The following is a 508048-nucleotide window of genomic DNA, read 5'->3' on the forward strand; positions in this document are numbered from 1 at the left end:
CTCCCAAAACCATGATCTCCATACCTAGGACAAGGGCAGCAGATGTATGGGAATGATATCACTGTCCAGATTAGGACTTATAGGGTTGTCTATTCATCATTACTTGGACATACAGGGCCGTCCATTTATCATCACTGGGTCAAAGATCTGCAACTCCCCACATAACAACATTATGGGTGGCCTTTACTACATATATTACAATGGTTCCAGGAAAACGTTCAACATTGCCTTCTGAAGAGCAACTAGGGATGGGTAGTGAATGTTCGGGTTGGCCCTGAGCTAAAATGGAATTTAAAAACTAATGAAGTTCCCTGTCAATGCTCACACATGAAGTGACGACTACCGCAGGAGTGATAGTACCTATAGGTATCTCGCCTAGTTTGATCAGGGAGATTAAAGTGCCCTGGAGAATGGTATTTGATGCTAAACTACATTCAGCAGTTAATTCTGAAGAAGCATCCTGGGAACTGCAGCGTATGACAATGCCAGGTGAAATTGCATGAAGCATGAAGGAAGCAAAAGTAAGTGACACAAACCTTATTATAAATTGAAAGAAATCAAGTGGTTTTAATAGATTCAACGCTCAACAGTGTGCAACTATCAATAAAGGAAACAGAATAGAGTATGACCTGAATTTTTGCACCCAGGTCAGGAGTGCAGAGTCGGGACAATTCGCAGTTCCACAAACCCGATCCAGGATTAATTGCCCCAGAAGGTCAGATTTTCATTACTGGGGAGTAGGTGAAAATTGGAGTTTTTTCTCTCTCACAGGATGTGGGCATCGCCGGTTGGGCCAGTATTTATTGCCCATCCTTAATTGCCCTTGATGAGGTGATGGTGAGCTGCCTTCTTGACCCACTACAGTCCATCAGGAGTAGAAACACCCACAGTGCTTTTAGAAAGGGAGTTCCAGGATTTTCACCCACAGTGAAGGAACAACAATATAATTACAAGTCAGTATGGTGTGTGTGGCATGGAGGAGAGCTTGCAGGTGGCAGTGTCCCCTTGCATCTGCTGCCCTTGTCTTTCTAAGTGGTAGAAGTTGTGGGTTTGGAAAGTGCTGTTGAAGGAGCCTTGGTGAGTTGTTGCAGTGCACCTTGTAGATGGGACACACTGCTGCCACTATACATTGGTGGTGGAGGGAATGAATGTTGATGGTGGTGGATGGGACGTCAATCAAGCTTGCTGATGTGTGGTGGATGACCCCAAAATGAGTGCAGAAGCTGCCAGGTGCGAATGTGGGCTGGTCGGCAGTCCTCGCTCGGTGCACCAGCACTGAGTCAAAGTTTTTTTAAAAACTATAAGACATAAAACAACCATCCAGCCCTCACTCATCACATCCCCACATCTCCCACATACACCCCATACCCCATCCATCCCAACCCATGCTAACATATGCCCCAACCCACCTACCATGGCACCTCATACCTTCCATGCAAACCTAAGCCCCCCACCCGCCCATCATGGCCCCTATGCCAACTTAGTGCCAACCCATGACCATTCCCCATGGCCCTTACACCTACCTTGCCAACTTACTCACTATCCACCATGAGCAGACCTCAGGACCCATGCTGAGATGAGATAAAATAAAGCTCTTAAGTATCTCTTGCAGACTTCATTTTTAAAAAACTCTCATTCATAAAAACCCACCCATGACATTTATACTCCTTCAACTAGATAATTCGTTATAAAAATGAACATTTCACTCAAGTGCTTAAAACCTTTTGGAAACAAACATTGGAATTCATAATCCCACTTTAAAGGGCCTATAACCACTTGTAGCTTTCAATCAAACTGAAATGGCAGACACCCCGCTGTGATAATGTAAGGTTGTGAGATCAATCATGCAGCACTAATCCGGTAATGATAGCTCTCAAGCTTATGTCAACAGACAAAGTGAAATAGCAAGCATTTTTAACACTCCACAAAGTTTTTCAAAGATTTTAAAGGGCAGACATTTTAAATGCCTTGACACTTGACAATTGCTTTTGATAGCTCTCTTCACAGTTCCAATGAGTTTATGCACTTTTTACACACATTCATGTCTGCTTTTAACAACCTTAAAGGGCACCTTATCTCTCCCAAATGGAACCTTCCCTCTTTTAAAAGGCAGCTCCCCTCTCCTAAAAGAGACCTGATCATCCCCAAAGGTGTCCTGGGACCATATCCAAGGGGGTACCCTATCTCTCCAAAAGGGTGCCTCCCCCCTTATCCAAAGGACACTGAAAAAGACCTGCTCCTACCAGGTCTATTCAGCATACATTGTGTTTCCCACTCCTGACTAATGAAAATCAGACATGGCTGGAGGCAGCTACTATTTTATATGGGCAGCTGTTTCCATGAAATGGGCATGCACAAATCCTGACCTGCCCTCATTCCTGTCCCCACAAAAATGGTAGTTGCCATGTTTGGGGGTGGAACTTCCAAATTTCAGCCTCCTCCACCATTTTCGCAATAATAGAGAGGATGCCTTTCGTTGCGAAAATCTAGGCCTATAAGTTAGACGATGTCATGCTTAACTACATCGTGCTCTGGTCAGACAAATGTTTTGACTACTATGCCCAGTTTTTTGATAGAAGCACAGGGAAATAGTGCATAGAAGAGTCAAAAGGCTGATTCCCAGTGCGAAGCATCTCAGTTTTATGCAAGATCAAAGAAGTAAAAAGGGGGCACCTAAGAGATGATTTTATGGAAGTTTGTAAGGTAATTGTTCGAACTAGAGATAGTTTAAGTAAGTTATATTTGTATTTGTGGGTGTTAGGAATGAGTTTTAGCTTTAAGTTTAAGTATTTCTGTATTGGTGTGTTAAGAAATGGAGAATTTGAGATTTAGTTTCACTTTAAAAGATGCCTGCATTTTAATGAGGTTTGACTCTTGAAGGGGAGTTAAAACAAACAGAGAGGCCCCACACAGACAAAAAGAAATTGAAATCAGCTTGAGTTTAGTTGGTCATAATGCTCTAAGGTGAAGGAAGCAGTTTAAGTCTCTCTCCAGCTGATGTACTAGCAGACTACTGAGGAAAATAAGCCTAAGAATCTTAGATGGCTTGCTCTAAAATTAAAGTAACAGTGAATGTCAACTGAGTCCTGGATCTCAAGGGAGATACCAAGTTGTCAGCCGTCTACTAGGAGAGGGAACAGCAGGGAGCAGGTCCTAAAGGAAAAAGAGAAATGCAAGAAGCCCTTTGATTTAAGTCGAAGGACAGGGACAGGAATTTGGAACAAGATCCTGTTCAGTGGAAGTGAAAGTAACGAGCAGAGAGGAAGGCTCCAACCTAAAAAGGGAGAAAGCTGCAGGACACAGGCTTAAAGCAAAATAGGCTTGCAAGAAGCCAGAAGATCTAAGGAGATAGCTGAACATCTGTAACTCCTTACTATGGGCATGTGAAGCAGTGGTGTTCTGCTGGCATGGGCCAAGTCTGAGAGAGAGTGTGTGGAAGGAAGCTTGAATGCATGTGGCGATCAAGGGGAGAGGAACATTGGAAGGAGATTTCAAAACCCTGGAGGTGGACCCTTGTGGAAGGCATCAGAGAGAAAGCATCATTTCAGAGAAGATTCCAAAGCGAGTTCTTTGAGAGTGGAGATTGGAAACTCTTGTGTGAAGGATGGAGTTCAGTGAGGTTGGTTGGCTCATGATGTGACAAGCATCTGGGGGAATTGAGGAGAGATCCGTAGCATTTGTTTGGGGTGGCATCTGCTACTTGATTTCAGAGAGTGGTGCCTGACCACAGGTTGGCTTTGGTTTACATGGACTGTGTACTTACTGTAAACATTAGAGCATAAGATAGCTTTTGTAGCTTGTGACATCCTTATGAATCTGTACATATCTATAAAGGTATAGGTGTAGGTGAAGAAGTATTGTAATATAGTTCATTTTTTCTCACTTAATAAATGTTTTATTCTTTTGTTAAAAGTTCATCAGCCAACTCCTGTGCCTCTGTTTAGTAGCCATTTTCCATGTTTCTAAACAAAAAATAAAAGTTAAGTTCTATCAAGCCGGGTTCTACCCTGGGATCTGGCTTGTCCAGTAGTAACATAAGCTGGGATCATAACATAATAAACAGCACAAAAATGATCAATTCAGAATTTATTTCAAAATAAACTCTGAGGGTTGGACAAGCTTTAGTATAATTTGAATGTAGGATGAATGTCAGAAAATTCTCCCTCACACATAGCCTGCAGCTCTTGAATTGGTCTTTTAGCTGCAATAGTAACTCTTAAATAATTTAAACCTTGGTGCTACAACAAGAGGTGCTGACAAGTCTTTCTTAGGTAGATGAGCTAAATTGAACCAATAGTCTTCTTCATCCATATTTTTGTTCTGAATCTATGGGTTGAATTTTGGAATTTCCCAGCGTCCACTGGCTATCCAATTTGTCAAAATCTTTCCACCTCGGTTGATTTTAAGGAAGCAGGCAGCAAGTAGCTTGTTAACGTAATTTAAAGGCCTATTCAGGCCAGAGATCAAAGGTGGAATGGAATTTTCCAATTGACCTGCAGGTCTACTCCCACAACATTCAGATATGTAGAGTCAGCCTCCCAATGGCTAACCAGAGTGCCAGCACTCCAAAGAGGATCCGTCCAGCCACCCCACCTACATGGCCACAGCTGCGGCCACAAGTTACCCTTTGAGGGGGTTCTCTCTCCTCAACGGTGGTCCACCAGCTGTGGCTATTTCCTTTTTAAGATTTCGTAAAAAGCGATCCACCTCGAGGCATCTTTTCTCTCCCTTACCTGCATCATTCAGTGCTGCTGGGCCTCCTATTGGCCCCCTAGCATTGAGAACTCGCCCTTCATCCTTTAGTGGATGTGAGCACATCCTCTGCCTATTTCAATCAAAAACCAGGAGATGGTGTCAGAGGTGGGACCCAGAAATTATCCTGACATTGGGATCCTGATCGAGGAATGAAAATCCAACCCTATGTGACCATCCAGATAGGAATGCAATGTGGGAGTAAAGTTTTAATTTTGCATTTAAAAAGTGATAACAGATCAGTCACCCATTACACACCCTACCTAATGCCTTTGGACACAATGGAAAGGAAAATTGAGGAGGTATACAATGAGCAGCCAATATGCTACCGACAGCTACGTGTCCCCATCAATGTTGAATTGTACCCCAGATGTATTTTAATCTAAAGAATATTGTTTGAAATCACATATTTAGCAACCTATTTTAATAATAAGGAAATGCATTATACACGAGATTTTTTTTTGGACAATTCAGTTCATTGTGGTATTCTTGTGTAAGCAAGCCATAAATAATAAGTATACACTCAAGTAAATCACAATGTTATAGCCTGAAGCATTTAGGAAACATAACTGCATAACAGTAAGTATTCAAGCCAGTGTAACACATCTCCCCAGAGCAAAATGAATTGCTCATGAAGGACGTCTTGTTTTTTAATGAGGTTTTAGAGAGCATTTGCATTTTTTATTGATTTTTTAAAATGTTACTTGCATTTTATGGAACTGTAATCATTATTTGACTAGTCAATTATTTATTAAAAGAATTTTCTAGTCATCAAAGGTTGATAGTTGATTAATTGTGCTTGTTTAAACATAGTAAAATGTTTTGTTTTAAAATGCTGCGATAAGTAAAGCCTTACTTAAATAAATTGGTTCATGATAAACCAACAGGAGATACAAATGAATACTTAATATGATGCCAGTTTACAATTATACACTGTAAATCTTTATCACTGAAATAAATAGACTGGAGGAGATTAAAGCACTGTAGTTCACTTTGTAGTTTGCTTTTCTTTGATTTGCACATTCATGCTAGCCTCCTTTTACTAAAAGGGATGATGTTGGAGGCAAGTAGCCTTGCAGTGTTGGCCCTGCAATGACCCTAGGACCATCATAACTGACATCCCAATCCTGTCATCAGCAAATTCACACGTGCACATCCATGTACACTCAATATGCACAGGTAAAGTGCTCAGTTCTTTCCCTAGCTAACTCAAGAACACTGAGGCCATTGTTGTCTGCACGTTACCTGTTAGCTCAGGAAAACTCAGGTATCAAATATTATGCTTTGCATAGCTACTTTTACATTGGTTTAGATCAGGCTGGTATGACTCCCCTCTCCCCCACCATGCCTCTCTATCCTAGCCCAAGGAGCCAGTTGTCAAAATGCTGGTAAGACGGGTAAGTGAAGTTGAAGATTCAGCAAGAAGCTGCTTCGCCAATCACAGGCCACTCCTGTCCCCTGTTTGCTGCTGATAGGCTCACTAGTGAGCCTATCAGCGGCAAATGTAACAGAGAAACAGTCTGTGATTGGAGGAGCAGTGAACACCGGTGGCAGTGAGTATGCTGCAGGGAAAGAGATTTTCAGGGAGTATTGGGAGAGAGACAGAGCAGACAGAGAGAGAGAGAAAGAAAGAGAGATTGGGTGATAGGCCGGTTGGGGGTGTGGGAAATGGGGGAGGAGAGACAGGGTGCCGGGCTGGTGTGGAAGGAGGGAAACTGGCTGCTGGGCCCAGGGGCTTACTGGGGGTGCTGTGCTTAGCGGGGTAGGAGCCGGGAAAGAGACTGACTGGTGGGCCCGGGGCGTGGAGTAATGAAGAGGCTGACTGTCGGGCTGGGGCAGGGGGTAAAAAATGCTGCCGGTACATGTGTGAGACAGAGCGTGGGTTTGTGTGTGAGAGAAAGTATGTGTTTGAGCGAGAGTATGTGTATGAGAGAGAGAGAATGTGAAAGAGGGTGTATGAGAGCGAAAGAGAGTGTGTGAATGTGATAGAGAGTTTCTGAGTTTGTGTGTGTGTGACAGAATCTGAGAGTGTGTGTGAGTGTGAGAGGGAGTGAGTGTGAGTGAGTGATTGTCTCTGGTTCACTCACAGGCTCAGGGTTTTCACTCACCCTCAACCCCACACAACAACACATACTCACACCCACTCACAACAGTGGGTGAGGATGAGCGAGTGAGCACTCTCTCAAACTCTAATGGTCATCTTTATTAATTACTCTTTTAAAAAAATTATTGATTTATTTCTTTGACATGGCTTTATTTTTGCCCAGCAAAATTTCTTTTATTCCTGCCTCAACATTTTTTTGAAATTCATGTTTAATATTGAGCCAAAACTCATCTTTCCGAAATTTGAGCCCCTAGAGTGAGAAAAAAGCGGAAATGTGGTCTCTCGCGTGAGAAGCCTGGTCTAGACGCTGTACTAACATCACAGGCTCCTCACACTTAAGTCTTTTTGTTTATATTCAAAGTCAATATTTATTGTCCATCCTTAGTTGCCCTGAGGTGATAGTGGACCTTCTTGCACCACTGCATTTATGTAGTGTTCTATGTATTCTATGTAGAAGCTTGATAAAACTGAGTCACATGCTTTAATAGTCACAATAGAGTCAATAACATTCGTGTGGATCTGGAGTCACATTTTGCCTATTAGCAGATTTTCTCCCCTAACCTTCGTTTTCCTTGACTCCACTGTCCTTACAAACTACAGCCCCATCTTCAATCTCCCTTTCCTCTCCAAATTTCTTGAATGTGTTGCCATCTTCCAAATCCATTCACATATTTTCCAGAACTCCATGCTTGAATTTTTTTTATTCATTCATGGGATCTGGGCTTCGCTGGCTGGGCCAGCATTTATTGCCCATCCCTAATTGCCCTTGAGAAGGTGGTGATGAGCTGCCTTCTTGAGCTACTGCAGACCAAGTGGTGTAGGTACACCCACAGTGCTAATAGGGAGGGAGCACCAGGATTTTGACCCAGCGACAGTGAAGGAATGGCGTTATATTTCCAAGTCAGGATGATGTGTGGCTTGGAGGGGAACTTCCAGGTGTTGGTGTTCCCATCTATCTGTTGCCCTTGTCCTTCTAGATGGTAATGGTCATGGGTTTGTAAGGTGCTTTCTAAGGAGGCTGGTGAGTTGTTGCAGTGCATCTTGTGGATGGTACACACTGCTGCCACTGTGCATCGGTGGTGGAGGGAGTGAATGTTTGTGGATGTGGTGCGAATCAAGCGGGCTGCTTTGTCCTGGATGGTGTCAAGCTTCTTGAGTATTGTTGGAGCTGCATTCTTCCAGCAAGTGGAGAGCATTCCATCACACTCCTGACTTGTGCCTTGTAGATGGAGGACAGGATTTGGAAGGTGACGGGGGTTAGTTACTTCCCACAGGATTCCTAGCCTCTGACCTGCTCTTAGAGCCACAGTATTTATATGGCTAGTCCGGTTCAGTTTCTGGTCAATGGTAACCCCCAGGATGTGATAGTAGGTGATTCAGCGATGGTAACACCATTAAATGTCAAGGGGAGGCGGTTAGATTCTCTCTTGTTGGAGAGGTCAGTGGTGCGAATATTACTTGCCATTTGTCATCCCAAGCCTGAATATTGTCCAGGTCTTGCTGCATTTGGACATGGACTGCTTCAGTGTCTGAGGAGTCGCAAATGGTGCTTAACATTGTGTAATCATCAGCGAACACCCCCACTTCTGACCTTATGATGGAAGGAAAGCCATTGATGAAGCAGCTGAACATGGCTGGGCCTAGGACACTACCCTGAGGAACCCCTGCAGTTCTATTCTAGGTGATTCGACTCCAACAACCACCACCATCTTCCTTTATGCTAGGTATGACTCCAACCAGCGAGAGTTTTTCCCTTGATTCCTATTGACTCCAGTTTTGTTCCTTGATGCCACACTTGGTCAAATGCTGTCTTGATGTCAAGGACAGTCACTTTCACCTCACCTCTCGAGATCAGCTCTTTTGTCAATGTCTGAACCAAGGCTGTAATGAGGTCAGGAGCTGAGTGGCCCTGGCAGAACACAAACTGGGCATCAGTGAGCAGGTTATTGCTAAGCAAGTGCTGCTTGATAGCATTGTTGATGACCCCTTCCATCACTTTACTGATGATTGAGAGTAGACTGATGGGGCAGTAATTGGCTGGATTGGATTTGTCCTGTTTTTTGTGTTTAGGACATACCTGGGCAATTTTCCACATTGCCGGGTAGATGCCAGTGTTGTAGTTCTACAGGAACAGCTTGGCTAGGGGCATGGCAAATTCTGGAGCACAAGTCTTCAGTATTATTGCTGGGATAATCAGGGCCCATAGCCTTTGCAGTATCCAATGCCTTCAGCCGTTTCTTGGATCCCTTGGCCATAGTGCCAAAACTGCTCTTATCAAAGTCACAAATGACACATGCTTTATAGCTGTGACAAATGTAAAGTTTCCCTCCTCATCATTCTTGACCTGTCTGCAGCCTTTGACATGGTTAACCACACGACCTTCCTCCAAAATCTCTCCACTGTCGTCAAGCAGGGTGGGATTGCTCTCACCTAGTTCCATTCTTAACTATCTAACTGTAGCCAGGGAATCTCTTGCAGTGGCTTCTCCCCATGCTTCTGCACCATTACCTCTGTTGCACCCCCCATCCTCCCACAAGGACCTACCCTTGGACTCCCTCATATTTCGCAACTATATGCTGCCCCTCAACGACATCATCCAAAAGCACAGTGTTAGTTTTCACACGTATGCTAATGACACTCAGCTCTAACTCACCACCATCTCTCTCGACGACTCCATTGTTGCTAAATTATCAGACTGCTTATCGATACAGGATGAATAGAAGTTCCCTCCAATTAATTATTGGGAGGGCTGTTTTGGGTGCCCACTCCAATCTGCGCTCCCTAGGTACTGACTCAATCCTTCTCCCTGGCAAAAGTCTGAGATTAAGTCAGTCTGTTCATAACATTTGATCCAGAAGTGAGTTTCCAACTTTATATTCCCACCACCACTAAGACTGCCTCTTTCCACCTTTGCCCCTGTCTCAACTCATCTGCTGCTGAAACTCTCATTCATACCTTTGCTACCTCTAGACTTGACTATCCCAGCACACTCCTGGTTGTTCTCCCACATGCTACCCTCTGTAAATTTGAGGTTATCCAAAAATCTGCTGCCAATATCTTAACTCATACCATGCACCATTCCTCTATCACCCTGTGCTCGCTGACCTGCTATGGCTCCTGCTGAAGCAACACCTTGTTTTTAAAATTCTTAGCCTTGTCAAATCCTACATGGCCTCACCACTCCCTACCTCACTGGTCTCTTCCAGTCGCACAACACGCTGAGATACCTGCAGTCATCTAATTCAGGTATTTTGAGCATCCCTGATTTTAGCCACTCAAAGATTGGTGGCTATGCCTTTAGTTACCTAGGTCCTAAGCTCTGGAATATCCTCCCTGCACCTCTGCTCTTCTCATAGGAAATAGGATTAGGAGTAGGCCATTCAGCCCCTCAAGCCTGCTCTGCCATTCAGTTAGATCATGGCTGATCTTCTACCTCAGTGACATTTTCACACACTATCCCCATATCCCATGATGTCCTTACTATCTAGAAATCTATTGATCTCTGTCTTGAACATATTCAATGACTGAGCCTCCCCAGCCCTTTGGGGTGGAGATTTCCAAATACTCACCAACATCCGTGTGAAGAAATTCCTTCTCATCTCAGTCCTAAATAGCCTATTCCTTATTCTGAGACTGTGTTACCTGGTTCTAGACTCCCCGACACCACCCCCCGCACACCCCTCCCAGTCAGGGGAAACATCCTTCCTGCATCTACCTTGTCAAGCCTTGTAAGAATTTTGTATGTTTCAATGAAATCACCCATTCTTCTAAATTCTGGAGAATACAGACCCAGTCTCCTCAATCTCTCCTCATAGATCAATCCCACCATCACAGGAATCAGTTTGGTGAACCTTCATTGCAGTCCCTTGATGACAAGTATATCCTTCCTTAGATAAGGAGACCCAAAATGTACCCAAACTAATTCCCTACCTTGTTTTGCTAATGTAAGGCACTTCTTAAAACTTACTTTTTTGACCAAATATTTGTTCATCTGACCTAATAGTCCCTTATGCGCCTCAGTGTCATACCTTTTTATAATGTTCCTATAAAGTGCCGTGGGATATTTTAAGTTAAAAGCGCTATATAAATATAGGTTGTTGTTGTAACAACTTTAAATTATATAGCTCCTTTAAAATAGTAAAATATCTCAATTTAATTGACAAATATGAACCAGTTGGGTTTTTAAACAACAGACTGACAGCTTCATGTTCATTTTTACTAATACCTGTTTTTTCAGACTTTATTTTACCCTGAATTCAAATTTTCAAATTACCGTGGTGAAAGTTGAACCCTCTGGATTACTAACCTAGTAGTTTAACTATTACCTACCATAAAACAAAGTAAAATTAGATTCACGAAGGGTCGCAGTGGCCAACTAGGCCCATTTTTCTGTTTGTTGACAATAGCATGAGGCCTACTCATCTAGAGCAGGCAACATTAGCATGGTTCTTGTGCAGTACAGAAAAGGCAACTTTATGACATAGGGTCTGAACTTCTGTGGAGTGGCAATTAGAGCCAGATTGCCAGTCTGCTCCTACTTTCTTACCTTGTAATCTTCCCAATCCTATCTTCCCAAACCTTCCACAGTATCTTCACAATATCACAGTATCTTTACAGTGCAGAAGGAGGCCATTCGGCCCATCAACTCTGCACTGGCTCTTTGAAAAATCATTCCACCTAGTCCAAAGTATCACAGGCTTAGGCCAGGCGAGAACTGTGCAGGGCAGCACACTCCTGAGGTCATCAGTCGAGCACTGCACTATCAAAGGTAAGGAGGCCACGTCCATTTTTTACAGCACTGGCTGCAGTAAATCAGGTAGGTTTAAAGGTCCAGCCAGAGAGAAGGTAGGTTTGTCAGGTAAGTGGTTAGAATTTCAATGGGAGAGGCGGGATGTGTCAGACAGCCCTGGTGGTGTGTCCGACAGCCGAGGGGTGGGGTGTGCGGGTAGGGTCGGATAGACAGAGGGAGGGTCTGGGAGGGACGGACAGCCAGATAGAGGGGAGTGGTTGGACAGTCGGAGGGAGGGGGAGGGTTGGAGAGTTGGGGGCGGGGCAGACAATCAGGTAGGAGGTCAGGCGGTTGGGAGGGCAGTGGACAGTCGACGGGAAGATTGTTGGGTCGGATCAGGTTGGGCCTAAGGGGTAGTTGTGGGTTGAGGGATCCTGCAGGTGATTCCCCTGGAGTTTGGGGTTTGTGGGGAGTCCCATGATCTAGGGGTCGTAGTCCGGGGGGCGGGGGAGGTGGGTGGGGGGTGTGGGGGGTTGGGGCATTCTATGGGGGAGGTAGTCGAGAGGAGTCCCATGTGGGGTAATCAGGGGTGGGGGAGTCCCCTTGGGGTTGTGGGGTGTGGGGTGTGGGGGGAGTCCCGTGGTGGGGAGTTGGTGTGTGTCTGTACAACAGTTACCCTAAAGCTCGAAGTGGTTTTAATTCTTCTAACTTTTTCTAGGTAACTATTTGTGTAAGGTAGTCAAAACCATCTGAAGTTTGCGATTTAGATCACATTTTCAGATGGTTCCCAGTGCAGGACAATTGCCCATTGGAATTTTGCACTTCCCAGGCAATTGCTGTGCAAACCTTACCTGAGGACCCCCAAGGGTGGGGGGGTTCCCCAGCACATCTTTGCGGTACCCCCAGATACACTGCCCTGAGCTTAGAAGTTCCGGTCTTAGTTTTGCATCATGTGTACATTTATCCAATAGTCAACTGGGAAGCGTGCATTTTATCATCTTTACGAGGTTTTATTTTGTTTAATTTTACGGCTATGTTAGTAAGGATATGAAGGCAAAATTCAACCTTATGCATTTCATTATTTATAAACATAATTGTCTTCAGTGACAGCTATGTGGCCTTCTTCTGGACGCGTTTTCAAGAGCTAAGTGCATGGCAAGAAATCTTACATGCTATATGCAACTTCTGAATCTCACGGTTCCACTGTTTAGTCATTGGACAGAAAATCAGGATTTCCATCATGTGAGGGCATGAGGGCACACAAAATCTCTCCTCTTGTGCTTTGCAAATTAGTCTTCCAGATTATTCTAACACTCAGAGTTAAAAAGTAATAGTATGGCTAATTTTATTCCACCTCCTGACTCCCCAAAGCCTGTACACCATCTACAAGGCACAAGTCAGGAGTGTGATGGAATACTCCCCACTTGCCTGGATGAGTGCAGCTCCCACAACATTCAAGAAGCTGACACCATCCAGGACAAAGCAGCCAGCTTGATTGGCACCACATCCACAAACATTCACTCACTCCACCACCGATGCACAGTGGCAGCAGTGTGCACCATCTACAAGATGCACTGCAGAAATTCACCAAGGCTCCTTCAACAGCACCTTCCAAACCCACAACCACTACCATCTAGAAGGCCAAGGGCAACAGATAGATGGGAACACCACCACCTGGAAGTTCCCCTCCAAGTCACTCACCATCCTGACTTGGAAATATATCGCCATTCCTTCACTGTTGTTGGGTCAAAATCCCTTAAAATCCCTCCCTATTAGTACTGTGGGTGTACCTCCACCACATGGACTGCAGTGGTTCAAGAAGGCAGCTCACCACCACCTTCTCAAAGGCAATTAGGGGTGGGCAATAAATGCTGGCACAGCCACCAAAGCCCACATCCCATGAATGGATTTTTAAAAATTCAAAATAATATAGTGATGACACCCAGAACAGAGAGTAAAAGGTAAAATAAATATGATCTTTAAGTAGAGAGATATGTGAGTTTACAAGTTGTGTTCCCTAATCGTAGTAGCACATGTTCATAACGGTTCATGGAAAAGAAAATAACCCTACAAACTATTGAATTTCAATCTTTTTTCAATAGAATTAAGTTTTTATTTGTCCATGCAAATTCTCGTTCAACAAGCTTTATTAACACAACAACTTACATATATATATAGCATATTTAATATAGTAAAAGTTCCCAAGGTGCTTAACAACAGTGATGCCATTAAAAGTATTTTTTGCATTTTTGACCCTGAGATGGAGATATCAGGTGCTTGAGGAGCATCTTAATAGTGGAGAGAGAGGTAAACAGCCAAAGAGAGGGAGAGAGATCCAGACTAAATAAAAATGTCACAGATATTTGTTTATGGGATGTGGGTTAGGCCAGCATTTATTGCCCTTGTTCAGAGAGCATTTAAGAGTCAACAAGTAGACCAGATAAGGATGATGCTAAAGGGCATTAGAGCTTTTATGACAATCAGCAATTGTTTCATACTCACCAGGCTTTTATTCAAATTTCAATTTATTCAAATCTGCCATGGTGGGATTTAAACCCAAGTCCCCAGAGCATTACCCTAGGTTTCTGAATTACAGTCCAGTGATAATATCACTATGCCACTGCCTCTCCTTGGGTTATCCATCTAGAAAAACTCTACAATGCCCCCATTTCACACACAATTACTTGTTAGATGCATCCAAGGTTTTCACATTTGCCACACTGTTGGATAGTTCATTCCATATGTTAATGATTTAGTGAATGAACAAGCACTTGTGATATTAATTCTAAAGTTCCCTGTAATTAGTTTCAATAGGGTCCCCCTTGTCCTCCAATCTTTTAAAGTAATATCATGGATTTACCTCATCCTTACGATCTACTCTCTTATACACTTTCTATAAGATCATCTCTAAGGTGCTGTTTTTTTTTCCAGGCTAAATGCCCAAGTCACCCCATTCTTTCCTAATAACTCAGAAGACCCTGAATACACAGGATTGGGTCCATGGGTTGGTAATCTGAACTGGATGCAATATTCAAGTTGTCATCTGTTCAGACAACTGTGCAGCTTTGATCATGCCTTCCCTTGACTTACATTCAACTGTTTTTTTGCAGTCTATTAGCTTTACTATTGTTGCTCTGCAGTGGCTGGATATCCTGAGTATCAAGTTCACTGAAACTGTTTGGTACTTTTCCACTTCATCTACAAATTATTTGAGCAGCATCCATGAAGTTTGTGTATGTTCAGCTTCAAGAAAGCACCACAATCCATTGAATAAAAAAGAATTTCAGATAACCAGATCACACAATCAAGTGAAATCTTTCTCTTAGTCAATCCTGTTCAACTTTGAAGGACTAGAATCAAACCTAGGAAAGGGAAAATGATTATGATGCACTGAGGAAATACATAATTCTCCTGTTGTAGCTTACTTCAGTGAAACATAAAAGAAAGGGACCTTTGTAGTAAAAATCCCCATTTACGATAAAAACCTTTTCAAACCACCAATATTTCAGTAATTATATGGCTTAGAAAATCACTTGTCACAGTATATTCACAATCATGGAACCTACTGGCTGAAGATAACCATTTTAATGAAACACCAACAAAGTAAGATTGTTCGCTTAATTAAGTAATACATCTATGGAAACAGTGAGAAATATGATTTTAGTAGCAATTAAAACTGGGAGCCAATAAGCCTGCAAGAATAATTATTTGCAGCAACTTAATGATCTACTACAAAGCGGCCAATGGACCCTGGTGATTTGGACCATGAAGCCCAGGTAACGTTAGTTTTACCTGTGATTATGTTTCTTATTTCCTGTCCTGCCCTGATTGAATTTGTGGACTTTAAAAGTTTAGGAAGGGATCCTCTTAGTGCTGTCGCTTGATTGGTTGCCAAATCATAAACCATTAACTTGGTAAGATGGTTGTTACGATTTTAGGCTTCATATATGTACTCCCCATATTTATTGTCTATACACCACTTCCAAAAGCAATCATTGCTCATTATGAAGCAAATAGCCCAGCTGAACTTCAGTGGAAGATCCAGAGCAACAGAATAAATGGCCCCATGGCAAGCGTCCTTGCCTTGAGGGACTACCAGAGGGAGACAGAACATGGAGCATAGATTTAGTGTAATTGGTAAAAGGAATAGAGAGAAGTCGAGGGGAAATGTTTTCACCCAGAGGATTGTGAGGATTTGGAACTCACTGCCTGAAGGGGAGATAGAGGCAGAAACCCTCTTCGTATTTAAAAAAAAACTTAGATATGCACTTGTACCATAAGCTGCAAGGCGACAAATCAAGAGCTGGAAAGTGGGATTAGCCTGGATAGCTATTCGAGGCTAACATTACTGTAATGGAACAAAAACAGAAAATGCTGGAAAAGCTCAGCAGGCCTAGCAGCATCTGTGGAGAGAGAAACAGAGTTAATGTTTCGAGTCCAGATGAACCTTCTTCAGGGCTGAAGTCCCATTACTGTAATGAAACCTGTCATTGAAGCCAAGCAGTCCACTCTTATTAATTACAAGAGAGATCCAAGCAAGAAAACTCTCAATGCACCAATAGCCACAGGTCCAGCAGCAAAAAAATGGCTCAATTGAAAACAAAGGCAGCGGAGGTCATTACTAACTGTAATAAACAGTTGGAGAGATGGGTGGAACGCTACCTTGAGCTGTATTCTAGAGAGAGCACTGTCACTGAGGAAGCTCTAGACACCCTGGAAAGCCTGCCCGTGATGGCAGAGCTGGATATCAAACCCACAGTGGAGGAACTCAGCAAAGTTATTGACTCGCTTGCCATGGACAAAACTCCAGATGCTGACGCTATACTGCCTGAATTCATCTAACATACCAGCACTCCTGCAGCATCTGAATGGATTTCTCTGTCTCTGCTAGAGGGAGGGGTCAGGGTCCCAGGATATGCATGATGCAAAGACTGTGAGCCTGTATAAGAACAAGGGCAACCACGGCAATTACAATAAATATTGAAGTCTGTCCCTGCTGGGAATTGTGGGAGAGGTATTTGCCCATGTTGCCCTTGTCAGACTGCAGATCTTGGCTGAATGCATTTATCCTGAATCACAGTGCATGTTCAGAACTGGAAGTTCTACAACTGACATGATCTTCTTAGCCTGGCAGCTGCAAGAGAAATGCTGTGAACAAAAGAAAATAATATATTGCCCTCACCAATCTCACCAAGGCATTCAACCATATGAGCAAAGGCGGTCTAATTAAGCTGCTGGACTAAATTGGCTGCCCGCCAAAGCTGCTCAATATGATCTATTTTTCCATGGCAACATGATGGGTAAGGACAGCCGTGATGGAGTAGCATTGGAACCCCATGAAATCTGTAGTTGGGTCAAACAGGCTGTGTTCTAGCACCAACAAACACTCTTTGGCATATTCTTCTCTTTGCTGCTGTCATATGCCTTCAGGTCATCAACAGAGGGTGCCTACTTTCATACCAGAACAGACAGAAAGCTGGTCAGCCTTGCTTACTTAAAATCCAAGACAAAGGTGCATCAAGTCCTCATCAGAGAGTTGCTCTACACTGACGATGTCACACTAACATTCTATACTGAGGGACAGCTGCAGTGACAAATGGACAGGCTCTCTCACACAACTTTAAAGAGTTTGGTTTTGACCATCAGCATCAGGAAGACAAATGTCACAGTCCGGGAAGTGGCCATACTGCCTATCAGCATTGACAATAGACAGTGGAGTTGTTGATATCTTCACATATCTAGGCTCCACAATGACAATGGAAGTGGATACGGTGCCTCAACTATGGTGGTAGGAGAGCAGACTTTCAGGCTCCTTAATGAATGGAAGACAGCCAATAAAATTGGAGCGGACAACTGCTAAATTAAGAACTTACCAGAGAGAATCTATTCAAGTAAAGGGCATTGCCACTGTGCCAGTCTCTTACAAGTGACAGACAGCCCAACTGCCTGTAATGATAGTGAAAAGAGAGGGGTCGCTGCAGGAACTTACTCAAATCTCCTGCGATGGGGTGCAGGTCTGCACATATCTCCACATTCTGCTGGACCAGGGTCTCCAAGGCATCCACCATCCTCCCCATGGAGACCTCCATGAGCGCACACGTGGGCACCACTTCATCAGAGAGCAGATGGACGCACTCCTCCGACTCACGAGACACTTTGTTGAGGACTTCCAAAAGCTCTGAGTGATGTTCCCACCCCTTCTGCCGACTCTCCAGGATGAGTTGGAACACTAAATCCAGAGGTTTGTTATCTGACTCGGACCTCACAGATGCCTGTTCCCCAGCAGTCCTCTGAGTGCCTGGGGACTCGGCTTAACCTGTCTCCTCCTGCTGCTGCGGACACATGTCTGTGCGGTAACCACCAGATTGTGAACCCAAGCCTGCTCTTGATCTAGGTTCCACTGAAGTGTGTGTCTGCGCTGATGGAGGGTGTGGGTAAGCGCTGTGACAGGTCATCCAGGCTGCTTATTTCCAGCTCTTCAATGGAGGAGGTGTCCTCTTGGCTGGAGATGAGGGCCTGGATGAAGTTAAGGGACTGTCTGGCTGAGGGTGTCAGTTGCTTGGCAGAGCTCCCTGTGAACCAAAGTAGAGATAATTAGTGCAGTCGAAAGCAGGGGAGAGAGCACTCACATTTGCGTTGAGAGGGGGATCCTGTTTTGCAGGATCCTCACGAAGGTGTTCGCCGCCAAACTCACCATCACTGCAGACATGGTCCATGTCCTCACCAGTCAGCGCGATGGTACACTCCTCAAAATGAGTGAGGGGCTAATGTGGGCCACTCTACCCCTGGCCTGGGACCATGCCCTGCTGATGTGAGCAGGCTTCTCCTGCATGAAAACAGACAGAGAGAGTGTGAGCAGGACACATAGCACTGCATTGAATGTCTGTGTATTGAGCGGAGCCATGGATAGGATGCGGACAGGAGCTCGAGAGGGTATGAGCCTGATGGAGATGTGAGGGTGTGTGTGAGAGTCAGTGATGTTGTCCCTTGAGGTGTGAGATCCCTGTGGATGTGTGATGAGTTTGTGAGTACGTGAGTTGAGAGTGATGAGAGGAGTGAAATACACTGGCAGAACGGATGACACCATTCACCCTGTAGTGGCACTGGGTGGCTGTCCTCTTTGCAGGGCATTGGTGCTGACCACTGCTGCCACCGCCTCCCATTCTGGATTGGTGATGCCGCTACCCTTCCTGTGGCCAGAGTGGGGGTAGAGGACATCACGGCGGGCCTTCACGGTGTAAAAAAGGCGCTCATGGGACGCATCACTAAACCAGAGGGTTGTAGTCATTTTGCATTTCGGGGCCATCCTGTCTTCTCTGCAGCAGTCCTGGCTGGAAGCACTGAAAGGTGTGCACATGGCTGCACTTTAAACGTGGTGCCTGGCTTGATGAAGTGACGAAGTGATGACATGGTGGGCGAATGAGAACCCACTTGGCATCGAAACGATGTGTTTCCTGGAATGTATAATTAATGCAGCGGGATTGGGACAATACAGCGTGAGAAGCCGCCATTGCGGCTGGCTGGTAAAACGTCATTTTCCCCACCCATTACTGCATTTAGTGCAACTCTGGGATGATTCCGCCCTAAGTCTTTTACTCGTTCCACTGTTTTGCCTGCATATTTCTTCCTCCACTCCTTTCCACTAGCTATCAGATGCTTTATAGATTATACCTATTAATGTGAGAAGTCCCTTCGTTTTTTATAATTTATTCTTTCTCGGTATGTGGGCGTTGCTGGCTAGGCCAGATTTTTTTGCCCATCCGTACTTGCCCTTGGGAAAGTGGTGGTGAGCTGCCTTCTTACACTCCAAATGGTGTAGGTACACCCACAGAGCTGTTAGGAAGGGAGTTCCAGGATTTTGATCCACCAAGAATGAAGGAACCACGATATATTTCCAAGTCAGGATGGTGTGTTGTGTGGAGGGGAACTTGCAGGTGGTGGTGTTTCCATGGATCTTCTGCCTTTGTCCTTCCAGGTTGTAGCAGTCACAAGTTTGGAAGGTGCTGTTGAAGGATTCTTGGTGAGTTCTGCAATCCACCTTATAGATGGTACATGCTGCTGCCATTGTGCATCACTGGCGAAGGGATAAATGTTTAAGGTGTTGGATGGGGTGTCAGTCAAGCAGGCTGTTTTGTCCTGGATGGTGTTGAGCTCTTTGACTGTTGTTGGAGCCGCACTCAACCAGGCAAGTGAAGTATTCCACCACAGTCCTGACTTGAGTCCTTTAGATAGTGGACAGGCTTTGGGAGCCAGGAGATGCGTTACTCACTGCAGAATTCCTAGCCTCTAGCCTGCTTTTATAGCCACAGTATCCATATGGCTGTTCCAGTTTAGTTTCTGGTCAATGGTAACTCCCAGAATGTTGGGGTATCCATTGTCTAAATCCACGTGATTATAATATTCTTTTTTTCTTGCCATTATGTCACTTCTAATCAGTACAGCACATTCATTCCTCCCTTCTTCCTTCCTTAGTCTTTCCAAATACTTTCATCCTAAAATTCAGCCCTGTAGTACTGGTAGTTTTATTACTACAAGTGCCAGTGTTAGGAGCAAAATGGTGTCAGTGCCATCCCTGCCCACGTCCAGTGTGACCCTCAGTGAATGACATCTTAGTGAGCATGTTATTGTGGACGTCACAAGCAGGCACTGAATGTACGGTAGGTCATGATGTCATTCAGCATCTACCATTGATTTATGCCAGCACTGTGCTTTTCGACCTCGCCACTTTGGCTAATGCCCTCTCCTAACACACACAGCATGTTGCATTCAGTAGCAGGAGTGAAACCACCCCATCAACTACCACCCCACCTGCCCCCCCACCCACCCCGCACCCCACCACCACCCCACCCCCCCCCACCCCCTGAGCTACTTAACAATCAACAATTTAAAGTTAGTAGCTTATTCCTTTCTACTGGCACTATTTGAGTTTGTGGAAGTACTGAGCATCAAGAAGATATAATAGCTCTCATAATGTTATTGGAGTTTATTGTAAAATAGAGTACTGGTGGTGTGTGTGCGTGTGTGTGTGATTTAATTGAATTAAAGGCAGCTAGTCTGGGCGCTTTGATCTAAGAAGAGAGGTTAGGTTTGAAATGTTAATTAGATAAACATGGGGAAGTTTAGAAACATAGGTGTCAAGGGAACATTTGCATTTTAAAATAAACCAGACTAGATTGTTTTCAAAGGAGGGGTGAAATGTGTCACCTAGCCAGGTGAAGTATAGAAACACAGTGTGTTTATTTTTCCCAAAGATTACTGGTAAAACTTAGTGCTATGAGAGGGTTTTATCATTAGGGAGATAAAGTCCAATGACATAGTGAAACAATGGGTATTTGCATTCAAAGAGAATGATATGTATAAAGAAGGAGCAAGGGCTGTGTGCAAATGAAAGCATTTTTAAGATCTTACAAGTATGAAAAGCCTTCAGCATCTATGCCTCAAGCTGTTGTCTTTAAAAGACTGAAGTTAAGAAAACTCACTTGGAAGTTGACTTGTTCATGTTGCTTTGTCTGGGTCTTTTAAAATCTATTGGTCTTACTGGTGCCTCAACGACAGTGTAACTAGGAGTTAGATTGATTAGGGGGTTTAGAAGTATTCATAGTAATAATTTTTAGATCTATAAAAGTCATTTCTTCTATTAATGAATGTTTAATCTAGTTTTGTAAAAACCTATAAGATTTGGTAGTCTTATTACTACTGAATTCAGGGCACGCATCTCAAAATTTATACAAATTGCAAAACAAATTGTGGCAGTTGTTTCAAGTTTCCCTTTGGGATTTGAACAATTCAGCATTTACCATCAGCTGTGCCATAACGTTGGGTGTTGGAGCAGTTGCTTAAAGTTGGTGAAAACTTCACGGAGTGGCAATACATTTGAGAAAGGTCTTGATTGCTACTGTAAGGCTTTGGCACACCACTTGTGTTGCCAAGTCAAAGGTGCCACAGTAGCAGTCTTCCTTGGGCTGAAAGGGATATGGTGCAGAAGCAGCAAGGAAGTAGTAATTTCTAACAGAGGGAGGAGTGGGGTGAGGGAGAAGGATGCCTTATCCACCTTGGCTCTTTTTGGAGCATTTTGCCTACTTCCACCAAATCCCAGGGAGTGCAATTGATGGCTGTGATTCACAAATGAATGCCAGACCAAACTCTGCTACCTCTTGGATTCAGAACCGCATCCTCAGAATCATTCAAAGATAGTCCTGCTGAATCCACCTTCTCACACCCCAGATCACCCTCATCCCACTGTCTGTTTTGATTTGCAATCTTCATATGGGGTAACAATGCACCTCTTCCTTTCGCCACTTTCCTTGACCCAAGGCTGCCCTTGTGCCTATATGCTTTCATTTGCTACTGTCCCCTATTATGGGCCACTTTGCCCTGCAAGAGAGAGCAAAGTTTGTTAGTGAGTGCTGTACTCAGTTCAATATCTGGCAGTGTAGCAAGCCGTGAGATGCGACTTTGTGGCTGGCAGTGTATGAGGGTGAGGTGAGGATGTCAATGTAAGTTATGAGTCATGGTTGACAGCGTAGGTTGGTGACAAGTGGGCAGGTGGTAATGGAGCAGCGTGTGAGACTAGTTGTGTGGTTGGTAGGATATGGCATGTGAATATACATCCACTGACCTGAATCACTCGTGTGAGGTTTAATACAGGGCTCGGGGGAGAAATCATGGGCTCTGGTGCTTCTCCTATTTCTGGACCCCTTATTCCTCCCACTCCAGACTTTAACCCTCCTCCTTGCCAATCATGCATGATATTTTTTCCCCTTTCAAGATTCACCAATCAATTCATCAGACAATCATTGAAAGGTCCTTGTAAAATGATAACGCCCATTGTTGGCATTTAGTTACAAATATTGCCTAATATATATTCAGCATGGGACATTAATATTAAGAGCAACAATGATATAATGTAGTGTTAGCTTATGTGCAGCCTATAGGTGATCCAAGTACAACTATTAAACAACCAGGGAGTACAAAATTTACTTTAATAGCATTGTGAAATATTATTAATTTGGCAGGAAAATATCCCATTAGTTATTTATAGTACTGTGCAGACGATAATACTGATTTTGGTGACTGCCTCAGGCTTCATTAACATGTTCTGTACATTGCACCATATGGACATGGTGACAATAAGTTCATATATGGGAAAAAATTCAATACTTGCAACCCTGATAAACTGCATAAGATCTTTTCCATTCTGTAGAATTAGAAGAAGGCTTTCTTCTGTCTGGGTGCATGATGTTATTCAATACAATTATTTCATACAAGGGGTGTAATTGGATTCTATTTCATCAGTGATCTCACAGGGTACAAAGGTCAAATGGTTCCTGAGCAACAAAGTGGAATGATTGAACATAGGTCTTCACTGTTCAGTGAGAAGTCTTGGAGCCCTCGGGTGTCTCTGCAATATCATATTTAAGAGGCCAGAGGACAAAAACTGAATGGCTCACAATTGTACGTATTTTCTTGATCAGCAAGTCTGAAGACACTGCTGGTTGCTGCTTCTGACTCGAATATATATTTGATATCTACTAAGTAACACAACTTTATCACGATATTCTAATACCTCAAAAAACACATCAAAAGCAGCAAGATAAAGTGGGATAATATGTAAATAGACAAAAGGACAAGATTGAAGTCAATGGAGAAACTCTTGAGAATTGTGTGCAATGTAAAGCAGGTTACTGATTCAGTATCAACCCAATATGAAGTCATGTCCTGGCAATTTCACCCTACTAAGCCTGCTCACTATAAACTTCCATTAGTAACAAAATAAACAGAACTCCAGCCATGATCCCACTCTCTTGTTTGCAAGATAATTCTGGATGTCAAATGCCATCTAGCCCAGTTCATCTCATCCATCTCAGAATGAGATACAAACATACATATTTGAAGCAGGAGCAGGCTGTCCAGCCCCTCAATCCTGCTCGGCCATTTGATAACATTGCCTATATTATATCAGTGCCTACAACTCAAAAGTATTTAATTAGCTATAAAGTGATTTGGGACATTGTGAAAAGTGCTGTATAAATGTAGGTTTTGTCTCTGTTTCATTACATCTGCATGCAGTAGGCAGAGTGACTGTAGCAATGGTGAAATTGGAAGCCCAATGCTGATTCTCTAAGGATAATTAATCACAGAGCAATCAATTGATGGTAGGGAAGAGGCTACAAAGAAATCATTACATTTACAAAAACAATTCATCTCTGTAGATAATCTCCCCTCAATCCCCAAACCCTCCTCCAACCCCTCCCCACCCACCCCTTTAACCACCCACAACCCCTTCTCCAATCTCTCCCCTCTAATCTCCCCCAAAACACCCTCCAACCTCCCCATGACTTCCCTCAACCTCTCCCACCAATGGCCCCCAAAAGACCCCAACCCATCCTCCAACCTCCCCCAGCCTCCTCCAATCTCCCCCCCATCATCCAACCACCCCCTCCCCCACCAGGGCCACCCACCGTCACCTCTAACCTCCCCCACCACCCTCCAACCTCCCCCAACCCCCCAACTTCCCTCTAACCCCTCCAAGCTCCCCCACACCTCCAACTTCCTCCCACCTCCATCTAACCTGCCCCCACCCCTCCAACCTCTCATCCACTCCACCAACACTCAATCTCCCCCAGCACCACAATCAACCTCCCCACAATCTCACCCCTACCCCTCTCCAACCTTCCCCCCCCACTCCTACCCCCAACTCCTTCCAATCTTCCCCACCCCCAATCTCAAACCAAGCCCCCTCCAACCTCCAACCTCCCCTCCACACACTCCAAAACGCACACAGCACCCAATTGTTTCTAAAATTGCGGGGATTTCACTTCCTGTTTGAAAAATGCTATGTAAAATCTCCATTTTAGAGCCATTTGGATACTGTTTTGAGGAGGGGGGAGAGGAGATTGAAGGTGGATTCAGGGAGGAAGTGGGAGGGGTGCTGGTGGGAGGTTAGAGTGGGGTTTGGTGGCGTTGGGGGTTTGGAGGTGGGTTTGAGGGGGTGTTGGGGGTGACTGGAGGGGTGTTTGAGGGGTGTTTGTGAAGGGTTAGGGGGTTTGAGGTAGTTTGAAGTTCAGTTGGAGGTTAGGGGGATTTGAGGGGTGTTAGAGGGCATTTGAGCAGGAGTTTGGGGGAGGTTTGAGGGGGGTTTGAAGTGGGTGTTGGGGGAAGTTAGTGGGGGGTTTATGGGCTTTGGAGAGGGGGTTGGGGAGTTTGAGGGATGGGGCAATATTGGAGGGGCTTGGGGTGAGGTTGGAGGGAGGAGTTGGGGAGGGAGGTTAAAGGGGGGCATTGGGGGCGAGATTAGCTACAGGTTTGAATTGCTCTATAAATGTAATGATTTATTTGTTGCCACTTTCTTCAGTTGATTGCTCAGTGTTTAATTATTCGCAGAGAATCAGCATTGGGCCTTCAATTTCACCATTATTATTGTTGCTCTGCCTACTGCATGCAGGTGTAATGAAAGAAAGCCAAAATCTACAATTATATAGCACCTTTCATGAAGTCCCAAAGTCATAAAGATACAGTCAATAAGTACTTTGAGTTGCATTCACTGGTATAATGTAAGCAATGTTGTCAGATGGCCGAGCAGGCTCCTTCTCCTAATATCTATGTCTGTATGTCACTCTGGGATAGATGAGATGAACTGGGCATATTCGTCATCCATAATTATCTTGCAAGCAGAGGGTGGAATCATGGCTGGAGTTCTGTTTATTTTGTTGCTAGTGAAAATGTACTGTGAGTGGGCTTTGTATGGTGAAATTGCCAGGACAGGAGCACATAGTGATTCATAATGAATCAGTAACCTGTTTATACTGCATATGATTCTCAAGAGCCTTTTCCATTGACTTCAGTCTTGTCCTTTTGTTTACTCACTTATTATGCCACTTTATCTTGGTGCTTTTTATGAGCTTTTTGATGTATTAAACTATCATGATAAAGCGATGTTGCACAGCAGATATTGAAAATATATTGTAGTGAGAAGCAGCAAGTAGCAGAGTGTTCAGACGCTGATCTGGAAAACACAGATACAATTGTGAACCATTCAGTCTTTGTCCTCTGGCCTCTTAAAAGTGTGTTGCACAAAGACACTTAAGGGCTCCAATGCTTCTCACTTATAGTGAAGACTTATGTTGTTCAATCATTCCACTCTGTTGCTCAGGAGTTATTTGACATGTCTACTCTGAGATTACTGATATAATAGAATCCAATTACACCTCTTGTTTGAAATAATTATATTGAATAACATCATGCACCCAGGCAGAAGAAAGTCTTCTTCTACTTCTACAGAATGGAAAAAATCTGGTGCAGTTTATCTGGGTTGCAAGTATTGAATTTTTCTCCACATATGAATTTACTGTCACTGTGTCAATATGGTGCAATGTGCAGAACATGTTATTGAGGTCTGAGGCAGTCACCCAAAATCAGTGTTATCACCTGCACAGTGTTATAAATAACTAATGGGATATTTTCTTGTCAAATAAACAATATTGCCTGATGTTGTTAAAGTAAAATGCGTACTGCCTGATTTGTTTAATAGTCGTACAGACTGTACACAAACTAATTATATCACTGCTGCTCTTAATATTAATGACCCATGCTGCATATATATGTGACAACATTTGTAACCAGATGCCAACAATGGCATTATCATTTTACTAGGACATTTCTGTGATTTTTTGGTGAATTGATTGATGAATCTTGAAAGGGGAAAAAATATCATGTGTGATTGAGGGGTAGGTTAAAGTGGGGGAGGGGGTTAGGGGAGGAATAAGGGGCCCAGCAACAGGAGAAGCACCAGGGCCCATGATTTCTCACCCTGGCCCTGCGGCTACCTGCTCCAACTGCCTTCTCAGTGCCTGTCTGGAGGACCCGTGCAGGAGGAGAACCTCTCTACTCCTTGATGCTTCCTGTATAAAGGCCTTCAATGAGGCATCCGACAAACTCGGACACTCTCTCTTGCCTGTTGCACTATCTCTATAGGTTCTTGCTGGTCTTCAGCTCTTTTGTCACCAGCCCCATCCCTGCTAAAAGAAAGAAAGACTTGTATTTATATAGTACTTTTCATGATCACTAAACAGTTCAAAGCTATTTACAGCTAACAAAATATTTTTGACTTGTAGTCACTACTATTATAATCTGGGAAACATGGCAACCAACTTGGACACAGCACACAAACAGCAACGTGATAATGACCAGATGATCTGTTTTTATGATGTTGTTTGACGGATAAATATTGACCAGGACACCGAGGATAACTCCCCTGCTCTTCTTTGAAATCGTGCCCTGGGATCTTTTACATCCACTCGAGCATGCAGATGGGGTTTTGGTTTAACGTTTCATCTGAAAGACAACAACTCCAATGGTTCAGCACTCCTTCCGTACTTCACTGAAGTATCAGCCTTGATTTTTGTGCTTAAGCCCAAGAATGGGTTTTGAATCCAGAAGGCACCTTGCTTTCCAGAGGTGCAGTTTGGTTTTAGGTAGTGCAGCTACATTTAAATGTTGCTAGCCTCTTACAAACTTGGCCCCATTCAGCATGTGCCAGCTACTGAACTGTACATTCAGTGCTGTGATATGCACCACAATGATTCTAATTAACAGGCAGCACAATGTGCTTTGACTCTCTGCTGTCATGTTTTGCGTTGTGATTTAAATCAACTGACAGCTCTGGCTGTTAAAAAAACTGTGCTTTTGAAAGTTGAAAAAATTCTCTGCACCTGCTCACCCTTCATTGATTGACATGCACTCTGCTTTGAAATGGAAATGGGACACCATTCTGGTCAATGTAGCTGGAAGCTTTTGTTATGACAATTGTAGTCATTATGATTGCTTGGCTGAAAGCTTGGAAATCCTGAGTTCAAGCTCAAGCAGCTGGAAAAACCTCTCACACACATGGTTCCCCCAAAACACATGAAGTGTCCTGAAATTCGCACATGGCGCAAGGATTATTATTCGTTCATGGGGTGTGCTTGGCCAGCATTTATTGCCCATCCCTAATTGCCCTTGAGAAGGTAGTGGTGAACTGCCTTCTTGAACTGCTGCAGTGCAGGAATTACAAGGAACAGGTCTTAGCTGCCCATCCATGATCTAAAAAATCTCTATACCCTCTTTCAGAATCTAGTTGGCATCTTATTAACACTATGGGAGTGATAGTGGTGTAGTGGTAATGTTGCTCAAATAGTAATCCGGAGACCCAGGCTAATGCTCTGGGGATATGAGTTTGAATCCCAGCACAGCAGTTGGTGGAATTTGAATTCAGTTAATAAATCCGGAATATATAAAAAAAAAACTCGTCTCAGTAATTGTGACCATGAAACTCTCATCACTTGTTGTAAAAACCTATCTGTTTCACTAATGTCCTTTAGGGTAGGAAATCTGCCTCCTTACCTGGTCTGGCCTACATATGACTCCAGACCCACAGCAATGTGGTTGACTCTTAACTGCCCTCTGAAATGGCCTAGCAAGGGCAATTAGAGATGAGCAACAAATGCTGGCTTTGCCAGCGAAGTCCACGTCCCATGAAAGAATGAAGAATTTTTTATTAATACTTCTAGACCTGCGCTGGTATTCTCATTATTCACTTACTGCTTTATTTCCCCTGCTCAAGCTGATGATACTTTTAATTTTTCTTTTCACCTTGCTCCCTGACGCTCACACTCATTCCATCCTGCTGTTCAGTCCCTGAACTCCTTCAGTGACACACTCCTCACATCAGAGCCCTCCAAACAACAAATCACCTACCTGACATCATTCTTGATTTATTTTTTGTTGATTTGTTCTCACGGTTCTTTCTCTCTCTTTGCTGATTACCACAGTCTCTCTCTTTCATACACTGACTCCCACAGTATCACACTCTCTTTCTCTCTCCCACTGACTCCCACAGGCTCTCTCTCTTTCTCTCTCTCTTACTGGATCCTACAGACTCTCTCTGTCTCTCCTGCTGACTCCTGTACACTCCCTCTTTCTCTGTTTCTCTCTCTCCTGCTGCCTACCACAGACTCTCTCTTTCTCTCCCTCCCATTGACTCCCACATTATCACTCTGCTGACTCCCACAGAGTTGCTCTTTCTCCCATTGACACCTTCTAGATGCTCTCTTTCTCTTTCTCCCATTGACTCTCACTGACTCTCTCTTTCTCTCTCCCCCACGGACACCCAGTTTCTCTCACTCTCCCATTGACTCCCACAGACTTGTTCTCCCTCCCGCTAACTCCCACAGACTCTCTCTCTCTCTCCCTCTCATTCCAACTAACTCCCACAGACTTTCTTTCCCTCTCTCCCGCTGACTCCCACAGATTCTCTCTCTCTCTCCCAGTGACTGCCATAGACTTGCTCTCCTCTCTCTCTCTCTCTTTCACTGACCCCCATAGACTCGCTCTCTCTGACTCCCACAGAATTACTCTCTTCCTATCTCTCTCTCTCCCCCTTCTCCCCTGCTGACTCCAACAGACTAACTTGCTCTGACTCTCTCAGCTCCCAGAGACTTTCTCCCTCGCTGACTGCCATAGACTCACCCTCTCGCTGAATCTTTTGCTCTCAGTCTCTCTCCTGCTGACTCTCACAGACTCAATCTCAATTTCTCACTTTCTCAGTCAGGTGTGTCTTTTAAGGGTGCATGCTGGTTCAGGTCATGAGCCCACACCCTGCACTCCCAACCTGATTGGCTCCATTGCAGGGATAGGCATGTCCTATTCCTCCACAATTTTCGTGGGCCAACTTTTCAAAGAGTGCACAGCACCTCAGAGGCTTCGTAGATCATAGTCTGCATGAGCGAACCTTTTGAAGGATAAGTTCAAAAGGTCCTGCTCATGGCCCCTATGCGATGGTATTCTCCCCAAACAACTCCTATGGCCCCTCATGGCCCCCAAGCCAAGGTATGCCACCCACTGACTCCCATGTCCCTCTCTGTCCCATATGCCGAGTTATGCCCCCCACCCACCCCCTTATAGCCCATCATGGTCTTCATGCCAAGCTATGACACTTCCATGCTCATTCACTCAAGATACACTGTATAGTAACAATGAACCCTATAGTGGCAGAAGGATATGTTAAAAATGCAGTTAAAAAACAATCATTCATTGATAACTTTCCACTTTGTGAAAAAAGCTCCTTTTTACTACAGCCCAATAAAAGTGTCAATCTTCCAGGCCTTTAAAAGAATCAATATCAGAAACTGCAAGCACTTGAATCCTCTTTATCTTGTGCAAATAAACATTTTGAAATCGACAGCACAGATCAGAGACCCAGAGCTGTCAATCAAGCAATGTTTTCCCTTGGGCTCAGATATTTCAACAGGTTAGTGGATTTCTGGCTCTCAGCCATTATGGAAAGTTATTAATAAATAACTTTTTTAAAAGCTTTATTTTTTAAAATACATCCTACTGTCACTATAGTGTTAATCGCTTCTAGACAGTGTATAGTGGGTGAATGGGCATGGAAGTGCTATAGTTGGCATGGGGGGGCATGAGGGACCAAGGAGTTGTTTGGGGCAAAGCTTGGCATGGGGTCATGAGGTGCCATGGCGGAGTGGATAGGGGCCTGAGGTGACATGGATGTGGCATCGGGACCGTGTAGGTGGTAAGGGAGTGTAAGGGATGAGGGCTGGAGGGTTAGTCAGAATACCGAAGAATTCTTTTGATTTTCTTTGAAAAGTGCCATGGGATCTTTTACATCCACCTGAGAGGGCAGACTGAACTCTTGGTTTGATGTTTCATTTGGAAGACAGCATCTTTGACTCTCCTTTCCTTTTTTTATAACTGGGACAAAGTCCCACAGCACCGAGTCAGGTCTTTTAACTAGCCAGTCTCCACACCCAGCAGACCCTGTGGCTGCCTCTGAACCTTTTCCCGGGTCGGCTGGCCCAACTGCAGCCCGCACCCTGTCTCCCACAATGAAAATCCTGTCCTTGCAGATATTTTCTCCTGAGGCAGGAGGGCTGAGCCAGGAGCTTTCTCAACTCTCACTACCCGCTTCAAATATGGTAATCCAGCCCATTATCTCTCTCTCTCTCTCTCTCTCTCTGACTCTCACGAACCCCTACAGAGTCTTTCACACTGACTCCCGCTGACTCCCACAGACTCGCTCCCTCAGTCTCCCACTGACTCACATAGACTCGCGCTCTCTCTGAGTCCCAAAGACTCACTGTCACTCTGACTGTCTCTGTTTTCTGCTGACTCCCTGCTATTATCTGTGGGTCTCCAGCATTGCTTTCCTACAGGCTCTCTCTTTCTCTCTTGTTGACTCCTCACTTTTGCCTATGGACACTGTTTCCCATCATGCTCACGGTTTCTGACATGCAGATTCCCACTGACTTGCTCTCTCTGTCTCTCGCTGGCTCCCTGCTTTTACCTGTTGGCTTCTAACACTATTTTCCCCCAGGCTTATCATGCTTTTCATGACCTTAGGATGTCCAAAGGTGCATTATAGCCAATGAAAAATGCTTGAAATGTAGTCACCATCATTATTATTTTTAATGATGTTGATTTAGGGATAAGTGTTAGTCAGAATACCGAAGAATTCTTTTGCTTTTCTTTGAAAAGTGCCATGGGATCTTTTACATCCGCCTGAGAGGGCAGACTGAACTCTTGGTTTGATGTTTCATTTGAAAGACAGCATCTTTGACTCTTCCTTTATATTGTACTGAAGTATCAGCCTGGATTGTGTGTGCAAGTCTCTTGATTAGGGGTTAAATTCACAACCTTCTAACTCAGAGGTGATGGTGCTACTATTGAGTTAGGGTTGCCAATCCTCTAGCATTGCCCTGGAGTCTCCAGGAATTGAATATTCATCTCCTGATTACAGTTGTTAGCAAGCCAGGAGAAAAATCAAATGGGGCATTAAAATAATATTGAATTTTATTTCAATTTCTTTGAATAATTTCATTTATTAGTTGGAAAAATATTGGAGATGGAGGAAAGGCTGTTTTACTCAGTGGGATGGTTGGAGGTAGGAGGTGATATGATGAAACCTCCAAGATTGTGTCCAGTCCTGCATTAAGCCAAGGATGACACCCAAAAGCAATTGATACCGTTCTGGCATGTTAACTTCCTAGGGTTGTACTTGCTGTGACTCATGAACATCTGATTCCCTCAGTGCCTGAGGACTTCCTTATTCTTCTCCTCCACCAAGATATTTCTGGCTATAGTTGCTGAGTTTTTGGTCAGGAACTACCTAGTTTTCACCGTTCCACTGGTATGCACAAGTCTTCACTTTTGTTTCTTTATTAAATCCAGGCCTGACCTGAAGTTATGTTAAATACCGATCGTTCAATGTGCCACCTGAGCTCCGGAACACTACACGAGGTAATGATTTTTAACAAGGCCTTGACCAGCAATGTTGGCCTTTTCAAATCTTTATTTCAATCTTTATTTGGTCTGCTTTGATGGAGTTCAAATGCAAAAAGCAGCACTAAGCACAAATGATAAATGTGTTGGCACCATCAACTGACCTTCCAGTTATATAGCTAAGATTCATCAACAGATGAATGTTGTTCCCCAAAATTATCCCGGTGATGTTACTGTGAAATAATTTACCCTGTGCTTGTCATTTTGAATGAGTGTGATGACTGCCCCCATTGTCTCCAAGGAGTGCCATCCCTGCTTATGTGATAGATGTAAGACTGGCAATCTACAATAAATATCAATTGAATGGCGAAATTAATGTAAGAAAAAATGTTATTCCTGAACTTTAATCTATTTATTTGCTAAGGTATATTTTCTCTGAAAAAGAACCAAAGAGCTTTTTAAAGTATTTGTCATGATGCAGATTTATTAGTGACATAGTTTTTCCAGAATATGATAAATATGAAATGTGACATCCTTACATTTGTGAAGAATTTTCATTCATAAAAATGCATCTTTCTTTTTTACGTTGTAGAACAAAAACACATGCAAACAGTATTTTCAAATCTCTGTGAGCATTTCTGTGCTGTTACAGCATAGATCTAACTCCAAATATTATTTTCAAACTATTTTCTTTTGTTGTTTTCAGAGATATGGAGATGCAAAATGAAGAGGTGTTCCAGCATCCAATAGTTGTCAGAATGTTAAATGAAGAATACGCCCACACTAGCTCTGTCTTAAAAAAATTATCCCGGTGATGTTACTGTGAAATAATTTACCCTGTACTTGTCATTTTGAATGAGTGTGATGATTGCCCCCATTGTCTCCAAGAAGTGCCATCCCTGCTTATGTGATAGATGTAAGACTGGCAAAAAGCAGTGCCATAATTTCTGCCTATGCTGATGATGAAGTGGTTTCAGGATGCTGACGATAAAATGTAATTATTTGAATTGTGTACAACAAGTTGACTGCACAATGACTATTCACAAAATGCTATTCATTTGTTTGACAGCCTGAGCATGCACTACGAGTTGCATACATAGGGATGGTCACCCTACATCTGATTGACACCTATTTCTGCACCTTTTACATGACACTGATAGTCAAAGTTTGGTGTTATATGTCAGTTAATCAACTGTTCTGCTTATTATTATATACATAGGGCAGAATTTTATGGCTGATGTGCGGGTGGTGGAGCCCACACGTCAGCGCTTAAAATGTCGCGCGCTGACGTTGGGCGAGCATTCTGACGTCAGCGCGCGGCATTGCGATATTTAGCTGGTCGGGAGCGCAATGAAGTGCAACGCGTGCCCGCCATTAATTAAAGGCCTTGTTAAGGACCTTAACTCGGCAATTGAAGCCGATTTTGAGGGGCCCGTGCGATCTTCGCCTCGGCGCACGGGCCCAACGGGCAGATGGGTAACTGGTTTTTTAACAAACCTCATCCACGAGTGGGAAATGTGGGCTCAAAGGGGTTGTTAATGTTTTATCTGAAGTATTTATTGCAGAAAGTGTTTGAAACTTGCCTGTGTGATTGTTAGCAGTTCAGATCAATTTCCAATAGCTTTCTCTGTACTTTGAAGCTTCAGCTCAGCAGTCTGCAGTCAGTAATCTTTATCGAGCCCGCAGCTTTCCGGAGGCCTCCCTTTAGCCTGGGCATGGGTTCTGACATCTCCACTGGAGGCAGCTCCTCTGAGGAGGAAGGGAGGGATAGAATAAGGAGGAGGCCAGGAGTGGACAATCAGCCTCCAGGGGAGCCACCTTTGGGAGGCCAGGCGCAGGCACAAGGGGTGCAGGGCCAAGTGGTTGTCCAAGGTGGAAGGGGCCGCAGAAGACACCACTATCCTGCTGCCAGGGTATACAGGCGTCGAAGCAGCTACCTCAATATGACTGAAGTGCAGTGCCGAAGGAGGCTCCGACTGTTAAGCGGGACAGTGAACTATATCTGTCAGATGATGGGCCCTGAGATCTCCCCTAACTGTGTCGGTGGACACACCATGCCAGCGGCTCTGAAGGTCACAATTGCCCTCCACTTCTATGCATCTGGCTCCTTCCAGGGCTCGGTGGGTGATCTATGTGGGGGGTAGGATTTGTAAGTTTGCGGATGACACAAAGATTGGCTGGGTGGTTAACAGTGAGGTTGAGTGTTTTGGGCTACAGGAAGATATAGACGGGATGGTCAAATGGGCAGATAAGTGGCAGATGGAATTTAACCCTGAAAAGTGTGAGGTGATACACTTTGGAAGGAGTAGTTTGACAAGGAAGTATTCAATGAATGGCATGGCACTAGGAAGTTCTGAGGAATAAAGGGACCTTGGTGTGTGTGTCCATAGATCTCTGAAGGCGGAGGGGCATGTTAGTGGGGTGGTGAAAAAGGCATATGGGACTCTAGCTTTTATCAATCGAGGCATAGATTACAAAAGTAGGGAGGTCATGTTGGAGTTGTATAGAACCTTGGTGAGGCCACAACTGGAGTACTGTGTGCAGTTCTGGTCGCCACATTATAGGAAGGATGTGATTGCACTGGAAGGGGGTGCAGTGGAGATTCACCAGGATGTTGCCTGGGATGAAACATTTAAGTTATGAAGAGAGGTTGTATAGACTTGGGTTGTTTTTATTGGAGCAGAGAAGACTGAGGGGTGACCTGATCGAGGTGTACAAGATTATGAGGGGCATGGTCAGCGTGGATAGGGAGCAGCTGTTCCCCTTAATTGAAGGGTCAGTCACAAGGGGGCATAAGTTCAAGGTGAGGGGCAGGAGGTTTAGGGGGGTGTGAGGAAAAACAAAACGTTTTACCTAGAATGTGGTGACGATTTGGAATATGCTGCCTGGGAGGGTGGTGGAGGCAGGTTGCCTCACATCCTTTAAAAAGTATCTGGATGAGCACTTGGCATGTCATAACATACAAGGCTATGGGCCAAGTGCTGGTAAATGGGATTAGGTAGGTAGGTCAGGTGTTTCTCATTGTCGGTGCAGACTCGATGGGCCAAAGGACTGTACTATGATTCTGTGATTCTATGATCTTTGCGGTGTCTCCTAATTAGCTGTACACACTTGCGTAAGATGTGCATTGACCTTCATCCACACCCGCTGCGACCAGGCAAGTCAGGCACAGCGAGCCAGAGGCTTTGCGGCCATTGCTGGCTTCCCCCGTGTCCAGGGTGCAATAGACTGCACACATGTGGCCATCAAGGCCCCAGCAGGTGAGCCCGGTGCCTTCGTCAACAGGAAGGGCTTCCATTCCATGAACGTGCAGATAGTGTGTGATCACAGGATGCAGATTCTACAAGTTTGTGCAAGGTACCCAGGCAGCTCCCACGACACCTACATCCTCAGATACTCCCAGGTGCCGGGGCTCTTCAGTGTTCCGGCTCGGCTGGATGGTTGGCTGTTGGGTGACAAAAGCTATCCCCTCTGAAGGTGGCTCATGACGCCACTACGCCATCCAAGAACAGAAGCTGAGCAGCGCTACAATAGGAGCCATGGCACCACAAGGGCTGTGGTGGAGAGAGCCATCGGTCTTCTCAAGATGTGCTTCTGTTGCCTGGACCGCTCAGGGGGCGCACTCCAGTACCCCCCAGATCGCGTCTCTCTGATAGTGGTAGCATGCTGCGCTCTGCACAATCTTGCGCTGGAAAGGGGGGATGCAGTTGATGATGAAGACCTTGATACTTTGGACGAGGAGGCACATGATGTATCCAGCAGTGGCTCAGAGGATGAGGAAGCATAGGGCAATTATGAGGGGCAGCACACCCCCAACCCACTCCTACACCAAGGAGACAGGCACATCCAGGACACTTTAATCCAATGAACCTTCAGCTAGCCCCACACACATGGATCAGCAGGACCAGCATTGCCTGGCACTTCCACATGTGCCACTTAGATGCTACATCTTCTACCTCATCAGCTACAACTAAGGGCCGAGTACAGAAGCATCAATGTCCACTCAAACACTCATGAGATGTCTGTGAAACATACAAATGCAGCACAAAGGGAACACCCTCAGCCATGGTCAGAAAAGTGAACTTTATTGCCACCAAAATAAACAACAAATGTCGCTCTGACGCAGATAATGAAACATTCCCTAATCTAGGGCCAACACAAAATCACCAGTGACAAACCCGTGAAGTGCCTAAGGTGCCTTATGCTTACGTTTACGGGTGCTATGTCTTGGTGCCGCTCCATCACTCAGAGTGGCTTGTGAGACAGCCTGCTGACTCTGCTGTCCTGTTGGCCTCGATGACCTTGGCGGGCATCCTCTGGCCCGTGGAGCCTGTGATGGCCCTGCCTGGGAGAGAGTGGCCAGTTCCAGAACTGGCACCTCCCCAGTTGTCGCAGCCTGAACGGATACAACGGTCACTGGCAGAGGGGTGGAGGAGCTGCTGCCCTCATCCGGAGCGCCATGAGAGGAGCTCACAGCGACGACAGGCAGCAGCTGCACCGACGTGAGGTCACATTGGACCTTCCTGCTCACCGCAGGTGGATGGGCACTGAGTGGCGACACTTGGTGCCCAGAACATCTCCCACATTGCAAATGACCAGATCAGAGCGTAACCCAATCAGAAGATTCTCAATCTGTTGGAAGCCCCTCTCCATGTGAGTCGCCAATCTCTCAATGGAGGAAGCCTGAAGCTCTGTCCTGAGGTTCATGCCTTCACTGACACTCTGCCTGTATTCCTCCACCACAGAGACCAACTGAAGCACTCCCTCATACAACCCTGCCAGATGCTCCCGTGCACCCTGCTGCTTGTCCTGCATCTGCTGCATGGCTGACATCTCCAGAGGCACATCATCACTGCCCGACTCAGCATGTGCCTGGTCCCCTGCAGTCCTCCGGCTGCTGGCGCCATCGGCACTCTCTGCCTGTGCCATCTCCTCCAGCGATTGTGAAGTGCCCTCTCCACCGTGCACCGGGACACTAGCTGATGCCATAATCCCCACCGATGTGGTAGTCGCTGCGCTGGTGCCTGGCTGGCTGACATGATGTGACGCAAGTTGCAAGTGGTGCCCCTCAGGTGTGGAGGGGGAGCTCTGGACGTGTTGGGGGCGACCATGCAGTGGTGCTGCTAAAATCAACAACAAGGACAGTGCATCAGTTAGCATTCAGTCAGTAACACCTTTCATCCATTTCCCCCCCAGCCTCGTAATGTGCTCAACCTTCAAGAACCTAAGGAGACGAACATTGGTGGAGTGGTAAATACTCAAGAGGAGGCCCAAACATTACAGGTGGATACAGACAGGCTGGTCAGAGGGCCTAAGGAATGCCACATGGGATGTTATGTGGATAAGTGTGCGGTTAAGCACTTGGGCAAGACAAACAAGGTACGGGAATACATGAGTAATGGTAGGACCGTGGGAAGTCACGACGATCACAGGGACCTTGCTGGGCAGACCCGTTAAGGTAGCAGAACAGGAATATAAGGCGTTTAACAAGGTCAAAGCCAAACTTGCCTTTATTAGCCGAGGAATAGAATGTAAGAAAAGGGAGGTCATGTTGCAAGTGCAGAAAACGCTGTCGAGTCCACATCTACACTTCTGCGTTCAGATGTGACCTGCGCTTCATGGGAGGGATGGCATTGGAGTGGGGAGAACGCAGAGGTTCCTGACCTGGATGCATGCTGGTCTGGAGAGTTGGAGTTATGAGGAAACATTGCAAACACTTATGACATTTGCCATGGATCACAGGAGATTGACAGGTCACATTATTGAGCTTCATACTGTTATGAGGGGCATGGAACGGGTGGACAGAAGGCAACATTTCCCCTTGGCGCAGGGATGACTAACGTGGTGGCATTTATTTAAGTTGAGTGCCATGAGGTTGACAGGTGAGGTGCTGAGGACCTTTTGGACAGAGTAATGTGGGATGCACTGGCTGAACGGATGGTGGAGGTACAAACCCTCCTAAGATGCAAAACGTCTTTGGATGTGCAGCAGTGATGCCACGGCATGTTAGGCCATGGGGATAGTGGTCACAAATGGGATAAAGCGACTTTGGAAGGTGCTAGAGATGCGCATCCTCAAGGGGCTGAGGGACCTTTGTGTATGACCCTCACGTCTCACTGTATCAGTCTGTGAATGAGCAGTTTTGCTGCATTAACGATTGCAGCAACCATCAGTGGTTTGGATGGTGGGGAGACAGAGTGGATGGGACTGTGGCCTTCAAATACCTGGCCGCTGCACCCCAGCCTCGTCGACACCTGACAACCTGGCCACCTGCCTCCTCCCCAGCTCCATGGCCTGCTCCTCATATGTGGTGAGGTGCTGCAGCACGGCGTGCCCACCACCAGTCCGCAGACGCTCCCGCATATTGCTCTCAGTTTTTGCTTGCAGAACAGAGAAGAGCATTTATTGGAGCTGATCGCTCATGTACTCTGCACGCGCACGCTGCACCCCAACCACAGTGGCCCATCTGAGGCCTCCAGCGGCTCCTGTCCACACTACTGGTAATCAGTCCCCAGAAGATAGTACAGCTGCTCCCAACCCCCTCCCCCAACGGCCACCTTGGACACATTCGGCATCCATCCCTTTGAATAACACACGGGTCTTAGCGCCCATGGCAAGGAGGCGCAACTAGGTGCGGCGCCAAGGCCAGCAGATGGCTCTTGGCCATGACACCTTGAGGCTCCCCTTCCACCATCTCATCACTATTAATAAGACATGTGTTGGAGTTCTGAGTATGTGTCTAGCTGCCTGCCCTGCAGGTTGCCCTCAGACTACTCAAATGCGACAAACACCAACATATGATGCGAGGAGAACCCATCTTCTCCTCAACCACGAAGGCTGATGTAAGCATGGTCACTATCAGTTTGCCCACCCAGCGTGCGCCAAATGCCCAATGCAGTAACGACACTAAGACGTGGGTGGAGGGGGGCACCTCAAAGGCTAAGGCTACCTGCTGGGTAAAATGGCCAAGGCCGACATGTTACTCACCCTTCCAGAGTGCAATAAATCATTGAAGTGCCTGCGACACTGGGTTCCAGTGTGCCACACAGCATCTTGAGAGCTTACAGCCTCTGCCGCCTTCTGCCACGCCTGCCTAGACACGTGTGGGGCCCTCCTCCCCCATCCTCCGGCAACAACACCTCCCAACGATTTGACACCTCTTCCAGGAGGGCAGCAGGGCAGGCAACGGAGAACCGAGGGGCACATTGGCCCCCCGCTGGCCTACCCTGCAGCATTCCCCCTGTCCTCCTCCTCTGCCCTGACCTCCTCTGGAGCCTGGTCGCTGGCCATGGTGAACAGCCTAAAGGAGGCTGCCTGGCCTTTCTTTATACAGACTGACGGTTCCCCATTGGAACTGGCGGTCTGAACACGCCCGCTGCAGATCTGAATTTCCCACTGAACACGGGAGTCTGAAACGCGCTGGGCAGGCCTTAATTAGCCCGCTTGGGCAAAATGGAGGCGCGGCCCGTTTCACCAGCAGCAGTCAGCTCCGCGCCCACCGCCAATTGGGTCAGGTCCGCCCGCCCGACAAACAGAAAATTCAGCCCATACTGACAATTTCGTCATTTCTGAAATTTGGATGGCATTTTATATTTTGTTCATCTTGGGTTATTTTTACTAGGTTATAATTACTGAAAATTGAAGCAGGTGTCTGAACATCTGAATTAAGCATTCAATATTGGTTGGTATCTCTTTCTTGTATTTGTTGTCATACTTTTATCGATAAGTTGAAATTTTCATGCCATTTGAAACTCAGCTAAAAATACAAAGGATGCAAAAGATTCATGTTTCCTGCTATTCTGCATCTAGCTTTTCTCCTCCACTGGGAATGCCCATTTGAAATTGGGAACCAATTCTGTGAAAGGAAATTATTCTAGGAAAGAGGTTGTGCATAGAGAGTATGAGGAGCTATGCACTAAATTGAAAAGCAGAACCCAAGCCATGTGCAAATTGGCACAGGGCAAATAAGGTTAGATTAATTAATTAATTAATTGGGTTCTGATTCTGTTAGAGAAATAATTGTGTGGCTCAAAGACTGGTGTGGGAGAAGTGGGGCACTGGTACCAGTATTGGGGAAAGTGGGATCTGTACCATTGGGATGGTCTACACCTGAACCGTACTAGGACTGGTGTTCTAGTGAGCCTTGTAACTAGGGGAGTAGAGAGGGGTTTAAACTAATTAGCGGGGGCAAGGGATCAGATTCGGGAAGATGTGGTAAACCAAAAAGTAGAGACAAGGCAAGAGAGAAAAGTATTAATATGGCAAATGATAAACATACCGTGACAGGAAGGGATAGGGAACACAAATGTAAGAGTAAAACAGCATTCAAGGCTAGAAGTTACAAAAATAATAAGAGGACAAAACTAAAGGCTCTGTACCTGAATGCACATAGCATCCAAACAAAATATATAGCGTAAATAGAAATAAATAGGTACGATTTGATAGCCATTTCAGAGACATGGCTGCAGGATGACATAGACTGGGACCTGAATTTTGAAGGGTACAAGACTTTTCGGAAGGACAGGAAGCTAGGAAAAGATGGAGGGGTGGCTCTGCTAATTAATGATGGCATTAACACAATAGAGAGGGATGATTAAAGTTCAGGAAATCAGAATGTAGAAGTGGTAATGTTGAGATGAGAAATGATAAAGGCAAGAAGTCACTTGTGGGAGTGGTGTACAGGCCCTGATTGTAACTATATGGTAGGACAAAGTATACAGGAAGAGATAATTGGAGCTTGTCAGGAAGGTATGGCAATAATCATGGGGAATTTTCGCTTACATATAGACTGGAAAAATCAGATGGGCAAAGGTAGTGTAGATGAGGAGTTCATAGAATGTTTTCAAGATAATTTCTTAGAACAGTATGTTCTGGAGCCAACCAGAGAACAGGCAATACTAGACCTGGTATTGTGCAAGGAGATAGGATTAATTTATAACCTCATAGTGAAGGCACCCCTGTGGAGCAGTGATTATAACATGATTGAATTTTACACTAAATTTGAGGGAGAGAAGAGTGGGTCTAAGACTTGTATTTTAAACTTAAACCAGGGCAATTATATGGGAATGAAAGCAGAGCTAGCTGAAGTGAACGGGCAAATGAGGTTAAGGGATAGGTCAATAAAGATGCAGTGGCAGACATTTAAAGGGATACTTCAGAATACATAGAATAGATACATTTCAACAAGAAAGAAAAATTCCAAGGGAAGGACCCACCATCTGTGGTTAACTAAAAAAGTTAAAGACAGTATCAAACTTAAAGAAAACGCTTATAATTGAGCAAAGATGTGTGGCAGGTCAGAAGACTGGACAGAATATAAAAAACAGCAAAGAATGAAAAAGAGATTACTAAGGAGGGGAAAATTAAAGCATGAGGTAAAAATAGCTAGAAATATAAAGATGGATAGTATGAGTTTCTGTAGATACTTAAATAAGAAAAAAGTTAACAAAGTGAGCCTGGTCCTTTAGAAATTGAGTCTGGGGAATTAATAATGGAAAATAAAGAGAAGGCAGATGAATTGAACAGGTACTTTGCATGGTCTATACTATAGAAAATACAAGTAACACCCATGAAATGGCTGCAAGTCAGGAATTGGAAAGGAGGGAGGAACTCAGGAAAATTACAATCACCAGGGAAGTGGTACTGAGCAAATTGTTGAAGCTGCAGGCTGATAAATTCTTGGATTCTAATGGACTTTATTCGAGAGTCTTAAAAGAAGTGGCTAGTGAGATAGTTGACCCGTTGGTTTTAATTTTCCAAAGTTCCCTGAATTTGGGGAAGGTTCTATTAGATTGGAAAATAGCAAATGTAACTCCACTATTCAGAAAGGAAGGGAGACAGAAAGGAGGAAACTACAGGCCTGTTAGCTGAACATCTGTCATAGGGAAAATATTGGAAGCTATTATTAAAGATGTTATGGCAGGGCACTTAGATAAATTCAAGGTAATGATGCAGAGTCAATCTGGTTTTGAGGGGAAATCATGTTTAACCAATATACTGGAGTTCTTTGAAGGAGTCACATGTGCTGTGGATAAAGGGGAACCAGTGGATGTACTGCACTTAAATTTCCAGAAGGCATTTGATAGGTGCCACAACAAAGGTTATTGCAGGGTGTAACATACTGGCATGGATAGAAGATTAGCTACCTGACAGGAAACAGAGGGTAGCCATAAAAGTGTATTTTTCCGGTTGGTGGAATGTAATGAATGGTGTGCTACAGGGATCAGCGCTGGGGCTTCAGCTTTTTATGATTTATATAAATGATTTGGATGGAAGTACAGAAGGTATGGTTGCTAAATTTGCTGATGACATAAAGAAAAGTAAGTTGTGAAGAGAACAAAAGGAGGCTACAAAGAAACATGGATAGGTTAAATGAGTGGACAAAGATCTGGCAAATGGAATATAATGTGGGCAAATGTGAAATTGTCCATTTTGGCAGGAAGAATAAAAAAGAAGCATATTATGGAAATGGTGAGAGATTGCAGAGCTCTGAGATTCAGAGGGATGTGGGTGTCCTAGTGCATGAATCACAAAAGCCTAGTATGCAGGTATAGCAAGTAAGACTTAGGAGAGCTAATAGAATGTTATCATTTATTGCGAGGGGAATTGAATATAAAAGCAGGGAGGTTATGCTTCAGTTGTACAGGACACTGGAGAGACTATATCTGGAGTACTGTGTACAGTATTAGTCTCATTATTTAAGGAAGGATATAAATGCAGTAGAAGCAGTTCAAAGAAAGTTTACTGAACTAATAGCAGGAATGGATGGTTTGTCTTATGAGGAAAGATTGGACAGGCTAGGCTTGTATCTGCTGGAGTTTAGAAGACTAAGAGGTGACTTGACTGAAACATATAAGATCTTGAGGGATCTGCACTGGAGTGCTGCTATGGGCTGCAGTAGATTGCTTAACTCCAGTGTTCTGGAGTTAAACAAAGGTAACTACATAGGTATGAGGGCAGATTTGACCCTAGTGGACTGGGCAGGAAGACTACAAGGTAGGACAGTTGATGAACAGTGGCAGATATTTAAGGAGATATTCAATTCCTCCCAAGTAAAATATATCCCAATGAGGAAGAAAGATGGCAAGAGGGGGAAAAAGCATTCATGGCTAAGCAAGGAAGTTAAAGATAACTTAAAGGCAAAAACAAGGGCATACCAAATTGCAAAGGTCAGTGGCAGTCTAGAAGATTAGGAAACTTTTAAAGATCAACAAAGGGTTACTATAAAAATAATAAAAAGAGCAAAGGTGAAATATGAAAGAAAATTAGCGCAAAATGTAAAAACTGACAACAAAAGCTTCTACAAGTATATAAAAGGAAAGAGAGTAGCTAAAGCGAATGTTGGTCCCTTGGAGGATGAGACTGGGGAGTTAATAGAGAGGAATACTGAAATGGCAGAGACGCTTAATGAATATTTTGCCTCAGTTTTCACAGTAGAGGACACTAGTACCACCCCAATTGTAACAGGTAGTGCAAAGGATATATAGAAGGAGGAACTTAGAACAATCACCATCACTAGAGAAAAAGTACTGAGCAAACTATTGGGATTAAAGGCTAACAAGTCCCCAGGACCTGATGGCCTACATCCCAGGGTCTTAAAGGAAGTGGCAGCGGAGATAGGATGCATTGGCTATAATATTCCAAAATTTCCTGGATTCTGGAAAGGTTCCAGTGGATTGGGAAAATGCTAATATTATTCAAAATTTTTCAAAATTATTCAAAATTTCAAAACCCTTATTCAAAAATGCGGGGGAGGCAGAAAGTAGAAAACTATGGACCAGTTAGTTTAACGTCTGTCGTTGGGAAATTGTTGGAATCCGTTATTATGTAAGTTGTGATGGGGCATTTGAAAAGTCAAAATGCAGTCCATCAGAGTCAGCATGGTTTTATGAAGAGTAAATCATGTTTGACTAATTTGCTAGAGTTCTTTGGAGATGTGACAAGCCAAGTGGATAATGGGGATCCTGTAGATGTGGTATATCTGGGCTTTCAGAAGGCCTTTGATAAGGTGCCACACAAAAGATTAATACACAAGATAAGATCACACGGAGTTAGGTGTAATATATTAGATTGGATAGAGAATTGGCTAACCAACAGAAAGCAGAGAGTCAGGATAAATGGGTCTTTTTCTGGATAGTAAGCTATAACTAGTGGGGTGCCACCTGGTTCGGTCCTTGGGCCCCAACTATTTACAATCTATATTAATGACTTGGATTCAGGGATAGAAGGTACTATAGCTAAATTTGCAGATGACACCAAAATAGGTGGGAAAGTAAGTTGCAAGGAAGAAATAAGACATTTACAAATGGATATGGGCAGGTTAGGTGAATGGGCCAAAATTTGGCAGATGGAGTTTAACGTGGATATGTGAGGTTATCCATTTTGGTCGAAAGAATAAAAAAGGTGACTTATTATTTAAATGGAGAGAAACTTCAGAATGCTTTAGTGCAGAGGGATCTGGGTGTCCTCGTGCATGAATCGCTGAAAGCTAGTATGCAGGTATAGCAGGTAATAAGGAGGGCAAATGAAATTTTGGCATTTATTGCTAAAGGAATAGACTTTAAAAATAGGGAAGTGTTGTTGCAACTGTACAAGGCATTGGTGAGACCGCATCTGGAGTGCTGTGCACAGTTTTGGTCCCCTTACTTGAGGAAAGATGTAGTTGCACTGGAGGCGGTTCAGAGGAGGTTCACTAGATTGATTCCAGAGATGCGGGGCTTGTCTTATGAGGTGAGATCGAGCAATTTAGGCCTATACTTGCCAGTGTTTAGTAGAATGAGAGGAGATCTAACTGAGGTATATAAAATGCTAAAGGGGATAGATAAAGTGGATATGGAACGGATGTTTCCTCTTGTGGGGCATTCTAGAACGAGAGGCCATAGTTTTAGGCTAAGGGGTGGTAGATTTAAATCAGAGATGAGGGGGAATTACTTTTCTCAAAGGGTCGTGAATGTGTGGAATTCACTACCTCAGAGTGCAGTGGATGCCGGGACGCTGAATAAATTTAAGGAGGAGATAGACAGATTTTTAATTAGTAATGGGTTGAAAGGTTATGGGGAGAGGGCGGGAAATTGGAGTTGAGGCCAAAATGAGATCAGCCATGATCGTCACGAATGGTGGTGCAGGCTCGAGGGGCTGAATTGCCTACTCCTGCTCCTAGTATTTATGTTCTTATGTTCTTAAATTGGAGTTTGGTGACTGAGGGAATTTAACAGTTAATTTCTATCTAAAGTCTAGTCTTTCTTTAATTTAGTAATTAACTAAAAGTTGCTGTTTGGGTTGGAAGAAGGTGAGTTTTAGGCCAGCTTTAAAACAGGGTTTATACAGGCTCTGATTTCAGCTACAACTAGTTAATTAGATAAGTGGCATAAACAGGCATTCAGAAGCTAGATTCAGAGAGTATTAAAACATGCCATCTTACAGATCTGACTTTGTCTGCACTGAAGTGCTGCTGTGGGCTACAGTAGAGTGCTTAAGTTGGAGTTTGGTGACTAAGGGAGGTTGGTGAGGAGGGAATGAGGTAATCCTTTGAGTACCATGAGTAAAGTCGGGTAAGTATTTACTACTTTTATCGCTTATAGTTTTAAGGTCTTATTTTGTTGTCCGTCGTTTGTAAGGGCTATATTCTGTAACAATGAAGAGCAGGAAAGAAGAGTCCTAGAGTAATTGATATTATTTGATATTAAGTATCTTCCAAAAGGTTTAGTTTCATTTAAAGGGGTAAGTCATGGCAGGAGAGCTCAAAGCCATGGTGTGCTCCTCTGCTATATGTCGGAAGCTGGGAACATCTCCAGTGCCCAGCGCCAGCATATGTGTGGGAAGTGTCTCCAGCTGCAGATCTTGGAAGCCCGGGTTTTGGAGCTGGAGTGGCGGATGGGGACACTATGGAGCATCCGTGAGGCTGAGAGTATTATGGATAGCACGTATAGAGAGGTGGTCACACTGCAGGCTAAGAGTCCACAGGCAGGAAGGGAATGGGTGACCACCAGGCAGAGCAAGAGGATTATGCAGGCAGTGCAGGAATCTCCAGTGGCTAGTCCCCTGCAAAACTGATATACCACTTTGGATACTGTTGGGGGGAATGGCCTCTCAGGGGAAAGCAGCAACAGCCAGGTAGTCGAGGTAGCTGTGGGAGTCGGTAGGCTTATAATGAATATTGGTGGACAGTCTATCACCAGAAATTGAGACAGAGAGGTCAAGGAAGGGAAGGGAAGTGTCAGAGATGGACCATGTGAAAATGATGGAGGGGTGGAAATTGGAAGCAAAATTAATAAATTTTTCCAGGTCCAGACGAGAGCATGAAGCAGCACCGAAGCAATCATCGATGTACCAGAGAAAGAGTTGTGGGAGGGAGCTGGAGTAGGACTGGAACAATGAATGTTCCACATACCCCATAAAGAGACAGGCATAACTGGGACCCATGCGGGTACCCATAGCCACACCCTTTATTTGGAGGAAATGAGAGGAGTTTAAGGAGAAATTGTTCAGTGAGAGAACAAGTTCAGCCAGACGGAGGAGAGTGGTGGTGGATGGGGATTGTTCGGGCCTCTGTTCGAGGAAGAAGCGGAGAGCGATCAGACCATCCCGGTGGGGGATGGAGGTGTAGAGAGATTGGACATCCAAGATGAAGAGGAGGCGGTTGGGGCCAGGGAACTGGAAATTGTTGATATGATGGAGGGTGTCAGAGGAATCATGGATGTAGGTGGGAAGGGACTGGACAAGGGGAGAGAGAATAGAGTCAAGATAGGAAGAAATGAGTTCTCTGGGGCAGGAACAGGCTGACACGATTGGTCTGCCGGGACAGTCCTGTTTGTGGATTTTGGGTAGGAGGTAGAAGCAGGCCATCCGAGGTTGGGAGACTATGAGGTTGGAAGGAAGATCTCCAGAGGAGATGAGGTCAGTAACAGTCCTGGAAACAATGGCTTGATGTTCAATGGTGGGGTCATGGTCCAGGGGGAGGTAGGAGGAAGTGTCTGCGAGTTGACGCTCAGCCTCTGCGAGGTAGAGGTCAGTGCGCCAGACAACAACAGCACCACCCTTGTCAGCAGGTTTGATGACAATGTCAGGGTTGGACCTGAGAGAACGGAGTGCAGCAAGTTCAGAGAGAGATATGTTAGAGTGGGTGACCTTTTATCCTATTTCGATCCCTTCCCCCCACCCCACCCCCACTAGGGCTATCTGTACCTTGCTCGTCCTGCTTTCTACCCTTAATGTCACCTATTAGCACATTCCTTAGATAATATCACCACCGTCAACACCACTTTGTCTTTTTGTCTATGACCTCTTTTGGCTACCTCCACCTATCACTGGCCCTCTATCCAGCTCTACTTGTCCCACCAACCCTTAAACCAGGTTATATTTCACCTCTCTTCTATTTTTCCTTAGTTCTGTTGAAGAGTCATACGGACTCGAAACCTTAACTGTGTTCCTCTCTGCAGATGCTCTCAGACCTGCTGAGTTTTTCCAGGTATTTTTATTTTTGTTTTTGTTTTGGATTTCCAGCATCCGCAGATTTTGATTTTATTCCGACTCTTTGTTTCCTGTCTGCCAACCAGTTTTCTATCCATCTCAATACACTACCCCCAATCCGATGCGTTTAATTTTACACGCCAATCTCTTATGTGGGACTTTGTCGAAAGCCTTCTGAAAGTCCAAATAAACCACATCCATTGGCTCCCCCTGATCAACTCTACTCGTTACATCCTCGAAAATTTCCAATAGGTTTGCTCAAGCATGACTTCCCTTTCATAAATCCATGCTGACTCTGTCCGATTCTGCCACTGTTTTCCACGTGCTCAGCTATTAAATCTGCACACCTGAAATATTGTGTGCAGTTTTGGTCTCCTTATCTGTGGAAGGATGTTCTTGCGATAGAGGGAGTGCAGCGAAGGTTTACCAGACTGATTCCTGGGATGGTGGGACTGACATATGAGGAGAGATTGAGTCAATTGGGATTATATTTGCTGGAGTTCTGAAGAATGAGGCGGGATCTCATAGAAACCTATAAAATTCTAACAGGACTAGAGAGGGTAGATGCAGAAAGGATGCTCCCGATGGTGGGGGAGTCCAGAACCAGGGGTCACAGTCTGAGGTTACGGGGTAGACCATTTAGGACTGAGATGAGGAGAAATTTCTTCACCCAGAGAGTGGTGAGCCTGTGGAATTCGCTACCACAGAAAGCAGTTGAGGACAAAACATTGTATGTTTTCAAGAAGGAGTTCGATATAGAAAGTGGATTTTAAAGAAAAAGCAGCTGATTGGTGAGTAAATCCTGGGAGCAGACTCGAAGGAAGGAGCACCGGAGCGGTGAGTATAAATCTAGCTTACCTTGGGGATTTGTGGCCTTGTCTCCAGGGAGCAGACTCAGAGGGAGGAGCACCGGAGCGGTGACCTCGGGGAACAGAGTAACTGAAGCCAAAACTGAAAAAGTGACATCACAGGAAAGCTGTGACATGATTGGTTGGTCGGAAATCTGCACCAAATTTGAAAAAAAAACACTGCAAAGCTAATTAATATATTAATTATCTCAGTAGAGATGGCTGGGCAAGTGATGTGCTGTAGCTGTATGATGTGGGAGCTGGCAGATCCCATTGCGAGCCGCCGTGACCACATCTGCAGCAAGTGTTGGTTGCTGGAGGAACTCCGGCTCAGAAGTGATGAGCTGGAGTCCGAGCTTCGGACGCTGCGGCACATCCGGGAGGGGGAGAGTTACCTGGATGCTTTGTATCAGGAGGCGGTCACACCCGGTAGATTAAGCACCTCAAGTCCAGTCAGTGGTCAGGGTCAGCAGGGTGTGACTCCAAGTGAGGCAGGTAGAGGGATCCTGTGTTCAGGAACAGAGGAGCCTCAGCTCTTGACCTTGTCCAACAGGTACGAGGTACTTGCTCCCTGTGTGGATGAGGAAGAGGGCTGTAGGGAGGATGAGCCAGCCGACCACGGCACTGTGGCACAGGAGGCCATTCAAGAGGAGGGAGCAAAAAGACAAGTGGTAGTTGTAGGGGATTCTATAATTAGGGGAATTGATAGCTTCCTTTGTAAGCAGGATCGAGAGTCCCACATGGTATATTGCCTGCCCGGTGCCAGGGTGAGGGACATCTCTGACCGGCTTGAAAGGATATTGGAGAGGGAGGGGGAGGATCCAGTTGTTGTGGTCCACCTCGGGACAAATAACATAGGTAAGACTAGGAAAGATGACCTGTTTGGGGATTATCAGGAACTAGGAACTAAATTAAAGAACAGGTCCTCAAGGGTTATAATCTCCGGATTACTACCCGAGCCACGTGCAAATTGGCATAGGGACACGAGAATAAGGGAAGTAAACACGTGGCTAAAGGAGTGGTGCGGGAAAGAGGGGTTCCATTTTGTGGGTCACTGGCATCAGTATTGGAACAGGAGGGATCTGTACCGTTGGGATGGTCTCCACCTGAACTGACCTGGGACCAATGTTCTAGCAAAAAGGGTAAATAGGGTGGTCAACAGGACTTTAAACTAGAAAGTAGGGGGGGAGGGAAGGGTAAAACTCCAAGAAGTATGACTAATGGGAAACAAAGCAGCAGGTTAGCGTGTGGGGGGGGTGGATTCAACTTCATGGAAAATTACGAAAAAACTGAAAAGAAAGGAGAGCCCAGGAGAGGCTATTAAGGTCTCCAGAACACAAAATAGGACAGAGTGTTTGGAAAGGGCTAGGAATCTAACTTCCAGCACATCAGATAAAGGGACGACAATGAGAAAGGGGACGGGAAATACAAGACTGAAGGTGTTGTATCTGAATGCACGCAGTATACGAAATAAGGTAAATGAGCTTGTGGCGCAGATTGAAATTGGCAGGTATGATGTGGTGGGCATTACGGAGACATGGCTGCAAGGGGATCAGGACTGGGAGATAAATATCCAAGGATATACATCCTATCGAAAAGATAGGCAGGTTGGCAGAGGGGTGGGTTTGCTTTGTTAGTAAGAAATGAAATTAAATCGATAGCAAGAAATGACGTAGGGTCAGATGATGTAGAATCTGTGTGGGTAGAGTTGAGGAACCGCAAAGGTTAAAAAACCATAATGGGAGTTATGTACAGGCCTCCGAAAAGTTGTCAGGATGTGGGGCACGAGCTACACCAGAAAATAGAAAAGGTGTGTTAGAAAGGCAAGGTTACAGTGATCATGGGGGATTTCAATATGCATGTAGACTGGGAAAATCAGGTTGGTTGTGGATCCCAAGAAAAGGAATTTGTGGAATTTCTACGAGATGGCTTTATGGAGCAGCTTGTGGTGAAGCCCACTAGGGAACAGGCAATTCTAGATTTAGTGATGTGTAATGAGGCAGATTTGATAAGGGAGCTTAAGGTGAAGGAACCCTTAGGAGGAAGTGACCATAATATGATAGAATTTACCCTACAATTTGAGAGGAAAAAGCTGGAATCAGATGTAACCGTATTACAGTTGAATAAAGGCAACTACAGAGGCATGAGGGAGGAGCTGGCCAGAATTGACTGGGAGATGAGCCTAACAGGAAAGACAGTGGAACAGCAATAGCAGGAGTTTCTGGGAGTAACTTGGGAGACACAGCAAAAATTCATCCCTAGGAAGAAGAAGCATGCTAAAGGGAGGACGAGGCTACCATGGCTGACAAGGGAAGTCAGGGACTGCATAAAAGCTAAAGAGAAAGCATACAATGCGGCGAAGAGCATTGGGAAACCAGGGGATTGGGTAGCCTACAAATACCAACAGAGGACAACTATAAAGGAAATAAGGAGGGAGAAGATTAAATATGAGGGTAAACTAGCCAGTAATATAAAAGAAGATTGCAAGAGTTTTTTTAGATATATAAAGGGTTAGAGAGAGGCAAAAGTGGACATCGGGCCACTGGAAAATGACGCTGGAGAAGTAGTAGTGGGGAACAAAGAAATGGCGGAGGAACTGAATAGGTACTTTGCATCAGTCTTCACAGTGGAAGACATGAGTGACATCCCCAAAGTTTAAGAGAGTCGGGGGGCAGAGGTGAGTATGGTGGCCATTACCAAGGAGAAGGTGTAGGAAAACTGAAAGGTCTGAAGGTGGATAAATCACCTGGACCAGATGGATTACACCCCAGAGTTCTGAAGGAGATAGCTGAAGAGATAGTGGAGGTGTTAGTGGTGATCTTTCAGGAATCACTGGAGTCAGGGAGGGTCCCAGAGGACTGGAAAATCGTTAATGTAACCCCCCTGTTTAAGAAGGGAGTGAGGCAAAAGACGGGAAATTACAGGCCGATTAGCCTGACCTCGGTCGTTGGTAAGATCTTAGAGTCCATTATTAAGGATGGGATTTCAGAATACTTGGAAGTGCATGGTAAAATCGGGCAAAGTCAGCATGGGTTCATCAAGGGGAGGTCATGCCTGACAAATCTGTTAGAATTCTTTGAGGAGGTAACGAGTAGGTTAGACAAAGGAGAGCCAATGGATGTTATCTACTTGGACTTCCAGAAGGCCTTTGACAAGGTGCCGCACAGGAGGCTGCTTAGTAAGATAAGAGCCCATGGTGTTAGAGGCAAGGTACTAGCATGGATAGAAGATTGGCTGTCTGGCAGGAGGCAGAGAGTGGGGATACGGGGGTCCTTCTCAAGATGGCGACCGGTGACTAGTGGAGTTCCGCAGGGGTCAGTGTTGGGACTACAACTTTTCACTTTATACATTAATGATCTAGATGAAGGAACTGAGGGCATCCTGGCTAAGTTTGCAGATGATACAAAGATAGGTGGAGGGACAGGTAGAATTGAGGAGGCGAGGAGGCTGCAGAAGGATTTGGACAGGTTAGGAGAATGGGCAAAGAAGTGGCAGATGGAATACAACGTGGGGAAGTGTGAGGTCATGCACTTTGGTAGGAAGAATAGAGGCATAGGCTATTTCCTAAATGTGGAGAGAATTCAGAAATCTGGAGTGCAAAGGGAGTTGGGAGTCCTAGTCCAGGATTCTCTTAAGGTTAACTTGCAGGTTGAGTCGGTAGTTAGGAAGGCAAATGCAATGTTGGCATTTATTTCGAGAGGACTAGAATATAAAAGCAGGGATGTGCTGCTGAGGCTTTATAAGGCTCTGATCAGACCACATTTAGAATATTGTGAGCAATTTTGGGCCCCGTATCTCAGGAAGGATGTGCTGGGCCTGGAGAGGGTCCAGAGGAGGTTCACGAGAATGATCCCAGGAATGAAAGGCTTAATATATGAGGAACGTTTGAGGATTCTGGGTCTATACTTGATGGAGTTTAGAACGATGAGGGGGGATCTGATTGAAACTTACAGAACACTGAAAGACATGGATGGAGTGGACGTGGGGAAGATGTTTCCATTAGTCGGAGAGACTAGGACCCAAGGGCACAGCCTCAGAGTAAAGGGAAGACCTTTTAGAACAGAGTTGAGGAGCAACTTCTTTAGCCAGAGAGTGGTGAATCTATGGAATTCATTACCACAGAAGACTGTGGAGACCAGGTCATTGAGTGTATTTAAGACAGAGATAGATCGGTTCTTGATTGGTAAGGGGATCAAAGGTTACGGGGAGAAGGCGGGAGAATGGGGTTGAGAAACTTATCAGCCATGATTGAATGGTGGAGCAGACTCGATGGGCCGATTGGCCTCCTTTCTGCTCCAATGTCTTATGGTCTTATAGCTCTTGGGGTGAAAGGGATCAAAGGATATGGGGAGAAAGCGGGAGCAGGCTATTGAGTCGGATGATCAGCCATGATCATAATGGATGGTGGAGAAGGCTCAAAGGGCCGAATGGCCTACTCCTGCTCCAATTTTCTATGTTTCTATGAAAGGGTGGATGTGGACAGGATGGTTCCTCTTGTGGGAGAATATAGTTCTAGGAGCTACTGTTTAGATAAATAAGGGGTCCTCTATTTAAGACAGAGATGAGAAGAATTTTTTTTCTCTGAGGGCAGTGAAACATTGGTACTCCCTTCCTCAAAAGGTTGTGGAAGCAGGGTGTTTGAATGTTTTCAAGGCAGAGGTGGATAGATTCTTGATAAATAACAGAGTGAAAGGATATCTGGGGTAGGCAGGAGGTTACTCAGATCAACCATGATCTTATTGAATGGCGGAGCAGGCTCGAAGGGCCCAGTTGGCCTACTCCTGCTCCTAACTTGTATGTTCATATGTAAAAATCACAAGTATACATATTATTCAATGCATGATTATTTTATGTCACTGGACTACCACTGTAGTAATGTGCTAAGTTTAAATAATTGGAATCCAGTGAGACTAATTGAGGTAAAGCTTCCGTCAAAGATTGTTTGAAGTGCCGAAATGAAATGAACTTTAGTAGGTTCATTCTGTTTCTAATGGGATGTGAACCCACAGGCCAAAACTGTCCATAGTACAAATATAACTGAGGTGCCAGCCTCATTCAGAATGGTCATAAGGACAGCTTGTAATGAAGATACAAACCTCACATCGATGCTAAAGATGATGTTCTTCTGAGGCACACTGTTGGGGCAGAACAGCATGTAGGAGTGCTCTCTACCGGCACATTTGCCATCCCTATCAAGTGCAGCTTCTCAGCTTGATAAGTGCAAAGTTACTTTCAATATAAGTTTTGTAACACTTTTACTTCACTTCAAACAGGGTGAAAATTTCTTGGACAATGTTTTCTTGAAAAATACTTGTAAAAGAAACCATACATTTCCTGTTCACTCAACTTCTAATTTTCTGCAAACACATCAGAATTGTTTGAAAGAGATCGGAAAGTATGTTGCAAGTGGAAAAACACATTAACACCAGTTGCACTGTTAAAAAAAAGTCCACAAACCTCAATCTCAAAACTTAGGCTGGAGCTGTGCCCATTTTTAAAAAAGGTAAAATGCAACAAAGTTATAAACATGACTGATTTTGCAACTAGGTGGGTTTTGATTGGGTTAAATTGGGGCCCATACAGTCCAAATGATTTCAGGCATGATTTGCAGACTTTGCCAAGTTAGATGACCAGAGTGGAGATGTTAATCAAAGCATTAAAAGTGACAACTGGAATAGGTGGGGTGGGGGGTATGGCGGCAGGGAGCTTACTGCTGCTGATGGACTGTAATGGAAAGTTAATTCCTTAGATGTTGGTTAAGGCCGGGTTCAAGATCATACATGGTGCCTTCTTTGAGTGATTAGCCTGCAAATACTCACTGCCTAGGCTTGCGCATGTTGGTCAAGATACCAGAGACACAGAAACCATTACCAGTGACGTTCAGGAAACAAGACTACATCGTAATAAAGGAAACTTAGCCCACTCGATTATGAAATTAACTTTATATAGGTGAAAGAACATATATTACCCCCAATATAGTGCTGCGATGGTGGCACTAGATGAGAAACCCAGATGTCATAGATTCAAATTTCACCTGGAACATGGAGAGGCTGAATTCATTAAATCTGACTGTTTGTAGGCCACACCAGAAAAGAGGACTGTAGAAAATGACCACATATTGTAAAATTCCAATTGGTTCAGTAATGTTGTTTTGGGAAAGAAATCCGACACCCGTATCTGGGCTGGCTTATAGATGACCCTAGAACCACACTAAATAGTCGACTCTTGTGTTCTCTGCAATGGCTGAAGCAAGCTACACAATCATAAACACAATTGCTACCAACTCCTTTTTCAGGGCAAACAGGTTTGGGCAATCAATGTGGCTTTGCTGGTATTGTGCACATGTTGAAAAAGAAAATAATTATAATGGAGATAAAAAGAAACCCATAAATGTATTAAACAGAAAATGCTGGAAAGTTCCACATCAGCAAATAACAGAGAAAGAGACATGTTTCATGGGGTGAATTTCAATGCAGTTCCCTACAAACTACAAACAAATCTGCTTTTCTTTTTCAAGCACTAATGAACCTTGCTCTGCTTTTCTAAGAATTTTCTGTTTTGCTATTGGTGTTGTGATCGTCTTACAAATCATACAATTTTAAATAATGATTCATATATTTCATCTTTCACAATGAGTCTATTTTGGTCAGAAATTATTTCAAATTTTTATTACATTCTTAAATTAATTACAATGCTGGTTCACTGTGGTCACACTTGCTTTGCATAACAGTGGTCTGAAATTTTCCTAGGTGTTGGTTTTTACTTTAATGTGTTTAATAACCTTGTTGAACCAGGAGAAAGCATTTCACAAATGCAGACCAAAGTAACTCACTCGCACAGTACACACAGCATTGCAATATTCCGTACAGTGAAATATCACACTAACAAGAATTCTACAAAACATTGGATTCACTGGCTTTGATCATTGCTTCAAAACTACAGTACTGTAATGAAAAATATATTACATGGAAGTGCTTGTAATGCAGTGACTAGTAATTTCAGTGCACTGACAGATTTGTAGGAACTCAAATTGAGGTGTAAATACTGATATTAAATATTTAAATTTTGCTAAATGCAGATATGAAATCTAAGATATTTTCATATATTTCATGTGGATTTACAAAATGTAGACAAGTTACAGAAATACATCAAAATAACTATGTAAAAGCTGCATAATTCATGTTCAAAAGAGCTGAGTCCATTCCGATACTTAGAATCTAATGAAAAACATTAACATTTTATTCCAAACTACTATTTTATGTCTTATGCGGTCGTTATTACATTTTAATCATGACTACATTTTTCAAAAATGCCTCGAATTTTGGCTAGCCTTCTATTCCGATTTTAGGAAGTGGGTACATTTGCATTTTATAATGCCTGAAGTTCACTCCTTCAAGGACCGAAGGACGATTCCCAACACCGTGGCACCCATGTAGCGTCTCTTCTACAGTTAGAAACATTTCTCCAAATACTGCTCGACATTGAGAGACATTCACCGGACACGACTTTGAAAGACATAACAAACGTGGCTGAGGTTGCCAAGCACGCTATGCAAAAAACTAAATCTCTTGTGATTGCCGAAAGATCACCTTTTAAAGGGGGCATGCATTTACTCGGGTTGATACGTTCTCTCACCCTGAACGAGGGCATATTTTGTGGACGACCGCTGGCAGCAATGTTACAGCCGATGCGTGCAGAAAGCATGCTCGACTGGAACAACCCAGACAGGATAAAGGAAAGGAATGGGGCGCGATTGACGTTTCGATAGCAACTTTGCAATACAATACCACACACACGCGCGCGCGCACAGGAAGAGGAAAAATCCCGCTGAAGCTGAGCAAAGGAGTGTGAGGCAGCCAAACACACTGTGCGAAAGCGTGCGTTTGTCAGTAAGGGTGCGGTCCGGGGGTGGGTGTGTGCATTTGTTTGCTGTTGTGGTTGGCGCTCCCTCCCTGCCTCCCTCAGCTCTGTGCTGCAGACTCGGAGTCCCGGAGCCGGGGCGCTGTCTCTGTCTCTGTACCGCCCGCCCGCGCGCGCGGCGGTGCCAGGCTCGCTCACTCATTCGCTCGCGCTCTCTCTGGTCGCCAGGCTCCGGCTGATCTGGACTAACTCAAAGATGGCGCGGACCGAGCCTCCAGTACCGTTACTGCTCTTGATGCTGATTCTGTTGCCGGGTAAGGACCCGTCGCCGCTCGATGTGTGTGTGTGTGTGTTTTCTTTTAAATTATTTACTACGTGCTGCCTGGTTTCATTTACTTGACTTATCCCCAAGTCCCCATCTTTCTGTCGGAGTCCGGACACAAAAGTTTCAGATTTTTCGCTGAGGGGAAGTGACAGCGGCTCTGTACCCCCACCTCCCCCCCAGCACGAAAAACACAACCAACTTCTCTCTTTTTATCGAGTTTAGTCTATGTTCAATTAATTGAAATCTCCACTGCAATTTCTGCCAGCTGAGTTTTTAATCTGATAACTTTTTTTATTGTGTGTATGAGAAAGGAGAATTTGAGTTTTTAAAACATTTTGCATCGAGTTCTTTTTAAATGTGTTTAGTCGGTGTTTGATCTGTTTTTATGGTTCTTAGTTGTGGTTTATGAGGTTGAGGTTTGTGGTGGTGGTGGGTGGGGGCAGGCAGGTAACCCAACCCGGTGCCATGGTGACCGCGTTTTCCTTTTACAAAAAGACAGCGGTTTGTTCATTACCAGATTGACTGCAAATCCCGGATTGCAACGTACTCTGGGAAACTAGTATTTACTGTGTTAAAATACCTATTACTTGGATATCACTGGATTTTTTTTTGTTATAAGACTATTGTCTCTGTTGTCTCTAGAGTAAGTGAGTGCCTGCATATTGTAATCGTTAAAACCAAGTATGTCTTTATGTTAAATTTGTACTTGGCAGAAACTTGACTTTCTTTGGGAATAAATCTTCACCTGAAGTACTTTTGAAATAACTGAAATTAGAGCTCAGAAAAATCTTAATTGAAGTACAACACATACCTCGAGTTCCACATTTTGCAAGGTGTTTATAAAATGGGCAATACGTTTACATTGGAATGCAATGAACAGATTTGTGCAAAGTTCAAGCACGCGGTGAAAACTTCCTGCTAATGGGCAAGGTTTTAGATAAGATATAGTACCTAGTCAATGAATTGAAACAAGGGGTGTACTGTAATGTTCAAACCATAATTGCAGTTGTTCCCTTATATCAAACCATTTTGTTTGTCCTTCTGATTTGACTATAAAGTAAATTCACACAGGAGGTACTATATCTATTGCATCATGTGCAGAGCTTGAGTCAGCTTATTTTTAACTGTAGATTTGATGCTGCTTTTATTAACATTTTTATGTTTGCAGTTAACAACCAAAGTAGTACATTGCCATAGTTATATGAACGTTTGAAAACAATGCTCAGATTTCCCTGCCTACCTCTGTGTATTACAACTGGCATGATTGGGGCATGCAAATATTCACATACACTGAATCTGTTTAGGTGTGCTGTGACAACTTTAAAAATTTTTTCCTCCTTTGTCCATTTTAACTAAATACTCAATACATTTTATGTAAGAAAAAAAGGAGTGAAAGGAATTGCTGATACCTTTTTGTTCAGTTAATTTTTCAACTTTTGTTGTTGCACAATTAAAACTTGAATTTAGCCATGTTTTGCAACTTGTGTACCAAATGGATTTATCATTAGCGAAACTCAAGAAGTGGGACCTTCATTTTCGCAGCTTTTTTTCCGCAATGTTTCTCACATACAAGACGTCTGAATTTTTTATGAGCTTGAATATAAGTGGACACCAAGGAGGAGTGGGGAAAAGGGTTAACTGAAAGACTGAGGGGAGGGCAAAGGCAGAATGGAAAAGAATTTTTAAAGGACTCCAACTCTATCTGTGTCATTGAATTGCACAAACCAACCAGGTCATTGCCCATGCGTTTCATGATTTTTAGCACTCTGTAAACCTCCTCCTTGTACAAAAGTGGCAGACTTCCGCAAAATTAGGCATTTGCTGAGTTTTTTTTCCATGTAGAAAATTGACTAATGAAATGATCATATATTATAAAAAGGGGCAATGCGCAGCTGGCAAAGTGCTGGTATAAACCATCAGTTTAGTTAAACACCTGTGTTCAAACTTTTGGCCAGGCAAAAACAAACATACTCTGCTTCCCTATTTTTGGGAACATTGACTTTTTTCCCCCCAATGTTGCTATTGTAGGCCCAGTATTTATAAGGAGTCATGCCTATTTGTGCCAGATAAGTCTTGTGGAATGCGATCTCCTAGAATACCATACTTGTAGAATATTTAAAACCAAAAGCACTCCACTTATCAGTAATGACAGGAAAATTAATTTCTGCTTGTACTTGTTGGATTTAGCTATTTATGATATGTTGCAAATCCTTTGGAAAAGAAATATCATCACTCTGTATTGATATTTTAGAACATGCTTTGGGAATTGCATTATGCAGCAGGATTGATTTTCAAAGAATCTGATCTTGTTCCAGTAAACAGTTAGAGATGGTACATTGAGTAAAATCAAACAGCTGTGATGTAATAAGTCATATAGATATGAACAGTGACAAAGCTAGAGTCCACTGGTAAGGTGCCTATGCAGAATTTTCATTAGTTGTACAAAATTGTTTGTATTACATGCCCTAGATCAAATATATTTTGTTAAAGCTTCACAAAATGAAACACAGTTTGGTGCTAGGTCTTTATTGACAAATGCAAATACTTTAGTTACTAAAACTCACTGGGCCTCGGCCACAACACGTAATAATGAAGTGTGTATTTAGTAGTATGATTTCAAATTTAGCTGCTCTAAAGTATTGCCGTAGCTAGGGGCCATTGGGACAGACAGGTTTGCTGTTGTTTTCCCTTTACACCTGTTGGTGATTTTTGGATTGATTCCTGCTGACAGACTTTGTTGGGACAGTTGTTCTGTAAGCACAGCTGTGTGGATTGATTGCATGCAAACCTGCTCCAAAATGTAGTTTCACTGCAAAGAAAAAGTTTCAAAAATATTTGAGCTATGCACACTCTGTAACTTGTGATGGAGAAACTCTGTTGACCATGTTATTACTTGAGTTAATTATTATGCCTCAAAGTTACATTTTACTAAAAGTATGAGAGTTTCTAAGAGATATGGGGTCTATTACAGTTAGTAATTTTCCAGAAGGTAGCACTTCTTTGCTTAATTGTAGTAAAATTGAAAGAAAACTGATTAGGGTTTAATGCTTAGCTTGTGCGGATATATTTTATTTCAAACTCAGATATTTTTTAACCTTCCATTAAGCATGAGGTGATGGTTTCTGAGTCACTGCGACATATATGTTCAAATAGAGAGCTACTGTTTCACCTCAATTAAATGCCTCATTAAAATCATTTGCCGGCAGAACTTTAAGACTGGAGGCTTTTTAGACTTTGATAACTAATTTGTAATTTTCATGACACATGATTACAGGATTGGGGGTAGGCCAATCAGCCCCTTCAGACAGTTCAGACATTTAATCAGATCACACCTGATGTTTTAATAGATTTATAAAAAATAATTGTTTTTGAATCTAAATAACGAGTCTTATCTTTTAGCTTTGATTTTGCCAATAAGCTCACAAAATAACAGAGAAGGAATCTCAATGTTGTTCAAAGGGGTGCTTGTTTATGTTGTCACTAGAACCAGTATTATTCGTGACACAATTGGCAACTTTTATACTTTACATACAGCTAAGTTAAAAAAAATTACTACCTCCAAATAAACAATAAGCATTTATATTTGTAAACCAAAAGACCATCTTTTTAGTGTCACTAGCTCAGTGGTAGCACTCTCACCTCTTGAGTCAGTATTTATAGATTTATGCTTCACTCCAGAGACTGGAGCACCTAATCTAGGCTGGCACTTCAGTGCAATGCTGAAGGAGTGCTGCACTTTTGGAGGTCTATCTTTCAGGTGAATCACTAAATGCCCATCTGGTCTCGAGTGAATTAAAAAAATTCCAGCAGGGTGGGGTGGGGGTGAGTTCTCCTGATGACCGGGGCAACAGGTATCACTCAATCCCTGCCACCAGAAATAAACAAAATATATGGTCATTTGTCTTACTGCTACATCTGAAGCCTGGCTGTGTACAAATTGTCTACGGTATTTCCCAACATTATAACAGTGACTGCACTTTGGCATATCCATTGTGAAGTATGCCATATAGGCACAAGTTTGTCCTTTTATTGGTACATTCAACAATTCTTGCTGGATGGGAGATGAAAAGAGCTGTAACCGCTCTATCCATGTGCCTCTTTTCTCCCCTCCCCCTATTCAAACATCTTCCTTCCCAGGAACTCCAAAAGGTGGGCTTTTAAACTCTGGTTGCTCAACCGTTAATCTTTGCCTTTTCAGTTTCTTTTAGCTTTGTGTCCTGCACTGTGATCTGTCCTTTTTACCTATACTTGTATAAAGAAAAATAATTTTGAACAGAAATACAGTGCATTACAAAACGATTTCGAAAGCTTTCATCAAAATGAATAGACCATTTGTGTTATTTCACCTGTTTTTGTAATATATACAGATTTTCAGTATGTTCAGAAATTCAGAAATCTATCCTTGCATTGCCTAACTTTTCCTCTCCTCTTCTTACTCACCCCTGCCCCCCCACCCCCCAGATACCTTAGATTTTGTGGGAAACCACCTATTTATTATTTGAATGTATTTAGTTAAAGCACTTTTATTTCCTGATTGTCTTTCTTACCACACACATTGTATTTTGATGAAGGATTAGATTTATGGCATTGCTGTTTACTATCAGCTTCTGTATTGGTTTCTTCATATCATCTTTCAAGCTATGGTAGTTCATACCAATTTCATCACATATCTTTTTTAAAAAAAGTGATTTGTGAGCTTAAAATGCTATTTTAATCTTCTCTTGAGCATTCACAACCCATTTGAGTTTTTTTCATAGTGACTTGGTTGAGTAAGCATCTTATAATTTACTGTCATTTATCTGTTATCTTATATGTAACCTTTGTTGAACACAGTCATTTTAACCTATTGGTGCAATGATGAGGGGAGACTGCTGAACTAATGCACTTCCAGAACACAGGAAAAAACTAAATTGCAGACAAGCATTTAAGTGATACATGTCCACAAGGGAATTTTAAACTAACCATCGACATCATTGGATTGGCACAGTTGTAATTTACAGCAAGCTAGGTTCGGAATTTGGACTTTTTCCCAACAATTTTCTTATGTTCGTAGCTTATGTAGGCAGACCATTCCTTTATTGAAATCAAATTTAAGTTTTATCTTTGGCTGTAACTGTCACCCAGCCTTCAAAGTTAACCTCCAGTAAATTGCTTAACGCAGAACATGTTGGATGCCAATTACAATTTCTATGGAAAAAGAACATGGGAAATAAAGTATTTGGATCACTTGTCCATCATCATCCCACTCCTTAGACTTTCCTCCTAAATTCTATCCCAAAGTTCGACTTCACATGTGAGGCTCTTGTAGATTTTTGTGCATAACATTGAGGTCACTACATAGATTTCCTCATCCTCAACTTCCATTTCTCTTTGCTATTTGCCATCACTTGTTTCTCCACCTCAACCCTCAAAACAGCTCCTTTGTGCATGAAGCCCACTACTTGTTCCCTTGATCCACTTGTGCCCTTGTCAATGAAACTTCACTTCCTGAGCCAACAACTTGCAACTACATAGCACCCTTAGTGTCGAAAAAGATCAACGCCATTTCACAAAAGGTGTAATCAAATAAAATGGACACCAAACCAAGGAAATGATAAAAGGAAAGCAGACCAGAAACTTGGTGAAAGTGGTAGCTTTTAATGAGCATCTTAAGGGCAGCAAGTTAAGTCTAAAGAAAAAGGGATTGATGGAATGAATTGCACAAATATAGGTCTAAGTGGCTGAAGGCATAGACCAATTTGGGGTGTAGTGGATGCACAAGAACCTAGAATTGGAGGAATGCAGTGTTCTGTGGGTTTGGTTGTTATACTCTTCGTTACAGGAATGTAGAAGGACAAGGGCGTGAAGGGATATAAACAGGAAGATGAAAACCTTCTTGAGGGCAATTACGGATGGGTAATAAATGCTGGCCTAGCCAGCGATGCCCACGTCTCATGAATGAATAAAAAAATTTTAAACTTGCGGCATTGGGTTACCAATCTAGGTGAGCAAAAACAGGAGTGATGGATGAGGTGGGCTTGCTGAATGGCATAGAATCCAGGAAGCAGAATGTTAAATGAGCTGCGCTTTAGAGAAGATGGAGGATGGTAAGCTAGCTAGGAAAGCATTGGAATAGTTGAATTTGGCAGTGATAAAGGAATGGATGGGATGAATAAAGGAAGAAGTGAAAATTTGAGGTCAGCTTAAGGGGCAAGCTCTGGAGTCATTGTTGACTCAACCATTAGTTAACCTTACTTATGTAGTTCGCAACAATAAGCTTTGACTAAGCACACATTACTTGATTGTGGTGTATACAGAACAGGCTTGATTTGTATGAGAGAAAGGAGATCAATCTATATGGTACAATGGAGTAGTTTTGGATTTCTCCAACTCACTCTGGAAATCCATGCTCCGTTACACACAATATTAAAAAATAGGAGCAGACGTTGGTACAACTAGGGTGATAGAGAGGGCTTTAAACTAAATAATCGGTGTATGGGATCACATGAGGGAGATATGGTAAATTTAAGGGAATGGACAAGGCAACAGAGCGAGGGAACAATATGGATAATGATAACCAGTGTGTGGCAGGAAGGGACGGAGCATATAAATGAGTACATTAGCAGCTAAGGCTAGAGTTTGCAAGGATGTCAAAAAGAATAAAGGCTCTATCTGAATGCACGTAGTATTCGTAACAAAATGGATGAATTGATAGCACGAATAGAAATAAATATATGTGAACTGATGGTCACTTTGGAGATGTGATTGCAAAGTGACCAAGGCTGGCACTTGAACATTCGAGTATTTGACATTTCGGAAAGAGAAGGAAGATAGGAAAAGGTGATGGCACAGCTCTGTTAACTGAGGTTAACATTAGTACAGTAGTGAGGGATTATCAAGATGTAGAATCAGTTTGGGTAGAGATAAATAGCAAAGGCAAGAAGTCACTTGGAGTAGTTTATAGGTGCCCTTACAGTAGCTACACTGTAGGACAGATTATACAGGAACAAATAATAGGGGCTTGGTGAGAAAGATACTGCAATAATGGGTGATTTTCATCATCTTATAGATTTGACAAATCAGGTTGGCAAGGTTAGCCTGGAGGATGAGTTCATGGGGGGTATTTGGGGTGGTTTCTTAGAGCAGTATGTTCTGGTCCCAAGCAGGGAGCAGCCTATTTTAAGACTGATAATCTGCAATGAGACAGGAGTAACTAATTACCTTGTGATAAAGGAGTCTGTAAGCAACAGTGATCATAACATGATGAATTTCACATTAATTTCACAATTTGAGGGTGAGAACTGTGGGTTTAAGTCTAGTGTCTTCAGCTAAAAAAGGCAATTACAGATTTGGATTTGGATCTGAGGACAGATTTGGCTAAAGTGAACTGGGAAAATAGGTTAAAAGATAGGACTTTAGAGATACAGTGGCAGACATTTAAGTAGATATTTCATAACTCGTCAGTATATATTCCACTGAGAAAGAAAGACTCCAAAAAGGGTGTGTTATCCATGGCTAACTAAGGAAGTTAATGTTAAGATCAAATTGAAAGAAAAATCGTACAAAACTGTGAAGATTAGTGGCAGGTCAAAAGATTGGGCAATTTTAGAAACCAGTAAAAAAAAAGGCTAAGAATGAGGGAGAAATTAGAGTATGATAGAAATGTAAAAACAGAGTTTCTACAAGTATTTACAAAGGATAAGAGTAAATAAATTGGGCACTGGTCCCTTAGAGGGTGAGGCTGGGAAATTAATAATGGGAAACAAGGAAATGGCAGAAGCGTTGAACCGTTATTTTGTACCTATCCTCACTGTAGAAGCTACAGAAAACATCCCACGAATACCTGAAAATCAAGAGGCAAAAGGGAGGGGAGGAACTGAATACGATCACTAGGGAAAAAGTATTGGGAAAGTGGTTAGAAGTGAAGGCTGACAAGTCCTCTGGACCTGATGGCTTGCATCCCAGGGTCCTAAAAGAACCTAAAAGGCTGCAGAGATAGTAGATGCATTGGTTGTGATCTTCCAAATTTCCCTAGCTTCTGAAATGGTCCCAGCAGACTGGAAAATTGTTAATGTAACACCTCTGTTCAAGAAAGAAGGGACACAGAAAGCAGGAACCTACGGGTGAGTTAGTCTAACAGCTGTCACAAGGAAAATGCTAGAATCCACTATTATAAAGTTATATAGCAGGTCATTTAGAAAATCATAATACAATCAGGCAGAGTCAACATGGCTTTGTGAAAGAGAAATCATGTTTGATTAATTTATTAGAATTTTCTTGAGAAAGTAACAAGGTGGATAAAGGGAAACCTGTAGATATGGTATACTTGGATTTCCAAAAGGCATTCGATACGATGCCCCACAAATTTAAGAGCTCATGCTGTAGGGGGTAACATATTAGCATGGATAGGGGATTGGTTAGCTAACAGGAAGCAGAGATTAGGAATAAAAGGGTCCTTTTGGGGCTGGCAAACTGCTGCTGGTGGAGTGCCACATGAATCAGTGCTGGGGCCTCAACTATGTACAATCTTTATCAATGAAGGGACCGAATGTATGGTAGCTAAATTTGCAGATGACACAATGATTGGTATGAGAGAAAGCTGTCAGGAGGACATAAAATTTGCAAAGGGATTTGGATAGGTTAAATGAGTGTACAAAAATTTGGCAGATGGAGTATAATATGGGAAAATGTGAACTTGTCCACTTTGGCAGGAAGAATAGAAAAGCAGTGTACAATTTGAATGGAGCAAGACTGCAGAACGCTATGGTACGGAGGGATCTGGGTGTCCTGGTACATGAATCGCAAAAAGTTGCTATGTAGGTACAGCAATTGATTAGGATGACAGATGAGAAGTTGGCTTTTATTGCAAGGGGAATCAAATATAAAAGTAGTGAAATGTTGCTATAGTTGTACAGGGCCTTAGTTAGATCACATCTGGGGTACTGTATCCCGTTTTGGTCTCCTTAAAGTGTATAATTGCATTAGAAGCAGTTCAGAGAAGGTTCACTCGACTGATCCCTCTGATGAAAGGGTCATCTTATGAGGAAGGGTTGGACCTGAATGCATTGGAATATGGAAGAATGAGAGGTAACATATAAGATTGTAAGCGGACTTGACAGAGTGAATGTTGAGAGGAGATCCCGATGTGGGGGAGTCTAGAACTAGGGGACACAGTTTAACAAATAGGGGTCTCCCATTTAAGACTGAGATGAGGATTTTTTTTCTTTGAGGGTCATTAGTCTGTGGAATTTTCTTCCCCAGAGAGCAATGGAGGCTGGGTCATTGATTATATTCAAGGCTGAGTTAGCTAGATTTTTGATGTCAAGGGAGTCAAGGGTTATGGGAGGCAGGAAAGTAGAGTTGAGGCCACATTCAGATTAGTCATGATCTTATCGAATTGCAGAGTAGGCTCATTGGACTGAATGGTCTACTCTTGCTCCTAATTCTTGTGTTCTTGTGACCATATGGCCCAACAAGTCTGCTCTGCCATTCAGTATGTTGATGGCTGATCTTGGGCTTCAACTTCACTACCCTGCCCGCTCTCCATATCCCTTGATCCCCTGAGATACCAAAAATCTGAGCCTTAAAATATATTTATTGATGGCACATCCATAACCCTTTGGGGTGATATGCCTCTGTTTTCTATCTTAAAGGTACAAAGCACATAAGATTTCATGATTTATCTGTTCTCAGTCTTATCAAGAGCAACTTATTTATGCAAACCATTTTGGTTGCTTACTTCAAAAGTATTTCCACAACAAAGGCTTCCTGATCTATCTGTTCTAAGATTCTTTAACAGGAATAATTTACTGACAGCTTCCTTACCTAAATATTAATGCTACACCATAGTTAATAAATGTTTATTAAACTAGTCAATAAAATACCAGAGTACCATCACTATTCACGACTGGATGTGGCAGGATTGCAGAGCTTAGATCTGATTTGATCCCGCAACCAGTGGATCGGATCTAAGCCCTGCAGTCCTGCCACATCCAGTCGTGAATGGTGGTGGACAATTAAACAACTTGCTGGAGGAGGAGGCTCTACAAATAACCCCATCTTCAATGATGGAGGAGCCCAGCACATCAGTGCAAAAGATAACGCTGAAGCACTTGCTACAATATTCAGCCAGAAGTGCTGAGTGGATGATCCATCTCGGCCTCCACAGGTCCCTAGCATCACAGATGCCAGTCTTCAGCCAATTTGATTTGCTCCATGTGCTATCAAGAAATGACTGAAGGCACTGGATACTGCAAAGGCGGTGGGCCCTGACAATATCCTGGCAATAGTACCGAAAACTTGTGCACCAGAATTTGCCACGTCCCTAGCCAAGCTGTTCCAGTACAGCTACAACACTGGCATCTTACCTGGCTATGTGGAAAATTGCCCAGGTATGTCCTGTACACAAAAAGCAGGGCAAATCTACCCCAACCAATTACCGCCCCATCAGTCTACTCTCCATCATCAGTAAAGTAATGGAAGGGGTCATCAACAGTGCTATCAAGCGGCACTTGCTTAGCAGTAACCTGCTCACTGACGAGTTTGGGTTTCACCACTCAGCTCCTGATCTCATATACAGCCTTGGTTCAAACATGGACAAAAGAACTGAACTCCGGAGGTGAGAGTGACTGCCTTTGACATCAAGGCCACATTTGACCAAGTATAGAATCAAGGACCCTTATCAAAACTGGAGTCAATGGGCATTAGGGGGAAAACTCTCTGCTGGTTGGAGTCACACCTAGCACAACGGCAGATGGTTGTGGTTGTTGGCGGTCAGCCATCTCAGCTCCAGGATATCACTGCAGGAGTTCTTCAGGATAGTGTCCTTGGCCCAACCATCTTCAGTTACTTCATCAATGACCTTCTTTCCATCATAAGGTCAGAAGTGGGGATGTTCGCTGATGATTGCACAATGTTCAGCACCATTTGTGACTCCTCAGATGCTGAAGCAGTCCATGTCCAAATACAGCAAGACCTGGATAATATCCAGGCTTGGGCTGATAATTGGCAAGTAATATTTGTGCCACGCGATAAGTGTCAGGCAATGACCGTCTCCAACAGGAGAGAATCCAACCATCAACCCTTGATGTTCAATGGCATTACCATCACTGAATCCCCCACTCTCAGCATCCTGGGAGTTACCATTGACCAGAAACTGAACTGGACGAACCATATAAATACTGTGGTTACAAGAGCAGGTCAGAGGCTAGGAATCATGTGACCAGTAACTCACCACCTGACTCCCCAAAGCCTGCCCACCATCTACAAGTGTTATGACACAGCAGTTAATAAAGCTGAGTTATTTAAAAATCCCAGAGGGCAACTTTAAACAACTGCCATAACCTATATTTTAAGTGGTATGTTTGAGATGCAGCTTTAAATTCAGGGATCAGACTACCAGTTTTTGAGAGCTTTTATATCAAAGAACATGAGGGCATTTATTAATTTACACAAGTTAAATATGTACACATGGCTACAAATTACTACTATCATAACTTTTAACAAATCCCCAAACTGATATCCATTAAGGCATCAGCAACCCATAGACTTAACCAGACTTAATTTTCACCTTACAAATTCAAAATGAGACTCCTTTCACTTTGGTTCCTTTGCAGACGCAGTGGTAGGCTTACAGGCTTTGATCTTGCATTGCTTTTGCCCTGCACACACACACCTGCTATCTGTTATACCTAGCATATCTCATTGAATGTAAATTCTCATTGTATCACTAGCCCTTTTGAACTCCACCTCTTCTAACAATAAAACCCCTATCACATTACCAATTTTATTAGTAATATAAACATTGTTTGGTCTCTGCTAGCTAGGTGCCAGATTTCATTCCCCTTCTTGAATGCTGAATTCAGCAAAATGCAAATGCACTTTACCTCTCTTACATCCCAAAACTAGTATACATCAAAGCATCCAGACTAGCTGGATTAAATCCAATTTAAGACACACCCACATACTAACTCTCTATTTAAAAAAAAATAATTTCCAATAATATATTAATAGCTTCATGACACAAAGCACAAATCAGGAGTGTGATGGAATACTCCCCACTTGCCTGGATGAGTACAGCTCCCTCACACTCAAGAAGCTTGACACCACCTACTACAAAGCAGCCAGCTTGATTGGCACCACATCCACAAACATTCGCTCTCTGCACCACCAACGCACAGTAGCAGGAGTGTGTACCATCTACGAATTCACCAAGGCTCCTCCCACAGCAGCTTCTAAACCCACGACTGCTACCATCTAGAAGGACAAGGGCAGCAGTTAGATGGGAACGGCACCACCTGGAAGTTCACCTCCAAGGTACTCACCACCCTGACTTAGAAATATATCGCCGTTCCTTCACTGTTGCTGGGTCAAAATCCTGGTACTCTTCCCACCCAACAACAGCACTCAGGGTGTACCTACACCACATGGACAGCAGCGGTTCAAGAAGGCAGCTCATCACCACCTTCTCAAGGGCAACTGGGGATGGGCAATAAATGCTGCCCTCGCCAGCGAAGCCCACATCCCGTGAACGAATAAAAAAAATCATGCATTAATGACTCGTAGTCAGTAATGTCTCAGTCACTAATTTCGTTGCACAAGTATTCCTTGTAAATAATAATCAGACATTTGGAGCAGAACATAATCCATCCTTTCTTCTCAACATCATCTCATTATCCTTAGCTTGTTGATCTATGACTGGTTATAGTTATACAGGTCAGGTCAGACCCTTGACTCTCGCAACACATCCAGCATATAATTTAAAGCCCCATTTAGAGTCAGGTTGTGAGCAGTCTTGTTTAACTTGAGACTGGCTGGGAAGAAAAATGAAATCTGAACAAAAAGAATAGCTATGATTTTACCATTGTTTACTGGAGGAAACTGCAAGTGAACCAAAATTATGGGCTGGATCTTTTGATCAGTGGTGATGGTGCGCGCTTTGCTGTTGAGTGCAGATCATTGTGTGTTTACCTTTTTGTGCATTTTCTGCTGGGGCTTCTGATCCAGCTGGAACAATGAAGTTTCCCCGCGCCCCTCCTTACGACATTAGCTGCTGTATTCAAGTAAGTTTTTAAAGTTCTCAGCTCGGTAGGCTTAGTGGGTTAGTTAGTGAGTGAGTGATAGTGGGTAGTCAGGTCGGGGGTGGGGTGCGTGGGCTGTCAGGTCAGGGGATGGGTAGTCGGGTCAGGAAGGAATGGGAGTTGGTGGATTGGATTGTGCTGTTAATCACTGAGTTACACCAGAGTTTAAACAATGTAACAGTTCTAGGGTAGGTACCTGAGTAATTAGTGCACATCTAGCCCAAGTCTATGACAGATCAGTGTAACAGACATTCGTGGAGGACCCTGGACAGTTTATCGGAAGTTTAAAGTTCTTGGGCAATTACAGCACCTGTGAACATGTCAAGACTTCCTCAGGGTTTCGTTGTGCACCAACAACTTCAAGTTCAGTGCATCACTGCTCCTGATACTGGAAGGTCTGGCCCTATATGTCAGTCAAGAAGTTTGACAACATAGAGGCAGAGGAGCGTTGAGAGAGATGGAGCGAAAACCTGTTAGGAGAGATTCGCATGAAGATGTAGGATGAATGGGTACAGATATGGGAGGTGACAGCATTTTTGAGCTCTTGGAAGATGTGGGATATTGGTGTAGTAGTTTTGAGGACAGCAGGGATGATTTTTCTTTTAAGGCTGGAAAATTATGGTGGCTTTGAAAGCGAGGAGGCCATTTTCAATTCGCTGGGCAAATGGGTGGTCAGAAAATGGGTCAAGTAAAAAGGTTTAAAAAAAAAGAACTCAAAGGTCGTAATCTCATGATTATTTCCAGTGCCCCACACTAATGAGTGTAGAAACAGAAAGATTGTGCAGGTCAATGTGGCTAGAGAAGTGGTGCAGGAGTGAGGGTTTCAGGTTCTTGGGGCATTGAAATCGGCTCTGGGGAATAGATGCCTGTACGAGATGGATGAGTTGCACCTGAGCAAAGCTGGGACCAGCGGCTTTGGAATGTTTCATTACATTATAGGTGCCATCTCAGTGTAAGCTGTTGATGTGGTATTGTTAAGGATTTAAACTAATTTGACAGTGGGAGGGGAATCAAAATTGTAGAAAGGAGCAAAAACGAGCTCAGAGGATAGAGATATAATAGTTAAAATTAGAAATAGCCCAAAAATTACAGGGACCAGATTGAGGAAAATGGAAAAAATGATGGAGGTATTAAATTGTATGTACATCAATGTCTATAATGTAAATAAAAGTTGATAAGTTACAGGCACACATTACTATGTGGAATTATGACATGCTTGCGTCAACAGTCATGGCTTAAACCAGACCAGGATTGGGTTCTTAATATTCCTGGTTTCCAAGTATTCAGAAATGAAAAGGAGAAAGCCAAAGGGTTGTGCTGATATAGATTAAGGATGATATTACAGTTCTAAACAGGATATACTAACTAGATGATTTGAAGACTGAATCTATTTGGCTTCTTTGGAGGAAGAGAGGGAGAGTTAGTACATTGTTGGCAATATTTTGTAGAACTTCACACAGTAGGAAGAAGATGCATGGGTGAATTTGTCAACAAATTTTAAAGGTATGTACTAAAAATAAGGTAGATTGTGAAAAGCAAGTGCTTAGGGTTGGGAAAGAGGAGTCTCTGTACAGGAAAACATTCTTGATCACAATATTCCTTTGTTCCACCAAGGAAGGAAGCAATGTTGGACCTGGTGTAGGGGAATAGGGCAACTGGACTGTGTTACAGTAGGAGAGCACCTAGCTAACGGAGATCACAACATACTTGAGTTCAAATTAATTATGTAAATAGACCAGAAAATATGGAATGTAAAAATACTCAACTGGGGAAGAGAGAATTTCAGGTGATTTAAGAAGGGACCAATACAAGTAGATTAGAAAAAATGATTGCAGTGTAAAGTAGCAGAAGGTGTGTTCAGGTGCAAACTAGACATGTTCCTTTGAAGGGAAATAGTTAAGTATCGAAAAGTAATGCATCCTGCATGGCAAAGGAAGTAGAAGTTAAAATAAAGCAGAAAAAGGAAGCTTCTAACAACGTCAGGAGCCAGTTTTAGTTAATAACCATACACATTATTTCAAGTGTAGGAAGGAATTGAAAAATTTAATATGCGAGGTTAAGAGAGGTTATGAAAATAGATTAGCAAGCAATATTAAATTGAACGCTAAAAGATTTTAAAAACACAAGAAGCATAAGCAGTTTGCTGGGAAAAAGCTTGGCCTATTAAGAACTGAAAAAATCTTCACATTGAGGCAAAGGACATGGCTATACAATAGTATTAAATTTTTCTATCTTCACAAAGGTAATGGATGATGTGAAGGTTACACGAGAAGAGAGGGAAGTTATGGACAGGATAGAAATAGGTTGCCATGGATGCATAGTCATTATAGTATATATTTTGTAACAAACTATAATCTCTTTAAAATGGACAGAGAGAGTCTTAAAACATGGCTCCCAGAAGTAACATGATTTTTCTTGTGGATTCCAACTGTTGTTAGCCAGACTGTCCTTACCTCAAGAAGGAACACATGGGTCAAGGATGCCTCAGACATCATAATTGAGTCTCCTGAAAGATGTGAAAAACCCTTTTACTTCTGAAGGAACAGGAGTCAGGAAGGACTTCTTCAAAAAACTGCAATTTAATTGACAACTTTGCTTTATGGACAATGACTCAGCTAAATTAACATAGCAGCCATTTGGTGTTTTTAAATATAAAAAGGGCTGCCAGAAACAATTTTGGCATGGCAGTTTTGAGAGACACTACCAGCAGTCAGCTCTCAGCTAAAACACCTATGAGAACTGTGGTTCCCTGCCACCTGGAGCTATAGAGGAAGGTGCCAAGAAAGAAAACATCATGGTTTTGCTCTTTTTTTTTAAAAAAAGGAAACCAGCTGATCTTCAAGTGCTATACTGGCAGAATGTGTAAAGAAAAGCAGCTTTCACTCGCTCCCCAAAGCTGCTGGCCTGCTGAGTCCACCATTACAGGCAACCTCCGGACAGTTGACTATAGAAACCATCACAGCTGCTGAATCAGACTTCAAGTTTCAAACCCTTCACTTCAGAAAGAAGGAATCCAAAGCAATGGGCCCGCAATGATATTTCAGATTTGAAATATCATCTTTATCTACTTTTAATCTTTGTATCTGTTTTTTTTTGTTAGTAACTTTATATCACTTTTACCTAAGTAACTTTCAGCAGTAGTCTTTGTAATAAACTAACCTCTATCCTGTTTGACACTGAAGCTCCTCTGCTGTATTTTTAAATGAATCACTCATAAATTAAAAGGGTCAGCATACACACAAACAAATTCTTAGCTCACAGACCACTTTAAGGAAGCGCCTTTTATGTGGTTGTGACATAGATATAAAAGATGTACTAAAAAAATTAGCACGACTGAAAGTTAATATGTTGCCTGGTCCAGATGGAATGCATTCAAGATTGCTGATAAAGGATTACGGTTGGAGTACTTGAGGGTTGCTAAAGTTATTATTTAAGAAAGGGATAAGCCAAGAAAGTACATTCCAGTCAGCTTAACATTGGTGGTGAGAAGTTATTGGAAACTGTTATCAAGGATGAAATAAACTTCATTCAGAAAAACAGAAGTCATTGTTTTTGGTCTGCTCTCTAGCCACTGAACCGATCCCTCTGCTTGATAGCAATCTGAGGCTGAACCAGACTTTCCACAATATCGGTATTATATTTGACCCTAAGATGAGCTTCCAACCTCATCTGCATCATCACAAAGGTGGCCTAGTTCTACCTCTAATGTCACCGACTCTGCCCCTGCCTCAGCTATCTGCGACTAAAACAGTCAGCCCATGCTCTTGTTACCTCTAGACTTGATTGCAGTTCTGGCTGACCTCCCATGGTCTATTCTCCGTAACCATGAGATCATCAAAATTTTTGCTGCCAATGTCCTAACTTGAGCAAAATCCTGTTCACCTAACGCCCCTGTGCTTGCTGACCCACGTGAGTTCCCAGTTAAGCAATGCCCGAATTTGAAAGTTCTCTTCCTTGTTTGCAGATTGCTCCATGGCTTTTCCCTCTCCAGATTTCTGCAATCTCCTCCAAGGTATATGTGTTCCTCTAATTCTAGCCTTTCGAGCATCCCTGACTTTAATTGTTTCGCCACTGGTCCCTTTACCTGTTTGGGCCCGAATCTCTGAAATGCCTTTCGAAGTGTCTTGACCTCATTTCCCTCCTTTAAGACACTCGTTAAAACTTACCTTTTTGACCACCTATATCTCTATGTGGCTTACGAACATAAGTACAAACATACAAATTAGGAGTAGGTCGCTTGGCCCCTCGAGTCTGCTCTGCCATTCAATAAGATCATGGCTGATCTGAATATAACCTTAACCCCAAATTCCTGCCTATTCCCGGTAACCTTTCACCCCCTTGTTAATCAAGAATCTATCTAGCTCTGTCTTAAAAATATCCAAAGACTCTTGCTTCCACTGCCTTTTGAGGAAGAGTGTTCCAAAGACTCACTACCCTCATCTCTGCCTTAAATTAGCGACCTCTTATTTTTAAACAGTGACCCCTAGTTCTAGATTGTCCCACAAGAGGAAACATCCTCTCCACAACTACCCTGTCTAGACCCCTCAGGATCTTGTATGTTTCAATCAAGTTGCCTCTTACTCTTCTAAATTCAAGTGGATACAAGCCTAACTTCTCCAGCCTTTTCTCATGAGACAACCCACCCCATTCCTGGTATTAGTCTAGTAAACCTTCTGGTATAATATTTCGTTTTATAATGTTACTGTGAGGCTTCTTAGGATGTTTTATTGTGTTAAAGGTATATAAACACAAGTTGTTGTGGAATTAATCCACATGAATCGTGTTAGTAAATTTGGTAATACAGTCTCTGGTACATTTATTTGAGTTGATTGCTTACGCACTTGGCATTCTGTAATCCTTGTAATGAAAGAATGAATAGATCAGCCAAGCCATTAAAGCTTGTGCATTAGACTTGTGTATTTTCTTTGTAAAAGCACACTGCTGAGAGTGTTCAGTTTTGATTCAATTTGCTAATAAAGGAACATTGCTGGCAATTGTTGTTTTATTGGCTAGTTATGGTACTTGTCAATCTTTTATGACACATTATAGTAGGTTTAAATACATTTCTTTGCGCACAGTTTGACGGACAGGAATGCATTCTTATGTTTAGAACTGTTCCCTAGGCATCAAAGTAAGTTTACCTTAATTGGTTTATAAACATAAAGGCTATTTCCCCTTTACAAGCATTATTTGGCAAACCAGGTTCACACAACACTTTTTGGCTGTGTGGCTGATCCTAAAATTAACACACTGATCTCATTCAAAGAACTGGAACTTGATTAATTCTGAGTTAAAGTTTGGTTGAATTTTTCAGAAACCAACAAATAATCTCAGCAGCCGTTGCGGTGTTCCCATGAAGTACTTGGACTGCATTATGAAAGTGCGGAAACTTTAGAATGAGTTATGCACCTTTACAATGTTGATATGTAATATACAATTCTGGAGAGAGGCTCTGTTTTCCTCATATAGTATCTTGTCAGTCAAGGAATTAATTCTTTGTTCAATTAAATAAATCCTGAATTTTCTTTGCTAATTTGGTATTGAATGAGACTAAACAAAATTGGAAGGGTAAGAAGCTAATATTCAATGTAGATATGTTCCGCCTCAACCACAAGTTTTTAGAAAAAACTTCTTTCAATGCCTCCTACTTCTGTACATGAAGGAGTTTGCCATGATTAAACTAGTTTTCTTAAATAATAGGGAAAACTTCATTACGTGTAGTAATTAAGCATGGTGATAAATTAGAATAATTTAAAAGATTATAACCAAACTGAAAGGAAATTGAGCTGTAGGTCATCAATAGTCAGGTCAATCAAAACCCATTAACGCCTTATAAATATTATTGCATCAGGGAATACCCATGTTCTTCCTCAACTAGATAGATATTTGAATTAAATTTTACTGCTGCTGCAAATGGTCTAAGGCAGTGAATTGAAGCCTCCTAAAATAACCTATCATTGACGCTTTGGGTGAGATTAACTTTCGGCTGTTATATTAATAGAAAACACTTGCACTTAGGTAATGCCTTTCATGACTTAAGGACATCCCAAAGTGGTTTGCAGCCAACTAAGTACCCTATTATGGCTGTGTCATTGTTTTTATATTCTAGTAGTTTGTTTTTCTTTATCACAGGAGCATCTTGTAATGTGATGCATTATGGAACTTCTGTTATGATGTATTTTATCCTTTAATATGACCCGCACAGTGACACAGAAGTGTAACTATTGTCTACAATACCATATTCACTGTATTGACAAAAATTGTAGTTGCATTAGAATTAAGTAACGGCATCTTAAGTTCCTGGACACCACAAAAAATAATGGAACTAATTTTATCTAAATTATGAAACTGGAACCTATCAATTTGTATTGCTGTTTTTTTGTCTATAAAGCTGTTGCATTGTTAGGAAATCACACATGTACCAAGAGATTTACTGTAGCATTGCTCATGGTGAATCAGCTCAAAACACCACTGATGTCACAAGGTAGTTTATATTGTGATTAAACAGTGTATTTCATTATTCATTCATGGGACCTGGCCGTCACAGCAAGGCCATCATTTATCGCCCTTTCATAATTGCCCTTGGGAATGGCTAGTCTGCTCCTGAAACTGCTGCAATCCTGTGGTGAAGGTACTCCCAGAGTGTCATTGACTAGTGAGTTCCAGGTAAGTGACCCAGTAATGATGAAGGAACGATGATATATTTCCAAGTCAGGATGGTGTGTAACTTGGAGGGGAACTTGGAGGCAGTGGTGTTCCCATCCCTGTCTATGCAATAGAGATATTGCGTTTGGGAAAGTTCTACTGCAGACACATCGGCTAGTTACTGCTGTGCACCTTATAGATGGTACACGCTGCAGTGACTTTGCGTTGCTGGTGGGGGAAGTGAATATTTAAGGTGGTGGATGGGGTGCCAATCAAGTGGATTGCTTTGCCTTAGTCAAGCTTAGAGTGTTGGACCTACATTCACCCAAAGTAATGGAGAACATTCAATCACATTCCTGATTTGTGCCTGGAAGGGCTTTGGGGAATCAGGGAGTGAGTCACTCACTGCAGAATGCCCAGCCTCTGACCTGCTCATGTAGTCACTATGTGGTTTGTCCAGTAACTTTTCTGTTCAATGTGATCCCCAGAATATTGATGGTGGGAGGGGTGGTTTCGATAATGATAACACTGCCGAATGTCAAGGAGAGGCAGTTAGATTCTCTTGTTCAGAATGGTCATTGCCTGGCACAGATGTTACTTGTTACTTAACAGTTGTCCTGGTCTTGCTGTATGTGGACATGAACCACTTCATTATCTAAGGAGTTGTGAATGAAACTGAACACTTGAATCATCAGCAAACATCTCCACCTCTTACAGTATGATGGAGATAAGGTCATTGGACATTACCCTGAGAAACTCCAATAATGATGATCTAGCGCTGAGATGATTGCTCTTCAACAACTACAACCATTTTCCTTTATGCTAGATACGACTGCAGCCAGTGGAGTGTTTTCCTTATGATCTCCATTGACTTGAGTTTTACTGTGCTCTTGATGCCACATTTGTCAAAGGCAGTCATTCTCACCTCACCTCTCTATTCAGTTTTTTTTGGTTTGGATCAAGGCTATAATGAGGTCTGGAGCTGAGTAGCCCTGGTAGGACACAAACTGTTTGATCATTGTTAAGTGCTGCTCGAAAGCACTGAAGAGGACCCTTTCCATCATTTTGCTGATGGTTGAGAATAGATAGATTGGGCAGCAATTGGCTGGATTGAACTTGTCCTGGTCCTTGTAGACAGGGCTTGGCTAGAGGCACAGCTACATCTGGAACACAGGTTTTCAGCACCAGAGCTGGAAAATGGCTGGGGCTCATAGCCTTTGCAGCTACTTGAAAATATATGAAGTGTGACATACGCAGAACACATAAAAGGAAAAAGAAAATTTATACATATATGTCTATATCATCCAAGCTATATTATAAAATTATTTAAATAGACAAAGGCTTTACACTGACTGAAGCCTGACTAGCTACGGCTCACAAAATGTATTTCTAGCCTTCAGAAAACAGCAAGGACCTCGTTATCTTTAAAGAGGTGCTAATGCCCCTTGTGTCTGCAGAAATCAAATTCTAAGGAAATGCACAAAAATCCTTTACATTTCTAAGGCAGCGCTCTGGTCAATGGAGACGATACATTTGCAATGACAAAGGGGCCCTGAAACTGCTGAAACTTACACACGAACATACATACGAGCAAGGAGCAGGAGTAGGCCACTTGGCCCTTCGAGCCTGCTCCGCCATTTAATAAGATCATGGCTGATCTGACAGTAACCTAAATCTGCATCCTGCCTATCCCCGATAACCTATCATCCCCTTGCTTACCAAGAATCTATCCATCTCTGCCTTAAAAATATTTAAAGACTGTGCTTCCACTGCCTTTTCAGAGATTGTTCCAAAGACTCATGACCCTCAGAGAAAAAAATTTGCCTCATCTCCATTTTAAATGAGCGACCCTATATTTTTAAACAATAACCCCTAATTCTAGATTCTCCCACAAGAGGAAACATCCGCCCCATATCTACCCTGTCAAGACCCCTCAGGATTTTGTATATTTCAATCAAGTTGCCTCTTACTCTTCTAAACTCCAGCTTCTTCTAAACAAGCTTAGCCTGTCCAACCTTTCCTCATAAGACAATCTGCCCATTCCAGGTATTAGTCTGGTAAACCTTTGAACTGCTTCCGAAGCATTTACACCTTTCTTTCAATAAGGTGACCAATACTGAACATAGAACTCCAGATGTGGTCTCATTAGTGCTCTGTATAACTGAAGCATAACCTCCCTACTTTTGTATTCAATTCCCCTCACAATAAATGTTAACATCCTACTAGCTTTCCTTATTACTTGCTGTACCTGCATACTAGCCTTTTGCAATTCACGACTAAGTTACCCACATATCTCTGCATCTTGGAGCTCTGCAATCTCTCACCATTTAGAATATATGCTTCTCTTTTATTCTTCCTGCCAAAATGGACAATTTCACATCTTCCCACATTATACTCCATTTGCCAGGTCTTTGCCCACTCACTTAAGCTATCTATATCTTTTTATAGCCTCCTTATGTCCTCTTCACAACTTACCTTCCTACCCATCTTTGTGTCATCAGCAAATTTGGCAAGCATCCCATCCAACTCTTTATCCAAGTCATTTTATATGAATTACAAATAGCACTGCTCCCTGTGGCACAACATTACATTGTGCTAACCTGAAAAAGACCCATTTATGCTTATTCTCTGCTTCCTGTTATCCAGTCGATCTTCTATCCGTGCCCATATGTTAACAGCCTATACCATGAGCTTTCATTTTACGCAATAACCTCTGATGTGGCACTTCATCAAATGCCTTCTGGAAATCTAAGTACAGTACATCTACCGGTTCCCCTTTATCTACAGCACGTTACTTCCTCAAAGAACTCCACTTGGGTGGTTAAACATGATTTCCCTTTCACATAGCCGTATTGACTCTGCCTGATTACCTTGAACTTAACCGAGTGCGCTGCTATAACTTCTTTAATAATCACTGCTAACATTTTCCCTATGACAAATGTTAAGCTAACTGGCCTGTAGTTTCCTGTTTTCTGTCTCCCTCCATTTTTGAATAGTGGATTCACATTAGCTATCCTTCAATCTAATGGGACCTTCCCCGAATCTAGGGAGTTTTGGAAAATTAAAACCAATGCATCAACTAATTCACTAGACACTTTTAAGACCCTAGGATGAAGTCCATCAGGACCCGGGTACTTGTCAGCCCGCAGCTCCAACAATTTACTCAGTACTACTTCTCTGGTGATTGTAATTTTCCTGAGTTCCTTCCTCCCTTTCATTTCCTGATTTATAGCTGATTTTGGGATGTTTCTTGTATCCTCTATAGTGAAGACTGATGCAAAATACCTGTTCAATTCATCTGCCATCTCCTTGTTTTCCATAACCAATTCTCCAGACTCACTTTCTACAGGACCAATGCTCACTTTGTTAACGCGTTTCTTTTTAAAATATAGAAACTCTCACTATCTGTTTTATATTTCTGGCTAGCTTTCTCTTGTGTTCTAATTTTTTCCTCCTCACTAATCTTTTAGTCATCTTTTGCTGTTCCTTATATTCTGTCCAGCCTTCTGACCTTCCACCTGCCTTTGCACGATTACATGCTTTTTCTTTAAGTTTGATACTATCTTTAACCTTTCTAGTTAACCATGGATGGTGTGTCCGTCACTTGGACTTTTTCTTACTCATTGGAATGTATCTATCCTGTGTATTCTGAAATATCCCCTTAAATGTTTGCCACTGCATCTCTATTGACATGTCCCTTGACCTAATTTGCCAATTCACTTCAGCCAGCTCTGCTTTCATGCCCTCATAATTGCCCTTTTTTAAGTTTAATAACATAGTCTTAGACCCACTCCTCTCTTCCTCAAACTGAATGTAAAATTGAATCATATTATGGTCGCAGCTACCTAGGGATGCCTTCACTGAGATCATTAATTAATCCCATCTTTTTGCACAATACCAGGTCTAGTATAGCCTGCTCTCTGCTTGGCTCCAGAACATGCTGTTCTAAGAAACTGCCTGAAAATATTCCATGAACTCCTCATTTAGGCTACCTTTGCACATCTGACTTTTCCAGTCTATATATAGATTAAAATCTCCCATAATTATTGCTGTGCGTTTCTGACAAGCTCCCATTATTTTTTCCTTTATGCCCTACCCTACCATGTGGTTACTATAAGAGGGCCTGGACACGACTCCCACAAGTGACTCCTTGCTTTTACCATTTCTCATCTCTGCCTAAACGGTTAGAGTTTCCACATCCTGGTTTCCTGATCTTAGGTCATCTCTCTCTATTGTTCTAATACCATCATTAACTAACAGAGCCACGCCTCCACCTTTTCCTCGCTTCCTGTCCTTTCTAAATGTCCTCTACCCTTCAATATTCAGGTCCCAATCCATGTCCTCCTGCAGCCATATCTCTGTAATGGCCATCAAATTGTACTTATTTATTTCTAAGTTCGCTCTCAGTTCAGCTGTTTTGTTTCAAATGTTTCATGCATTCAGACACAGAGCTTTTAGTTTTATCCTTTAACTCTGTTTGTAACTGCTAGTCTCAACTGTTGATTTGCTGTTAGATTTGTACTCTCTATCCCTTCCTGTTTCAGTATGTTCTTCATTTCCCATGATAATACCTTTCTCTTTTGCCTTGTCTCAACTCTTTGATTTACCACACATTCCCAGATTTGATGCTTTGCCCCTACTGCTTAGTTTAAAACCCTCTCTACTTCCTTAGTTATGTGGCTTGCAAGAACACTGGTCCCAGTTCAGGTGTAAATCGCCCCAACGGTACAGATCCCATTTTCCCCAGTATTGGTGCCAGTGCCCCACGAACAGGAACACACTTCTCCCACACCAGCCTTTTAGCCACACATTCATCTCACTAATCTTATTTGTCCTGTGCCAATTTGCACATGGCTCAGGTAATAATCCAGACATTATGACCTTTGAGGTCCTGCTTCTTAACTTGGTGCCAGGCTCCTCATACTGACTACACAGAACGTCCTTCTTTGTCCTGCCTATGTCGTTGGTGTCTACATGGACCACCACAACTGGGTTCTCTCCCACAGCAAGTTCCACTCCAGCCCCGAGCAGATGTCGCAAACTCTGGCACCAGGCAGGCAACACAGCCAGCTGGACTCTGGCTCTTTGCTGAGAATGATGTCAATGCCTCTGACTATAGTGACCCCTATTACTACTACATTCCTTGTTACTCCCCCTGCTTGAATGACTTCCTGTACCATGGTGCCATGGCCAGTTAGCTTAACTACTCTCATAGGTGCCTACAGCACAGAAGAAGGCCATTCGGCCCTTCGTGTCTGCATTGGTCAACAAAGATCTGACTGCACTAACCCCATTTTCCAGCACTTGACCCATACCCCTGGAGGCTATGGAATGCAAGTGAATATCCAAATACTTCTTAAATGTTATGAGAGTTTCTGACTCAACCACCCTTTCAGGCAGAGTTCCAGACCCCCACCACCTTCTGGATGAAAACATTTCTCCTCAACTCCCCTTTTAGCCTTCTACCTCTTACCTTAAATCTATGCCCCCCTGGTTATTGACCCCTCTACTAATGGAAAAAGTGCCTTCCTATCTACCCTATCTTTGCCCCTCATAATCTTATACACCTCTATCAGGTCCCCTCTCAACCTTTGTTGCTCCAAGGTAAACAACCCCAGCCTATCCAATCTTTCCTCATAGCTCAGACCCTCTAGCCCAGGTAGCATCCTGGTAAATCTCCTCTGTACCCTCTCCAGTGCAATCACATACTTCCTATAATGTGGCGACCAGTACTTGCAAGCAGTACTCCAGTTGTGGCCTAACCAGGGTCTTATACAGTTCCAGCACAACCTCACTGCCCTTGTATTCTACGCCTCGGCTAATGAAGGCAAGCATCCCATATGCCCTCTTACCCACCTTATCCACCTGCCCTGCTACCTTCAGGGATCCATGAATATGCACACCAAGGTCCCTCTGATCTTCAGTACTTTCCAGGGTCCTACCGTTCATAGTGTAATCCCTTGCCCTGTTAGTCCTCCCCAAGTGCATTACCTCAAACTTTTCTGGGAATTCCATTTGCCACTCTCATTCAAACGAGTTGAAAAAACCTCAAACCTGTTGGACAATTGCAAAGGCCAAGACTCCTGCCCTCTGGGTCCCCTTAACTGCCTCACTTGCAGTCATACCCTCCTCTCCCTGACCACTGACCAAATCAGAAGTCCCTATCCTAAGGGGTGTGACCGCCTCCATATAAAGTGTCCAGGTAACTTTCCCCCTTCCTGATGTGCCACAGTGTCTGCAATTCAGCCTCCAGCTCAATAACTCTTGAGCTGAAGTTCCTGCAGCTGCAAGCATTACTGCAGATGTGTTTGCCCTGGATCACATCGGTATCCAGAAGCTTCTGCATCCTGCAATTGCATCACATCATCTGCCCTGTCATCTCCAATATGTGTTAATTAATAATTGCTAAGTAATTTATAATTAATAAAGCCTACACCTCCCAATAGGTTTTGGCACTGCCAGTAAAGTTTGCAATACTGATAAAACAATGCAGTGCTTACAATGCTGATAATATTTACAGTTTCTAATAACACTAGTTACTGATTTACCTGCTGCTGCACCAAAGTGGAATTCAAATACTGAAGGCTGAAAAAGAGTAGAAGAAACACACACCACTTTCTTGCCCTTCACCAAACACCCCACTCAGTGCCCTTTACTTCTTACAGTAAACCTTACCTAAAGCACCTCTTTCCCCCTATGCACCAAATTCCCACTTTGAACCAAATCCCCAATTGTACTCACTCTGTCTCTGTTGCACTCAGGCAAAGTATCCCTCAATGATGCAACATTAACCATCTCAAGAATCCAGATCAGGAATATACATCCTTTGCCCAAACCAAGGGGAAGAAATGGGAGCTATGTCACATGACCACTCCCCCCCCCCCCCCCCCCCCCAAAAAAAGCTGCTAGGAGCTGTAATATTGTATTGTGGCGCTGGAGCTGAATCCAGGCAGTCTGCCACCTTCCACCAACAAAGCAACAGCAGAAACAGAGCTCTGTCCAGGTTTAAATTGCCTGGTCCTTACCTACGCTGTTCTCTACTGGAACGTCTGCATTTCTGTACCTGTGCGTAATGCAAAACTGATTCATTTTTATGTGCTTCTCCCATCGAGGAAATCATCACTACTGGAAAAGTGGATCACCCTCATCAGTTGCAGCCAGCTAACCTCTCTGAAGGAATACATCATCGGAATTTTGATTCTGGACTCTGGACTCTGAAACAATAATTCTTACTTTGTTTGTAGTCTTTGCCCTGTACCTCTTTGTTTCCCTTATTCCTCTTTTTGTTGTGTGAACGTACCGAGGCTACGTTGCAAACCCCCTTTCTGTGTTTTTGTGTGTGTGTAAATTACACACTGATTTTACCCCATCTCGAGTTTGCTGTGAGGTTATTAATAGAGGATTGCACCACCCCGAAAACTGAAGGATTGGGGAAAATACACCACCACTTATAAATGGGAAAATCAAAAAATCAAAAATACCATTCTGTTTAGTGTCGGGTGGTAAGAGGAGAAATCAGGGCTGTTCTAAATTAAACCCTCTCCTGTCTGTAACAAGTGCATCTAATTGATTGGAGACTGACGTCTGTGATGGTGGGGAACTCTGGGGAGGCCAAAATGGGTGATGCTCTCCATATTTTTGTTGGAAGGTGTTTGAAACATGCAGCATTGTCTTTTGCATTTGGATGCTGGACTCCGCCATCATTGAGGCTGGGGATATTTCATAGAGCCTTCTCCTCTTGTTAGCTGTGCACCATGATTCATAATTGGATATGGCAGGATTGCAGAGCTTTGCACTGATCCATTGATTGTAAAATTGCTTGGCTCTATCTATAGCATTCTTTTTCTGCAGATTTGCTTGCATATAGTCTTGTGCTGTAGCTTTAAAGGGTTTACACCTCATTTTTCGATAAATCTACTGCTGCTCCTAATGTGCTCTTCTACACTCATCATGCACTTTGACTGTAACCCTGGTTTGATGATGATCACTGTTTCCTCTAACATCTCTTGCACGGCCAACTTGTTGCACTGCGCTGTCCTTTAAGATTGATGTACAAATCACAGAATTTTAATGGTACAGAAGGAGGCCATTCAGCCCATCGTGTCTGCACCAGCTCTCCAAATGAGCATTTGACCTAGTGCCATTGCCTTGTCTTTTCCCCATACCCCTGCACATTGTTTCTATTCAAATAATCATCCAATGCCCTCTTGAATGCCTCGATTGAACCTTCCTCCACCACATTTCCAGACAGTGCATTCCAGACCCGAACCACTCACAGAATCTCACAGTACAGAAGAGGCCCTTTGGCCCATCAAGTCTGCACCGAAACGTGAGAAACACCCGACCTACTGACCTAATCCCATTTACTAGCACTTGGCCCATAGCCTTGAATGTTATGATGTGCCAAGTGCTCAACCAGGTATTTTTTAAAGGATGTGAGGCAATCCGCTTCCACCACCCTCCCAGACAGCACATTCCAGACCGCCACCACCCTCTGGGTAAAAAGGCTTTTCCTCGCATCCTGCCTAAACCTCCTGCCCCTCACTTTGAACTTGTGTCCCCTCGTGACTGACCCTTCAACTAAACGGAACAGCTGCTCCTTATCCACCATGTCCATGCCCCTCATAATCTTGTACACCTCGATCAGGTCACCCCTCAGTCTTCTCTGCTCCAACAAAAACAACCTAAGTCTGTCCAATCTCTCTTCATAACTTAAATGTTTCATCCCAGGCAACATCCTGGTAAATCTCTGCACCCCCTCCAGGGCAGTCAAATCCTTCCTATAATGTGGCGACCAGAACTGCACACACTACTCCAGCTGTGGCCTCATCAAGGTTCTATACAACTCTAACATGACCTCCCTACTTTTGTAATCTACACCTCGATTGATAAAAGCAAGTGTCCCATATGCCTTTTTCACCACCCCACTAAATGCCCCTCTGCCTTCAGAGATCTATGGATACACGCCAAGGTCCCTTTGTTCCTCAGAACTTCCCAGTGTCATGCCATTTATTCAGTACTTCCTTGTCAAATTATTCCTTCCAAAGTGTATAACTTCACACTTTTCAGGGTTAAATTCCATCTGCTACTTATCTGACCATTTGACCATCCCGTCTATATCTTCCTGTAGCCCAAGACACTCAACCTCACTGCTAACCACCTGGCCAATTTTTGTGTCATCCGCAAATTTACTAATCCTACCCCCCACATAGTCATCTATGTCGTTTATAAATGACGAACTATAGGGGACCCAGCACAGATCCCTGTTGTACGCCACTGGACACTGGCTTCCAGTCATTAAAGCAGCCTTCTGTCATCACTCTCTGTCTCCTACAACTAAGCCAATTTTGAATCCACCTTATCAAATTACCCTGTATCCCATGTGGGACCTTGTCAAAGGCTTTGCTGAAATCCATATAAACTACATCAACTGCACTACCCTCACCTACACACCTGGTCACCTCCTCAAAAAATTCAATCAAATTTGTTAGGCATGACCTCCCTCTGACAAAGCCATGCTGACTATCCCTGATCAAATCTTGCCTCTCCAAGTGGAGAGATATTCTCTCCTTCAGAATTTTCTCTAATAGTTTCCTGACCACTGATGTGAGACTCACTGGCCTGTAGTTCCCTGGCTTTTCTCTACAACCCTTCTTAAATAGCAGAACCACATTAGCTGTTCTCCAGTCCTCTGGCACCCCCCCCCCCCCCACCCCTGCCCCCCGCCACACTGTGGCCAGAGAGGAATTAAAAATTTGGGTCAGAACCCCTGTGATCTCCTCTCTTGCCTCCCTCAGCAGTCTGGGACACAAATCATCCGGACCTGGAGATTTGCCCACTTTTAAACCTGCTAACACCTCCAATATTTTGTCACTCCGTGTATCAATTTGCCGAAGAACCTCGCAGTCTCTTTCCCCGAGTTCCATACCTTCATCCTCATTCTCTTGGGTGAAGACGGATGTGAAGTATCCATTCAACACTCTAGCGATGTCCTCTGGCTCCACCCATAGATTGCTCCCTTGGTCCCTTATGGGCCCTACTCTTTCCCTGGTTATCCACTTCCCATTGATATACTTATAGAATATCTTGGGATTTTCCCTACTTTTACCAGCCAGAGCTTTCTCATATCACCTTTTTGCCCTCCTAATTGCTTTCTTAAGCTCCACCCTGCACTTTCTGTACTCCACTAATGCCTCTGCTGATTTGCTCCCCTTGTACCTGCTAAAAGCCTCTCTTTTCCTTCTCATCGTATCCTGAATATCTCTGGACATCCATGGTTCTCTGGGCTTGTTTCTCCTTCCTATCACCCTAGAGGGAGCATGTTGAACCTGTACCCTCCCCATTTCCTTTTTGAAGCCCCCCACTGCTCTTCTGTAGATTTCCTCACAAGTAACTGTTCCCAGTCTACCTTGGCCAGATCCTGCCTTACTTTACTAAAATATGCTCTCCCCCAATCAGAAACATTTTTTTGCAACTTGTCTACTTCTTTGTCCATAACAAGCTTAAATTGTACCATGTTGTGGTCGCTATCACTAAAATGCTCCCCCATCACCACCTCAGCCACCTGTCCGGCTTCATTGCCCAGAATTAGGCCCAGCACTGCGCCGTCTCTTGTTGGACCCTCTACGTATTGACCTAAAAAGTTCTCCTGTACACATTTCAAAAAATCCACTCCATCTAAGCCCTAAACACTATGTCTAGCCCATTTAATGTTGGGAAAGTTGAAATCTCCTAATATAATTACCCTGTTATTGTTTTTACACACCTCTGCAAATTGTGCACATATTTGCTCCTCAATTTCCCGCTGACTATGTGGGGGCCTATAATAAACACCTAACAATGTGGCTGCCCCTTTTTTTATTCCTAAGCTCTACCCACAAAGCTTTATTCGATGCCCCCTCCAAGATATCATCTCTCCTTACTGCAGTAACTGACTCCTTAACTAATAATGCAATGCCTCCTCCCCTTTTACCCCCTCCCCTGTCTCGCCTGAAGATTCTTTATCCCGGAATGTTGTGCTGCCAATCCTGAACCTCCCTCAACCATGTCCCTGTGATGGCTACTATATCACAATTCAACGTGTCAATCCTCACCCTTAACTCATCCGTTTTACCTGTAATACATCTTGGCATTAAAGTAGAGGCCATCCAGCCTTGCCTTACTCCTTTGAAATTTAATGCAGCTGTACTCCCTCTGACCTGATTGTTTTACTGTATTATGATGTGCCCCTATTCTGCTAACATTCTGTGTCCCCTCCCCCTGCCGAATTAGTTTAAACTCTTCTCAACAGCACTGGCAAACCTGCCCGCAAAGGATGTTAGGCCCGCTCTGGTTCAGATGTAGACCGTTCCGCTTGTACAGGTTCCACCTTCCCCAGAAACGGTCCCAGTGATCCAGGAATCTAAAGCCCTCCCTCCTGCACCAACTCTTAAGCCATGTATTCATCTGTGCTATTCTCCTATTTCTGTGCTCGCTAACACATGGCACTGGGAGTAATCCAGAGATTACAGTCCGAGAGGTCCTGCTTTTTAGTCTACTGCCTAACTTTCTGAATTCTTGATGCAAGACCTCATCCCTCTTTCTATCTATGTTATTGGTAACAACATGTACTATGACCTCTGCCTCATCACCCTCCCCCTTCAGGATGCCCTACAGCCGTTCAGTGACATCCCGGACCCTGGCACCAGGGAGGCAACACACCATCCTGGAGTCACGCTGACGGCCACAGTAGCGCCATGCATTATTCTATCAAGTCTGTAAATGATTGTTCCTTTAATTATATATTTGTATTGTATTTCTTAGTTTTTTTAAAGCCCAGGAAACTTGAGAAGATGGTAGGCAACATTCAGGAGATTAGAGATTTTAGGAATGTACTTTATCACTTTATCAGTAGTTTGAATTATGTTCTGGGGCGTATAAGGATATGGTGGCATAGAACAGGTCATTCTTGGTATTTCAGTTCTGTAGATGCTGACTATAATGGTTAGATAGCATGATGAGAGTAAATGGTAGTGGTTGATTTGCTGGATGATTCTTGGGATCTTGAAGTAGTGTAGAATTTATCAGTGAGTCAAGTTCTGAGACATGACAGTACTATAAAAAGGGGTGATGTCAAAGTTCTTGAAATATTGGGGTAAGTCCTGGGTTCTGTTAACATTACCATGAACAAGGAGGGAGATGCAGCACTGAGGAGGTTGCTGAGTAGCTCTGGAAGTGTTCCTCGAGTGTGTGAAGTAATAGAGGGGACCTAATGATGGCATTTTTGACTGACCAGTAAGGGAGAGATGCAGGAGAAAACTCAGTTGGAAAACCTTGAATAAAAAGTTCAAGGAATGCTGGGTCAGGCCTGGCAAAACTCAGGTGGGTTATTTTCAGATGTTGCAACATGGGATATACAGCTGGATGAAGTCCCACAGTTTCGAACATTGATTGAACCAAGGTATCAGAGTCTTGTCAGTTTTAAGACAGGAAGTCCTGAGTATAGTACCGCAGGGCATTATCTAGGTCTGGGAGCACTTGTGGGGGAAAAATACACCCTGTTTGTGGGAACACTGGGAAAGGCTTCTGAAGTTCGAAAGCATTAGGAGCAAAATTTGGAAGGATCTGGAGGATTATCCCAGTACGAGGAAACATTATGAAGGACGTCCTGGATTTGGAAGTGCTGAGAAGGTGATTGTGGAGATTGAGGCAATTGTTCTGGGGCCTGGGGGCATTGAGGGGAGGCTAGAAACTCGCTGTGTTGAGAGGCAAGAGTGCCCAGGAGCATTTGGACTTGATCAAATTCTCTGCAGTGGTTTTTCGGCATTCCGCACCACATTTCTAAACTGTTGGCTCAATTTGAAACCTGAAGCTGTAATCCTATAATGGACACTGTTGGCAGGAATTTATATCTGGAAATTGGACAGGTCACCCTCCAGGTGAATGTAAAATACGGTGTGATGAAGTCGGGTTGCCAATAAAGATGTTATCAAACCAGTTTCCAAAATTGCGGAACATGAGCAGGCTCAGAAACCTGCACACCCTTTTGAAAATGACTAATTAACAAGCCATTGAGCTTGTTAACGACCCGATTGTCTGAAATCTTTTGTTGCCCGTTGAATTTTTTGGGCGCCGGCCATGATAAAGTTTGGGAGTGTTTTATGGCAGCTATGTCGAGGAGGCACAAGGGCAGGAAAAAAGGCCTGCCACTGATATTAAGACTGAATGTAGCAGCAGATTTTGGTGGTGAAGGTGGCTGCATTTGCATGTTTTTAATTCATTTTTGAGCATTTTTTTGAGCCTTTGATTAAAAAACAATAGAGACATTCAGAGCAGGGGGCCTTTAAACGTGTAGCCATGACTAGCTTCCTGTTCGCAGCGTTATCCCTCTGCTACATGACGTCCAGCCTACATTGGCATGGGTTCCCTTGGATTCCAGTTAGGTGCGCACAGCACCTTCTGAATTTGAGTGTAAGTGTGCTCCCCAGAGTTTGTGGTGCCGTTGCAGCCCTCAGTAACAGTGAACGTGCTATTGGGGACTGCAAGATCTGGGCCTATATTTATTCTATAACTGACAGAGCCTTAATTAATTAAAATCTTTATAATTGGACAACACTGAGGACCAAATATATGTAAACACAGTTGATATAATTATCTGCTGTGCTGAATTAAAGGTATTCAAAATCGGTCAAATAATCTTTCTAGGTTAATATGTGTATTTCATAATAGGATGAAATCTGTACTTAGTTCATCAACTACCATAACTTCTTGTAACTTTATTTCTGTATCAGTCATAGAATCATTGCAGCATAGAAGGAGGCCATTCGGCCCATCAAGTCCATGCCCAGCCTCTGTGAAAGCAATCCAATCAGTCCCATTCCATATAGCCCTGGAAGTTTATTTTTGTGTAAGTGTCCACCTAATTTCCTTTTGAAATCATTCATCATCTCTGCTTCCTCTTGGGCAGCCTGTTCCAGGTCATTACTGCTCACTGTGTAGAAAGCTGTTCCTCGCGTCTCCCTGCACCTCTTGCCCTAAAACCTTAAATCTGCATCCCCTAGCCAAAGGAGAAATTATTCAGTGAGAGAACAAATTCAGCCAGGCTGAAGCGGGTGGTGGTGGTGGTGGATGGGAACTGGTTTGGGCCTCAGTTCAAGGAACAAGTGGAGAACTCTCAGATTGTCATGATGGAGGATGCAGATGTAGAGAGATTGAACGTCCATAGTGAAGAGGAGGCGGTTTGGGCCAGGAAACTGAAAATGGTTGAAATGGCGTAGGGCGTCGGAAGAGTCACTGACATAGTTGGGAAGAGACTGGACAAGGGGAGAAAAAAAATCAATATAGGAAAATTAAGTTCAGTAGGGCATGAACAGGCCGAAACGATGGGTCTACTAGGACAGTCCTGTTTGGGAATTTTGAGGTGGAGCTAGAAGCGGGCTGTTTGAGGCTGGGGGATCAAGAGATGGGAAGCTGTGGAGGGCAGATTTCCAGAGGAGATGAGGTCAGTGATAGTTCTAGAAACAGTGGCTTGATGTTTGGTGGTGGAGTAATGGTCCAGGAGGGAGGATGGCAGAAGTGTATGAGAGTTGATGCTCAGCTTCTGCAAGGATGAGGTTGATACGCCAGACAATAACAGCACCACCCTTTCAGCAGGTTTGATAACAATGTTGGGTTAGACCTAAGAGAATTAAATATAGCAAGTTCAGAGGGAGACAGGTTACAGTGAGTGAAGGGAGCAGAGAAATTAAGACTGCTGATGTCACACAAACAGTTCTTAATGAAAAGATAAAGAGTAGGTAAGAGACCAAAGGGAGGGATCCAGGTGAAGAGAGAATAATGGAGGTGGGTGAAAGGTTCTACTGGTCAGGCGAAGGATTGCTGTCCAAAGAAGTGAGCATGGGGGTGAAGGTGGTGGAAGAAGAGCTCAATGTCATGCTGAGCTCAATTCATTGAGGTTGGGGCTAGGTACAGATCGTTCAATGATTTTTAAAAAAAAACAATATACTTATTTTTGTTATAGTTGAATAATTACTTGCAATGTATATTGAATGAATCTTGTCGATCTTGTTCTCTTCAGAGAATAATTAAATGATTGTGGTGGCGTGCATTCCTATTTTGCTGCCTTTTATACTTTTGAGAATTTTTTAAAAATTATAATGTTAATAGATTAAAATGCTTCTAATTTGTGGTCCCAGTAGAGTAAGCTTGTACAGATTCCATCATTTTGAGTGCAAAAACCTATCAAGTCAGGTTTCATCTATAGTAATTTTCATTTTGTGCCTTTCAACTGGCTAAATAAATAACTAGTCAAATGACACTCAAGACCCTCAGCAGAACTTTGCAGAACAGCAAACAGGAAGAAATTGAGCAGAAAATTAGTGAGGAAAATTATAATGCAATTTTGTGCTATTATTACTGCTTGATATCAGTATTAGGCCCTCATCCATATATGTATTTGAGCCAACAGAACAGTAATGTTATTGGAATAAAAACAGAAAATGATGGAAATACTGAGCAAGCAGCATCAGTGGAGAGAGAAACAGTTAACATTTCAGATCAATGACCTTTCGTCAGATTTCATAATGTTATTGCCTCAGTTCACTGCTCTTTTTGGTGTTGAGACTCTTTCCAAGAACTCCCTTTAAGTCTAGAACCTTGGGAGACTTGGGTTTATTCGGTAGGAGGCATTTTGCATTGCTGTTTAATGGCCAGTGGTGTCAATTTTGTGGCTCATTCTTTCCCTGCATGGCTGAAGCAATACATTTTTTCCTGGCTTTGTTTGTGCCAGCCCTTTACAGTTTTATGGTTCTGCTCAATTTCTTCCTGTTTACTGTTCTGCAATGTTCTGCTGATGGCCTTGAGTGTCATTTAACTAGTTATTTATTTAGCCACTTGAGAGCCCCAAAATGAGAATTACTACAGACAAAACCTAACAGGTTTTTGGTACTAAAAATGATGGAATCTGATCAAACTTATTCCACTAGAACCACCAGTGAGAATCATTTTAATCTATTGCCATGAAATGTTTTTTAAAAATTCAGTCAACTAGCTGTGACGTGTTCATTATTTTTATATTTTAACCTCCTGTGTAAAACTGTGAATAAGGAATAGGTTGTACTTCAAAGTCAACTCTATGAAGTTAAAAGAAGAGACTTCTAATCAATAGTAAGCTGCTCCACTGTGACTGAAGGCCATGTTTAATATGTTGTCAAATGCTTGTTGCCTTGTCGTGTACGCTCAGATGTCCTGCAAATGTGTAATTGTTTTTATACTACCGTGCCTGTTATGATTTAGTTGCAGTTTTCAATGAACAAAGGAACAGGACTGGACAATTCAGTCCCTCGAGCCAGTTCTGCTATTTAATTAGATCATTGTTGACCTGTATCTTCATTTGGCTGCCTTGGTTCCATAACCGTTAAGATCCTCGCGTAAACAAAAATCTATTAATTTCACTTCTGAAATTTTTGGGGGAGAGAGCTGCATGTTGTCACAATGCCTTGTGTAAAAATGTGCTTCCTGACAACACCTCTGAACAGCTGAGCTCTAATTTTAAGGTTATATTAGAACGTAGAAACAGGAGTAGACCATTTAGCACATTGAGCCTGTGCTGCCTTTCAGTCGCATCATGGCTGATCTGTGATCTAATTCCATTTACCAGTCTTTGTCTCCTATCCTTAATCTTTTTTGGTTAACAAGAATTTATATCCATTTTAAATTTAACAATTTATCTAGCACCAACTACCATTTGTGGAAGGGAGCTCCAAACTTCTACACCCTTTGTGTCTAGAATTGTTTCCTCATTTCACTCCTAAAAGCTTGGCTCTAATTTTTAGACTAGACCTAGACCAGCGGAAATAGTTTCTCCCCTTGATGTCTTTTAACTTTATGATCAAATGGCTCCTTAGCCTTCTACATTCCTAGATAGTATGATCACTCTTCAAAGTTTAACCCCCGAAGTCCAAAAAGTCAATCTGGTAAATCTATGCTCCCTCCAAGGTCAGTATATCCTTTCTAAGGTGTGGTGCTCAGAATTGCTCACAGTACTCCAGGTGTGGTCTAACAAGGGCTTTGTATAGCTGCAATAGAACTTCTACCCCTTTGTGTTCTTGTCCTCCAGGTATAAAGGCTGGCATTCCATTTGCCTTTCTGGTTATTTTCTGAGCTTGTTCATGACATTTTAATATTCTATGTACATGGGTCCCCAGATATCTTTGGAGCTCCGCTATTTTCAGCTTTTCATCATTTAGAGAGTACTGTCTATCGTTTTTAAGTCCAAAGTAAATTATCTCATGTTTGTCTACATTGAAATCCATTTACCACAGTTTTTCTCATTCACATTACTATCTCTATGCAATGTTCTGCTTCCATCTACACTGCTTAAAATTTTTCCTATCTGTGTTATTGGCACACTTGAATATGTGGCTTTCTACCCAACCACCCATATCGGTAATGATTACGGTGGATAGTTGAGGCTCCAACACTGATTCTTGCAAGACACCTTATCCGGCTAGAGTACCTGTCCATTACCTCTCCTGTGTGTCTCTTGCCACATGGCCAATTTTCTAACCAAGTCAATAATTTACCTTCAATTATACAATAGTCTCTTAGGAACTGTCGCAAATGCCTCCTGGAAGTCCAAATAGCTAACACCAATATACATTCTCTCCTCTTAAAAAAAAAAATTCAGTCAGATTTGTCAGCAATAACCTTCCCTTTAAAAAGCCATGCTGACTGTTGGATCAAGGCATTCAGTCCTTTATCTTAAGTATAACTAAGTATGGACTCTAGTAATTTCACAACAACAGATGTTAGACTAACTCAACTATAGTTCTCTGGTTTCCTGACTCACCATTTTAAAATAATTTTGCCATCTAAAGGAATGGTTCCTGAATGGAAAACTTTGGAACGTTATAATTAGGGCATCTGCAGTTTTCTCACCTACTTCCTTTAAAACCTTGGGATGGAAGCCATCTGGATCTGGGAAATTGTCACTCTCATAAATACAGGAGGTTTAGCAAATGCATGAAGTAAGTAGCACAAAGGTGGAGCTTTTTCTGAGTGCACCAAGTGCTTAACTCTCTGAATTTGTTAAGAGAGGAAATTTTAAGGATTGATCTCTCCCTAAAATCTAGTGAAGTTTGCATTTAGCATTTAACTTCACTATAACAGTAACTAGTAGTTTCTTTCTAGTCATAGTCAGTGGAAAGCAAGTTTCCTTGCTGAGAAGCAGCTACAGTTTGTTAATTAGGTAGCTAGTTAGAACTGGTTCTCTAGTCCCTAGTAGCTGACTCAGGTCACTGGAATCTCAGCTAGTATAAATATGGGAGGTTTAGCAGACACACAGAGTAAATGGTACAGAAGTGCAGCTTTGTCTGAGTGCATCGAGGCCGAGTGCTTAACTCTGGGGATTTGGCAAGTGGAAGGTGTTTGGTGCAGTGTGGGCGAAGGTGCTGTCCCTCTTTTTACAAAAGAGGTGTGGTCTAAGAGAGGGAGCAGAAGATGATGAGACTTGAGACTGGAGACATTAAGTAAGTGAGCTAGTAGGTGATTGGTGAGTTTTAATTTTCTCTCCTCTCTAAACTAGGACAGTAATTTACAGATTAGTGTATTAAATTTATAGCATAACTAGTTAAACCCAGTAACACAGCTGTGGAAAATCATTGAGTAACATTTCTAAAACAAAACAAAATTAAGATGGTTGGGTAGGTGATGTGTTGCAGTTGTAACAAGTGGATTTTGGTGGACAGCTATGTGATCCATGCCAACCACATCTCCGATAAGTGTCTGCCGCTCAAGGAACTTTGGCTCAGAGTTGATGAGCTGGAATCCGAGCATCGGACACTGCAATGCGTCAGGGAGGGGGAATGTTACCTGGACGCTTTGTTCCAGGAGGCAGTCACACTGCTTAGGTTAGGTAACTAGGTAAAGGAAAGATTATTGCTGACAAATCTGACAGAATTTTTTGAAGAGGAGAGAATGTCTTTGGATGTTATCTATTTGGACTTCCAGGAGGCAGTTGCTACAGCTCCTCAAAAGAGACTGTTATATAATTAAAGGCAAATTATTGACCTGATTAAAAAATTAGATTGGGTCTGTCATTAGGGCCAGGAGGGTGTGACTGTGAGTGAGGCAGGCATGGGGACCCAGAAGGTAGTAACCGAGGACCCTCGGCTCTTGTCCAACAGTTCTGATGTTCTTACAGCTTCTGTGAACTAAAATGGGGCTCGTAGGGAGGATGGGCAAAATGACCACAGCACTGTGGTGCAGGGCCATTCAAATGGGGTAAATAAAAGGGAATGTCGTGTTGATGGGGGTATAATGACAGTATAGCTGGGGGAATGGTACTGTTCTCTGCAACCAAGAGTGTGAGTTCTGAAGGCTATATTTCCTGCCCGGTACCAGGATTAAGGACACTTGCTTGGGGCTGAAGAGGAACAAAAGAACATAAGAAATCGGAACAGGAGTAGACCATTAAACCCCTCGAACCTGCTCTGCCATTCAATAAGATCATGGCTGATCTTGTTGGGTTTCAATTTCCACATTTCCATCTAACCCCGAAAACCTTTGATTCCCTCGCCTAACTAGAATCTATTTACCTCTGCCTTAAAAATATTCAATGACCCTGCTTCCACCACCACCTGAGGCAGAGTGTTCCAAAGTCGCACAACCCTCTTAAGAGAAAAAAATTCTCCTCGTCTCTGTCCTAAAAGGGAGACCCCTAATTTTAGAACACAGCCCCCTGGTTCTGGCCTCACCCACAAGAGGAAACATCCTTTCGATGTCCACCTTGTCAAGGCCATTCAGGATCTTGTATACTTCGATCAAATCATCCCTCACTCTTCTAAACTCCAGTGGAAACAAGCCCAGTCTGTCCAACCTTTCCTCATAAGACAACCCACTCATTCCAGGTGTCAATCTAGTAAACCTCCTTTGAACCGCCTCTAATGCATTTACTTCCTTTCTTGAATGAGGCGACCAAAATTGCACACGGCATTCGAGGTACGGTCTCACCAATGCGCTGTATAACTAAAGCATAACATCCTTATTTATACGTTTAATCCCTCTTGTAATAAAGGATAGCATTCCATTAGCCGCCTTAATTACTTGCATACTAACTTTTTGTGACTCATGTACTAGAACACCTAGATCCCTCTGCATCTCAGAATTATGCAGCTGCTCTCCATTTAAGTAATACTCTGCTTTTTTGTCTTCCTGCCAAATTGAACAACTTCACATTTTCCCACATTAAACTCCATTTGCCAGATCTTTGCCTACTCACTCAACCTATCTATATCCATCTGCAACCTCCTCATGTCCTCTTCACAACATACTTTTCTACCTATCTTTGTGTCATCTGCAAATTTAGCTACAGTGTCTTCACTCCCCTCAACTAAGTCATTGTAAATAGTAAAAAGTTGAGGCCCCAGCACAGACCCCTGTCGGACTCCACTTGTCACATCCTGCCAATCAGAAAAAGACCCATTTATGCATACAGTCTGCTTTCTGCCAGCCAGCCAGCCAATCTTCTATCCATGCTAATATGTTACTCTCTACACCATGCGTTTTTATTTTCTGTAATAACCTTTGATGTGGTACCTTATCAACTGCCTTCTGGAAATCCAAGCACAGTGCGTCTACAGGCTCCCCTTTAACCACCGCACATGTTACTTCTTCAAAAAATTCCAATAAATTGGGTAAACATGATTTTCCTTTCACAAAACCATGCTGATTCTTCCCGATTGCCTTGAGCTCTTCTAAGTGCCTAGCTATAACTTCCTTAATGATTGATTCGAACAACTTCCCCATGACCGATGTCAAGCTAACTGGCTTATAAATTTCCTGTTTTCTGCCTCCCTCCCTTCTTGAATAGAGGGTTATATTTGCTACTTTCCAGCCTGATGGAACCTTTCCAGAATGTAGCGAATTTTGGATAATTAACACCAGTACATCGACTATCTCATTAGCCACAGCTTTTAATACCCTAGTACGTAATCTATTGGGACCTGGAGATTATCCAGCCCGCAGCTCCATCAGTTTGCCCAGTACTGTTTCCCCAGTGATTTCAATTTCATCAAGTTGCTCTCTCCCTTTCACCTCCTGATTTGCAACTATTACTGCAATGTTTTTTGTATCCTCTACAATGAACACAGAAGAAAATATTTGTTCATTTTTTCTGCCATTTCCTTATTATCTATTATTAACTCCCCACTGTCACTTTCCAGAGGACCAACACTCACTTTATATTTTTTCTTTTTAAGTACCTGTAGAAACTCATGCTATCATTTTTACATTTCTAGCTAGCTTCCTCTCAAACTCTAATTTCTTTCTCCTGATTAACCTTTTAGTCATTCTCTGCAGTTCTTTATATTCTGTCCTACTACTCATCTTTGCGGAATTGTATGCTTTTTCCTTAAGTTTGATGCTATCCTTAACTTCTTTAGTTGGTGAGGATGGTGAGTCCTCACCTTAGAATTTTTTTAATAATAGGAATGTACTTATTCTGAGTATTCTAAAATATCCCCTTAAATGCTTGCTGCTGCTTCTCTATTGATCTATCCTCTAGCTTAGTTTCGCAGTTCACTTCAGCTAGCTCCGCTTTCATCCCCACATAGTTACCCTTATTTAAGTTTAAAATACCAGTCTTAAGCCCACTCTTTCCCCTTTGAAACTGGCTGTAAGATTCAATCATGTTGTGGTCACTGCTACCTTAGGGGTGCCTTGGAGTGGGAGGAAGGAATCCAGTTGTCATGGTCCACGTGGGTACTGAGGACATTGGAAGTACTAGGAATTTGGTTCCATTAAGAGAGTATGAATAGCTAGGAGCTAAAATAAAAAACAGAATTACAAAGGTAATAATCTCTGGATTACTACCTGAACTATGAGAGATTTAGCATAGAATAAAAAGGATCAGAGAGTTGAATGTGTGGCTCAAAGATTGGTGTGGGAGAAATGGGTTTTGATTCATGGGGTACTGGCACCAGTACTGGGAAAGAGGGAGCTGCATTATTGGAATGGCCTTCAGCTGAATTGCGCTGGGACAAGTGCCCTAGCGAGTAGCATAACTAGGGCTGTAGAGATGGCTTTAAACTAAATAGTGGCATGAGGGTTTACACAAAGGGAGATTTGGAAACTTGAAGAGCAAGAAAAAGGCAATAGTGAAGGGTAGCAATACAAGTAATAATGAGTGTGACAGGAAGGGGCAGTATGCACAAACATCAGAATGACATAAGGTCAGAGTTGGGGAAAAATGGTAAAAAGACGGAATTGAATGGATGGATGAATTAATAGCATAAAAAGGAATAAATGACTGATATAGCCAATAGAGGCATGGTTGCAAAGTAACCACGGCTGGGCCCTGAACATTCAAGAGTATTTGACATTTCGGAAGGAAAAGAAGAAAGGAAAAGGATGTGGGTTAGTTCTGTTAATAAAGGATGAGATCAGGTACAGTAATGAAAAATGAGGTTGGTTTAGAGGATCAAGATGTAGAATCAGTTTGGGTGGAGGTAAGAAATAGCAAAGGGAAGAAGTGACTAGTGGAGGCAGTTTATAGGCCCCCTAACAGTAGCTACACTGTACCATGGTAAAAATCAAGAAAAAATGAAGGCTTGAAAGAAAGGTGCTGCAATAATTGTGGGAGATTTTAACCTTTATATAGATAGGACAAATCAAATTGGTAAAGGTAGCCTGGAGAATGAGTTCATGGAGTGTATTTGGGACAGTTTTTTAGAACAGTACATTCTGGAACCAATCTGGGAACAGGCTATTTTAGACCTGGTATTGTGTAACGAGACAGGATTAATTAATGACCTCCTAGTAAAGGATCCTGTAGATAGAAGTGATCATAAGGTGAAGAATTTTACATGCAGTTTGAGGGTGAGAAATAAAGGCAATTACAATGGTATGAAGACAGAGTTGGCTAAGTAGATTGGAAAATAGGTTAAAATGTAAGATGGTAGAGAAGCAGTGGCAGACATTAAAGGAGATATTTCATAATTCTCAATTAAGATATATTCCATTGAGAAAGAAATACTCTTATGAGAAGAATGCGCTATTCACGGCTAACTAAGGAAGTTAAGGATGGTATAAAATTGAAAGAAAATATGTACAATGCTGCAAAGGTGGTAGGCCAGAACATTCAGAAAATTTTAGAAACCAGTGAATGATGACTAAATTAGTAAAAAAAGAGGGAGGAGTTGGAGTATGAGAGAAAACTATCCAGAAATACAAAAATAGACAGTAAAAGCTTCTACAAATATTTAAAAGGAAAAAGAGTAGCTAAAGGGCATATTGGTCCCTAAAGCAATGGGATTGGACAAGTAATAATGGGAAATGAGGAAATGGCAGAGGCTTTGAACAAGTATTTTGTAGCTGTCTTTACAGTAGGAGATACAGACAGCATCCAAAGGATAGTAGAAAAGCAGGGGGCAAAAGGAAGAGAGGAACTTAAACAATTATGATCATGTGAGGAACCTGTTATTGGAAAATTTGAAGGACATTGCATTTTGGACATTCTCCCTCCTGAGTTTTTAAAAGCCTGCAAGATTAATCAGGGCTGTGAATATACCATTCTTAAAGAAACTATGGGTCAAGATAATGTTCAGTGGGAACACCTGGAGAGGTAAGAAATACTTCTATATCTAAGTTAACAAAGAACTTCTGTTGTCAGGCTAAAGACTCTTGCTGATAAGTTAAAAACACCTGGACTGAGAAGTATTTTCTGAACAATTGATTTTTTGAGACTCAGTCAGAGAGTGCCTGTGCGTCTTAGAAGCAGGCTGTAAGAGGTCTCTCTCTGCCCCACCATTGTGTTATATGTGATCTAGAGTGAGCTAAACTTTCATCAGAAATGTCTCATACGAATAACTCATCTTCTTTATGAAAGTCTGCAAAGCTGTGATAACTAAGAGTTATCAAGGACAGTTTCACCAAAGAGCTGTCTGAAAGAACTTCCAGATCGTTTGTGACCAGAATTCTGTTAGATCAACAGCATCAAGATTTTTTTTCGAATTTTATCCTTTTAAAAGAAATGATCCCATACTCCAGCCTCTGCAGGGGACTGTTTGTTTTGTCCTGATTTGTGGTTGTGTGTGTGTGTGGAGGTTCGAATATCTCTTGTGTTTAAAAAAGGGGAAAATTGTAATACTTATAAACTGCACCTTGTATATTAACTAGTTGTATAACTTGTTTTAAAAAATAAGTTTGTTTAATAATCAATTTATTTTTTGTGTTTACCAAAAAAAGCCTGGTTAGAGTTTTTATGCTGGGGAAAGCAATATCAATGGTAAACAATTGGCCAGTTTTGTGAGTGAGTTAGACATTTAAACTATTGTTGTGATCTGTAGAGAAGTGGGGCTAGAAATGATTGCGCACTCTCCCATCACGGTCCAGAACAATCATTAGAGAAAAAGTACTAGGAAGACTAATGGGATGAAAGGCTGACAAATCCCCTGGACCTGATGGCATGCATCCCAGAGCCTTAAAAGAAGTGGCTGCAGAGATAGAGGTCTTCCAAAACTCCCTAAATTCTGGAAAGCTCCCAGTGAATTAGAAAACTGTAAATGTAACACCTCTATTCAAGAAAGGAGAGAAAAGGGAAGCAGGAAACTTAGCCTAACAACTGTCATCAGGAAAATGCTAGAAACTATTATTAAAGGGGTAGTAGCAGGACGTTTAGAAAATCATAATACAGTCAGGCGGAGTCAACATGATTTTGTGAAAGAGAAATTGTCTTTGATTTAAAGGGCCAAATGGCTCACTCCTCCCATTTCATATCTTTATCACCTTTATCTTTATAATCATCTGGTGCCATTATTTTCTTCAATATTGTTTTGCTATTGGTTTTGGTGACTCCCTATTCCAATTTCAATATTAGCATTCTTGGGATGTATGACATGCTCTTGCTGTACCAGAAATAGTAATTATTCTGTCATTTCCGAATTTTCATTGACAATATCAAGACTTATTAATTTTCCTTTCCTTGGGCCCACATTGCTCCTGACCACCTTTTATTTCCTAATATAATTATAGAAATGTTTTTGTCCTGATTTTGATATTTCTTGCAAGTTTTTTTTCATACTCCCTTTATGTAGCTCTTACCAGTTTTGTCACTTTTTCTATCTCTATGCTCTTTGTATCTGTCCCATTTGCTTGGATCTCTACTAGTTTTTGCATATTTATGTTTTTTTTCTTTTACGTTTTATATTCCCCCTTACCTCTATAGTTATATTTTTTTTTATAGTAAGTACAGCTATCGCCCCTTAGGGGTATAAGCAAGTTTTGTCTCTCTCATTTTCTTTGAACTCTTTTTGCTGATCTGTCATTTTACCCATTAAAAGATTTGTCCAGTTAACTGTGGACAGTCTCTGACCCAGATTTCCGCCCCTGTGTTGGGAGCGCAGAGTTGGTGAACCCAACCTTTTAAAAATGGCCCCCTGCAGGTGGGATTTTTTCAGTCCGGGGAGCAGTGAGCTGTGTGATGTGATGTGTGGGCTGAAGCAGGCAACCCCGGAATGAATCTGTAGGCTGCTTGGCGTGGAGGCCGCCTGAGTACAAGGCTGCCTCTGTGTCCCAGTACAGTGTTTAAATAAGCAAATGATAATAGAACAAAAAACGTCCCTCCAGACCTCTCACCCCTCCCCACACTCCCTGTGCCCAACCCATGCCAGCCTACGTCAACCCATGACCCTCACACCCCATGCCAATGTAATTCCCCTCTACCCACCCCATTGTCGCATACCTCCTAGGTCAACTCATGCCCCCCCTCACTACCCTTTGCCCTTACTCACTCCATGTCAACTCACCTAATATCCTTGGACAATTCCTTGACAGCTTTGACACTTCCTAGATAGCTTTGACATACCTGACAGGTTTGATGCTTCTTGGTTAGCTTTGACAGACTTGACAGGTTTGGCACTTCCTGGAGAGCTTTGACAGATTTGACAGCTAGTCAGCTCCTTAACATTTCCTGGACAGCTGGACAGTTCCAATGCATTTGTGCATAAAAAGTGCATGCTCACTTTTAACTCTCCCAGAGGTGTCCTGGAACCCTATCTAAAGCGAGTACCTTTCCTCTCCAAAGAGGTACCCTGGCTATCCATAAGAATCCACCAAGTTCAGACCACCTCTTGCCTGTTCTAATCTGCACACTCCGGATTCCACATTCCTGTTCTTCCAAAATCCCACTTCAGTGGAGGCAGCTGGTGATTTAAATGGCCAGCTCCCCTCTGAATTGCATGTGCATGAATCCCAGCCCAACTGCAGTACCGCCTCCGTGAAAATGGGAAATGCCGGGTTTGGGGGGTGGGACTTAGAAATTTCGTCCATTTGTGCATTTTTCACCAGGACAGAGCGAAACTCTGGGCTTCTGTTTCATCGTTGACGTGAGCCTTAACTAAACCCCTTCAAACGCTATACTGAACTCAATCATATCGTCATAGAATCATAAGTGCAATTAGATAAATGTTCATGCGCCGTTGGGCTGGATCATTACTCATTACTAAATCTAATGTCGTATGGCACTTGTTGGTTCTTGGACATATTGTTTAAGTAAACTACCCTGAACACACACAAGAACTACACTACCTTTCTGACATGCAAGTTTTCTTATCGCAATCTATATGAAAGTTAAAATCCCCATTAAACCACTCTGCCTTTACTACATGCTTGTCTAATCTTTGAATTTATGCATTCTACCACTTCACAGCTGATATAAGGGGGCCTATACACAAGTCTGACTACAGTCTTGAATCCTTCTCCATTTCTTAATTCTACACAAAAGTTTCCATTGCCTGCTCACTTCCAGTTATATCCTCTCTTATCATCGAAGCGATTTCACCCTTAATCACTGAGCCTATTCCTTCTCCTCAGCTATTGTCCTTTCTTTTCTGCTGACCTTATAACCTTGTATATTTAGTTCCCAGTCCTGATCGTCCTACAGCCAAGTCTTAATAGTAAAATTAGCAAGTAAAAAGCTTGCTTTTATGTAGCAGATTTTGACATCCCACAATTTCCAAGCAACCAACGTATTACTTTTGCAATACAGATACTGCTTATAGGGTAAGGTGGCAAGTGCAAACAACTAATGAGGTAAATTGCCAAATTTTCTTTTGGTGGGGTTTGAGGAAGGAAAATTGGATATGACTCATGAAGAACCTCCTATCCTTTGAATATTAGCACGAGAACTTTTATGTTCAGTTGAGTAAACTTACAGAACCTGAGTTTAATGTTTCATCTGAAAGATGGAACCTCCTGACAACGCAGTAGCTATCTGTTACACTAGATTATATGTTTAAGGCTTGGAAGTGATATAATAAAAAATGCTCTTGAATAATAATTTTCATTGCTTTGGAGATTTAGAGCTCTATTGTGGTAAAATGAGTAGAATATTTAACAGTTACCGTAACTTAAATGTTTTAACTTGCATTCAAATTCTGTGGGTGAAGGCAGAGCGAATATTACTTGATTCAGTTGATTTTCTGTAGTGTTATATTGCAATTGTAATGTTAGATGGTGCCAAAAGAACAAATGCACTTATGAGTATTTCTTTATCGGGAATTTGTATTTGTAGAATAGATAACTAGAGCATTGGCACACAGTCCCACACACACAGTCACCACATTTAAGGAAAGATGTTACCGAGTTCTTGAAAGGGTGCAGAAGAGATTTACAGAATGGTTCCAGGGATAAGGGATTTTAGCCGCAAGGTTAGGTTGGAGAAGTTGATACTGTTCTCCTTGAGATAAGTAGATTGAGGGGAGTTTTGATGAAGATCATCAAATTAAGACAGGGTTAGGTTAGGAGACAAAGAAAGCTGTTTTCATTAGCTGATGGCATGAGGATTAAGGGACACCGATTCAAGGTTTAGGACAAGGGATGCAGGGAGGATGTGAGGAAAACTCTTTTACATAGCGATTGGTAATGACCTGAAACTTGCTGCTGAAAGCAGAGACAATCAATGGTTTCAAAGGAAATTCACTTGAGTGAAATAAACTTAAGAGGAATGGGGATAGAACAGGGGAATGGGACTGATTGGATTGCTGTATATGCAGTTGATGGGCCGAATTAATTCCTTTGTCTTTATGACTCTGCATCTGAATGGCTACAGGCTGTGTACTTGCTGGCTGTGCAAGAACAATTCACCTAGTCGCACTTCCCTTGCCTAGCAGCTTTTTTATTTAGTGTTTATCACAGATGCTGATATCCAGAGCAATCAATGAGGCCCTTGTTTCAGACACTGAGACGCTGCAGATTTATAGCAGACCTTTGGGACTATTAAGAAGAAGTTGGAATAGTAAAGCATATCTAAAAGCTGTGGATACTAAGATAATGTTCCCGTCAGTATGTGCATTCTAGGCATCAAAGAACTAAGCCTCACAGAAAGGTAACCTTTAAAGGAATACTGCATGTAATGAAACTAATTGACAATGTATGGACAACTTATTGTTTGCATTTTAAGTTGTTTGTGCATTCACTTTTTTAAAAAAAGTGACCTTTCATCATATGAACATTATTTGGATCATTATTCTGTACTTCTGTGCCTTTGTAGCATGACAATTTTAAGGAGCGCTTTATTTACGTGCTCTTTGCTTTGTGGCATTGAGGATAGAAATGAATGTTTAGTTGGTCAGCGTTTTGCTTGCTAGATTTTGTAACCAAGTTTACATAGTTGATTAGAATTATGTTCAAAAAATTGTATAAAAATCTCTTCCCAATGAGGATAACGGGCAAAATTGAACAATAACAATTGCAAAAGAAATTGTTGCAACTGGGTAGTGGTATTTGTTTTACAAGTGTGGGAAAACAGGAAATAGTATAGCTAGGGAAAAAAGAGAATGGTATAGCTGGGAAAAAAAGATAGATCAGCTGGTGTTCCCTGATCACAGCCTACTGACCTTGCCTGGGAGCTATTTGTGCGAACAGGGTTAAGCTATGCTGTGGTATCTTGTTAAAAATAACATTATCCCTTTCCACTGATTTTTTTTTTCCCTCTCTTCCCTATGCTTAAAAGGAATTGACTTTTTGCTGGGATATAATTCTTTGGGTATCCCCTGTAGTGTCCATGCTTGAGCTTTAGCATGGTATTCAAACTGGAGGAGGAGACCTATCACAGGTCAACCTCTTCACACATGCCCACTTCCAGTTAGCCCATATTTGAGAGTGGCATCTTGATTTTCTGTTACTATCATAGTAGGCCATCTGGCCCCTTGACCCTGCTCCACAATTCAATAAGATCTGATTGTGGCCTCAACTCTACTTTCTGGCCTACCCCCATTTCATTTAACTCCCTTGTGCATCAAAAAATTGTCTAACTCAGCCTTAAGTATATTCAATAACCCAGCCCCCACTGCTCTCTGAGGAACCAACGACCCTCACAGGAAAAATTCTTCCCACCTCCGTCTTAAATGGGAGACCCCTTATTTTTAAACGGTGCCCCCTAGTTCATGATTCTTCCACCAGGGGAAATAGTCTCCCAGCATCCATCATGTCAAGTCCCCTCAGAATCTTATGTCTCAATATGATCACCTCTCATCTTTCTAAATTCCAATGAGTATAGGCCCAACCTGCTCAACCTTTCCTCATAAGACAACCTCTTCTTCCCAGAAATCAATTGAGTGAATCTACTCTGAACTGCTTCTACTGTAAGTATATCCTTTCTTAAGTGAGACCACCAAAACAGTACACCGTTCTCCAGTTGCAGTATTGCTAAGGCCCTGTACAGCCGTAGTAACATTTCTATACTTTTATACTCCATCCCCCTTGTAATAAAGGCCAACGTCCTATTTGCCTTCCTAATCACTTACTCTACCTGCATGCTAGCTCCTGGTGATTTATGTACCAGGGCACTGAGATCTCTCTGTACCATAGATTTCTGCAGTGTCTCTCCATTTAAATAATATACTGTTGTACTATTCTTGCTACAAAGTGGACATGCTCATATATATCCCTTTGCAGGTCTTTGTATCCTCTTCACAACTTGCTTTCCTACCTATGTGTGTGCCATCAGAAAATTTGGTTACCATATACTCGGCCCTTTCATCCAAATCATTAATATAGGCAGTGAATAGTTGAGGCCCCAGCACTGATTCTTGTGGCACTCCATTAGTTACAGTTTGCCAACTCTAAAATGACATGTTTGTCCTGACTCTCTGTTTCCTGTATCCATAGTTATATGTTACCCCACAGTATGAACTCTTACCTTGTTGCAGTAACCTTTTTATGTGGCACGTTATCAAATGCCTTTTGGAAATCCAAATGCAACACGTCTATTAGTCCCCCATTGTCACCCTGCTTCTTACGTCCACAAAGAACTCTAATAAGTTAGTCCAACAGCATTTCCCTTATTCAAAACCATGTTGACTTTGCCTGATTGTATTATGACTTTCTAAATGTCCTGCTGTTACCTCCTTAGTAATGGATTCAATCATTTTCCCAATGACAGGTGTCAGGCTAACTGGCCTGTAGTTTCTTGCTTTCTGTATCCCCCCTTCCTTGAATAGAAGTGTTACATTTGTGGTTTTCCAATCTGCTGGGCCCTTTCCAGAATCCAGGGAATTTTGTAAGATTACAAGTAATGCACCCACTATCTCTGTAGACACTTCTTTTAAGACCCAAGGATGGAGGCCAAGGGGACTTGTCATCCTTTAGTCTCAATAGTTTTCCCAGTACCTTTTCCTTGGTGATCATGTGTTATGACCCAGCAGTTGGTAAAGCTGAGTTATTTAAAAACCCAAGAGGGAAACTTTAAACAACTGTCATAACCTATATTTCAAGTGGTATGTTTTGAGATGCAGCTCTAAATCCTGGAATCAGACCACTAGTTCGCGAAAGGTTTTTATATCAAACTACATGAGACATCTATTAATTTACACAAGTTAAATACATGGCTACAAATTACTACTATCATAACTTTTAACAAATTCCCAAACTAATCTCCATTAAGGCAACAGCAACGCATAGACTTTAAGCAGCCAACAGGCAAAGCATTTTTACCTTACAAATTCAAAATGAGGTTCCTTTCACTTTGGTTCCTTTGCAGACACAGTGGTAGGCTTATAGGCTTTGATGTTAAATGTCTCTGCCCTGCACACACACACCTGCTACCTATTATACTTAGCATATCTCATTGAATGTAAATTCTCATTGTATTGCTGCCCCTTTAAACCCCCCCCTCTTCTAACAATAAAACCCATTTCATAGTACTAATTTTATTAGTAATGTAAACATTGCTTGGTCTCTGCTAGCTAGGTGCCAGATTCACTCCCCTTCTTGAATGCTATATTCAACAAAATGCAAATGTACTCTACCTCTCTTACATCTCAAAACTAGTATACATCAAAACACCCAGACTAGCTCGCTTTAATTCAATTAAGACACACCCACATACTAACCCTCTATTTAAAAAAATATATAATTTCCAGTAACATTATATACCTTAATAGCTTCATGACGTCATGATTGTTTTACATTCCTTCCTCCTTTTCCCCCTCTTGATTTTCAGTTGTTTTTGGGATGCTTTTTGTGTATTCTACATTGGTTCAATGCTTCTGCCATTTCCCTGTTTCCCATTATTAATTGCTCTAAGAGACCAATGTTCACTTTAGCTACTATTTTCCTTTTTATATACCTATAAAACAGACAGCAATCTACATTTCTAGCTATCTTTCTCTCAAACTGCAATTTCTCCTTTTCTTTGGTTTCTAAAACTTGCCCAATCTTTTGACCTATCACTAGTCTTCGCAGTATTGTGCATGTTTTCTTTCAATTTGATGCTATCCTTAACTTGCTTAGTTAGCCATGGATGGGGAGTCTTTGTCAATACGATATATTTTTTGTTGAGAGTTATGAAATCTCTGCTTAAATGTCTGCCACTGCCTCTCTACTGTCTTACCTTTTAACCTAAATTCCCAGTTCATTTTAGCCAACTGTCTTCATACCTTTGTAATTGCCTTTATTTAAGCTTAACCCATGTTTCTCACCCTCTAACTGAATGAATGTGAAATTCTATCATGTTATGATCACTGTTGCCTAGAGGCTCCTTTACAATGACATCATTGATTAATCCTGTCTCATTGCACAACACTAGGTCTAAAATAGCCTCCTCCCTGGTTGATTCTAGGACATGCTGCTTTAAGAAACTGCCCCAAATTCATGCTATAAACTCATCCTACAGGCTACCTTTGCCAGTTTTATTCATCCAAGTTTTTTTGAAGATTAAACTCGCCCATGATTATTAGTACGCCAGTACCTTTCTTTCAACACCCATTATTTTTTCATGTATACCCTGTCCTACAGTGTAGCTACTGTCAGGGGGCCTAGCAACGACTCCAACAAGTGACATCTTTCTTTTGCTATTTCTTATAGCCACCCAAACTGATTCTACATCTTGCTCTTCTGAACCAAGATCATCTCTTACTACTGTACCAATCTCATCCTTTAATAACAGAGCTATCCCGTCACCTTTTTCTTCCTGTCCTTCCGAAATGTCAAATGCCACTGACTATTCAGGTCCGAGCTGTGGTAACTTTGCAGCCATGTCGCTAATGGCTATATCGTTATCATTTATTTCTATTTGTGCCATCAGTTCATCTGTTTTGTTATGAATGCTGCATGCATTCAGATAAAAGGCCGTTATTGTGAATTTTTATTATTTTTCCATACTCTGACCTTATCTGCACTCTTAAATTTGTATACTCTCTTCCTTCTTGTCACACTTTGGTTATCATTTCCTGTATCGCTACCCTGCTCTGTTGCATTGTCCTCTCTCTTAAACTTGCCAAATCTTGTTTCACATGATCCCTTTCTTCATCACCTCCCCCCCGCAATTGATTAGTTTAAAGCCCTTTCTACAGCCATAATTATAGGAATTTACTAAAACACAGGTCCCAGTGCAGTTCAGAAAGCTCCTTCTTTTCTCAGTATTGGTGCCAGTGCCCCATGAATCGAAACCCATTTCTCCCACAGCAATCTTTGAGCCATGCATTCAACTCTATGATCTTATTTACCCAATGCCAATTCGCTTTGGGCTGAGGTAGAAATACCCTGATTGTGGACCCGTATACTAGTTTTGGGATGCAAGAGAGGTAGAATGCACTTGCATTTTGTTGAATAGAGCATTCAAGAAGCAGAGTGAAATCTGGCACCTAGCTAGCAGAGACCAAGCAATGTTTATATTACTAATAAAATTAGTACTATGAAATGGGATTATTACCTTTGTGGTTCTGCTTTTTAATTTAGTTCCTAGCTGCTCATAATGCCTTAGCAGAACCTCATTCCTAGCCATTTCTATGTCGTTGGTACCCACGGGGGACACAACAAGTGGATCCCTTCCCTCCCACTGTAGGTTTCTCTGCAGCCCCAAGCTGATGTCTTGAACCCTGGCACCAGGCAGACAATATAGCCTTTGGGACTCATGCTCTCAGCTGCAGAGAAGAGTGCCTATCCCCCTAACTATACTGTCCCCATCTACATCAACATTCCTTTTTACTCCCCCCACTTGAATGCCTTCCTGTACCACTGTGCCATGGTCATTTTGCTCAACCACCCTGTAGCCCCTGCTCGCCTGCATGAGCTACAAGAACCGCAAATCTTTTGGGCAATTGCAAGGGCTGAGGCTCCTTCACTTCTACCTTCTCGATCCCCATATCTGCCTCACTCACGGTCACACCAACCCCGATTATGGACCAAATCTGAAGAACCTAGCCTAAGGGCTGTTCCTGCATCCTGGAACAAAGTGTCTAGGTAACTTTCCCCCTCATCGCAGAGTCCTAAGCTTGGATTCTAGCTCATCAGCTTTGAGCTGAAGTTCCTGGAGCTGCAGGCACTTGCTGTATATATTGTTGCTGTGGATCACACTGGTGCCCAGCAGCGCCCCACATGCTATAGCTACAGCACACCATCTGCCCTGCCATCCTATTATGTTTTACTTAACTAATTAGGTTTCAAAATAATGTAGTTTCCTAGCTCCTAATTTGAACTGGTACCACGTTGGTGTTGCTCTCATGATATGTCATTTACTCTGCACCTTAGTTGTAGAACTCAAAGCTTTAGGAATAGAGCAGATCTTAAGCCAAAAGAACATGGAATGTCTGTGTAGGAAAAAGAAGTCCTTCCAAGAACTAACATGTATAATTCTGTAATTTTTATTAGAATTATTTTGGGCATATTTAGTGTGGTGCAGGATTAAACAACATTACTACTCAGAGTTTAAAGAAAATTGCGCAAGAATGTGCCTAAGAACATTTTCTATTGGAGATCTGTACTCATATAGCAATTTAGGGCTTAAGTCCATTGGGCATCGCTCCGCTAGCATACCTCACTTTGTTAGTTGTATTCTTGCTGGCAACCAGAATTTTGTTACATTAAGGATGGCCATTCACAGAGAATTCTGGGACTTGCTGTTGTTTAAGCGCTATGTCTTCAACCATTCCCTCACTCACACCTAATGACAAAAGTCCAGAGGAATGACTGCAGTGAAAAGCTGAAGAAAGCATTATTAGAACAGAAACAGAGGTATATGGGGTAGGGTGGGAAAGGTCTGTTGATCATGGAGAGGACATGGGGTCGGACATTGCAAGGGAGGGAAGGGTGTTGTCTTGATCACAGGTGTACAAAAACATGGAGGTAATCCTTCCTGGCCCACAAACAGCACTATGAAGGAACTTGCATGATCGATTCAGACCTTCATTCCTCCCTAAAAGCTAAAAGTGAAGATTGACCGATTCAACTTGAGAGTGGATTAATCGCTTGCCACCCAACCTGTTTTTCTTAAAATATCTTAGAATTAGGTTCTCCATTTAATTTTTTTGTTCTGACCTCCATTATGTTTATGCCTAGGTAAAGCTATTTGCCTAAAAATGATTTGGCATACTGTGCCTTTGAGAAATTAAGATGTAAAAAGAGTGCTTTGCAAAGGATTGTGTTTGTGATGGTGAAATGAAGATGTTTTTGGAGAATTTTAATACTCCTTTTTGCATCTGTTTGAAAGTATTTGCTATATGTTTTGACTGAAGGGTTGGGTAGATGGGTTGTTTGGATGTTTGTGCGATCCTTCCAAAGCCTTGACTTTGTCTGTGCATATTCTTGGAGTCTCATGCTGTGTTCAGTGCCTCCCCGAAATGAACCGTCTTCATCTGGTCACAAGCCAAGGTCTCCCAAGAATTGGTGGGTATGTTTGACCTCTTCAGGGATGCTTTGAGGACATCCCTAAAGCATTTCTACTGTCCTCCTGGGAGTCCCCTGCCGTGATCGAGTTTCAAGTAGAGTAGTTGCTTCGTGAGTCTGTTGTTGAGCATACGCGTGACATGTCCCGCCAAGGGGAACTGGTTTTGGGTGGCTAGTGCCTCGATGCTGGGCAAGTTGGCTTGTGAGAGGACACAGCTGTGGGCCGCCTTTCTTGCCACTGGATTTGGAGGATTTTTTTAATTCATTCACGGGATGTGGGCATCGCTGGCTGTGCCAGCATTTATTGCCCATCCCTAGTTGCCCTTGAAAAGGTGGTGGTGAGCTGCCTCCTTAAACCGCTGCGCTCCATGTGGTGTAGGTGCACCCACTGTTGTTAGGAAGGGAGTTCCAGGATTTTGACTCAGCGATATATTTCCAAGTCGGGATGGCGAGTGACTTGGAGGGGAACTTCCAGGTGGTGGTGTTCCCATTTATCTGCTGCCCTTGTCCTTCTAGGTGGTAGTGGTTGTGGATTTGGAAGGTGCTGTCTAGGAAGCCTTGGTGAATTCCTGCAGTGTATCTTGTAGATGGTACACACTGCTGCTACTGTGCATTGGTGGTAGAGGGAGTGAATGTTTGTGGATGTGGTGCCAATCAAGCGGACTGCTTTGTCCTGGACGGTGTCTAGCTTCTTCAGTGCTGTGGGAGCTACACTCATCCAGGCAAGTGGGGAGTATTCCATCACACTCCTGACTTGTGCCTTGCAGATGGTGGACAGGCTTTGAGGAGTCAGGAGGTGAGTTACTCTACACACAATTCCTAGCCTCTGACCTGCTTTTGCAGCCACAGTATTTATATGGCTGGTCCAGTTCAGTTCCTGGTAAATGGTAACCCCCAGGATGTTGATAGTGGGGGATTCAGTGATGGTAATGCTATTGAACTTCAAGGGGCGATGGTTGGATTCTCTCTTGTTGGAGATGGTCATTGCCTGACACTTGCCACTGTAATGAGATCAGGAGCTGAGTTTACCTGGCGGAACCCAAACTGGGCATCAGTGAGCAGGTTATTGCTAAGCAAGTGCCGCTTGATAGCACTGTTGACCCCTTCCATTACTTTACTGGTGAAGGAGAGTAGACTGATGGGGCAGTAATTGGCCGGGTTAGATTTATCCTGCTTTTTGTGTACAGGACATACCTGGGCAATTTTCCATATAGCCGGGTAGATGCCAGTGTTGTAGCTGTACTGGAACAGCTTGGCTAAGGGCGCGGCCAGCTCTGGAGTGAAGGCATGGCTCGTGGTACTTCTCCAGTGCTTTGAGGTGACTCCTGTAGGTCGTCCAAGTCTCCAAAGCATATAAGAGCGTGGGGATCACTGCTGTCCGGTAAACCATAACTTTAGTCTCGGGTTTGAGATCCTAGTCCTCAGAACCCTTTTTCTCAGTCAGCCAAAAGCTGAGCTGGTACATTGGAGGCAATGATGTATTTCGTCATCTCTCTCTGCCTTCATTGAGAGAAGGCTCCCAAGGTACAGAAAATGGCCCTTGCCAGCAGAACCACCACAAACCCCAATCTCGGTGAAAACTGGGGGTCAAACACTGTCATTGCGCCAAATATCTTCATTTTCCTCATTGCAATACTGCACCTCGCCTCTAGCAAATTACCCACAGGCACGGAGATAATCTACAGAACAGTTGGGAAACTGTTCAACCTAGTGCCACCTTCAATCCAAAACCACTGCAACCTCAGTTATCGAGCTTCAGTATGCACATGACCCTTGTGTGTGCACTCACTCAGAAACTGAAGTCATTTCTGAAGCATGTGAGAAAATGGGACTTTCACTAAACACCCAAAAACTAAGATCCTCTTACAACCAGCTCCCACAGCAAAATCCTGTCTATTAAAATCAATGGTAAGATCATCACCTGTGCCTCAATTTTAAAATTTTCATCCTCCTGTACCTTTCCCTCCAATTCCTTGCCTTCCTAACCCCCACTTTCACCCCAGCCACTCTTCCACATAACCATTTCAAGCCCTACATGCCTCCAAGAACTGTGTTCCACCAACTTTGGTCCCTTTTGCATCCTCTATTCCCTTCACCCCACCATAAGAGATTATGCATTTAGGCCCTAAACTCTGGGAGTCTTCCCTTTAAACCTCACCACCTCTCTCCTTTAAGGTCCCTCTGAAAATCTACCCTTCTTAAGACCTATGCTTTTAGCCACCTGTCATAATGTCTACTCCTTTGGTTTGGTTTCAGCTTTTGTCTGATTACTTTCCTGTGAAGTGACAGCTGGATAGACAGAAAGTTAAATGAATGGGTTAGATCAAGATAGAAGTCATGGAATCAAAAGGCGTTGCTAAGTACAGTTAGAGACAGAAAGGTGGCCAAGTACATTGGAAACTATAACCCTATAGCCTTGCACTGGCAACAACTGAAGGAGAAAGTGAGGATAAAAACAGAAGCGAAAAAAGGAAAATCCGATGGGTGGATAACATTGCGACGTGGACTGAGGAAGGCTTGAAAAAAGCCAGTGAAGACGCAGGACAATGCCAATGGCCCCACTAAGACTGTGGTGAAAACAAACAATCGAAGTGCCTTGGGATGTAGTCCAGTGTTAAAGACGCAATATTAATGCATGATTTTGTTTTTTAGCTGATTAACATCAAATATACAGAAAATAATTAATTATATGTAGTATTTCATTGTACAAGTACTCATGTGAAGACTTTCACAAAGACGCCACAAAGAAACAGCTTTCACAATCAGTATCCCAGTCTAATATTGATTCAGACTATGAGTGTTCATATTTTGTCAGCCACAGCAATCTGGCCCACAAAACTCAAATACCTTTTTCTTTTTGTACTTTTTATTTAACTGATTGGTCCTGCTTGAATTTTGCGTCTGGGGGTTCGGAAAAAAACTTTTCTTAGTACTGGTTCCTCATGGTGAACATTGTTTTTAGTTTAGAGCACTTGTATTAGTTTCCTCAAGAAGGGAGCAATAGATTATTAATGTCCTGTGTAAGTTCAGTATCAGTACACAAAGACATTCCAAGTTTAAATGATTACCTGTAAAATGCTTTCAGAAAATGCCATGTTCTGAAATTGATTGTCTATTAAATAAAAATTAAATTTCAATCATTGTATTAGTTTTAAAATTCAAAGTCATAAATAGAGCATTTAATGTAAGCTGCTCTTAATATTGCTAATAAATAATATAATGGACAGAATGACCAATTAGCCTGTACAGCACTTTGCTTTTCAGTATTAAATGGGTAAGCTCAAATCTAAAGGGTTTAAATTGAGCCCAAGTATTAGCAAAATTAGATCTGAGTTGAACACAGCTTTGACGACCATTGTAATGAAAGTATCTTTTGCTGTGTAGTTCAAATTGAAATTACTGCTGGTAACATAAAGTTGGCTTCTCTTGGTAGCAGCCTGTGTGCATTCTCACAATAATTTTCTGCTCATGACAACAGTTGTCAATTGCTAGAATCATACAGCACAGAAAGACCATTTGGCCCATCTTATCTGTGTGATAGCTCTTTGAAAGCTCTATCCAATTGAGAAACTTGAAATTGCAGCAGCAATAACGTCCTTTTGCAAAAGAAATGCAGAGACAGCTAGTAGTGAATGTTGTAGAGTAGAATTTTAATATGGTAAATTTAAATCCCTGGAAATTCTAAGTACAAGATTTGATGGTGTACGCACTCCAGTGCCACACACTGTCTAAAGTGGTGTTGAATTGTTGGGAAATGTTGTCAAAATACGGTGTTTACTTTGTTTAACTTTCTTTGTTCATCAATGGGATGTGGATGTTGCTGGTCCACAGGAGCGCTGATTCATCATCTGAGGGAAGGTAGCAAGTAGTGATCAGAGGACTTATGAAGAAGAGTCATATTGGACTCAAAACATTAATTCTGTTTCTCTCCCCACAGTTGCTGCTGCCAGACTGGCTGAGTTTTTCTAGCACTTGCTGTTTTTATTTCAGATCTCCAGCATCTGCAGTGTTTTGTTTTTATTTTAGTCATCAGAGGGAGGTTTCCTTATGTGATTAAAAGGAATTTGACCTGATACCATGGATCTGGAGCCTGAAGTACTGAAAATATGCCACTGTGCCACCACCTCTGATGACTATATCCACAGATTATAATGAAGGAGTCTGGGATGTTACCGAAGAGGTACGATTCTGTGAATACAACTACGTTAGGATGTTGCTTGACTAGTCTATGGGACAACTCCCCAATTTTGGTATTAGTACCCTGAAGGTACTGAAGAGGGCATTTCAGGGTCGACTGAGTTGGGTATGTTTTGGTCATGCCTAGGTTAGTGCCAAGTGATCCATCTAATTTTTATTTTCCTTTTATTTTTGTAGGTGTTTAACATAAGTGAGTGAAAGCTAGGCCATTTCAGACGGCACTTAAGGGTCAACCATGTTGCTGTGGATCTGTAGTCACTTAGGCCAGACTGGATAAGGATGGCAGATTTCCTTCCCTAAAGGGTATGAACAAACCATTGTGATATCTTTGCAGCTCAAAACACTGAGCAGCATGGAGTCTAGTACCTAGGTGAAAACTGGTTTAGTCAAGTTTGAGTTATATACATACATATGTACAAAAATGGCCACAAGAGGGTGCTATTATACTCCTCCCTCCTTAATGAAAAATTTACAGAATATTAGAGTTCTATACAACTTATATATATTTATTGTTTTTCATTTATTTACAAATCAAATTTAACCACCAGTTTCCTATTCCTAAGAGGACACCCCCTTCCTTGTCCAAACTTTAGGAGCTTGGGAAAGGACCTTGACCATCTTGGCCTGAGTCTGAGGAGAAGTTTTCTGCAAAAAAGACTGATTTTTGACCTTGAATTGAATTTTCCACTTCAGACATGCCTGTCTGACTTGAATCTGAACTGACTTCAGGCACGACTTATGTTGGAGTAACAATTTGAATATAGGAACAGGAATAGGCTATTCAGCCTGTCAAGCCTGCTCCGCCATTCAGTACGACCATGGCTGATCATCCACTCTACTTGTATCCAACTATATAATTCATCAGACTTATTCAATTCTTCCCAGCTTCATCCTTTTTTATGAACCTCTGAAGGTAAAGCATGATCTATATGTACAACCTTACCTTTCCACTACCAAATATGTGTGAGAACCACATAGTTTCACGACTCTTCCTGGTAGCCACTTCAACAACTTATGCTGATGATCTTACACCTTAATCTTTTGGTTCAATTTCAGACTTCTTTCTCTCCCTCTACCCCTATCATGACTCTTTCTTCCTTGATTGTTCTCTTCTGCTGAGGGTATTAAATGTAGCTTCAGCAATGAAAACCACATTCTAGACTGTCTGCTAAGAAACAACAGTTTTCTGGCGCACTGCCGGTGGTGGTGTGAGGCGTGTTACAATAAATAAATGGAAAATTCGGCAGCTTGTGATTCAATGACAACTGATGTTTCTTCCAATTTGTGTCTAGCATTTTCACAACAAGAGCATGCTTAACAATTTGTGCTTTGTGCTCTGCTGCCCCATTTGAAGCAGGATAATACAGTGGAACCCTAGTGTGTTTTACCTTGTTCATGCTCATGAATTGTGTGAACTCTTCTGAATAAAACTGAGATCTGTTGTCAGATACAATTTTCTCTGTGATCCAAGAAGCAGCATGCTATTTGTTGTTTGATTCATCAGAAACCCCTCAGCCCACTTTGAATGGCTATCAATCACCATGAATAGCTGTATCGTGTCTGAGAAATTGCATTTATGTTTTTCATTGTTTTTGCTTTTGGGTACTGGTTTAAAAAAAAATGGACATCTGACCTTCCTTGTATCAGCATGGTGTTTTAATTCCTGTAAAATATAATCTTTCGATGTAGTACATACAGCATAAAAATCTATGGAATGGAGAGTTTTTTAACCTGCAAACTATTTCTTGTCCCAAAAATTTGGATGTTTTTAATTTGATTTGTTTGTAAAGTAAATTGCTGTTAGTCAAATTCTTGTTTCTTATGAAAATAAGTACATTGAGGTTACAGAGTAATTCAGTCAGTTTTAGTATGTTATCAGTCTGGATTGGAAGCAAATTTAGGTTAGCAATTTATCTTTTCTGTGTTATGTAAGGATATGTGAAATAAATTTGGCTAGTTTCAGTATAGTTCCTAATAAAAACAAGATAGCACCAAATGCTTTGTTTGAGAAGTTTACCCAACAGCAGGCCACTTGAGCAATCAGGTATGCCTGGATTTCTATGCACCACAATGGCAACCCATGTTATATCTTATATAAAAAAAATTCAAAAGTGAAGAAAAATGACATGCCTTATTTGTGGCAGAAAGATACTGCCAGGTTGATTTGAAACAGAGAAAGTGAAATATTAGATAAAATTAACATAATGAGAAAGGAAGTATTAAAGGGTTTAACATCTTTGAAAGTGGATAAATCCCCAGGCCTGGATTAAATGTTTTCTGCATTGTTATGGAAAGCAAGGGAAGAAATAGCAAACAATCTGACCATCATTTCCCTCTCTGGCAACAGGCATGATGCCAGACGGCTGGAGAACAGCTAATGTTGTACCATTGTTTAAAAAGGAAAGAAGGGAAGATCAACTAATTACAGCACAGTCAACCTAACCTCAGTGGTGGGAAAATTATTGGAAAAAAAGTCTGAGTAACAGGATAAATCTTCAATAGAAAGATGTTAATTGATCAAAGGCAGCCAACACAGATTTGTTATGGAAAGCCATGTCTGATTAATATGATTGAATTTTTCAAGGAGGTAACAAAGTTGTTTTGATCAGGGTAGTGCATTTGATGTCGTCTATATGGATTTTAGCAAGGCTTTTGTTGAGGCCCCATGTGGCAGACTGGCCACAAAGTAAAAGCCACGAGATCCAAGCAAGTGGCAGTTGGATCCAAAATTGGTTCTGAGGGAGGAAGCAAAGAGTAACGATTAATGAGTTCAATTGTGACTGGAAAGCTATTTCCATTGGGGTCCTGCAGGGCTTGGCATTAGGCTCCTTGCTTTTTGTGTATATATTAATGTTTTGATCTTGAATGGAGGGCAATGATTAAAAACTTTGCAAATTGAACGTGTGGTTGATAACGAAGAAGGAAGCTGTAGACTGAAGGAAGATATCAATGGGCTCGTCAGGCGGCCCAAACAGTGGAATTCAATCCGGAGAATTGTGTGGCACTGCATTTGGGGAAGACTAACAAGGCAAAGAAATACATAAGAAATGGTAGGACTCTGAGAGGTGTAGAGGAACATAGAGACCCTGGAGTGCATGTCCATAGATCTCTGAAGGTGCCTGGACAAGTAGATAAGGTGGTCAAGAAGACATATGGGATACTTTTATTAACCAAGGCATAGAATATAAAACAAAAACAAAAATACCTGGAAAAACTCAGCAGGTCTGGCAGCATCTGCTGAGAGGAGCACAGTTAACGTTTCGAGTCCGTATGTTCTGTTGAAGAGTCATACGGACTCGAAACATTAACTGTGCTCCTCTCCGCAGATGCTGCCAGACCTGCTGAGTTTTTCCAGGTATTTTTGTTTTTGTTTTGGATTTCCAGCATCCGCAGGTTTTTGCTTTTATCATAGAATATAAAAGCTGGGAGGTTTTGCTGGAACGGTATAAAACATGAATTAGGTCACAGTTGGAGTACCTCGTGCAATTCTGGTCACCTCTCTATAGGAAAGATGTGATTGCACCGGAGAAGGTACAGAGGAGATTTCCAAGGATGTTGCTGGACTGAAGAATTTTAGTTATGAGGAAAGATTGGATCGGCTAAGGTTTTCCTCTTTGGAACAGAGGAGGCTGAGGGTGGACCTAATTGAAGAGTATAAAATTGAGGGGTCGAGATAGTGGATAGGAAGGCTCTATTCCCTTTGATTGAAAGGTGCATAACCAGGGTGCATAGATTTAGGGTAAGAGACAGGAAGTTGAGGGGATTCGAGGATAAGCTTTTTCACCCAAAGGGTGGTGGGGATCTAGAACTCCTTTCCAGAAAGAGTAATAGAAGCAGGAGCCCTGATAACATTTAAAAATTACTTGGGTATGCACATGAAGTGCCGTAATCGGCAAGGCCACGGACTAAAAGCTGGAAAGTAGGGTGAGGCCGGATGGCTACTTTTGTTGGCTGGCGTGGATGTGTTTGGCTGAATGGCTTCCTTTGGTGTTGTAAATTTCTATGAAGAGGTGACCTGATCTTTCAAGATGATGAGAGATTTTGATGGATGGATAGGAAAAAAATATTCCTCCCACAGTGTGAGTCAATAAGCAGAGGTTATAGATTTGAAATCGTTGGAGAAAGTTTTTCTCACAATTGATGTGTTCTGGAAAGCTCCACCTGAAAAGGCAGTTGAATCTAATTCCATACTTGAGGATGGAGAAATTACAATTGGCCTCCTCATTTTGAATATATATATATAAAATGTGTGTGTGTGTGTAATGTAGATATATACATATATTTTATGTATATGCTGCCTCTTAGTGACATTTGAAAACTTCACTTCCCACATGTACACTGATGATACTTAGCTCCATGTCACATCTTGCCTCTTGGCCACCCAATAGCGCCTAATTTGTCATGCTGCCTATCTGACATCCAGTACTGGATGAACAGACATTTCCTCCTGACTAAATATTGGGGAGACTGAAGCTATTGTCTCCACTAGAACTGATCCCTTTACCAGCCAGTCCATTCTTCTCCCTGACTACTGAGGCTGAACAAAACTGTTGACAACCGTGGCATCCTACAAGATCCTAACATGAGCTTCCAATCCCACATCTCCATTACCAAAACTGCCTATTTGCACTTCTATTTCTGCCCTTGCCTCAGCCCACCTACTGCTGAAACCCTCATCCATGTCTTTATTATCTCTAGACTCGACTGTTATAATGCTCTCGTGACCGACCTCCCATCTTTCAGACACCATAAACTTGAACATCCAAAGCTCTGCTGCCCCTATCCTAACTTGAATAAGCCCCATTCATCCATCACCCCTGTGTGCTCTGACCTATATTGGATATGCCTTGATTTAAAAATTCCCTCCTTGATTTCAAATCCCTTCAGAGCTCATTGCTCCCCATCTGTAATCTCCTCCAGCCTTACAACCCTCTGAAATGTCTGCACTTATCCAGGTCTGGCCTCTTGAGCATCCCTGATTTTAATCACTCCTCCATTCAAGGCCCTTAATTCCCTCCCTAGACCCTCCCTTAAAACTTACAAATTCTCATGCCCTCATCTCTTGTGGCTCAGCGTCACATTTTCTTTGCTTAAAGCTTCTGTGAAGTGCCATTATTTTGCTGATGTTTGAGGGGATTCTGATCCGGCAGTGATTAGCCGGATTGGATTTGTCCTGCTTCTTATGGACAGGACAGACTTGGGCAATGTCCACAATGTCGGGTACATGTCAGTGTTGTAGTTGCAGTGGAACAAATTGACTAGAGCGCCGCTAGTCTGGAGCACAAGTCTTCGGTACTATAGCAGTACTATATCAGTGTCCATGATGTGTTCAGTACTTTAAGCTGTTTGTTGGTTGACATCATGTGCAGTGAATCAGATTGTCTGAAGACTGGCATTTGTGATACTGAAGATTTCAAGAGGAGATCAAGATGGGTTATCCACTCAGCACAAGATGACCCTTTCATCCCAGAAATCGTTCGAGTGAACCTTCTCTGAACTGCTAATGCAATTAGGTCTTTGTTAAATAAGGAGATCAAAACTGTATACAATACTCTAGTTGTGGTCTCACCATTGCCCTTCGCAATAGCAAAACTCCCCTACTTCAATATTCCATTCCGCTTGCAATAAACAGCAATATTCCATATACCTTCCTAATAAATTGCTGTACCTGCACTAACTTGTTGTGATTCATGTACCAGGACAACCAGATCCCTCTATATTCCAGAGTTCTGCAATCTCTCTCCATTTAAATAATATGCTACTTTCTGCTCAAATGGCCAAGTTTACATTTTCCCATATTACACCCACTTACCAAATTTTTATCTACTCACTTAACCTATCTACATCTCCTTGCAGATTCCTTATGTCCTATTCAGAATTTACTCTCCTACCTATCTTTGTGTTATCAGCACATTTTGCATCCATACAATCGGTCCCTTCATCCAAGTCACTAATATTGATTGTAGGTAGTTGAGGCCCCAGGTCTGATCCCTGTGGCACTCAACTGGTTGCAAATTGCTAATCGGAAAATTACCCATTTATCCCTACTCTCTGCTTCCTGTTAGGATGGATAGAGAATTGGTTAGCTAATATATTACCTCCTGTGCCATGAGCTCTTATTTTGTGTAGTAACCTTTGATGTGGCACCTTATCAAATGCCTTCTGGAAATCCTAGTACAGTATGTCTACAGGCTCCCTTTTATCCACAGCACATATTACTCCTTCAAAGAACTCTAATAAATTGATTAAACGTGATTTCCCTTTCATAATGCCATGCTGACTCTTCCCTATTATGAATTTGAATTTTTCTAAGTGCCCAGCTATAACTTCCTGAATGATCGATTCTAACATCTTCCCACGACAGACGTCAAGCTAACTGGCCTATAGTTTCCTGTTTTCTACCTCCCTCCCATGTTGAATAGAGGATTTATATTTGCTCCTTTCCAGTCTGATGGAACCTTTCCAGAATCGAACAAATTCTGGAAAATTAACACCACACATCTACTAACTCATTAGCCACCACTTTTAAAACCCTAGGATGGAGTCCATCAGGATCCAGAGACTTGTCAGTCTGCAGCTTTATCAGTTTGCTCAGTACTACTTCCCTAGTGATTGTAATTTCACCAAGTTCCTCTTTCCCCTCCACCTCCTGATTTACAGTGATGACTGTAATGTTTTTTGTATCCTCTATAGTGAAGACAGATGCAAAATATTTGTTCATTTCATTCGCCATTTCCTTATTATCTACCAGTAACTCCCCATTCTTACTCTCTCGAGGACCAGCACTCATTTTACCTACCCTTATCCCGTTTAAATACCTGTAGAAACTCTTGCTATCCGTTTTTACATTTCTAGCTAGCTTCCTCTCATACTCTAATTTATTTCTCCTAATTAACCTTTTAGTGATTCTTTACCGTCCTTTATATTCTGACCAATCATCTGATCTTCCACTCATCTTTGCGCAATTGTATGCTTTTTCCTTAAGTTTGATGCTTTCCCTAACTACTTTAGTTAACCACGGATGGTGGGCCCTCCGCTTAGAATTTTTCTTTATAGTAGAAATGTACTTATTCTGTGTATTCTAAAATATCCCCTTAAATGCCTGCCACTGCTTCCCTAATGACCTACCCCCTAGCCTAGTATCCCAGCTCACTTCAGCTAGCTCAGCTTTCATGCATACATAGATGCCCTTATTTAAGTTTAAAGTACTAGTCTTAGACCCACTCTTCTTCCTTTGAAACTGGCTGTAAAATTCAATCATATTGTGGTTGCAGCTATCTAGGGGTGCCTTTACTCTGAGGTCACTAATTAATCATGTCACATTACACAATACCAAGTCTATTATAACCTCCTCTCTGGTTGGTTCCAGAATGTGTTGCTCTTAAGAAACTATCTCAAAAGCACTCTAAGAACTCTTCATCCAGGCTACTACTGCCAATCTGATTTTTCTGGTTTATATGTAGATTAAAGTCACCCATGGCTATTGCCATCCGTTTATCACAAGTACCCAATATTTCTTCTTATATACTTTGTCCCACATTGTGGTTACTGTTAGGGAGCCTGTGGACCCTTCCCACTCGTGACTTCTTTCCCCTTCTATCTCTATCGAAACCTACATCCTTATCTCCTGAATCTCTCTAAATATTGCACAAATATCATCATTGATCAACAGTGCTACCCCTCCACCTTTACCTAACTTCCTGTTCTCCTTGCATGTTTTGTAGCCTTCAATATTCAAGACCCACTCCTTGTCATCCTGAGGCCAAGTCTTCATCATGGCTATCAGATCGTATTTATTTACTTCAGTGTGCACTATCAATTCATTTACTTTTTTATGGATGCTACACGAATTCAGATACATAGCCTTTAGTTTTGTCTTTTTGTTATCTTTGTAATATCTAGTCATGATGCTTGGTGCATACTTATGTTTTTTCTTTCTGTCCTTCCTGTCATTCTCTGAACCACATTTCCTATATTGCTATTTTCCTCTCTTACCTTGTCTTTACTCTTTGATATACCACATCTTTCCACATTTGATCTCTTGCCCCCCACTCTTCAGTTTAAAACCCTCTCTACTTCTCTAGTTATGTGGTTAACGAGAACACTGGTCCCAGCACGGTTCAAATGTAGACCGTCCCAACGGTACAGCCCCCACTTTCTCCAGTATTGTTGCCAGTGCCCCACAAACCAGAACCCACTTCTCCCACACCAGTCATTGAGCCATGTATTCATCTCTCTAATTTTATGTACTCTATGCAAATTTGCATTTGGCTCAGGTAATTATCCAGAGGTTCTGCTATTCAATTTATGCTCTGTATGCAGAACCTCTTTCCTAGTTCTACCTATGTCATTGGCACTTACATGGACCACGACAACTGGATCCTCCCCCTCCCACTGCAATTTCCTCTTCAGCCCTGGGCACATGTCCTGAACCTTGGCACTGGGCTGGCAACACAGCTGCCTGGACTCTTACTCTTGGCTGCAGAGAACCGTGTCAATCCCCCTCACTATACCATCCCCTACTATCACTACATTCCTGTTTTCTCCCACCACTTAATGGCTTTCTGTACTATGGTCAATTTGCTCATCCACTCTGCAGCCCCAGTTCTCACCCAAACAAGCTGAGAGAACCTCAAACTTGTTGGAGAATTGCAAAGGCGCTCACTCCTGCCCTCTGGGTCCCCTTACTTGCCTCACTCACAGTCACAACCTCCTGTCCCTGACCACTGACCAAATCAGTAGATCTTATCCTAAGTGGTGTGACTGCCTCCTGGTACAAAGCATCCAGGTAACTTTTCCCCTCCCTGATGTGTTCCAGAGTCTGCAGCTCAGCCTCTACTCAATGACTCTGAATGACTCGAAGTTCCTGAACCCGCAGATACTTACTGCAGACGTGTTTGCCCTGGATCACATTGGCATTCAGGAGCTCCCACATGCTGCAGCCTTGACGCATCACCTGTCCTGCCATCCTTATTATGTTTTAATTAATTACTTAATTATATTATTCACTTATTTATGTTGCTTTTTTATATACTTCATTAACTATACCAGCAACTTGTATGCTATTTTAAATTTTAGGACTGGAATAGACCTTACCCATTTACCAAATAACTCACTACCAGCTAGCTGCTTTCCCTGTAGTAGAGTAAGAATCAATTCCTACAGGGTATTTCTAGCCAGCTTTCCCTGATATTCTAATTTCTCCCTCATTTTTTTTAGTATTCTTTGCTGGCTTTAAATCCTGTCCAATCTTCTGACCTACCATTAATCCATGTAGTATTGTACACTTTTTCTTTCAATTTGATATTAACCATATTTCCTTAGTTAACCACGGATATTGCATCCTTCTCCTAGAGTCTTTCATCGCTGAGTGTTCTGAAATATCTTCTTAAATGTCTGCCACTGAAACTCTACTGATCTACCCTTAACTTAATTTCCCAATTCACTTTAGCCAGCTTTGTCTTCATTTAAGTTTAAAACACCAGTCTTTGACCTGCTCTTCTCTCCTTCAAACTGAATGCGAAATTCAATCGTATTATGATCGCTGCTACTTTGAAGCTCCTTTACTATGAGGTCATTAATTAATCTCTTTTTGTTCCACTCTACCAGGTCTAGAATAGCCAGATCTCTGGTTGGCTGTGAAACATGCTGCTCTAAGAAATTGTCCCAAAAGTGCTCTACAAACTTATTTTCCAGGGTACCTTTGCCAATCTGATTCATCCAATCTGTATGTAGATTAAAAGCACCCATGATTATTGCAATACCTTTCATTCAAGCCCCCAATATTTATTGCTGTATGCCCCGTACTATGTTGTAGTTCCTGTTAGTAGTTCCGATAAACTACTCCCACAAGTGACTTATAATTGCCATTTCTTATCTCTACCCAAACTAATTCTGCATTTTGACCTTTGGGAACTAAGGTCACCTCTCACTATTGTACTAACGTCGTCCTTAATTAACAGAACTATCCCACCACCTTTTCCTAGCTTCCTGTCCTTCTAAAATGTAAAGCATCCTTGGATGTTCATGCCCCAGCCTTGGTCATCTTGCAGCCATGCCTCTGTAATGGCTATCAGGTCATACAGATTTATTTCTATTTGTACTATCAATTCATTTATTCTGTTACAAATCTACATGCATTCAAATTTTTAGTTCTGTCTTTTTACTTTTATTGCAAATTCTGGCCTGATCTTATGGTGCACTCTTAAGTTTGTACGTTCTGGCCTTTCCTGCCATGGTCTGATTATCATTACCATAGACAGAGAGAGCGGATTTGCGTGAGATGGACAGTGGGAGATTAAAACCGCTGGCAGAAAGGGAGACCCAGCACACGGAGAGAGGACCGGCGAGAGAGGGGAAGCGGGGGCAGGAGATAAAAACCGACGGCAGAGAGCTCCTTCAGCTTGTTTCTACCTGTCAGAGCCGCAGTGTGACTTCAAAGAAAAACAGGTAGGTGATTGGTGGGTATCTCTTCCCTGCCTTTTTTGATTGGCCAAGTGGCTTAAATCAGCAGACGTTATTACAGCTGAAGAGTGCAGTTAAAAAATTTGCTTTTAAAATATTTAATATCCAAATTAATTAACTAAATAGAGTAGAGATGGCTGGGCAGGCGGTGTGCAGCAGCTGCAGTATGTGGGAGCTGGTGGACGCTGGTGCAATTCACGGTGACCCCATCTGCAGCAAATGTTGGCTGCTCAACGAACTTCAGTTAAGAGTTGATGAGCTGGAGTGCAAGCTGCGGACACAGCAACACATCGGGGAGGGGGAGAGTTACCTGGACACTGGTTTCAGGAGACAGTTACATCCCTTAGATTAATTACATCAAATTTTGGCAGTGGTCAGGGACAGGACTGCGAGTGAGGCAGATGTGGGAGGGTCCAGGATTTAACTTTGGAGGAGCCTTAACCAGTGCGTTTGTCCAATAGATATGAGGTTCTTGCTCCCGGTGTGGACGAGGGCACAGACTGCAGGGTGGATGAGCGAACTGACCACAGCACCGTGGTACAGAGTGCCATTGAAGTGGGGGAAGAAAAGAGAAATGTATTAGTAATAGGGGATGGCATAGTTAATAGATATTGTTCTCTACTTGTCCCGAAGGCAGTGTTGCTTACCTGGTGCCAAGGTTAAGGACATCTCTTCTGGGTTGGAGAGGAACTTGGATCAAGTTGTCGTGGTCCATGTAGGTAGCAACAACATAGGTAGGACCAGGAAAGAGGTTCTGCTGATGGACCACGAGCAGCTCAGGGCTAAATTAAAAAAACAGAATCAAAAGGCAACAGTTTCTGGATTACTACCAGAGCCATGTGCAAATTGGCATAGGGTAAATAAGATTAGAGAGGCAACTGCGTGGCTCATATTGGTGTGCGAGAAATGAGTTCTGATTCATGGGGCACTGGCACCAATACTGGGAATGGAGAGAGCTGTTCCATTGGGACGGCTTTATTTGAACATGCTGGGACCAGTGCCCTGGTGAATCGTGTAAGTAGGGTTGTAGATGGGACTTTAAACTAGTTAGTGTGGGGGAGGGTTCAATTGAAGGAAAGTTTTTAAAAATCAAGAAGAAATGAGAGAGCAGAGGTGCAGTGTAGTGAAGAGGCGAACGATTAGCAAAGTGACAGGAAGGGGCAACAAATATAAGCAGAAGAGTGCAGCAGAAATTAGAACCAGAATGAGTAATAATGGTAAAAAGTCAAAGCTAAAAGCTCTTTATCTGAATGTACACAACATTTGTAACAAGATAGATGAGTTGACGGCACAAATAGAAATAAATGAATATAACTTGATAGCTATTACAGAGACATGGTTGCAGGGTGACCAAGACTGAGAACTCCAATATTCAAGGGTATTCGACATTCCGGAAAAATAGGCAAAAAGGAAAAGGAGGTGGGGTAGCTTTGTTATTAAAGGAAGGTATCAGTGCGGTGGTGAGTAGTGATATAGGTGCAATAGATCGTGATGTGGAATCAGTTTGGGTGGAAATAAGGAATATCAAGGGGAAGAAGTCACTGGTGGGAGCCGTCTCTAGGCCCCTGAAGAGCTGCCTCACTGTAAGACAAAGGATAAATCGGAAAATAATGGAGGTGTGTAAGAAGGGCGCTACAATTGTCATGGGTGATTTTAATCTACATATTGACTGGACAAATCAGATTGGCAGGGGTAACATGGAAGACTAATTTGTAGAGTGCACCAAGGATTGTTTCTTAGAGCAATACTTTGCAGAACCTACCCAGGAACAGGCTATTTTAGATCTAGTAATGTGCAATGAGGTGGGATTAATAAGAGATATCGTAGTTAAGGATCCTTTAGGCGGTAGCGATCACAACATGGCAGAATTTCAAATTCAGTTTAAGGGCGAGCAACTCGGTTCTCAAGCCAGTGCCACAACTTAAATAAGGGTAATTACAAAGGTATGAAGAAAGAGCTGTTTAAAGCGGGCTGGGAAAATAGAAAATATGGGAAGGTCAGTGGATGAGCAGCGGCAGATATTTAAGCAGATAATTCATAACGCTCAGCAAAAATTTATCCCGGTCAAAAAGAAGGACTCAATGAGAAGGATGAACCATCCATGGGTAACAAAGGTGGTCAAGGAGAGTATCCAATCAAAAACTAGTGGTAGGCCAGAGGATTGGGATTTTTTTTTAGGAACCAGCAGTGGGTGACGAAAAAGCTAATAAAGAAGCAGAAAGTTGATTATGAAAGTAAAATGGTAAGAAATATAAAAACAAACAGCAAGAGCTACTACAGGTATATAAAAAGAGAGTAGCTAATGTGAGCATGGGACCCTTGAAGGATGCGACTGGAGAATTGATAACAGGGAACAAGGAAATGATCGATAATTCAAAACAATATTTTACATTGGTCTTCACAGTGGAGGACACTATAAACACCCCAAAGATATCAGATAAGCAAGGAGCAAGGAAAGATCTTTTAACAGTCTCTATAATGAGGGACAAAGTATTTGACAAACTAATGGGACTGAAGTCAGACAAGTCACCGGGACCTGATGGCCTGCATCCAAGGGTTTTAAAGGAAGTGGCTGCAGATATAGTGGAGGCTTTGGTTGAAATATTCCAGAACTCACTGGATTCCGGGAGGGTCCCAGTGGATTTGAAAACTGCTAATGTGTCGCCCCTGTTCAAGAATGGGGGGAGACAAAAAGCAGGAAACTATAGGCCAGTCAACCTAACACCTGTGGTTGGGAAAATGCTAGAGTCCATTATTAAGGAGGAAATAGGACATTTAGAAAATTTTAACGCAATTAAACATGGTCAACATGGTTTTGTGAAAGGGAAATCATTTTTGACAAATTTGCTAGAGTTATTTGAGGATGTAACAAGTGGAGTTGATAAAGGGGAACCGGTAAATGTGTATTTGGATTTCTAGAAGACATTCGATAAGGCGCCACATAAAAGGTTGTTGCACAAGCTAGGAGCTCACAATATTGGGGGTAATGTATTAGCATGGATTGAGGATTGGTTAACACACAGAAGGCAGAGAGGTGGGATTATTGGGTCTTTTTCAGGTTGGAAAGACGTAACTAGTGGAGTGCCACAAGGATCAGTCCAAGGGCCTCAATTATTTACTATCTATATTAATGACTTGGAGGAGGGGACAAAGTGTAATGTATCCAGATTTGCTGATTATACAAAATTGGGTGGGAGGGCATGTTGTGATGAGGCCTACAAAATTAGGTGGGAGGGCATGTTGTGATGAGGGCATAAGGAATCTGCAAGGGGATATAAATAGGTTGAGTGAGTGGGCAAAATCTTGGCAGATGGAGTTTAATGTTGGAAAGTGTGAGGTCATGCACTTTGGTAGGAAGAGTCAAAAGGCAGGCAATTATTTAAATGGAGGGAGACTCCAAAAAAAGTGCAGCATGGAGGGATCTGGGTGTTCTTGTGCATGAAACACAAAAAGTTAGCATGCAGGTGCAACAAGTAATTAAGAAGGCAAATGGAATTTTGGGCTGTGTTGCTAGGCGGTTGGAGTTTAAAAATAGGGAAGTCTTGTTAAAACTGTACAGGGTGTTGGTGAGTCCGCATCTGGAGTACTATGTATAGTTTTGGCCCCGTATTTAGGAAAGGACATACTGGCATTGGAGGTAGTGCGAAAGAAATTCACTAGGCTCATTCCTGGGATGAAGGAGTTGACTTATCAAAAATGGCTAAACAGGTTAGGCCCTTATTCATTAGAGTTTAGAAGAATGAGGGGTGATCTTATTGAAACGTACAAGATTCTGAGGGAGCTTGATGGTAGATCTTGAGAAGATGTCCCCACCAGTGGGGAATTTTGAATTAGGGGCCATAGTTACAGAATAAGGGGACACTCATTTTAAACTGAGATGCGAAGGAATTTCTTCTCTGAGGGTAGTGAATGTCTGGAATTCTCTATCCCAGAGAGTTGTGGAGGCTAGATCACAAAGTATTTAAAGAGGAGGTAGAAAGATTTTCGAAACATTGGAGAGTTGAGGGCTATGAGGTAATGGCACAAAAGAGGAGTTGAGGCCTGGCGCAGATCAGCCTTGATCTTATTGAATAGCGGGCTTGAGGGGACGAATGGCCTACTCCTTTTTCTTATGTTCTTACTGCTTTCTTTTCTTGCCCTTTCTCTACAATTCACCACACCTTCCCTCACTTGATCCCTATTTAATTTAAAGCCCTATCTACTGCTCTAGTTATACGACTCGCAAGAACACTGGCCACACCACGGTCCAGGTGAAGACCTTCCCAATGGTACAGCTCCCACTTTCCCCAGTACTAGTGCCAGTGCCCCATGAATTGAAACCCATTTCTCTCACACCAATCTTTGAGCCACACATTTAACTCTAATCTTATTTATCCTTCACCAATTTGTTCGTGGTTTAGGCAATAATCCAGAGATTATTACCTTCCAGGTTCTGCTTTTTAATTTGGCCCCCAGCCCCTCATAACCCTTAAGCAGAACCTGTTATTTTGTCCTATATACAGTAAACTTTGTGTTAACTGGCACTCTATCAACTGGAATTCTCTCTAACCGGAATTTCTGATGTTTCCCTAATGTGAATTGTCCCTTTACCAACCGGGAGCAATTACAAAATTATCTGAAACCCATACCTGTGTACTTTAAAACATAAATTAAGGCATAAAATAATAATGTACTGTTGAAGATTACGTGTTAAAAGAATACTTGGTTGTTCTTTTCTTCCTGAGTATTTGCGCATTAATTCATGCTGCAAGCAATGCACTGTATTCCATTGGTAAATGGAACTGTCCGTTAACCAGCATTTTCAATTAACCAGTACCACCCATTCCCCACATATGCTGGATAATAAAGATTTTACTGTATGCTGTTCATACCTATGTGGATCATGAGAACTGGATCCACCCCCCTCCTATTGCAAGTTCCTCTCCAGCGCCAAGCAGATGTCCCGAACTGGGCAGGCAACACAGCCTTCTGGATTCTTGCTCTCAGCTACAGAGAACAGTGTCTACCCCCTGCCTATACTGTCTCTATTCCACTGCATTTCTGTTTACAGCCCCTGCTTGAACGGCTTCCTGCATCGTGGTGCCATGGTCTGTTCGCTCATCCTCCCTGCAGCCCCTGACCTTTTCCTTGGATCATACTGGCATTCACCAGCACACATGTACTGTAGCTGCAACACGTCATCTGCCCAGCCGCCTTTATTCTGTTTTAGCTAATTAAATAGTTTCTTAGTTAAATTTTAATTAATGCCTCGTTGTCTTGTGCTTATATTCTTATTATTTCAATTAATGTTTTACTTGGCTCTATTGAAATTCCCTAGGCTAGCTAAGATAAATAGAAAATACTCATCAGCCAATCACCTATCCATGTCCCTGTGAATTCGCATCTCGAATTTTCATTTAGAAGTGGGCTCTGAACCTACAGACTGGCTCCTGCTCCTTATATACCCAGCTCTGCTTTTCTTGGAACTCACTCACTCTCTGCACTGTTTATATCTGCTCTGCCCTTGCTAGAACTCTCACATGCACTCTTTGCCCTCTTAATTCCTTTTTCACTTCCTTGAGCCCTTTGGAGTAAGGCATTTATATCCTTGGAGATGGAAGCTCATATTCCATGCGCTAATAAAATAAAATTCTTCTTGGTTTTCTCCTGAATTAAGAGCTTGACATTTATCATCAGCTTTGCTTCCTGCCTCATTTTCATCTCTTGGTCATTAAGGGAGCTGAAGAAGTTAAGTTGGGTGACATGACATAACTTGAAAATCCTCGTTACTTGTGACCATCAACAGAGGGGGAAAGAAATGAGCTGCTGATTGTTGTTTTTAGGTGATTGGTGCTCATAGCTGGATCTCTTCCTTGTATGATTGTCCATTGTTTTGAAAGGCATTGGCAGTTTTTATAACAATTCAGAGTCAAGTCAATGTGGCAGATCAGATCAAGTGTTTACCATAATCAGTCAGAGAAAGGGAAAGCAACACTGATGGGTCTTCAATAAAAGCAGAAAGTGCTAGAAAATCTCAGCAGGTCTCACAACATCTGTGGAGAGAGAAACAGAGTTAACGTTTCGAGTTCAATATGACCCCTTGGAACTGAAAGAGGTAGGGATTATGTTGAAAGCAAAATACTGTGGATGCTGGAAATCTGAAACAAAAACAAAAATAGCTGGAAAAACTCAGCAGGTCTGACAGCATCTGTGGAGAGGAAGACAGAGTTAATGTTTCGAGTCAGTGTGACTCTTCATCAGAACTAATGAAGAGTCACATAGACTCGAAACGTTAACTCTGTCTTCCTCTCCACAGATGCTGTCAGACCTGCTGAGTTTTTCCAGTTAGGAATTATATTATGCTATTTGAAAAAGTGGAGAGGGACAGGTGGAACACAAGGCAAAGGGAATGGTAATGATAGTATTAAAAGCACAAAGCGTTGTTCCAGAGTATGTGCTAATAGCAGGTCAAAGGTCAGTGCTGTCTGAAAGCAGAAACTTGAGAACAAGATACATACTGGCACTTGGGCGGAAGCTGTTGAACGCAGTGTTGAGTCCAGAAGGCTGTAAAGTGCCTAATCGGATGATGAGGTGCTGTTCCTTCAGCTTGCATTGGGCTTCACTGGAATATTGTAGCAGACCGAGGACAGAAACGTAAGCACGAGACCAAGATGGTGAATTCAAATGGCAAGCGACCGGAAGGTCAGGTTCCTGCTTGTGGACAGAGAGAAGGTATTCTGCGAAGTGGTCGCCTAATCTGCTTTGGTCTCCCCAGTGCAGAGGAGACTGCATTGTGAGCAGCGAATACAGTAGACTAAATTGAAAGAAGTACCAGTAAATCGCTGCTTCACCTGGAAGGAATGTTGAAGCCTTGGACAGTGAGGAGGGAAAAAGGCAGGTGTTACACGACCTGCGATTGCATGGGTGGGGGATGAGGTGTTGGGGATGATGGAGGAGTGGACCAGGGTGTCATGGAGGGAATGGACCCTCTGCTCTGATTGGTCTTAATGCAGCATTGACCATCTACTGAAGTGAAGATTGAATCCTGGAGAGTGAACCTGCACTGATTGTAAATAAATGTTGCACTTGGTGTTTGGAGTGTAGATTTTGCTAGGCATTTCACTTATTGACAAATAAAAATTGATATCTTTAAGTATATAATTATTGAAGCAGGAATCATTTACTGAAATAAATAGAAGAACTCCTTTTGACATGTTGTGCTGATACTGCATAGTTCATTAGTTCAGTACTTGTATATTCATTGATTAATGCTTCCATGTTTACAAAATACATTCTTAAATTAAACTTATTTAACCTTCAAATATGGTGTTTCACACATCACAGGTGAATTTAGCCCTGAGTATGCAAATTCCTTTGGGAATTTTAGATATTGGAAAGGCTTCCTGTGTACACTGGGGACATGCTCATCCTCTATAAATACTGGATTCTGTGACCTCTTGTCAGCTCTTTCGTCTCCTATTGTCTTGCATATGTCATCTATTCTAAAAGTGCTGTAGTTCATGGGTTGATGGTTTGCCTTAAAATACGTTGCTCATCACCAGGTTACCGTGTAAGCTGTGTAAACTAAAGAACATTGGATCAATGGAAAAACTTACAGGAAGGTAAGAGGAAGGCAATGGTGATCTTTCTTCCTCCTCCTTTTGGGCCTGTGCCTTTTGTTGATTGCTTAACATATCTATGCAGCTTTCAGTACAAAAATGTATTCTCCAACTGCAATTTCTTTGAAGCTGCATTTGTCCAGAAGGATATTGGCCTTCTGGGCCCTGGTAGGATTTTGAAGTTTCTTGTAAGAATATTAGTGTTCACTCCGGGATTGCATTTTTCCCTGATGTGATTATCCAGTAACAATTTAGCAGTGGGAAGTCTGGTGGTCTTCTATCCATTCTTACAATTTCCAAGGCCCCCCACCACCACCTTCTTCTTTGTTTAATCTACATATCTATCTGGAATATTATTGTCATGGACTGAGGAAATGCTTTGGTTTATTATTATTTTATTTTCCACAACTGGCAAACTTTTGTAATTGCCACCAATTAAATCTTCATTTTCTAAAAGCACTTATTTTTCAATATTAGGAAAAGTCCTCTGAGTTTTTTTTTAGTGTTTTATAGCTGCAAAATTCATGTTTGCCATTTCAGGAATAACATTTTGCCAAGGATTGAGCTGGCTTCACTTACTTAATAACGTCCTCCTTTTCAAAATAAATTGTTGAATTTTCCCAGTGTTTGACTTGCTATTTGTCTTTGTCAATAAACTTTTTAATAGTACAACACTTGCTCCAAATTCAGTACGAAGAATTATACGAGCAGCCCATTCACAAGATCAATCTAGATTTGCCTAGTTGTTGAAATATCACTGAATTAAGGCCTGTACAGGAGGAACTCACTCACTTTTACTACCCAACAAATAGATTATTAGTATTGAATATTCTGAGGAATACCATTGTAAGTCAAACCACAGTATTAATATAGTTGGAGAGCTGGTACCAGAATCTTATTGATCTCTTTCAACGTTGTTATTCTGTTTTGCATATTAGACACTTGTGGCCTTGCAATGCACTCTACAGATCAACCTGCAAAATTTTTTGTGGCTTTGTTGGTAAAGGCAGCATGTAGCTGAATTGTGTACACCAGATTGTCCCAGGTTTCATCCATGGTCTGTGTTGAATTAGCTGATTTTAAGTTGGCTTGGCAGTAGGGCAGAAAATTGGTCTCTGTGCTCCTGGCTGAGGAAGGGGAAAATCAGCTTAGGTTGTCACTCTTAATTAATATCCAGTGACTATAGTGGCAAGAACATGTAAATGACTGTTGGAAGACATTTGGCTCTCTCCATGGTTAACTAACCATGCCAATATTCATACTCATTCTTTTAGATCCTGTGTGAAGATCGCCAACTTGGATGAAATAATGTACAGGAAGCATGAACTGTATACCAGCTGAAATCAATACTTTAACATCAACAACTTATATAATGTATTTAATGTAATAAAACATCCCAAGGCACTTCACAGGAGCATTGTAAGACAAAGTAAGACCAAAGCACAAAAGGAAATATAAACAGGAAATGCTGGAAAAGCTCAGCAGGTCTGGCAGCATCTGTGGAGAGAGAAACAAAGTTAATGTTTTGTGCCCATATGACTCCTCTTCAGAACTAAAGAGAAGTAGAAATATGATGGATTTCATACTGTTTAAGAGGGGGTGGAGCAGGTGGTACAAAATAGGAGGTCAGGGATAAGTGGAAGCTGAGGAGAAATTTGACAAGGATGTCAGGGATACAGGACAAAGGGAGTGTTAATGATAGCGTTAAAGACTAAAGAAGGTGCTGCTAGTGGCATAAAGGTAAGATAGCAGAATGTATTAATAGCAGAACAAGGGTCAGCGCTCTGTGAAAGCACTACTTAAAAACAAGTGACAAATGGCCCTGTGGGTGGGTAGGGGGGGTGGTGGTTGGGGAAAAAGGATTAAAAACATTTAAATGGACAGGGTGAAATTGATAGTCAGTCTTTCCAGTACATCCTGTGTATACTTAATGTGGATACATCATCTTGTGGGGATGGCTTGCATCCGAGGTTTCTAAAGGAAGTGGGGGTGGAGACATCCCTTATATACAGGGGAGGTACAGAGATTTGGAGAACAGCAAGCATGATACCCTAATTCAGGAAAGGGTATGAAGGGCATTCCTAGGAACTCGGGCTGGTTAGTTTAACACCAGTGGTGGGTAAATTTTTAGAAACAATAATCGGGGAAAAGAATCGACAGGCAGTTGATAAGATGTGAGTTAATTAAGGAGAGTCAGCACAGATTGGTAAAGGGCAGATTGTTTGACTCACTGAATTTTTTGATGAAGTAATAGAGGATGTTGATGATGGGAATGTAATGGATCTTATGTTTATGGATTTTAAGAAAGTGTTTGACAATGTACCACACAAAAGGCTGGCTAACAAAATTGAGGCTCGTGGCATAGAACGGTCAGTGTCGAATTGAATCAGAATTAGCTTAAAGACAGAAAACAGCAGGTTATGGTAAATGGTTGTTCTTCAGACTGGAAGATGGTAGACAGTGGTGTTCCCCAAGGTTCAGTGCTAGTTCCACTGCTTTTTCTTAATGAGTATTTTTTTCAATACTGGAGAGATTTAATGTTTAATTTTAATATTGACCTGATACGAATGTCGGATTAAAGGGCATTAGAATTGTTTTATCATTTAATAGAATATATATGGTAAATATTGCTGAGATAACATTGTGCACATTGAGGTAATATTTTCTTTGTGATGATTCAATTGCACTCTGGTTTTCATCAAAGATGGACACCAATATGTGACATTTAAAAATGGACTTCAGGGCAGTTAAGATGACTTATCAGAAGGCAGTTGAAACAAACAATCTAATAGGAAAACAGAGCGATCATAGTATAGCTAATAGCCCTGAAAAAAGATATGGATGTGTCACAAAGGACTGGCAGGATACAAGTTTAGAAAAACCATGTTAAGGGTCGTTATGTTTGGTGACCTACTGCGTAACAACCGTTATCAGGATCGTCGAAGAGTGAAAGTGAATTTCTAACTGTTTCTCTTTATCTCCCTTTTGAAGTAGAGCACCTTTCATCCTTTTGATAGCATTTACATTCAGATTGTTACAATGGGATATGGTTAAAGTTTAGTTCATACTTTTTGCATGGTGTCCTGAATATCTCGAACATTTCTGTGATGAATGTTACATAACGTAAGGTAAGTTACAATGCAGTTTTTGTAAACTTGTCATTGAAAACATCCTTTTACTGTTTTCTATTATTATGAGGTTATTGAAGAATTAAATAAGGCTTTGATTGATCCAGTTAACAAGCATATGTGACCTTGGGTTTCATATCTTGGCTGAGGCGGTGAAAGGAGCAAAGTGAAGATGGTGGCGTTCTGGAGGCAGGCCGGCCTGAGTTACATTCAGTACTCTCGAATCTGTGCACAAGTGGTGAGGGCTGCCCTAAAGCCCCAGTACCAAGCAGAGGTAAAGGAAGCGGCAGATGTAAATGTTAAAGTCAACAAGCTGAAAGAGACCTGAGCACCTTCCACAGACCTGAGCTTTTGAATATGAGAACTCTTTGACCCATCATCCTGAAAGATGGAATTGCGAATCCATTTGAAGACCATGTCTGCAAAACTGACCAAATACTAATAAAAAATATAGAACTTATTTTTGAAAAAAATGGATCATTTGAACGCTAAAGCAGGGAAGTTGTCCTGAACTTTTATAAAGCTCGTGTTAGGCCACAAGTATTACATCCTGTCTAGTCACCACATTTCAGAAAGGATGTGAGGGTTCTTAAGAAGGTGAAGAGGAAATTTACCAGACTGTTTGCAGGAATTAGATTCTTTTAGCTACAAGGTTAGATTGAAGAAGTTTGTTCTTCTTTGGGCAAAGGTGGTTGAGGGGAGATTTGATAGAAGTGTACAAGATTATGAGGGGTATTAGATAGGGAGGATGAGACTTGGCCACATACATTGGATGGATAATAATACACAAAAGACCTCCTTTATCGTGAGCTAGCCACTGGATCATGACCTGCTGTATGATTATATTTCTGATACAAGGACACCTTCAAGTGAGGTATGAAGATGGCAGGCATTGACACAGACAACTGGGAGACAGTTGCCAACGGCCGCGACCGCAGGAGGCTGACTTTCTGGCGGAACATTGGAAGAGGCAAAGCGAAATGGAAAGCTCAGCTGGCTGAGAAGCATGCCCCTAGCAAACAGAGATCAGAAAATCCTTCACCTTCTCAGCCCACTGGTTAATAATCATGGGTACTTAGCAGTAAACCTGCAGCATACATTTCAGAGCAAAGGTTGCAGGAATTCTGCTCCATCTTTCTCACTTTTCTCCTGTTATTTTTCCATTCCTTACAAAGGCTTGGATGAAGAAAATAACTGCCATTCATTTATTCGCTCTGATTTTGGGCCAATCTGAATCTCCTTACATGACAGAGTTAGTTAGGTTTGTCACAGTAATCCTGCAAAATTAGCTAGAATGCCTTTTGAGGGTTGGCTTGGGGGACTGAGTGTTTCCATAGTTGGATTTTGCTGTTATCCAGAAACTCTTGTACCTTGAGGAATTATAAAATCAAAGTTACAACTTAGAAATATGGATGTGATGACTTGAAAATACCATCACTTCTGCTTGTGCTTGAGTTTATCGACTGCTTGTGCTTGAGTTTATCGAATGTGCAGGTTGCTATTTTTGCAACTGGCCTCCCTTTAGGTGCGATAATTGATTTAGAGAATATCTTCCGTAGTTCTGTTTACTAAGGACATCAAATGGTGCAACATTTTGTCTCTTTGGCTGCTCCTTGTGAAATTTGACTTGTGATTCTATGTAAATTCAAACCCTCTGAACTTATGGTGACCATGTAAGGTTTTGTTCATATTGCACAATTTGGCATAGAAACACAATTTCATTGAAAGGTTTCAGATTTTTTTAACACATTGGGCCTACAAGAGGTTATTCAAATCTAGCCTCAATTTTATCTGACCACATCAAATATTGTAAGGACCAGTAGGAGCTTTAATGATGGGACTTTACAGGAATTCAGGACAGTTTCCTAGAACAATATGTTGTGGATCCAGCCAGGGATCAGGCTATTTTGGATCTGGTAATGTGTAATGAGGCAGGTTTAATAAATGATCTCAGAGTAAAGACCCCCTAAGAAACAGTGACCATAACATGGTAGAATTTAGCATTCTGTTTGAGAGTGAGAAACTTGGGTCGGAAACAACCGTGCTTAACTTAAATAAGGGTATTTACAAAGGAATGAGGGCAGAGTTGGCTGGAGTGGACTGGGAAAGGTGCTTAGCAGAAAAGATGGTTGATGAGCAATGGCAGATGTTTAAGAAAATAGTTCATGACTTAAAACAAAGATATATCCCAGTGAGGAAGAAAGATTCTAGGAAGGGTTAGCCAAGGGAATTAACCATGGTTAACCAAGGAAGTTAAGGATAGTATCAAATTGAAAGAAAAAACATACAAAGTGGCAAAGATTAGTGGTAAACCAGAGCATTGGGAAAAATTTAAAAACCAACGTAAGATGACCAAAACGATAATAAAGAGGGAGAAAATAAACTTTGTGGGTAAACTAGCAAGTAATATAAAAACGGATAGTAAGAGCTTCTTTAAATATGTAAATAGGAAGAGAGGGGCCAAAGTGAACATAGGCCCCTTAGAGAATGAGACTGGGGAAATAATAATGGGGAACCAGGAAATGGTAAAGTAGTTGAATAAATACTTTGCATCAGTCTTCACAGTAGAAGACACTAATAGCATTCCAAAAATACTAAATAATCAAGGGTCAAAAGTGGGGGAGAAAATAAATACAATAACCAGCACTAGAGAGAGAGAGAAAGAGAGTACTAGGGAAACTAATGGAGCTAAAAGCTGAAGTCCCCTGGACCTGATGTGTTGCATCCTAGGATATTAAAGGAAGTAGCTACTGAGATAGTGGATATACTGGTAGTAATCTTCCAAGAATCCTTAGATTCTGGAAAAGTTCCAGAGGATTGGAAAACTGCTAATGTAACACCCTTATTCAAAAAGGGAGGGAGACAAATAACAGGTAACTATAGGCCAGTTAGCTTAACATCGTTGTTGGGAAAATGTTAGAGTCTATTATAAAGGATGTAATAGCAAAGCGTTTAGAAATGCATAATATAATCAAGCAGAGTCAGCATGGCTTCATGAAGGAGAAATTATGCCTGACAAAGTTATTAGAATTCTTTGAGGAGGTAACATGCAGGGTAAATAAAGGGTATATAATATATTTGGATTTCCAAAAGGCGTTTGATAAGTTACCGCACATAAGGCTACTTAATAAGATAAGAGTCCATGGTGTTGGGGGTGGTATATTAGCATGGATAGAGGATTGGCTAACTAATAGGAGAGAGAGAGTTGAAATAAGGAGGTCTTTTTCAGGATGGCAACCTGTAACTAGTGGAGTGCCACAGGGATCAGTGCTGGGGCCACAATTATTTACAATGTATATTAATAACTTGGATGATGGAAGTGAATGTTCTATCACCAAGTTTGCAGATGATGCAAAAATAGGTGGGAAGGCAAGTGGCAAGGATGACGCACAGAATCTACAGAGGGATATAGACAGGTTAAGTGAGTGGGCAAAAACTTGGTAGATGGAATATGATGTGGGAAAATGTGAGGTTATGCACTTTGACAGGAAGAATAGAGGAGCTGAATATTATTTAAATGGATAAAGACTGCAGAAAGCTGCAGCACAGAAGGATTTGGGGGTTCTCGTGTATGAAGCCCAAAAAGCTAGTAAACAAGTTCAGCAGGTAATAGGGAAGGCAAATGGAATGTTGGCCTTTATTTCAAAGGGAATGCAGAATAAAATTGAGAAGTCTTGCTAAAACTACACAAGGTACTAGTTAGACCACACCTAGAATACTGTGGACAGTTTTGATCCCCTTATCTAATGAAAAATATACTGGCATTGGTGGCAGTCCAGAGAAGGTTCAATAGGTTGATCCCAGATATGGAGGGATTTTCTTTTGAGGAGAGATTGAGTAGGTTGGGCCAGGACTCATTGGAGTTTAGAGGAATGAGAGGTCACCTTATTGAAACTTATAAGATTCTTAAGGAGCTTGACAGGGTAGATGCCGAGAGGTCGTTTCTCCTTGTGGGAGAGTCGAGGACCAGAGGGCATAATCTCCATGATTAATAATGGTCGCCCATTTAAGATAGAGATGAGGAGGAATTTCGATTCTCGCCAGTGAATCTGTGGAATTCTTTACTATAGAGGGCTGTAGAGGCTGGGTCATTAAGTATATTCAAGGCTGAGATAGACAGATTCTTAATCAGTAAGGGAATCGGGGGTTATGGGGAAAAGGCAGGAAAGTGGAGTTGAGGATTATCAGATCAGCCATGATCTCATTGAATGGTGGAGCTGACTTGATGGGCCGAATAGCCTACTTCTCCTACGTCTTGTAGTCTTTTAGATGTCCATTTACTGTAAGATGTTGAAACTGTCACAGAAAATGGACATGCATTTTGATCAGTAAATGATAGTCTTACTGATTGCAACTCCCAGAATAAATGCTCATTAGTGAAGTAACAGGGGAGACCGGCATAGCGGTAACTTCACTGGACTAGTAATCCAGAGACCCAGGATAATGCCCTGGGGACCTGGGTTCAAATCTCACCACAGTAACTGGTAGAATTTAAATTCAATTAATTAATAAAAATCTGGAATTGAAAGTTAGTTGCAGTAATGATGACCTTGAAATTATCATCAATTCTTGTAAAAACTTGTCAGGTTCACTAATATCCTTTAGGGAAGGGAATCTGTTGCCTTTACCTAGTCTGGTTTGCATTTACTTCAGACCCACAGCAATGTTGTTGACTCTTAATTGCCCTCTGGAATGGCCCAGCAGGCCACTCAGTTACAGCAATTAGTGATGGGCAACCCCCACCGATCACCCTGCATGTGGCAGTAGCGGCACAATTAATTGGGTTACCATGTCACTGAGCAAGGGAAAAGAAAACCAGGTAATGTTTGCTACAGTCACATCATATGCCTGTAAAGCTCATCGGGGGATGGACTATGTATATATCTATCTATCTCAGGGAAGTTACTTAAAATATAAATGGCCTTCCCAGGCGCTGATTGATTACCCTTCACCATTTCAATGGAAGAGACTTAAAACAACAATGGCTGCTAGACTTGCTGGCCCTAGGAAGATGGAATATCATATAGTCATTCGGGAGGATAATCATAGCTGGAATGTTGATGGGATATCAAACATTCTTCATTTGTGTTTTAATTACATCGGCTTTAACCCATTGTGTGGACAATGGAATACATTAACACTGCCATCATGTGCCTGAAACTGGCTGTAGAGAGATCAAATACCTTATTAATCCATAAAGGCAGCCCAGAAAGTCAGTCTGGAATACAAAGGCTGGAGGATAGCCATCTCTTGCCCAGCACAAGGAAGGACCCAGCCTCAAAAGTCACATTGGGCAGAGAAGAGGGGCTTATTAGTTTTATTGGCAAGATTATTTCTTCACTACAGGAACACAACCACAATTTTGTCTGAAATAGCCAGAAACATCCAAACTCTCTTGTCTCCAGTGAACCAAGAGAGAGGATCATTCAGGCCTGCAACATCTCAACCATCATCTTAAGAACTGTGTAAACAAGTGATTGGTGTTTTTTTGCTCTGTTAGTAATCTAAGTGCATGTTACATCTTTAAAAATAATCTTTTCTGGTGTGCGAGTATCTGTGTGTTTGGGGAGTGGGTGTTCGTTGTATTTACATTTTTGTGGTTGGGTAAATGCTTATCCTTTTGACTTAAATTTGCAAGAAAGCCTGTTTGTTCTTTAAAGTCACAATATTTGGGAAAAACACTCCTCTAAAATACATCTTGTCATGGTCAGCCGGGAAGTGAGAAAAGAAGGAAAATTATCCCACATCTCTCCCCGACTGTAACATGTTCCTGATGCAGATTGCTATTCATTGACTCCTGCTTGAAGTAACATGTTTAGATTTGAGAAGAGCATAACTTGGCAATTTAACAATGCCCCATTGTGTTAATGAACCTGAAAGTACGACCAAAGCTTGAAAATTGCATTTCAACAATGTCCAACAGCTTCAAGAAAGAAGAGAGAAAATTAGTGACAAAAACCATGTTCTCAATGTTTGAAGAGAACTTGTATTCCTTTCTTTTCATACTAATGCTAAAATATACCTAGAATCATAGAATGTCAATAGCCACAGCAAAAGGACATTGGGCTGTCATGTCCATGCTGGCTCTTTGTAAGAGCAACTCAGTCGGCCCCACTAACCTGCCCTTCCTTGACCATTCCTCTGTAGATTTTTCTGTTTTTGGGTGCTCAGGTGTATATCCAATTCCCTTTTGAAAGCGACGATTGAATCTGACTTCATCTCTCAATCTCAGGCAATGTATTCTACATCCTAATCATTTGCTGCACAAAAAAATTTGTCATATAGACACACATGAATTAGGAGCAGGTGCCGTTTGATAAGATCATGGCTGATCTGATTGTGGCCCCTACTTCCTCGCTGTTGGTTCTTTTGCCAAACACTTTAACTCAGTGTCCTCTGGTTCATGACCATTTTTGCCGATGGGAGCTGTTTCTCTGTAGCTATACTTTCTAGATCCCTCAGGATTTTGATGTTGAACACTTCTATCAAATCTCCTCTCAAGCTTCTCTAAGGAGAACAACCCCAGTTCCTCCAATCTAACTCCGAGTTGGATTCTTTGTCGGAGGGCCCCGGGAAGCAGGGGAAGTTCAAACTGAGTGCATTGGGACTTCTGAGAGTGGTGCATCTTGTGGGGTACATCCCTCTCCAACGCTCCAGAGAATGGAAGATCTGGGCCGATGCTTCCAAGTTTTTGTGCCATTCGCAAATTTTGAAATTGTGCCCAAGTCTAGATCATGAATACAGATCTAGAAAAGCAGTGTGTTTGGTTCTGATCCCTGGGGAACCCCACTATATCTTTATTCAGTCAACTATTTGTCATTATTCTGTTTCCTGTAGGGATGAGAAACTTCCGCCGTCGGAATTCAAGACTTCGGGATCATGGAATTCCACCCTTTTAATTTTTTTTCCAATGTCCGAAATGTAATGCATTTTAAACATTTCAAAAAGTGACTCTGAGCTTTGGAATGCAACAACAGATTCTGGCAGAGGGGGGATGTGTGTGCGCAGTGCAATGTGTTGACTGTTGCTTTGTCGGAAATGGTGCTACAGTGCAAGCTGCTGGGTGAGGAGGAAGAGATTGACAAAGCATGGGGACAGTTACAAGATTGTATGTGGCCTGGAGCATGAGGCAGGTGAGCAGGTGGGGCATCTCTGAGCATGGTTACCAACTGTGAGGAAATTGCAGTCGGTGCACAGCTGGCAGCTGGTACCCAGGCAGCGTAGCTTGCAAGCACCGAGGTACAACTGTGCAGCTTTTATTTACCTTTTCCCCCTGCCAATGGCACCTGCTTTAAGATCACCGATGCATTGAAGTGTTTTTAAGGTATATATTTAATGCTGACACATCATAACTTATCGATAAAATTGTTTTTTTTCTGCTCGAGGTCTCCAATAAAATTTTATTGGGAAGATTATCCTCTTCCAAAGCCTGTGTATTTCAGTTAGGATGAACAAGTGATTCTAAAATCTTTAAGCAATGCTCAAGTAAAAACCTCAATGGCCCAGCATTTCTCTGAGCAAATTCTGCAAATCAAGAGATTCCCAAGTTAACTATAAACTCTGCTTCACTTAAATGTCAGTTGAGGTTCAGCATCCCCAAGCTTGAATGAGCAGACTTCCCAGTCTTGATGATTATCCACTGTCAACTTCCAGGTTAGGTCTCCCCTTGGCAAACCCTTTTTTTCTCTCCCCAATAATTCCAGACTCCCTGTCGGCAACAACTAGTGACAGTCCCCTTTCAGTCCCCTGGCTTGAAGGCCCCTCTCTTCAACCAGTATATGTGAGTTTAGGGTTGGGAGACCATTTTGCTGAACTTCTGTGTGCCAAACTCGTTTTCTTGGTTATAAAGCAACAGGGTAGCTAATCTTTACTAAACTTGTGCCCTAATAACTGTATTTATTGATCAGCAAGGAAAGTTGAATGCAACTGCATCATTGAAAAGTAGCATAAACAATTGTGTTGACAGAAGACAGAACATTCAATTTGTAATTCTGCTTTAGCCAACCTTGCAAAATGAGGCAAAATTAATAATTCTAGAAATGTAGCTTACATCAGCCATTATATGTTTGGAAGAATTAGTGATTCAAAGTTCTCACGTACTTAATGGCAATTTGTAATTAGGAAAGGGTTTTAATGTCATAAAATGTTCTTCACAGGATAAAATATGACACTGAGCCACAGAGAAGATATTAGGTGAGATGACCAAAAGCTTGATCAAAAAGGTAGGTTTTAAGGAGTGTCTTAAAGGAGGAAACCACAGTAGAGAGGCAGAGAGGTTTAGTCACAGAGTCATAGAGATATACAGCACAGAAACTGGCCCTTCGGCCCATCATGTCCATGCTGGCCATCAAGCACCTATCTATTCTAATCCCATTTTCCAGCACTTGGCCCGTAGCCCTGTAAGCTATGGCATTTCAAGTGCTCATCTAAATACTTATTAAATGTTGTGAGGGTTCCTGCTTCTACCACCCACTCTGGCAGTGTGTTCCAGATTCCAACCACCCTCTGGGTGAAAAAAATGTTCCTCAAATCCCCTCTAAACTTCGTGCCCCTTACCTTAAATCAATGCCCTCCCTGGTTATTGACACCTCCGCTAAGGGGAAAAGTTTCTTCCTATCTATGCCCCTTATAATTTTTGCATACCTCTATCAGTTCCCCCCTCAGCCTTCCCTGCTCTAAGAAAAACAACCAGTCTCTCTTCATAGCTGAAACGCTCCAGCCCAGGCAATATCCTGGTGAATCTCCTCTGCACCCTCTCCAGTGCAATCACATCCTTCCTATAGTGTGGCGACCCAAACTGCACACAGTACACCAGCTATGGCCTAGCTAGCGTTTTATGCAGCTCCAACGTAACCTCCCTGCTCTTATATTCTATGCCTCGGAAGGCAAGTATCCTATATGCCCTCTTAACCACCTTACCTACCTGTGCTGCTGCCTTCAGGGATCTATGGACATGTACATCAAGGTCCCTCTGATCCTTGGTACTGCCTAGGGTCCTACCATTCATTGTGTATTCCCTAGCTGTGTTAGTCCTCCCAAAATGCATCACCTCATACTTCTCAGGATTAAATTCCATTTGCCACTGCTCTGTCCATCTTGCCAGCCCATCTATATCATCCTGTAATCTAAGGCTTTCCTCCTCGTTATTTACGACACCACCAATTTTCGTTTCATCTGCGAACTTACTGATCATACCTCCTATATTCACGTCTAAATCATTAATGTACACTACAAACAACAAGGGTCCCAGCACCGATCCCTGTGGTACACCGCCTGTCACAGGCTTCCAATTGCAAAAGACAACCTTTAACCATCATCCTCTGCCTCCTGCCAGTAAGCCAATTTTGGATCCAATTTGCCAAATTGCCCTGGATCCCGTGGGCTCTTACCACCTTGACCAATCTCCCATGCGGGACCTTGTCAGAAGCCTTATTGAAGTCCATGTAGACTACATCAACTGCACTACCCTCATCTACGCAACTAGTCACCTCCTTGAAAAAAATCGTTAGACATGATCTCCTCCTGACAAAGCCATGTTGACTATCCCTGATTAATCCCTGCCTCTCCAAGTGGAGATCAATCCTGTCCCTCAGAATTTTTTTCCAATAGTTTCCCTACCACTGATGTTAGACTCACTGGCCTGTAATCACCTGGTTAATCCCTACTACCCTTCTTGAATAATGGTATCGCATTTGCTGTCCTCCAGCCCTCTGGCACCTCTCCTGGAGCCAGAGAGGATTTGAAAATTAGTGTCAGAGCCCCTGCAATCTCCTTCCTTGCCTCACATAGCAGCCTGGAATACATCTCATCTGGGCCTGGGGGTTTATCCACTTTTAAGCCCACTAAAACTGCTAATACCTCCTCCCTTTCAATGCTAACTTCACAGTCCCCGTCCCTGATTTCTACACCTACATCGTCCTTGTTCATAGTGAACATAAAACCTCATCTGCGTCCTCCAGCTCCACGCACAGACTGCCACTTTGGTCCCTAATGGGCCCTACTCTTGCCCTGGTTATCTTCTTGCCCTTAATATATTTATAAAATGCCTTGGCATTTTCCTTTATCTTGCCCACCAGTGTTTTTTCATGCCCCCTTTTCACTCTCCTAATTGCTTTAAGTACACCCCTACACTTTCTATACTCCAGGGCTTCTGCTGTTTTCAGCCCTCTGTATCTGCTGTAAGCCTCTTTTTTTTCCCTTATCCAATCCTCTGTATCCCTTGACATCCAGGGTTCCCTGGATTTGTTGGTCCTACCCTTCACCTTTCCGGAAACATGTTGGCCCTGAACTCACTCTCTTTCCTTTTTGAATGACTCCCACTGGTCTGATGTATCCCCTACTATTATTACCCTACTATTTTTATACTTCTCTGAGATTTGCCTACATATCTGCTCCTCTATCTCCCCCTGACTGTTTGGAGACCTATAGTACACTCCCAGCAAAGTTGATTGCCCCCTTTTTGTTTTTAAGTTCTACCCATATGGCCTCATTTGAGGAACCTTCTAAGCCACCATCCCTCCTTATTGCAGTAATTGACCAATTGATCAATAGTGCAATGCCACTCCTTTTTTACATTCCCCCTCCTGTCACGCTTGAAGATTCTATACCCTGGAATATTGAGCCGTCAGTCTTGCCCTTCCTTCAACCGTGTCTCTGTGATAGCAACAATATCATAATATCCATGTGTTAATCAACGCCCTCAATTCATCTGCCTTACTTGTAAGACTCCATGCATTAAAAAAATACAATACAGCCTTTCATTATTCCCTTGTGCCTTAACAGGTCTATATTTGCTCTGCCTTCCAGACTGACTTAGTTTCTCTTCTACATTTGGCTGTGCATCACACCCTTATGTACCTCCACTCTGTATCCCACCCCCCTGCCAAATTAGTTTAAACCCCACCCCCTCAACAGCATTAGCAAACCTCCCCGCAAGGATGTTGGTCCCGTTCCGGTTCAGGTGCGAACTGTCCAACTTGTACAGGCCCCACCTTCACCAGAAACAGACCCAGTGACCCAGGAAACTAAAGCCCTCCCTCCTGCACCATCTCTTCAGCTGTGCATTCATCCGCTCTATCCTCCTATTCCTATACTCACAAGCATGTGGCACAGGGATTAATCCAGAGATTACAACCTTTGAGGCCTTGCTTTTTAATCTGCTACCTAGCTCCCTAAATTCTCGTTGCAGGACCTCATTCTCTTTATCTCTTTCTACCAAAGGCGTTGGTACTAATGTGAACCATGACCTCTGACTGTTCGCCCTCCTCCTTCAGAATACACTGCAGCCGTTCTGTGACATCCTTGACCCTAGAACCAGGGAGGTAACACACCATCCTGGAGTCACCTAAACGGATGCAGAAGCGCCTCTCTGCACTCTCTCACTATTGAGTCTCCTGCCACTATTGCTATTGCACTCGTACTCCTCCCCCTTTGTGCAGCTGAGCCACCCACAGTGCCGTGAACTTGGCTCTGGCTGCACTCTCCAAAGGAACCTACACCCTAATCATTTTCCAACACAGAAAAACGGTTCTTGAGTAAGATGCACTCTGGGGCCTTCCTGACTACCTGTCTGCCTCCCTCCTTCTGACTGGTGGTCACTCATTCCCTCTCTGACTGCGCTTCCTGAAGCAGCAGAGTGACCACATCTAAAAACATGCTATCCATGTTTCCCTCAGCCTCACGGATGCACCGCTGTGTCTCCAGCTGACACTCAAGCTCCGAAACCCATTGCTCAAGCTGGTCAAGCTGATGGCATTTCCTGCACATATGATCATCCAGACTGCAAGGAGTGTCTTAGAATTCCCACGTGTGCAGGCTGTCCAACACATGGGACTGAGCTCCTTTGCCATACTTTTTGTTTGTTAATTAAAAGACTATTTCCTTAAATTTAAGCCAAGTAGAAAACTATTTAGCTTTTCTTTTATAAAAAAAACAAATGCTTCTCTCATATCCCTTTAAAGTGGGGAAAAAAGACAACTTACCCACTACCGACCAATCAGCTCTATCCCTTGTCCTTACGTCATTCCTTTCAAATTCCAGTGCCGCTGAGAGCCACCTCCCTTACAGGTAACCTCTGCTCCCGCTCTTTATACAGCTGCTCCGCTCTCCTGTGGGTGCTGCTGACTGCCTCTCCCAGCATCCCCCTCTCGCACTCTCCTCTAGGTGCTGCTGACTGCCTGTCCCAGGGTGGTCCTCTTGCACTTTCTTAGAGCTTAGGGCCTTGGCAGCCGTAGGCATGGCTACCAATGGTGGAGTGACTAAAATTAGGGATGCTCAAGAGGCTGGATTTTAAGGAGTGTAGGGTTGTGACACTGGTGAAGATTATAGAGATGGGAGGGGTGAGGCTATGAAGGGATTTGAATACTAGCATGGGAATTTAAGTGGAGGTGTTACTTAACCATGTAGGCCAGTGAGCATAGTGATGATAAGTGAACAGGAATTGGTGTGGTTAAGAATGTGGGCAGCAGAGCTTTGGATGACTTCAAGTTTACAGAAGATAGAATGTGAGAAGCCAACCAGGAGTGCGTTAGGATAGTCAAGTGTAGATGAGGGTTTTGGCAGCAGATGAGCTGAGGCAGGAATGGAGATGGTAATAGGCAATCTTGGTGATGGTTCAAATATGTGGTTGGAAGCTCATTTTGGGGTCAGAGCAGTCTGGTTCAGCTTCAAAGAGGGATGAAATCGGTGGCTAGGGAACAGCATTTGTCAGGGAGACCAAAGACAATGGCCCCAGTCCAGGAGTTAGAATAATTTATTTTTCGAGGGCTGCTCTTGAGATTTTTTCGAGGGCTACATTTTGGACTTTCAGGAGCTTCTTTTTCATTCTCACTAACTCTTTTATTAGGTGATGTATTTGTGAAGTAACATTGCCATTGGTGGTGTTTGTTTTTTTTAAGGTTTCCTTTAGATAGATAAGGTAGCACAAATATCAAAGATTATATGTATTATTTATATATGTTTTATGTATGTGTGTGTTATATATATATATACACGCATGCACACACAAATGTGCACACACATTTGTGATTTACAACCTCTGCCTTTAGAGCTGAAGTATGTTCAACTGTCTAAGCTGAGCTACAAAGCAAATCAAATATAGCATTAGGTTGTGGCCTGGAGTTTCCTCCATGGATACAATTGAGAAGTTAAATCCAAAAATGCCCCATTGTTGATGTCCATCTACTCCGAAATTTAAAATAAAAATAAATTGGAGCTCAAGGAAAGCACCAAACCCACAACATATATTACTTCTTTAAATATGAAAGCTTAAATTTCAACTCCTTTAACCATCATTCATGCATGTGATGGACAGAGGTATAGATCATGTTATGGTAATAGTTTTTACTTCGTCCTTTATTACATGTACTAACTGCATTAAATGTTGAAATGCTGAGGTCAATTTGGTGATTTGATACAAACACATTGGTCCACAGTCTTGATGGTGACAGAAGGTAAACAAAACTAATGTTTCTACCCACTTGAAGCCTAATAATTCCACCCATTTGAAGTGGCCCAGATGCATTTGCATTCACTACAGATCATAAAAAGTGCTATAATTACATGATCCCTTGTCGCAAAAATTTTCAGACATTTTCGTCTTTGGCCACTCTTATACCTGGCTTCCTCTCACTCAACCAACTTTGTACCCTTGCTGCCAGTGTCCCTTTTATTTCATGGTTTTAAATTTGCTGACAAGCCTATTATGTAGCACTTCACCAAAAACCTTTTGGAAGTCTGTGTACATCACATCAACCGTATTATCCTTATCAGCCCTCACTGTTAGCTCATCCAGAAACTCGATTGAGTTAGTTAAACAAAATTTGCCTATAGTAATCCCCTGCTGGCTTCCCTTAGTTACATTTGAACATACGAATTAGGAGCAGGATTAGTCCACTCAGCTCTTCGAGTCTGCTCCACCATTCAGTAAGATCATGGCTGATCGAGTGTAACCTCAACTCCACATTCGTGCCTACCCCTGATAGCCTTTCACCCCCTTGCTTATCAAGAATCAATCTGCCTCTGACTTAAAAGTATTCAAAGACCCTGCTTCCACCACCTTTTGAGGAAGAGAGTTCCAAAGACACTCAACGCTTGGAGAAAAAAAATTCTCCTTATCTCTGTCCTAAATGGGTGATCCCTTATTTTTAAGCAGCGGCCCCTAGTACTAGATTCTCCCACAAGAGGAAACATCCTCTCCACATCGACCCTATCAAGACCCCTCATGGTTTTATAAGTTTCAATATGTAGCCTCTTACTCTTTGAAACTCCAGTGGAACAAGCATAGCCTGTCTAACCTTTCCTCATAAGACAACCCGCCCAAAGCAGATACTAGTTTAGTAAACCTTCTCTAAACTGCTTCCAATGCATCTACATCCACCCTTAAATAAGGTGACCAATACTGTACACAGTACTTTAGATGTGGTCTCAACAATGCCTTGTATAACTGTAGCATAACCTCCCTATTTTTGTATTCAATTCCTCTCCCAATAAATTATAACATCCTATTAACTTTCCCAATTACTTGCTGTACCTGCATACTAGCCTTTTGTGCTTCATGCACAAGGATACCTAGGTCCCTCTATATCTGAGCTCTGTAATCTCTCACCATTTAGATAATATGCTTTTTAAAATATTTTCCTGCCAAAATGAACAATTTCACACTTTCCCACATTATACTTTATTTGCCAGGTCTTTGCCCACTCACTTAACCTATACACATATCCCTTTGTAGTCTCCTTATGTCCTCTTCACATTTTACTATCCTACCTACCTTTACGTCATCAGCAAATTTAGCAACCCCATTCATTTGGCCTTTCATCTAAGTCATTTATGTAAATTGTAGGAAGTTGAGGTCCTGGCACACACCACTCATTACATTTTCCCAACCAGAAAAAGACCTATTTATGCCTGCAGCTATTTCTTGTTAGCTAGCCAATCTTCTATCCATGCCAGTATGTTACCCCTTACATCATGAGCTTTTATATTTTGCAATAACCTTTGTTGTGGTACCTTATCAAATGCTTTCTGGGAATCTAAATACAGTGCATCCACCTTTATCCACAGCATATGTTACTTCTTCAGAGAACTCCAATAAATTGGTTAAACATGATTTCCCTTTTACAAAACCATGTTGACTCTGCCTGATTACCCTGAATTTTTCCAAGTGCCCTGCTACTAACATCTTTAGTAAAAGTTCTAATATTTTCCCTGTGACAGATGCTGAGCTAACTGGCCTGAAGTTTTCTGCTTTCTGTCTCCCTCCCTTTTTGAATAAAGGAGTTGCATTCACTATTTTCCAATCTAATGGAACCTTCTCCAAATCTTGTGAATTTTGGAAAATTAAAACCCAGGCATCAATTATCTCACTAGCCACTTTTAAGACCCTAGAATGAAGTCCATCAGGACCCAGGGACTTGTCAGCCTGCATCCCCAACGATTTGCTCAGTACCACTTCTCTGGTGATTGTAATTTTCCCGAATTCCTCCCTCCCTTCCATTTCCTGATTTACAAATATTTCTGGGATGTTACTTGCATCCTGTATGGTGAAACCTGATGCAAAATACCAGTTCAATTCATCTGCCATCTCTTTATTTTCCATTATTAATTTCCCAGACCTACTTTCTAGAGGAGCAACATTCACTTTGTTTACCTTTTAAATATCTATAGAAACTCCTGCTATCTGTCTTTCTATTTCTAGCTACCTTTCTCTTATACTTTAACATTTCCGTCCTTATCAATCTTTTCGTCATTCTTTGCTGTCTTTTGTATTCTGTCCTATCTTCCGACCTGCCACCCATCTTTGTACAATTATATACTTTTCTTTCAGTTTGATACTACCTTTTTAATTTTTTAATTAACCACGGATGTTGGGCTCTCCACTTGGAATTTTTCTTTCGCGTTGGAATGCACCTATCCTGTTTATTCTGAAATATCCCCTTAAATGTCCGCCACTGCATCTCTATTGATCTATCGCTTAACCTAATTTGCTGTTTACTTTAGCTAGCTGTGCTTTCATGCCCTCATAATTGCCCTTATTTAAGTTTAAAATACTAGTCTTAGACCCATTCTTCTCCCCCTCGAACTGAATGTAAAATTCAATCATATTGTGATTGCTGCTACCTAGGAGTGTCTTCACTATGACGTCATTAAATATCCTACCTTGTTGCACAATACCAGGTCTAGTATAGCCTGCTCTGTGGCCCCAGAATGTGCTGTTCCAAGAAACTATTCCAAAAACATTCAATGAATTCCTCATCTTTGCTACCTTTGCCTATCTGATTTTCCCAGTCGAGATGCAGATTAAAATCCCCCAAGATTATTGCCCTTCCTTTCTGACAAGCTCCCATTATTTCTCCCTTTATACCCCATCCTACCATGTGGTCACTGTTAGGGGGCCTGTACAGCACTCCAACAAGTGACTTCTTGCCTTCATTATTTCTCATCTCTACCCAAACCATTTCTACATCCTGGTTTCCTGAACTTCAGTCATTCGTCTCTAATGTGTAATGCTAAGATTAATTAACAGAGCCACCCCTCAACCTTTTCCGAGCTTCCTGCCCTTCCTAAATGTCACATACCCTTCAATATTCAGATCCCAATCTATGTCACCCTGCAGCCTTGTCTCTCCAATCGCTATCAGATCGTACTTATTTATTTCTGTTTGCGCTCCCCGTTCATCTGTGTTGTTTCGGATGCGACGAGATTTCAGATGTGGAGCCTTTAGTTTTGTCCTTTTATTATTTTTGTAACCTCTAGCCTTATCTGCTGATTTACTCTTAGATTTATGCTCCCTGTACTCTGTCCCTTCCTGTCATGGTGTGCCTATCATTTCCCACATTAACACCTTTCTCTCTTGCCTTTTCTCTACACTTTGATTTACCACATCTTCCCAAATTTGATCCCTTGCCTGCATTATTTAGTTTCAACCCCTCTCTACCTCCCCAGTTATGCAGCTCACCAGAACTCTGGTCCTAGAATGGTTCAGATGTGGATCGTTCCAATGGTACAACACTCATCCTTTTCCCAGTATTGGTGCCAGTGCCCCATGAACTGTTACCCACTTCTCCCACACTAGTCTTTGAGCCACATATTTATCTCTCTCATTTTATGTGCCCTAAGCCAATTTGCATGTGGCACAGGTAATAACCCAGAGATAGTTTGTTTATTCATTCATGGGATGTGGTTATTGCTGGCTAGGCCAGCATTTATGGCCCATCCCTAATTAACCTTGAGAAGATGGTGATGAGCTGCCTTCTTGAACCCCTGAAGCTCATGATTACTACCTTTTGAGGTTCTGCTTTTCAATTCGGTGCCTAGCTCCTCCTACTGACTACGCAGAACCTCTTTCCTAGTTCTACCTATATCATTGGAAACATTATCCTACCCTCCAAAGTGAGTTCTTCGAGTATTAGGATTGGAAACCCTCGGGAGAAAGACGGGGTTCCATGAGACTGTTTGGGTCACGGTGTGACAAGCATCTGTGGGGAGTTGATGAGAGATCCATAGCATGTGTTTGGGGAGGCACCTGTCGCTTGATCTTGGAGTATGGTGTGTCTGACCACAGATCACCAATTGGTTCACACGGACTTGATACTTACTTTGAACATTTTATAACTTGTGTTATTCTTACAAATCTGTATATATTTGTAAAGGTATAGTTGTGGGTGAAGGGGTAGTGTAATATAGTTCACCTTTTTTGTTTAATAAATGTTTTATTCTTTTGTTAAAAGTTCATCAGCTGACTCCTAAGCCTCTGTTCAATAGCCAGGCTCCCTTAGAGTAGGGCTGCTCTGACATCCTTGACCCTGGCACTAGGGAGCCAACTATCCTGGAATCACCTCTGCAGCTGCAGAAACGCCTATCTGTTCCCCCGACTAGAGAATCCCCTATCCCTATTGCTTTCCCAATTTTCCTCGTTCTGTTCCCTCTGCACAGCTGAGCCACCTGATTAGAGAGTGAGATGAACTCTCAGGACTCCTGCACTATCTATCTGTCCACCTTGAATATCTGGAGTCACTCATTTCCCCTCTGTCCGCTTACATTTGTTACCATCTCCAGCAGCATGCTATCCATAAAGGTATCCGCTTTGCAGATGCAATGCAGTGACACCAGCTGCTGCCATAGCTCTGAAACCCAAAGCTCAAGTTCCCTCAGCTGATGATATTTCCTGGACATGTAGTTTTCCAGGACACAAAAACCATCTTGGAGTTTCCATAGGGATGTACATTCTACAGGACTGAGGTGCCCTGCCACACCTCTATTTATTAGGCTGCTAACTATATTAAGAAAAATAAACTTAAGACTTAATTAAACCATCACCACCTAATCCTTCTCTTGTGCTGATGTCACTTTATTTTATAGGTAGGTTAATTTAAATGGTTTACTTATATTGATAGGCCTCAGATGCCCATTTAATAAAAAAAGGAACTATATCACTCTTTATTTGATTCTAATTTTACATCTCTAGAACAGATGGTGATCATATGATAAATTTGCTAGCACTCTCGCTTCTGAGTCACAAAGGTCCAGGTCCAAGTCCCACTCCAGGTTTTGAGCACAAATGTCAAGGCTGACACTCCAGTGCAGTACAGTTGAAGGTGCCCTTTTTTTGATGGGATGTTAAACTGCACCCTCAGGTGGACGTATCAGATCCACAGCACTATTTCAAAGAAGAACAGAGCAGTTATTCCTCAATCTTTATGCTCCTGCTCTTGTTCCTTATGCTGTTTGACTTGGGCCTCGTCTGCTGTGCCGCTCTTGGTCTCGCCTTGTCTGCCACAACCCTCCTGGTCTCGCCCTGTCTACTATGCAGCTCCAACCTAGTCCAGTCTGCTGCACTGTTCCTGGCAAGGTGGGGATCCACTTATTATATAGGCCTGTTTCCATGCCATTTACCCTTTGGGTCCAACCAGCAAGTGTTTATGCTCCACTTGAACTTCCTTCCATCTCTCATCACCTGAATTGATCAAAGCCTTTATTCCCTTCTCATATTCTTGTCTAGCTTCTCCTTAAATGCATCCATACTATGTGCTTCAACCACTCCCCGTGATAACGAGTTCCGTATCTTTTCAAGACTCTTTCAATAAAGAAGTTTCTCCTGAATTCCCTATTGGATTTCTTGATAACTACCTTCTAAAAATGGCCTCTAGTTATAATCTTCCCCACAAGAGGAAACATTCTCTCTAAATTTACTATATAAAATCTTTCATAATTTTAAAAACCTCTAATAGGTCACCCCGCAGCTGCCTTTTTTCAAGAGAAAAATTACTCAGCCCGTCAATTCTTTCCTAATATGTATTTCTGGTATCTTTCTGGTAAATCCATTGTTTGTGAAATTTTCAGATTTGTGTTCATCTCATCAGCTGTTGGACTGCAGCGATTCAAGAAGGCAGCTCACCACCATCTTCTCGAGGGCAATTAGGAATGGGCAATAAATGCTGGCCTAGCCAGCAACTCCTGCATTCCATGAATAAATTTAAAAAAAGGTTCCTGTGTTTCCTGATATTGGTTGATACACTGGCACATTTTTTTTTGCTGCTTATTGAAATACTTGCTGCAATTACAGTACTGTTTTCCTTTGACTCCTTGATGCTGTCCTTTGGAAATTAGGACAGGGGGTCCGGAGTGTGTATTGAGGGATTCCCCCATAAAACCATTATTCTGAGACTTGCCCCTGTAATATAATATCTTTTTAGTCACAGAAATGTGACTTATGTAAATAACAGGTGGCTTTGAGCTATCAGAACTGTAATTCAGTGAGAATGTCTGGGACAAACATGAGTGCAGAGCATATCAAGAAAGAAACCACAAACTTGCTTTCCCCCCCTCGTTCTATATGTTGTGGTGGCTTTTCCCCCTGGATCATATTAACAGCGAGGAACTGAAATACAAATGTTTGAGACCCAATCTTGTCATTCAGTACTTTGTAAAAATAAATCAGTTCAAAGGCAAGGGAAAGGACTAAATGCTACAATGTTTGATTCTCAGCTTTGTTTTTGCAAAAATATACTTTATTCATAAAATATCTGGAAGAACATTTAAAAATGGCTATCACAGGAAGTACAATGATATTCAAAACATCTATATAGATCATGTTGCACTCTGAGGTGCTTCAGTACAATTGTGGTACATGTAATATTTATTGTTGTTATGATCTCCCTGGACAAGTCTGATCCCAGAGTGGAACTGTTTGTTTAGATATATGGAGAGTGACTACTGAACAGAGTCACTGGAGTCAGCAAATGAACTCTTAACAAAAGCATAAAACATTTATTAACCAAGAAAAGATGAACTATATTACAATACTCCTTCACCCACAACTATACCTTTACAGATTTGTAAGGATAACACAAGTTACAAAAGCTATCTTATATTTAATGTCTACAGTAAGAACACAGTACCAAAAGGTGACCTGTGGTCAGAGACACCACACTGAAACCAAGTGACAGATCTCACCACAGACAGATGCTATAGATCTTTCCTCAACTCCCCCCAGACGCTTGTCACACCGTGAGCCAGCCAGTCTCACTGAACTCCGTCTTTCACACGAGGGTTTCCAATCTCCACTCTCCAAGAACTCGATTTGGAGCCATCTCCCAAACTGACTCCTTCCGCAAGGGTCCACCTCTAGGGTTTCGAGTTCTCTTTCCAATGCTCCTCTTCCCTGGGTCGCCACATGTATTTAAGCTTTCTTCCATGCACTCTCTCTCACCGACTTAGTTGTCAACAGTACACCACTGCTTCATATGCCCATAGCAAAGAGTTACAGATCTTCAGTTGTCTCTTTGGACCTTCTGGCCTCTTGCAAGCTGTCCTCGCTTTAAATCTGCTTTCTGCCGCTTTTGTCTCTTTAAATCTGAAGCTTGGAGCCTTCGCTCTGCCCCTCACTCTTAACTTCACTTAACAGGACCTTTTCCAAGTGGTCTTGGGACTTTCTCCTGTTCTAGTCCCCTGAATTTTGGCGTTTTTTTCTTTAGCTTGGGACTGGCCCCTTTGTTCCACTCTCTCCTGGCAGCTGCCTTCAAAACCAACTGAACTCAAACAGATTCCAAATCAAACTCCTGTTTCTAGTTTCTTCTGTTTGTGTCTGTGGGAGGGACCTGCCTCTCTGGACTCCTCTTGCTAGGCAATAGCCCTGCATCTCTACCCTGGTTTGTTTAACTTAGCTTAGAGTTGCAAAACTCTCATTAGAAATGCAGGCACCTTTTAAAGTGAAACTAAAACTCAATTTGGCCTTTCTTAACACAGAGATACAGAAATACAAATCAAACTTAAACTTTAAAACTAAAACTCATTCCTAACACCTACAAATACAAGTATAACTTAAAACTATTTCCTACACTGTATATATTTAATGTGAATGATACAGCCTGAGGGGTTCTATACAATTTCCAGCCCCTCATTGTACTATGACTGAAAGCCCTTAGGCAGCGACCTTTCTCCATTGCACCATTGCGGTGGCTGCCCCAAGCTTTAATGCATCCCTCAACACATAGTCCTGGGCTTTGGAATCTGCCAGTCTGCAACACACTGTCGATGACAACTCTTTGCATTGGAAGACCAACAAGTTTTGGGCAGACCAAAGAGCATCTTTCACCAAGTTGATGATCCTCCAGCTGCAGTTGATGTTTGTCTCGGTGTGTGTCCCTGGGAACAGTCCATAGGGCACAGAGTCCTGTGTCACAGAGGTGCTTGGCATGAACCTCTATTTAAGAACCACTGCATCTCTCTCCAGACCTTCTTTGCAAAGGCAAATTTCACAACAAAGTGGACAACAGTCTCTTCCCCAACACAACCACCTCGAGGGCAACATGCAGAAAGAGAGAGACTCTGGCCATTTAGGAAGAATCTGAGGGGAAGGACCTTTCTCACCATCAGCCAAGAGGCTATCAGAGATTTTCCTGCTGGGTACAGCGCAGGTCTGGTCAAGGTGGATCACCAACTCCAGAGCAGACTTGACCCAATTGGCGATGGCGTTGGACAGAATTTTATGGTCCACATTCAACAGTAAAATGGGTTGTCAATTCTAATTTTCTCACTTTCCCCCTTGCCCTTGTAGATAAGGGTGATGATGCCTTTCTTCATGGATTCTAGCATGTTGTCGGCCAGAAGCATACTCTTGTACATTTCTAGCAAACCTCGGCTGATCTAGTTCCACAGAGCTGAGTGCAACTCAGCCAGTAAGCCATTGCTTCTGGAAGTTTTAATCCTCTCCAAGGACTTGTAGGCCTTAGCTAATCCAGAGTTAGCGGTTTGTCCAGACTCTCCCATGTACTGTCATCTAAGACTTCCGTGATAGAGAACAGGAAGGACTGGGAGGCTGTGCTGTCTGTTGGTTTCACGCCATATAATCCAGCATAAAAGGATTTGTTGATCCTCAAAATGTCGGACTGCAATAACTTTACTGAACTGTCTCCTCCTTTCAGGCTGCCGATCACAGAGCTCTCTATGTACCTTTTGGATGAAGAAATGTGAGCATATCTCATCCTGCTCCATGGAGTGGACTCTGGACCGGGAGATGATCTTGGAAGCCTCTGAGGCAAAGAGTGAGGCTTGCTGGCTCTTCACCTCTTGGAGGTGGCCCTTGATGTCGACCCCACATTGACTGCAGTCAGGGTGGATTCTGCGTGCTTTTCTGGAGTTGGGACATTTCCTTTCTAGCCTTCTGAACGCCTTTGAGGATGAGAAATCTCATGATGTTTGATTCTCAGCTGTACTGTGGGATGGGCATTAGGCAGGGGGCCAGCAGTCGGAAATACTAACTGGAAGTCGTTGCTAACTGAGGTCAAGGACATTAGTGTTAACCTTGGTTTACTTTTTTTAATGAACCATTAAACGGCCACCTCCATGGTGGAAATATAAGATCTCATTGTACTATGGGAGAGCGGCCTGCACGTTATGCAATGTCCTGCCCAATACTGAGCCCTCATTAAATCTGATTTTGTCACATCACAACGTGTGGGATTTTGTTGTATGCAAATAGATTGCTACATTTCCTCAACATTACAACAGTGACTACACTCCTCATAGCTCATTATTTGCTCTGAAATGCTTTGGGATGTCCTGAGATTGTGAAAGGTGCAGCTACCGGCCTGGGAGGGAGTTGGCATAAGGAAGTGGACAATGATGGGGGAAGAAATGGATTTTCAACTTAAATTAGCTTAATTTCAAATATAATTGACAGCATGTGTCTTTATGCTTTAGGTCATCCATGCAATAGAAATGAATGTTGAGACTTTCACTTAAGTTGTAGAAATCCTTTGTGCATTTTAATGGACATTAGCCTATAAAACGACGAGCCCTAGTGACAATTTGCCATTTTGCGTTCTGTCACTTTCTTTATGTTGCTAAGTTTTGATATTATGTCAAATATCTTTGAGGTTCTAATTATGATCTCTAGTTTTATTATTTATTCATGTTATTTTTCAAATGTAACTTTGGAAGGCATTAACTGAAATTCTTTCCTGCATGGAGCATTGTGCTTTGAATACATACCTAATTCGTTTAGCACAGGAACTGAAAATAAATTAATTGTAATGCACCATGGCTAGCCATAGAATAGTTGAGAGAAAAAAAATCTCTACAGCGCGTGTATCAATACATCGGGTTAAAGGGCTGAGATTTGTAACTAAAATTGAGTCAAGAGTTATGGGCACACCTGCCATATAACCTTTCTTGTCTGCCTCATCCAGTTTCTTTATGCTGTATTGATTGTAGTTTTAATACAACTAGCCATATTTGAGAAACATGTCAAGCAACCAGAAGTAATACTGAATATTTAAGGGGAAGGCAGAAGTGATACATTTATTATCTGTCGCAACATTTAGCACAAGGAAAGTAGTATTTATGATGATGCAAACAAAATCAATTTGTCCTTTCCATGGTCTTTATTTTATTGGATTACAACTAAAGGCTGAATAGAACATGTATGGCTTCCTTGTATTGGTAGAATCGTTCAGTGAAGATTGCTTTTGTACATCAGCTGAAACAATTAGCAAATTCAGTCTAAAGCTAGTCAAACCCCTTTCTTTTCTTAGTGTGTTAATTGGTTGGTGGCATTAACTTGGTTGATGCCCACAATGACGAGTAGATGGAGTATGGGTACAGGTGGGATTTATATATTCACACTTGTCTCATAGTGAGCGATGTGAATTTGATTACGTAACAATCTGAAAGACCATGATTTGAACACTTTTCCATGGCTGTAACCATTTTTACATCCCGCTTCTAAGGTGGTCACTAGTATATGGCAAGTGGGTTTTATGTGCTCTCTTTGTTGTTTCTAGCCTACTCAAGTCAAGTTCTTCATTTTGCCTTGGATTGACTGTACTGCACAACATCAGACATGTCTTCTGCTTCAGTACACATGGCCTATCTGTGGGAAATTGAACAAATTTCCTCTCTTCAGTTCCCTACTGAACTGTCATTGTAGTTTTATGCTCAAGAATTTGGTCATTATTGCGTGTCATGGTTATTTGTTTTATAAGTAGTCATATCATGTATCAGAGAAACACAGTAGATGACATGAGACTTAATCGATCAAATGTCGTGTAACATTCACAGATTAAAAAAAATATAGGTAGGCTGAGAGCTGTGATACCCAGCATTTCAGCAATGTTTACTTTAGCTTTTACCGTAGAGGGGAAAAGTGGAAGGAACAGCAGTGAATTTCTGTTTGGCCATTACTTCAGAAGATTGTGATTGGAAGTTCAACACGCGAGCAAGCTACTGAAGGTCATATGTAGGGGAAGCAGAATACATTTGAGACCCACTGATTATAGATGACAAACATGATATTAAAAATGAATAGAATCACACAGTGCAGAAGAGGCCCTTCGGCCCATCGAGTCTGCACCGACACGTGAGAAACACCTGACCTACCTATCTAATCCCATTTAACAGCACTTGGCCCATAGCCTTGAATGTTATGACGTGCCAAGTGCTTATCCAGGTACTTTTTAAAGGATGTGAGGCAACCCATTTCCACCACCCTCCCAGGCAGTGCATTCCAGACCGTCACGGCCCTCTGGGTAAAACGTTTTTCCTCACATTCCCCCCTAAACCTTGTTCAACTTGTGTTCCCTCATGACTGACCCTTCAACAAAGGGGAACAGCTGCTCCCTATCCACCCTGTCCATGCCCCTCATAATCTTGTACACCTCGATCAAGTCACCCCTCAGTCTTCTCTGCTCCAACGAAAACAACCCAAGTTTATCCAACCTCTCTTCATAACTTAAATGTTTCATCCCAGGCAACATCCTGGTGAATCTCCTCTGCACCCCCTTCAGTGCAATCACATCCTTCCTATAATGTGGCTACCAGAACTGCACAAGGTACTCCAGCTGTGGCCTCACCAAGGTTCTATACAACTCCAACATGACCTCCCTACTTTTGTAATCTGTGCCTTGATTGATAAAGGCAAGTGTCCCATATGCCTTTTTCACCACCCCACTAACATACTCCTCCGTCTTCAGAGATCTATGGACACACACGCCAAGGTCCCTTTGTTCCTCAGAACTTCCTAGTGCCATGCCGTTCATTGAATAATTCCTTGTCAAATTACTCCTTCCAAAGTGTATCACCTCACACTTTTCAGGGTTAAATTCCATCTGCCATTTATCTGCCTATTTGACCATCCCGTCTATACCTTCCTGTAACCCAAGACACAACCTCACTGTTAACCACCCAGTCAATCTTTGTGACCTCCGCAAACTTACTAATCCTACCCCCCACATAGTCATCTATTATGTTTATATAAATGACGAATAATAGGGGACCGAGCACAGATCCCTGTGGTACGCCACTGGACACTGGCTTCCAGTCACTAAAGCAGAAAGGTATCCAATCTAATATGGAACCTTTATTTTTATAGCATTCTCAAACAAAGTTAATGTCATGATCTTTTAAGTGCAGTTAATCACTGAGTTATTGTTTGCAAACTTCTGTGTATAGGAACCCATGAAAATATTAACCCACCTGGAGATCCTCCTTCACATACTGACACCCCTTTGGAGATATTGCAAATATGACATAATACTGGGGTCTCCTGCCTAGACATCCAAAAGGTAGCTTTGGTATCTAGAGGAAATGTGCCATGGGTTTTAATTTGATGCACACACTAATAAAAACAAAGAAATAGAAGCAGGAATAGACCATATGACCTATTAAGCCTGCTCCACCATTCAATATAATCATGGCGGATCTTGAGTTTTATATCCACTTTCCTGCCAGCTACCCATATCCCTTGATTGCCTGAGAAATCAAAATCTGCCTAACTTGGCTTTAAATGTATTCAACATTGGAGCATCCACAACCCTCTGGAGTAGAGAATTCTAAAGATTCACAATCCTTTGAGTGAAATAATTTCTCCTCAGTCCTAAATGATCGGCCCCCTTATCCTGAGACTGTGCCCCCTGGGGCAATAATCACTGTCTGTAATTAGTGTGGTTGTTTTGGAAAGGCACATAAGTGTGTTTCTAAGCCTTCTTTAGCATGTGATCAATTTGTAAACCCAGCAGCAGATGTTCCTGGGTTTAAAAATAAAAAGGATTATTTATTCACAAGCTCACCCTGAGTCTAAATGCCGTATCAGTCACACACCATGCAATCAAAAAAGATACAATTAAATAAGATAGTGCATTTCTACAGGTATTAAACCAAAAGAATAGTTAACGGTTCATGTGTTTGGCATGTTGTAGGAAGTCAGTCATTGCTGGCCTGGTGAAGAAAGAAGTCCTTTTTCTACTTTTGGATTATGGTTCAGATGGGTTCAAATAGCTGAAACTAGATATCTGGATATCAAGGATTCCCTTGAAGAGGCACATATTCAGCAGGTCACAGAGATAGGCATTTGTGGTTTTCGTATCAAGAGGTCAGATTCCTTTACGGATGGACTTGGAGTTTTAGAATCAGGCTGGGATGCTTTCAAAGACTTTCCTGCCTCCCAGTTCTTAAAAGATGGCACAGCCATTTGCTGCTGCTGATCTGCAGCTTTTGGTGTTTTCCTGCAGAATTCCCAGATCTTTTCTGGGTTTTGTGATGATAAAGGATTTCAGTATCAAAGATCAGTTTCAATCACATGATCAACAGCCATTGTCCACCTAGAATGCCAGTGATGTACAAAGGAGATAGATGGTGGTCTTTCACTTCAATTTTCTTCGTAACTGTTCTCTTCACTCTTTTGTGAAGCATTTATCTTGGAGATGAGAAGTCTAGTAGTTTTGAGTGAATCCCAGACAAAAGCGTTTGTAAATTCCACAGATAACATTCATCTTGGTATGTCCATTCCAGGGGGTGACCCCCACCCAGAGTAATTTAATTAGGACTTTCTGGAAGCTTAGTCTGTGTTGAATAAACAAAGGTTCCTGGCTCCTGGGAGCCATCTTAGCCACCTTGTGAACATCCATTTTAAATTCTAGAAGACAGTTCCAGCAGCTTCCACATCTTCACAGTCCATGTTTGAAGTTATGAATAGGACATGCCTTCACTGGGCACACTAGAAGTATACCCTTCTTTGACTATGGAGACCAAAACTGCACACATTGTTCCAGATGTGGTCCTGCTAAAGCCCTGTGCTATCGTAGCAAAACTTCCTGTACGCCAATCCCCTTGCAGTAAAAGCCAACATGTAATTTGCCTTCCCAATTGCTTGCTGTCCCTGTATGCTTACTTTGTGATCTTTGTACGAGCACACCCAAGGCTCTTTGAACACCAACACATAAAGGTTTCACACTTTTAAAAAAATATTCCGCTTTTCCCTTTTTATGACCAAAGTGAATAATTTCACACTTGCTCACATTATACTCGACCTGCCACTCACTTAACCTGCCTATACCTCTTCGCAGCCTCTGTTCCCTCCCCACAACTTACCTTTCTACCTAGCTTTGTATCATCACCAAACTTAGATATATTACTCTCTTTCTCTTCATCTAAGCCATTAATATAGATTGCAAATAGATGAGCCCCCAACACTGATCCTTGCGGCACACCACTAGTCACAGCCTGCCAACTTGAAAATGCCCCATTTATGGCTACTCTTTGCTTCCAGTCCATTAACCAATCCTCTATCCATGCTCAATAACCCCAATTCCATCTTGCCTATTAATTTTTTGTGTGGTACCTTATCAAATGTCTTTTGGAAATACAGGTATATTGCAACTGGTTCCCCTCTATCTTTCCTACTTGCTTCCTCAAAAAACTCTAATAAATTTGCAAACGGAATTTCCCTTTCGTAAAAGCATGTTGTCTTGTTCTAATCATGCTATACCTTTCTAAGTGCATTGTTAAGATTTCCTTAATAGCTTCCAGTATTTTTCCATTGACTGATGTTCTGCTAATTGGCCTGTAATTCCCTGTATTTCTCTCCCCCTCCTTTCTTGAAAAGTGGTATTACATTTGCCAACTTCCAATCTGATGGGACTGATCCCCAGTCTGAGGAACTTTGGAAAATCATAGCTAGCGCATCTACCTTTCTCTGCAGCTATCTTTTTTTAGTAGCTTAGGGTGTAGGACGTCCGGTCCTGTGGATTTGTTGGATTTTAATCCCTTAAATTTCTACAATACTTTTTCTCTGCTGATATTAATTGCCTTAATTTGCTCTCTCTTTTTAGCCCCTAGGTCACATTCTGTTTTTGGTATGCAACTTGTGTCTTCTACTGTGAAGACGGACTCAAAATATTTGTTCAATGTCTCTGCCATTTCCTTACTCCCCGTGATAATTTCTCCTGCCTCTGCTTCTAAGGGGCCAACGTTTACTTTAGCTAACCTCTTCCTTTTTATATACTTGTAAAAGTTCTTACAATTTGTTTTTATATTTCTGTCTAGTTTACTCATTTTACTTTTTCCCTTTTTATCAACTTTTTGATGTCTCTTTGTTGTTTTCTAAAACACTCCCAATCCTCAGCCTTGCTACTGTTCTTTGCAACATTATATGCCTCTTCTTTTAAACTAATACTATCCTTAACTTGCTGAATAAGCTACGGATGGATTTTTCTTGCTGAGTTTTTGCTTTTCAATGGAATGCATTTCTGTTGAACATTTTGAATTGTTTCTTTAAATGTTTCCCACTGTTCATTTACCTCAACCTTAGCCAGCTCTCCCCTCATATCTATGTAGTTGGCTTTGGTTAAGGAGATTCTTGATTGTGATTGGAGTATGTCACTTTCAAACTTAATATGGGATTCAATCATATTATGATCGCCATTTCCCAATGGATCTTTTACTATGACATTACTGATCAACCTTGCCTCATTGCACAATACTAGATCAAAGATAGCTTTATTCCTAGTCAGTTCCACAACATATTGCTCCAGGAAACTGTCACAAAAACATTCTACAGACTCATCTTCTAAGCCATTCTTACCAATTTGATTGTCTCAGTCTATATGAAGGTCAAAGTCCCCCACAGTTATTACATTGCAATTATTACAAGCTCCAAAATTTTCTTCTTTTAATGCTCTGCCCAATGGTACGACCACTGTTAGGGGCCCTATAAATTACTCCCATCAGCATTTTCTGATTCTTGCTATACCTAATTTCCACTTATATTGATTCTACTTCATGATCTTCGGAGAGAAGATACTTTCTTGCTATTATCCTTATGTCATCCTTTACTCTCCGGGCTACCCTGCCTCCTTTGCCATTCTGTCTGTCTTTCTGGAATATTGTATACCCTGGTATATTTTTTCCAAACTTGATCACCTTGCAACCATGTCTCTGTCAGTGTGATTAAATCTAAACTATTTACCTTTATTTGCGCCACTAGTTCATCTATCTTATTGCAGATGCTTCATGCATTCAGATAAAGAGTCTTTAATTTAACTTTTTTTTAAACTTATATTCCCTGCAATGACCTTTATTTGTTAATGCATAATTTATGTTAAGCCCTCTGTCCCCACCTATGCTACTCTGCCTATCTTTACCCATATCACTTTACTGTTCCATTGCCTGAACCTGTTTCTTTGGATTTCAAAATCTTCCTTTACCTGAACCCCCCCCCGCCAACCACCCAAACCCTCTGGACCCCCTTTTGTTAGTTTAAAGCCCTGTGCAGAGCCTTAGTTATATGATTGACCAGGACACTGGCCCCCAGCCTGGTTTAAGTGAAGCCCAATGGAATAGCTCCTTTTCCCAGAGCACTGATACTTGTGCCCCATGAATCGAAACCTCTTCTTCCCGCCCTACTCGTTGAGCCACACATTTAGTTCTCTAATCTGCTTGACCCTACGCCAGTTGGTACATGGCTGAGGTAACAATCCAGAAGCAGAACATCATTCCTGGTTCTACCTATGTTGTTGGTTCCCATGTGGGCCAAGACAACTGGATCCTCTCGCTCACACTCCAAGTTCCTCTCCAGCTGTGAGGAGATGCCCTTAACCCAGGCACCAGTAGGCAACACAACCTTTGGAGCTCCTGGCTATGGCTGCAGAGAACTGTATCTATCTCCCTGGCTATCCTATCTTCTATAACCACCACATTCCTTTTCACTCCCCCCGCCCCCCCCGCTGTGCCTCCACAGTTGAATAGCATACTTTACCAGGATGTCTTGGTCAGTTTGCTCTTCCAGTTCTTCTCCTCATCCACATAGGTAACAATCATCTCATCCCTGCTGAACAAAGTCAGGGGCTGAGGCTCCTCCATCACTATATGTTGGTTTCTCATATCTGCCTGACCCACAGTCACACCCTCCTGTCCCTGATAGTTGGCCAACTCCAAAGTTCTGCCTAATCTAAGGGATGTGACTGTCTCCTGGAACAAAGCATCCAGGTAACTCTCTCCCTCCCTGATGCTCTGCAATGTCTGCAACTCAGACTCCAGCTCAACATCTCTGAGCCAAAGTTGCGCAAGCTGCAGACACTTACTGCAGATAAGGTTGTCCAGGATTGCTGTACGTTCCACGGATTCCCATATGCTACAGCCGTGGCACACAGCATCCCTGCCATGCCTGTCTAACCTTATTTATTTAATTAGCCAACTAATTTTTAATTTATACAGATGAAGTAATAGAAAGTTACGCTCTCCTAGCTTGCAGTCAATAAGACTTACCAGCCACTGATGGTTAAAAAAGGAGCATCTCTTTCCCCTCTCTGCACTGAATTCCCATGTGAAGCAAATTCCTGACTTCGTACTCAGTCTATATTGCGGTTGGGCGTGGTCTCCTCTCCGTGCATCTCCTTACCCCTTCAACCATACAATGGTAATTCAGCAAGTCCAGAAATGTACAAAAAAAGGAATTCGTTACATGCTGTGTTTGGGGTATGTAGCATGGCTAAATTTTGAATGGTGTTAATTTGAAAGATTAAAACAGAAAACACTAGAAATATCCAGGTTTGGAAGCATCTGTGGAGAGACAAGCAGAGTTAATGATTCAGGTCATCACCTTTCATCACCGAAAACTATTATTTCAAGCAGTTCAAAATGTATTTTTAAAAACTATATGCAAAATAAAACAAGAGAATCGAACTTCTCTTTAAGCATTACTGCCGAAGAGCTTTGAATTTAAACCTACCATTTTTAATAATTGGTAGCCCATTTCAACAATAATTTCAGTTTAATAAGCTCTTTAGAATGGACCACCCTGTTGAAAGACCACAGTCTTTGTTTCAGCAGGCCTTTTTACCTGTCTCCAGTATTCTCCCTCAACCTTCCTCTGGCGCTTAACCTCCTAGGTCATTTTCTTAAGAACTTCTGGTGTGACATTGGCCGTCTCAATTTCTCTACTCCCCTCATTCACTCTAAATTGAAATCAGTCATAATGCTTCTAAACTCTCATGATTTGGGAATTGTGTTGCGAAGGTTTAAATTTCTTATTTAAGAAGAGTGGGCTAGCATAACCATGGAACTGCAGGCCTGTCAGTTTTGACATCATTTGTGGGGAAGCTACTAGAATCCAACACAAAGGATAAAGTAAGTGACTGAGCACTTGAACAAATATGAACTGATAAGAAAGAGCAAATGTGGCTTTCGGGACAAGTGTTCTATTTGGAAAGATGTGACAAGTATTGTTCCTCAACTGTTTATTTTTTAATGATTTGGATGAAGGAATAGAGAGTTGTATATCCACGTTTGTGATGACCGTAAGTAGTGCAGATGGGACCAGAAGGTTGCAAAGGGACTTAGACAGATTAAGAGAATGGATAAATGGCAAATGAAGTTCATCATGAGTAAGTTTGAGTTCATCCAATTTGGATAAAAGAAAAATAAATAGCAGTATTTTCTAAATGATGAGGGGGAGAAAAAGGGTTTAGGCATTGAAGCATGAAAATCATTAAAAGCCAGTAGATAGTACAAAAGCAAACATAGCAACCCCATCCTTGATGATGGCTGAGTCCAGTACATGAATGCAAAAGACATCTTCAGCCAGAAGTGCTACGTCAACGATTCATCTTGGCCTTCACCTAAGGTGTCCACTATGACTGGCAGTCTTCAGCCAATTCGATTCACTCCACATGATATCAAGAAGCGGCTGAGTACACTGGATACAGCAAAGGCCTTGGATCTGGATAACATCCTGGTTGTAATGCTAAAGACCTTGCTTCAGAACTAGTGTTACCCATAGTGAAGTTGTTACAGTGCAGCTACAAAACTGGAATCTACCCAACAATGTGGAAATTTACTCAGGTATGTTGTATCCACAAACAGCAGGACAAACCCAATCCAGCCAATTACTGCCCCATCAGTCTGTTCTCAATCATCAACAGAGTGATGGAAGATATCATCATCAGTGCTATCAAGTGACACTTACTCTGCAATAACCTGCTCACCAGTGCTCAGTTTGGGCTCCTCCAGGACCTCTTGGCTCCAGTCTGCATTACAGCCTTGGTCCAAACAGACACAAATCTGAACTCCAGAGGTAAGGTGAGCGTGACTGCTGTTGACATTAAGGCAGCATTGAACCAAGTGTGGCATCAAGGAGTCTTAGTAAAATTGAGGTCAATGGGAATCCGAGGTGAAATCTCTCCATGGGCAAAAAGTCATACCTGACACAAAAGATGATGGTTGTGGGTTGTTGGAGGCCAATTATCTCAGTCCCAGGACAATGCTGCAGGAGTTACTCAGAGAAGTATTCTAGATCTAATTAACATCAGCTTTTCATCAAAGACCTTTTTCTTCTTCATATTGTCAGAAGCAGGGATGCTTGCTGATTGCATGGTGTTCAGTTCTATTTGGAATTTCTCAGAAAATGGAACAGTTCCTGCTCATGCAGCAAGACCTGGACGGCATTCAGGCTTGGGCTGATAAGTGGCTAGTACATTCATGCCACAAGTGCCAGGCAATGACCATCTCCAACAAGAAGGAATCTAACCGTTTCTCCTTGACATTGGCATTATCATTGCTGAGTCCCCACCTTCAACATCCTCGAGGGAATCACCACTGACCAGAAACTTAACTGGACCAGTCATATAAATACTGCACAAAGAGCAGGTCAGAGACTGGAAATTCTGTGGCGCTTAACTCATCTCCTGACTCCTTGAGCTCTGTCCACAATCTACAAGGCACAAGTCAGGATTGTGATGGAATACCCACTGCTTGCTTGGATGAGTGCAGCTCCAACAACACTCAAGAAGCTTGACACCATCCAGGACAGAACAGCCATTGAATGGCACCTCATTCACTATCTTAAACATTCACTTCCCGGCAGCAGTATGTCTTACCTACAGGATGCACTGCAGCAACTTGCCACGCTCCTTCAACAGAACCTTCCAACCTGCAACCTTTACTACCTAGAAGAACAAAGAAAGCAGGGAGATAGGAATACCACCACCTGCCAAGTTCCTTTCCCAGTCATATGCCATTCTAACTTGGACATATACTGCTGTTCCTTCATTGTTTGCTGAGTCAAAATCCTGGAGCTCCCTCGCCAACAGAATTGTGGGTATACGTACACCACTTGGATTAGAGCAGTTGTAGAAGATGGCTCACCACCACCTTAAGATCATTAGGGATGGGCATAAATGCTGGTCTTGTCGGTGATGCTTGCATTCAATGAACAAATATTTTTTAAAAAATGAAATATTATCTCAGGGAGACTGGAATGCAAAGTGGAAGAAGTTAGGTTTCAGTTACCTAGAACCTTAGTCAGATTGACTCTGGTGTACTCTGATGAGTTTTAGGCACCACACCTCAGGAAGGAACATAAGAAATAGAGACCGGAGTAGGCCTTTCTGCCCATCGAGCCTGCTCTGCCATTCAATAAGACCATAGCTGATCATCTGTCTCAACTCCATTTCCTTGTACTAGCCTCGTAAACTTTGATTTCCTTAGTATCCAAAGATCTATTGATTTCTGTTATGAATATACTCAAAGACTGAGCATCACAGCACTCTGGGTAAAGAATTCCAAAAGACTATTTGAGTATTTTTATATTTGAGTGAAGAAGCTTGTCCTCTTTGTCAGTCCTAAATGGCTGAGTCCTTATTCTGAGATTGTGACAGCTAGTTCTAGAGTTCCCAGTCAGGAGAAACATCTTTGCAATATCTACACTATCAAACCCATTAAGAAAAGTATATGTTTTGATTATTCTCATTTTTCTAGACTCCAGAAAATGTAGACCCATTCTACTCCATTTCTCCTTAGAGGACAGTCCCTCCATCCCAGAAATTAGTCTACTGAACCTTTGTTGCATTCCCTCTAAGGCAATAATATATTGGCCTTGGAGAGAATGTAGTACAGGTTCACCAAAATGATGCTGGGGCTTTGAGAGTTTTATTCCTGGCTTGTATTCCTTGGTATAAAATCGGTGTTTAAAATTTTGGGAAGATTTGATAGGGTAGATACGAAGAAACAAAATGATTTCCTCTGGATTTGGGGGACATAATCTTAAAATTACACCTAGCCTATCAAAGTGAAATCTGGAAGCACTTTTTCATGCAGGATAGTTGAAATCTGGAAAATACTCCTCCACCCAGAATTTAGGCTGTGGATGTGAGGGCAATTGAAGCTTTCAAGTCTGAGGTAGGTAGATTTTTTTTGAGAGTAAGGGTATTGCAAGAACAGAAAACAGTACAGCATAGAAGGAGGCCATATGGTCCATTGAGATAATAGAGCAAAAGATAAATGGAATTGAGGTGCAGATCATCCCTGATATGATTGAGTTGCAGAACAGGTTTTGAGGGGATGAGATGCCTACACCAGTTCCAAAAGTTCCTGCATGGGCAGGTCCTTCAATTGTCAAGTTCCAACTCTCCAGAATTCCCTGCCTAAATCTCTTTGTCTTTGAATCTCTTGGATCTTCCTAATCAGCCCTTTACTGATATGGCATCCATTTTCCATTGAATCTATCTCAAGTGCCTTGGGACTTATTTTGTTAGAGGTACTATACAAGCTGTTGATCAGGCTGACTTTTCCCTTGATAAGCACCTTTATTAGAATCAGTTATCATGAGAAGAATAGAGTATGACCTTGAGTAATAATTTATAAACAGATTCAGAAGGGGAAGACCTTGCTTGACCAACCTTTGTCACTTCCTTGAGGAAGTAACAATCCTGATGTGATGTGATGAATCCAGACTTCCAAAAGGCATTTGACATTTTGTATGAAAAGCTATTTATTGAAAACTCAAGCTGTGAGGATTTAACTTGGGAATGCACAAAAAGACTGGATGAAAGCTAGAAAAATTGTAGTTCTCATTCGAGGAGTTATATTAAAGTAGGTGGTGTGATGGGCCATGTGATTTTGGGAAAATAAAACTATATTTTATGTTGGGAGTAATGATCCCTTTAAGAACAATGTTTCTCTCAGATGTTTTCTGATAAAGCACCTGGATCGTTTAACTAAGTTGCCTGGGAGGTAGCAGGAGGTCAGCAAGAAGCTACAATAGGGGTCACTAAATTTTGTGCGTGTGGTTCTGTTTCAAGCAGTTTTTTTTTACACTTTAGAACCACCTGGCTACAAAACAGGGAACATTTCTTTCCAGTAAAATTCAGTTGAAATTTTGTGTGCTGGTTAAAAGAGAACCTCCTGCTAACTGAAGGACTCCTGCCAGTGAGTTGAACTTCTGAAGTAGCCGAGCTGAGAAGAGAGACAGAGTTTAGATGTAATACTCCAGGGTGAAAAAATATTAGGACTCAGTAGAGTTCTGATTGGCATGTTCCAGGGCTATCAATGTTTACAAGTTCACGATCAATTTTAAAGTGGTACCCTTTATTGCCCGTGATCAAATATATTTGTATGAGGATGTATGTATTGGGGTGAGAAGGTGCAAAATTCACTGGCCTCCATGTTTTCTCTGAGTCCTCTTCTTGACCAGCTGAGCTCTTGGTTTCTGCGTGCCTCTTCCATAGCTCTTCCAAACAGTCAGCCTCCAGAGATCACAGCCATCAGTGACTCTCTTCCAGTTGTCAGTGTCAAAGCAAGGAATGATGACACGTTGAAGGAGTGCAATTCAGACCATGGCATCAGTGACCAAGGGACTGTAGGGGAGAGAACAACAACGAAAATAAATGCTGTCATTAAAGGCAATTCCATAACTAGGGGGATAGATTGGCATTTCCATCATTGAGTCCCACATGGTCTGTTGTCTCCCAGGTGGCAAGGCAAAGGACATCAGAGAAGGTGCATAATATTCTGCAGGGGGGAGGGAGCGAGCCATAAATTGTGGTGTATGTCGGTCCCAATGACGTAGAGAGGGCAGATATTGAGGTCCAGTGGTCAGTTATTTTGGAGCTAGGTGAGAAGCTTTAATAAGTAGAACCTCGAAGGTGGTCAGTCTCATAGGACAATGGTTTGTGCTATGGTGGTCAACTTGGTTAAGCATCACCTGGTGTGGTTCAGGAACCTCACTCTGGCACAGCTGTTCTTGCTGCATTTGCTGCAGAGGAAGAGAAGGTGCACAATTCACTGGACTCCATATTTTCTTTGGGCCCTCTTCTCAGCCAGCTGAGCTTTTTGTTTCTGTTCGCCTCTTCCATTGCCCTTCCAAACAGTCAGCCTCCAGGGGTTACGGCCGTCAGTGATCTTCTCCCAGTTGTCATTGTTAGTGTTGGCCATCTTCATATCTCACTTGCAGGTGTCCTTGTAGCAAACGTATCGGCGCCCAAGAGATCATCACCCAGTCACCAGTTCGTGAAGAAATTCTTTGGGTATACGGCTGTCATCCATTCAATGAATGTGGTCAAGTCAGTACAGACATTGTTGGTTTAGCATTGAGTGTATGCTAATGGAATTAGCATGCTCCAGGACCTCTGAGTTGGTGACCTTGCCCTGACACGAGATGAAGGGAATACATCCGAGATGGCCAAGGCTTTTTTTCTTAATTCTCTCATGGGATGTGGGCATCACTAGCAAGGCCAGCATTTGTTGCACATTCCTAATTGTCCTTGAACTGAGTGACTTGCTAGGCCATTGCAGAGGGCAGTTAAGAGTTAACCACATTGCTTGGGCCCAGAGTCACATGTAGGCCAGACTGGGTAAGGGTTTCCTTCCCTACAGGACATTAGTAAACCAGGTGGGTTTTTACAACAATCGATGGTAGTTGTCATGGTCTCCATTACTGAGACTAGCTTTATATTCCAGATTTATTGATTGAACTCAAATTCCATCAGCTGCCATGGCAGGAATTGAACCCATGTCGCCAGAGCATTAGACTGGGCCTCTGGATTACTGGTCCAGTGTTATTACTACTATGCTACCATCTCCTCTTATAAGGTGGAAACTGTTCAGCCTTTTCTCCTGCCTAGCACATGTTACCTGATTGTCACCACTGTAGAGAGTGCGCTGAGAACACAGGCTTGGCAGACTCACAGTTTGGTGTTCACTGTCAGTTTGCTGTTGTTCCATACACTCTCTTACTCCAAGGACTTAACTTGAAGGTTATTCCAGCGTCAGGTAGAATAGAAATAAGATGATGGGGAGGAACGATACATGGTTTGAGGCATAGTGCAGGAGGGGGTGCTACAGATTCATGGGTATAGCAACCAGATCTGGGGCAGGAGGCACCTATTCAAAAGGGACAGGTTGCACCTCAACAGAGCAAGGACCAATGTCCTTGTGAGGACATCCGCTAATGTGGTTGGGGAGGATTTAAGTTAAATTGATAGGGGGTGGGTGGGCACGAGCATACAAAAGTGAATAAACAGAATAAGGTAGATAAAGGAATGCTAGTATTGGATAATACTAGAGAAGGGAGTAATATATTAGATAGGGGCTGACTAACAAGGACTACAGGATAAGTTTAGAATGCATGTTTGTAATGTTAAAAGCATAATGAATAAGGTTGGTGTGCTACAAACACAAATAGTCATGTGGGAATATGATGATGTGGCAGTAATGGAAATGTGGCTTAAAAGTACTGAGGACTGGTGCTTAAGCATGCAGAGTGTTCAGAAAAGATAGGGAAGGAGAAAAAGGAGTGGGGTGGAGTACTGATTAGGAAAGACATTGCAGATTGCAGAATTGGAGAGAGGATGGCCATGAAGGGCAAGGACAGAATCCATTTTGTTCGAGCTGAGAAGCTCAATGGAGCTACGGGGGGTAATCATCTAAATAATGAAGGAGAGAGAGATATAGAAGAGCAAATGTTATGACCACAGCTAATGTTAATTGCTGCTCAAACCAAATCCCAGAGGGAAACTTAACGTACAGGCCATACCCTCCTTGTTTGTATTCTGAAAACAAGAACAATGCGTACTGATCCCAGCAGTAAGAAGTCTAGTAACACTTTTGGAATTTTAAGTAGAAGCTTTATTAACAAGAAAAATTAAGCACACAAGATTACACTTGCACAATTAAGGTTAGTCTTACAACACATTCGCCCAAAAAGTCTCTCTACTTGGTCAGACCCACAAGTAAACACCTTCCAGGCAACACTCCCTTTAGATGTTTAACTATAAAATAATTAAACATCTATAATAGTAATATTACCCAAGGCAAACTAATGTAGCTTTAATAAAGGCATACCGCATGACCCTTTAACTCTCTTCCACTCTACTGTGAAAATGCAAATTTCAGAATAAAATTGCTTTTTGCAGTCCAGTACTTTTCTGGCTTGATTGAATGGTTGATTCAGACTGCATCCTCTCCCAGCCCAGAGCCACAGCTTAGCCGCTACATCTCTCAGCTCCAGCTCAATAGCTACAAAGCAGCTACCTTAAGCTCTCCACGGTAACTCAAAATTACCCTTTTTCCCTTTCACCCCAGATTCCATTGTTCTCACACTCTTTGAAACTCAAATCCTTCCAAATATAAGATCTTTCATGTTTCCATCTTGTCTTTGCTTTTGGGTCCATAAAATACAATATCCCCCTCCCACCTTCTATTTACCTATGGAACTCCAATAAGATGCAAACACGTTTCTTGTTACCTCTGACTCCCCTTTGATGTTCAAAACAAACTCTCCACTTATCTAAAAATGCAAATGTTAGATCTAATCTATTCATTTGTACCTCAAACCTAACACCTCTATCCTTTTCATGTTTTAAACCCCCCAAACAACCTACCTCCTATTAATTTCTGCCCAGCTTAATTAAATCATACATACATACACACACACACACACACACACACACACACACAGAGCCTTTTCACAGAATAACACAATATTCCACAAAATGTAAAAAACATACCCATTTCTCACAATGTGCAGATAAATCTTGATATGCTAGAAGTGGGGAGTGGTGACACTGGGGGCCTTTAATTACCCAAATGGTTTCTGAGCTGTGTCCAGAAGTATTTCTTTGACCAATATATTCTTGGTCCAATTAAGGAGGAAGCAATGCTGGATCTAGTGCTGGAGCACTGTGCAGAACACTTGAATGAGAAAATTAAGGTTTAGATTAGTAATGGAGAAGAGCAAGGAACAATCTAAAGTTGAACTTCTAACCTGGAAGAGGGCCAATGTCAATGGGATGAGTGAGGGTCTCACCAGAGCAAAATGGTACCAGAGGTTAAAGGGAAAAACAGTAACGGAACAATGGGCTATCATTAAGGAGGAGATGTTTCAGGCACAGGCTAAGGGGGTACATTCCCATTAAGGTGAAAGATATTGGAACAAAAGTCCGGATTCCTAGGATGACGTGGGAGTTAAGAGAAAATTATGAAACAAGAGAGAGAGGATGTATGATGCATGTCAGCTGAATTCTTCAAGTGAAAACAGGCTAAATGCAATAATTTGAGAGGGGCAGTGAAGAGGAAAATAGACTGGCAAGGAGCAAATAAGAGAATAGAATTGCAGTTAACATAAAAAGGAACTCAAAAAATCTCCTACCAGCATTTTAATAGTAAGCAGGTACCAAGGGGTGGATGGGGCTTATTAAGGACAAAAAAATGATATATTCTTAGAGGCATTGAGCAATGCTAAAATACTTAATGAATACTTTCTATCCGTGTTTATAGAAACATAGAAAAATAGAAGCAGGAGTAGGTCATTCGGCCCTTCGAGCCTGCTCTGCCATTCAGTATGATCATGGCTGATCCTCTTATCTCAATGCCATACTCCCGCTCTCTCCACACGCCCCTTGATGCCTTTAGAGTTTATAGAAACAAGGAAGAGGATGTGGATAATCGGTAGAAACGGAGATGATAGAGGTAATGGATGTGGATTGAAATTGATAAGTAGGATGCACTGGAAATTCTGGTTACGTTTAGAGAGGATAGGTTGCCTGGTCTGGATGGCTCAAATCTCAGATTACTGAAGGAACTGAACTGGAGATAGCGGAAGGGCTTGCCATTATCTTCTAATCTTCTCTAAATAAGGGGGAGGTGCAAGAGGATTGGAGATTGGCAAATGTGACACTCTTAAGAAAGGGTATAAGGACATTCCTAGTAGCTACAGGCTAGTCAATTTAACACCAGTGGTGGATAAGGTTTTAGAAACAATAATCATGGGAGAAAAAACTTGGTGAGGTTTTGGTTAATAAAGGAGAGCCAGCACAGATTTGTAAGAGGCAGACCGTGCTTGACGAATCTAATTGAATTTTTTAAATGAAGTAACAGAGAAGGTTGATGAAGGGAATGCAATGAATGTTGTCAATTTTGAATTTAAGAAAGCATTTGACAAAGCACCACATAAAAGGCTGGGTAACAAAATTGTGGCTCACAAAATAAGAGAGACAATGTCAGCTTGGATTTAAAAAATCGACTAAAGGACAAAGCAGCGAATTGTGGTAAATGATTGTTTTTCAGACTGGAAGATTGGAGACAGTGGTGTTCCTCAACGTTCAGTGCGAGGGCCACTGCTAGATGTGTATAAATGACATAGATATTGGAATACGGTGTGAAATTTCAAAATTTGCTGATGATGCCAAACTTGGAGCTGTGACACAGTGAGGATGATACAAATTGACTGCAAGAGGACACGAGTAGTCAAATGGCAGTTAGAATTTAATACAGAGAAGTGTGAGGTGATACATTTTGGCAGGAGGAATAGGGATAGACACATTGCTAAAGATTGTGTAGGTACAGAGGAATCTGCCCACTTGCACATATCTTTGAAGGTGGCAGGACTTACTGATAGAGCAATTAGCAAAACATATGGATCTTGGGCTTCAGAAATAGAGATATTGGGCTGCAAGAGCAAGGGAGTTATGCTAAACCTGTATAAAGCTCTGGTTAGGCCACAATTAGAGTATTGTGTCCAGTTCTGACCACCACACTTTATCAGGAATGTGAGGTTCCTTGAGAGGGTGCAGAGTAGATTTTCCAGAATGGTTCCAGAGATGCTTGGAGAAGCTGGGATTGGTCTCCTTGGAACAAAAAAGATAGAGGCGAGATTTAATAAAGTGTACAAAATGATAGGTTTAGGTAAGGTTGACACGGAAAAGCTGTTCACTTTAGCTAATAATCCAAGGACTGAGGGACACATTTAAGGGTTTGGGCAAAAGCTGTAAGGGAGCTGGGAGGAAGAATTTTTTTTATGTAACTAGTGGTAATGAACTCGCTGCCTACGAGTGTAATGGGAACAGAGTCTAAAGAATGATTTTGAAAGAAAATTAAATAACACTTGAAGGAAATGAACTTACAGAGCTACCAAGATAAAGTGGGGAAATGGGACTGACTGGATCACTTGACAGAGAGCTGCCGTGGACTCATTGGGTGAATGGCTGCCTCCTGTGCCAATACGACTCTATGGTTATAGCAGGGGCCACATTGTTTCTAATTTATCTGAATGACTAGAATCCTTGAAAACGAATCCAATTTACAGATGGTACCAATCTAGAAGGAACAGTTGAAATTACAGAATTTTGGACAAAATAAGTCGATGATTATAGAATTTAATTCAGATAAGCATTAACTGCTGTACAAGGAAGGAAAACACACATCACACTACTCCCTGTTTGATGTTGGAATAGTTAATGAATGCGAAGGAGACCTAGGCATCATAGTACATTCAACACCATGTATGTCAAACCAATACAGAGCAGCAATCAGCAAAGCTAATAGAATATTGAACAACTTCAGTTCAGTACTGACAACAACAATGAGGGATTAAAACAGTTGGACATAAAAGATGCCAAAGCATTTGAAGAAGAGCAGGAGTTCTTATGGTGTGCTGGACAACATTTATCCTTCAAACAAATCAGATTAATTGATTGTTTATCTTATTGCTCTTTGTTATGTGGGTAAATGTTGTAGCCAATTAGCATTTAGCAGTAAGTATACTTCAAACATGTTTTATTGCCCATAGGATGTGAAAGGCATTGTATGAATGCAAGTTCATTTTTATATGACCAAAATAGTAAGATATTTATCAGAAGTTGTAGTCAAACCTTATTATCTTTGGTCAGACCACACTTTGACTACCACAATTGGCTGCATTATTGAAAATATAATGGTGACTTACAAGTAGCGGAGGCAGTGTTGAGAAGAATCACAAGCCTAATTGCTAGTTTCAAAGGAAATACATTGTAACTTCTCCAGTCCGAATGCTTGGGACCAAAGCGTTTCTGGATTTCGGTATTTTATGCATTATAGAATAATGTCAATGTACAACCACAGGGTTGTGAACCAAATATAAATATATTCCTGAGACATAAAACATGCCAGAATTAGTGTTGAGACATAAAAGTATGCATTTCAAATCCATTCATTTGAAACTTTGGCTTATGTTCTGGGGTTCAGAATAAAACTGAGCATCGTCAATCGTAAAGCAATACACTCCTTAATAAATATTCTTTTAAGGCTTGTAAATTCCAATGCATTTATAATATAAATTTGAAGACACATATAGTCATCCGTTCTTTCCTAAACTATACCTTCTGCCTAAGTGCTTCCCAAACTAATTTCCAATGTGACTCAATTCTCTCACACACACACACATGCACACCAATAATCGGCCCCTCTCCCGCACTTCTGGTCTAGTTACTAGTGCTTGTGAAGTGGACTTGCAAGCTCGCATTAAGGAGCTGGTACATTAGGCAGACAGAAGCAGAAATACAGTAAAGCCTGAAGCCGCTACTCACCTTCCCAGCTCAGCCGCATGACCTCCCAGTTTTCCCTGTACCCTGGACCCTTCAGTCAGTCATTGAGTTAAACTTGCCTGCTTCTGCCTGCACTGTCAGGGCATAAACATCCCAGGTCCACTCGGCACTCGCAATAAGAGTGTTTCCAAGGTTGAAGAGCAATTTGGGCTCAGCTTCTACTCCTTGTTGTTTGGCAGCATCAATCCAGTGGGTCCAGGAGTTCCCACCAGAGCCTCCACACTGGGAACTCACCTCTCCACTGTTGCCAATGCTGCCTCAGAGGAGAGAGAGAGAGCTTGTGACCCCAAAAGCTATCTCTGTGACCCCTCAGCTGAAAACAATTTACAGATGACTGGTGTTTCCAGATTTCGGTTTTCCAAACTGGAGCAATTACAGTGTACTAGATAAACTTCAGTTTTTCATTGTAGATAAGAAGCAGGGGAGGTATCTTAAGCTACATAAGGCAGCTGAAGGAAAAGAAATAAGTAAACCTGGAATGTTTACTTGCCCATACTTACTCCTCCTCAACACAGTCATTTATCTCATTGCTGTTTGTGGAACCTTTGTTCGAATTGACTCCTGTGTCCTCTATAGTGCAACAGTGATTGCACTTATATGTGCAAGTTCTACATTTCTTACTTGTCTTTTCCTTTCTTCTCTTTTCTTTCTAGTTCTTTATTTAACTTGAAACCACACAGATATATATCTCTTTTCCTAGATTTCATTGAAGCAACCTAGTTTTTCAGTACATGTACAGCTAGTACTGAATCGTTTGTACTTTTTTTTAGCTGGCCTTGCATTTTTACATTATTTGACACCTTGAATGTCCTGGCATATGGTTAATACCAGCACATGAATTGCACATTTGTTCCACACATCTATGGCTCTTCCAGTTTTTGACACATTAGGTTACCTCACTTTCTCCCAAACCAAGTGATTACAGTTTCAACCCCAGGATTTGAAAACATCAGTTCAGCACTGATGAAATGCTACGTTGTTTAAAATGCTGTTTCTTGGTTGAAAGGTCTCAAGTGCCTGTTGAGGTGGACGTACAGGGCTCCTTGGAACTATTTAAAGGATAGTCGTAAAATTCTCTAAAAAAAAATTTAATAGCCAATTCTCATCCTTCAACCATTGCAGACAAAAAGAATCCCTCTCACATCAAATTCTTTACATTACAATCTACACAAAAGTCCTGTTTAATAGCAGCTCATATGGATGGGCAGACTGTGTTTGACTCAGAGGACAACACAACCAACTACAATATTGCTAATCAAAGTATATAATTACAGTTGAATAAAATGATTCAAAAAGACAAAGGAACTAAGGCAATGTGTTGCCTCAACTTTGAGGTCATAGTTCATCCATTTTTGAATTTGGCACCACATCCATACTTTATGACTTTTGATGGAGTTTCAGTATTTTTCCAATATTATATGTAATTTTTCTGATTCGCTGACTAGAGTTCAAGGGGATGCAATTTTGAGATATTGACTTTGTATCAATTCTGAAAATACTTCCTAAGTTAAAGATGAGAAAGTAAAACCAGAATATTGTGAAAACTATGGTGTTGGCTTTTAGCTAATGCTACTTGTAACAAATTGCTGATTTAACACTAAATGAAATTGTTTTAAGGGTTTTTGCCAGCATTTCAGTTAACCCTTAAACAGCCAACAGGCCCTGATGAAATTCCAGTCATCCTGAAATCGCTTTTTGAAGATCTTCGCTTCTATCCCACAATGCTGAAACAACCAGATGTTAGTAGAAGTTTTATTGCTGCATTTTTATCCTGAGAAACGGGACGGACAACTTTGTGAACCTTGTGCTGCAATTAAAGCCAAGATTACTTTTATGGTTACCATTTTGTGTTTTGCTACCCAAACCCCTCTACTGCCTTCTGACAAAGATTCTTGTTCTCTTGGACACTTCACAAAGTGGCAATAGGTTATGTACTGAGAACAATTATATGAGAGATTTAGAGGTAGGTAGGTATCAGACGTTGGAAAACCTTCAAAGCCAGGGTGTTAGTTTTAATGATGGCTTATATTAAAGGTTTGATTGCTCGTTCTGCGAGCAAATACTTCGGAAAATCATCAAAGCCTGAACATAGAAAAATATGTCTGGTAATTAAGTTGCTTACTCCCACCTCTCGAGCATCACCTGCCACTGTTCCTACCTGAAAAACCTTAGTTACAAATAGTCGTTTGGTAGTACAGAGCTTGAGTATTGCTGAAAAAAGACATTTTGTCAAAGCTTTTCGTCTTGCACTCAACAGGACAATCGCAAGAATATCAATGTCAGGTGAAGAAACAACTTTATACTGTGTGAGAAGAGAGTGCGGATTGGTTGGCAAATGTACTCTGTTAGGGGTGTTGCCACTGAGAATGCACTAGTTAATGGTGACTGCCAAGCATTGTTGAAATTTAAACCAGGCAGCTTGATTCTGGTCAAGGCATTGCCCTGAGGAATAAACCAACGAATGGCTATCACTTGTTTAACTGAAACAGGTGCAATGCGTGTACGTGTTCTTTTTGTCTGCAAAGCACAGGGCCCTGTATTTATATATGTAGCTTCCAGTACATGCAAATGCACTGCACTGCGAACTCAACTGACAATCTTAAATTGGTTGTCAGCGTCAGCAATACCTTAGTTACCTCCAGACCTAATTATGCCAGTGTTTTCTTTGCTGACCTCCTTGGGTTCTGCCTTCTACCTTTTTAAATTCCTAATTCTTATGTGGGTGTCACTGGGAAGGTTGTCATTTATTTCCCACCCCGTTTGAAAGTTGTACTTTCTTGAAAGCACATAGTTGTCTGTGACGTGCAGGGGAATTTGAAGGCGGTAACAGTCCAAGCACCTGCAGCCCTTGTTTTTCAGGTTGTGGCGATCTTGATGATTTGCTGCAGCACGCCTTATAGATAGTCGGGTGCCAGTCAAGTGGGAGTATTGCGGAGCTGCAGCAAGTGTAGAACATTCAATCACATTGCTGACTTGTGCCTTGTAGGATTTAGGAACCAGAAGGTGAACCATTTGCAGCAAATAACTGGCAGGTGATGCTGTAGAGGTGGAAATGCGCAGCATAATTACCAGCCATTAGAAAATCATCAAATCCAGAGCATATTTTTAAGTATTTGTTAGCGAAATGAGCAATCAAATCTTTAACATCAGCTATCATTGAAACGAATACATTGGATTTGAAGGTTTTCCAATGGAATTCACTTATGTGGCGTGAATGCTACTTTGTCACTGATCAACCCAAGCATGGATGCTGTCCAGATCTTGCTGCATGGAGTACTTAAGGATCTGAGGAATTGTGAATGGAGCTGAACACTAAGAAACCATCAGCTAACAGGCTCACTTCTGCTCTTAATGATGGAGGGAAGGTCATTAATAAAACAGCTGGACATGATTGGCCCTACGGCATTACCTGAGGAAATCCTGAAGACATGTCCTGGGGTTGACCTGAATGGCCTTCAATGACCATGACCATCTTCCTTTGCGCTATATATGAATGACTCCAGCTAGTGGAGAGTTTTCTTCTGATCCCCAATGACTTCAGTTTTACAATGCTGCTTATTGCCACACTGAGTGAGATGGTGCCCTGACGTCTCATGTGCCCACATTTAGATGAAGGTTATAATGAGGCCTGGATCTGAGTGGTTATCGCAGACCCCAAACTGAGCATTGTTGCTTCATAGCAATGGCAGCGACTCTTTCTGTCACTTTGATTACTGGGGGGGGATTAAGCTAATGGGTAAGTTCTTGTCTGGGTTACGTGCTGACTCTCTCCATTCTTGGATTCCGCTGCACCATTCATGACCTCAGTGTCTTGTCTAACGTTGAGATGAACTTTAAACCAAACATTCTTTCATTAACAAAACCTCTTACATGGTGCTGCTGCAAATGATCATGGAGGACAGGAATTAGGAATTCATGAATAGACAATTAAGAGCAAGGTAACGTGTAAACAGGAGCGATTGACATAGCAAACAATAGACAAGCAGACAAAAAAATGCAATGGACAAAGGGATCAAAGAAAGACCATGAGCGAGAGAGAAACATCAAGCGTAATGAGATACGGACGTTGTAGAAAACAGATACACAAGGTAAGAGTAGATGAAGACTGGGGACAGAGAAACACTGACAGATGAGTTGGAGAGCCACATATCGGGTGAGGGGACTTGCTGTCTATATAACAAATTTACAAGTTTGGTTAAGAAAAGCAAACATTGATCAGAATAGGTTACCAGTGCTGCACTCTTCATTCTATTCTTTCAATTTACTTTTAAATCTGACAGTACGATTCTATGGCTTAGCACTGAGGTTCGGGAGAATGACTAAAATCTTCCAAAGCATAGGAACATAGAAAATATGAGCAGGAATAGGCCATTTGGCCCCTTGAGTCTGCTCAGCCATTCAACTAGACCATAGCTGATCTTCTACCTTGATGCCATTTCCCCACACTATACGCATATCTCTTGATGTCTTTAATATTTAGAAATGTATCGACCTCTGTCTTGAACATACTGAACATGCTGAATAACTGAGTATCCACAGCCCCGGAGATTCACCACCCTGTGAGTGAAGAAATTCCTCCTCATTTCAGTCCTAAATGGTCTACCTCTTATACTAAGACTCTATCCTCTGGCTCTAGACCTCCCAACCAGGGGAAGCATCCTTCCTGCATCTATTCTTGTCAAGCTCTGTAAGAATTTTGTATGTTTCAATGAGATCACCTCTCATTCTTCTGAACTCTACAGAATGCAGGCCCAGTCTCCTCAATCCTTCCTCATAGGACAATCCCACCATCCCAGGAATCAATCTGGCGAACCTTTGTTGTACTCAGTGGCAAGTGTATTCTTCCTTGGGTAAGGAGACGAAAACTATGCAGTACTCCAGGTGCAGTCACATCAAGGCTCTATATACAATTTCAGCAAGGCATCTTTATTCCAAACTCAAATCCTCTTGCAATAAAAGCCAACATATCATTTGCCTTCTTAATTGCTTGCTGGATCTGCCTGTTAGCCTTCAGTGACTCATGAACAAGGGCACCCAGGTCCCTTTGGACATCAACACTTCCCAATCTCTCACCATTTAAGAAATAGTCTGCATTTCTGCTTTTCCTACCAAAGTGGAGAACTTCATATTGTTCCACATTTTATTCCATCTGCCATGATCTTTCCCACTCACTTAGCCTGTCTAAGTCCCCTTAAAGCCTCTTTGTATCCTTCTCAAAACTCTCATTTTCACCTGGTTTTGGGTCATCAACAAAATTGGAAATATAACATTTGGTCCCCACATCCAAATCATTGATATAGAATGTGAATAGCTCAAGCCCAAAACACTGATCTTTGCAATACATTACTAGTCACAACCTGCCAACCTGAGAATGACCCATTTATTCCTGATCTCTGTTTTCTGCCCGTTAACCAATTCTTATTTATTTTGTTTACTAACCTCTTATATGGAACCTTATTGAAAGCCTCCTGAAAATCCAAACATACACATCCATTGGTTTCCCCTTATCTATTCTGCTGGTTACGTCTTGAAAAGACTCCAACAGGTTTGTCAAACATGATTTCCCTTTCAAAAATCTGTGTTGACTCTGTCCAATCCCATCATTTTCTAAATGTCCAGTTGTCACATCCTTTATAATAGATTCTAGCATTTTCCCTAATACTGATGTTAGGTTAACAGGTCTGTAGCGCCCTGTTTTCTTTCTCCCTCCTTTCTTAAATAGAGGGGTTACATTTGCTACCTTCCAATCTGCAGGAACCATTTCCAGAATCTATAGCATTTTGGAAGATGACCACCAATGCATCCACTTGACACCAACTCATTCACTTAATACCTTTGTTGTATATACCCCAGTTGAAACTGAAATTCAAAATTGGACTGTATGAAGCCTAGGACTTGCTGAGAATTTCAAAATAATATATAACATCAATCTCAAGGCTAGTTGAAATATTGGATTTTAGTTTTATGACTGATGGTAAAAGAGCTTTTCTCTGTTTATATACAAACTAGCTTCTCTGGTGATGGGATATTTTGATTTGGGACTAAAACATGTAAATATTCAGTCTGATATGCTTTGAATATTTGTGTTCACGAGCAACATTTTACATTTAAAATAAAAAGAATTAATCTTGTAAAATTCTGCAGCATGGCAAAGATTCCTGCTTATTAAAATAAAACTGCTATTGTATCAGGTCATAAAAATTTGGAATAAAGTAATATTACATCCAGAAAGATTAAATTTTTAAAAAGTGAACTTTTGCAAGTCTCAAACTTTTGTACAAGAGCTACTTGAATTATGTCTCACGAAGTTCAGCCAAACTACCACAGTATTTACAAAGTATTGAGCAATTTGCTGATTTTAATTGATTGCTAAGTTCAGAGTGCTTTCACAGGCCTTTAGATTCTGCTGATTTCAATTTGATTTAAATATTACAAAAGAATGCTGTTATATTTGACCCTTTTTAAAGTTTACAGTATAAATTCCTTATATCTTAAGATCGATATTTTTTAACTAACCCTTTCTTGATATTGTTGTCACGATGATGTGATGTGCATGTACGATACTAATCTTTAATTTCATCAGTTGATCAAATATATATTGAACTGCTTTAAAAGGACTTTAAAAAGCAAGCAATGACACTGACTTAAGATGGCTGTCACAAGTCACCTGCCTGGTATTACAAGCTAACCCAGTTTCTGGAAGGTTCCAATGTGAATTACATGCCAAGGTAGAATTTCACACACGCTGAGGGTCAAGAACTACTTTAAAGGATGAACTGAAACTATACTGGACCTATCAATTTTCATTTCTATGAAGGTACCTTTTAAGAGGAGACAATGGCTGTATAGATTGTGTTCTTCTATCTCATCAGGGTGGACAATGCATCATTCAGGAGTAAATGGCTGGGACATTACAGAACCTAATCACCTTGGCCATAAAATAATAGCCAAGGTCTGCCCAGACTGGGGCCAATCAATTATCTTCTGAAATCATTATGAGGAGAGAGGTCATGTGATGAGAATAACAATTTTTAAATGTATTTTATTACCAGACCCAACTTGCTAAAAAACAGGAGTTTGGAAGAAATCTGCCAAGGGAGCAGTAACGCCAACTTTCTATCTTCCTTCCCACTCTCTAGTTCAAGGCCCTATCTCTGATATATTTCTGAAGCCACCACAGAGAATTTCCATGGAAAAGATAGATTACGTTTAAAAAAAAAGGTTGTATCCAGAAATTGTAGCTTGCATTAGCTTCAATTGCACTGGAATTTCAAGACCACTGTAAGAGAAATGTGCTTAAGCCACGGATACCAGTGAATGACCGTAAACAACTTTTTTTTTTACTTATAGCATTTAATTTCACTTTGGCTGAAAAGTAACCTCGTACCATATAACTTGTAATTGTGTGTGTGTGTTGTGAAGGTCGGGATACGTGTTTACCTTTTTAAATATTTTTATATCTTTACCCGGGTGGGTTTTTAGCTCAATAAAAACTAACTAAATAATAAAAACCCATGTGTTTGAATTCAAGAAAGCCTGTCAGACAGGTTTCTTTGCAATCACCATGTAAATGGATAAACACAGGCATTGAATTAATAATTTCAACCTTATAACTTACAAAAAAACCCTGTTACAATCAATCAAGTGGGAAAGAAAGGCCAAGTCTTGGCACGTGTCTTCCTTGGTTGTAACATTGTAAATACATTTATCTGCTTTACTTTACCTATTCAGACAAATGCTTGTGCATTTAAAAGATAGTTTTGACACATTCTGTTATATGTGGGGGGAAAAACAATTCTAGCTGCATGTTCCATGTAATAGCCTGCATATGATGCAAACCTTCTCTGCAAGAAATAGTAAAGGCAGAGTTTTAAGCCTCGGTATGGTGTATTTCCTCCTTAGCACAATTAAGAAAAGCAAACATGCGTAACCAATTGGAAAACATGGCAAAGCTGAATAAAAGGAATTCTTTACAATAATGTTTGACAGCTGCACTCGGGCACTGCACCAATTCACAGTGGTCTGTCCAACTTAGAACATTGTTAATGAGAAAGAAACTTGACTTTCAGACAAAAGCAGCAGGGTGGGAATTAACAATGGTTAAGTGATCTAGAAATGTTAGAATTTGTTTGATTTTTCTGGCTGCAGGAATAAAGTAATTTTGTTTTCAAATTGTTTTAAAGAATTGAGGGAGTGCAGCAAAGGTTCACTGGACTGATTCCTGGGATGGCAGGATTGTCATATGAGGAGAGATTGGGCTGACTAGGCCTGTATTCACTGGAGTTCAGAAGAATGAGAGGGGATCTCATTGAAATGTATAAAATTCTGACAGGTTTGGACAGACTGGATGCAGGGATGATGTTTCTTCTGGCTGGGATGTCTAGAACAAGCGATCACAGTTTTAGGATACAGGGTAGGCCATTTAGCACTGAGGAGAAACATCTTTACTCAGAGTTTGGGGAACCTGTGGAATTCTGTACCGCAGAAGGCTGTGCAGGCCAAGTCACTGAATATATTTAGAAAGGAAATAGATTTCTGGACTCTAAAGGCATCAAGGGATATGGGGATAGCACGGGAGTACGGCGTTGCGATAGAGGATCAGCCATGATCATATTGAAAGTAGAGCAAGCTCGAAGGGCCAAATGACTTACTCCTCTTATTTTCTATGTTTCTATTTGACCCCTTCACTCAAATTATTGATATAGATTGTAAATAGTTGAGACCTTAGCACTGATCCCTGTGGCACTTCACTTGTTACAGCCTGCCAACCCAAAAAAGACCCATTTATACCTATTCCCTGCTTCCTAGCTAACCAATCTGTATCCATTCTAATATGCTACCCCCCCTGTCATGTAATCTTATCTGGCACCTTATCAAATGCCTTCTGGAAATCCAGGTGCACGTGCAGGTTCCCTGTTATCCACCTTTACTTTTTACTTTCTCAAATAATTGTAATAAATTAGTTAAACAAGATATCCCTTTCACAAAGCCATGTTGACTCTGCCTGATTCCATTACGATTTTCTAAGTATCCTGCTATAACCTCCTTAATAATGGATTCTAGTAATTTCCCCGTGACAGATGTTAGGCTAACTAGCCTGTAGTTTCTTGTTTTCTATCTCCTTCCTTTCTTGAATAAAGGTGTAACATTAGCAAGGGCAGCGGATACATGGGAACACCACCACTTGGAAGTTCCCCTCCAAACCACGCACCATCCTTCCTTCACTGTCGCTGGGTCAAAAGCCTGGAACTCCCTTCCTAACAGCACTGTGGGTGTACCTACGCCACATGGACTGCAACAGTTCAAGAAGGCATCTCACCACCACCTTCTCAAGGGCAGTTAGAGATGGACAGTAAATGCTGGCCTAACCAGTGACGGCCACATCCCGTGAATGAATGAAAAAAAAAATTCCAGTGCACTGGAACCCTTCCAGAATCTAAGGAATTTTGGAAGATTACAACCAATGCATCTACTATCCCTGCAGCCACTTCTTTTCAGAACTGAGGATGCAGGTCATGTGATCCTGGGGATTTGTCATCTACTTTAGGTCTACTAGTTTTCCCAGCACCTTTTCCCTAGTGATAGGAATTGTTTTCAGTTCCTCCATTCCGTTCATCCTTTGATTTTCAAGTATATTTGAGAAGTTTTCTAAGTCTCCTACAGTGAAGACAGACACAAAATACCAGTTCCTTGTTTTCCATCATCAATCCTCCTGACTCCCTCTAGAGCAGCTTTAGTTAGTCTTTTTCTAAAATGTATATACTTGTAAAAACTCTCACTTTTTTATATTACTAGCTAGCTTTCTCTGATACTCTTCTTTCTCCCTCTTATTGGTTTAGTCATTCTTTGCTGGTTCTTAAAATTTGACCAACCTTCTGACCTACCACTAACCCTTGCAGATTTGTATAAGTGTTTTTTTCAATTTGATGCTATCCTTAACTTTCTTATTCAGTCATGAATGATGCAACCTTCTCAAAGAGTCTTTCTTTTTCACTGGGATAAATCTTTGGTGAGAGTTATCAAATATCTCCTTAAAAGTCTGTCACCGTATCTCTCCGGGCTTACCTTTTAACCTAGTTTCCCAATTCACTTTGGCTAGATCTGCTTTCATGTTCTTATAATTACCTTTATTCAGGTTTAAAACACTAGTCTTAGACTCACACTTCTCCCCTTCAAACTGAGCATGAAATTCTGTCATGTTACGATTGCTGTCACCTAGAGGCTCCTTTACTATGAGGTTATTGATTAATCCTATCTCATTACTCATTACCAGGTCCAGAATAGCCTGTTCCCTGGTTGGCTCTGGAATGTACTGCTCTAAGAAATTTTCCCAAATTCACTCCATGAACTCGTGTTCCCAGGCTACCTTTACCAATCTGATTTGCCCAGTCTACGTGTAGGTTAAAGTCTCCCATGATGATTGTGGTACCTTTCTTACATTCCCCATTTATTTCTTCCTGTATACCCTGTCCTACTTCGTGACTATTGTTAGGGGTTCTATAAAATACTCCCACAAGTGACCTCTTAAGTTAACTATTTCTTGACTTTACCCAAACTGTTTCTACATCTTGCTGTTTCGATCCAAGGTCATCTCTCACTCCTTTTCATAGCTTCCTAAATTTTTGAAATGTCAAATATCCTTCAGTATTTAGGTCCCAGCTTTTGTCACCCTGCAACCATGTCTCTGTAATGGCTATCAGGTCATACATATTTATTTCTATCTATGCTAACAGGTCATCCATCTTATTGTGAATGCTGCGTGCATTCAACTACAGAGCCTTTACCATTTTTGAACTCATCAACCTTATCTGCTATTGAACTCTTAAGTTTGTACTTTAACAAAGCAGAGATTATTAATTTTGAGGTTCTGCTTTTAAATTTGGCCCCTAATTACTCATAATCCCTAAGCAGAATCTTTTTTACAAATCTGTCTATGCCATTGGCACCAACGTGGGCCATGACAACTGGATCCTCCCCCTCCCACAGCAAGTTCCACTCCAACCCCGAACAGATTTTCTGAACCCTGGCACCAGGCAGGCAATGCAGCCACCTGGATTCATGCTCGCGACTGCAGAGAACTTACCCAGTCTATCCCCTTACCCACCTTCCACATTTACCTTCTCTCCTTAGCTGTTTTCAAAGCAGCCTTGGGAAATTTAAACTATCTGCTTATCGGAATACGTCAGCTAGTGCTGTAAAAAGAGGGCGTGGCTTCTGCGCAGATTCTCTGTGCTGCTTCCTACAAGGTTTGCTGCACTAGGTCGGATGTGAAGGATCCGCCATTAGAAGATTACTCAGAAAAATGGGAGAAAGGTGAATGTCATGTTTTTGTTTGATCAGAGTCGGAAATAGGGTTTACAATCCTGCTCGGAAGATCTGGACCACTGTTTAGAAGTTGCGCTTTGTGAAAATATAAAATGTAAAATTGAAGTAAATTATGAATAAAACTTTAAAGATGCTCTTACCCTTAGTAAAATAATTTATGGGTATTTTGGTGTGTTGTCTTGGACATTGGTGATACAGTGACATAAATTGAACAGTACTTAAATTTTCTCCATTGCAGTTGTGAAGTATGATATAATTTGTTGATGATAGTTAGAGCTGTTGTTTATTTTTCAACAAATTTACTCTATTCTGAAGAAGAGTCATATTGGACTGTTTCTCTCTCCACAGATGCTGAGTTTTTCCAGCACTTATTTTTACTTGACACTGTTTCTCTCTCCACAGATGCTGAGTTTTTCCAGCACTTATTTTTACTTGACACTGAGCTCTATGTAGTCAGTTTTGGCTCCTTTCCTTCAATAATTGTTTCTCATCAAATTTTCACTTTTGACTATATAAAATTGTTTGGATGATTGATTAATTAGATTTTTTGAAGTGTGCAATTCCACTTATCCCTAACTTCCTTCAGCAATGTATTTTCTTTGTCTTCAGATGCAGATCCAGCTGCGCATTATCTGCCTTTAACGCAATGTTTTTTTCTTGTAACACAGCTGAATTGTCTAGCTAGCATTGGACATATCTTGATGCAAATTTTCTAAGAAACATGAAAAGCTGTGTTACACCGGCAGAGTCTGAGAGTCTCCTGCGCTTGCTGCTGCTGTTTCTCTCCTCAGCTCATGGGTTCAGGAGAAAGCCAAGTCACTGTCGGCGATCCATCCAAGTTGCTATTGCGCTGAGGTTAAGGATGTGTCCAGCCAAAAATTGACACTGAGACACACAGGCCACATTTCCCTGGGCCCATGAGAATCATTAGGAAGGAGACATATGTATGAACTTTTAAATGTAAATGTAATTGAGTCATTTGTTTATACTTGGCACTGTTTATGTATTTGGTTTGAATTTCATATTTAGGAAAAAGCTACCAAACACCATATGACGTGCCACTTTACCTAACCTCTCGTACACGTATGCACTCTCTTGTACTCGCTGTTTCAAAACTTCTGGTTATGCAGATTGATGAATGCACTGTGCATCTTTCCCAGTTTACCTTTCTAGTTGCTTTAGCTAAGTTATCCAAGTATCCAACTTGCCACTGAAAACCTGAAAAGAATTTGACTGAAGGCTTTTGGAGCAGATCACAATTTTCAGCATATGAAACAGCCATCTGGATTATCATGGCTATGTTAGTTCTAGCTCAACATCACAGCTATTTTCTCAAGTCTGACCTAAATTCTGAATTTCGGCCTTAGATGCCAATCTATAGCAAAAACGACATTGGACAGTGCAGCCCCTTTGACGTACTTTTTTGCTTATGTCACCTTTCCTTCTCCAGTTCTTTATCTGCTATTGAACAAGTTTGTACTTTAACAAAGCAAAGATTATTACTTTTGAGGTTCTGCTTTTAAATTTGGCCCTTAATTGCTCATAATCCCTAAGCAGAATCTTTTTCCAAGTCTGTCTATGCCATTGGTACCAATGTGGGCCACGACAACTTTTTGGTTCCATGTAAAACATTCTAACCTATTTTAGTTTTGACATGTTGTCAATTGATGCAATTTTCTAGTTTATTGTTTGCACTAGGCTGTTTCTACTAATAGGGATTGGTTTCTGGTCAAATGCATTTATGCTTGTATTTCAAACCTGTCAGGGTATGCAGTCACTTGCTTTAGTATGTGTCCAGATGGGAGTGATATTTCTGATTCTAAACTAGACCCAAGGCTGGATAGCATAGTGTGCCTGGTCCTGGTGGTGTTTCTTAGTACTTACTGTTATGATCGGGAAACCTTTCCCTGAGGCAGTGAGTGTCAATTAATTTGAATAATATTTTATACCCTGTTCACAGAGGTTCTTGGGATTAATCAGCGGAATCATTGCAACTTTTCACTACTACTTACCAAAGCTGTGCTTGATCTGATCTTGTGCAATACCTATTTTATACAGCAACTCTGACACTTTGGACTTCTGTTGTTCTGCTACTGGATTTCTTCAGACACAGTTTTCCTATTGGCACTCTCCACTGGGAATTTCTTTAGATTTTCTGAGGCATGAGCAGCCTTGAAGTCAGTTTGGCTGCTGTAATTGTTGGATCACTCCCAACTATCCTGGCTACCTGTTATTTTTCTCTCACCTGAATCCAATTATGAGTAAAATGTTACTCGATGTTCTAACTTTATAGTTGTGTGTGGAGCAGCAGGCACCCTTTAGATTTTTGGTAGAGCCAAATGAATTAGAAGAGTAATTCCAGAACCTGTGATCACGCAGGTTTGATGTGCATCAGCTGCAAGGAAGTTGTGTTTACACCTTCTTTCAGTTTCACATGGCATATCTTTGACTCTTCCCTTCCATGACTTCTCTGTCTTTATTTCTGGGAATAGACTATCAACTAATATTCATCATAAGCCCACTGTCTCCCGTAGCTACCTCAACCACATTTCCTCACACCCTACACTCTGTAAGGACTCAATTCTATTCTCCCAGTTCCTATGTCTTTGCCCCATCTGTTGTGAAGATGCAGCCTTCCACAGCAGCGTTTCTGAGATTATTTCTTTTCCCTTCAACAAGGGTTCCCTCCCATTGTGGTTGACAGGGCCCTTGACCATATCCACTACATTTCCCACACTTCTTTCATCCCTCCACCTCCCCACTTCCAGAACCATGATGGGGCTCCCCTTGTCCTCACCTTCCACCCCACTAGCCTCCTTATTCAGTGAACCATGTTCCGTCACCACAAGCGTGATTCTACCTCCAAATAAGGCCCCGAACACTCCTTCCAGGTGAATTTATGTGTAATTCTTTCAGTTTAGTCTATTTGCTGCTCACAATTTGGTGGTCTCTATATAAGACAGACCAAACCTGGATTAGGTGACCACTTTACAGAAGGGTAGGACCAACAAGTCCAGGGAACTTTGGATGTCAAGGGATGTAGAGGATTGGATAAGGGAAAAAAAAGCGGTTTATGAGTTACAGAGGGCTGAAAACAGCGTAAGCCCTAGAGGAGTGTAGAAAGTATAAGGGAATACATAAAGTAATGAGGAGAGCGAAGAGGGGTCATGAAAAACACTTGTGGGCAAGACAAAGGAAAACCCCAAGGCATTTTATAAATATATTAAAGGTAAGAGGATAACCAGGGAAAGAGCAGGGCACATTGGGGACCAAAATGACAACCTGTGCGTGGAGCCAGAGGACGTAGATGAGGTATTGAATGATTACTTTTCATCTGTGTTCACAATGGAGAAGGATGATGTAGGTGTAGAAATCAGGGAGGGGGACTGTGATATACTTGAACAAGTTAGCATTGAAAGGGAGGAGGTATTAGCGGTTTTAGCTGTCTTAAAAGTGGATAAACCCCCAGGCCCAGATGGGATGTATCCTAGGCTGTTATGTGAGGCAAGGGAGGAAATTGCAGGGGCTCTGACACTAATTTTCAAATCCTCTCTGGCCACAAGCAAATGTGGTACCATTATTCAAGAAGGATGGTAGGGATAAACCATTTAATTACAGGCCAGTGAGTCTAACATCAGTGGTAGGGAAACTATTGGAAAAAATTCTGAGGGATAGGATTAATCTCCACTTGGAGAGGCAGGGATTAATCAAGGATAGTCAGCATGGCTTTGTTAGGGGGAGACCATGTCTAACAAATTTGATTGAACTTTTCGAGGAAGTGACTAGTTGTGTAGATAATGCAAGTGCAGTTGATGTTGTCTACATGTAAGGCTTTTGACAATGTCCCACATGGGAGAATGGTCAAGGTAAGAGCCCATGGGATCCAGGGGCAATTTGGCAAATTGGATCCAAAATTGGCTTAGTGGCAGGAGGCAGAGGGTGATGGTTGATGTTATTGGAAGCCTGTGACAAGTAATGTACAGCAGGGATTGGTGCTGGGATCCTTGCTGTTTGTAGTGTACATTAATGATTTAGACGTGAATACAAGAGGTGTGATCAGTAAGTTCACAGTTGACATGAAAATTGGTGGTGTCGTAACTAAAGAGGAGGAAAGCCTTGTTTTACAGGACATTATAGATGGGCTGGTAAGTTTGGCAGAGCAGTGGCAAATGGGATTTAATCCTGAGAAGTGTGGGGTGATGCATTTTGGGAGGACTAACACGGCAAGGAATGATAGCAATGAATGATAGGACCCTAGGAAGTACAGAGGATCAGAGGGACCTTGGTGTACCTGTCCATAGACCCCTGAAGGCAGCAGCACAGGTGGATAAAGTGGTTAAGAAGGCATGTGGGATATTTGCCTTCCAAGGCACGGAATATAAGAGCTCAGAGGTTATGTTGGAGCTGTATAAAATGCTCGTTATGCCACACCTGGAGTACTGTGTAGTTCTGGCCACTACACTATAGGAAGGATGTGATTGCACTGGAGAGGGTGCAGAAGCGATTCATAAGGATGTTCCCCGCCTGGAGCGTTTCAGCTATGAAGAGAGACTGGATAGGCTAAGGTTGTTTTCCTTAGAGCAGAGAAGGCTGAGGGAGGACCTGATAGAGGTATATAAAACTATGAGGGGCATAGATAGAGTAGATAGGAAGAAACTTTTCCCCTTAGTGGAGGCATCAGTAACCAGGGGGCATAGATTTAAGGTAAGGGGCAGGAGGTTTAGAGGGGATTTGAGGGGAAACAAGCTCAGTTTGTCCAACCTATCATAATAAGGCAAGGTATCAATCTAATAAACCTCCTCTGAACCGCCTCCAATTCATTACATACTTTCTTAAATAAGGAGACAAAAATTGCACATGGTATTTGAGATGTGGCCTCATCAATGCCCTGTATAACTGAAGCATAACATCCTTACCGTTATGTTCAATACCTCTTTGTAATAAAGGATAGCATTCCATTCGCCACCTTGATTACGTGCTGTACCTGCATACTGACTTTTTGTGGCTCATGCACTAGAACATCTAGATCACTCAGCAGCTCGGAATTCTACAGTCGTTCTCCGCTTAAGTAATACTCTGCTTTTTTCAAATTTTTCTTGCCAAAGTGAACAACTTCACATTTTGGGAATTATGCTCAGCACTGCATCCTTTCCCACGTTCTTTGGTCCACCAAACTCTGAATTTTTATGACTTTTCCTCTCACCTCCACCCCTTAACTTTTTCCCACCATTAAGAACATAACATACGAAATAAGAGCAGGAGTAGGCCATTCAGCCCCTCAAGCCTGCTCCACCATTCAATAAGATCATGGCTGATCTGCCCTAGGCCTCAACTCCTCCTCTTTCGTGCCAGCTCGTCATACCCCTCAACTCCCCGATATTTTAAAAATCTATCTACCTCCTTTTTAAGTACTTTCAGTGATCTAGCCTCCACAATTCTGAGGCAGAGAATCCCAGACATTCACTGCCCTCTGAGAGAAGTAGTTCCTTCACGTCAGTTTTAAATGAGTGCCCCTTAATTCTGTAACTATAATTACCCGACTAGTGGAAACATCACCTCAACATCTACCCTGTCAAGCCCCCTCAGAATCTTGTACGTTTCAATAAGATCACCACTCATTCTTCTAAACTCTAATGAATAAAGGCCTAAACCGTTTATCTGTTCTTGATAAGCCAACCCCTTCATCCCAGGAATCAGCCTAGTGAATCTCTTTTGAACTGCCTCCAATGCCAGTATATCCTTTCTTAAATACGGGAACCAAAACTGTACACAATACTCCAGATGCGGCCTCACCAACACCCTGTTCCGTTTGTAACAAGACTTCCTTATTTTTAAACTCCAACCCCCTAGCAATACAGGCCAAAATACCATTTACTTTCTTAATTACTAGCTGCACCCGCATGCAAGCCTTTTGTGTTTCATGCACAAGAACACCCAGATCCCTCTGTGCTGCACTTTTTTGGAGTCTCTCTATTCAAATAATAGCCTGCCTTTTGATTTATCCTACCAAAGTCCATGACCTCACACTTTCCAGCATTAAACTCCATCTGCCATTTTGCCCACTCACTCAACTTGTCTATACCCCCTTGCAGATTCCTTATGTCCTCATCACAACATGCCCTCCCACCTATTTTTGTATCATCAGCAAATTTGGATACATTACACTCAGCCCCCTCCTCCAGGTCATTAATATAGATAGTAAATAATTGAGGCCCTTGGACTAATCCTTGTAGCACTCCACTAGTCACGTCCTTCCAACCTGAAAAAGACCCATTAATCCCGACTCTGTCTTCTGTGTGTTAGCCAATCCTCAATCCATGCTAATACATTACCGCCAATACTGTGAGCTCTTATCTTGTGCAATAAGCTTTTATGTGGCACCTTATCGAATGCCTCCTGGAAATCCAAATACACTACATCTACCGGTTCCTCTTTATCAACTCTGCTTGTTATATCCTCAAAGAACTCTTGCAAATTTGTCAAAAATGATTTCCCTTTCACAAAACCATGTTGACTCTGTTTAATTGCGCTAAACTTTTCTAAATGTCCCGCTATTTCTTCCTTAATAATGGACTCTAGCATTTTCCCAACAACAGATGTTAAGCTGAATGGCCTATAGTTTGCTGCTTTTTGCCTTCCTCCCTCCTTGAACAGGGGCGTCACATTTACAGTTTTCCAGTCTGCTGGGACCCTCCCGGAAACCAGTGAGTTCTGGTATATTTTGACCAATGCCTCCACTATATCTGCAGCCACTTCCTTTAAAACCCTTGGATGCAGGCCATTAGGTCCTGGTGACTTGCCTGACTTTAGCCCCTTTAGTTTCTCAATTACATTGTCCCTCGTGATAGAGACTGTCACAAGCTCTTTCCTCCCATTAGCTCCTTGCTTATCTGATAGCTTTGGGATGTTTATAGCGTCCTCCACCGTGAAGACTGATGCAAAATATTGGTTTAAATTATCTGCCATTTCCCTGTTCCCAGTTATCAATTCTCCATTCGCATCCTCCAAGGGACCCACGCTCACTTCAACTACTCTTTCTTTTTATATACCTGTAGAAGCTCTTGCTGTTTGTTTTTATATTTCTTCCCAATTTACTTTCATAATAATTAATTAGCCTTCAGTTAACCCTACTTTCTGGAAATAACCCCTCCATCTAATTCTCTTTACTGTTTAAGAAAAAAAAACCTGCTCAAAATTCAAACTTTTGATTAAGCATTCAGTCACTTGTATATATTGATATATTGCATTTATTTTTTATGCTTCCCATGTAAAATGCTTTGGGAAATGATTAATATTAATGGTGCTATATAAACAGTTATTGTTATGACGAGTCTGTTAAATAGTTTCCAAAATCTATCATCCTTAACTGATTTACCTGCAGTGTTTGACATGGTTGATCATAAAATTCTACATTATCGCTTCCCCTCCTTTACCCAGCTGGTTGGGACTGCCCTCATATTGTTTATCCAGTCGTAGCAAGAGATTCACCTGCTGTGACTCCTCTTCCTGCTGCAGCACCATTACCTCTGGAGTCTCCTGCAAATCTGCCTTGGCCCCTTTCTATTTGTGATCTACATGCTGCTTCTTGCTACATCATTTGAAAACACAAAAGTGTACACATGTTCTGATGAAAGGTCAGACCTGAAATGTTAGCTCTATTTCCCCCTGCACAGATGCTGCCAGATCTGAGTATTTCTAGCATTTCCTGTTATTTCAGATTTTCAATATCAGTATTTTACTTTTGTAGGAGTGATGCAGTTGTTATCTTGAATGTTCTGCAGTAAGCAATTCATCATGATTGGGATTGCTATATTTGAGCAATGGCAACTCAGTGGCAGAGGACAAAAATCCAGATCTGATCTGAGTTTAAGAAATTCAAACTTTTTATTTGGAACATAAAGCCTGAATTCTAATACTCCTTCTTGACTATCCATATAAATCCTCTCACCAGCTCTGCAGTACATTTAGGGAAGAGAACTGGCTAATGCAAGAAGGAAAATGGGAGCTCAGAACAACCTCCTGGACACCGCAGTAATAGTTTCCCAACCCAATGATAATGTCTTAGAAAACATATGATTGTTCTTTTGCATTCTATAGTCTGATTTGTACCTCTCATACCTAATTGTCATCCTGATCTTGATGTGCTGTTACTGATGTATGCAATCATCTCAACACGCCTGTTAATATTTAGTCTAGGAAATACTATGTCAAAAATGTATAGTGCAGCAATATATGGAAGATTTTTTTCTTCAGTAAAAACATAGCTTTGAAGAAAATAAATGAGCGAATATACAGGGTCTTAACAAGCTAGAGTTTAACTGCAAAACTAGTTAATATTCAACTCCTGTAATTTATTCTCTAGATGTTGAACATGGAAATATCACTAATATGCTAAAACATTGAATGAGGTTTTGTTTCCAGTTTTGCTCAGCAAACAAACTAAGGCTATGAATGTTTTATCAAAGCAAACTGTTGGTGCATGTACTGCAATTAGTGTGATCTGGAATGCAAGCTCCTACAAGGATCACTTTGAAGTTGATTCTGTCTTTGTTTCAGAGCTTTGTGCTGTATTTTTGATTAAGTCAATCACATAAGATTCAGGCAATGTTTTTTGCATGATTTTATTCTTCTTTACTAGATGCTAGGGGAAACAAATTCACTGTTCACACAAATAGCGCTTCTTCATAAGCGGGAGAGATTATTTTGCAGTGATGTGCAGGAATTATGTGTAAAGTGGGACAGATCATGAAAGGAAATAAGACTGAGTAGAGAAAGTAAGGATAGAATACTTTATAATGATTTTCAGGTTTTATATAAGTGAAATACATGAAAGTTTTATTTAAGCTATACAAGAAACACAATAGGAGCAAGAGTAAATCATATAGCACATTGAGCCTGATTGTCATTCACTATCATGGCTGAAATTCTACCTGGTTCCCCCTCTTTTTAGGTACTGTTGCTCCTTAAGAACTACTATCATCACCCCTCTCCCCAAAAAACTAGCTCTTGATCCCCAAAAAACCAGCCCCTTGATACTATCCACCTCCTAAACTATCGCCCCCATTCCATTTCCAACTTTCCTGCTTTCTCCAAAGTCCTTGAACATGTCACCTCTCAAATCAGTGCCCATCTTTCACTAGACTCTATGTTTGAACCCTTCCAGGTTTCTGCACTGGGCACCGTCTTTAAATGGCTCTTATCAAAATCACAATGACATCCTATGTGACTGTGACAAAGCTAACTATCCCTTCTTGTCCTTCTCAACCTGCCTGCAACATTTGACATGGTTGTCCATACCATCCTCCTCCAACCCTTCTCCAACATGGTTCAGCTGCATGGACTGCACTTGGTGGTTCCGCTATTATATATCTAACTAAATATTGGGAAAACTTGAAGGCATTATTTTTGGTCCCTGTTCCAAACTCTGGTCCTTAGCTACTGGCTCCACCCTCTTCCCGGCAACCGTCTGAGATCAAACCAGTCTGTTCGTAAACTTGTCACATTTGATCCCAAGATGAGCCTCTAACCTCATTCTTGCCATCACAAAGAACGCCTGTTGCTACCTCCATAACATTGCACAACTTCACCTTTTCAGCTCTCCTGTTGCTGAAACCCTCATTCATGTCTTTGTTACCTCTAGACATGATGATTCCAACACACTCCCGGCTGGTTTCCCACATTCCACCCTTTGTAAACTTGAGGTAGTCCGCAATTCTGCTGCAAGCCCCTTTTCCCCTATCACCCCTGTGCTCACTTTCCTACATTGGCGCCCAGTCAAACAACATCTTGATTTTAAGATTCTCAACATTTTCAAATCCCTCCGTGGCCTCTCCCTCTCTACCTCTATATTCTCCTCCAGCCCCAGAACCCTCCATGATTATCTGTGGCTGCCTAATTCTGACCACTTGTGCATTTCCAATTATAATTGCTCCACCATTAGTTGCCATGCTTTTAGGTACTGAGGCCACCTACATCTCTCTGCCTCTCTACGTTGCTCTTCTCCTTTAAGACTCCATAAAATCTACCTCTTTGGCCAAGCTTTTAGTCATCTAACCTAATATCTCCTATATAAATCTAAGTTCCAGTTGTTATTGGTAGGCAGCGTATCACTTGCAATGGCTTCTTTTCCCACTTCTGCCTTGTTACCTCTGGTGACCTCAAGGATTTATTCTTGGCTCCCTCCTATATGCTGCACCTTTGTGACATCATCTGAAAACACAGCATTAGTTTTCACATGTATGCTGAGGACACTCAGCTATCCCTCATCATCGCCTTGCTTTTCCCCTACTATCGCTATATTCACATTCTGGCATGCAGTCAGTACTGGATGATCAGAAATTTCCTCTAATTAGATGTTGGGAAGACTGAAGCCATTGTAATTGGTCCCTGCCAAAAACTCCATTCCCTAACTACTGACCTATTCCTCTCCCTGGCAACAGTTTGAAGTTAAACCATGCATTTTCATCTCTGTAACATTGCCCGACTCTGCTGCTAAAACCTTCATGTCTTTTTTATCTCTATTCTTCACTATTCCAAAAGGAGCCTAACTGGTCTCCCACATTCTACCTTGTGTAAACCTGAGGCCATCAATTCTGCCTGTCTTTATTTGCACCAGATCTTGTTTACCCATGTCCTTTCTGCTATCTGATCTGCACTGGCTCCCGGTGAAGCAACGCCTCAATTTTAAAATTCCAGGGAGGGAATTCCAGAGCTTGGGGCCTAGGCAACTGAAGGCATTTCCTTCAGTGGTGCAGTGATTAAAATTGGGTATGCACAAGAGGCCAAAAGTAGGGGAGCACAGATAACCTGAGGGTTGTGGGACTGGAGGAGATTAGAGATAGGGAGGAATGCGGTCATGGAAGGATTTGAAAATGAGGATGAGAATCTTAAAATCAAGACATTGCTTGACTGGTTGCCAGTGTAGGTCAGTGGGTACTTACCAGAATTTTCCTGGTTAATAACAAAAATGTGCTCCTGACGTTTGTCACAGACTGTCTTTCTCAGTTTCTTTTAGCTTTTATTCATGCAGGGTGCATTAGCTTTGAATACTTTGCATTTTTTCTCCAAAGTAATATGCCCAGTTAGTACCTGAGCTAGTCCTTCACTGTATGTCTTCAATAGCTCCATTACTACTTAACCCTGCAATTGTCCTTTCCAAATTACTTGTGCTGGATGCTTTCTTAAATCACTGAAATTAACTCTTTGCCAGTCGAGCATTTTGACCTTTGACTATTTTCTTGTCTCTTTTCATAACTCCTTATAACCGAATTATGTTGTGGTCACTGTTGGCTAGATGACATCCTGTAACACTTGCCCTACTTCATTTCCCAGAGCTAGATAAAACATTGCTTGCTTCCTTGTTGGACTAGAGACATATTGAACAAGAAAGTTCTTCTGTATACATATCAGAATTTCCCCTTCTTTCTGACCCATAGCACAATGTTTTTCCCAGTCTACGTTAGGATAATTAAAATTTTGTACTATTACTACCCTACATTGAAATTTGGTCATCTATCTCCTCACTTTTTGGAGTTCTAGGGAAAAAAAACCTCCCCTTCTGCTCCGTAAATTCTGTCTTTAGCAACCTTCCATCTCGCGTGACAATGGTTTGCCACACAACTCTATGTTGTCCTCAAGTCAAACCAAATAGATCTAAACCTAGGACCATTTGGTAAACTCTTTTTATTTAGAATGGTAACATCATATTCAATCAGTACTGCATCACCCCTTTCTCCCTTATCCTTCTCTATCATTCCTGAATACTTGGTAAACAGGAATGTTAACCCATTCCTGGCCTTGTTTGAGCTATTTCTCAGTTAATGCAACCATGTTATAATCTCATGCAGCAGCTTGTGCATACAGTTTAACAACTATATTAGTTACACTATGAACATTGACATTCATAGAATTTAATACCTCCTTTGTCACCTTTTCCTCAAATCTGGTACCTGCAATTTTTGGGATACTATATTTGAATTTTCCTGTGTGGCTAATATCTTTGTGATCATTTCTGCTCCTTGTTGCTTTTTTGTGGTTCCCCTTCCCCTGCCAAATTAGTTTAATCCCACAATGCCAGGTTTCTGTAAGAGCAACTGCTCTGGTTTCACTTCTTTGCCCTTTCCTTGTAGCCCTGCAAATTCTTTCCGTTCAAATGCTTATCCGATTCCTTTTTGAAAACCACAATTGAACCTGCCTCCAAAACATTTCCAGGCAGTGCATTCCAGATCTTAACCACCTCAAATTGGTGTGTTCTGGTTTTTGACCCTTCTGTCAACGGAAACAGTTTCTACCTACTCTGTCTAGACCCCTCATGATTTTGAACATCTCTATCAAATCTTCTCTCACCTTCTCTAAGTAGAGCAACCCTAGCTTCTCCAATCTACCCATATAAAAGAAGTCCCTCATCCCTGAAACCATTCTTGTAAATCATTAATCCTTCTCCAAAGACTTTCTAAAGTCGCATCCTTCCTAAAGTGCAGACCTCAGATGACAGACTATTGAGGCAAAACCAGTACTTTTAAAGATTTATCATAACTTCCTTGCTTTTGTACTTTCTGCCTCTCTTTATAAAGCCCAAGATCTTGGTGGCCTTTGTAACCACTTTCTTGAACTTTCCTGCCACCTTAAACAATGTTTGCAAATATATTTCCCGAGTCCCTCTGCTCCGGCACTCACTTGAAAATTGTACCCATTATATTTCCTCTCCTCATTCTTCCTACCAAAATGTATCACTTCCCAGCTCACTGCATTAAATTTCATCTGCCATGTGTCATCCCACACTACCAGCTTCTCTATGTCCTCTTGAAGCCTATCGTGAGTCCCCTCACAGTTCACGTTCAGATCTTGTGCTATCTCCAAATTTTGAAATTGTGTACTGTGCACTAAAGTCTGAGTTGTCAATATATATCATGAAAAGCAGTGGTCCTAAGTACTAAACCTTGGGAAATCCTACTATGTACCTTCATCCAGTCTGAAGAACATCAGTTCACCATGACTCTTTGTTTGCTATTACCCAGCCAACTTCATATCCAAGGTACCGTTGTCCCTTTTATTCCATGGGCTTCAACTTTGCTGGCAAGCCTGTTAAATGGCATATTATCAAATAAATGTCTTTTGAAAGTCCATGTATACCACATCTACCATATTGGCCTCACCAACCCTCTCTGTTACATCATCAAAAAACACAAGCAAGTTAGTTAAACACTATTTGTCTTCAACAAATGCATGTTGGCTTTACTTAATTACTCCACACTTACAAAAATTATAGTCGCTTACATATAATTGTTCTTAAAAGCTTTCCCATCAATGAGGTTAAACTGACTAGCCTGTAGTTGCTGGGTTTATCCTTGCACGCTTACAAAGGTGTAGCATTTGCAATTCTCCAGTCCTCTGGCACCATCCCAGTACTCACTAAATCTTGTAATTTGTGAGCTGTCCCAAAATAAAAAGGCAATGGAAGGTGTTGAACCATCACCATCCCAAAAAAAGGCTTCAGGAAAAGGAACTATTTAGCCTATGTGTGACTCCAGTCATAAAATACACCATTGACCGATATGCTGGTTGCTTTGTAGTTAACTCTACTTTGAAGTGACCTAGTCAGCTATTTGATTATATAAAAAAAAGTGCTACAGGCTCATCACCTTCTGCTCAGGGGAACTACCCTGTACTGGAATCCATTATACGACCTTGCATACAGTACTCTGTCTTGTCACAGTTTTTTTTAAATTACCCTTGCTCTCACTCATGTGTAGCTTTGGAGGAGTGCTGATTTGGGGCAAACCCGAAATTACGTAGGATTACATAAAATAAGTGGCATAGCAACAGGCCATTCAGCCTAACTAGTCCATGCTGGTATTTATGCTCCACTCCAGTCTCCTCCCATCTTTTCTCATCTAAATCTACCATTGTAACCATCTATTCCCTTCTCCCTCAAATACTTACCTCAATTCTGAAGCTTTAACCAGGAACAATTTAAATTAAATATATATCAAGTGCCTGATTTGGCGGTAGAGGCAGAAACCCTCAGCTCATTTAAAAGGCACCTGGATCTGCACCTAACATGCTGTAACCTACTAGGTGTTGGAAGGTGGGATTAAAACGGGCAGCTAGTTTTTTTTATTTTTCGGCCGGCACAGACACGATGAGCTGAATGGTCTCTTTCTGTGTTGTAACTTTTCTATGGTTCTATGATTGCATCAGGATATCAAACATATTTTCTGATTGGAGTATTTTCTTGAACTTAATACCATCACATAGAGACAGGTATTAATAAAGCTTTTGGGTAATATAGCTGTGCACTTAACAAGTATTAGCATATTAGGAATGGGCAATAAATGCTGGCCTAGCCAGTGACGCCCTTATCCCATGAAAGAATAAAACAAATTAAAGCCGTGTTCTTTTCCATTGCAGCAGCCTAGAGGTGAGTTGTTTCTGTCCCTGTCCTGCATATTTTCTAGACTGGATAATTTTTATTAACAGAATCTCATTTTAACCCATTGTTTATTGTAACAAAGTAAAAGAAAAATAAGTACTGTGGAAGTCAAAATTAAAAACAGAAAACCTGGAAATATTAAGCAGATTTGGCAGCATCTGTGAAAAGAAAAAGAGTTAACATTTCAGGTTGATCTTTCAATCGTTCTCCAGGCAAAGCCTTCTCTAAAAAATTTGAAGCTGTTGATTTTGGTGGTAATATAGCAAATTGGATTGAGAACTGACTGGAAGGTCATAGGCTGAATGTCGTAATGGCTAGATTTGGTTCTGGTTGAACATGGCTCATCAATTGTCTCCCGCAGGGATTGGTGTTGGGACCAATAACTATTTTTATTAATTAGCTAGATGGAGATGTCGGGGTACAATTTACATGCTTGCAGATGATACCGAAATTTTTGCGAGTGTTGGGTAAAGTTACTAAGTTTGTCTGGAGGCATGCTTGGAGGTTTGATCTCACAACATTTTGATGTAAGTGTAGTGATGTTACAGTGAATGACAATAAGATGTAATTTATTCTCTCCTGCCACCAGTCCAGTCACATAGAGGTCTTTCCAACCTCCTTCTTTGTCTCTGTTTAAAACCTGTCATATCACTTAAGTTAACTTGTTTCACCTTCTCGGCACTGCTGGCTGATTCTACTTTTACCTGTAGTATGTACCTACCTGATTTTACTCAGTCCTTTAAAGGGTCATGATTATTACCTTCCAGTTTCCATTCTGATGAAATGTGTTTGTGTGTGTGTTTATATATTTAATTTGACTATTTTTCCTCCCCTCCCATTCAAACTGTCTTCATCTATATTCGAGACTCTTCTGATGCTCTTTGTCACTATAACAGTTTCCAATTTCCTGACCCTAATCGTTGTCTTTTACCAATCTCTCTACAGCTTCATCCCCCACCAGGATGAACTGAGGGCTCTCCACATCTTCCTTGAATGGAGGTCCAACCAATCCCTGTGCACCCTTCTCTGCCTGGCCGAGCTTGTTCCCACATTGAATGTCTTCTCCTTCAACTCCACTCACTTCCTCCAAATAAAAGGTGTTGCTATGGATTTTCACATGGGGGCACCCTTTCTGGGTGATATGTGGAGCATACCTTGCTCTAGTCCTACTAATCCTTTCTCCCCCCCACCTATTTTTTTTTCAGTACATTGATGACTGTATCGGTGCTGTTTCCTACTCTTGCCTTGAGCTGGAAAGCTTCATCAACTTTGCTTCCAATTTCCACCTTCACCTTATCCACCTCCGACTTTTCCCTTTCCTCCTTCAACTTTGCTGTCTCCGTTTTGGAGATAAGCTATCAATGAATACTTATTATAAGCCCATTGACTCCCAAAGCTACCTCGACTACACTTCCTCACACCCTATACCCTGTAAGGACTCCATTCATTTCTCTCCTAGTTTTTTCCATCTCCATCATATCTGTTCCGATGTTGCAATACTTTCATAACAGTGCTTCTCTATATGTCTTTTTTTCCATAACTGAGGATTCCTCCCACTGTGTTTAGCAGGGCTCTTGACCATGTTTGTTACATTTCCTACATTTCTGCTCTTGCCCCTTCCCTTTCCACCCAGAACCACTACAGGATTCCCAATTGTCCTCACCTTCCACCTCAACCACCACTGTTTTCGACAGATTATCTGCTGCCATTTTTGTCACTTCCATCATGACACCACCACCAAACACACCTTCCCCTACTCTTTCCTTTCTGCATTCTGAAGAGACCATTCACTCCGCGATACCCTGATCCACTCTTTAATCACACCCAAAATCCTTTCCAAGACGCCTTTCAATGCAAGTTCAGGAGATGCAATACCGGCCTTTTAAACTCCTCTGTCATCACCATCCAAGGCCCCAAGCATCTCTTCCAAGTTAAAACGTAATTAATGTGTGTTTTCTTCAATTTAGTGTATTGCATCAAGGAGCCCTAGCAAAACTGGAGTCAATGGGGGAAAACTCTCTGCTGGTTGGAGTCACACCTAGCACAAAGGAAGATGGTTGTGGTTGTTGGCAGTCAGTCATCTCAGTCCAGGACATCACTACAGGAGTTCCTCAGGGTAGTGTCCTAGGCCCAACCATCTTCAGCTGCTTCATCAATGACCCTCCTTCCATCATAAGGTCAGAAGTGGAAATGTTCGCTGATGATTGCACAATGTTCACCATTCATGACTCCTCAGATACTGAAGCAGCCCATGTCCAAATGCAGCAAGACCTGGACAATACCCAGGCTTGGGCTGTCAAATGGCAAGTAACATTCGCGCCACAAGTATCAGGCAATGACCATCTCCACAGGAGAGAATCTAACCATTGCCCCATGATGTTCAATGGCATTACCATCACTGAATCCCACACTATCAACATCCTGGGGGTTACCATTGACCAGAAACTGAACTGGACTAGCCATATAAATACTGTGGCTACAAGAGCAGATCAGGGACTAGGAATCGTGCAACGAGTAACTCACCTCCTGACTCCCCAAAGCCTGCCCACCATCTACAATACAAATCAGAAATGTGATGCAATACTGCCCACTTGCCTGGGTGAGTGCAGCTCCTACAACTCTGAAGAAGCTGGGCATCTTCCAGGACAAAGCAGTCCGCTTGATTGGCACCACATGCACAAACATTCAATCCCTCCACCACCACAGTAGCAGCAGTGTGTACCATCTACAAGATGCACTGCAGGAATTCATCAAGGCTCCTTAGACAGCACCTTCCAAACCCACAACCACAGCCACTACCACAAGAAGGACAAGGGCAGCAGATAGATGGGAACACCACCACCTGGAGGTTCCCCTCCAAGTCACTCACCATCCTGACTTAGAAATATATTGTTGTTCCTTCATTGGCACTGGGTTAAAATCCTGGAACTCCCTTCCTTCTTAACAGCACTGTGGGTGTACCTACACCACATGGACTTCAGTGGGTCAAGAAGGCAGCTCACCACCATCTTCTCAAGGGCAACTAGGAATGGGCAATAAATGCTGGCCCAGCCAGCGAAACCCACATACCATGAATGAATTTAAAAAAAAATTCACTGCATACAATATTGCTGGCTTTACATTGTGGAGACCGAATGCAGATTCAGTGACCGCTTTGCAGCATACCTCTGTTTATTCCGCAAGCGTGACCCCAAGCAACTGATCGCCTGTCATTTTAATTCTCCATCTTGCTCTCACACAGTCCTCTCTGAACTTGGCCTACTGCAGCGTTCCAATGAAACTCAACATAAACTCAGGTCTTCTGGACCCAACATTAAACTCAACAACTTCAAGCCGTAATCTTTGCCACCATTCGTTTTCTTTTCTTTGCTTGTTTCAGTTTTTCACTTGTTTTTGCTGTTGGACAGCAGCACACCTGTTCTTGGCACATTTTTTGTTTCTTTGTTTCTTTTCTTGCCCATCACCATTGCCTTTGGCCCTCCCATAACTGTTTCTCATTTAATCTCTCCTGACTTCCACCCTATCACAGACATTACCTTCTGACCTTTACCCCACCCTCTCTTGCTCAAAAGCTATTACATTTCTAACTTTTCCCAGTTCTGATTGCAGTTCATCAACCTGAGACGTTAGCTTCGTTTCCCACTCCACAGATGTTGCCAGGCCAGTTGGGTATTTCCAGCATTTTCTGTTTTTATTGCAGACTTGGAGCGTCTGGGGGTATTTTGCTCTCAAGTTAATTTATTTGCCAGATGCTGCTGGACTGGACTGCCTTGCATATTTCCAGTATTTTCTGTTATTTTTATTTTATATTTACAGCTTTATAGTTTTTTTTGTTGCTTTTAGTAGCTATCTTGTTTCTGCAGCTATCTCTCGTAGATCATGTATGCTGCTAGTGCTCTAATGTTTTGCATTTAACTTTGTTCATTGCTGCCATTTTGATAAAGTAATTTGTAATTCCCATCGAACAGGGTTTACATTCATTTAATTCATTTGTTTACATTTTGTTAGGTTTGCATTCGTCCTGTATGTAATATGAATGCATTTTCCGTCTGATTGATGGACTTTCTTCTCCTGTTGTCATTCGGTTCATCACAAAACAGTTCAGCAAATCAATCCTGTAATTTTGTTGTTCATGATGCTGGCAACTCCATCCAGTTTTTAAAATTTATTTTTCCAAAATGCTAAAATATTTTTTGTATTTTGGCATTGGCACTTCATGCAACAATTGGTGTAAAATAGAGGTGCCTTTGACAAACTTATCTTGGAGTTATTCATTAAATGCCAAGCACAAGGAGACTGGCACAGAGGAGGTTTGGTGCTGTTTGTCAGTTTTGTCTTCTGTTTGGTTCTGTTCATAGTTCAGCAAAGGTTTCAAGATTAACGCTATGCTGACATTGGTTACAAATAATATGGTTTATTGCGATTGCACCATGATCTTTAAAGTTTAATTTTCCCAATATTTTGCTTATTTACAAAGGTATTCAGCAGCAAATTTACTTTTACTTAAGCAACTTGTGTGCTTTCAACTCAAACCCTGTCTCCACACTTAACTATAGATTACTGACTACTGAGATAGCCCACACTACTCTTCTATTGGTTACTAAGATCATGTGATCTTCCAATGTAACATTCTTCTTCAAGGTATATTACACATCATTACCACATCCCGCCCCCTTTTCTCAGAAATACATTTTACAGTTGCAATTACAATTTTCTCAAAATATCAAATTATTTTCACAGCTAAGTTAATTTACAAATTCAGTCTTCCTGGGGGATTCCTTATGTGTGTGAGGCGCCTCAGTTTTACAGGTTCAGATGTTTTGTCAGGAACCTGCTTTTCTGGAGTTTTCTGAAGATCAGGTTCTTCGGGCACCTGCAAACCTGTTTCCTCAACTCTTGCAGGTACAGCCGACCCTTCAGACATATCTGTACTCGCTTGAGTTCTCTGAACAGGAAACGTTGCCTCGGTCGTGAACACTGGTGGAATCATTTCTTGGTGAATGGTTTCCCCCCTCCTTATATGATTCACATGTCTCCATATGACTCGGACTTCCACCTTCAAGTGGTAAGAAAGAGGTCCAGTCACTGCACTTATTTCACCCGATAGCCACTTTGGCCTTTCTCCAAAATTCTTCACGCGTACCGTCTCTCCTATGGTAAACTTCCTGTCACGACTATGCCAGTCATGTCTAATTTTTTGACTTCCCTGACTTCTTTCCACCTTTTCCCCCCTGCCTAAATTTGGCATTATTAAGCTCAACCTCATCCTGAGACAGTGTTTCATCAATAATTCCATTAGGTGTGACAGCTGCCGTGTGAGGGGTGGCTGTATAATGGAAAAGAAAGCATGCTAGCTTGGTTGCTATGGAATCTATGAAAAAAATGTTTTGGATTGGGGGAGAATGGATTTTAGTAAAATAAGGCAGGATCTGGCCAAGGTAGACTGGGAACAGTTACTTGTGGGGAAATCTACAGAGGAGCAGTGGAGGGCGTTCAAAAAGGAAATGGGGAGAGTACAGGCTCAACATGTTCCCTCTAGGGTAATAGGAAGGAGTAACAAGCCCAGAGAACCACGGATGACCAGAGATATTCAGGTTACCGTGAGAAGGAAAAGAGAGGCTTTTAGCAGGTACAAGGGAAGCAAATCAGCAGAGGCATTAGTGGAGTACAGACAGTACAGGGTGGAGCTTAAGAAAGCAATTAGGAGAGCAAAGAGGGGATATGAGAAAGCTCTGGCTGGTAAAAGTAGGGAAAATCCCAAGATATTCTATAAGTATTTCGATGGGAAGAGGATAACCAGTGAAAGAGTAGGGCCCATTAGGGACCAAGGGGGCAATCTATGGATGGAGCCAGAGGACATCGCTAGAGTGTTGAATGAATACTTCACATCGGCCTTCACCCAAGAGAATGAGGATGAAGGTATGGAACTCGGGGAGAGAGACTGCGAGGTTCTTGAGCAAATTGATATAGGGAATGACAAGGTATTGGAGGTGTTGGCAGGCTTAAAAGTGGACAAATCTCCAGGTCCGGATGATTTGTGTCCCAGACTGCTGAGGGAGGCAAGGGAGGAGTTCGCATGGGCTCTGACCCAAATTTTTAATTCCTCTCTGTCCACGGGGGAGGTGCCAGAGGACTGGAGAACAGCTAATGTGGTTCCGCTATTTAAGAAGGGTTGTAGAGATAAGCCAGGGAACTACAGGCCAGTGAGTCTCATGTCAATCGTAGGGAAGCTATTGGGGAAAGTTCTGAAGGAGAGTATTTATCTCCAATTGGAGAGGCAAGGTTTGATCAGGGATAGTCAGCATGGCTTTGTCAGAGGAAGGTCATGCCTAACAAGTTTGATTGAATTTTTGAGGAGGTGACCAGCTGTGCAGATGAGGGTAGTGCAGTTGATGTAGTTTATATGGATTTCAGCAAAGCCTTTGACAAGGTCCCACATGGGAGACTTATAAAGAAGGCAAATGCACATGGGATACAGTGTAATTTGATAAGGTGGATTCAAAAATTGGCTTAGTTGTAGGAGGCGGAGGGTGATGACAGAAGGATGCTTTAGTGACTGGAAGCCAGTGTCCAGTGGCGTACCACAGGGATCTGTGCTGGGTCCCCTATTATTTGTCATTTATATAAATGACATAAGATGACTATGTGGGGGTTAGGATTAGTAAGTTTGTGGATGACGCAGAGATTGGCTGGGTGGTTAACAGTGAGGTTGAGTGTCTTGGGCTACAGGAAGATATAGATGGGATGGTCAAATGGGCAGATAAGTAGCAGATGGAATTTAGCCCTGAAAAGGCTGACGTGATACACTTTGGAAGGAGTAGTTTGACAAGGAAGTATTCAATGAATGGCATGACACTAGGAAGTTCTGAGGAACAAAGGGACCTTGGCGTGTGTGTCCATTGATCTCTGAAGGCGGAAGGGCATGTTAGTGTGGTGGTGAAAAAGGCATATGGGACACTTGCCTTTATCAATCGAGGCATAGATTACAAAAGTAGGGAAGTCATGCTGGAGTTGTATAGAACCTTACTGAGGCGACAGCTGGAGTACTGTGTGCAGTTCTGGTCGTCACATTATGGGAAGGATGTGATTGCACTGGAGGGGGTGCAGAGGAGAATGACCAGGATGTTGCCTGGGATGAAACATTTAAGTTATGAAGGGAGGTTGGATAGACTTGGGTTGTTTTCTTTGGAGCAGAGAAGACTGAGAGGCGACCTGATCGAGGTGTACAAGATTATGAGGGGCATGGACAGGGTGGATAGGGAGCAGCTGTTCCCCTTAGTTGAAGGGTCAGTCACAAGGGGGCATAAGGTCAAGGTGTGGGGCAGTAGGTTTTGAGGGGATGTGAGGAAAACCTTTTTACCCAGGAGGGTGGTGACCGTCTGGAATGAACTGCCTGGGAGGGTGGTGGAGGCGGGTTGCCTCACATCCTTTAAAAAGTACCTGGATGAGCACTTGGCATGTCATAACAATCAAGGCTGTGGGCCAAGTGCTGGTAAATGGGATTAGGTAGGTAGGTCAGGTGTTTCTCACGTGTCGGTGCAGATTCGATGGGCCGAAGGGTCTCTTCTGCACGGTGATTCTCTGAATCTCCAGTTAATTTCTTCATGCCAGACTTGAATGTTTGAACTACCCTTTCAGCCAGTCCATTTGAGGAAGGGTGGTACGGTGAAAACTGAGCACTGATAAATGCCATGCCGTTATCATATACGACCACCTCTTGTAGTCCTTATGGCAAAACTTTGACGTAGCTTCCCAATTGAAGCATAAGACATTGGTTGACTTCATCTCATATATGTCCATCCATTTTGAGTGGGCATCAACAATAAGCAGAAACATTGTTCCCATGAAAGATCCCACATAGTTGATGTGTAATCGCCCCATGGCTTTCCTGGCCACTCCCAAGGGTGTAACAGAGCTGTTGAAGGTAACTTTTGCACTTGCTGACATTGCACACAATTCTTCACTAAGCTCTCTATTTCTCCATCCATCCCAGGCCACCCTAGGTAGCTGCGTGCTATGGTCTTCATTCGGGAAATTCCTGGGTGTGCACTATGTAGCTCAATTAACAACGACTTTCTTCCTTTTGGAGGAACATCACTCATGCTCCCCACAATATGATACCATCCCGTCTGGTTATTTCATGCCTTCTGTTAAAATACGGTTTCATTTCATCAGATACCTGCTCTTGCGAGCAACCATGAAGAACTTGTTCTCGTACTTTGGATAATACTGGGTCTCAACTTGCCCATTCGATGATTTGTCTAGCACATAGTGGTGATAAATCTAAGAAGTTCAAGGATAAAACAAATTCTTGAGGAACTAGGACATCCTCACCTTTTTCTTGTAAGGGCAAACGACTTAAGTGCATCAGCATTTGCAATTTGACTTCCAGGCCTGCAGATAAAAGTATACTCACACGCTGCCAGGATCAAGGTATTATTTGTGTTTCAGTAGGCTTTCTTCTTTCTGATGCTGACTTCATTCTTGGCCTTCTTTTCGACTTCCATATTGGCCAGACTAATCTCAGATATAAGCTCAACTTGTGTGAACTCAGTGGTTGAGTTTTCCAAAATGTCATCATCTGTCTGCTTCTTAGAAAATTCTGCAACTTTTGTCTCCAAAGCTTCTTTAGCTTCATGCAGCTGCTTCTTCAGCTCTTCCATCTCTTTTTTTTCCCATTGGTGTACTGCCTCCTGGAAAATTAAACATTATCGTGTCTTTCTCTGCCAACTCATCATTTTACTCCGAGAAGTGCAGAACTCTTTCTGTTTCTTCTGATACTTTTCCAGAGGTACATACTTAGACAGGAGGGAAATTGGTTGTGTGTGAAGGTCTTTCGGCAGATTTTCACTTTACTTTCAGAGGTTGTTCACTTCAACCCAGACTGCGTCCCTCAGGATGGTCTCTCCTAGTTCTTTTTTGCTGTCCTACCTTGCCTTTGCTTGAAACATCCTGCATTTCTTTAGGTTGTTGGGTCTTTACACATTCCTTTTCCAAAACAGGAATGTTTTCAGCTTCCTTTTGGAATCTCTGTGACAAATCAAGGTTGATGTCCCTCAGCCAGTTTCGTCCCAGTAGGCTTGATCCTCTGCCTTTCAATACCAGCACTGGTAGTTTTGCTGATTGGCTTCCATAATGAACAGTTCCTTTACTTATGCCTTTGACTTGGATGCCTTCTCCAGTGTAAGTTTTTAATTTGGCATCTGTTTCTTCCAAATTTAATTTATGTTCACCATAATTCAGGTATTTGAAGGCGTGTTCAATAATCACTGTAGTGGAAACTTCTGTGTCCACTTCCATTCTAATAAGTCTGTCTTTTACCTTCACTGTTACATATATAATGGTTGTTTTTCCAACCCTCAAGTTATACAACGAATAAATATCTGAATCTGTTACTTCAGGTTCTTCTACGTTGTAGATCACACAGGGCTTTTTCTGTTGTTTGAAAGCCTGCCTCATTCTTTCCTTGCACTGTCTCGTTAGGTGTCCATTTCAACGACAATAAAAACATTCAATTTTTTTAAACTGCCGATCATTATAAGGTTGTCTGTTTGCACCTCTGTTGCCAGTATTCCATGTTTTCGCTGCTCAGTCACTGCTTTTTATCTTTCTGTTAGCGGTGGCTGTTTCCTGCTTCTCGGCAGAGCCTTGCAGAACTGGGTGTTAAATATTCCCGGGTACAAGGTATTCAGAAGAGATAGGAAGGGAATGAGGAGGGGTAGCAGGATTGGTTAAGGAGAGCATTGCAGTGCTGGAGAAAGAGGATGTCCCAGAGGGTTCAAGGACAGAATCAATTTGGCTAGAGCTAAGGAACAAAAAGGGTGCAATTACTTCAAGAGGACATAGACAAGTTGGTGGAGTGGGCAGATAGGTGGCAGGTGAAGTTCAATGCTGCGACGTGTGAGGTGATGCATTTTGGTAGGAAGAACATGGACGGACAATATAAAATAAGGGGTGAAATTTTGAAGGGGGTGCAGGAGCAGAAAAAATTTGGTGTATATGTGCATAGATCATTGAAGGTGGCAGGACAGGTGGCGAAGCAATTAATAAAGCAAATAGTATCCTGGGCTTTATTAATAGGGGCATAGAGTACTAGAGTAAGGCGGTTATATTGAATTTATGTAAGACACTTGTTAGAGCTCAGCTGGAATACTGTGTACAGTTCTGGGCACCGTATTATAGGAAGGATGTGAACACATTGGAGAACGTGCAGAAGAGGTTTACAAGAATGGTTCCAGGGATGAGAAATTTCAGCTATGAGGATAGATTGGAGATGTTGGAACTGTTCTCCTTGGAGAGAAAGCGGCTGAGAGGAGATTTGTTAGAGATGTTCAAAATCATGAGGGGGCCAGACAGAGTAGATAGGGAGAAGCTATTCCCACTCATAAAAGGATCAAGAACAAGAGGGCACAGATTTAAAGTGATTTGCAAAAGAAGCAAGTGTGATGTGAGAAAAAAACTTTTTCACACAACAAGTGGTTCAGGCCTAGAATGCACAGCCTGGCAGTGTGGTGGAGGCAGGTCCAATCAAGGTATTCAAGAGGACATTAGATGATTATTTAAATAGAAACAATGTGCAAGGGTATGGGGAAAAGGCAGGGCAATGGCACTAGGCCATTGTGCTCATTTGGAGTGCTGGTGCAGGCATGATGGGCTGAATGGCTGCCTCCTGAGCCGTTAAGATTCTGTATATTACACACAAGATTATCACAGAAATATTGAGGCTTTTGGTTTGAATGCCTTAGTGCTAGACTAGTGGCTATAAGCAACAACCAGAACATTAAGCTGTCAACCGCCCATAGTCATCAATGACCCTGATACTCCAGTTGCCTGGTGTTAAAGAATGCACTGACATGTTAGTAAGTTATACAGACCAAAATGTTTCGATTTTATTTCTGCCAGTTATTTTTCTCCATCTGCTGTAGTTTTGCTTTTATACTAAGGAATAAAAGAGTTCAAGTTTAATTTGAATACACATGTATCGAGTCTCATGGATTTTTCTTGGCCTGCATATGTACACCTCACTTCTCTTTGTAAAGCTTCAGTGCAAGTGTAGGTAGGGTTTTCGTGAATGCAGAGTAGGAAGATGCATACTAAAACTGAAGTGATGGCGAATCCATTAACCATCTTTATCGCTTATTATACTTGTAGCAAATTTGATTTCCTGGAGCTGTATTGTCGTAAGAAAGTAAAACTAATGAAATATTGTGCAGAATTTCATTCAGAACATTCATGGACAAACATTTTTCTAACTATGTAAAAATACATAGCACTAATGTTATTACAGTGGAATATTTACCATATTTTTGGGATAATTGGCCTTTAAAGCTAATCAACGGCTTGGATTTTGCTTGTTCTAACAGTTCTTGTTGTAATTGAATGCATGTATAATCATTTTTAACTGCTTAAATGCAATCTTATTGTAAATTTAAACATCCATATTTAAATACAGTGCATATTTGTCATCTGAACAGCTGTGATCATCGCTATTTTGATGGAACCTTAGCAGTGACTCATTTGCACTACTTTAATTTAATGAAGTTCTTGTAACAGTTTAATCGTATGTTATTTTAAAAAATATTTACAAATTATGAAATTCTGCTTTAATGGTTTAAAAATATTTTTAAAAAGCATTTTGAATGATCGTAGGTTACTGAATTTTGAAACTTTTTTTCCAATGCTTTTCGAATACACTTGCTTGTAGCATATATTAGGTGCACAGGCATGGTAAACTTAGTCTATGGCGCATAATATCCTTCACTATCTTGCTTTTCATTATCATTTGCCTATTTTTAGATTGCACAAGAGTTTCTGTTGAACGATTTGGCATTTTTTGTTAGATACTGTGACTTTTATTGTGCTGTTTGAGTTTGATTACTAACTTACTGGCTTAGATTTTAGAGAAGAAACACTATGTTGATAGGAAAATTAATACATAAACAGCAACATGGCAAAATTTAGCTACATGTTTTTCTATCTATGTGCTATAATGATTTTATGGCTACCATCTTTTTTTCAAAGGAAAACTCAAGTTATCGCACCTCCTCACAGATTTTTGCGTTCTCAAAGTGTGATTACTTGAGTTTGCTTTTTTAAGAAAAACAATGGTAGCTATAAAATCTCTCCAATATTTACACCAGATTTTACAATAATAAATTGTGAAAGCAGTGACACATTGCATGGTCTAGTAATTAACACTTAATCAGCTTTCTATAAAACTGTCACAGTACACGGAACGAGGAGCCTAGTAGACTTGACGAAGTTGTCAGCCAAAAGATTTACCCTGTAAAATTGCCTTTGCTTGCAAGTATAAAAGCAAAATACTGTGGATGCTGGAAATCTGAAACAAAAACAGAAAATGCTGGAAAAACTCAGCAGGTCTAACAGCATCTGTGGAGAGAAAAACAGAGTTAATGCTTCGAGTCTGTGTGACTCTTTTTCAGAGCTAAAGAGAGGTAAAAATGTGATGAAATTTATACTGTTTAAGGGGGATGAAGCAGGTGAAGCTGGATAGAAGGCCAGCGATAGGTGGGGGCAAAGAAGAGATTGACATGAACAAAAGGGCAAAGGGGTGTTAATGGTAGTGGTGCTGGCTAAAGGAGGTGCTGATGGTGGCATTAAGGTAAGAAAGCAGAATGTGATAATAGCTTCTGACATGTCTACCTTCTTCCTTAACCAAGGTTTCCCACCCACTGTGGTTGACAGGGTCCTTAGCCGTGTTCGACGCATCTCCCGCACCCCTGCCCTCACACCTTCCTCTCCCTCCCAGAGCCATGAAAGGGTCCCCCTTGTCTTCACTTTTCACCCCACCAACCTCCACATGCAAAGGATCTTACTCTGCCATTTCCGCTAACTCCAGCATGATGCCACCACCAAGCACATCTTCCCTTCACCCTGCCATCAGCATTCTGTAGGGACCGTTCCCTCTGGGACATCCTGGTCTACTCCATCACCCCCAACACCTCACCCCATCCCACGGCACCTTCCCATGCAATCGCAGAAGGTGCAGCACCTGCCCCTTTACTTCCTTTCACTCCTTTCAGGTGAAGCAGCACTTCACTTGCACCTCCTTCAATTTGGTCCACTGCATTCACTGCTCCCAATGCGGTCTCCTCTACATTGGAGATACCAAACGCAGACTGGGTGACTGCTTTGCAGAACACCTTTGGTCTGTCCGCAAGCATGACCCTGCTCTCATGCCTACATGTCTGTCTTTGGCCTGCTGCAATGTTCCAGTGAAGCCCAACGCAAACTGGAGGAACAGCACCTCATCTTCCGATTAGGCACTTTACAGCCTTCTGGACTTAACATTGAGTTCAACAGCTTCAGACCATGAACTCTCTCCTCCATCCTCACCCCTTTTTTATCCCCTTTTATCAATATTCATTTTTATCTTCTTTTATCCAATTATTTATTATTTATTTTTCATCCACTTATTTTTTTAAATTTCTTTTCATTTTTATTCATTGTTTTATCCCCACCTTTTATCCTATTTTCGATCTTTTCCCACCGCCGCCACACCCTGCCCCCATCCCACCCCCAGAAGGGCCATCTGTCACTTGTTCATGTTGTTCTTTCCAGAGTGCTTACCCTTGTCCTGCTATTATCACATTCTGCTTTCTTACCTTAATGCCACTATCACCACCTCCTTTAGCCAGCACCACTACCTTTAATGCCCCTTTGTCATTTTGTTCATGGCATCTTTATCAATCTCTCCTTTGCCCCCACCTATCGCTGGCCTTCTATCCAGCTACACCTGCTCCGCCCCCCTTAAACAGAATGCATTTCATCGCATTTTTACCTATGTCTAGCTCTGAAGAAGAGTCATACGGACTTGAAACGTTAACTCTGTTTTTCTCTCCACAGATGCTGTTAGACCTGCTGAGCTTTTCCAGCATTTTCTGTTTTTGTTTTAAATTTTACTAGTGCTTTTTCTTACTGAATGCATGAATGATAATGGTTGTCACCTCATGTGTTAGATGTTGTTTGAATTAGTTCTGTGAATCTCACGCAGGTTTGCTTTTTTTAAAGATTAGGTTGTGGAAATGTGAACAAAATGAATAAACATGCATTTTGTTGCTCAGCAGTGTGTGGTGGGAAGTGGTGTTTGAAAGCCATCATGCTGCAATATTTCTGTAATGGCCTCAGATTGAGCTGTAGAGCAAGAAATTTAAACTAGTCAACTGGGTAGTATGTACTTTAAAAAAAAATTATACTAGTTGATCACCTAGTGTAGACAGGCCATCAAAACCAAGTTACTGGGTGAGGCATAATTGGACACAGGCATGCCATTGTTATTCATAAGACCATAAGACATAGGAGCAGAAATTAGGCCAATCGGCCCATCGAGTCTGCTCCGCCATTCAAGCATGGCTGATAAGTTTCTCAACCCCATTCTCTCGCCATCTCTCTGTAACCTTTGATCCCCTTACCAATCAAGAACCTATCTATCTCGGTCTTAAATACACTCAATGACCTGGCCTCCACAGCCTTCTGTGGCAATGAATTCTATAGATTCACCACTCTCTGGCTAAAGAAGTTTCTCCTCATCTCTGTTCTGAAATGTCTTCCCTTTACTCTGAGGCTGTGCCCTCGGGTCCTAATCTCTCCTACTAATGGAAACATCTTCCCCACGTCCACTCTATCCAGGCCTTTCAGTATTCTGTAAGTTTCAATCAGATCCCCCCTCACCCTTCTAAACTCTATTGAGTATAGACCCAGAGTCCTCAAACTGTTCCTCATATGTTTAGCCTTTCATTCCTGGGATCATTCTCGTGAACCTCCTCTGGACTCTCTCCAGGGCCAGCACATCCTTCCTGAGATATGGGGCCCAAAATTGCTCACAATATTCTAAACGTGGTCTGACCAGAGCCTTAGAAAGCCTCAGCAGCACATCCCTGCTTTTATATTCTAGTTTTCTCGAAATAAATGCCAACATTGCATTTGCCTTCCTAACTACCGACTCAACCTGCAAATTAACCTTAAGAGAATCCTGGACTAGGACTCCCAAGTCCCTTTCCACTCCAGATTTCTGAATTCTCTCCCCATTTAGAAAATAGTCTATGCCTCTATTCCTACCAAAGTGCATGACCTCACACTTCCCCACGTTGTATTCCATCTGCCACTTCTTTGCCCATTCTCCTAACCTGTCCAAATCCTTCTGCAGTCTCCCTGCCTCCTCAATACTACCTCTCCTTCCACCTATCTTTGTATCATCTGCAAACTTAGCCAGGATGCCCTCAGTTCCTTCATCTAGATCATTAATGTATAAAGTGAAAAGTTGTGGTCCCAACACTGACCCCTGCGGAACTCCACTAGTCACCGGCCGCCATCCTGAGAAGGACCCCCTTATCCACACTCTCTGCCTCCTGCCAGACAGCCAATCTTCTATCCATGCTAGTACCTTGCCTCTAACACCATGGGTTCTTATCTTACTGAGCAGCCTCCTGTGCGGCACCTTGTCAAAGGCCTTCTCGAAGTCCAAGTAGATAACATCCATTGGCTCTCCTTTGTCTAACCTACTCGTTACCTCCTCAAAGAATTCTAACAGATTTGTCAGGCATGATCTCCCCTTGATGAACCCATGCTGACTTTGCCCTATTTTACCATGCACTTCCAAGTATTCTGAAATCTCATCCTTAATTATGGACTCTAAAATCTTACCAACGACCGAGGTCAGGCTAATCGGCCTGTAATTTCCCGTCTTTTGCCTCACTCCCTTCTTAAACAGGGGGGTTACATTAGTGATTTTCCAGTCCTCTGGGACCCTCCCTGACTCGAGTGATTCCTGAAAGATCACCACTAACGTCTCCATTAACTCTTCAGCTATCTCCTTCAGAACTCTGGGGTGTAATCCATCTGGTCCAGGTGATTTATCCACCTTCAGACCTTTCAGTTTTCCTAGCACCTTCTCCTTGGTAATGGCCACCATACTCACCTCTGCTCCCCGACTCTCTTGAACTTTGGGGATGTTACTCGTGTCTTCCACCGTGAAGACTGACGCAAAGCACCTATTCAGTTCCTCCGCCATTTCTTTGTTCCCCACTACTACTTCTCCAGCGTCATTTTCCAGCGGCCCAATGTCCACTTTTGCCTCTCTCTTACCCTTTATATATCTAAAAAAACTCTTGCAATCTTCTTTTATATTACTGGCTAGTTTACCCTCATATTTAATCTTCTCCCTCCTTATTTCTTTTTTAGTTGACCTCTGTTGGTCTTTGTAGGCTTCCCAATCCCCTGGTTTCCCACTGCTCTTTGCCGCATTGTATGCTTTCTCTTTAGCTTTTATGCTGTCCCTGACTTCCCTTGTCAGCCATGGTTGCCTCGTCCTCCCTTTAGTATGCTTCTTCTTCCTAGGGATGAATTTTTGCTGTGTCTCCCAAATTACTCCCAGAAACTCCTGCCATTGCTGTTCCACTGTCTTTCCTGCTAGGCTCATCTCCCAGTCAATTCTGGCCAGCTCCTCCCTCATGCCTCTGTAGTTGCCTTTATTCAACTGTAATACCGTTACATCTGATTTCAACCTTTTCCTCTCAAATTGCAGGGTAAATTCTATCATATTATGGTCACTTCCTCCTAAGGGTTCCTTCACCTTAAGCTCCCTTATCAAATCTGCCTCATTACACATCACTAAATCTAGAATTGCCTGTTCCCTAGTGGGCTCCACCACAAGCTGCTCCAAAAAGCCATCTCGTAGACATTCCACAAATTCCTTTTCTTGGGATCCACTACCAACCTGATTTTCCCAGTCTACATGCATATTGAAATTCCCCATGATCACTATAACCTTGCCTTTCTCACACACCTTTTCTATCTCCTGGTGTATCTTGTGCCCCACATCCTGACTACTGTTCGGAGGCCTGTACATAACTCCCATTATGGTTTTTTTACCTTTGTGGTTCCTCAACTCTACCCACACAGATTCTACATCATCTGACCCTACGTCATTTTTTGCTATCAATTTAATTTCATTTCTTACTAACAAAGCAACCCCACCCCCTCTGCCAACCTGCCTAACTTTTCGATAGGATGTATATCCTTGGATATTTATCTCCCAGTCCTGATCCCCTTGCAGCCATGTCTCCGTAATGCCCACCACATCATATCTGCCAATTTCAATCTGCGCCACCAGTTCATTTACCTTATTTCGTATACTGCGTGCATTCAGATACAACACCTTCAGTCCTGTATTTCCCGTCCCCTTTCTCATTGTCATCCCTTTATCTGATGTGCTTGAAGTTAGATTCCTAGCCCTTTCCAAACACTCTGTCCTATTTTGTGTTCTGGAGACTTTAATAGCCTCTCCTGGGCTCTCCTTTCTTTTTAGTTTTTTCATAATTTTCCATGAAGTTGAATCCACCCCCCCCATACGCTAACCTGCTGCTATGTTTCCCATTAGTCATACTTGTTGGAGTTTTACCCTTCCCTCCCCTCCCCACTTTCTAGTTTAAAGTCCTGTTGACCACCCTATTTACCCTTTTCACTAGAACATTCAGTCCTGATTTTAACCCAATCTGTCCTTATTCATTTTAATTCTATTTTAAATTGGTATGTCCAGATTAAAAGGGAAACTACCTAAGTAAATTTAGTAATTGCTTCTGCCTGCCAGTAGCGGTAATACAGGGCCTTTGCTGGCAGGAGGGTGTAATTACAGCCTGACAGGTTTGCAAAGGCCTTTTCTATTATAAATGTCAACATGGAAATATAAAATTGAAAAACCTTTGACAGGAAGTGTGTGCAAGTGTATTATTTTTACTGTACTGGTTGATTGCCTGTAGCACTGCTAAGGCAATTGCTTTTCATTGTTGCTTTTTCTTTCTTTTCTCTTTTTGAATTATTTTAAAAGCTACTTAGTTGAAAGTATTAGCTAATCCAAATTCAGCTTTGAATCAAAGGTTCAGGTAGTAATGTGAAGTCTGGACCCAGGTGTTTCTGAGAGGCTGAGGTCTGCAAATAAAAATATTGAACAGATGAAAAGCATAAATGGTAATTGTGAAATATGTATTTTACTCATTTTTATTTTGTTTGTATGCTTTCTTTGGACTTTAGATATTTCACTTTGTGAGTAGATATTTTAATCTATGAGAAAATGTAGATGCAATCATTTTCAGGAAGAATTTAGAGTGATTTATGAGAATATGGTGCCCAGGTGACTAGTTTATGTTGGTGGCTTCCATTATAAATATAGATTTATAAATTTACCATGAGCAGAAGTTGATGACAGGACTTATCAAACACAACATCAGAAACTCAAAGTGAAGTGCTGTAAGGAACATATATTTTTATTTCTTTTGGACTGTTGTAAAGAACATATCTTTTTATTTTTTGTTCGACTGTGGATTAAAATTACAATGGCTGCAGTTTGAAAGACGTGTCCCCTGGAACATGATGAGAGAGATATACAATGTCGCAGTCCTGGGACATTGTGCGCCATGAAAGACAGGATGGTGCTGGAAAGAGAGCTGCTTGGCAACGTTTTAATTGGCTCCTGATCAGGTTTTGTGTGAGAGCAGTGTAGCAGAATAGCTCCTAGCCTGAAAGGAAAAAGCCTCTTGCTCCTGTGTGTGGAATCACAGGATCTCACAGTGCAGAAGAGGCCCTTCAGCCCATTAAGTCTGTACCGACACATGAGAAACACCTACCTACCTAATCCCATTTACCAGCACTTGGCCCATAGCCTTGAATGTTTTGACGTGCTAAGTGCTCATCCAGGTACTTTTTAAAGGATGTGAGGCAACCTGCCTCCACCACCCTACCAGGCAGTGTATTCCAGACCGTCACCAGCCTCTGGGTAAAAAAGTTTTTCCTCACATCCCCCCTAAACCTCATGCCCCTCACCTTGAACTTGTGTCCCCTCGTGACTGACCCTTCAACTAAGGGGAACAGCTGCTCCCCATCCACCCTGTCCATGCCCCTCATAATCTTGTACACCTCAATCAGATCGCCCCTCAGTCTTCTCTGCTCCAACGAAAACAACCCAGGTCTATCCAACCTTTCTTCATAATTTAAATGTTTCATCCCAGGCAACATCCTGGTGAATCTCCTCTGCACCCCCTCCAGTGCAATCACATCCTTCCTACAATGTGACCACCAGAACTGCACACAGTACTCCAGCTGTGGCCTCACCAAGGTTCTATACAACTCCAACATGACCTCCCTACTTTTGTAATCTATGCCTCGATTGATAAAGGCAAGTGTCCCATATGCCTTTTTCACCACCCCACTACCATGCCCGGTGTCAGCTGTGGCTCAGTTCCTAGCACCCTCGCCTTTGAATCAGAGGGTTGTGGGTTCATGTCCCACTCCCGGAAACCAAGAACCGTGATCGTACTCGAAAAAGAGTTGCAATCTGTGACTGTTGATAACTCGAAAGAGTTTCATAGATCTATTGACACACAGGCCAAGGTCCCTTTGTTCCTCAGAACTTCCTAGTGCCATGCCGTTCATTGAATACTTCCTTGTCAAATTACTCCTTCCAAAGTGTATCACCTCACACTTTTTAGGGTTAAATTCCATCTGCCACTTATCTGCCCATTTGACCATCCCAAGACACTCAACCTCACTGTTAACCACCCGGCCAATCTCTGTGTCATCCACAAACTTACTAATCCTACCCCCCACATAGTCATCTATGTCGTTTAGAGAAATTACGAATAATAGGGGACCCAGCACAGATCCCTGTGGTACGCCACTGGACACTGGCTTCCAGTCACTAAAGCATCCTTCTGTTATCACCCTCTGTCTCCTACAACTAAGCCAATTTTGAATCCACCTTATCAAATTACCCTGTATCCCATGTGCATTTGCCTTCTTTGTAAGTCTCCCATGTGGGACCTTGTCAAAGGCTTTGCTGAAATCCATATAAACTACATCAACTGCACTACCTTCATCTACACACCTGGTCACCTCCTCAAAAAGTTCAATCAAATTTTTAGGCATGACCTCCCTCTGACAAAGCCATGCTGACTATCCCTGATCAAACCTTGCATCTCCAAGTGGAGATAGATTCTCTCCTTCAGAATTTTCTCCAATAGTTTCCCTACCACTGACGTAAGACTCACTGGCTTGTAGTTCCCTGCCTTATCTCTACAACCCTTCTTAAATAGCGGAACCACATTAGCTGTTCTCCAGTCCTCTGGCACTTACCCCGTGGTCAGAGAGGAATTAAAATTTGGGTCAGAGCTCATGCGATCTCCTCCCTTGCCTCCCTCAGCAGTCTGGGACACAAATCATCCGGACCTGGAGATTTGTCCACTTTTAAGCATTCCAATACCTTGTCACTCCCTATATCAATTTGCTCAAGAACCTCGCAGTCTCTCTCCCCGAGTTCCATACCTTCATCCTCATTCTCTTGGGTGAAGACGGATGTGAAGTACTCATTCAACACTCCAGCGATGTCCTCTGGCTCCACCCATAGATTGCCCCCTTGGTCCCTAATGGGCCCTGCTCTTTCCCTGGTTATCCTCTTCCCATCGAAATAATTATAGAATATCTTGGGATTTTCCCTACTTTTACCAGCTAGAGCTTTCTCATATCCCCTCTTTGCTCTCCTAATTGCTTTCTTAAGCTCCCCCCTGCACTTTCTGTACTCCACTAATGCCTCTGCTGATTTGCTCCCCTTGTACCTGCTAAAAGCCTCTCTTTTCCTTCTCATGGTATCCTGAATATCTCTGGTCATCCGTGGTTCTCTGGGCTTGTTACTCCTTCCTATCACCCTAGAGGGAACATGTTGAGCTATACCCTCCCCATTTCCTTTTTGAACCCCCCCACTGATCCTCTGTAGATTTCCCCACAAGTAACTGTTCCCAGTCTACCTTGGCCAGATCCTGCCTTATTTTACTAAAATCCGCTCTTCCCCAATCCAAAACAGTTTTTTGCAACTTGTCTATTTCTTTGTCCATAACAAGATTCCAGTAATTCTACAATAATAGCTAGCTGTCTTTTTCTCCTCATAACTCTTTAGAACCATAGAATACTACAGCACAGAAAACAGGCCATTCGGCCCTTCTAGTCTGTGCCAAAATATTATTCCGCTAGTCCCATTGACCTGAACCTCGTCCATAACCCTCCAGACCTCTCCCATCCATGTATCTATCTAATTTATTCTTAAAACTTAAGAGTGAGCCCACATTTACCACGTCAGATGGTAGCTCGTTCCACACTCTCACCACTCTCTGAGTGAAGAAGTTCCCCCTAATGTTCCCCCTAAACCTTTCCCTTTCACCTTAAAGCCATGTCCTTTCGTGTTTATTTCTCCTAATCTAAGTGGAAAGAGCCTACTTGCATTTACTCTGTCTATACCCCTCACAATTTTGTAAACATTTAATCTGCTCTCTCCCTGAAAAACCCTGTCAGGAGGCAAAGGGGAAAATCACTGTTAGAGACATTGAAAGGCAAGTGCTCAACCAGTGAATTAAATACTGAAAGCGCTGGAAGACCACCTCATGTCATCAACAAGAACTGAAAGGAATTTGGAAGACATTGATCAAAATGAACCTAGTGATTCCTGTCCTCCGGAATTGGTGCTATTGAACTGTTTTATCCCACCATTAAAATCCATTATTTTGCGTGTCTTATGTGCCTAGTGTGTGTAGGTAGGAATTTAAGAAGGGGTAGAGTTTAGGCTATGGAGTTGGAAATCAGCAGTTCATATTTCTTTCTTTTGCCACTGCTTAACAACAGTTTGTTCAATAAATATTTACTTATTGAGTTTGCAAACCTGGTGTTTGTATTCTGTGAACCTAAAATAAACAGTTAAGTAGAATTGGGGGAATCTGGTGGTTTGGTCAAACTTTTCACATTTGTCGTGGCTCTGCGAACAGTGGGGCTTGATATTACAATGCACTATCCCCAGTGAGTCGTGACAGTGTGTGCATGTATAAAAGTTTTAATAAGATATATAGATTGGGACTTGGGAGTTGAGGAGCTTCGATAAACAAAAAAGTAACCTTATGTCATTGCAGCAAAATATATTACTCCAATTAAACAAATGCCCAAATAAAATACCAAGAATTAAAGGAGTTAACGTGCAGAAGGAGGCCATTTGGCCCATTGTATGTGTGCCAGCTTTCTGCAAGAGCAACTCAGCTAGCTCCACCCCCCTTCTCTTTCCCCAAAGCCCTGAAAATATATTCTCTTCAGTGCTTGTCCAATTTGCCTTTGAAAGCCACGATTGAATCTATCTCCGCCACACACTTGGATAGTCCATTCCAGATCCTAATAACTTATTGTGCAAATAAGATTTTTCTTGTGTTGCTGTTGGTTCTTTCGCTTATCACCTTAAATTGGTGCCCTCTAATTCTCGGCTCTTCCGCCAATGGGAACAACATAGTAAAATACTAAGATAAAAACAAAAAGCTAAAAGCTACTGCGGATGCTGGAAATCCAAAACAAAATAAAAACAGAATTACCTGGAAAAACTCAGCAAGTCTGGCAGCATCGGCGGAGAAGAAATCAGTCAGCGTTTCGAGCCCTCATGGTTCTGCTGAAGGGCCATGAGGGCTTGAAACGCTGACTGATTTCTTCTCCGCCGATGCTGCCAGACTTGCTGAGTTTTTCCAGGTAATTCTGTTTTTATAGTAAAATACTAGTTTTTCTTTGAAGCACTGGATCTTTTAATCATTTTAAAAATTCGCAGTCAAATGTTTTGTATCTAAATAACAAACATTCTATAATAAATGTCCCACAACATCAATGTCTCAACAGCAGCAAGCAAAATGTGTTCATGGTAAGATCTCCCCCCACAGTCTTCTATTAGGGAATTTTCACAGAAAATGAATGAGTGCAGTCTATGGCCTCATTAATTAAAATAGGTCAGCAAATTTTCCTTAAATGAATCCTTGGCGGGTATGGAGATTAAGGTTTGTGGAAGGTTGTTCCATTCCTTAATTGTTCTTGGAAAAAGGAGTTGGCAAAGAAAGCACATTAGTTTGTATACAGTTGAAGCTGTTTGTCATGAACTCTTCGAGCATGGTCACTTTTGGGCTTGATATACTGCTTCGAAATATTTAATTGTCCATTCTATTTTATAGAGGTATGTCAACCTGTGGATTTTACTTTGATTTTGAAGATTGTGCTAGCCTGGCGACATGACCAATTGGGAGGCACTGATATCTTGCAAGTAATTGCTTGTAACAAAGTGAGCTGCCCAGGTTGAGCTTTCTCAAGGAGGGTAATGTTTCTTAGCAGGATATGGGTCCCAAGCGTCTACGCCATACTCAAGGCATGGTCTGACTATTGTTTAGTACAGCATTTCCTTCACTCCAGTTGAAGCGTGATGGCAGTTCCATTTCATGAACCCAAGTACCTTGGATGCTTTGGAAGCTGCTTATTGACTTTATACATTCCACTTCAAATTATTTTGGATGTGGATTCCTAACTAACACCATTCTTTAGTAACTTCAAGAGGAGAGCCATGCATTGTGTAGTTGAGTACTGATGGATGTCGAGTTTTGCTGATTCACATGATGTTGCATTTCTCAATGCTGAATTTCATTCACCATATATTGACCCATTTGGCGAGATTATTTAAATCTTCCTGGAGGCTAGCCTCATCTGTTGATTCAGTAATAGCTCTGTTAACTATGCTGTCATCTGCAAAGAGTCTGATCTGGCTTGATATTCCATCCTGGATGTCATTTATGAAGAAAAGAAACAAGTGTGCCCCAGGACGGTAGTTTGGGGCATACTGCTTAAGACAGGTTTCCAGTTTGAGGCTTCCACATTCACTGTGACTCTTCATTGCTGTTTGCTATGAAATTGCTTCATATTCCCTTGGACCCCATTATGATCTAGTTCGTCCAGTAGCTTTGTGTGTGGTACACGCTCAAAAGCCTTGGAAAAATCTAAAATATCTAGATCTGTGATGATGCGATTATCAAGGTTTATCAGATCATAGCTGGTAAGGATGAATTGTAATTCTGTTGATCTGGCTTTACAAAAGGCATGCTGTTCGTCTATAAGGATATTCTTCCCTTCAAGATGTCTCATCATTTGTCTATCAAAACGTTCTAGTAACTTACAGCAAGCAGTAGTAAGTCAAATGGGTTGGTAGTTTGCTGGATCATTAGGGGGTCCTTTCTTGTACATTGGAGAGGCATTGGCTCAAGGCCAGTCCTGTGTTTATGAATTGTTGAAAAATGTATTATAACATTGGTACAGACTCACTTGCTGCAGTTTTAAGTGCATGGTTTGGGATATCATCAGGACTATGAGCTTTAGATGAACCATTGTTATGGAGGGGTTTCTCAACACCTTTGGCTGAAATTATAACATCAGGCATCTTATAAGGCTGACCTTGCACTACAGATTCATACTCGGGTGCTCTGATTCCTTCCTTGAAGATGCTCTGGAATTGCGGCCTTAGAGCTTCAGCTTTTTCCTTGTCATCCATTGGAACTTATCTCCTAAATGCAGAACTGCTATTCCAGTATTATCCTTTCTTTTTGATTTAATATACCTCCAAAATCTCCTGGGGTTTTCTGTTCTGGTCAATTCCATTCCGTATTTACGCATGGAGTACTCCTCTTTCTAGAGTAGATTTTGTGAGGAATATGTAGATTTACAAGATTTACAGATTCGGCAAACGCCTTCCAGATGTCCACTGAGTTGGTCTCAGGAGAGTTGTTCTGAAGCTGTTTTAACGTTTTGCAAGTTGACTCTTACAGGCATCAATACGGATACCCTGCCACTGTAGCACTTTTCTTGGTGGATTTCGGTGCAGTGGTACCTTGACACAATGCTCACCCAAAACTGTAGAGTGGTCATTATCCCGGAATGGGGTCTGACAGATCTCATCAAAGCAGGATGTGTAATGAGAAGAAGATCCACTGTATTCTCAGTGTAGCGAATATCCCACAGTACCAAGCACACCGTGAAACATAACCAGAGATTGTGCATACAAACACTCGTGTGATGCTCATGTAAACATAAGAACATGCATATGAACACACAAAATAGGAGCAGAAGTAGGCCATTTGGCTCCTCGAACCTGCTCCACCATTCAATAAGATCATGGCTGATCTGTTTGTGTTTCGAATTCCACATTCCCATCTACCCCCAATAACCTTTTGATTCCCTTGCTTAAGAATCTATTTACCTCCGCCTTAAAAATATTCAATGATCCCCACCTCCACTGCCCTCCGAGGCAGAGAGTTTCAAAGGTCACAGCCCTCTGAGAGAAAAATTTTGTCCTCGTCACTATCCTATAAGGGCACCCCCTAATTTTAAAACAGTTCCCCCTAGTTCTGAACTCACCCACAAGAGGAAACATCCTTTCCATTTCCACCTTATCAATACCGTTCAGGATCTTATATACTTCAGTCAAGTCACACCTCATTCTTCTAAATGCCAGTCTGTCTAACCTTTCCTCATAAGACAACCTGCTCATTCCAGGTATTAATCTAGTAAACTCCTCTGAACTGCCTCCAATGCACCTACACCCTTAAATAAGGACACCAAAACTGCACACTCTATTTGCGATGTGGTCTCACCAATACCCTGTATAATTGAAGCATAACGTCCTTACTTTTATGTTCAATTCCTCTCATAATAAAGGATAGCATTCCATTAGCCGCCTTAATTACTTGCTGTACCAGTATGCAAACCTTTTGTGCCTCATGCGCTAGAACAGCTAGATCCCGCTGCAGCTCGGAATTCTGCAGTCATTCTCCGTTTAAGTAATACTCTGCCTTTTCAATCTTCCTGCCAAAGTGAACACTTCACAGTTTCCTACACTATACTCCATCTGCCAGATTTTTGCCACTCACTCAACCTATCTATGTCTGCAACCTTCTTATGTCCTCTTCACAAGACCCTTGCCTACCTATCTTTGTGTCATTTGCAAATCCAGCTACCATGTCTTCACTCCGTTCATCTAAGCCATTGATATAAATTATAAAAAGTTGAGGCCCTAGCACAGACCCCTGTGGGACTCCACTTGTCGCATCCTGCCAATCAGACAAAGACCCATTTACGCATACTCTCCATTTTCAGCCAGCCAATCTTCTATCCATGCTAATATGTTACCCCCTATACCATGAGCTTTTATTTTTTGTGATAACCGACCGACTGCATTGAACCTCCATGAACTTTATTTTCTTTCTAAGAAAGTTTTTTCCCCATTCGCCTGACTCTGCAGAGTCTCCCTGTATGTCTTTTGTTTATCGGTGTACGTGTGTCTGTGTGCATGCTGGGGAAGTTTAAAAGGGTTAGTTAAACTTCCAGATTACAATGTATGTCGACCAGTTCTTGAAACTTATTCGAAAGGAGTTTTGTTTTATAATAAAGTAATCATTGAGTTTTTTGAAAGAAGCCTGTTCAGAGTCTCCTCTTCTGGGTACTAGAAGTATAGGTAGACAATTTCAGTGAGAAAATTAAACATTAAAATTCATGTTAAGGCCTGCGGAGTAATGGGGTACTAAATGCAATGAATTCTCACGTGAACCTAATTCGCTACTCACTCAGTTAACAAGCTAACCTAACTTACTTGAAGGTTAGTACTGTTAGTTCTTGATTCTTAATCTATAGTTAAAACCTGAAAAGGACTTACCAGAACTTACCACGTGAACTTAATTTGCTACTCAATCAGTCTCCGTCTCATTCCGGCATAGTCGCCTGTCTCCTTGCGGGCCCCTTACTTTAATTAGATGAAATTAGCACTCAATGGTATAGAGCTGTATTTTCATTCACTCAACAGTATAAGCCCCATGCTCATTCTCACAATTTATTTTTGATAGCAAGATTGAAAATAGGAGTGAGGATCTTTCTGTCTTAATAGAACCATATATTCCATTCAAAGCTTGAAGAAATGTTCAGAGCTGCCAGGAGCATGTGAAATTGTCAGTTATTTTTCTATTCTAAAAGAATTGTTTCAATTTGTTGATCTTTGCCCCTGGGAGAGATAAAAAATGAAATATTTAGACTTTTTGTGTTGCTTCACACGTCATAATGCAAATCCCTTGGAGGCAGACCCCGTTGACAAGCTATCTGTTCCCCACTCTTAGAAACCGCAATTGATATGTAGAAAAATATTAGACATTGGGGAAAATGTTACTCATTTTAAAATCCCCTGATGTTTATAAGTTTCTATTTGAATTTTCAGGACTTTGAATTGGTTTTCCAACACCTGCTTCATACTTCAATTAGCAATCCTCTGGAGAACATTCAAGATTAACATTCAAGATATTGTCTTAAAGGATGATCTATTATTTTGATCTATTATTTGATCTATCTATTGCTATTATAACTGCCTTACCTCAGTTGTTTCTGTTGCTTTTTAAGGATATTACTGTAAGGTACTGCGATACAGTACTCACTATAGCACTGAATTGACAGCAGAAAGATATTCCATTTTTCTGCCTAAATGAACTAAATGCTCATTTGGCACAAGTATGTAATTGCATTTATATCCAGCAGAGGGGGTGAAATAATTAATTTGAGTGAAGCCCTTGATGGACTGTTCAAAAACCATATTGATCAGCTAAAACTGGCAGATCAGGCTCGAGGGGCTGAATGGTCTACTTCTCCTATTTCTTATGATTGATACTATAAAAGGAATCTTTAATAATGTTTAAACACACTTCCTAACAGTGATGTTACAAACCTGATGTAACAAAACATTTTCTGTTGCTGGAGTTTGAATGGAATGGGGATAGTAGCATAGTGGTTATGTTCCTGGACTAATTATTCAGAGGTCTGGACTAATAATTCGGAGTGCTGAACTAATTAATGTTTTAGAGACCTGAGTTCAACACCCACCATAGCAGCTGGAGAATTTAAATTCAGTTAATTAAATAAGTTTGGCATCAAAAGCTCAGATCAGTAATGGTGACCATTACACAACTGATTGTATTAAAAGAAAAATCAGGTTCGCTAATGTCCTTTAGTGGTTCCTTTCTTCGGGGAAGGAAATCTGCCAGTCTTTCTTGGTTTGGTCCTTATGACACCAGAGCCACAGCAATGTTGTTAACTCTTATCTGTGTCCTTGAAATGTCCCAGCAAGCCACTCAGCAGTTTGGTACAACTATGAAAATGTCTAATAAGAAAACCAGACAAGCCACCAGCAACGACCTCTGCACTGGTACGACAAAGGCACAACCAGCCCTGTTCACACGGCAAAGCCCTCCTCTCTAACACCTAGCGGCTTGTGTCAGAGACTAGTCACGCAACAACCTGACATAGTCATTCTCATGGAGTCATACCTTAGATCCAATATTCCAGACTATCACCACCCTGGATATGTCCTGTCCCAGCAAGACAGACCCATCAAGAGTTGGCAGTACAGTTCTATACAGTAGAGAGGGAGTGGCCCTGGGAGTCTTCAACATTTTTTCTATACTCCATGAACTCTTATTGCATCAGGTCAACCATGGACAAGGAAATACCTTGCTGATTGCCACCTACTGTCTTCCCTCAACTGTTGACTCAGTACTCCTCCATGTTGAACATGACACAGGACTCTAGTACAGCTGACTTTATTTGATCCCACTGTTCTAAGATTGAATTGAATATGTGAAGATTTTTTGGATTGGCCATGAGTTGCACTTGGAATTCCTCTCTGGTCTGTCAGCTTTAGGGCTGAGACATTGGGATCTTCTTCCTCTTGGACTTTTGGGCCTTGCGATGTCTTGGTCTTAGGTGGATGTTCATCACCAGTCGAACAAGGCAATGATCTGTCCAGCAGGCATACGTTCCCACATGGATTGAGTGATACAGATCTTTGACCCAAACAATGACATAATCCAGGAGGTGCCAAAGCTTTGATTAAGGATGCCTCTAAGTAGTTTTGTATTTGACCTTCCCGAGGAAGAGGGTGTTTGTTATAATGAGGCCATGCTGAGCACACTTTAGCAGCAGGAGGATGCCATTTGCATTGGCTTTTCTCACTCCATTTTTCCAGATGATTCCGCTCCAGACATCTGAGTCACAGCCAACCCTGGCAACATCTTCATAAATCTCCTCTTTCCAGTACAATTATATCTTCCTGCATTGCAATAACCAGAACTGTATGCAGTACTCCACCTGTAGACTAACTATTATTTTACAAAGTTGTTGCATAACTTCCCAGCTTTTATGTTCTAATCCTCCGCTAATAAAGGAAAGTATCTCTCATGCCTTCTTAACCACCTTATCTACCTGTCCTTCTACTTTCAGGGATTTTTTAATATTCATTCATGAGATGTGGGCATTGCTGATGAGGCCATTATTTATTGCCCATCCCTAATTACCATTGAGAAGGTGGTGGTGAGCTGCCTTTTTGAACCGCTGCAGTCCATTTGGTGTAGGCACACCTGTAGTGCTGTTAGGGAGGGAGTACCAGAATTTTGACCCAGCGACAGTGAAGGAACGGCAATATATTTCCAAGTCAGGATGTTGAGTGGCTTGGAGGGGAATTTCCAGATAGTGGTGTTCCCATGTGTCTGCTGCCCTTGTCCTTATGTATGGTAGTGGTTGTGGGTTTGGAAGGTGCTGTCTAAGGAGTCTTGGTGAGTTCCTGCAGTGGATGGTACACACTGCTGCCAAAGTGCATTGGTGGTGGAGGGAGTGAATATTTGTCCATAGTGTGCCAATCAAGCGGGCTGCTTTGTCCTGGATGGTGTCGAGTTTCTTGAGTGTTGTTGGAGCTGCGCTCCTCCAGTCTAGTGGAGAATATTTCATCACACTCCTGCCTTGTGCCTTGTAGATGGTGGACAGGCTTTGGGGATTCAGGAGATGAATTAGTCTCCTCAGGATCCTTAGCATCTGACCTGCTCTTGTAGCCACAGTATTTACGTGGCTAGTCCAGTTCAGTTTCTGGTCAATGGTAACCCCATGTATGGACTTCCATACCAAGCTCCCTCTGTTTCTCTATACTTCAGTGTATCCTGCCATTTATTGTGTATTCTCTGGATTGAATTCCATTTTCCACTTTGCTATCCATCCACCCAGTCCACTGATATCTTGGGATGTATTTTCAGGCCCCACCGAAGGCAGGAATGGAGGTGCGAGGAACCCAGAAGATATCGGTGTTGGGCGATTCCAAAACACCGTTCCTGGCACTGGCAATAATCACCAGGTTGGCTGGCAAGGTTGGACAGGAATCCCTCTCTTCTCCCAATTGAAACCAATTGAATCTATTTAAAAACTCGGTAAGAGCTTGTGAAGGTTTGAAATTCAAATTTTTAAAGGGCCAGCAGGTTACCCACCCCTTCAGAAACAGATCACCAGAAGGGAGGCCAATGTGGAGTAGGGAACCAGTGATGACTGCCCCGGGTACCACGCACTCCCCATAATAGGGCCAGCTGGGCAAAGGGGTCTGGGAACTTGTTAAGGGGGTGCCCTTGTTAAGGGGATACATGGGTTGCAGGGAGAGTGGGCAGTCTGTGCCCAAGATTTGAATGGCATCAACATCATGGGGGAAAAAGAACAGGGGCCAAGGCTGCCAAGGATAATTGGGCAGTCTTCTTACAATAGTTACAGAACAGAAGGAGGCCAGTTGTGTCTGTGCTGGGTCCCTGAAGGAGCAATTCAACAGGTCCCACTCCCTCACCTTCTCCCCGTAGCCGTGCATATTCTTCCTTTTCAAATAATGATCCAATTTCTTCTTGAATGCTGTGATTGAATCTGCCTCCACTTGGAAGAAGCATGGAGGGTAACAAGGGCACAAATTTGTTCTGGGTGGGTGTCTTCAGTTAATGTCCATCACCACGAGTGGCTCATAGCACCACTAATGGTTGAGTTTTGAAAGACATATTGGCCAGAGTGGGACTGCGACAGGTGGTGAACCAACCTATTGGTTAACCATGATAGGGTCCCCCTTGTCCTCACTTATCACCCCATCAGCCTCCGCGTTCAAAGGATCATCCTCTGCCATTTCCGTCAACTCCAGCATGATGCCACCACCAAACACATCTTCCCTTCACCCCCCCACCCCCCCCAGGCTTTCCGCAGGGATCGTTCCCTCCGGTACACCCTGGTCCACTCCTCCATCACCCCCTACACCTCAACCCCCTCCCACGGCACCTTCCCATGCAACCGCAGAAGGTGCAACACCTGCCCCTTTACTTCCCCCCTCCTCACTGTCCAAGGGCCCAAACACTCCTTTCAAGTGAAGCAGCGCTTCACTTGCACTTCCCTCAATTTAGTCTATTGCATTCGCTGCTCCCAATGCGGTCTCCTCTACATTGGCGAGACCAAACGCAGACTGGGTGACCGCTTTGTAGAACACCTTCGGTGTGTCCGCAAGCATGACCCAGACCTCCCTGTCGCTTGCCATTTCAACACACCACCCTGCTCTCATGCCCACATGTCCGTCCTTGGCCTGCTGCTATTTTCCAATGAAGCTCAACGCAAACTGGAGGAACAGCACCTCATCTTCCGACTAGGCACCTTACAGCCTTCCGGACTTAATATTGAATTCAACAATTTCAGATCATGAACTCTCTCCTCCATCCCCACCCCCTTTCCGATCCCCCTTTTTCCAATAATTTATTATTTTTCTTTTCCCTCCTATTTTTAAATTTATTTCGATCCATTGTTTCATCTCCACCTTTTAGCCCATTTCGATCCCTTCCCCCCTCCCCACCCACACTAGGGCCATCTCCAACTTGTTCATCTTCTACCCTTAATGTTCCCATTAGCATGTCCTTTAGCTAGTATCACCACCATCAACACCCCTTTGTCCTTTTGTCTTTGACATCTTTGGCAGTCTCTTCTTGGCCTCCACCTATCACTGGCCCCCTATCGAGCTGTCCCACACACCCCCCTCTACCAGCTTATATTTTATCTCATTTCTATATGTCTTAGTTCTGATGAAGGGTCATACGAAATGTCAACTGTATCCCTCTCTGCAGATGCTGTCAGACCTGCTGAGTGTTCCCATTTACCAGCACTTGGCCCATAGCCTTAAATGTTATGACGTGCCAAGTGCTCATCCAGGTACTTTTTAAAGGATGTTAGGCAACCCGTCTCCACCACCCTCCCAGGCAGTGCATTCCAGACTGTCACCACCCTCTGGGTAAAAAGGTTTTCCCCACACCCCCACTAAACCACCTCCTCCTCACCTTGAACTTATGTCCCCTTGTGACTAACCCTTCAACTAAGGGGAAGAGCTGCTCCCTATCCACCCTGTCCATGCCCCTCATAATCTTGTACACCTCGATCAGATCGCCCCTCAGTCTTCTCTGCTCCAACGGAAACAAACGAATCTGGCTAATTACTGTAATATCACATGAGCAAGGGAGCCAGAGGTGAGGTGAGAGAGTGTGCCTTTGAGGTTAAGGCAACATTTTACCAAGTGTGGCGTCAAGGAGCCTGAGTAAAATTGAAGTCAGTAGGAGTTGGGAACATTCTCCACTGGTTGGAGTCATGTTGACACAAAAGAAAGTTGTTCTGGTTGTTGGAGACTGTCACCTCATTCCCAGGACTGCAAGAGTCCCTCAGGGCAATGGCCTCAGGCTAACCATCTTCAGCTGCTTCATCAATGACCTTCTCTCTATTAGTATGGTGTTCAGAAGTGGGGATGTTCACTGATGCTTGCACAATGTTCGGTTCTATTAGCCGTTCCTTATTACTGAAGCAATGTGTTCCTGCATGCAGCAAGATTTTCAGGCTTGGGCTGATAAGTGATTAGTAACGTTCAAGTCACACTAGTGCCAGGCAATGACCTTCTTTAAAAAAAGAGAATCTTTGACATTTAACAGCATTACCATCACTGAATACCCCACCATCAACATCCTGGGGTCACTGTTGATCAAAAACTGAACTCTACCAGCCACGTAAATGCGGTGGCTACAAGAGTAGGTCAGCAGCTGGGTATTCTATGCTGAATAAACCTCTTCTGAATCCAGAAAGCCTTTCCGTCAAGGCACAAGTCAGCAGTGTGATGGAATACTCTCACAGCACCCATGAAGTTTGATACCACCCAGGACAAAGCCTGACTGACTTCCCACCCACCACCCTAATTCCCCAGCGCACCATGGCCGCAGAGTGTATTATCTCAGGTGCACTGTAGCAACTCTTAGCTATTACTTAAACATTGCTTAAAGAAGGGCAGGGTTGGCAGCTCAGCATTACTGGCTATAGGGTTTTTACCTAAGATAGAGAAGGGTTAGAAAGAGCGGGGGGATGTTGCAGTATTGGTTAAAGAAACGGGGTATGTTGCAGTATTGGTTAAAAAAAAAATCAGGAGCGTTGTATGCTGAAGTAACCAATGAGGCCATAGGGTTGAACTGGGAAACAAAAAAAGGCAATTGCACTGCTGGGAGTGTGCTTATAGACTCCGAAACAGTCAAAGGGAGATAGCAGAGCAAATATGTAGGCAAATTGCTGAGAAATGCAGAACAATATGGAAGCAATATTAACTGGGATAAAATCAGTGTAAAGGTCTCGAGGGTGCACAATTCATAAAATGCATTCAGCAGGGTTTTTTGTCAGTATGTAACAAGCCCAACAAGGGAAGGAGCAGTTTTGGAAGTAGTTTTAGGGAACGAAGCTGGACACTTGAAATAGACATTTTAGTGGTAATGATCATAACTATTTAGCATAGTTATGGAGAAGGATAAAGCTAGACCAAAAGTAAAAGTTTTAAATTGGGGAAAGGCCTGTTTTATTCAGCTTGAGATGTGATTTGGAGAAAGTGGACTGGAAACAGCTACTTGGTGGTAAATCAGTGCCAGAACAGGAGGAGGTATTCAAGGAAGAGATGGAAAGGATTCAGAACATTCATCTTCCCAGAAGGAAGAAGAGTGGGACTCCCAAGTCTACACTCTCTTGGATTTCAGAGTAGGATGAAGCAAAAAATGGAAGCATGGGAAAGATATTGAGTGCCCAGTGCTACAGAGAACCTAGAGGAATGAAATTAGAAAGGAAATTCCAAAAGCAAAGAGAGGACATGAAAAGATATTGGCAAGCAAAATCAAGGTAAATCCAAAGATGTTTTGTAAATACATAGAGTAAATGATAACTAAGGAGACCAAAAAGGTAACTCGTATGAGGAGGCAGAAGATGAGAGCAAAGTTCTTCATGAACACTTCACAGAAGAGGAGAATATGTTGACTTTGTAGTTAAAGAGTCTGAAATATTGGGTCATATTAACCTAGTGAAAGAGGAAATATCATGGGTTTACCAGCTTACCTAAGTCGTCAGGCCTGGATGAAATGTATCTCAGGCTGCTAAGAGAAGCAAGGGAGCAAATAGCAGAGGCGCTGACCATCATTTTCCAGATTCCTTTGACTACAGGTATGGTGATAAAAGACTGCAAACTACCATTTTTGAAAAAGTGAGGAAGCTATGAACAGAATAATCCGAAGCCTATTACCTCAGTAGTGGACAATGTATTGGAAAACATTCTGACAGTATAAATTTAGAAAGGCACAGATTAATCAAAGATAGTCAGCATGGATTTAAAGGAAGGTCGTATATGACTAGCATTGAATTTTTGATGCGATGACAAGATGGGTCGATGAGGTTGTCAAAAGGTTTGATTCTATCAAGGGTTTTCATGAGTGCCCAAATGACAGAAATGTCAGAAAATTAAGAGCCCATGGGATCCAAGGGCAAGTGACAAATTGGAGTCAAAACTGGCTCAGTGGTGGGAAACAAAGGGTAATGGTTGACAGATATTTTTATGACAGGAAGGCTGTATCCAATCATGTTCTGCAGGGCTCAGCACTGGGTCCTTTGCTTTTTGTGACATATTTCAAAGATTTGGTCTTAATTATGGCTCCTACATTTAAGAAGTTTGCAGATGACACAAAAATTGGTTGCATGTATACAGTGTTACGACCAGTCCCTGGGCGAGGACCCCAATTTGTTATGATCCTGGATGAGATACCCCAAATTGTTTATTTCCCAAACAGGATGTTTGTTATGCTCCCGAGTGAGGAGGAATGAGCTGGCTCCCTTCCTTTATTCAACCTCCTCGGTCGCAACAAGGCTTAATTTTAAAAGGGATCCCTTCCCTCATGGATGCCTTTTCCCAGTCCAAATGTCTTTGTTTTAGAAGGAGCCAATTTATCCAAGCTTTCTTGAGTCAAAGAGTGAGTTTATTAGTTACTAAAAACCCAAGAAAAAAATGATAAAAACACAACACATGTACACACAGATTTGGAATAAGTTGAGTCCAAAAATAAAAGTTAAAAAAATATGTGAATCAGTCTTTGGCTTGTCCGTGTGGAGTAGATGGCAAACGTTGTGGCCATTAAGTTGGGTGATTCCAGTAGAGCTGACTTTGGCAGTTGAGCAGTTGGTTTAGAGACACTTGATCCTGCAGGTTAGCTGAAGGAGCTTTCCTGCTTCCTTTTAGACTGTGGCTCTGCTGACTTGTCTCCAGCAACAGAGAGAGACTTTTTATAACCTGCAAGTTGCAGGGATGCCTAGTTGTGTTCCTTTTGCTGTGACCTTCACAGCACCAATTAGCACACCAGAACTAACACACACACACCAGGTTTGCAGCTGGGAGGAAAAAACATACATGTCTTATGCCCAGAATCTGCTTTCTTTCAACCCAGATCATGTTCACATTCTGAGATACAACTCAACAGGAGATGGTTCCTGCTGAGATGGCAATCAGTCTCCATTGTCTTCGCAACCACAGGAGATTAGAGTTTAGCCTTTTCATTGCATCTCTCCCTTTCAAGTGTCTCTGTTTGAAGTAGGCCTTGATACCTTTTAAGTGTGACATTCCGTTCTTCCTGGACTAGTCAGTCAAGTGTAATCCACATAGGAATTTTCCAGCAAGTGGTTACTTTACATTCTCAGCCAGCTTTTGCTTGTAGGTCTTTTTTAAAAAAGAACTTCCTTAAGGAAAAGTTCAATATGTCCGTAAGTAATTCGGGCTGTGATCCGCTGTCATTACAATAGTGAGGAAAAAAAACTGTAGACCGTAGGGAAATATCCAAGGACTGGTCACATGGACAGAAAGTGGCAAATGGAATTTGTAGAATTAAGGGTTAACATCAGGAGCACCTGAAAGTGTACTACTGATGTAACTATGATGTGTAAATAAACACATATATGTTTTTTAGAATACTATCATAGACTGTTGTTTATGAGGGTAACGGGCAAACCCTCAAGAAACCTCAATCAAGACAAAGCAGAACTCAATCAAGAGAAGTGTAAGGTTAATGCATTGGGGGGGGTGGGGGGGGGGAGAGGCAAATAAAGCAAAAGAACACACAATAAATGGGAGTATAATGAGAAGCATAGAGGAACACAGGGACCTTGACTTGCACGTCCATGGATCCTTGAATGTAGCACGACCAGAAGATAAATTGGTTTAAAAAAAACATATGGAATACTGCATAGAATATAAGATCAGGGAGGTGATGCTAGAACAGTATAAAACACTGGCTATGATATAGCGAGAGTACCATTCCATTTGCAACTTATCTGTCCACATGACCAGTCGTTTGATATTTTTCTGGCGTCTACAGCTTTTTTCCCTCACTATAAGCACACAGCGAATTTTTATATCATCTGAAAACCTCTTAAATGTAGGGACCATAACTAAGTCAAAGTCTTTGATATATACCACAAAAAGCAAGGTACCTGGTACAGAGCCCTGTGGAACACCATTGGAAACAGCCTTCCAGTCATAAAAACATCTGTCAACCAGTACCCTTTGCTTCCTGCCGCTGAGCCAATTTTGGCTCCAACAAGTTCTAGTCATTGCAGTACAGGAAAGATGTGATTGCGGTAGATGGTGTACGGAGGAGTTTTGAGTATGTTACCAGGAAAGGAGAATTTCGGTGGCAAGAAAGATTGTTTAGGATTATTTTCTTTTGGAATACAGGAGGTTGAGGGGAGATTTATTTGAAGCGTATAAAGTTATGAGGGGCCTGGATAAAGTGAATGGGAAGGATGTATTTCCCTTTTCAAAGAGGTCAATAGCAGGGGACATAGATTTAAAGTAATTTACAGGAGGATGAGAGGGGAGTTGAGGATTTCTTTCAACCAGAGGTTGGTAGAGCTTTGGAACTCACTGCTGGAAAGGGCAGTAGAGGCAAAAATCCTCAGCGCTTTTTGAAAAAAAAATGAGACGTGCATATGAAGTGCTGTAACTCACCGAGAGCTGAAAAGTGAGGTATGGTGCCCAGAACTGAACACAGTGCTTTAACTGGGGCCTAACCAGAGCTTTTTATAACAGTAACATAACTTCCACCCCTTTGTGTTGCTGACCCCTTGAGATGGAAATCAAAGTTACGGAAACCTTTTACTTTCCTGCGTATGCCTACTAGCTTTGAGTGATTTCTATGCTTGCATCCCATAATCTTTCTGTTCTCCACAGTTCCTAGCATCTCACTGCTTTTTTAAAATACATTGATCTCTCCTTTGAGACGATGGATGACCTCATTCTGCCTTATGTTGAACTCCTTTGTTGCTTATGACTGTCCAGTTAATCTATCAATGTCCCTTTGCAATTTTCTGGTCCCAGCTACACTTCTGTGCCACCTAACTTGGTGTCAACAGCAAACTTGGATATTAGCTCTCTGCTCCTTCATCCAAGATGTAATTATAGTGGAATGCCCTAGTAGAAATTCCTGGGGACATCACTAGTCACTTCATCCCAATTGGAGTACACAGCTATTATTTCTACTCTATCAGCTGCCTCCTAACTACACAAATTAATAGAAACAGAAAATGCTTCAAATACTCCGCAGGTCAGACTGCATCTGTAAAGAGAAAATTAATTAGCATTTCAGGTCTGTTAACTTTCATCAAAAAATTCTATTTTTATTTAAGATTTCCAGTATCTTTCCAGGTAATAGGTTGCCTCCAATTCAGATTTTTTTTGTCATTTTTTGTTAGTAGTTAATTTTATTTGGAATCTTATCGATGTCTTCTGGACATTGAGATTTGGCCACCATGTTAATTACACCCTCAAAAAAATTAAACTAGGTTGTTTAAACATGATTTATCTTTTATAAATCTATGCGGGGCTCCAATCAGTTTATGTTTGGACAGAGTGAATGAGCACTTGGACAAAGGGGAGGTGTGTGCTTGATCATCGAGGCTTCTCATGCAACACTTGTATTGAAAGTAGGTGTGAAAGCACTTACCCTCTGAATCCACCAAATCCTCACCTTGATGAAGCGAATTCCCGAATGCTCAGGAAAACCTGCTGGCAGCAATTAAATTTTAAAACCTGCAGGGCAATGAGAGTCAGAGTCTCGTTTTCCTGTGTAAAGCTCCAACTCACCTCCTTAGAACGGTTTGGCTGCCCGCCTCCCCCCTCCCTCCACTCCCGGCCTCAGTTAAAGTTGAAAGTGAATGAGTTGGGGTTGGAAAAGAGATGTTTTTGATTTTGGTCCCCTACCAGACCCAAGCCTGCAATTTTTTTCAGTTAAAATTCAGCCTACTGATTCCAATCCAAGAAGTATAAAGTGGGAAATATAAATTAGATTTAAATGATGTAATGAAAGCAAAAGAAAGATTGGGAAATATAAGCGGGATTAAAGGAGAGAGATCAAAAAGACGGAAAAAAGTTTTTAAGAAAACTGTTAAAAATCTCTGTCACTCATTTTCTTCTGTGGGAATAAGATTCTACACTTATACAATTTTAATTTTTCAGAGACAGAGAAGTTATTTAAGTAATTATCACTTATTCCACTGTTTAACAAAACTACATCCCTGAATGCACCAACCCTAACTTTTTCAGCCATTTTAAGTGCAGAACTGACTAATAGATAACCCAGGTTCACACTATTGCAGTCATTTTAATGCTGAATCTATCAGCAAGGACTGCAACAGTGCACCCTGTAGAGGAGCAGGATATCTCTGACAACAACTTCTGGGATTAATTACGCATGTGTATCCTAGAAGTTGCTATCTGACTTGCTTCATTATAAGGGTGTGTGTTGTTAGCCTCATGGCAATTCATGCTATAATTTCCTGGTTTATCTCTTCTGCCTTTCTTACATAATAAAGTGACTTTGGTAACTTTCTAATTAGAGGGGACATTCCTAAATCGAGTGTTTTGGAAGATCATGACTACAGCATTTGCAATTTTCCCACTTAAGTTCAGGTCTTGGAAATAGATCTGAGTATAGTCTCATTATTTTCTCCATTACCACTTTGTTTTTTGTATTAAATATAGTAAGTTCTTCTCCTTGATTTATTTTGAGTAAAAATTTAAGAGTACAGCCATCATTTCAATAGAAATCTGATTAAATCTTCTGAGCGTTGCCACCCATCTGACCACTAACACCCTTGCAAATATACTTTTTCAATTAAGTGGCATCGATGGAAATCTTGGAAAAGGCTGCAGTGTTCTTGCCTGATAATAGGCAGCATGGTATTTAAGCTTCACTTGGGTGTTCCATTTTTTTCTCCAAATGCTGTTAGTTCCAAAGCAGTAACAGTTACACTGGGTGTGTTAATGTCAACATAAATTCCACGAAGAACATGCTGCGTACAGCATCTAACAGCTGAAGAAGTTGGAGGGCATGAAGAAGTGCACATTTGTCACGTTCTTATTTGTTTGCAATTTAAACTGATGGAAAATGCAACTTATTTTTGTTGAACACAAATCCATTCTTTGCTCTACTTCCCTCCTAAAGAGTTAGTTGTCCTCGGTTCTAAGTAAATGGTTGTTTTACCCCACTTTACTGTTGGCTTTTTGTTCTGTCCAGAAATTAGTGGAAGCATGAGCTTGGGACAAGTTTAGCTTCATTAAATCTATCCCAAGCTGTTCATCTGAAGTGTCTTAGGTTAGTTACTCACAAGCAGCAATGCTGCAGGATGATAATAGAATCAGGTGGATCTTGCTAGAAAAATAACATGTTAATGACAAACAATTATTAATGTGCAAATTGCTCAGCAAGTTCAGGCGATTAAGAAATATGGCCTAAATTGTGAATCTCTAGAACTTCATCATCAGTTTCCATTGCTTCACAAAAATAGCATTCTGAATAACAGTCTCCGTTATTTTGCTGGATTTACACACAAATTGCCCAAGCTAAGTCTGATAATTAAGAATGTTATAACAACATAACTGTTGTTGAAATGCCAATTAACCTCTCTAGCCCAATTTAAAGTTTTCAATCTCATTCCTGCATGTAACAATGATTAGAAATTTTTAAAATGTTAAATTTTAAATTTTACTTTTTTATTTTTCCTGTCTCTTTTTTCTCTCTTAATACAGTCATTCTTTGCCTATCATTGGCCCAGATTTTGCAGTCAGTGGCAAAGCAACAGCATTTGCCACTGACCTTGAAGAAAGCTGCCCACAAAGGTCTAGCGATCTCTGTGGCGCGGACTTCCTCTTTACGCTCGGCAGTTTAAATATCACCCCAAGTCAAGGGGATCTCCAGGCGTGGAGCAGCAGTGATGCCAGCAAGCAGGGTAAGCAGCCAGTCGCATTGAAGTGTTCCCACATATGGTAGACCAGTAAGTTAGTCACTGAGTTCTTTTAATTTTGATTAAAATTTCAGATTGCAAATAAATGATTTTGGTTGGATTAAGGTAGGAGCTAAAATAAACAAATTTGAAAAATGCATTTTAAAAATGTGGATATGTTTTTTTATCATAATGGAGAAATTTGATGCATTTAACACCTCATTCAACGAGGTGCAAACTTTTCAAGGGTTTTTACAGCAAGATAAATGGTCTAAGAGTGGAAGTTCTCATCAGTTTAAAGAATTCCGATTGACTGCAGCCTTGGGGAGGCCCCCAATAGTGCACCTCTGGAGAAGCATAGAGTCACTGATAACAACTGCTCAATTTTTCTGTTAGATTACACATGTGTGAACTCCTGAAGTGGCTGTCAATTTTAGTGGAGCAATGATGGCAAGTGTTGAAATCCAGACCTTTATTTCTCTTTCTGTACCTGATTCGAAGGCTTCTCCTTCGTGGTTCCTGTTTCTTTCACAATCCTTAAATCTCATTAAGGAAATTCATAATAGGCCCGGCATTAATTAATGTCCCAGAAGCCCCATTGTCTTCATTTTTTGTAAGTTACGATGCAAAAATGTTGTTACCTGAATGGTATAAAGCAACCTAATTATGTATGCTGCACGCCATACTTTCATTACATAGACTACATTTTCCCCCCAATCTCAATTATAACTAATTCACTTTTTGTACTGTAAAATCTCTGGTTTTATTTCTCTGTTACTTGACCATTTTTGTAAATGGCTAAAATTTTATTTTTGTTTTCCTTTCATCTTTTCCATTGCTTTGTAGCTCATAACAAAGCTATTGAGTATAAATAAAATTGCTTATAATGGGATAGAACGTTTGCTCTAACTTGGAATAATTGAGACAAAGAGATATGCATTGCTCTTGGTAATGGGGGTAATCAGTGCCTTAGGTTATTTTTACAAATGAATATAAATGTTTCCAAAACAAAAATTAAAACAATTCTGGTATTGTGCACATCTATCCTAATTTAAATGTCGTTGTTGCTGTTATTGTGATAAGTTGAATAACATTGATCTGTAGTGTGATATTTGTGACAAAGCTCTGGTAGCTCAAAAATTTAAGCAATTGAGTTTTGATTTCTTTTTATTCAGAAACATTCATTTGAACTGTGCAGTATTTATAATGACATTATTCTCTGTCTGTCTTTATAAAATATAAAACATAAATTGATCACTGTTGATGCTGATAACCATATTGTCCTGTACTGCAGCACCATGATGCAGCTACATGCTGAAGTATTATTTTGAAAAGGAGAAAAGTTATCATTTTAAAAATATTATAGCTTGATGAATTGTAGCATGGAATTCGCCTAATAAAACAAAAAATTTGGCATGAATTTCTTGCCATTGCTTAAATGACTAGTTTTTTTGTATATACAACTATTTTTATAGATTAGCTGGCAAGTTTGACACTGATCTAGATTTAGTTGGCAGCAGTGCAGCCCGATAGGCTATATGGCATCAGCTGGGAGAACATAATGCTGTGTAAGCACAAACCTACAATCAATAGGGGAAATTAAATAATATGAACGAAGCAATGGTCTGGAGTGACTGAAATTGCTGGTTCCCTTAATTGCTTGTGTTCTGCAACTATTCTGCTAGTTTTACTTATAGACCAGCTTTACCTCATGCATCCAAAATATCCTACCTAACTAAGTAGTTTGGAAATTCTGGTATAATGCCTATTGTCTTCTAGTGGTGGAGATTAATTGGGGACTCACCTGTGCTCATGTATAGGAGCAGATTGAAAGAGGAGTTGCTTGGAGGTACATTTTATGCAATTTGTGTACCTGTAAATAAAAGCTTTTAAGTATATACGTATGTGGTTCCAGCATTCTGTTCTTCACTGTCTGGCTATCAAAGTTTTAACATGGTAGCAGAAAATGGTTCCGGAACGGTGAAGGTTGGAAACTACAGTTTTATTTTTCCAGACAAAAGTCTAAATCTTAATGCCCATTGTGGAAAATAGCAGAAAGTGAGTTTAAATTGCCAGGTTGCAATTTGTTTTCATTCATGGGGTGTGGGCGTCACTGGCTAGGTCAGCATTTATTGCCCATCCCTAATTGCCCTTGAGAAGGTGGTTGTTATGACACAGCAGTTTGGTAAAACTGAGTTATTTAAAAATCCCAGAGGGAAACTTTAAACAACTATCATAGTCTATACTTTTAAGTGGTATGTTTGAGATGCAACTCTAAATTCAGGAATCAGACCACCAGTTCTCGAGAGGTTTTATATTAAACTAAATGCAACATTTTATTAGTTTACACAAGTTAAATATGTACACATGGCTACAAATTACTACTATCTTAACTTTTAACAAATTCCCAAACTAATCTCCATTAAGGCAACAGCACCCATAGACTTAACCAGACACCAGGCAAAGCATTTTCACCTTACAAATTCAAAATGAGGCTTTTTTCGCTTTGGTTCCTGTGGAGACAGTTGTAGGCTAACAGCTGCTTTGATCTTACATTGCCTATGCCCTGCACACACGAAAACTGCTATTGGTTATATCCAGCACATCTCATTGAGTGTAAATTCTCATTGTATCACTAGCCGCTTCGAACTCCACCTCTTCTAACAATAAAACCCCTTTCATAGTACCAATTTTATTAGTAATGTAAACATATTGCTCGGTCTCTGCTAGCTAGGTGCCAGATTTCACCCCATTTCTTGAATGCTCTATTCAACAAAATGCAAATGCACCTCTACTTCTCTGTTTACATCTCAAAACTAGAACACATCAAAGCACCCAGACTAGCTGGCTTTAATCCAATTAAAATGCACCCACAGACTAAACCTCTATTTTAAAAGAAACGCATTTTCCAATAATATATACATTAATTGCGTCATGACAGTGGTGGTGAGCTGCCTTCTTGAACTGCTGCAGCCCATGCCATGTAGGTGCACTCATAGTGCTGTTAGGGAGGGAGTGCCAGAATTTTGACCCAGCGACAGTGGAGGAGTGGCGATATATTTCCAAGTCAAGGTGGTGAGTGACTTGGAGGGGAACTTCCAGGTGGTGGTGTTCCCATGTGTCTGCTGTCCTTACCCTTCTAGGTAGTGGCGGTCGTGAGTTTGCAAGGTGCTGTCGAAAGAGTCTTGGTGAGTTCCTGCAGTGCATCTTGGAGATGGTACACACTGCTGCCACTGTGTGTCAGTAGTGGAGGGAGTGAATATTTGTGGCAGAAAATAAAAGCTCATTGTGTAGCGTGCACTTATAGAAAATTGGCTAACTAACCAGAAGCACAGAGTTGGCATAAATGGGTCTTTTTCTGGTTGGCAGGATGTGATGAGTGGTTTGCCACAGGGACCAGTGCTGGGACCTCAACCTTTTACAATTAACATAAATGACTTGGTTGAAGGGACCAAAGGCATGGTTGCTAAATTTGCTGACTTCATCAAGATAGGTAGGAAAGTAATTTGTGAAGAGGACGTAAGGAGGCTACAAAGGTACATAGGTTAAGTGAGTGGGAAGAGATCTTGCAAATGGAGTATAATGTGAGCAAATTTGAAATTGTCCATTTTTCAGGAAGAATTAAAAAGAAGCATGTCTGAATGGTGAGAGATTGCAGAGCTCTATGAGATTCAGAGGGATTTGGGTGTCCTCGTGCATGAATCACAAAAGACCAATATGCAGGTACAACAAATAATTAGAATAGCTAATAGAATGTTATCGTTTATTGTGAGGGGAATTGATTACAAAAGTAGGGAGTTATGTTTCAGTTTTACAGGGCACTGGTGAAACCACACCTGGAGTACTGTGTACAGTATTGGTCTCCTTATTTAAGGAAACGTGTAAATGTGTTAGAAGCAGTTCAAAGAAGGTTTACTACACTAGTACCAGGATTGGGTGGGTTGTCTTATATGGAAAGGTTAGACAGGTTAGGCTTGTATCCACTGGAGTTTAGAAGAGTAAGAGGTGACTTGATCAAAACCTTTAAGATCCTGAGGAGCTTTGACAGAATGGTTGTGGAGAGGATGTTTCCTCTTGTGGGCGAATCTAGAACTAGGGGCCACTGTTTAAAAATAAGGGGTTGCTCAGTTAAGACAGATGAGAAATTTTTATGTGAGTGTCGTGAGTCTTTGGAACTCTCTTTCTCAAAGGGAGGTGGAAGCCAAGGCTTTGAATATTTTTAAGGTAGAGCTAGATAGATTCTTGATTGACATGGGGTTGAAAGGTTATTGGGGCAGGAACGTAGGGTTGGGGATACCATCAGATCAGCCGTGATCTTATTGAATGGCGGAGCAGGTTTGAGGGACTGAGTGGCCTACCCCTGCTCCTAGTTCATATGTTTGCATGTATGGCTGCTTTATCTTGGATGGTGCCAAGCTTTTTGAGTTTTGTTAGTGCTACACTCATCCAGGCAAGTGGAGAGTATTCCATCACACTCCTGACTTGTGCCCTGTAGACGGTGAATAGTCTTTGGGAAGTTAGGATGTGAGTTACTCACTGCAGAGTTCCTGGCCTCTGATCTGCTCTTGTAGCCAGAGTTTATATATGGTTAGTCCAGTTCAGGATCTGGTCAGTGGCAAACCCTAGAGTGTTGATATTGGAGGATTTGGCAATGTTAATGCCATTGAATGTCAAGAGGTGACAGTTGTTGGAGACGGTTCATTGCCTGGTACTTGTGTGGCGCGCATCTTACTTGCCACCTGTTAGCCCAAGCCTGGATATTGTCCAGGTCTTGCTGCATTTGTATCAGTATCCGAGTTGTCGTGAATGGTGCTAAACATTGTGCAATCATCAGTGAACATTCCCACTTCTGTCCTTATGTTGGAAGGAAGGCCATTGATGAAGCAGCTGAAGATGGTTGAGTCTAGGACATTCCAATGTTCTTGAAGCCCGTACCCTATGACCAGTGTAAGAATGAGTGAAGTGGACGGGGAAATGTAATGAATTCATTCTCTCAGAGCACTCTGAGGCTCCTACTCTTTGATATCTGCATAATCTGGATTCAGAAATAACAACTTGCATTCATATACTGCCACAGCACTAATGAGGCTTGAATCAAAGTAAGAAGTGACATCTTATGTGACTCTGACTGTGGGGAATGAATGCCCCTTGACTTTCTCGGCCTGTCTGTAGCCTTTGACCCAGTTGACGACGCTATCCTCTCCACCCCTCTCTAGCTGGGTGGAACTGTACTCCGTTCCATTTTTGTTTATTTGTCATAGCCAAATAACCACTTGCAATGAATTCTCTTCCTACTCCTCCACTATTAATTCTTGTATCCCACAAGGTACTATCCTTGGTCCCCTCCTATTTTTCATCCACATTCAGTCCCCTCAGTGACATCATTCAAAAAGACAGTGTCAGGTCCACATGTACCCCACCACCATCTCTCCCAACCCTTCCATTGTCAAAATAATCAGACTGCTCGTCTGACATCCAGTACTGGGTGAGCAGATATTTCCTCCAACTAAATCGTGAGAAGACCAAAGTCATTGTTTTCAGCCCCCACTATAAACTCAGTTGCCTAACCACCAGCTACATCCCTCTTGGCAGCTGTCTGACGCTGAACCAGACCGTTCGCAAACTTGGTCTTGTACTTTACCCCAGGAGGAACTTGCATCTACACAACCATGCTATCAGTAAGACCCACCTATTTCCACTGCTGTAACATTGCCCGACTCCACCCAACCTCAGCTCAAATGCTACTGAAACCATCATCCATGCCTTTGTTATGTCTCAAATTCAGTATCCCAACACACTAGTGGTTGGCCTCCCATCTTCCATCCTCCATAAACTTAAGATCACCCAAAACTCTGCTGCCTGTATCTTGCACCAAGTTTCATTCATCCATCACCCCTGTGCACATTGTACTTCAATGGCTCCCGCTAAGCATCACTTCAATTTTAAAATTGTCGTCCTTGATTTCAAATTATTCCATGGCCTCTGTAACATACTTCAGCCTCCTGCTACAAAGAATGGACATTGTTGTAGTCCTAATTATTGAATTCCCCTGTGTTGCTGTTTTTAAACTGGGTGCATTTGATATTGGGGAAATCAATTAACAGACACTGTTTCGGATTCCTTCTTGAGTCATTCAGGCAAAGAACCAAATGTTCTTGATTGAGAAATCAGCCAAGTTCTCATGTTGTGCATTGAAGCGCATGGATGCAGGTTTGGCTTTTTTTGATTCATAATCCAAAGCTGTTGTCTTGGCCGTGCTGTAAGGGGAATAAAGCGAAATGCTTCTGCACAGGTATTCGAGTATCGAAAGTCCCAGCTGCCATACTTCCATACCACTATCTCCCCTGCTAGAGAGAAGGTCCTGTCCCACGGGAGATGCACGACACAAACATCATCACAAGAACAAAGGCGATTGAGGGGATTACAACAAGAACTAAGCAACACAATATACCTGGAGGCACAATGTGGCTTCAGAGCAAGTAGATCCACCAGCAGACATGATCAGCTTCAAGAGAAGTATAGAGAGCAGCAAACACACCACTCTACCTTGCTTTTGTGGACCTCACAAAAGCATTTGACACAGTGAGCAGGATAGCCTCAACTGGATAATAGGAAAAGCCAGCTGTCCTCCAAGCTTCTCATTCTCATGGTCCTTCCATGCTAACATGCATGGGGAAGTTCAATTTGACAACTCCACCTCTGACAGTTTTGCGATCAAGAATGGGGTGAAACAGGGCTGTGTCTTAGCCCTTACTCTGTTTTGTATCTTTTTCTTTGTCCTACTGACCTATGCTTTCCCTGCCAACATGGAAGGACTGTAGTTCCACACACGATCAGACAGGAATCTCTTCAGCCTATCAAGACTGGTGCGACAGGTCCTGATCAGTGAACTTCTATATACAGATGATGCCGCATTATTTTCTCAGACAGAAGACCAGCTCCAGCAGCTCATGCATTATCTGTCCCATGCTTGTGTCATGTTCTCCATCACCATCTGTGTCAGTAAAACTGTTATGGGACAGGATCTTGTGCCCTTGCCTGTGATCAGACTCAACAACACACCATTGGAAACAGTCAGCAAATTCTGCTGCTTTGGATCTATGGTGACAGACAACCTATCTCTTGATGAAGAGCTCAACATACGCATTGACAAGGCAGCCACCACCTTCGACCAATTAACGAAACAGCATGGCTTATCAGCCCCTAGGCTAAAGGATGACATTTATTTTTAGATACAGGAAAGTTGATATTTGTTTCAATGTCATTACCATATAGAGCCAAACAGCTTTTCTGGTTCTCTTGGACCAAATATTTGAGTCTCATGGAAAGAATTATCACTTCTAAGGCAAGATTTATAAAATCTTCATCCAAATTTAAGTCCTAAGCTTGATTTTCAAAAAATAGACCAAAGACCATAAGTTCACTTGAGCTGTACTCTGTCTGCACAGTGAAGGAATGGTGATATATGGTGAAGGTAACTTCCAGGTGATGGTGTTCCAAGTGTCTGCTGCCCTTGTCCTTCTAGATGATAGATGCTGTCAAATGAGCCTTGGTGGGTCCCTGGTTTGCATGTTACAGATGGTACACACTGCTGTCACTGTGCGTCAGTGGTGGAGGGAATGAAAGTTTGTGGATAGTGTGCCAATCAAGTGGGCTGCTTAGTCCTGGATGGTGTCAAGCTTCTTGAGTGTTGTTGGAGCTGCAATCATCCAGACAAGTGGAGAGAATTCCATCTCACCCCTGACTTGATCTTCAAGATGGCAGACAGGCTTTGGGGAGTCAGGAGTTACTCACTGCAGGATTCCTAGCCTCTGACCTGCTCTTGTAGCCACAGTATTTATATGGCTAGTCCAGTTCCGTTTCTATTCAATGATAACCCTCAGGATGTTGATAGTGGGGGATTCAACGATGGTAATGCCATTGAATGTCAAGGGGTGATAGGTAGATTCTCTCTTGTTGGAGATGGTCATTGCCCAGCACTCGTGGTGAGAATGTTACTTGCCACTTGTCAGCCCAAGCCTCGTCCAGGCCTTGCTGCATTTGGACATGGGCTGCATCAATATCTGAGGAGTCGTGAATGGTGCTGAATATTGTGCAATCATCAGCGAACATCTCCACTTCTGACCTTACGATGGAAGGAAGGTCATTGATGAAGCAGATGTAGATGGCTTTTGTATAATTCCCTTTTAATTTGTTTTCTGCGGTCCACAGAATCGTTAGCTTCTCTTCAGAGATAACAGGGTGCACATTTCTTCGATACTGCTAGATTACCTACTATTGTTTGAAGGTCATAGCCAGGCATGGCTTCAGTCATTCTTAAAATATCTTTGTCCAGTTTTAAAATTTTAGGAAAAAGCCATGATGATATATATTTTTTTCATAAAAATACAGTATGACGTCTTAGCTCCATTGCATCATGTTAACCTGTATTTCCTTCTGAAGATCACCCTTGCTTACTAAGATACTGTCTGTGTTCCATTTGAGCCCTGCAATGAGATTTATGACAATCTTCTGTAGCAAATTTAGATGGCAAGTTTGGCATTGTGTAGCGGTTTTAGTTTCACACCGACACTGAGATGCCAAATCCGATGTTGAAACACAAACTGACTTTGGTGTGAAGAGGTAATCTTGCCTTGCTTTACTTCATCACATAGGGTCCTGATTCATGATTAGGTTGTATTTACTGTATAAGTACAGTATGTGTGTGAAGTGAAATCCACCAAAACCCAGGCTAACAAACATTCAAAAATTGAGAATGCCAATCTTTACCCTTTGTTTTAAAAAAACTTCAAAACTGTATCCGGTTTACCAGATTTTGCAATTGCATGGCTGTAGTTAAATATCAAATAAAAGCTTACCCCCAGTGGTTTTGAACGTTGCCATTTTATTTCATGGATCTGCCTTTATATCTTGTCCAGATTGATGGGAAGGACAGACAACAGTCTTCTTTGTCAACTGAGTGTTATGTATAAAATTAATTTGGCAGTGTCAAGTCAGTTTCTAATTGGTGCACAAAACCTTTTATGCATCAGTGTTTGTAAAGTCCTTATTTGCCCATCGATGAGGTATTGTCCTCTTTGGCAGTGACCAGAAATTACTTGACAATTATTAACTGTCTACTTCTAAGAAATAGATGCAGTTTGATTTGTGCCCCAGATCAGCGTGCACAATGCCTGGTAGGCCACATGCCAAAGCTGATTCAGATGCATGCCAATGATGGCTAGCAATAGACTCCAAGCCAAGTTATAGCTCTCCATGAGAATGCCTGGTTCCTCTTCACCCTTCTTCACTGGACAAAAGTTTCATGAAATTGGGGTATGGAGAAATTGACCAGGATTATTGCAGTCACTTGATCACTGGCACAGCCCCAACTCTCGCACTCCTGCCAATTAAAACTTCGCTATAGAAAAGGTAAAGTTTCTAGTATGAAAAGCGTCTTGAAAATGTCACGATCAGCAGCAGCACTGAAGTAGCGACTGAAACTCAAAAAGAATCCTAAGAGTTGGACAATTGGGATCAAGCCTATGTATGCTTAGAGTGTACTTCAGCTGGGTACCATTAACCCGATTGCACCAGTTAAATGTATGAGGAAATGGTTTAGGCTAGTATAGTTTCAGTCACTAGCACAAGATCGGACTCTTGCTGACCGGGAGAGGATTTTTTCCCCCTGCACTTGGTGAAAAACGCATTGCTATTTTATGACATGAATGGCATATTTTTTTCTGCCGAGGCAATTCAGGTCCATAACCACTGTTATACTGTCGACATCAGTCAGATGATATGCAGATCCATCTCTGTGTCCTTTAACTCCTTTGGCTATCAGGACAGGTTTATAATTATTGTGGAAAGGTAAAATAGATTACGGAAGTGCTATGTAAATCGATTATTGACAACCTGGAAGCAAGTGTGAAAACTGTAGGAGGATAAATCTGCTGGCTTTCTGTTCTAAAACCAAGATGTTTGAAGATGCTAATACTTCACACCATTCCAACTCACACCTTGCATATCATCCTATTCCTTGTCCTTTAAAGAAAAGATCATGGGCTTTTTTGTGAACGAGCAAAGGCAAAAAACTTGTTTTAGGTTAGTTGCTTCTGAGGAAAAAAACACCTTTTTGAGCTATTAGAGCAATAGAATGTGTTGGAGTTTTGTTAGGGTATGTTGGAGTTTAGGGTATGTTTCTGGGAAGTCATAGAGACTTTAGAAGTTTCAAGAAACACAGACCCTTCCTACAGATGAGTGAAGCAACAGCCTGACAAAAGTCATATTAGCAGAAATATATCCATCAGCTTCATCCCAGATTATTTCATTGCCATCCCTGGGTGCCCACGTGCAGGATAGACCCACCAGAAGTGTGGGCACAGTGATATATTGTCAGGTGGAAGAGGCAGTGGAAGCCTTCAGCATTGACTCTGGACCCTATAAAGCTCCAAGGACGCCTCCTGATTTACCACCTACCGTATCCCCTCACCTGCCAAATTACTATTCCTTCATGTAGAGTTTCACTTGGAGGATGCTCAAGAAACAAAGGCACAATATATACTCCAGGTGGGTGACTTTGTTGTCCACTATCTATGGATAGGTAGTACAACTACTAACTGAACTAACCAAAGTGTTGGAGCCTGCACAAGGTGGTGAGGGAAGCAACACGAAGAAATGGTCTACTTGACCTTGCCCTCCCCGACATACCTGTCACAAACAAAAATCTCATCAGCATCATCATCGTGAGAACTTTCATTGTATAATTTGGTACTACCACAGTGTGAAGTGAGGCAGACCAGGGACAGCAAAAACAACCCAAAACTGGGCATGCATGAAGAACTGAGAGTTATCATCAGAAGGATTAAATGCCAGCTGTGATAGGTCCTGATTCACCTATCCGTCACTTCATCAAAGCAAGTGACCAAGATTTAATAACATGTAGAAGGCCAAGCCAGGAGCAGCACCTTGGCACAAGGTCAAACCTAATTGAGTTACTGCACCTGCATGATAAGCACTAAAACCAGTAGAAGATGCATTGAGCTCAGAAATCCTCCCAAGCAGTGGTTCAGAGCAAACCTCGATCTCATCCAGTTATGAATGGTGGTGGGCAGCCAGCAAGCAACTAAATGGGAGGTGGAAACTTCATAAATATTGCCATCCTCAATCATTGTGGAGCCATCATGCGAGTGCAATAAACCAGGCTAACTTGTTTGCACATATTTTCATCCAAAAGTACCAAGTGGACAGATGCTGCCTGATCTTTTTTTAAATAAATTATTTCATGGGATGAGGACATCGCTGTTTAGGCTGGCATTTATTGCCCACCGCTAACTGCCCATGTGAAAGTTGTGGTGAGCCGCCGCTGCAGTCGTGTGGGTGAGCTATGTAGCCCTTGTAGAAGCCTGCAAGATATCTCGTAGGTCTTGCTCTGTGATAAATAGCTTGGGTGTTCAGCTACACAAAATAATTTAAAGGGATCACAAACACATACTGAAAAAAACACAGGCCATGTGCAACCTTGCTGCAGAGCGTTTCCTCATTTTATGGTTTTGTTTCAGATTTCCAGCATTTGCAATATTTCACCCTTTATTTGTTTAGACTTTAACTTCAACTACTTATATAAAATGGCAATATTTCAGCAAAACAGATTAAGGACCATCTTCTACGAGTGCAAGTGTAAACTTGTTTCCAAAGAAATTCATACTTTACAGCAACAAAAATTTAACTTATCTATGATAGGAAAATATAGCACAAGCAGATAAAAATGGACTTAAAAATATTATTTAATATTCAATGAGAAAAAAATATTTTAACATTAGAATATTGTAGTGCAACTACTTTGTGAGGAAATAAAGAAAAAACAGCTCTTGAAGTCATCTCCCAATTCTAATTGCTTTTGGGGGAAAGAATTACAAGGTTCGGATGTGCAGATCTGCAGAGTGTGACCTTTATTTGAATAGTAATTCTAAACAGTCAGTAATAAGCAACCCACAGAATTTCAAGTAGGTTGATTTGCGAAAGTGCTGCATTAACAATTTCTGTCAAATGGCGCAAAAGAAAATACAAAGAAATACATTATATAATCCCGTAGCGATTGTTGCATGTGTAGCAATGCTTGACTTAAATGGAAGATGCTGGTATATCAGAGCTTTGTCTATTGAAAATTTAAAATTGTAATATGATTTTATTACGCAGAGCTTTGAAGTTGTCTTGGATGCTGCCACATACGTTGATAGCATAACCATATTTTTTAAGATTGCAGCAGGATTATTGTAGTACCTATGAAAACTAGTGTTTCTATTCTGCTTTATGAGAAAAGTGATTGAATGAATCAGTTTCTTTACATTTTGACAGGTTGCCCCAGATGGCTGCATGTCCATTAATTTATAGAATATTTTTAGTATACATTATAAAAAGCACACTGACAGTAAACGTACTTAAATAATATTTATTGCATTTGTGACTTAGCATTGTTACAATACATTTATGGAAATGTTATTTTTATTGCCTATAAGCAATCCTCTCTTGTATATATTTCAATTTTTAGAGCTATTTTATTCTGATAATCAGATCATATGTGACGTTCTTTATAAGTCATTATGCAAGTTTTGAAACAGTGCAAAATATACCTAATACCAATGTTTAATTGTCACACAAGGAAAATTATATATAAAAATACATAGGGGGCTATTTTCTCTCAATGCTTTAGGTGCTAAAGAGTGTCTGAGGTGGCCACGATGGAGTCACATACTGCAGTACAAAAACAGAATTACCTGGAAAAACTCAGCAGGTCTGGCAGCATCGGCGGAGAAGAAAAGAGTCGACGTTTCGAGTCCTCATGACCCTTCAGCAGAACTTTAGCAAGTTCTGCTGAAGGGTCATGAGGACTCGAAACGTCGACTCTTTTCTTCTCCGCCGATGCTGCCAGACCTGCTGAGTTTTTCCAGGTAATTCTGTTTTTGTTTTGGATTTCCAGCATCCGCAGTAGTTTTTTGTTTTTATCACATACTGCAGTGCCTGGTTAGCCCACATGTGGTGCAGGATACCATCTTTGTAAAGGAGTTGAACCGCGTTAGGAATGTCCACACTGAGAATAATGAATGGCTGTAATAATGAATTAAATTGTCTCTTAACGCTCAATAAAGAGACAACAAAACTTTTTGCTAGCTAGCGCTGCAACTAACAATCTGTCCTAACTGACCAGCTGAACAGGAGTAAAAAAGAATCTTTGGTGAGGGTTATTGCTGCTATGTAAAGCAGTGCTCAGCTTTCATTATTTGCTGCTGGACATCGGCTGACTGCACTCTGTGTTTGAAGTGGACTTTTGCACATTAGACCACTTTCCGGGAAACTTTTGTCAATATTGTATCAATGTTTATTCTGGAAATTCTCTAGGTGAGATCCTGAAAGAGAGTGAGTGCTATGTCTCCTTACTGGAAATCATTTAGGAATCACCAGAAGAAAGTCGACGCTTGATCATGAAGATCTAGTTAGGAAATCTTGCTTCATAAGGAGGAGGAATGGGAAGAAGGTATGAGGCTAAACAGAGCAGCTGGAGGAGACAGTATGAGGAGGGTTCCCGATTTGTGATGACTTGCTGCAGGATCCACAATGTAGCAATCATAAGACACTAGTTGTTACCACTAGCAATTATCTGAAGGGTCAGCCTGTGGAGCCAGAAGAGGAGGGGAGCTGGGGGAACACCAGTGGGTTCACTTGCCACCATCTAATGCTTTTGTCGGGCATTTCCACTATCAGACTTTGGAGCACTATTGTTAGGAGTAGTAGCATAACGGTTATGTTACTGGATTAGTATTACTGAGGCCTGTATAAGTGCTTCAGAGACATGAGTTCAAACCTCACCAGCGCAGCTGGGGAATTTAAAATTGATTACTTGTGTTACAGACAGAAGAGAGACAGGCAAACTGTACTTATTTTTCTCTCACCACTTGTGTGTAAGCAGAAGGTGTTTGAATTATTTTTTAACGTTTGCAGTGGCGTGTTTTCCCAAACCCTTGGTTTGTGTGATCCAATTTACTAATATCCTGCAGCAAACTCGTGACATTTCAGTGTGACTCAATTTTAGCACCCCCACACTCATGTAATTAACTTCTCTCCCTCACTTCAGATGTAGTCACTAGTGCTTGTGAAGTGGACTTGCCAGCTTGGGTTAAGGGGCTGGTACAATAGACACACATGTTTTACAACTATGGAAAGTAACAGTACAAGATCCACAGAAATGAATATTGGTTCACGTGATTTTCAGAGGCAAGTGGGGAATTCTTTCACGGTAACGTTCGAATTCAGCTAGCTGAAGACTGGAGTTGCAGAGTTGGTGCTGGTGTTACAAGATGAAGTAGGTACACGGAGACTGGGTCAGTTCTGCAGGCGATGGGAAGAAATCTTCCTGTAGGCTGTTGTTCTGCCTGGAGGTCTCCTTCTTGGTGGTTCACCAGTTGGATGTTGAACAACAGACTGCTTGTGAGGTTAAAGATGTAATGTTAAAACTGTCCAAAAGGCCACAGTCTTGGGTCATGTGACATGGTTCATTAATAGTTAATTGCAGCTTAACGATCAGTTTCTGTGCAGGTCAAACATGGATAAGGAAATCTCCAGCAGGTTACCACCTGCCGCCCTTTCATCAGTTGGTGAATCAGTACTCTCTATTGAACTCCACTTGGAAGAATCACTGCGGTGGCAAGGGCACAGCTTGTCCTCGAGGTGGGTGACTCCAATGACTGTCACCAAGAGTTGGGTTGGTAGCAACACTACTGACCAAGATTTCCAAGTCCTGAAGAACATAACTACTACATGGGGCTGTGGAAGGAACAGAGAACCAACACAAGGGAAAAATCTACTTAACCTCACCTCACCAATCTACTTGTTGCAGATGCAGCTAACCATGACAGTATTAACGGGAGTGACCACCGCACAATCCTTGTGGAGACAAAATCTGGTCTTCATGCTGAGGACCACCATACTAAATGCAATACACTCAGAACATATCTAGTAGCTCAAAACTGTCACCTGTGAGGTACTGTGGACTATCAATGGCAGCAGAATTGTATTCCACCACAATCTGTAACCTCAAGGTCTGGCATAGCCCTCACTTTATCAGTAGCATCAAGCCGTGGTCCAATTCTGATTCAACGAAGAGTGGGGTATGTGGATAGCATTAGGCATACCTATAAGTGAGGTTCCAACCTGGTGAAGCTATAACACAGGACTACATGCATGCTAAACAGGAGGCAGTATGCTATAGAGAGAGCTAAGTGATCTCTCAACCACCTGATCAGACCAAAGCTCTGCAGTACTCCCACATGCAATTATAAATGGTGGTGGGCAATTAAACAGCTAATGAGAGGAGGCTCTACGAACATCCCCATCCTCAATGATGATGAAGCCCAGCACAGGACAATGTTGAAGCATTTGCAACCATCTTTAGTCAGAGGTGCTGTGTGAATGACCATCTCGGCTCCCTCCTGAGGTCCTCAGCATCACAGACTCCAATTTCAGCCAGTTCGATTCATTCCTTATACCAAGAAATGGCTAAAGGCTATGGACCCTGGCAGTTTGTGGTTGCAGTACTGAAGACTTGTGCTCCAGAACTAGCTGCATTCTTAGGCTAGCTGTTCCAGTACAGCAACAACACTAACATCTACCCAGGTGTGCTGTACACAAAAAGCAGGACAAATCCATGCCAGCCAATTACCACCCATCGGTCTGTTCTCAACCATCAGCAAAATGATGAAAGAAATTGTTGATAGTGAAGGGACATTTACAATGCTCACCAATAACTTGCTTACTAATGCTCAATTTGGGTTCTGCTAGAGCCACTTAGCTCCAGACTTCATTACAGCCTTGTTTCAAGCATGGACAAAAGAGCTGAATTCCAGAGAGTCTGCCCTTGATATCAAAGAAGCATTTGACCAAGAGTGGCATCAATCCTAGTGAAATAGAAATCAATGGGATTGGAGGACATGGGGTTTTGGTGGAGGGTGGAATCTCTGTTGGCTGTAATCATACCTAGCACAAAGGAAAATGGTTGTGGTTGTTGGAAGTCAGTCATTTCACCCAGACATTGCTGTAAGAGTTCCTCAGGACAGTGTCCTAGACCCAGCTATCTTCAGCTTCTTCATGATAGACTTCCTTCCATCCCTCCATCATATTTGATACTTCGTCTGTTATATGGCAAGTAACATTCATGTCACACAAGTGCCAGGCAATGACCATCTCCAACAAAAAAGAATCTGACTACCTCGCTTCAACATCCAATGATATTACCATCACTGCATCCCCCATCATCAGCATCTTGGGGGTCACCATTGACCAGAAACTTAACTGGACCAGCTACCATTAATGCTGTAGCTACAAGAGCAGGTCAGAGGCTGGGAATTCTGTGGCAAGCAACTCACCTCCTGACTCCCCAAAGCCTGTCCACCATCAACGAGGCACACGTCAGCAGTGTGATAGAATGTACTTGCCTAGATTAATGCAGCTTCAACAACACTCAAAGCTTAACACCATCTAGCCTGCTTGATTTGCACCCCATCCACCAACTTAAATGTTTGCTCCTTCCACCACCAGTGCACAGTGGCAGCAATGTGTACCATTTACAAGATGTACTGCAGCAACTCTCCAAGGCTCCTTCAATAGCACCTTCCAAACCAATGGCCCCTACTTTCTAGAGGAACAAGGGCAGCAGACTCCTGGGAATGCTAATACCTGCAAATTCCCCTCCAGGTCATGCGATCGCCTGACGTGGCACTATATTATTTTTTCACTATTGCTGGGTCAAAATCCTGAAACACCCTCGTAACAGCACATGGATCGCAGTGGTTCAAGAAGGGGACACACTGCCTTCTTGAGGGCAATTTATGATGCACGATAAATGCTGGTCTTGCCAGCAATGTTCACATTCCATGAACGGATAATTTTAAAAATGTGTAATCTTCCATAACTAGCGGTCCATCAAGAAGTCCACCATTTACCCACACTCCTTTTAACCTGTTGCCCGTGAAAACATAAAGAAGATGACCAATTTCAGCACAACCAATTACCGTAATCACTCTTTTTTATCTGAAGGAGAAACAAACTCCTTGACATCACCAACAAAAATTGTAAATATTAAGCTATTTGTCCTGATGCTTATCATATAAGCTCTTGCCTACTCTGGTGCTTCTGTGAACTGCATTCATTCATTCATTCCTGTCATCCTCTGCCCAGAAGGTTGACTGCCATGGATCTCCACTCCTGTCTGACCTGTGCTGCCCTTAGATATTCCATCTAGGTCAGCTGCATCCAGTCAATTATAGCTGTCATCCATTTTTCCTCTGCTTCTTTCTCCAATGTTTTCTGCCGATCTTTCTCTGATGCTAATACAAAGCGCATACATAAGAAATAGTGTGCCCATCGAACCATTCAACATGATCCTGGCTGACCTTGAGCTTCAATTCCACTTTCCTGCCTACTGCTGATCTCTCTTGATCCCCTAAGACACCAAAAATCTGTCCCCATCAGCCTTAAATATATTCAATGACGGAGCATCCACAACTCTCTGGGGTAGAGAATTTCAAAGATTCACAACCATTTTGAGTGAAGAAATTCCTCCTCATTTCACTCCTAAATGATTGCCCCCTTATCCTGAAACTGTGCGCCCTTGTTCTAGATTCCCCAGTCAGGGGAAACAACTTCTCTATATCTACCCTGTCAAGCCCTTTCATAATCTCGAATGTTTCAATGAGATCACTTTGCATTTTTCTAATCTAAACTCCAGAGAGTATAGACCCAATTTACTTAGCCTCTCATCATGGGACAACCCTTTAATCTTGGGGAACAATCTCGTGAACCTCCACTGTACTGCCTCCATTCAAGTATATCCTTCCTTAAATATGGAGACCAAAATTCCATTTAGTATTCCACGTGTGGTGCAACAAGATTGGCAGCAGCACACAAAGTGGATTTGCGTTGAAAATCTTGAGGGCAGTTCAGATGTCCCTGACAGGCTGTGGACCTCATACTGTGCCATATCAGGGGCTAATTGTTTGGGTCACCTGGCTTAAGGGCGAAGGTGGATTGGCAGATGAGGAAGCAAGAATGCTACCATTCAGAGAGAGGTCAGTAGGTTTCTGCTAAACTATCTCAGGGCGTCTTTTCAGGCAGTTCTGCGATCTACTGGAGGATTACTCTTGCAGTGGAGAAATTCTGCAAGTCGCATTTAACCAATGAGCCCAGAGCCACCTTTGCAGCACTTTGCCATATCATGGAAGTTGCTATTAGTGCAATGGAGACTGTTTGTGCTTCCAAATAAGCATGTTGTCATTCTGTGGACATTATTTGGCCTTCTGTGGAAACTGCTGTGACTCCATTTGAAGCTGTTGTCTCGGGCATCAGATGCTGCATGATGTCAGACACAAAGGTCACCATCTAGAATGAGCTAGCCACATATTTGCATTGAGCCATGGGCCAAGCTGGAGGTGGACTCCCATCTTCCTGTAGCTACAACTGTAGCTTGTCGGCAGGCTGTTCATTGCACCACAAACATTTGTTTTGTTATACTGCTTAGCTTTTTCCTACAAGCTCCTCATCTGACTCCTTTGCAGCGGAGCTAATATGTGACCCGCATCCCACCCTGACATGGCAGCACTTATGGTGTTGCTCCCACCCTGCTGCCCACTGAGAATCCTTCTATCCTAGCTTCTAAGTTGTCTGGTGCCAGTCTCTGAGCTGGTGCCCACGACAGTGCTAATGATTGGCGCAGTACCTTCTATTCTCCTCTTCCATCTGTTTGGCGGTGGTGGGAACGATTGACTCTTCCTGCTCTTCCAATTCCTCAGGGGGGAAAAGGTGCATCCTGTTTGTATGATCAAGCTAGAAAAATTAGGGTGCAGGATGCAAAGCCACCATGGGAGGATATATTTCATGAGACCATTTGGAGTTTGAGAGTTGATGATGGGTTTGGAGATTAGGAATCAGGAAATGTTGCAAATATACAAGGAAGCTAGATTGACCAGATATGGTGATATCTCCTCTTCTGCCTGCGACCATGACATCAGCCTCTCCCTTCCCAATCATCACCAGCACTGCGTCCTAGAGGGGTGTGATCTCGTGCACATGGTTCCCTTCTCCTGATCATTATCTCCTCTCCTATTTCTTATGTTCTTATAACAGGCTGTAATGTGCCAAATTGTGCTGGAAGAGAAGGAGTTGTGATTGTGAATGAGTATTAGAAGGTTTGTTTCTCTAAATGTGATGCTTACTTTATATAGTTGAAGAGCTGCAGGATTTGTCTTGAAGTGTGAATAGTGCTTGTGAAGGATACAATAGTGGAGGGGACAGGACTCCTGGCTGTGACCTCCTCCCACATTTGCCTCATTATTCAACCCCTTTCTCCATTGCAGGTACAGGACATCCCCCCTCTCCTGTATACTCTCCACCAGGATTTCCAGTGCTTCGTCTGATAACCTGTTGCCCTATGCCTTGGTTCTTGTGCCATCTTGATGCATGTAGCTATCTGTCAGCCAGTGCACTCCACACCTTCAGTGGAATTGTGTGTGTGGTGGCTACATACTCCACAAAAGATGCTCCTAATCAGCACTTGCATTGTGCGTTTTAGCATCTCAGGTGTATTTAAATCATGATAATCAGCAATTAGCCTAAAAAATTGCAGGCTAAAACCAGACTTTTAAACGGGCATGTCTTAGTTGCACATTTCACATTGCACTTTTCCTCAAAATAACCTCCATAACGTTCTAATTAAAAGGACCAGGCTAATGTTTTCTGGTACATAGTCATTAACCACATGCGGTGAGTTGTGAATCCAGATGGGACTAATTGTTCTGTTTAGGAAATAAAGATGAGCACTAAACAGTATTGTTAGGTATGGGATCTCTACTCATATTCACACAGTATATGCATGTGTACTTTTTATGCATTTACTGCTAATGGTAAGAGAAACGTAGATGGTGCCTTTAATTGTGTTTTACTTCCTTGGTTAGCGAATGGGGGTAAATAAGTATGCACGTCTGATGTACATTTACTAGTATTGTGTAAGATTTTTTTAATTAAAAATTAGTGCATATGGCTAAAATGGTTTTACTACATCTGTGGACAGCACTGCTCAAGGTCAGCTATCACTCAGAATTCAGTCTACAGATTAAACTGACCACAAATACCTTTTATTAAATGGGTATTTTTAAAATTTTATAATTTTTTAAAAATTCATTCACGGGACATGGGCGTCACAGGCTAGGCCAGCATGTGTTGCCCATCCCTAATTGCCCTTGAGAAACTGAGTGGCTTGGTATGCCATTTCAGGGGGCACTTAAGAGTCAACCACATTGCTGTGGATCTGGAATCACATATAGGCCAGACCAGGTAAGGACAGCAGATTCTTTCCTAAAGGACATTATCGTAAAAACCCACCTGGTTCACTAATCAAACTTTTATTGGATTCAAATTCCACCATCTGCCATAGTGGTATTCAATCCAGGTCTCCAGAGCATCACCCTGGGTCTCTGGGTTACTAGTTAAGTGACAATATCCTACGCCACCACCTCCCCCTAACTGTTTCTGCCTAGTTTCGAACCGGAGACTTTTTGTGTGTTAGGTGAATGTGATAACCACTGTTCTGTTGAGTTCCCTGGGGATAACATATGCCAAATAAAATACAGTCTCAGCCATCAAAGGAAAGCAGTGCTGTCATTGAAGAAAGCTAGTCAACAAATATGGAAATATGTAGACATCTGATGGTGAAGGACAGAAATGTGATAACCACCTAAAACCTCTAAGGTCCAATGACTCCATTTTGAAATCCTGAAATAAACTACTTTTTAACCTGTCTTTTATTCTGTCTCTTGCATCTCCTTGTGCCATGCTCCATTTAACAACCAAAGTGATGGACAGGTGATTTTTTTCCAAATCCTTGCTGATGCTGATTACCACCTTAAATAAACATGGGTCACTTGCCCTCTAGTTTTTTCCTCCTTTCCTTGAGGAATCAGTTGAAGAGGTTATTCTGTTCAAAAGCTAGGGGCATAATGATACATTCTACGCTTTAGCTTGAGTAAAGAAAGTATCACAGTGGTGTTTCAGGTTGTATTCCCATTTACTCTATTTGTAATCACAGCATGAGGGTGTTTCAAAAAACAAGCCTAAATTTCCTGTCACCTGAAACTGAAAACCCAGATTGAATGTAAGTAGACTACTCAGTGGTTGGATGGTTACAGCCAAACCAAATCCTGTTTTCACCAAAAGGACATAATCTCAGTTTTCTATAATGGATCAGTTGATACTGTTTAGGAATGCGAACCTTGTTAGATTTTCTTTCCTCCACCTGAAGACATTTCCAGTTATCAAACCCTCATCATTTTTCTGGTTAAGATCTGTGAACCAAACAGAGATCAGAAATTGAATTTAAAATCTGATTTTTGAGAGTTGAGAAAAAGCCACAATGCATTTCTTCATTGAGCTATTAGGTTTTATTTTTATTGAAGTGTGTGGAAGAGAATTTTTGCTATAAAAATTTTATAATTTATTTTTCTTAATAGGTACCTTGGCTGGACCAGTTGTTGTTGATCAGAAGGTATCTGCAATTTTGGACAAAAATGTCACTTTAAAGTGTTTGGTTACGGTGAAAGAAACTGTAACTCAGATCTCCTGGGAGAAGCAAGAACATGGGACCTCAGATACTATTGCAGTGTTTCATCCTCTTTATGGAACCTCAATCCAAGGGCGCTATGAAGGAAGAGCTGTCTTTACAAATCCATCATTAAAAGACGCAACAATTCTTATTACCAGAATTGGGTTTTCAGATTCTGGAAACTACATCTGCAAGGTGGTCACTTTCCCATTGGGAAATTACCAAGAAACAAGCACTGTGACTGTGATTGGTATGTATATATAGCATATTAAAGTCTTGAACTAATAGAAATTAAAACGTTTGTTCCATTTAATATTATATCCTATCTATTAACATTGGTTTGCCACTGAAGAAATTCAAAAAAGGCATCTAAAGTTATCAGAACAAAATTTTGCTTTTCCAATTACAAATATGGAGATTTATGCCACCTGATTAGTTAAGGTAGGCAAGTTATTAACATAGAATGTAAGACTGAGCAGTTGAGATTTTGTGCTTCCAAATATGCTAAAAATATATCCTTCTGTTCCTTTCCCCCTCAAGTGCTTATCTAGTTTCTTAAAGTGAATCTATGCTATTTGTCTCAGCTACTCCTAAATTTCACATTCTAACCACTCTCTGGGTAAATAAGTTTCTCCTGAATTTCCTATTGGATTTATTGGTGACCACCTTCTGTTTAGGCTCCTAATTTTAGGAGGGTGAGGATCCCGTTGTCATAGTTCATGTAACAATCAATGACATGGGTAGAACCAAGAATGAAGTTCAGTGGAGGGAGTTTGAGGAACTGGGCTCAAAATTAATGAGAAGGATAATAATCTCGGGATTATCACCTGATGGTGTGGAGATTGGCATAGGGTCAAGCAGATTAGTGAACTAAATGCATGGCTCAAAGAATGGTGTGGGAAGAAGGGGTTTTGAAGGGTCACACTGGTACCAGTACTATGGAAAGAGGGGATTGTTCCATTGGGATGGAGTCCACCTAAACTGGGCTTGGATCAGCTTCCTGGAAAATCATGTAGCAAAGGCTGTGAAAAGCCAGGGGTGGGGGGAGGGGAGGTGGTGGTGGGTGGAGAGGTCAGGTCAAGGTAAATTTAGAAGCCTAAAGAGATAAATCAAGGCAACAGAGCAATGTAGTGATTTGGGTAAAGTCAAGCAGAGTGGGACAGGAAGGGACAGAAAAATTAATGGTAGTTATACATCAGCAAAAAAGGTCCATGCAAAGAACAGTTGTTTAAAAAAATAAAATTAAAGTTTCTTTATATAAATAGATGAAACATTCGTATTAAGATAGGCAAACTAGTGGCACAAATAGAAGTAAATAGCTATATCTAATTGTCATTACAGAGACATGGCATGAATTTTCAGTGCTGGAGAGGCTATCTGGCTTAGCCAAAATAGCACCGGAGGCCTGATTCCCAAAGCCTGGCACCTGAACCCGGCACCTATTTTCACCAGGGGGGAACGGGAATAGGTTGTGGTTTGCACATTCGTGGTTCATGGAGGCAGCAGCACATTTAAAGTGCAGGAGCTGCCTTCGGTCAGATCCAGTTATCTCAAGTGGGATGCCCAAAACAGGACTTGAGCTTTCAGACCTTTCGGGAGAAGGTCTAAAATTGCCAGAGTTATTTGAAGAGGTAGGGTACCCTTTGGGAGAGGTCCTGGGACAACTTTGGGAGAGGCCAGATGCCATTTGGGATTGTTAGAACTACACATGAATGTGTGTGGATAACTCATTGAAACTGTCACGCTAATTGGAATTGTCAGCAGATCTGCCAAACTGTCAAGGCATTTAAATCTCCTGGCCTTTAAATTTTTGAAAGAACTGTCAGCAATGTTTTTTTAAAAAAAATGCTTCGCTTTTAGTGTCAGTTGATATAAGCCTTAGAACTATCATCATAGCATTAGTACTGCATTTCACTACCTGTCATTATCACAGTGGGGTGCCTGTCAGTTCAGTTTGATTGACAACTCCAAGTCTTATTTAGTCTTTGAAGTGGAGCCAGGAATATAGATGCTTGCTTTTATAAGGGATTAAGTAGCTGAAGGGAGTTAAATGTATTGAATGGGTTTTATCATTGAGAATATTTTTAAATAGTGAATTCATCAGTAGACACTTTAGAACTTTATTTCATCTCAGCATGGGTCCCAAGGTCTGCCCATGGTTGATACTGGGTGGGTTGGCACGGGGGGTTGAAAGGGCAAAGGGTGGGGTGTGTGGGTATGGATTGGCATGAGTTAGCACCAAGTTGGCATAGGGGCTATAAAGGGCCATGGGGAATGGGTGGAGGGACATTGGAGGGTATGAGGGGCTGTGGCTGGGGGGCATGGGATGGCTTGGAGAGTAAGAAGTGCCATGGGGCTGGGCAGGGGGTATAGGTTGGTATGAGGGCCCTTGGGGCTGGGTGGGGGGCATGAGGTGGCATGGGTTGGCATAAGGGCTCTGGTGTGATGGGTGGAGGAGGGGGTGAAGGCTGTTTTCTGTTTTATTGTTTTTCTTAACCACTGGGACGAAGTACCTTTTGCAAAGCCCACCTCCACATCTAGCAGCCCCCGTAACTGCCTCCAAATTCTTTCGTGGGGCAGTGGGTACAACTCCAGTTAACACCTGCCCACGGAACAAAAGTCCGACTGCTCAGGGTGCTTTCTCCCGTGTTGGGTTTACAGGGGCCGATTCTGTGTTCCTGACTCAAGTGAAAATTCAGGCCATAGTTACATGACGATCAGATAAACATTCCTGGGGACCTTAATATTTTGAAACAACAGGCAGAATGGAAAAGGAGGAGTAGAACCTGATAAATGATGACTGAAGGACAGCCATAAGAAAGAATCTTGGCTCAGAGGATCTGGGAAGTAGAATCAGTCAGTGTGGATGGAGATTAGGAAAACAAAAGGAAATCGGATGGACACTTGACGAAAGTAAACTTGTAGAGCTATGGGGATAGAGCAGAGGAAAGGGGCTGACTGGATTGCTCAATAGAGAACTGGCATGGGCTTGCTGGATCTCCTTCAGTGCCATAATGACTCCATGATTCTGTAACAATGGTTAGAAAACATTGGGAATAGTTTATAGATCCCTAACAGTAGCTATACCATTGGACATAACATTAAGCAAGAAATAAGTGGAGTTTGTAACACGGGCAGTGTAATAATCGCAGGGGTCTTTAATCTTCGTAGAGTAGACAAATCAAATTGGCAATTGTAACCTGGAAGTGGAGTTTGTAAAATGCCTTTGCAACAGTTTTCTGGAACAGTATGTTCTGGACCCAACTAGGGATAAAGAAGTTTTAGATCTGGTAATGTGTAATATGGCAAGGTTAATTAGTAACTTGTAAAAGATCCTCTGGGGATAAAGTTGTCATAATCTAAAACAAGAATCTTATACTTCAACAAAGCCAGTTACACAAGTATGGAGAACTGGCTAAGCTGGATTGGGTAAATAGACTGAAAAGTATGGCCGTGAATTAACAGTGGGAAATGTTTAATGAAGCAATTCAAAATGTTCAACAAAAACATGTTACATTAAAAAATACAAAAACTTAGCCAGAGATATCCACCCATGTCTTACTAAGGAAATTAAGGATAGTATTCCGTTAAAAGAAGAGGCTTATAATGTTGCGAGCAATGGTAGTGAGCCTGAGGATTGGCAGGTTCTTAAAAACAGCAAAAGATGACCAAAACATGGATAAAAAGGGGGAAAAATAGAATGAGAGTAACTAGCCAGGAATGTAAAAACAGATAAGAACTTTTACAAGTATATTAAAAGGAGAATAGCTAAAGTAATTATTGGTCCCTTAGAAGCAGAGACAGGAGAAACGGGGGAATGAAGAAAAGACCAAAACACTGAACCAATATTTTGTCAGTTCAGAGTAGAAGACACAAATTACATACCAGAAAAAGAGGGTAACTTAAAGTAATTAATATCAGCAGAGAAACTTGAGGGAGTAAAAGATAACAAACCCTCAGTATCTGATGGCCTACATCTTGGATTCTAAAAGAGATAGTTAAAGGAGGTAGTGGATACAGTTAAGAACATGAGAAATAGGAGCAGGAATAGACCATTCGTATAAGTTATGATTTTCCAAAGTTTCCTAGATTCTAGAATGGCCCCAGCAGATTGAAAATAGCAAATGTAACACCACTGTTGGAGAAAGGAGGTAGACAAAAAAAGGGGAACAGCAGGCTAGGCCAGTTAGCCTGACATCAGTCATTGGGCGAGCCAATGAGAGGTAAACCATGTATACTTGGTCTTCCAAAAAGCATTCGATGTGGTGCTACACAAAAAGACTGTTAGACAAGATAAGGGCTCATGGAGTTGATGATAATATATTGACATGTTACTGGACAGGAAGCAGAGAGTAGGGATAAATGGGGCATTTTCAAGTTGGCAGGCTGAAACTAGTGGAGTGCCGCAAGGATGAGTGCTGGAGCCTCTGCTATTTACAACCAGTTAATGACTTAGACGAAGAGATGGAGAGTAATGAATCCAGGTTTGCTGATGATGCAAAATTTGATAGCAATGTAAGCTGTGAGGAAGACACAAAGAGGCTGCAAAGAGATATAGACTGCAGTTAAGTGATTGGGCACCAGGTAGTAGATGGAGTATAATGTGCGGAAGTGAGAGATAGTGGTAGTAAGAATTGGAAAATGCGACTTTTTTTTCAGAGGCGTGACTAAGTATTGATGTTCACAGAGACTTAGGTGTACTTGTACAAGATACACAGAAGGTTTGCGTGCAGGTGCAGCAAGCAATTAGAAAGGCAAATGGAATATTGTCCTTTTATGGCAAGCGGATTGGAGTATAAGACTCTACAATTGTATAGGCCTTTGGAGAGACTGCAGTCTTGAGTGCTGTGCATAATCTTAGTCTCCATATCGAAGGAAGAATATGCTTGCATTAGAGGCAGTACAGCAAAGGTTCACTGGATTGGTGTTTGAGATGATAGGGTTGTCCTATGAGAGGTAGAGTAAATTGGGACCTATACCCTTGGGTTTAGGAGAATGCAAGGGATCTCATTGAAACATGCAAGTTTCTGAAGAGGCTTGACAGGGTAGACACTGAGAGGCTATTTCTGCTGGCTAGGCAATCTGTAACACTGGGGCACAGTCTCAGGATAAGGGGTTGACTTAGGACTGATATGAAAAATTTCTTCACTCATAAGATTGTGAATCTGTGGAATTCTCTAACCCACAAGGTTGTGGATGCTCCATCATTGAGTATAAAGCTGAGGTAGACAGATCTTTGGTCTCGGAATTGAGGCATATGGGGAGCAGGCAGGAAAGTGGAGTGAGGCACAAAATCGGCCATGATTTTATTGAATGGGACCAAAGGATCGTATGGTCTACTTCTCCTATTCCTTTTGTTACATTCTTTCCTGAAGGTGGCAGCATCTCAGTTCTGGTATCATCCTTTGAAATCTTTTTGGCTTTTTTTGTGCCATTACTCCATGCGAAGCACTTCCTGCACATGATCAGTTGCAGTGTCAGAATGTCAGCTGGCAGCATTAAAACGAACAAGCTAGCTTGATACAGACTAACAATAAAGTTCAAGTTACTAGTTTTAGGTCTGTGCAGTCCTTAAGCAATTGCAAATTCTTGTATCTGGTCCACCTTTCATTGAGCAACTGTTCCCTTTGTAACATATTTCTGACGATTCAATGAATGATGAAGATATGTAATCTGTAAATTTAAGTAAATGAGATTCTCAACTTCCAATGTAGAGAATTGATTGTAATATTTAGTTTATGGGCATATTTGGTTTAAAAAAAAAACAATTAAAAAAATTTCAACTAAAATAATTAAAAAAGCATACATTACCCAATAGAGACCCTGGGATTAAAAGTTCAATTATACACCAGTTGAACTACCCTGGCTGTGTAGAAGTTCCCTGCACAAAGCCTCAACATGCTGGATCTAGCCGAGGGAGGGCTTTAACTTACCATTTCAAAGTCAGTCTAGGTTGATCAGTGGGACCCACAGCAAGGGTTTAAAATCAGTGATGTGCAAAGTAGATGTTTAGATTAGGCCTGGTGTAGCATCGCTATGAATATTTAAATCAAAATCCAAACTCCTGTCACTATACAGAAGGGCATCAGGAGCAATTGTGCATGTGCTATGGCTGTTGTGTGAGCCAAGCGTGCATACGCAACTATTCCTGACACCTTTTCAGTCAGCGGTAGGAGTTAACAAATTTTTGCTCTTCTCCGGTGCTTCTGTATCTTTTTACTGTGCAAAGTATTCTAAGTGTGATCTTAACCAAGGTTCTGTATAATTCTAGTCCTTGAAAGGAACCCCAGTGCTTTGTTTGCATTTTAATTGCCTTGATAACTTTCATTGCTACTTTTAACAATTTATGAACCTGTACCCCTGGACTCCTTTGCTCTTGTACCTCATTTAGACTTATTTTCCAAGGAGTATGGCCTCTTTATTTCTCCTCCCAAGATAGAACCTCTCACACTGCTCTACATTGTTCAATATGAATTTCATTCTGCAAGTTTACTACTGCTTTATATTTTGCCAATTTGGTGCCAGCTGCAATTTTGAAATTGTAGTTACAGTTCTCAAGCCTGTTTAAGTTTTGGATAAACAACAATGGTCCCAACATCAAACCTTGTGGAACACCATCTTCCACCAGTCTGATTAACTCCTACTCAAACAGAAAATGCTGGAAAGACTCTGCAGGCCTAACAGCATCTGCGGAGAGAAAAAAAAAGTTAACGTTTAGAGTCCGTATGACTCTACAGAGCTCTGAAGAAGAGTCATAAGGACTTGAAACGTTAACTTTGTTTTTTTTCTCTCCGCAGATGCTGTTAGACCTGCTAAGTTTTTTCCAGCATTTTCTGTTTGTTTCAGATTTCCAGCATCTGCAGTATTTTGTTTTTATTTAACTCCTACTTTCTGTTTTATAGCCAGCTTGCAATCGATTCTATTACTTGTACCCTGATTCCACAGTCTTTTTTTATTATTCATTCACGGAATGTAGGCTTTGCTGGCTAGGCCAACATTTATTGCCTATCCCTAGTTCCCCTTGAGAAGGTGGTGTTGAGCTGCTTTCTTGAACCACTGCAGCCCATGTGGTGTAGGTACACCCACAGTGCTGTTAGGAAGGGCATTCCAGGATTGACCCAGCGACAGTGAAGGAACGGCAATATATTTCCAAGTCAGGGTGGTGAGCGACTTGGAGGGGTACTTCCAGGTGGTGGTGTTCCCATCCACCTGCTGCCCTTGTCCTTCTAGGTGAGGATTGACACATGGAATTATGATATAGTAGCCATCGCTAAGACGTGGTTGAGGGAGGGACAGGATTGGCAGCTCAACATTCCAGGATATAGAATCTTCAGACGAGACAGGGCAGGGGGTAAAAGAGGAGGAGGCATTGCATTATTAGTTATGGAGTCAGTAAAAAAGGGGCAGCCACATTGTTAGGTGTTTATTATAGACCCCCAGAGAGTCAGCGGGGAATTGAGGAGCAAATATGTGCACAATTTGCGGACATGTGTAAAAACAATAATAGGGTAATTATATTAGGTGATTTTAACTTTCCCAACATTAATTGGGATAGACATGGTGTTAAGGGCTTGGATGGAGTGGATTTCTTGAAATGCGTACAGGAAAACTTTTTAGGTCAATGTGTAGAAGGTCCAACAAGGGACGATGCAGTGCTGGACCTAATTCTGGGGAATGAAGCCGGACAGGTGACTGAGGTGGTGGTGGGGGAGCATTTTAGTGATAGCGACCACAACATGGTACAATTTAAGTTTGTTCTGGGCAAAGAAATCGACAAGTTGCAAAAAAAAAGTTTGATTGGGGGAAGAGTGGATTTTAGTAAAATAAGGCAGGATCTGGCCAAGGTAGACTGGGAACAGCTACTTGTGGGGAAAGCTACAGAAGAGCAGTGGGGGGCATTCAAAAAGGAAATGGGGAGGGTACAGGTTCAACATATTCCTCCTAGGGTGATAGGAAGGAGTAACAAGCCCAGAGAACCATGGATGACCAGAGATATTCATGATACGATGAGAAGGAAAAGAGAGGCTTTTAGCAGGTACAAAGGGAGCAAATCAGCGGAGGCATTAGTGGAGTACAGAAAGTGCAGGGTGGAGCTTAAGAAAGCAATTAGGAGAGCAAAGAGGGGATATGAGAAAGCTCTGGCTGGTAAAAGTTGGGAAAATCCCAAGATATTCTACAAGTATATCAATGGGAAGAGGATAACCAGGGAAAGAGTAAGGCCCATAAGGGACCAAGGGGGCAATCTATGGGTAGAGCCAGAGGACATCGCTAGAGTGTTGAATGAATACTTGAAATCCGTCTTCACTCATGAGAACGAGAGTGAAATTATCGAACTCAGGGAGAGAGAGACTGCGAGGTTCTTAAGCAAATTGAGGTAGGGAGTGACAAGGTATTGGAGGCATTGGCAGGCTTAAAAGCGGACAAATCTCCAGGTCTGGATGATTTGTGTCCCAGACTGCAGAGGGAGGCAAGGGAGGAGATCGCAGAGGCTCTGATCCAAATTTTTAATTCCTCTCTCCACGGGTGGTGCGAGAGGACTGGAGAACAGCTAATGTGGTTCCGCTATTTAAGAAGAGTTGTAGAGATAAGCCAGGGAACTACAGGCCAGTGAGTCTCACGTCAGTGGTAGGGAAACTATTAGGGAAAATTCTGAAGGAGAGAATCTATCTCCACTTGGAGAGGCAAGGTTTGATCAGGGATAGTCAGCGTGGCTTTGTCAGAGGGAAGTCATGCCTAACAAATTTGATTGAATTTTTTGAGGAGGTGACAAGGGTATAGATGAGGGTAGTGCAGTTGATGTAGTTTATATGGATTTCAGCAAAGCCTTTGACAAGGTCCCACATGGGAGACTTATAAAGAAGGCAAATGCACATGGGATACAGGGTAATTTGATAAGGTGGATTCAAAATTGGCTTAGTTGTAGGAGACAGAGGGTGATGACAGAAGGATGCTTTAGTGACTGGAAGCCAGTGTCCAGTGGCGTACCACAGGGATCTGTGCTGGGTCCCCTATTATTTGTCATTTATATAAACGACATAGATGACTATGTGGGGGGTAGGATTAGTAAGTTTGCGGATGACACGAAGATTGGCCGGGTGGTTAACAGTGAGGTTGAGTTTCTTGGGCTATAGGAAGATATAGATGGGGCGGTCAAATGGGCAGATAAGTGGCAGATGGAATTTAACCCTGAAAAGCGTGAGGTGATACACTTTGGAAGGAGTAATTTGACAAGTAAGTATTCAATAAACTGCATGACACTCAGAAGTTCAAAGGAACAAAGGGACCTTGGCGTACGTGTCCGTAGATTTCTGAAGGCGGAGGGGCATGTTCGTGGGGTGGTGAAAAAGGCATATGGGACACTTGCCTTTATCAATCGAGGTATAGATTACAAAAGTAGGGAAGTCATGTTCGAGTTGAATAGAACCTCGGTGAGGCCACAGCTGGAGTACTGTGTGCAGTTCTGGTTGCCACATTATAGGAAGGATGTGATTGCACTGGAGGGGGTGCAGAGGAGATTCACCAGGATGTTGCCTGGGATGAAACATTTAAGTTATGAAGAGAGGTTGGATAGACTTGGGTTGTTTTCGTTGGAGCAGAGAAGACTGAGGGGCGACCTGATCAAGGTGTACGAGATTATAAGGGGCATGGACAGGGTGGATAGGTAGGAGCTGTTCCCCTTCATTGAAAGGTCAGTCACAAGTGGACATAAGTTCAAGGTGAGGGGCAGTAGGTTTTGGGGGGATGTAAGGAAAAATGTTTTTACCCAGAGGGTGGTGACGGTTTGGAATGTGCTGCCTGGGAAGGTGGTGGAGGCGGGTTGCCTTGTATCCTTTTGAAAAGCACCTGGATGAGCACTTGGCATGTCATAACATTCAAGGCTATATGCCAAGTGCTGGTAAATGGGATTAGGTAGGTAGGTCAGGTGTTTCTCACGTGTCGGTGCAGACTCGATGGGCTGAAGGGCCTCTTCTGCACTGTGAGATTCTGTGATTCTAGGTTGTAATGGTCGTGGGTTTGTAAGGTGCTGCCGAAGGAGCCCTGGTGAATTCCTGCAGTGCATCTTGTAGATGGTGCACACTGCTGTTAATGTGCGTTGGTGGTGGAGGGAGTGAATGTTTGTTGATGTGGCGTTAATCAAATGGGCTGCTTTGTCCTGGACAGTGTCAAGCTTCTTTAGTGTTGTGGGAGCTGCACTCATCCAGGCAAGTGGGGAGTATGCCATCACACTCCTGACTTATATGACCATAAGACATAGGAGCGGAAGTAGGCCTTTCGGCCCATTGAGTCAGTTCCGCCATTCAATGAGATCATGGCTGATCTGATAATCCCCAATTCCACTTTCCTGCCTTTTGCCCATAACCCTTGATTCCCTTACTGATTAAAAATCTGTCATATCTCAGCCTTGAATATACTTAGCAACCCAGCCTCTGCAGCCCTCTGTGATAAAGAATTCCACAGATTCACTATAGAAACGTGTAGGCCATTCGGCCCTTCGAGCCTCCTCCGTCATTCAATATGATCATGGCTAATCCGCTATCTCAACACCATATTCTCGTTTTCTCTCCATACACCTTGATGCCCCTAATATCCAAAAATATACCAATTTCTTTCTTGTATTTCTTAATGACCCGGCCTCCACAGCCTTCTGTCATATGAACATAACATAAGAACTAGGAGCAGAAGGAGGCAATTCAGCCCCTCGAGCCTGCCCCACCATTCAATACGATCATGGCTGATCTCATTTCGGCCTCAACTCCAATTTCCTGCCCCCTCCCCATAACCTTTCAACCCGTTATTAATTAAAAATCTGTCTTATCTCCTCAAATTTATTCAGCGTCCCGGCATCTACTGAACTAAAAGTAATTCCTCCTCATCTATGATTTAAATCTACCACCCCTTTGCCTAAAACTATGGCCTCTCATTCTAGAATGCCCCACAAGGGGAAACATCTGCTAGATTGCCCCACAAGGGGAAACATCCGCTCCACGTCTACTTTGTCTATCCCCTTTAGCATCTTATATACCTCAATTAGATCTCCTCTCATCCTTCTAAACTCTAGCGAGTATAGGTCTAAACTGCTCGATCTCGCCTCATAAGACAAGGCCTGCATCTCTGGAATCAATCGAGTGAACCTCCTCTCAACCGCAACTGCATCCTTCCTCAAGTGAGGGGACCAAAACTGTGCACAGTACTCCAGGTGCGGTCTCACCAATGCCTTATACAGTTGCAGCAACACTTCCCTATTTTTATACTCTATTCCTTTAGCAATAAATGCCAAAATTCCATTTGCCTTCCTTATTACCTGCTGTACCTGCATACTAGCTTTCAGCAATTCATGCACGAGGACACCCAGATCACTCTGCACTGAAGCATTCTGAAGTTTCTCTATTTAAATAATAAGTCGCCTTTTTATTCTTCCGACCAAAATGGATAACCTCACACTTATCCATGGTAAACTCCATCTGTCAAATTTTGGCCCATTCACCTAACCTGTCCGTATGCATTTGTAAATTTCTTTTTTCTTCCTTGCAACTTACTTTCCCACCTATTTTGGTGTCATCTGCAAATTTAGCTATAGTACCTCCTATCCCTGAATCCAAGTCATTAATATAGATTGTAAATAGTTGGGGCCCAAGGACCGACCCCTGTGGCACCCCACTAGTTACAGCTTGCCATTCAGAAAAAGACCCATTTATCCTGACTCTCTGCTTTCTGTTGGTTAGCCAATCCTCTGTCCAAGCTAATATATTACCCTTAACTCCGTGTGTTCTTATCTTGTGTATTAATCTTTTGTGTGGCACCTTATCAAAGGCCTTATGAAAGACCAGATATACTACATCTACAGGATCCCCATTATCCACTTTGCTTGTCACATCTTCAAAGAACTCTAGCAAATTAGTCAAACACAATTTACTCTTCATAAAACCATGCTGACTCTGATGGATTGCATTTTGACTTTCTAAATGCCCCATTACTACTTCCTTAATAATGGATTCCAACAATTTCCCAATGACAGACGTTAAACTAATTGGTCTATAGTTTCCTACTTTCTGCCTCACCTTTTTGAATAAGGGTGTTATATTAGCATTTTTCCAATCCACTGGAACCATTCCAGAATCCAGGGAATTTTGGAATATTATAGCCAATGCATCCACCATCTCCGCTGCCACTTCCTTTAAGACCCTGGGATGTAGGCCATCAGGTCCTAGGGACTTGTCACCCTTTACTCCCAATAGTTTGCTCAAGTGATGGTGATTGTTCTAAGTTCCTCCTCTATACCCTCTGTACTACCTGTTACTATTGGGGTGGTACTAGTCTCCTCCACCATGAAAACTGGGGCAAAATATTGATTAAGCGTCTCTGCCATTTCTGCATTCCCACTATTAACTCCCCAGTCTCATCCTCCAAGGGACCAACATTCACTTTAGCTACTCTCCTTTTATATACTTGTAGAAGCTTTTGCTATCAGTTTTTACATTTTGTGCTAGTTTTCTTTCATAATTTACCATTGCTCTTTTTATTTTTTTTTTAGTAAACCTTTTTTGATCTTTAAAAGTTCCCCAATCTTCCAGCCTGCCACTGACCTTTGCAATTTGGTATGCCTTTGCTTTTGCCTTTATGTTATCTTTAACTTCCTTGTTTAGCCATGGATGCTTTTTCCCCCGCTTTACCATCTTTCTTCCTCTTTGGAATATATTTAGCTTGGGAGGAATTGAATATCTCCTTAAATATCTGCCACTGTTCATCAACTCTCCGACCTTGTGGTCTTCCTGCCCAGACCACTAGGGCCAAATCTGCCCTCATGCCTATGTAATTACCTTTGTTTAACTCCAGAACACCAGTGTGGGGCTCAAGTTTCTCACTCTCAAACTGAACTTGAAATTCTAGCATGCTATGATCACTTTTCCCTCAAAGATCCTTTACTATGAGATCATTAATTAATCCCATCTCATTACACAAAATCAAATCCAGAATAGCCTGCTCCCTGGTTGGTTCCACAACATATTGCTCCAAGAAACAATCTCTAATACACTGTATAAACTCTCCCTCGAGGCTATCCTGCCAATTGGATTAGTCCAGTCTATATGCATATTAAAATCACCCATGATTATTGCCATGCCTTTCTTACATGCCCCCAGTATTTCCTGGTTTATACTGTGCCCTACTCCTGAACTACTGTTTGGGGACCTATAAATTACTCCCACCAGGGACTTCTTTCCCTTGCTATTTCTTATTTCTACCCAGACTGACTCTACATCTTGCTCTCCAGTGCCTATTTCATTCCTCACTATAGCAGTAATCTCTTCCTTTTACTAACAAAGCTACACCACCTCCTTTTCCTTGCTGCCTACCCTTCCGAAACACTGAGAACCCTTTGATATTCAACTCCAAAACCTGTTCTCCCTGTAATCACGTTTCAGTAATCGCCACCAGATCATACCTATTTATCTCTATTTGCGCTGTTAACTCATTAGTTTTATTCTGAATGCTATGCACATTCAGATACAAAGCATTTAAGTTTGCCCTATTGTTAATTTTCCCTGCTCTTATATGATTCGTTGGTGCGATATGGCGTTCCCACACTCTGTCCCTTCCTTTCACTTTTTGTTAACAATCAGCCTCGTCACTAACCTGCACTCTTACCTTTTCCTTAATCTTTGATTTCTTTATATTTCCATGCAACTGAACCCCCCCCCCTCGCCCCCACTATTTAGTTTAAAACCCTATCTACAACCCTAGTTCTGCGATTCGCCAGGACACTGGTCCCAGCCTGATTCAAGTGGAGCCCATCCAAACGGAATAGCTCCCTCTTTCCCCAGTACTGGTGCCAATGTCCCATGAACTCGAACCCATTTCTCCCACACCAATCTTTGAGCCACGTATTTACCTCTTTAATCTTATTGACCCTGTGCCAATTAGCTCATGGCTCAGGTAGTAATCCGGAGATTATTACCTTTTTGTCGTAGAGAATTCCACAGGCTGACCGCCCTGAGTGAAGGAATTTTTCCTCATCTAGTCCTAAATCGGCTGCCCCATATCCTGATACTGTGGTCCCTGCTTCTTGACCAGGGGAAACATCATCTCCGCATACAGTCTGTCTTGCCATGGTAGAATTTTAAAAACAAAAAACTCTGCAGATGCTGGAAATCCAAAACAAAAACAGAATTACCTGGAAAAACTCAGCAAGTCTGGCAGCATCGGCGGAGAAGAAAAGAGTTGACGTTTCGAGTCCTCGTGACCCTTCAACAGAACTGAGTAATATTAGGAGAGGGGTGAAATATAAGCTGGTTTAAGGTGGGGGGGTGGGGGGGGAGGGTTGGGGGGATAGAAGTTGTGCGGTGGGGGGGTGGTTGTAGGGACAAGCAAGCAGTGATAGGAGCAGATAATCAAAAGATGTCACAGACAAAGGAACAAAGAGGTGTTGAAGGTGGTGATATTATCTAAGAGAATGTGCTAATTAAGAATGGATGGCAGGACACTCAAGGTACAGCTCTCGTGGGGGGTGGGGTGGAAAGGCTTTCGAAGGATCATCCTCCGCCATTTCCGCCAACTCCAGCATGATGCCACCACCAAATACATCTTCCCTTCATCCCCCCGGCGGCATTCCGTAGGGATCGTACCCTCCAGGACACCCTAGTCCACTCCTCCATCACCCCCTACTCCTCAATCCCCACCTATGGCACCTCCCCATGCCCACGCAGAAGATGCAACACCTGCCCCTTCACTTCCTCTCTCCTCACCATCCAAGGGCCCAAACACTCCTTTCAAGTGAAGCAGCATTTCACTTCCATTTCCCCTAACTTAGTCTACTGCATTCGTTGCTCCCAATGCAGTCTCCTCTACATTGGAGAGACCAAACGTAAACTGGGCGACCGCTTTGCAGAACACCTGCAGTCTGTCCGCAAGAAAGACCCAAACCTCCCTGTCGCTTGCCATTTTAACACTCCACCCTGCTCTCTTGCCCACATGTCTGTCCTTGGCTTGCTGCATTGTTCCAGTGAAGCCCAACACAAACTGGAGGAACAGCACCTCATCTTCCAACTAGGCACTTTACAGCCTTCCAGACTCAATATTGAATTCAACAACTTTAGATCTTGAACTCCCTCCTCCATCCCCACCCCCTTTCCGTTTCTTCCCCCCCATTTTGTTTTTTCCAATAATTTATATAGATTTTTCTTTTCCCACCTATTTCCATTATTTTTAAATCTATACCTGTAATGCCCTGTCAGTCTTTCCACCCCACCCCCACTAGAGCTGTACCTTGAGTGTCCTGCCATCCATTCTTAATTAGCACTTTCTCTTAGATAATATCACCACCTTCAACACCGCTTTGTTCCTTTGTCTCTGACATCTTTTGATTATCTGCTCCTATCATTGCTCGCTTGTCCCTACAACCACCTCCCCCCACAACTTCTCCCCACCTTAAACCAGCTTATATTTCACCCCTCTCCTAATATTACTCAGTTCTGTTGAAGGGTCATGAGGACTCAAAACGTCAACTCTTTTCTTCTCCGCCGATGATGGTAGAATTTTACTGGTTTCAACCAGATCCCCTCTCATTCTTCTAAACTCTAGTGAATATAGGCCCAATCAAACCAATCTCTCCTCATACAACAGTCCTGGTACCAGCTTAGTGAACCTTTGCTGCACTCCCTCTATGGCAAGTACATCCTTTCTTAAGTAGGGAGACTAAAACTGCACGTAATACTCCGGGTGAAGTCTCACCAAGGCCCTGTATAGCTCCAGTAAGACATCCTTACTTCTGAACTCAAACCCTCTTGCAATGAAGGCCAACATACCATTTGCCTTTCTGATTGCTATCCTCCGAGAGAAGAAGTTCCTCCTCATCTCTGTCTTATCTCTGTCTTAAATGAGCAACTCCTTACTCTGAGATTATGCCCTTTGGTCCTAAACTCTCCCACATGGCGAAACAACCTCTCAGCATCTACCCTGTCAAGCCCCCTAAGAATCTTGTGTTTCAATAAGGTCGCCTCTCGTTCTTCTAAACTCCAATGAGTGCAGGCCTAACCTAGTCAACCTCTCCTCAAAAAAAAAAAATCCCTCCATACCTGGGATCAACCTAGTGAATCTTCTCTGGACTGCCTCCAATGCCAGCATATCTTTCCTTAGATAAGGAGACCAAAATTGTTCACAGTGTTCTATGTGTGGTCTAATTAGTGCCTCGTATAGTTTTAGCAAGACTTTCCTATTTTTAAACTCCATTCCCTTTGAAATAAAGGCCAACATTCCATTTGCGTTCCCTATTGCCTGCTGAACTTGTATGCTAGCTTTTAGTGATTCGTGCACAAGGACCCCCCAAATCCCTGTGTTTTGCAGTGTTCTGCAGCCTTTCCACCTATTTTTGTGTCATCCGCAAACTTGGTGATTGTACATTTACTTCCCTCATCCAAGTCATTAATATATATTGTAAATAATTGTGGCCCCAACACGGACCCCTGTGGCACTCCACTAGTTACAGGTTGCCATCCTGAAAATGCTCCCCTTATGCCAACTCTGTCTTTAATTAGTTAGCCAATCCTCTATCTATGTTAACATATTACCTCCAACACCATGGGCTCTTACCTTATTAAGTAGCTTTATATGTGTTACCTTATCCGAACGCCTTTGGGAAATCCAAATATATTACATCAACTGGTTCCCCTTTATCTATCCTGCTTGTTACCACCTCAAAGAATTCTAACAAATTTGTGAGGCATGATTTCCCCTTCATGAAGCCATGCTGACTCTGCTTGATAAAATCATGCATTTCTAAATGCTTTGCTATTTCACCCTTTATAATAGACTAACATTTTCCCAATGACAGATGTTAAGTTAACTGGCCTATAGTTACCTGTTTTTTGTCTCCCTCCCTTTTTGAATAAAGGTGTTGCATCGGCAGTTTTCCAATCCTCTGGGACTTTTCCAGAATCTAAGGATTCTTGGAAAATTACTACCAGTGCATCCACTATCTCTGTAGCTACTTCTTTTAATATCCGAGGATGCAACCCATCAGGTCCAGGGGACATATCGTTCTTTAGCCTCATTAGTTTCCCTAGTACTTTTTCTCTAGTGATAGTTATTGTATTTATTTCCTCCCCTCCTTTTGCCCCTTGATTATTTAGTATTTTTGGAATGCTATTAGTGTCTTCTACCGTGAAGACTGATGCAAAGCATTTATTCAACTCCTCTGCCATTTCCTGATTCCCTATTATTATTTCCCTAGCCTCATTCCCTACGTTGGCCACTCTCTTCCTTTTTATATCTTTGAAGAAGCTCTTAATGTCCGTTTTTATATTACTTGCTAGTCTACCCTCAAAGTTTATTTTCTCCCTCTTTATTAATTTTTCGGTCATCTTCTGTTGGTTTTTAAAACTTGCCCAATCCTCTGGCTTACCACTAATCTTTGCCACATTGTATGTTTTTTCTTTCAATTTGATACTATCCTTAACTTCCTTGGTTAACCATGGTTGGTTTATCCCCTTCCTAAAATCCTTCTTCCTCACTGAGATATATCTTTGTTGCAAGCCATGAACTATTTTCTTAAATGTCTGCCATTGTTCATTAACCGTCTTTCCTGCTAAACTCCTTTCCCAGTCCACTCCAGCCAACTCTGCCCTCGCCCCTTTGTGATTACCCTTATTTAAGTTTAGCACGGTTGTTTCGAACCCAAGTTTCTCACTCTCAAACTGAATACTAAATTCTACCATGTTATGGTCACTGTTTCCAGGGGATCTTTTACTCTGAGATCATTTATTAAACCTGCCTCATTACACATTACCAGAATCAAAATAGCCTGAGCCCTGGTTGGATATTATGCACAACATATTGTTCTAGGAAGCTGCACCAAATACATGATGAATTTTTGCTCGTGGCTACCTCTGCCAATTTGATTTTCCCAATCTACATGAGGTTTAAAGTCACCCATGATTAATGTACTGCATTTTTACATGCCCCCATCTCCTGATTTATTCTCTGTCCCACAGTGCAGCTACTGTTAGGGGGCCTATAGACTACTCCCGCCAGTGTTTTCTTCCCCTTGTTATTTCTTACCTCCACCCATCTGGATTCTACATCTTCCGATCCAAGATCATTTCTTGCTATCGTGCTTATCCTATCTTGCACTAACAAAGCTACCCCACCAACCTTTCTTTCCTGCCGGTCCTTTTGAAAAATCACAAATCCCTGAAAATTTAGTTCCTAGATTTGACCTCCTTTTAACCATGTCTCCGTGATGGCTATAATGTCATATCCATTAACCCCTACTTGTGCCGTTAATTCATTTATTTTGTTCTGAATACAATGTGCATTTAAGTAAGGAGCCATTAATTTTGTCTTTTTACCATTTTTAACCCCTTTGACCCTATTTGCTGTTTTTTTTATGTTTGTACGCTTTGTCCCTTCCTGTCACACTCTGCGTATCATTACCTAAATAGCTGCCCTGCAATGCTGCCATATCCTTTTGCTTTGTAAGCTTATGTATCCCCTCTGCAGAACCCTCCCCTTTCTCTACTTAGTTTGAAGTCATTTCTACAGCCCTAGTTATTTGATTCGCCAGGACACTGGTCCCAGCACATTTCAAGTGAAGCCCGTCCCACTGGAACAGCTCCTTTCTACCCCAGTTCTGGTGTCAGTGCCCCTTGAACTGAAACCCATTCCTCCCGTCGTCAATCTTTGAGCCGAGCATTTAACTCCTTGACTTTATTTACCCTATGCCTGTTTGCCCATGGCTCAGGTAGTAATCCCGAAATTATTACCTTGGTGGTTCTGCTTTTTAATTTAGTTCCTAACTGTTCAAATTCTTTCTAGCCCTATCAATGTTGTTGGTACCAATGTGGATGAAGGCAACTGGGTCCCTCCTCTCCCACTCCAAGTTCCTTTCCAGCCGAGGAGATGTCTTTAACCCTGGCACCGGGCAGGCAACACAGCCTTCGGGACTCACGCTCACGGCTGCAGAGAACAGTGTCTATTGTCCCCTACCACTACTACGTTCCCATTTTCTCCCCCCACTTGAATGGCTCTCTGTACCACGGTGCAGTGGTCAGTATGCTCATCCTCCTTGCAGTCCCCGCTCTTGCCCACACAGCCTGCAAGAACCTAGTAACTATCGGACAATTGCAGGGGCCAAGGCTCCTCAAACGCTCCCCCCTGGGTCCCATACCGGCCTCACCTGCAGTCACACCCTCCTGTCCTTGATCACAGACCAAATTTGAATTACCTAATTGGAGGGTTGTGACTGCCTCCTGGAGCAAAGTGTCCAGGTAACTTCCCCCTCTCTGATGTGGTACAATTTCTGCAGCTCGGACTCCGGCTCCTCATCTTGGATCCGAAGTTCCTCAAGCTGCAAACACTTACTATAGATCTGTTTGCTCTGAATCACCTTGGTGTTCAGTAGCACCCATACGCTGCAGCAGTAACACATCACCTGCCCTGCCATCACTGGTGTATTTTAATTAATTAATTACTCTAGTATCCCTGCTTTTTACACTTGAAGAACCTCCCACTCTTTTCACCTCATTGTAATAAATTTTTTCTTAACACCCGTATCAGTCTTATACTTGAGCTATTTCTAAGAAAAAGAGAGACCTAAACACAAACTAAAGACCTTACTTTTACTTTAAAGACTAGAAATACTCACCAATCCTACTCACCAATTAGCTGCTTTCCCTGCACTTGCATCACGTTGCCGTTCATGATGTCACTCCGCCGCTGGTCTCACTGCAGGTAGGCCTCTCAATCTGCACCTTTTATCCTCTCCAGTTCACCTCTCATCCAAAATATACAATTCTGAGCCTTAGGAATAGAATAAACCTTAATCACTTACCAGAGACTCACCAATTCACCAGCTTCTTCTGTAGCAGAGCAAGAATCAATTCCTGGAGACTGAAAACGTTTAGGCAAAAGCAATCAAACACCCCTTTCTCTTCCTTCTCTTAGTTTCCTGAAGCACTCAACTGCAGCACACTCGTGCTAAATTGCACTAAGTTGGCTGCTTATATATGCTCCTAACACAAAAGGCCTATCTGAGTCACTTAATGAGGATCCAGTTTCAGCTGGTTATTAATTAAGCTGCTTTATCACTGAAACCTTTGAAAAAAACCTCGCTTAAGGCTGGCAACTACAGAATTTAAACTGTAGATTTCAGTTTAATGCCAACTACCAACTGCAAACTAAATTAGATTTCCACAAAACAAAAGTTTAGACTTTCTTACCCAACAACTGCACGCACTCCTTGCAGATGGTGGGCAGGCTTTGGGGAGTCAGGAGGTGAGCTACTGGTCACAGGATTCCTAGCCTTTAATTTGCACTTGTAGCCACAAGTGTTTATCTGGCTAGTTCAATTCAGTTGCTGGCCAATAGTAACATCCAGGATGTTGATAGTGGGGGATTCAGTGATGGTAATGCCATTGAATGTCGAGGGGCAATGGTTAGATTTTCTCCTGTTGGGGATGGACATTGCCTGAAACTTATGTGGCGCAAATGTTACTTGCCACTTTGACATTGGATATTGTCCAGGTTTTTCTGCATTTGGACATGGACTGCTTCAGTATCTGAGGAGTCGCGAACGGTGCTGAACATTGTGCAATCATCAGCGAACATCCTGACTTCTGACCTTATGATGGAAGGAAGGTCATTGATGAAGCAGCTGAAGATGGTTGGGCCGAGGACACTACCCTGAGGAGCTCCTGCAGTGATGTCCTGGAGCTGAGATGACTGACCAACAACAACAACAACAACCATCTTCCTGAGTGCTTGGTATGACTGTAGCCAGTGGAGAGTTTTCCCCCGATTCCCATTGACTCCAGTTTTGCTCGGGCTCCTTGATGCCATACTCGTTCAAATGTGGCCTTGATGTCAAAGGCAGTCACTCTCACCTCACCTTGGGAGTTCGGCCCTTTTGTCTATGTTTGAACCAAGGCTGTAATGAGGTCAGGAGCTGAGTGACCTTGGTGGAACCCAAACTGGGCGTCAGTGAGCAGGTTTTTGCTAAGCAAGTGCCACTTAATAGCACTGTTGATGATCCCTTCCATTACTTTACTGATGATTGAGAGTAGACTGATGGGGCGGTTGTTGCCCAAGTTGGATTTGTCCTGCTTTTTGTGTACAGGACATACCTGGGCAATTTTCCACATAGCCAGGTAGATGCCAATGCTGTAGCAGTACTGGAACTGCTTGGCTAGGGGCACGGCAAGTTCTGGAGCACAAGTGTTCAGTACTATTGCCGGAATAATGTCAGGGCCCATAGCTTTGCAATATCCAGTGCCGTCAGCCATTTCTTGATTACACGCGCAGTGAATTGAATAGGCTGAAGACTGGCACCTGTGATGCTGGGGACATCCGGAGGAGGCCGAGATGGATCATCCTCTCGGCACTTTTGACTGAAGAGTGTGGCAAATGTTTCAGCCTTATCTTTTGCACTGATGTGCTAGACTCCCGCATCATTGAGGATGGGGATATTTGTGGAGCCGCTGCCTCCAATGAGTTGTTTAATTGTCCACCACCATTTACGACTGGATGTGGCAGGACTGCAGAGCTTAGATCTGATCTGTTGGTTGTGGGATCGCTTAGCTCTGTCTATCACTTGCTGCTTATGCTGTTTGGCACGTCCTGTGTTATAGCTTCACCAGGTTGACATCTCATCTTTAGGTATGCCTGGATCTGCTCCTGGCAAGCCCTCCTGCATTCTTCATTGAACCAGGGTTGAACCCCTGGTTTCATGGTAATGGTAGAGTGGGGAATAGGCCAGGCCATGAGGTTACAGATTGTGTACAAGTACAATTCTGCTGCTGATGGCCCACAGCACCTCATGGATGCCCAGTCTTGAGTTGCTAGATCTATTTGAAATCTATTCAATTTAGCACGATGGTAGTGGCACACAACATGATGGAGGGTATACTTAGTGTAACGGTGGGACTTCATCTCCCCAACAACTGTGTGTGGTCACTCCTACCGAAACTGTCATGGACAGATGCGTCTGTGGCATGCAGGTTGGTGAGGATGAGGTCAAGTATGTTTTCTCCTCTTGTTGGTTCCCTCACCACCTGATGCCGACCCAGTCTAGCAGCTATGGCCTTTAGGACTTGGCCAGCTCGGTCAGTGGTGGTGCTATTGAGCCATTTTTGGTGATGGACATTGAAGTCCCCCCCCTCACAGAGTACATTCTGCACCCTTGCCACCCTTGGTGCTTCCTCCATGTGGTGTTCATTCATAGCTGAAGGAGGGCAGTATGTGGTGATCAGCAGGAGGTTTCCTTGCCCATGTTTGTCCTGATACCATGAGTCTTCATTGGGTCCGGAGTCAATGCTGAGGACTGCCAGGGCAACTCCCTCCTTTTTCTAACTTCAGGACAGGACGTACCCAGGGATGGTGATGGTTGTGTCTGGGACATTATCTGTGAGGTATGATTCTGCGAGGATGACTATGTCAGGCTGTTGCTTGATTAGTCTGTGAGTCAGAGCTCTCCCAATTTTGGCAATAACCCCCAGATGTTAATAAGGAGGACTTTGCAGGGTGGACAGGGCTGAGATTGCCATTGTCCTTTCCGTTTCTTGTGCCTAGGTTGTTGGTGGGTGGTCAGTCTGGTTTCATTCCTTTTTTGAGGCTTTGTAGCGGTTTGATACAACTGAGTGGCTTGCTAGGCCATTTGGAGGGCATTTAAGAGTCAATCACATTGCTGTTGGTCTGGACTCACATATAGGCCAGACCAGATAAGGACGACAGATTTCCTCCCCTAAAGGACATTAGTGAACCAGATGGGCTTTTACAACAATCGACAATGGTTTCATTATCATCATTTGACTTTTAATTTCAGACTTTTATTGAATTCAAATGCCACCATCTGCTGTGGTGGGATTTGAACCCAGGTCCCCAGAGCATTACCCTGGCATTACCCTGGGTCTCTGGATTACTAGTCCAGCGACCATACCACTACGCCATTTCCTCCCCAAAATCTTGTCTGACCTTAGGTGTGACCAATGTGTGGTACTTTATCAAAGGCCTTTTGGAAACCCAAATATATTATACCCACTGCATTACCCTTTTCTAAAAAATTATTCATTCATGGGATGCAGGCAACACTTGCTTGGCCAGCATTTATTGCTCATCCCTAATTGCCCTTGAGAAGGTGGTGATGAGCAGCCTTTTTGAACTGCTGCAGTCCATATATGTAGGAATACCCACAGTGCTGTTAGGAAGGGAGTTCAACAATTTTGACCAAGCAACGGTGAAGAAACAGCGATATAGTTCCAAATCAGGATGGCATGTGGCTTGGTGGGGAACTTGAAGGTGGTGGTGTTCCCGTGCATCTGCTGCCCTTGTCCTTCAAGGTGGTCGTGGGTCTGGCAGGTGCTATTGAAGGAGCCTTGGTGAGTTGCTGCAATGCATCTTGTAGATGGTACACACTGCTGTCACTATGCTCCGGTAGTGGAGGGAGTGAATGTTGAAGTTGGTGTACTCATTCTGTTGTTGCTTCAAAGAATTCACTGAAGGTTGTCCAAACTTGACCTTCCCTTTTGAAATCTGTGCCAACCATTCTTTATTATCATTTTAGTTTCTGTTTTTCTATTCCAACTGTGAGTAATAATGATTTCATTATCTTTTTTGCTAGAATATTAAGCTACCTGATCTCTAGTTCACTGGACTTGTTCTATCTCCTTTTTCAAGTATCAGAATAATATTAGTTGCCTCTCAGCTCTCTCATGCTATTCATTTTCTAATTTCTATATATATGTTCTTTTGTGGAGGCAATCCAAGTAGACCAGGGGTTTTCTCCTCTCTTTATGTTTGAGTAGTTTATCAATTATATTTTCCCTTTCTAATTTAAATGTCTCTATCTTTTTTGATCTCTTCTAATGTCATGCCCACTCTGTTGTCAGACGAAATTTCATGTAGAGGAATATGATGTACATTTTGTGAGCAAGAGTAATGAGTGGAATGCCCATTAAATGGTAAAAATTTAAAAGGATTACAATAAGGGACAGAAGTTTTGATATCTTAATTTCTGAGAAGTGGTATCTAAATTGTTAAAGTTGAGAAACAAAGAATGGGATCCTTGATATTATCCACGGACAAAGGGTACAAAAGCAGAGGTTATGCCAAACCTTTACAAATCACTGATTAGCAGGAGTTAAAATATTGCGCCCTTGTGTACGCGAGTGTGTTTTCCGTAGAGTGATTTTATACTTAAATTTGGGGAATTCTCTTTTTATCTCCATAAGATTTAATTTCATATTTAATTCAATGGGCTATTTTTCCTAACGAAACCAGGCACAAGCCAATTATTTATTACATATTAGAAAAATTGTAATTAGAACTAAACAAAACCTTGGGTTTATCCATGATTTAGAAATGCTTTAACAGAAATATAGTATCTTCTGAATTCTCAAATTGCATAACCTTTTGGAAATCAAAGGTCTGCATTAACTAACTCCATAATGGAACTTAAATACTTATGGTTGGCTCAAGCTTCTCAAGAATGTATTTTGATCAACACCATTATTATGTAACACGGAATTCTATTGTAGCCAGGTCATCATCTTAAGGCAATCATGTGAGTCTGCATCAGGACATGAAGCTATGACATAGAGAGTAGACATGAAGCTTCCAGGTAAGGTGGCACCGTCAGAAAGCAAAAGCCAGGGTTAGAGCAGTTGCCATGGAGCTGTTTTTCTCTCTAATTCTAACTCCTGCTTAGCTATAAAAGTCTTATTAACTTTGAGCCACAAAGTTCTGTGTCCACAAAATCAAGTTTAGTAGGCAGGTGTTGAAATAATCTCTAATCAATTCCAAGTGATTCGTAGTTGATTCTTGTTGCTATGGTGGCATGAGGTGTCAGCTGTGGCTCAGTTCATAGCACCCTCGCCTTTGAATCAGAGGGTTGTGGGTTCATGTCCCACTCCCGGAAAACCAAGAACTGTGATTGTACTCAAAAGAGTTGCAATCTGTGACTGTTGATAACTCGAAAGAGTTTGCTATGGTGGCATATCCTTTACTGTGTGGTCTTTTACAATGTGTAAATTAACAATATTTTTGACGGTATTTTAACCTTTTTAAGGGATATTTTCTTTCATACTGGAGCAAATATAATGTCAAGCTTCCGTTTATCAGATCTACGCTTCTAAGGTAGAGGCTTCAAAAAGCTGTCATCCTAAATCTCTTGTTTCCCTATCAACTTTATCTTGGACATCTACTTTCAGAATGGTGGAAAGACCTGTGCAGAGCAACTGTGGCATTCTAGCTGCTTTAATGTTCTGGACCTTAATGCCTCATACCTGGCTCATATGTCAGCAACCACTTTATCTAAATTCACACTTGGAACTTGGACTTAAAATTTGATTATTATGCCGAAGGTTCCTCTTCCAGAATTCTCACTGAGGCTACAGTTGATCCAGAACCTGTTTCCCCAGAAACATTATTTTCCCCAGAAACTTTGTTTTCCCCTGTTTTCCTCAAACATATCTCACATCTTGGCCCTAATTTTGTGTAAGATTGAAGTAAGGCCTCCTAGGGTATGCCTAAGAATTCAAAGCTATGAAGGTGAACTATTTGTACATGTGTCTTGTTTGCCATAAGGTCAGATTCTTTTGAGGTGTCTATTTCTTCTTCCCAGCAATGCCCCCAAAGAAAGTTGATATTGACCAGCTTTTCCACATACCCAGAGTCATTGCATCAGAACCACGCAACCCATTGTATTTTCCTTCAACGTCTCCCCTTGACTAGAGCAAAACCATGAGATTACACCTTGGGGGTGTCTGCCACCATACCTTGCTAGTTAAACTTTAATTCAAAATGGGTTTGAGCTGGTCAAGTATGCAGGCACAATTGTTCCTAAAGCACAGAGGGTCTAGGTTAACTTTCGGATGAAAGTCCCTCACTGTAATTTGAATGGACTACAATCACAGAAAATGTTTGACCAAAGCAAATGTTCTGTAAGATACTTGATTGGGGTTGGAAGATCTGGAGAGGCAGCATCTCTTACAATACTGCATCTCTTCATTAAAAGGAAGTTGTGTTGGAAATAGAAAAAGCATGGCACAGATTTAAGTTTCATATCATTTCAAGCTTATGCATAATGATTTCACTCTTCCATACATACATGTTGTGTCAAAGTTGGATGACAAACTGACCACCTGTGTCACATTCAATTTTGTTAGGGGTGACATTTTACTTTTTTTTGGTTAATGAACATGGCAAAAAAAAAATCCCTTTCCGATGTACATAGATACCAGGCTGCCTCAGCGCCTCTGGTCCCCCCACTTCTGTTGTATCCCTGCAATTCTGGCTGTTGACTGTGGGGCATCCCATTCACTTCATCCCCCTCATATCAACCAATCCCAGCCTCCTTATGCCATCCCCATTCAAGATCTTCTGTGCCCTCCCCCATTCTGTCCATTCCCTCCCATGCTATCTAGCTTCCTGCCACCCACATCCCATGCTCCGCCCCCCACCCCCCCCTTCCCCACTTCCAAGTTTAACCTTTCCCCTTTTTTCTTTCGTTCGATGTTCTTATCAAACATTCTGGCCAGAATCTTCGGGTCCGCCTGTTAAGGCCATTTAAACGGCAATTAAAATAATTAACTGAGCTTCCTATCCAACCTTAAGGCTGGCGGGCAGATGAAGAGCCCAGGCGGCCTTTGCATTTATTATGAAACTTCATCCACAGGTAGGATGAAGTTTTGTGAAGGTTTTTAAACATTAATAAAAATTTTCAACAATATTCATAGACGTGTCCCAGCTCATGTGACACTGTCACATGAGGGGAGATGTATAAAAAAAAAATTTCCCCCTTTATTTAAATTTTTAAATACCAAACTGATCTCCCTGAGGCAGCTCTGTGCCTCGGAGGTGTCTGCGGTCTTTTGCGCGCATGTGCAAAACAGCACAGGCCCCCCACTCAGCCTACTACCCCCGCCCGTACAGGGAGTGCTCAGTGCTTCCGGGTGCACGTCATGCTGGGCGGGCCTTAATTGCCCCACGTAAAATTATTTGGCCCACTTGGGCAGCGATCGGCCGCGTGCCCGCCCGCTCCCGCCCAACCCCCCCGACAGGGAGAAAATTCTCCCCTCTGAGATTGGTTATAGAACTGTAAATTGTTGTGGGCAATTAAAAAACAGCCAATGTTCCGACTCCTAATCAGTATCCTGCTTATGAAGTTCTGTGTGTGGGAAATATGAGGGCAGGCCTTTGCTTAGATACTGTGCCCTCTTTAATGTTGTGGCAGATGAACAATAGCAGAGTCAATGTAGAAAATGACAAAGATAAAAAATAAAATTTACAGTGCTGAAAGTCAAAATAGCACCTGAAAAGTGAAAATAAACTCAGAAAATGCTGGAAATATTCAGCAGATCAGGTTAGCTTGAAAATTTTTGATCAGAACTGTTAACTCTGTTTCTGTCTCACAAATGCTGAGTATTTTCAGCTTTTTTCTGTTTTTATTTAAAATTTCTAGCATCCACAGTATTTTGCTTTTGTTTGAAAGAAAAAAGACGTTAACTTTTTACGTAGGGACGCTTCATTACAACTGGAAAATGAGTGGCAAGTGACCCCTTTTATTCCAGTGTTGTGCCAGCTTAGTGTCTTGACAATGCCCCCTTGTTACCATCTCACTGACTAGTCAAAACAGTCTATCACAATTGTACCTCATAATCTTTTGGAATCTTGAAAACCTTGATTAGATCATTCATTCACTTTCTCTGTATTATGTCACTAAATTGACACAGTTAAAAAATGATTCACTGGAATCATACCACGGATGAGACATTAAATACATGAACAGTTGGGACTTTCTTCACTAAGAAGGTTAAGGAGTCACCGAGTTAAGGCCTTCATGATTGCGAAGAGTTATAATGAGATATGTAGTGATGAATTGTCCCTTTGTTTTCTGTCTTTTTTTTGCTGCTTTGACTAATTCTGCAAGTTCTGCATCAGCGGTAATTGATTCTAGAAGTTAATAGCTCTAAAACAAAAAGGTTAGTCCATGTCTTTTCTTCTTGGTCAGCATAATGAATGCTCTGTGTACATGGTATGATGAGTTTCATGATTTTGGAAATACTTGGATTGTATTCCTGAATCTTATTTATTATCCTCAGTGAACACCAATTAACCTCCTATTGCTGTGCTTTATAGTTCATTGAGTTATAAAACCATATGCCATTTATGTTGGTTTCACTTTGAATGCTTTAAATGCCTCTGCCTTTTTGTAATAAAGGTGGCCAGAACCGGCAAGTTAACCTGACTGTCGTTTATAGTGTTGATGTAACATCCTTTAACTTTTACTGTATAAATAGTATTTATATATCTCAATATGTTTGTTTTGATAACTATTGTACATTTTGATGAAACTTTCGGCATGTTTGTGCTTTGTCATGCCTCTTGAGAACCAGGGTTATAGAAGTAAAGTTGAAAGAGAGATAAAACTTTTTTTAAAAAAAAGTTAGAGCCATGGGGAGGAATGCCTTCCAGCAGTACAAGAATATTCCTCTAAGCCTAAATTTTATAATGTGAGAAACATGCACATAGGTGTCTCTTTGTAACCTATGAGTTATAAGACCATAAGACATAGGAGCAGAAATTAGGCCATTCGGCCCATCGAGTTTGCTCCGCCATTTAATCATGGCTGATAAGTTTCTCAACCCCATTCTCCCGCCTTCTCCCCGTAACCTTTGATCTCCTCACCAATCAGGAACCTATCTATCTCGGTCTTAAATACACTCAATGACCTGGCCTCCACAGCCTTCTGTGGCAATGAATTCCATAGATTCACCACTCTCTGGCTAAAGAAGTTTCTCCTCATTGCTGTTCTAAATGGTCTTCCCTTTACTCTGAGGCTGTGCCCTCGGGTCCTTGTCTCTCCAACTAATGGAAACATCTTCCCCACGTCCACTCTATCCAGGCTTTTCAGTATTCTGTAAGTTTCAATCAGATCCGCCTCATCCTTCTAAACTCCATCGAGTATAGACCCAGAGTCCTCAAACTGTTCCTCATATGTTAAGCCTTTCATTCCTGGGATCGTTCTCGTGAACCTCCTCTGGACCCTCTCCAGGGCCAGCACATCCTTCCTGAGATATGGGGCCCAAAATTGCTCACAATATTCTAAATATGGTCTGACCAGAGCCTTATAAAGCCTCAGCAGCACATCCCTGCTTTTACATTCTAGTCCTCTCGAAATAAATGCCAACATTGCATTTGCCTTCCTAACTACCAACTCAACCTGCAAGTTAACCTTAAGAGAATCCTGGACTAGGACTCCCAAGTCTCTTTGCACTCCAGATTTCTGAATTCTCTCCCCATTTAGAAATTAGTCTATGCCTCTATTCTTCCTACCAAAGTGCATGACCTCACACTTCCCCACGTTGTATTCCATCTGCCACTTCTTTGCCCATTCTCCTAACCTGTCCAAATCCTTCTGCAGCCTCCCCGCCTCCTCAATACTACCTGTCCCTCCACCTATCTTTGTATCATCTGCAAACTTAGCCAGGATGCCCTCAGTTCCTTCATCTAGATCATTAATGTATAAAGTGAAAAGTTGTGGTCCCAACACTGACCCCTGTGGAACTCCACTAGTCACCGGCCGCCATCCTGAGAAGGACCCCCTTATCCCCACTCTCTGCCTCCTGCCAGACAGCCAATCTTCTATCCATGCTAGTGCCTTGCCTCTAACACCATGGGCTCTTATCTTACTGAGCAGCCTCCTGTGCGGCACCTTGTCAAAGGCCTTCTGGAAGTCCAAGTAGAGAACATCCATTGGCTCTCCTTTGTCTAACCTACTCATTACCTCCTCAAAGAATTCTAACAGATTTGTCAGGCATGACCTCCCCTTGATGAACCCATACTGACTTTGCCCTATTTTACCATGCACTTCCAAGTATTCAGAAATCTCATCCTTAATAATGAACTCTAAAATCTTACCAACGACCGAGGTCAGGTTAATCGGTCTGTAATTTCCTGTCTTTTGCCTCACTCCCTTCTTAACCAGGGCGGTTACATTAGCGATTTTCCAGTCCTCTGGGACCCTCCCTGACTCGAGTGATTCCTGAAAGATCACCGCTAACGCCTCCACTACCTCTTCAGCTATCTCCATCAGAACTCTGGGGTGTAATCCATCTGGTCCAGGTGATTTATCCATCTTCAGACCTTTCAGTTTTCCTAGCACCTTCTCCTTGGTAATGGCCACCATACTCACCTCTGCCCCCCGACTCTCTTGAGCTTTGGGGATGTTACTCGTGTCTTCCACCATGAAGACTGATGTACAGTACCTATTCAGTTCCTCCGCCATTTCTTTGATCCCTAATACTACTTCTCCAGCGTCATTTTCCAGCAGTCCAATGTCCACTTTTGCCTCTCTCTTACCCTTTATATATCTAAAAAAATTCTTGCAATCTTCTTTTATATTACTGGCTAGTTTACCCTCATATTTAATCTTCTCCCTCCTTATTTCTTTTTTAGTTGTCCTCTGTTGGTCTTTGTAGGCTTCCCAATCCCCTGGTTTCCTACTGCTCTTCGCCGCATTGTATGCTTTCTCTTTAGCTTTTATACTGTCCCTGACTTCCCTTGTCAGCCATGGTTGCCTCGTCCTCCCTTTAGTATGCTTCTTCTTCCTAGGGATGAATTTTTGCTGTGTCTCCCAAATTACTCCCAGAAACTCCTGCCATTACTGTTCCACTGACTTTCCTGCTCGGCTCATCTCCCAGTCAATTCTGGCCAGCTCCTCCCTCATACCTCTGTAGTTGCCTTTATTCAACTGTAATACCGTTACATCTGATTCCAGCTTTTTCCTCTCAAATTGCAGGGTAAATTCTTTCATATTATGGTCACTCCCTCCTAAGGGTTCCTTCACGTTAAGCTCCCTTATCAAATCTGCCTCATTACACATCACTAAATCTAGAATTGCCTGTTCCCTAGTGGGCTCCACCACAAGCTGCTCCAAAAAGCCATCTCATAGGCATTCCACAAATTCCTTTTCTTGGGATCCACTAGGTAGTTACCTGATTTTCCCAGTCAACCTGCATATTGAAATTCCCCATGATCACTGTAACCTTGCTTTTCTTACACTCCATTTCTATCTCCTGGGGTACTTGTGCCCCACATCCTGACTACTGTTCGGAGGCCTGTACATAACTCCCATTATGGTTTTTTTACCTTTGCGGTTCCTCAACTCTACATCGTCTGACCCTACGTCATTTCTTGCTATCAATTTAATTTCATTTCTTACTAACAAAGTAACCCCACCCCCTATGCCAACCTGCCTATCTTTTTGATAGGATGTATATCCTTGGATATTTATCTCCCAGTCCTGATCCCCTTGCAGCCATGTCTCTGTGATGCCCACCACATCATACCTGCCAATTTCAATCTGTGCCACAAGCTCATTTACCTTATTTCGTATACTGCATGCATTCAGATACAACACCTTCAGTCCTGTATTTCCCGTCCCCTTTCTCATTGTCATCCCTTTATCTGATGTGCTTGAAGTTAGATTCCTAGCCCTTTCCAAACACTCTGTCCTATTTTGTGTTCTGGAGACTTTAATAGCCTCTCCTGGGCTCTCCTTTCTTTTCAGTTTTTTCATAATTTTCCACGAAGTTGAATCCACTCCCCCACACGCTAACCTGCTGCTTTGTTTCTAAGTTTCTTTGTTTATCCTGTTTATGTTTTAGAAAGGCTGGTTATGGAGCCAACATCTCTACTCCTATGCAGTTATATTGAAGTCTGCCAGCGTGACATCTCAAATGAGGAATCCTGCCCATAATCTTAAAAGGCATAACGTTAAATTAGATCATGGCTGATCTGCACCTTAACCCCATTTATCTATCTTTGATCCATATGTTTTGATACCCTTACAAATAAAAATCTATTCACCTCAGTCTTGGAAATTTCAGTTAGACCCAAGATCTGCACTCTATTCTGGGAGGGATTTCCAGGTTTATGATTACACTTATTTAACATATTGATCCCTATTCCACTGAAAACTTTGTTCCCTAAAGGTATGCCACAGCCCTCCAGAATTCACTTGAATTCTCCTTAACATTCTAATTAGTTTCTGAGGTAAGATTTTATCAGGTCTTTCCATTAACTTTTTGGTTAAGCAACCGTCCAATTTTTCTTTAAGACATCATGACCATGAATGCCTCAGCTCCTTGTTCTGATTACTGGCAGATACCCAACTGCTTTCTCATGGCCTTCCAAGCTAACTCTGCTGACTGCTTTCTGCCACAAGGGTCTGTGAAGACCACTGTAGATTTGTCCCTCTAGTTTCAAACTAAGCAAATATTTCAGCTTTTTTTCCCTTCCGACAAATTCCAAACTGCGCTTAAGAGCCCACCTGCATTCCGTGCGGTGAATGATAAAGTTAGTATTTTCTCTGCTTAATTGAAGACATGGCTAACAATCTTAGTTTGGCTCTCCCAACTCAGCAATTTACATCACACCAAACCAAATGTGCAATTGCTTGCTTTCGGTGAACAAGCACCCAGGTAACTTAAATGAACCCTCTAACAGCCCCCCACCACAGTCACCCCCACCAACCCACCACAGTCAGTCTCCAAGACAACATGGCATTTTACATTTTACCTTCAACACAACTGTTGATTCTGTAACCCATGTGAATAATTTATATTGCTAATGGATGTAATTGCCCTCCCTTTTTTACCTTTTGATCATGGAACTACATATATAATTTAAGTCATTTATTGAAGTAAGGGTAGACCCCCTGGCTCCATGCAGCTAAGATGGGTGACCCCTATTGCTATTGCTTTCACTCCTCTACCTCTGACCTTGTAAGTTAAACATAGGTTAGCTTTTAGCTATAATTAACTTCAAGCTTGTTTGATTTGCATTCTTTTGAGATGCATACGAGTTTCTTAACCAGATGTTTCTATTTATCTCACTATTATCTATTCAATTACTAAAACTAAAAGTTATATTCTAAAACAGATGAATTATGTTTGCAATAAATGCCATTCTTAGCCAGTATTCTCTCAAATTGCATTATGCCCTTGTCATGGACAGAGTTCATGTGTTTTATAGGAACACAGGAAATAGGAGGTTCCTATTCCTATCTCCATATCCTTTGATGCCTTTAAAATGTAAAAATCTGTTGACCTCTGTCTCGAATGTACTCGATGACTGAACTTCCACAGTGCTCTGGGGCAGAGAATGCCAAAGATTCACCACCTTTGAGTGAAGAAATTCCTCATCTCGGTCCTAAATGACCTAGCCCTTATTCTGAGACTATGTCCCTTGGCTCTAGACTCCCCAGCCAGAAGAAGCATCCTTCCTGCATCTACCCTTTTAAGCCCAGTGAGAATATTGTATGTTTGAACGAAATCACCTCTTATTCTTCCAAACTCTTGAGAATACAGGCCCAGTCCCCTCAATCTCTCCTCATAGGATAATGTCGCCATTCCAGGAATCAGTCTGGTGAACCTTTGCTGCACTCCCACTATGGCAAGTATATCCTCCCTTAGCTAAGGGGACCAAAACTTTTCACAATATTCTAGGTGCAGTCTCACCAAGGCTCTATATAATTGCAACAAGACCTCTTGCCTTCCTAATTGCTTGCTGCACCTGCATGTTAACTTTGAGTGACTCATAAACAACCAGAGTCCCTTTGGACGTCAACACTCCCCAGTGCCTCCCCATTTAAGAAATAGCCTGCATTTCTGTTTTTCCTACCAAAGTGGATAACTTCTCATTTTTCCATGTTATAATCAATCTGCTATGTACTTTCCCACTCACTAAGCCTGTCTAAATCCCCTTGAAGCCTCTTTGCATCTTCCTCATAACTCACATTCCCATCTATCTTTGTGTCATCAGCAAACTTGGAAATATTACAATAGATCCCCACATCCAAATCATTGATAGAGATTCTGAATAGCTGGGGCCCAAACACTCTTCCTTGTTGTACCCTGCTAGTCATAGCCTGCCAACCTGAGAATGATCCGTTTATTCCTACTCTCTGTTTTCTGTCCGTTAACCAATTCTCAGGCCATGTCAGCACATTGCCCCTTATCCCATGTGACCTAATTTTGCTTACTAATCTCTTGTGGTGGGACCTTGTTCTGAAAATCCAAATACGCACATCCACTGGTTCCCATTATCTATTCTGCTAGTTACATCCTCAAAAAAATTCCAACAGGCTTATCAAATATGATTTCCCTTTCATAAATCCATGTTGACTTTGCCCAATCCTTCCATTATTTTCTAAGTGGCCAGTTGACACACCCTATTAGCATTTTTCCTACTACTGATGTCAGGCCAACAGGTATGTAGTTACCCGTTTTCTCTCTCTCCCTCCTTTCTTAAATAGTGGGGTTACATTCGCCATCTTCCAATCTGAAGGAATCCAGAATCTATAGAGTTTTGGAAGATGACCACCAATGCATCCACTATCTCTACAACCACCTCTTTCAATACTCTGGGATGCAGATCATCAGGACCAGGAGATTTATCAACTTTCAACCCCATTAGTTTCTCCAGTGCTACTTTTTTACTAATAATCTTTTTCTGTTCCTCATGCTCACCAGTCCCTTGGTTCTCTAGTATTTTTGGGACGATTTCTGTATCTTCCTCGGTGAAGAAAGATACAAAATATTTGTTTAGTTTATCTGCTATTTCCTTATTCCCCATTATAAATTCTCCTGTCTCTGCCTTTAATGGATGCACATTTGTCTTTGCTAATCTGTTCCTTTTTACATACCTATAGAAGCTTTTAAAGTCCACTTTTATGTTGCTCGCCAATTACCCTCATTCTAGCTTGTTTTTCTTCATCAGTTCCTTGGTCTTCCTTTGCTGAATTCTAAAAAGCTTCCAATCCTCGGGCTTACTGCTTTTTTTGGCCACTTTATAAGCCTCTTCCTTTGATCTAATACAATCTCTAACTTCTCTTGCTAGCCTTGGCTCCACCACTTTTCCTGTTGGGTTTTTGTTCCTGAAAGGAATATATATTTGTTGTGAATCATGTATTAATTCCTTAAATGCTAGCCATTGCCTGTTTACCATGATACCTTTTAATGTAGTTTCCCAACCAACCACAGCCAACTTACTCCTCATGCCTTTGGAGATCTTAATTTCAGATTGAACTACATCTCTTCCAAACTTAATGGATCAGTTGTAGGGTAGGTGGGACCTGGACAAGGATGGACGAGTTACACCTTAACAGGACTGGGACTAATGTCCTCACAGGGAGGTTTGCTAGTGTTGTCAGGGAGGGTTTAAACTAGATTGGCAGGGGGATGGGGGAACCTGAGGGGAAATTCAGAGGAGCAGAAAAACTGGCAGTGGGAAGTAGTGAAGTATCAACTGATAACGAGGATATATCAGAGAGTAGTATCATGGTAGATAGAGTACTTGGAGAGTTTGATGTTTTTCAGTCCGTTCTGGAGTTTTATTTGGAGCTGGTGTACTTGGTCACTACCTTTACCCCTTCCAACACGGTGTGCTTGGCCAGTTCCCTGGGCAGCAGCAGGCGCACGGCGGTCTGGATCTCCTGGGAGCTGATGGTGCTGCGCTTGTTGTAATGGGCCAGGCTGGAAGCCCCACCCATGATACGCTCGAAAATATCGTTCACGAACGAGTTCATGATGCTCATGACCTTGGAGGAGATGCCAGTGACTGGGTGACCCTGCTTCATCACTTTGTAGATGTAGATAGGGTAACTTTCCTTCCTCAGCCTTCGCCGCTTCTTGCCGCCCTTTGCTGCCAGTTTCTTTAAGGCTTTCTTGGCTCCCTTCTTGGGAGCTGGTTTCTTCTAATCAGCCATCTTCAATTTCAGACACAGAAGGCACAATTAGCATTGGCAATAATAAGTCATTAGATGGGGGTCAGAATAAGGGGGAAAGTGAAAAAACCTAAATCTGGGCTAACATGCATGTATGTGAATGCACGGAGTGTAGTTAATAAGATTGATGAACTACAGGCATAGGTTGACAAATGGAATTATGATATTATTGCTATAACAGAGGGCTTGGCTCAAAGAAGGGCAGGACTGGGCATTAAATATTCCTGGGTACAAGGTGTTTAGGAGAGACAGGAAAGGAAGAAAATAGGCCGGGGAGTGGCAATATTGGTTAAGGATGGCATTACAGTACTGGAGAGAGAGGGGTCAAGATGGAATCTCTCTGGCTAGAGGTAAGGAATGAAAAAGGTGCAATAACATTGATTGGCGTAATATGTAGACCATCAACTGGTGGAAGGGGTGTGGAGGAACAAACTTACAAAGCAATTATAGAGAGGAGCAAGGAGTATAAGAGTAATCATAATGGGGGACTTCAATTATCCAAATATAGACTGGGCTAGGAATAGTACAAGGCGACAAGAGGGGTGAGAGTTCCTGAAATGTGTTCAAGATAATTTTCTGCAGCAGTATGTTTGCAGCCCAATGAGACGATATGCAGTTTTGGACCTGGTTCTGGTATCAGTGGGAGACCCTCTAGGGGATAGTGACCATTGTATCATTAGGTTTAGGTTAATCACGGAAAAGGACAGGGAATAATCCAGAGCAGGGATAATTAATTGAGGGAAAGCCAACTTCAATGGGATGAGAATACATCTGAGTAGAGTGAGTTGAAATCAAATGTTGGCATAAAAGACAGTGTCTGAACAATGGGCCACCTTCAAATAAAAAGTATTGCAGGAAATGTCAAGGTATATTCCCTTGAAGGGGAAAGGTAGGACAAATAAATCAAAAGCTCCCTGGATGACAAGAGAGATAGAGGTAAAGATGAAAGGGAAGAAGTGCACGTACGACAGATGTCAAGTAAAAAATACAATGGAGAATCAGGCTGAATATAGAAGGACCAGAGGGGAAGTGAAAAAACTAATACGAAAAGCAAGGAGAGAGCATGAAAAGAGGCTGGCAATGAACATAAAGGGGAATTCCAAGGTCTTCTGTAAGCATGTAAATAATAAAAGGGCAGTAAAAGAAAGAGTAGGGCCGATTAAAGACAAAAAAGGGGACTTGCATGTGGAGGCTGGAGAAATGGCAGAGGACTTTAAGTACTTTGCTTCTGTCTTTACAAAGGAAGAAGATGCTCCCAGGCCGAGGTGAGAAAGGAGGTAACCGGTACACTAGAAGAACTTAGAGTTGAGAGGAAGGGGTACCAGGACCGATGAGATGCATCCAAGGGTACTAAGGGATGTGAGAGTGGAAATTGCAGAGGCACTAGGGATAATCTTCTAACCTCCCTTAAACACAGGGGAGGTGCCAGAGAACTGGAGAATTGCAAATGTTACACCCTTGTTCAAAAAGGGATGCAAGGATAAAGCTGGCAACTACAGACCAGTCAGTTTGATATCGGGGAAAGGGAAACTCCTGGAAACTATAGTTCGAGATAAAATCAATAGTCACTTAGATAAGTGCAGGATGATTAAGGAAAGCCAGCATGGATTCATTAACGGAAAACCATGTTTAACTAACTTGCTGGAGTTTTTTGAGGAGGTAACAGAGAAGGCTGATAAGGGCAACGCTGTTGATGTGGTGTATATGGATTTTCAAAAGGCATTTGATACAATGTCACACAATAGACTTGTGAACAAAATTCTAGGTCTTGGAATAAAAGGGAGAGTCGGCACTTGGATAAGAAATTGGCTGAGTGACAGGAAACCGAGAGTTGTGATAAATGGTTGTTTTTCAGATTGGAGGAAGGTTTGTAGTGGAGTTCCCCAGGGATCAGTGTTGGGATCCTTGCTCTTCCTGATATATACTAATGACCTAGACTGCGGTGCGCAGGGCATGATTTCAAAATTTGCAGATGATACGAAGATTGGAAATGTTGTCAATTATGATGGTGTTGGTCTTGAACTTCAAAATGACAAAGATATGTTGGTGGATTGGGGAGACAAGTGGCAAATGAAGTTCAATGCAGAAAAGTGTGAAGTGATTCATTTTGGCAGGAGAGGTATGGTGAGACAGTATAAAATAAAGAGAGAGCCTCTAAAGGAGGTGCAGGAACAGAGGGATGTTGGTGTATATGTACATAGGTCATTGGAGATGGCAGGGCATGTTGAGAGAGCAGTTAATAAAGCATATAGTATCTTAGGCTTTATTAATAGGGGCATTGAGCACCAAAAGTAAGGAGGTCATGTTGAACTTATATAAGACATTAGTTAGGCCTCATCTGGAGTAGTGTGGCCGGTTCTGGCTGCCATACTTGAGGAAGGATATGAAGTACAGAGGAGATTCACAAGAATGATTCCAGGGATAAAGAACTTAGCTATGAGGATAGCTTGGAGAGGTTGGGACTCTTTTCTCCAGGGAAAGGCTGAGAGGAGACTTGATTGAGGTATTCAAGATCTTGAGGGGTATGGACATGGTAAATAGAAACTGTTCCCACTCAAGCGACAATCAAGAACTAGAGGGCATAGATGCAAAATAATTGGCAAAAGGAGTAAGTGTGATGTGAGGGAAAAATAAATTCACCCAGAGGATGGTTGGAGTCTGGAACAAACTTCCTGGAAGAGTGATGGAGGCAGGTTCAATCGAGGGAATTCAGAAGGGAATTGGATTGCTACCTGAAAAGAGAGAATGTGCAAGGTTACAGGGATAAGGCAGGGGAGTGGGACTAAGTGGAATGTTCTTTCAGAGAGCCAATGCCTACTTGATGGGCTGAATGGCCTCCTGCACTGCAAAGATACTGTAATGTAAAATTCTGTCATTCATATCGCTCTTCCCTAAAGGCTCCTTTACAATGCGATTATTGATTAGCCCTCTTTAATTGTACAATACCAGATCTAAAAGAGCCTGCTCTCTTGCTGGTTCCTCAACATACTGTTCTAGAAAACCATCTCATATACACTCCAGGAATTTGTCCTCTACAGCATTAGTGCTTAATTAGGTTAACTAGTCTACATGTAGATTGAAGTTCCCCATGAATCCATGATTACTGTATTACCCTTGTTACATGCACTTCTAATTTCCTAATTTATACCATGCCCGACATTACCACTACTGTTTGGTGGCCTATAAACAACTCCCACCAATATTTGCCGCACCTTGCTGTTTCTTAGCTCCACCCAAACTGATTCTACATCTTGACCTTCCGATCTAAGGTATCCTCTCACTAATGTACTGATCTCATCCTTTATTAACTGCGCTACCACACCTCCTTTTCCTTTTTGCCTATCCTTCCTAAATGTTAAATACTGTTGAATATTCAGTTCCCAACCTTGGTCACCCTGGATTCACTTCTTTGTAATGGCAATTAGATCATACCCATTTACTTCTATTTCTGCCATCAATTCCTTGTGGGGAATGCTGCATGCATTCAAATAGGGTGCCTTTAATTCTAACTTTTTTATTATACTTTGATCCTATTTGGTGCTGGCTTTTGTTTCTGTTGTCTTGCAATTTTCTAATTACATTTCTTCCTACTATTACCGGCTTTGCTTCTCTCCTATTTGAATTCCCTGTCTGGTTTCCACCCCCCTGCCAAGCTAGTTTAAACCCTTATAAACAGCATTAGCAAACTCCCTTTGAGGATATTGGTTCCATTCCTGCTAAGATGTAACCTGACCACCTTGCCCAGATCCCACCCACCCCAGAACCAGTCCAAGTGCCTAAGGAATGTAAAGGCCACCTCTCTGCAGCCACCTGTTCACTTGCTCTATCTTCCTATTTCTGTACTCATTAGCATCTGGCAATGGGAATAGTCCTGAGATTACTGCCTTTCAAGACATGCTTTTTAATCTCTTTCCTCGCTCCCTAAAAAGCTGCTTTCAGGACCTCGCCCCCTCTTTCCACCTATGTCTTTGGTACCGATACGGACCATGACCTCTAACTGTTCACCCTCTCCCATAAGAATGTCAGTGATATCCTTGACCCTGGCATCAGGAAGGCAACAAACCATCCTGGAGTCATGTTTTGCAGCCACAGAAACATCTGTCTGTTTCCCTAACTTTTGAATCCCCTTCCACTATTGCTCTTCCACTCTTCTTCCTCTCTCCTGTGCATTTGAGCCACCAGTGGCACCATGGACTTGGCTTTGGGCGCATTCCTCTGATTAACAATTGCCATCCTTGGTATCCAAAATGGAAAACTGGTTAATGAGCGAAATGGACTCAGGACTCCTGCACCACCTGCCTGGTCCCCCTAGACTGCCTGGCGGTCACACATGCTCTCTCAATCTGCGGTGTGACCACCTCCCTAAACATACTATTCACATAGCTTGGAGCCTTGGGGATGTGCCATAGTGACTCCAGCCGTTGCTGCAAACTTCGAAACCTGGAGCTCATGTTTCTGCAGCTAGTGACACTTCCTGCACATATGGTCACCTCGGCCACAAGAAGTATCTACAACTTCCCACATGTTACAGGATGGATATTCCAAGGCAGCCGAACTGCCTTGCCATGCCTTTACTTTACAAACTATTTACTGGAGACTAGAAAATAGAAAGTAGAATTACTCACCAGTCACTCACCTGTCAGCTCCTTCCCTTGTGTCTTCCCCTGTAGCTTAAACCTTAATAGCATAACATTAATAAACCTTACCACTTCAAAGAAAACAGAAGACTCACCAGTTTCTTTGTTCCTTTTGCTGACTATAAGCAAACTAGTTGAATTTTTTACATTTTTTAAAACTGGAGATAATTTACACATTCCTTAGGAGTTCTATACTCACCAACCAGTCAACTTGCAGGATTCATGTGACATCACTGTTTGTTTTTTTTTCACTTCTTTCCAAGTTCAGTGCACACTCTTGAGTGCTGTTCCTTCCACAGGTCCGCCTCTCTCTTGGTTCCTGAAGGTAAGTGATAGGCCCAAAGCCTGGCGCTGCACTTATCTGCTCCCAACTGCTGTTCCTCCTGCAGGTCCGCCTCTCTCCCAGCTCCTTAAAGTAAGTGATAGGCCTAAAGCCTAGCACTCTATTTATCCACTCCCGAGTGCTGTTCCTCCCATAGGTCCACTTCTCTTCCAACTCCTGTTGTCCATGATCAAAGTGTTTTACTTTCAAAATGGCTTGTCCCAATTTAAATGATTCCAGCAGCAAGCTTTTTGTGAATTAAAAATAAATAAATATTTATTGGAAGACACTTGCCCTGGAGGTTTAACGTGATGTCTTGCAGGCTATCTTTTGGATGTCTAATTAGATACGATGAAGAAAAAAAGCAATACAATTACAGGTAGTAATTATTTCAGTCTCTTTCGTAGCAGTCCTATAGCTTCTTAGATGAATTTGTGCTTTGGCTGGAGTGGAGGTCTTGTAAAGCAGAGGATTTCTCAGTCAGCTGTGAGGATGCTTGTAGTTGAAAAACACAGGTAACAAATATGGATGCCTTAATCATGTGACTAATTACAAGTTCAAAGTCCTTCTTCCAAAAACAGCAGGGTTTGGGCTGGTACATATCCTGTGTTGTAGCCTTTCACACTTTGAGAGTTTCTGAGATAGCCATGGTTTTGCAACTAAATGACCCAGTCAATTTAAATTACCCTTTTCAGGAAAAAGTCATTGAGTCAATAACAGTCCAGATGGATCCTTTGTCCTCTGGAGACAGGGGAATGTTCCAATCCACAAAAGTAAGTCAGGTGATCCTCAGGCAGCCATCTTTTTTGCAGCCGCCCTGTGTTTAGTTTATTTTTAAAATATCTTCATTCTTGTACTGAGCATGACACTCTTCAACAACCTCTGCATGTCAGACCTGCATCAACTGTACTTCATCCTGGTAGTGTAGAGTTCAAAATATTCTGTTCAGGCTCTGGACTAATTTGTAAGTACAGGATCTCTAATTGTCCTGCTGGATATTTGTTCACAGTCCAAGAAAACAAATAAAGGACATTTCAGATGGCCAATAACACTTTAATTCTTTGCGACATTACTGCATAGCCCCTCAAGCATGTTGATATGTTACTGACAGAAGGTTACCCTTTGGACCTGTTCAGGAAAGAAAAGTAATTTCACTTTCATTGAACACACCTCACAAATCAGGAGCTTTCTCCAAGGAACTTTTCTACTTCTGTAATGACAGTGCTGCAGAGTAATGACATGAGGATAATCCAATCTTGACTGTGATCATATACTGCTTAATGTTTGCTAACGTCTGTCTGACCCATGGTTAATGAACTTTAAGAATCCAGGCAGCAAAAAGTTTTTAAACAGGTTTCTCACCTTGGGTTTCCATGTTTATTGTGTGAGCTTAAAAGTCAGCAGTAGGTTATTGAACCAGAAGGTGCAACTGGACAGCAAAACTGGCCTCCTCTACATTGGAGAGACCGAACGCAGACTGGGTGACCGCTTTGTGGAACACCTTCAGTCTGTCAGCAAGCATGACCCAGACCTTCCTGTTGCTTGCCATTTCAACACACCATCCTGCTCTCAAACCCACATGTCCATCCTTGGCCTGCTGCAATGTTCCAGTGTAGCCCGACACAAACTAGAGGAACAGCACCTCATCTTCCGATTAGGTACTTTGCAGCCTTCCGGACTTAACATTAAGTTCAACAACTTCAAACCATGAACTCTCTCCTCTATCCTCACCCTTTATTCAATATTCATTTTATTTTTTATTTTTCATCCACTTATTTTTATTTTTATTTATTTTCATTTTTATTCATTGTTTTATCCCCAGCTTTTGTCCTATTTTCGATCTTTCATCATCGCCCCCACCCCTCCCGCACAAGGGCCACCTGTCACTTGTTCATGTTGTTCTGTGCAGAGTGCTTACTCTCGTCCTGCTATTATCACACTCTGTTTACTTACCTTAATGCCACTATCAGCACCTCCTTTAGCCCGTGCCACTACCATTAACACCCTCTTTGTCCTTTTGTTCATGACATCTTTGTCAATTTCTCCTTTGCCCTCACCTATCACTGGCCTTCTATCCAGCTTCACCTGCTCCACCCCACCTTAAACAGTATAAATTTCACTACATTTTTACTTCTCTTTAGCTCTGAAGAAGAGTCATACGAACTCAAAATATTAACTCTGTTTTTCTCTCCACAGATGCTGTTCGACCTGCTGACTTTTTCCAGCATTTTCTGTTTTTGTTTCAGATTTCCAGCATGTGCAATATTTGCTTTTATGGACAGCAAGAAATCCTGACTACTTTTTTTGTCCTTCTTTGGCTCCATCTTTTCTGTACAATGACACCAAAGCATGTACAGCTTTATCATCACATTGAATTTATGTTGAATATCCATTTTTAAAGTATAACCTGATTATGATGTCAAATGTTTGAATCTAATATTTAATGTATATGTTTTCCTGCCTTATGATTTTTTGAAATAGTGTAACTGAATTTAAATATATTGTAAGCATGAATGGAAACATTGGCCCAGATCTTCTAAGCAACGCCAATGATGGATTGCCACTGTGTTTGAAACTTTCCCCAACTCGACACTGCTGCACATTTCTTCTGGGATCTTCCGATCCTGGCTTTCACAGAAATGCACAGCGCAGCATCCCTCGGAGAACTCCAGTGGAGTAAAGTTGGGGGAAGGCAGGACGCACCCTCTTTCTATGGCGCTAGCTGCCATATTGTAAACGTAAATATCCAACCAATATGGTGCTGTTTAAGACAGAATACAAAACATTATTTATGCAGCAAAAGCATGCGGCCATGATGAGGAGTGAGTACCAGTCCAGATTAGGCAACCAGTCTGACATGCGTGAACAGCTCTTTCTTTCTTTCTTCCACTTCTCTGTGCCCAAGTCTTTTACACTTTTGGAGCCACTCGAGAGTATTGGATTGGAGTCTTGCTTGAGAGTTTTTTTCCACCATTACTGCCCTGAACCCTCCCAAGGTCTCACTTTATATCCGTTTCAGGTGGACCTGGATGGATTATTGACAAGGCCTTTTCACTCTATAAAGATTTACTTTATTTCAAAATACCTTATAAAATGTCGAGTTCTTTCTCTAACCGTTGGGTTGAAAACACTGCCTTTAATGCCAGTCACCTGTCACTAGCTTCTGGAATCTTCACATGTACCTTCTGGCCTTGATCAGTCGTTCTCGCCTCATCTTTTCCCATGTCTCAAGTTGGTCTCTCTGACCAATTTCATCTTCCCAGTAACATTCCATCTCCGGCCTTCAGAGCTAACTTGCAAAAGTTTCATTGTTTGAATCTATTCCACTATCAGTTATTTATGTCCAAGGCTGTTCAGGAGACTTATTAACAAGCTGTTGATGATGGCTATTCAGCTCAGCTGAACCATGGTATTTTTCACGAATGTGACTTTTATTATACTTACGCACACTAATGAACACTCATACTTCAGCAAGCATCTTAATTAAACATGGTTAAGTGAAAAACCTAGCACAGCTCCAACACTGTTATCTATTTGTGTATTTATCCAACTGTGGACATTTGTTTAAGCTAACCAACATGACCTAAGAATAATTATCCACCTAGCCTTGTTTCTATGGAAATGAAACCTTAAGAAATTTCCAGTAAAATGAACTTACCACATAATCTAATCCTTTAAATTTCAAGCTGTTGATATATATGTATATATAATATATATACTGTAGTTAATTTCTAACAACAGACTACTTTTTTATTGCTCTTATAGTTGAACCCACAATAACTGTGGGAGGTGGCCCTGAACCTCTTGTAGATGGTGCCAATGAGACAGTTGCAGCAGTATGCACGGCAGCCAATGGAAAACCTGCAGCAGTTGTTTTCTGGGAAACGGATCTCATTGGAGAACAGGAGCAGACAAAGATTTCAGACCCAAATGAAACTGTAACTGTTGTGAATCGATTTAAGATTGTTCCATCCCGATTTGTGAGGAAGAGACCGATCACCTGCATAGTGATACATCCACCACTGAATACCACTACTCGAATCCCATATGTCTTGGATGTACAATGTAAGTACCTGATATGTAAGCCTGAATAAACTGTATGATTAAAGTCATGATTAGTATGATTCTAATGATCTCATTCTCCTGCTGGCATTATTTTAGTTTACTTGTCCTTGCTCAGATTGGAAGTGTTTCCTAAAGATATAGCAAAATGATTTAAAAGTTAGTCATCATACTTGTTTTGTACATCTGTTATGTTAAAAGAACAAAATTGCTAGAATTTTGAATGTTTTTAAAGTGTTCTCAATTTGATTGAAATTTTGGAGCTTGATTTTTCAACAGCAGCTTATATAAAGATGAAGCATAATGTCACTGTAAAGCAGCTAAGTAAAAGGGGAAGAAAGTTGAAGGGACAGCATAGTTGGAGAGCATATTTTACGTTTTTTGAAAACAGAAAAGGAATTCTGAAGAAAAATCTATATGAACTCCCAAGAAAACATGGATTAAGTGGAGGAAGAGCCAGCCGCCAATGGTAACCTTGGAATCAAGAATACCATATTATCAGAGGAGTGAGGGTGAATGCGTATCATAGGACCTCATAGCACAGGAGGTGGTCATAGGGCCTATTGTGCCTGTATTATGACACAGCAGATGGTAAGGGCTGAGCTGCTCAAATCCCAGAGGGTAACTTGAAACAACTGTCATAATCCATTTTTGCAATTTGTATGTTTCGAGATGCAGGCTTTAAATTCAGTAGTATTAAGACTACTGAGACGCGAGAGGTTTTTTATAAAACTAAATTAAGCATTTATTAATACAAGAAAAATTGTAAGCACATAATATGTCTACAAAATTACTACTATAATAACTACAAAAATCCTCTAATTAATCTGATTCTCAGTTACACCCCTATTAAGGCAACATTAAAACTCAAAGATTTTAAAAGACCCCAGGCAAAGCACAATTTGACCGTACAAATTAAAAATGAGGTTCCTTGCAAGTGGGTCCCTTGCAGAACAGTTGGAGACATACAGGCTGGTTAGATCTTAAATGCCTCTGCCTTACACACACAAACTCCTTTCTGTTTATACCTAGCTTTTCCTTTGAATGCAAATTTCCCATTGTATTACTAGGTTTTTAATTTTACCTCTTCTAACAATAACACCCTTTGACTCCACCAATTTTGTTAGTAAGCTGAGAAAAAAATAAACACATTGCTTGGCGTCTTCTAGCTAGGTGCAAGATTTCACCCACAGTCTTGAATGGTTTATTCACAAATGCAAATGTACCCCCTTGACACCTATGTTTCTAAACTCCCCAATGTTTATCTAATTACCATTTCAAACCTACTTCTTTCTATACATCAAAGCCTCCTGACCAGCTAGCTTTAAACCAATTAAGACACACACACACAGACACGAACACCACTAAACTCTATTTTAAAAAAATAATTTCCAATAACATTATAGACATTAATCTCTTCATGACACCTGTGTCAGCGTGGCTGAAGAAGACCATCTTGTTAAGGTTGAGAGATTTAGTTAGTAGAGCAAGGAACTCGAAGTTAATTAGCTGGGGTATACGCAATCAGTTGAGCTTGCAAAAGATAAGGTTGGGAATGTAAGACTTTGTGCAGGTCAATATGTGGCCTGCGGAATATATGGAATGGAACTATTTTTCTCAACAATACATTTCAGCTGCAATACCTGAAGGGGAGTCCCTGCTGCACCAGTGTCACATTTTTCATTTTCCATACCAAACATGCTTGGCTTCTCTGAATGATATTGCAGATTAGGACCTAGATTGAGACAGCCAAAACCGATTGCAAGCAATCATTACAGCCAGCACGTGTGGCATTCAGAGTAGGTTATAATTTGTGCTGTGTTTGATATCACAGCAGCAGTCAAATTAGTCTGCAATAAAGCAATTAGACAGTTGTTTTCTTCTTTAAAAAAAGATAATGCATACTTTAAGCTAAAATTGAATCTTCCATGCATTTATTCCTCATTAATTTCTGTGTGTAACCTGGCTTTGATCATGAGGCTTGAACTTGGGTTATTAAAACATTGTTGAAAATTAAGGTTGATTTCCTGATTTGATATTCCCAGATCTTGGCAGGACGCCACAAGTCACATCATGCCAATTTGAGTATCTGCCCATTATCCCTACTCAGTCAATTTTCTCTGGACTGGTGGCTACGAAGGCCAGCATTCCATTAAGCCGTTTTGATTATTTTCCATGCCTGTTCATGACAGGTTAATGGCATGTGTACCTGGATCTCCAAGTCTCTTTAGACCTCCACTGTTCCTAGCTTTTCACCATTTAGAAAATACGCTGTTCTATCCTTTTTATGTTAAGCTATACAATTCCCTGTTTAGACCACACGTGGAGTACTGAGAGCAGTTCTGGGCACCATACCTTGGGAAGGGCATATTGGCTTTAGAGGGAGTGCAATGTAGATTTACTAGAATGATACTAGATTGAGTATGAGGGGAGATCAAACAAACTGGGGTTCTATTCCCTGGAATTTAGATGGTTAAGGGGTGATTTAATTTAAGTATTCAAGATATTAAGCGGAACAAATTGGGTAGATAAGGAGCATCTATTCCTGGTTGTTGGGAAATATAGAACTAGGGGAATCGCCAAAGAAAATTGACCTTTCAGGAGTGAAATTAGGAAAGACTTCCAATTACAAAGATTGGTGAAAGTTTGAAGCTCTTCCGTAAATGGCAATTGCTGCTAGATCAGTTGATAATTTCAGCATAGACTGATGGATTTTTGTTAGCCAAAGGCATTATGAGACATTGAACAAAGGTGGGTATATAAGAGTCAGTTTGCAGATCAACCATGATCTGATTGAATCGAAGAAGAGGTTTGAGGGACTAAATAACCTACTCCTCTCCCAATGCACTTAAGTGTTTACTATAATCACAAAAATGTAGCGATTGTAAATATAGCTAGCATATAATTAATTGGAGATGATACCGGTTCCAGCAGCCAATGTGATGATTTGTTCCAGATGCACCTGAAGTTACTGTGCTGGGATATGATGGAAACTGGTTTGTTGGCAGACAAAATGTGCAGCTCAAATGCAAAGCTGATGCAAACCCATCACCTTCTGCATACATATGGAGCAGGTATGTATGGAACTCACTTGTATGGTATTAACTACTTCTGACAAGTCTGCAGGTATTTAAAGTGTGATAGCACATAATTACAATAGATCACAGAAATAATTGAACAAGAGTTTGCGAATTATATCTGTTGAATGACCTACTAGCTTATGGGCAATGGTTGTTACTAAGTTCCTCATGTATTCTGTTTTTTGCTGCAGATTAATTAACTTAAAATTATGATAAAACTTGCATGAAAGTTTAAATGAATCGTGCAGTCATTTCAATGATTTTATGCAGAGCTTTACCTCCATCACCCTGATCCACTGTGTAGTCTATTTTCAATCATGACCTCATGATGAAATGCAAACATATTTCTTGGAGATGATGTTGCTATGGCACATGGTGCAATTGATCCTTCATTACTGTGTTGGAGTTCTAAGAATCCTGTTAGACATTTAAATGTTACTCTTTGATCTATAAAACAGTTTTTGCAGTTATGTGAGAAAAGCACATTTTTTTTACTTCTAGATGCCGTTTGGTATTATTAAGAACTGATGGTTCTTAACAAGGCAACAAGCTAGAAATATCATCGGCTCAGATTTTGCAGTTAGCAGCGAAGCAGAGGTGTATGCTGCTTGCTGCATTTAAATTATGCTCTTACTTTCTTCTTAGGCTGCAAGGGGAACTTGCTTTCCCAGCTGCAGCGTGGATCTGTTGATGAGGTGAGTGGGGAGGTCTGAGTGACAAAGTGTAATTCTAGCAAAGCCCCACCGTCCCTGTTACAAACTGAAGGCACGCCCCTTAGGTTTGCCTTCAGCTCAGTGACAGGCAAGTATTTTTAATCATTTTAAGTGTTTACTTTATTCAACTTTTAATTTTTGCTCCCCTCCAACGACTTTCCTCTGACATTGGCAGAACTGAGGAGCTGGAAGAGGGTTGAAAGAGAGCCCGGGGTAGGTGGAATGGTGGCGGGGGGGTGTGGGGGGGTGGCGTGGTTGTTGTGAGCAGAGCCACGAAGCTAGGAGCACCCTAAATAAATCAGTATAAGCAGCAGTCTTAAGTCCAGCAGTCAGCCCATGTTTATACACTGACAGGTCCCAGGGAGCCATCAGAACCACAACTTCTGGGTTCCAAAATAAGCCAGTTCCCCAGAAGTTGTGGTTCCATTGTGGCCCTCAATAGCTTTGTGTCTCAAGGTTCACTGCTATTGAGACCACAAGATCTGTGCCATCAGCTTAGTTTATATAGAAAAGTTCAAGTAAGAATTCGCAATTTTCAGCATAAATTGTTCAGTAGATTAATAAATGTTTTAATGAAGTTCAGATTTTAGACAATTCAGATACATCACTTCCTTGCCTCATCCAGTTTAAGGCTTAGAAGCATCATCATTCCAGCAAACTAGGGTTATGAATTAGAAACAAAAAGTGTAAAATGCAATAGTTGAGAGAATAAAAGACAAAGTTTATTGGTGATGATACACCAACAAATTCTGCATGTATTAAAAATGAACATGCTAAAATTATTTCAGTGTAATTGGTTGAAGGTTAAAATCCTGTAATTTGTAGCACTTTTGTAGAAGTTAACAATGTTATCAGTTTCAATATTCACTAAGGAAGACTTTAAAATAGATACTGCTGTACAGGCTGAGAAACGAGTGTTGTAAATTATATTGGCCCAGATCTTCTGGTCTCCAGATCATCTGACACCAGACATACGACCCAAGATGCACATTGAGACCCCATGGAAGCCCTGACATGCTGACCTCTGAGGGAATTCCCCTGCCCCTTCATGAATGTCTCCGGTTCTGAGTTAGAGTCAGAGACTTCTGACAGCTCCATGGGACTTAGCTGAACACTTACCCAGGAAATATTAAACAGAAAAATCCTAGTGTAACTGAGCTGATCGCTCCCCCTACCTCCCCAACAAACAATCATTCACAGTGATCCCCAACTGCCCCCTTGACCTTGCCTGACCTGACTACCCATCAACCAGACCTGAATGCCCCGACCCACCTTTATCCACCCACTCAACCCCTTTACCCACCTGCCACCCCTCCCACTTACCTCACCCACACTACCCATTCAGTCATTTACCTACTCACCCATTCACCCGTAAACTTGCCTTACAGCAGTGCGTCCCGTAAAAAGGGGGCTTGTTCAGTCCTCCCGCTACACCCCCCTGCCCCTGACCCTACTCCGCTGCGATGGAGTTCCCTGACGGACCGTACGCTCCACATTTCTGGAGTTGCTGGGCTCAAGAGACCTTGCCAGAAATGTGGAGCTGCATCAGGGCACAGGAAATTACAGTCGGAGTGGCAATTGGATTGTTGCTCATGGAAGATCCAGGCCAATGGAATTAGAAATTGACTCAACCCTCAAACCTTCCATAAAGCCATAGAAGAACACATTCCAATAAATTTTTAAGTTTAACTACAAGCCTATTTTAGATGAGAGTGATTATAATGACTGTTGCTGAAGTTGGGTGTTAGCAAATTGCTCTAGCTGTCCTTTGCAGTTCCTGACAACATTCAAAATGTCACAAGAAGTTATTTTTTTTCCTTTAATGCTTCCATTCACTGCTTTCCTTGTAATTAAATTGGGTTTTTAATACAAGAGTATTATATTATTCTTAGCTATATGCAGCAGATTTTTGATAACTAAGGAAGGCACTTATTCAAAGAGGCTTACGCTCTGGCAGTGTATCAAGACCTGTCTTCCAATTGTCCACTGTGCTGGATGATAGCGTTCTTGCTTCTGAATCAGAAGATTGAGTCCAAGCCCAACTTGAGAGACTTGAGCAAAAAATCTCGGTTAACACTCTGGGGAAGTACGGAGGGAGTGCTAAGTTGTTTTTCAAATGAGATATTAAATTGAGGCCCTGTCTACCATCAAATGGTCATAGAAGAAAAGTTGTGGACTTCTTCCTGTTATCCTGAAAATTATCCCACAACCAATAATAACATTGCTATGTTGTGAAGCCTTGTTCTGTGCATGTTGACTGCAGTTTTTCCTATTTACAACAAAGAATATACTTCAAAAGTACTTATTTGCCTGTAAAGTACTTGACGACATGCTGAGGTTATTAAGGGTGCGACATAATAGCAAGTCTTTCTCTCTAGAAACAAGTAGAAGATTGACTTACACAATACTGATCTAGCTATATAATTTGGCTTTCTGTTCACTTTTGTGTTGCTGCTGCAGAATGATTTAACTCGTTGAGTATCGGATATGACTTGTAACTTTTCTAATGTTATTTCTATACAATCAATGATTAAGTAGCCACTTTTCCTTCTAATATGCAATACCTTCCATTGGTTTGCATTGAACGTCACCTGCTACCACCCCATCTATCTATTCGTTTTGTTTTTAACTACTTTTGTGGTTCCTTGACTAAGCCATGTCCTTCTGCCCCCAATTTAGTATCATTTGCTAATTTGGCTAATTTACATTTGACTTAAATTTTAAGCCATTAGTGTAAATTAGAAAGTGCAATTGTCCACCACTAATCCTGGGGGGTACTCTGCTGCATATGCTTCTTTCCCGTCACCCCAATATTCCTTGCCTTATGAACATCCTGTGCTTTTTTTCCTTCAGCCAATTCCTTGTTTACAGCCAGGTGTTACCTTGAATAATTCACTGAATTCTGTTTGTCTTTCATATGGAATTGTATTTCCAGCAGCCCACAAAATTGAAAAACCATCATGTACTTTTTGCTGATATGGACTTAGTCATTCAGAACTTGATTATAATCACTAAACCCGTCTTTAATTATGGCTATAAAACAGAAACAAGTGCTGTTGCCCTATAGCTGTTTTTGAAAGAAAAAGACAGATTCTGTAAGTGAGATTCTTCGTCGGATCTATTCACTTTCAACTTGGTAGGACAGGAGAGAATAGAAGTAGTTGAATCTGGAGATGATAAAGGTATGGATGAAGCTTTGGCAGTAGATGGACTGGGACAAGTCAGGCAACAGGTGGAAATGGACAGTATTTGTGATGGAGAAGATGGATGGAAGCTCAAGCTTGGGGTCTGGTAGGATGCTGAAATTTCATGCAGTCTTGTTGAACTTGAGACAGTGGCAGAAAAGAGTTTGGAATTTGTAAATCAATGTGAAGATACCAGGTTTGCAGTCGGGACTAAAGATGATAGCTTTGGTCTTCTGAAGAATTTAACTGTTGGAAATTGTAGCTTATCCAGGATTGGACATCAAACAAGCAGCCTGACAACATCAGGGCAGTGGAGGATCGAGTGAGATGGCAGAGAGGTGAAGTTGGTACACATATGGAACATGACTCGCGTCTTCAGGTGATGTTACACTGGGCAGTATATAGATGAGAAAGAGGTGGTGACCAATAATTGATCATTGCTGCCAAAAGAGAACCCATTTGGCTGTGACAGATAGGTAAGACTAGAACCATGTGAGGACAGTTGGATTGTGATGTACAATGAAGAAGCAGCATTGGGGAAGAGGATGTGGTCGACCCATGTCAAAGACTACAGGGAAAGGATGAGAAGGGATAGTGCGTAGTCATAAAGTGGGAGAATATCATTTGTGCATTTGATTGGGGTTATTTGAGTGGTATGGTAGGGGATTTAACCTGATTGGAGATATTGAAAAATGGAGCTGCGGGAAAATTGGATATGGGTTTAGGAGATGACGATACTTTTAAACACCGGTGAAGACAGAGAGTTTTGAAATAGGTTGGTAGCTTCCTTAAGGACACTTGTTTTAAATTTTTCTGAGAGGGGTAATGAAAAGGTGGTTTTGAAATAGAGCTCTGAGGAAAGGAAACCATTCAGAATGTCAACTAGTATGAAATTAGGAATCAAAGTTGGTGATCAGTTTATTTTTGAGTAGTTTTCTTGGAGAGTAATTCTAACAGATTGTTCCTGCCGCTTACCCTGCACACTTTTACTTCAGTCTCGGATGCCTCAACATTTACCTTGATACAGAAAGCAGTTTTGAGTCTTTATAATAAGATTGGAAGGAAGAGGGTGATACATGAGCAAGTTTAGTTTAGAGACTACATCCATTTTGGGTGTAATATGAGGTTTGCCTTATCCTTTACTTAGTTCATATCCCATAACTTAAGGTTTTCCACATTCTTATTCAGTTGACCATATTTCATGCACCCATTGGATTTGGCTTACCCTGTTTGGTTCTGAGAAAAATTACGTGCTAATCACGGCCATTTTTCTGCTTTTCCATTCTGGATAAAGTTGCCCTTAATCGGCCATTACCAAAGCCTAGGTAACTGCATGATCAAATCAACTTCATCTTTTTACAATGTCTAGTATACCCCTGTGCAGAAGTAGCGCACTCAGTTGTAATTGCATGAAATTAAAGAATGGGGAAAAGAAAAAAAGCTTCTCCACCTGCTGTCAAAGGCATTACCTTGTGTAATAATGCAACAGTCCATTTCACGATCCCATACTAGAAAATTTAAATTCATGGATTGATAATCAAACAAGCTCAATTCCAGATTGGCAGTACTCCCTGCATACTTTTTCATTGTATATTTAGACTGAAGCACAAGAGGAAACCCTGGTCTGTCATTTATAAAGATTGTCTTAAAACAAGTGTCCTGCTTTTTTTAAACTGAGTTCACTTGTAACGGTTTATGTTTGAGGAAGACAGCAACAGCTACAACACCTACTACAACACCTTTAATGTAGTAAAATCAGAGAATCTCTCAGTGCAGAAGAGGCCCTTTGGCCCATTGAGTCTGCATCGACATGTGAGAAACACCTGACCTACCTACCTAATCCCATTTACCAGCACTTGGCCCATAACCTTGAATGTTATGACGTGCCAAGTGCTCATCCAGGTAGTTTTAAAAGGATGTGAGGCAACCCGCCTCCACCACCCTCCCAGGCAGCGCATTCCAGTCCGTCACCACCCTCCTGGGTAAAAACGTTTTTCCCCACATCACCCCTAAACCTCCTGTCCCTCACCTTGAACTTATGTCCCCTCATGACTGACCCTTCAATTAAGGAGAACAGCTGCTCCCTATCCACCCTGTCCATGCCCCTCATAATCATGTAGACCTCGATCAGGTCACCCCTCAGTCTTCTCTGCTCCAACGAAAACAACCCAAGTCTATCCAACCTCTCTTCTTGACTTAAATGTTTCATCACAGGCAACATCCTGGTGAATCTCCTCTGCAACCCTCCAGTGCAATCACATCCTTCCTATCATGTGGCAACCAGAACTGCATGCAGTGCTCCAGCTGTGGCCTCACTAAGGTTCTAAACAACTCCAACATGACCTCCCTACTTTTGTAGTCTATGACTCGATTGATAAAGGCAAGTGTCCCATATGCCTTTTTCACCACCACACTAACATGCCCCTCCGCCTTCAGAGACCTATGGACACATGCATCAAGGTCCCTTTGTTCCTCAGAGCTTCCTAGCGCCATGGCATTCATTGAATAGTTCCTTGTCAAATTACTCCTTCCAAAGCGTATCACCTCACACTTTTCAGGGTTAAATTCCATCTGCCACTTATCTACCCATTTGACCATCCCGTCTATATCTTCCTGTAGCCCAAGACACTCAACCTCACTGCTAACCACCCAGCCAATCTTTGTGTCATCTGCAAACTTAATAATCCTACCCCCCACATAGTCATCTATGTCGTTTATATAAGTGGCAAATAATAGGGGACCCAGCACAGATCCCTGTGGTATGTCACTGGACACTAGCTTCCAGTCACTAAAGCAGCCTTCTGTCATCACCCTCTGTCTCCTACAACTGAGCCAATTTTGAATCCACCTTATCAAATTACCCTGTATGTCATGTGCATTTGCCTTCTTTGTAAGTCTCCCATGTGGGACCTTGTCAAAGGCTTTGCTGAAATCCATATAAACTACATCAACTGCACTACCCTCATCTACACACCTGGTCACCACCTCAAAAAATTCAATCAAATTTGTTAGGCATGACCTCCCTCTGACAAAGCCATGCTGACTATCCCTGATCAAACCTTGCCTCCCCAAGTGGAGATAGATTCTCTCCTTCAGAATTTTCTTCAATAGTTTCCCTACCACTGACATAAGACTCACTGGCCTGTAGTTCCCTGGCTTATCTCTACAACCCTTATTAAATGGCGGAACCACATTAGCTGTTCTCCAGTCCTCTGGCACCTCCCCCGTGGCCAGAGAGGAATTAAAAATTTGGGACAGAGCCCATGCGATCTCCTCCCTTGCCTCCCTCAGCAGTCTGGGACACAAATCATCTGGACTTGGAGATTTGTCCACTTTTAAGCCTGCCAACACCTCCAATACCTTGTCACTCGTGACAAGGTATTGGAGGTGTTGGCAGGCTTAAAAGTGGACAAATCTCCAAGTCCAGATGATTTGTGTCAAGAACCTCGCAGCCTCTCTCCCCAAGTTCCATGCCTTCATCCTCATTCTCTTGGGTGAAGACGGATGTTAAGTATTCGTTCAACACTCTACCGATGTCCTCTGGCTCCATCCATAGATTGCCCCCTTGGTCCCTTATGGGCCCTACTCTTTCCCTGGTTATCCTCTTCCCATTGATATACTTATAGAATATCTTGGGATTTTCCCTACTTTTACCAGCCAGAGCTTTCTCATATCCGCTCTTTGCTCTCCCAATTGCTTTCTTAAGCTCCACCCTGCACTTTCTGTACTCCACTAATGCCTCCACTGAGTTGCTTCCCTTGTACCTGCTAAAAGCCTCTCTTTTCCTGCTCATCGTATCCTGAATATCTGCTCATCCATGGTTCTCTGGGCTTGTTACTCCTTCCTATCACCCTAGAGGGAACATGTTGAACCTGTACCCTCCCCATTTCCTTTTTGAACGCCCCCCCACTGCTCTTCTGTAGATTTCCCAAGTAGCTGTTCCCAGTCCACCTTGGCCAAGTCCTGCCTTATTTTACTAAAATCCACTCTCCCCCAATCCCAAAGTTTTTCTTTTTTGCAACTTGTCTATTTCTTTGTCAAGCTTAACAAGCTTAAATTGTACCATGTTGTGGTCGCTATCACTAAAATGCTCCCCCACCACCACCTCAGCCACCTGTCCAGCTTCATTCCCCAGAATTAGGTCCAGCACAGCGCCGTCCCTTGTTGGACCCTCTACCCTCTGTCACAAGATGCTTCACAGGAAAGTAATCGAGTAAGATTTGACATTGAGCCACATGTTGACATGTAAAACTAAAAGCTTGGTCAAGGAAATAGGTTTTAATGATAATCTTATAGGAGGAGAGAGAGAAACAAAAAGGTTCAGGGAAGAAATTCTAGAGATTTGAATCTCGGCAGCTGAAGGTGAGTTGATTAAAATTGGGATTCTGCAAGAGGCCAGAACTGGAGGAATGCAGTGATCTCAGACTGTAAGAGCTTGCAGAGGTAGGAAGGGGCAAGGCCCTGGAGGAATTTGAAAAGCAGGATGAGATTTTTAAAATTGAGGTGCTGCAGTACCGGGGGCCAATATAGGTCAGCTAGCCTAGAGGTGTTGGGTGATTGGGACTTCTTGTGAGTTAGGATACAGGCAGCAGAGTTTTGGATGAGCTCTTGTTTATGTAGAGTAGAGGATAGCGGACTGGCCAGGAGAGCATTGGAACAATCAAGTCTAGAAGCAACAAAGGCATGGGTGAGTTTCAGTAGCCAATGAGCTGCAACAGGGCCAGAGTCATTCAACCATACGAATTAAGAGTGGGAGTAAGATTCAACTCCTCAAGCCTGCTCCACTATTTAGTAAGCCCATTGCTGACCTGATTGTGGCCTCAGCTCTATTTTCCTGCCAACCCCTCAATATCATTTGATTCCCTTGTTAATCAAGAATCAATCTACCTCTACCGTAAAAATATTCATATGACTCTACCTCCACTGCTCTCTAAAGGAGAGTTCTGCAGACGCACGATCTTCTGAGAGAAAAAAATTTCCTCAAAGTCTTAAATGGGAGACCCCTTATTTTTAAACTGTGTCCCCTGGTTCTAGTCCCTTGTACAAGTGGAAACATCCTTTCAGCATCCACTCTGTCAAGTTCACTCAGGATCTTATATGCTTCAATAAGATCACCTCTCATTGATATAGGCCCAACCTGTCCAACGTTTCCTCATAAGATAACCCCTCATCCCAGGAATCACCCGAGTGAACCTTTACTGAATTGCTTCTAATGCAATTATATCCACCCTTAACTAAGAAGACCAAAACCTTACGCAGTACTCTAGATGTGATCTCACCAATGCCCTGTACTACTGTAGCAAAGCTTCCTGACTTTTAGATTGTGTTTCTCTTGCAATAAATGATAACATTCCTTCTGCCTTCCTAATCACTTGCTGTACCTGCATATTAACCTTTTGTGATTCATGTACGATTTCACCCAGATCCTGCTGTACAGTAAAGTTCTGCAATCTCTCTCCATTTAAATAATATGCTGTTTTTCTGTTCTTCCAGGCAAAGTAGTCAAGTTCACATTTATCCCACATTGTACTCCATCTGCCATATGCTTGTCCACTCACTTAACCAATCTCTCTCCCTTTGCAGATTCCTTATGCCTTCTTCACAACCCCTCTTCTGGGGACCTGGGTTTGAATCCCACCATAGCAGATGGTGAAATTTGAACTCAATAAAAATCTAGAATTGAAAGTCTAGCATGAAACCATGTCGATGGGCGTAAAAACCCATGCACTTCACTAATGTCGTTTAGGGAAGAAAATCTGCCATCCTTAGCTGGTCTGGCCTGGCAAGCCACTCGGTTGCGTCAATCTGATAAAAGGATTGGAATTGGACGGACCATCCGGCATCAACCTAAGTGCCTGAAACGACAACGGCAAGCTCAGCCTTGTCCCTGCAAAGGCCTCCTTATGAGCATCTGGTGGCTAAAGCCAAAATTGAGAGAGCTGTCTCACTGACTAGTCAAGCAACAGCCTGACATAGTTGTACTATGGAAACATACCTTACAATGTCCCAGACACCATGGCTAGGGCGCAGAATGTACTATGGGTGGAGACTTCAATGTCCATCACCAAGAGTGGCTTGGTAGCACCATTACTGACCGAACTGGCTGAGCCCTCAAGGACATAACTACTAGACTGGGTCTGCGGCAGGTGGTGAGGGAACCAACTAGACGGAAAAACATACTTGACCTCATCTTCACCAACTTGCCTGCCGCAGATGACAGTATCGGTAGGAGTGACCACCGCACAGTCCTTGTGGAGACGAAATCCCTTCTTCACATTGAGGATGCCCTCTATTGTGTTGTGTGGCACTACCACCGTACTAAATGGGATAGATTTCGAACAGACCTCGCAACTCATGACTGGACAACCATGAGGCGCTGTGGGCCATCAGTAACAGTGGAACTGTACTCAATCACGATCTGTAATCTCATGGCCTGGCATATCCCCCACTCTACCATTACAACCAAGCCAAGTTCAATGAAGAGTGCAGGAGGGCATGCCAGGAGCAGCACCAGGCATACCTAAAAATGAGCTATCAACCTGGTGAAGCTTCAACACAGGACTACTTGCATGCCAAACAGCATAAGCTGTAGGTGATAGACAGAGCTAAGCAATTCCACAACCAGCAGATCAGATCTAAGCTCTACAGTCCCTGTGACATTCAGTCATGAATAGTGGCGGACAATTAAATGACTCACTGGAAGAGGAGGCACCACAAATATCCCATTGGTCCAAACATGGACAAAAGAGCTGAACTCGAGATGAGATGAGAGTGACTGCCCTTGACATCACCGCAGCATTTGACCGAGTGTGGCATCAAGGAGCCCTGGCAAAAGTGGAGTCAATAGGTATCGGGGGGAAAACATTCTTCTGGTTGGAGTCATACTTAGCACAAAGGAGGATGGCTGTGGTTGTTGGGGGTCAATCATCTCAGGACATCACTGCAGGAGTTCTTCAGGGTAGTGTCCTAGGACCAACTATCTTCAGCTGTTTCATCAATGACCTTCCATCATGAGGTCAGATGTGGGGATGTTCGCGGGATGTTCGCTGATTGCACAATGTTCAGCACCATTCGCGACTCCTCAGATACTGATGCAGTCCATGTCCAAATGCAGAAAAACCTGGACAATATCCAGGCTTGGGCTGGCAAGTGGCAAGTAACATTTGCACCACACAAGTGTCAGGCAATGACCATCCCCAACAAGAGAGAACCTAACTGTTACCCCTTGACATTCAGTGGTATTACCATCACTGAAGCCCCCACTATCAACATCCTGGGGGTTACCATTGACCAAAAATTGAACTGGACAAGCTATATAAATACTGTGCCTACAAGAGCAAATCAGAGGCTAGGAATCCTGCGGTGAGTAACTCACCCCCTGACTGCCCAAAGCTTGCCCACCATCTACCAGGCACAAGCCAGGAGTGGGCTGGATCGCTCCCCACTTGCCTGGATGAGTGTAGCTCCAACAACACTCAAAAAAACTTGAAACCATCCAGAACAAAGCAGCCTGCTTGATTGGCACCCCTTCCACAGACATTCACTTCCTCCACCACTGGTGCACAGTGACAGCAGTGTGTACCATCTACAAGATGCCCTGCAGGAACCCACCAAGGCTCCTTAGACAGCACATTCCAAACCCATGACCACTACCAACTAGAGGGATAAGGTTAGCAGATACATGGGAACAGCACCAGCTGGAAGTTCCCCTCCCAGCCATTCGCCATCCTGACTTGTAAATATATTGTCATTCCTTCACTATTGCTGGGTCAAAATCCTGGAACTCCCTCCCTAACACCCTATGTGCCTACACCACACGGACTGCATTGGCTCAAGAAGACAGCTCACCACCACCTTTTTGAGGGCAATTAGGGAAGGACGATAAATGCTGGCCTAGCCAGCTATGCCCAAATCCCATGAATGAAAAACAAACTGTCATTTTACAATTTTTACAACCTGTAGTCTTATCTGCTGGCAGAATGTTAGGCTAGTTGGAAGTAGATGCTTTTGGTGATGAAGCAGATATGTGGTTGGAAACTCATACTAGTGTCAAAGTTGTGAATGCTCTGGCTCAGTCTCACAGTTGCCAGGGAGAGGGAAAGAATCGTTGGGTTGGGAACAAAATTTGTGGCAGGGATTGAAGGCAATGACTTTGATCTTCCCAATATTTAGTTGGAAGAAATTTCTACTCTTCTGGTACTGGATGTTAAACAAGCAATCTGACTAATTGGAGACAGTTAAGGGAGAGCCAATGTTGAAGTATATTTGGTTGTTGTCAACGCAAATGTGGAACCTGAAGATGTATTTTCGGAATCTGAAGATGTGTTTTCAGATATTATTCCTGATGGGACAGCTTGTAGGTGAGAAATAGGAGGGGGCCAAGGATCAAGTTAACGGTGCAGGAGCTCGAAGCAATTTTGTATTGGGGTTTAATGCTCACCCATGTCCTCACCACTCAAGTTCACTGTTGTTGCCGGTGATTCTCTGACTGTGATTGTATGAATAAGAATGGAACCGGCCTCATATTGCTGGATCATAGTGGAGAGGCTTTGGAAGAGGATAGTGTCGTCAACCATGTCAAACGCTGCTAACAGGTTTGGAAGGAAAAAGCGGGGAGTTTGCTTTTGTCGCAGCTGCATAGTATGCCATTTGTGACTTTGATTTCCATTCCGTGACTGTGGCAATGATAGAAACCTGATTGAAGGGATTCAGACATGGAGGCCTGGGAAAGGTCGGGTTGAATTTGGGAGGTGACAACACACTGAAGAGCTTTAGATAGGAAAGGAAGATTGGAGATAGAGTGATAGTTTCCAAGGCAAGATCAAGGGGTTTTTAATGGAAAGAGGTGATGAAGGTGGATTTTGAAGGGTAGAGGACCAATTTTTCCTCTAAGGTCTACGCATGCATGTCCATGACCATGCAGCAATTTGTAATATATCAGGCATTGGAATAAGCAGGCTACTCACAACAGTGAACTTGAGCGGTGTGGACAGGGATGAGCATCAAACCCCAACACAAAATTGCCGGAAGCTGGAGATAAAACAGGAAAGGATATTGCTGTGGTTGGAGGAGCACAGGCGTAAGAAAGAGGGTGATTGCTAAAAAGAAAGGCTTGCATTTATATAATGCTTTTCACGATCACGGAATGCCTCTACATGTTTTGCAGTCAATGAAGTACTTTTGAAATGGATTTACCGTTGTAATAGGGTTAGAGGAACAAGGAATTCAGGAAAGAAGGAATCAGTGATTAGCAGTGAGCTCCATAGAGGAAGAGGGGGAGCTGGAAGGGTGGGAGGCGAGGAGCTGAACAGTCTCACATCCTGTGGGAGAGACTGAGCTTCAGAAGGTAAGATTCAATGGTTAAGGATAGTGTTGCTGGGGAGAGATTCTGTAAAATTCCCAAATAGCCAGCTGGCCTGTGATGGGAGAGGTGGGGCTGAGCTGGATGAAAGTGCTGGAGCCCACGGAGTGTTTGTTTGACAGCCTTGGATTTGAACAAGCCTTGGGTATGGTCCGATTTCACGGCTGTCACTGGCCTTAAGTCCAATGACCCAAAAAGACTCTCAGCAATTAAGGCCACAAACACAGTGGGCACGGCCTGTTGTGGCCAGATAAGCGTGCACTGTCTGGGATGAAGGTGATCAATAGATTTAGTCTCAATAAGCATGTATTGCTTTTTGACAGGCAGGTTTGCAAAGCATATTGGGTTGTTAATCTAATCTATGGAACATCGCCAGTGAATATCTATCTGCTTGGAATAAAAACAAAGTACTGGAATGTGAAGAGGCAAACAGTGTGTCCGTTTTTGGTTGTGACCTTTCGTATTTTTGGCATTGACTGTGCCACGTGTACCAGCCGGAAACCAGTAGGTTGCGGAACTATTTAGGTTTGGGCTTCTCAAACTGTGTTAAAAACCATGTATACTACATCGAACGGATAACCCTCATCAACCCTCCCTGTTACCTCATAAAGAACTTCCAATAAACTTAGTCAGACATGACCTTCCCTTAAGAAAATTCATGCTGACTTGTCCTTGATTAAACCATGCCTTTCTAAATGACAACGATACTGTGTCTCAGAAATTTTTTTCAATAATTTGCCTATCACCGAGGTTAATCTAATTGCTCAAGTTATCCATTCCTCTTGTTCTAAACAACAGTATGTTAGCAGTCCTTCGGCACCATGCCTATAGCCTTAGAGGAGTGGAAATTGATGGTCACAGCCTGTTATTTCTTCCTTGCTTCTCAGAAGCCTGGGGTACATTTCATCCAGGTCTGATGAATTTATCCATTTTCAAGTATGCAAAACACCTTAATTCCTTCCTCACTATGTTTACTTCATTAAGCATTTCACAGTCCTCCTTAACTACCATAGATCGCAGCATTTACGACAACCCCATCTCTTAGCACCAAAAATCATGCTTTTTCTATACTCGCCTTATAAATCAATTCTCCTTTTTAGCTACAAAATGCAATACTCCCATAACAGTCGGCCTCAATTTTTCAACCCCACAATGTAGGTTTACTTAACTTATGCTGCAGGTTGACAATATGGGCTGTACACGGGGGGTTTAAGACCCCCCCCCCCCCCCCCCACTGGAGCAGACCGCACATGCCATGGTGAGTGACAAACGTAAATGGGTTCTCAACAAAAAGAATGAAGTACAAAGTTATAACGTTTGCTAACTCATCAAATAACTGTGCTGCAGTGAGGGAATTCAATGTTGTTGAAAAACTGGTGCGAGAATGGAAGAAGAAATCCGCCCTGATGAAGATGCCCGAGATCAAATGTGTCATGAGAACAGGGACCAGCCACTGCCCTGCTGTTGAGAAATGTGTATCAGAACGGGTTCTCAAAAATCATTGGACCGTCAATTTCCAATCCTCTACGAAACACAATAAATGCGATGCGCACTTAAATGGCCCAAATCAAACCCTGAGTCTGGCAAAGATTGCAGCACAACAGCTAGTTAATGTAGCCGCTTTCAGTCTGATGCAACGACTGAAGACCAAGATTGCTCAGAGACTACCAAGGGACCTCAATGCCAAAATTATCAGTTTCCAGCTGTTCTTCATCAGATATGGGCAAAACGCAGTACCCATTAAGTCACATCAACAACGTAGATGAAGTGCCCGTGAAGTTCAGTATACCCAGCAGCCAAATTGTAGACTGGAAAGGTTTGAAAACCGTTCTAGTGAAATTGAGAAGACAAGATTCACGGTGGTACTAGCCTGCATGGCCGACTGAACAAAATGAAATCTTATGGTAATTTTCAAAAGTAAAACCATTCCGAAAATCAAGTTCCCTGCAGGAGATTTTGTGCATGCCCATGACAAAACTAGGATAAAGAAAAAGGAAAGCATGTGTCAGATACTAAGAGCTCAAAACTGTAAAAAGCCTAGAAGAGTATGTAAAGTACAGGATTAAATTAAAAAGGAAAGCAAAAAGAGGACATGATTTTACTTGCTAATGTTTTTCTCAAGGACGGAGTGAAGTTATAGATTGATAATGTGTGGAACAGGTGTTCTGGTGGCCCACATAAAAAATGCAGCTTATTAGTATTGGCCATGTTCAGATCCCATATGAGGAGATCCAAGAGGTGCCAGCGAAGAAATAACACCCACATTGCAATTATACTGGGAGTCTAACATCAGTAGTTCAACCTTTGGATGTGTGCCTCAACAAGCCATTCGAGGATCACATTTGTACTGAATGAAAGAAAGAGATGGATGGTAGATGGAGCAATAACCTTCACAAAGAGTGGGAATATGCACACTGCCCACTTGATGTTTTGTGTGGTTTCATTGTCAAATTGTGTGATACTAATAGTGCACAAAATGTAATCAGATCGTTCAGAAAATGTGGAATATCTAATTCAGTGGATGGGGAGGAAGATGATTTGTTGTGATGGGATGATTCTGAAATCAAAAGTGCCAAATCTGATCCAGAGTGGGATCCTTAGGACGATGCCATAGCCAAAGTGACTCAGAATGAATTCTATTAACTCTTTGCGTCACATGCCGAAGGCAATGAATTTGATGGTTTAAAATGCTTTGATGTGGTTAAAGGTATAACTATGCAATTAGTTTCTATTCATTTAATAAACCATGCCACATTAATTTGCATCACTGGTGTAATGCTTTTTTTTTTCACATTTCAAAACAGCAATCACCCATACCCCCACCGGAGGTTCACATTGTATACTTGTGTATAAGTTGACCGGCCTTTTTTAAAAGGATTTTTGGAGACTTCAGTGGTCAGCTTAAACGTTGCGTCCCGTGGTAGATTGGTCTTCCTTTTTTTTGTGAAAACAGATGCAGAGTATTAATTCTGAAACCTTGCCACATCTTGCACTTCCTCACACACTGCCATTTTGGTCTGTAATCGGCCCTGCATTTTCCTTCGGTATCCCCTTGCTCTTTATGTATTTACAAAATATCTTAGCATTTTCCTTGATTTTACTTGCTAATATTTTTCCATGTACTCTCTTTGTTTCCCTTTTTAATTTCATCCCTGCACTTCCTATGCTTCTAGGATTTCTGTAGTGTTGAGTTCTTGGTTAAAAACAAAAATTGCTGGAAAAACTCAGCAAGCCTGACAGCATGTGTGGAGAGAAAGACAGAGTTTTGAGTCCATATGACTCTTCTTCAGAACTGAAGCTCTTGGTGTCTGACACAAGCTTTCTCTTTTTCCTATCGTACAGTGTTGCCCTCTTGAAATTAGCAGAGACTAGATTTGGGAGTCCCACACTTTTTTGTTCATGGGAACGTATTTGTTCTGAGCTTTGAATCCTTCAGTGCCTCCGTAGTGCCCAGTAAAGGCAGGTCATGTTCATAACTTTTAAAATATGAACTTTACTCAGTGTGGAATCTTTTGAAAATGAATTTCCTTTTAAAAAGGACAATATATTCTGCCAAAGCTGGCCGCCAAAGGTCATCTGACCTGATCTGTGAATTCAGACATTGCCACCTTGTGTCTCGGACAAAATAATACATTCCAGACATTCCAACCACCCATATCGTGAGGCTATCCAAAAAACATTCCTGAATTGAATGGGTCTTTCTAAAACAAAGACAGTGATTGTGTCAAACCCTTTATCCCCTTTGGAATGAATGTCTTCAAACATTGAGCCAGGTTGTGGCTAATCAACTGAAGACCACCACCATATATGGAAAAGGAACTGAAATTGCGAGGAGTCCCATGGTAAGGCAGCCATGTTTGTTCTTTTGTAATCTTTTAAGTGCTACCTGCAGGAAGACACGGCAGTAGTAAAGGACATGTAACATCTATGCTTTAAGAACCAGAGACTGTAACATCTCAAGGTCTCTAAGCCTGTGCCTGTTCGGGTCCATCAATACAACAAACTGACCTGGCAACGAGATTACAAGCAACAAACTTCTTGATATGCAGAAAGACCATCTGTTTGGAAGAATCCTGAAAACCACTTTGGCACGGGACTCCAGCTAACCTAAACTGCGCTTCAGGAGTGAAGACCTCTTTTTCATCAGGCCTGTAGCACATATTTTCCAGTACAGGGCAATCACATGAAGAACGAACAATTTCTTTTGTTATCATGTGCAAAAATACACTATCCTCTTCAACTGTACTTTCCTTGACTGTGTTTGTGTGTGACTACTTCGGGGTGTGTGTGTAAATAAACAATCCTCTGTATTTAAACCCACAAAATGTTTGCTGCTGGATCTTCAAATTGTCCACATACACAGTTTAAGAAACACACACATCTTCATCTTAAAAGCTTTCTGATTGCGGACAGTAGCGAAGGGAGATTTCAGTAGTTCTCTCCGTCCATTTCAGCAGTTTCAGCATCCGTCACGCTTCCTATTGCCCTGGCGCTAATTTACCTTCAAATCGCTGTTTCAAGTCCACTTTTGCCAAGTCACGGCTCAGCTTAGTAAATTGGTCTTTCCCAATTTCAAACTTTTACTTGTTCTATCTTTATTATTTTCTGTAACTATTTGTGCTCTAACAGAATTATGCTTACTACCATTAAAGTACTCTCCAACTGATGCCACTTCCACCTGCCCAGCTTCATTTCCTAAAACTCGATCCAGAACTGTCCTTCCCTTGTTGGGCTTGCTACGCACGGGCTAGAAAAATTCTTCTGTATGCATTTTAAGAATTCTCTGCTTTCTCTACCTTTTGCACTGACTTTCAGTAAAGGGTCCTTAAGGCAAGTTCGGTTCAGTGGGCAGGAGAAAGGGAGGGAACTGTAGATGCAACTGAACACATTTCCCCATCTTTTGTAGGCCATTGTTCATCTTTAGAGTGTTACGTGAAACTGGCAGGAACTTACTTGTGTAGTATAGTGTTGTTATCATGTTTAAGCTGAAGATCAGTTAGCTCTTTCTGAGATGGCTTGTTGAAAGATTTATAATTTTGATGTTTTTGAAAAGTATATATGCCCAATTATCTTTTTAATTGCCTAGATCGGAGGGACAGTTACCGGAGGATTTGCAGATTGAAAACGATACTCTAACTTTCAACAGACCACTCAATCACAACGATTCTGGCACCTATATCTGTGATGTAGTGAACATTCACGGACGTAGAAAAAAGCAAAAGATTGTTCAGATAAGAGGTAAGCTTTTATGATATCTATGTAGTTTGACGAACTTAACAACTGGTTGATCATTGAAATATTTTCACATCACAAACAAATCTTAATTTTTATAAACATATGTTACAGACAGGAGGGTGTTTAATTTAGAACAGCCCTGATTTCTCCACTCACTACATGTTCGTAAACAAAGGCATTTTTGATTTTTGGCTTTTATAAGTGGTGACAATATATTCCTCCACTCTTTGGTTTGGAGTGATCCAATCCTCTATTAATAACCCCACAGCAAACTTGAGATAAGGTCACATAAGAGGGTTGGTTTTGTATTCATACAATAAAAGAGGGATAAGGGTAGGAAGAGGTTGTGGGCAGAGACCACAATAAAAATAAGAGTTATGGTTTAACGTGAGTTCAGAGTCCAGAATCAAAATACAATGAGGAATTATTTTGCAGAGCTCGGCTGGCTGAAGGCCATTGGTGTAAGATTCTCTTTTCCGGTTGTATTGATGTCCCAAGATGAAGTAGGCACACCGAGATTGAATCAGTTCCATAGGTGATAGTACAATATCTTTCCCGTTGAGCCAGGTTAGATGGGGGCCAGTTGTCCAACCTAGCCAGAGCCTGCTTCTGTATGGCCTGCCCATCAGATGTTAAACAGCAGACTGAAGACAGAACCCGAAAGCTGTATAATTAAAGCAATTCAAACAGCTCAAGTCTCGGTCATGTGACAGGGTGGTTTCAGGTAACAAGGCCTCTTGATAAAACCCAATGTGTTTTGAGCAGGTAACTGTAGAACCATTAGCACAACACTGGAGATATATATAATATATATACACACACATACTTTTTCATATTCAGGCTTTATCACTTGTAGCAGGGCTTCCCAAACTTTGGGGGTCATGAGATGAGATTTTGGGGTTACAAATTCTAGAGGACCAATGGCTGCTGTGCAGCTTGGACTGCTTTCTGACAGCTGTATGATCTTTAAATCCATATTTATTTGTTGGTGGGAGTGGCCTAATGGACTGCTTTCTAAGGTCTGATTGCTGCTGCAAAAAAAGACCTATGAATGGGTAGCTGTCTCTTTTTTGGTGAAACCCTGCATTTTCATCAGCTGTCCCCACAAAGGAGAGGGGATAAGGAGGAGGAGATAGGAATTTGAAGAAGGGGGAGATGGGGTGTGGAGGAGAGGGAGTTCGGGTGCACACAACTCCTTTTTCCTTCCCAATCAGCAACTGAAGCCTCCCTACCTCTCTCACCACCACCACCCCACAACCCCCAGCTCAACAACTATTTCCCTCTGCAAATTCTTGCCCCGGGGGTTGCACAAATCTGAGGCATTAGAATGGGCTCACACCAGGAAAAAGTTTGGGAAGCACTGACTTATAGAATTCTAAAAAAAAACTAAGAAATTTGATGCAATTGCTTCTAAATGGATTGTTTTTAAGTTCAAATTGTATAGTTTAGAAGGAAATTTTAAGACATAAGTGTACATTTTACTGTATATATGCTGTTCAATAAGGCAAGCAACATATAAGGTCAGCATTCTGCTTTCATTCTAAAATGAAGGGCATTGCGTTAATTGGAGACTGATGCTATAGAGACTGAGGTTGAATTCTTGCTGGTTGTACTTTTTGTGCTGTCATGTAACTTACTCAACCTCCATTTTATATTCGTAGCATAGAAATGCCTTTATGTACAAATGGTCAGACCAACACCAGATGTGATTGCAGTCCATTCTGTGAATGCTCCCATGCTTGCCAAGCTTGTGTTAATATGATGTTTGAGAGATTTTGTCTTTGTTCCAAGAATTAGAATGTGCTACTCACAAAACCTTTCCTTATCCTCGCACAGCTAAACAAGATATTAATGGAACGAATGAACTCCCTGCCCACAACCAGTGCTACTTAGAGGTCATGAACAATTTATAAGTTAGTTGCTGGATTATTTCTTCTGGCCACTGGTGCAATTGCACACATTTTTGGAGCTTTCCTACAGTTGTCTAAAATTTTAGTCATCTACAGAGTGTGATCTGGCTAGGGCTGAAATTTTTTTTTTATTGATTTAAAAATTCCAAATGACCAATCAAGTGCTGAAGCAAGTTGGCTCCATGCATGGGTGACCTGGTAGAGCTTCCTTTTGCAATTGAGCATGACAGGGGTCTTACAGCGCTGGAACAACTGCTAGAAGAGGGAGAAGGGCTCTCATCAGCAGGCCTTGCATGACTACAGGACTTCCCAATCCGTTTTACTGTCAGTGAAGTACTTTTGAAGTACAGCCACTGTATGAATGTGGGAAACACAGCCGCCAATTTGCGCACCGCAAACTTCCACAAATAGGAATGTGATGACCAAATTATGTCTTTTTGTTGATTGTGGTATAAGTATTGGCCTGGACACCAGGCATAACTCTCCATCTCGTCTACAAAAGTGTGTCATGGGATCTTTTTATGCTCACCAGTGAGGGCAGTGCTACCAACTGAGACACAGCTGACAAACTGAATCAATTCTCATACCTAAACTTCAACAATGACCAGTTCTTGAGACACCTTCACTTCATTAAAGAAATTGTGACTGAAATTTGTCAACAATTGCAACTGCGACATCTAGGCAGGGCAAGCTCCACATTGCCTGTGGTTCTCAAGGTGACTGTGGCCCTTAACTTTTATGTCTGGCTCGCTCAAGGCTGTTGCTGGAAAAATAGGCAAATCTCCTGGTTTACTTTACCTGTTGCATTAGGAAGGTAATTCTCCATTCAAACAGCTGCATTCATTCCCCCTTGCCAAAGATAAGCAGGAAGAGAGAGCACAGGGGATTGCATGGAATGCAGATTCCCTCATGGTGCAAGATTTCATTGACTGTGCATCCCATGTCAACTCTTGTTGTTTTTATCAACTGAAAGGGATTCTACAGCAGCTGAATGTCTGTTACCCTTGCAGTAGTCATGGTTCCTTCATTCTCTGGCAACCCTCTGTACAAGAGTTATTTAACCTACCATGGCAAGTCAAAGAATGGCCACTGGGTGACAGTATTCATCCACTGATGATATGACTCCTGACTCTGGCCACCAACCTGTGCACAATTTCACAGCACTTATAATGGGAACCATGCTGCCACAAGGAGCATTATACAGCACACCATCGGCATCCCCAAGCAACACTGCTGCCTGGACTGTCCAGAAGGAACTCTTTGATACCCACTCAGCTGAGTACCAAAATTTGTGGTAGTATGCTCCATGAGCTGGCCATTATGAGCAAAGAACCCTTGTCACCATCTATCAAGAAACTGAGAGCAGAAGCACGAGGCCTACAAGGAGATGCTGCAGGAAGTGGAAGGGACACTGCAATCTAGACGGTCCCTTTTTCCCCTATGTGATGAGATAATAAAATACAATGCCAGTAACCTCAACCACACTCTAACATTCATCCTCACGTCATTCTCTTTCCAACAACACACGCATAAAAGTAACCAGAAAATGTGCATTCCAATCCAAATTTATAAATTCAATCATGGCATAACGCATAGAAAATTAAAATAATCACCCTTGTGCATTCCTCAGTGTCTGTCTTCTCTGCCTTTGCCTCTCCTGGAGTTCCTATGTGGTTCTCCCTGAGCAGCTGCATCATGGATGATGAAAGGCTGCTGGCCTTCTATTGAAGGCACTGTAGATGGCCTTGGTGAGTATCACTGAGCAGCTTTGGGTCTAGAAATTCCATCTTCAAGCTGCATCATCTGGGCTTGGGATGCAACAGTCTGGGCTGGCCAGCTGATCGGACAGTACTGGAGATCGGCAGGGCTGGGAGCAGTAATGCTTTCATCCTGAGTGAGGACAGCAAGTTTGCACTCCATGAAGCCATAACCACTCTCCCAGAGGAGCCCCTCAGCAGTCCCATTGATCTGTTGGTGAACAGATTGGTGTACTATGAGGCCCTGGAAATCCCTTTGAACAGTGGTATCCACACCAACCAGGGCAGTGATTTGGGCTTCCACTGCAGCACTTATATCTTTAATGGAATTTGCTTATGCTGCAGTGGCAGCTGTGACTTTAATGGGTGTCATAGTTGTGCCGATGGAGGAGACTACCAGTCCCATGTTTGGAAAGTTGAGCTCTTAGGTCTGCATAAGCCATGTGCCAAGTTGGCACTGCACTCCTGTATGCGCATTAGCATTTGTGTGCAGGCTGTTTGACAGCTTTCCAGTGCACCAAATATTTGGTTGTCTGCACCCATCAGCCATATTCTGGAGCATCAAAATGCACATCTGACCCCTCTGCAGCAGAACTTAGTGTGCACTCACCCTTCCAATATGCAGCCTCACCCTCCTAAGAGCCATCTTGTGCTATAATTCCCTCCACCCTGGCTCTGGTATCTCACTGCATTCTTCCATGTCCAGAACACTGCCTTCTTATGCCCCGACCTCTCATGAAAAATTAATTTATACCTTCATTGCTTTGAAGATTCATTTCTTGTCACCTTCACTTTTCACAAATCTTCACACAAAGTCCCGCACCTTCCTGTGTGTACCCCCTGCATAATAACTATGACTAGATTTCATTTCATTGTTTATAAAGTACTTTGGTGCATCCTGAGGTCGTGAAAGCAAGTTCTTTTTCTCTTTGTAAACCACACTCCAAGATGCTTCTGTTTATTACCTAATCTCTCCATGGGCCTACTCAGCTTACTTGAGCAACCTTCTCAAACTGTGGGTCATTCCAAACGTACTCTGACTCAACATTGCTGTTTGCTTCCTTCTTCACATCTTAATTTTAAAAATAAATTCACAGGATGTGGGTGTTGCTGGCTAGGCCAGCATTTATTGCCCACCCCTAATTGCCCTTGAGAAGGTGGCGATGAGCTGCTGCCTTGAACTGCTGCAGTTCATGTGGTGTGCTTACATCCACAGTACTGTTAGGGAGGGAGCTCCAGGATTTTGATCCAGCGACAGTGAAGGAACGGCGATATATTTCCAAGTCAGCGTGGTGAGTGGCTTAGAGGGGAACTTGTAGGTGGTGGTGTTCCCATGCGTCTGTTGCCCTGGGCCTTCTAGATGGTAGTGGCTGTGGGCTTGGAAGGTACTGTCTCAGGAGTCTTGGTGAATTGCTGCACTGCATCTTGTAGATGGCACACACTGCTGCAACCGTGCGCCTGGGTGGAGGGAGTGAATATTTGTGGATGGGGTGCCAATCAAGCTTTGTTCTGAGTAGTTTCAAGCTTCTTGAGTTGTTGGAGCTGCGGTCATCCAGGCAAGTGGAGAGTATTCCATCACACTCCTGACTTGTGCCTTGTGATGACGGCCAGGAAGTGAGTTACTTGCTGCAGGATTCCTAGCCTCTGGACCGGCTCTTGTAGCCACTGTTTTTATATGGCTCGTCCAATTCACTTCCTGGTCAATGGTAACCCCCAGAATGTTGACAGTGGGGGGTTCCGCAACAGTAATGCAATTGAATATCAAGGGGCGATGGTTAGATTCTCTCTTGTTGGAGATGGTCATTGCCCAGCACTTGTGTGGCGCAGATGTTACTTACCACTTGTCAGCCCAAGCCTGGATATTGTTCAGGTCTTGCTGCATTTGGACATGGACTGCTTCAGCATCTGAGGAGTTGTGAATGGTGCTGAACATTGTACAATCATCAACGAACATCCCCACTTCTGACCTTATGATGGAAAGACGGTCATTAATGAAGCAGCTGAAGGTGGTTGGGCCCCAAGACACTACCCTGGAGAACTCCTGCAGTGATGTCCAGGAACTGATATGATTGACCTCCAACAACCACAGCCATCTTCCTTTGTGCTAAGCATGACTCCAACCAGCGGATAGTTTTCCCCCTGATTCCCATTGACACCAGCTCCTTGACGCCACACTTGGTCAAATGCTAGGGCAGTCACCCTCACCTCACATCTACAGTTCAGCTCTTTTGTCCATGTTTGAACCATGGCTGTAATGAGACCAGGAGCTGAGTGACCCTGGCAGAACTCAAACTGAGCATCAGTGAGCAGGTTACTGCTAAGCAAGTGCCGCTTGAAAGCATTTTTGATGATCCCTTCTATTACTTCACTGATGATCAAGAGTAGTCTGATGGGGTGGTAATCGGCTGAGTTGAATTTGTCCTCCTTTTTGTGTATAGGACATATCTGGGTAATTTTCCACATAGCCTGGTAGATGCCAATGTTGTAGCTGTACTGGAACAGCTTGGCTAGGGACGTAGCAAGTTCTGGGGCACAAATCTTCAGTACTATTGCCAGAATATTGTCGGGGCCCATAGCCTTTGCAGTATCCAGTGTCTTCAGCCGTTTCTTGATATCCTGTGGAATAAAACAAATTGGCCGAAGACTGGCATTTGTGATGCTGGGGACCTCCGGAGGAGGCCAAGATGGACCATCCATTCAGCACTTCTGGCTGAAGATAGTTGCAAATGATTCAGCCTTATCTTTTGCACTGATGTGCTAGGCTCACCCATCATTGAGGATCAGGATATGTATTTAATTGTCCACCACCATTAGGATGTGGCAGGGACTGCAGAGCTACGGTCTGATCAGTTGGTTGTGGAATCGTATAGCTTTGTATATTACTGGCTGCATATGCTATTTGGCACTCGAGTAGTCCTACATTGTAGCTTCACCAGGCTGACACCTCATTTTTAGGTATACCTGGTGCTGCTCCTGGCATGCCCTCCTGCACTGTACCATTACCACCAAGCCAGGGGATCAACCCTGGTTCACTGAAGAGTAGGGTATATGCTGGGCCATGCGGTTACCCGTTGTGGTTGAGTGCAGTTCTGCTGCTGCTGTTGGCCCACAGCGCCTCATGGTTGTCCAGTCTTGAGTTGCTAGATCTGTTTGTAAGCTATCCCACTTTGCATGGTGGTAGTGCCACACAACAGGATGGAGGGTATCGCCAATGTGAAGACGGGACTTTGTCTCTGCAAGATCTGTTCGGTGGTCACCCCTACCGATACTGTCATGGACAGATGCATCTGCAGCAGGCAGGTTGGTAAGGATGAGGTCAAATATGTTTTTCCCCCTTGTTGGTTCCCTCACCGCCTGCCGCAGACCCAGTCTAGCAGCCATGTCCTTTAGGACTTGGTCAGCTCGCTCTGTAATGGTGCTACCGAGCCACTCTGTCGGTGATAGATATTGAAGTCCCCCACCCTGAGTACGTTCTGCACCCTTGCCACCCTCAGTGCTTCCTCCAAGTGGTGTTCAGCATGGAGAAGCACTGATTCATCAGCTGAGGGTGGGTGCTGTATGTGGTAATCAGCAGGAGGTTTCCTTGCCCATGTTTGACCTGATGCCATGAGACTTCATGGGATCCAGAGTCAATGTTGAGGACTCCCAGGGCAACTGACTGTATACCACTGTGCCGCCACCTCTGCTGGATCTGTCCTGCTGGTGGGACAGAACGTACCCAGAGATGGTGATGGTGGTGTCTGGGACATTATCTGTAAGGTATGAGTCCATGAGCCTGACTGTGTCAGGCTGTTGCTTGATTAATCTATGAGACAGCTCTCCCAATTTTGGCATAAGCCCCCAGATGTTTGGTACTTAGCCTCCTGCCCTCTAGGGTTGTTTCCTGAAGTCACTTTGCCTTACTACCTTCAAAAGCCACCACCCCATCCATCTCCCCAGTCTTTTCAAGCATCGCTTTCCTGCTGAATGTCTGCCTTTTTACCTTGTAAAATTATCTGAGAGGTTATTTGAAGTGAGGAACATTTTGTGAAATCAGTGCTCAAACTATTTCCTTTCACCCCACCATCAAAGGCCCCAAACACTCCTTTCAGGTGAAACAGTGCTTCACTTGCACCTCTTTTAATTTGATCTACTGTATTCACTGCTCCCAATGCGGTCTCCTCTACATTAGGGAGACTAAACACAGACTGGGTGACTGCTTTGCGGAACACCTTTTCTCAGTCCGCAAGCATGACTCAGACCTTCCTGTCACTCGCCATTTCAACATACCATCCTGCTCTCGTGCCCACATGTCCGCCTTTGGCCTGCTGCAATGCTCCAGCGAAGCCCAACGCAAAGTGGAGGAACAGCACCTCATCTTCCGATTAGGCACTTTACAGCCTTCCAAACTTAATATTGAGTTCAACAACTTCAGACTGTGAACTCGCCTCCATCTCTAGTGTTTTTTCAATCCAATTTTTTATTTTATTTTTAGTTTTTATTCTTATTTATTTTCATTTTTAAGTTTTATTTATTATTTTTATTTATTTATTCATATATTTTTAAAATTCTTTCTCCTAGCCACTACTACCCCCCACCTCTCCCCCACCCCCACAAGGCTATCTGTCACTTGTTTCTATGTTGTGCTTTCACAGAATGCTCACCTTTGTTCTGCTATCAACACGTTCTGCCACTATCAGCACCTTCTTTAGTCCTTACCACTACCATTAACACTCCCTTTGTCTTGTGTCCATGACATCTTTGTCAATCTCTCCTTAGCTCCCACCTATCCCTAACCTTCTATCTTGCTTCACCTGCTCCACTCCCTCTTAAACAATATAAAATCCACCACATTTCTACTCTTTTTAGCTCTGAAGAAGTCATAGGGACTCAAAATATTAAATCTGTTTCTCTCTCTCCAGATGCTGCCAGACCTGCTGAGCTTTTCTAGCATTTTCTGTTTTTATGTCAGATTTCCAGCATCTGCAGTATTTTATTTTCATCAAGTTGAGTAGCCTACATTCATTAGTTCTACCTCCATTGTCTCCTGCTCATAACCTGGCTTGGGCAGGTGTTTGGTTTCAGGATTGGTATAGTGTCATTGATCATTCTCAATGATCTGACTGGAGTGACATATATTTATTTTCTTTTGCATTATTTCAGTATTTTTGGAAAAGTCAAGGGTGCTTCAAACTCTGCACAAGGTCAACCCAGCTAACTTATTTAGACAAATGATATGTGAGCTTTGAGGGTGTTTGAGGCTTTGAATTTTCCAAGTACCGAGAAAGACCTTTAGCTTGACACAGATACTTTCCTCCATTCTATAGCTGGGCAATTTTCCATAATGTTGGACAGATGCCAGTGTTGTAACTGTACTGGAACAGCTTGGCTAGAGGAGCGGCCAGTTTTGGAGCACAAGCCTTCAGTACTATGGCCAGAATATTGTCCAGATTGATAGCCTGTGCTGTATCCAGTGCCTTCAGCTGTTTCTTGATATCAGGTGGAGTGAATCGAATTGGCGGAAGACTGGCATTTCTGATCGTGGGGACTTCCAGGAGAAGGCCAAGATTGATCATCCACTTGGCTCTTCAGGCTAAAGATAGTTGCAAATGCCTTGACTTTTACACTGATGTGCTGGGCCTTTATTCTGGCTAGTTGTGTAATTGCCCACCACCATTCACATCTGGATGTGGCAGAGCTGCAGGGCTTTGATCTGATCTGTTGTTTGTGGGATCACTTAGCTCTTTGTATTGCATGCTGTTTACAGTGTTTAGCATGCAAGTAGTCCTGTATTGTGGCTTCACCAGGTTGGTATCTCATTTTTTAGTATGTCTGGTGATGCTCATGACATGTTCTCCTGCACCCCTCATGTTTTATGGTCACCATTACTGAGACTAACTTTGAATTCCAGATTTATTAATTATTTGAATTTAAATTCCACTAGCTGCCATGGTGGGATTTGAACCCATGTCCCCAGTGCATCAATCTGGACCTCTGGATTTCTTGTCCAGTAACATAAGCACAACTCGCCCATCCCTCAAGAATTCTTATAGTGACCCCTATTGCAAAGATTTTGGGGTATTGTTCTGTAGGGCTGCCTCTGAGAGTACTCATGTCCGGACGCTTTTGAAATGTTGTAAATTGAAGCAGCCGAGCTAGGCTGAAAAATTGTATGAGATGGGAGGTCACATTTCTAAAAGTAGAGCTAGTATGTGGTGTGTGGGCAAGAAACTAGAAAGGATAACTGGTTAAAGGTTAGAGAAGGATGATCCAATGCACTAAATCATCTATATAGATCATTAATTTGATTGTCATAGAATATCTAACTAAACTTAATGTCCTGTGTGTAAAAACGTCAATACTTCAGCATGTCATGGATACACTGTATCCACTCCGGTCCAGAAATATATTGTTCAGTTGTCCAATACTGCTTCTAACTTCTTGCTGTGTGCAGCCAGCCTGTTACACTGCGCGGTTCCTTTAAGATTGCATATTCCCGATCGCTGTGCAGTTATCCACCTGCATTCCTTTTGAGGACATGCCTTTAAAACCAGCTGTCATCACCCCCTCAAAAAAAACAGCCCTTGACCCACCTGTCCTTGAAAATTACCATACTATCTCCAATCTCCCTTGACTCTCCAAAATCCTTGGTCACGTTGTCATTTCCTAAACCTGTGCCTATCTTTCCCAGAACTTTGTGGGCTGGATTTTCGGATCAGGAGTGGGAAATGGAATCTGGAGCCGTTTCCAGGTCCTGAGCCTGACCTTGGGAGGAAACAGAAATGTTTCATGGGGTGACCCCTTTAATTGATATGGAGATGGATTAGGTAGCCACAGGATTGTGAAGGAGGCAGGCCAACTGAAGTGCAGGCCCGATTTAAACTCCCAATGGCACTCATTATTGTGACTGCGGTTTGAGTGCTGAAATTGGACAGTGAAGAATCAGTGTACTTCAGGCTGCATTTTTCATTTCAGTGATGTCTCAGCCAGAGGCCTGGAACCTGGGGCAGTGCATCCCTCGTTTCTCGGATGTTGACCGAGAGATCATGCTAGAAGCTCTGAGGGAGAGGAGGGAGGTGGCAAGAGGAGACCACCCACACAGACCAAACTAGCTTAGGTAGAAATCGCTGCTGCTGTCAGTGGCACAAGTAGTGTGAAAAGAACCTGGATCCAGAACAGGGAAAGGTTCAATTATCTTTCACATTCTGGCAAGGTGAATGCTACTCTCAACACTCAGGATAGTGACTCACCATCCAGCAGACATAGTAGCTGAGGAGGCCAAACAATGCTAGAAGTGTGCACCCAGAGCACTTACTTGACCCCTCAGAATGGCTCTGAGCCGTAGTGCCGCTGAGTACCTGCCAGCACTGAAACATGCATGTATTGAACAGAAGCCATTGGCCCTAGAGGACAGCAGTGCCTTATCACTCTCTCTTTTGTCCTTGCAGGAGAAAAGGGCACATAATTCCTGAGAGAGGGCCCTGACAGGTGGAAGAGTATCCTACCTGCAGATCATCGTAGTAATGAAGGACTAAGCGTCAGAAATACCTAGGATCATGGATCAGGAGGAATTTGGCGCTTGAGGGCACTCAGTGGAGATGGTATTTACAGAAGGTGATGCGCTCATTCAAGGAGGTGCATTTCATCCCACCCCATACGACAGCATGATAAACACTGTTGCATTGGGAAGCTTCAGCACTGCAAAAGCTTCTGCTCTCCAATGCTAGCTGTCCTGATCGTTTCTGGTGTCTCCCATGGATGCAGACGCCTCCACGCCACGAGTCATCCTCCCTCGCCATCAGCGGCCGAAGATGGCCAGCCAGAAACTGAGGAAGCACCGTTACACTTTACAAACACATCGTCTAGCAGCATAATTCTATATCATGCCCCTCAAGCTCCTCTTCCTGCTCCTCTCCCACCTCTTGCTCCTCCTCTTCCTCCAATGAACTGTCTTCTTCCAGGACATTACCATCCTCAAGATCCACAGCTCTCTGGACAGCGACATTATGAATTGTGAAGCAGGCCATCACAGTGAGCCCAATGACCTGTTCAATAGTGTACTGGGTGAGCAGGAAGCTTTGTTTGCAATGTCTCTGGGCCTCTTATAGTGGGATGAGTTAACCATTTCTTCCTTTGTCCCCTAAGATCCACCTGTGGAATTTGGGGGTTTCAAAGAGCTGTGGTAACCTGGATTAGCCAGGATGAAGAAATCAAGGCAGCTGTCAAGAAAGCGAGCGCATATGTGGAGGAGCCTCTTGCAGTGTTCAATACCATTTATGATTCCTCAGGTACTGAATTGTCCATGGCCATGTGCAGTAGGAACTGGATAACATTCAGGCTTGGGCTGATAAGTGGCAAGTAACTTTCGTGCCAGATAAGTGCCAGGCAATGACAATTTGCAACAAGAGAGAATTTAACCATCTCCTTTTGACTCTCAATGGTGTTACCATCACTGAATCTCCCACCATCAAAATCCTGGGAGTTTACCATGGATCAGAAATTTAGCTGGACTGGCCATCTCAATACTGTGACTACAAGAGCAGGTCAGGGGCTGGAAATTTTTTGGCGAGGAACTCACCTCCTGACTGTCCAAAGTCTGTCCAACATAGCTTGTCCACCATGTACAAGGCACAAATCAGGAGTGTGATGGAATACTGTCTACTTGCCTGGATAAGTGCAGCTCCAACCACATTGAAGAAGCTTGACACCATCAGGACAAAGCAGCCCACTTGATTGGCACCCCATCCAGCCCCATAAACACTCGCTCCATCCATCACCAACGCACATTGGTAGCTGTGTGTATCATAGACAAGACATACCACAGCAACTCAGCAAGGCTCTTTCCGAACTGTGACCTCTACCATCTAGAGTACAAAGGCAGCAGAGCTTAGGAACACCACCACCTGTAAATTCCCCTCCAAGCCACACCCCTTCCTGATTAGGAACTATATCATCATTCCTTCACTGTCACTGGATCAAAATCCTGGAATTGCCTAACAGCACTGTACATTCCCTTCCTAACAGTGCCTACACCACATGGACTACAGCAGTTCAAGAAAGCAGTTCATCATCACATTCTCAAGGGCAGTTAGTGATGGGCAATAAATGCTGGCCTAGCCAGTGACCCGACATCCTGTGAAAGAATAAATTAAAAACTTTGTAACCGAAGAGGATTGGAAATTGACGGTCACAGCCCCCATTATTTATTTCCTTGCTTCCCAGCAGCCTGGAGTACATTTCATCTAGGCCTGATGATATATCCACTTTTAATATTTCACAGTCCTCCTTTTTGACTACCACTGATCGTCGTATGTAAGTTGACCCAGCATACAAGACTACCCTATTTTTTTTCAGCGCCAAAAGTGACGTTTAGGCCTATGCTGGCCTATAAATCAACTCCCTTTTCTGCTAAGGTATGCTATTCTTGCATTAGGTGTCAGCCTCAATCTTTCAGCTCAGAAATGCCTATTTTACTCACCTTATGAGTCAGTGCAAGGGATCAAACAGGTGAAACAGGCCGGTGTTGCCAAGGAGATGCAAGGGCGTTTAAGACATCCACACAGAGCAGACCATGCATGGCATGGCGAGTAACAAATAGAAATGGGCTCTCCAGCAGAAATTAATGAAGTACAAAGCTGTTTTCAAACTAAAAGACGTAACATTTACCAATTCGTCAAATAACTGCTGCAACGAGGGAATTTGGTGTTAGGAAAAATGGTGCAAAAATGGGAGGAGGAATCCACCCTAAAGAAGATGCCCAAGACCAAATGGGCCATGAGAATGGGGACCAGCCACTAGTCTGATCTTAAGCATGTATTGGAATGGGCCTTCGAAAACCATCAGATCGTTTACATCGTCACCGGAAATGCAGTGCGTATATATGCACATAAGTGGGCCAAATCAAACCCTGAGTCTAACAAAGATTGCAGAGCAACGGCTATTTGGTGTAGCCATTTTATGGAATGAAACAGTCTAATGTTGTGACAGGAGACCAAGATTGCTCAGAGACGAGCAAGAGACCTTGATGTCAAAATTGCCAGTTTCTAATGGTTCATCATCAGACAGAAGCAAAAAGATGAGCACCCATTAAGTCACAAATGCAACATGGATGAAGTGTTCGTGAATTTTGATATGCCAGCAGCCAAATTGAGGAGTGGGAAGTTTCAAAAACAGTTCTAATAAAAATGACAGGACATGAGAAGACAAAATTCACAGTGGCTTTAGCCTGCATGACTGAAAGAACGTAATTCGTGGTCAGCTGTCCTTCGATTTGAGGATGTTGTCTATTCGGTCACGAGTGTCTATCATGGGTCTTCATGTACCTGAACAGGCCAATTCTTGACCCTCAGATGGGTCACATGGGGCAGAATGCTCATGATGTAGTGGGAATTGGAGTGCAGGATTTGCTTCCTTTTCTTTCCTTCTCTGCTGCCGCTGTACATCATCATTAAAACATTGTGACTCCCGAGTGTGATGCAGCTACATGAGCAAGTTGTCACCATTTTGAATGATTGGTAGCAAGCTTCTCCCAGTCATTAATGTCAATACTTCCCTGCTTCAAGGAGAGCTTCAAAATGTCTTTGAAGCATTTTCTTTGCCCTCGCCTGGACCATTGGGCATTTGAGAGTTGAGAAAACAGGACCTGGCAGGGAGATGCTTTTCTGGCCATTGGATACAGTGTCCAGTCCATCAATGTTGATTTTGCAGGAGTTTAACTGAATGCTTGTGGAGCTGGCTTCAAGAAGGAGGCTAGCATTTGTTTGATAGTCCTCCCATTGAATACGGAGGATATGGTGGAGGCATTGCTGATGGAATTTTTCTTGTGCTCTTATGTGCCACTAATACAGAGCCCAGGTCTCACTGCAATACAGGAATGGTGATGACAACTGCTCTGTACGCTAGGACTTCTCTTGACTATGCGCTTCCTGTGCAGGGTTGGGAGGGAAGCCCCAGCTGTCAAAGTGCGCTCTTTCACGCATGCGTGCGAAAGAGCGTACTGCTCCCTGAGACAAAGTGCTGTCTCAGGGAGATTACTGACAGTCCAAAAAATTTAAAAATAGAAAAATTAAAAAATTATTAACATGTCCCCCTCATGTGACAATGTCACAAGAGATGGGACATGTTAATAAATATCACATAAAATGTATTAAAGTTTTTAAAAACGGACATGAAACCTCATCACGCCAGTGGATGAGGTTTCACGTATTATCAGAAGCCCGCTGGGGCTCCTGGCCTGCCCGCCAGCCTTAAGGTTGGACAGGGAGGGTCTTTAATTATAATTACTCTGCCAATGGCCTCAATTGGCTATTGACAGGGCAGGCAGACAGCTGATTTCGCTGTCCCGCCCGCCTTCCTAAAAGTTTAAAGGGATCGGGATGACGCCGGGGGTTCCTCCCGATGTCATCCCGCGTCATTTTCCCGTTGGCGAGCGGGCCCCGCCCCTAAATCGCCGACGGGAAAATTCAGACCAATGAATTTGACAATTGATTGTGGTTAAAGGTATCTTTATACAATTAATTCATTCAATAAACTGTGCTGCATTAATTTAATATGAATACTGGTGTTATGTTTCTCTTTCACATTTCAAAATGGTGATCACGCACATCAACACCAGTGGATCACATTTTATACTAGCCGTATATGTCAACCCCCGATTTTGGAAGGATTTTTGGAAGCTTCAGGGGTTGACGTTTACGGCATGACCTAAGGTAACTGATCGCAGTCAGCAGGGTCTTCAACAATGCTGCGGAGAAGTGTAGATCCACTCACCCACTTTTGAATTACTGAATTTAACTGCTTGTTTGTGAAGTCTTAAAAGTTATCAGTTTCAGAAGAGTAACGAAGGTAAATGCTGATAGTTTGCTGCCATTACTACCTCAGATCTGGACCAATATATACGCATTCCATTGTTACTTAGATGTACCCTCACACTGTTCAACAATATAAATTATGCAATGGTATTTAATAATAGTATCCCTCATGATCGGTCTTCCATGTCTTTCACACTATGTATATCTTCCTTCTCACTCATGTTGGGCTGAGTTACCAGTAATATGAATTGTTAACCTGCTTTATTCCACAGTAAGGTAAGGTAAGGTAAGGTTGCAATTGTTTTCAGTTACTTCTGTCATACTTAGCTTGTCCTTGTGTAATAATATAAAATGGAATGCAGGCACTTATCTACATGAGTAGAATACAAAGGAATAGAAATAGTGCTACAGCTATACAAAGTCCTGGTTTGATCACACCTGGGATATTGAGAGTAGTTTTGGCACCACACCTTAGGAAGGATATATTGACCATGAGAATATAGATTTACCAAAATAATACCTAGACCCCAAGGGTTAAATTATGAAGAGAGATTACACAAATTAGGGTTACAATCCTTTGATTTCAGAAGCTTAAGAAAGCTGATCGAAGTTTTCAAAATATTAAAGGGAATAGACAGGTTAGACAAAAGTTATTTCCATTTGAGGAATGTAGAACTAAGGACAACGGACAGAAATACAGAGCCAGACCTTTCAAGGATTTAATTAAGAAACTTCTTCACACAAAGAATGGTAGAAGTTTGGAACTCTCTTCTGCAAACAGTAATTGATGCTAGACCAAGTGTTAATTTTTAGATTTGTGTTAGCCAAACAAAAGGACAAGGGTAAAAGTACTTGGGTCACAGATCAGCCATAATTTCTTCGAATGACAGAACAAACTCGGGGCTAAGTGACCTGCTATTCCTATGTTCCTCTGTTCCTATGAAGATACTACACAAATCCCACTTCAACAGATTACCTTATTTGATCTCACTTCTCCCCAGCTTTCTTCTTAACTGTTTTTCTTAAAGCCTAACTACTACTACTGAGTTCAAATGAATAGAATTGATGCAGGAGAAATGAGTGCCCTTGATCATTGGATAATCGAACTATCTTCCTGTGTCTCTGGTATGCTGGTTCAGAAACCCCATCTGAAAAGTAATTTATATCTTCTAACTTTGCTGTCTTGTGAATGTATCTCCATAAGAGCTATATTTAGCTCAATAGTGGAACTTTAAGTATATATTTAGGAAGGTTCTTCATGGCAGCATAGACTAAAGTTCCAAAGTGTGACACATGAACTGGCTGACACTCAAATCAATGGAATTTGGGATGTAAATTTAGGAATCACAGGGTGCTGTACCTTTTAATATTTTTCATTCTTATTGTGACAATTGTCTGGAAATGTGTTGCTGTTTATTTTATTGCAATTTTGGTATTGACTCCATGTTTAGAATGTTGTTTTCTGTCTTGCATTTTTTAATTGAGATGTGGCACAAGTTGGCATAATTTCTCAAGAAAGCCTTATTCCTGCCATTTTAGCACCAGTTGATACCAGTATCTTTGCGCATCCGCCTAGTATCAGACATTTTGTGAGCATAAGAATGTAAGAAAAGCTGGAAATATGTTTTATGGAACAAGGATATTATCACTAAGTCATCCACGAGCTTAAAGGAAAGCTTACATGTACTTCAGATCTCTGGTTGGTGATGTAACATGATCTAATTGGTCTTGTAAACCAACATATTATTTTGTACAACAGCTAAAGTAGATGTTTAGTATAGCTCACTCAATAGTATAAACAACAGTATTGAGAGCAGACATTGTAAACTGAATGTAATCCGTCCCTAAAAGCTTGTTTTGGTCAGAAATATTATCTGTATCATTTCCTACATTTTTAAGTAATGTAGCCCAGAATTTGTGCTGATAAATGATTCTTGTAAAAACCATAAGTATAGGGCAAACAGCCCAAGTCTGCATGCTTCTGACCAATGAGAGAGCAATCCAGGCAGGGTAAAATCAGCAATCAGAAGTTTAAATCTCCTGCGTAAGTATCGAGGATGTGGTTTGTTCGGGCTTTCGATGCGTCCTGTGCATATCTTTCAGGGTACCGGCGGTCTCCAACTAGCCACAGACCAGAAGATTTGGGTTCATGTCTTTTAAGTTCTGTATTTGTAAAAGGTTGAGAAACTGAGAAAACTGCAGCAGAAATGCTGCTAAATTAAAATGGTATGTTGAAGCGCCAGCAAAGTAAGACTTGCATTTATGTAGCATCTTTCACAACCTCAGGATGTCCCAAAGTGCTTTACGACCAAAGAAGTACTTTTGAAGTGTAGCCACTGTTATAAAATAGGAAATGCGCCTGTCAATTTGTACACAGGAAGCTCCCACAAACAGCAATGTGATGATGACTAGGTAAACGTTTTAGTGATATTGGCAGAAGATAAATATTTGCCAGTATAATGGTGCAATCGCTTCCCTGCTCTTCTTCAAGATAGTGCCACAGCATATATTTTGCGCCAACCTGAGGGTACAGTTTAATGTCTCACCTGAAAGATGGCATTACCTCAGTCCTGCAATGGGGATGTCAGCCAAGATTCTTTTAAGCCCAAATCTCTTGAACACACAATCTTCTGACTCAGAGGTGGGAATGCTACTGGCTGAGACACGGCAGATGTGTGTAATGTCGCAATACTCGTGCAAGTGTACCCCTCCATGCCTACTTGTGGCCTTGGCCACAAAATATGTAATTACATGAAATTAGAACAGAAACAGGTCATTTGGACTAACCAGTCCATGTTGTCATTTGTCCTCCATGTGAGCAGTAGTCCTAATCTCATGTGCTTGTACTATTGATGCTAACTATTCCAAAGTTTAAACATAGTTGGGGATAAGTGTGATTACTGAACTGATGCCTCCTCCAAGCATTAACCCAGGCCTGGGTGCAAATTTTCTGCCTATTCTGGGTACATGATATGTGTATGGTGTTGGGAATCTGGAGAGGAGACTTAATATTCTCAAATTTACAAAGCAAAATATACTAAATTGTGTAATATTTAAATGTTGTCCAATCCTATTTAAATGCAGTACAAAGTAAAATTTTAAAAAAGAAGCTTTTAGATTTTATTGCTTGCTACCTTTTATTAAAACTGGTTTTTAAGATTTTATAGAAACATAGAAAATAGGAGCAGGGGTAGGCCATTTGGCCTTTCGAGCCTGCACCGCCATTCATTATGATCATGGCTGATCATCCAACTCAATAGCCTGCTCCCGCTTTCTCCCCATATCCTTTGATCCCTTTCACCCCAAGAGCTATATCTAACTCCTTCTTGACAACATACAATGTTTTGGCCTCAACTACTTTCTGTGATAGCGAATTCCACAGGTTCACCACTCTCTGGGTGAAGAAATTTCTCCTCATCTCAGCCCTTAATGGTCTACCCTGTATCCTCAGACTGTGATCCCTGGTTCTGGACTCCCCCACTATCAGGAACATCCTTCCTGCATCTACCCTGTCTAGTCCTGTTAGAATTTTACAGGTTTCTATGAGATCCCCCCCCTCATTCTTCTGAACTCCAGCAAATATAATCCTAACTAACTCAATCTCTCCTCATATGTCAAGTCCCGCCATCCCAGGAATCAGCCTAGTAAACCTTTGCTGCATTCCCACTATACCGCCTGCTGCGCCTGCATGCTTATCTTCAGTGACTGGTGTACGAGGACACCCAGGCCTCATTGCACATTCCCCTCTCTCAATTTATAGCCTTCAGATAATAATCTGCCTTCCTGTTTTTGCTACCAAAGTGGATAACCTCACATTTACCCACATTATACTGAATCTGCCGTGCATTTGCCCACTCACTCAGCTTGTCCAAATCACACTGAAGCATCTCTGCATCCTCCTCACAGCTCCCCCCCAACCCAGCTTTGTGTCATCTGCAAATTTAGAGATATTGCATTTAGTTCCCTCATCTAAATCATTAATATATATTGTGAATAGCTGGGGTCCCAGCACCGATCCCTGCGGTACCCCACTAGTCACTGCCTGCCATGCGGAAAAAGACCGAAAATTCACCCGCGCGCCCTTTGAATGTTTGCCATTGCCTATCCACCGTCATCCCTTTAAGTAACGTTTCCCAATACATCATAGCCAACTCACGCATCATACCATCGTAGTTTCCTTTATTAAGATTCAGGACCCTAGCCTCAGAGTCAACCACATCACCCACCATCTTGATGAAGAATTCTATCATATTATGGTCGCTCATCCCCACGGAGCCTCGCATAACTAGTTTGCCAATTATTCCTTTCTCATTACACAATGCCCAGTCTAGGATGGCCTGTTCCCTGGTTGGTTCCTCAATGTATTTGTCCAGAAAACACTTATTTTTGACACTTGATTTGTTTTGGATTGTGCAGAAATATTTGCAGTGGTTCAATAACTCAGGTAGTGAATGATCTCAGAATATGACAGTTACCTAGCTCTTAGTTTGAGAGAGCTAAGATTTGATGGTGTCATTTCATGCTCTTCTAAGCATTGTTGATATATGCGTTAAATGTAATTAAATGTTTTTTTTGTTCCTTTCATCAACCCAATTCTAGGAGTCCATACTTGAGTTAATAGTCTATAGCATGGGAAACTGACCTGTTCAGATCTCATTTGGCCTTTGCAGCAAAAATGCTGTAGGCCACAAGTCAATGCGCTAGGAACAATGAGAAACAAAAATGCTGTTAAGAAATGAATGCTAGATTGATATAAAGGCATATAGCAAGTGCTGCACAGTTAAATTATCACTAAGAAAGATATCCCTGTAGCTCATTGTTGCATTTTCAAATCTCTTCAGTGTTCTGTAGTTGTTTTTCCGCCTCCTGTTAAATTAAATCAATTAGTTGCTTGAGCATGAGAAACTATTAACTTTTGATGCTGTTAGTACATATGTATTCATTGCTTTTCTGTCTCTATCCATCCTTATCCCATTTCCAATTAGATCCGCCCACTACTACCCTGCTGTCAACAACTGCACCTCCAATTTACTCAACAGCAGGAATCACAAGTTCGTCTGCTTTTACCCAGAGGCTTCCAATTCCTTCAAAAAACATGGAATCTATGAAGAGTGACAGTTTAGGAACCATCATCGGAGGTGTGGTTGGTGGCACTCTCTTTCTCATGCTTGTGGTAATCATCATTGTAATGTTTTACTTGAGACACCGGCGTACCTTCCGTGGGGACTACTACACAAAGCAGTTTGCTGGAGCTACAGATATACAGAAGGACTCTCAAATGGATGTTTTACAATCAAATCGAATTGAGCCGTACACTGATTATGAGAAAAGTGAACAGAAGCTCGAACCAAATAACATATTCCAGGATTATCCCATAGAGGTGCAGAAAAGTAAATGGCAAAGTGAGGACAATATAAATAACAGGTACACTGAAGGCGTTGAGATACCCGTCGACTATTATGAAGATCGAAAAATTCCTAATGCACCTCAGTATTTGCATGATGACTATTATGATGAAAATGAAGATGACCTCGTTTCACACTTAGATGGTTCAATCATTTCTCGCCGGGAGTGGTATGTCTAGTGGTTATTGATAAACGTTCATAAAGTACAAGAGGGATTTCAATTCAGCTGAGAAATTTAGGATTCCATCTCTTTGTTTCCTTTCCCCACATTTTGATATGTGTGTCCTTGTTTTCCAAAGAGAGAACGAAATGTGCTTTCCATGATGAAAATAGAAATGTGGTTTTGTACTGGATTTGCAGTTAGCATAAAGTGAAATCTGAACTACAAAATTGTATTGACCGTGTAGAAATTATCCAAATTTTTAAGGCCTTTGTGCTTAAATGTGTCAAGATCCTGTAACTGTTTACAGCTCAGGCAATTTCTGGGTGAGGCTTTGGCGGTAAAGAAACAATTACCGCCTATCAACTACTGACATTTTCATCCATTCCTTCCATAGAGCTCCCCCTGTAAACCTTACTAGTGCTTACTATGTTTGTTTTACATGTATGTATGGAGCATAACGATTTCACTCATGGAGTTGGCTGAATAAGAAATTGCTTTGGTACTTTTAAAACATTGCAAAAATTTAATTTTTAGCCAAATTGAATTGTTCACTTATTTAAGTGTTTACATTCTCCCCTCCTCTTTGTTTTTTACAATATGTCAGAAAAGTATAAAGATTTGTTTGTTTTCTTGTCTGCACACTGAAGAGCACTCTTAAACTTGCCTTGCCTGGAAAAACATAGGATGCAGAGAAACAGTTGCTAAGCCAGTGCAACATTATGTGCATTGGTGCCTGAATCCTGAACTAAATGTAAAATGAACTACAGTTCTTCAGGCATTGTAGTGGGCCATATTTTAGAACTTAATTAGTTTTTTTGAAATCAACATTATGTTTGAGTAATGATACAGTTAACTAAGGCCAAAATCTACAATGCAGTGTTCTGAAACTTAAGTTGAGGCTATGATAATGATTAACATTTCTTTCTCTATCATTGTGAGATACTTATCTCTTAAAATTAAAGCCAAACATTGTGGTTCCAAGAGCTTCTATGTACAGCTCTAAACTTTTCCCTTTTCACTGGAAAGCGCTTTTCTAAAGTGCTGATTATCACTTGTTTATAGACTCACACTGAGATTGTTTTCTCACCTGCATGTGTGAATACAGAACCGCACAGCTTGTGAAATAGATTGTGGATATGGTACATATGAAAAGCCGCTGAAGCCTCTAATAGGGCAAAAATAAATACTGCTCTGAGCTTTGTGTTGATGTATATAAATGCAAAAGAGATTTACTGTACAGTACTTTTTGTACTTTATCTGTTTTATAAAGTTAGTGCAATGTTGATTTGATGTGCTGTTTGCTAAATATACATTTTGCTGGAAAAAAATCTTAAATTGCCTCATTTTAACTTAATTCAGTTATCAATTTCAACACTGAAAAATGCTATAGGATATGCTTAAATCTACATTTTATTTAATGCTGGGATTTTCTCATGACATAAAACAGTAAATCGGAGTATGTAATGTGCTATTTATTTGTCTTTTTAAAAAAAGGCACATTTTTCTTTTAAAAAGAAACAAGATGAAGGAAAATGTCAAGCCATTTTCACTATACAATAACTGTGAAGACTATAGTGTCATGTCTGGTATTTGGGAACTTAATAAATGAAGCACGTTTCTGTTGACATCAATTTCAATTTGTTGCAAAATAAATTCTTAGCTGGAAATTGCCATTCCATTAATGCCCTCTACTTTAAATAACAAAAGTATATCATGCAGCAATGTAATTCAGGCTGTAATCTTTTGGCATTTGCCCATCTTAATTACATGATTCTAACTTAATTATTGTTGAAATCTTCAATTGAAATGGGAAAAATCTTGAATCTGGAAGAGATTACTAACTGAGGATAAATGGAAGGAGAGGACCTACAAAAGGTCAGACTTGTACTTTTGCACAGCTTGTTGATATGTGATGTCGCCTATTCTTTGGTCTCTGTCTGCTTTCCTTTATCAACCAAACTGAGATGTCAATGATGATCTGTGTAAATCACTGGTGAACAGATCTACTGATTATAATACAGTTCACTCTGTTTAAATTGTGACTTGTGGCAGCCAGTTTGAAGAAGTAGTTGGCATCCCAGATTACCTGCTCCTCTACTGAAAGCAGTAAAGATTTTCCCATCTGAACCAAGTGAGCTGGTATGATGAACAGCTCATTCACTTAATTCTTTCGCTGTCAAGTGCTCAAGGTACTCGGCTGTTGTGACTGTGCTTTATTATACAGTGGCATTGTTGTCTTGAAGCATGAAAGCAAATTTAAATTTCAATGATAACATCACAGTTATCAGTCATTTAGTATTACTAAATTTGGAATTGTCTTGAGAATATGTTAATATCCCTGAAGCACATTTTGATGAAATTGAAAGCAAATAATTTATTCACAATTCCTATTCTTTGTTTAAATGTAATGTGAATATTATTCCTACGCAGTAACTTCTCAGTAATTCTGTAAGTTTGACATTCTGGTAGACTATGGACAGCAAGTACTTTTCTTCTCCTATGGTCAAGAAAGACAACAACATAATGGAAGGATTAAATAAGGCCAGTGGAAACAAATAACACATCAGTTCTGTATTTAATTGAATCCTTAACTTAAATGATAAATAACTTTAATAATAATTTTATTGTTGATGTAATAGTCACAATAGTTGAGCATTGAACTGAATCAAGCTAAGGGCTAGACTCAAGTATTGTGTACTATTAATGCAAGGAATCAGACTTCAACCTAATAGCTGTGTCAAATTCAGTGACAGAGACTTGTGTTTTGGGAGCCGTGCTTGTGCTCAGCTATTAACTTCACTTCAGCCTGGAGGATTTTTAAAATGATGACCAAGGTATATGAGTTGCCTATTACGTAACAGATTGGAGACTGCTAATGTGCCATCTGCCTTTTTTTAAAAATTATTATTCATTCCTGGGATGTGAGCATTTGTTGTCTCTCCCTAATTGCCTTTGAGATCATAATATTCAGAATATACACTTTTCATACTAAAAGATGGAACCCACAAGTGAAATAACCACAAGTTGCGACTAGCAGTGACATGTAATAAGCCTAAGACTTTATCACTTCTAAGTTATCCACTTGTGATACTTGATAACTTACTGATGTCCATGACATGCACGCTCTTTTATTTCTTTGCAATATTCTAAATAAAAGATTAATATTTTAAATCATTAAAAAATGAGGAATAATATTAAAATATTGGCATAACGACATATCCATGTAGATAAGTGGTATTTGCAGGGCTCCACAAGCCAATAAGCAGCTCTAAGAACTAGGACTCATGAATCCATGTAAGAAGACTGAAGTACATTTGGATAATTCTGTTTGTTAATTACACAATGGGTTTTAATGTACTTTTAAAACCTGTTCTTCAGGTGTGAAAAGACAATTTTTGTATTTAAATTGGGCGTGTGTGTTTATATTGGATCCATTATTAAATATGCAACTCCAGTTTTTTTTTAAAAATTACTGCATTTTCCCAGAAAAAAAGACTGTTAGAATGTTCTTCACGTACTAATCCAGTCAATTTAATAGCCAACAAAAAAGATTGAAATTCTTACAGCTTGCTTTCATGAGTTGTCATGTAGTTGTATTCTCTCCTTTTGACTATTTTTGTGCTCCTTAGCTGATGTTGCATTCATAAGGCCTGTCAAAACTGCACAGCTTGAGAAATTGCTATGAAATACAATATTTAATGGTCTTGGTGCTGTCCTATTACATTTCAGTTCAGTGCATTTTGATGCAAAGTATGACTTTTTTTCCCCAAAAAGCCATTTCATAGTTGTTAGTGTGAACATTTATGTATTGTAAAGGCATATTGAACCTTTCATATTATTATTGTCATTGATTTAGATCACAATTCATTGTGTATGATGGTAATTTATAGATTCAGTATAAAAATCAACGTACATTCTGGCATCATCTACAATACGTTCATAATCTGTTTTTGTATTTATTTCCTTGTTAATATTCTAAATTCACAGTGAAAGATGAAACTGGTATCTTTTAAGATATCAATCTTCCATTTTGGATGGTAAATTGAGAGGTTAAATCGCGACACATTAATCCAGTTAATGGTTCCTTGAACAAACTGAGGCACTCTTAAATGTTGTCAAACATATACCTTTGGAAATACTAGTTTGGTTTCCAGGATTTAGGCACATGTTTTGGGAATTTAAAAATAGTTATATTTTCCATTGCTTATTTCGATGCCCATTCAAATGAGCTTGCAGTGCAAATGTCATAACTTGGAAATTCAGTGGTGTTATGAAAAATGCTACATTTCATTTATAAAACCTGGAAATTTTTCAAAGGCTTGCATGTTTTGTGCCATTTTGCACCATAGGTTTTTCCACATTGGATGAAGATTGTTCATAAGATTGATATTGAGTAGCTCCATATTCATTTTCGTGTGAAAATCCGATTTCTGTTCATGGTACTTATGCAAAATACTTGCTGGTCCACCAGTGAGAGTTAAGCCACAGCTATTTAGCTTGACTGGTCCAGCTTTTATAGGTTTGTTGTAAAATTTTAGTTCTCATGTTTAATTGGTTTACTCATAGAGTTCATCTACGTGATGAAAACTTTTGTCTGACATTGAGTTTTTTGAAAGCACTTATCATTATTACTTATATAGCCAACTGAAGAACTATGCCAGTATGTCTGGTTATGTAACTTATGCAGTGAATAACTTTTGAGATCATCTAGTGTCTTCAACTTTTGACTCAAGTCAAAGCCTGATGTTTTGGATGTAGTACTCTTTATATGAGATATTCAAACAAGTTTTACATATATTTCATATTACAGGGTTCCTAGGAATCCAGGCTGGACTTATTCGAATGTCAAATTTCTCCACATTGATGATAAAAACCAAATTTTTAAAAACGCAAGTTTTTAAAGCCTGTTTATTTTAATTTTAGCTCTTATCTTAATGCATTTATTTCACCATCTGAAAATTTAATTCACAAGTGAAGGTTTCCAAGTGTTTTGAACTTCCTGGTTTGCTGCATATGAATACTTCAATTTGATTGGTTGCCTCCCTGCTTGCTGACATCACTACCATTGCCAGTCAGGACACCCCCTTTACTTGGAACCAGAATTAAATTGCTGTGTTGAAAGAGGAAATTCCCACCATAAGAGATTGCTAGATCTTTGTGGACAGGTTTCTTTGAGGTCAGTGGCAAGTACCTTTGCTTCGCTGCTGACAGCAAAATCCAAGCCAAAAGATTTAGAGTGGTTGAACTTAAATTGGCATATCTGGATGTCATAACTGATGAGACAGAAGGGAAACTTATGAAAAAATTACTATGGCTAACAAAAATGATAAGACGATAGAGGAGACTTCTGAATATTCTGATGGAGTCCATTTCTGCTAAATGCTAAAGTGGCAATAGCTAATTAACATTGATACTTGAAGAGTTATTGAGTGTTTAGGTAAGTAGATCTAGTAGGTATGATGCCTCAGATAAAGAAGCTTTTTTTAAAAATCATTCCTGGAAAGTGGGCATTACTAGCAAAGCTGGTATTCATTATGCAACCCGAATTGCCCTCATGAAAGTGGTGGTGAACTGCAGCCTTGAACTGTTGCAGTCCATGTGGTGTAGGTACATCCATAATGTTGGGTAAGGGATTCCAGGATTTTGATCCAGTGATGATGAAGAAACAGTACTACACATCCAAGTCAAGATGCTGCATAAATTGGAGTGGAACCTGAAGTTGATAGTGTTGCTATGCACGTCCTACTCTTTCCCCTCTAGGTGGTAGACACAGTAGGCTTGCAAAGTGATGTCGAAATAGCCTTGGCAAGTTGTTGTAATGCATCCAATAGCTAGTGTACACTACAACCACAGTGTGCCCTGGATGGAGTGGATATTATGAAGTGACAAAGCCAGCTGATCAAACTGGCTGATTTTTCTTGAATGGTGTCAAACTTCCTGAGTGGTGGTGTACCTGCATCTGTCCAGTCAAGTAGAGAGTATTTCATTACACCTGATTTGTGCCTTGTAGATGGTGGACAGGCTTCAGGAAGTCAAGAGATGAATTACTCGCAGCAAAATTCCCAGTTTTTGACCTGCTTTTGTAGCCATAGTATTTATGTGGCTAGGTCAGTTAAGTTTCAGCCCCAATGATGGTGGTTGGGTACTTAGCAATGGTAATGATGCTGAGCATCAAGGGAGATAGTTGAGATTCTCTCTTGTTGGAGATGATAATTGCCTGACACATGTGAAGCTTGTATGTTGCTAGCCACTTAACAGCCCAAGTCCGGATATTGTTCACGTCTTGTTTCTAGCGATGGCTGCTTTAGTATCTGTGGAACTGTGAATGGTGCTGATCATTGTGCAATCATCAGCGGGCATCCCCACTTTTGACCTTATGATGGAAGGAAGGTCATTGATGAAGCACCTGAAGATGGTTGAACCTAGAACACTACACTGAAGAACTCCTGCAGCAATGGCCTGGGACTGAAATGATTGGCGTCCAACTAATACAATGACCTTCCTTTATGCTAGATATGATTCCAACCAGTGGAGAATTTTTCCCCTTGATTCTCATTGACTTCAATTTTTCTAGGACTCCTTGGCCCCACAGTTGGTCAAATGCTGCCTTAATGCCAAGGGTGGTCACTATCATCTCTCCTCTGAAATTCAGATTTTTTTACATGTTTGGATCAAGACTGCAAGGAGATCCGGAGCCAAGTGGTCCAGACTGAACCCAAACTGAGCATTGATGAACTGATTCAGTGCTGCTTGTTAGCACTATCAATGGCACCTTCCATCATTTTGTGGACTGATGGGCCAGTAATTGACTGGATTGGATTTGTCCTTCTCTTTGTGGACAGGACATAGCTGGGCAATTTTCCACATTGTCTGGTAACAGGAGCGATAGGAATAAGGAATGGTTAACGGATGTTTTTCAGACTGGATGAAGGTTTGTAGTGGAGTTTTCCAGAGATTGGTATTGGGACTTTTGCTCTTCCTGATGCATATTAATGACCTAGGCCTTGGTGTACAGGTCACAATTTCAAAGTTTGAGGATGATCCCAAATTTGGAAGCATTGTGAACTGTGAGGAGGATGTAGAACTTCAAAAGGACATAAGCAGTCTGGTGGAATGGGCGGGTAAATGGCAGATTAAATTTATTTCAGAGAAATTTGAAGTGATTCATTTTGGTATGAAGAATGCATAGAAATGATATAAAATAAAAGGGGTTCAGGAACAGAGGGACCTGGGTGTTTATGTGCATAAATCATTGAAGGTGGAAGGACAGGCTGAGAGAATGGTTAATAAAGCATACAGCATCCCAGGTTTTATTAGTAGGAGCATATTGTATAAAAGTAAGGAAGCTATGTTAACCTTGTATAGAACACCTGTTTGGCCTGAACTAGAGTATTACATTCAGTTCTGGGTGTCACACTTTAGGAAGGATGTGAAGGCATTAGAGAGAATGTAGAAAAGATTCACAAGAATGGTCCTCGGGATAAGCAACTTCAGAAAGGACTGTTTTCCTTGGTGAAGAGGAGGTTGAGGGGAGATTTGATAGAGGTATTCAAAATCATAGTGGGTTTGATTAATTAGGGAAAAACTGCTCCCACTTCTGGAAGAATCAAGAAAGAGAGGGCATAGATATTAGGTAATTGGCAAAAGAAGCAATGGCTTCACACAGCAGATGGTCAAGATTTGGAATGCACTGCCTGAAGAGTATGGTGAAGGCAGGTTCAATTGAGGCATTCAAGAAGGAATTGGATTGTTATCTGAAAATACTGACTATGTGGGGACATGGGGAGAAGGCTAGGAGTAGCATTAGGTAAATTGCACCTATGGAGAATTGCGGCACACACGATAGACCGAATGGCTTCCTTCTGTGCTGTAACAATTCTGAGATTCAGGGTAGCTGCCAGAATTATAATTGTACTAGATCAGCTTGGCTTGAGGTGCAGTTCATTCTGGAACTCAAGTCTTCAGTAATAAACCAGCCTGATGTTAATCAATAGCCTTTGCTGTATCCAGTGCCTTCAGACATTTCTTGATATCACATTGAGTGGATCAAATCACCGTCTGTGATGATAGGAGGAGGCCAAGATGTATCTTCCACTCAGAAGTTTTGGCTAAGATGGTTGCAAATTTTTCAGCGCTGTCTTTTGCACTGACGTGCTGGGCACCACCATCAATGAGGATGGGGATGTTTATGGAGCTGTCACTTCCAGCTAGTTGTCCACCACTGTTCACAATTGGATGTAGCAGGACTGCAGAGCTTTGTTCTGATCTGTTGCTTGTGGGATTGCTTAACTGTGTTTGTGGTGAGTAATTTGGTGATGGTGATGCAATTGAATGCCATATGGAATTGGCTGCACTCCTTGCTGAGATGGTCATGCCCAGCATTTGTGTGGCATAAATATTACATGCTGCTGTTTGCATGGACTGCTTCCATATCGGAATTGTGAATAAGGTTGAACACTATGCAATCATCAATGAACAGCCACACTTCTGACCTTTATGATGAAGGGAAAGTTACCGATGAAGCAGCTTATGATAGTTGGGTCACAGTGGCCCCTGGAAAGTTTTTCTTTGATTTCTATTGACTCCAATTATTTAGGTATCTTGGTGCAATACTAATTAGTGTATTGCCTTGATGTCAAGGGTAGTCACTCTCACCTCACCTCAAGACATAAGAACACTAGTAAGCAATTTAGCCTGTTTGGCCTTTCAATGAGACCATGGCTGACCTGTGACCTATATCCCTTAGTACCTTAGGTGAATAAAAACTACCAATCTCCGATTTAAAATTAACAATTGACCTAGCATCAACTGCTGTTTGCAGAAGAGAGTTCCAAATATTTTTCACCCTTTTGAGTGTTGAAGTGTTCCCTAACTTCACTCCTGAAAGGTCTGGCCTTAATTTTAGACTATGTCCGCTATACCCTAGAATTCCAAACCAGTGGAAGTAGTTTTTCTCTGTCTACCTTATCAGATTCCCATAACTGCTTAGAAACTTTCATCAATCGCCTCTTAATCATCTAAATTCCAGTGAACAGAGCCCTAGCTTATGTACACCTCTATTGAATCTCCCTTCAATTTCCTTTGCTCCACAAAGAAAGTCCCCATCCTTTCCAACCTAACCTTTATAACTAAACCCCCATTCCCACCATCCCTTGAACCATTCTGGTAAATCTCCACTGCAGCGTCTCAAGGACCTTCACATCTTTCCTAAAGTGTGGTGACCAGAATTGGACGCAATGCTCTAATTGGGCCTAACCAGAGTTTTATAAAGATTCTGCATAACTTCCCTTTTGCACTCTTTGCCTCTATTTATGAAGCTCAAGATCCCACATGCTTTGCTAACCACTCCCTCAATATATCCTGCCATCTTCAAAGATTAATGAACACACTCTCCCAGGTCCCTCTGCTCCTCCACACTCTAGAATTGTGACATTAAGTCTATATTACCTGTCCCTATCCCTTCTGCCAAAACTTCACATTCTCTGTATTAAATTCCATCTGCCACTTGTCTGCCTATTCTGTTAGCCCATCTATATCCTGTTGCAGGCGTGATTCTGAGAGTATTGCTACATCAGGCTGTGCTTGACAAGCCTATAAGACATCCCTTCCAACTTTGGAACAGGTTTAACTAGGCTGGATGTACCTTTCTCCTTGCTAATGTCTAGATAGCAGCTATTTGATCTGGCTAGTTTTTCCATTGTAAAGTAATACGGCTGAGTTGCCTGCGAGACCGTTTCAGAGGGCAGTTAAGAGTTGACCATGTTGCTTTGGGATGGGACATTAGACCTGGTAAGATGACAGGTTTCCTTTGCTGAAGAACAGTTAGTGAAGCCATTTGGTATGATAATCTTCCAGCTTCATGATCACTATTACTGGTAATAGCATTTTAGAACATGGAAAATATATGGTACAGAAGGAGGACCATTCAGACCATCTTGCCTGCCAGTTTAGGAACAGCCACTCCAACCTAACCCCACTTCCTAACTCTTGGTCCACAGCCCTTCAGGCTACGGCATTTCAAGTACATAACCAAGTATTTTTTCACTGTGATGAGGATTTCTGTCTCCACAACCCTTTCAAGCACTGACCTTCAGATCCCCCATCACCCTCTGGGTTGAAAGAATTTCTCCTTAACTTCTCTCTCATTCTTCTGCCAATTATTTTAAAACCCTGCCTCCTGGTTATTACCCTCTCTGCGAAGGGAAGTAGGTTCCCTACCTATCTATTCTATTTAGGCGCCTCATGATTTTATACAACTCAATCAAATGTGCCTTCAGCCCCCTTGTTCTAAAATAAAACAATCCCAACCTACAGTTCCTAATATTTCCCCACAGCTAAAATTCTCCATTCATACTGAATTCAAATTCACAAACTCGTGCTAGGATTTGAGCTCAAATGCTCTAGGTTATTAGCCCAGGTCTCTGAATTATTTGTCCAGTAAACAACCACTATACTACTGTATTCAACTTCAAATCACAATTGTGAGGCTTCTATTTAATAAAACATTACTTTTTCTATCAACAAAATCCTTGGTGGATGGCTTTGATAGTTACCTATGATTAATTAAACCTGGAGAGAGAAGGGAAATTGCTTTCTCTAGTATTTCCCATTATCCTAAAAACCTTCCTGCCATCCATTCCCTCTATGATGACCCATCAGTTGAGGAAAGAAAAGTTAGCTTTCATTATCTACAGGCTTGTGATAAACAGCAGTAAAAGATAATTTAGAATCCTTTATAAAAGAGTGCTTTTACTATACTTAATTGTATATTAGTGGATTACTTGAAAATACGATTGACAGTTTGATCCTACATTTTACAAACTTAAGGAGAAAGATCTTGCATTATATGGAATTTTCCACAACCTCACAGGCAATTGGGGATGGCCAACAAATGCTGGCCTTTTGCCAGTGACATCTATGTCCCAATAACTAATTTTTTTAAAACTCAGGATATGCCAAAGTGCTTCACAGCCAGCACTCTATATTGATTAAAGGGCAATGATGAATTCTGATGACATTGATCAACTACCTAGAAAATTCCAAACCATTTTAGACTAGCCAATCAACATAAGGTTTTCCACCTGCACTGAAGAATTAATAAAAATTGAGAATATTCGAAAACCAAATAGGCCAAAAGTTTCACGTGGTTTGAGTTCAGCACTCCCACAGAGCTTTGTAACTTGGGCACAAACAGAACTAAATGAACGCAAGCTATCCATTCTGAAGAAAACTGGGCACGCTTATCTTGAGCAGAGCATTTAAGAGTTGGCTACTTTCTGTTGATACAAACTGCCTGGTTGTCTCAAAACGCTATTTGTGGGCATGGACTTTTTTGACATCCTCTTATACTGAGGTGTTCACACTTTTGACACCAAGGATCAACTTGGTTTTCAATCTTAAAAGATAATGCAACAGTCAGTTGCCAACCTAATTACTATTAATTGTGGCAATTAATTTGGTGCCAAGGAATAGCATGGGGTCATGATGTGCTCAGCATCACAAACATCGAAGCTGGGCACATGTAGCCTCCTTCTGCACTGTAAAGATTCTGTGATTCTATGTGCAGCACACTGTACTTGCCAGTGAATGAGATTCTCATCAGTGTTTGGCACCTGCAAATGCAGCCTAAACGAAACAATGTGAAGAAACAAAATTGAAGGGTAATCAACACTTTAGCTTGAAAATCACTCCCCATTTTTAAATAATCAATTTAGTCATATATGTTGAGTATTGACTTTATCTGAAAAGAAGGTATTGGAGAGAAATCCAACTTTCTCTTTTCATGTGAAAATTGCTGCATCCCATCTGAAATGGAATAAATTCCCATTTTAAGAGTTTGCCATACTAGTCAGAGAGACTTTCCCTTCCAAGTTATACATAAAAGTTGTGGCCTCAGCTTTATTCATTTTCTCACTCATTATGACTATTTATAACATTTTTGAGAAGTTCACCAATTATTTTGTTGCATTGTTTTTCATTTTCAATACACAATTTATGATTTTGGCTTTGATTTTTGTTTTCATTAATTTTTGGTAGGCAAGTAATAGTTTGTGTCCCTGAAAACCGGACATCAAACCTATTTCAATCCCATAGCCTTTCATTGTTGAGCTTGCATCTGGGATTCTTTTAAGAATCATTTGTTAAGAATGAACAAAGAACAAAGAAAAGTACAGAGATAAAAACAAAAAACTATTGCGGATGCTGGAAATCCAAAACAAAAACAGAATTACCTGGAAAAACTCAGCAGGCCTGGCAGCATCAGCGGAGAAGAAAAGAGTTGACGTTTCGAGTCCTCATGACCCTTCAACAGAACTTCAGTTCTGTTGAAGGCTCATTAGGACTCGAAACGTCAACTCTTCTTTTCCGCCGATGCTGCCAGACCTGCTGAGTTTTTCCAAAGAAAGGTACAGCACAGGAACAGGCCCTTCGGCCCTCCAAGCCTGCTCCGATCATATTGCCTGTCAAACTAAAACATTTTGTACTTCCGGGGTCCATATCCCTCTATTCCCATCCTATTCATGTATTTGTCAAGCTGCCTCTTAAACACCACCACCATACCCTGCTTCCACCACCTCCTCTGGCAGCGAATTCCAGACACTCACTACCCTCTGCATAAAAAACTTGACCCGCACATCTCCTCTAAAGTTTTCTCCTCTCACCTTAAATCTATGTCCCCTAATAATTGACTCTTCCACCCTGGGAAAAAGCTTCTGACTATCTACTCTGTCCATGCCACTCATAATTTTGTAAACTTCTTTCAAGTCGCTCCTCAATCTCCGTCACGCTAGTGAGAACAATCTGAGTTTCTCCAACCTCTCCTCATAGCTAATAACCTCCAGACCAGACAGCATCCTGCACCCTCTCCAACCCCTCCATATCCTTCTGGTAATGTGACGACCAGAATTGCACGCAATATTCCAAGTGTGGCCTAACCAAGGTTCTATACAGCTGTAGCATGACTTCCCAGCTTTTATTCTCAATATCCCTGCCGATGAAGGCAAGCATGCCTTATGCCTTCCTGACTACCTTATCCACCTGCATTGCCACTTTCAGTGACCTGTGGACCTGAACACCCAGATTCCTCTGCCCGTCGATGCACTTAAGGGTTCTGCCATTTACTGTATAATTCCTACCTGTATTAGACCTTACAAAATGCATTACCTCTCATTTGTCCAGATTAAACTCTGTCTGCCATTTCTCCGCCCAAGTCTCCAACCGATCTATATCCCATTGTATCCTTTGACAATCCTCTTCACTATCTGCAACTCCTCCAACCTTAGTGTCGTCTGCAAACTTACCAATTAGCCCAGTTACATTTTCCTCCAAATCATTTACGTATCCTACAAACAGCAAAGGTCCCAGCATTGAATCCTGCGGAACACCACTAGTCACAGCTCTCCATTCAGAAAAGCACCTTTCCACTGCTACATGACTTAATTTAATTTAATAAATGAAACCATGACTTTTCAATTAGATTAATCATGAAGCTTTTCAAAGATCATCTGTATTAGGAGTGAGGGCAACAATGCTTCAGGGAATTCCTCATCTGGGGTGAAAAGGAACTAGGAAGAAAGGGATTTCTAAATTCTTCAGAACATCACTTTTTCAAATATGAGGTCAGGATAGATATGATAAAATCATGCAGCACAGAATGAAGTCATTCGGCTCATCTTGCCTGTGCCAGCTCTTTGAAAAACCCAGGAAAAATCTAAGAAATTTTTTGATGTAGCAAGTTCCAGAGTGCCCTGTCTGAAGGAGCGGTGACAGTAGATTTTGTAACAACTTTCAAAAGAGAATTGAATAAAAACTTTTAAAGGAAACTTTTGAGTTATGGGGAAAGGGTCGTGGGTGTTGGACTAATTGGATAACACTCGCAGAGAGCTAGCATAGGCATGATTGGCCAAATAGCCACCTCTGCTGTTTCATTTTGATTCTGTAGACAATAAAATGGCACCATAATTCTAACGTACAGCTATCCCATGGCAAAAAATGCTGTCCCCTTTAATTCCCAAAGAGAAACTCCATTTGCCTCAGTTCTGTCTGTTACTACTGAAATGTGTATCCTCGCCAGTGTCCTTTGAGAGCAGGATGGAACCAATTCTAACTTTTTTACGTGGCCACTTCATTTTTTGTCATCTAATTCAAATATGAAGTTGTCCTTTGTTAAAAATTAAGAATGAAACGTTTTGACTATGTTTTAAGGTGTGAGAAATGGCCAATGTCATAAAATTGTATTTTAATAGGTATTTCCTAGCCAGAAAAGTGAACAGTTCAAAGTTAGCAACTATTAAAAACAAATTTACTTCATAATTTTGTGTGCTCCCATGAGTGCTGTAGGCCGCAGAGAATATGCAGTTGAGGTGCAACACCATGAAAGTATTTTAAATTTTTGTTATGTCATTTAGACAGGCGCAGTAACAACTAATAATACAAAAAGTTTGTTGCAATAAGTCAAAAGAAGAATTTACATTTATACAGGTCCTTCCAAGCACTTCACAACCAATGGATTACTTTTGAAGTGCAGGCACTTGTTATGCTACTAAATTTGACAGGCAGTTTACACAAAACAAGGTGTCACAGACTGCAAATGGGAAGAATGTCCAGTTAAATTTCTTTTTGGTGGAGTTGGTTGACAACTTGGAGAGCTCGTTGCTCTTGAGATTTTTTTCTATCTACCAGAATCACTGGAACCGACAGATACAGCATCGCGGTTTAACTCTCATCAAAAGGACGCATCAGCTCTGATTACATGCACATTCCCTGGAGCCTTCAGATTGTGAGGGAAATAAAAGTGTAACCAGCTGGATCAAGCTGGTATTTGTCCTGTATTATATTAAACGTTTCCATGTCAATGCATTTTTTCTATTGTATAGGAAGCAAAAAAGGATAAACATGCATAATGCAATCATATATTAAATGGGTATTTCTTGCAATTGCTTTTTTTCTATTAAATAGACATGAAAATGCAAAACTTGTGAAACAACACATCCAAATGACTGGTATGAAGTTCAGTATAAATGCCATAAAGTAAGTGGCAAAATGTAAATGACGAGAATGCTGAATTTATGCATATTTTGAGATTGTATTCTGTGGCATAAAGTTAATTTTGTGTATGCTCCTATCAGAGGTTTCCCATTAAATGAGAATATTTAATGATAATTTCTGCCTAAACTAGTTCAAGTAGTTCATAACTTCTGCAAACTGTTCATTTTTTGTATCCAGTAGCATTCCTTAATGTTTCATACCATTAAAGACCTCTTGAAATGTAAGCAGCAATGAAACAATTATTGTAGTGATATATTAGTGTATTTCATACGTGCAAAATACTGTCCTATTAGTAATGGCTTTATGAATAGCATTTATGTTTTTTTACTGCAGATTTAATTGAAGTGAATATTGCAGTTCAGGAGTATACCTGCATTTTATAAATTCTTGGAAGCTATTACCATTAGGCAGCTCCAGACATTGTGCAGAATTGTGTACTCATTGCATTTAAAAAGAGATTAGATATGTTTTAAAGGCATGCTTAGCAATTTTCAACCCTTCTGAACAGAGAAATCGGTTTTTGGTATGTTTGTGAATCAAAATGCATAGAAATTGATATTTTGCTTTTCGGGCTGATTGAAGGAACGAATGAGAAAATCTAATTTCTTTATGTCTTCGGGTATACTTCATTATTGCTGTGTCTCCTGTTTTGTGAACTGATATGTCTTCGGGTATACTTCATTATTGCTGTGTCTCCTGTTTTGTGAACTGATGTTCTAATTGGTTCATTGTCACTTTCCCAGCCAGATAACAGACAAGTTGTGATGCATACCCACACAAAAATATTAAAATGCGAACAACTTTGTGCATGCTATGCTTGCCACTGAACTCAGTATGAAATATAGTCTGTCAGATCTTTGCAAAATCCCATTGACAGCATGAATATGAAGCATTTCACAATGTGTAGTTGCTGTCACATTCTTGTAAGGAAAGAATAGTACTACTGATTAGAGTTCTGGATTTCACAGGTACAATACTTTGGCTTATTGTGTGGATGTTAATTCCTGTTTCCATACAAGTTTAGACTTGTATAATTTTTCTCAGGAACTAAGGCTAGTATCCATTTTATATGGTAATGACATGACACTGATGAAAATTTAGGTGACATTGGCTAGTCTACATACATTTAGTTAAAGCGTATGACATTTTGGACTATTCTTTTCTGGAAACATTGAAAATCAGCAAGTAACAAGAGGAATATCATGCAATTGGTGATTTCTGTTGCCTTTTTTCTGGTTATTGTGTTAAATTCACTGGCTAAATTATAGCAACAGGATATTGTTGCAGTTGAGTATTTGATGCACTCTTTCACCTGCTGTGAATTGCAGCTTTGCATAGAATATATTGTACATGGAGTTTGTTGTTAAAATATGACTAATCTTAATGTTGACATTAGAAGGTCTTCCAGTGTGTTGTTAGGCACTGATATCTATACTATAAGATTGTTTAATGTCTTATGATTGTATATGTTTGATTTTCATCTCTGTAAATAGTTAAAAACAATTGAGAAAGTTTGATTTAAACATAGCTATTGTGTGGAATAAATAATTTCTGTTGAAAAGTTTCCAGCTTTGTTTTTCTGTTTTGTCGCTTGTCCAGTGCAGTAAAATGCTTGTTATATTATTATAGTTTTCTATTTAAGTTCAAATAATGTTGAAGCATTCTAAAGAAGCAAAGCAAGTAATTCTTAGAACTGCATTTAAACTGTACTTTAAAAAAAATTCTGAATCAAGCATGCACCATTAATCTAAATGTGCCAAATCAAAACTTTAAAATACCTAATAATTCTAATTGCACAGTAGCCTGCCTTTTGTACTAAGATTTGGGAGTATTTTGTAGCACCCACGAAATATCCTGTGGCAAAGGGATTAGCAACTGTAGATGCTAGAAATCTGAAACAAAGAAAAAGCAAATGATGGAAACAGTCCAGGTTTAACAGGCTCCACTGAGACCTCCCTTAACATTCTTGATGCTGATTCAAGATTGCAAATTCAGTTGGGATTCTACTGAAAGAACTTGGATAGCAATTTGTAAGAGAACTTCACAGACAATGGAGTTAGGTTTTTTTTTACTTTTTCCACAATCAAATACTTAGCAGGCAAATATAAATGAATCAATATATTGAATATGAGGGAACAACTATTATTATTACCTCTATGCTTAAAATAGAGGTTTTTATATTGAACACCAAAAATATGTAAAACTTGAGTGAACAAAATAACGTGCATTTATATACTGTCTTATCCTATCTTCATGATGTGCTAAAGTGCATCATTACCAATAGATTACTTTTCATTTGGAATGTTGCTGTTGCACAGAAAAAAGTAACAGCCAATCTGTGTGCAGCAAGAATGGACAGTCTGTTCTTTTGGTGGTGTTGGTTATGGTAGGAAAATTTGACAAGTGCCATGGGGTCGTCATTTATGTCCCCCTGAGCAGGCAGGTGGGGCCTCAATTTAACATCTTACCTGATAGACAGCATCTTTAATAACACGTCACCTGAAATGACCTTGCCCTTCACAGTTTCCAGACCCGCCTTTACCGATGGCCTGCTGTGCAATGTCAAATGCCACCTCCTGCATCAGTGCAAGGTCATGAAGGTCAGCAATGACACCGTCAGTTTGAGACATATGCCTGTTATGTGCTCACTTTTCCTACAGGATGAGGAGATGGTGATTCTGGTGGATAGATGTATGAGTAGGCTGCCCTCCTTCACCTATTCCAGCATGATCTATTGTGTTCCTCAGTGATGCCCCCTTCTCAGTTGTGCCCCATTGAGGGTGGCTGATGTCTCAGTGACACAGCTGGTCACTTGTCCTGACAATGTTAAGGTGGACTACGGGCATTCAATCCACTCGGCTCGTGCATGTTGCTGCATATAGAGTTAGAGGTCTGTCAACCAGGAAAAGAGAAGGAAGGTTGAGGAGTACTGAGGTGTTGGGAGAGGGATTTGGGAGGACAGGTTATCTGAGAGTGCAGAAGGGAAAGGAGGCATGACAATTCAATACAGGAGCTCAGTGAGGGCAAAAAAAAAGTCGAGAAGAGGAACAAGTGGAAATAGTGATGGTTCGGGTCTGGAAAGGAAGCAAAGGGATGTGGGGAAACCCCAAGTTTCATAGGGCTGGTTACGCACATTTATTAGGATCATAAAACCTGGTAGTAAATTAAAATAGAAGACAAGGAGGCCATAATATCATCAGCTTTAGAATAGTTATGGCCCAGGTAGATTGGAATTAAATGACTAATAGATAAAACAGTAAAGAGAAAATAATTTGGGTTAAACTAGACACATTTCCATGAGGTGTAAAGGAAGGGCATCCAAAGTAAGAGCTCCCTCGATGACGAATAAAATATCCACTCAAACTCATTTGCATAGCACCGAGCATCAAATCTGCCATGAAACAGTACATTTTTAAGTTTTGCATTAAAAACTATTTCTTTATTCTTTTCAATATTTCAGTGGTAATTAAGTGCTATTTAATACAGCTGAAAATGTGCTTATTGCAAAGAAATTATCATTTTAAAAGTCAATCCACCTCCTGTGAGTGACCCAATTTTAAATTTCTGAAAGCACCACATATTAGATATGTTAACAAAAGTGATACCCATGGAATTAAAAGGGCAATGGCGGTGTGTGTACAAAATTATTTAAAGGACAGTAAACACAGTGTCACGGTGAGCAGTTGGTTATCAAACTGCAATGGTGCCCCTTAGCGGTTGGTGTTTAGATGACTTTTTTTCATTTATATTAATGACCTGGACTTGGGTATGGAGAGCTTAATTTCAAAGTCAGCAAGTGATATTAAACTCTGATGAGCTAAATGGTGAGGAGGACAGTGACAGACTTCAGTCGGAATAGAAAGTTTGGTGAAACAGACAGGTGCATAACAGATGAAGCTTAATGCAGAGAAATGTGAAGTAATTCATTTTGATAGGAAGAATTTGACGAGACAATATAAACTAAATGGTACAATTTTAAAGGGAGTGTAGGAACCAAGTGACCTGTAGATATGTGTACACAAGTCTTTAATGGTGGCAGGAAAAGCTGAGGAATCTGTTTTAAAAAAACAAACAGGATCCTTAGCCTAAGAAATAGAGGCATAATTTTCAAAGGCAAGGAAGTTGTCCCAAACCTTTATAAAATACTGGTTAAGCACTACCTGGAGTATTTTGGATAATTCTGGGCACAAACATGTCAGGAAATTTCCCAGCTTGGCGCATCTGCCTTGGAGAAAAATACCCTGAACAGCGTGATTTTTGCTCCCGGGTGGGAGGGAGAGATGGTGTTTTGGGGAGTGGGGGGGGCGGCGGGATACAGATCATGATCAAAGGTGGCCACAGGCTGACAAGTGCTGAGGAGAGTTGGTTAAAAGGCCCACCTGGGTTCTCTGGGGCTTTGTTTCAATTATTTCATTCAATATTAGGCCCTCTAGCCCTTGCCCCTCACGTCCCCTCATCCCTCACCCAGTCTCCATGCTCCATCCATGTCAACACATGCCCCCTACTCTCCAGTGGCCCCTCCTGCCCTCCATGCCAATCCATGCCCTTCACCTACCCCCAATGGCCCCTCATACTCTCCATGCCATCCCATGACCCCCACACACTGCTGTTTGCCCGTTACGCTCTCTGTGACAACTTACCCAGTATCCACCATGAGGAAACCTCAGGATTTCATGCTGAGATGAAAAAAATAAAGTTATAAGTATCTATTGCAGACTTCAATGTATAAAAAACACTTTCCTTCATGAAAGCCCTTTTAATACATTTAAACCCCGTCAAGTACTTAATCCATAACATAAACACATCTTTGTATTCCTAACCCCACATCAAAGGCAGCTAACCCTTTAATAATGCCTTGGAGCTATCAATCATACTGAATTTACAAACTCCCCACTGTGATAATGGCAGGTTGCAGAAGCAACCAAGCAGAACTAAAGCTATTATGATAACCATTAGGATGATATCAACAAACAGCTATTGGAACTGCTAGAACCATTATTTTTTCACTCTGAGATGCAGGCAGTCAGTTTCTTTCAAAATTTAAAGGACAGGGATTTTAATAACTCGGCCGTTCTATGTACTTTATCGGCTGCTCATGAGCATTTTCATCTCCATGAAGTGCGGAACGCGCACTGCAGGTTGAGGTTATAACTGTAGTGAAAATTGGGTTTGCTTACCATGTGCACTTGAGTTTAAATGGCCCAACCAATTCATAATTTGCTCCTGTGCACTTCATGCCCTGCCCAACACCCACCAACCGCCCCCCCTGGGTAGTTCTCTTTAGCGCAGAGACAAATGAGAAGAGATTTGATACAGCTGTTCAAAATTGTAAAGGATTTTGTTAGCATAAATAAGGAGAAACTGTTTCCAGTGGCAGAAGGGACTGTAAACCAGTAAAATAACCAGAGAAAGCATGAAAAAACTTTTTTAAATACCGAGGGTGAAGTTTGCTAGTACCCCATCCCTGCAGTGGGTTTAATTGTGGCCCGGGGGTGGGGGAGGAGCAACTGGTTTGCCGTCAATATAAAATGACAGCAGGATCTTCTGCTCCCACCCACCATGGCTAGTCATAATTCCTACCAGAGGCTGACTTGCATCCCTTAATGGGATGCAGATAAAGGCCCAATCAGAATCACAGCCCCTTTCTCCCGAGTGTCCACACTGCCAGCAGGAAATCACGCCAGTCCAGAACACATCTGGACCAATGTAGCATGCAACTGTCGGCACTTATCTGAAGGAGGCCTGGGGCAGCTCACAGAAATGAGAAGATGGAGGCCTCCAGATACCGGACTCTGGATCACCACTTGCATCAGTGGGTGGGTGAAGCATCAACCACGTGGATCTTCTCTGCACAGCAGCATCCAGGAGATGGTTGTTTTCTGTGTGGCGGCTTCTTCCAGGGTTCGGATCTTCAAGCTGCAGGTACAAGGCTGCAGGAGGTATTGGGGGGCGGTGATGGTCTGTGCTGGGGTGTGGGGGGTGGTAGTGTAGTGAGGAGAAATAGAGGAGGGTGAGAGAAATGGAGAGGGGTGGGGGAGGAAGGGATGGTAGGGGAAAGAGAGATTCAGCGGGGGTCGTAGAATGGATGAGCTGGCACAGAACTGGGGGGTGAGAAGGGCAGTGTTAGAGTGTAGGCGGGGGGGAGCTTGTGCAGATGTGATGCAGCATGGAGGGTGCACAGGAGAAAGGGCGTTCAGAGGGATGGCTCAGTGGAGTCAATGGAGGGTTCCTGGGGGGCATACTGAGGGTATCAGTGGTAGGAGGGGATGGTGATGGTTAAAGGGGGCAGTGAGAGCCGGTAGGGTGGGAGGGTGAGGGTGTGGCAATGTCAACTGAGTGGGCACTGTCAGCTCCTGGAGGGGGTGTGGAAAATGATGTGGATTCGGAGAGTGGTGTTGGAAGGATGCAGAGGGAAGCATGTCTAGCGTAATGGGGGTGAGATGTTCGGGAAGATAGGGGACTTCTACATTTACCTGTGATGGAGGAGGGTTGAAGTGTGATGGTGCGGAGGTCAACAATGATTCCTGGGGTATCAATGGTTATGGGGGGAGGGCCTGAGTGATAGGGGAGGGGAGAATGTATTGGATTAAATCTCAAATGTTGCTAGCACCATGGCTGCTCATAGAGCCTCGTGGTGGAGATCCTGAGATGCTGCATGGGTGCTGGGCAGAGATGCATCTCAACTAGACAACTGAAGGGGAATACCAGCGTGTGGTACTTACAATGCTAGGGCTTGGGACAGATGAGTGTGTGAAAGGCAAAACCTCAGCGTGTGCAGGACACTTCTTGCACATGGAGTGCGAGGGCCCCAGCGCATGCCTAATTCCAGGGCACACAGGGTGGCCCACAGAAGGTGATGGGAAGGACAAAAAAGGGTCAAGCACTATTGCAAATAAACCACATCTGACATGATTAAAGTGAAAATGAACTATGTTTACAAAAGTGTGATGTGTTACAATTATAGTGCACCCATGCAACCACTCATGAATTCAAAACTTCTTTATTTCTTCTAAGTGTTCCCCTGGCATTGGCAGCAGGAGCGGAGGCAGCCTGCTGACCAGTTGTCCTGTTGCTTTGGATGACCTTGGCAGGCATCCTCTGGAGATCCAAGGTCCTGGAGGGCCCCGGCTTACTTTTACTGTCTCACTGTGGGGAAGCTGCTCCCTCTGCGGGCAGAGAGGGTGAGGCTGAAGGGGTCACAGGCAAAGGGGATTCCGAAGGGCTGGGCACCCACGGAGAGTCCTGAGTTGAGGTCCCAGGGGTGTCCAACTGCCTCTCCTCCTCCCTTTGGGCCAGAACGCCCCTGCCTGATTCATTTACTGGAAGGGGCACCTGGAGGAAGGCCCCCTCTCGTGTAGCCACTGCAGAAGCTCACCCATGGCTACCGTGGTGGAATGCAGGTCTGCGCGCATCTCAGACAGAATCTGCTGCATCAGGTTCTCCATGGAGTCCGCCACCCTCCCCATGGAGACCTCGATGCAAGCACAGGTGGGAACCAAGTCATCAGAGAGCAGGCAGATAGACTCCTCCACCTTGCGTGCCACTCTGTTGAGGCCTCCAACATCTCTGCCTGATTTTCTTCCGTTTCTTGCTGCCTCTGCAGCATCTCTTGGAAGGTCAATTCCAGAGGCCTGTCATTGGGCATGAACCTTGCAGATGCTTCTTCCCCAGCACTCTTCCAAGTGGTGGTGAGCTTGGCTGACTCTGCTTCCTCCTGTTGTGGACATCTGTCCATGCAGTGACCACCAGAATGTGAGACCCTTCCTACACTAGAAGGAGGGCTGGTGGGCAGTGCAGGTGCCTGCTGTGATTCCTCTACAGGTGCACCTTCTTCCCTTCTTCCTCCACAATGTCCTCGCTCCTCTCCGGGCTTGTTCGTGCTGTTCAGGGCTTCCACACTTTTGAGCCTTGCCCTCTTCCTGGTGGCACCCGTAAGTGAGAGAGGAGAGAGCGAGTGACTGCATGAGCTGCCTCCAACATGGAGAAACCCTTGAACCTTAGGTTTCTATGACATTGCGGCCTCCATCCTTGCTGGATGGAGGCCGCAAGCCAATTTCTCCATCACAGATGGATCTGTCCCACACCACCCCTGACAGCTTCTCGAAGTCAGTCTTTTAAGTGCCCTCCCATCATCTCCCTCCTTCTCCGATTATGGCTTAACTTCTCCTGTGCAAAGAGAGAAGATGAGGTTGAGAGTAGTTGGGTTTCGTGTATCTTTCCCATGCTTCCATCTTACAAATAACCCACTGGATCATGTGCCATCTGTTTGATGCACTGCAAGTTGTCCAGAAGAGTTCTGGGGCAGCCTCCTCCAGAATTGTGAGCCATGCAGATAGAACGATAAGGATCAGCTATGCATGTCATTAGCAGTGCTTGCTGGTGCCTGGTGCCCAGTGCCCTCAACGCCTGAGCCCCCTCATCCCCCCTTTCCCAGACAGCACGTGAGCTCTCTGTGTGGAAGGGCTTTTTCACCTGAAGAATAGATGAACTCCAGTGGGGCTATGAGACATCACCTTATCACATTGCCACTGAGGCCCATGTCCCCTGTATCATTTACTGAGGTGAGTCGGAACAGTTGAGGGTTCATTTACCCTGACAGCATGGATGAAGTCATTCATTCTTTTTCGGCACTGCAGGGCAGCCTTCTGCTGGAGACCTTGGACACTGACTGCCCTGGAGGCTTCTGCCCAAGTGGGATACGTGTCCCTGCTCAGTGGCCTCCCCCACATCCGATGGATAGAGGAGGAGGAGGAGGCTGAGCATGGGTGTGAAGCCCAAGCCTCCACTTGGTCGAGCAAAATCCCCAAGGAGGCATCTCTGGAATTTAGGTGCCAGAGCTACCTGTCCACTTCTGGCCATCTCCTCAATCAGCATGGTGGGTAAGTTGCTGTCCAGGCGCCTTTTAAAATGGCACCCAGATATGATGGCGGACCCTGCCATGAAAAACGTCAGGAAACCCCTGCATAATTAATGGATCATGCGAATTCCTGGCAGCCTTCACGGCAGGAAGCAGCCCATCCCTGCCACCGCCACGGGGATTATTCCGGGAAGGGAAAATCCGTCCTTGGTTATTATGATTGGGAATGCACTGCCTGATAGGGTGGTGTCAGCAGATTCAACGGTAGCTTTCAAAATAAAATTGGATAAATACTTGAAGGGAAAAAAATGCAGGGCTATGAGGAAGAAAGGGAGGTGAAGCTAGCTGGATAGTTCATTCAACCAACTGACACAGGCAAGAAGAACTGTGTTGTATCATTCTATAATCCTGTGATGCTCTCGTAGCTCGTATCTTCACTTAGACATATGAAACCTCTACCACTATTGCATAACCAGGTCTCCTTAAAAAATAGAAACTGAAATTGGCTTCAAACTATGTGACACATGAGAGATGTTTAAATTGCAAAGGTTTCAATATACTCCAATAAGCAAGTCATTAAAAATATTCATGAAACACCCAAGTATTGACCCTCAGGTGCTCTGTTTATCGCCTATCTGTACAAATACTATGGAGTGCTACTCCGACTATGCAAGAAGAGATGGTGTCAGGCTGTTGTGTAGTTTCCTCGATTTCCTGAGATCCATACAGCCAACAACCTCTGAATGCTGTAGCCCAAGAGGGCCCTGTTCCTCTGCATGGGCAGGTGGTGTTTGGGCATCATGCTGGGTATTGGTTGATGAGGTGACACTGCATGAGACATGCTGCCACCCTGGTAGAGGCCTGCAAGTACTGCACCCATTCCCCCCACCTTTTGCCCTTGAAGCAGCAGCACATTTATGCTGCTGGTGTTGGAGAGCAGACTGAAGTAGATAAGTGATACTGTAAAAGCCCTCATGTAATCTGTCTACTTGCTCCTCGAACGATATTGGAGCCCAGAGGCTGCACAGCAGCAGTATAAGCCTGTAGCCATAGAGTCATAGAGGTCTACAGCACAGAAAAAGGCCCTTCAGCCCATTGAGTCTGCGCCTGTCAAACAAGTACCTAGCTATTCTAATCCCATTTTCCAGCACTAGGCCCATAGCCTTGTAAGCCATGGCATTGCGAGTGCACAATCAAATACTTCTTAAATGTTTTTAGGGTTTCTGCCTCTACCACCCTTTCAGGCAGTGAATTCCAGATTCCCACCACCCTCTGGGTGAAAACATTCTTCCTCACATCCCCTCTAAGCCTCCTGCCCCTTACCTTAAATCTATGCTCCCTGGTTATTGATCCCTCCACCAAGGGGAAAAGTTCCTTCCTGTCTACACTATCTATGCCCCTCATAATTTTATATATCTCAATCATGTCCCCCCCTCAATCTCCTCTGCTCCAGGGAAAATAATCCCAGTCTATCCAATCTCTCCTCATAACTAAAACTCTCCAGTCAAGGCAACATCCTGGTAAATCTCCTCTGCACTCTCTCTAGTGCAATCACATCCTTCCTATAATGCGGATTCGAGAACGGCATGCAATACTCCAGCTGTGGCCTAACCAGCGTTTCATACAGTTCCAGCATAACCTCCCTGCTCTTATGTTCTATGCTTCGGCTAATAAAGGCAAGTATCCCATGAGCCTTCTTAACCACCATATCTACCTGTCCCACTACCTTAAGGTACCTTAAGGTGGACATGCACACCAAGGTCCCTCTGATCCTCGGTACTTACAAGGGTCCTACCATTCATCGTGTATTCCCGTGCCTTGTTTGTCCTTCCCAAGTGCATCACCTCACACTTATCAAGATTAAATTCCATTTGTCACTGATCAGCCCATCTGACCAGCCCATCTATATCCTCCTGTAATCTAAGACTATCCTCCTCACTATTTACCACCCCACCAATTTTCGTATCATCCGCAAACTTACTGACCAATCCTCCTACATTCAAGTCTAAATCGTTTATATATACCACAAACAGCAAGGGACCCCACACCGATCCCTGTGGAACCTCACTGGACATGGGCATTCAGTAATAACAGGCAACAATGCTTGGTAACAATGATTTTCTTAAGTACCTGGCTAAAATTTCCATGGAGGTGGCCACCGCTTCTCATAGCACAGATGAGAAATCCTGTAACATCATTCCTCACTTAGTGGAAGTGGACATTTTCATCTTTCCTGCCATGGTAGACAGAGTACCAGGTAGGACTGTTAATAACTCATGCAATTGTTGACCAGGCTTTTGCAGTCATCGGCAAAGCAAGGGCACTTGCCACTGACCTCAAAGAAAGCTGTACTGAGAGGTTTAACAATCTCTGTTGAGATCTTTAACTCTCTGTGTTATGGCACAGCGGATGGTAAATGCTGAGCTGTTCAAACCCCAGAGGGAAACTTGAAACAAATGCCACAACTATTTTACAGTTTGTATTTATTTTGAGATATGTGCCTTGAATTCATTAGTAATAAGACCACCAAGTCATATAGGTTTCTTGAAAAACTAAATTAAACCTTTATTAATAAAAAAAATGATTTTAAGCACACACATAGGTTTACAAATTACTACTACGATAACTCTTAACTCTCCTAGTTAATCTAACTCCCAGTCACACCTCCATTAAGGCACGCAGATTTTAAAAGACCCAGGCAAAGTAACACACAATCCCCTGAACAGTCGAATTCAAAGTGAATTTTTCTCATCTTCAGTTCCTTGTATAAGCTTGAGGCTTAGATGCTGGAGGCTTTTCACACTTGTGTTAGATCTTAAAATGCCTTCTTTCCTACACACCACCTCATCTCCTTTATACAGATTTCTCCCTTTTCAATGTCCCAATTTCCCTTTGTCCCAATATATCTTTTCAGCTCTATTTTTCTAATAATAAAAATCTTTCTCAGTACCAATTTTATCAGTAAGCTTTGGGAACAATAAACACACTATTTGGCTTAGCCTGTGTTAACTAGGTGTAACACCTTACCACCTCTTTGAAATTCACTACTCGGGTCTATCTAAAAATGCAAATTTTCCTTTTACACCTCACATTCTACAATTTCAACCATGTTTACCAATTTAGCATTTCAAACCTAGCTTGTCTTCTGATACATCAAAGCCTTCAGACTAGCTGTCTGTAATTCAATTAAACCAGCCTCCGACATATACACACACACAGACCTATGGACACAGACCCCACTATTACTCTACTTTACAATAAATGCCAATAACTTAATGAAAATTATTATATTTTCCTGACACTCAGCACATAACTGTAGCATTTTAATGAGGATTCCCAGCATTGAGCTGCAGTGATGTCATCAAGGTGTCCAAGCAGCCAATCACATTGAAGAATTCTAACAACCAAGAAATTAAAAACACTAACAGTTAAATTGTTTTTTTAAAAGTTTACAGACAAAAATAAAGACTGTGACATGCACATGGGGTTAAGGTAGAAACTGAAATATCATGCACAAACCTTTTTTTAAAAATTATTTGGAATATATAGTAATTAATCTACATGGAGACATTTCACAACATTGCACAAATATAAAATTATTTTTTCAGGTCCAGGTCAATTTTTCGACGGTACTTATTTCTCAGATCGCTGTTAAAACCCCCATTATATCTCATTGAACAATAAGCAGTAAATGATAGACCGCAATGTTAGCATCTCTGTGTTAATCTGCACTCGTGCTAGGTCCTGAAGCTGCAGTCAGAATTGAAGGGCTAACAACAGTCAGCACTGATAGTTTGCCATTAAAAACAAAATCACAAATTCTATCTTTGCAGTGCCATAGGTCTTCTCCTTTTCGTTAAAATAAAAGCAAAACACTGCAGATGCTGTAAATCTGAAATAATAACAGAAAAAGTAGAAATGCTCAGCAGGTCAGGCAGTAACTGTAGTGAAAGGAGCAAACTTAACAGTTCAGGTCGATGGCCTTTCCTCGGAGTCCAATGACCAAAAATGCTTTTTCTCTTTCTCTCGTCAGCGATGCTGAGTGTTTCCAGCATTTACTCCTGTTTTCTCCTTTTTGTTCTGGGTTCCTGGAGTTCTAGGTCTCTTTTCTGCTGAGCAGAGTTTTGGAGGAAGTCTTCTGCTGCATGCTGTATTTGGCTGTCCCTGCATTCACTGTCAAACCCACCCAGGTGCTGCTTGACCCGTCATCTGACTAAAACATCCACTTGATGTACTGGTATCTCCACTAGTGCCTGCCTGATAGGTAGTTTGTGATGGTGTATCCTCAGTAAGCATGAGGTCCTTTGAGAAGTCTTCATGCTGTAGGCAGGGACTTGTGTTCTTTTCCTGACGTTCCTGGAGGAAAGGAAAAAGGGTGAACATTTAGTTTTGAGAAAAGTGATGATGTACAAATTGAGAAGGCCTGTTGAGAGTGGATGCGTGGTTATTCGCAGCAGTGAAAGGCACAAGTTGGAGGTAAGTATGTAAAATGGCAGAAAGATTTCTTCTTTTTGCTGTGAGCAACTCCATGCCCTCACAACACTCATAAGGATCTTGAGGAAAGCTTCAGAAGATCAGGAGGTCAATGACCCTCTCTTTCCAGCCATTTTGCCAATTTTTAAATTCAATTCCTATGTTCATCTACCACTATCTTTCTGCCTCCTTTGCAGAACTAAACTGAGGCTTTAAGTATTCCACAGGCAATAGCTATATGGGTGAATGGCATGCTTGCAATCACATGATCCTGATGTGAAATCCAGAAGCGTTATTTAGTAAAATCAGAAAATGCTGGAAGTACCCAGGTCTGACAGAATCTGTGGAGAAATGAACAAAATTAAAATTGGGCAGTGAAATTGGCCCGGCTTCCACATTGTGCGATATTGTAGGCTCATTGCATATTATCACGCTCACATGGTCCATTCAAGGTTAATTTACAGCTTCAATCTCCCTCTATTCACAGCCAGAAGAGACCAGAGACTTTCCACATCATGTGTGAATATTAATAGAATCAATGTCATGTATCAGAACACAGTACGAACTGAGAGCCAAAGAGCAATGAATAAAAGAATAACTGAAGTAGACATTTGAAGAGGTAACTGACAGGTTACTGATAACGACGTACAAAGGAGAGGGAATATTAAAGACTAATTTGGTTCCTTAAGATAAGCACTTGGACAGAATTGTTGGGATCAGGAAGTGGCAAAAGTGTTTCAATGAATTCTTTTTCAGATTATGTTGAGGCACATGTATTACAAAGGTGCTTCAAATATTAGCATTAGCATGAAACCCAAACCCTTTGCACCACTTGGAATGTAAATCATGGGTGAAGGTGTAAACTGACATCAAAATTAGATTATCACTTACAAGGAGTCTTGTTCCACTTTATTGCAGTGTCGGGTTGCAACCTGACTCTAGGTTCAGAGCCACTTTACATGTACACTACAGTTGTACTTTAGTTCTTCTTTCAGAGCAAATAATGTTCTTTAGGTTTTATGGCATGACACACAGCAGCATGGAAAATAACTTGGCTCTTACAGGCTTTTCATTAATGAGGGCAATCTACTTTCAGTCCTGCAATGGGAACTTTTTTGGGGGCTTCAGAAACACATTTGGAAGGATAGTGATATGCATTTATATTAACTGTTATTATGTAATTAGCATGAAGTTATTTACGAGTAAAGTAACCTTGATTGAAGCCTTGACTCTAGTCTGTTTAGGTCCTTAATTGGCATTCTCCTCTAATACTATTTCACTTTGATTTTGTCTGTACTCCTTTGTATTAGTAGTTTAATATTCAAAGCGTGTTTTAAATCTTCAATTGAAGCATTGTCATTGTTTTTAATGCACAAATATGGTCTCAGGTGCTGAGGAGATGCATATTTTTCCATGATTTATGCTAATATTGTCCCATTTTTGCAAATTCACTGAGGACTTCTAGACTAAGTTTATATCAGTGAAAAAAAATGATCTAATTGACTTATTAGCGATGCCAAATACTTTAAATACAATATAAATTGCAGTTATGCTACACCTTTGTATATCACTGGTTAGAACTCAGCTAGCATATTCTGGGCCCCACGCTATAGAAAGGATGTCAAGGCCTTGGGGAAGATGCAGAGGACATTTATCAGAATAATATCAAGGCTGAGCCTTACATTTATGTGGAGGAAAAGAAAAGAAAGTCTTGCATTTATATAGTGGGTTTCACAACCTCAGGACATCCCAAAAATAACACCAATAAAAACCAGATAATTTGTTTTAGTGGTGTTGATTAAAGGAATAAATATTGGCCAGGACACCGGGATAACTCCTCTGCTCTTCTTCGAAATAGTGTCACGGGATCTTTTATACCTACATGAGAGGACAACTGGATCCTTGCTTTAATGTCTCATCTGAAAGGTAGCACCGCTGACAGTACTACACTGGACTGTCAGCCTAGATTTTTTGTGCTCAAGACTTTGGAATGGTACCTGAACCCACAACATTTTGACTAAGAGTGAAAAGTGCTACCAAGTGAACCACTGCTGATACAGACTAGAGAAGCTACGATTGTTCTCCTTCGTGCAAAATGGTAAATGGTATGTTAAATGGCCATTTGATAGAAGCGTTCACAATACTGAGGAGTTTTGATAGAGTATTCCTCAACTGATTCCACTGGCAGAAAGATTGCTAACCAGAGGACACATATTTCAGGTGATTGGCTGAAACCTCAGGTGGGAGATGAGACTTTTTTTTCAAATCAACAAGTTGTAATGGCCCAGAATGCGCTGAATGAAAAACTGGTGGAAGCAGTGTCAGTAGTAACTTCCAAAACCAAATTGGAGGCCTACTTAAATTGGAAAATTTGAAGAGTTATGGGAAAAGAGCAGGTGTGTGGCTCTCATTGGTAGCTTTTTCAGACAGCTGGTGCAGGCATGATGGGCCGAATGGTAGCCTCCTCCAGCAAGACTTATGCAGCATTAAAGTGCTGTTGACCTTGTACCTTACAGTTTGAAATGTTTGAAATAGACCAAAGTAATTTAAAACTGTATTCCATGTGTTGATAATTACAGGATGCTTTCGTACCAATTTGGTTTAAAACTAATATCATTCGCCTACACAATCCAGAGAGAATAATTATCGGCTCATGATGTAGCTTCATTTTATAAGGAACAAGTAAAGTGAACTGATTTCAACAAAGTGATTTACATTCAGATATAAATTTGCCGGACTATAGACTAATGTTCTCTATTAAATGCTGCTTCTGGAAACGCCACAGCATTATGCAAGTCAAAGTATCTAATTGTGCTCGTGAAAGAATGTGAACTGAAACCCATCAAAGGAATTGACATATTTAAAAAGTCAAGTATTCAAAGTTAGGAAATCGGCAATGAACTGTATTAAATGGGCCAGAACAGCCCACATTTAATCCTAACCAGAGCCAAAGAAAGACAGTGAAAATAAACCTGGCCAAATAGTGCATTTGTTTCTTTCATTCGCAGGGTGTGGGCGACGCTGGCTAGGACAGCATTTATTGCCCATCCCTTGTTGCCCTTGAGAAGGTGGTGGTGAACTGCCTTCTTGAACTGCTGCAGTCCACGTGGGGTAGGTACACCCACAGTGCTGTTAGGGAGGGAGTTCCAGGATTTTGACCCAGCGACAATGAAGGAACGGAAATATATTTCCAAGTCAGGATGGTGTGTGGTTTGGAGGGGAACTTTCAGGTGGTAGTGTTACCATCCGTCTGCTGCCCTTGCTTTCTAGGTGATTGCAGTTGCGTACTTGGAAGGTTTTGCCGAAGCAGCCTTGGTGAATTCCTGCAGTGCATCTTGTAGATGGCACACACTGTTGCTACTGTGTGTTGGGGTGGAGGGAGTGAATATTAAAGGTGGATGGGGTGCCAATCAAGTGGGTTGATTTGTCCTGGATAGTACCGAACTTCTTGAATGTTGTTAGAGCTGCCCTCATCCGGAATATTCCATCACATTCCTGATTAGTGCCTTGTAGATGGTGGGTAGGCTTTACGGAGTCAGGAAGTGAGTTACCCTCCACAGAATTCCCAGCCTCTGACTCGCTCTGTTAGCCACAGTATTGGCTGTTCAGTTCAGTTTCTGATGAATAGTGACCCCCCAGGCTGTTGATATTGGGGGATTCAGTGATGGTAATACCATTGAATGTTAAGGGGAGATGGTTAGATTCTCTCTTGTTGGAGATGGTCATTGCCTGGCACTTGTGTGGTGTGAATGTTGCTTGCTACTTATCAGCCCAAGCCTGAAAATTGTCTAGGTCTTGATGCATATGGACATAGACTGCTTCAGTATCTGAGGAACAACAAATGGTGCTGAACATTGTGCAATCATCAGCGAACATCCCCACTTCTGACCTTATGATGGCGGGAAGCTTGGCTAGGAGGCAGCAAATTCTGGAGCACACGTTTTCAGTACTATTGCCAGAATATTGTCAGGGTCCATAGCCTTTGCAGCATCCAATGCCTTCAGCTGTTTCTTGATATCACATGGAGTGAATCGCATTGGCTGAAGACTGGCATCTGTGATGCTGGGGACCTCCGGAAGAGGAGGCCGAGATAGATCATCCACTTGGCACTTCTGGCTGAAGATTGTTGCGAATGCTTCAGTCTTAACTTTTGCACTGATGTGCTGAGCTCCTCTATCACTAAGGATAGGGATATTTGTGGAGCCTCCTCTTCCAGTGAGTTGTTTAATTGTCCACCATTCATGACTGGATATGTAGTACTGCAGAGCTTAGATTGATCCAATGGCTGTGGAACTAGGGAAGGAAAAATAAGGAGGGTGGATGGCACAATCACCTCCCCCCCACCCCCACCCCCAGAAACCCTTGCAGCAATAAAGCACTGCAGGGCTCATTAATGAGTGCCGAGTGCAAGTCCCGCCCTCTAGAACTGCCGGCTAATCTGGCCAGCAGCTCCATCAGTCCCAGCAGCAACAGAATGGCATTAGTTGCAGCTGCCAAGACTGCTGCAAAAGAGAGAAGCCCAAGGCCTAGGATTCCCGAACAGGTAAATCCAGGGTCTGGGGTTGGGAGGGTTTAGAAACGTTAGGGCAGTGGGAGTAGATGGTGAGTTGAGGGGCAATTGAGTAGGAAGGATGGGGGATTTTAGTCTAAGGGGAGCCGTTCTGTGGTTGGCAAGGCTTAACCTCCAAAGAGCGAAACCCCCCCAGCCCTTCCTTCCTGCCCTTTAACCAGTCCAGGTTAACAATCATCCACCCTGCTGTTCATGCCAAACATATTCTGATGTGGGCAGCGTATTATCAGGGCCAGTTGGCTTGATAATGAGTGCCTACTTGATCCTTAATTGGCTATTTTAATGTGGTGGGTGTACCGATTTCGATGACCACCTGCCACGGCACCCCTCCCCCCACCCCCACCCCCGTATTATGTGGTGAGCTTGGGGTGGTGGGATGGGCCCACATCCAGTTTTACGTGCCCCTCCTGCAGAAAACATGCCCATCAGAGGCATGTAAAATTCAGCCCTAGGTGTCCTCATTATTCTGTCTCAAGGAGCAGTAACCTGAACTACCTTTGGACCTTCTGTTCACATTTGAATATTTTTAGTAACTTCACTTGAAAATTGGATGGGCACTAGAGGGAAATAAACTTATAGAGCTACAAGGAAAGTGCAGGGGAATGGGACTGGTTGGATTTCTCTGCAGAGAGTTGGCATGGATTCGATGGGCTGGATGGCCTCCTTGTGTGCCATTATGCCTTAATGACATTTCTAATATTTTGCACTCTGCAGTTTTGGTTATGTTATGTTTTGACTATGGGTCGCTTTGCTCGCGAACCGGTTGCATGCTCATCTGTCAGCAGGCGAGCCGATTACAATATATGGCAGATGCAGAGACCAATATGAAATGAAGCACATACTATTTATTTACACAAGCAACAGAGCATTAACATGATGTGTGCTTCTCCAGCCAGACCCTACTCTAGGTGAACATTTATGTGGTAGCCTGTGCTACACAACTATTGGGTCTTGCAGTCATGTGGTCAATCTGCCCGCTGTCTCTTAAAGGTGTATGCCTCCTGATTATCCGACCTTCAACCAATATATGGTAGAACAGGGGTCCTGTCACTGCACTGACTTCACCTGATGGCCATTGGGCCCATTTCCAAAGTTCTTTGAGAAATCAGCTTCCCCTACAATGAAGTTTCCTTCAAATAGTTCATGACCCATAACAAAAATATATCCCAGTGAGGATGAAGGATTCTAGGAAGGGGATAAACCAGCCATAGTTAACCAAGGAAGTTAAGGATAGTATCAAATTGAAAGAAAAAACATACAATGTAGCAAAGGTTAGCGGTAAGCCAGAGGATTGAGAACGTTTTAAGAACCAACAAAGGATGACTAAAAAAAACAATGAAGAGGGAGAAAATAAACTTTAAGGGTAAACTAGAAAGTAATATAAAAATGGACAAAAGAGCTTCTTTAAATATATAAAAAGAGAGAGGGCAAAGTGGACATAGGCCCCTTAGAGAATGAAGCTGGGGAAATAATAATGGGGAACCAGGAAATGGCAGAGGAGTTGAATAAAAACTTTGCATCAGTCTTCACAGTAGAAGACACTAATAACATTCCAAAAATACTAAATAATCAATGGGCAAAAGTGGGGGATGAAATAAATACAATCACTATCACTAGAGAAAAAGTACTAGGAAAACTATTGGGGCTAAAGGCCAATAAGTTCCCTGGACCTGATGGGTTGCTTCCTAGGATATTAAAGGAAGTAGCTACAGAGCTAGTGGATGCACTGGTAGTAATCTTCCAGGAATCCTTAGATTCTGGAAAAGTCTCAGAGGATTGGAAAATTGCTAATGTAGAGCCCCTATTCAAAAAGGGAGACAAAAAACAGGTAACTATAGGCCAGTTAGCTTAACCTCTGTCATTAGGAAAATGTTAGAGCCTACTATAAAGGATGTAATAGCAGAGCATTTAGAAATGCATAATATAATTATGCCTGACAAATTATTAGAATTCTTTGAGGAGGTAACAAGCAGGATAGATAAAGGGGAACCAGTAGATGTAATATATTTGGATTTCCAAAAGGCATTTGATCAGGTACTGCACATAAGGCTACTTAATAAGATAAAACCCCTGGTGTTGGGGGTAGTATATTAGCACGGATAGAGGATTGGCTAACTTATAGAAGACATAGAGTTGGAATAAGGGCAGCATTTTCAGGATGGCAACCTGTAACTAGTGGATTGCCACAGGAATCTGTGCTGGGGCCACAATTATTTACAACATATAATAGTGACTTGGATGAGGGAAGTGAACTATTGCCTAGTTTATGGATGGCACAAAAATAGGTGGGAAGGCAAGTGGTAAGGATGACACAAAGAGTCTACAGAGGGATATAGACAGGTTAAGTGAGTGGACAAAAACTTGGCAGATATAATATAACGTGGGAAAATGTGAGATTATGCACTTTGGCAGGAAGAATAGAGGTGTTGAATATTATTTAAATGGAGAAAGACTGCAGAAAGCTGTAGCACAGAGAGATTTGGGGGTCATCGTGCATGAATCCCAAAAAGCTAACATACTTCAGCAGATAATAGGAAGGCAAATGAAATGTTGGCCTTTATTTCAAAGGGAATGGAGTATAAAAATAGGGAACAAGAACAAAAATTGCTGGAAAAACTCAGCGGGTCTAACAGCATCTGTGGAGAGAAAGACAGAGACAACATTTAAGTTGTTCAACTTCAGATCATGAACTTTCTCCTCCATCCTCACCCCTTTTTGATCCCCTTTTTTCAAATATTTATTTTTAATTTTTATATATACATTTTTTCCCACCTATTTCTATTATTTTTAAAATTTACTTCCATTCATTGTTTTATCCCCACCTTTTAGCCTATTTCGATCTTTTCTCCCACACTGTCCCCTCCCCCAACCCACCCCCATCTGTCACTTGCTCACCCTGCTTTCTACTCTTAATATCACCATTAGCACCTCCTTTAGCCAGTATCATCACCATCAACACCCCTTCGACCTTTTGTTTATGACATCTTTTGCAATCTCTCCTTTGCCCCCACCTATCACCCATCCGCAGTATTTTGCTTTTATAAAAATAGGGAAGTCTTTCTAAAACTATACAAGACACTAGTTGGACCACACCTAGAATACTGTGAACAGTTTTGGTCCCTTACCTAAGGAAAGGTATACTGGCATTGTAGGCAGTCCAGAGAAGGTTCACTAGGTTGATCCCGGGTGTGGGGGGATTTTCTTATGAGGAGAGGTTGAGGAGGTTGGGCCTGCATTCATTGGAGTTTAGAAGAATGAGAGGTAGCCTATTGAAACATATAACATTCTTAGAGGTCTTGACAGGGTAGATGTTGAGAGGTTGTTTTCCTTTGTGGGAGATTCTAGGACCAGAGGGCATAATCTCAGAGTAAGGGGTCACCCATTTAAGACAGAGATGAGGAGGAATTTCTTCACTGTAGAATTCTTCACCACTGAGGACTGTAGAGGCTGGGTTGTTAAGTACATTTAAGGCTGAGATAGACAGATTTTTAATCAGTAAGGGAATCAAGGGTTATGGCAAAAAGGCAGGAAAGTGGAGTTGAGGATTATCAGATCAGCCATGATCTCATTGAATGGAGGAGCAGAGTTGATGGGCCAAATGCCCTACTTCTGCTCCTATGTCTTATGGGAATCATATTCATTCATCTGGGCCTCCTGACCTCTCTCTACCCTCCCCCCTAAATTTGGCCTTATGAGGGCCAAATGGCCATCTCATGTCCTGAGATGTCTCGTCATTAATAACTCTGCGGGGGCAATACTGGCAGTCATATGTGATGTGATTTTATAGCTGAGCAGAAAACATGAAAACTTCAGTGCTATAGAGTCCCCCTCGAGCTTTTTCACTCTGGCCTTGAAGGTCTAGACTACCCTCTTGGCCAACCCATTAAATGCAGGGCGGTATGGCGAGATCTTGACATGTGCTATGCCATAGAGAGTTGTAAATCTTTGGAACTCCCCACTAGTGAATGCTGTTTCATTGTTAGACACTATTACCTAGGTAAACCATGTATCGCAAAACTCTGGCGCAATCCATCTATGGTGGCAGCAGATGTGAGTGATCGTACCTTGTATACATTCATCCATTTGGAATGGGATTCAGTAAGGGGAACATTATGCCCAAAAAAAGTCCACATAGTCAACGTGGAGGCGGACCCATGGCCTTCCTGGCCATTTCCAAGGATGCAGTGGAGCAGAAGGAGGCAATTTCTGCACCTGTTGGCACTGCATGCAGCTCTTGACCATGTTTTCGATTTCAGTGTCCATCCCTGGCTGCTATAAGTAGCTGTGTGTCAACATTTTCATTCTGGAAATGCCGGGGTGAGCACTGTGCAATTCTATCAATAATGGTTATCTTCCTCTGGGAGGTGCAATGACTCTTGCTCCCCACAGTAAGATGCCATCCTGGCAGGTGAACTCATATCTCTTGTTAGAATAGGGCTTCGTTTTGTCTGACTTTGGCTCATTAGACCTGCATGACATGTTCCCTGACATGAGACAAAACTGGATCACAGTTGGTCCATTCTCTGATCTGTTTGGCATTCACTGGTGATGAATCTAGAAAATTTAATAACAAGATAAGTTCTTGAGGGATGGGGACATTCACATTGCTGTTCTTCAGGGGTAATCAGCTCAGTATGTCAGCATTGGCAATCTGGCTTCCCGGCCTGTGGATAAAAGTATATTCATTAGCAGCTAGAATCAGTGCTCACCTTTGGATGCATGCCACATGATTGGGGGTATTGCCTTATCTTCCCCAAACAAGCCTAGTAGTGGCTTGTGGTTGGATACTATGGTGAAGTGGTGACCATGGATGTATTGGTGGAATTTCTTAATGTCAAATATGATGGATAAGCTTTTTTTTCTATTTGTGAGTTTCTTCATTCTGCCACACGTTCGAAGCCATCAGTCATCTGGTGGGAGAGAACTGCCCCTACTCCGTAAGGTGATGCATCGCATGTTAAAATCAATTGTTCCTTTGGGTCGAAATGTAGCAACAGGGTCAATGAATGTAGTAACTGCTTTACTGCCATAAAAGCCTGTTGTTGTGGGGCTTGCCATGTCCACCTGTGGTTTTTCTTGAGTAACCCGTATAATGAAGCCAGTACTGTCAACAAATTTGGGAGAAAATGACTGTAGTAGTTAACCATTCCCAAGAAGAACTTGAGTTCTGTGGAAATTTCAGGGCCGGTGCCTCACGAATAGCTCTTACCTTGTTTTCTACTGGGTGAAGGCCTTGCGAGTCAACCTTATGACCCAGGTAAATCACTTATTTTGCTTGGAAGATACATTTTTTCCTTTTTCAAGCCTACTCCTGCTTGTGAGAAACACTTCAACACCTCTTCCAGGCTAGCCAGGTGTTCTTCATCAGTTTGTCCTGTTACTAGGAGATTATCAAGATAACCACCACATGGGGTAGACCTTGGAGTAAATTTTCCATAGTCCGTTGGAAAATGGCACAGGCTGATGAGACTCTGAAGGATAACCTGGTATACTGGTATAACCCCTTATGTGTGTTGATTGTCACAAAATCCCGAGAGGCCTTTTTTAGTTCAACTTGCTGGTAAGGGTGGCTCATGTTGAGTTTCGTATATGTGGTTCCCCCTGCCAGCTTGGAATACAGTTCATCAATTTTTGGTATAAGGAGCCTATCAAGTCTGGCTACTTTGTTAATGGTCAACTTGTAGCCCCCACATATTCACACACTCTGGGCAGGCTTTAGAACTGGATATGGGTGCTGCCCATTCAGAAAATTGTACAGGTTGTAGGACTCCCAACCTTTCCAGCCTGTTTAATTCAATATCCACCTTTTCTTGCAATGCATAGGGGACTGGCCTCGCCTTCATATATCTGGGGGTTGCTCTGGGATCCATATAGATTTTAGCTTGCAGTCCCTGAATCTTCCCGAGCTCTTCCCTGAATACAGGGGCATATTTCTGTAATAATTCCTGTAGATCTTTTATTCCAAGTTGGAAAATTGCAGACCACTCCAATTTTATTTCCTTGAGCTAGTTCTGACCAAGTAGAGTTGGACCTTCCCCTGGTCCCACTATCAGGGGTAGGTTAGCAGACTGGCCTCCATATTGTAATAGAACCTTGAATATACTTTTCACTTGTTTGTTTTCATCAATATATGTCTTTAGTCTGGCACCTGTATTTTCCAGCTTTAGTGAGTGGCCTCCTCCATTCAGATACTTAAACATGTGTTCCCCTATGACTGCCGTGGATGTGCCTGTATCCACCTCCATTCAAATGGGTTTTCTGTTGACTTCTACTGTCACGTGGATTGGCTCTGTTTTACCCATTTTTAAATTGTACAGGGAATAAGTATCTGACTCTGTTTCTTCTGACTCCTCTATTATATAAATTTCATGACTTTTGCCCTTTTGTTTCAACTTTCGCCTCAATCTTTCTTTACGATATCACATATTGTGCCCATTGCGATGGCAGTAGAAGCACTCGGTTCTTTGAATTGTCTTAAGTTTGCTATTATGAATATGGTTTTTATCCGTTAAGCCATTGCTTTTTGCTGGTCTGTTAATGGCGGCTGTTTCCTGCCTTTCCACAGAGCCCTACGTTTCCGCACCATTTCTAGCTGGTGCCTCCCTCCCGATGTGAAGAGCGGCACCATTTTGTGCTCCCTTGATTTCTTCTCAGACCCTGACTGCGCTTCTCATTGCGAGCGCCAACTCCAGTGCCTGGCTGAAATCTAAATTTATTTCTGACAGCAGCCTTTTTTGAATGGCGTCTTCATTAATTCCACACATTAACGGTCTCTTAACATGTCATTAATCGACGTCCCTGTTGGGTTTAAGGAAGTTCACTACCCTGACTTGGGACTATATCTGTGTTGTTTCACTTTCATTGGGTCAAAATCCTGGAACTCGCTTCCTAACAGCACTGTGGATGTATCTACATCATGTGGATTGCAGTGGTTCAAGAAGGCAGCTCATCACCACCTTCTCAAGGGTAATTAGGGATGGACAACAAAACTTGATCTTGCCAGCGAAACTCACATCCCATGAACAAATAATTTTAAAAGAAATTCATTCATGGGATGTGGGCTTCGCTGCCTGGGCCAGCATTTATTACCCACCCCTAGCTGCCCTTGAGAAGGTGGTGGTGAGCTGCCTTATTGAACCGCTGCAGTCCATGTGGTATAGGTACACCCACAGTGCTGTTAGAAAGGGAGTTCCAGGATTTTGACCCAGCGACAGGGAAGAAACGGCAATATATTCCCAAGTCAGGATAGTGAGTGGCTTGGAGGGGAATTTTCAGGTGGTCGTGTTCCCATCTATGCTGCCCTTGTCCTGCTAGATGGTAGTGGATTTGGAAGGTGCTGTTGAAGGAGCCTTGGAGAATTCCTGCAGTGCATCTTGTGGGAGAATAAACACTGCTGATACTGTGCATCGGTGGTGGAGGGAGTAAATGTTAGTGGATGTGGTGCCAATCAAGCGGATTGCTTTGTCCTGGATGATGTCAAGCTTCTTGAGAGTTGTGGGAGCTGCACTCATCCAGGCAAGTGGGGAGTATTCCACCACACTCCTGACTTGTGCCTTGTAGATGGTGAAAAGGCTTTGGTGAGCCAGGAGGTGGGTTACTCGTCACACTATTCCTCTGACCTGCTCTTGTAGTCACAGTATTTATGTAGCTAGCCCAGTTCAGTTTCTGGTCAATGGTAACCCCCAGGATGTTGATAGTGGGGGATTCAGTGATGGTAATGCCATTGAATGTCAAGGGGCAATGGTTGGCTTCTCTTTTGTTGGAGATGGTCATTGCCTGACACTTGTGTGGTGCAAATATTACTTGCCACTTGTCAGCCCAAGCCCGTATATTGTCCAGGTCTTGCTGCATTTGGACATGAACTGCTTCAGTATCTGAAGAGTTGTGAATGGTGCCGAACATTGTACAATCATCGGCGAACATCCCCACTTCTGACCTTATGATGGAAGGAAATTAATTGGTGAAGCAGCTGAAGATGCTTGGGCCAAGGGCACTACCCTGAGGAACTCCTGCAGTAATGTCCTGGAGCTGAGATGACTGATCTCCAACAACCACAACCAACTTCCTTTGTGCTAGGCATGACTCCAACCAGTGGAGAGCTTTTCCCCTGATTCCCATTGACTCCAGTTTTGCTAGAGCTCCTTGATGCCACACTCTGTCAAATGCTGCCTTGATGTCAAGGGCAGTCACTCTCACCTCACCTCAGGAGTTCAGCTCTTTTGTCCATGTTGAACCAAGGCTGTAATGAGGTCAGGAGCTGAGTGGCCCTGGCGGAACCCAAACTGGGCATCAGTGAGCAGGTTATTGCTAAGCAAGTGCCGCTTGATAGCACTGTTGATGACACCTTCCATTACTTCACTCATAATCGAGAGTAGACTGCTGAGGTGGTTATTGGCCAGGTTGGCTTTGTCCTGCTTTTTGTGTACAGGACATACCTGGGCAATTTTCCACATAGCTGGGTAAATGCCAGTGTTGTAGCTGTACTGGAACAGCTTGGCTAGGGGCATGGCAAGTCCTGGAGCACAAGTCTTCAGTACAATACTGGAATATTGTCAGGGCCCATAGTCTTTGCAATATCCAGTGCCTTCAACCGTTTCTTGAAATCACTTGGAGTTAACTTGAATTGGATGAAGACTGGCACCTGTGATGCTGGGGTCCTCCGGAGGGGCCGAGATGGATCATCCACTCGGAACTTCTGGCTGAAGATTATTGCGAATGCTTCAACCTTATCTTTTGCACTGGTGTGCTGGGCTCCTCCATCATTGAGGATGGGGATATTTGTGGAACCTCCTCCTCCAGTGAGTTGTTTAATTGTCCACCACCATTCATGACTGGATGTGGCAGGACTGCAGAGCTTAGATCTAATCAGTTGGTTGTGGGGTCACTTAGCCCTGTCTGTCACTTGCTGCTTATGCTGTTTGATATGCAAGTCATCCTGTTTTATAGCTTCACCAGATTGACACCTTATTTTAGGTATTCCTGGTGCTGCTCCTGGCATGCCCTCTTGCACTCTTCATTGAGCCAGGGTTGATCCCCTGGCTTGATGGTAATGGTACAGTGGGGGATATGCCGGGCCATGAGGTTACAGATTGTGTCGAGTACAATTCTGCTGCTGCTGATGGCCCACAGCGCCTCATGGATGCCCAGTCTTGAGTTGCTAGATCTGTTCAAAATCTATTCCACCTAGCACGGTGGTAGTGCCACATAACACGATGGAGGGTATCCTCAATGTGAAACCCGGACTTCATCTCCATAACGACTGTGCGGTTGTCACTCCTACTGATAGTGTCATGGACAGGTGCATCTGCGGCAGGTAGGTTGGTGAGGATGAGGTCAAGTTTTTCTCTCTTGTTGGTTCCTTCACCGCCTGCTGCAGACAGAGTCTAGCAGCTATGTCCTTTAGGACTCAGCCAGCTCAGTCAGTAGTGGTGCTACCGAGCCACTCTTGGTGTTGGACATTGAAGTCCCCCACCCAGAGTACATTCTGCGCCCTTGCCACCCTCAGTGCTTCTTACAAGTGATTTTCAACATGGAGGGAGGGCAGTACGCGGTAATCAGCAGCATGGGGTCTGGAGTCGATGTTGAGGACTCCCAGGGCAAATCCTTCCCGACTGTATACCACTGTGCTGGGTCTGTCTCTACCTCTACAAAACAAAAATACCTGGAAAAACTCAGCAAGTCTGGCAGCAACTAGTTCTAGTTCTGTTGAAGGGTCATTCGGACTCGAAACGATAACTGTGTTCCTCTCCGCAGATGCTGCCAGACTTGCTGAGTTTTTCCAGGTATTTTTGTTTTTGTTTTGGATTTCCAGCATCTGCAGTTTTTTGCTTTTAGCTTCTGTCTCTACCTCTGATGGGTCTGTTCTGCCGGTGGGACAGGACATACCCAGGAATGGTGATGGTGGAGTCTGGGACATTATCTGTAAGGTATAATTACGTGAGGATGCCTATGTCAGGCTGTTGTTTGACTAGCCTGTGAGACAGCTCTCCCAACTTTGGCACTATCATCCAGATGTTACTGAGGAGGACTTTGCAGGGTCGACAGGGCTGAGATTGCCGTTGGTGGTCCGTCCGGTTTCCTTCCTTTATTGTGACTTTGTAGCGGTTTGTTACAACTGACAGTAAAGCAGATGGGTTTTAACGACAATGTTTCATGGTCACCATTAGACTTTTCATTCCAGATTTTTAGTGAATTCAAACTCCACCATCTGCCATGGTGGGATTCAAACCCAGGCCCCCAGAGTATTACTCTGCGTTTCAGGGTCACTAGTCCAGCGACAATATCACTATGCCATCACCTCCCCCTATAAATAAATAAAAATAAAATATTGTTCCAGATTTTGTTGCAGCAGGACATCTTACATCTGGCCCCATTAGTTAATTTTTTGCCTTCACCCTTCAGCTTGGAAAAAAATTTATTTTGCAAGTTGCTGAAATGTGAGCTAATAACCAGGGGCAATGAGACATCTGGCACCTTGGTGAATGGTGGGATCAACAGTCTGTCTCTCCAACCAATGAGAGTTAAGGGCTGAGAAAGGCAGGGGAATGACTCAGAAGGAAACAGGGTGAATTAGAGTCAATCAAAAGAAGAGAAAACACAAGGCTAATGGTGGAGTGTGCAAATTGTTGAGCAGCTTGTGATTCATAGATCATGGGGTATCTTTTTCTTGCCACAGGTTGCTGAGCACTTTATATATTACTAACACTGAGCTTATTAAGTTCGTCCTTGCTTTGCCAACCACATCATTATTTCTTTGTGTTTAAATTCAGGTCGACAATATCTACTGGGCTACTGACCTGCTGATTTGAAAAAAATCAAATTGATAGCCAAAAGGAATCTGGAGGAGTATAGTAGACAATTTTGATAGCAATGCTAAAAGGTTTTCTTTAGCTAGGTTGCGAGTCAGAGAACCATTAAACACCGTAGAGGGCTAATGAAAGTCAATCAAATTTTTCATTTCTTAAATATATACAATTTGCCTTCAGCATTGGGAGCAAAAAACTGTGTATTCCATCTCCAAGTATCCTGCCTATGTAAAAACTGGGTTGAATGCATTTGGAAAATCAAAATCAAAGATTCTTTTAGTTTCCCACAATATGTTATTATGAGATTGTTGCTACAGAGCTCCACTTGCCTGCATTCTCATGTAGTAACATGGTGCTTAGAAAACTGATGAACAATAGAAAATTTCTGATATTAAAAGGATATCTTTTTCCTTTGAAGGTTAACTTCTTTGCAGGTCGTCAAAAATAGTAACAGTTCTAATACCTTACCCAAGAATGGGAGAATACGTTCCCTATTTCAAAATGGAATTGCATGCTCCACCTGACAACTCTGCTGTATTTTAAAGTTTTCAATCTATCAAAGGGAATACTTTTGTCAACTATTTCTCCCTCATACACTGGGTGGAATTTTATCAATGGCATGCCATTCTTGGACAGCAGAACCAGAAGCAGGCGCCACTTCCACTCTTGCTTTTACCCGATTCCCACATGATTCGATTACAATCAAAATGTAAAATGCGGCAGCGTGCAGAGAAACGTGATTGCTCGTGGGAGTTGCTTTTCGGCGTGAAAGCTGCTGCCAGCTGACAATGCTGCCGCTGTGGGTGGGCTATAAAAGAGCCTCCTGCTCAAACAACTTCACAACTGACTCACCCTTGCCGAGCCTTCATGCAAAAGCTGCCATTCTCCACTCCCCTCTCTTGTGCTGTAAAGTTAAACAAGGAAAACCGCTAACCTCAAACACAACTGCACAGAGCTGACTGGTGCACATCACCTCTAAACAAATGGGAACCGGGTGTGATGAGATTCTCATGTGCCACTAACTTTATCCTGAAGGTAGGACTTCAGTGTAAAACATTTTTTTTATTGAGTATTCATGGTATGAAAATCTATTACAAGTATGAACCTGCCACAGGGTGGAGTAAGGCTCAACACACCACAAACACATTTCTGACTTAATTTCTGCATCTCAGTTCATGGTTGGGGAATCGAAATTTCACACCCTGCCTAATTCAGTCACCCTGCCACTCTTGCAGACTTCATAATATTTCCCTCTGCCCCCTCCCCCCAACCCATGTCTCTATCTTCTATTTTTTTTATGCCCAAGAAAAAACAGCCTCCTTTGTAACTGTTGCTATTTTTAAGCTGTGAAAAAATGTAAAAGAAACGCTCTAGTTTGACAGCATCATCTGCAGCCACCATATCCCAGTTATGTCAGATGTTTGATTTGTTTATATTTGCATAACAGAATCTGTCTGCAGCCAGGTTGAAGTATGTAGCAAAATATTGGGTAATTTCATTGGTGATATTGTTGTCACGGCAGCTTGGTTTTCTCATTAATGTGATGCACACATGGGTGATCCTTACTTGATCCATAGCACAGCAGAAATCTGCTGACCTCTACATAACCTCAGTTAGGCTGTTGTTCTTAAATTGGAGTGCATGGGTACTCACTTTTACAGCACACCTGCTGATGTGGCATAAATTTGGCACTGTTACGCCTGGTCGCCAGGCAAGATCCCCTGATTTGCTATGATTCCGGACGAGGTACACCAAATTGTTATGCTCCTGGGTGAGGACGGATGAACGGGCTCCCTTTCTTTATTCAACCTTCTAGGTTGGTAGCAGCAAGTTTAATTTAAAAAGGATCCGTTCTCTCGTCAATACCTTTTCTCAGTCCAAATGTATTTATGCTTTTAAAAGGAGACAATTTAACCAGGCTGTCTTGAGTCAAAGAAAGTGTCAGTTTATTAGTTACTAAACGTGAGAAAAAATAATAAAAACACAACACAACACACACACACAAACACAGACACACACACACAAATAACAAACTGAGTCCAAAAATAAAAGTTAAAAAAATATACGAATCAGTCCTTTGGCTTGTTTGTGAGGAGTAGATGGTGAAACATTGCGACTGTTAAGTTGGGGTGATTCCGGTAGCACTGATGTTGGCAGTTGAGCAGTTGGTTTGGAGATTCTGGGTTCTGCAGGCTATCTGAAAGGACTTGTCCTGTTTCCTTTTCAACTGTGGCTTTGCTGACTTATGACTTGCTTCCAGCAATCAGAGAGAAAGTTGTTTTAGCTGCAAGTGCAGGGATACCCAATGGGTGTTCTTCAGCTTCCACCAGAACAGAAAGCCACACTAGCACACAGAACTAGGGTTGCAGTTGGCTTTTATGAACCATTTTCCTTGTGTATTCCTGGAAGGAAAAAAACAAACATATCTTTCACCCAGATCTGTTTTCTTTTCAACACAGTTCATGTTCAAAGTCTGGGATATAACACAACAGGAGGTGGTTTCGCCTGAGGTGGTAATCATTTTCCATTATCTCCACAACCACAGGAGATTACAGTTCAGTTTGCATTGTATCTTTTCCTCTGAAGTGCCTCTGTCTGAAGTAGGTCGTGTCACACCTTTTAGGTGTGATCTTCCATTCTCTCTGAACTAGTTGGTCAAATAACCCACATAGGAATTTTCCAGCAAGTGATTACCTTACAGCCTCGGCCAGCCTTTTGCTTATATGTCCTTTTTTAAAAGAAACACATGCCTCACTTACAAGTTTAATACGTCGATGAGTAATTTGGGGATAAGATCTGTGGTCATGACAGCACATCAGTGTGAGAGCAAGGTGGGGAATTCAAATGAGAAGTTGCAGGAAGCTCAGGGTCATGCTTTCGTACTGAATGGAGGTGTTCTGCAAAGTGCTAACCCAATCTGCTTTTCGTCTCCACAGTGTCACGCAGAACACATTATGAGGCACTGATACAGAATAGTAAATTAAAAGCAGGACACATAAATCAATGCTTTAGCTTGAAGGAGTTTTTGGAATCTTGTATGGTGAGAAAAGGGGAGGTAAAAGGGCAGGTGTTGCAGCTCCTGCGCTTGTATGGAAAGGTACCATGGAAAGGGAAGTGGGTGTTGGGGGTGATTGATGATTGGACAAAGGTGTTGGGGAGAGAACAGTCCCTTTGAAATGCTGAAAGGGGAGTGAAGAGGAAGATACATTATGCTGGATATGGCAGAAATAGCAAAGGATGGTCTGGTGAATACAGAGGCTGCTGGGTTGGGGATTGAGGATAAGGGAAGCTCTATCATGGTTCTGACAGAGGGGGAAGGAGTGAGAGAAGAGCTGAGGAAATGGGTTGAACACGTTCAAGGTTTCTTTCAACCATAGGGTGAATCCTCATTTTGAGGAAAAAACACAGACATATTGAAAGTGCTAGTATGAAAGGATGCTGGTCTGAAACAGATGTGAAGAATAATGAGAAAACTGGAAGAAAGGAATGGAGTCCTTACAGGAAGTAGGGTTTGAGGAAGTTTGGTTGAGGTTGTTGTGGGAGTCAATGGGCTTAAAGTGAATAATTGTTGATAGTCTGTCCCCAGAAATGGTGACTGAAAAGTCCAGGAAGGGAAGAGTCAAAGATTGACTATGTGAAAGAGAGAGAAGATGGAAGCTGGAAATAAGGTTACTGGCACCTTCCAGTTCAAGATGAAAGCAGGGAATGGCAGAAATATGGCCACCTGTGTAACAAAAAAAGTTGAGGGAAGGGGCCTGAGCAGGACTGGAACAGCTATAACTCCTTCTGTGGTGAAGATGAGATGGTTAGTGCCAGGAAATTGGAAACTGTTCAAGTGACAGAGGTCTTCAGAATAGCCACAGATGTAGATGGGAAGAGACTGGACAAGGGGAGAAAATAAATAGAGTCACATTGGAAGTAATCAGTTCAGTGGGGCAGGAACAGACTGAAACGATGAGTCTACCAGGAGAGTCCTGTTTATGGATCGTGGGATGGAGGTAGAAGTGAGCTGTTTGCTGTTGGGATAATGAGTTTGGAGGTTGTGGAGGGAACTCTCCAGAGGAGATAAGGTGAGTTATAGACCTGGACAAGATGGCTTGCTGGGGTGTGCTTAAATAACCGGATGTAGTTGAATCAGCAAAAGTACTCACTTTTCCTGAACTGGTTAGATTATTAACCAATTTGTATATTACATCCATTACTTGGAGACAATGCACCTACTGCTCACCTCCTCAACTACCACAAACTACACCTCCCATTTTTGGGGAAAAATATGCTCCTGACTGCACTCAGAAGTAATTCCAGTGAGGCATCATTAGATCTGAGTGCTTCCCTTGCTCTCTGCTCATTGTCCATCCTGTCACATCCAGATTCCATTTTTGCTCTGTCCCTGTAAATGCAGCTGAATTCACATGATGCCCGCTATGCAATTTGGAGAGACAAAACCCAAAAGTCAATATCAATTGGTAAAATTAAATTGATATCACAGATTTCAAGCCACTTTGTTGACTTCTACGTGTCTCCCATACAATTCCACCACAGGACCCCTGCCACCTGCACAAAAGCTAACTCCAGATTAACATTGGACCTTGTGTCTTGGTCCTTTACTTAACATTTAGTCACTCTTCTAGTATATAGTGTTCTCAAGCCCACCTAGGCAAAGAGATATATGGTTTAAAAACATCATAAATTGTAGCAGGAGTAGACCATATGGCCCATCAAGCCTGCTCTGCCATTCAAAACGATCATTGCTGATCTTTGGCTTCAACTCCACTTTCCCGCCTACTCCCATATCCCTTGATTCCCTGAGATACCAAGGGCTGGATTTTCTCAGTATCATAGTGCGGAACCTTAAAAATGGTGGATAGGATCCGCCTCATTCTGGCAGATCCTATTTTTTGCTGGTAGGGAAAAGGAGCCAGGTCATGAAGCACACAGGTGTGAATTATGAATTGGTCAGGCCATTTAAATTCAGTGCACAGGATGAGCAGATCCGATTTGGCTCCAGAAATATCCTCAACCCACCGTATGTATTCCATGACTTCATGGTGAAGACATAAATGCTTGTGATGGGTAGATAAAGTATGTAGAACTGTCAAGCTATCAAGTTATATAAATCACTTGTTCTTTTAAATTGAAAAATAAACTGTCTGTGAAAGAAAAACTGTTCTATCAGTTTCAATAGCTGTTTGTTGACTTAACTGTAAGTACTATCATTACTGCATTATTACTGTTAGACTGCTTTCCACAACTTATCATTATCACAGTGGGTGGCTACAGGTTCATGGTTTGATTGAGAGTTCAGAGAGATTATTGTAGGATTGGCTGTCTTTGATGTGGGTTTATGGATATAAATGTTTTTATAAGAGAGTTAATGCTTGGGTGGATTTAAATGTATTGAAAGGGCATTCATGAATGAGAGTGTTTTTACATATAGTGAACTTTAATAGATATTTGGAACTTTATTTCATCCCAGCAAGGTTACTGAGGTCTGCTCATGGTGGATAATGGGTGAATTGGCATGGAAGGTATACTGATAACAGATAGTGTGTCGGGGTATTGTGTTACTATGAGTTTGCATTAAGTTGGCATAAGGATTATAAGGGGCCATGGAGATGGGTGAGGAGGCTTTGGGTTGGCATAGAAGGTATAAGGGGCCATTGCAGGTGGGTGGGTGGCATGGGTTGACTTGGGGAGCAAGGGGTTGTGAAGAGTAAGCACTTGAGGGCCTAATATTTAACAAAACTTGGCTATGACTGGATAGATAAGAATGAAACCAATCAAGTGAAATCTCACCCAGTTGAAAGACAGTGGAGAAGTATTGGAGGAGGTCAACCATGTCAATGACTGTAGACAGGACGAGAAGGACATGGAGGGATAGTTTGTCACAGTGACAGAGGATGTAATTTCTAACTTTGCTAAGAGCTATTTCATTACAGTGGCAAAAACCTGATTGGAGAAATTCAAATATAGACTACTGGGAAATGCGGGTGTGGATTTGGGAAATGAAAGTATTTTCAAGGACTTTGGAGAGGAAAGGAAGGAGATGGAGTGGGCGCTTGCAAGGATGGGGGTTGTTTTTTTGAGGAGGGGGGAGAGAACCTTAAGAGAGAGAACCATTAATATCATCAGCTAACATGGGTGGTTAGCAACTTTGTGGGTACACAGCTGATGAATCGAGAAGTGGGTCTCATGAATATGATCAGCTCAGAGAGGGCATGAAGGAAGATTAGAGAGAAACTACAGCAAGATGCCTGCTCAGGAATAGGGCCAGGGAATGAAACTTAAAGGAAGTGTATCCCAGTGGTCTAGGAGAAGAGAGGGAAATGGCAGAAGCAGCTGAACAAATAGTCCCAATCTTAGTGAATTCCATGAATTCCTTGCATTTCTTCTTGCAGTGGAGAAAAGAAGCTGGGGTTATCTTTGCATTCCAGCATTATCCTGGATTAATGAGCACTTTTGGCTGTTGCGAGCAGGACTTGATGGTGCTGTATCTGTTCCAGCCAAATCTGGCAGTCAATCAGTAAACCAGTTGTCTGCTATTTTCATTCAAGTCTGTGTCCCTTGTACATAAGGGAACAGAGATAAGGGCTGTCCCCGGGGAATGGCCACAGACAGATTAATGGTTTTAATGGGGATTGGGGCATCAAAGGTAGAGGTTAGAGCGTGGCTGTGCAGATCAGTTGCTACAGAGATGTTATGATGAATGGAGGGCCAAAGGCTAGATGGTTGGGATTGTAAATGAATTGGGGGAACAGTTTTATTTCCAGGGATGGACACAGAATGAAGTACCTTCTACCACCTGCCATGCCACTCTGACAGCCTTGATGGGGCAAGTGGTGAAAGGTCTAGCCAGACAGGGATGTTTCATTTGAGGGAGGGTGTCATTACCTGTCAGCCAGGTTTCTATCAAGGCCATGATGGAATCACGGATGGCTCAAGTTCAGGTTCTCAAAATTCCTTAAAATTGGTAATCTTCAGACAGTGAAATGAACAGATGACACCTGATTCATTTTTTCAGCTACTGTAAAGAAAATTACTTGGATAATTTAAACATGGAACACTTCCTGATCCAGCTATCGAAGTGGGCTCTTTCAATGTTTCAAACTGTTTTACATATGGTCTAAAAATGTACACAGCAGCAGTAGTAGAGGCTATTGTTGAAACTGTATTTGCTCTGTTATTTACAGCAATATTTCTCATTGTCCTTCTGTCTCCAAGGAAGAGAGGGTCATCATACATGAATAAAACTGAGCCTCTTACCCTTTTGATGTGTCAGAGATGATTGCATTGATCTAGATGGATAAATAGATGAGTCAATAGTGGCCTGAAATTAAATCTCCACTTTAATTGCTGCATACTAAAAATTGTGGAGACTGTGTTCAGCACCTCACCTGATTTTTATGGAAGTTGAATTGTTTCATGCCTATAGTAAACCAGTTGTTTTAGTTATTAAATAAAATGCTTGTTAATCTACAATAAAGAGTAATAAATAGCAATAATGTTACAGAGAAAAGTAGACAATAATGAACATTTGTATTTCTTTTCTGTAAGATTGATCCTCCAACAACACATAAACCAAAGTTGCTCATAGGGAAAGAAGTGCAACTGTCTTCCTGAACTCTAACACTTGGGTATATCCCTATTTAATGATACTCAAGTATGACAGTAGTTTTCTATCAGGTTTGTGGTTTGGCATTAGTAGGTATTCCAGTATTTGAAATGGTGTTGAAATGGTGATTTGCTATTCCAATATTCTAGGGCCAGTCTTTACCTGGAAGAGTGTGTGGATTTGGGTGCACAGAGAAATGGGAAAATTGTAGGCACACCGAGAAACTCACCAACGTTTGCATTTAACTGGTTGCTTTTATGCAACCCTTTTGGGAGAAGCAGGTTATCTATTAACATAAGTAATACTTTGGAATGTAATTGTTTAGCTTCTGACATTAAAAAAATATTTCTTGATATATTTGAGTGGTAACCAATGCAGTTTTATTTATACAGCTGAATTGGGTTTTTAACAAAAAAAACATTCTAATCAGTGTCCAGTTCACCCTTTGTGAGTAATCTGAATTTATAGAACAGAAAATGATATTAAAAACTATTGAGTACCATTTACTAGTTTCATTGGTAAGCTGTAGTCAGTTTCTTAGTACGTTAAACATTTAAAAATATTTATAGCTTTTAAAACGTACCTATAAATGTCGCTCTGCCTAAAAATACATAATTCTAAGTGTATACTTGAAGAGTCACAAATGGGCACAATTAGTGGAAACTCGCCAGAATCATAAATCCAATGAGGGTGTGCTCTGATTTGTAGGCATGACCGGCTTTCGGCGCAAAACTAGTGCAAAAGATCATGCAAACTCCAACCGCACTGGTTGTAACTTGTGCTAGTTTGTCAATTTCAGGTAAACTGCACTGAAAAGAAACAGTGCTACTTAATGGAAACCCCAGACAAGTATGCTTAGGAAACCACAAATGAATGAGATTGAAGTTAAGTATTTTTCGACATTCTGTAAGTGTGCCCGTTCTTAATTAACTTGTGGGCTTAAGCTTACAAGTTCATCTTTGTGCTAAAAGATGGCAATTCTGATTTAAACTGACCTTTTAAATGGCAGCTTTTTAGCTTTCTAATTCAACACCCAACTGTCCTTATTAAAATAATTTTAGCAAAAGCAATAAACACTCAGTGTATAAACTGAACCCAGTCACAGATAGATAAGATGTGACTTTTATCTACTGTGGGGCTGATTTGATAACTTGCACGCCACTCTGTCGTTCATGAGTTATGACAATATGAACATACACTCAATGAAAATCATAACTCACCCAGTCTCATGTGGCATTTTGTACAGACAGATCATTTTTAAAGATGATGGCTCTTTAAAGATAACACTATGTTTGTATACAAGATTGGTGTTTTATTATAGTTTACTTAGTGCAATGTATTTTGGTCTGACAAATGTTCTAACTATAAAAGATGAATTTCTGCACTAGATCACATAGAGGAACAGGAATCATTTGATGCAGCTTGTCTGTTACAGCCACCTAAACATCTCTGCATGTTATTCCATCATTTCATTTCCAAGTCCTCCTCCGTCAACATCCTGAGGATCACAACTACATCAACTACCAAAATGCCATAGATGCGACCAGAGCAGGTCAGTGGCTGGGTATTCTGCAGTGATTGGCTCACCTTTTGATTCTCCAACATCTACCAGGCACAAGTGTGATGGAATACCCTTCACTTGCTGGGTATTTCTTCTTCGTAGGCAATCCCTCGTAATTGAGTATAATCTGCTTCCACTCCGGTTCAATAGGTTCTGAGATGGCTGATAACTCCAATGCACGATCTGCAGGCTTTCCCTCACGCAGGTCAGGTGGTGCTTGAAGTGTCAGGCAGATGAAGTGTTTGAAGGTTTGTGTACTCTCTCCGACACACCCAACGTCACCTCTGCATTCTCCTCATGAAATCAATCCCTTCCCAAATGTCAGTCACAAGCCAGGGTCTCCCGTGAGTCAGTGGGGATGTTTGATCTCTTCACAGATGCTTTGAGTGGATTCTCAAAGCATTTCTGCTGTCCTCCTGGGAGCCCCCTGCCACGACCAAGTTCCCATTGGAACAGTTGCTTTGGGAGTCTGATGTCAGACACATGAGTGACGTCTTGCTCAGGAGAACTGATCTTCAGTGATTAGTGCCTCAATGCTGGGTATGTTGGCTTGAGTCAGGATGCTGCTGTTGGACCACCTTTCTTGCCACCAGATCTGGAGGATCTTGTGAAGGCACTGCTGGTGGTATTTGTCCAGTGCCTTGAGGTACCTGCAGTACGTTGCCCAAGTCTCCAAACCATATAGGAGCACGGGGATCACTGCTGCCCAGTAAACCATGATCTTACTCTTGGTTTTGGGATCCTGATCCTCAAATACTCTTTTCCTCAGTCGGCTAAAGGCTCAGGAGGCACATTGGAGGTGATCAGCAATAACACTGCAGAAGCTCAACACCATCGAGGACAATGTCAGCATCTCTCAAGCCTCAGACCTTTTCCACCTAGAAGGACAAGGGAAACAAGTGTACCATCACTTCCAAGTTTTCTTCCAAGTTACAAGTCATTGTGACTTGAAAATATATTGCCATTCCTTCATCATTGCTGAATCAAAATCCTGAAACTCCTTACCTAACAGTGCTGTGGGAGTACCTTCACCATATGGACCGAAGTGGTTCAAGTGAAGGGCCCACCATCACCTTCTCAAGCTTTACTAGGGAATGGCCAATAAATGATGGCTGTGCTAGTGATGTCCACATTCCAAACATTAATTCTTTAGAAACTCAAGGGCCTATCCAGTTGTTAACAGGTTGTTACATGCAAGATCTTGATGAAGTAATCAAAAGCTGCTGATTCAGAGTAATATCAGAGTCATGGGGTGGTATTTATTGTTCCCCCCCATGGCAAGTTTGGAGGTAGGGAGGGCATTTAATCAGGCAGAATGGGGTGGATGGGAACCCGACCACCTTCCCACCTCCACTCCAATGAAGTCTGTGGAGAGAAGGCCCATGGATGGTCTTCCCACCCCACTGCCAATTGAGGCCCTTCAGGGGCAATTAATGCCCAATTAAGTAGATCTTCCTGCTACTGCTGGGTGAGCCTGCCACCATGTGGGGAGCACAACATGCAACATGCATGGGTTGCTTGTGGTCTCCTGGTTGGGGGGTCCTTCATTCAAACATACTCAGTGCCTGAATGAGGGACCCAGCATTGGGAATGGTGAGAGGCAGCCCTCTGCCCTTGTTGCCAACCCCCCAAACTACACCCCAATGATCCCCACTCCACGAAACCTCTCCAGCCATCACTTACCTCTAGTGCGGGTCACCCAACACCCCTAGGCCTCCACAGGGTGCTCTTCTGGCAGTTGCCGTTGCCTTCCCTGTGGCACTGCCTCTATTTGGCCGGCAGCTCTTAACAGGCCAGATTTGCGACCCTGGGGGGTCCTGATTCAGTGGAAGGCCCACCGGTGACCTCCCCGCTGCCTGATTGACATGCAATACCAGCAGGCCTTCCTGGAGGAGGCAGAACTGGTGTCTCGCTGACTCTCCAGCCAGTTGCAGAGACCACGATTGTCTCCATAAAATTCCCCCCAAAGTGTTAAATCTGTTTCCTCAGAATTCCTGAAGTTTAGGGAGGATGTGACAGTTGGTGAGCTCACAGTTGCAAAGTGCAGCATTACAATTGGATTGGATTTATCACTGTTAATGAAATACTTCTGAAGTGTAGTCAATGTTAACATAGATAAACAAGGCAGCCACTTTGTATGCAATGATAAACAGTATTGAGAAAAATGGCCAGGTCATTGTTCAGCTGGTGTTGGTTGAGCAATAAATATCGACTAGGGCATTTCAGGGATAGAAGGATATGCTGATAGGACTAGATGGGGTAGGGTGAGAGAAAGCTCACATGGAACCTAAATGCTGGGTTAGAGTAGTTGGTCTGAATAATCCATGTAATTCAGTGTAATAGTGCCTTCCTTGGAACAGAAACCATTGTGACATATCCTCCTGACAGGGACTCATACCTTAAGAGTGCCAGTGTGCTTGATAGTCTGCCAAACTGCTGTAAATTTTGCTTCAAAGTGTGTCCAAAAGCAGCTTTGCATTTATACAAGGGTAGCAGTATAAACTCAGTTTATGAGAAGCATGATATTCAAATTTCTCACTGCCAAGGAATGCTACTGTGGTTCCTTGCTTGTTTTGTGTGGCTGCATAATCCAATAGAGCAGTGACTATTTTGTAAAGGAGGATTAATTATCATTGCCTTATTTTAGCTGTTAATCGGGTCTGCTGAAAGTACAAGTACAAATCACACTGGAGCCATGTTATCAAAAAGTGATCTCTCATTTAATAGTGGAAGGAAAGCAAGCTTTTATCTAACTTTAAACCGATGTATGTATATGAAATTAATATTTTACAGTTGAACTGCCAAGGGACAAAAAAAGTTATTGTTTTAACTTTTTAAAAATAAACTTGTTTTACACTTGCAAGGTAGAGCTAGTGATTATCAATGTAAATCCTCAAGAGATGATTATCAAGAACAAAAGGTAGAAGACTACAGAGGTCTTCAATATGTTCATCTCTGTTTCCAGGAGCCAGGTAACCGCTACAGGAGCCTTAGATGTCAGAATTTACATCCATTGCACAGTGCACTACATTTGAAATCACACAATAACTTCTCAAAAACATTCATCAGAAATGTTTGGATAATTCCTGCAGAAAATTAACATTTTTTTTTATATAGAAGTCAGTGAGTAATATTTTACTGGTTTACTGTAAACACAATTACAAATGGTTCTTTGCTGAGGTGAATAAAATAAATAAACAAGCCCCGAGGCGAAATGTCTGGTGAGAGTTCAGTAACATTTGCACCTCCAAGTAAATTTTTAAGGTTAATTTTGTTCTTGATATAATGCAATAGCTAGGATTATATAAAAGCAGTTTCTGTTATGGTGAACAAACCTGATATTGGCAACTTGGTTAATGCCACAAAATGTTGTTTACACATCCAAAAATATCAAGTAAATGAATTATTCAAATATATTCAGTTTCAATAACATAATCATCACCTATAACATATTTACCTGTAAAACCTTTGCTGCTTTTGTCACACTTATCTCATTGAAAATTCCGACCTTCACATTAAACATAGAAACTGCCCACGTAAACTTGTTGCACTGTAATTGCACACACTCACCGCAGGTGGAAGGGTAGCAGCACAGTCTTGTGTTTTTCACATCCAAAGCTGCAGAAAATCTCCTTTACTTTAAAATCAATTCTACTTCTCTTTTCCATATTGCCATAATTTTTACTACTTAACTATAAATAATATTAATCAAAATATTAGCTAAAATTAAGGAGAAATGTTTGACCTTAATATGGTGACTAAATTCTTTGAGAATTCTGATACAATTATCCCCTTCCCTATAAACCAGATTCACCTGAAGACTGCAATTGATCGAGATCCCAATGTGAAACAACACCTGGTATTAACTAGTATATTATTAAACATCTTGTGTATATTTTTATGTCCTGGTGTCATGATTTTTGCTCACAATTTTATGCCAAAATTAACATTGAACCTGTCCATTAAAGTACTTAAAACAAAAATCCTGTGTGAAAACGGTTGGTTGTAATGATGCAATTTCAGGCTGAAGCCAGCAGATGCCAATTTGCAGAGAGTTTTTGAAATGTCTCTCCCAACTCTATCGCCATCCTGTGGTTATGACTGGCCACGTTCAACTTACACCACCTCCAGTTTACAGCTGCAACCAGTACGCTGGAGGTGGGGAGTCCATATGCCAAGCCAACAACATTGACTGCCGAAACAGCTACAAAAGACCGCAGTGCCCAGCCTGCTGCTGAAGACTGCTCTGCTACTCTCACTACACACGCTCCAAAATGGGGTGGTGCTGCTGCTGATTGGCCCTAAGACTGAGGTTGGAGTCGACCAGGAAACAAACCTGTCCTGTCTGCACTTGGTTGAAAAGAGGGAAATAAAAATGATATTTTAAAAAAATGTTGTGGCTTTACGAGCAAGTCAGAAGGTGAGAATTCTGTGGCCAGTAGCTCGCCTCCTGACTTCCTGAAGACTGTCCACTATCTCTAAGGTACAAGTCAGTAGTCTGAGGGAATAGTCTCCACTTGTCTGGATGATTGCAACTCCAAAAATACTCAAGAAACTTGACACCATCCAGGGCAAAGCAGCCCACTTGATGGGCACTCCATCCACCATGACCACCCATGTTAGCTGATGATGTTAATGGTTGTCTCTCTTCAGGTTCTCTTCCCCCCTGCTCAAAAATACCCCTCCATCCCTGCAACCTTGCAAACATCCACTCCATCTCCTTCCTTTCGTCCCCAAAGTCTTTGAACATACTTTCACTTCTCAAATCCACACCCACATTTTCCAGTAGTCCAGAATTGAATTTCTCCAATCTGGTTTCTGCCATGGTACTGAAACAGCTCTTAGCAAAGTTAGAAATTACATTCTCTGTGACTGTGACAAACTATCTCTCCATGTCCTTCTTGTCCTATCTACTGTCATTGACTACAGTCATCCCCCAACACTCCTCCACTGTCTTTCAAGCTGCATGAGATTTCAGTTGATTGGTTTCCTTCTTATCTATCCAGTCATAGCCAGAGAAAAATCTGAATTGTCTTCTCTTCCTCATCCTCTGGTGTCTCCAAGAATAAGGCCTTGGTTACCTTCTATTTCCCATTTACATGCCACCCCCAGCAGCATTATCATCCATAAACACAGCATCAGTTTGTACATGTACATTGACATCACCCGGCTCTGTCTCACCACTATCCCCCTCAATACCTCCATAATTGCTAAATTATCAGACGGCTAATCGAACATCCAGTGCTTGTTGACCAAAGTTTTCCTTCAATTAAATGTTGGGAATCAAAGCCAATCTATTTGGTCCCTGCCACAATCTCCATTCCCCAGCTACTAACTCCAACCCTCTCCTGAGTCTTAACCAGCTTGGTGTTAATCTAACCTTGCTGTTATATCTGACCCCATGATGAGCTTCTGATTACATATCCATGCCATCTTGAAGCCCACCAATTTTCACTTCTGTAACATCGCCTGACTCCAGGCCCACCTCAGCTCATCTGCTGCTGAAACCCTAATCTAGACCATGATATCCCTGGACTTTACTATTCCAATAGACTCCTGGCTGGTCTCCCATTTTCTACTTTCTACAAAGCTGAGGTCAACCAAAATTCTGCTAATGTCTCAATTTTAAAATTCTTACCCTTGCATCAATTCCCTCTGACCTCATCCCTCCCTATCTTTGTAATCTCCTCAAGCCCTGCAACCATCTGAGATATCTGAACTCCTTCAATTCTGGCCTCTTAAGCATCTCCAATTTTAACCCCTCTCAATTGGTGGGTCCTGCCTTCAGTTACCAAGGGCCTAAGCTCTGAAATTTCCTCCCTAAACATCTCTGGATCTCTTACCTTCTGCGTGGGATCCTTAAAACCTATCTTTTTGGCCAAGCCTTTGCTCATCTGCCCTCATAACTCCTACTGTGGTTCACTGTCAAGTTTGGTTGATAATATTCCTGTGAAGCACCTTTGGAATTTTTACTATGTTAAAGGCGCTATGTTGTTTTGTTGTTGTTGAACTGAACAGAATCCTAGTTCTGTGCTCTCCTTTATAAAACATCACCAGCTGTAGCTTCAACAATTTGGATATCGCTGTCCAACATAATTCTCCTGTTTTACAGACTTCCTTAAAATGCAAAAGATAGATGGGAAAGCAAGCTGTGAGAAGGACACAAAGTCTACAAGGGGATATAGATAGGTTAAGTGAGTGGTCAAAAGTTTGGTAAATGGAGTGGAACTCCCTCCCCAACAGCACTGTGGGTGTACCTACACCACAAGGGCTGCAGCGGTTCGAGAAGGCAGCTCACCACCACCTTCTCAAGGACAATTAGGGATGGGCAATAAATTAATTTTTTTAAATGTGGGAAAAATTTGAGGCTTTCCACTTTGGGAGGGAGAACAGAAAAACAGAATATGATTTAAATGGAGAGAGATTGCAAAACAATGTGGTATAGAGGGATCTGGGTGTGTTCATACATGATGCACAAACGTTAGCATGCAGAATCAATCGGCACTTGGACAGGTTTGAGTCAATTAGAGATAGCCAGCACAGATTTGTGAAAGGCTTGACTAATCTAATTGAATTTTTTGATGAAATAACAGAGAACATTGATGGAAGGAATGCAGTGAATATTGTCGATATAGATTTTAAGGAAGTGTTTGACAGAGTACCATATAAAAGGCTGGTTAACAAAATTGAGGCTCATGGAATAGGAGGGTTGGTGTACACTAGGATAAAAAATTGGCATAAGGGTAGGAAATAGCGAATCATGGTAAATGGCTATTTTTCAGACTGGGGGATGGTAGACAGTGATGTTCCCGAAGAGTCAGTGCTAGGACCACAGTGAGGATGGTACAAATCACTTACAACATGACCTAGATAGGCTAGCAGAATGGGTAGGCAAGTGGCATATGGAATTTAATATAACGAATTGTGAGGTGTTTGGCAGGAGGGTTACAGAGAGACAATATACACTTAATGACACAGCTCTAAAGTATGTACAGGAATGGAGAGACCTGGGGGTGGATGTGCCTTGATCTTTGAAAGTGGCAAGACGTATTGAGAAAGTGGTTAGCAAAGCATATGGGATCTTGGATTTCATAAATAGAGGCATCGAATACAAAAGCAGGGAAGTAATGCTGAACATTTAGAAAACTCTGGTTAGGCCCCAGCTGGAATATTGTGTCCAGTTCTGGTCACCGCACTTCAGGAAGGATGTGAGGCCCCTTGCGAGTATGCAGAAGAGACATACCAGAATGATCCGAGGGTTGGGAGATTTTAATTACAAGGTTAGGTTGGAGAAGGTGGGGTTTATCTCTGGAGCAAAGGAGATTTGACAGAAGTGCACAAAGATTATGAAAGGTTTGGATAAGGTAGACAAGGAAAAATTATTCCCATTGCCTTATAGTACAAGGGCTAGGGGGCCACAGGTTTAACATTCTTGGCAAGCGATACAGGCTAGATGAGAGGAAAATCTTTTTACACAACTTGTGGTAATGACCTGAAACTCACTGCCTATGAGGATGTGGAAGTGAAAACAACTAATGATTTCAAAGGAAAATTGGATTGGCATTTGAAGGAATTAACCTATAGGGCTAGAGGGATGGAGGGGAGAGTGGGTCTGGCTGGATTGTTCCCAGGAGAGCTATCATTGAATCGATGAGCGGAAAGGCCTTTGTCTGTTGTATATGGCTTTCCAACTCTAGGAACAACAAGCAATTAGGAAGACAAATGGAATTTTGGGCTTTATTGCAAGGGAGATGGAGTATAAAAGTAGGGAAGTATTACTACATTGTATATAGTATGTTGAGACGACACCTAGGTTACTGCGTAGTTTTTGTCCCCTTAGCTAAGGAGCAAAACGTTTGCATTGGAGGCAGTTCACTAGGTTGATCTCTGGGATGAAAATGTTGTTTTATGGGGAATGGTTGAGCAGGTTGGCCCTGTACTCAACGGAATTTAGAAGAGTAAGGAGTAATCTTATTGAAACACAAGATTGTTGTGGCTATTCTGTTACCATGGACTTTGTGTGACGAACAGCTACTTCCAAACCAAATCATACCGCAAGGTGCCCTGAAGAAATCCGAGATCACGCCACTGGCACCAACTAGGTCTCATCATCACCAGATATACTACTCTGAATAGTGTCCTCATCATTCACAGCTATCACAGCGCTGACTGTGATACTGACCACTCCCTGGTGTGTAGCCAGGTCAGGCTTCAGCCAAGGAAACCATACCAATCTGAGAAGAAAGGTTGTCCTTGGATCAACATTTGCCAAGGACCCAGAAAAAGCCCTGGAGTTCCTCAACATCTCAATCAGGCTTTTTTTGGACAACATCACCCAAGGCAGTGTCAAAGTGGGATCATCCGTGCAACACCATCCATAACTCTGCACTCACTCCATACAGGAAAGTAGATCGGAGGAATGCTGACTGGTTTGAGGCTTATTGTACTGAAATTGAGTCAGTTACTGCAACCAAGAGAAGAGCCCTCATGAACTATAAGTTAGTCCCCAGCAAACAAAATCTAGCTGCTCTCAGAGCTGCCAGAACCAAGTCTCGGCAGAATGCTCAGCACTGCATCAATCAATACTGGTTGAAACTGTGAAACAACATACAATCTGCTGCTGAATCCGGGAATGCTAGACGGATGTATGAAGGAATCGAGAAAGCAAAAGGTCCAGCAACAACCAAATCAGCTTCCTTGAAGACAAAGACAGGAATGATCATCACTAAACCTAGCAAGCAGATGCATAGGTGCGTGCAGCGCTACCTCGAACTCAATGCAACGGAAAAAGTTGTCATGGAAGAAGCATCATTCCTGATTTTCCTGTCATGGAGGAGCTGGACAGTAAGTTCACCATAGTAGAGTTCAACAAGGCCATTGACTGTCTTGCCAGTGGTAAAGCCCCAGGAAATGATGGAATTCCACCTGAAATCATCAAAAGTGGAAAACCAGTACTGCTGCAGGATCTCCATGAACCTTTGTGTCTCTACTGGAAGGAAATATTTGTGCCTCAAGGTGTGTGGTGCATGTCTTGGGGGAGTGGCATTCTGGTAATGTTACTGGACTAGTAATTCAGAGGCCCAGGCTAATGCTCTGGGAACACCAGCTCAAATCCCACCACAGTAGCTGGTGGAATTTAAATTCAATTAATAAATCTGGACTTTAAAAAAAAAGTTGTCCTGGCAATAGTGACCATGAAATCCATTGTGAATTGTTATAAAAACCTATCTGGTTCACCAATGTCCTTTAGGAAAGGACATTGTCTGGCCTACATGTGACTCCAGACCCACAGCAATGTGGTTGACTCTTAACTGCCCTCTGAAATGGCCTAGCAAGCCAAGTTGTATCAAACTTCTACAAATTCTAAAAGGAATGAACCTGGACAAACCACCCAGCATCGGCCTAGGCACAGGAAATGACAACTGCAAACCCAGCCCTGTTGACCCTGCAAAGTCTTCTTTACTAACATCGGAGGGCTTATGCCAAAATTGGGAGAGCTGTCTCACGGACTAGTCAAGCAACAGCTTGGCATGGTCATATTCACTGTGTCATACCTTACAGACAATGTCCCAGATACCACCATCACCATCTCTGGGTATGTCTGTCCCACCTACTGCACAGGGCCACCAGAGGTGGTGGCACAGTGGTATACAGCTGGAAGGCCATTGCCTAAGAGTTCTCAACATCAACTCTGGACCCCATGAAGTCTCATGGTGCCAGGTCAAACATGGGAAAGGAAACATCCTGCTGGTTACCACGTAGTGTCCCCCCTCAGCTAATGAATCAGTGCCCCTCCATGTTGAGCACAACTTGGAGGAAGCACTGAGGGTGGCATGGGCACAGAATCTACTCTGCGTGGGGACATCAATATCCATCACTAAGAGTGGCTCAGTAGCACCTCTACTCATGGAGCTGACTGAGTTCCAAAGGACATAATTGTTAGACTGGGTCTATGGCAGGTGAGGGAACCTACAAAAGGGAAAATCATACTTGACTTCATCCTCACCAATCTACTTGTCACAGAGGTATCTGTCCATGGCAGTATCGGTAAGAGTGACCACCACACTGTCCTTGTGGAGACAAAGTTCTGCCTTCAAATTTAGGATATTCTCCATCATATTGTGTGGCACTACCATTGTGCTAAATGGAATAGATTTCAAACAGATCTCAGAACTCAAAATGGGACATCCATAAGGCTCCGTGGGCCATCAGCAATGTAACATCATGGCCCGGCATATCCCCCACTCTGCCATTATCATCAAGCCAGAGGATCAACCCTGGTTCAATGAAACGTGCAGGACGGCATGCCAGGAACAGCGCCAGGCATACTGAAAAATGAAGTGTCAACCTGGCGAAACAACAACACATGCCAAACAGCGGAAGCAGCATGTGATAGGTGGAGCTAAGTGGTCCCACAACCAATAGATCAGATCTAAGCTCTGCAGTCCTGCCACATCCAGTTGTGAATGGCGGAGGACAACTAAACAACTCATTGGAGGAGGAGGCTCCACAAATATCCCATCCTCAGTGATGGGGTAGACCAGCACTTCAGTGCAAAAGGTAAAGCTGAAGCATTCACAACAATTTTCAGCTAGAAGTGCCGAGTGGATGGTCCATCCTGGCCTCCTCTGGAGGTTGCCAGCATCACAGATGCCAGTCTTCAGTCAATTCAATTCAATCCACATGATATCAAGAAACAGCTGAAGGCACTGGATACTGCAAAGGCCCTGACAATATTCTAGCAATAGTACTGAAGAATTGTGCTCCAGAACTAGCTGCACCCTTAGCCAAGCTGTTCCAGGATAGCAACAACACTGGCATTTACCCAACAATATGGAATATTGCCCAGGTATGTCCTGCCTACAAAAGGCAGGATAAATACAAGCTGGACAATTACCACAGTCGACTCTCGATTATCAGCAAAGTGATGGAAGGGGTTGTCGACAGCGCTATCAAGCGGTATTTACTCTGTAATAAACTGCTTGCTGATTGCTCAGTTTGGGTTCTGCCAGGGCCATTCAGTTCCTGACATCTTTACAGCCTGAGTCCAATCATGGATTAAAGAGCTTAACTCAGCAGGTGAGGTGAGAGTGACTGCCCTTGACATCAAGGCCTCATTTGACTAAGTGTGGCATCAAGGAGCCCTAGCAAAACTGGAGTCAATGGGAATCAGGAGGAAAACTCTCCACTGGTTAGAGTCACAACTAGCACAAAGGGAGTGGTTGTGGTTGTTGGAGGTCAATATCTCAGTCCCAGGACACCATTGCAGGAGTTCCTCATGGTAGTGTACTTGGCCCAACTATCTTCAGCTGCTACATCAATGACCTTCCCTCCATCATAAGGTCAAAAGTAGGGATGCTCATTGATGATTGCACAATGTTCAGCAACATTCATGGCTCCTCAGATACTGAAGCAGTCTGTGCTCATATGCAACAAGAACTGGGCAATGTTCAGGTTTGGGCTGATAAGTGGCAAGTAACATTCATGCCACACAAGTGCCAGGCAATGACCATCTCTAACAAGAGAGAATCCAACCATCTCTCCTTGGCATTACCATCACTTAATTCACCCACTATTAACATGGTGGGGGTTACCATTGTCCAGAAACTGAACTGGACTAGCCATATAAATACTGTGGCTACAAGAGCAGGTCAGAGGCTGGGAATTCTGCGAAAAATAAATCACCTCCAAAGCCTGCCCACCAAGGCACAAGTCAGGAGTGTGATGGAATACTCTCCACTTGCCTGGATGAGTGCAGCTCCAACAACACTCAAGAAACACCGTCTAGGACAAAGCAGCCCGCTTGACTGGCAGCCCATCCACCAACTTCAACATCACTTCCTCCACTACCGACACACAGTGGCAGCAGTGTGTACCATCTACAAGATGCACTGAAGCAATTCGCGAAGGCTTCTTCGATAGCACCTTCCAAATCCTTGACCTCTCCAACTAGAAGGACAAGGCCAGCAGATGCATGGGAACATCACCACCTGCAAGTTCCCCTCCAAGCCACTCTTCTGACTTGGAACTATATTGCTGTTCCTTTATCGTCGCTGGGTAAAATTCCCAGAACTCCCTCCCTAACAGCCCTGTGGATATATCTACACCAAATGCACTACAACTGTTCAAGAAGACGGCTCACCACCACCTTCTCAAGGTCAGTTATGGATGGGCAATGATGATGCTGCACTGGCATTTCACATTGAAGTTCACTTGCAACAGTTTGTAAATCAGTTCTCCGTGTCTGCAAGGAGTTTGAACTGACAATCACCTTCAGTAAGACCGAAGTTATGGGCCGGAATGTAGAGACTCCTCCTTCCGTCAACATTGACAAACTCCCTCTGGGGTCATCGACAGCTTCACATACCTTGGATCAACAGTTAGCAGTAACCTATCCCTTGATGCTGAAATCAGCACCAGCAACCAAGACCGCAGCTGTCATGTCAAAGTTGAGAAGTCGAGTGTGGACCAATAGCAAGCTAAACAAAAATACAATGCCCCCTATGTACCAGGCGTGTGTTCTCAGCACCTCCCTTTACAGTAGCAAGACATGGGCAACTTATGCAAACCAAGAAAAGTGGCTGAACAGCTTCCACCTCTGCTGCCTCAGGTGAATATTGAACATCTCCTGGCAAGGCAGAATACCGAACATGGAATTCCACCAGTGTGCAAGGATCCCAAGCATGTTTGCTGTCTTGAGTCAGCGGAGACTCTGTTGGTTGGGTCATGTGAATGGATGATGGCCGCACCTGCAAAGACATGCTCTATGGTGAGCTCACTATTGGCATGAGACCAACAGGTCACCCATGTCTGTGATACAAAGATGTCTGCAAGTGAGACTTCAAGTTGACCGGGTTGGGAGTCAATGCATGGGAAGCCCTTGCTGCTGACCAGAGTGTTGTGTTATTATAATGATATAATACCTTGGGCCTATTTACTGTACAAGACACAAGGACCAATTGCTCTTCAGGGATTGGGTAAACCTGTTGTGGGTTCATTTATTAAGACTAGGCACATGAGAATAGATATACAGAAGTATTAAGCTTGAAGGCATCAGAGCTGTGTGTGTGCTGTGCTCAAAGCAAAAGTAAAACTAAGACTGGATTACATGACACATGTAATCTTCTAGTGATGTTATGCTGATATCACTTAAAGGCATATGACAACACTGAGTGCCTGGAGACAAGTAGTCAGGAAGGGTGTGGAAAAACAGAGGTCAAAACAAATGACCAGATGACGAAAAAGAGATCGGAAGGAAAAAACATCAGGTCAACACCATTTATCTGTGCCAGTTGCAGAAGGGACTGCCACCCAAGAATTGCCTGTGAAGAATGTTTCCACATCTTCCTCTTTGGGCATGAATCAGGAATACTTTAGGAAATCAAGACTTGTCTCTGGGCTAAGGGTATTTAAATTAACACTAGGTAAACTCAATTTCTCCCTAGCTGCTGCAATCTGTCTCAGTTACCTATCTTTCTGTGCCTGTAACTCTCTCTCAAGCTTTTCAAGCTGAAAAGCATACACACTCTCTTTCTCTTGGAATTTTCTTACCTGAAGCTCCGACTCTAGCCTTCACTCTTGGAGGTTAATTTTGGCTAAAGTAAGCTGGTCTGTTTCAGGTTCTGCATCTTCTGCCTATTCCGAAACTGGAATGAGACCAAGCTGCTCATCCAGCATCTTTAGTACCTTGGGTTCCCGTGCTTCATTACATGTATTAAGTCCTAACTGCTTAGCAATGCCTTTAGCTGTTCTTTGTTTAGGGATGCTCATTTTGGCCAAGTTAATTTTATCCTTTCATGGGATGTGGGTGTCACTAGCAAGGTGAGCATTTGCTGCCCATCCCTAATTGCCCTTGAACTGAATGGCTTGCCACACCATTTCAGAGAGCAGTTAAGAATCAACCACATTTCTGTGGTTTGTAGTCACATATATCTCAGACCAGGTAAGGATGACAGATTTCCTTCTCTAAATGGCATTAGTGAACCAGATGGGTTTTTACAACAATGGTTTCATGGTCAACATTACTAAGACCAGCTTTTCAATTCAAGATTATTAATTGAGTTTAAATTCCACCAGCTGTCATGGTGGGATTTGAACCCTTGTCCCCAGAACACTAGGCATAGCCTCTGGAATACTAGTCCAGTGACGCTACCACAACATCATCATTTCCCACAGTCTTCCACTTGCAAAATGTTTTTTTATTGTTTGTACTCACAAACTGTAATCACTTCTGTTTCGTGTTTCAACAATTTTGGCTATGTTACCTTTTCCTTCTACTTCCAATTCTTTCAAAGTCAGACTTGGCTCTTTTTAGTTCAATTGTTTCAAATCCTGGATACAATACCCAATTCTGTCACAGACAGAAGTTATGTGTTCCTTCTTACTGCCCCTAATCGATAAGTTTGTATGTAAGGGGTGCAAGATTTGTGATAAGTAGTAAGTAACATTTGCCAGATAATAACCACCTCCAACAAGAGAGACTCTAACCATCTACCCTTAACATTCAATGGCATTACCACCGCTGAATCCCCAGCCATCAATATCCTGGAGGTTACTGTTGACCACAAATTTAAACTGATCAACCATATAAATACTATGACTAAACGAGCAGTTCAGAGGCTGGGAGTTCTGTGGTGAGTAACTCACCTCCTGACTCCCCAAAACTGTCTACCATCTACAAGGCACAAGTCAGGAGTGTGATGAAATACTTTCCAATTGCATGAATGAGTGCAGCTCCCATAACGCTAAAGAAGCTTGGCACCATTCAGGACAAAGCAGCCTGACTGATTGGCACCCCATCCACCATCTTAAACATTTGATCCCTCCACCACTGACACACACTGGCATATACTGGATGCACTGCAGCAACTCGCCAACTTTGTCAGCACCTTCCAAACGCACAACACTTATCACCTAGAAGGACAAAGCTACAGACGCATGGGAACATAACCACCTCCAAGTTCCCCTCCAAGACACACATCATCCTGACTTTGAACTACACTGCTGTTCCTTCACTGAAGCTGGGTCAAATTTCTGGAATTCCTAACACAATTGTGGGTGTCCTTACACCAGATGGACTTCAGCAGTTCAAGGCAGCAGCTCACCACCATCTTCTCACGGGCAATTAAGATTGGGCAACAAATGCTGGCTGTGTCAGTGGCGTTCACACCCAATGAAAGAATAAAAAAATTCAATACATGCAAAGCTGAAGATGAAAATTTACACTTTTGCATCTAATGCCAAAATTTACGGTCCTGTTGGCAGAAGGTGCCATGGCGGGTGGGGAGAACAATATGGCAAGGAGGCCAAAAATCGGTTTTACACTGTCATGAAGCCAGTTTGTGATCGTCTGCTCCACCAGCCATGGCAGGCTGCGTTTCCCACCGCCACACATCAGGAACGTCATTTTAATACATTTGCAACTAATTATAAGCCCAGTTCTCTTGAATCGTCCCCCTACATCAAATTTACTGCCCACCTCGGCATGACTTCAGAACAGCGTGCTTCATGACTGCCTTCAAAAGGCGACCTGCACATTGAGGGGATCTCAGAGGTGAGTGCACCCAACCTTGCGCAGCGCTTACAAACATCGCCCGCAGGATATCAAGGAAGAGGCGCTGCACATTCACAGGGGGCACAGGCAAGTCACTTTTTCCGGGCTGGTATTCAGTGTGGTGCTGGGACAAGGACTCCAGTGGAGTCAGGCCAGGGGTGGGAGGTGTGGTTGGTGGTGGGCAGGGCAGCACAGTCTGAAGGAAAGACTCAAGCACATCCCAGGGAGGGGGGTTGGGGATGAGGGGAGTGAGGGAAAACACACTTGGAATAGCTTGACAAGATTGAGCATTCTTCCGCAACTGAGACCGTTCAGCTGCAGCTCCATTGACATGCTTGGATTCGGGCCTCTGAAGCTTTTCTGCCCACTCAAGCAGCGCAAAAGCATAGAAGTGCCACCAAATGCACCAGGCTTTTTCATCCCTTGGGCGCAGACTGCAAATTAATGTATATTTTATGAGGCAGCAGAACAATTGGGCGACTGGGCAAGTTGTAGAATCCCCTTGCGAAAGGTGGTCATAGCGCAGTCAGTGGCGGAAGTGCTCACAGCCCCTTGCAACGTCTTTATTAAGGTTTGGACCTTATGGTTCAAGCTAACAGCACAGTCTTAGGAGAATGCCTGCACCAGAGCTCAGAGCACAGCATGCAGCCCAATGGCTGAAGCTGCCACTAAACGGTCAGGTGGAATGGGGCGGAGGCCGGTGGGGTTTTGGACAGCCAATGAGTGCACTACACACTGGCCATCCAAGTGTGGCCAGCACTCTCCTTGAAGGGGCCTTCAGACTTAACCAAGAGCAATTCTTAGTGCACCCATGCTAATCCACACTTCTTTCTTTGATCCCGCACGAGGAGAACATCAGGGTCATGAAGCCTGGTGATTTAGTGATATGCCTTACAGAGACCAGATAGATAGAAGAAGAGAGTGGCAGAAGCCTGGCTCGGCAAAGGGAGGAGCCCCTCCCTCAAGATGAGGGGGAGGTAGGGCCTGCTGTGCACGCAGCTGAAGATCCACAGTGAGTCGTCATTCGTACGAGTCTTGCTGGACAGAGGGTATATAGACGGTGCCTGTCCTTCCTGAAGATGACCAAGAACCAGTATCAGAAGACTCTGCATATCTAGGGAATTGGTCAGTCACATATGCCACCTACTGCAGGATTTGGTACCATGGGAACATGGATGGCATCCAATGCCAATGGCTGTGAAAATGACCACGATGCTCAATTTTTACACCAGTGGCTCCTTCCAGGGCCCCACAGGTGACTTGTGCAGGATCTCGCCTCCACACGGAAGTGTATCCAGGAGGTCACAAACGCCATCTTCGCAAAGGCACAGAACTTTGTGCATTTTGCCCAGCATCAGGAAAGCCAGGAAGCATGAGCGTAGGAATTTACACAGATCTCTGGTTTTCCACAGGTGCAGGGGACCATCAACTGCACTCACGTGACTGGCAACAAGCAGTCAACTACATCAACTTGCTGAATGTTCAGCTGGTGTGCGATCATCACAAACACATTCTACAGGTCTGAGCATGATTCCCAGGGAAAGTCCATGACTCCTATGTCCTTAGCAGGTCTCAGATCCCTGACATCTTCCAGGGTCCAGAGAGGCTGCAGGATTGGCTCCTCGGGGACAAGCGCTACCCACAGAGTACGTGGCCTCAGACTGCAACAGGGTGATAATAGGCACTTTGAAAATGAGGTTCTGGTGCCTCGACAGGTCTGGTGGAACACTGCCATTCACTCCCCAGAGGGTGTTGTGCATCGTTGCTGGGGTGGGGGGGCAGGTAGCCCCACCTTAAAGGTGCTGAGAGCACACAGAGAGAATGTCGGAACTCTGCGATGCCTGCCCACAACATTCTGGCAGCAATGACAAGCACCATTGAGGTGCAGGCAGCACCAAAGTGTGCAGGGAGTGTGAGGCTGGATCATCACTTTGGTCTGAAGGTTACACACTGCACAAGAAAGAGGCCCTTGCCTGAGACGCCTGCCGTTATCTTGAGCGGGAACCAAGGTTTCACATCTGAGTGGCACAAACACTGCTCATCAGAACAAGGAGCCATAGGCAAGGAGACATCCTTGGGAGTTTATTTACAATAGTGAACATCATGTACAAATGATTAACACCCGTGCCCAGGCTGTGCAACTACATCTTCTTAATCGTCCTAATCCTGCCGCTACGTCTTAGCGCTTCCCTGACATCCACAGCGAAGGTGGAGGCAGCCTGCTGACTGCTATGCCCTGTCTGTGATGACCTTGGCAAGTGTCCTTTGGAGGGTCAAGCCCTGGAGGGCCTCGGCCTGCTTTTGGTGTCCTGCTGTGTGACAGTGACACCCTCCTCGACCTGTGGAGCTGGATTTGCTGATGTCACAGGAAGGGGGAATTTGGATGGGCCGGACATTCCCTGGGTCACCTGGGTGGATGGCCATGGGTGTGCACCTGCTGATCCTCCTCCCTATGGGTGTCTGAGGGCCCCTGGCTCACTCATTGAGGAGAACAGGTAGCTGGAGTGAGATCGAGATGCCCTGCACCCCTCTCACATTGACAATGTTGGAGGCCAGCTATGGCGTCGGCAATGGAGTTGAGCCCGTACAGCAATGTAGGACTGATGCCTTGGACCAAGGTCTCCATGGCAGCCGCCATCCTAATAGTGTTGACCTTGGTGCGTTGGTATGTCGGCGCTAACACCTCACACTGAAGGTGAACAGACACCTCCATCGTGCCTTGCAATCTGAGAAGTGCAGTGGACATCCCTTCCTGATTTTCCCGAGCTTGCCTTTGTAGCTCCAGCAACTTGATATGTCGGAGTCCAGTGGTTCCTCATCTAACTCAGTCTCAGCAGATTTCTGGCCTCCAGCAGTCCTCCGAGTATTAGAAACCTGGGAAGTCCCTGCTTCCTTCTGCTGTGGGTCAGACAGCGCGATGTGCTCACCAGATTATGATCCCAAGGCTACTCTAGAACTAGGTCCCACTGAGGGCTGTGTCTCTGCACTGGTGAAGGGTATGAGTGAGCGCTGTGATGCATTTTCAATTAGGGTGTCATCAGATTCTTCTTCTGAGGTTTCTTCGGGGCTTGAGTCAAGGACCTGGGTCGTGGATCCCTTGGCTACTTCCCAGATGTGCCTGCAAAAGCAAGGGGAGATAATTAGTGCATGGCAGAGGACTGCAGAACAGGGGAACTTACAACATAGCTGTCTGATGGATGTTGCACTGCTGGATCCTTACTTGGTTCAGCACTGCCGACCTCACCGTCAGCACAGGAACGGTCCAGATCATCGCTGGCCAGCTGGATGACTCTAATTTCAAAGTCTTTGAGGGCCTTGATGTCCGGCATTCCTCCACCAATCTGCGACCTCTCCCTTTTATTGTGTGTCAGCTTGTTCTGCATGAAGACAGATGGAGAGAGTGTAAGCAGGATGCCTGCGAGGCCAGATAAGAAGGATGCCTGGCATGTGTGTGTGGTGAGTGGTGCCATGGATGGGATGAGGACACGATCCACAAGGCAGATGAAGGTGCGTGTAAAAAAGTGAATGGTGATGTCTCTTGAACTGGCAGTGAGTGAGGACCCTGTGGATGTGTGATGGGTTTGTGAGTTTGTGAGTTGAGAGTGATGAGAAGAGTGACTTGCCCTGGTGGAACAGAGAAGATCATTCACCCTCTTTTGGCACTGGGTGGCTGTCCTCTTTTGCAGGGCATTGACGCTGACCACCCCTGCCACCACCTCCCATGTCGGATTGGTGACCTTGCTTGCTGGTCTTCGTCCAGAGCAGGAGTAGAGAACTTCATGGCGGGTCCCCACTGAGTCCAGTCAGCACCCAAGGGAGGCGTTGCTAAATTTGGGGCAGCATGCTCCCTCCCTTTGGGAGCCATGACTTTGCAGCAGCTTCTGATCCCTTAGAGAGTGCTAGCGCTCTGCAGGGCCCTTCAAGTATGGTGCCTGGTTACTGAAGGCCTAAGGTGATGGCGGGGTGGGCAAATCAGCGGCTGCCCCACCAGCAATCCAGCACATTTCCCGGGAGTGCATTATTAATGAGGCGGGATGAGTTGGGAATGAAATAATACAGTACGAAAACCCACCATCGCGGCCGGTAAAACGTCCTTTATCCCGCCTGCTACTGCACATTGTGCAAATTTGGGATGATTTCGCCATGAATCCCATTTCATTTTGTAAGTACAGCCCAATAAAAGGATAGGAATGTGGCAGCTCACTCAATAGGATATACTAAGTAAAATTCTCTTGACATGTAAGTACACTTTCCATCTCTTTCTAAACCTTAACCTATATTTTCATGAAAATCTACAAATATTGGAAACAAAGAAATAAAGAACTCGCCTGTAAACAGCACTTTTCCTTCATCAGGGTGTTCCTAAGTGCTTCAAATTGATGTCACTATTATTTAAGCAGCCAATTTCTGCACAGCAACTCTCACTAACAGTAATGATAATCTATTTTTAGTTCTTTAACAGATGAACATTGGCTATGAAAGTGGGAGAACATCCCTGCAAAAGGGGGTAAGGCGGTACCTACACAAGTGCAGCATTCTCTCAACAATGCACTGGATGTCACCTGAGATTACACGCTTAAATCGCTGGATTGAGGATTAACCTTTGACCTACTACCCCAGAGGAAAGCAATAGTGTCACCAAACAGACCAAGCTGGCACTTGCCCTGTATCCATATTCAGTTAAATTTATCAGTGTTAATACACATACCATAAGTCACAAATGTAAATCTCTCACCTTGTTGAAAAATGCAATTCTTTTTTATTCCAGTCACCCTCTATGGCCGGGATTTTCTAGTCCTGCCCGTGGCAGGACCAGAAATTCCTGCCGAAAGTCAATGAACTTTTTGCTGATTTGCCAGATTTTTCCCCTCACCTGCGACAGGTTCTGATCATGGCTTTTCCATGTGTGCCTGCAGATCATCGTTCTCAGTTTTCTGGTGGAATAATAATGGTGGAATAAAGCAGAAAATTGGGCCATGAATTCTTGTGCCACATCTCTGTTCCAAATTCATGCTTGTTCCCCCAGTCCCAGCAGGGAAAGACTGCTGATCACTCCTTTATGATGCTTCAGCATATGAATGACAGCAGGGAGGTGCATTCCCATAAACTGCCAGATTTCCAGCGACCAGCTTTCAATGGATGCCAGCTCCTGGTACAGCAACTAAAGACTCCATGCAGTCTATTCTGAGAGGGGGAGGGTAAGAGGGCCGAATAGTGGGCAGTTCTGCATTCAATCCGCAAAAATGTTGCTGATTGTATTGATGTTGTTTCCTGCTCACCCCCTGAATTGGAAAATTTCATCAACTTTGCTTCAGATTCCCCTCTTCCCTCATCTTCACCCGGTCCATCTCTGATGCTGCCCTTGCCCTTTTCTCGACTTTACCTCCATTTTTTTGGGATGTGACAAATATCTATAAATCCACCTAATCCCATTGGGTTTATTTCCAAGAACATCAGGATGTCGGCTCCGACCTGCTAAGGTGTGTTAGCAAGCAAGCAAAGAGGAGGGCAGACAACCTACCCATCAGAGGCTGGCAACCTCTGCTTTAACTTGTTTTACAAGCGTTACCATGGGCGACCAGGTTTCCCAGGCTCTCCTAAATTGGCAATCTCCATCTATCACTAGCCCTCTATCCAGCTCTACCTGTCCCACCCCCCCTTAAACCAGCTTATATTTCACCTCTTTTCTATTTTTCCTTAGTTCTGATGAAGAGTCATTCGGACTCGAAACGTTAACTGTATCTCTCTCTGCAGATGCTGTCAGACCTGCAGAGTTTTTCCAGGTATTTTTGTTTTTATTCAAGATTTCCAGCATCCGCAGTATTTTGCTTTTTTCTCCTAAATTCACCCTCTTCCACACAAAGATCCCCAAGATCAGAAATTGGATACCTCAATCTGCAGATTTAATAATCAAATCCACCCCTTGTCAGTGATTGGACCCCTTGCCTGGGGGTCAGGGATTGGATTTCAACACCCCTATTCCCCTTGGGGGTCATGGATCAGACATTGCCCCTCCCCTCCACCCCGCCAGGCCAGGGATTACATATTTTCTCTCCTTCCCCCGGGTTCAGCGTTCAGGGACACACAACACATACCCAGATTCAGGGTTGAGGGGCGGGGGATCAAATATCTCATTCCTTGGGTTCTGCAGCTTGCCCCGGAGGGCTCCCTGCCCCTACGGAAGCCAAGACTGTCAGATTAAGCTGACTTACAGGTGAGGGAACCTAAGCCAACTTCGAGGCGGGGAACCTATCAGGGCCAAAAGACACACAACTCTGCAACATGTGGGTAAACCCGACTTTGAGGGTTTCTCATCCAAAACTTCAACACCCCCCATCCCTTAATAGTCCACCCGCTATCCACGCCTTTGTTTTTTGTAAACAGATGCTGCCTCGCCTGCCGAGTAGTTCCAGCAGCTTCTGTTTTTAACTTAAAACCTTACCTAGTTGTCGGCTTGCCTGAGCCCTGAAACATAGTTCAGAAGTTGATCTTTGGAACTCTGCAGCCTCTTAAAAGGAATCACATCCCTTCCGATGCTGCAGTGGTTATCACATTGGTCAGAGGTAGACTTCCTCATGTTGACATGTATCCTGCTAGGAGTCCACCCTGTGGAGTAAATGAGGACTGACCCAGGAAACTGGGCTGGGTTCAGGATGGTGCGAGGAAAACTCACTTTGTGCCTTATCTGATCGGCTGAAAATTTTATTATTTTAAAATTAAACTTCTATCAGTAGTTTTCCTCAGAGCTTCATAACTGTACCTTTACTGATATCCAGTGTAAACCTGCTAACACTTTTAGCAGAACGATAGGAGTTCTGAGCAAATTCCTGGTTCCCCAAGCTTCCCATCACTCGAACCAGTGGGGAATTTTTCCTTTTGAAGATCAGCTATTCATCTGAACACTGAAACGCAGCTTTTCCAGCTTTGGAATTAAAGCCCTAATTAAACTTTCATTGATCTTCAGCTGAATTCCAGAGAAGTTTTCCACCTCCACCATCCCAACTGTACATCTGCCCATCCCCCAATTTATGCACTCAACTCTGGTAATCTGGTTTTCTTAGCAACTTGGTGAATATCATAATCACTGCAGTTTGATTTCTCTGAATTGTGTGCATTATTCTGGTGATCATGGGGAGAATTTTCCTCCCGTTGGGTGGATTGTGCCCCATGAAATTAATGTGAATGTACAGCTTTGGATCAAAATCAGAATCTTTACATTGTGCCTTAACTTCAGTGAGTACTGGTATCAGACAGCCAATTGCAGCAGAAGTATAAATGGATGCTGGCTTTCCCGATTTCAGGTTATATAGTCAACCTTATTCCTTGGTTGAGCATTTATTTTAATCCACATGTATGTCTCCTGTCTTTTACTGTGATTGGGTGGGTCAGCATCAGTGGTACTATTGCTAGATACATCTATTGTAGGGGATCATCTCTTGCTCAGTTCAGCAGGCAAGTGTTTCAATAGAAATGCTGGCAGCAATGGAAGCTGCACCTTATAAAGGATGGGTAGCTCAAATACTGAGAGAAACAATTCATTTTAAATGGTTTCTATTTCATTTTATTAGGTGGACGCAATTCTTGATGCTGTTGATTCATTAAATGGTTCCCAAAGAAAATTATTCTTTTGTTCAGTTATACTAAAAAATTAATTATAACCCTTTACATTTTTGCAGAGGTAATTAGTTTAATTAATGGTGAAAACATCCCCTGTGGATAAACTCTGACAAAAGGTCAAGGGGAGGTAGACATATAGTTTCCCATTTCATTCATGCGTATAATTGTCAATAAAAAGATAAGCTGCTAGTCACCATTTGACATGCTTTCCTTTGGGTCAATAGGTCACAGATTTTGTTCCACAGCCGGATTTGAGGCTTTAGTTTGTGCAGAACTGAGAGAGCGCTGAATTATTATTCTTCAAATGAGACATTAAGCTCTTCTGCCAGCTCCAGTTAACATTAAAAATCTCATGAAACTAATTGATGGAGAACAGTCCTTCCCTTGTTCCTGCCAAGATTGTCCCCTTAACTAATCCAACAAGAATGTAGATTAAGCTATCATTAGTCCCATTTGTGTTTGTGGGATCTTGCAGTGCACAAGTGGCTGCAATCCTTAACTAAACACAACAATCATCACAATTCAAAGTTACGTATTACATAAAATGATCCAAGATGTTTGGATTTGGTAAGTCTCTATATAAATCTAAACACTATATTTTAACAGTCTGTCAGCACTAGGAAGAGGAGCTGGAGAGTAGCTTGGTGGTAATTACAGTGTAGGAAAGACAATTAAAATGATGCAGATCCTATTTATTAGCAGGTTAAGGGTGGGGGGAAGCAGTTAAAAGGAAAGTAGCAATTAAAATCAACAGCATCCAAAATCTGAGGGACCTGAGACAATGTGATATCACATTGGTCAACAACTATGCCAGTGCATCTTTTCTAATCGTGGTGCCTATAAAAACATGTTTCTGCTGTCCCAAAATAACATAAATGTTTTGACACATTAGAAATTCCTGGAACAATGAACCTTTGACTAAAGAAGGTTAATATTATCTTTCTATTCTTGTTAAGCTAATTTCCCCAGGAATGGAATCTAATTGAGGATAGGAACAATTGAAAGACAAGGTAATGCAACTTCTCTTTTTGCTTCTGGGATCTGCTATAAAGACAGCCAGGTTGATAGAATTTCTTATCTCTGAATGCTCTAAGAAGGTTCTAAGTAAAATATGTTCAGAAAATCTAGCATTGGGATCATCAACTAGTCACTTCATCTGATTTTGACATAAAGTCCAAATTTTGTTCAACATAAGAAATATGAGCAGGAGTAGACGGTATGGCACCTCAAGGCTGCTCCACCATTCAATACCATCAGTTCTGATCTTCTGCTTCAACTTCACGTTCTTGGTTTTAGTCAAATTTCTCTGAATTCAACCACGTGAAACTTTGCGCCAGATCTTCTACACACTTACAAAATCCTCAATTATTGGGGGTGGAATCCAGTCCATTTTAGATGTAACACACATCTGCTGCTGCACCTTCAGCCTTTCAATCACCTGCAAAGCTGAAAGCAAAGGAAATGACCATGAGGAAGAATGGAGAATGCTTTGATGGCAACTTTCAGGATATAGTACAGAAATCATTGTCATAGAATCATAGAAACTTATAGCATAGAAAGGGGGCATTCAGCCTGTTTTGACTGTGCTAACTTTTAAAAAGAACAGTTGTGCTTAGTCCCACAACAGCACATTTTGTCCATAACACTATGAGATCCTCACCTGAAAATATCCTTTAAAAATTATTTTTGGAATTACCTTCCACCACATTTTCAGGGAAAGCATCCCAGATCCTGACAATTCTGAGTGAAAAACTTACTCCTCATCACTCCTCCAGTTCATCTGCCATCCATGAATCTTTGACCTCAGGTTATTCACCCACTCGCCAGGGGGAAGAGTTTTTCTCTACCTACTTCCTCAAAATTTCTCATCATTTCAAAAATCTCCAATAGGTCAATTCTTAATATCTCTGTTCCAAGGAAAACAGCCCTAACTTTCCAATCTCGCCTCATAACTGAAATTCCTCATCCCTGATAACATATTGGTAAACTCCTTACATGCCTTGTGGCACAATGATAGGTTCCCTACCTCTGAGCTAGAAGCCATGGGTTCAGGTTTATTATCAACCTGCAATTCGTTCCAAGATGCCAATGGCAGGCAGTAAGTGCGGGAGAGTCTCCTGGTCAGCTAGGACCCACAGGGGGCAACAGCAAACCACTGCAGTACTTTGCCAAGCATTAGCATGGACCAACACTTGGAAGTCCATGGTCACAAATGCTCTCTCAGGGCATAGTACCTGAAGAGAGGGAGAGATAAAGCTCCTCTACAACCTCTCTAAGGCTTTTAAGCTTTTCCTGGACTGTTGGACCCAGAATTGTCCACAATATTCCAGCTGAGGCCTAACCAGTGATTTATAAAACTTGAACACAATCTGTTTTCTTTATTATTCTATTCCACTATTTATTAACCCAAGTTTTCATTAGCCCATTTTTTAACCATCTTATTTACCTGCCATGCCACCTTTCAGGAATTGTGCAATTAATAGTTTGCTATCTTTTATTACACCTTGCAAAGTGCATCAGGCTTCACACTTTTCCACATTGAACTACCCCCACCATGCTTTTGCCCATTCTGCTATCCTGCCCATGCCATCCCTATAAGTTAAAAGCAAAAAACTGTGGATGCTGGAAATCCAAAACAAAAACAAAAATACCTGGAAAAACTCAGCAGGTCTGGCAGCATCTGCGGAGAGGAACACAGTTAACGTTTCGAGTCCAAATGACCCTTCAACAGAACTAAATAAAAATAGAAGATAGGTGAAATATAAGCTGGTTTAAGGGGGGTGGGACAAGTAAAGAACAAGGCAAAAGAGAGATATGAAAATCCTGACGGAGAGAAGAGCAATACCATCCCTATAAGTACCCTCAACATTATATACTACTTTGTCAAGTTTCATTTTAGCTGTAAACTTATAATGTTGGTCCTTACATCTGAGACTAGGTTGTTCATAAAATTTGAAAAGAGTAAAGGATACAAGACTTACCGCTGCAAATTGCTTTCACATAAAAAATAAAAACAGGGGTAGACTATGTGGCCAGTTGAACCTGCTGCACAATTCAGTATGGTCATGGCTGATCCTGAGCTTCAACTCCATTTTCCTGCCTGCTTCCCATATACCATGGACATGAGACACCAAAAATCTGTTAATCTCAGCCTTATATATTCAACGATGAAGCATCCATTACCCTTTGGGGTAGAGAATTCCAAAGATTCACAACTCCTTGAGCGACTATTCATCTTCGTCCTAAATGATCAACCCCTTATCCTGAGAATAAACCCTTGTGTTCTGGATTCCCCAGTCAGGAGAAAAAGATTCCAGGGCTGGATTTTCCCCATGGAGATGGGAAACGGGGGCTGGGTCTGTTTCTGTGTCAGAAACCCACCTCTGGTGGGAAACTGACTGTTTAAGATTTGCCCAGAGGTGGGCACTTAACTGATATGTAGGTGGGTTTCCTGCCCAATTAAACCAAGTGGGGGCAGAAATGGAGGAGGGTTTCAGACACCCAAGGCAGCCTCTCTGAAGCTGCTGGTTGACCTGAGGAAGAAAGTTTGTTCCAAAGCCTACCCCAGTATCTCAAGGACCTGGGATAGCACAGGGAAGCTGGAGGACTGGCACCCATGAGGGAGTCGAAGGAAACCCTCTTCTCAGAGGGTGGCAGGAGGAGGCCAATTCTTGTTCAGTGTCATCTCCATTTGCCTCCAAATCCTCCTCCTCTATTGCCGCCTGCTTCTCACCCAACGAGATGTTCCTTTCTAGGGCCTCACCATCCTCAATGTTCACATCGCTCTGGTGGATCATGTTATGGAGAATGCAGTGGACAACCAGAATGACTGAGACCCTTGCAGGAGGGCATTTCAGGGCACCACCTGACCACACCTAGTGCTCTCTGAGCCCATGATGGTTCATTAGTTGTGAGCCTGATGTGTTGTACAGCATCAGTAAACAGTGCATCTGTCACCTGGGTGATCCACTGATGTGCAACGGCCTACGAGATTCCACAAAGGATCTGCACTGACGAGGCCACAGGTGTCTGTGACCATCTACCTAGAGAGTTGCAGTCTCCTTCGGCACTAGTTCTTGGCCATCTACAGGTCTCTTTACCTCTGTTTGTAGATCCTGTGCTCAGGATAGTGTCTCCTTCTCCTTTGTGTCCCTTGTCTCTCCCCTCTGCCTTTCCTGTGCAGGCTTCTGTTCCTCATCAGCAATGGCCTCGATTTCTGAGGGTGCAGCACCCTTTTCCAGCTGCAGTTTTCCTGATGTTCAGGTGGAGTCCAAACAGCCTTACCCACTGTTTTGATTCCAAAACAATGCCAGGCAATGACAGGAGGATGACGACCCCCTGAAGTGGCAAAGTTCTTAAAACTAGCTCTTCCCCTGGCCTGTGATGGTTTGTTACAATCTACTGGTAATCCATGAAAAGTGGGGAATAGATCACACTATTTCTTCTCTGCACTACTCCAAATCTAACAGCCTGGTCAAAAGAATGATTTGTATGGTGAAATCTTTAATTATAAAGTGCAGAAAGACCAAACAAGATCTACACATTGCAATGCTACACCTTAGGGCAACACCTCTAAGTGCAACCATTCCATCACCAGCAGAACACCAAAGAAAAACTTTTGAAAAAATAGGGGGGGAGGAAAGACATGGATGACAGGAATGCCGGTGAAAATTTGCCAAGTTTAAAGACAGTCATCTCACAGAGGGTATGTGGCAACCGGTTGAAGAGCTAAGGATCTACCCTGAGCTGAGGTCACACAAGATCATCACACCCAATGGTGCAACTTTGAGACAGAACTGAGGACAAACCAGGGAAGTACCAAATCCTCAGTCACTGTGTGACTCCATTGGACGAGATCAAAGATAACATTACAGTTACTAAGTTGTATAAGCAGACCAGCACTCGGCTTCAGGGACCTATAAATCTATGAGTTTCTTAATGTGTAACGTGTAAGTAAGCATTTTCAATCAAGTTTAGAAGAATGAGAGATGACTTTATTGAAACATATGAGATCCTGAGGGGACTTGACAGGCTAGATGCTGAAAGGATGTTTCCCCTTGTGGGAGAGACTGGAACTAGGGGACAGAGTTTAAAAAATAAGGGGTCACCCATTTATGACGGAGATGAAAAGAGTTTTTTTCTTTCAGTTGGTCTTGAGTCTTTGGGGCTCTCTTCCCTGGAGAGCAGTGGGGGCAGGGTCATTGAATATTTTTAAGGCAAAATGTAGATAGAGGGTGGGTTATTCTGGACCTCCCAGCAGCAGGCATTGTGGCAGGCATAAGCAGAAATTTGGAATGGAGCCAAAAGTCAATTTTTTCTGCATGGCACTTTCATGGCAGATCGGGCTGCCCACGGCGCTATGCTGGGAACCGCGTTTACATGCCCTTGCATCTCTTGAATGCTCACCAAAAACCCAGCTCACAGGAATCATGCCACCCCCCCACCTTCCAAATCAAATGGCTACACCGGTGACTAATTAGACCATCGTGAATCACGACCAGATATGTGGCGCGCACCTGGCGAACTGCACTTCACTCACGGCCCTGAGGTTTGTGTGTGTAGTGGTCGTCTACTTTTCACTGCACTGCGTTTGCCACTTCTCCAACTCTGTGCCAAGGCTGCTTAGCCAAGACCAGCGGAAGGGAAGAGGAGGGGCGAAAGGCACACACTTGACTGGGGTTGGGGGTGTTGACTAGACAGAGGCAAGTGAAAGGACTGGCAGGCACATGCTTGACTGGAGTGGAGGAGTGGGTGCTGAATGGAGCCCAGGAGAGAAGGGGTGGACAGAGACACATGACCGGGGGGGGGAGGTAGGGTGTTGACTGGAACACAGGAAGGGTGGTGGTTGTACACAGCATGGTATGCAGGGAGTGGTCAGTCCCTCACACATTTGGGTCCTAAGGGTTGATGGCTTGCTATTGGGTCAAAGATGGCACAGTTACAGTCAGGGGAGGCATCTGCAGCCTGTGAATGGGAAACTAGCAAGTAAGAGGGGGGCACTCGATGGTCTCATGGGGGAAGGTGGTCTTGGTAGGTCACTGTGCATAAGGCCTCAAGATGGAAAAGAGTGAGGAGGACATGGGGCATATGAACATCCACAGAAAACGGGATATCTACAAGAATCACAATGAGCTCCAGGGTTAAAGGGTGAGGCAGGAGAGTGATCAGAGGGAGGGAAACTTACATATGATGCTCTTCCAGGACTATAGGAGGGATTTGAACGGTGATGTGGGGTATGGTTGGAAGCTGGTGTCATAGCAGAAAGTAGAGCAGCACCATTTTGACAGCTGATGGAATGATGCAGTTGAAAAATAAAAAAATCAGAAAAACATTGCTAGGGGAAGGTCTGAGGGTGTGTGGGAGGAGACGACTATCGCACTTTTGTGCCGATTGATTTCCTAATAATTTCCGCTTCAGGACAGGGAGAGCAGGGCTCAGCTGAGACATCTTAGGAAGGCTCAAACGCAAGTTGAAGGATTTGGACAATTTAACTCATTGTGTGCATTCTTGCGAGAATCCGTTAGGCTTGGGGCCAAATGTTGAATGGATGTGAATGACCATTTGTCCCTCTCATAGGAAGGTGCAAAGGTCAGAAGGATCCAACTGTAAAGGGGCCATGGCTAAAGTGCATATGCAAGATGATCCAAAGACAAATGCACCAAACACATCACAGCTGGGAGGTTCAGGCTTTACCCGGCTCAAAGATTGCAGTCATTACATTAATGTAAGGCTGGGCCCTAGTCTAATCCAAAGGAGGCAGCCTGACAATGTCCTGACTGAGGCTGATAGTGCCTGGCTGCACTCATCCAGATCCAATCCCCTTTGTGAATGCACTGTCATGCCTGGGGTGTTGGGGGTGGGGGCTGGGGGTAGTGGTGGTGGGAGGGAAGGAAAACTCAGCTTCCAGTGATCCTTAAGCTGTGGCAGCTGCAAAGGAGGATCTGGAATGAGGGCAGCCCAAGGGCTTCACAATAACTCCCTAGCTTGGCAATGGAAGGTGATCATCGCAGGGTACAGTCAACCATGTCTCTGATCAATTTTTCCACAGGCATGCGGAGGAGCGCACAATGGAGGTAGCAGGCAATGCTGCTTTTTTCATGGCTCTCATGCAGCTGAGGAGGAGAAGAAGGGCCTCGATCTGAGGAGCATGGGCCAGCAGGACTCCATGAAGACCCAGAAGCTGAGGAGGAGAGACCAATTCCACGGAGGCATTTGGCATGACTCAGGTTGTACCGAAGACGCCTCTCATACTTGCAGATGAGCGAGGGACAGTGTCGTCGATGCCTTCGCTTGTCGAGGGATATGGTGGCTCACATCTGCCAAATTCTTCGGGAAGATCTGATGCCACACGGACTGGCAGGCCATTCATTGCCAGTGGCTCTAAAGGTGATCGCCGTGCTCAATGTTTTGCAAGTAGCATGTTCCAGAACTCCACTGAGCACCTCTGCGGAATACACATCTGGCTTTAAGAGCTCCCTGGCAGCAACTGTTGAAGGGTCATGAGGACTCGAAATGTCAACTTTGTTCTTCTCCGCCGATGCTGTCAGACCTGCTGAGTTTTTCCAGGTATTTCTGTTTCTGTTTTGGATTTCCAGCATCTGCAGTTTTTAGTTTTAACTCCCATTATGGTTTTTTTACCTTTGTGGTTCCTCAACTCTACCCACACAGATTCTACATCATCTGACCCTACATCATTTCTTGCTGTTGATTTAATTTCATTTCTTACTAACAAAGCAACCCCACCCCCTCTGCCAACCTGCCTATCTTTTCGATAGGATGTATATCCTTGTATATTTAGCTCCCAGTCCTGATCCCCTTGCAGCCATGTCTCCGTGATGCCCACCACATCATACCTGCCAATTTCAATCTGCGCCACAAGCTCATTTACCTTATTTCGTATACTGCGTGAATTCAGATACCCCACCCAGCTCTGCGCCACTCCCCCTGACCGATTGGTGGCAGCTTTGCCCATTGGACTGCATGCTGTGCTCTCAGCTCAGGTGCAGGCATTCTCCTAACCCACACTGCAAGGGCTGCACTGTTAGTTTGAACCATGGGGGAGACTGGTCCAAAACTAAATTATGATATTGCAAGGGGCTGTGAGCACCTCCACCAGTGACTACTCCATGGCCAGCTTTAGCAAGGAGATTGTACTTGTGCAGTCATCTAATTGTTCTGCAGTCCACTAAAAGTTTGCAGTCTGTGCCCGAGGGGTGAAAAGCTCTGGTACATTTTGTGGCACTTTGATGCCTCTGCGTTGCTTGAGTGGGCAGATAAATGCATGTCCATGTGGCTGCATCTGAACTGTCTCAGCTTCGGAGGAATGGTCACTTTATACAAAGTTTCCATAACGCGTGGCTGCTCCCCTCCCACCCCGATGCCCGCGTATGCTTGTGCACACCATCAGACTGTGCTGCCTTGACACCCCCAACTCATCCCAACTGCAGTGCAGCCTTTGCCCCAGCACAGCATTGGTCAGCCAACCAGGCAAAAGCGATTTGCCTGTGCCCTCGCCTGATTGCATGGCGCCTCAACCTTGAAGTTGAATAGGCGACATTTGTGAGAGCTGTGCAACGTTAGTGAGCACTCACCTCCGAGTTCCCCTTGAAGTGCAGCTTGCCAGCTGTACGCCTTACAAATGCTGTTGTGAAATACATCGTGGCTTGCCTGGATCATCCCTGGGAGGATGATTCTAGCGAGCTGGGCTTATAATGATATGTAGATGTATTAAAATAACTCCCCTGACGTCTGGTGGCAAAAAACACGGCTCACCATTTACGGGCTGAGCAGATGATTGCTAACTAGTTTCACGACAGCGTGAAATCGATCTTTGTCCTGCCTGCCATATTGTCTTCTCACACCTGCCATGACGGCTGATGCCAACGGGGACTGAAAATTCTGCCCTGTGTGTGTATGAGAGAGAGAGAGATTGTATTTGAGTGTGTGTGAGAGACTGACTGTCTGTGTGTGAGAGAGAGAGTGTGGGAAGTGAGTGTCGTTGGCAAGGCTAGCGTTTGTTGCCCCCTTTCCAGATTGAGCACCCTGGCCCAGGTCACCCCTACATGGGTGATCCGCCCCTCCTCCCTACCCCGGCCCCTCCATCAAAAAATCTACCTACCTCTTCCCAACTTTTTCAGGCCTCACCTCCCCTCCCCTCTCAGCCAAGATCCTCTATCCATGCTAATATATTACCCCCATATCCATGAGCATTACCTTGTGTATTAACCTTATCAAATGCCTTTTGGAAATCTAAGTATATTTTGTCTACTGGTTCCTCTTTATCTACCCTATTAGCTACATTTTCAAGAAAACTCTAATAAATTCATCAAGCATGAAATCAGATTTAGAAAGTCATAGTATGATCAGGAAAAGTCAATATGGTCTTACAAAAGGGCTTTTACAAAAGTGCATTGTTAAGACTCTCTTAACAATAGATTCTCATGCTTATCCAAGCACTGATGTCAGGCTAACTGGCCTGTCATTCCCTATTTTCTCTCTTCCTCTTTTCTTGTATAGCAATGTCACATTTTCTAACTTACAATCTGCTGGGACCATTCCAGAATCTAGGAAGTCTTCGAAAATCATATTCAGCATATCCACTATCTCTGCAGCTATCTCTTAGCCTTAGGATGTAGGCCATCAGATTCTGGGGATTTGTCAGATTTTAGTCCCTTAGGTTTTTTCAGTACTTTTTCTCTGACAATATTAATTTCCTTAATTTCCTCATTCTTTTTAGCACCCAGATTACCCTCTATTTCTGGGATGCACTGTGAAGACAGATCCAAAGTGTTTGTTCAATGCATCTGCCATTTCATTCCCCATAACAATTTATACAATAACAATTTCCCCATAACAGTAGAAGCAATGCCTCTGCTTCTAAGGGACCAATGTTTATTTTAGCTACTCTTTTCCTTTTTGTATACTTGGTAAAAGCTCTTACAATCTGTTTTTATATTTCTAGCTAGTTTATTTTGATATACTACTTTTTCCCCTTTCATCAACTTTTTGGTGGCCCTTTGCTGGTTTCTAAAACCAATCCTCAGCCTTGTTACTATTACTTGCAACTTTATAGGCTTCTTATATTAATCTAATATTATCCTTAACTTTCTGAATGAGCCACAGATGGATTTTTCTTGCTGACTTATTGTTTTTCAATGGAATGTATTTTGGTTAAACATCTTGAATTGTTTCTTTAAATGTTTCCCACTGTTTATTTACAGTGATACCTTTTAGTCTATTTACCCAATCAAGCTTAGCTAGTTCTCCCCTCATAGTTATGGGATTGGCTTGGTTAAGTTTAAATTCTTCTTTGTGATTGGAGTATGTCACTTTCAAATTAACATGGAATTATTATGATCACTAGTTTCCAACGGATTTTTTAATTACGAAATTACTAATTAACCCTGCCTCATTACACAACACTAGGGGCAGAATCTTGCCCTTGCCAGGTGGGCTTGGCGGGGGCAGGCGGGGGGCGGTAGGGAAGCCGAACGCCACCCGCGATAGGGGCCCAAAGGCGATTTCATGCTGGTGGGCAAATTAAGGCCCACCCAGCATGAAACACGAGTGGTAGCGCTCAGTGCTGCCTGTGTGGGCAGGGGGAGGAGGGCAAGCAGGGAGAGTGCAAACTTTGCGCATATGCGCGAGTGTGTGTTTCACAATCTCCCTGAGGCACAGAGCTGCCTCAGGGAGATGAAGACTTATAAAAAATAATAAAGAAAATAAAAATGTCATGAAACATGTCCTCACATGTGACTCTGTTACATGAACAGGCACACGTTATTAATCAGGTTTTAAAATTCTTATTTTATTTTTATTTGCTTTAGGAAACCTCATCCCACCCATGAATGAGGTTTCCTAAAAAGTGTAAAGGCCGCTTGGCCATTTTGCCTATCTGTCAACCGTAAGGTTGGATGGGCAGTGAAAAATGACGTCAACACGCGTTATTTATGCTCGAGTGGGTCGGGCCCACGCTCGCCCGCTGAGCTAAAAATTTTGCCCTAGATCTAAAATAGCTTTAGCTCTATAATGTATTGCTCCAGGAAACTGTCAGGAAAATATTTTACAAACTCATCCTTTAGACCACCAATTTTCTTTGTCCAGTTTATATGTAGATTAAATTCCCCCACAATTATTATATTGCCTGTGTTCCATTCTCCCATAATTTCTTGTTTAAGCTCTGTCCAATAGTATAATTACTGTTAGGGGGCCTATAAACTACTTCCACCAGCATTTTCTGGCTCTTGCTATTCTTAGTTTCCACCCACATTGATTCTAATTCATTATCTGATACCAGATCGTTCCTCACTAATGCCCTAATGTCATCCTTCACTACCTGGGCTACCCCTCCTCCTTTGCCATTCTGTCTGTCTTTTCAAAATATTGTGTATCCTGGAATATTTATTTCCCAGCCTGGATCACCATGGGCAGAATTTTACATTCAGCATGTGGGATCAGGCCCAATGCGCCAGAACGTAAAATGGCGTGTGCGTCCCAACGTCATCGCACTGTCTCATGGATATTTCGTTCGTTTGGCCATTAACATTCTAAATGACTCCAAATTTATGCTGCCCGTCCAACCTAACGGTTGGCAGGCAGGCGAAAAGGCCTTTACGTTTTTTTAGGAAACCTCATCCATGAGCGGGATGAGGTTTCCTAAAGCTTTCACAAATTAAATAAAAAGTTTCTTTGAAAATAAAAACATGTCCCATCTCATGTGACACAGTCACACGAGGGGACATGTTTCACTAAATTTTTAAAGTTTTTATTTATTTTTTTGAAAAGCACTTCAAACTCCCTGAGGCAGCTCCATGCATGCACGCGAAAGAGCGCTGGACCTGACTCTCCCTCCTCCCCCGCCCGTGAGGGGGTCTGTCATTGTGGCCGTCTGACTTAGAGTGACTTTTGGAGAGAATTCCAAGGCGAGATCTTTGAAAGTGAAGATGGGAATCCCTCGTGAGAGAAAGAGAGTTTCACAAGATTGGTTGTCTCACAAGTATTTCCTGATGTCTGGGTGGGTTGTTGAGAAATCCATGGACTCTGTCTTGGTTGTATTCGCCATTTAGTATGCAGCATAATGTTTTTGACCATAGTTTGCCTGTTAATTCACATGTACCTTGTATTATCCCTGAATGTTAGAGTATAAGATAGATATTGTAGATTGTTTTATCTTTTTGACCTTGTATAGTAAAGTTTATTTTTGTTTGTTCAAAATCTGTGGAATCTTGTGGCTTTATTCTATTAGTGAGTGTCTTGAATCTCAAACTTTGTCTACTTCAAATAAAATGTTGTTGGTGCCTAACCGGGTCTTACCAAAAACGCGGGTGTCTGATTTAGGTACGTAATATGGCATCACAGTGCCTTCCACAGACTCCCACATGTTGCAGTCACAGCATCCCTGCCATGTCTGCCTAACATTATTTATTTACTTAGCTAATTAGTTACTAATTTACATAGGTAAAATAATGGCAAGTCACTCACTTGGAGGCCAAAAAGAATGCTACTTTAGCTACATTTCTCCTTTTTGTATACTTAGAGAAGCTCTTTACATTTCTTGCTAGTTTATTCTCATAATCTATTTTCTCAATATTATTTTAGGGAGCAGTGAACTGCCTTTGGAGGTCTAACAGGCCTCAGCTGCTTGCTAGCCTTGGTTAAGATGAGATCTGAGTACTAAATTCAGGAACAAATCTTGTGTGCACTTCTTTGGGTTTGTGCTGCTGTCTTGCCACCTCTTTTGTGTTTGCTAACCAATTTCTATATCTTCATTCTACCTACTCTAGCCGATTACACCACACCCATGCTTTTTGTACCACCATTGGCAGCCATTCTTTCCATGCACTATGTTCTAAGCATTGGAACTTCCCCCCCAAAACCTCTGTGCCTTTCCATCTCACTGTCATCCTTTATGACCCTCCTTAAATTTCCTCTGACTAAGCTTGTAATCAGCCCTTTCAATATCTTCTTCTTTGGTTCAGTATCAATTTCTAACCAGTTATGCTCCTATAGAGTGCCTTGGGATGTTTTTCGTGTTGTTAAAGGTACTTTGCAAATCCAAGTATTTGTTTTGTAATTATCAGAAAATAAATGTTGCAGAAGAATGTCCTTACTCAACGCAAACCAAAAATGGTGGGTTCAAATTTCAAATTCTAAATTTGAAGGGCATAGCAAAGCCTAAGAGTTTGATCAGCAGATGTTGTTGCTTGAAAGGAAAGAACATCACTTTGTCACATCACTGATCACTGATCATCACTGATGTCTGAAATAAACAAATATTCTGCAGACAGAGCAGACAGTAATGCACCTAAACAGCTTCACTGTTAGGTATCCCTGGTGAAATTTAGGATGTTGCATAATGATAAATGTTTGGTAAGACTCTTTGTGACAACATAGATCCATTAGATAAGGACCAGCTGCAGTGCAAACCTGCTTAGAATAAATAGTATCCTGGCAAGTCAAGAGTTTTCAAGGAGGTTGTCATGGTTTAAAAATAGCATTTAATTGAACTGACAGTCTGTTCAGGATGAGAAAGCAAACAGTGTAATAGTTTTGAAATGAATCATCGTACTTGTAATTCAATAACTGAAAGGGAACATTTTCTGAAAAAAGATGATTAAGACATTTATTTTAATTGGATAGAAGCGACCAACATTGACTGCAATATTTCCGATGTCAGTCATTACAGGAACACTGAAATTGTCTGCCGTGCTTGGTTGGGTGACTCGAGGACAGTTTTCAAATATATTCAGTGTGATATTGTGAAGTATCTCTCTGGGACCATTCAAGAAAGTGGGCTTGGGAAATTAACGCCCAGATAAATTCCAGGTCCTGACTTTCCACTCAAGCTACATCGCTCTTCCGACACTATGCTCAAATGCAAATGGCCTAAATGAGCAGAAGGGGAGCTCAGTGCCCAATTAGAGGCACTGAGTCTCCTCAGGAGGTGGGAGATGCCTGCCTGGCACCAACAGTAAAGGGAGGTAGCAGCCATGTTGGGGCTTGTCACTGCCTTGCTGATAAGAGCAGGCAGCTCCCTGAATGGAACGCTGCGGAAAGTAGCCATGGACAAGAAGGGTAGGAGCAGTGCTTGTGCTGGCACTATTTGGACTCACAGGGTAAATTTAAAATACAGTGCAAAGCAATTTACCTGGGCCTCATGGTGATCCTGACAGCTATGTAGAAATGTACACAAAACTGTTCAGGCTGTTCAGGAAAATCATGTAAAAGTTCCAATCTTGAACTGACAGGCCCCCTAATAGCTTCTTAAAGAGGTTAAGACACCGTTAATTGGCAGCAACTGCATTTCTTGCTTTCTCCCCCTGCCAGTCCTTTCAAAATTCAAAATGATTTTGGAGATATCGGGATCCCTAGAAATTGGTGGAACCTTGTTGAGGTGTCGGGGATCTTGCCTGCTGGCTGGAAAGCCGGTGACAGACCCACGCTGCCTCTTTTCAGGAAGGCCTGCTGAACCACATGTCGATCAGGCAGTGGCAATTCCAGTGGTGGGCCTTCCCCTGGGATCAAGACTCAAGGAGAGGAGGTCTTGCCTACCGGGAGCTGCCAGCAATTCAAAGGCCAGCAGCTCTTATGCTCAATAATGCCACAGGGCTGCTGCCAGAAGGACATGCACCAGAGTCCCAGGATTGCGAAGTGGCCCAGGCCACAGGTAAGTAGTGTGGGGGGAGGGGTTTTGACAGGGTTGGGTCACAGGGAGAGGGGTGTAGGGGGTCGGCAACAAGGAGGCCCTCAGCAGTTCCCTCCCCTGTTATTGATATCAGTCCCTCAATCAGGCATTGAGTGTCTTTGATCGAGGGACACCGCCCTCTGCTGCTCCCCCCCAGAAAGTGACAAGCTGCTGTATGGTTTAAGCTGCCATGCACATTGCATGGCGGCATGGGTTAATACCATCGGTGGCAGAATGAGGCCCTTAAGACATCATTAACTAGCCACTGTCAACATCCATTGACCAGAAACTGAACTGGACTAGCCATATAAATACTGTGGCTACAAGAGCAGGCCAGAGGCTAGGAATTCTGTGGTGAGTAACTCACCTCCTGACTCCCCAGAAACTGTCCACCATTTACAAGCACAAGTCAGGAGTGTGATTGAATATTCTCCACTTGCCTGAATGAGTGCAGCTCTAACAACACTCAGGAAGCCTAGCCAGTGACGCCCACATCCCATGAATGAATAAGAAAAACTTAGGTGCCTCAAGTGGCAGTGGGGCAGGAAGCTCGACCATGGGCCTTCACGCCCATAATTTAATCCCGGAGGCGGGATGGTTGCAGGGTTCAGGAATGCCACCGTCCGCCTCATTAAATGCCCCTTACCCCCTGCAAGCTCACCATCAGAGAGAGCAGAAGATTCTGCTCAACATCCAGGATCACAGTTTTTAATTTCTGCGTGTATTGGGTCCCAGCCACACCTCCCTTTGAAAATCAGGCTTGTGATGTCAGTAAGCATGGATGATGTCAAACTTTAGTGAAGGCACCCCTGACTTGAAGATGTTTCCTCATAAACTGTTAATAAAATGTGCTTGTGTAAGTAATCAAGAAACACCTCATACCTATTGTGATGGTAAGGCCGCTGGTCCTGGGTGCTTGATAGGGGTCTGGTTGTCCTTGCATACTGGTGTGAACAGAGAGAGTTAAAAAATGGAGACAGACGGGTGGAATTGCCCCAGATTTGCACTAAGTGCGGTTGCGGGCTGGAAAACGTTTTCCCGCCGGCTGCAATGGCAGCTTTTCACGCCGAATCGTCCTAATCCCGCCTCATTAATCATGCATTCATGGGAAACATGCCACTCGCTGGTGGGCGGCCTCCAATTCACACACCACATAGTCACCTCGTTTTTCCTCATGCCAAGTGCCATATTCACACCTTTCAGTGCTTCCAACCCAGGACTGCTGTACTGAAGACATGGCCTTGAAAGGCAAGAAGACTGCAGCCCCCCTGATTCAGTGGTGCGTCCCTGGAACGCCTTTTGGATGCCGTGGAGGCCCGCCATGATGTCCTCTACCCCCGCTCTGGCTGCAGGAGAGGCAGCAACATTGCCAATCTGGCTTGGGAGGCAGTGGCAGCAGTGGCCAGTGCCAATGCCCTGCAAAAGAGGATAGTCATCCAACGTCAAAAGAGATTGAATGATGTCCTCCGTTCTGCCAGGGTAAGTCACACACTCACAAACCCATCACACATCCACAGTGAACTCACTCACTGCCAGTTCAAGGGACATCACCATTTGCTCTCTCACACATACCTTCATTGTCCTCAGCGCATCCATGGTACCACTCGCCACCCACACATGCCAGGCATCCTTCTCATCTGGCCTGGCAGGTGTCCTGATTACCCTCTCTCCGTCTCTATTCATGCAGGACAAGCTGACACACAGCGAGAGGGAGACGTTGCAGACTGGTGGAAGAATGCCTGAAATCAAGGTCTTCACCGACTGGCCGGCGAGGCTCTGTACTGTGCCTGTGCTGACAATGATGTCGGCGGTGCTCTACGAAGTGAGGATCCAGCAGTGCAACATCCATCAGACAATCATGTTGAGAGTGATGTGTCCTCTTTCACAGGCCACTGTCATGCACTAATTATCTCTCCTTGCTTTCGCAGGCACATTTGGGAAACAACCAAAGGGCTCCGTGACCCAGGCACTCGACACAAGCCCAAGGGTACCTCAGAAATAAATACTGCTGAAACCCTCATTGAAGGCCCATCACAGCGCTCACCCACACCCTGCACCAGCGCAGAGACATACACCTCGGTGGCACCAAACTTTAGAGTATCCTCAGGGTCACGATCTGATGAGCACATTGTGCTGTCTGATCCACAGCAGGCAGAGGTAGGGCCTTCCAAGGTTTCCGGCACTGGCTGGAGGCCAGAAATCTGCTGTGTCCGAGTCAAATGACGAGTCCCTGGACTTGGTCATGACACAGTTGCTGGAGCTGCAAAAGCAAGCTCAGGAACATCAGGAAGGGATATCCGCTGCACTCCTCAGATAAAAGACACAATGGAGGAGTCCGTCCATCTTCAGGCTGAGGTGATAGCACCAGCATTGCAACGTACTGAGATCAACACTGGTAGGATGGTGGGTCCCATGGAGACCTTGGTCCAGGACATTGGTCCTGCACTGCTGAACTCCATCGCTGACGTCATAGTTGGCCTCCAACAGTGTCAAAGTGAGAGGAGTGTGGGGCAGCTCGATCTCACTCCAGCTTCCCCTTCTCCTTAAGGAGTCAGCCAGGGGCCCTTGGGCACCCATAGGGAGGAGGATCAGCAGGTGCACACCCCAGGGCCATCCATCCGGGTGACTCAGGGAGTGCCTGGTCGATCTGAATCCTCTCTTCCTGTAACCCCAACAAATCCAGCTCCACAGGCCGAGGAAGGTGCCACTGCCATACAGCAGGACCCCAAAAACAGGCCAGGACCCCTCAGAAACTGCCTGTCAAGGTTATCACTGACAGGGTGTAGCAGTCAGCAGGCTGCCTCCACCTCTGCTGTGGATGTCTGGGGAGCACCAAGATGTAGCTGCAGGGTTAGGAAAGTTAAGATGTGGTTGCACAGCCTGGGCAGGGGTGTTAATCACTTGTACATAATGTTCACTTTGTTATGTTAAAAAAACTGCCAAGAATGTCTCCTTACCTATGGCTCCTTGTTCTGATGAGCAGTGTTCATGTCACTCAGATGTGAAACCTTGGTCCCTGCACAAGATAAAAGCAGATGTCTCAGTCCATGGCCGCTTCCCTGTGCTTTGTGCATCCTTCCCAGCACACTGATTGTGTGCTTATACAGTCACTGGACATATCAGTCATGCTGCACCTTGATGCGGCTTATCATTGCTGACAGAATGTCCTGGGCTGACAGCACAGAGTCCTATCATTCTCTCTGTGTGCTCTCAGCACCTTTGAGGTGCAGCTGGCCCCCATCTCATCAGTATCTGTGCCCGATGACAGTGTGGTCATGAAGGGTTCAGCTCACAAAGGATGCCATAGGATCAGGAGAAGATAAAGTTTCCCCACTGCACCTCCATGATATGACTCTGTTCACAAAACACAAGCAATCTGCCACCAGCCAGACAGGGGTCAGACATTCACATCAGCTATGTGAAGATCTATGGAGTGTCCCATTGCATGTCATCATCATCTTCCTGGATTGTAGGGGCTATGGGCATCTGCTGCGTCTCCATGACAGGAGCCTTATCACTGAGGGTATGTGCGCTGCCATCAGCCAGACAGGAGTCAAATGTTCACCGTTACAATGTGAGGATTTATGGTGTCTCCTCATTGCACGTTGTCATCATCCTCCATGAATCTAGCAGCTATGAGGGCCTTCCGAGCATACCTGCCTCGTATGGTCAGTGCAATCTTCTCACCGCCGTCAATCTCGCCTTTGAGGACTTCCTCACCCTAATCCCCATTGACGTCCTCATCAAATGAGATGTGCAGCTCCTCCCTCTCCTCCTCAGCCAGTTCCTCTCCCTGTTGCAGTACTAGGTTGTAAAGGGTGCAGCAGGTGCAGCAGCTAACTATGTGTGACACCCTCTGTGGACTATATTCCAGGGCCCCACCAGTCTGATCCAGGCACCAGAACCTCTTTTTCAATACTACAATGGTTTGCTCCACCAAGGTGTGAGTTGCAGCATGAGCATCGTTATACCTTTTCTCTGCTGCAGTCTGAGGCTCCCACATGGGTGTCATCATCCACGTCCTCTGCGGTTAACCCTTGTCCCCAAGGAGCCTTCCCTGCAGCCTCTGTGGACCCTGGAAGATGTCAGGGAGCTGAGACCGACTGAGAATGTAGGAGTCGTGGACACTCCCTGATAAGCGTGCGCAGACCTGTAGGATGTGTTTGTGGTGGTTGCACACCAGCTGAACATTCAGCGAAGGGAAGCCCTTGCGGCTGATGTAGTCCCCCTTGTGTTGCGACGGAGATCTGAGCAGTGAGTGCTGTTGATGGCCCCCTGCACCTGTGGGAAACCTGAGATCTGGGCTAACCCAATCGCTCTTGCGCCCTGGCTTTCCTGGTCCCGTGTGAAATACACAAAGTTGTGTGCCGTCGTGAAGATGGCGTCCGTGACCTCATGGATGTATTTGTGGGTGGAGGCTTGTGATATCCCACAGAGGTCACCTGTGGAGCCCTGAAAGGATACACTGGCATAGAAAATGAGCGCCGTGGTCACTTTCATGGCCATTGGCAATGGATGCCCTCCATGTCCCTGTGGCGCCAAATCCTACAGTATGTGGCAGATGTGACCGACCAGTTCTCGGGATATGCGCAGTCTTCAGCAACACTAGTTCTCAGTCATCTGCAGGAATGACAAGTGCCATCTGTAGACCCTAGGCCTGGCTAGTGGCTATTCAGTGGTACGCATGGAGCCTGAGCCGCCCCTTCTTCCTGAGAGTGCTGGTCCTCCCTATGCACAGCCTGGCACCTCCATCGCTCTCTTCTCCTTTGTCTCCACTCTCTGTACGCCATGAGGCATACAGCTAGGTCACCAGGCTCCATGCTCCTGATGTACTCCTCCTGTAGGATGAAAGAGAGAGATGTGTGGATTAGCTTGGGTATACTAAGAACCTCTCTTGGTTAAGCCTGAAGGCCACAAAATGCATTCCAGAGAGTGCTGGGCACCACCAGAGTTTAGTGTGCTGCATGGCTGCCCGAAACCTCACCCACCTCTGCCCCACTCCACCTGACCGATTGTGCTCTCAGCTCAGGTGCAGGCATTCTCCTAACCCACACTGCAAGGCTGCACTGTTAGCTTGAACCATGGGGGAGACTGGTCCAAACCAGAATGATGACATTGCAAGGGGCTGTGAGCTCCTCCACCATTGACTGATCCATGGCCAGCTTTAGCAAGGAGATTATACAACATGTCCTGTTGTCTAATTGTTCTGCTGTCTACCAAATCACTCATTACTTTGCAGTCTGTGCCAAAGGGGTGAAAAGCTCTGAAGCACTTGGTGGCACTTTCATGCCTCTGCATTGCTTGAGTGGGCAGATAAGCTAAAGGCCCGACTCCAAGCATGTCAATGTGGCTGCGTCTGAACTGCCTCAGCTGTAGAGGAATGGTCACTTTACACAAGGTTTTCCTAATGTGTGGCTGCTTCCCTCCCCCACACCCTGCACATGCTTGTGCACTACCATCAAATGTAGTGCAGCCCTTGGTCCCCGCAACTTGCCTCAACGACAGTGCAGCCCTTGCTCCCCCCAAACTCGCCTCAACCATAGTGCAGCCCTTTCTCTGGCACCGCACTGTCAGCCAGCTGGGAAAGGCCTGAATGCACAATGCCTCAACCTTGAGGTCCAACAGGCAACCCTCGCAAGCGCTCCGCAATGTTACTGGGCACTCAACTCTGAGTTCCCCTCGAAGCCAGCCAGGTGCACGCCTTATAAGTGCTGCTGTGAAACATGTCGGTGTTCAATCATGCCAACGTGCACAGATAATCCAGTGTGGGGAGGATGATTCCAGCAAGCTTGGCTTATAACGATATGCAAATGTATTACAATAAAGTTCCTGATGTGTGGCGGCGCACGATTGACCAGCAGAGCGTACTGGTTCCACAATGTCAGGAAACCGATTTTTGGCCTCGCCGCCATATTGTCCGCTCATGTCCACCATGACACCCAATGCTAGAGGGCACGAAAAATTCCACCCAGAGACACAGGGAGTCATTCAGGTCTACAAACTGGAAGATACCAGCATAATATGTAACCAGACACAGAAAGGAGACATAGCAGCTTTGCTATGAGTAATCCTGTTTAATTTAGATGATCCCACTGAAGGTGCAAAAAGTGACATATTATTTTATATCATTACATGAAGACAAGGTTCACTGATGGACCCAGATCTTGTGGTCAGCGGAAAAGTAGAGGTTTCTCATTAAATGCATCTATGCTATTCATAATTTTAAGGACCCCAGCTCACCTTGCAATCTTCTGTTTTCTAGAGAAAAATGTCTTGACTTTTTCAGACTTTCCTAATTGTTGTACCTCTCACTTCTGGTATTATGCTTTATAGATTTTTGTTCACTTTATGCTGTGCTTCAATATCCTTTTGTAATATGAAGACCAGGGGCTGAATCTTCCTCTGGGCTCAGGAAAACCCAACCTGCGCACGTTCCTGGCTCACAAAATGCACACCTGACCCATGTGTGGCTTCACATGCCATTTTTGTTTTCTCGCACTGGGTTGGGTTTACAATGCAGTTTGCGAGTCGAGAACCAGTGTAGGAGGAGTGTCTGTGGGGAGGTGGACCAGTTAGAAAGCCTGCCTTGATTCTCCACCACAGTATCCCAGCTCCCAACAGTGTTTAATGGCGTCCTAAACCTCATCCCTCACCTCCCTCATCTCCTCACTGAAGCCCCCTCAGATCACCCATGCCACCCCTATCCCCCTCAGGCATCCTCCATGCTGCCTCAGATCACACATGCCACTCATGCTATCCAATGCCCATGTACCCTCTATGCCTAAAAGCAAAATACTGCGGATGCTGGAAATCTGAAACAAAAACAAAAATACCTGGAAAAACTCAGCAGGTCTGACAGCATCTGCGGAGAGGAATACAGTTAACGTTTCGAGTCCGTATGACTCTTCATCAGAACTAAGAAATATAGAAATGAGGTGGAATATAAGATGGTTGAAGGGCCACCTATCACTGGCCCTCTATCCGGCTCTACCTGTCCCACCTCCCTTCAACCAGCTTATATTCCACCTCATTTCTATATTTCTTAGTTCTGATGAAGAGTCATACGGACTCGAAACATTAACTGTATTCCTCTCCGCAGATGCTGTCAGTCTTGCTGAGTTTTTCCAGGTATTTTTATTTTTGTATCCTCTATGCCTGCTTAGATCACCTTTTGCCACCTCTATGCCCCGTCTATCCTCTATAGTCACTCATCCAGTATGCATTATGTACAGTCCTCAGAATCCATGTAATAACAATGGAAAATATTGTACATTTCTTAAGAAACAAATGAACCTCTCACTCTCTAATAAAAGCCCCCATACCATTGAAAGGAAGAAAAAATGTATTCTGCTAGTTTATACTCATAGGGCAGAATTTTACTGCCCCGTTTTGGTGGGGATGGGGCCATAAAATGTAGTGAGCCATTATAATCCCCATTGACTGCAGCGGGAACGTAAAATCCTGCTGCTGTAAAATTCTGCCCATAATCTATTTTCTCCTTCTTAATTCATGATTCTGCCATGTGTAAAAAAAAATTTGTAAAGCTTGTAATCAAATCAGCTTGTATCAACAAACCAGAAACTACATCAAAACATTCAATCTGTTATTAAATTTCTTCAAACTGTCATTCATTCTCAGATGAATGGAACTAGGCTGAAACACATTAACACTCAAAGGTTATCCAAGGATTAATAATGGCCTCGGCTGTCCAGCTCGTTGAGAAGGAAAGAACAGCTGGTGACGTTTTGAGTCCTCACGACCCTTCAACAGTTCTGTTGAAGGGTCGTGAGGACTCGAAACGTCAACTCTTTTCTTCTCCGCCGATGCTGCCAGACCTGCTGAGTTTTTCCAGGTAATTCTGTTTTTGTTTTGTTTTGGATTTCCAGCATCCGCAGTAGTTTTTTGTTTTTAAGAACAGCTGGTGCTCATTTCAGTTTCAAAGCAAAGTGCCTGCCAATCAATGGAAGGAAGCAGATGGTTAGATTTTTTTCAAGTGTCACAACCAGGCTGTTTATTTATCAGCCAGAGCCATTTAAATCATAGTGGAAAAGATGACAGGACAGGCTCACAGGGCATTTTAATATATCTTTCACTGCATTATGGTGCTTTCTCCATTGGGAAAGCACCATAATGCATGTGAGCAAATAATAGAAACATATAACATAGAAACTAGGAGCAGGAGTAGGCCATTCGGCCCTTCGAGCCTACTCCGCCATTCATTATGATCATGGCTGATTAACTAACTCAATAGCCTGCTCCCACTTTTTCCCCATATCCTTTGATTCCTTTCGCCCCAAGAGCTATATCTAACTCCTTCTTAAAAACATACAATGTTTTGGTCTCAACTACTTTCTGTGGTAGTGAATTCCACAGGCTCACCACTCTCTGGGTGAAGAAATTTCTCCTCATCTCAGTCCTAAATAGTCTACCCTGTATCCTCAGACTGTGACACCTGGTTCTGGACTCCCCCACCATCGGGAACATCCTTCCTGCAGCTACCTAATCAAGACTGGTTAATGCAAGGGTCAACTTACCTTAAATGCACAAATTCCTATGATGAATCACTGCATTAAAAACACAGCTACATTACAATACAGCATCTAATAGTGACATTTTAAGGCATGAAAACACTTTATATTTACCTTTCAGAATGTTTCAGCCTCCTTAGCGGCTTTCTATTTTCTTCATCAACTCTCAATGGTCTTCCAAAACCCTGCACCAACAGATGAAAATGGTCAGAAGGAGGAAATCTGATTTTCATCCCCTATTTAAAATGGGAAACCTGACCTCAGTGGAAGTGAGTGTGTATTTTACACTAAGCATTCCCAACCCACAAAAAAGCTAGAGGAAAATGGTGTGGGGTTAGGAATGCAGAAGAAAATAAAATTTCCTCCAAAAAAAGACTAAGGGCGGAATCGTCCCAGATTTGCACTCAGTGCAGTAGCGGGTGGGTAAAACAACGTTTTACCCGCCGGCCATGAGGGCGGGATTTCATGCCGTATTGACCCAAACCTGCCAGAATATTAAGCACTCCCAGGAAACACGCTGTTTCCATGGCGGGCGGGCGGGCTCTCATTCGCCCACCCGACATTGCCCCACTGCTACATCATGCCGGGCACCATATTTAAAGTCCAGCTGCAAGTACCCATCTCAGTGCTTCCAGACCACCACTGCTGCATGGAAGAGATGGCCCTGAAACTGAAGAAGACTGCAGCCCCCAGGTTCAGTGATATGTCCGTTGAACGTCTTTTGGACGCGGTGGAGGACCGCCAGGATGTCCTCTACCCCTACTCTGGCCGCAGGATGAGCAGCAACAGCACTAACCTGGCTTGGGAGGTGGTGGCAGCAGTGGTCAGTGCCAATGCCCTGCAAAAGAGGACAGCCACCCAGTGCCAAAAGAGGATGAATGATCTCCTCAGTTCCACCAGGGTAAGTCACTCTTCTCATCAGTCTCAACTCACACACTCACAAACCCATCACACATCCACAGGGCCCTCACTCACTGCCAGTTCAAGGGACATCACCATTCACTCTGTCACACACACCATCATTGTCCTTATCCCGTCCATGGGACCACTCACCACCCACACATGCCAGGCATGCTTATCATCTGGCCTGGCAAGCTTCCTGCTTACACTTTCTCCATTTCTATTCACGCAGGACAAGCTGGCACACAAGAGGGAGAGGTCGCAGACTGGTGAAGGAATGCCCAAAATCAAGGTTCTCACGGACTTTGAAAACAGAGCCATCCAGCTGGCCGGCGAAAATCTGGATTGGTCCTGTGCTGATGGTGAAGTCGGTGGTGCTCTACCAAGTGAGGGTCCAGCAGTGCAACATCCATCAGACAACCATGCTGTGAGTGATGTGTCCTGTTTTATAGGCCACCGCCATGCACTAATTATCTCCTCTTGCTTCCTCAAGCACACCTGCCAAATAGCCGATGGAGTCCATGACCCAGGGCCTCCAATCAAGCCCTGAAGAAGCCTCTGAAGAGGAATCTGGAGGCGCCATCCCTGAAGTCCTGTCACAGCGCTAACACACACCCTCCACCAGTGCAGACACACACCTCGGTGGAACTTAGCTTTGGAATAGCCTCAGGATCACATGGTGAGAGATTAGTGTGCTGCATGGCTACCCTGTTAGCTTGAACCATGGGGGAGACTGGTCCAAACTGGGATGCTGACATTGCAAGGGACTGTGAGCGCTTCCAGCAGTGACTGCTACATGGCCGGCTTTAGTGAGGAGATTGTACAACGTGTGCAGTCATCCAACTGTTCTGCAGTCCACTAAAATGCACATTATTTTACAGCCTTTGCTGGGGGTGGACTGGAGGGGGGATGCTCTGGAACACTTGGTGGCACTTTGATGCCTCTGCATTTCTTGAGTGGGCAGATAAGCCAAGGGCCCGACCCCAACCATATCAATATGGCTGCACCTGAAATGTCTGGGTTGCAGAGGAATGGTCACTTTATAGAGGTTTCCCTAATGTATGGCCCTTTTCCTCACCCACCCTAACCCCACCCCGATTGTGCGCTATATTCAACGACAGGGCTGCCCTTTCCCCCTGCCTCCCGCCACCCCAGTGACCTCAACGGCAGGGCTGCCCTTTCCCCCTGCCTCCCGCCACCCCAGTGACCTCAACGATAGGGCTGCCCTTAACCCCTGCCTCCTGCCACCCCAGTGACCTCAACGGCAGGGCTGCCCTTTCCCCCTGCCTCCTGCCACCCCAGTGACCTCAACGGCAGGGCTGCCCTTAACCCCTGCCTCCTGCCACCCCAGTGACCTCAACGGCAGGGCTGCCCTTTCCCCCTGCCTCCTGCCACCCCAGTGACCTCAACGGCAGGGCTGCCCTTTCCCCCTGCCTCCCGCCACCCCAGTGACCTCAACGGCAGGGCTGCCGTTAACCCCATTCCCCCTCCAGCAGTCACTTCAATGGCAGGGCTGTCCTTAACTCCGATCCCCTGACGCCCTTAAAGCTTGAAGTCCAACAGGCGACCCTGGTGAGCACTGCACAACATTACTGTGTACTCACCTCCCAGTACCACTCAAAGTGCAGACCGCCAAGTGCACGCCTGTTATGTGCTGTTGTGAAACACATCGGTGTGCTTTCCTGCCGATGTGGACGATCCAGCGGTAGGGGTGGTGGGGTGGGACATTTCTGGCAGGCTGGCCTGATAATGATATGCTGACGTATTACAATGAGGTTCCCGATGTCCGATGGTGGAAAACACGGCCTGCCATTGGCGAACTGGTTTCACTGCATCGTAAAACTGATCGTGCCATGTTGTCTGATTATGCCACCGATCTTGCCAGGTGCCAGCAGGCATGGAAAATTCCGCCCTAAGTGTGGCTATTTGCACATTGATACATGCCTCCAAACCCTCTCAACAACCCATGGTATTCTGTGTGATCTAACCACCGCTGTACATAATTTTACCAGAACTTCTCAATTCTATTTCCTTTCAAATGAACCATAGTTTTTTGTTTGTATTCATGTGGATTTAACTACCAATGTTACTTTTAATGGTTTTTAAATTTTTGCCACTAGATTCCTTTGCATCTCTACCCCATTTAGACTATTTTCAATGGAGTATGTGATCTCCTTATTCTTCCTACCAAAACCTTTGACTTATATATACATTAAAATTCATTTGCCATTTACATGCCCATTCTATAAGTTTGTTAATGTTTAACATTTGTTGTAGTCTTCATCAATCTTAACTATATCCCCAATTTGATGTCATGCTCAAATTCTGATATAGTACTTCCGAATTCTGAATCCAAATAATTTATGTAAATGGTGAATAGCAGCAGTTCCAAGACTGATCTCTTTGGATAACTACATCCCACCTTTCGCTAGTCGGAGTAACTGCCTTTAATCTATGCTTTTCATTTTCTAATTTGTAGCCAGTTTGCTATCCATTCCACTACTTGGCGCTGACTGCATGTCATGGGTCTATCATGTGATACCTTATCAAAGGCCTTTTGAAAGTCCATCTATATTATATCCACTGCATTAGTCTTATCTATTCTTTCTGTAACTTCTTCAAAGTGTATATACTTGCTGTGAAATGCACACCTTGTTTTGCCTCACCACCTGCTTACTCGTTGCACCTTCAAAAGTATTTAAGAAAATTGTCCAAAGGTGGAATAACCCATTCTGATCACAGTTAGATATTAGGCACAACAACCACACTTGTAACTCAAGTGTTCAGACACTTACTGGAGTACCTAGATATTTGAGTTCGAGGGACAGGTAGGCAATGAGCAGTCCTGTTCTTGTTGGCATAAGGCCAGAGCCATTTTAAGGTCTAGGACTTATTTGTATGTCATCAATGACTGCAGGTGCCAAGCGGTCTATTTGCTACAGCTTGTCAGTCCAGGAGAGTGGGAAGGTTGTCCACTTCTCATGCTGTGCCTACATTTCCTGGGATATTTTGTGAGCAACTTCCATTGGAGCAAACAGGCACACGCCCCTCCCATTTTCCTCAACATTGAAATCAGGTTCTTGCGTACATCATAAATTACAAGTATACTCCTAGTTAATCTTTCATTCTGAAATATAAGCCAGGGAGAGAACTGGTGCTAGCAGATACCATATCTCGGTTGTCACCACAGGAGAAAAAAACATGAGATAAAAGATTTAGCGAAAAATGTAACACCACCAAAAGTTGAGTCAAATTCAAGATGAGACCAGCAAAAACAAAGACTTGCGGATGCTGCCAAAGCAAGTGATCCAGGGATGGCCTGATAAGATACAGCAAATACAGCCAGCAGTACAGCAGTATTGGTCTATCAGAGATGATATCCCACTAGAAGATGATGTTCTGCTTGCTGGATCCAGAATAATCATACTTGAAATGATGCAAAAAGAACTTCTCCAGAAAATACATGAAGGTGGAGAGTAGTGACGTAGTGGGTAATGTTACTGGACTAGTAAGCCAGAGGACCAGGCTAATGCCTTGGGACATGGGTTAAAATCCCACCATGGCAGCTGGTTGAATTTAAATTCAATTAATTAATTTTTTAAAATCTGGAATTGAAAGCTAGCCTCAGTACTGGTGTCATGAAACTATTAACAATTGTGGTAAAAACCAATCTGTTCATTAATGTCCTTTCGAGAAGGAAATCTGCCATTCTATTTGTAACTCCATGCCCACAGCATGTGGTTGACTCTTACTTGCTCTCTGAAATGGCCTAGCAAGACACTCAGTTGTACCAAACCACAGCAGAAAAGTCAAAAAGTAGTAAAGCCAGATGGACCATCTGGAATTGGAAATGACAATGGCATACCTAGCCCTGTCAGCCTTACAAAGCCCTCTTTACTAACATCTGGAGCCTTGTGCCAAAATTGGGTGAGCTGTCCTACAGACTAGTCAAGTGTTATGATCCTTGACCAGGCACTGGGACATGGGGAGACCTGATTATGAACCAATAATGTTTTGTTTAGACACCTGGTTTTTGAATAAAACCACAAGATTCCATGGATTTTGAACAAACAAATACAAACTTTACTGTACAAGTTCAGAAAGATAAAACACTTTACAATATCTATCTTATACTCTAACATTCAGGGTAACTATGAGGTGCATGTGAATTAAGCGATGAACTATGGTTGAGCACACCACACTATACAGTAAATGACAGATGCAACCAAGACAGAGTCCATGGATTTCTCAAGAACTCACCCAGACGTCAGTAAACACCAAGTCAAACAATCTCAGTGAAACTGTCTCATGAGGGATTCCTAGCTTCACCTTCGAGGATCCCTCCTTGGTATTCTCTCCACAAGTCGCTCCCAATCAGACGGCTTTATCAATGGCCAACCTCACAGGATTTCAATCTTGCCCTCCCAGATTCCTTCTTCCTGGATTCCCGAGTACACTCAAACAATAGCTTACAAGCGTAGTATCAGATCTATGGCTGTGCCAAGCAGAACACTACTGCTCCAAAGGGGTGCCTTTATCCCAACAGCCCTCTTTACTTAAGGTCTGTGCCCCACAGCCCTTTCTCTAACTTTTTAACTTAACTTAACTGGGACCCGTTCCTGTCCCTGTCTCTGTGACACTTGCAGGCTGACAGGCTCCCTGAAACTGATTGTCTCAGGAAGAGCTGTTCACTGACACTTGAACTGACCTGGGGACCTATCAAAATACTTCCAGAGAGGCCCACCCTTGTTACGAGGCAGGAACCAATGTAACAAGCATTGGAACATCCTATAACTTAAATGTTACAATCTCCATTGACTGCAAATTTAACATCTAAGGACACAAAGATCAATGATTTCATGACACAAGCAATAGCCTGACACATTCATACTCTCAGAATCATACATTACAACCAATATCCCAGACACCGCCATCACTATCCCTGGGTATGTCTTGTCCCACTGGCAGGACAGACCCAGCAAAGCCAGCAGCACATTGGTACACAGACAAGAGGGAGTTTCTCTAGAAGCCCTCAATAATGGGAATCAAGGGGAAAGCTCTCTTTTGGTTGGAGTGAGACCTAGCACAAATGAAGATGGTTGTGGTTGTTAGATGTTAATCTTCTCTGTCCCAGGACATCGCTACAGAGCTCCTCAGGGTAGTGTCCTAGGCCCAACCATCTTTAGCTGCTTCATCAATGACCTTCCCTCCATCATAAGATCAGAAATTAGGATGTTTGCTGATGATTGCACAATGCTCAGTACCATTTGTGGCTCGTCAGATGCTGAAGCAGCCCATGTCAATATGTAGCAAGACCTGGACAACATTCAAACTTGGGTTGATAAGTGGCAAATAGCATTTGCACCACACAAATGCTAGGCAATGCTCATCTCCAACAAGACAAAATCTAACCATCTCCCCTTGATATTCAATGGCTGAATTGCCGTGGTTGAATTCCCTCCCACCCCACCCCGCACCCACCACCTCCCACTATCAACATCCGGGGGGTTACCATTGATCAGAAACTGAACTGGACCACCCACATTAAATCAAAAACAGAAAATGCTGGAAAAACTCAGCAGGTCTAACAGCATCTGTGCAGAGAAAAACAGAGCTAATGTTTCTGGTCCATATGACTCTTCTTCAGAGCCATATAAGTACTATGGCTCCAAGAATAGGTCAGAGACTGGGGGCAGAATCATCCCAGATTTGCACCAAGTGTGGTAGTGAGCAGGAAAAAGGACATTTTACTTGCTGGCTGCAATGGCGGCTTTTGGCACTGTATTGTCCCAATCCCGCCTGATTAATCATGCATTCCCGGGAAACATGCCCGCCCCACCAGCACCTCAGGCCTTCAGTAAATTAGGTGCCATATTTAAAGGCCACCCCTCCAAAGCGCCAGAACTCTTCAAGGGATAGGAAGCTGCTGTGAACTGATGGCTGGCAAAGGGAGGAAACATACTGCCCCCAGATATAGCGACGCCTCCTTCGAGAGCCTATTGGACGCAGTGGGGGCCCGTTGCAATGTCCTCTACCCCCGCTCTGGTCGAAGGTCAGCAAACAAGATCACCAGTCCTGCATGGTAGGTGGTGGCAGCAGTGGTCAGCGCTAACGTCCTGCAGAAGAGGACAGCCATCCAATGCAGGAAGAGGATGAATGGTCTCATCCATTTCGTCAGGGTAAGTCACTCTTCTCATCACTCTCAACTCACACACTCACAAACCCATCACATATCCACAGGGACCTCACTCTTCCAGGGACAACACCACTAACTCTCACACACACCCTCACATCTCCATCAGGCTCATATCCTCTGGAGCTCATGAACTCATCCCATCCATGGCTCCACTCGCCACACAAACATTCCAGGCAGTGCTATGTGTCCTGCTCACACTCTCTCCATCTGTTTTCATGCAGGAGAAGCTGGCTCACATCAGCAGGGAAAGGTCCCAGACCAGGTGTGGAGTGGCCCACATTAGACCCCTCATTCACTTAGAGGAGCATGCCATAGCACTGACTGGTGAGGACATGGAGTGTGCCTGTGACGACGGTGAGGTAGATGGCAAAAACCCACATGAATTTCCTGCACCACATCATCCCTCTCTCAATGTGAATGTGAGTGCTCTCTCTCCTGCTTTTGACTCTGCTGCCATACACTAATTATCTCTATTTTGGTTCACAGGGATCTCTGCCAAGCGACCGAAGCCCTCAGCCAGCCAGTCCCTCAGCTCCATCCAGGACTTCACCTCCATCCAAGAGGACACCTCCTCCATTGAAGAGCTGGGAATAAGCACCCTGGAAGACCCATCACAGTGCTTACCCACACCCTGCACCAACGCAGAGACACACACCCTGGTGGGACCTAGTCTAGAGCAGGCTCGGGTTCACAATCTGGTGGTTACTGCACGGACACGTGTCTGCAGCAAGAGGAGGCAAGTTCAGCTGAACTCTCTGGCACTTGGAGGGCTGCTGGGGAAAAGGCATCTGTGAGGTCCGAGTCATATGATGAACCTCTGGGTCCGGCCTTCCAACTCATCCTGGAGATTCAGCAGAAGGTGGGGGTGCAGCGCGCAGAGCTGTTGGAAGCTCTCAGCGGAGTGCCTCGCAAGTCAGAGGAGTGCGTCCACCTGCTCTCTGATGAAGTGATGCTCACATGTGCACGTACGGAGGTTTCCATGGGAAGGATGGAGGATGCCATGGAGACCCTGGTCCAGCAGAGTGTGGAGATGAGTACAGACCTGCACTCCATCGCGGTAGCCATGGCTGAGTTCCTACAGTGGCAACGCAAGAGGGAAAAGGGACAACTCGACATCCCTCCAGGTGCTCCTTCCTCTCAAGGAGTCAGGCCGGGGCCCTCGGGCACCTAAAGAGTGGAGGATTGGTAGCTGGACACCCCTGGGTCATCCACGCAGGAATCTCAGAGGCTGTCCTCTCCCTCCAAGTCCCCTTTGCCTATGATCCCCTCAACCTCATCCTCTGTCACCGCAGAGAGAGCAGCAGGCCCACAAGAGGACAGCCAAAGCAAGCCCAAGGCCTCGGCTCTCCAGAGCACACACGTCGAAGTCATCAGAGGCAACAGGGCCAACCATTGCACAAGCTGTCTCCACCCCTGCTGTGGATGTCAGGGCAGCACCTAGAAGAAGTGGTAGGCCTAGAAAAGTTAAGAAACTCTGATCACAAGTGGTTGTACGGGTGAACACATTTTGTCACTTTATAATCTGAGAATATATTCATTTTCACTGTATAGTGTGTAATCTTGTCGTTCAGCTTCACTTACAGGCTTCGTGAGTCCTCTCCCTGCATCCCCCTCAGTAGCAGTTCAGCTGAATGCAGCTGGCCCACGAATGATTCTGGAGGGAGTATGTGTGTGTGTGTGTGTGTGTGTGTGGCAGGGCCTTTCAGAGCCTTGTGCGAGCAATCTCCCACGCATGTGGATCCTTCCTCCATCACACTCATCTCACTGTCCCGAGCATTTTCAATACTGCCTGCTGGGGTTCTCTTTCAGTTGTCTATCTGAGCTGACCTGCATTTTTGCCCACCCACTGACCGCACTCCCATGCAGCACCTGTGCCCATCCAACACAAGGCTCTGCTCCCTTTCAATTTTGAAAGATGGTGCTGGCAAAGTATGTCTTTAGCTCCCCAGTTCTTTCCTCTCCCCCAGTCACCCATGTCCTTTCCCCCATCACTGTCAAGCCCCCCGCATCACCTTCCAGCTCCCCACCATCACCTACCATCCAGAACCTTTGTCATTCCAGGATGTCCAGGTGAACGTGCACGTTCCCTACCTTCCTGACAATCCTGCCTCATCCACATTGACCTCCCCAACCTCCTCCTTCCCACCCCCAAGGTCCTTGTCTACCTCCAAGTTCCTACAAACCAGCCTCGCTGTTCCTTCTGTCGCTACCATTGCACCCTCACTCTACCACCTCACTCGGCCCTCACTCATTCTCACCATTCCCTCCTACCATGCCCACTCTCATTTCACTCCCCAGGAATCAGTCAACAAATCCACAGACCCCTCCCTTGCACGTTCACTTGGACATTCCCTCCGGCTTACTACTTCCTCCACCCTTATTCCTTCCTCCACCTGGAACCCTTCCGCCCCAAGAAGTCCTTGCCCACACTGAACCCCTTCCCTTACACCTTCCTCCCCCTGTGAACTCTTTCCTCCCACTGGACTCCTTCCTCCCCATGAAGTCCTTCCCCCCTCTGAACCCCTTCCCTTACACCTTCCTCTGCCCTTATGCCTACTTCCTCAATTGCCAAATTCTCCACAATTACACCCTCCTCCCTCTGTACTCCCTCCCCCAACTCAAACTCACCCCCCGACACCATCATCCCCCCTTCCCAACCTCAGTTCACACCACACCCCCTCCCCACCCACCCCACCCCAGTACACCTTCCCCTCCCAGTCAAGCCTAGACCTTCCTCACCACACCCCAACGCCCCTAGTACACCTTCCTGTTCCAATCACATCTGGACCTTCCTCTCCACCCCATTGATGACCATCTGTAGCAGACCATGGCCAAGACACTGGTGCCCTGAAGCAGACCCTCAATGGTGACCTTCCACCTTCAGTGAGCTGCTTCGCGGCAGAGCCATGTCCATCAAAATCCACCCAGCTTGTGAAGCTCATGATCCTCCAGGGTCTGCTTGCTGTAGGGCTCCATCATCTTCTGCTCCTCGGATGTCCACAATGTGAGCAAGGCCCCCACCAAAGTGGGTGGTGGATTTGATGTGGGGGGATGATTCCAGCGAGCTGGGCATATAATGAGATGCAGACATATTAAAATGGAGTTCTCGAGGTCCAGCGGCGGGAAAGGTGGCCCGCCATTGATGGGTTGAGGGGACGATCACAAACTGGTTTCAAAACGGTGTGAAACCAATTTTTGGCATTCCTGCCATACTGTCCGTTCATGCTTGCCAAGATAGCCAATGACAAAGGGCACAGAAAATTCCACCCTGGGAATTCTGAGGCAAGTAATTCACCTCCTGACTCCTCAAAGCCTGTCCACCATCTACAAGGCACAAGTTAGGAGTGTGACGGAATACTCTCTACCTGCCTGAATGAGTGCAGCTCCAACAACACAAAAGGAACTCAACGCCATTCAAGCCAAAGCAGCCCACTTGAACAAAGCAGCCCACGAACTTAAACATTCATTTCCTCCACCAATGACACAGTGGAAGCAGTGTGGAACATCTACAGGATGCATTGCAGCAACTCTCCAAGGCTCCTTCCACAGCACCTGCCAAACTCAACTTTTACAACCTAGGACAAAGGAAGCAGGCACACGGGAACACCATCACCTGTAAATTTCCCTCCAAGCCACACACCATCCTGACATGGAAAAATATCACTGTTCCTTCTCTATCGCTGGGTCAAAATCCTGGGACTCCCTTCCTAACAGCGCTGTGGGTGTACCTACACCATCTGGACTGCAGCGGTTCAAGAAGGCAGTTCACCATCACCTTCTCAAGATCAATTACAGATGGGTAGTAAATGCTGGCCGAGCCAGTGATGGTCAGATCCATGAAAGAATGAAAAACAAATGGTCATGGACCAGAGGTTGTAACTGCAAGCCAGACGGGTATTGGGATCCAGCATGTAGTGATGGAGGAGCCTCAGCCCTTGGCATTGATCAACAGACACAAGGTGCTTGCTACCTGTGTGGATGAAGAGAAAGAGGTTGGATGGGCAAACTGACTATGTGACATGGTGCAGGATGCCATTCAAATGGGGGAAGCGAGAAAGAATATGGTAGTGACAGGGGATACTGGATAGATCCTGTGGTCTGCAGCTGCGACCGGGAGGTCTGAAAGATTTGTTACCTACCTGGTGGCAGTGTTAAGGATATCGCCTCGTGGCTGGATTCAAACTTGGATTCGGTCTGGGTGGATCCAGTTGTTCTGGTCCATATAGGAACTAACAACATAGGTAGAACTAGGAATGGTGTTCTCTTGAGGGAACTTAAGGAATTGGATCCAAATTAAAATGCAGAATGTCAAAGGTAATCATCTCTGAAATGTTACCTGAAACACAGACCCCACCAATCTTTCTCTGAAGATGCACATTGCCTCTGGAATTGCTAACAGGACCTGCCATAATTTCTGTTGCTGCTTATGGGTTGTCCCTGAGACTCAGGGCCCCCAAGGTGGAGGTGCAGAGTTGGCATATTTCCTGACTCACCGAACCTGCCTTGGGAGAAACTGCTCCGAACGGCCAGATTTTGGCTCCACGGTGTGGAATGGATTTGAGCCGACTGACCCTGGAGGCAGTAGTGATGTGGAGGCAGGCTCTGCATGGGGAACATTTCTTAGGCGTGGTATAAAAGGAGAGCCTGTAAGGAGTTCCTACTTGAGCCAGGAAGTTGATAAAAGTGCTGCTGGTCCTGGGAGGAGATATCAATCAAGAGTCAGCTGAGAATTAACTGTAATAGTTGTCCAACTGGTTGCTGACACTGGAAGAGATGGCCCATCATGGGCCTTCCATAGGAAATGTAGAGATTATTCCTATTCACATTGTTGTGAAGGAGCACACTCTACAAAGTTAAGGCTGGAAAGGTTTCACAGGACACAGCCATGAAGATGGTTGCATTTTGGCAGGATGAGCTGCTTATGACATCCTGTATTGACTCATGTTATCACAATGGAGCAGGAGATGACTGCTGGACAGCACATGCAGAACCTTTACCCTTTTATCTGCCTTTTTTCCACCCATTTATTGAGGGGCGAATTGATAGAAGTTTACAAAATTATGAGTGGCATGGACAGAGTAGATAGTCAGAAGCTTTTTCCCAGGGTGGAAGGGTCAATTACTAGGGGACATAGATTTAAGGTGAGAGGAGAAAACTTTAGAGGAGATGTGCGGGGCAAGTTTTTTACGCAGAGGGTAGTGAGAGCCTGGAATTCACCGCCAGAGGAGGTGGTGGAAACAGGTACGATAGTGGTGTTTAAGAGGCAGCTTGACAAATACATGAATAGGATGGAAATAGAGGGATACAGACCCCGGAAGTGCAAAATGTTTTAGTTGATGGGCAGTATGATCGGCGCAGGCTTGGAGGGTCGAAGGGCCTGTTCCTGTGCTGTACTTATCTTTGTTCTTTGTTCTTTGTTTGTTCATTTCTCAGGGTGCAGCCATATGATTGAGCCTTGGCCAGTACCCTCACAGCTGCACATTTTCATGCCAGAACAGTGTGACTCAGAGGGAGCAGGCCAGCTGAGTAGTTTATGTTCAGGAGTGCAACATGCCATCTGTGAGTGACAGGATGATATGCCAGGACACCCTGCATTCATGCAGCTCCATTCCACACCCCTCACTCCTGGTGGCACAGCAGTTGCTGGAATGGATGACTGCTTCCTCACAGCAGCCAGCCCCAGCTAACCCACCTCTAAGCCAACCTGAGGCTGTGGAGATTAGAGAGGAGAGTGAAGGTTCTGAGCCCATCTCAGCACCCTCAACTTCTTCTAATTCCCAAGCCCCTCTTCCAGAGCCCTTGTCTGCCCTAATTGTCCCAGATGCAGAAATGTGGAGATGGCAGTCTGAGGTAGGTCCTAAACGGACCCCTGCAAGACGACACCAGCCACCACTCTCCTCAATGCCATATGGCATGAGAGGTGAGCAACCTGCCTTCACCTTCTCAAAGGCAACACTCCGGGGGGGTGGTGGGGTACGGGGGTGAGGGAGTGGTATAACATAGGAGTTTTTGAGAGCACAGGGTGCCATGCTGTCCCAATCACTGATGGCTTCACTGTGGTTTCATTTCATATCACTTTGTTTATATCACAAATATGCACATTCTAAATTCAAATCACTATTGCCAAAAATGTTGCAGTCTGTTTTTGTATGCCAATATCCTCAATGCGAATATTTACAGAAAGAAGGAGGTTCTTACTATTGGGACTGAAGACTGCATGCATCTCTCATTGACACCATCAGGACCAAGTGTGTGTCCATGAATGACCAGCAGTGATTGGCTGTTTCCGTTTCCAGATCTCCAGAGGATCAATGATCAGACTTAATATCAAATGCAGTATATCTGGTGCACCCCAATCATGAGTGCTGTGTTGAAGGTAGTCATCTGCATATGATTGTTACACAGTGACTTACGTTGATTAGCCACATGTCAAGAGGCCATGTAGGCTCCAGGGAATCATGCTTGTGTGGTTTCTCCACTACATTTGAAGCCTTTGTCTTCTAGGTGGTAGAGACAGTGAGTTCACAGGGAGCTGAGGAGTTTTGCATGTTGTGACACCTGTCACTGCTGACACTGGACATTGGTGGTGGATGGATAATGTGGAAAGTAGATGAAGGAGTGGTGAACAGATGTGGGGCATCACCCTGCACAATGTGTAGTCGCTGCAGTACTGTTGGCACATAAAATCATATCTGAGGGTCGTGGGCTGAAAGTCATGCTTCCTACTGGCACTCTTGGCATAGTGGGCATAGTTTGACTAGGCATAAGGTGACGTTTTCTCTGGCTCTTTGACAGCAGGGGCCTTTTTCCCTCTTTCCCACAAGAGCCTCCTCCTCCTCATCTTCCTCATCATCCTCCTCCTCAGATGTTATAACTACAAGGCCGGCTTCTGCCCCCTCTGGTTATAGACCCTGTTGCTGCGCCATATTGTGGAGCATGCAACACATGATGAGTACTTGCAAGACCCTTGCAGGGGAATACTGTAGTGCTCATCCAGAATGGTCAAGGCACCTAAAGTGCACTTTTGCTGTGGGTCAACACATGGTTGTTGTTGTAGTGCCTTTCAGGCTCCATTTGCAACTGCCTAAAAGGGGTCATCAGCCACCTCCTTTAGGGGTAGCCCTTGTTCCCCAGAAGCCAACCACGGACCTGTGTTGGTGTCTGAAAAAGCTGAGGCATCTGCAAATTCCTCAGTATAAAAGAATTGTGGAAGCTTCCAGGATACTGTGCACATACATGCAGGAACGCCTTGGACCGGTCACACGCCACCTGCACATTCAAGGAGTGGAAGGATTTCCTGTTTACAAAGGTCTCTGGTTGATGACTTGGTGCCCTTATGGTGAAGTGGGTGCAGTTGGTATCTCCCTGTACTTGAGGGAAGTTTGCTAATTCTGCAAAACCCCTGGTCCACTGTATCTGCGATACCACATTCATTGGGAAGTTTATGTGTTTCCCCACCCGAGCAAAGAGGGCATCTGTAACTGCCTTGATGCCTCTGTGTGTGGCTGATTGTGAGATGTCACAGAGGTCTGCGGCTGACCCTTGGAAAGAGCCAGCGACATAAAAATTCAAAACCACTGTGACCTTAGGTGCCACTGCCAGGTCATGCGGATCTGCAAACTGTGGTGCCAGATCTTGTTGCACCATGGCACTTATCTTTGTACCCAACTGTAACCAACATATGATGGTAACAAATCCATTTTGCAGCTTCTTTGCCACGATACACACTCAGCTCCTTAACTGGCACACTCTCCTTCCTCTCACCAGGATGCCAAGTCAGGGGGCTGCAAGAGACATGCCCTTCCAAGGCCATAGGCCCCACCCTCCAACTCCCTTGGATGTCAGCCAGACATCTGTGTTTGAAATGGTTGAACTTCTGTGGCACTTCTTGAAACGTTTTGCGCTCTCCAAAAGGGTTCCTAACCTCTTCAAAAGTGTACCTGACTTCTCCAAAGACCTTCTGCTAGCTTTACGACTTTTGCACATAGTTATAAGTCATGAGTCGGTTCTGGAAATGGCAGTGAAGAAAATCGCTTCTGCTTGCAGTCAGCCGCATTTTTGAATGTGCTGCCGCTTCCGAGAAACGTGCATAATTGAAATCCGTCCTGCTCCTGTTCCGCCCTGGCAAAAATGGTGGGTGCCAGATATGGGGGCAGAACTTCTGTATTTGGAGTCCCAGCATCAATTTGGATAAGGCATGGAATCAGAACGACTCCACGAAAATCTGGGCCTCAGTATTTGCTTCCAGCTCAGCTGAGCTTGGAGTGTCCTGCACTATCCGAGGGGGACTCTCCACTGCTGTCCCTGTCTCCAAACCTTGCTCCTATTGATGTTGCCACTATTTGATAAATCAGCCGCCTTTTTGGAGGCCCCACCTGCATCTAAGCTGGTGCAGGGTGCATATGAGTCATGTGATGGTGCTTCCTCAGAGTTCACGAACCCCTCTGAGGTCTCCTTGGCTTCCTCCACTCCAGCTCTGTGTCACCCTTGAATAATCTGTGGAGGTGAAAGTTATGAATTGGAATTGACAAGGGTCAAAGTCAGCAATGGGCAGATGTTCATATTTAGTTAGTGGTGACAGCAGTTCAGCATGGATGATTGCCATGTACCATTTGGCAGTGTGGTACATAATTCTGCTATCAGGTATCTGAGAGACCCCAATAGCTATATAGCTTGCCACTCTCTCAATCTCCATTGCCTCCTCTGTAACAACAGTCAAGGTAGTTATCACTGGATTGACACCAAATGTTCTCTGCCTCTCCCTGGAGCTTTGTGCTCTCTTCTCCAAGGAAAGAAAGCAGAAACTTATTAGTGGGAGAAATGGATTGTGGGAAGATAATGGAATGACAACTTTTGTGGAGGGTGACTGTGAGGATTGGGTCTGAGATGGAAATACAATGAGGATGAATGTGAGTGTTGGCTGTTTAAGTGTGGATATGAGGAGAATCCTTGGGAGAGGGATGAGAAAGGGGCAGCAAGGTATTCACCTGAGGCATGCTGTGCAGGAGAACACTGTGGATTTCAGAGTATGGGGCTTTGCACCTGAATGTGGGATGACATTAATCTTTCCTGCCCTAATGAGGTCATTGAACCTCTTGTGGCGTTGATTCTAGCTATGAGGAATCACACTACTGTTGCTCATGTCACTTCCTGCCATTCCTGTTTGGTTTCCGAGACTGGCCTCTTCTTCCCATTCACAGGGAATAATTCTTCTCTTTGGGTCCTCACTGCCAGCATCATGACCTCAAAGGAAGCATTAGAGAACCGGGGAGGCGGGTATCCTTCCCACATTGCACATCCATCCCTCTGGTTACTGTATGCTTATTGAGAGACCTATAATTAAACTATTGAGACCCTTGCTGGGCCCCTTTAAACAGGAATCCTTCAGATGTGGGTTGCCACTCTGTGATTGGTCCCAAAATCCAAAAGCTGGATGCAAATTGGTTGAATTAAACAGTCACGGCAAAGACCACTTCAGTCACAACTGGGTTCCCGATCCACCTCCTCTTCCCCCACCCCACCTCTAATGTTATAAGCAGTCCGTTTTGTTGAAATTCTTTTCAATGTGATCCTGAAGTAGGATTGAGAGATTTGGGGCTGGATTTCCAATTGCCAGCAGGAACAGGAACAGGTACAGGCATGGTTTGAAAATCACATTCCCGGAGGATGACACCAGGTCCCAGTGCCTCCAGAACCTGACACAATTTTCAATGGGGGGGGAGATGGGTGGAGTTGTCTGGTCCCTGCCATTCCTCAGATCAACCGGTTGTTAAGCTTGTTGTTGAGCTAATTAAAAGGCCTCATTGGGAAAGTTTCAGATTTTTAATTAGCAGGCACAGGGAATGCTCAGTGTCTTGGGACATGTCAGGGTAAATCTGGCATGCACATAGTGGAGAGAAATGTGGACGAATGGAGACACTGGTCAACTTATTTAAAAGATGGATAATAATGTAGTATAAGTGTCTGGTACATACAGAGTTAATGTGGGACTGAACATAGTACTGCCCACACAGTGATGTAAGACCCAGGGGTCAGTGTGGTGTTGAGCAGAGACGGGTTAAGACCTAAGCATGAAGATAGCTCTCAGCCTGTATTCTTTACCGTATATGTGTAAATAGTTCTATTTGTTAATAAAGACTTACAGTTGCCTTCTGAAGACTATGAAGACTTCTATAAGAGACACTGTTCTGCAACCAGCACCTTCCTAACATGGTGGCAGCTGGGGATCAAAAACCCTCAACCTCGCTAAAATGCTGAAACAAGCCGAGATACTGAAGCCTAAGAAAAAACTTTAACAAAAATTTTGACCTGAGAGAAGGCCCCAACAGAAGCTAAAGAAGCAGAGAAAATTCACCAGAAAACACTTCAGAGAAAAGGCCTAGAAGCTGAAGGCAGAGATTTTTTTACTGCAGCGGAAGACTCCATTGAAACTCTCTTGGAAGCCCACCTTCAGAGTGCAGAGCTAAATCTTTTCAAGTTCCAGGCTGCAGCTAGTTTTGAGAACCCTTTCCCTAATTCAGTGTCAGAGGCGCTGTTGAAGGAAAGCTCGTTGCTAAAACCTGATTCCCCAGTCAGAGCCCCAAAACACAGCCTCTGAATTTGTAAGATAAGAGAAAATAATTAATTATTTAAATGTCTCGGGAACATCGCAACTGTCCAGCTAGGTAAACAGCAGACACAACTTTAAACTTGAATGCCTCATTACTCATCATGACAAACCACAGAATGAAAGAAGTCACCCAAAGCCAATCCAGACAGCCATTACTAAGAGTCTTCTTCAAGCAGTGTGACATCACCATTTTGTGGAGTCTGCCAGAACTGCCTCAGAGTCAATGGCGATGCCATCTTGAAATCCAAGGTAATCTCCAGAGAAAGTTTAAACACTGAAGGCAGAGGAAAAAAATATCACCTTCCAGCACAGTTCCCCCATTTAAAAAACACTGAAATGGCCCAATCTTCTTGTTTTGAAGCTTTCACGCAGAGTTAAAAGTTTGAAAAAAATGGTTACTCCCCAGCCATTGTGAAAATATTTAAAGCTGTAACTACATTAAAATATTAAATGACCATGGATCAAAATTCCAACTTACCAGATCAGTTTTGACATATCCAAGAGCCAAACCCAACAGGAAATGTGCCATCCTTGAAAGGAAACTTTTCACATTACTGGAGTACGTCAGTAAAAAAACATCAGAGGAAGCCCAGATTCCTGCTTTTTTATATTGGTTTGGTGATCTTGTGAATCATGTTATCATAATGCAAGGCATTGATGAATCGGCACCAGCATCGAGGAACTACTAGCAGCCTTTGATGAACATTTTAATCTTCAAGCTGAGGAAAGGCATAGAAAACCTGCAGCAAAGCGACAAAAGGACAGCCTGAATAAACCATACGAGGGCGCTAGAGAGGCAGGAAATCCCAAAGGAACACCTTTTTGAAGAGCCTGGCATGTTTCCAGAACTGTACCAGCAGCTAGTAGTGAACAACAAGGGAACAGCCCTGCGGCAGGTGGAGCAAGAAAAAGCAGAAGAAAAATCAGAAAATGTTCTTATCAAAGCTGAACTGGAAAATTTGAAGCACAAGGTTTGAGCTGAGTATATACCTTTGAAAATGCACGATAAACTAAAGTCTTCAAAGTACCAAACTGTTCGAGATCTGATCAAACATTTCAGAGATGCCACAAAGGTACCAGGAGGAAATAATGACCCTCAATTCCACGGTTGGCAAATCGAAGTGTGAGTTGGGAAAACTCAACCAGCTGTACAGCCAAGCACAACAGCAGGCAGGAAAGGCACTTAAAGAAGTTGTGGCCTTGAAAGACTCTTTGAAGAACCAATACATGCTCCTGGAAAAACACAAGAAGTTAAAAAAAGACCTTGCACCTTGCACCTACTTCAGATAAAGCTGTGTTAGAACTATCAGTAGTGATAAAATAATACACTGAAACTCAGAATGAGAAGGCAAGAGCTGAAGAAAAAAAAAGTTGAATGAACAGCTAATTGTCTTTCAAGATCAGATTTAAAAATAGTATATTAGCCTTCAGCAACATGACATAATAAAGAATATCTTGAGCAGTAGAATGGCAGAACAGCATAACAAACTCAATGAGACTCTGATAAATTACAAGAAAACTCAAGACAAAGTAATTGAGTTTGGCAACAAAAAGGAAAACCTTGAAGGACATTCACATGCTACGAGGATCCCTCAGGTCAGAGTCTGTTTCTCTGGATCATTATGAAGTGAAACAAAATGAATTTAATGCCATTCTTAAAGAACTGATGAACCAGTTTTCAGATAAGACTCAGGAGTGTTCAATATTCTGGGAGGATGTCGAGGGGTTGAAGAAAGAGATTACAGAGTTGAAGGGAACAATTGCACATTCAGAAGAAACCTTGGAAAAAACATTACATTTCCAAAGAGGCGTACAAAGAGATGAACATCCAGAACATAGAAAGCCAAGCGAAGGTAGAAGTTCGCACTAAAGAGTGTGAGATGTTTAAAAACAATTGGCAGAAGCGCAATTGCAGAATGTGAGCTTGAAGGATAGCACAGAGGAATTATACTTTGTCAAGGTAAAACTGATCGGTATAGAGAATCAGCTTTCACATATGAATGATGAGTTTGTTAAGGAAAAACAAGAACTAATGAGAACACTGGAGTGTCACTCACAGGAAGTAGGATATTTGAAAGAGGACTTGAAATACTTAAATGATGAACTTGTCCAAACAAATTCAATGAAGAAAATGATGAACTTCAAGTATCAGTTGCAGTAAACATTGTGAAAAATGCTTGGGACAAGAGAAGGAATTGTTGAAGACGTGGAACAGTTACTTGAATGTAGAATTAATGACCAAAACTGATTAAATTGCTGAACTCCGATTCAACCTCAACAACATGATGGACGAGATGCATTGCATGGAATGGCAAATCCAGACTTTAAAGGCAGAGAAGGAGAATTCTAAGAAACACATTAAGGATCTAACAAATGAACTGAAAGAGTTTAAACAGCAGTCAGTGACCTGGCGAGAAACATTCCGAACAGAAGTGAATGCCCCGGTGAAGTTGTCAAACTTATATAAGAGTTGCGCAGATAACTCTGAGACAAAGACAACTCAACCCACCAGAGTAGTTGCCGAGCTGAATGAAAAAACTTGTAAGCTCAAAAAACAACTGAGAAAGAAGAAAGTAATCAAAAATTTGGCCAAAATTGTGAAACAGGTGGGAATGAATGTTCCATTGTTGAAATGTGAATGTCCATATGCAATGACACGGCCCACACGATGAAAGAAGAGAAAGGAGCGCCAAGGAACTGACTACAATGTTCGTCCACCCCACAAGAAATGATTCAGAGTAGCATTGACCACTGAGCAATGCAACAGCTGAACTGACCAACTGCAGTTCAACACGAAGCAATGGAAGAAAAGAATGAAAGCATACCCAAATGCTAGTCCAACCTCAAGCCAACAGGGAGAAGCAAAGCCAACAGAGCCTTCCACTTATCCGACAGTGCAATGATCGAGATATGGAAGGGTTATAAGGTCTCCTGACCACCTGAACCTGTAAATTCAAAGACTTGAAGGGGGGGAGATGGGGTAGTGAGAATGTTATAATAGTGCTAATATAGTAATAGCAATAATGTAGTAATAGCAATAATGTGGTAACAACAATGTAAATGCATGAGACTGATAACAATGTAAGACATGAAGTAAACTAATGTAACTCCATATACATTGGGTAAAGACTTGGGGGAGAAGTAGTGTAAGGGTCTTGTACATACAGGGTTAATGTGGGACTGAGTACAGTGCCACCCACACAGTGAACTAAGAAGGCATATGACCCAGACCCAGAGCACAGATGGGTTAAGACCTAAGCATGGAGGTAGCCTGTACTCTTTACTGTACATGTGTAAATACTTCTACTTGTTAATAAAGACTTACAGTTAACCTACTGAAGACTACAAAATCTTAAGAGAACTGTTCTGTAAGCCATACTCTCCCAACAAATGATGCTCAGATGTTCAACCAGTGACAAAGAGTTGCCATCGCTGGTGCTGAGAATCTCGTACTTCTTGCCACTGAGAAGTTGAGTCCTGACAGGGGTTCTGGTCTAGTTCACTAGCAACTAGATTTGGGTAGTAATAAAAGAAGCAATAGGGAGGCATGGACTCGGGTAGAAATTGGTGTGGGGGCTTGGGGGTGGTGATGTTAGGAAAAGGAGGAGCAGCAGGGCTAAAGTGAGATGGCCTTGTTCTGCTGATTCTGGCCACCAAGTTCTGACAGACTGAGCTGACTATAGTCAACAGTTGGTGTGTATGCTGTCCCTTGATTGCCGTTGACAGTTGCTCTGTATATTTTATTGTGAATATCATCAACATTTGGCACTTTTTATTGTGTTGATATCTAAAATACCTTCTGGCTGAGCCCTGATAACTAGGGTTAAGTGACTACTGTTGTTTAAAAATGCTGAAATAGTAATAGATTTGGCAGTTGGTGTAGGGATGGGCATCTTTGCTGTGAGTTTCCTGCGACTCATTTATTTCTAAGTATTTAAATGACCCTGCAATTCACTCTGTTCTAATTGAAATAGCTTACGAAACACAATTTATGTTCTGCCAGGTATTGAGAGATAGATATCGGTTAAAGTCTGACCACAAAGGGTACAAAAAACTTGCTGATTTTTAATTACTGTTTAACCTCTATTTCCGCACAGGCCATTGCCTTCCCTTTAACAGCTTAGAACTGAAAACCTTCATACAAGTAATGACACGTATGTAATATGAAATGACTATCTGGAAGGACAGATTTTTTGATTCAAAACAGCCTATTTTGATGCCTTAAGTTAATTGAAGAAATAAAAATATTTTTTGAACTCATCTATGTTGTGATTTGTTGAACGCTCCTTTCTACTTCTCTACTTCCTCCTCTCAGGTTTCCCCATCTTCCTATTGTTAACCAAGCATATAAATGCCAGCAGCTTTCTCATACTGTCCTAAGTAGCACCATCTCAATGAATGAAGCATTGAAATTGACATTGTTCAATAATGAACATTGGTGAGCTACTAAACTATGGTAGTTACCAGTGTTCTCACACAACATATGGATTTCTGGCAGGAAAATGGTCGGGAGTAGGAGTCTTAGATGTTTTATCCTTCCCTGCTTCAGGGTACCTGAGGCTAATTTCAAGGTCCTTGCTCCTGTCCAGACATGATGAGTAAAGAGGCAATAAAGCATATAACACGTTTCCCAACCTCAGGATGACAGAAAATGCTTCACAGTCAATGATGTATTTTTGAAATATAGGGCGAGATTTTAACTCATTCAACACACGCCCACTAGCCTAGAATTAAAATTAGGCCCATAGTTATTGTTGTAATCTGGGGAAACATGGCATGGAAACCACTCAGGTAAATGGAATAGGACCCATGCACTAATGAGCACAAATTATGCCCTGGAAAACATTATTCCTCAACCAACATCACAAAATAATTTAATTGGTCATAATAATTTCACCTGCTGGAGATGCAGAGACAGACAGGGGAATAATCGGGCAGGGATGCTAGAGGCTATGCACAGTCTCGAGGTGCCCATCCAAGCCATGAGTTCAGCTGTGGAGAGCCAGGTCCAACTCAGTGGTTGCTGGATATGTGCTCAGATCTGCATCCCGTTGCTCTGGCCATAGGCTCCATATGCTGTTGGCTAGGCAAGAGAGGGTTGAGGTGCCTCAATTTCCCTTAAGATACTCCTTCTCCTGGATTCAGAGAGGTGCCATTGCACACTGACAGGGAGGAGGAGCACCAGCAATCCGCCTCAGGTGTGTCATCTCAGGGCACTCCAAGGATCAGTTGCTGCTCCTCCTCCCTTCTGCCAGTGACCAAACTGCCTCCAGCAAATGAAGCTGAAGAGGGGGCACCTGCACCTGGGCAGAAAACCCTGAGTAGACTGGAGCCCTCTAGGCCTTGAACTGCCAGACAATGGCTGCGAAGTTCATCTCAGACAATGGGACATAGCAGGCTGCATCCACCCCAGCTGCGGGTGTTGGGATCGCACCAAGGCATATTGGTGGAAAACGCAAGCAAAAAACCTTCTAATGACACAAAGGTGGCACAGATGTTTAATCATTGATGTTGTAAGTTTATGTGTAAATATATAGTTTGATCACTTCATTCATGTGTGTTGAATGGTCATGTTGTTCGGACTTTTGCAACCAGATATGGGCTTTTAAGGGCTTGGCACTTCATTGAAAATTAAACAACGAGAGGGTTATGGACACAGCATTTATTGTGGCCTCAGAAGTAGTGGCATATTGAGCTTCTTGACATATGGTGGTTTCTACGTTTGTCAACCTTTGTTAAGTTGGAGGATTGGAACCTTGCAGGCAAACCAGCATATATTGCTATCCCCTTTTCATCCTTCAGAAGCTGTTGTCTTAGCAGTGAGTGCAGCTGAGGCATTCCATATTTTGTAGGTGAATGCATAGAGTTCTTAGCCAGGCCTTGCCAGGATTGGAGCGTGTGTCACTTAGTCACTTGCGACCTCCTTCCAAGTGGCTTTGACAGAAACATGCATATGGGCTTGTTCATTCTAAGGGCTTGAACCCTTCTAGGTGCCAGAGGTTTCCAGGCTGTAGGTTGGTCTGAAGAATGTGTGTCTGATCTGGTGGCATTTCTACCGTGACATTTCTTGAGGCAGGAATCAAGAGATCTTGCGGGGCCCTCACTCTTGGTGAAATTAGGATCCAGTGAGGGTGCCATGGGCTTGTCCGATACATTGCTCCATCACTCTGGCATCTGCAGCTGGAGCTGCACCATGCATCACCTCATGGTCTTCTGATTTTTCACCTTCATCCTCGTCTGAGGATGTATCCAACTCCTCCAACTCTCCAGCTGGCAATTCTTCACTCTTTGATATGCAATGTTATGTAGGGCGCAGTAGACCATAATGATCTGTGAGACTCTCTGTGCTGCGTATGACAACACTCCATCTCAGCAGTCCAGGAAGTGAAACCTCATCTTCAGCAGTCCACTGTCGATCCTGTTGTTGCCCTTGTTAAAGCATGGGAGGTATTATACCTCTCCTCTTCTGGGCTTTTTGAGTTCCGCACTGGCGTCATGAGCCAGGTCTTCTGTGGATATCTCCTGTCACCCAGGAGCCAGCCCTGCAGTTCCTGAGGGGGAGCAAAAAGCTGTGGCACCTGAGTGTGACTGAAAATGTACGAGGAATGAGAGCTCCCTGGGAAGGGAGCACACACCTGCCGGATTTGTTTTCCGTAGTCACAAACCAGCTGCACATTGAGAGAGTGATAATACTTCTGGTTTTCTGGCTGTTCCCAGGGAGATCTCAATGCCACATGTATGCAATCAATTGCTCCTTGTCCTGTGGAAATACAGCTATGGAGCTGAATCCAACAGCCCTGTCTGCCTGTTTCTCAGGGTCTGTGGTGAATCGCATAAACTTATTGGCCCTTTTGAAGATGACATTGGTGAACTCCTTGATGCATCTGTGTTTGGCTGACTGGGAGATGCCATACATGTCAAAAATCCTGGAACTCCCTTCCTAACAGCACTGTGGGTGTACCTACACCACATGGGCTGCAGCGGTTCAAGAAGGCAGCTCACCATCACCTTCTCATGGGCAACTAGTGATGGGCAATAAATGCTGGCCCAGCCAGCGAAGCCCACATCCTGTGAATGAAATTTTAAAAAATATCCTCCATGGAGCCCTGGAATGACATGATGGCATAGAAATTCAAGGCCATGATGATTTTTAAGGCTTCTGGCATAGAGTTAACCTTTTTCTCTACATCTCCCCAAGTTCACTCTTCCCTTTCTTCAACAAAAGGGTAATTCTCCGCAAAACAGTCAACAAAGACTTCATGACCATTGGCAGTGGAGTCAATGATTGTAGTAAGAAGATCTCTTCTTCCAACAGATTATCTGCCTCTGCGGTGGTTTCATTCTCTCACACTCTTTCTTGAAAGAGCAAAATAAGGTCCAGAATATCATCTTGTGGGTGGTCACTGTTATTCTTGGTGCATCCTGTTCCTGCTTTTTCTAGCCTGTCCCCAAAGAGAAGTGAAAGACCTGCAAAATCCTCCTATTGTCCTTGCGGTTGAGTAGGGGACGGTTGCAGTGTCATTTTATTCAGCCATGAAACTCTGTTAGTAACGCTGAGACACCAGCTCCTGTGTCTAGCTTGAATTCGGTCAGATGCCCATTTACACCAATGTCAGAACTCCAATGCTGATTTGTATTTTCCTTTATTTCTCTGAGGAGGATGATTTCCTGGTTGTCAAAATCTTCATTTTCTTGAATGGAGGCTCTTTTAACAGATTTCTCCTTCCACCTTGTAAACACAGATTTCCTGGAACAGCAGACCACTTTAAAATGGCCTAACTTGCCACACTCATGGCACTGCACAATTCAGGCGGGGCATTCTTCCTGCCTGTGGGCCTTTGGACATTGGAAAATGGCATTTGGTGCCTCTTCAGGGCGTTTCCCTGGTTGCTACCTTGCTATACTTTGGGTTTTACAACCCACAAATTGAACAACTTCGTTGGGCTGTTCTTGGAAAATTTCCCTTGCATTTCTGACGAAAGCCTTATTCTGCCTTTGTTTCTCAGCCTGTGTGACCAGTTCTACAGCTTTGCTTAAATATAAATCTTCCCGAGATTGTTAGAAGTCAGAGAGATTCTCAACCAAAATGTGAACAACTATTCTATCTCTGATCAGGTCATCTTTCAGTGTTTCATACTCACAATTTTCAGCTAGGTGGTACAAGTCATTGATGAACGAGTCAATATCTTCACCCTGTTTTTGACTGCATCAGTTAAATTTCACTCTCTCGACCACAATGTTTTTATGAAGAATGAAGTATGAGTCAAAGGCTCCGATAACATCCTCATAGGAGGTTGTCTCTTCGTTCACCTCCTGTTTGGCCAGCACGTCATCCATGATGCTCTCAACAGCGTATAACAAAGTGCTAACTTGATTTTTGTTCTCTTTACTCACAAGACATGAAGCATTGTGGTGCTGGGTAAAACATCTTCACCAATTTTGCCATTGCTCAGCCTGTCCGGGGCTCTCTGTATCTTGAAATGATTCTGGTGGGGGCAAAGTGGCAGCTATTTCTCACCCTGATTAGAGGTTGTCTTTTCCCGTGCTGCTGATCTTGTCAGTCACTGGGCTGGCGGCATTACTTGGTCGTGCGGTTGCTGGGTTGGCCTTGAAGGCCTTCACCTGCTGAGCTGCTTATGGTTGGCAGGCAGGCGAATCGGCAAGGCAGCCTTTGGATTTTTTATGAAATCTCATCCGCAGGCAGGATGTGGTTTCCAACAGGAATTAAAAATAAACAAAAGTTGAAATGTCATTTATAACATGTCCCTGCTAATTTTAAAAATCTTCAGCTCCCTGAGGCAGCTCTGTGCCTCAGGGAGCTTTCTTTGCGGGCACTTGCGCGCATGCATAAATTTCCGCTCTTGCCCTCCTCCTGCCCCCACCCCGGCAGCGCTCAATGTTGTAGTGTGCGTTTCACGCTGGCTGGTCGTGAATTAACAGCATGAAATCGATATTGGGGCCCGATTGTGGATGGCGGTTGGCTTCACGACCACTCCTGGGCCCGCCTGCCGCGTCTGCCCTCTGAGGTAAAAATCCTGCCCCATGTAATCGTGTTCAACCAAACCCTCATCAGTCTCCATACCTTGCTAAGCACAGATAGCATAGAATCTGATCCCTTGAGGCCTCCATTTTGACCTTCAACATATTTGGTATCAGCAGCCTGTAAGAGGCCATGACATGGTTGGCAGAGGCTGTCACTTCTAAAGATCTTGCAGCATCAAAGATAATTTCTGAAGATAGCAGAACACAAGGCAGAAGACGAGTTAAACATCAACACCAATGGTAGTGATTCCACTTACTCAGCTCCAGTCCAGATTCCTCGAGGAAAGGACAGTCTGTAAGTGCAGCACTTTAAAGGAAGTCATTCACAGGGAACCTCAGTTCCTGTGCTTCAGTTTAAAAAAACGGTCCAGTTCTTCAACCACAACAACTTGTCATCTGACATTAGGCACAGAGACTAGTGCCAACAAACATCTGCGTTCAGCAGCGGGTGAAGACCTCACCCCAAGCTCAGTGAAAAAGTAACATATCCAGGATGAGAGGGCCAGGACAGGCAAGTTCCAGTGGCTCTCAACGGAGCTCAGCATGACTGTCGGTTGGTTCCGCCATTTTGATTTTTCAGTTTCGGCGCCAAAACCAGCTTTCTTGTCCCGATCATCGAGGCGTGGTAGCAACCCAGCAGAATTAAACAGCACAGCTTCAATACTGCAATAGAAACAACAAACAAGGCGCAATTTTTGTAATCTAAAGATCTGCAATTTAAAATTCTTTCTACTTATTTCAAGCTAGACTAGAAGAAACCAAGCAACTAAAGTGCTACTTTTAAAATATACAGCAAAAGGAGAAGCAAACTCTTTCCCTTAGCAGGGCAACATTGTTGCAGCATCTGTTCTCCAACAGCACAAGGACAACAGGCAGACAGGCAGCAAGTGCAAATTCTCATGCAAAGAGACAGAGCCCTCCACACTATGGGTGGAATCAACCCAGATTTGCACTAGGTGTGGGAGTAGACGGGTAAAACAACGTTTTACCTGCTGGCTGCAATGGCAGCTTTTCATGCCGTATCGGCCCAAACCCCCCTGCAATAATTATGCATTCCTGGGAAACACGCCATTTCCATAGGAGTGGGCTCTCATTTGCCCGCCACGCCATCACCTCGCCGCTTCAGCATGCCGGGCGCCATATTTAAAGTCCAGCTGCTCGCACACCTCTCAGTGCTTCCAGCTCACAACTACTGCAAAGAAGACAAGGCCTTGAAAGGCAAAAATACCGCAGCCCCAGGTTCAATGACACATCCCTCGAGCATGTTTTGGGTGCAGTGGAGGCTCGCTGTGATGTTCTCTACTCCTGCTCTGGCAGCAGGATGGGCAGCAACCTCACTAATCCGGCTTGAGAGGCAATGGCAGGTAAGTCACTCTTCTCATCACTCTCAACGCACACACTCACAAACCCATCACACATCCACAGGGATCTCACACCTCAAGGGACAACACCACTAACTCTCACACACCCTCACATCTCCATCAGGTTCATATCCTCTCAAGCTCGCATCCTCATCCCGTCCATGGCTCCACACACAACACAAACATTCCACGGAGTGGCATGTGTCCTGCTCACACTCTCTCCGTCTGTTTTCTTGCAGGAGAAGCTGGCTCACATCAGCAGGGAGAGGTCCCAGACCAGGGGTGGAGTGGCTCACGTTAGGCTCCTCACTCACTTTGAGTAGTGTGCCATTGCTCTGACTGGTGAGGACATGGACCATGCCTGCGGCGACAGTGAGGTTGGCGGTGAACACCCACATGAGGATCCTGAACCGCATCAGCCGTCTCTCAACGCAACTGTGATTGCTCTCATCTCCTGCTTTTGACTCTGCTGCCATGCACTAATTATCTCTGCTTTGGTTCACTTGGAGCTCTGGCAAGCGAATGACACTCTCATCCAGCCAGTCCTCAGGTACATTCAGGTCCTCACCTCCAGCCAAGAGGACACCTCCTCCATTTAAGAGCTGGAAATAAGCAGCCTGGAAGACCCGTCACAGCGCTTACCCACACCCTCCACCAGCGCAGAGACACATACCTCAGTGGAACCTAGATCTAGAGCACAATCATCACATGGACACATGTCTGCAGCAGCAGGAGGCAGGTTCATGTGATCTCCCGGCACTCAGAGGACTGCTGGAGAAGGGGCATCTGTGAAGTCCGAGTCAGGTGATGAGCTTCCATATTTGGCCTTCCAATTCATCCTGGAGAGTCAGCAGAAAATGTGGGAACATCATGCAGAGCTGTTGGAAGCCCTCAGCAGAGTGGCACATGAGTTGAGGAATGTGTCTGCCTGCTCGCTGATGAAGTGGTGCCCACATGTGCATGTAGGGAGGATAGTGGATGCCATGGAGACCCTGATCCAGCAGAACGCAGAGATGTGTGCAGACCTGCACTCCATTGTGGGAGCCATGGGGGAGTTCCTGTAGTGGCAATGTGAGTGGGAAATGGGGCAGCTGGACGTTCTTCTAGGTGCACCTTCCCCTCAAGGTGTCAGGCCAGGGCTCTCGGGCACTGAAGGGAGGAGGACTGGTAGCTGGACACCCCTGGGTCATCCACTCAGGAATCTCAGAGGCTGTCCTCTCCCTCCAAGTCCCTTTGGCCTGTGAGCTCTTCAACCTCGTCCTCTGTCTCTGCAGAGGTAACAGCTGGGTGATGAGGGATTCTGGAAGGAGAAGTGTGTGTGTGTGTGTGTGTGAGTTTGTGTGGAGGGCCTTTTGGAGCCTCCAGCAAGCATTCTTCCACACACGTGGATCCTTCACATATCACACTCACCTCAATGTCCTGAGCGTTTTCAATGCTGCCTGCTGGTGTTTGCTTTTAGTTGTCCATCTGAGTTGACCTGCATCTCTGCCCACCCAATGATCACACTCCCATGCAGCATTTGATCTCGCCCACCATTCGTTTCACTTTCAAGTTAGACATCATGGTCTTGATTCGGTTTTTATGTGCTCCCCTATCTTTTCCCCTCCCCCAGTCACCCACTTCCTTTCCCCCTTCACTGCTGACCCCCTGCCATCACCTTCTATCTCCCCTCTGTGACCTACCAGCCACAACACTTTACCTTCGGGGATGCCTAGATGAACATGCACATTCCCTTCCTTCCGGAAAATTCCACCCCTATCCACATTCAGCTCCTTGACCTCTTCCTTCCCACCCCCAGGGTTTGTGTCTGCCTATGAGTGCCACCAACCACCCTCGCCGTCCCTTCTACTGCTACTGTCGAACACTCACCCTTCCACCCTACCGCCTCACTCTGCCCTCGGTCATTCTTGCCATTCCTTCCCTCATACAATGCCCACCCTCAGTTAGCTCCCTTGAAGGCATTCATGGACCCATCAGACCCCTCCCTTGCATGTTCACCTGGACATCACCCCCCCCATACCCCTTTCCCCCCAGAACCCCTTGCCCCTCTGCACTCCTTCTCCCAGCCCCTGGAACCCCTTCCCCTCTCCGGACCCATTACCCCAAGAACCTCTTCCGTTTGGAACCCCTTCTCACTTCATCACCTGGAACCCTTCCCCCTCCGGACCCTTCCCCCGGAACACTTGCCCCCTCCGGACCCATTCCGCCTGGAACCCCTTACCCCGCACCCCCCACCCTCCCCGGACTCCCACCTGCTTAATCCCTCCCCCTTCCTGACTCTCTCAGGCATCCTTGCTTCTTCCACCACCCTTAGTCTTTCCCACCTCCTGACTCCTTCCCCCAGCCTTACTTCTTCCCCCACTCTTACTCCATCCCCTTTCCGCACTCCTCCTCTTCTCTGGACTCCCTCACCTCTCCGTACTGCTTTGCTCCTCTGAACTCCTTCTCTTACACCTTCCATCCTACTTACACCGACCTACCCAGTTGCCATCTTCTTCCTCCTAACCCCCTCCCCCACCGTACTCACTCCTCCTCCCAAACTCACCACCTGACATGTTCTTTTCCCCCCAACCTCGTACCCCCGACACCTTTGTTCCCCACTCCCAACCTCTTCCCCATATCACCCTCATTCCCCCCCCAACCTCAACCCCCAACACCTACATTCCCCCCTCCCAATCTCACTCCCCCGACACCTACATTCCCCCCTTCCAACCTCATCCCCTGAAACTTTCATTCCCCCACTCCTAACCTCAACCCCCCAACACCTCTTTATCCCCCAGTCGATCCTAGAACTTCCTCTCCTACTCCCTCGACCATCATACGTTATGAGCATCAACGGTGACTTTCCAATTTCCGTGATCTGCTTCACAGCAGAGCCATGTCCATGGGAATCCACCCAGCATGCCATTGATGTTCCTCAGGATCCCATTGCTGTTGGGCTCCTTGGATGTCCACAATGTGAGCAAGGCCCTGACAGTAAGCCCCGACTTCTGCACGTCACAGTTGTTAAGACTATTCTGCACCAGTGTGTTTTCCTGATGATATGGGCGGACAATTCAGCAGTGGAGAGATTACTCCAGCGGGCTGGCCTTATGCTGATGAATTACAATGAGGTTCCCGACATCTGATGCTGGGGAATGCAGCCCGCCATCAACGGGCTGAGCAGACGATCTTTGTCCTTCTTGCCATATTGTCTGCTCACACCACCGAACGCACCTGATGCCAGCGGGCAAGGAAATTCCCAGCCTATATTTGTGTAGAATCAGTGCAGCCAATAACCAAGAACATCACAGAGGTGAATAGAGACTTGACTATGAACCGAGCAGACAGTAGTGGAGGAGCCTCAGACTTTTCAATTGTCAAACAGGTTTGAGGTGCTCACAACCTGTGTGGACAAAAGCAAGGTCTGCCAGGTGGATGTGCAGGCTGGCTATGGCACCATAGTACAGGAAGCCGTTCAAGTGGTGGGAGCAAACAGGAATGTAGTGGTAGTAGGAGACGGTAATAGTGAGGGAGATTGACACTGTTCCCTGCAGCAAAAAGTGAGAGTCCAGAAGGCTGTGTTGCCTGGCCAGTGCCAGGGTTTGGGACATCTGCTCGGAGCTGGAGAGGAACCTGCAGTGGGAGGGGGAGGATCTGGTCAGAGTGGTTCATGTAAGTACCAACGGCATAGGCAGGACAAGGAAGGAAGTTCTGCATAGTCAGTATGAGAAGCCAGGGACCAAATTAAGAAGTAGAACCGCAAAGGTAATAATTCAGAGATTATTACCTGAGCCACTTGCAAATTGGCATAGGGCAAATAAAATTAGAGAGATAAATGCGTGGCCCAAAAACTGGTGTGAGAGATGTGGGTTCCGGTCTGTGGGGCACTGGCACCAGTATCGGGGAAAGTGGGGGCTGTACTGTCAGGACGGTCTACACCACAACGTGTATTCTTGCAAATCGCATTAATAGAGAAGTAGAGGGGGCTTTAAACTAAACGAGGTTGGCGGGGTCGGGGGGGGGGCGGGGGGGGGGGTGAGCCATCAAGCTTGGGTAGATGTGGCAAATCAAGTGTTAGATTTAAGGCAAGAGACCATAATTGTAAAATGGGAAATGAGGGTCATAGAATAGCAGGAAGGGACACAGAGATAAAAAGAATACACCAACAGTCAAGACTAGGTGTTACAAAGATCACAAAAAGGCAAAACTAAAGGCTCTATACCTGAATGCATGCAATATTCATAACAAAGTAAATGCTTTTATAGCGCACATTGAAGCAAATGAGTATGATCTGATAACCATTACAGAGATGTGGCTGCAGGATGACAAGGATTTGGTCCTGAATATTGAAGGGTATATGATATTCAAGAAGAATAGGGAGCTGGGTAAAGGGGGAGGGGTGTCACTGTTGATCAAGGATGGCATTGGTGCAATAGCTACAGACGACCTTGGGTCAGAAGATCAGGATGTAGAATCAGTTTGGGTGGAGGTGAGGAATAGTAAGGGAAAGAAGTCACCAGTGGGAGTGGTCTGCAGGCCCCCCAATGGTAACCACAATGTAGGACAAAGTATACAAGAAGAAATATTGGGTGTTTGTGATAAAGGAACAGCAATAATTATGGGTAAATTTAATCTACATATAAACTGGAAAAATCAGGTTGGCAGTAGCAGTAGCCTGGATGAAGAGTTCATAGAATGCTTTTGAGATAGTTTCTTAGAGCAGCATGTTCTGGAACCAACCAGAGAGCAGGTTATATTAGACTTGGTACTGTGTAAGGTGACAGAATTAATTAATTACCTCAGAGTGCAGGCACCCCTTGGTAGCAGTGACCACAATATGACTGAATGTTAAAACCAGCTTCAAAGGGAGAAGGGTGGGTCTGAGACTAGTATTTTAAACTTAAATAAGGGCAACTACGTGGGCATGAAAGCTAAGCTAGCTAAAGTGAACTGGGATACTAGGCTAGAGGATAAATCAATAAAGAAGCAGTGGCAGATGTTTAAGGGGATATTTCAGAATACTCCAAATAAGTATATTCCTACTTCGGCTGCTTCATCAATGACCTTCCTTCCATCATAAGGTCAGAAGTGGGGATGTTCGTTGATGATTGTACAGTGTTCCGCACCATTCGCGACTCGTCAGATACTGAAGCAGTCCATGTCCAAATGCAGCTAGACCTGGACAATATCCAGGCTTGGGCTGACAAGCGGCAAGTAATATTCGCGCCACACAAGTGTCAGGCAATGACCATCTCCAACAAACAAGAATCCAACCATCGCCTCTTGCTGTTCAATGGCATTACCATCACTGAATGCCCCACTATCAACATCCTGGGGGTTACCATTGACCAGAAACTGAATTGGACTAGCCACATAAATACTGTGGTTACAAGAGCAGGTCAGAGGCTTGGAATCGTGTGATGAGTAACTCACCTCATGACTCTTCAAAGCCTGTCCACCACCTACATGGCACAAGTCAGGAATGTGATGGAATACTCCCTACTTGCCTGGATGAGTGCAGCTCCCACAACACTGAAGAAGCTGGACACCATCCAGAACAAAGCAGTCCGCTTGATGGGCACCACATCCACAAACACACTCCCTCCACCACCGATGCACAGTAGCAACAATGTGTACCTTCTACAAGATGCACTGCAGGAATTCACCAAGGCTCCTTAGACATCACCTTCCAAACCCATGACCACTACCACCTAGAAGGACAAGGGCAGCAGATAAATGGGAACACCACCAACTGAAAGTTCCTCTCCAAGTCACTCACCATCCTGACTTGGAAATATATCACTGTTCCTTCACTGTTGCTGTGTCAAAATCCTGGAACTCCCTTCCCAACAACACTGTGGGTGTACCTACACCACATGGACTGCAGCGGTTCAAGAAGGCAGCTCACCATCACCTTCTCAAGGGCAACTAGGGGTGGGCAATAAATGCTGGCCCAGCCAGCAAATCCCACATCCCATGAATGAATAAAACAAAAACTATGAAGAAAAATTCTAAGGGGAGGACCCACCATGCTGATTAACTAAAGAAGTCAAGGACAGCATCAAACTTCGGGAAAAAGCATATAACTGCACAAAAATGAGTGGCAGGTCAAATGATTGGGCAGAATAAAGAATGACAGAGAATGACTAAAAGGTTACTCAGGAGAAAGAAATTAGAGCATGAGAGGAAGCTAGCTAGAAATGTAAAAATGGATAGCAAGAGTTTCTATCGGTATTTAAAAGGGAAAAGAATAAGTAAAGTCTGTTGGTCCTCCAGTTAGTGTCAGTGGGTAGTTAATAGTTGATAATAATGAAATGGCAGATGAAATTAACAAATGTTTTTGCTTCTGTCTTCACGATAGAGGATTCAAAAACATACCTGTAATAGCAGTAAATCAGGAAGTGGATGGGAAAGGGGAATTTGATGAAATTACAATCACTAGGGAAGCAGTACTGAGCAAACTGTTGGAGTTGTGGGCTGACAAATCTTCGGGTCTTGATGGACTTCATCCAAGTGTTTTAAAAGAGGTGGCTAATGAGGTAGTCGATGTGTTGGTGTTAATTTTCCAAAATTTGATGGATTCTGAAAAGGTTCCATCAGACTGGAAAGTAGCAAATATAACCCCCTCTATTCAGGAAGGGAGGGAGGCAGAAAATGGGAAACTCTAGGCCAGTTACCTTGACGTCTGTTGTGGGGAAGGTGTTTGAATCGATCATTAAGGAGGTTATGGCTGGGCACTTAAAGAAACTCAAGGTATCGGGAAGAGTCGGCATCCTTTTGTGAAAGGGATATCATGTTTAACCAATTTATTGGACCTCTTTGAAGGAATAACATGCACTGTGGATAAAGGGGAGCCTGTAGACGTGTTGTATTTGGACTTCCAGAGAGCATTTGATAAGGTGCCACATCAAAGGTTATTGCAGATACTAAAAGTTCATGGTGTAGGGGGTAACATATTAGCACGGGTAGAAGATTGACTAGCTAACAGGAAACAGAATATGCATAAATGGGTCTTTTTCGGATTGGCAGGATGTGATGAGTGGAGTCCTGCAAGGGTCTGTGCTGGGGCCTCAACTTTTTACAATTTATGTTAATGACTTAGATGAGGGGACTGAAGGCATGGTATCTAAATTTGCAGATGGCACAAAGATGGGTAGGAAAGTATGTTGTGAAGAGGACATAAGGAGGATGGAGATGGATATAGATAGGTTGAGTGAGTGGGCAAAAATCTGGCAGATGGAGTATAATGTAGGAAAATGTGAAGTTGTTCACTTTGGCACGAAGAATAACAAAGCAGAGTATTACTTAAATGGAGAATGGCTGCAGAATTCGGAGGTGCAGAGGGGTCTGGTTGTTCTAGTGCATGAGTCACAAAAAGTTAGTATGCAGGTACAGCAAGTAATTAAGAAGACTAACAGAATTCTACCCTTTATTATGAGAAGAATTGAACATAAAAGTAGGATGTTATGCTTCAGTTATACAGGGCATTGCTGAGACTATATCTCAAATATTGTGTGCAGTTTTGGTCTCCTTATTTAAGGGAGGATGTAAACGCACTGGAGGCAGTTCAGAGGAGGTTTACTAGATTGATACCTGGAATAAGTGAGTTGTCTTATGAGGAAAGGTAAGACAGACTGGGTTTGTTTCCACTGGAGTTTAAAAGAGTGAGGGGTGACTTGATTGAAGTATACAATATCCTAAATGGTATTGACAAGGTGGACATGAAAAGGATGCTTCCTCTTGTGGGCGAGTCCAGAACTAGGAAGCACTGTTTTACAATTCGGGGCTGCTCTTATAGGACAGAGATGAGGAGAATTTTTTTCTCTCAGAGGCTTGTGCGACTTTGGAACTCTGCCTCTGAAGACAGTAGAGGTGGGGTCACTGAATATTTTTAAGGCGGAGGTAGATAGATTCTTGTTAGGCAAGGGAATCAAAGGTTATCAGACATAGATGGGAATTTGGAATTCGAAATACAAACAGGTCAGCCATGATCTTATTGAATGGCAGAGAAGGCTCAAGGGGCTGAATGGCTTGCATCTGCTCCTATTTCATATGTTCATAATTTTCCTTTGCAGCAGCCAAAAGTATAGTCTTCAAACCTGTCTAAGCTGGAACATGGGAATGAATTATCCCCCCGTCGGGGTGGGGGGGGAAGTGCAGGAGCAGGCGCGGGCAGGCACGCCTCCGATCAGTGCTCCTGATCGGGGGCGTGCCACCATTTTAAGTGGGTGGGCCAATTAAAGCCCGCCCAGCGCGACTTCTGCCAGGAAGCGCTATGCGCTCCCTGTGCGGACTGTCACATGAGTTGGGACATGTCCATCACTTTAACTCAAACATTTAATAAATTTTTTAAAACCCTCATGAAACCTCATCCCACCCATGGATGAGGTTTCATGCTTTTTCTGAAGCCCGCCGGGGCTCCTGGTCTGCCCGCCAACCCTAAAGTTGGACGGGCAGGTCCATTAATTAGGTTAAGTACTTTTTAAATGGCCTCAAACTGCTGATTCGGCTGCGCCCCCGCCGACTTGAAAATGGAGATGAGGCGGGGTGACGTTGGGAGTTCCGTCCCTGCGTTGGTGAGTGGGCCTTGCCTCCTGCTCACTGACCTAAAGATCCTGCCCATGTTGAAAAATTGTCAGCTTGGGTTTGTACCTCTTTGAATGTGATCTGCCGCTGCTTGGTGAAATGTTGAGACTATATGCGAGTGCTAGTACCATGTTGCGAAACACGATCTTTGTGACAGATATTTTTATTCTGAATGACAGGGCAGCTGTCCCTTATTTTAAAGTTTTGATCTTAATCATTTTCACCTTGAGAAAAAGGCAGCTACATGTTTAAAGCATGTAAAGTCTAAAAATAATTACATAGAAGTTATAACATTGAAACCCAACAAAAAATAAGCATAACATCCTAATTGCATATCCCCACGCTGTACTAATATTCTTTGATTTCAATTTCCTTCATCTAACTCTTTCTGAATCATTAACATGGGAGGTGAATCACCCCAGAGATTCTCGCACTCCTCTACCAAAACTTTAGTGGGAAGTGAGCAGGAATCCCCATTTACACATATAGGGCAGGATTTTACCGTCGGCGAGCGGGGGCGGGGCTCGCTCACCAACGCGTAAAATGACGCGCGGAACTCCCAACGTCACCGCGCCCCATTTAAATTTTCAGGAAGGTGGGGGCGCAGCAAAATCAGCCGACCTGTCAATGGCCAATTGAGGCCATTGACAGATCAATTAAAGTAATTAGTGGACCTGCCCGTCCAGCCTTAAGGTTGGTGGGCAGGCCAGGAGCCCCGGCGGGATGTAGTAAAAACATGAAACCTCATCCACCGGCAGGATGAGGCTTCATGTAGGGCTTTAAAAATTTTAATAAAGTTTTTTTGGAAATTATGAACATGTCCCAACTCATGTGACATTGTCACATGAGGGGACATGTAAGGGAATTTTTTTTTTCTCTATTTTTAATATTTTTGAAAGTGGAGGCGATCTCCCTGAGGCAGCACATAGCCTCAGGGTGATGAATGTGCTCTTTCGTGCGCATATGTGAATAAGCACACTCTCGATTTTAGGCATCCCCCCAACCCCACTACCCACACAGGGAGCGCATAGCGCTTAATTGGCCCGCCCACATAAAACGGCACCGCACCTCCGATCAGGGGCGCCGATCGGAAGCGCGCCTGCACGTACCCACCCATCAACGTCCCCCCCGACAGGGGAATAATTCTGCCCATAGGGTTGGATATAATGTCCATCTGCCAGTGGGTTTGATGGGGCATGTTATAAATCCAGTTGGCGGCATGCTCACTGCCTACTCTCCTGTCCCTGCTCACGCCATGATTTTAAAGTCGTGTGGTGGCGGTGGGATCGTCGGGTAGCCCGCCAATTGAGGCCTTTGAGTGGGCAATTAATGCGCACTTAAGGGCCTCATCCTGCCACTGTGTGAGTCCCACACCAAGTGTCCAACCCAGTAACATTCCTTGTATAGACTGCAGGCAGGCAGCAGGTCTCCTCCTTAATGGACCACTGGGCCCTCCCAAGGTGTAACACTCCTCCAGTTCCCCAATCCCCAGCCTTTCTATCCTGGTTCCTCATTCTCCTTGCTGGGGCCTGGCAGCCTGGTCCCAGCAAGAAGCCCACACTGACTCATATCCTGGATCCAGTGGAACATGCCACCTCATGGGCCTTGCTGCTCCTGGTGGTGATACTGGTACTTTAGAGCTGCTGGCCTCTGATCGGTTGGCAGCTCTCTGAGTTGCTGATTTGACAACTCAGTGAATTGCTGAGGGGTGGAAGTCCCACCTCAAGTCAAGTGATGGTCAATCGGCCATAAAATGTGTGCAGGCAGCCAAAGGAATCATTGGTGGGCACACCCCCGACTTTTTAGTTGGGGAGTGGGGACTTCAATACTCTGTTAAATCCAGCCCATAGGGGTCTCACCTGAAGTGTAAAAGTTGGGGGACAGCTGCTTTTGCTTGGCCGACTCATCCCACAACCTTTTAAAGGCCGTCGGGATGCTGATTGACTTGGCTGGTAGCCCCAGTGAAGGGAGTGGGGGTCTGGGATTGTAAGGGTGGTGAGGGGGGAGAAATATGGGAGTGGGGAAAGAAATACCTTGGTGGCCCACTGCAATGGGCACAAGATGCCTGACCAGGAGGTACCCTCCTGGCCTGACCAGGATGCTGCCAGGTTTCACCTGGTGACCTTGCCACATGGGAAAACCCCAGTGGTGACCAGGGGGGATACTTACATGGCCATTAATTGGCCACTTAAGGGTCTCAATTGGCCCACAGGTGAGCAGACCACCCGACACCACCCCTCATTGGGGGAAAATACCCACGGGAGCAGGTGGGGGCAGGGAGCTGACGCACAGCGCAGTTGCCATGACACCTAATTTTAAGTGTGTCAAACCACATTCGGAGGGTGTGGCTGGGGTGATTGTGGTGGTGGGAAGCGTAAAGTTCCAGCCATTCTAAGGTTTTTGTCAAGCATCTGCCAAAATTAACAGAGGTAGATCCTTAGATCTACATGACATGGATTCTGCTTCAGTCATTGCATTTCACAGCCTCACAACCCTTGGTGTAAAATGTTTCTCCTGCTTTCTGTCCTAAATCATTTACATTTAATCTAATATTTACTATACTTATATCAATGACTATATATCTTAAGTTTTAGATTTTAATTCAAATCCAGTGACCAGGCAGCTGTTTAAATAAGTTTGAATGTAAGTTTTTACTTTTAGATAAAGGCAGCTACTGTTCTAAAACTGTTAAGTGTGATTTCCTCCAACAAGTTGGGTGGAAGGAACAGCTTAAAAAGCTGCAGGGATCACTTCTGTAAACAGCTCAAGTTGATGCTGACCTACATACATTGAGGTTTTAGATGCTGATAAACTTTCATACAGTTGTTCTAAAATGTGCTGCTGAGTGAACTACAATTTATGCATCTTTAATATGCGATAGTCTGATCTTTTCATCTACTTTCTGATCACAAAGGGGTGAAACTGGTCTATGTCAGATGCGTGAAATGGGTTCATAGCTAATCAGCAGCTGATTATTTTTAACATTAGTTTTTATTTTCTATAGACTGAGAAAGTATTACCAAAATTTTTCATTTCAAACCAAGTACCTCTTCCTGTTCTCACACCATTACATCTGGTGCCCCAAAAGATCTTTACTTGGCCTCTTCCTACTTCTCATTTATATGTTGCTGTCTGTAACATCCTCCATGGGCACAGCATTAGCTTTCACACGTATGCTGATGACACCCGGCTTTACCTCACCACCACCACTCTCGACTCCCTCACTATTGCTAAATTATCAGAATGCTTATTCAATATCCAGTAGTGGATGAGCAGAAATTTCCTCCAATTAAATATTGGCTGAAGCCATTGTTTTCAGCCCCCACTTCAGACTCTGTTCCCTAGCTACCAACTCTAATCCTCTCCCTGGCAAAAGCCTGAGATTAAGCAGGTTTGTTTGCAACCATGGTGTCACATAGATCCCAAGCTTATATTCGTGCTATTACTAAGACAGCTTATTTCCACTTCCATAATATCAACTGGATTTGCACCTGCCTCAGCCCATCTGCTGCAGAACACTCATTCAAGCCTTCGTTACCCCTAGACTCGACTATTCTAATGCGCCCCTGGCTGGTTTCCTACATTCAACTCTCCGTAATATTGAGGTCACCACCCTTGTGCTTGCTGATCTACATTGACTCCCGTCAAGAAATATCTTGATTTTAAAATTCTCAGCTTTGCTTTCAAATCCTCCTTGCCCCTCCCTATCTCCTCCACAACCCTCCAAGATATCTGTGTGCATCTAATTCTGGCCTCACGTGCATTCCCAGTTTTAATTGCTCCAACATTGGTGGCCATGCCTTCAGTTATCTAGGCTCAGGCTCTGGAATCTCCTCCCTACAACTCTGTCTTTCTAACTCGCTTTCCGCCTTTAAGACACTCCTTAAAACCTACCTCCTTGACTAAAGCTTTGGTCATTTGATCTAAAAGCTCTTTATGCTGCTCAGTGTCATACTTTGTTTTACAATGCTTCTCTGAAGTGCCTTGGAATGTTCCATTATGTTAAAGGCGCCGTATAAACTTAAGTTGTTGTTGAAGCTACATTCATCCAGACAAATAGAAAATATTCCACCACACACTTGACTTGTGCCTTGGACAGGCTTTGGGGAGTCAGGAGGTGAGTTACTTGCCACAAAATTCCCAGCTTCCTATCTGCTTTTGTAGCCACAGTATTTATATGCGTGATCCGGTTAGGTTTCTGGTCAACGGTAATTCCCAGGATGTTCAATGATGATATCATTATATGTCAAGGGGAGATCAATAGATTCTCTCTTGTTGTGGGTGGTCATTGTTTGGCATTTGTGCGGTGTGAATGTTACTTGCCAGTTATCAGCCAAAGCCTGAATGTTGTACAGGATTTACCGCAAGCGGACACAGACTGCTTCAGTATCTGAAGAGTTGCAAATGGTGCTGAAAATTGTACAGCTATCAGTGACCATCACCACTTCTGATAAAATGATGGAAAAAAGGTCATTAATGAAGCAGCTGAAGGTTGTTGGGCCTTGGTAATTGCCCTGAGGAGGACCTCCAGTGATGTCCTGGGACTGAGGTGGCCACAAATATCCTCCTTTGTGCCAAGTATGATGTGGTGAAATGCTGCTTGATGACAAGGGCAGTCACTCTCACTTCACCTCTTGAATTCCGCTCTTTTTTCCATGTTTGGATCAAGGCTGTAATCAGACCTGGGGCTGTATTTTTGTCTCAAGTCCGAGAAATGTGAATCAGAGCAGTTTCTTACTACACCAACCCGAACCCATCAACTCGGATGACATAAAAATTGGTGGGGTAGTAAATAGTGAGGAGGATAGCCTTAGATTACAGGAGGATATAGACGGGCTGGTTGGATGGGCTGATCAGCGGCAAATGGAATTTAATCCGGATAAGTGTGAGGTGATTTGGGCAGGCCAAACAAGGCACGGGAATACACAATAAATGGTAGGACCCTGGGAAGTACCGAGGATCAGAGGGACCTTGGTGTGCACGTCCACCAGTCCCTTAAGGTAGCGGGACAGGTAGATAAGGTGGTTAAGAAGGCATATGGGATACTTGCCTTTATTAGTCGAGGCATAGAATATAAGAGCAGGGAGGTTATGCTGGAACTGTATAAAATGCTGGTTAGGCCACAGCCAGAGTATTGCGTGCAGTTCTGGAATCCGCATTATAGGAAGGATGTGATTTCACTAGAGAGTGTGCAGAGGAAATTTACCAGGGTGTTGCCTGGGCTGGAGAGTTTTAGTTATGAGGAGAGATTGGATAGACTGGGGTTCTTTTCCCTGGAGCAGAGGAGGTTGAAGGTGGACATGATTGAGGTGTATAAAATTATGAGGGGCATAGACAGGGTAGACAGGAAGGAATTTTTCCCCTTGGTGGAGGGATCAATAACCAGAGGGCATAGATTTAAGGTAAGGGGCAGGAGGTTTAGAGGGGATGGGAGGAAGAATTTTTTCACCCTGAGAGTGGTGGGAATCTGGAATTCATTGCCTGAAAGGGTGGTAGAGGCAGAAACCCTTATATTTAAGAAGTAATTGGATGTGCACTTGCCATGACATGGCAATCAAGGCTATGGGCCTAGTGCTGGAGAATGGGATTAGAATAGTTGAGTACTTGTTTGACTGGTGCAGACTCGATGGGCTGAATGGCCTTTTTCTGTGCTGTAGACCTCTATGACACTTTGACTATGACTCTATAACTCCTCCCATACCAGCCATATTTTTGTCTCTAGAGACTTGTGTGGCAAGGTTTGGGTCTGTTACCTTCCTAAGCATGCCTGGGGTAGTGTTGGAGGTGTTCAGGTGCTAAGGCGGACTGGTTAGAAGGCCTGGCTCAATTCTCGAGGACACCATTCCAGCACTCCACATCATTCTTATGACCCTGAATGCTCACCCCCGCATCCCTATGCCTCCTCCATGGCCCAGTATATCTCCATATCCCCTTCCATGCCCTCCATGTATCCTCCATAGCCATTCACCCAATATCCACTGTGGAAAGACCTCAGGAGCCATGTAATAGCAATGGGAAGCCTTTGAAATGGATGTGAACAACATTAAACATCAAACAATCCAATAGAGCTAATAATAACACAATCTTTCATTCTGAAAGAAAAAATGCAGGCCATTGAAAAAAAATCTTAAGACCCCTCAAGTGGCCATTCAGTTGTAAAAACAAATACACATCTATTCAGAAACCACATCAAAGACAGCTAGTCCTTTAATAACCTTCTCAAACTGTCAATCAAATTGTGCACAACCACCTGCTGAGCCAAGTGCTTATAAGGTTTTGAGATGCATCAAAATGGGCTCAGCAGTCATAAAACCTTAAGCTTCAGACAATGAATCTATTGAAACTGAAAGGACAGGTGGCTAGGGATTTTTTTTCTAAGCTACACCAGGTGGCTGTTGTTTTCTATGTTAAAGCTGCAGACCAATGTTTTTCTGTACTAAAGCACTGTGGATATTTAAATCACCTCAGATCATGACACTAGATTTCCCAAGCACTGTTTTCTGTAATTAAAGCAGAAAAATGCTGGAAATACTGGCAGGGTGCTGCTTGACCTGCTGAGTATTTCCTGCGTTTTCTGGTTTTATTTCAGATTTCTAACATCCCCAGTATTTTGCTTTTTTTTCGATGGTTTTCTGAATGCAATTTTGAATGCATAGTAGCAGGGGTTTCAACATTTACAACATACTGGTGAATGCAGCAGCCAACTTACTTTCTCAGGACAGGGTCCCATGATCAATCGCTGCAGTAAAGATACATCTAACTTATAATTTAGCACCTAATAATAACATTTGAAGTTGTCAAATCATTTAACATTTACCTGTCAGAATGTTCCCGACCTCTCAGCAGGCTCCCCTAAGGTTTCCAAAGTTTCTTAACTGCTGGGTTTTCCAAAGACTTCCAAAATCATTCTGACCCAATGAAACTGATGGGAGACATCAAATACAATTTTCCCCTAGCCCTGACAATGGTGATCCTGACATCACAGGACACAGTGTGGGGTGTGGACCAGGGCAAACCTGAACCTTTTTCCACCTATGGGAATTTTATGTGGGACTCTTTTTGAGAGGAAAATACAAAATTTCCTGCCCCATGGCCTCAATTTTGCCTTTTCCAGCATCCTTCCCAGACTTTTTTGGGAGGTGAAAATCTAGCCGCTGGCTCTCGTGTAACCCAAACTGAGCATCGATAAGCAGGTTATTGCTAGGGAAATGCTGCTTGCTAGCACTGTCAACAACATTTACCATCACTTTGCAAGTGATTGAGAGTAGACTGATTGTACACTAATTGGCTGGATTGGATTAGTCCTGCTTTTAATGGACAGCACATACCTGGGCACATTTCCACATTGTCAAGTAGATAGATGCCTGTGTTGTAGCTGTATTGGAACAGCTAAACTAGGGGTGTGGCTAGTTCTGGAGCACAAGTCTTTTGTACTACAGCTGGGGTGTTGTCAGGGCCTTCGTTGCCATAGTGATTGCTGTAACCTGCACCTTCAGCCATTTCTTGATATCAAGTCGAGTGAATTGCACATACATATGAACACGGAGCAGGAGTAGGCCATTCAGCCCCTAGAGTCTGCTCCACCATTTGATAAGATCATGACTGGTCTGATTGTGAGCTCTACTTTCCTGTCTACCCCTATAACATTTGACTCCCTTGTCAATCAAGAATTTATCTAATTCAGCCTTAGAAGTATTCAATGACCCTGCTTCCACTGCCCTCTGAGGGAGGGAATTCCACAGACTAACGACTCTCTGAGGGAAAAACAATTCTCACCTGTCTCTCAAATGGGAGGCTCCTTATTTTTAAACTGTGTCCCCTGGTTCCAGTCTCTCCAATGAAAGGAAACATTCCTTCAGCATCCACCCTATCAAGTCCCCTTACGATCTTATATGTTTCAGTAAGATCACCTCTCATTCTTCTAAACTCCAATAGATAGATGTGCAGTCTGGTCCAACCTTTCCTCATGAGATAGTCCTTTCAACCCAGGAATCAGTCTAGTGAACCTTCTCTGAACATCTTCTAATGCAAATATATCTTTTCTTCAGTAAGGAGACCAAAACCGTACACACTACCCCAGATGTGGTCTCACCAATGCCCTGCACAACTTTCCTATTTTTATATTCCATTCCCCTTTGTGATTCGTGTACCAGGACACCCAGATCCCTCTGTACTGCAGAATTCTGCAATCTCTCTCCCTTTAAATGATATGCTGCTTTTCTATTCTTCCTGCCCAAGTGGACAAGTCCACATTTTCCCACATTGTACTCCATCTGCCAAATGTTTGCCCACTCACTTAACATGTCTATATCCCTTAGCAGATTCATTATGTCCTGTTCACAATTTACTTTCCTACCTAAGATAAAAGCAAAATACTGCGGATGCTGGAAATCTGAAACAAAAACAGAAAATGCTGGAAAAACTCAGCAGGTCTAACAGCACCTGTGGAGAAAATAAAGAGTTAACGTTTCGATTCCATACTTTACTTCTCTTTAGCTCTGAAGAAGTCATACGGACTTGAAACATTAACTGTTTTTTTTCTCTCCACAGACGCTGTTAGACCTGCTGAGTTTTTTCAGCATTTTCTGTTTTTGTTACTTTCCTACCTATCTTTGTGTCTCTTCATCCAACCCATTGGCATAGATTGTAAATAATTGATCCCTAGCAATAATCCCTGTGGCACTCCATTAGGTACAGCTTGCCAACCTGAAAATGATCCATTTATCCTTCCTGTTAATTAACCAATCCTCTATCCATGTTACCCCCTACACCATGAGTGAACTTATTTTGTGTAATAGCCCTTATTGTGACACCTTATCAAATGCCTTTTGGAAATCCAAGCACAGTAGAATCCCGATGAGTTGAATCCTAGAGGATCCACCCACAAATTTGTGTTAAGTGGAGGTTTGTGATAGCCTAGGACGCCCCATTCCCATATTAATGTTTCTCGACATAACCCAATATGCCTACAGACATGGTCCATGTCAAAAACAAGTGCCAAATGAAAACACAATAAAGCAAAAAGTGTTAAAAAGTCTTTATTCAATCTGTTCACACCTTACAATGGTCTGACCTTGTAAAAGGTTGTAACTTTGCATTGAAAAATGTTTGGAGTTAGCTCTGGAAAAACTTTAATATTTTTGCTGCTTAACTTCTTCAGACATGCGTGGTACAGTCCACCATGTCGTCAATGCAGTCAAGCATGTTTTCGGTATTACTGTGCTGCGGTGCAAAATCCCAGAGCATCTCTACGGCCTTTGCAACATTGGTTAGGGAAATAGGTGGGTGAGCAGGCAGACAAGGAGACCTTGATGTCAAATGATGGCTTGTCCACTGCTCCATCATTTTGCACTCTTGTGTGGTCTAACTCCGCTCTGATTGGTTGGTATGGTCATATGACAATTTAGACAAATTTGGCTAATCCGGAGTTACCAGTGTGGAATTTTGGTTTATCACAGGCATTGTTCTATGGGATTTGCAATTCTGCCAATGGGATTGGTTGACGACTTTGACATAACTAGAATTTTGTATCACCCAAGTTTGACTCATTGCTATTTCACTGTACACCACATCTATAGTTTCCACTTTATCCACATTGTTTGTTACTTCCTCAAAGAATTCTAATAATTTAGTAAAACACAATTTCCCTTTCACAAAACAATGTTGACTCTGTGTGATCGCATTAAGATTTTCTAAGTGCCCTGCTATTTTAATCTCTTTAATAATAGATTCTAGCATTCTCCCTATGACAGCTGTTAAGCTAACTGGGCTGTAGTTTCTGCTGTCTCCCTCCTTTCTTGAATAGAGGAGTTACACTCTCTATTTTGCAATCCGATTGAATTGCCTAAAGACTGGCATTTGTGATGCTGAGGACCTCAGGGGGAGGCTGAGATGGATCATTCACTCGGCACTTCTGACTGAAGATGGTTGCAAATATTTCAGTCTTGTCTTTTGCTCTAAAATACTGGGAATCTCTTTCAATGAGGATGGGGATGTTTGTGGATCCTCCTCCTCCAATTAGTTGTTTCATTGTCCACCACCATTCACAACTGGATATGGTTAGACTGCAGATCTCATCTGTTGGTTGTGGGTTTGCTTAGCTCTGTCTATCACATCTACTTTCACAGTTTAGCATGCATGTAGTCCTGTGCTGTAGCTTCAATAGGTTGACGCTTCATTTTAGGTATACCTGGTGGTCTTTGGGCTGCTCAGGGTTGATCCCCTGGCTTGATTGTAATGGTAGAGTGAAGGATATCTGGTCATGAGTTTATAATTCTGCTGTTGCTGAAGGGCCACAGCACTCATGGATGCCCAGTTTTGAGCTGCTAGATCTGTTCTGGGTCTATCACGGTTAGAATGGTGGTAGAGCCACACAAGATGCAGGGCATTCTTGGTGTGAAGATGGGACTTGGTGGCCAAAGGACTGTACTCTCATCACTCTTACCAATACTGTCATGGACAGATGCATCTGCAACAGGTAGATTAGTAAGAGTGAGATCAAGTATAATATGGGAAAGTGTGAAATTGTCCATTTTGGCAGGAAAAGTAAAAAAAGCGTATTATCTAAATGGTGAGAGATTGCAGAGTTCTGAGATGCAGAGGGATCTAGGTGTCCTGGTGCATGAATCGCAAAAAAGGCTAGTACGCAGATACAGTAAGTTAATAGGAAAGTTAATAGAAATTTGCATTTATTGTGAGGGGAATTGGTTACAGAAGTAGGGAGATTATGTTTCAGTTATACAGGGCATTGGTGAGACTACATCTGGAGTACTGCGTACAGTATTGGTCACCTTATTTAACAAAGGATATAAATGCATTGGAAACTGTTCAGAGAAAGTGTACTAAACTAATACCTGGATTGGGCGGGTTGTCTTATGAGGGAAGGTTGGACAGGCGAGGCTTGTATCTACTAGAGTTTAGGCAAGTAAGAGGCAACTTGATTGAAACCTTCATGATCCTGAAGGGCCTTGACAGGGTGGATGTGAAGAGGATGTTTCCTGTTGTGGGAGAATCTGCTACTAAGAATCACAAAGGTGAGGATAAATTTTTTTCTCTCAGATGATTGTGAGTTTTTGGAATTTCTTCCTCAAAAGGCAGTGGAAGCAGAATCTTTGAATATTTTTAAAGCAGAGGGAGATAGGTTCTTCATAAGAAAGGGGTTGAAAGGTTATCGAGAGGTAGGTGGGAATGTGGAGCTGAGATTACAGTCAGATCATCATGATCTTATTGAATGGCAGAGTGGGCACAAAGGGTCTACTCCTAATTTGTATTTAAGTAGGTTTTTGTTGGTTCTCTCATCACCTGTCACAGGCCCAGTCTGCCAGATATGCCCTTCAGGGATCTGCCAGCTTGGTCACTCATGGTGCTATTGAGCCAGTTTTGGTGATGGGCATTAAAGTCTCTCACTCTGGATACATTCTTTCCCTCTTCTACCTTCAGTGCTTCTTCCTAGTGAGTCGAGTTTTTGATTGCAGATTTTAAAAATTAATTGAATTTAAGTTCCCTGAGCTACTACGGTGGGATTTGAACTTGTGTCTCTGGAGCCTTAGTCTGAATCTCTGGTTACTAGTCCGGTAACATTCCCACTTCACTACCATTCTCTTCAATCATTTTTCGCATGCGTTATCTCTCGAATGTTTTCCTTGGTCTGTCTTCAAGGAGGAGCAAAATGAATGGCTGTAATTGAATTTCTCCTTCCTTGTTACAACTTCAAATCATTCTCACGTACAGGTAGATAGAGTGATCTGAGCATTATTCCTATTTCAGGTAACTGATGCTACTGAATCTGAGGAATTTTCCCCGACAGGTCTGAATTTGATATGTTAACTAAGGTGCATCATTAAGTCTGGTATTTCTTAGCAGCAGCATGAGCATTCATGAAAGGTGCTTCCACTCTGTTTTGAAATGTGTGACTGCGAGTTATGCTGTACACCACAGGAATTGTCATTTACACTATTGCAGACTGCAGTGTAGTTAACTGCTCGAAACTGTACATCTAAGTTGTGGTTGCCTTGCTAGACCTCGCTGTGTAAGGTGCAATCCTGGACAAGGTCCTCAGACAGCAATATTTGTTTATAAGCAGAAGCTATGAGTTTTTTTAAGGCTTTCTGTGGGAAAATTAGATTACAAAATGTTAACACAGATTTGAGGGATAGATTAGCTCATTAAAAAAGATCAAGTGTGTTTTAACCTCTGGAGCAGAGCCTGAACTGAACCAGAGCTGAGCTATACTTACTGTAATCTCTGATCTGCTGCTATCTCATCTTATCTTATGTAAGTGAAACCACTTGTTCTTCTCGCCCACCCACTATTACTCATTTTGTACTTTGTTCAGGGTGTGTGCGTGTAATCATGTAGGTTAACTGCCAGTTAGTGCTTGGGGTGTAGGGTGTTCTGCAGTATAAGATTTCCTTGGGGTCACCAGCAGTTGTTTTCACTCTGTTTTGAGAAAAAGGAAACAAAATATTGAAACACTGGGCAGAATATTGTGCTTGTCTGGCAGGCACGTGCCCAACCTGACCCGAATGAGTGTAAAATGATGTGCGATGAGTCAGGCAAGCGTTCCAATCTCATTGCGCACTCGCGTGATATTTCAGTTGGCAGGCATGCGTGGGAGTCGGCAGTATGCCCACCAACAATTAACAGGCCTATTAAGGCCAGTAAAGTGATAATTAAATTAAATTTTCCGCTGCCCATCCAACCTTACAGTCTGGATTTTTTGGAAACCTCATCCATGGGCAGGATGAGATTTCCAACAACAAATAAAAATGAAATAAACATTTGAAAATTTCATTCATAACATGCCCCTGCTGATGTGACAGAGTCACATGAGGGGACAAGTTTTTAACATTGCTTAAGTTTTTAATTAAAAAAATCTCCAGCTCCCTGAGGCAGCTCTGTGCCTTAGGGAACTTTTACTGCGTGCACCCACGCACATACACAAACTTCAGCGCTCCTTCTGTCCCCCCATCCCAGCAGTGCTGAGAGCTGCAGCATGCATTTCACACTGCCTGGCCGTTAATTGGCCAGCCAACGTGAAATCGCGGTCGGTGCCCGATCGCAGGCGACGATCAGCTTCTTCGCCGCTCTCGAGCTCACCCACCGAGCCTGCCCAATCACTGGAAAATCCTGGCCACTGTCTCATTGAATCGCTTGTGATGTTTCTCAGTAACTGCATTGTGCCTGTGCTACAGTCACATAGTGACAAACATTAGGTTATCAGCCACAACCATGGCCCAGTAGCTATGGATGGTTTACTATTTGCTTTTCAGAGCACAAACATCATAAGCTGCCAGCTTCTTGGTCAAACTGTATGTTACAAAATGGACAACGTTATCCTGCTGGGTTGGCTCTTTTGAGTGAAATCCCTTTAAGAATTATTGTTGCTCACACATGCATTAATTGTTATAAGTTTCTTATACAGAAAGATCTACATTCCTCTGAGATTCTTGTCATTCATAAGCAGATCTGATACCTTCTTTCCTATATTTCCTCTATTTCTCCAGCTCTGGAGATTTTTGCAATCTCTGCATACGTCTGCTGCATGAAAAGCTTCTGAGAAGAACGGCCACCTCTGCCATACAGAGTCCCACTTTTTCCTTCATTTTTTTCTGAAGCTCTTCCTGAAGCATTGTCGTCAAAGCTGCTCCTTCTTGATCAATCAGTTTCCACAGTAAAACAGAATAGCACTGTGGAAAAAATAGAACAGTCAACAGGAGAGCACCATTGTCAACACATGAGCACTCTCGCCAGAACGGCACTCTCGCCAGAACGGCACTCTCACCAGAATACGCCAGAATAGCACTCTCGCCATCGCCAGAATGGCACTCTCGCCAGAATACGCCAGAACGGCACTCTCGCCATCGCCAGAACGGCACTCTCGCCAGAATACGCCAGAACGGCACTCTCGCCATCGCCAGAACGGCACTCTCGCCAATCGCCAGAACGGCACTCTCGCCAGAATACGCCAGAACGGCACTCTCGCCAGAACGGCACTCTCGCCAGAACGGCACTCTCGCCAGAACGGCACTCTCGCCATCGCCAGAACGGCACTCTCGCCATCGCCAGAACGGCACTCTCGCCAGAACGGCACTCTCGCCATCGCCAGAACGGCACTCTCGCCAGAACGGCACTCTCGCCATCGCCAGAACGGCACTCTCGCCAGAACGGCACCCTCGCCAGAACGGCACTCTTGCCAGAATACGCCAGAATGGCACTCTCGCCAGAACGGCACTCTCGCCAGAATACGCCAGAATGGCACTCTCGCCAGAATAGCACTCTCGCCAGAATAGCACTCTTGCCAGAACGGCACTATCGCCAGAATACGCCAGAATGGCACTCTCGCCATCGCCAGAACGGCACTCTCGCCAGAATGGCACTCTCGCCAGAACGGCACTCTCGCCATCGCCAGAACGGCACTCTCGCCATCGCCAGAACGGCACTCTCGCCAGAACGGCATTCTCGCCAGAACGGCACTCTCGCCATCGCCAGAACGGCACTCTCGCCAGAACGGCACTCTCGCCATCGCCAGAACGGCACTCTCGCCATCGCCAGAACGGCACTCTCACCAGAACGGCACTCTCACCAGAACGGCACTCTCGCCATCGCCAGAACGGCACTCTCGCCAGAACGGCACTCTTGCCAGAACGGCACCCTCGCCAGAACGGCACCCTCGCCAGAACGGCACTCTTGCCAGAATACGCCAGAATGGCACTCTCGCCAGAACGGCACTCTCGCCAGAATACGCCAGAATGGCACTCTCGCCAGAATAGCACTCTCGCCAGAATAGCACTCTTGCCAGAACGGCACTCTCGCCAGAATACGCCAGAATAGCACTCTCGCCAGAACGGCACTCTCGCCAGAATACGCCAGAATGGCTCTCTCGCCAGAATAGCACTCTCGCCATCGCCAGAACGGCACTCTCGCCAGAATGGCACTCTCGCCAGAACGGCACTCTCGCCATCGCCAGAACGGCACTCTCGCCATCGCCAGAACGGCACTCTCGCCATCGCCAGAACGGCACTCTCGCCATCGCCAGAACGGCACTCTCGCCAGAACGGCACTCTCGCCAGAATACGCCAGAACGGCACTCTCGCCATCGCCAGAACGGCACTCTCGCCAGAACGGCACTCTCGCCAGAACGGCACTCTTGCCATCGCCAGAACGGCACTCTCACCAGAACGGCACTCTCGCCAGAACGGCACTCTCGCCAGAACGGCACTCTCGCCAGAATAGCAATCTCGCCATCACCAGAACGGCACTCTCGCCAGAACGGCACTCTCGCCAGAACGGCACTCTCGCCAGAACGGCACTCTCGCCACCGCCAGAACGGCACTCTCGCCAGAACGGCACTCTCGCCAGAACGGCACTCTCGCCACCGCCAGAACGGCACTCTCGCCAGAACGGCACTCTCGCCAGAACGGCACTCTCGCCACCGCCAGAACGGCACTCTCGCCAGAACGGCACTCTCGCCAGAACGGCACTCTCGCCAGAACGGCACTCTCGCCAGAACGGCACTCTCGCCAGAATAGCACTGCTAACAGCTTCCCTGCTCTCCCCGCACCATTGCAATGTTATAAATGGCTGATTAGCACTAGGAGCAGGGTAATCCTCTATGCGGGTCTTGAAGCACATAATTTTTATTGCTCTATAAAACGACAAAATCAAGGGATAATAATTTTGTTTGTTTGTGCTTAAAAATCCAACTATTGTGTAGCAATCCAACTGTAGCTATTGTAAAAGTTTGAGACAGTGCTATGGTAGCAACGTGTGGTTGTCATGCTCCTGGTTCTTTTCCCACTTTTAATTGAGATTTTTTAGCTTTTGTATTATAGATCAGTTTCACAACTTGCTATGCCCTTGGGACTATTTTCACTGATCCTCATACCTTTATATGTTTTGATTGTGTGCCTAGAATAGGAAACAAAGAACCACTCTTAAGACCACAGTTGTTCACAAATTAATTACTTAGACTTAGGAATAAAAAAACACAATTTCGAAACTTACAGATGGCACCATATTGGGGATGGGAGGAATAGTCAATACAGAGGAGGATTGCAACAAATCACAGGAATAAAACTGCAGAATAGGCATATAAAATTAATTTCAGCAGAGCTAAGTCTGATGCTTTTGGCAAGTAAAATAAGAAGGTCAGGTATTACATAGAAAACATGAACCTAAATAGTGCAGTGGAGCAAAGGAATCCAAGAGTAGAAATACACAAATCACTGATAGTGACGTAGGTTAACAAAACTCAATTTGTTTTCTAAAGGGTTAAAATTGAAAAATAGTGCAGTTATGCTAAACTTGTGTCAAATTTTTATATGGTGTTTTAACATAAAATGCTTCAAGTCACTTCACAGGAATGGTACAGAGTAAAATTTGGCATTGATTCACACAAGGCAATGTTAGGACAGATGACTGAAAGCTTGGTCAAAGAGATAGGTTTTAAGGAGTGTCTTAAAGAAGGAAAGGGAGGTAGACAGGTGGAGAGGTTTAGGAAGGAAATTCCAGAATTTAGGACCGAGGCAAGTTGAAGGCAGGGATTATCAAGAGGCCAGAGTTAGATGAGCACAGATATCTTGTGAGGCTGGAGGACTTTACAGAGATTTGGAGGGGCAAGTTCATGGAAGGGACTTGTAAACAAGGATGAAAGTGATAAAATGAATGCATTTCTTGACTGGGAGCCAATGTTGGCCAACAAGCACAGGAGTGATGGGTGAACGGAACTTTGTGTAAGTAAGGACACAGGCAGCAACATTTTAGATGACCTCGAGTTTGCAGATGGTAGAATGTGGGAGGAAGCTAGGAATGCATTGGAATAGTCAAATCTAGAGGTAACAAAGATATAAATGAGAATTTCAAAGACAGATGAATTGAGGCAGGGCTGAGTCAGATGATGTTACGGAGGTGGAAAGAGGCGAGTTTGTGATAGTGCAGATTTGTGGCTGGAAGCTCTTCTCGGGCTCAAATATAACACCATGGCTG

General features: G+C 42.9%; 1 protein-coding gene and 1 pseudogene across 1 annotated transcript; both read left to right on the forward strand.

Moving 5' to 3' along the window:
- Window positions 1-55786: 55786 nt before the first annotated feature.
- LOC144682964 (nectin-3-like) lies at window positions 55787-359001 on the forward strand. Its single transcript, XM_078545896.1, has 6 exons — window positions 55787-56349; window positions 267599-267940; window positions 312188-312487; window positions 315441-315558; window positions 333910-334061; window positions 354500-359001. The coding sequence occupies exons 1-6, from the start codon at window positions 56292-56294 to the stop codon at window positions 355096-355098; spliced, it is 1569 nt and encodes a 522-aa protein (XP_078402022.1). The 5' UTR covers window positions 55787-56291; the 3' UTR covers window positions 355099-359001.
- On the forward strand, window positions 136716-137038 carry LOC144682498 (ATP synthase subunit epsilon-like protein, mitochondrial pseudogene; annotated as a pseudogene).
- Window positions 359002-508048: the final 149047 nt, after the last annotated feature.

The sequence above is a fragment of the Cetorhinus maximus genome, chromosome 7 (assembly GCF_964194155.1).
Source record: "Cetorhinus maximus chromosome 7, sCetMax3.hap1.1, whole genome shotgun sequence".
In the NCBI taxonomy this organism is placed as follows: domain Eukaryota; kingdom Metazoa; phylum Chordata; class Chondrichthyes; order Lamniformes; family Cetorhinidae; genus Cetorhinus; species Cetorhinus maximus.

Excerpts from the sequence above, each read along its gene's own strand:
- LOC144682964 (XM_078545896.1), top strand. The coding sequence starts at position 56,292 with ATGGCGCGGACCGAGCCTCCAGTACCGTTACTGCTCTTGATGCTGATT. Across the intron at positions 312,488-315,440 it reads ATATGTCTTGGATGTACAAT|ATGCACCTGAAGTTACTGTG; the intron begins GTAAGTACCTGA and ends GATTTGTTCCAG. Across the intron at positions 315,559-333,909 it reads TCTGCATACATATGGAGCAG|ATCGGAGGGACAGTTACCGG; the intron begins GTATGTATGGAA and ends TTAATTGCCTAG.